The sequence below is a fragment of the Pinus tabuliformis genome, chromosome 1_1 (genome assembly GCF_031772625.1).
Source record: "Pinus tabuliformis cultivar Carrire ecotype Pingquan chromosome 1_1, CPIR1, whole genome shotgun sequence".
NCBI lineage: Eukaryota > Viridiplantae > Streptophyta > Pinopsida > Pinales > Pinaceae > Pinus > Pinus tabuliformis.
In genome coordinates, this window is record NC_142297.1 from 672465356 (window position 1) to 673042071 (window position 576716).

Consider the following 576716-nt stretch of genomic DNA (forward strand, 5'->3'; position numbering starts at 1 on the left):
CATGTAGAGGCAACGCAGCAAAATACCATCAAAGCATAGAGATCTACAATACCATAAACAATGTAGAATCATATGCACATTAACCATACAATTGCATTCACAAGTACAAGATTTACAAGTACACAAGTATATGGAGGAAAACTAAAATAACTTTATTGATAGTAGAAGTAGAAGAGAGGATTACAACCCAGCTATCTGATCCAGCATCATCCTCCCAGCATGAAAGCCCTCTTCACCTCATGAAAAGCAAGATCACCCAACAATACAATGTCTCAAAGAGAAACCAACAGCACTTCCTTACAAATTACAAAATTCCAGCCTTTTGGATCTTTGGGATGAGGGATCCATTTATAGATATTTGCAGAGGGGTGAGTCAGCTTCTGAGTTTTTTATTAGTGTCATTTCACTGGTATTTCTTGGTTCCACTTGGATATTTCATTATCTCTTACTCATCCCTAGGCGAATTCAGAGAGGCAAATGTCATATGAGCAGTTTCTAGAATATTCTATGAGTTTCCACCTAGCAAACTGCCTCTGCCATTTGTCTACTCTCACTCATCGCACCCTACAGAAGGGATTTTTAGTATTCATCGCACCCCCCATGTGTAATAGGTGAGATGCATCGCACCCTCAGCATGGAGCAGTCTGTATGGTCCAGTTTTGACCAGTTCTGAGTAGTTTTTCACGGAGAACTTCTGGGAAATGATGTAATCAGTTCACCTTGATCTTTTAGGGTTTGAAACAAAACTTTTAGGGGTTTAAGAGCCCTTGGTTTATTGACATATGTGATTGGGGTTGCAGTGCCCAAATATGTCTATAACAGCAACATTTCTCACCCAATTCCCAACATCTTTGCTCCACCAAGACAGCGTGCCTTCCTCTACTTTGTCCCTGTTGAACCAAGGTTGTGTAATTACTTGTGGAATATGTCTCTCTCTGTCTCCAAATTAAAAGGAATATCTTCCAAGGGTTGAAATCGACGTCCACTGATGAAAGGGTGAGCTTCACTCCTTAGGAAGCTCTTGTGCTAAGCAACACGTTGTAGGTCAGCTAAACAACCAAAACAACAATGAGTTCTCAAATTATCAAAAGGCCCCAAATGATGCTCCTCTTCTCCTATTTATGCTTTCTTTCCTTGAGTCTCATGTGGGTTCCATCTTTAATTTTGACCCCCACTTAGGAAAATTGAATTTCCTTCCAAGAGGTGTGTATTATTTATGGGTGAGTGGCCCCCACATTACACTAAGATGCACATCGACCCCTTTTTCCTAAGTTTCTTCACCAAAATTTGCATTAAGCCAAATATGAAAAAATGAAAAAATTGTTCCTCTCACCTTAGGAAAAATAAGTATGAAGGGACATTATAGTCTTCCCCTCCCCAATGTTGCTTGTCTGCAAGCAACTGCAAAGTCGGATGCTGCAAAATATGTTCACTCTCCTATGCGGCATCCTCCTCAGGCAAATCCTTCCACTTGACCAAGTGCTCCCTGATCACCATGTTCCTCAACCTCCTCTCTCATGTCTCCAATATGAACTCATGTGTCAAAACCAAGTGCCCCTCATCATCCAAAGGAGGCAACTCAGTTGCTGCAGTAACTTGCTGCCCCAGCACCTTTTTCAGGTGTGAGACGTGGAGTATGTTTTGGATTCGACTCTCTAAAGGTAGCTCAAACTCATAAGCCACCTCTCAAAGCCTCATGACCACCTTATATGACCCATAAAACCAAGGTCAAAGTTTTTTTGCCCCCTTATGCTTAAGTGAAGACTGTTTATATGGCTACAAGCATAGGTAGACCATGTCCCCTACCTCAAACTATCTCTCCACTCTGTGCTTATCAATATACATCTTTTTTTTATTTTGAGCCACCTACAAGTTGTTCTTGAGATCTCAGAGAATCTCATGGCTCTCTTGAACCCAGTCCTTTGACATTGGGGCCCTGCTAGCTCGAAACACCATGTCAAAAAAAGAGAGTGCATCATATCCATAAAGTTCTCGGAAAGGAGACATATCAATTGACATATGATAAGTTGTATTGTAGCAGAACTCTCCCAGATGAAGCCACTTGACCCATTCTCTCTATTGGCCTATCACATAGTTTTGGAGGTACCACTCCAACCACTTGTTCATGACCTCAGTTTGCCCATATGTCTAGGGGTGGTAGCTAGTGCTAGTTGTAAGCTTTGTCCCTGCAAATTGGAACAACTCCTACCTGAAATCCCCCATAAACCTGTTGTCCCTGTCACTAATATTGGTCTTGGGGAGACCATGTAATCGGAAGACCTCCCGAAATAATAACTTGGCCACCTAGAACACTGAGGATTTCAATGAGATGGTGAAGAAATGGGCAAACTTGGTCAACCCGTCGACCACCACATAGATGCAGTCTCGCCCCTGCGTAGCTGGGAGCCCCATGATAAAGTCCATGGACACACTCTCCCACTTACTCTCTGGAATGGGAAGCGGCTACAATAAATCGATGGGATGTAACAACTCCATCTTGTTCCTCTAACAATCTACGCACTCCTGCACGTGCCTCAACACATCTCCCTTGAGCCCTTGCCATGAAAATATCTCTCACAGAACGATATGTCTTGAGGAAGCCAAGGTGTCCTATTAGGGGGGAATCATGAGATGCCTACATAATCCTCTCCTTAAGATGAGATCCTGGCACCAAATATATCATGTATTTATAGTAGATTACATCATCCATCACCCAGAATTTGTCATCCATATGGGTGCCATCCAAAATCTCACAAGCCTGCCTGTATTTGGAGTACTCAACCAAGAGTTGGTCCTTCCAGTAATGCATAAGTTCCATCAAAGATAGTATTGCGGGCCTCCTAGAGAGGGCATCTTTCACCCCATTATGCTTGCCTTTCACATACTTGATCTCAAAATCGTAAGCTTGGAGCTTACTAACCCATTTTTGTTGTCTCTCCTCTAATGGTTATTTCTCCAAGAAAAATCGAAGTCTGTTGTGATCATTCATTACCTTGAACTGGTTTCCCACCAGATACTGCCTAAATTTGGCCAGTGCATGCATCATGACCAACATCTCTTTGTCATACGATGAATACAACCACTCATGGGGTAGTAACTTACTACTCTCGAATGCAATAGGATGGCCTTTCTGTGTCAACACGGCCCCAACTCCCTCACCTGAAGCATCACACTCCAACGCAAAGGACCTCGTGAAGTTCAGTAAAGCCAAGACAAAACAGTTGCTCATAACCCTCTTGGGGCACTCAAAGGCCTCCTCTGCAACCTGTTTCCATTCATAACCTCCCCTTTTTGTCAAATCAGTGAGGGGTGTTGCAAGTTGTGAGAATCATCTCGTGAAACTCCTATAACATGTGTAAATGCCCAAGAACCCCCTCAACTCTGTCACGTTCCTGGGTGTAGGCCAATCATGTATGGCTCTGATCTTCTCTTGGTGTACCTTTACTCAATCCTCCCTAATCACATGCCCAAGGTACAACATCTTTGTTAGCCAAAATTCACATTTGGACATCTTCACATACAACTACTGCTCCTCTAGTATGTGAAGTACTACCTCCAAGTCCTGAAGGTTCTTCTCCCAAGTTTGGCTATAAATGAGTATGTCATCAAAGAAAACAAGGAAAAAACGCCTCAACTTCGCACAAAACACGTGGTTCATGCAAGACTAGAATGTAGTCGGAGCGTTGGTTAGCCCAAATGGCATTACCAAGATCTCGAAATGTCCATAGTGGCAATGGAAGGTAGTCTTTGGGATGTCTTTCTCCCTTACCCGGATCTGATGATATCCTAAGCACAGATAGAGAAGTATTTTTCCCCTCTAAGATCATCCATCAGCTTGTCAATGCGCGAAATGGGATATTTGTTCTTCAATGTTTTTTTGTTGAGGGCCTTGCAATCAATACGCATGTGTAGTGTTTCATCCTTCTTCTTCACCAATACCACGAAAGAAGTGAAGGGACTCGAACTTAGCCTAATGTGACCCAATCTCAGTAGCTCCTAGATGCCCCTCTCTATCGTGTCCTTATAGGCCTTTGGGTGCTTATATGGGGTGGTGATGACTACGTTCAGTCCATCCTCAAACTCAATGGTGTGCTTAAACCCACAATCTAGTGGTCGACCTAGTGGGATCTCCCCAAAAACCCCTTGGTGCCTCTCCAACAAGGTCAATGCATCTGGATGTACAGGCTGTTTCGGAGCCCCTATCTCTGAGATCCTCAACTCAACTACCCACTTTTTGTCTCCATGTCATAGAACTACCTCCATCCGATGAGCTAGAATTGGTTGTGGTGGATAAGAGTGCATTCCTCTCAATAACACCAACTTCCCATCTGGCCCAAAAACACCATCTCTAGTTTCTTCCAATCAGTGGTGACCCTCCCTAGTGATTGCAACCACTGGACACCCAATACCACATTGGTGTCTAGGACATCACCTACAAAAAAGTGATCAAAAGCGAGTAGTTCCCCATCCTCGTCAGCCCGAGAACATACTTCATGCACTACATGGTCCGATCTCCTAGCACCAGCATGGAGAACCCCTCAAATGTCTCTGTTTGGATGCCCCAACGCTCCATCACCTGAGGATCAATAAAGTTATGGGTGGCTCCTATGTCCACTAGGTCTGACATTTGCTGCCCCTATATTGTCCCCCTAATCCTGAGTGTCAATTAATTCGACACTCCACGAAGTCAAGAAAGGACTCCCCCGGATGAGGCAAACGGTCCTCCTCTCAATGATGCTGGTGGTGGTGGCCCTCCTGATGTCTGTCCTTACACCTCTCCCTGCTCAGCTCTCATTTCAGCCTCCTCATCTGGCTCATTGTCTGAGTATACCTCAGTGAAATGGGTCTTGCCCTTGGTGCACTTGTGCCCATGTGCCCAAGGCTCCTGGCATGTGAAGCACAACCTCCTCCTCTTAAGGTCTCTTTGGGTCTCATCATCCCATTGGTCACGTCCTTCATCCCTTTGTGGGGGTCTGGTGTCTTGGTTCCCTTTGGGTGTCGTGGGTCTAGTGGGAACGAAAGGTCGGGTCTTGGGCACTGTGTCAATCATATCCCGAGTCCTAGAGATAGCATCCAGAAGTGATGTGGGTTTGTAAGCCCTCACCTAACCATGCAAAGGGTCACGATGCCCCTCCAAAAATAACACGATTAATCGGGCCTCTGAGATGTTTGTCACCATCATTACCATTCTCTGGAACTCTGTAATGTAATCCTCTACGTTGCCAATCTACCTTAGATGGGCTAACTCCTTGAAATCAACTTCAGGTCTTTCCTCTCAAACCTCTCCAGCAGCCTTCGGGTGAACTCCGTGTAAGTGGTGATATGGATGTGCCTCAATGTGATTAGCCCATGATACCAACACTCCTGGGCATCGCCCTCCAAGTGAAGAGTAGTAAAATGTATAGCATCAGCTTCTCATATGGGGTTTAGGTGGAAATATGTGTTTAGATTTTGGATCCATGCCCTGGTAGAACTCTTTGTCGACCCATCAAAGTTCGAAAGTGTAACCTTCCCTGCTAACTTCTGCACATCCTAATTGGGTGTTCCTCCTTTGTAGTGAGCTCCAACCCCTATAATGCACCTCACCTTGAGGTGAATGTACTCCCCAAAAGACATCAACTACTTAATCTGGGCATCCAACCCCTCATACCCATCAATACCATACGCAATTGAGTGGATCAAATCTACAGCCGAGTTTGGCTCCCTCTCTGGCTCGACCTCCTCCACAAATTGAGGTAAAGTAGAATAGCCAACCTACCCATGCTGGGGAGTATTTGGGAGCTGATAAGCACGGCTTCCCCTCCTACTCTGAAACCCCCATCACCTTGAACCTCTCCCTCTGGCCTTCCACCCATTTGCGGCCTCATCACCTGTTGCGTCATGTCCATCATGAGTTGCCCTTACCTCAACATTTGTTGATTAGTCCTTAGCAGCTCCTCCAAAACTTGGTTCTGACCCATTGGCCTAGGTTGCTCGTTGTCCTCGTGATTATCCATCCCTCCTCTACGGTTCTCCACATCGGTTTCTAAAAATGAGTTCGGGCGTTTGTCTCTACCTCGACCCTTGCCTCTGCCTCTACCACGTCCTCTCTAGAAGACTACCCGGTGGCATCACCTACTCCTGTTCCCCACCCTGGAAAAGAACATGGTTCGATACCACTGTAATATTCCTAATGGAAAAAATTGCAGTGATAACAAAGATATGCAACAATTTCAAAACACAAATTTGCTTAGTAAACACACATATAACAAAAATTACACCTCAAACACCAACTTGCCAATTCTTATTAAGTATAATTGCTGCAGTATCATAGAAGATGGATGAAGTTCATGTAGGCTTGCACAAGGCAAGCTACAAGCCTCAGGTGATCAGTAGAAAAAATCCCAACTATTGTAGAAGTGTTTCTCTCAAAAAAACTGTGTTGGCCCTATGTTTCTACATTGTTGGCTGACTTCAGGCCCCGATTTACCCCCTCAAAACTGCCCAGAAAATTATATAAAATTAGGGGTGTACTCCTTGCCAAAAAACCATAAAAACCAAGAAAGGGTTTTCCCTAGTTTTGACCCTCCAAATTCTACCTCCGACAGCTTGGCCCTCCAAAACTACCAGAAATATGCACTTGTAGCTAAAACTATTGTTTCTTGCTCCCAAAATGCTAGGAAACCCCTCCAAGTAAGCCTCCAATCAAAATCACAGCAACCCAACTCCTCAATCCTCTGGCCAAGGCTCCCTCTTAACAACCCACACCAAAGACTACACAGTCCTTTAGGAGATGATGTAGTCCCTTGAACCCAGAATTCGATCTGAGTGTTAAGCTCCTACTCTTGCTGAATATTCACTCCTCTAGGCTATTAATTGGTCAAGGATTACTCCGGCAACACTTATCGCCCAATTCCCGACACCTCTGCTCCACCAAGATAGTGTGGCTTCCTTTATTGCGTCCCCGTTGAACCAAGGTAATGTAATTCTCTGTGGAATATGTCTCTCTCTATCTCCAAATGAAAAGGAAGACCTTCCTAAGGTGGCACTTGAGGTCCACCGAAGAAAGGGTGAGCTTCACTCCTTGGGAATCTCTTGTGCTAAGCAGCACGTTGTAGCTCAATTGAATAACCAGAGAAACAAAGAGTTCTCAAATTATCAAAAGGCCCCAAATGTTGCTCCTCTTCTCCTATTTATGCTTGCTTGCCTTGAGTATCATGTGGGTCCCATCTTTAATTTCAACCCCCACTTAGGAAAATCGAATTGTCTTCTAAGGGGTGCGTATTATTTGTGGCTGAGTGGCCCCCACATTCCACTAAGATGAACATCGACCCCTTTTTCCTAAGTTTCTTCACAGATTTTCCATTAAGCCAAAAATGACAAAATTGCTAAAATTGTTCCTCTCACCTTAGGAAAAATAATTAGGAAGGGACATTAGAGTTCTTCAATCTTATTGGTTGATTTGGATCCTTCTTCCTTGCTGCCCCTTACACTCTTCCTCAAACACTTGGATGAAAGTCTTCTCCACCAAATCATTGGGATTTCACTATCCTACTATGTCTTGTGCTTAAAAGATGTGTATTCTCCCTTAGCATAACATTATTTTGATAAGTTGATTTATTAACCAAATCCACAACCCTAATCTCAAAATTAATTGATAGTTGAGATTGGATCTCAACATCACTTGAGATCAATGGTCGAGATTCATCTAATTCATTAATGCAAATAGCCTTTCCATTTCATTAGTTTAGATCACTTTATTTTATAAAATTCAATTACTTTAATAATTCAAGTAATTGCTTGGTTAAGGGTCAATTAGGGAACTTCTACATATCTAGACACGCAAACCTCTGCAAAAGTGTAAGTTTCCTAATCCCAACACAAGAACTAGTTCCCAACAATTTTTTTGTACATATAAATATATTGCAGCAACTAATTGATTCTAATTTACAAGCTAACCACTTCTCGGCTCTTCACAAATAAAATGTACAACAGAAAAAATAAGAGCAACAATCATGCAATTGACATAATTTTTACCCTGGAAAATGTTGCAAAATCAGAAACACAGTAAATATTTTCTCGATCTTGGTAATTACTTGTGATGTTTATTATTATTACAATTCTTTATATCTTATTTCTTTAGTTCATCAAGCCATTACCAAAAGCAGCAGTACATAAAACAATGGACACAAGATGTAGGCACATGCCAAGGCAAAACCCCCCTCGAGGGGAAAACCCAGTCAAAGCAATTATTCCTTTCAATAGTATTCTTTGAGACTCTTCACCCTAGACCAAGACCAAACCTTCCCTCCACACTAAGTCAACCTCCAAAAGATTGACCTCTTCCCATCAACTTAGACTATGCAGCAAGTTATAGCACCCACTAGCTTCCAGCAGCAGTCCAACTTGGAAGACTTAATTCTCCTAATCCATAGCACGAAACAGAGTGAGGCCATCACCAAAATTTCAATTTTTCTCTTCTTCTTAGACTCCCCCAAACTCACTTTCACTTCGGCTTCCCAGCAATAGACCTTTCCAGCTATTCACTTCGCACTTCTGCCCAGCAATAGGATATTTGCACTTCTGCCTAGTAGATGAGAAGATGGGAAGTGATGCTCCAAATGTATTCGATATGCTTCCTTTTATAGGCTTCTTGTGGGTTCAAATGAGTCCTTAGGACGACTTGATCTATTCTTAGGCCGACATGGTGTGGAGGTTCCATAATTCATACTTGACTCAATACGAAACCAATTTACATGATTCAAAAGCCCAAGAAGGGTCTCCTTAAATGCACAATAATTCTATAGACTCAGAATAAATCTTAGAAGTCCTCAATGGGTACTTTGACCTAAAACATGGTGACCGAAGCATGAAACCCATGCTTTAATAAGTCACAACAATAATAATAATAAATATTTTCTTTATTCTTTTAACAAGTACATTACATGATGACTCAAGCACATTATTGAAGACCGAACATAATTACTTTTTCCAACAATCCCTCTTAACTAGGGAGGTATTCATTATGTACATATACAATGGAAGATCTCAAACTATATGAACTATGAAGAACTTTAGGCACCCCAATTCCATGGACTAGATTCCTGACCAAGGCAATATATCCAACCAGTCAATCAATTTAGGCATCGAAATGCCATGGGCTAGATTCATAACCAGGGAAATCTATTCAACCAGTCACTCAATAGTTTAGGCAACCTAATGCCATGGACTAGATTCCTAACCAGGGCAACCTATCGAGGTGGGAATAAGATGGACTCGAGATTTTAGCTCCTATAGGTACCATCAGGCTTACTTGCTAACCATCAACCCAAAAATCCAAGTTTGTATCCAAAACAAAGCTCTTTGATCAACACCACCTTTCCAAAATCTAGACATCAACACAATGTGCTAACCATATGTCCTCCAATGTAATGCTTCACTCACAAAGCCTCGACACCCGTTGATCCAACAAATCAAGAATAATGAATCTCGCCTAATCAAACTGATTGGTAACCAGCATGCTATCAAATCCTTCGAGAGATTCACCTATACAAACACAACACGAATCAATAACATACTTTCACATGTACATAATCAAATACAAACCTCTGTGGTCTTCCAGGCAATAGATGTTGCTTCTCAACTTTCCATAGTAGGACTATCAATCGAATCTTTGATAGAAGATTCCTCAATCATATTTCCTACTTTACATGCAGCAATATATCCTCCTAAAAGAATTCTTCAATTGATACCAAGTTATGCCCTCCCTCTCAATTAGGAAGCACTTCTTTATCCGGAATTCGTCTTAATCTTAGGGAGATCTCTTCTATTCATGCTTCCTCGAGGAGATAAATTTCTTCTTTTCAACATCGGAGAATCTTTCATGGCTTCCAACCATTTTATCAGAGTTATCATCATCCCCACCATGCTCATCACATCTTCACCGAGTTGAAGATTGTGTACGTTCACAACTTAAATAGAAAGTACAACCAAATCTATAGAAAGAATGATGTTAGCCATATCAAAATCATGGAAGCATTTCAACTTTATTCATATCAGATACCCAAACTTTTAGACAAGAGACATATACTCTTTAGCATCTTGCTAGGGACTTTGTTATGCACCCTAGACTATAACAAAATTCATTCCATCTAGGGTTTTAATATGTTTTCCAAAGGCATGACATACATTACTACAACATATAGAAAACCCTATAAACCATTCACACAAATATAGATCTTCAAAGTATCTAACAACCTTTCAAAACATATATGTTAGGAATTCATACAAATCCTAGGTTTCATACAAACAAATCCATCAAAGTCAATCACAACTTAACCTAATCAACTTTCACTAGGGTTAGTTCCAAACCCTACCATGACCAACTACCATTAGGGTCAGTTCACAAAGCCTAGATTTCTGAGCAATCATCAAACTTAACGAAAAAAATCCAATTTCAACAATCTCTTCACAAATCTCAAATTATCATATAGTTAACATTCATCGGAGGTTTCTTCTTCAACTAAGGTTTAACTCCAAAAACCTTAGAATTCCACAAACTCAACAATTATTACATACATAGATCTCATATTGCTACATTTCACACTAGACAGTGTCACTACTAGGATCTAACTGCGAAATCCTAGATTTTCCATTTCCCAACAATCATCTAAAATAGATTTCAGATTATTACACATACTAGACAATTTAACATTACTATGGTTTAGCTACAACACCCTATATTTCCAGATACCATCATCCTATAATCTCAGACAAGGACTTCCATAAAATCCTAAAAACGCATGACCATCAATGACTAGGTCAACACACATATCTAGGAATTCATAACCATACATAAGCATATCATATGTCCATAAATACATTTGATCTAGACCAACCTAGGACTTCAACCAAAAGGACATATCTATATATGCCTAGATTTTATCATCATGCAAATATATCATATGTGTTAGTCAAACCCAACTTCACAACAATATCAAATAAGAGTTTAGACACACAATCAATTTGATTACACTAGAGTTTGATCAGATAAATACACACATACCAAAGAAAACATTTCTAAGACAATGTAAGGGTCTTTCTCACACATTCCACCAAACCCCAATTAGCTAGGGTTCCAATGTAGAATCCCACATTCCACCAAACCCTAATGAGTTAAGGTTCCAATGTAGAAACATAGTAAGGCCAACATTACCAAAACTTTAAAGGTTCAGGATTTTAGACCTCATCATTTAACCCTAACAAATTAGGATTTCCAGATCACACCAAAATCCTGAACAAGACATCATCAATAAAACTTCAACTAGCATTTCACAGTATCCCTAAGCAGCTTAGGATTGCAAACATTCACATTAGCATACCCTTCGATTAGGGTTTTCAAGAACCTGCCTAGGGTTCTACATAGTCAATCAAGAATATGAGTGGGATTGGTAGATTTATGAAGAGATGAATCACCCAAACAAGAATCATTAAGGTTCAATATAACTAGTCATAACAAAGTTAGTAATATATCATTAAATGAATAATCCTTTTAATCAATGTATTCAAAGCATACCTTTGTTTCGTGACTAACCTTGTCTTAAGAGATCCTCCTTCTTTCGGATGTTTTCTAGATAAACACAACAAAGGGAGAAAGGTGATTAGTATTTAGTATAATCAAAACTAGATCAGTACATGAACCCGAAACTAAAAATACATGAGATACTTATCTTTGAGAGTTTTTGGGAGCTCCCTCCAAAGCTTGAGGGAAACCCACAAACATAAAGCAATACAAAATGTCTTTTCCAAAGATATGTTAAAAACCTATAAATTCTAAAACATATAAAACAAGTTATGTAAAGCAATGACTTAATAGTGTAAGTCCCAAATGTCATATTCTTCAGCCTTGACTTTCTTTGAGTCTCCTTCTTCATCAAAGTTCGCTTGATCTCTTCCTCTCTTCTTATTCCTTGGATTCTCAGGACATTCACTCTTGCAGTGACCTTTCTTGTGACATTGATAGCACTCTATATTAGACATGTCAACTTTATTCCTTGGTACCTGTGATCTCTTTCCTTTATGATGAGCAACATAAGCATTTTATACTCCTTCGAGATTGGCAACCATTGAGATCTTTAATTCTTCTTGACTACATGTGGTTCATAATTTTTCAAAGGTGGGAGCTACCTTCCAACTGTTAAGACCTGAAGAAAATGCACCCCAAGAGGGTGGAAATCCTAATATAGCAGTGATCACCAATTATTTATCTGTAACAATCTCATCAATGGCCAAGATATCATGCATAAGTCTAGCTATATTCACAAAGAAGGTTCAGCCACAATATCTTGTTTAGTCATCTTTATATTCCTCGGCTCATTCTTCAAACTTTCTACTTAACCAATGTTCTTAATAATGAATAGCTTTGATAAGGCTTCATACATATCCTGAGCATGATCAATGTTAGATATGAATGGGACAAGATTGTATTTTACCCCTTCTACCATTAGAGTCATAGCCACCAATTCTAAATCCCTCAATTTCGCTTTGTCAGCATCACTAGCTTCTTCGGTAGGATTCTTTACATTTCCTTTTACCAAATCTAGCACCTTGTTCTTCTTGAGGATTAGGTCAATCCTCTTCTGCCAGGATCTAAAGTTAGATGCTCCTTCAATATTGTTCTCACCCTTGATAGAGTTAAACATCTTCCTTGAATATAATAGATTCCTTCCTAGAGAGAGTGCTTATGAATGGATCTGCCTTTTTCTTATTTATTCACCAAAGCTCTGATACCATGTTGGAAAATCAGAAAGGCAATAAAGATTTTCTTGACCTCGATAATTACTTGTGATGTTTATTATTATTATGGTTCTTTATATATTCTTTCTTTAGTTCATCAATCAATTACCAAAAGCAGCAATACATAAAACAATGGACAAAAGACGTAGGCACATGCCATGGAAAAACCCCCCTCGAGGTGAAAACCCATTCAAAGTAATTCTTCCTTTCAATAGTATTCTTTGAGACTCTTCACCCTAGACCAAGACCAAATATTCCCTCCACACCAAGTCAGCTTCCAGAAGATTGAGAGAGAGAGAAAAACCCATAAATTTTCTTGCTTATGAGGGTGAGAGGGTTTCCAGATTCATGAATACATCACAAATAACAATAGAAGAATAATACCCACACCAGAAACCAAAATCATGATCAAGCGCCATGTCAAAATCCAACTCCCTAAAATTTCGGCCCTCCCTAGAATTTTGGCCTCCTCCTCAAATTTCGATCATCCCGTAATTTCACTAGATTAGAGATGTGTGTGTACAAATGAGGAGAAATGATCTCCTTTAAATAATCTTCAAGTGGGGTTGAATGGGTGTCTCTTAGGGGCCCAACCGACCTATTAAGTTTTTTTTAAGGCAAGTTTTAAAACTCAATTTTTCATTTCTTTTTCAAGATGAAGATACTAACCATGGCTACCATATTTTGCAACAAAGACTCTGCGCGACTGGTCAACTACTTCTCCAAGGTCTGGATGCTCTCCTTGATGTCCTACCCCTTGGCCTCGGGGTCCCACTCCTCTCCTTACGTAATCCCATCAACACAACATCTTTTTGCAGCAACCACCTGAGACTCTCCACAACCTTATTGTAGGTTTGCCACCAAGACCTACCCTGATACAATGCTTTACGACTAGCATAAAGAGCACCATAACTGAAAAGGGACACAACTCGTATTTTTCACTTTCAAAAAATAATGTCAACCACCCACAAAGTGATACGCCTCTGACACCCAACACTGTATTCCTCAGTGTCTTCCTCATGCACCATTGAGGTACCCTTATGCTGAAATCCCCGAGTCGCAAAGAAGGATTCTGCAAGTTCCCCTGTTGCCAAATAAAGATTGACGATGCCAGAAATTTCCACCACAACCTCTAACCAGTTACCAAAAAATCCACCAAGACTAAAATTAAAAGACACACAAGCATCCTCTCGCCCATAGTGTTGCAGGAGCATAAGCTCTTCATTTTTACTGTGTCATTTGACTTAGAGGGTCAAACCAATTATCAAGGGAGTTAGTTCCATAAGATTGATTTCATTCTTTATTGTAATATTTTATGAGAATTATGTAATAGAGAGGAAATTGTCATGAAATCTTCTCATTAAGAGATATTTCGAAAATAGTGTGAAAATTAGAGAGAATATTGTGTGGTTTGGAAACAACATAGGAAAATTAGATTAGTGATAGATTTAAGGAGCTAAAAATTCGTAAGTTAAAGGGTCTAGGTGAAGTTTTTGTGGATCTAAGAGAGATTCTTCGATCTCAAAACCGAACTGGTTTCAATCGTCCATGTATAAAATTATTTTATATAAATTATGAGATAGAGGAAGGAGTGTGTGTGTAGAGGCAAGAAAGAAGCTTGTAAGAAGCCAAGAACTCGCTTAAGGCCAAAATGGAATTATATTGAAAATCAGACTGATGGGGTCTTTGAAAATCCCTGTAAATACATATTTTGTTGAATCTGACATACTATAAGTTTCATTTGTAGTCTTTTGTCTTGATTGTTGAACTGCATTTTATTTGATAATCTGAGTGAGGGCGTTGTGTGTGTATTAAGCATGGAGAGACAAAATTTAGAGGAAGTTCATTTCCTTCATATTTAGAGGAAATCTGAAGAAGATCGAACATTTCGACAACTTTGAAGGTTAGATTCGCGCAAACACTACACAAAAGGATTAGGCTTAGTCAGGTTTTAATATAAGAACCAACATGATGCAATAGGAATTAGAGGAGTTCAACATCAAAACCACGATTTGGAAAGCGTAAGAGGATCACTGGATCATGCATAGAGAGAGAGAAGACTGGAGGAGGAGAGTTTATGAAGGACTTAGTTGCATTCAGGTTAGGAGAAATCTGTTAGAAGACAAAGACAGAAGGAAGATAGTTGAAGCATTTAGGGATTTCTCCTTATGATTTAGGAATTACGAGAAAGGATTTGGTAGATTCAATCCTGGGAGGAATTTCAGGTTGGATTGAAGGGAGTTATGACATAGAGAAGGGAGCCTAACCCTTAGTCAATTTTTTTTCTAAGGTTACATCAAAAAGTGAGAGAAAATCACTCTTACAAAGCACGAATCTATGAGAGAAAGTGACTCTTACAGGTGATTCGAGGTTGCTTTGTTCATGGACAATTTGAATATTTGAGAAAGGCTAAGAAATATTTGGTCAATTAAACACCAAGTTGCATTAGAATGGTAGTAGAGCGCACCAAAAAAAAAACTTATGCATAGAAGAAGAGAAAAAAAAAAGTTCGTTGAATAATATCCGACCGTGGATGAACTACCATGAGTTGTTTGTGTGAATTGATCGATGAGGATCATTTTTACACAAAAGAATGAGTGGATGTAGTGAGTGAAGAAATCTTGAGGATTGACTATGAAGAAGGAGCAGAGAAGTCGTTTGAACATCAACTGCTGGAAAGACAAAAGAACCAGTTGATTGAAGATCATTGAAAATGTTGAACAACTAGAGGAAACCAGGGAAGTAACTACTATGGAAAAGCTTGAACTAGAGGAGTAGTTGAATTTGTTGGCGGAGCAAGAGTAGATTTAATGATTTTTTGCTTTAAATGATTTTAAGTATAATATTGTTCCTATAAAGAAATTTTGCAAAAGTTTGCAACAGAGTGAACTATTTTTTAAAAATGGATTGCATGTAGAAGCTTAGAAGTTTGTGACAAATTGCAGAAGCTTGTCCAAAGGGGAGTGGACAAAGAAGTTGATTGACAAACGCTATACATACCATAAGCAGAAGAGGAAGCAGCCATCAAAAGGACAACAATTAGAAATTATAATTGCGGGATGAGATAAACACCTACAAGAAGAGGTGTTATTTGTTGAAAAGGATTAGGAAGGCAGTGTGACAGGGACCCAAAAACAGAGTTCTAGTGCTACAAAGGAAAGAAGTGAATGCAGTAAAGGAGAATTGAATAAGGAAATTGCAACAACCTTACAACTTTGAAGCTGAAGAGTAGGTGTACTCAGGGAAAGAAGAAAGAGGAGGACAACGTCCAACATCAACAGTTGGATAGAAGTTGCCAAGAGAGGGGAAGTTCCACAGTGAGTGTGGGGAGAACTGTCGAAAAGAGTTCAAGGAACACCAAAAGGCTAAGCTCAGAGGAAGTTTTGGGAGGTATTGGTAGCATCCATAGACTTGTTATAAGATAGTGAAGAAGCTTAGTTGCAGCTCACAAGTGAATGAGGAAGAGTTCACAGAAAGGTGAAGATGACTACAAACAGTAATGAGATTGATTCAGGAGAAGGTCACAGTCAAAGAGAGAGGAATGCCAAAGTAGTTGGCCTGAACAAGTGGAAGATGAGTCGTGAAGAGATAGAATAGGAAATGGATCAACTGAAAGAGGAACTCAGTAATATAAAGGAGCAATTACAAAGGTAGACAAAGCATCTAAAGGCAGCATGGATGCAAGAATTAAGAAGTGGAGTTTATGTGGGTAAAAAAGTTCAATGGCCACTGAAGAGATTGCATGCAAGAAACCATAAAAGGTGGATGATAGGTGTGATCCATAAATGGTTGAGGATGCTCATAAAGGTTGAGTCTGAGCTAGAGATAGAGACTGAGATGGAGTGCATTTGTGCACCAGAAGAAGGACCCATCCTTGGGGAAGATGGTAGTGATGAAGAGGATGAGGAAAAACAACCATTGAAGATTGTTGTGCAGGTTGAAAAGAGGTCAGAACAACCTAAATATGATGAATGTATTGATGTGGACACCAATAAGAAAATTGAAGAAGTTAAGGAAGAGATAGTGGGACTCTTGACGGGTTGTATGCTACATAAGGAAGGGATGCATGAAGCCACAAGAGAGACTTCAAGGCCTCATGATTTTGAAACTAATACTTGTTTTGTGTTTGTAGGTTGTGGAGAATTGCATGAAACCAAGAATAAGTTGGAAATTAAGGAAGCTCAGTAACCATTGGAAGAACCTATAAAAGTCTACAAAGGCATGGACATGGAGTTTTTTGATGCAAAATGGGAGCTTTTAAATTGGTTGGACAATCCAAAGATTGATTGTGAAGAAAATAAGCGATGGTGGAATGTAGCAATACAACAGAGGATAAGAAATAGTTCCCAATGGAGAAAATGAGGCAAAAAAAAGGCAGCAGTGATGATGCATTCCAATAACAAATGCAGACTAGAAGGGAATCCATTATACATAATTGGCAGCTTAATAATTTAGTGAAGGACAACAACACATTCCAACAAGTAATGAACCATTTTTGGCATCCAGAAGACAAGTTAGATTGAGATATTGAGGAGATTATAAAGTTCACGATGAAAGTGTTTCAGAGAATGCATGTTGAAAGAAGGAAAGAAAATGGTAGAAATTTCTAATGAGGACAAAAGAAGCACACGTTAGCAAGGAGGAGGGAAAGTTGCAGCATAAGGTATGGAAGCCAAGAAGAATGAAGAAGAAGACACTGGACCAGTAGTAGCATGATGAGGAATAAGATCGATTACAAAATAAAATTTGGGACCCAGGCATACTTTCTTCATCAACTCATGGTTAGGAGACCATGAAACCTTTCAACTTGGGGAGTTTGATGCAGGAGCATAAGCTCTTCATTTTTACTATGTCATTTGACCGAGAGGGTCAAACCATTTACCAAGGGAGTTGGTTCCCTAATATTGATTTCATTCTTTATTTTAATGTTTTATGATAATTATGTAATAGAGAGGAAATTGTAATGAAATCTTCTCTTTAAGAGAGATTTCGAAAATAGTGTGTGAATTAAAGAGAATATTATTTGAACTGGAAAGAATAGAGGATAGTTAGATTAGTGATAGATTTGAGGAGCTAAAAAGTCTTAAGTTAGAGGGTCTAGGTGATTTTTTTTAACCTAAGAGAGGTTCTTGGATATGAAACCGATTTGGTTTCAATCCTCCATGTATAATTTTGTTTTATGTAAATTATGAGAGAGAGGAAGGAGCGTGTATGTAGAGGCAAGCTAGAGGCTTGTAAGAATCCAAGAACTGACATAAGGCCAGAATGGACTTGTAATGAAAATCAAACTGATGGATTCTTTGAAAATCCTTGTAAATAAATATTTAGTTGAATCTGACATATTGTAAGTTTCAATTGTAGTCTTTTGTCTCGATTGTTGAAGTGCATTTTATTTGATAAGTTGAGTGAGGGTGTTGTGTGAGTATTAAACATGGAGAAACAACATTTAGAGGAAAATTAGCACCTTTAGATTCAGAGGAAATCTGAATTAGATCATACATTTCAATAACTTTGAAGGTTAGGTGTGTGCAGGCACTGCGCAAAATGATTGGGCTTATTCATGTTTGTATATAGGAACCAACATGAGGCAATAGGAATTAGAGGAGATCAACATCGAAACCATGATTTGGAGAGTGTAAGAGGATCACTGGACCATGCACAGAGAGAGAGAAGAACAAAGGAGGAGAATTTTACAAAGGCCTTAATCACATTCGGGCCAAGAGAACTCCATTAGAAGACAGACACAGAAAGAAGACAATTGAATCATTTTGGGATTTCTAGTTGTGATTTCGGAATTATGAGTAAGGCTCTAGTATATTTGATCTTGGGAGGAATTTAGGTTGGATTGAAGGGAGTGGTGGCATCGAGAAGAGAGATGAGCCCTTTTCCATTTTTTTGTTTCTAAGGTTGCATCAAAAAGTGAGAGAAAATCACTCATACAAAGCACGAATCCGTGAGAGAAAGTCACTCTTGTGGGTGATTCAAGGTTGCTTTTTTCATCAACAGTTTGAAGATTTGAGAAAGGTTAAGCAAGACCTGTTCAATTAAACACTAGGTTGCATCACAGATCCCCAAAGACAGGAGTCCGAAAAATAAAGTCCCCAAAATTTCCAAAGCAGACAAGCAATTGCAATGGTAACCAATTCAAGTTCCCCTATAAAATCCCCCCAAAAACCAGAATAATGGAACAACTAAGCAAAATGACGCAGAGTAAATGTTGCCAATACCTGAGTAAAAAAAGAAAGGTACCCCTCTGTTGCTTTATCAGAGACTTCACTATGATTCAAGCAGTGCCCACACCACAAGCCCAAGGATTCTTCCTTAAGTCAGACCTCTTCCAACGGTCTTGGGTCCCAAACACTAAATCCTCTTTCAAATTTTCTACTTTCACTGGTCCAACTTCTAAATGCTAGATTAAACTCCAATGTCATTGTAGGAGGGAAGCCTGGGCGTAGCTTGCACCAACGACCACCCTGCACTGCAAGAACATAGACTTCCAACCACGATACTCCTCCCATAACCAAAGACCCTCTAGTAACTCCCAATGATGTCCTCCCAAACCAAATTAACGCTAGTCCTTCTAGAGCCTTCACATATAACGAATGCAAGATATCTTCTTTGATACACTTCATGCTCTCGATGTGTGGGGGTATGAATGCCCCTCAGGGCTCGTTTTCTGTTGCGTCCATCTCTTCCCCCATCAAGGATATTTTTATTATTTAATTTGATCTTCTAGAAAAATGGGAATATTTTATTATTGTTTTATCTTAACCACATCAAAAGGTTCGATTACCACTTACATTATCCCATTGTATTGGATATGGCCATGGAATTGTAAATAATGTGTTAGAGGCCTCCTGATCCAGGTGGATATTCGTGGCCACCCATCTATTCCACTTGGACCCCCACCATTGTTTCTTTTCAGTTTCCTTAATTGTAGCGTAACTTACTATTTTTGGCAATTTTTGGGGTCCTAAACTTCTGAAGATGTTTTGAGGAACTAAAAGACGTTTTTAAGGAAAAGTGAGAGACAGGAAAAACCTAAAACATTTCACTAGTTTATTATTGGTGAGATATTCGAAACGAGGTATTATGATAGCCAAACCGAGATCATATGCCATAACCCCCTGGAAGTTGATGTACCAATTTACCCAAGTGGGCCCCACAGTTTTGGCACTTCATCTCCTAGGGTTAGGTTTTTAGACGTTTAGAGTTTTCCATTATTTCTCAATAATAAATAGGCCTTTGAGCCTCATTGTAACACAGTTCAGCGGCATGTATCCACCACATATCTTCTCAGAGATAAGCTATTATCGCCTGAGCTAGTTTATTTCCATTTATGTATGTAAGCATATTTCAGTTCTTTCATATTAATGAAATGAATTTTTATTTTTGTTGCATATTTGTGTTTATGTGTACATCTGTATGTTGTTGCGTTCTTGCATAAGTCTGGATCAGTGGTGTCAGAGTGGTCTGCTCTTTCTCTGTTTTTCTTTGCATGTCCCCAACGAGGTCAGGGTATAAGGGGTTAGGGCTTGATCTAGTTGAACCTTTGCAAGACCAGCCTCACAAACCCCGACGACCTCCCATGGTGAAAGAAAATAAAGACGAGGAGGCCGAAGATCCTTTCAAAATATTGCTCGAGGAAGCCCTAGAACTACAAAGGAACGCGATGATGGATAACTTTGCCCAGATTATTCAGTCGCTACATACAGGCAACACATCTTAATCCACCGGGCACTTTTGGAGGCGCCACTCCTTTTAAGGTACAAGTTAACTTTGACATTCCCATATTTAAAGGAAAGATCGATGCTGACGCCATAGATAGATGGTTAAATATGTTGGAAGGATATTTTTCAGTTCGTGACTTTTCCAAACGAGAAAAAGATTACACTTGCACTCCTCAAAGTCGCCCCACATGTCAAGGATTGGTGGGAAACTTACTGTGAATAAAAGGACAAGAGGGAATCCTCACCGTTTTCAGCCACACCCACTTGGAATTCTTTCTGAGATGCCATCAAGGAACAATATTATCTTGTCGAGAGCTATGCAGATAAATACATAACGTGGACCACATTGCGGCATGGAAGGGACCAAGATGTCTAGGATTACACAAATGTTTTCCAGACCCTTCACACGAAGCTAGGTATTAAGGATTTTGAGCGGCATTTGGTACTCAAGTACCGCGACTGTATACACAAGTACATCCAGGATGAGATAGAGTTGCTAGACATCTTCTCGCTTGGTGCCACCTATCGATACGCTGTCAAGATCAAGCAGAAATTTAAACAGAAGAAGCGATACTTTGGATGTGCAAATCTGAAGCAAGGGAAAGGCACCCCCAAACTGCAGAACAAAGGACAAAGCCAAGGAGGGGAGACCTAGGAGAACCCGCTAAAGCTGCAATCAAACAAAAACAGCACGAAGACAAATAATGACACAGGGAAATGGTGTGAATTCCATAAGAGCCCCACTCACAACACAAGTGAATGTCAAGCCAAGAAGTCACTAATGGCCGAGTTGAAGACTTTCAAATTAGATGCATGTTCCAACTCTAAGTCAGAAACTGACAAGGGGAATGACAAAGGAAGAAAATTATTGATTCGAAGCCTGGTGCCACCGTTGCCACCACCAAGATCTAGAAGGGTGAGCCCAAAGATCCAGATGAGGGGGAGCGTCTCTTCCACTCACAAATGTGGGTGAAAGGTTCTCCACTGCAATTCATTGTTGATAGCGGGAGCCAAAAGAACCTCATTTCAACAGAGGTCATGAAGCGGTTGGGCCTACCAACGACACCACACCCGCATCCGTACACCATCGGGTGGCTCCACCAAGGGCGAGATCTCCGCATCAGCCAACAATGTCACCTTGCCTACAACATCAAGGCTTTCACAGATGAGGTATTGTGTGATGGCGCCCCTCTTGAAGTTTGTGATGTTTTATTAGGCCAACCATACTTGTGAAAGCGACATGCTATATATGAGTCTAAGCCTCACACTATTATTATTAATTTGGGAAATAAGTTGTATAGGATACCTGAGATAGCACCACCTACCACCATTTCTTTGATCACTACGAAGAAATGTAGTAAGGTCATTTCGTAGACCAAGAAATTTGTTTTCCTTATGATTCACCCCCAGGGAAAGAAGAAGATTGTGGCCACGACCTCCAGAGAGGGCTCCTTCGCACGACAGCAAAAAATGGACAAGGTTGTAGAGGAGTACAAGGACATCTTCACCTCACCCACAGGGGTACCTATACACTGTTAGGTCAAGCACTCCATTGATTTGACCCCGGGCACGCCTGTTACAAATCCATTTGGGCACATCAATATCATCATCCAGATCAGTGTTTTATGGCTCATCAAACCCTAATTTCAGTTGCTTCATGCCCTAAACAAGTCGCCCCTTTGAATGCCTCCTTCCTAGACAATTTCATGACTTAAAGACATCCATAAATAGCCTCTATAGGGACCAGCGCAGGTAAGCCCTTGTAAAGGTGCATTGTTGAGAAGTTGAGTCCACTGCCAAGGTGCTCTGTAGAGCACTTAAGCTTCCTTTCACCTGCGTTGGGCAAGAATGAGCAAAATTCACATAGGGTTTGGGGAATATTCTTATCTTTTGGAGTCATCTAGAAGGTTCCCTCACTTATCAACTCCTATGAGTTCGAAAATGTATGAGGAATGAGTTAAGGTGCATCCTATCCTCTCATCCCTTCCTCCATGGAACTAATTCTAGGTATGGAAGGCCATTCAATGCCACCATTATGACAAAACCTCCTTCATCTTCCAATAAATTGACAACTCATCTAAGTGATCAAGGGTTGGATTATATTGAATTGTAAGGAGATAATGTTGCTATGAGATTTGGCTTTGAAGCAAGTATTGTAATGCTACAAGTTTTTCATGCCTTTGATGTGAGGTGGATGGGATCCAAGCTGGAGGAATGGCTTTGAATCAAACACCAATGGTTGTAATTCCTTCTTCTATCTAATAAAGTGTTTGAACCTTTTTCCCATATGTTTGTATTGTTTCATAATGCTTATATGGGTGAATTATATCTGATTCCTTTCACTTATATTCAATAGATCGTGTGCTTTGATCGGTTCTTTGTTTTTTGTTGTGTTTACAAGGTACTTCTCAAGCGTACTAAGTACGGGAAGGAGCAACAGGATCAATACAAGGGAGTCGAGAGGAAAGCGAAACTACAAGTAGGTCTTCTTATCTTCTCATCTTATATATTACTTATAGGAAAAGTCTAAAACACTTTAAATTGTTGTTCTAGATACAACTACTTATCTAGGGAATTAGTATTTATCCGTAGATACCAAATTCTCCAAAACAAATTGGCGACTCCGCTGGGGAAAGATCCTCTTTCCTAGTAGCTTATCCACCTCCTAGGACATCCTTGCAGACCTTATTTGTGTTCATAGATTGTAATTCAACTCTTTACATTGAAAAATTGGTCAAAACTGTGTCAAATTGCCTCTTGAAATGGCTTACTGTCACCAGCATAGGCTTGTGAGGGACACAATGCACTGTAGAGCACCCCTGGCTTAGGGACAGTGCTCTGAAGCACACTGTCTCCCACTCTGGGCTACGCTGATCCTCCTAGGATCAGTTTCCCACCTTTGGAAAGTGTTTTTGCCAACTTTTCTTTGTTTGTTTGTTTGTTGATTGATCAATGAATGTTATGTCTCAGAAAATAAGTTTCTATCTCCTGGTCTAGCCCAACTTTGATTTGATTGATTAATGTTTCTTAATGTTTTCTTTATCATTATCGATCGATAGTCAAAGTTAGAATATAGTTGATTAATCCTGATTCAAAAGAAAGTGTCATAGAGTCTTCTCTTCCTTTGAATTAGAATTGTCGTAAAAGTCTTCGTTCTTATGAAAGATTGATTGATTGTATGTGCATATTTCCTTTTGTTCATATTCACATTAAGGAAATCGAAAAGAAACACATGCATGTTGCATTGAAAAATTTTGTGTGTTCATAGGAATAGTGTAGGGAAGTTGCATTAGATTGTGCTCTTTGATCTTTGATCAAAAGAAATATGATTGCTCTATCCCTAAGTAGTAAGGATTTTCATCGTTAAATTGAATGGAAAGAATGCTTATCATGATAGTTTCATTCCTAGGAATTTCAGAATACGTCACGTGGTGAACTTGAAAGGCAAATTCCTAAGCAAGATCAACTTAAAATTAACATCAATTTACCTAATGGAGCATTATCATTAACGAGAACATTTAGTGGTTCTAGGCTAGAGACGTGTTCCGACGTCATAAAACAAAGTAGTTGTAGCTAACTTGTCTGCAATACATCTAGAGTGTGATACCTCATTCCACGTACGTGAGTATATCATAGCTCGTCCACATACCTTTGGGTATATAGGGCAGTGTTACAGTACGTAAAGTATATGGGAATGCTCTCACTGTGCGGTTTTTCATTAGACAACGCTTATACGGACTTGGCCTCCACGTACCTTCTGGTATATATGGGAGGAAAACTTTAAGTTGCTATCCATCCTTAAGTAACCAAGTCGGTCACCTTGTACACTATGATACACTGAACACAACATTCAGGGAGATTGCCTTCCCGTACTTCTTGGTTCGCCAGGAGGTATTCTACAGTTCACATTTGCTTGGTAAACCTTTTGCCTAGTTTACCCTTTTTTGTTTATTTCTTTTTTGATAATAACATTAATCAACAATCATGGAGGAACATCAACCCTTACCCCGTCGTTTGTGGAGAACATCGAAAAAACCGCCTTTTCCACTCGAAGCTACACCTATTCAGTCAAAGCGGTCTCGCTTAACTGAGTCAAGTACATCAAGAACTCCTAGTTCTTCATATGAATTACCTAAATCATCTATTTCGGTAAGTATTAAGACTCCAGTTACTCCAAACATTTCTAGTACATCCATTTCGGAAGGAGAAGTTTCACAATTACCTTAGGACATTAGCATTGATCTTAGTGAAACAGTAACCGAAGTTTTTCAACAACAAGTTGATCCTCAAATTGAAGTTGCTCAACAAGAAATTACTTCTGAACTTGAATCAGTGCAACCAGAAGTTAATCCAAAACCTATCACAGTTCAAACAAAAGTTACATCTAAACCTGAAGTTGTTCAGGAACCTCTTTCTGAAACTGTTGTTCATTTACCCGAACATCTGGACTTCGAATTTGAACATTCAGAAGTTGTTACTTTACCGGAAGACGATCAACCGGTTACCCCTCAGACATCAGTAACTACTGAAACTTCAACTTTATCAACACCAGAAATCTTTTACAGACCAGACGGTGAAGTTCTTCCACCAGGTTTAATTGCTATAGAGGAAGAATTGGAAGAAGATTCTACACCTGGAACCCCATTCCACTTTGGAGCTGGGCTTTATCTTTACCCTCATACTCCTCATTTTACCGCTCCATTTGATCTTGCTTATTTTCAAGTACTCGTCGATTCTTTAATACAACTTTTGGAGCAGTTAACTATGGTTGAACAACCATCAACATCCCAGACTGTATCATCTGATGCAGTTGCAGCAAAATCTTCTGTTGCAACCTCTTCAATGTTTTCTACCACACCTAAGTCGCACCTATATGGTGAATCGTCTATCCCGGTTGGTTACCAATCTTTATCTGGAACCCACTCAGGGGTTACTTCTACACCATGGTCATCACCCATGTCCTCAACTGGAATTCTACTTGGTTCTTCTCTAATGGGAACTCAACAGTTTGATCCTGCAAATCAGTATCAAGCTGGGAAATCTGGTCAACAAAGACCTATGTATCCATTAAATACTGGATTTCCACCATATGGAGAGCAATATGCTTATTCACCTTATCCTCCCTATTCCGAAGGACCGTCATATGGTAATATCCCGCAGTATTCAGGTCAACCTAGAATTCAAGTTTGTCAATGGAAACCAACAATGTCAATCCAACCAAGGCTTGTGTATCCAACGCAACCAATGCAAACTGTGTCAGCTATTCCTACTACACCTATTGTTAGTATTGTACCACAGTCACAAGTTTAAATTGTTGTATCTCAACTGGTACAAACTGGTCCTTCTACCTCACAACCACAAGTTTCGGGTCAAGAAGTTCAAGTTTCTCAGGTTGTTGTACAACAACCACTTGTTTCCGGGGTTCAACAACAACCTCAGGTTAGTATACCCTTATCTGGACTGACCCAAGCTTACACTAGTATAGTTTATTCACAACCTAGCCAACCTTTCATTGTGGGACAACACCAACCATTAAATCAACAACAGTTGATTCAACAATCGTGGCAGCCTCAATTTCAACAACCTCAATTCCAGCAATTCCAACCCCAATTTGGACTTGCCCAACAGGCTCAACCTGGGTTTGGACAATATCAAGCTTACCAAGGTCCTGGTCAACAAGGCTTTGCAGGTTATGGACAACCACAAATTCAAACTAGTTATCAACAACCACCTTATGTCGGATTTGTTCAACAACAACCCTACCAAGGTTACCAAATGTAGATGCCCTATGTTGGTATGCAAAGACCTATTTCTCAAGCAATTCTATCATATCCTGGGTATGCTCAACCTGACTTTTGACTCGACAGTTTTCATTTGTAGCAACTTTAGAATTACCATATTTAAATCAGCTCACTAATGATCCAATCTTATATGCACCTTGGTGGTCAATAATTCTGCATAATTTACTGTCTGACATTCTAAAATTCAATGGAAATCTCGGAGAAGACCCATCAAATCATGTCATGACCTTTCATTTGTGGTGTTCATCAAACTCGTTAAATGATGATTCGGTTAGACTCTGTCTTTTCCAAAGAACACTTATTGGTCCGGCTACTAAATGGTACATCGAGTTACCAAGAGATTCTTTCAAAACTTTACAACTTTAGCCACTACATTTCTGACCCACTTCCAGTTACCTATCAGATACGAGATTGGAACAGAACTCCTAACCAACTTTAAACAGACTACTGCTACCATATATTAGATCATATTCATGAGTGGCGGCATCGTCATCGAATGGTTAAGACATATGTTCCTGATCAGCTTTTGGCTGAGTGGTTCATAAAATCCTTGTTTCCATCAATCACCGAGGATGTGGAAAAAGGTGGAGTTGTCACAGAAGAGCAAGTAATTGCTCGTGCCCAATACTTGGATTTGATTTACACACAATCTAGCATGCTCTACGATAAAATTCCCAATGCACCCCGACCAGCTTTCACTGTTCCTCCTCCTCCACAATCGAGTAAGGATTCTCATTTCAGTGATGGTGTGATTGGTTCTTTGAGCACGCAAACGGCAGGAAGACCATCTGGTCAAACTCTTGCCATTACCAATCAAACTACCAATGCATCAGAAAACATTCTTGCTTCCAAATTTAATGTCGTGTCATCTAACAAAGGCAAAAATCAAAAGCAACCAGAGGCAAGAAAAAGGGGAAAAGCAAAAAAGAAACAAGATAATTCCCCTCAAGAGAAATCATCTGATTCCTCTACTTCAGCAAGGAAACCTCATTATTTATGTCTAATCTGTAATAACGAGCATTTTACAAGAGATTGTCCACACTGCTCAGAGGTTTATAAACTTTTAAATACTTCAAACACATCTGCAGTGTTGATTGATCCGTTTCACCGGAGACACATTTGGTTGTGAAAGACCATGCTTCCACATCCCAAGTACTCATGTTATACATCAAAAAGCCACAAAACGAAGCTTTGGTGTCAACGAGAAACAAATATTATGGAAATTCATCGTCATCATTGAATAATCAGGCCACTAATCAACTTAATCCTTTGACTTCGACTTCATCTGAAAATATTCCACCTATTGTACCAAAATTCGCAGTAAAACCACCAAAGGGAGTTGTGCATAAATCGACATTTAACCCTCGGTCTCCAACAGCTCAAAACTATAACATAGTGGAAGATCTTACTCAATCACCTTCTACTATGTCGACACTCAAGGTGTTACAAAATTTTTCCTCCCAAAAGCAAGCTTTATTGTCTGCAACAAGCGGAGTAGATCCTACGGATTCTAATCTTGTGGTTTTTAACCATGCGGGATATACACCACAATTACCGGCGCAGTTAGCTTTCTTAATTCAAGTAAAAGCTCTCAATAAGAATGTTCACCGAACTATTACTGATGAGGGGGCATCTACTTGCATTATTTCAATGAGTTGTTGGAAAACACTTGGTTCATCGTCGTTGTCAGGATCACCAACTACGTTAAAATATTTTGACAAAAGAACATGTGCTCCTTGTGGGATTTTAGGTAACCTGCAAATCAAACTAGGGGGAAAAATAGTTACTGTTGAAGTTGATGTAGTTAACGGACCCTTCAATTACAACATTTTACTGGGAAGGCCATGAGTATATGCTATGGTTGTTGTGGTTTCCACAGACTTCCGTACTATTTCATTCCCTCATAAGGGTGGAATCACAGTCATCAATCAGCTAGCCTTCTTTGCCAATAGTTCACAGGCTACGGGAACCATTCTGTTGGTACACAGACCCCCGATGTCACTTCAAAGTGTTGGAGTAGATCTCTTTAAATAGCCTTCCCTAATGGGTACTTTTATGCTACCGTCACCATATGATTTGGCGGAAGTGGCAAGAGTAGAAACTTGCAACATGATTTACTCCACCTCATCTAATTTAAGGAGGATTATCAACAAGTTTGAAGTTGATAGTAATATTGAGGTAATGTCGCTAAGCCCCATTGAACTAGCATATCAATTAATTTTCCGGGCTTGTGCAGAAATCCCAAATCCACATTCACCAATTGCATGGGTAGACCATTCGTTAGAATATGGTACTTCTTCAGATCCTTTCTCTCGTATACATTCTACGGATGAAGGAATCATCCAATCAATGATGATAGGAGAAGAACCTTGGGAAGATTATCATCATCGTTCCCATCTTCCAGATGACATTGAAGATTATTCAAATGAACTAAACCACCCTTCAGTTGTTGATTTCCTTTGAAATTCAGTTTTCATAGACATATTAGAATTTGAGCGAAACCTGTCAAATATTGAAGAAGCAATTTCTATTAATATTTTGACCAAGCCTAATATTGTAGAGAACATTCATGTTGGCAAATCTTGTTCTCCATCAAAACTCGATAGTTACTATACTCTCTTTCGTGAATTTAGAGATATCTTTGCATGGTCTTATGAGGAGATGTCGGGCATTGACTCTAGTATTGTTGAACATGAAATCAAAATGTACCCTGATGTCAAGCCAGTTCAACAGCGGCTTCGACCTGTTCATCCAAAGAAAGCCGCTACAATTAAAGTAGAAGTTGAAAAACTTTTGCAGGTTGGTTTCATTTACCCTGTACCTCTTACTGACTGGGTTTCCAACCTTGTTCCTGTCATGAAGAAACAAGGGACAATTCGAGTGTGCGTCGATTATAGGGATGTAAATCAGGCATGTCCAAAGGACAATTATCCTACTCCTTTTATCAACCAGATTATTGACGAATGTGTTGGATGCGAAATATTCTCATTTATGGATGGTTTTTTCGGCTACAATCAAATCAATATCCGCCCACAGGACCAATCGAAAACAACTTTTATTTGTCCATGGGGCACATTCGCCTATAGGAAACTCCCATTTAGTTTGAAGAATTCAAGGGCCACATTTCAAAGGGAAATGAACTATGCCTTCCATAACATCAAGCACATTGTTCAACCTTACCTTGACGATTTACCTGCTCATTCACGAAAGCAGACTAATCACCCGCAACATTTGAGAGCAATATTATTACGGTGTCGACACTACAAGATATGACTCAATCCGCACAAATGTGTGTTTTGTGTTGGATTTGGTCGATTGCTCGGATTTGTAGTGTCTAGAGAGAGGATTCAACTCGATCCGTTAAAGGTTCAGGTAATTCTGGATTTGACTCCACCTTCAAATCTTTTACAGTTACAGAGACTCAAAGGGAAAGTAAAGTTTCTGAGGAGGTTCATTCCTAATTATGCTGAGATGGCTAAAGGTTTTACACGTATTTTGAAAAGGGATATACCCTTCCATTGGGATCAGGTTGTGCAAGCTTCCTTTGATGCTCTTAAAGATACCTTCATTAGAGCTTCATTAATGTATTCTCCAAATTGCCAAAATGACTATTACATGTATCTCACCGCTGCAGATACAATCATTGGCATGGTTTTAGTCCTGGAAGAAAATGGGATTGAACATCCAATTTATTACTTGAGCCGTAATCTCAACGATACAGAAAGTAAGTACTCTTATGTCAAAAAACTAGCTTTTGCAGCTGTGCAAGTTGTTCAAATATTTCGCCATTACATCCTGCTACAGAAAACAACTGTCATTTCGTATTGCAACCCTATGTCATACATTTTGTCATGTCAATTTCTAGGGGGGAATACTCAAAATGGATATTTATTTTACAGGAATTTGATTTGGAATTCATCAAGTCCAAATCAAAGAAATCTCTAGTTTTCCAGAGTTACTTTGCAACCTTCCCTCGACCTCCATTGATTCAACATTTGAACCATCGATTTTGGATGAGTCTCTGTTTCTAATATCATCATCTGATGTATGGTATGGAGATATATTGATCTATCTCCAAACCCAAACTTTTCGGCCTGATACCTCTCGCTCGCAACAGCGATGTATTCATTACCAAGCCAACGATTATCTGATCATTGGCGACACTCTTTATCGTCGTGGTATCGATACGGTTTTATAAAGGTGCCTCACCCATGAGGAAGCTCAGAAAGCATTGAAAGATTGCCCTTCAGGTGCCTGTGGTGGACACTTATTTGGATATGCAACCGCATAGAGAATTCTCCGTGCTAGTTACTTCTAGCCAACTATATTCAAAGATTGTATTATTGTTGTCAGAAGCTGTCACGCATGCTAGATATATGACCGAAAAACCAGATTACCACCTGCACCATTGCATCTAGTCATTGTTGTTGGCCCATTCGCCAAATGGGGCATTGACTTTATGACATGTAACCCCACCTCGACCAGGGGGCATGGGTATATTATAGTCGTCGTTGACTATTTTACCAAATGGGCCGAGGTGATGCCAACATTGAACAACAGTGGCGAAACGACTGCTCTTTTCTTTTTTAACCATGTGGTTGCCTAGTTTGGTGTACCACAAGCCATAGTTATAGATCATGGGTCGCATTTTTGCAATCACATGATGGCTGAGTTGACTGCTAAGTTAGGATTGTCACATGATAGTTCTACCCCTTATTACCCGCAAGCGAATGGACAAGTTGAGGCCATCAACAAAGTCCTGAAGCGGATGTTGTAGAGAATGATAGGGGTTCATAAGCGAAACTGGCACTTAATCCTGTACTCTACCTTGTGGGCATATCGAACCTTGGTGAGAAATGCAACTGGATTCACACCCTTTCAGTTGGTGTATGGTTTGGAAGCAATCTTACCGATACAATGCGAAATTTCATCGCTCAAACTCACGATTGACCTGTTACCTGACACTTCTGAAGAAGAAGCGTGTTTCTTGGAATTAATCCATCTGGATGAAACCCATCGTGATGCCACATTAGCTAACAAAGTGCATAAGAAACATATTAAGGTGCAATATGATAGAAATGTCAAGCCTCGTATCTTCTCAGAAGGAGACCTGGTCTTGCTTTACGATCAGGAAGCTGATAAACTTGGAGCAGGGAAATTCGAACCAATGTGGATGGGTCCTTATATTGTCAAGCATGTTCTGGCAAAAGGTGCCTACGAGTTAGTAGATTATGATGTCATTCCATTATCGCAACCCCAAAATGGGTTGTACCTCAAACGTTACTATGCTTGATGAAGTGTAGTAAAACTCACTGTATATATGCTTTCATTACATGTGCGTGTGTGTGTGTGTATCCTTTAGAGATTTTTATCTGGTTAGTAATATGCTTTGCATTTGTTGCAGATGTCAGAGTCTTCGAAACCTTTTGCTGGTTACGTCGATGGTGCTAGTCATAGTACGCAAAATTTGTCTTCTAAAACATGGGCTATTTTCACTCCAAGTGGCGAGTTAGTGAGTTTCCAAGGGATTTGTATCGGTCGATCGACAAACAACATCGCTGAGTATAGTGCATTGATTGAACTACTCTCTGATTCCATTTCACTTGGAATTCACCGAATCATGTTTAGGCTAGACTCATGACTCGTTGTACTACAACTAACAAACATTTATACTGTCCGGAATCCAACAATTTTTCGTATGTTCCTTAGAGTTTCTATTTTGGAAAGACATTTTGAACACATTCAATATCAACATATTTCCATAAATCTTAACACATTAACTGATTCTCTAGAAAATTGTGTTAATAAACATTTGTGATACATGCAAAAGTAATATTTTCAATTCACATCATCAATTGAATAGGATTGCATATAACCATAGAAAACACTGAAAGTAAAATAGATAGGTGTTTTAAAAGTTTTTACAAAATTTGTGTCCAAGAAACATTTGGTCATCTGACCCAAAAACTCAAAATGAATGAAAAACATCCTAAGTAGATCTAGTGGTGCTCATGGTAACAGGTCACAGCTTGTGTTATCATGCACAAAAGCCTTGCCCAGTGGCTAGGAACATCAATAGTGTGGCATTGCAGCCTCATAGGTAACTCCTCGATCCGGACATCCGAAATACCAAGTTTTAATCCCTTTATGTGATCCTGCAACTCTGCTAAGGTCTTGGCCAAATCCAAGTCCTGGAGAACTGCTCTCGCGATGTTTCTCCACGTTTGCCGACCTGCAACTTGTTGGTGTCCCACAGGTCGAATAATACCCACATCTGCATGCATAAGAGTAATTTTAGTTCAGTCTTGGAAACATTAAAAACAAAAAAAAAACATGTAGAAACTTGAAAAAGAAAAAAAAACACTTTGGTAAAACAACTTACCCATAGCACCCCATTGTGCTCCAACTAGTAGAATCAAATCTGGATCTCCACGAAAATCCATCCTTGAGTATGGATGCTCCTCAATGACAAGATGTTGTCACTCGAGCCAACTGAAGAATACAGTGGAAAAAATAATTGTTGACTGACCCACATGTTAAGCCATCGATTCAACCCACCTCTGCATACGTGGATCTCTAGCACCAGCTACACCCAGTGATACATGTCGTGGTTGCATCAATGGGACTCTCTCTAAGGTAAAAGCGATTAAGATCGAACCATAGCAGAAATTATTCGTCTTACCACTTTTTAATTAGTCAATTGTTCTTTTAGTGAGGAAAGCACAGCCTCGTACCAGTTGAAAACTTTTGGCTCTAGACACTCTAGTGCATACTGCATATAAGATTTGTTCGCCAGACTTAGTGTCACACTACCAGCCAATTTTGCGATTGTGAAGAGGATCGTTCTCAAAGGCAATCACCTACATCCCTGATGTTTATTTTCCCATCCTTGCTAGGTTTTGTACCTGGATGATAAAACTATCTAATATAATCTCTCACTGATTCACCTCCACGGGAAAATCCAGAAAGTGAGATGGGGGCACCTCGCCTTGATAGTCCGGTAAGAAAGTAAATATCATCAATGGTAATAGGGACCATCTTGTCCCTAATGTGAAAATTTTGATCTGTCGGATCCCATGCACGAACAAGGAACTGCAGTAGTTCTATTTGTTGCCTCATTTTGGACAACTTAAAGTATTTGAGTAACCAGCAGTTTTTGAGGGCCTCAACTATACCCAGATTGTTTAGGAAAACCATGTCTTGTTCTTCATGCTCTCTTTCTTGCCATGTAATCGACATTCTGATTTGATGAAAGCCTGAAACACAATCATAAGCTTAATTAGGATCCTTTCCATGCAAAAAACATGACAAATTTTTGTGCAAACAACTAAATCAAACTTGGGAAACTCACCCAGTGCAACTCATACATAGAGACAGTGCACTGTAGAGCATGCAGCCTTCTATCTGGGTGCTCTTCAACACAGTTTTCGATGTGAAAGTCTGCGCTGATCCTAGGGCAAAAAAATGAAACCCCAGGGGCCCCAAAAAACCCTAAACCTTGCATGAAATGACAAAAGAACGACTTGAAAAGAAAGTAGAGAGGTTTAGCTCCTACCTGGTCCTGATGGCTCGAGAAATGGTCAGCAGGATCTCTAGCAATCAGTTGGTGAAGGTCGAGGAAAAAAACTAACTCAGAGCACAAAATTGAATGGTAAGTTCCAAATGGTAAAATGTCATGGTAAAAACTTGTTTTATGTTTATTTCATGTTCATTAATCAAGTAAACATTAGTATTTACCTATTTTTGCCTATGAAACAGATATTTTTAATCCATTTGATGGTGTTTTGAGCAGGTTTTGCAACTGACTTACAGAATTCAACGTGCTTGATTGTAAATTGTACCTTTGACCACAGAGCACACTTTTATCTCTTTTTCGAGCTCTGTTAAAAATGAAAAAGGAACCCCCTTGGAGTCCTCTTTAAGCTCTTTTTAGACTCTCTAAACATGAAAATATTGTCGAGCACTTGTCCTTTCCAGCTCGTTAACAGATTGGAAACGATATCTCTCTTGTATTATTTTACGCTTTTTCAGGCTTGAGAGATTAATTTATGAAAAAGAACTTGTGGAGTTTTCTTTTTGTACCTTTTCAAACTCTCTAAACATGAAAAGGACCGAGTTATCTTTGTTGTTAAACTCGTTAAAACATCAAATAGCGACAAACTTGTCCATCTAGACAAGACCAAGTTTCACCTTCGCTAGACTCATTAAAACATCAAATAGTGATGGATTCGTCCGAAGGGTGAAATTATACAAAAAGCATATGTTATCCTCCTCAAGCTTGATAAAAATAAAGAGGTAATGGTCAGCAATGACTGGGGAAATGGGAAAAGGGGAAACCACTTTATGGTAGCAGGTTTCTCTTGAATATGACACTTTGACTCCATCACCGTGACTATTTGGGTTGGGTTATTAGCTTGATGGTTATCACACCATTGGTCTATCATACCATCCATCACTTTGTTTTGGGTCAATGCTACCAATTCATTTCAGTGTCACCGACATGTTCAAGAGAAGTCATTTAGTCAAAATTCATTCTTTGTAATACCATAAACCTTCATTTTCATGACCGCCATTCCTAAACCTTGTGTCGTCAGTTAAATTCCATCTCTAAAATCACTACACTTGTTTCGTGTCGTTGATGTGGGATACATCAAGGCCCTCCTATGATGAGTCGCTTCTTGTCGACATCAGCTCATTATCCAAGAAGTTGACTTAGAAACACCTTTCCAGTACCTTGAGGCTTGCATGCATCAATGGCAGGTTTATCACTTCCGGAGATAGGCATACATCAATGGCCTTTGACCAAAATACTTTGTATGGTGTTTGATATCAAATCATCCATTCACACCATGCAGAATGTATTGTAGTACCTTGAGGATCATTATCATTATCGGTGATTTCTCTCGCATCTATTAACAGCTTACATCATTGGCTAGTAATTAGATGGTGTCTTCCCATGTTTGAATTCAGATCACATATTCACATGGTTAGACTCGTACTTGAGCAAACGATTGAACGAGATAGAAGACCCCAGATCTAGTTTCATCCATCCGGGCTGCGATTTTAGGAGTACTAAATCATATGTACAATGGCTTTATATTGATGGTCATTCCAATTATGGGTCTATATCTGTAGACGACTGTTTATGTACATGTAATGAAATTTTATGAGCTGACCATGGGTATGCCTTCCCTAAGAAATTCATGTAAAATCAAATATCATTGTATATGTATCGTAATTGACGCAAGTCACCTTCCACTTTGATACCTCCTCATCACATCGTAAAGCATTTCATTCGACATTGGCATTTTTCTGACTTCATGCTTTAGGGGGCAGTTGTTATAGATCCATTTGGTCACATCAATCCCATCATCCAGGTCAGTGTTTTAGGGCTCATCAAACCCTAATTTCAGTTGCTTCATGCCCTAAACAAGTCACCCCTTTGAATGCCTCCTTCCCAGACATTTTCATGACTTAAAGACATCCTGAAATATCCTCTAGAGGGACCAGCGTAGGTAAGCCCTTGTAAAGGTGCAGTGCAGAGTAGTTGAGTCCATTGCCAAGGTGCTCTGCAGAGAACTTAGGCTTCCTTTCACCTGCGCTAGGCGAGAATGAGCGAAATTCACATAGGGTTTGAGGAATATTCTTATCTTTTGGAGTCATCTAGAAGGTTCCCTCACTTATCAACTCTTATGAACTCGAAAATGGATGAGGAATGAGTTAAGGTGCATCCTATCCTCTCATACCTTCCTCCATGGAACTAATTCTAAGTATGGAAGGCCATTCAATGCCACCATTTATGACAAAACCTCCTTCATCTTCCCATAAATTGACCACTCATCTAAGTGATCAGGGGCTGGATTATATTGAATTGTAAGGAGATAATGCTACTATGAGATTTGGCTTTGAAGCAAGTATTGTAATGCTACAAGTTTGTCGTGATTTTGATGTGATGTGGATGGGATCCAAGCTAGAGGAATGGCTTTGAATCAGACACCAATGGTTGTAATTCCTTCTTCTATCTACTAAAGTGTCTGAACCTTTTTCCCATATGTTTGTATTGTTTCATAATGCTTATATGTGTGAATTGTATCTGATTCCTTTCACTTATATTCAATAGATCGTGTGCTTTGATTGGTTCTTTGTTTTTCGTTGTGTTTACAGGGTACTTCTCAAGTGTATTAAGTACAGGAAGGAGCGACAGGATCGATACAAGGGAGATGATAGGAAAGCAGAACTACAAGTAGGTCTCCTTATCTTCTCATCTTATCTATTGCTTATAGGAAAAGTCTAAAACACTTTAAATTGTTGTTCTAGATACAACTACTTATCTAGGGAATGTGTATTTATCTGTAGATACAAAATTCTCCAAAACAACATCGCTACCTAATGGATCGATCTATCGACGCTCTTTTCTGGAGAATGATGAAATCAAGAGGCGGATTCAGGAGCTGTTGCAGAAAGAGAACATCAAGCCAAGTTCATCATCGATCGTGTTGGCACAGAAGAAGGATGGGACCTGGAGACTCTGTATTGACTATTGGGCATTGAACAAGATCACTGTCTGAAATAGGTATCCAATCCCACGGATTGATGACCTTCTGGACCAGCTCAAGGGGGCAAAATATTTCGGCAAGATTGATTTGAAGTTCGGTTATCAGTAGGTACCAATCGAACCCTTTGATGTGTTGAAGACTTCCTTAAAATCCAAGAAGCGCCTTTTCGAAAGATTGGTCATGCCTTTCGAGTGGATGTGACCCCAAAACCTTAATGAGGTTGATGAACGACATATTACGACCCTTAACCAACTCATTCATGGTAGTGTATTTGGATGAGACTATAATCTTCAACCAAAGTTGGGAAGAACACCTCCACCATATTCGTCAAGTCCTCCAAACCCTGCGGCAACACAAGTTGTGTGCCAATTGGAGAAATGCACTTTTGGTATGACCTAGGTTCAATATTTGGGGTACATCATTGATGAGAGGGGTGTGTATGTGGACCTAGCTAAGTTACAAGTCATTCGGGATTGGCCAACCCCAACCACTCTAACAGAGCTCCGCAGCTTTCTGGGTCTTTCCAACTTCTACTGCAGGTTCGTGTTGGGGTTCTCACATATAAGTTGGCCTTTGAGTCAAGCCACCAAGGGAGGAGAAAAAATAAAGTTATTTTGGTATGAACCCCAATAGAAGGTGTTGTCAATTTGAAGAATCGCCTTTGCTTTGCATTTGTGCTCACATTACCAGACCTGCAACAACCATTTATGATCGAGACATATGCCTTCGACTATATTATTGGTGCAATTCTTACCCACCAAGGGCATCTAGTTGCATATCAGAGTGAGACACTTTCAGACACAGTTCAAAAGTATGCTACCTATGATAAAGAGATGTATTCCATTGTGCAGTTCTGCCAACAATGGAAGCATTACATTCTGGGGAAGGAAACGGTCATCCACACAGACCATCGACCCTTATAGTACATACATACACAAGGGAAGTTGCATAATGATCGCCATAAAAAATTTTCCACATACCTGCAACAGTTCCATTTGAAACTTAAGTACAAGAACGAAAGCACCAACAATGTTGTAGACTACCTCAGTCGACCACCGGTCATGGCGCTGACCATTGTGCTTGACTCTTGTGTGCACGAGACTGCGAGGAAGTAGCATCTTTACAAGAGCCATCCAGAATTCGACAACACATACCAGACACTCCTGGAAGGAAAAGAAGTTCCAAATTTTCACTACAAAATGCATTGTTATGCCACCTGGGACACCTTTGTGTTCCTTCAAGCGGGCGTGTCAAGATGATTTAGGAGGTACATTACAATTGGGTCACTGGACATTTTGGGCTAGAGAAAATAGTGGGAGTGTTGTAGAAGTATTTTTATGTGTCGAACCTTCGACAATATGTCGGGAAGTACATCAGATCCTGCATTGCCTGTGCCATTTCCAAACTGACCATCAAGAAGTGTAGTAGCCCTCGTGAAAATTCCATGTAATAAAATTTAATAAAGGCAAAAATAATAACCACGGTTAATGGGACACTAATTCCAAGCTGAATGTTGGGCACGACATCTTAGGGGATATTTATTTGGTTGTTTATGGCTAAGGAAATTGGCAAAGTGTTGTAGCGGCTACAACCACCCTCCAAATTTTTTCCTTGGCCTGTTTTGGAGCCTCCCTACCAGCCTTACAAAACACTTTGTCTTGCTTCGTCAAGTACTCGCTTCATGTGTTTTCCTCGCACAATGGCAGCCTGTCGATCATAGTTGATCCATTCCCCTCACAGGCTGCTCACCCAGACTAGGTCCAACTGCAGGCTGAGCAACTTCCCCTTGAAAATTGCACATTTCTGGAGGGCTAACAGCCTTCCCTCCAGGAATTGCACAATCCTCTTTGACAACATGTTGGGCTCCATGATTGTACAATCCTGCCAGCCAACCCTCCTAGCAGGATTTGAGTAAATTTTCCCAGCATCAAGTTATTCAGCCCAGGATTTGCGCAAATCTGGGCAGCAGTCAGTTGCTCTGCCCAGAAATTGCGCAAATCTCCTGGGTAGCCATCCCAACTCCTAGCCAGAAATGCGCATTTTCTCCAGCAGTCGAGTAGCCACTTGCATGTGCAGTTGAGTTGACCAGTTCCCTCCAGGACTGAGCAAAACAAACTCGCATGCATGGGTTGCTTCTACCAAAGTAGCATGCAAAGGCATCCCTTGTTTCAAGGATCTATGTTTAGGAGTTGGAGGTTACATGCAAGGAGCAATTCCAAAACTTCCCACCAAGTGTCGCTTCCCCTAGATTCGTGGCATGCACATCACAACCTCGATGTTATCAAAACTCATCAACTGGACACTGCAGAAATCATTCCTCACATCAACCTTGCATCTTTGACATCCCACATCACATCTAGGAGCAGTCTGCACATTCAGCTCAGTTGTTTTGGGGTAAGCCTGATTCCCATGCCTTGTGTTTCAGTTATGTCGCTTTTTGGGTTTTCTCTTGTATGAGTATTGTTTGCTTGATTTCTTTGAAAGCTTGATGTCGTTTACATGTATACTAGCTTGCTCTAGCTCTGTTTCAGTTTTCGTTGCTATCTCACTATTGTCGCATGCATGAAACTGTTTTGCACAAACGTTCACCCAACCGACGAACTGCCTCACCCGCATGCATGTTGATCTGTTTGCCAAATATTTCATTCAACTTTTTCATGCACTGTTAATCACTTCTACTATCACTTGGTGTCGCCATGCATTCATTGACGTACTTGCTTTCAGTTGCCAGTCGGTGAGTCAAGCCAATCTTGGCCCGGTCTCTGCCTTCACCAAGGTTGCATTGCGCAATCTGGGAAAGGAAGGCTCACCTTCCTCTCCAGATTTGCACATTCCTGCCCAACACTGGCCTCCAGGACTATTTTGTGCATTTCTAGAGGACAATGGCTGCTTGGCCCAAGAAATTGCGCAAATCTGTCTCTGGGCCAACAGTCCTTCCCAACTGGAATTGCGCATTGCGCAATCCCAGTGGTCAGCAACCAGAATGGACTGTGCATTACGCAGTTCTAGTAGTAAGTCAGTCTCCCAGTAGCTTGGACTGTGCCTTGTGCGGTCTTGGTTGTCGGTCTCCCGACCTCCCGGCTGAAATTGCGCAACCTTCATGATCATTCACCCAAGTATGTTGCAGGTCAGTTCTCATGTTCATTTTGGTTTTTGACTGACATATTGCTTGCTATGAGTGTTTCCATGTCTCTAGGTATCACAGGTGTTCATCTGCCTCTCAGTAGTACAGGTACAATGGTTTCGAAGAGAGCAGAGACGAAGACACCATTCAGAGCACACTTTGGGATGTAGTTGATCAAGTGTCCATGGGCTTACCTACTCACGAAGACATCAAGTTGTTTGTGGACAAGGACATCAAGCAGCAGCATCATGAACTGTAGCTAAAGGTAGCATACTGAACGTAGTGAACGCAACAAATGCAAGAGGAAGGTTGTTAACAACATAGAGGCGGAGCAAAGTTGTCAAGCAGATCCATTGATAATGAAAGCAACTTTGGAGACTCAAGTTATGAAGTGATGGCGCGACATGAAGATCGCGTGAAGGAATGAAGAAGGAGTTGCATGCGTTGAAGCAGCAACTCATGAAGAACATGAAGCTACACAGACAGTCCAATGAGTTGCAGTAGGAACTGAAACAGTAGTGGGCGCAACATGCACTCACGGCTGAAACTGCGCCAATACGAGTTAAGGACCCATCCCAGCAGCTGACATAGATCAAACATGGTGAGCAATGTTGTTGATCGCATGCAAGGGATCCAATAGCATGCATGTTGTTGAGCGCACACATGCAATCCAACCCATTCAACACATTCACCAAGGCGAAGACAAGAAGCAAGTCCAACTGGGGCTAAACATGTACTTCTGCAAGTTGACGCGCATGACCACCAACACACACTTCAAGATCAACACAGACACTATGCATCAGTATGTTGTCGGTTCAACCATACCCAATAAGACCATGTGCATGTTAGCAGACGAGTTGGATGAAAGGGGCTGAAACAATGCACCGGTTGCAACGGAGGCAAGAGTTCGCTTCAGCAAGATGTCACCATGAGGTGCATGCACACCATCACGGACGACCAAGCTTGGCATCAGCTTACCACCTTCATTATCACAAGCATGTCAAAGAGTTGGTCTCATCATTGCGGACCGAGTGTTAGTGATGTCTTGCAAGGCTCACTCAAGCCATGTTGTCTCACATGAGGACATGCGCGTTGTAATGTCAAGTCATGTTAAGTGTAAGTCAAGTGTCAATGGTTGGATGTAACAGTCATAGAGTAGGTGAAGAGTCATTAGCGTATTTGAACTGTCACAAAGGGGAATGTCAAGGGTCACCCCACCCTTTGCTATAAATAGTCCCTCATAACTCATTGTAAGGGCTTTTGGTCAGCCAAGCTTTTACTAAGACTATCTTGAAGAAGGTTTGGACAATATTGTAACGCACCTTGGTTTCTCCACTGCACGGAGCTAGTACATCTCTTTGGAGGAGCAGGCGGATGTGGCTGTAACGTTCCACTGATGGGGCTAGCAGGTTTACATGGTGTATTGTATGATTGTGACTTACACTTCTTTAATAGTAAGAGCCAACACATTTTCATGCATATGTTGTTAATGTAGTTGGACTATTTTGGTTGCCTTAATGATATATGTTGTTTAACTTACGTACTTGCATATGAACTGATTTGTATGCAATTATATGAATCTTGTTGTTAATGTTTTTCATATGTTGTTAATGTTGTCACTATCCGTGTCAATTTCTCTGTCAGACATCTGACAGACCTTTCTCATGAACCTTGCTATATCAACCATCACACTCGTCTTGGACTGATCCGTGAGTGTTGTTCGTGTTATCTTACCTTGTTGTTGTGATTTCCGCATCCGAGTGGATTGCTCCGCCGGAAGCTGTGCATGTCCTTTGTGTGGTGTGTTCCTAGACGATTTGGGACTAGTCCCTTTCAACCTGGAACTCACCTTCACCTTCCTCTCCCTTCTAAGTGTTGGAACCTCTTGTACACATTCCTTGACTCTCTGTATCAGTCACAACCTTGCTACTAACAGAGTTATCTTACTGGCCTTTGTGCCGCATCGCGGTCAAGGCATTACCTTTGTGCCACATCGTGCTCAAGGCATTACCTTACGACCCACTGCTAGGACTCCTACACCAAACGGTTTCAGTTCTAATTGGGAATTCTTACCGGAGAGATCCCCTTGACATGTTGGAGGGTCCAGCATCGTCAACATTTATGGCGCTAGAAGGAGGGCCTGATGACAAGCAGTGTCCTCTCATCTAGTTTTGAACCTTTGCATATCTTTCATGGAGTTTTGCATTCTCCTTCCCCCAAGGTGTTTTCCGAATCATGAAGATGTCTCCATCTCAAGGAAGCTTTTCAATCTCTTGTCCACTAACACGTATGATGGTGAAGGTGAAGTGTCCTGGCCTGAGCACTTACATAACTTTCTTTCCATGATTTATGAGGAAGATGAGTTGAAAAAGTCAGGTTGTTTCTCACATACACACTTCACGAATCTCCATTTTGTTGGGTGTTAAGCCTACCGGTTGACACTGTGCACTCATGTGAGCACTTATGTGAACTTATTGAAGACACGTTCTATCATTTTGATCCAGACCATCTTGATCGGAAAATGTTACAGAAATGGAGGGCTCCGCATGAATCCATTATTGATTTTTGGCAGCGCTTCCGTGACTTACAATTTCAAGCTCTGAGGAGCCAGATGAAGTTCACTTATCTCTGGGACCGGTTCAAGTACTGCCTTAAGAAATCTACCCATCCCAAGAGGAAGCTTGATGTCAAGCCTCGCTCAACCTTCTTCGTTGATGGAACTACACAATCCCATGTGGGAGTAGGCACTGTCTCAACGGACTATCTGCCTCCCTCTCATTCAACAGTTCCACCATCGCCTAGTGATGCTGAGGATCATGTTCGCACATTTGTTAAACCTTCACACCCTCCCAACATCACTCCACTCAATTTTCATGCAAAGTTGGTTTTGAGTCCTTCGAGTTCCCATATGCATTCTTTTCTTTGACCTTTGTCTTCGCACTCAGGTGTTCCTCTGGATGATGATGTCTTGTGTTCGTTAATTCCGGACTCTTCACTTCTTGTGAACAAGGAACAACCCACTAATAGAGTTGGTGTTTCACAACCAACATGCGTTTTCATTCATGAAGAGTATGAGTGGGAGCTTGAACATCAACACTCGGTGAAGGATGACTCCCTTCCATCCAAGCCCCCTCCATTCTTTCCTAGCTTCTTTGGTGAACCTACCATCCATGATTTTGCATGTGTGTCTTCATCCATGGAGTGTGTCTTCATCCATGGATGCACCCATTGTTGATCACTTGCAAGACTCACCGGATGCTACTACATCATTCGACAATGGAGAGGATAAGTTATTCATTAAAGATCCACTTGACCCTTCATCTGTCTTTTCCGAAAACACATAGGATGAGTTCGTTCATTTTTCATCTACCCCTTTGTTTGATTCATCTGATCATGAGGATGTCGAAGGATTCATTGATTTTTCTGATCGTGGCGGTCGTGATCCATTTGCTTCCAATTTTTATCATGATCACGAATCTATCACAGTTGATCTTTCGAAGCCATTGGTTTATGATGATCTACCTGATGATGAAGTTGAGACACCCAAGACTGTCGAGGCACTTCAGCCCGAGTTGATGGTTATGTCAGGTCCTCGCTCTCTTGGGGTTAGTCTCACTTCCGATCATGAAACTGTTCAATCACCCAAGGCTCCTCATCACTCATCTATATGCATTGAAGATCCATCTCACACACAAATCACACTTCCTCCACTCGAATTGCACGATCCCATTGCTCATGCATTGGAGGAGTCTTACATTGCAAGCACTTGTTCACGACACAAGTTATCTTTGTTTCTTTCGTTTTCTTGCATGTCTCAGTCAAGAGTGTGCTTTTGCTTCAAAGTTGCACATAGTGTCACACAACACCATGATAAGTCCACGAACTGTCTGTCATGCACATGCACTCACTTATGTCCCGTGGGCACTTTGAAACACGAAGTGTGGTTGTCTTCACTATTATATATTTCTTGTATGTTGTTCCGCACGACTGGGTTACTCGCGGACCAAGCCTTCACCCACATGGGTCTACCAATGTGCCGTGGCTACATTAGAAGTATCACTTCACGTGATCAAGCCCATGCACCGTTAGTGTAGGAGTAGCAGTAGTGTTTGCTTTCAGTTGTTTGCTTACATGCTTGTTTGTTTACACGCTTTGTTTGCTTGTTTGTTTACTCACTTTGATTTCATTTTTGCTTTTGCTCTTGCTTTACTTTGTTGATTGTTAGTTCGTTCACTTGTTTCGCTCGTAGGTTAGTTTGCATGAAACCAATGTGTGACTGATGAAACGAGTCGGGTAAAGCGCAAGATGGCTTGTACGACTATCACTACGTGGTTATATGTCATCTTACCTCTGTATGATGAGCTTGTTACTTTTAGTCCATGATACGTCCAAGGAAAATACGTGTTTGGGTTAACCCTTTTCAGCTCAATCAAGTACAGTAAGGTGAGGGGGAAAACCTTAACAAGCACGTCAGAGATACAATAAACTACTTCTCTGTTGGAACAACCTCTTTTGCTCTCAATAAGTTGGGATCCCTCTTCCACCTCTGAAATGAATAAGTGTTATGCACACTTAAAATGAAAATGAAAAAATAAAAAAGTCAAAAAATGAAAAATGAATAAGGTGAAAGAAGAGAAAGGCTTCCTGCACAGGGAGGTGATGCAAGTAACTCCACCAGGGTACTGACCAGGCTCGCTAGTAGTGGAGCCATGCTTGTGTTCCTATGTGACTCCACCGGGGTACTGTCAAGCCCTGCTTGCAGTGGAGCAACACCAGAGACGAAACTAAGACTCTAACAACTATACTGCTTGGACACCTATATACCCCTCAACCCTAATCAAAACAATTGTGTTTCCTTGGCTTGGAATGTGTGTCAATCGACCAAGAGTCTGGCAAATGCTACATCTTACATCAAGCTAGTGTGAAGCCAAGATGAGTTAAGCGTTGAACTATACTTCCATAGGTGTTAGACTTGTTTTTCACGAACAAGGTCTATTCAGAGAGCTGGAGTTCTACTAATGTGTCGCCAAGTGTTATAGCGGCTACAACCACCCTCCAGAATTTTGCCTTAGCCTGTTTTGGAGCCTTCCTACCAACCTTACATAGCACTTTGCTTGCTTCATAAAGTACTCAAGCTTCATGTGTTTTCCTCGCACAAAGGCAGCCAGTCGATCATAGTTGATCCATTCCCCTCACAGGCTGATCACCCAGACTTGGTCCAGCTGCAGGAAGAGCAGCTTACCCTTGAAAATTGCGCATTTCTGGAGGGAAACTAGTCTTCCCTCTGGGAATTGCGCAATGCTCTTTGACAGCGTGCTGGGCTTGGAGGATTGCGCAATCCTGCCAGCCAACCCTCCTAGCAGGATTTGCGCAAATTTTCCCAGTAGCAGGATGTTCAGCCTAGGATTTGCGCAAATTTGGGTAACAGTCAGTTGCTCTGTGCAGAAATTGCGCAAATCTTCTGGGAAGCCAGCCCAGATCCCAACCAGAAATGCGCATTTTCTCTAGCAGTCGAGCAGTCACTTGCATGTGCAGTTGAGTTGACCGGTTCCCTCCGGGACTGAGCAAAAAAGACTCGTGTGCATGGGCTACTTCTCCCAAGGCAGCATGCAAAGGAATCCCTTGTTTTAGGGATCTATGTTTAGCAGTTGGAGGTTACATGCAAGGAGCAATTCTGAAACCTCCCACCAAGTGTCGCTTCCCCTAGATTCATGGCATGCGCGTCACAACCTTGATGTTATCAAAACTCATCAACCGGATGCTACAGAGCTCATTCCTCACATCAATGTTGCATCTCTCACATCCCACGTCACATCAAGGAGCAGTTGGCACATTCAGCTCAACTGTTTTGGGGTAAGCCCGCTTCCCGTGCCTTATGTTGCATTTCTGTCGCTTTTTTGTTTTTCACTTGTATGAGTACTGTTTACTTGATTTATTTGAACACTTGATGTCATTTACATGTATACTAGATTGTTCTAGCTTTGTTTCAGTTTTCATTGCTATCTCACTGTTGTCGCATGCATGAAACTGTTTTTCACGGACGTTCGCCCAACTGGCGAACTGCCTCACCCACATGCATGTTGATCTGTTTGCCGAATATTTCATTAATTTTTTGCATGCACTGTTAATCACTTCTGCTATCACTTAGTGTCACCATGCATTCATTGACTCACTTGCTTTCAGTTTCCCATTGGCGAGTCGGGCTAACCTTGGCCCGGGCTCTGCCTTCACCAAGGCTGCATTTCGCAATATGGGAAAGGAAGGCTTACCTTCCTCTCCAGATTTGCGCATTCCTACCCAACACTGGCCTCCATGATTATTTTGCACATTTCTGGAGGACAGTGGCTGCTTGGCCGAAGAAATTGTGCAAATTTGTCCTTCGGCCAGCAGTCCTTCCCAATTGGAATTCTGCATTGTGCAATCCCAGTAGTCAACAACCAGATTAGACTAAGCATTCCATAGTTCCAGTAGTCAATCAGTCTCCCAGCAGCCCAAACTGTGCCTTGTGTAGTCTTGGTAGTCGGTCTCCCGACCTCCCAGCCGAAATTGCGCAACTATCATGATCATTCACCCAAGTATGTTGCAGGTTAGTACTCATGTTCATTTTGGTTTTCGACTGACATATTGCTTGTTATGAGTGTTTCCATGTCTCCAGGTATCACACGTATTCATCTGCCTCTCAGCAATACAGGTACAATGGTTTCGAAGAGAACAAAGACGAAGACACCGTTCAAAGCACGCTTGGGGATTCAGTCGATCAAGTGTCCATGGGCTTACCTACTCACAAAGACATCAAGTTGTTCATAGACAAGGACATCAAGTAGCAGCATCACAATGAGCAACATCATGAACAACAGTTGAAGGCAGCATACCAAATGCAGCGAAGCAAGAGGAAGGTTGTTGACAACATAGAGGCAGAGCAAAGTTGCAAGAGCAAGTAGATCTAGTGATAATGAAAGCAACTTTGGATATTTAGGCTATGAAGTGACCGCGTGACATGAAGATTGCATGAAGGCAGAAGATGGAACAAAGAAGGAGTTGCATATGCTAAAAAACAACTCAGGAAGAACATGAAGCCGCACCGATAGTCCAATGAGTTTCAACAGGAACAGGAACAACAGTGGGCGCAACATGCACTCGTAGATGAAACTGTGCCAGTACGAGTTAAGGACCCATCCCAACAACTGAAATAGATCAAACATGGTGAGCAATGTTGTTGATCACATGCAAGGGATCCAACAACATGCATGTCATTGAGCACACGCATGCAATCCAACCCATTCAACACACTCACCAAGGCAAAGACAAGAAGCAAGTCCAACTGGGGCTGAACATGTACTTCGGAAAGTTGATGCACATGACCACCAACACACACTTGAAGATCAACACAGACACTATGTATCAATGTGTTTCCGGTTCAACCATACCCAAGAAGACCATGCGCATGTTAGCAGACGAGTTGGATGAAAGGGGCCGAACCAATGCACCGATTGCAACAGAGGCAAGAGTTCGCTTCAACAATATGTCACCATGAGGTGTATGCACACCATCACGAACGACCAAGCTTGGCATCAGCTCACCACCTTCACTATCACAAGCATGTCAAAGAGTTGGTCTCATCATAGTGGACCGAGTGTTACTGATGTCTTGCAAGGCTCACTCAAGCCATGTTGTCTCACATGAGTACATGTGCATTGTAATGTTGAGTCATGTCAAATGCAAGTCAAGTGTCAATGGTTGGATGTAACAGTCATAGAGTAGGTGAAGAGTCATGAGGCTAGTTGAACTGTGACAAAGGGGAATATCAAGAGTCACCCCACCCTTTGCTATAAATAGTCCCTCATAACTCATTGTAAGGGCTTTTGGTCAGCCAAGCTTTTACTAAGACTATCTTGAAGAAGGCTTGGACAATATTGTAACGTGCCTTGGATTCTCCACTGCACGGAGCTAGTACAGCTCTTTGGAGGAGCAGGCGGATGTGGCGGTAACGTTCCACTAATGGGGCTAGCGGGTTTACATGGTGTATTGTATGATTGTGTCTTACACTTCTTTAATAATAAGATCCAACACATTTTCATGAATATGTCGTTATTGTAGTTGGAATGTTCTCGTTGCGTTAATGATGTATGTTTTTTTAACTTATGTACTTGTATATGAACTAATTTGTATGCAATTATATGAATCTTGTTGTTAATGTGTTGCATATGTTGTTAATGTTGTCACCATCCGTGTCGACTGCTCCGCTGACATCAGACAAACCTTTCTCATCAAACTTTCTATATCAATCATCACAGTCATCTCGGACTGATCCATGAGTGTTGTTTGTGTTAACTTACCTTATTGTTGTGACTGCAGAATCCAGTGGACTGCTCCACCGGAAGATATGCATGTCATTTGTTTGGTGTGTTCCTAGCCCAGTTGGGACTGATCCCTTTCAACCTGGAACTTGTTGTAGCATTTTTTGGTTTTGGTTAGATAATATATTTCAAAAAATGTTAAGATATGGACATAACAATAGTGAATGAAATGTTACTAAAAGAAAAATTTTGATGACAAATGTCCATACCAAAGAAAAAGTTAGGTTAGATGCTCTAAAAAATCAAGGCAAGAAGAAAATGTTAGGTTAGAAAGAAAGGAAAACAAATAAATTCTGAAAGTGAGCAAGTCTAAATGCCACTAATCTATTTCTGCAAAATAATGGTTGTGTAAAACTTGTTTTAAATGCCACAACCCATGACAGTCAAATTGTTTAATCTTGACTGCTTCATGCTTTAAATTTGATGTTATAGTTAGAGAATAAAGGATCTGGCCAAACTGTTTAATATTGGCAGATCAGTAGTTAGGTAGAGAATAATAAGGTGCTCATCAGTTTAATCTGAGCCTTTGGAGGTTATAAGGGTAGATTTAGATAGTTTGTTTTTGTTAAATAAAAAGAAAGGATAAGGTTTTGCTAACTTAAATGCACCCATTAAACAAAGAAAAAATGATAGGATAAACAAAGGGTAAGTAGAGAAAGGTTGCAAAAGTTTAATGGTTGATTGGACAAATTGAATATTTATCATGTTTCTATGCTCATGAGGCAATTATACAAGGCAAATGAATGTTCATAAGATTGATTACTTAACTTCCCATTCATCCCCATTTCACCCCTTTACTTTACTAATTTCCTCCTTCCTATCTTCATTCAGTTCATAATCACTCATTTTTTTTTACATAAAAAAACCCATAAAAATATATTTTCCCTAAGTATTGATGCATATATGAAAAGTCAAATGATTCATTAAAAAACATTATACTTAGTCCTTTTTTCCTTTCCACTCATATTCCATATTAACATTAACATAATGTATTAAACCCTTAGAATTCCCCTTTCCCGTATAATATAGCTCCTTTATTATATATCCCGAAAACCCTTAGTTTTGTTTAAAAACTATATATTATACACAAATATTGCATCGGTGGGACCGCGAGCCTTTAAGACATGCATATACCATAGTTTTTGTTTGAAAACTACATATTTAAACATATATCGCATCGACAGGATTGCAAGCCCTTTTAACATGCATACACCCCTCACAGTGCGATATGCGATGAAGGACCCAAACCTGAAACAATATATATAACTTGCAGCTCATGCCACATCGCATCCGCCCCATCGCAGTCGCCCGCTATACCATAACCCTTTGCCCATTGTGATCTTAGATTTCGATGGGAAACGGACCCGACCAAATATATATTCCAGTTTACCACTATGTTGCGTCCGCCCATTATCATATGCCTTCACAATGGACTTACCCCTGCCTAAATTTGATTGCGATATGTGATATTAACCTCGACCCGATATCATTATCCGCCAGTGTTAATAAAATTTCAAGTCCGCCCACATGCGTTTTGTGAAGATTTCTTGTGTTAAATCGTTTTTTCAATTTAAATGCAGAAATGACCCAAAGCCTCCATTTCATCCCTAATCTAGGTTTTAACCATGATTAAGCCATTCCCGCCAGAATTAATCCCTCCATACTCTGTTCACCTTCGCCCGTTTCTTTTCCATTAAAAGCCATTTTGCTCTGTTTGCCCGTTTTATACACTGCAACTTCTATTATACCTTTGTGGCCCTTAAACCATGGTTTCACCCTCCGATATGCCCCAGACTCCTTTCGATAGCCTTTCAAGCTCAGCAAAGCCATTGAAGATCTCCTCTGTCACCTCTGTTTTTCTTAACAAGTTCTGTTTTTTGCTGGGAATAATGTTGTTTCAGGCTTACAAAGAAACAATCCTATATAACAGTTTGAAGACAAAATGAGCGATTTACTATGAAAAACACAGTAAAAACTAGAATGCGCAGTCAAAATCTACTCAGCCAGAGTTACAGAGTTTAAAGAAGTCAAATAAAAAGGTTAAATGAAGCAAACAACCAGCGTAGAGGATACAAATAACAAATCAACTAAAGGGGCAAAATATTAAACAAATGAAGCCAGCACAGCCTAAATAAAAGGGGACAGCAAGAAGCAGTTCAATAGATGCCCCTATCTTCTTGCATGAAGATCTTCTCCTTTCCTAGAATAAATCTTAAACAATTTTAGGATATTTCTTAGTTTTATTATTGTATAAATAACTCTTTTCTAGAGTTGTAAATGGTTCGGAGTTCAAGATTCATAGCTCACTACTTGTAAAGTCTTTGACTATTAATGCTACTTTGAACCTGGAAGCCACCTTTGAAGGAAGCTTTTGCAGACACTTGATGTAATCAGTCTTTATGGAACCTTAATAAAAAGCAGAGGATTCTGAATCTGGTTTTACACTGTTTTGTGTTATCCTGTAAGTTTTTCCAGTTTTCAATCATTGTGTTATTTCTTCATATGCTTATGACTTACAAAGATATCTAGGTAGGGAAAATTAGAGTTTCAATTGATTCCTATAAGCTCTTGAAGTGATCATCTATTAAGAGAATGGATTAATGCAATTGTTTGTGCAGTTAATCCCCTCTAATCAATAAATCATCAACATCTTGTGTAAGCTTAAGTATACTGCCTTGAACCTTTGGAACGTAGTTTAGAAGGTTTTCCAACTTGTGATTGTTCTGTTTTACAGTCTAGAAACTGTGATAATCATATTTTTTGTTGTCTTCTGCTCACCACTATTTTGATCTATGTCACTGTGTAATGCCTTATAGCAGCCCTCTGCTAAAGTATTAATATAACCCAAAGGATTAATTACTTCAAATCCACATCTGTCTTTACTCATTGGTCTTCCAAAAACTAAAACCAAAAACCCCTAAAACAATTATTTTAGATGCTCTGGCATTGGTAGCCTAACCTACTACTATCTCAGAGGTACAACATCAGACTGGCGCCATTGTCGGGGATTCGAATTTCATTTAAGTTTCCCTTGGGACAATGATATTCATTCATTATTTTCCTTTAAAGGTGATTAAAGGATTTAGAAGGTTAAAATCATTCACCTTGGCGACTCCACACTCCCAAGCTGGCACCTTATAAACATACCAAATCTCATTCAGAAGGTGACATAGTTAGTCCTTTGTCAGATCCTGAAAATATTCTGAGAAAAGATAGATCTAAAAGGGGATACCAACCATCTTCTTCTTCCTCTTTAGTCCTATAGTTTGAAGAGTTAGAATCATTTGACCCCTATAATAATATCCCATTTGATCCTGATTACTCCCATTTATCACCTAGGGTTATTGAACTTCTAAATAGAGGAGTTGATTTTAAGTCAGCATACCTTATTCACTCATTAGAATCTCATCCTAGACCCACGCTACCACTAGGATCACCTAAAAATAAATCTGAATTGGGTGTTAATCTACCAGAATATAAACCCATAGATTTCATATCCCCTACCACCTATCATTTCCCTTCCATTTTTGATCAACCTAAAGCTTCTTCTTCTGAACAACCTGAAGAGACCTTTTCTGTATATACCAATCCTCTCTTTGAATCAAAAGAAGGTATTCCTTTACAGGTCCCAAAGCTAGTTCTTAAGACTCCTTTGAAGTTTTTCAGGAGATCTCCTCCTCCTTCACCTCCAACTAGTTCACCAACCCCTAAAGCACCATCTCCTTCCTCTATTTCTTCTTCATCCTCTACATCCACACAAACACCTCATACTCCACCTAGACAACCTCATACACCTCATACACCACCTGCTGTCATGGCTTTCCGACCAATTGTATAGGCTAGATATGCTGCCTTAGTCTTACCTAATAACCTTGATGCATTCCCAGCTGGATATTTAAAATACCTTCCCAAGTACAATGGAGAAACTGGTCCCTCAGCTGAGGACCATCTTCAAGCTTTCCTAGATTTTGCAGACAATATGAATATTGAGCAAGAGAATGTTTATATGAGATTGTTTGTGCAGTCACTTGAGGGAAATGTGAGGATTTGGTTTAGGCAGTTACCAGCAACAAACATTAGAAATTGGGAAGAGCTTACAAACATATTCAAAAATCAATGGGGTGTCAAAAAGGATCCGCTTTACTTCCTCACAGAATTTGAAGAGCTTAAAAGGAACTTTGGTGAACCAGTAGCAGATTTTATCAATAGATTCAACAAACTCTATCACAAAATGCCTGCTGATTGTAAGCCTCTTGTAGCAGCAGCTAAGTCTAGATTTTCCAAAGCGTTCGATGATGACTTTGTTGTTATGCTACGTGAAAGAACTTTAAGAACTATTGAAGATATGCAAACAAATGCTATAGAAGTAGAAGCAAACAAGGCAGCCTCAACTTCTTTGAAACTTAAGGAAGAAAAGGCCCAAAGAAAGCTTAAATCTGTTCAAGAAGCCTCTAGTTCCACAAAGACTAAATCAGAAGACTCAAAAATAGATGAAATAACATCTCTTCTTAGAAACCTATCAAATAGGATTTCGAAGATTGAGACCCAACCTAGGACCATACAACAAACAGTTGTTAGACCCCAAAACCAAAATCAAGGTCAATATAAAAGAAACCAACCACTACAAATTCTTCAGAGACCTACAAATGATCAACAGGTTCCTACTCCTCTATTGATAGATGACCAACAACCTGATGATAATACTATGACAATTACTGAAGATATTAATAATATGAATTCTTCTTCCAATCAAAGAGCCATCATTCCTCTCTCACAACAGAATCAGGTTCAAGAAGATCAGGACGCTACACAGGTACCTAAATATCATGCTTTTTTCTGAATTTTTAATTGCAGAATTAAACAAAAGGTATGATCTTAGGCCTAGGCCTCGTCCTAGGATACCTCCAATTGAAACTCCAATAATTGAACCATGTACCAAAATTGTTGAAGCTCAAACAACTCTTATTCAGCCATTAGATCAGTCAATTGATACTTCCCAAGCTGGTAAAAACATTTTGACTGCATTTAATGCTGAAAAAGAATTAGAGAGGGTTAAGATCCCAATTCCACTGTCAGAACTTTCTCAAAACCCTGGTTACAAAAGCCAAGTGACAAAATGGATTCAAAATACCTTGGTTGATGCAGAAGGTGATGTCATAAGTCTGCAAGATGAAAACCCAACAGTAGTTTTTGGCCCTAGATCAAACATGATAGATGAGATAGTGCCTTCTTTCTATGTAACTCTTAAAACAAATGATTCCATGTTATATAATTGTATGCTTCATTCAAGAGCATCACACAACCTTATGCCAAAATCTATCATGGACCATTTGAAGCTCGACATAACTGGATCGTACCATGACCTGTACACCTTTGATTCGAAAAAGGTGCCCTGTTTGGGATTGATTAAGGATCTAGTGGTTACCCTTGCTCAAATTCCAGTAAAAAGTATAGTACTTGATATTGTTGTCACAGATATCCCTCCCAAGTTTGGAATGCTCCTTTCTAGGTCATGATGTGCCAAACTAGGGGTAACTCTACAGATGGATATGTCATATGCTAGTATTCCTGTTTATGGAGGAGAGCAGTTAAGATTATATAGAGAGGTAATATTTGTACATACTATTTGTAAAACTGACCAGCCAAGGAACCATCCAATTTATGCAATAGATCAAGACTTTGGTTGTTTTCAGCTCACTTCAAGCCAACATAAAACTCAGGTTAAGATTGATGAAGTAGTTGGAAGTCCTGAACCAAACCAAATTGATATTTGGAAACTGTTCTTTGATGGCTCTTGCACAAAATATGGGGCAAGAGCTAGAGTTGTTTTAATTTCGCTTGAAAAAAAAAATATAACACAATCATGTAAATTAGATTTTGAAGTCAATAATAATGTAGCTGAATACGAAGCTTTCCTTTTAGGATTGCAGCTAGCCAAAAGCCTAAAAGTTCAAAACTTAAGTGTTTTTACTGATTCTGAGCTTATTGTTAAGAAAGTAAAGAATGTTTGCCAGGCCAAACACCCAAGACTTCGGTCCTATCGAAATGAGGTATGCGATTCAGTTGAAAACCTATTCGATGCTTTTAATTTGACTCACATTCCCAGATATCAGAACATTCACGCAGATGCCTTAGCTGTCTCTGCTAGCGCTTTTAAAATCCCTGATCATACTGATGTATTATATCAAATACAAGTCAAATACAGGCCATCTATCCCTGATAATATGGAACATTGGCAAATATTTGAAGATGATGAACAATTGAAATCATTTCTGCAGGTAGTAGATGATTTATCATTTCTGCAAATTGAAGATGACAGAACTTAAACAAATGAAAATGCAGAAGGGAATGATACTTCAGATTTAAAAGCCCAGATTACTAATCACGACATTATTCAATTATCAAAAAAAATTATTCCAAAGGGACTCATTCCTTTAGAAAAATTATTTGATCAAAATGATGTTTTCCAAAACCCGCAGTCCATTTCTTCAGAAGATGATGTAGAAGAGATTAACGTTGGAACTGTTGAAGATATTAAAAATATCAAATTATGCGCATCTCTAGACCCAAAAATCAAAGCTCAGTATTTTAAGTTGCTGCAAAATTATAAAGACATTTTTGCCTGGACTTACACTGATTTAAAGACCTATGATACATCGTTAATACAACACAAGATTCCTCTGAAGCGAGAAGCAAAACCATATCAACAGAAACTTAGAAGGATAAATCCAACTCTTCTACCAACTGTAGAAAGAGAGATTAAGAAAATGTTAGATGCCCAAATCATCCTCCCTCTTAGATATTCTAATTGGGTTGCAAATCTGGTTCTTGTTAGAAAGAAAAATGGAGAAATAAGACTCTGCATGGATTTTAGAAATCTGAATAAGGCATCATTAAAAAATAATTATCCTTTGCCAAAAATGGACCAATTATTGCAAATTGTTTTAGGAGAACAAAGACTTTCTATGCTTGATGGCTTTTCAGGCTATAATCAGGTGAATGTTGATACAACAGACAGAGAGAAAACAACTTTTACTACACCCTGGGGTACATTCATGTACGCAAGGATAATGCTAGAGCAACATTTCAAAGAGCTATGGACATCGCTTTTATGGGTCAGGTAAATAAATTTGTGGTTATTTATCTTGATGACATAACTGTTTTTTCTAAATCTGATCAGAAACATTTTAAGCACTTGATGAAGGTTTTTGATAGGTGTAGAAAATTTCGAATATCACTGAACCCAAAGAATTCCTTGTTTGTTGTTAAAAAAGGAAAATTGTTGGGCCATATAATTTCGAAGGAGGGAGTAGTAATTGATCCCAAACGAGTATCTGCCATAGAAACATTGACCTTGCCTAGAAACAGAAAGGAAATTCAAGCTTTTCTGGGCAAGATTAATTTTCTAAGGCGATTCATTCCCAATTATGCAGAAATTATGAAAGATATAACAGACATGCTCCGAAAGGACCATGAATTCAAATGGACTCCTTCTTCTAGGCATGCATTTGAACAAATAAAAAGGGCCATCTCTGAAGCTCCCACCTTAGCCAGCCCTGATTGTACCAAGCCATTTAGTATTTTCTCTTTTGCCTTTGAAACAACCCTTGCCGTTGTTCTTTTACAGAAAAATGAAGATTCCCATGACCAACCCATAGCCTTTTTCAGCAAGGTTATGAGAGATGTTGAGCTGAAGTATGACATCATTGAGAAGCAAGCCTATGCCCTCATTCAAGCCCTGAAATCATTCAGGATGTATGTCTTACACTCACCTATTACTGCTTATGTCCCAAATAGTGCTGTCAAAATTGTCTCAACCCAACTAGACACCAATGGGAAAAGAGGTAGATGGATCACTCAAATTTTGGAGTTTGATCTAAATATCAAGACTACCAAGCAAGTAAAAGGTCAAGGATTAGCTAAGCTTCTAGCTGAATCCAACTGCAAAGTACTTGGAATCAATTCTGTTTTAGAAATACAAGGGAAGAATCCACAAGAACCTTCCTTTCAGTCTCAAGAGAAGAATACACAAGAACCTTCCCTTCATCCTACAGGGGAGAATCCACAAGAACCTCCACCTTCAGAGCAGATCAGTCCTATACACATTGATGAGAAATATTTGTTGTCAAACTGGTATCAAGATATTGTAAATTTCTTGATCCATTTTGAGTGTCCAACATCATTCTCCAAAACCCAGTGTAAAACCCTCAAGTTAAAATCAGTCAAGTACTCTATTATAAATGCAAATTTATACTGGAAAGATCCACTTAACATTTTGTTATTATGTTTAATAGAATCAGAAATTGAAGGAATCATTGTTCAGTTTCATATAGTATTTTGTGGGGGACACTATGCTTGGAGAGCAACAGCATACAAGATTATGAGGGGAGGATTTTATTGGCCCACATTCTTTTTACAAGTAGGGGAAATGATCCGGATTTAAACAGGAACGCAACAAATTACAGAGATAACCATAAACACAGAGATGTAGCGGAAATAATACTTCATTTCATTAATGTAAAATACTGAAATATGCTTACAAACAGAAATGGAAATAAACCAGCTAGGGCAATGGTAGCTTATCTCTGAGAAGAGATGTGGCGGCTACATCCCTCTGACTTGTCTTACAATGAGGCTCGAAGGCCTATTTATTGTTGAGAAATAATGGAAAACCCTAAACATCCAAAAACCTAACCCTAGAAGATGAAATGCCAAACTGTGGGTCCTGTTTGGGTAAATTGGTACATCAACTTCCCGGGGACGTAACTTTGGCATATGATCTTCGTTTGACACGCACAATATCTCATTAGAAAGGTTTATCCGAGAACTACAACTTTAGGAAGAGAAATATTGGTCCAGGACCCAAGTTGCTCCCCATTTTCCCATAAAAAAACGTTGTTTAGGGCCTCAAAACGACTCTGAAAGTTCAGGACCCAAAAAACTGCTAAAAATAGTAAGTTGTGCTACAATTAAGGAAACTAAAAAAAGCTGAGAGAAACAATGGTGGGGGTCCAAGTGGACTTGGAAGGTGGCCACCAATATTCACCTGGATCATTCCTCCCCCCTTAGGAAGCAATGGTCCCCATTGCGTTGAGTTCATCCATGAGATGAGGAAAATTCTTCTGAACTTGGTCCCTGGTGAGCCACTTGCCCTGGTGAAGGAGTTGGCCTGCTTTGACAACTCGATACAGTTGGATATTCTATTGGCGAATGTGCTTGATCTGTGTGTCCATGATTCGATCAGTTGCAGCTTGTTCCATGCAATCTGGATTTAATTCTATGGGTATGAGCTATTCTGCAATGTCGGATGTGTCTAGTAATGGTGGAAAGTATGGCCGAAGGCGGTTCACATTGAACACTGGGTGCAGGCCAAGGAATGGGGGAATGCTAAGCTCAAATGCATTGTCTCCCACAGCCTTAGTAATAATGTAAGGACCATATCGGAGTGGTCTCAGTTTTCGATAGGCTCCGGTAAGGCGTTCCTTTTGCAAATGCAACCAGACTTTGTCGCCCACCTGAAACTTGTCTGGTACTCGATGTTGATCATGTCGCTGCTTGTACATGGCATTTGATTTCTCCATAATTTCATGGACCTGCTGGCAAATATGTTGGATGTGCTCAATGAAGCTGGTTGCCTTATCTGTTTCGAACTGGACATGAGCCAAATCTGTGTGAGTAGCTGCAAATGGCATGGCCACATCAATGGGACATAGTGGCTGGAATCCCAAACCCAACAGAAAAGGGTTGTGGCCAGTCGAGCTATGAAGAGCTCGGTTGTAGCTATGCTAAACATAGGGGAAGCTCTCATCCCATGTGCTTGGATGCTTTGAATTATACATGCGCAGAATGTGTACAATCATCCTGTTGACAACCTCTGTCTGGCCATCAGTTTGAGGATGGAAGGTTGTGGACTTAGTGAGTTTGGTGTCCAGCATCGACCAGAGACTGGACCAAAATGTACAGAGGAATCGACTGTCCTGATCTGAGATGATAGACTGTGGGATCCCAAATTGCACCCACACTCGTTCAAAGAAGAGTTTAACAGTGGCTTCTGTTGTGATATTCTTCTTGCAGGCCGCCATAATGGCCATCTTCGAGAACCTGTTGACGACCACAAAAACACAGTCATTTCCATGCTTAGTGGAAGGAATACCTAACATGTAATCCATGGAAATGGATTCCCAAGGTCGACTAGGAGTAGGCAGCGGGGTATAGAGGCCTTGCTTCTTGATGGTCGGTTTGGCAATGGCGCAGGCAGTACATGATCTAATGTACTTCCTGACATCCTATCGAAGATTCGGCCAATAGAAATACTTTTACAGTACTGCCACCGTTTTCTCGACCCCGAAATGCCCAACAACCTGACTGCAGTGTGCTTGCCAAATCATCTTGGCACGCTCGCTTGAAGGAACACAAAGGTGACCCAGGTGGCATAACAAGGCATCCTGGAGGTGAAAATTTGGAACATGCCGACCCTCCAAGAGTGTTTGGTATGTGTGGCTGAATTCTCGGTCGCTTTTGTAGAGAAGTGGCCAATCATAAGTCTCGTGCCCACAAGAGTTGAGCACAGTGGTTAACGCCATGATTGGTGGTCGACTGAGGAAATCTGCAACATTATTGGTGCTGCCCTTCCTGATATTCAAATGGAACTGTTACAGGTATGTAGACCACTTCTGATGGCGATCATTTTGCAATTTCCCTTGGGTATGTATGAACTGCAGTGGTCGGTGGTCTATGTGGATGACCGTTTCCTTCCCCAAAATGTAATGCTTCCATTGTCGGTAGGCATGCACAGTGGAATACATCTCTTTATCATAAGTGGGATACTTCCGAACTGTGTCTGAAATTGTCTCACTATGATATGCCACTGGATGCCCGTGTGGAGTAAGGACTGCCCCAATAGCATAGTCAGAGGCATCTGTCTCGACCTCAAATGGTTGTTGCAAATCTAGTAACGCAAGCATTGGTGTCGTACAGAGGCGATTTTTCAACTCTTTGAATGCCTTTTGTTGAGATTCAGACCAAAAGAATTTTGTTTTCGCTCCTCCCTTGGTGACTTGACTCAAGGGCCAAGTGATATGAGAAAACCCTAACACGAACCTGCGGTAGAAGTTGGCAAGACCTAGAAAGTTGCGGATTTCTGTCAGAGTGGTTGGAGATGGCCAATCCTGAATGACTTAGATCTTGGTTGGATCCACATGCACCCCCTGTTCATCAATAATGTATCCCAGATACTAAACCTGGGTCATGCCAAAAGTGCTTTTCTCCAAATTGGCACATAGCTTGTGTTGCCGCAATGTTTGGAGAACCTGTCAGATGTGGTGGAGGTGCTCTTCCCAACTCTGGCTGAAGATCAGGATGTCATTCAAGTATACCACTACAAATGAGTTGGTGAATGGTCGCAAGATGTCATCCATTAGCCACATGAAGGTTGCAGGAGCATTCGTCAATCTAAAAGGCATAACCAACCATTCGAAAAGGCCCTCCCTGGCTTTAAAGGAAGTCTTCCACACATCAAAGGGTTCGATTGGTACCTGGTGATATCCTGACTTCAGATCGATCTTGTTGAAATATTTTTCCCCCTTTAGTTGGTCTAGGAGGTCATCAATCCACGGGATCGGGTACCTATTACGGACAGTGATTTTGTTCAGCGCCCGATAGTCAATACAGAGTCTCCAAGTCCCATCCTTCTTCTATACCAACACGATCGAGCTCCCACAGGGCGATGAACTCGGATGGATGTGACCTTTCTGCAGCAGCTCCTGAATCTACCTCTTGATTTCATCATTCTCCAGAATGGAGCGCCAATAGATTGGTCCATTGGGCAGCGGCGCACCTGGGGTTAGATCGATGGAGTGCTTGACCTGACAGTGCAAAGGAACTCCTGCGAGGGAGGTGAAGATGTCCTTGTACTCCTCCACGACCTTGTCCATTTGTAGTTGTCGTGCGGAGGGGCCCTGTCTGGAGGTCGTGGCCACTGTCTTCTTCTTTCCTTGAGGGCGTATCATCAAGAAAACAAATTTCCTGGTTTTGGAAATGAGCTTACTAACCAAAGAGATGGTGGTAGGCGGTGCTACCTCCATATCTTGTACAACTTATTTCCCAATGTAACAATAATAGCACGGGGCCTTGATTCATACACATCATGTCGCTTCCACAAGTATGGTTGTCCTAATAATACATCACAAACTTCAAGGGGAGCAATTTCACACAATACCTCATCCATGAAGGGCTTGATGTTGTATGGAAGGCGACACTACTGGCTCACGCGAAGATCCCGTCCTTGGTGAAGCCACGCGATGGTGTATGGTTGTGGTCAGTAAGCCCAACCGCTTCACGACCCCTGCCGAAATGAGGTTCTTTTGGCTCCTGCTATCGACAATGAACTGTAGCAGGGAGCCCTTTACCCACATTTGGGAGTGGAAGAGACGCTCCTCCTCCTTTGGATCTTCGGGTTCTTCCTTCTGTATCTTCGTGGTGGTCATGGTGGCGTTGGGCTTCGAATCGATAATCTGCTTCCCTTTGTCATTCCCCTTGTCAGTTTCTAACTCAGAGTCAGAACATGCATCTGATTTTGAAACCTTTAGCTCGGCCACCAGTGACTGCTTGGCCAGACACTCACTTGTGTTGTGAGTGGAGCTCTTATGGAACTCACACCACTTTCCTGTGTCCTTTTTCGGCTTCACTGCGCTATTCTTTTCTTGCATCTTTGGCGGGTTGTCTTGGGTCGTCCCGCCTTGGCTTTGTCCTTTGTTCTACGGTTTGGGGACACCTTTCCCTTGCTTCGAATTTGCAGATCCAAAGTCTCGCTTCTTCTGTTTAAACTTTTGCTTGACCTTGACGACATATCGATATGTCGTGCCGAGCGAGGGGATGTTCAGGAATTCTATTTCTTTCTGGATGTACTTGTGTGGGCAGTCGTGGTATTTGAGTACCAAATGCTGCTCTGAATCTTTGATACCCAACTTTGTGCGAAGGGTATGGAAAATATTAGTAAACTTCGACACGTCTTAGTCCCTTCCTTGCCGCAGTGTGGTCCACTTTATGTATTGATCCTCGTAGCTTCCGACAGCGTAGTACTGCTCCTTGATGGCATCCCAGAATGAATCCCAAGCAGGTGCAGTTGAAAATAGTGAGCCTATACTTTCATCCTTCAGATCGCAGTATGTTTCCCACCAGTCGTTGACATGGGGGGTTGCTTTGAGAAGAGCAAAAATAATCTTTTCCCGACTGGAAAAATCATGAACAAAAAAATAACCCTTTAACAGATTTAACCATTTATCTACAACATCTGCATCTATTTTACCCTCAAAGATGGCGATATCCAAATTAACTTGTACCTTAAAGGGCGTGGCGTTTCCAGAGGAGCTGCTGGAAGTCGATGCGTCGCCTCTGGGTAGCTGCTGAAGGATTTGGGCAAAGCTGTCCATCATCACATTCCTTTGTCACTCGAGGGCTTCTTCGAGTAATATTTTGATAGGATATCCTGCCTGATCGTCTTTATTTTCATCCACCATGGGAGGTCGTTGGGATTTGCGAGGCTGGTCTTGCAAAGGTTCGACCAGTTCAAGCCCTAACTCCTTATATCCCAACCTCGTTGGGGACATGCAAAGAAAAACAGAGTAAAAATGCAGACCGCTCTAATACCACTGATCCGGATTTAAACAAGAACACAACAAATTACAAAGATAACCATAAACACATCAATTTAGTGGAAATAATACTTCATTTCATTAATGTAAAATATTGAAATATGCTTACAAACAAAAATGGAAATAAACCAGCTAGGGTGATGGTAGCTTATCTTTGAGAAGAGATGTGGCAGCTACATGCCTATGAACTGTCTTACAATAAGGCTCGAAGGCCTATTTATTGTTTAGAAACAATGGAAAACCCTAAACATCCAAAAACCTAACCCTAGAAGATGAAACGCCAAACTGTGGGCTCTGTTTGGGTAAATTGATACATCAACTTCCCGGGGTCATAACTTTGGCATATGATCTCCGTTTGACGCGCACAATATCTCGTTAGAAAGATGTATTCGAGAACTACAACTTTGGGAAGAGCAACATTAGTCCAACAACACATGTTGCTCACAGTTTTCCCAAAAAACATCGTTTAGGGCCTCAAAACGGCTCCGGAAGTTCAGAACCCGAAAAAAAACTGCTAAAAATAGTAAGTTGTGCTACAATTAAGGAAACTAAAAAAGCTAAGAGAAACAATGGTAGGGGTCCAAGTGGACTTGGCAGGTGGCCACCAATATCCACCTGGATCAGGCAAAGGTAAGAGGTTGTGTTCCTTGCCAAATGTTTGCTGGAAAACAGAAATTAGCAACTCTTCCACTTGTTCCATCAATAGTTTCAACACCTTTTTCTCAATGGGGATTAGATTTTATTGGAGAGATTCACCCCACTTCAAGTAATCAGCATAGATGGATCCTCACTGCAACATATTACTTTACTAAATGGGTGGAAGCAATTCCAGTCAGAAATGCTACTGATGCAGTAGTAATTAAGTTTATTGAGGAGAATATCTTAGCTAGATTTGGTTTCCCAACTCAAATTGTTACTGATAATGCAACATCTTTTTCTAGTGTTAAAATGATTTACTTTTGCCAGAAATGTCAGATTTTGTTACATCATTCAACTCCATATTACCCTCAAGGTAATGGCCTTGTAGAATCATCAAACACGAGTCTGGTAAAGGTAATCAAAAGGATACTAGCTGTTCATAAGAAGAGTTGGGATTCACATTTGATTTATGTAGTATGGGCAAATAAAATTACTCCAAAGAGGTCAACTGGCAAATCTCCATTTCAATTAGTCTATGGGAAAGATGCAATTTTCCCTACCAATTTGGCTTTCCCTGTTTTAAAATTTATGCACGATGCAATAGATGAACCTGATGATTTTTCTAGAAGAATAAATCAGATTATTGAACTTAATGAGAACAGAGATGAAGTTCAATACAAATTGCAGAAATATCAGAATAAGATGAAGGTCTTGTTTGAAAGAAGAGCCAGGGAAAGTGACTTTAAGGAAGGTGATCTAGTTCTTAGATGGGATGCCAAGATAGAAGAGAAAGGAAAGCATGGAAAATTCGACAATCTGTGGTTTGGACCTTTAGCAATTGTTGAAGTAAAAGGTAACAACACTTTTGTACTGCAAAATCTTGAGGGGCTATATTCCACTTATCCTGTAAAAGGAAGGTTTCTCAAACATTACATTCAGTACTAGGAAGTTGAAATAGTTTTCATTGTAAATACTCTGGTTTTCTTTCCCTTTCCAAGATGTCAGTGTGATATTTTTTACAGCAAAGACTCCATAACCCGAGGAGAAGGCACATGGATCTGCAGGTTCTCTGCATTCTACAGGAGAAAACAATCCCCAGATGGAGCCAATGTTGTAGCATTTTTTGGTTTTGATTAGATAAGATATTTCAAAAAATGTTAATTTAAGATATGGACATAACAATAGTGAATAAAATGTTAGTAAAAGAAAAAATTTGATGATAATGTCCATATCAAAGTAAATGTTAGGTTAGATGCTCTAAAAAATCAAGGCAAAAAGAAAATGTTAGGTTAGAAAGAAAGGAAAACAAATAAATTCTGAAAGTGAGCAAGTCTGAATGCCACTACTCTGTTTCTGCAAAATAATGGTTGTGTGCAACTTGTTTTAAATGCCACAACCCATGACAGTCAAATTGTTTAATCTTGACTGCTTCATGCTTTAAATTTGATGTTATAGTTATAGAATAAAGGATTTGGCCAAACTGTTTAATCTTGGCAGATCAGTAGTTAGGTAGAGAATAATAAGGTGCTCATTAGTTTAATATGAGCCCTTGGAGGTTATAAGGGTAGATTTAGATAGTTTGTTTTTGTTAAATAAAAAGAAAGGATAAGGGTTTGCTAGCTTAAATGCACCCATTAAACGAAGAAAAAATGATAGGATAAGCAAAGGGTAAGTAGAGAAAGGTTGCAAAAGTTTAATGGTTGATTGGACAAAATGAATATTTATCATGTTTCTATGCTCATGAGGCAATTATACAAGGCAAATGAATGTTTATAAGATCGATTAATTAACTTCCCATTCATCCCCATTTCACCCCTTTACTTTACTAATTTCCTCCTTCCTACCTTCATTCAGTTCATAATCACTCACTTTTTTTTACATAAAAAAACCCATAAAAATATATTTTCCCTAAGTATTGATGCATATATGGAAAGTCAAATGATTCATTAAAAAACATTATACTTAGTCCTTTTTTCATTTCCGCTCATATTCCATATTAACATTAACATAATGTATTAAACCCTTAGAATTCCCATTTCCCGTATAATATAGCTCCTTTATTATATATTCTAAAAACACTTAGTTTTGTTTAAAAACTATATATTATACACAAATATCGCATCGGCGGGACCGCGGACCTTTAAAACATGCATATACCATAGTTTTTGTTTAAAAACTATATATTTAAACATATATCGCATCAGCGGGATTGCAAGCCCTTTTAACATGCATACACCCCTCGCAGTGTGATATGCGATGAAGGACCCAAACCCGAAACAATATATATAACTTGCAGCTCATGCCACATCGCATCCGCCCTATCACAGCCTCCCGCTATACCATAATCCTTTGACCATTGCGTTGTCCGATTGCGATCGGATATGGACCTGACCAAATATATATTCCAGTTTACCGCTATGTCGCGTCCGCCCATTATCACATGCCTTTGCGATGGACTTACCCCTGCCTAAATCCGATTGTGATATGCGATATTAACTTGGACCCGATATCATTATCCGCTAGTGCTAATAAAATTTCAAGTCCACCCATATGCGTTTTGTGAAGGTTTCCTGTGTTAAATCGTTTTTCGATTTAAACGCAGAAATGACCTAAAGCCTCCATTTCACCCCTAATCTGGGTTTTAACCATGACTAAGCCATTCCCGCTAGAATTAATCCCTCCGTAATTTGTTCACCTTCGCCCATTTTTTTCCATTAAACGCCATTTTGCTCTGCCTGTTTTATACAACGCAGCTTCTATTATACCTTTGTGGCCCTTAAACCATGGTTTCACCCTCCGATATGCCCCGGACTCCTTCCGATAGCCTTTCAAGCTCAGCAGAGCCATTGAAGATCTCCTCTGTCACCTCTGTTTTTCTTAACAAGTTCTGTTTTTTTGTAGGGAAGACTGTTGTTTCAGGCTTACAAAGAAACAAACCTGTATAACAATTTGAAGACAAAATGAGCGATTCATTGTGAAAAACATAGTAAAAACTGGAATGCGCAGTCAAAATCTACTCAGCCAAAGTTACAGAGTTTAAAGAAGTCAAATAAAAAGGTTAAATGAAGCAAACAACCAGCGTAGAGGACACAAACAACAAATCAACTAAAGGGGCAAAATATCAAACAAATGAAGCCAACACAACCTGAATAAAAGGGGATAGCAAGAAGCAGTTCAATAGCTGCCCCAATCTTCTTGCATGAAGACCTTCTCCTTTCCTAGAATAAATCTTAAACAGTTTTAGGATATTTCTTAGTTTTATTATTGTATAAATAACTCTTTTCTAAAGTTGTAAATGGTTCAGAGTTCAAGATTCATAGCTCACTACTTGTAAAGTCTTTGACTATTAATGCTACTTTGAACCTGGAAGCCACCTTTGAAGGAAGCTTTTGCAAACACTTGATGTAATCGATCTTTCTGGACCCTTAATACAAAGCAGAGGATTATGAATCTGGTTTTACACAGTTTTGTGTTATCCTGTAAGTTTTTCCAGTTTTCAATCATTGTGTTATTTCTTCATATGCTTATGACTTACAGAGATATCTAGGTAGGGATAATTAGAGTTTCAATTGATTCCTATAAGCCCCTGAAGTGATCATCTATTAAGAGAATGGATTAGTGCAATTGTTTGTGCAGCTAATCCCCTCTAATCAATAAATCATCAGCATCTTGTGTGAGCTTAAGTATACTGCCTTGAACCTTTGGAACGTAGTTTAAAAGGTTTTTCAACTTGTGATTGTTCCATTTTACATTCTGGAAACTGTGATAACCATATTTTTTGTTGTCTTCTACTCATCACTATTTTGATCTATATCACTGTGTAATTCCTTATAGCTGCCCTCTGCTGAAGTATTAGTATAACCAAAGGATTAATTACTTCAATTCTACATCTGTCTTCACTCATTGGTCTTCCAAAAACTAAAACCAAAAACCCCCAAAACAATTATTTTAGATGCTCTTGCATTGTTAGGCTAACCTACTACTATCTCAAAAGTACAATAGAACTCACCTTCACCTTCTCTCCCTTCGAAGTGTTGGAACCTCTTGTACACATTCCTTGACTCTTTGCATCAGTCACACCTTTGCTACTGACAGAGTTATCTTACTTGCCTCTGTGCGACATCGCGGTCAAGGCATTACCTTACAACTCATTGTTGGGACTCCTACACCAAATGGTCTGAGGTCTAATTGGGACTTCTTACTGGGGATATCCCCTTGAAATGTTGGCGAGCCAGCATCGTCAACACAAAGGTAATGACTAAAGCTTTGGAAAGTCAAAATGACAATTTTGGCACATTTATTTATGAAAATAATGAAAATTAGGAGAAAAAGGAGGTGAAAGGTCACAAGTTGCATGTGAGGAGGAAAAAGAAGGAAAATAATTGAAAATGAAGAAAATAGAAGCCTCATTCATAAAAGGCTTATGAGGATTAGTTGGCAAGCTTTTGCTAACCTTTTGTGAGTTCAGTTTTGGAGCTCTCTCATTATTATCTCTCTCACTCTCACTCTTGGATACTTATAGTTTTCTTGGAGCATTTTGGCGTTGGAGCAAGAAAGGCAAAGAAGGCAAGAGGAAGCAAAGATCAAGCAGGGAAAGGCAGGATCAAGCAACTACAACATGATTCATTGCAGGTATCGAATTGCATGCGTATTTTCCTTGCTAGATTTGGTGTGCATGGTATTGCATGTGGTCCTTTTATTCTTATGGCATGGGTCTTGCCAGGCGTAACAATGTTTTCATCCTAGCCTTTCCATTTATGGATAACCATGGTGTGATGGGGTTCTCATGTCTTAGTTGAGTTGGATTGTCGGATGGATTCGAAGTTGAGTGGGGTGGATCTTCGAATGATAGAGCACATGGTCTAGTGGTCCATGAACCAGAATGTAGATTGCGGTAAAGCCATTTCCCTAGTGACCCCTGAGCCGGACTGTGGGTTGCGGTAAATCCAGGATTGTGTTGCCTTAGTGGGCCTAGGAATCCTTTCCAGTGAATGGAAGGATATACGGTAAATCCAAGAGGTATTTTTCTTTTTGTTTGGCCTAGTGATCTTGGGTTTGGGATATGCGGTAAAGCCTAGAGAGTGTGTCTTGATTTAGGGCCTAGTGATCTGGGTTTGGATTGCGGTAAAGCCTGAGAGACTAGGAGACATGAAAATTCCTCATAGTGTAGGTGGAGAAATTCGATGGCATCCATGCTTGTTTGGTTTAGTGATCAGGTGGAGATCATGGTAAAGTTTGTTATGATGTTTTCATTGTGTTGGCCTAGTGATCCGGGATGAATTATGGTAAAGCCTGGTTTCTCTTGATGAGGGTGAGTTGGTTTAGCCTTGGTATGCGCTGGTTGGTTCTTTTGGTTTGAGTTCCACATTCATGCTTGGAATATAGCACAGGGGTGAATGGTTAGAGAGAGATTTGGCTTGGCCATTTTATGGTCGGGTGGAAGTCGCATCCCAGGTTTGGTTTTTGCATTATTAATGAAAGGTTAATTCTCCTTGTATTTCTATGAGCATTTTGATGGATTATATGTGGTTTAGATGTCTGTACTTTCATGAGTATTTTTGTTGTTATTATGCTGGTTATATGTGTGTTTTATGACAACAACTATTTATGGCTCTCAACATGTTTTTGCTTGTAAATGAATGGATAATGTATTTATGGCCTAATAGATGATAATGCAACAAATGACATGAGGGAACAATGGTTCATAGCGATTCTCAGATAAGTATGATATCCCTACACTTAATTATGTTGTTTACACTTGTAGATTACATGCTTGCAACATATGTGACGAAATGCCTGCTATGGCTAATAGGGGTCTAATTAAGTTATTGTTTAACTTATTGCTTTTACATTATTGTTTCCATGTACTTTTACTGCTCCTAAGTTATCATTCCATTCTGGGCAGGCGACCTGGGCTCTGGGCCTGAAAAGTGGCTCAAATCTCGAGGTCGTTGCATAACACTGGAAAATTGGGTCTTTGGATGTTGACAGGAAAGCCTGTGAGAGCGACTTTGGGTTTTTGGACACTATCATGCCTATAGCATGAGAGTGACTGAGGCTTAAGATTTCCAGAACATCAATGGGACCCAGGGACATGATGTATGAGTGGCTGACATGTCTACTGAGGGTTCTGTTGCTGATGTGGATAGGTTGGTTGATGTGTTCCATTGATTCCACTTCCTTAAGGTCACATAGGAGGTAAAATCTAATCACAGTAGCTTCTTATTGCATGTTTACCCTAGTTGGCTGATTACTTGGGTAGATGTGTGAGGAGGGTGTTACAAAGTGGTATCAAAGCATGGTTACGCTCTCTTTGGGTCTGGTTTTGTTCTTTTTGTGTCATATCTGATACCACAGAGTGGTATTAGAGCATGGTTACGCTCTCTTTGGGTCTGGTTTTGTTCTCTTTGTGCCATATCTGATACCACAGAGTGGTATCAGAGCATGTTTCACCCCTCGAACTGGATGGGCGGTGTGCGTTGGTCATGCATGCATGTCATTTGCATGTGTGTCTCTTACACTTGCATTTCATGTGCTTGTTGCATTTGCTTGATGATTGATTTTGTGGAATGCAACGTCATGAGTATATGACTAGTTGAATATGGTTATACGTCGCTTACATGTTGCTTTTATGTCACCTACTTACATCCTTGTATGCTAGGCTATATTCTTGTAGGTATGATTACATGTATCAATCTTGTAGGTTGATTACAATAATTGATCGCTTATGCTCGACTACATGCGTCTATGCGTATGTGTAGTTGATTTGGCATTTATTATGCATGTGGTAATGTGTACAATGGAGTAATGGTTGTTGTCATGCAATAGGTCATAACATGCATTGTTGATATGGTCTTGCATTGATGACTAGACCTTAGCAAGAATGACGGTTGCATGATCCTATGCTTAGATGTTACATTTATATTCGTTGATTATGATTAGGTTATACATGTATCGTGCTGATTTGATGATCTTGTAGACGAGGTATCCTCCCCAAATTATACTAAGGTACGTTGATTTATTGTGATTTGATTTAGTTGACATATTATGGATTGCAGAAAGAGAGAAAATGGCTAGCAAGGTGGTAGACTACATAGAATCTCCATATGAATCAGATGGGCAGCATGGTGTGGGGCACTCTTCTGATTTGGCAAACACCTTGAGAAGCGCGAAGGAAGAAATAAGGAGTTGCAAGGTAGATAATGACCGGATCATATAGGAACAAGAGAAACAAGCAAAGGTTAATGCTATACTTTTTCATATTTTGTCAGATTTGCAGCGACAAGGGCCACTTCAGATTAGCCATGGACATGAGGATAGAACTAATGGGGCATATGGCAGTAGGTCTCCTGGTAGACACAGGTCAGATAGATTTGATACAGTGAGAGATGGCAGGTTGTTGGACACTCCGGATAGAAGGGGCGATGAGTACAGGTACTATTCTAGTTCTGGTTCTGATAGACATCATTATTGTCATCATTATCATCCTTATAGGAGGAATGATAGGGGATACTTTCCATATGAGTTTAAGAAAGCAAAGCCACCTACTTTTGATGGAGATGTGAAGAAGCCAGAAGATGCAGAGGCTTGGATACTTGGGATGAACAAATTCTTTGAGTTGCATGATTACATAGATAATGTGAAGGCGAGAGTAATGATCTTGAACTTGAAAGGTAAGGCAAACATTTGGTGGGAAGATGTTAAGTGGGTCAGAGACATCAGTACAGATGACTTGAGTTGGCGAGAGTGCAAGAGGCTTTTTAGGAGGAAATACTTGTCAGAGAGGTACTATGATAGTAAGGCCAAAGAATTCTATGAGCTAAAGATGGGATCAATGACAAATGAAGAGTACACGACCAAGTTTCTAGAGCTATTGAGGTATGTACCATATCTTACTGATGAGAAGGCTAAAGTTCAATGATTTTTCATTGGTTTTCCATTAGCATCTAGAGATCGGATTAAGTATGATGAGCCTCAGTCGATTGTGGAAGTCATTGGGAAATTGAAGCATTGCTATGGACAATCAAAGCGTAAGAATGAATCTCAGCAATGATGGAAAGGGAAAGACAAAGGTAAAGGTAAAGGTAAAGGTGAATGGCAACCTAAGAGGACAAGGCCTCAGAATGCAGATGAGAAAGAAAATGTGGCACCACAAAAGAGGTTTAATGCAACTAGACAAGGACATGAGTTGCAACAACAATACATAGGTGTTGGTACTGGTAGGTCGGAGTGTTGAACATGTGGCAAGGAACAACTTAAGAGAGATTGTCCACAAAATCGGGGTGGTAGGCCTCATATATACAGTGCACATGAGGTGCATATTGTTGGGGATGTTGGTCAGAGTATTCCTCGTATCTATGGAGCAGTGGAAAAAAGACAGGCAGAACACCATACATCTATCATTGAGATGGAAGATAATCTTTGTGATTAAGTTATTTCTATTTTGATTGACCCTGGATCTAATTATAGATATGTTAGTCCTGACTTGGTGGATAAGTGTGGTTTGAGTAAGGAATTGCATGTAGAATCTTGGTTAGTGTAGTTGGCTACATGTACCAAGAAGCGAGTTCATCATTGGGTAAGAGCTTGTGCATTTGATTTAAATGGTATGCCTACCACAACACATTTAAATGTATTGTCATTGGGATCATACAATATGTTGTTGGGAATGAAATGGTTGTATCTTCATAGAACCAAGGTAGACTGTTATGACAAAGCCATTGAGTGTGTCGATGACAATGGGGAACCAGGAGTCTTGCAGGGTAAGAATAGATCCACATAAATCAGGGTGGTGACAACTACGCAAGCAAAGCATAGTCGCAAGAAAGGGTGTATGTTATTTGCAATAAACATTTCTAGTGATAAGGGTGTTAGCGCTTGAGATTTCACCTCAGGCTGAGAAAGGTAAACCTCAAGGCAACATCAAACCATTCAGCCTCGTAGCTAGCCCTACGGGGCAGGAGAAGGCTCTCTCCAGTCAATCTCGGTAGATCTTCAATGGGATGAGATGACCAAACAAGGTAACACTGATATTAGGCTAGTAAACTGATTTGAAGGTTGATTTGGGGTTTTTGGTGGTGAATTGAGGAGCTGCAATTTAGGGTGCGGGGATTGGACTCAGTTTCTGCAGGGGGGTCTTTGGGGCGAGGTAGGAACCTGTATTGATGCCTTTAGTTGAAGTGGATGATTAGGAAAGAAAGAGGAGGAGCTAAAGAGAGCAAACAATGACTTTGAATTCTCTTTAGACAGCATAAAACATAGAAATTAAACAAATTTAAAAGCAGAGCATGGCAGGCATGAATTCATACTTTAACACCTCATTTGTTTAATATGCAGAAGTAAAGAAAGGAGATAAAGCACATAAACACACTTACAAGTACATTAAGATACACATCATCAACACATGAGTCCACAAGAATCCCAAAGATGACTGCAAAACCCTGGTCTTCCTTAGCCAAAAATTGCAGAGATACAAGTGAAATAATACAATGATAGCTTCTCCCTCAAGAGTCCAACCATGAAAATGAGCAAGAAAGTACATAATATAGATGATCTAACCTCTTTCCCTGCCTCCATGGGTCGAGCTCACTATCCTAGGAGCTGTTTGAACCACTTCTAAACTAAGCACTACAAAATAGGCAGTCAAAACAACTTGCCTCTATAAACTTGGAAACCAGTTCATACAGTCAATTTTTACCCTTTACATGAAAGAAACTTCTAGAAGAGTTAAACAAGAGTAAAAGTATCCAAAAAGTGTCACAATTACATCCAAGAGGACCACCATCAACCTCAAAAAGTCAAACTGGAGCCAAACTGCGTTTTCTGAGCTGAACTGGTCAAATCTGGCAAAGTTTCCTCAACGGGTCGCGCACATTTCCTCAACGGGTCGTGCACTTTGGAGCTCTGTTTGGAGGCCTTACCGGTGTTAGAATTGGGTACAGGATAGCTCGTTGGAAAGGTATCTGAGTCTACTTTCCAACCCAACTGGAATTTTTGGATTTGGAGGTCATTTTCCCAGTCAAAAGTCAATTCTCCCAAGACTGCTTCTGCAACTCAAAAAAGGGGCAGAAAGTCAAATTTTGCATGTATTTTGACCTTTTGGAGGCCCAAAACCCCATAAAAACTCAAGTCCATCCATAGGCATATGTAAATTTGCATGAAAAATCTATAAATGCTGAGTTTTTGCAAAACGGAGCTACGATGACAAAGGGTCTCACCGAGGGTGAGACCCGTTGAGAAGCCAAAACCTGTAAATTTCCAAAAAATGCCAAAATTACCCAAAATTCTCAAAAAAATTTGGGATTTGAGCTGTGGCTAGGCTATTGAGTGCCATGATCTTTGAGTGAAGCCTCATCCAAGATACGGAGTGGATTGGTCTTCTTCCTCCGCCTAAGAGCCTCGGACAACCTCCTTTGGAACATTTTCATCTTGGCTTTGCATACATGCATCCTCGCCCAATAGTGATTCTTCATGTTTCTTAGCAGCTTTTTCTCTTGGTTGGCCTTAGCCAACAGCCTCTCCAAGTGGGCATTCTCCTGAATGAGCAGTGACTCTCGGTCAGCAGGCCATTGGATCACCGGGTCTTCTACGGTTCAAGACTCGGTCGCTACGAATCCTCCATAGCTCATCAAGTGCCTTCTCCTCCTCTAACTGTGTGTTCTGCTGCTCCAGGTAAGTAATAGTCCATTGGGCACCCTCAAGTCTCCTCTGTAAAACACCATTTTCAGCCCTAAGATGCTGAATGATCTCCTTCGCCTCTTGGCTAGGAGAACTGGCCTCAAGATCAATCACCAGATCCTCATGAACTATGGCCTCTTTGCCTCTCTGCAGTACCTGTGCTGGTGAAGAAAGCGAGGCCCCTTCCACCTGATGTGGAGATAACACTCGCTGAGCTGAAGATGAAGGCGAGACCCCTTCCACCTGCTGTGGAGATAGTACTCGCCTAGCTGCTGCAAATAAGGCCCTTGGGCCTTTCTGATAAGTGACCAAAGGAGTGGAGCTGACATGTCGGGTGACGGGAGCATCAGGCTGCTGAGATGGTCCTCCCTCCTCATGAATGACCTCCTGATGTGGCTGAGGTGGCACTATGAAAAACTCACGGGAGATGAACTCCTCCCATGAGATACCCTGCTGAGTCAACTGATGTGAGACTATGAGCTGAATCAAACCATAATGATAAAGGCTCCTATACTGCTGTGATGGCCACCTTTGCCACCCTTATGTAGCCTCCTCTGTACCTCAATCTCGGAAACTGATGCTTGGTCATCACTCTGCTCATATGTTTCGGTTTCTGACATTGTTTTAAAGAGCTGAGTGGACAAAATGTACTGTTGTTTCTGCCTTTAAATGTTGATTTCTTTGTTGTTTCAAGGGGACAAGGGAACATGAAGGGAATGTTAGGGGAGGGACATTTTTACAAGGAGAATGGGAATACATGTATATAACAGGGAATATAGGGAAAACATTTGCAAAAATTACTGTATATACATTATCAAATTCATGTGTTTACATGGGCATATGGAGAAGTAGGATTAGGGTTTGAGTTTTTAGTGCTTAGGGAGAGGGGTAGGGTTTATATTTATTTTACAATTTAGCAGGGGAAAATGCATGAAAATACAAGGGAAGTGAAAAGGGGAAATAGGGAAACAATTACAAGGGAAAAATATGAAACAACAATAACCCTAGCACATGTTAACAATCAAACATTGCAGCCATATGGAGTCTCTTTTCTTGCACAATTTGATCATCAAAACAAATTCATGATGTCTTATAAACATGACCAGCAACCATTTCCAAGTTGGGAGACCCTACTTCAAGCGATTTGATGATTTGGAGGGTGATTGAGCAAGTTTAAAATTGATTTGCAGGGAGACAGCTCAACGGGTCGCGCACCACTCCCAACGGGTCGCGCCCCTCCCAACGGGTCGCGCACCAGGCTCAACGGGTCGCGTTTTGCAGGAGGAGTTTGGAGGCCTTCCCGGTGTCAGAATTGGGCGCAGGATAGCTCGTTGGAAAGGCCTTTGAGTCTACTTTCCAACCCAACTAGAATTTTCAATTTGGAGTTGATTTGACCTGTCAAAAATCAAATCTCCCAAGACTAGTCAAAAAGTGCCAAATGAGGCTGCCTCAAGGAAGAGTGCTGTTGCAGTCAACTTTTGAATGCCTTCCTCAACCCCAAATTGAGCTCATGATAGCTCATTGGAAATATCTTTGTGTCTAGTTATCATTTTATCCATCAAGAAAGTCATTTGGCCCACCAAGCTAGGAGAAAACTTGATTTTCCCAAGGTCACTTCAGAGGTGTCTTTGATTCTCCTGAGGCAACGATATTCTTGACATTTCTCTCACACCATGACACCTGTGCAAAAAGTGAAGGAGGTTTTTCTTATTTGGCATGTTATGGACAAAAACCTCTCTCAGTTTTCCAAAATTCATCTTTTATTGCTCTGAAACATCATTTGAGTGCAACTTGTCCCGATGTGTGAAACAAGGGATTTTGTCGAAATGGAGCGAAATAAAGGGGATAGGGGGCTTCTAAATTCTTGGGGAAATTTTTGGGAGTGGGGAGGGATGTTAGGAAGCAAGGGAAAGTGGAATCTCAGAGATTGAGTGAGGGGAAGGGGTCGAAAAGGGCAAAACACGGGCCAAACCTAGAAAATTGCCAGGTTGTAGCTAGAAACTAGGGTTTGTGCAAAAATGAGGAATTTGGGGGATCTGAGTGTTGGGAAGTGTTTCATAAGGTACTTTAAGGATAGGGGAAAGTGTATGAACATCAGGAAACAAGTTTTGCCGGTGATTTTACCATCCAAGAGAATTTGCCTTCAAAACCCTAGGAGAGGGAAATGACCTTGCTAGGCACAACTGAAGCATGAATAAGGTGTAAAATGACTCATTCGACACTGACATGATAATGACAACCCTCTGAATGATGATAGACTCAGCTGAGACTCAGCTGAATAGTGACATATACTGACATTTGGGCAAACCCTAGACCTAATGCCTAGTGACCAAATTTTGCTTGAAGACTCGCTGAAATGACAAAATTTGACCTTGACACTCTGAGATCACTTTGTAAGAGCATATTTGATCACTGGAGGAAGGCTGGAAAGACTGACACTAACAAAGGGTAAGGAGGTTGAGGATGCAGATGTGTTAAGCAGGTACCCAATTTTGTAGCAATTTCAAGATGTATTTCTTGAGGACATTATAGAGTTTCCACCTCATAGGAAGGTTGACTTTTCTATTGAGTTAGTGCTAGGGTAAACTCCATTATCAAAAGCACCTTACAGGATGAGCACACATGAGTTAGTTGAGTTAAAGCTACAGTTGAAGGAAATGTTGGACAAGGGATACATTAGGCCAAGTGTATCACCTTGGGGTGCACCGGTATTATTTGTGAGGAAGAAAGATGGAACTATCAGATTATGCATTGACTACAGGCAGTTGAAAAAAGTGACCATCAAGAATAGGTACCCTTTACCGAGGATTGATGACTTGTTCAATCAGCTAAAGGGAGCAACAGTGTTCTCAAAAATCGACTTGAGATCCGGATACCTCAGGTACACATCAAAGAAGAGGACATTTACAAGCTCACGTTCAAGACAAGGTATGGGCATTATGAGTTTGTTGTAGTTCCATTTGGCTTAACTAATGCTACAACTACATTTATGTGCTTGATGAATAATGTGTTGCGTCCATATTTGGATAAGTTTGTTATTGTGTTCATTGATGATATACTGTTATATTCAAAAAATTAGGAAGAACATGCCGAGCATTTAGCAGCAATGTTGAGGTTCTTGATGGAGCACCAATTGTATGCTAAGCTCAACAAGTGTAGTTTCTTTCAGAGTGAGGTAGATTACTGGGGGCATGTGGTGTCCAAGGAGGGCATTGCAGTGGATCCAGAAAATATAAGAGCCATCATGGAGTGGATAGCTCCTAAGAGTGTGGATGAGGTGAGAACTTTCATGGGTCTGGTAGCCTATTATCGGAGGTTCATCAGGAACTTATCGTAGATTGCTTATCCTATTACATCATTGCAGAGGAAATGTAAGAAGTTCGAATGCACAAAGGAGTGTGAGGCTAGTTTTGAGCAACTTAAGTTGTTGTCGAAACATGCACCAATGCTACAAATTGCAGATCTGGACAATATTTTGTAGTATGCACATATGCTTGCAAGAGAGGACTTGGTGGAGTCCATATGCAAGATGGACGGTGGTATGCTATGAGTCTCGGAAACTAAATGAGCACGAGCAGAACTACCTGACACATGATCTTGAGTTAGCAACAATCATACATGCATTGAAGATGTGGAGGCATTATCTTCTTGGTAGGAGGTTTGTACTAATGAGTGATCATATTGGGTTTAGGTATTTGTTTGACGAGTCGAATATGAATGTTAGGCAGGCTAGATGGTTGGCTACTATCAGTGAGTTTGATTTCAAGATCAGGTACATCAAAGGTAAGGAGAACACGAGGGCAAATGCTCTCAGCAGGTGGGTACATATAACTCACTTGGCAACTGTGAGCTCCTATGGGACAGATCTACATGATAGGATCTTACAGGCAGGTCAACAGGATGTCAAGTATATGGAGATTGTGCACATGTTGCAGCAGGGTGTTGGTACAGGTGCATGTACAGGTACAGGTGAAAGTAGAGGTATAGGTACATGTGCCACTACATGTACGTGCACAAGTACGTGTACATGCATAGGTACATGTACAGGTACAGGTGCAGGTGTAGGTGCACAGGGTATGGATTATTGTCTTATAGCGAGTGGATAACAATGAGGTCAAGAAGATGATCTTGAGGGAGTTTCATGCGAAACCTTATTTAGGTCACCCAGGTTATCATAAGACATTGACTGTAGTAAATCAATTTTTATTATTGGCCGAATCTGAAGAGGGATGTAGCAGAGTTTGTGGCTAGGTGTTTTGATTGTAAGCATGTGAAGGCCGAGTGTAAACATCCAGGTGGAGTGCTACATCCAATCACAATTCCAGAGTGGAAATGGGAGGTCATTTCCATGGAATCCATCATAGTTTGCCGAAGATGGTGAGACAACATGATTCCATCATGGTTGTTGTGGACAGGTTGATGAAGGTTGCACACTTCATTCCAGTGAAGTCTACATTCTCAGCTACCGATGTGGCACATATATTCATCAGAGTTGTGGTCAGATTGCATGGTGCAAAGAATATTATGTCAGACAGGGATGCAAAGTTCACTTCCAAGTTTTGGAAAGAGTTATTTGCAGGTTTGGGCACAGAGTTGGCCTTCAACACAACTTATCATCCACAGATAGATGAACATACAAAGAGGGTCAACAAGATATTGGAGGACATGTTGAGGATGTATGTGATGCATCAACAACAAAAGTGGGAAGAGTATCTCCCCTTGGCAGAGTTGGCATACAACAACGGTTATCTAGAGTCACTGAGGATGAGTCCTTTTGAGGCATTATATGGGCGGAGTTGCAACACTCCTATCAGTTGGAGTGATATGGTTAATAGGGTATTGATTGGACCAAACATGTTTGTAGACATGGAATAAGAAATGCAGATGATCAAGAAGAATATAAAGGCAACACAAGATAGGCAAAAGAGCTATGCAAATCAGAACAGGTTGTTCAAGGAGTCCCAAGTTGGGGAACAGGTGTACTTGCGCATTAAACTGAAAAAAGAGCTCCTTGCGGATTTGACCATGTGCCAAGCTGACACCATGGTTTTATGGAACCTTCAATATCATTGAGAGGATTGGACCAGTAGCCTATCGACTTGCATTTCTTCCGACAGTGAAAGTCCATGATGTTTTCCATGTATCATTACTTAAGAAGTGTGTTAAACATGTTGATTATATGATTGACTCGTTTGTATTGCAGGTGGAACTAGATGGAGAATTCCAACCGGAGCCTTAGTGTATATTGCAGAAAAAGGTGCTCATGCTTTGGAACCGAGCAAGTTAAAGTGCAGTGGAAGCACTTTGGGCTCGATGAAGCTCCATGGGAGATGGTGGATCAAATGCGGACTATGTATCCTTCCTTGTTTTTCGGTTGAGTCAAAGTTGTTTTGGCTTGGTGTTTTGGTGTGATTTCGGTATATGCTTTGGTATATGTTTTGATTATTTTGCTATATGTACATATGTATATGGATGTAAATACCGCCATGACCTAAGCTATAAACTCCAATAAGTGGTATGGGTTTCATGTCATTATGATGTCATTTTATTATGTTGGTTTGCTTTTCAGCAGGGTGATCATTGTAAATACTGCATCAAGCTATGTTATAAAGCTCCATGGGCAGTATGTTTGCTTTTTAACAGTTTTGCTAAGGTCTCGGTGTGGTTTAACACTATCGATGGTGTTCCCTAAGGGGGAGGGTTCTATAACAACCCTGGTGAAATTTCCATGTAATAAAAGTTAATGAAGGCAAAAATAAAAGCCATGGTTGATGGGACACTTATTCCAAGCTGAATGTTGGGCAATACATCCTAGGGGGTGTTCATTTGGTTGTTTATGGCTAAGGAAACCAGAAGAGGTAATGACTAAAGCTTTGGAAAGGAAAAATGACATTTTTTGCACATTTATTTACGAAAATAATGGAAATTAGGAGAAAAAGGAGGTGAAAGGTCACATGTTGCATATGAGGAGGAAAATGAGGGAAAATAATGTAAAATGAAGAAAATAGAAGCCTCATTCATAAAAAGGCTTCTGAGGATCAGTTGGAAAGCTTTTGCTAATCTTTTGCCAGTTCAGTTTTGGAGCTCTCCCATTACTCTCTCTCTCTCACTCTTGGATACTTAGAGTTTTCTTGGAGCATTTTGGCATTGTAGCAAGAAAAGCAAAGAAGGCAAGAGGAAGCAAAGATCAAGCAGGGAAATGCAGGATCAAGTAGCTACAACAAGATTCATTGCATATATCGAATTGCATGCGTATTTTCCTTGTTAGATTTGGCATGCATGGTATTGCATGTGGTTCTTTTATTGTTATGGCATGGATTTTTCCAGGTGTAGCAATGTTTTCAGCCTAGCCTTGCCATTTTTGGATAGCCATGGTGTGATGGGGTTCTCATGTCTTGGTTGAGCTAGATTGTCGGATGGATTCAAAGCTGAGTGGGTTGGATCTTCGAATGATAAACCACATGGCCTAGTGGTCCCTAAGCCAGACTATGGATCACGGTAAAGTCACTAGCCTAGTGACCCTTGAGCCAGACTGTGGGTTGCAAACAAGCCAAGATTATGTTTCCTCGGTGGGCTCAAGAATCCTTACCAGTGAATGACAAGATATACGGTAAAGCCAAGAGGTGGTTTTCTCTCCGTTGGGCCTAGTAATCCTGGGTTTGGGATATGCGGTAAAGCCTAGAGAGTGGATCTCGGTTTAGGGCCTAGTGATCTGGGTTTGGATTGTGGTAAAGCCTGAGAGATTAGGAGACATGAAAGTTCCTCACGATGTAGGTGGAGAAATCCGGTGGCATCCATGCTTGTTTTTCCTAGTGATTGGGTGGAAATAATGGTAAAACCTGTTATGATGTGTTCATTATGTTGGCCCAGTGATCTAAGATGGATCACAGAAAAGCCTAGTTTCTCTTAATGAGGGTGAGGTGGTTTAGCCTCAGTATGCCTTGGTTGGTTCTTTTGGTTTGAGTCCCACATTCATGCTTGGAATATGGCATGAGGGTGAATGGCTCAAGAGAGATTTGGCTTAGCCATTCCATGGTCGGGTAGAACGTGGAAGTCCCATCCCGAGTTTGGTTTTTGCATCATTAATGAATGGTTATTTCTCCTTGTATTTCCATGAAAATTTTGAATGAGCATTTTGATGGATTATATGTGGCTTATATGGATGTACTTTCATGAGTATTCCTGTTGTTATTATGCTGATTATATGTGCATTTATGACAACAACTATGTATGGCTCTCAACATGTTTTTGCTTATAAATGTATGGATAATGTATTTATGGCCTAATAGATGACAATGCAATGAATGACACGAGGGAACAATGGTTCATAGCGATTCTTAGATAAGTATGAGATCCCTACACTTAATTATGTTGTTTACCCCTGTAGATTACATGCTTGTGACATGTTTGACGAAATGCTTGTCATGGCTAGTAAGGGTCTGATTAAGGTCTTGTTTAACTTATTGCTTTTACAAGGTCTTGTTTAACTTATTGCTTTTACATCATTGTTTCCCTGTACTTTTATTGCTCCTAAGTTATCATTCCAATTTGGGCAGTGACCTGGGTTCTGGGCCTGAAATCAAATCCCGGGGTCGCTGGCATAACATTGAAAAATTGGGTCTCTGGACGCTGGCACACAAGCCTATGAGAGCGACTTTGGATTTCTGGATGTTGTCATGCCTATAGCATGATAGCAATTGAGGCTTAAGATGTCCAAAACATTAGTGGGGCCCAAGGATAGGATGTCTGAGTGGCTAACATGTCTCTTGAGGGTTCTGTTGCTAATGTGGATAGGTTGGTTGATGTGTTTTGTCGATTCCACTTCCTTAAGGTCACATAAAAGGTCGAATCCAATCATAGTAGCCTCTTGTCACATGTTTACCCCGGTTGGCTGGTTACTTGGGTAGATGTGTGAGGAGGGTGTTACAAGAAGCAAGGCTTATCTACCTCTCTGCCTACTTGTACTCTACCTTGGGAATCCATCTCCATGGATTACATGTTTGGCCTTCCTTCTACTAAGCATGGCCACGACTGAGTTTTCGTGGTTGTCGACAGATTCTCTAAGATGGTCATTCTGAGGGTATGTAAGAAGAGTATCACAACAAAAGCCACTGCTAAGCTCTTCTTTGAACGAGTGTGGGTACAATTTTGGGATCCCACAACCCATTATCTTAGATCGGGACTTTAGGTTCCTGTAGTGGTTCCAGCTAGGGTACTAGTCTAGACTCTATATTTAATATCGACCGAGGTGCGTAAGCTTAGAGGCGTGGTCTAAAATATATAGACATAAAGGATCTCTGGCCAAGTGATTGTGATGTAGGTTACAAGGCTTCTTTACGGAAGGCTGGAATATGTAGCCTATCATTCAAACACTCAGATTACCCTATTGATATACTTGATTACAATGCCTGTCATGAGATACATCTATCAAATTAAACCCTGAACCTAAGTACTGTGTATGACTGTAACAATGATTTTAATCTCCTTACAGAGATATTGCCCAGAAAACCCTTGTTCAATAGACACACAGCATTCAATGATATTTACACTATATCAAACTATATAGAAATCATAAATGAATTATGAAATAGAAACAGAGTTTATGATGGTGTTTCTACAAGCCACACAGGGATCGAATCCCTTACAAGACTCACTTCCAGATCTCAGTGATGACTGTTCAACATAACCATAAACGCAAACCATTCATAAGCGCACACCATATACATGCAATGGAAATCAAAAGCTATGGGAATCGAAAGCTATGTAACTGTTATGCAAACCATATGCTATGGAAATCGAAAGCTATGTAACTGTGACTATTATGTAAACCATACAAAATCTATTGAAATCGAAATCCAATATAAACACTGTGCAAACATATGATAACCGGAACGTAAATGAAATAAATGGACAGAGTACCGATTGAACGCAGGGCCCGTCCGCGTCCTAAGGGTACACTGGCTATAATCGATCAGCTACCAAATCAATGCAAGAGGTATACACGTCGTGACTGTGAATAGGTCTTTGTATTAAACTTAAAACTCTGTTCTGAAAACGATTCAACGATAAAACTATCCAAACATTAACCTGACTGTATTTACATATGCGTATGCACAGCCATGTCATTGCTACAATGAATGTACATTCGGCTGTTGCCGCTTTTATTACATAAGCCTTTTCAAAATGTTTCCATGCTAAGTGTTTTCAAAAAGAACAAAAACTAAAATGAAAATGGAACGAGCTGCTGTTGCTGCTTTTGTCTGTCAGAGTGCCCTGCTTTGACTTGAGTTGACCGCGTACATAGGAGGTTCGATTCGGCTGGGAGATAGGTGTTTGTCCATGCTTGGACATTCTGCTTTTCGCCCATGCCTTTCGTTCTAGCTCATCTGCTGCGCCACATGTCAAACGATAAGCTCATTACAGGATGTGGGTACTTCCTGTAATCATTTCATCAAAAACTTCTAATTCTTCAACATAAAACCCCTAAATCAATTTCTATGCAATTTAATAACTATAAACTTATTAATAATCAATTTTCAAGGATTTTGAGGGATATATGATGAAAATGAATGGATAAATGATATGTTTTTGGGAAGGAAAAAGGGGTCTTGGGATGATACCAACAGTTCCTAAGTACATTTTGGTCAAGTCTTCGGTCGATGTTGGATACCAAGCTCACTAAGTCCACGACTTTCCACCCCCAAATTGATGGCCAAGCAGAGGTCGTCAACATGATGATCGTACACATTCTGCGTATGTACAGTTCAAAGCATCCACACATATGGGATGAAAGCCTCCCTTATGTCCAACACAACTACAACAAAGATCTCCATAGCTCAACTGGCCACAACCCCTTTCAAGTGGGGTTGGGATTCCAACCACTATGTCCCATTGATGTGGCCATACCATTTGCAGCTACTCAGGTAGATTCGACTCATGTCCAGTCCGAAGATGACAGGGCTAACAACTTCATTGAGCGCATTCAACACATCCTCCAGTAGGTCCATGACATATTAGACAAAGCTAATGCTAAATACAAGTAGCGTCATGATCAACATCGGGTGCCACACAAGTTCCAAGTGGGCGACAAAGTTTGGTTACATTTGCAAAAGGAGCGCCTCATTGGGCCCCACCACAAGCTTTGCCCGCTCTGATATGGGCCTTACACCATCACTAAGGCTGTAGGGGACAATGCTTTCGAGCTCAGCATTCCACCATTCCTTGGCCTGCACCCAGTGTTCAATGTGGATCGTCTTCGACCATACTTTCCACCATTACTAGACACATTAGACATTGCAAAACAACTCACACCAACAAAGTTAAACCTAGACTGCATGGAACATGCCACAACTGATTGGATCATGGACACACAGATCAAGAACACTCGCCAACAAAAAATCCATCTGTATCAGATTGTCAAAACTAGCCAACTCCTGCACCAAGGCAAGTGGCTCACCAAGGACCAAGTTCAACAAAAGTTTCCCCATCTCATGGAGGTACTCAACACAATGGGGACCATTGCTTCCTAAGGGGGGAGGACTGATCTAGGTGGATATTGGTGGCCACTCGCCTATTCCACTTGGACCCCCACCATTGTTTATTTTCAGTTTCCTTAATTGTAGCACAACTTAATATTTTTGGTGGTTTTTCGAGTCCTAAACTTTTGGAGCCGTTTTGAGGGACTAAAAGACATTTTTAGGAAAATGGAGAGACCAGAATAGTTACAAAGTTACGACCCCGAAAAGTTGATGTACCAATTTACCCAAACGGGGCCCACAATTTTGGGTGTTCATCTCCTAGGGTTAGGTTTTTGGATGTTTAGGGTTTTCCATTATTTCTCAATAATAAATAGGCCTTTGAGCCTCATTGTAACACAGTTCAAAGGCATGTAGTAGCCACATCTCTTCTCAGAGATAAGCTACCATTGCTGAGCTAATTTATTTCCATTTATGTACATAAGCATATTTAAGTTCTTTGATATTAATGAAATGAAGTTTTATTTCTGTTGCATATCTGTGTTTATGTGTACATTTATATGTTGGCGCGTTCTTGCATAAGGCCGGATCACCTCCTTACTCTATAAAAAGAAGACACTCTATGTCACCTCACAAGAAACCTTTTTATGAAGGAATAATAAAATTTGCCAATATTTCTTCTAACTCTTCCATTTGTTTTTTTTTTTTGTATTTTGATTTTCCTTCCATATTTTCGAGTGGAAGGAATTCATAATATCGTATTTGGAGTGACCGCGAAGAGAGGATTTGTCACTACAATAAATCTTTTGATTCAGGTAATTGATTTTTCTCCCATATTTTAGGTGGAGAAATTCGAGATACTTGTTTGGAACTGAATAATTTTGAAGAGAGAGATTATTAACACAAAAATCGCTTCATTAATTAAGTACACAACAACAAAATTTTTCACATTTCATTCGGTGCAAAATATCTAGATTCTATTTAACTTAGGTTTAAATGTTTTTATATATATAAAATTTTATTTTGAATTTAATATTTACCTTTCCTTTTACTTTAGTATTTTTGAAATTATATTTGTTTTAATTTAAAATTAATTTTGAACTTTAAATTAGGTTTAGATTTGTAGACATCTTTTCATTTAAAGTTAGGTTTTATTTAATTTTTCATTTTAAATTTAGGTTAGTAAATTAAAAAAGAAGAAGAAGAAAAGAGAAAAGTAAAAAGTTAAAGATTAAAATTAGTTTTTTTTTTTAAAGATATATTCATAGCTTTCGTTTTAGTTGAAAATTTTCAGATTTAGGTGTTCTTAAAATTTTCGGTTTTAGATTAGACGGTTAAAACTTGAGGGGTTTTTTTAATATATATATATATATACAAATAAAAATAAGAAAACCAGAAGGGGCATCGTCGTATTCTTTTTCCCGCTCCCGCGGCATCAAGTTCTCGTCCCCGTAGCTCAGCTCCGACAGCCGGCTCCCCTTTGCACTCCGACTGTCCCTCGCGGCCTCTGCACCAACATCCAGGCTCTCCGCCATCCTATTGAGCCACCCTTTCTCCACAATTTCCTTACGGCCGGTGCTGGCTCACATTGTCCCAGCATAAAACCTACCGCATCACGTCGGCTCTTTGCAGTTCAATCCACGACAGCGCCAAAGCCGGCTCCTTTCGTCCCCTCTGTTCGCAGAGATCCCTTGGTCACAAGCATTGGTCGCCCGCGAGCAGCTAGTTTTTCCACAGATTTACCTCGAAAATCAAATTGGCTAACAGTTTTGGTTAATTTCGAAATCTCATTGGTACGCTGACAATTTCATAAATTTTTCAAAAGAAGTTTGAATTTCTGGTGAACTGGCGTTAACCGAAAAGATTGAAAATCGACAGACATTTTTCCTTGCACAATTACTGCGAATCAATTTACTCTAAATGCGATATTGAATTTCCCTGGTTCAATGAACGGCATTTCTGAAATATATTCTTGGTCCTACTTGGTTATATTTTAAAATATCTTAAGCAAGATTGTCTGCAAAATTGACACGCGACCGTTAATTTTATGGTTATACAAAATTTGACTTAAATATGTATTGTAACGTGGTAACCAGTCCTTTGAAACTTGATTAATGCATAAATTAACCCTTGAAGTTACAACTTGGTAAATCTTGGGCAGCATATTCGTTTCGAAATTTTTGAAACATATTTGATGCTCTGGAAACTTTGTTCTTGATTATTCATCATCTTATGATTGCCAATGAACAAAATAAACTTGGGTAATGATGCTCTGGAAACTTTGTTCTTGATTATTCATCATCTTATGATTGCCAATGAACAAAATAAACTTGGGTAATGATTTTTGGTGTGTTGGCATGTTAAACATAAGATTGAAGGATCTCATGGAGCAAATAAATGATATTTAGTTTCTAAATGATATGATTGCTCCTCGGCATAATTGATTTGGTGCATACTTGATTTATGGTACTTTGTGAAATTTGCTCATGGAAGACCTGCTGTGAGATTTGATCATCAGTGAGATTTAATCATTGGTGGTGATTGTTTGAAGTTTGAACATCGGCCATTTTCATTGATAAATTGGTTTTATGCTAATTGCTCACACATTTCGAATGGTCAAAAAATCAGTTGTGTCTTTCATCCATACCAACGATAAATTTAAAATTGGATTTAAATATAGGGAAACCCCCCTTAGGTTAGAAGAGCTAGCCTAGAAGTGAGGGGCGGTTGCCAAAGTGGTGGTGGGCAATTTTTCTTGTTTGTGTCCATAGTTCTTCCTTTTGATAGGTTTACTTTAGTGAGAACTTGTGAGATAACAAGCCTCACTCTTCTCTAAGCCCATCTCTTGCAAGTAGCTATCTATCCTCAAGTATCATGCCCAAGGCACCTACTTGAGCCCATAGAGTGCATTTTTCAACCTGCAAACATGGGAATCCCTCCCATGCACCTCGAACTCCTCAAGCTGCTTGATGTAGACTTCTTCCTCAATGATCCCATTGAGGAAGGCAATCTTGACATTCATTTGTTGCACTCTCCAACCCATCTCTGGTGCTATAGAGATAATAACCCAAATTGAGGTATATTTTCTATAATGGCGAATGTTTCCTCGCAGTCAACCTCCACTCGCTGTGAGAACCCCTTAGCTATGAAGTGCGCCTTGAACTTCTCACTCTCCCATCAATTACGTGCTTAATCTTGTAGATCCATCGTGATCCAACCACCCTCTTGCCCTTTGGCCAAAGCACTACCTCCCACCATGGCATCTTTCCAAACTTGCTGATGAATATCTTCTTGATAACTAGAAGGCTTTGCATCAGTTAGCTCCGTCATGAGTGCCATGTGGCCAGTGTATCTCTGTGGCGGCATGCTCTCCCTAGTAGACCTCCTAGGAGGCCCCACATCCTTGACATCTCTCAGTGTCTATGTGGCCCACCTAGGTTGCCCCCTGCTTGATGTGGAAGGCTTATTTTATGGAATAAGATCTCCCTGCTTCTCCTCATCCTCGTGAATAACCTGTGTACCAATACTTATACTTATGCCTATGCCCTATCCTTGTGGATATGGATCTTGTCTCCTCTCCTCCTTCGTCCTTGTGAGTCTTGACCTCCTACATATGTTGGATTACCATCCCGTGTGCCCTTTGAAAGCCCTCTCTTCTTCGAACCGTACATCCCTGTGCACCATTGCCTTCTTGAGCGTTGATATACACGGTAGCCTTCTGAATTTTCACTGTATCCGACGAAGATCCCCTTCTTTGAAGTCGGTTCCAAATTCGGTCTCTTCTCAAAGAGGTGTGTGACAGTACATTAGACACCCAAATATCTAGAAGTGCCCCACATTCAGTTTCCTGCCTATGTATGCCTCCTCTAGAGTCATCCTCCGCAAGACCTTGGGGGGACTCCTGTTCAGAATGTACACTATGTTATTACAAGCCTTAGCCGAGAAAAAAAAATGGGCAACTCTTGATCTCGCACAACCCCAACTATAACCCTTTTCTTCCTCTTTGCTACTTCGTTCTATTGAGGATTATAAGGAACAATAAGCTCCTTTTTTATCTTCCCACTCGCATAAAGCTCAATGAAGGCATTCAAGGTTTATTCACCCTCATTGTCTGATCACAACACCTGAATCTCTCCCCATCTGATTCTCCACAAGAGCTTTGAACTCTTGGGAAATGTCAAAGACCTTGTCCTTGGTTTTGAGGAAAGAAATCTAGGTCTTTTTGGAGTATGTTGGATGGTGTTGCTATTGATGTCAACCGATGGAGTTGATTGGGTTTGATTTTGACCAAAAACACTAGTCATTGATGTCAAATGAACAATGAACGCTTCTTAGAATTGCATAGATTACATCAAGTTGAAGGCTACACTGTTGGATGGTTGAAAACCCAGGTCTTAGGGTTTGGGTTCCTTGGATTGAGAATGTACCCCGATTTTGTCGAGGGTTTTTGGTAGGTCAAATCATTGAGTTTGAGTTGAGGATCCATGTCATTAGATTCTCCTTGAAAAGATGTTTCTATTGATATGTGGTACGCCCCGAGAGGCCTCCTGGTTTGAGAGATATTCACAATTAAAGTTGGTGACCTCAGTTTCTGGACTAAAACCCCAAGGGGTAGTGATATGACACCTCCTCCTATAATTGCCAATATGTGATGTTATTTATCACCGTAATCTTACCATGCATAAGTTACATAACTTCAAGAAACAAAGACAATAAATCAATCATTGACTTCACACACCCTTCTGTTCCCTACAAAACACACCACATAGATTTAGTGTATGAGTTTCTTAGCATTCAAACAAACTAGCAGATAATAACTACTAATTTAAAATTAATCCTATTAAGAATTAAAGAGTTCCTAAATATCCTAAAAGGCCTACCAAATGAAGCCCCTAATTAGCCTTACTACACTATAAAAAGAGACTCCTCCTAACCTCCAAAACATAACATCTCAACAAATATTTCCATGCCTAAGCTCTGAAATCACTCGACTTTTGTGTGGTAGATCAACAAAGTTCTTTTCTTGAGGTAGTTTGAAGTTCGATCCTCTTTTAGGGTAGCGAAATTGCAGGAAGTAAGTAACATTTTTGTTTTGTCTTGATTGGGTATTGTTTGGCAAGTTCAACCTTGTAGCAACTCTATTAGAGCAAGGCTGCAAGCTTGGGCAAACATTTATTTACTATTCTCAAGCCTTCAGTCCTTCCTTTTTGGCCCTGTGGTTAGGGCATCAAATGCAGGGAATTCTCTTGAAATTGGAGTGCAGGATTAAGTCTTGATTTTCGACCCTCTTTTAGGATTGAATTCAAGTCTCTTTTATGTTGCAATTTTGTTTTTGGTTCTGGATTCGCTTGTGTGTCTTTGTAGGTTTGTTGGGCATCTAGCTTTACAAACTTCTCTATTATCTTTGCACTACAATTACTTCTAAATGAGAAGGTGTGGTGACTTGATCTTACATGTTCAAACTTAACTTGTGCACAATCTTTGATGAAGAACTGTTATAGTAACATACCTTAAGAATTGTTATAGTAATCTACAATAAGTAGCAGAAATTCATGATTTTAACTTGAGATTCCTCAAAGAAAGATAACCTCCTGAAGCAGCTTGCGGCCTAGTTCAAACAACAAATCATTTTCAAGATTGATTGGTCCCTGAAGGCTCAGATCACATGAAGGGAATGTGATTTAATTAATGGCATAACTATGGTTTGACCAAACCTATGAATCACTACTTTGAAGATTGACGACCTAGTCTTATTACTGTTCTATATTTCATAGTCTTGTATAACTTGTAATGTGATAACCATGATTATGTACCATGTGAATGACTCTTGATGTAAATAACTGTATCACACATGGTAGTAACCTTATGAGGGCTATAAATCTGAGTTTGACTTTAACTTAATACATTCACACGATCTTGTATAGTGACTTGAACACAACAACTAGGCAAGTGATGAACTCGACCAATAACATGACACTTAACATCCACTATTATGACAACTGTTTTGATAACCTATTAAGATTTGCATCTAAAGGTACATGTTAACAAATGATGTCATTATGTGTGATAGGGCAGCGAGGGACACAATAAATATTGACCTTGTGTTGACTTGATACCTACATGATATATTGAGCTGATCTTGACTACATGTACTTCACAAGTGTCTTGACTATACTTTTGACAAGCCATCTAATTGGTATGACAATGTTGTAGTCATATTGATGACAATGTTTGAGTTGACACCTATTACTTTGATCAATTGACTTGACTTATGGACTTATGACAATATTGATCTAGGGTTGGTCTTGAAATAAAAACGTAGGGTTTCTCTTGTATGACCTAGGATTTGTGCATAGGTGACATAATTGTAATCTTGCAGGGCAAGAGGTTTTGAAGCCAATATCATCCAGTTGTACAACATATTGAAGAAGAATGGATAACAGGGCTTGACCAATCAAACAATGGTGTTTACTTATATGCTGGTAGCCCTTTGATGACAGAGTTTGAAAGCACTGCTTGCAGGGTATTGGGATGACCTGAGGCACCTTGGTTTGTGCCGTTATTTGATAACAGTACCAGATGGTTGTAGCATCAAGTGCAACCTGATATGATGATGACATTTTTTATGCATTGATGACTATTCATTCCTGAGCAATGATATGTAGTGTGCAGTGGCAATGATGTGCAGTTGAATAATGATAGCTTGATGTGTAGCATTGTGTTGTGATCAATTTGTGGGAACAATGATTAGTGGCTACCAGGATTTGACATTTATTCTACATATTTTTTACAACTATTTTACATTGATTCAAAGTAGAGGGGATCCAGTGTGAAAATTGTGAAATGTGATCTACCAACTCTTTTGGGTGATTGGAGTCACCTTTAGGTTGTGGCCTGAGAACACTTTAGGGTGGCAGGGTGTTGCTAGGGCAAGTTGTAGATTGCGTAGGGCGTTGTGGCATCCATTCAGTTGTGGCTAATAAACTAACAGGGCAATGAAACATCCTCTCCGACAACAGCTAGTAAACAGAGTGTTGAGGCACTCATCAGGTTGTGGCTTGATCTACAGGGCGTTGGGGCATCCTTCTGGTTGCAACGTAATATTAGGGTCTAATAGCGTCCTACAAGTTGTGGCTTGTGAATTAGGGGGTTGACGCCTCCCTCAACTGTTGTTGAAATCTTGATGTAATTAATTTTTCTTTTGAAGAGAGAAGAAGACAATTACTAAGAAGCGTTCGATGGTTTTTGACATGGAGGGATTTTCCACCTAAAAATCTTTGTGTCCACCGTTTTATATTTCTACATTGTTGTATGGTGTTGTCTAATGTGGATTATTGTTTATGATTCTCTGAAGAAGAACAATAATAATAAATGAAGTTTAACTAATGCTCCGAAAAAGATTAAAAAGTGCTAATTGCTAAGAAACATTGATTCACCCCCCTCTTAGTATTTTCACTAGAGTAGTCATTAATAAATGTGACATAGTAATTGCATCCATTGAGGGATACAAAAGACATAGGCTCGCATATGTTTGAATATATAAGATCCAACACGCCCTTGGATCTGTTGTCATCGGGTGGGAAAACTGTCTTGGCATATTTTCTCATAGCACAACCTTCACATGGGTCACGCCTCTCTGTGCTAAACTCTGGTAGCCCTGTCACTGTATGATTGAGCACATTAATCACTCCATGGTGAAGATGCATTATCCTCTTGTGCCATAACTTCCCCAAATCACAACTCGTGCTCACTAATATCTGGATCAAACTGCAACCTGTATAGCTTGCCTTTGCGCACAGCAATCGCCTTTGTGCACTTTCCCTTTGTGCCCTTGTGTCAGATGTAGACTTTCCCTTTGTAGAAGGTCACCACGTCAATGTTTTAAGATTCGGCTGGCTCGGAACCGATTCGGTTGAGTTGGTCCAAGTTAAGGCGTCACCGGGTCGACTTAGCAAGTGAGCCGGTTCCGCTGGCCGGGTTATTACCGAGCCGGCCGAGTTGTCTAACAACTCGGTTGGGTTGGATGACAACGGCTCGTGAACTAAAAAACAACGATTTTTTTAAATTTTTTTGCTTTTGGGGGACTCCAAAATTTTCACTATGATACTTTAATGGTTTTTTTCCTTAAATAAGTTTATCTCGTTTGATCTTGAGAGGTTTGTTTAGGTGGTATCACATATGTAATAGAGATTCCTTAAGGGATAGCTTCATTCTTCTTCAAAACCTTCCAATAGGTTTTTTTCCCATTTCTTAAAGCAAACGTAACTTTGTGGCCCCAACCTTGGCCCTCCAAAGATGAGCATCGAGCCTTGAGTTGATTCCACGTGATGCTGCACCCCTTGATGAGCCTCCAAATGCTAAAGCACTAAACTTAAAAGCTTGGACGTTGGACTATTTGATGACATGCCCAAATGGACTGAAGATGCCCCCTAGCTGGCCTTGACCCTGTTTTGGTGGATGGTGCCTTCTTCCAAAGCATAGATGAGGATGGTTATCATTGAGATGACTTAGGAGGGCTAGCACACACCTCTTTGATGCCAATGCTTACCCTTAGGGGTGTCATGTCACTCACATGCTTGAAAAGGGTGACATAGGGTCTCTCCTAGATGACATCATAGTGGAGGATGCACCTTTTGAAGATGTACACATGCACTTTGGGACTTTCTTGGAGTGAGGAACACTCCTGGACCCTTGTATTAGTTCCTTGATGACTTACAATCTATTTTGGAGGATAACGCCATTTCTAGCCTCCTTGGTTATGTGTTTTTGTTTTGATCTCTACATCATCATCATGGATGTATTGGATAGTGCACAGGGTGCCATTTTGATATAATGGATATATTCATGAGCGTACTTTGATCATATGTTGTCTTCTATCTATATTCTAATGCTGTGTGTTTGGAAACATGAATGAAAATCTTTAAAATTATGGTTTTTTTTTTTTTAAATAAATAAATAAATATTTAATCTATTTTTTACAACGACCGAGTCATTGAAATCGAGCTGACCGAGTCGATATCGAGTCGGAGTCGACCCTCGGCCGAGTCGGAGTTTTAAAACATACCACGTACCCTCTGTCCTCCAAGGTTGATACTAGAAATAGGTTCTTGATTAGTCATGGAACACTGAGCACCTTTGTCACTTTGAGGGGTTTTGAAGGCTCCCTCTGAACATGACAGTACTGCGGCTTGCTGCCTTATACTTAGCATCATTTCCTAGCTCGATGTGGAGATCAATTTCCTCCTCACACAACTTGCCAAAGACCTCACACACCCTTGTCATATGGCACGATGCACCACTATCTATGTCCCACACTATTTTGGTCACTGAGCTTGATAGATATGTAATGAGGCTGAAGTCTACCTCAAAACTACTTAAGAAGTCTTCAATCTTCGTTGAGGCCACCACTTGTGACTTGATCTTCTTCTTCTTGTGACAAGAAATATACTTCACTTTTTTGAAGTCACTTCCTTCTTTCCCTTGGACACCACCCCATTACTGCTGGAGCTCTTTTTCTTGGGCTTCCTCTTGCCTTTTCCTACAAGCACCAAGTTCTCCTCATCCTTATTTTTGGATGCACCACTCTGTTGAGGTCCCACTCTTGTTTGTTCTTGGATGAAGTCATCCCACAACCGCTCCCAGTTAGGGAGATGCTCTCTCGCCATAATCCCCTTGACGAAAACATCCCATTTCTTTGTGAATTTATTTAGTGCTATGCGCACTAGTTTTGGGTCGTGTATGGTCTCCCGCATGGTTGCAAGCTCGTCCCTTATCTGAGTAATGCGAGTGAGGTATGAAGCCACTCGTTCTACCCTGACCGTCTTGGTGCTACTCAATTTCTCTCAAATTACCATCTTTTTGTTCTGGTTGTCGCTTTGATAGAGCTTTATGAGAGGCTCCCACATTTCTCTAGTAGGATTTTTCCCAGAAATATGATGGATTATATGGTTCTTCACCCTATCTAAGGTGATGCGCCTAGCCTTCACATCTTGCTTCTTGTACACAAGTTGTGTTGGATCAACTGGGGGATGTTGTACCTAGTCAATGAGATCCCAGATTTCATTCTCCTCCAACACGAGAGCATTGCGCTCTCTCCAGGTTGTGAAGTTCGATGTACCCTCTAACCTGTCCTTAAAGTGCAACCTTGTGGCCATGCCTGAAAAATCTTTGCTTCACTCAACCTTTGCGCTAACTGTAGATCACTGCTCTGAAAAACCACAAGCTGACCTCTGAATATTGTCAAATTTGTTCCCTGCTCTTCAAAGACGCTCTAATGCCATGTAAGTTTCCTAAGCCCAACACAAGAATTAGTTCCCAACAAAATTTTTATGCTGAGAAATAAATTGCAGTGACCAATTAATTTTGATTTGTAAACTAACCACTATGAGGCTCTTTACAAATAAAATGCACAACAAAAACAATAAGAACAACAATCACACAATTGACACATTTTTACCCTGGAAATCCACTGTTAGATTATGGTAGTAGCGGGGACAATGTTCTAGTCTTTATGATGTCTAAGAGGCTAAGGAACACGAGATCTCCAAAACCCAGAAAAGGTTTTGCGAGAAAAGACTTGTAGATGCCTTAATTAAATTAATTAGCCAATAATTAAAAATTTCCCAAGTCTAACTTAGGAAAATTGGTTAATCAATGTGAATTAATTTAGGAAGTTCGATTTTACTTTAGAGGCTTCTATTGATGAAGTCAAATTGATCTTAGCCATTAGTTGAGATGTAATCATCGCCTTTATAAGAGCAAATCGAAGGGCTTGGAGAGGGCATCAATTGTATTGTGAGTAGTTCGACTACCCAATTGCAGGTATTCAACAAGGGCGCAGTTGAAAGTAGGGAAGCATCAGAGACAGAGGGATCATCAGAGATTTGAGAGTAGGAGTCCGGAGGAATTTTCCTCACTATTTTCTAGTGTTCGAGAGACAGGAAGAGGAGGCCAAATTCGTTTGGAAAGGAAGTTGCTACAACTAGTGCAGGTAGCCAAATTTCCCAGTGCGAGTTGCCAAAGGAGCTACGTTTCAATTGCCAGTTGCCAGATCAATGTCCCGGAGGTAGAGGGAGTTGGTTTCAGAGGTAGAGGGAGGCATGATGACTTGCAAGAAGGTGATTCTGGGGCTGTACGAATTTTCTATGAGTAGCCGTATGCGTTTCTAGCTAGGTAGTGCGAATAGCCTGGAAGCTCAAGTTGTTGGGAGAGAGTGCCAAATCGGTTGCAGAAGGAGACAGGGTGTCTCCAGATTATTTTGCTAGTAGAGATTGCCAGAGCTTTGCTAGTAAGGGAAGCAAATCATTGTACTCTTGAATTGCTAAAGATAATAATGAAACCGTCATCTGTTGCACTAGTTTTCCCTTCGGGGTTTTTCTAGGGCATTTGTCCAAAAACAATGGTGTCATAATTTTATGTGTGCGTGAGTATTTTCTCAGTTCCAATTTTTATATTTCGCATCGTTTTTAATTGTGAAGAATGAAATAGTGATTTAATCATTATTTTTCGAATAATAATTCAAAAGACAAATAATTTGCAGTAGATAGAAGATTAAATTCCAGTTTATTGCATTCGTGGAAATTTCACATGGTATCAGAGCAGAAAAGATTGGTTAAAAGGCTCTAGAAGCGAAGGCAGCGAGGGTTGTGCAGTTAATAGGGAGATCTGAAGCACAAAGAACTAGATCTGCGTAGGCCTAACCAGGCAGTGTTAATTGCTGGGGCAGAAAATTCGATTTCCAGTCCAGTTTAGAGGAAAATTTTGACTTGTCTTAGAGCAATAACATTAGGCAATGAGGGTTGTTGGAAAGGGTTTCCGGTGAGCAAATTAGAGATTCCTAGAGCAGATCTAGCATAGTGATTTTGCAACAATGTAGCAATAGATCAGCGCATGGCAAAGAAGAGAAAAACACACAGAGAGGGAATTCCCAGAAATTCTCAAAGGGTTTCCATATTTCCAGTGTCAGGAAAGGATGCCGTAATTTCCAATAGGAGGCAAAGCGATTTTCCATTGTGAGCTTGCTAGTCCAGCCAGTCGTGCTTTAGGGCTAACAATACGTGTGTCTGTACCGGAATAAGTTCCGGTGGTAGAGCGAGTTGCCTAGAGTAGGAGTAGGAGGCAGTCTGAGTTTCGGGAAGGAGGCCTGGAGGCAAGTGCGAATTACCCAATAGCAAATCTGCGCTTTCCAGAGAGGATTGCGAGCAACAGGGAGAATGCCTAGTTAATTTACCGGAAGGAGAAGGAGATTTTCCAGTTTATTTCTCCAATTTTTGAGTTTCGCAAAGATTGCCGCAATAAGACTTAGAGGTCAAGGCATGTTGGATGAGCATGGTCTGAAGGAGTTTGTGACAACAATTGTAGTTGTACCAACAGATCCTATCTTGTTACATGATTAGAGGAACGACATGGTTAAGGCAAAGAGGTTGATCGGAGTTCAAGATCATATCATCTCGCATAGTATAGAGAAGGGAACTGCAAGAGAGATGTGGGATGCCACAGTCAAACTCTACAAGGATCCTTTCGAGAGTCGGAAGATGATTCTCAAAGAGAAACTGAGAACAATCAAGATGCAGAAGGGCGAGAGCGTTATCTCACCAGGATTCAGTGTGTTTGTGATGAACTTGCAACAGTTGGAGAGAAACTAGTAGAGGGTGAACTAGTGTGTATAGCTCTAAATAGGTTTACCAAGGAGTGGCGAAACTTTGTTCAAGTGATTACTGGACGAGATAAGCTACCATATTTGGAGAGCTTGTGGAGTGACTTCACTCAGGAAGAGCCAAGGCTCAGTCTCGTCGAGGGTACCAGTAGCAACTGCAAGGGACTGAAGGTAAAGAAGGAAGAAGAAAACATCACTTTGCAGAGAAGGGTAAAGCTAAGAAGGGTCCCAGTGAGGGACAAAACTATCTAGTATCAAGGAGAGAAGAAGAAGAAAGACTTGTCGAAGGTCAAGTGCTTCAGATGTGGTGAACTTGGTCACTATGTCAGTCAATGTCCAAAGAGGAAGAAGGACAAGAAGGGGAAGTAGACAACAACTTCGACAAAGATTGATGACTTGTCTACCAGGTTGGAGGATGAGTTTGCTATGTTTGCAGCATTATCCTCAGATGGAGTATGATACTCCAGTATGCTGGAGCGGACAGGATCCAAGGGAGGAGCAACAAGGAGGTCTAGTTCTAGCCATGGAAGGCTTGATCAAAAAATCAGATCCAGTTTTTGTGTGTTCCCAGTTGGATCATTACCTATGCTACGAGATCTCGAGTGGGCCTAATGGTTAAGAGCATGTGTTTCCTCCTAAGAGGTCATAGGTTCAAAACCAGAGGGGGGTAGAGTATGTATGCCTTCATAGACTTAGCAGTGAAATCGTTGCGCGGAGGTGGGTCCCTTGTCCCACAAGCAAGGGGGTCTCATACACCAATTTGGTGTTTGGCTTGGTTGTGACCTTAAAATTGGATAATAATAATAATAAAGTAGCAAGGGGATCAAAGTGTCAGCAAGGCGTAGTCAGATTCTCGAGAGACAGTGCGAAGCCAACTAGGTGTAGTCAGATACTCGAGAGACAAGTGCAGGGCCAGTTGCAGTGATTCAGTTGATCAGGTGAGATTAACACACAAGATTGCAGTGATAGCAACAACGCAGTGGCAAGAAGGAGGCGGTGCGAATTAGCTAGTTGCAGAAAGCAAGGTTCAGTTCCAACCAGAGAGAGACTCCAACATAGAGGCATCAACAGTGTGAGATCAAAGTATGTGTAGTAGCATGGTGGACAGTGACAACCCGTATATTTTCTTCACAATGATTTCCAGTGACAAGAAGTCAAAATTGCTAGAAGATGTGAAGGAGGGAGGTATCACAGATGTTAGACATCAATAGTGTGGTTTAGTTTGGCTACAACGTGTTCCCCAGACCAACATGTGGCTGATATACTCACGAAGGCCTTAGGGAGGGCAAAGTTTGTCTACTTCAAAGATTAGATGGGTATAATGGAGAACACCTTCCTTGCTAAGAGTGAGTCTTAGATTATGGTAGCAACGAATAGGTGTTCTAGTCTCTATGATATTTAAGAGGCTAAGGAACATGAGATCTCCAAAACCCTGCAAAGGTTTCGCGAGAAAAGACTTGGAGACGCCTTAATTAAATTAATTGGCCAATCATTGAAAAGTTCCGACCTAAGTCTAACTTAGAAAATTGGTTAATTAAGGTGAATTAATTAAGGTATTCTGATTTTACTCTAGAGGCTTCTATTGATGAAGTCAAATTGATCTTAGACATCGATTGAGATGTAATTGTGGCCGTTGAGACTCTAGCGAGAGATTATAAGAGCAGGTCGAAGGGCTTGGAGAGGGCATCAATTGTATTGTGAGTCGTTCGACTACCTAGTTGCAGGTATTCAACAAGGGTGTAGTTGAAGCTAGGGAAGCATTAGAAACAAAGGGATCAACAAAGATTTGAGTGCCCCTTTAGGGGGCTCACTATTCATATGGTGAGGAGAGGTGCTCGACCATAAGGTCCGTCAGGGGCTCGACCGTTAAGGACCTTTAGGTGCTCGACCATAAGGTCCGTCAGTGTTTAGGATACAGGAAGAGGAGGCCGAATTCATCTGTAGAGGAAGCCGCTACAACAAGTGCAAGTAGTCAGATTTCCTAGTGTGTTAATTTTAGGTATGTTCTATGCTTAGAGCAATTTAATTCAATTTTTACTGTTAGCTCAATATCTTTTCTAGATTAGCAATCACATCAGCATTAAAGTAAACTGCAGATAGAACATAAACATAAATCGCAGAAGACAAGCCAAGACAAGATGTGGCGCTAGCCAGGGACAAACCCCAATGTGGGGAATCCTTTGATCAATTCTTCTTATATGTTCTTCAATAGTTCAACATAGAGAGACAAAGATAGTACATTTACAACAGAAGTCAACACTTTGACTTATCTAGATAAGAGCATAGATCATCTCTAAGAAGATGATACATGAGCTCAGTTGAAGACAAGCTGCTTCAATTGATTCTCCAAGGTGACTCCTTCACTTATCATCGTGCTGCATCTCGTCATCATGCTGCACCTCACCATGTTGCTCCATCCTGCACCCATCATCACAGTGCTGGACCTAATGACCATGCTGTACACTTCATATTGTTGCACCTGTCACTATGCTGCTCCCAATCACTGAGCTTCTCTCATCACTGATCTGCACCCAATGATGCACTCATCATGCTGCATCCAATATGCTGTAATTATTTACACTCACTAGTCTTAGCTGCTTGCTATGGCTTACAGCCTAGCAGAGCAGCTAGACGCCTCCAAAATGCAATCAATTAATAGTCACAATGTCTGCCTTGATTTGTCTGCAATTGTCCTCTAAGGGAAGGCTGTATCTGCCTTCCACAAGATTGTCCTCATTTTACTATAGCATGTATATATCTGACAAGCCATACATCAAACTGAAGATGTCGTTGTCATGTGTTCACTAGATAACATACAACCTAGAGAGCAGACTTCACTGCTTCTTCTTTATGACAGTGAATTCCCAGTCCTTAACTCATGCCTTGTAACTGTTTTATTTAACATGTTGTCATCCACAAGACTTAGATTTCCATGCTATCACCTACAACACACATAGGCACGTACAACACTTAGATTTCCATGCTGTCACCTACAACATACATAGGGATAGGCCTCTTTGTGCTGTTGATAAGGGCTGCATATTGTAGATAAAACAACAACTAGGTATCCTTGATTAGACTGCGGATTAGGGCCTTTACTTGTTGCTCGTTAGGCCTCCTTAGACTGCAGCTAGGGCACCTTTATTAGACTGCAGATTATCTCCTCCTTAACGCTGCTAGAGCTCTCCTTTGATTGCGGCCAAATCTCTGGTCATAGAGACACTTTAACGCATGGAGAGCACAACAAATATGCTGTCATGACATATGGACATACGCAGCAATGGAGATCTACAACATGGAGACTCTATATGCTGTCATGATATACGCAACAAGAATGCACAGCATGGAGATGCAATACACTGTCATGGAAACACTTGCATATACGCAGCAATGGAGACTCTTTATACGCAGTCGCAGTTATGAAGAAGAACCACTGTCAAGACATGAGGCCACAGTCAATGCATGGAGCCGCTGTAAAGGCATGAAGCCGCAGAGAGCCGCAGTCAAGCAAAGTCACAGTCAAACGGAGTCACAGTCAAGGTCATGGAGCCATAGTGAGTTCAGTTGTCTCCTCGGATGGGTTAAGAAACCATAGAACTAAAGCAGACTTGTCATTGGATAACAGAGAAAGATCTATTCTCTCTCTCTCTATATGTATTACAGTCTTGCTATGACTCGATGATGAGATAAGGATTTAATGAGAAGATCCTTGGCATACGTATTCAGATCTAGCATAAGGCAGTCTCAACATGTTTCGAAGAACAGTGACAAGGATCGTATGATGATGAATGAGATCATGGGCATGGGCAGCATGATGATGAATGAGATCATGGGCATGGACAACATGATGATGAATGAGACCATGGAAGATGTAGCACAGTGGGCATGATAAATAATGAGCAGCATGATGATGAGAGCAGATGAGAGCAGCTCAGTCATCAAGGCTCAACACTGTGATGGTACAACATGATATCACACGGTTATGTGCAGCAAATGGACGAGAGGTAGCACTATGATAGGTGAAGGAGTCACCTTAGAGAATTAGTTGAAGCAATATGTCTTCAACTAATCTCTGTAGATATCAAAAGTCAAAATGTTGACTTCTATTGTAAATGTACTATCTCTCTCACTTTCTCTGCTGAACTTTGAAGAACATAAAAGAAGAATTCATAAAGGGTTTCCTCACATTGTGGGGTTTGTCCTTGGCTAGCGCCACATTATGTGTCCTCTTGTCTTGGCTTGTCTTCTACGATTTATATTTATGTTCTATCTGCACTTTACTTTAATGCTGATGTGATCGCTAATCTGGAAAAGATATTGAGCTAACTTGAAAATTGAAATAAATTGCTCTAGCATAGAACATACCTAAAATTAACAGGCTAAGACTCTCCCTTACCTGTGGCTAAGATAAGGCAAGATCTACCTCCTTTAAGACTGTGTATAGGGCAGCATTAGCCCTTCCTTGACAGCTGATTTGAGCTCCTAGATTTGACTGCGGTTAGGGCAATTCATCTCCATTAAGACAACGTAGAATCCTTCTTGACTGCGTAGAGGTGTCTCCTCCTAGGACTGCGTAGAACCTTCTTTGATTAACTGTGCTAGGGCTTCGTCATTAGGGCAACATTACCCCTTAGGATCTCTTCTCTTGCTAAAACCCAAAGCCAAGTAGAGAGGAAGAGATCCCAAGTGAGTGTGTAGAAATGACTTGAAGGCCACCTCTATTTATACTAAAAGGTTGAACACAAGTGGGGTTTATTTGGTTGCTGGCCGACCTTGACGAATTGTCCCATAACACAAATAAGTTCATATCTCCATGAATACTTATCGAAATTGGATGATCTTTAGATCAATCCTACACCTCTCGATGAGAGGGATCCAAGAAAAATATCAGCTGCCATTAATAAGATGACCCACATGGAGTTTGGCTCTAGTTGCCAATTTTAACATAGTGCGAGTTGCTAGAGGAGCTGCGTTTTAGTTGCCAGTTGCTAGATCAGTGTCCCGAAGGCAGAGCGAGTGGGTTTCAGAGGCAGGGGGAGGTAGGATGACTTGCAGGAAGGTGATTTCAAGGTTGTGCGAATTTTCTATTAGCATTCGTACACATTTCCAACCAGGTAGTGCAAATAGCTTGGAAGTGCAAGTTGCTGGGAGAGAGGGTTCAATCGATTGCAGAAGGAGACAGGGAGTCTCCAGATTATTTTGTCAGTAGATATTGCCAGAGCTTTGCCAGAAAGGAAAGTAGATCGTTGTACTCTTGAATTGCTAAAGATAATAATAAATTATAAAACCCTCATCTACTGCACTGGTTTCCCCTTCGGGATTTCTCTAGGGACATTTGTCCAAAAACAACAACGTTATGATTTCATGTGTGTGTGCATATTTTGTCAATTCCAGTTTTATATTCCTCAACGTTTTAATTGTGAAGAATGCAAGAGTGATTTAATCGTTATTTTCCAAATAATAATTCAGAAGACAAATAATCTGCATTAGATAGAATGGGCATGTGCAACATGATGATGAATGAGATCATGGGCATGGACAACATGATGATGAATGAGACCATGGAAGATGTAGCACAGTGGGCATGATAAATAATGAGCAGCATGATGATGAGAGCAGATGAGAGCAGCTCAGTCATCAAGGCTCAACACTGTGACGGTACAACATGATATCACACGGTTATGTGCAGCAAATGGACGAGAGGCAGCACTATGATAGGTGAAGGAGTCACCTTAGAGAATCAGTTGAAGCAATATGTCTTCAACTGATCTCTGTAGATATCAAAAGTCAAAATGTTGACTTCTATTGTAAATGTACTATCTCTCTCACTTTCTTTACTGAACTTTGAAGAACATAAAAGAAGAATTGATCAAGGGTTTCCCCACATTGTGGGGTTTGTCCTTGGCTAGCACCACATCCTGTGTCCTCTTGTCTTGGCTTGTCTTCTGCAATTTATATTTATGTTATATCTGCAGTTTACTTTAATGCTGATGTGATTGCTAATCTGGAAAAGATATTGAGCTAACTGTGAAAATTGAAATAAATTGCTCTAGCATAGAACATACCTAAAATTAACAGGGTAAGACTCTCCCTTACCTGCGGCTAAGATAAGGCAAGATCTACCTCCTTTTAGGACTGTGTATAGCGCAACATTAGCCCTTCCTTGACAGCTGATTTGAGCTCCTAGATTTGACTGCGGCTAGGGCATCTCATCTCCATTAAGACAATGTAGAACCCTTCTTGACTGCATAGAGGTGTCTCCTCCTAGGATTGTGTAGAGCCTTCTTTGATTAACGATGTTAGGGTAGTGTAGAGCCTTTCTCCATTAGGGCAGCGTTATCCCTTAGGATCTCTCCTTGTACTAAAACCCAAAGACAAGTAGAGAGGAAGAGATCCCAAGTGTGTGTGTAGAAATGACTTGAAGGCCACCTCTATTTATACTATAACGTTGAGCACAAGTGGGGTTTATTTGGTTGTTGGTCGACTTTGACGAATTGTCCCATAACACAAATAAGTTCATATCTCCATGAATACTTATCGGAATCGGATGATCTTTAGATCAATCCTACACTTCTCAATGAGAGGGATCCAAGAAAAATATCAGCTGCCATTAATAAGATGACCCACATGGAGTTTGTCCCTAGTTGCCAATTTCAACACTCCCTCTCAACTAGGGAGAAGTCCATCCGCTGATCCATATGTCTGACTGTACTATCTTTGCCATTAGTGCCTTGCATTGCTCTGCTGAGATCTGCTGAACCATGAAGAAGTAGAATTGGTTGTCAGTTCCATATGAAGAGAGTGTGTCATACCACTCTTACTGACTCGAAGTCAGTTTCATTGATCCTAGATCAATGGAGGTCATCCTAGCATAGGGAGTACAGTAGATACAACGATATGTCCATCGATAATATTACTATGGTCCCTAACCCCATTTCCTTACTCATTGATCAGATGAGAGGTACTTCCCATGAGTCCCAGATTGCATGGGTAGGATGTCTCGACAGGAGAACTAATCATCCTGTCCCTAAGTCGCCTCGGGGTATCACAGGGGAAGGTTGATTCATTCACCCTGTACACAGTGCACCATTAGGGGAGGGTGAGTCGCCCTATGGTCGTGTGTTGCTCCAATAAGTACCCCAAGATCCCCAGAGCTCCCAGAGCTCAATGCATGCAACATGCAGGACCCTTATAGGAAGGTCTCTCAATGACTCCAAGTCATTCAGGAAAGTCACAGATTTGACCTTTCCCCGGGGCTATGACAAAATGTTTGCAACATGTACATCAATTCTAATGCAATGGAGCCTCCTTGCTCATCGACGTGCCATATCCCAGATAAGGTAGTATCCGATGCCTACCTACTAGAGCAATCATCGAATAAGGGATTCCTCAACAATCGAATCCCCCCCCTTTGGTTGTCACAGAGGATCATGGTGGTATTCATCATGTGTACAAACAGCTCAATGAAGAGCTTCCACAACTAGGCAACTTCATACGAGATCATACTCGTAGCTATGTATTCGGTCTTGGCGGTGCTTATAGCAACTGACTTCTGCTTCCTGCTCATCCATGATATCAAAGCAGAACCCAAAGAGAACCAACACTGAGAAGTGCTCTAGTGATCCTCCACATTCCCTGCCCAGTCAATATTCGAATAATCATGCAGTTTCATATTTCTGGCAGTGTATTTCAATCCATGAGAGTACCTCGAAGATATCTTAGAAGATTCTTGGCACCAATCCAGTGAGGCTCAACCAAATATGAGCTCACCATGCTATCTGCAAAACAGATATCTGGATGGAAGTTCACCAAGAACATCAATGCAAATGAGTTTATGAAACTCAGAGGCATTTCCCAAATTTGGTCCGTCATCACTACCATATAACTTCTGAAAGTTAAGATCCTCGAGGTAGTCATTGGCTTGCAGTTTACCATTCCACATCTGGAATCCAACTCCCTCTTACTTCTGCAAGTGAGAGGGTTTGCACCTGTCAGAAATAGGTCGTCCTCAGAAGGTGTCGGTATGAGAGGTCTATCATCCACAACCTTTAAACAATGGTTTGGATAGGCTTCACTCTTAGTGAATTTCAGCTTCATCTGACAGCTATCAATCCTCTCATATCAAACCCGGGATGTTTTGCTTCAAGCCATAGAGCGCTTTCTTCCTCTCGCACACATGAGATTCTTGATCTTGAATTTCAAACCCCTCGGGTTGTTCCAAACCTGTGGACCTGCTACATGAGTGGAATGGCCCCCTTGTAATATTTTCCCTTCAGTACATCTTAGACATGTACCTTCATGCTCCTTTTGAATTCAGGCATTGCTGTCATCATCTGACTCACAGACCTACGGTGCTATGTGTCAACTGACATGGTCCCCAATGGACTTCCTACAACTTGATACAAATTGCCAACACTGAACCCATGAGTAAAAGCATCTTTTGAAAATTCTATTTTCAAACACGTACCTTTCCATTGATGAATGCCACCCTGGAACCTTTGACTTCCATTGCCAAAATGGACACCAGGTTTTTCTTGCGATCAGGTACATAAAAGAGATTCTTGTAAATGAATCGAGTTACCTTCATTCAATTGAGGGGTAACATTCCCTACACTCTTTTCGGAATAGGTGGCATCAGCTCTAAGTATAATCCCACGATTGTTTCCATCTCTACTAAATTCGAGAGAGCACCCTTCTATCTGATGAGGTGCCTTGAAGCACTACAATCAATAAGCTAGATTCCCAATGAATCTGAAGGAGAGGGCCAATACAAGATAACGCTTCTTTATCTTATCATAAACAACATTTGATTCTTCATACCTGGGGTCCATGCTTTCTCTGAAGAGTCGGCCATTTCCTTGATGACCTGTATTACCTGTCATTCCTCTGATAATTGAAGATGTCCTTAGAATGATTGTTATCATCATCAAGTGATGTGTCCTTGCCATTCGGACACTCCTTCGCATAATGGTTGAACAAGTCATCTGCCTTTCTTTCCACCCTTAGATTTGGACTTCCCAATGAAGTGATCTTTAGGTAGACCATCGTAAGCTTTCGTTGCGCCATTTTGATAATGTTCTTTGCTTCAATTTCACCCTTGGTGAATTTGAAGAGGGATGAGGAATCCATTGATCCTTTTGTCTTTTCCCAATTGTCTTTGGTGATTGCTCTTTCACTCTTGCTTGGGTATTGTCTTCACCTCAGCTCCGATACCATGTTAATTTTAGTTATGTTCTAATTCAATTTTCACAGTTAGCTCAATATCTTTTCTAGATTAGCAATCACATTAGCATTAAAGTAAACTGCAGATAGAACATAAAACATAAATTGCAGAAGACAAGCCAAGACAAGAGGACACAAGATGTGGCGCTAGCTAGGGACAAACCCCAATGTGGGGAAACCCTTGATCACTTATATGTTCTTCAATAGTTCAGCAGAGAGAGAGAGAGAGTACATTTACAACAAAAGTCAACACTTTGACTTATCTAGATAAGAGCATAGATCATCTCTAAGAAGATGATACATGAGATCAGTTGAAGACAAGCTGCTTCAACTGATTCTCCAAGGTGACTCCTTCACCTGTCATCGTGCTGCATCTCGTCATCATGCTGCACCTCACTGTGCTGCACCATGCTGCACCCATCATCACAGTGCTGGACCTAATGACCATGCTGTACACTTCATACTGCTGCACCTGTCACTGTGCTGCTCCCAATCACTGAGCTGCTCTCATCACTGATCTGCACCCAATGCTGCACTCATCATGCTGCATCCATCATTGCATCCAATATGCTGCAATCATTTACACTCACCAGTCTTAGCTACTTGCTATGGCTTACAACCTAGCAGAGCAACTAGACTCCTCCAAAGTGCAGTCAACTAACAGTCACAATGTTTGCCTTGATTTGTCTGCAATTATCCTCTAAGGGAAGGCTGTATCTGCCTTCCACAAGACTATCCTCCATTTACTGCAACATGTATATATTTGACATGCCATACATCAGACTGAAGATGTTGTTATGTGTTCACGAGATAACATGCAACCTAGAGAGCAAACTTCACTGTTGCTTCTTTATGACAATGAATTCCCAGTCCTTAACTCATGCCTTGTAACTGTTTATTTTAACATGCTGTCACCTACAACATAGATAGGGATAGGCCTCTTTGTGCTGTTGATAAGGGCTGCGTATTGTAGATAAAACAACAGCTAGGTATCCTTGATTGGACTGTGGATTAGGGCGTTTCCTGCTGCTCATTAGGCCTCCTTAGACTGTGGTTAGGGCACCTTTATTGGATTGCAGATTATCTCCACCTTAACGCTGCTAGAGCTCTCCTTTGACTGCGGCCAAATCTCTCCCTTGCCTGCGGCTAAGACTCTCCCTTACGTGCGGCTAAGATAAGGCAAGATCTACCTCCTTTTAAGATTGTGTATAGGGCAGCATTAGCCCTTCCTTGACAACTGATTTGAGCTCCTAGATTTGACTGCGGCTAGGGCAATTCATCTCCATTAAGACAACATAGAACCCTTCTTGATTGCGTAGAGGTGTCTCCTCCTAGGATTGCGTAGAACCTTCTTTGATTAACTGCACTAGGGTTTCGTCATTAGGGCAACATAGAGCCTTTCTCCATTAGGGCAACATTATCCCTTAGGATCTCTCCTCCTACTAAAACCCAAAGCCAAGTAGAGAGGAAGAGATCCCAAGTGAGTGTGTAGAAATGACTTGAAGGCCACCTCTATTTATACTAAAAGGTTGAGCACAAGTGGGGTTTATTTGGTTGCTGGCCGACCTTGACGAATTGTTCCATAACACAAATAAGTTCATATCTCCATGAATACTTATCGGAATCGGATGATCTTTAGATCAATCCTACACCTTTCGGTGAGAGGGATCCAAGAAAATATCAGCTGCCATTAATAAGATGACCCACATGAAGTTTGGCGCTAGTTGCTAATTTTAACATAGTGCGAGTTGCTAGAGGAGTTGCGTTTTAGTTGCCAGTTGCTAGATCAGTGGCCCGGAGGCATAGCAAGTGGGTTTCAGAGGCAGGGGGAGGTAGGATGACTTGTAGGAAGGTGATTCCAGGGTTGTGCGAATTTTCTATTAGCATTCGTACACATTTCCAACCAGGTAGTGCAAATAGCTTGGAAGTGCAAGTTGCTGGGAGAGAGGGTTCAATCGATTGTAGAAGGAGACAGGGAGTCTCCAGATTATTTTGTCAGTAGATATTGCCAGAGCTTTGCCCGAAAGGCAAGCAGATCGTTGTACTCTTGAATTGCTAAAGATAATAATAAAACCCTCATCTACTGCACTGGTTTCCCCTTTGGGATTTCTCTAGGACATTTGTCCAAAAACAACAATCGTTATAATTTCATGTGTGTGTGCATATTTTCTCAGTTCCAGTTTTATATTCCTCAACGTTTTTAATTGTGAAGAATGCAAGAGTGATTTAATCGTTATTTGCCAAATAATAATTCAGAAGACAAATAATCTGCATTAGATAGAAGATTAAATTCTAGTTTATTGCATTCGTGGAAATTTCACACCCACAAGGTGTTGAAAAATGTAACTAGTGTCTGTCTTCATAATTGTATTTGTCAAAAGAAAGAAAGAAAATTGTTATAAAAGAAATTGACTTATTAAAGCATGGGTTTCATGCTTGGGTCAATGGTTTTTAGGTCAAAACCTCCATTTTAGGCTTCTAGGGTTTATGTTAGGAATCCTAGTCCTTGTCATCATGTAAAAGACCCTTCTTGGGTTCATCTATCAATAAAGAAATTTATTTTTATGTAAAATAGGTCATTTAGGCCTCCTCCACCAAGTTGACCTCAACCTGGACAAGTCGGCCTAATTAGAGAGGCAGAAACCACTATAAAAGGGCAGCAACTTGACTCATTTGGTAGACATCATCAACAAGTTTGATTTGCAGTTGTTGGAGGCAGAAAAGGGTGCGAAATTCAAGGAAGAGGAAGGAAATCCTAGTGAAGGATAAGGGAGTCTTTGTCAAGCATAAGAAGTCGACTTTTCTCTCTCTGTCTCACACATGCGAAGTTGTTGGGTTGCTGGAAGGGCCGAAATTGCATTACTTTAGCTGGGCTGGAATTCTGGAGTAGCTGGGCTGAAATTCTGGATTATTGCTGGGCTGTAGCTGCTACACTAGAAGAGTCTACTGAAGTTTGCTGAATCATATTGGAAGACTGATTTGGTGGAGGAGGAGGTCTTGGTCTATCTCAATTTGATTAGTGGAAGACTTTGACTGGGTTTTCCCCTAGAAAGGGGTTTTAGCCCTCGCTGAGTGCCTACATCTAGTGTTGTTGATCTTCATGTTTTGATTTGATGATTGCTTGATGAAAAGAAGATAAATGAAGAATATAAATAAAATTAATAAGAATACAAGAAGATCACAAGTAATTATCAACATAAGAGAATCTGTCTGCCTTTCTGATTTTCTAACACAAAGGGGAAAACCAACTATGGATTTGTTCTCATTGGCTGAGGAATGTATGGACTTTTCTTACAGGAATTATAATGCTCCAGAGGAAGAAATTCCCACAGCAAATAGCAAGCTGTACGACCTCACCAAACCCAGGGAAAATCTTGTACTACGTAGTGTGTGTGTCACCCTACACATGGCCAGCGTCACCCAACTCACATGCTTGTATCTCTGCTCATGTGGCCCTGCCTCTGTGCTGAATTGTTCGGACTTTTTTCACTTGGCTTGGCTCCTGAGGTTTTTCTCTGCAAATCCCTTCATCTTCCACCAACAAGTTGCACTCTCTCAGCAAATTGAACTGCTCTCTCAAGCCCTTATTGGTTTTCTCTCTCAATGCTGTGCCTTCATCTCGTGTACATCACTTATATCAAACTCCCTAGAGCTCCTAATCCAAACTCTAGCATTCCAAAGGGATGCAGGGCTGAGATCATCCCTCATCTCAACTCTTGAGATCAATGGCTCAGATTAGATCTTGGTCACTTAAATTATTTACCCCCATAACCTTAGACTTTGGCCCAATAAGTCAACAGTTGAATTCAAGTTATAACGCATCAAATGTACTTTTCGTAAGTTAAAACTTAGGAAGGAGTTTAATAATCAGTTACTCCAATTAGGTAAGCATCTATAAGGCTGATTGTTGTTTTCCACAAGCTAAGGCACCAAGCTAGTGTGGAATACCTCCCGAGCTACCATAGATCAACAAGAAGTACCTGCTTGAGCTACTTTTATCAACATGGTTATCTATTTTATTTCTCTGCATAAAAAGTTATTGAATAAGCTTGAGGATCACACACCAGTTTACTTGCACACAACAGTTAAGTCGTCTGATACATATCTACCACTATGTCAGAAAATGTGGTTCTCTCTATTATATAGTTTGCTTGCTTTGATAACACTGGATTTGGAATGTTCTGTGTTGGTTGGGAATAGTTTATTTTTACAGTGTTGCTCATGAGCTTTTTCTTCCTTTTTTTTCAATGACTGTCACTATCAGTGCCACTGTATCAATAAGTTTCATGCATCGCAGTTTCAACCGAATAAAGTAAGTGCTAAATACTTATTCATCTCACTAATATTGAAAATTTGAAATCTTCCCTGTGGCTGGGCCACATTCTATTTGTATCTAGTCAGTCTACTTGTATTTCTAGGCGAACATGTTTTGGTGCTGCTTTGTCACTAAGATGTCCTTTAAGTTTTCCTGGTTTATGTTGTTCTGAGTGAATTTTTTTTTCAGTGCTTCTGTATGTAAGTTTTAAAGCATTAAAATTTCGGTCTAATAAAACAAGTGCTGGATATTTATTTAAGCGACTCAATGATTTGTGCCATCTAATAAAATAGACAGAACTAATAGTTTGAATGATTGTGTTCAATGCTGTGAACGAGTTTAAATCTCTGACCATATTGCCAGCTTTTTATTTTTACTTCTTGATGTGAAACAAACTTTTGTACAATTATTTTTTGTATAATAAAGTCTGAATTCAGAAATAATAAGTAGAATGTCATAACTTCATGTATCAGATTTTCAGACTGGATATCCATTTGAATGCTTCCTCTTCTTTTTATTGTCAGCTGACATAAAATTGATGGTTTCTTCGTTGGTGCTCAGCTCGGTATAATCAAAGACACTACTGGGGGCTGCAAATAACTGTAAGACTTCAAATGGAGCACGTGAAGGTACCTTTTGATAGAATAGCAATTGAAGATGCTGTGACACTTCTCCGACGTAGGCTCTGTGATAACTCTTCACTGCAGCTCCTACTACCTGATGCTGCAGAAAATTACAGGTAATTATGGTATTGACATTTTTAGGCATATGCATTATGCTGTTTCTGTTCTTGTATTATGTTTCCATGTACTATTAGTTTCTTTGAGTGCTTTATGTTATCTGTTGATGTCCCTGTCTTATAACTTTTATTTATCTGTGGGGGCTAATATATTTGCTTGTCCATTTAGTCACAATCATTCTGCCTGTTCCACTGATTATTATTTGTTATCTGTTGGTCTTCCACTCCTATTGACTACTTTTGGTTACCCGTATGCATTAATATATTTTCTTCTTTCCTTAAATAATGGCAATTAGTTTTGTACTTTACATGGGACCAATGTGGCATTTGAATCTCGCTATTTAATTTGCATTTTCCTTGACCTTCAGTAAATTGCAGTATCTGCTGTCAAACACAGTAACCAATACTTGCAATAATTCAGTCTTGCTTCTTGGTCCAAGAGGATGCGGCAAGTCCATGGTAAATGCTGTATATCTTTTAAACTTATAATAAAGTTTGTTATATGTTGTTATATGCAGTAATTAGAAGCTGATTTTTGTTTTCTATGGCTGAAGGTATTGGAGCGTGTTCTGAAAGAATTGCAATGCCAACATCCAGATATGATCTCTGTTGTAAGTGTTGAAAAACTAGGGCTTCCTGCTGCTAACATTCATGTTAAGTGAATTTCTGCAACAGTCTCAGTTGGCTTATCTAAAGCGCTGTCACCGAAATCTGTTTTTTGTAATTATAGTCCCTTCAATTGCAGAACATCGAGTTTGAATAGGTTAAATACAAGGAGGATATCTTTAGTATAGTTGGACCTTTACAGAGGCTGACAAGGATGAATTGATGGCATCTGTGATGCCACTATTGAAAAATCATGGACTTAAAAAGATGTTTACTTTGTGTTGCTGCTAGCTTAGTGTATTTAACCAGGTTGTATTTTGGTGGAGCCAATTCAGGTTAGACTAAATGGCCTACTACATAGTGAAGATCGCTGTGCCCTGAAGGTGAGATCTGAAATTCTTTTAATGACCTAATGTCTGACCTACATTTTGTAGTCCATAAATGCTTTGGTATTATGAGCAAATTGAAGTTGGTTGAGTCAATACCTAGTGACTTGTGAATTGATGCTTATTTGCTTTGTGTTGTTTTGATTGATTTCCTTCAAACAACCTTATGGAGGACTTACTGAAATCGCCAAAATGCATTTGGTCTTCGGTTAATATAAGGACTAACAATTCTTGAGTAAGAATTTACAATCAGACATTTCAGAATGTGGGGTCAGCCAAATTTTAAAGTTAATAAAATGTTTAGTGGAATGGATTTACAGGTAGCTAGATGCAAATGTGATAAACAATAAAAAACAAGATAGGTTAATTTCAATTAGATTTGAAACCAAAAGAAGCTGTTAGTGACTGATGTCGAGCAAGAAGAACTGCAGAGATTTGAAAAAATTGAAACAATAGAAGGGATTGATATGATACTGGGAAACTTAATTCTCTAATGAACGTGCCATTACTGTTTTTCAGTCCATAAAATTTCGAGATTGCTGTTTAGATCAAATAAATAAAAAGACCAACATCGGGATGCCAGACAAGATAAATGAGTTACATTCAGTCTTCAAGTTGAATAATTAGAAAACATGAAACAACTTTTATCATGGAGGTTATTGATCCTTCATTTTCATGTGACATGACAATATATTATTGTATTTTGGAATTGAACAAAATATTTCATTTGTTTTTGGTTTCTTAATAAATATGCGAACTATGTATGCCATAAAATTTCTATGTTTTAGTGAAGTTAAACATGTTTTTCTAACATAAAATAACTACATTTTGAATTGTTGCATCTGTAGTTGTGTCGAAAGGTGCTTTCTATAGCCTAGTATGAGGGAGAAATGTAATTCCTTCTGTGCTCCACATGGAGTTGACACCTGGCATTCAAAAGAAAATTAATAACAAAAGAAATATTTTAGTATCAACCATAAATGAAATATTTCAATGTCCACCTTAACTAAAAGAATATTATATCGACTTTATATATATGTATGTATGTATAAAGTAATTTAAACCAAACAAATTCTTATTCATGGATATGTGCTTTCTACATCCCAGTAAGAGGGAGATGTGTAATTCCTTTCATAGTTAACGCACTGGATTTTATAACAAATACTAAATAATAAGGAATATTTCAATGTCCATTGTAAGTAAAATAATTTTAAATAAACTTAATGTGTGTGTAGGTATAAAGTAATTGAAAGTAAAAAAATGGTAGGTGCTTACTAGATCTCAGTATGAGGGAGATGTGTAGTTTCTTTCATACTTAGCTTGGAGTTGACACATGGCATTAAAAAATAGTAAAAAAATATTTCAATGTGCACCTTAAATAAAATAATTTTAAATCAACTTAATGTGTGTGTTGGATAAGGTAGTCATGGATGTCAATATGGCGACCAACTTTGTTGATGCATGGCCCAATGGATGAAAATCATGTATGAAGCCCTAGCATTTTGATCAAAACCCAGCTGCTTAAAAGAAATCCTAATAACAAACATGGCTACCATTGACAATAGAGACAAGATCTGGATTTCTTTTTTGCACCAACTTGTAGAGAGCTTTAAGCTCCTTCCAACAAGCATTCACTCGCCCTCTAACTCCCTGTCATTGTGGAGATTTTGATTTTTGAAGATAAAATATGCAAATAAAATTGCCTGCTACTCAAGTCGGCTCAACACGTCCCTTCACAACATGACAGAACTACTATGTATTGGCAACTAGATCATCCAATCAATTATCCAACTCGGTTCAGAACATATAGACGAGCAGACCGGGAGCAAAGCAAGTTCACAACTCGTGAACTAAGAGATGCTAGGAAGAACAAGAGTTGAAGAGTTTTTTTTTTGGCATTTTCTGTGATTGGGTTTTAATCTACCTCATTTGTTTTGTGAAGACCTCGGATGCGAATAAAACAAGAGTACTGGACCTGTAAATACCTTGTAGCCTCTGACCTGTGGATAGCAGTAGCCTCGGACCTGTGGACGGCAGTAGCCTCGGATCTGTGGACAATAAAACAAACTTCGGACCTGGGTCAAGTGAAGCTCGATCTGTGGGCAGAATCTCAGAAAGCTCAGACTTGTAGCAAAAATAATCTTCGAACCAGTGGGAGACCAGAGTTTGGACTTGTTGCAAGAAGTTCAGATACTAGTTGAGGGTTGGACCTACCTTGTGGAACATTTATAATTCGGACCTGTGATAATCTTTTGAAGCTTGGACCTACATTTACATATCTGTCCACCGGTATACTCGCACCTGTAGCATTACAAACTTGGATCTGTGGCAAACATTTGAACTTGGGCTTATAGCATTTGATGCAGATTCGTAACAGTTGTTGGAAACCTTAAGAAGCTCGGACTTGTAGCAGATTTCAAATATTTGAACTTCAAACCTGTGACATTAGATGAACAGTTCTTTGCACCTAATTGAGAGCAGCCTATTGGGTTTTGTTTTAAGCAGATTTGAAGTCTGGAAGTCAAGGTTTTTGAAACATCATTTGGAGCAGATTGAAGTCTTGAAGTCTTGAAGTTTTGAGGCATCAATTGAGCAGACTTTTAAGAATTTCTTGGAGAACATTTGAGGAGATTTTGAAGACTGTTTATTGAAGGAAGTCCTGAAACATTTCAAACTAAGTCTTTTGTAAATTTTGTTTGGTAACCAAGTTGGAGCTTGGTGGGATGTTTGTTGACCAAGTTGGAGCTTGAAAGTTGTTGGGAGGATTGGAGTCCTCATTTTGACTTAGTAGGAGCTTGGGTCTATTCAAGGTTGGAGCCCTAAGAATTTAAAATATTGTTGTACAGTTTGGAGCCTGATTTACAAGAGGATTGGAGTCCTCATCATTTTGATTAATAAAATCATTTTTTTTTAATTTCTTATGTTCTGGTTCAATTTGTGATAAAATTTTTAACTGGCAGAAATAACAATTGAAACAAATACAGGTTCACCCCTCTCTCAGTGTTTCCAACAGTGTGTGTATGTAGATATAAAGTAACTAAAAGTAAAAAACGGTAGGTGCTTTCTACATCCTAGCATGAGGGATGTGTAATTCTTTTTGTGTTGAACATGCAGTTGACATGTGGTGCGTGCACAAACAAATTAAGAACTAGCTTAGATCCATGTTAACTCTAGATCTATCACGTGCCGAGAGCAATGTTGCACGAAGTGGGGATGTTTTTTGGAAGCGGGTACGCAGAAGCATCATTTCCCAAAAATATAGGAAACGAAGCATCTAGCATATATATATATATATATATATATTGTTTTGCATTTATATTAAAAAAACATCCCAAATACCAAATTAGCTGTAGAAGACTTAAAAACATGCATATTTTTACATAAATCAAGATAGATATGGCATCCATGATTCCATTATACATCAATGATTAATTATTCGAGCATCAATGTTAATTTTAGGTATGTTCTATGCTTAGAGCAAATTTACTTCAATTTTTCCATTTAGCTCAACATCTATTCGAGATTAGCAATTACATCAGCATCATAGTAAATTGCAGATAGAACATAAACATAAACACAGAAAACAAGCCGAGACAAGAGGATACAAGATGTGGCGCCAACCAGGGATGAACCCCAATGTGGGGAAACCCTTGATCAATTCTTCTTATATGTTCTTCAATAGTTCAGCAGAGAGAGAGGTAGTACAAATACATTAGAAGTCAACATTTTGACTTATCAAAATAAGAGCAGAGATCTTCTCTGAGAAGATGTCACATGAGGTAGCTGATCTGGACTCAGGTGAAGGCATATTGCTTCAATTGATCCTCCAAGGTGACTCCATCACCATGCTACACCTCACTGTGCTGCACCTCATCATCATGTTGCACCCATCACTGTGCTGCACCCATTCACTAAGCTGCTCTTATCACTGAGCTGCACCCAATCATGGCTGCCGCTGTACCCATCACTATGCACGATGCTGCACCACTCATTGTTGTACCCATCACTGTGCACTATGCTGCACCTCTCATTGCTGTACCCATCACTGTGCACTATGCTGCACCTCTCATTGCAGTACCCATCATTGTGCACTATGCTGCACCACTCACTATTGTACCCATACATGCTGTTGTACATACCGCATCCAATATGTTGCAACCATTTACACTCACCAACCTTAGCTGCTTGCAATGGCTTGCAACCTAGCAGAGCAGCTAGGCTATAGTTGCAGATCCCTTCACCAAGAACATCAATGCTAGTATGAGTTTATGGAACTCACAGGAATTTCCCAAATCAGGTCCGACATCACTACCGCATAACTTCTTAAAGTTAGGCTTCATCGAGGTAGTCACGAGCTTGCATTTCACCATTCCAAATCTGGAATCCAACTCCCGCTTACTTTTGCAAATGAGAGGGTATGCAGCTATCAAAAAAAGGTCGTCCTCATAAGGTGCCAGTATGAGAGGTCTATCATCTACAACCTTCAAGCAATGGTTTGGATCGCCTTCACTCCTAGTGAATCTTAGCTTCATCAGACAACTATCAATCCTCTCATATCAAGCCCCGGGAGTTTGCTCCAAAACATAGAGAGCTTTCTTCCACCTGCATACTTGAGATTCCCAATCATGAATCTCAAACCCCTCAGGTTGTTCCATATCTAAGGTCTTGCTACATGAGGGGAATGGTCCCCTTGTAAGTTTTCCTTCAGTACATCTTGGATATGTACCTTCACGCTGTTCTTGAATTCAGGCATCCCTGTCACCATCTGACTCACATCGGGTAAGGTCTTATAATGAAGATGAGCAACCCTCCGGTGCCATGGAAGAGATGTGTCACACAACATGGTCCCCAATGGACTTCCTTTCCATTGATGAATGCCACCTTGAAACCTTTAACTTCCATTGCCGAAATGGACACCAGGTTCTTCTTGAGATTACGTACATAAAGAACTTCTTGTAAATGAATCGTGTTAGCCTCATTCAATTGAGGGGTAACATTGCCTACACCCTTTTCGGGATAGGTGGCATTGACTCCAAGTATAATCCCCACGAATGTTTCCATCTCTTCCAAATTAGAGAGAGCTTCCTTCTATTCGATGAAGTGCTTTGAAGCACTACAATCAATAAGCCAGATTCCCAAAGAGTCTGGAAGAGAAGTAGTGGAGAGGGCCAATATAAGATAATACTTCTTTAAACAACATTTGATTTTTCATACCTGGAGTTCTTTGCTTTCTTGAAGAGTTGACCATTTCCTTGATGACCTGCATTCCTTTTTCCTTTGCCATTGTACCTGTCATTCCTTGAAGATGCCCCTGGAATGATTGTTGTCATCATCAAGTGATGTGTCCCTTCTATTTGGACACTCCTTCGCATAATGGCCAAACTTATTGCAAGCAAGGCATCTGCATTTCCTTCCACCCTTAGATCGAGACTTCCCATTGAAGTGATCTTTAGGTAGGCCATCAGATGCTTCCGCTGCTCAATTCAGATAATATTCTCTGCTTCGACTTCACTCTTGGTGAATTTGAAGAGGGATGAGGAACCCATTGAGCCTTTTATCCTTTCCAACTGTCTTTCACTCGTGCTTGGGCTTTGTCTTCACCTCACCTCTGATAATATGTTAATTTTAAGTATGTTCTATGATTAGAGAAAATTTACTTCAATTTTTCCATTTAGCTCAATATCTATTCCAGATTAGCAATCACATCAGCATCATAGTAAATTGCAGATAGAAAAAAAACATAAACATCAGAAAACAAGCCAAGACAAGAGGACACAAGATGTGGCGCCAGCCAGGGACAAACCCCAATGTGGGGAAACCCTTGATCAATTCTTCTTATATGTTCTTCAATAGTTCAACAGAGAGAGAGATAGTACATATACATCAGAAGTCAACATTTTGACTTATCAAAATAAGAGCAGAGATCTTCTCTAAGAAGATGTCGCATGAGGTAGCTGATTTGGACTCAGGTGAAGGCATACTGCGTCAACTGATCCTCCAAGGTGACTCCATCACCATGATGCACCTCATCATCATGTTGCACTCGTCACTATGCTGCACCCATTCACTAAGCTTCTCTTATCATTGAGCTGCACCCAATCATGGTTGTACCCATCACTGTGCACTATGCTGCACTGTATCCATCACTGTGCACTATGCTGCACCACTCACTGTTGTACCCATCACTGTGCACTATGCTGCACCACTCACTGCTGTACCAATCACTATGCACTATGCTACACCACTCACTGCTGTACCCATACATGCTGCTGTACATATTGCATCCAATATGCTGCAACCATTTACACTCACCAGCCTTAGCTGCTTGCTATGGCTTGCAGCCTAGCAGAGCAGCTAGGCTATAGTTGCAGATCCCTTCAACAGGTCTTCAATGCAGTGATTACATTCACTGTTTATTGCCTTTACCCCTTTCTCCATCCATCTGAATCAAAGTCTGCAACATACAACAATTTGTGCACTTGCATTTATGTCAACACAGCCCTAATCATATGTTGTCCAATCACGCCTTGCTGAACACACATCTTTCAACACTCTACTTCACGTCATATGCTTGAAGCTGGACACTGTCCCTGTCCAAAACAACGGACAGATTAGGCATCATTTGGCTGTGGTATGACTGTGGCTAGGGCATGTTTGAATACACTTCCTTTTGACTACATCTAGAGCTATTGAAGACTTCCTCTTTTTAGCTTATAGGAATCCTCTTCTTGCTGCATATTATATCTCTTTGGTTAGGGATGCATGGAGTCTCTCTTTTGCTACAGGATAAGGTTAGCATTTAAGGTGTATCCAGACCGTCACAAGGGCACACATATAACAACGGCTAGGTCTCCTTTTGAGCATCGTGTAGACCTATCCTTTGCACAGTGGATGGAGGACCCTTTGAACAACATATGGAGAGACATCTCTATGATTGCGGTTAGGGCTCATAAATACCCTCCTTAAACTGCGGCCTAGTTTCTTCAGAGATTGCGGATAGAAGACTGTGTCTAGGGTTAGGGTAGTGGCCAGATAGGCTTCTTTTGGACAACGTTGAATTCACTTTAGCATATAGGCCTCCTTGCTGCATATTCACCTTCTTGACAACGTTATAGGGCATCTCCTTCCATGGTTGTGATATGATCTTCCTTAGGGCAGCATTAGGGCATCATTAGGCCAGCGGTTAGGGCTTCTTCATACCAGCGTTTAGCCTTCTCCATGATAGCGTAGAGCTTTCTCCATAAGGCTTCTTCCATTAGGGCAACATTGTCTCTTAGGATCTCTCCTCCCACCAAAACCCAAAGACAAGTGGAGAGGAAGAGATCACAAGAAGAGTGTGTATCCAAATGACTAGCAAGCCACCTCTTTTTATACTAAAACGTTGAGCACAAGTGGGGGCAATATGGTTGCTGGCCGACCTTGACAAATTGTCCCATAACACAAATAAACTCATATCTCCATGAATACATGTCGGAATCGGGTGATCTTTAGATCAATCCTACACCTCTCGATGAAAGGAATCCAAGAAAAATATCAGTTGCCATAAATAAGAAGACCCACATGGAGTTTGGTCCTAGTTGCCAATTTTAACAATCAACCATCTAGATTCTAGCAATTACAATCATAAATCAAATTTTTAAGCATATCATAAAACATAAAACATTTAGAAGATAAAATCATCAAACATTCAAGTAACTTATCTAGCAAGTGAGCAACTGTCAACATGAGTCATGTCCAAAATTCAAATAATAATGTTTACAAAATAGGCCACTTGGTCACCACCATGACTCAAGTACACATTGAACTAGGTAGAGTAAGACAAAAAAGGTTCAAATTCACAACAAGAGTCTATAAGTCTAATCTATGACAAAGTAGTAAATTGTGAATATATCTACTAATCTCTCCTCCTTCCACCACGAATAAGACGTGAGCCTCCACGTGGTGGTAATGAAGAAGATGGTGGCTCTGGAAGTTGTGGCAGTGCTTGTGGAATTGATGAAGGTGAAGCCCCTGCTGTTGGTGTTGAAGCATGGAACTTGGGAAACAAGGGATTGGATGGGGGTGGCATCTCAACTCGATCATCATCATCCTGGATAAGAGCATCCTCCAATTGCTCTAATCACAACACTCCATCCTCCAAATTGGGATCCTCTGGATTTCTATCCCAAACCTTAAGGTCTTTATTATTCTTTGCATCATCAGAGTAATGGGACAACAATCACAAGTTGTAGTGAACATAAACCAAGCTCTCTGCCCGGTCTAAATTTAACCTATTCCTTTTAACACCGTGGATGAAAGAGTAAGAGCTCCAACACCTCTTTGTAGAAGAAGTTTTTATCACTTGTGATAGCACCTGCAATGCCAAAGTTTGTAGAAGTGGAGTAACACCTCCATGCATGTTCACGACTGAAGAGAAGAAAAATGCTCTCAATCTCTAATTGCATGCATGTTCCCAAATGGACCAGTGCTAAGTGTATAGTTGCTCAAATGTTTCTGTACCATGGCAACCTCCTCCTCATCAGGGACTAATTTATCCAATGCTTTCATATAACCAGATAGAACCTCTGGATCTAGGTGTGGTTTTTTCCTGCTCCTCCCCCAAGTGTTGGTGTTGAAAGCCATGATCGATGATAATCTTTAGGTGTTAGAACATATGCTAAGGCATGCAATGGAACGCTTAGTATATCCCATCATTTTCCACCTCTATACGAATATAATTGTATAAGGTGATATCTCTAGGCTCAACAATGTCTTTAATCTGTCCTAACATGCTATCCATTTGCTCATACACCTCCACAATTATTGGTTGATATGAATCTGCAAACTTGATCATGTAATAAATTGGTTTGGTGAATTGCAAAACATATTTAATCTGTGACCAAAAGTAACTATCAAGAATAGTGTCCTTGGCTACATTAACATCATCTCTATCAGTGTTAAGTTCCTCCCATGATTTAGAGGTCACCATATTAGTTTGTAATGTTCCAAACTTAAATAAACAGCGATATGCAAAGCAAAAATGATTTACAATGCATAAAGTTTAAACAATGAACAAATGCTCATAAAAACTCCAGAAGTAAGATCTAGCTGAGCCATTTTATTAATCAATGGAACAAGTACAATAGTATATAGGAATGAACCTAGGCTTGCCTCAATGTCAAGCGTGACAGAACCCAGGTGATAATACAATGACCTCAAATGCTGGAAATGATTGCATTGCCTAGAAAACTACACTGTTGGTTGGAAGAGGGACTGCAAGAAACTCCACTTCCGATGATTAGAAAATGCTGCAAATTTAACCTCAAGCTTCTTGACCAAAACCCACAAAAACCCAAAAGGGGTTTGGCCTATCTCTGAGCCAAAGTCGAACCCACAAAATGGTGCGAATTCCCCAGCTAACTAACAATTTGCCCTATTATAAGAATTTGGATTTCAGGCCTGAATAACATCCGGAAAATTTTGAAATTTTAACCATGGACTCCTCTCAGAAAACCCAGAAAAACCCACGAAGGAATTTGGCTGGTTTAGACTTCTGAAATTCGACCCCCTTGGAGCCTAGCTTTAGCTGCAACTGCAAAACTCGGCCTGCTGGATTCTGCTTGTTAATCCTCTCGGAAATGGACCCAAAGTGCTGGGTTGACCTTTGTTATCAATCCCCTGACTTCCTGGATGGGCTTCCGGCTTGTAGCACCTACTCCTTAGCTCCATGAAATTGCTGGACTAGCCCTTTGCACTGTCCCCAAGCCCAGTAATTCGAACTGCTGGGATGCTGGCTCAGCTAGCTCCAAAACTCACAAGAAAGGCTGGTCCTTTGCTGCTCTCCCTATCCTCTAACTCTCCTGGCAAATGCTTGATCATTTATAGCTCCAAACTTCCCCTACGTATTCTCTAGCTAGCCAAAAATACGCACTCCTTCTTGTGGCTGAATGGTAGTGCTGTAATAGATTCTCGAAACTCTTGAAATACTTATGGAACTGCCTCTCTAGGGCAGGCATGGATGGTCCCCCGAAGTAGAGGTTGAATATCTTGCTCGAGAGATTCGTGGCTAAACAACCGGTTGACTTAGCTAAACAACAGAGCGAACAATCAAGTAATTTTGATTGCAAGGTGTAAGAATCAATCCAAAATGAGAGCTGCTCCCTCCTTATAACTCCTTGGGCCTCCCTAGCCTCATGTGGGCCCCTCCATCCACCTATTCGACTTTCCCTCCAAGCTATTCGAATGGGCCAATTCGAACTCCCATGTGGGTGGCCCCCACATTTCACTAGCAACCAAATAAAGTTGGATTGCCTCCTAAGTCCCTAAGTCGAAAATGATGTGTTCTCTTCCTTAGCCAAAATTGTGTAGCAATACCCTATTACAAATGTATTTGAGAAGGGACACGACAATCCTCCCCTCCCAAATGTTGCTTGCCCTCAAGCAATCTCAAAGCTAGGTGCTCCAAAATGTGCTCACCCTCCCAGGTGGCATTCTCATCCGAAAAACTCCTCCAATGCACCAAAAATCGCTTGTCCTCATGCAATGCTCGAGCAAGCATCCTCTCTAACTGTTGCTCCCTACTGTCATTACAAAATGTGCCAGGGTCCCAGATGTGCCACTGGATCATGCTTGACCTCTGCATTGTCTTGATATGAAAGAATCCTTCAATACCAGGATCCCAGGCAATCCTGTCCAACATGAAGCTCCCCTCACTCCACTCACTATCCTACCTGGTGAAAGTACCAGAAGTCCCCTGCTCCATCAGTGACTCGCTAAAGCCCAATGGAAGATCTGTATGATCTCCCCCTGCAATAGCCGACGCATCCCTAAAGTTTATTGAGCTGTGAAGAGCTGTGATGCCCCAGTTCCCTACTAGTCCCAGAGTGGTGCCACCATGCTGACGCTCTTCTACTCTGACTAAGTCATACTCCCCATCGTGCGCAATCAGTATCCTCCTCTCCTGGAACTCGATGGTGGAATATTGTAAGAGGTGAGACACATCTTGCCTGGGCATCTCCATGGCACCAAGGCCTACCCATTCAAATCTAACTCCAAACCTATGCAGCAACAGGGAATGTCTGCCTCCCCATATGATGAAACCCTCTCTCAACTCCCATGTGTCATCCCAAGAGCGAACTATATCACTCTTTGCCACGACTCTGCTCATCATGAGTGACCTATTGATCAGCTGAATTCCTGCATCCCATAGCCAGACCTGCTGCAGCATAGCCTTGTCAACCGGTGGAATCCATCTGGCCCTCGTCTCTAGTCCATGCATGTGATCACTATATAGGCTCCATATATCGTGGGCTAATCTGATGCGTGCTAAGCTGCCTTGTGCCTGCCACTGTGTAGTGACAATGATTGCTGGAAGTCACGTGTGCCAAAGAGCTACCCGCTGAATGCAACCAAAAGATGGGTATCCGATACTCGTAATCGACTCAGGGTACGTGGATCCCTCTAGTCCCTGCCAACCATCTCCCCCGGGTCTGCCATCCGTTCGTTCGATAATGTGCCAATATAAGGTCTTGAGCCCGGACACATACTAGGAAGCTACCTCAGTCGTGCCCAGTATCCTCTGCCCATGCATGGTCCCGACATGTCCTGAGAAAAGAGTGACACATGTCTCCCTCGTGACTAGTTCCCTAGACGTAGGCTCAGTGATGAACGATATGCCACCCCTGTAGATGATCACCTCATCCCCCAACCTGTGGTTGTCAACTGACGCACCAACCCAATGCCACTGCTGAAAATTCTCCCCCTAGTGCGCTGAGTGTCACCCAAATATCTCGGGTGAGCTCCTCGTCGTTCGTTTCTCATGCCCAGAGTGCAGAAAGTCGACAACAAAATCGACTGCGCTCGTGAGGGATGTAGAGGAGGGTAAGGCGTGTGAAACTCTTTGGATACCATCGAGTATCACTCATCTGTGTCCCTGTCGATCCTGGGTGAGCTATGCCCGAAGGTATGCCCGGTTTTTCCGTTCAAGGGTCGCCTTGGAGGCAACACTCCAAGACCTTGCTGTGTGACACTATACACACCTGCATACCATCGATCATCCCAGTACTCCTGGACATGCCATTGTACACCGCGGCCTACCTTTGTACATTGCTGGATACCTTCAGCTATGGCTATGCCATCCTGTATTGGCCTGTGTCCTGCCCGTGTCACTGTACCTGTCACTCCCTGCATGTACTCAATGCGATGTGAGGCACTCCCACTCCACAGCGCGTTCCAACACACTACGACACACCATCCTGCATCTCCATGCTTCTGTTCAAGCCCCTGCTCCTCGCTCCATAGTCTTGCACACCACTGGATGCTATGGCCTAACATTGGGTCTGTATGCATCAGATTGCATCCCTCTACATAACACTGGACCCTATGACATAACTTATGTAGTCCTGTGTACCACTGCTCACTGTCATACCATCCTGTAACATACAGTATCCTACATGGGCCAAAATATCCACTTCTCTGCTAGTACACCCTCCTTGATGCGGGCTACATCCCCCCATCTGCTCTGAAAGACCTGAGCAGCCCGACTCCCCACATGCTAACAAAAATGATAGTACTGCGCCTATCCTCAATAACCCTTGCATCCCATATGTTAGTAAGAGTGCACTCTCTCCATACCATGCCCTGTCTGTTAGCCTGCTGATGCCACCTCCTCCTACCAGCTCCTGCCAGAGTAAGCTAGTCACCCTGTGACTCCACCCACCATCAATATGCCAAGACAACTCATGAGATATGTCTGCTCACATGTTAAACCATCTTGTCACTAGTGCTTACTGGGGCTCTGAAAATGTGGGTGCACTCAAGCGTCAAGTCCATCACGTAGCTACTACCATCACCTACCAACTCTATGATGTGATGGAAAATCCCACTTGGATCCCAAAAACAGTCTGGCCCTCAAGCCCCTTTGGTAATCCATGGCCTCTGTTGACATGTGTCCATGGATGTATCCAACCACCTAACCTGCTCCATCGAGTACCAACTCAGTACCTCTCGCCATCCAATTGCAAAGGAGGAGATCGAATGTGTTATCCTCTGTGGAAGGAACAAGCCCTCCAAGCTGATGTGGTATCATGCTTAGCTCAGTCTTGCTAACCTGTCCACCCCCTCGGGTATGTCTAGACAACTCGGCCTCCCTCAATCTAACACATAAGGGTGGGTTGATAACGCTATAGACCCTGCTAGTGGGCCTCTGAAGTGAACTGTGTCGAAAACCCAACACACGACCTTTATGTTGCCCCTCATCCATGGCTAGCCCAAGGGATGGCTGCACATCCTCCTCCATCACGGGCTCGACATGAGCCTTCGACTGCTCCTCCATAGACAACCCAATATGCACGATATGCTCACCAGTCAACTCTAGGCGATTGTCGTCTGGCAACTCCGTCATAGATCTAGAGGCCCCTCTGTCCCTATCGGTTCCTCAACAACAGCGGAGCTGTCTTCTGGCACCTCATCAACTCGTGGTGCATTGTTATCACCTGAGATCTCGGTCTCAACCTCGAATACCTCATCAATGGATGACGCCTCATCAATGGGTGTATGCTCAACTGTCTCCTTGCCAACCATGGCCCCTTCAACTACTCTTTCATCTTTTTCCTTAATACTTCTCATCATCCCTACAAAATCCCACTGAATCTCCATTGGTTTGTGCATACCCCTTAGTTCACAGAATTCCCAAAAAGAGAGGGACGCCTGAATGTCATAACCCAATGATTGGTATGCCCTCTAGTTCTCACCCAATAACTCCACATCAGTTGCAATCATGTCCGGATTCCCAACTGAGGATGAGTCAACTTCTTCCCCACATCAATCATCATTTGTTGTATCCTCACCACCTCATTCCAGGTGACTGCCATGTTGTTTGATTCTAGTCTTTCCCACTAGGCTCTGATACCACTGTAATGTTCCAAACCTAAATAAACAGTGATATGCAAAGCAAAAATGATTTACAACGCATAAAGTTTAAACAATCAGCAAATGCTCATAAAAACTCCAGAAGTAAGATCCAGCTAAGCCATTTTATTAATCAATGGAGCAAGTACAATAGTATGGAGGAATGAACCTAGGCTTGCCTCAATGGCGAGCGTGATAGAACTCGGGTGATAATACAATGATCTTAAATGCTGGAAATGACTGCTCCTTTAATGCCTGCGCTGCCCAGGAAACTACACTGCTGGCTGGATGAGGGATTGCAAGAAACTCTACCTTTGATGCTCAGTAAATGCTGCAAATTTAACCTCAATCTCCTTGACCAAAACCCACAAAAACCCAGAAAGGGTTTGGCCTATCTCCAAACCAAAATCGAACCCACAAAATGGTGCGAATTCCCCAACTAATTAACAATTCGCCCTATTATAAGAATTTAGATTCAGGCCCGAATAACATCCAGAAAATTATGAAATTTTAACCATGGACTCCTCTCAGAAAACTCAGAAAAACCCACGAATAAATTTGGCTGGTTTAGACTTCTGAAATTCGACCCCCTTGGAGCCTAGCTTCAGTTGCAACTGCAAAACTTGGCTTGCTAGAATCTGCTTGTTAATCCTCTCGGAAATGGATCCAAAGTGCTAGGCTGGCATCTGTTATCAATCCCCTGACTTCCCAGATGGGCTTTCGGCCTATGGCACCTACTCCTTAGCTCCACGAAATTGCTGGACTGGCCCTCTGCGCTGTCCCCAAGCCCAGTAATTTGAACTGCTGGGATGCTGGCTCTGCTGGCTCCAAAACTCACAAGAAAGGCTGGCCCTTTGCTGCTCTCCCAATCCTCTAACTCTCCTGGCAAATGCTTGATCACTGATAGCTCCAAACTCCCCCTACGTATTCTCCAGCTAGCAGAAATACGCACTCCCTGTTGTGGCTGAATGGTAGTGCTGTAACACACTCCCGAAACTCCTGAAATACTTATGGAACTGCCTCTCTAGGGCGGGCATGGATGGTCCCCTGAAGTAGAGGTTGAATCTCCCGCTCGAAACAACAGAACGAACAATCAAGAAATTTTGATTGTAAGGTCTCAAAATCAATCCAAAACGAGAGCTGCTCCCTCCTTATAACTCTTTGGGCCTCACTAGCCTCATGTGGGCCCCTCCATCCACCTATTTGACTTTCCATCCAAGCTATTCGAATGTGCCAATTCGAACTCCCATGTGGGTGGCCCCCACATTCCACTAGCAACCAAATAAAGTTGAATTGCCTCCTAAGTCCCTAAGTCGAAAATGATGGGTTCTCTTCCTTAGCCAAAAATGTGCAAAATTGTATAGCAGCACCCTGTTACAAATGTATTTGAGAAGGGACATGACATAGTTAAAGCTTGTCTCACCTTCAGTAGTCGCCCAAAGGTGAGGTAATAACTTGCAAATCTTTTTTGCAAGTTCAAGCAACTGCAACTTGGAGTAAGTGCCATAAAAGTAGTTTACCCTTGTATGCCCTGTGATAAATTTAGTGAGTTGCTTCCCTCTCTTGTAAAACTCATTAATCCAGCCACAATCTTTATGCTTCACAATATCATGCATCAAAACGTTCAATGTGTGCACCAAGCACCCAAACCAAAAGATGTGTGGATGAGTACGCTCAGTAATTTTTCCTGCTGCCTTACAATTTGCTTCATTATCAGTGATCACTTGAACCTCATTATTAGGACCAATACCTTTGATTGATTGCAATAGGAGATCTGTAATGTTTTGGGCAGTTGCACTGACGGAGAAGTCATGAGATGTAATAAATACTGCACCACTAGCAGAAACACCAAGAACATTTATCAAATGTTGGTTTCTAACATTTGTCCACCCATCTGATATAATGGATACCCTGCAATCCACCCACTCATTTGTAAAACGTGTCAAAGCTCTTTGAACCTTTGCTTTTTCTCTTTCTAATAACACCGTTCTAGCTTTCTCATAGTTGGGGCTCTTGTATCCTTTTGGGGCTTCATTGATGGCCTTAACCATATCATGCGAATAGGGAGAGTGAAGCGCATTGAATGGTACACTGCAAGCACAAAGAAACTAGATTATCTTTCCATCCACATCATCCGTCCCAACGACATTCAAGAAATCCCATATTGCTCTTCTACTTCCAGAGGTTGCAAAAATACCATGAGGAGATGAGCTACCAAATCTAGAGGTTGCCCTTGATTCATAATGAGTTTTTTGTTTCTTGTTTTGTTGTTGTGCAATCTCCTCTATTTGGATGTATTTTCTTCTTTGTTCAGCTGAAACTTTTGGGCAAATTGCTATCCCCACGACAACCTTTTTGTCATCACTGTCCAACACCCCACAAAGATGCCTCCTTACATGGGTATATGAACCACTATCTAGTTTTCTTCCATGAAAACCATTAGGGCACAAAAAATTATAGCCTCCACCACCTTTTCCCCCTTCAAGTTTGGTCACGTAATTCTAGAAGGGTGTCAATGTAGCTTACCCCACTAGCATTTCAATGTTTTTTTCATCCTCTTCCTTTTCAAACCCTTCATTGGGTCACTCATATGGGGACCACTATCCTCTTGTTCTTCTTCCCTTCTATTCCTACTCCCCTTGCCATCATGAAAACCAAAAATGGAATGATACATATAAGCCAAAAGAACACCATTTTGGAATATGACTATAGATGGACAACCTGCAATGAAATGAGCAAAAAGAAAGAATGGGAAAGAGTAAGAGAGGGAGGATAAAAATACAAACAATGACAGAAAAATGAGGGAGTTTCGGGTTTGCACTTACCTCTTTAGCTCTTGTAGATGGAAGCCTTTCTTTACTTCTCCAAGCTCCTTCTCCTTCAATGCTCCTAGCTCTTCCTCCTTCACTCCTCCAAGCTCTCCTCAAGCCTCCCTTCTCCTCTCTTCTCCAAGCTCTCCAAGAATACAAGAGTGAGGAACTAAGCTTTATCCTCATCTATCATTTCCCTAACTCAACCTAAACCCACTCCCGACTCAAGTTAAACAAAAAAATAAATAAAAAAATGGGCTTTTTTTTAGGTCAGCCGCGCGGAACCGCTCGTCGGGCATTGGATCCATGGTTCGGAAATTCTGAATCACGGATCAGGTCGACATGGTTTTGAAATTCCAGGAATTGCGATTTTCTGCCCGATCCGTGGTTCTAGATTTCCGAACCGTGGATCCTGGTTTAGATCGGGGAGGGGGGGGCGTTCGTGCAACACTAGTTGGGAGGGATCAAGTCCAAGTCCCTTGAGGTGATTTTTTTTTATATTGAAAAATTTAGAGGAAAATGTTTGGACCTTAAAGGATTTGTTCCCTCTTGACTCATGATAGAGCTAGAGTTAAGATGGATCTTCGATAAAGTGTTTCAATGGTGTGCTTCTTAGTATGAGGGAGATGTGTAATTCCTTCCATGCTGAAAATGGAGTTGACATGTGGCACACCCACACACACCCACACACATATATATAGAGAGAGAGCAAATCCTTTGAGGTAATAAACCATTACTCAAATTTTCCCTATTTAAAAAGAAGTTTTCACCTCGAGGGATTTGAAATCATTAGTCGAGAGTGATCAAGCCCATCAAGGTGAAATCTTTTTTTAAATAGAAAAAATGAGGAAAATGTTTGTACCTCAAAGGATTTGATCCCTCTCGATGCATGATATATTCAGAGTTAAGATGGATCTATGTTGGTTTAATGTCAAACTTGCACCTTTTGACTTAGGTCTAGAGTGCTAAAGTCTAAATATCCCCTAATGTGATGATGTGGGAGGACAGGTTTCCATGAGGTATAATTGGGGAAATATGTCAAAATTGGTTTATAAAATGAGATGAACAAAAACCATGTCTTGGTTTCTCCAAATTCCCAAGGGCATTAGAGGTCTAGCATAGGGCATGATGATGTGGCAAGACCATTCAAGATATGACGATTTCGAGAGATACCCAATTAAGATCCAAGCCAATTTCAGCATATACCTAGGTGCCATATTCTTAGAAAGTTAAGGGCATTGGAGCTTCAACTTCCATGTGGCTAAGTCGAATTACTAAATGGAAAAGTCAACTCAAAAATAATCGTTAGAAGATGAATTTCTCCTCCAAAAGACCAAGTTGAATTCTTCAAGTGTGACCAATTGGAATGTTGAGCTACTATTCTTTACTATATTGACTGTTGACCATCATGGACCATGAGCATAGGGTGTCTTGAGCTAAATTGCGAAAATTTGTCCCAGTTGACCCCCTAGTGGGTGGATGACTTTTTTTTGTAATATTTTATAGAAATTTACTAAGTCTCCAACTTTTAGATGACTAGTAAATTACTATTTTGAGCAGTCAAAACTAGCCATTGCAAATTGTTCTATAAAAGGCTAGCCTCCCCTCATTGTATTGTTGAGATAAGTGCTATCATAATTAAGAGCTCACATTTTGCAAACCCTTGTATAATTTATCTGTAATTTGTGTGGAATGATTATTGTCTTTATTTCTTTTTTTGATATATGTTTTGGAGCTAATTAAATCTAATTTATCTTAATGATAAATGAAATTACTCTAAGACATGATTTTTGCCAGTAAGGGGCTACCTAGTCATGTGGAAAGAATCAATTGGGGCAACCCCATTTGAGCTTTCTTGTTTTTACAGGCGAGTTGATCTATAAGCAATTCAACTATCTTGTCAGGAAGCTTCAATTTTTTTTGGATATTGTATCTTACCGCACACAAAGATCGATGGTTGGAGACGTTACTTCGAGGAGAGTTCACTCCTAAGAGTTTGTAAAAGTCATCAAGAGGATTAAGCAATAATGGGGTGATTTCCATCTTGGACGAAACTCACTCCCTTGACATAAACCAATGGTGTAGACTTAAGGGGATATCAACTTCGCATTCTGGCAAAGCTTTGGCATAAGGGTATTTGCCTTCTGATTTATTGATTTATTTCATTTGCAAGCTTAAACCTTAGGGAATATTGAGTTTATTGATAGGGGGCTTTGCACCTAAATAACAGGGGCTTGGGTCAAGGTGACAGTGGGCCCCTGCCATGTGTGTGCCCATCTAGTAGGTTGCTTAGACCTCAACAACATTGCTGATTGGTTCAGTTGTAGGTCCAAATAACATGATGAAGCATAAGGGTTTGTATTGGCTGCATCTTGACCTCGTTTGGATCAAGTAGGCAAAGGGCCTTTTACCCACCCAAGTGGATAACCCTTAGGGGAAAGTTTTCTCTTGTTTGATCAGCTTGATAGTTAACAGCCCTAGATGATCCATAAATGGCTATGCCTCAGTGGTCTCCATATATGTCTTGTCAATGCTTTCTTCCTCACCCAACATACTTCTTGAAGGAATGTGGGTCATCTATTATAAGGTACGCTAACAATTTTTGTAATCATGTGCTTTCATTTAATATTAAGGGCATTCTAATTTGAATCACATGTTTAGTTGGATGATTAACCGCTCTTGATTGTATCCTTGTGCCCATGCTTCACCTGGGGGTTGTCCCTTTTCCCTTTGCCCCTAGTCCAATATGACCTTCCTCGAGGACTTTCCTTTCCACTGTCCAAGAGGGGCACAAATAGGAGGCACTGATTGTTACAACATGCCCAATGCCAGTGTTGCCCCCCTTAATGTGGACTATCAGACTCAGCCATTCTTAACATCATCGACCTCCAACCTTGGACTTATTCACCTAGTCTTCTACTTCATCGGGGGCCTTTGATCCAATTATATGCATGCCTATGAGGCTATCATATTGTTGTATCCTTCTTTACCTCATTTTATCCTTTTATCCTAGATTTAACTTTGGCATTTTCTAGGAGTTGCGTTTGCACTCCCACATTCTACTTGTATTAGATGTATCCTTTAGTCCCATTGACCTGCTTTTGTGGACATTCATTGGATTTTAATAAAATTAATAAGAAATTTTAATACTTGTGCAATTACCGATTATTATTCACCTATCAAATTTGACTATTTGTCTTCAACAATCTATTTGCGGCAAATATTGAATAAAACACTACTGCAACTTCACAAAAAATAAATAAACCATAAGAATTGAGAAAATATTGCGCACACACAAATAATGAACATCGATATTTTTGGACAAATGTCCTTGGAAAAACCCTAGTGTGGGGAAAACCAGTTATGTAGATGAGTATTTTATTTATTCTTCAACAAAATTTTGTGATTGAAAAAATTACAGCCGTTTGCCATAAATAAGCAAACCTTCGGAAAATTGTTTCTATCACTTCTGCAAGTCAATTTGGCTTCCTGGAGACAACTCGACCCCTCTAATCCAATTCAACCCTCCTCTAGAGCCTCGATCTGGTCCACATGTGCGATCTTGACAACTCGACCGTCAGTGGCAAACTCGCACTAGTTGGAAATAAACTCAACCTCCTCTAGAATTTGACTTTTCCTGGCAAACTTGGCTTCTCCTATGCAAATTGATCACTTTGGCAAATTTCTCCTTGCTCCAACAACTCAGCCTCTTTGAAACAATTCGCACTGTTGGGAAACTCGACCTCTTCTGCAGATAAAATCAACCTCCCTCTAACTCTGAGAAACTGGAAATCGTCGTGAAGAATTTCCTTTGGCAATTTTGTCTTCAATCATTGTTGATCTCAAATTGTTGGTACCCTCATTCTATCATTGCGCCCTTGTTATCACTGCAAATCTATGCCTATGATATGTTCTCCAATTCCCATCGATTTCCTCTTATAATATCTTGTTGATGAATCAACGACCACTATCTAATCTCAATCAATGGCTAAGATCATCTTGACCCTTCTACATGACTTTTCTAGAAGTCACTAGAGGAAAATCGATTTACCTCAATTAATCCCGATTAATTAACCCATTTCCCTAAGTTAGACTTAGGAAAATTAATAAACTGGCTAATCAATTCTAATTATGTTGATTTTCCTAAGAAACTTTTTTCGAGTATTGGAGAAAATTAATCCATAGTGTTCCTTAGTCTTGTAGACACCTTTTGAGACTAGAACACCTATCTAATCTACATAAACTAGCACTCCCTCTTAGCGAGGAAGGTGGTTTGCATAACACCCATCTCGTCTTAGAAGAAGATGAATCTTGCCTTATCTAAGGCCTTCGTTAGTATTATCTGCTACCTACTTATTTGTGGGTATATACTGTAGCTGAACAATCCTGCACTGTGCACAATCCTTGATGAAGTGGTACCTAATGTCTATATGTTTGGACTTATCGTGAAACACCTGATTCTCAGAGAACCCGATGCAACTCTGATTGTCGCAGTGTATCACTATCGTCTCTATCCTCTAACCAAACAAGGGTACTAGCAGCTTCGAAAGCAATATGGCCTCTCATGTAGCCATGCTTGCTACTATGTACTTTGCCTTTGCAGAACTCAATGCCACAGATTTCTGCTTCCGACTGTAGCAAGAAACAACTCTTGATCCCACATTGAGGTAGCACCTTGAAGTGCTTTTCCGATCCACTATATTACCTGCCCAATCTGCATCAGTATAGCCCACCAACTTGATACCATCACCTAGAGTATATACTTTACTTGATCCCATACTCGATTGTACCACAAATATTAAAACACATGCTTTGTCGCTGTCGAATGCATTCTCTTCGGTTTCACCATGAACTAACTGAGAGAGTTTATTGGATAGGATATATCTAGCTCGGTGTTTGACCAAATACATAGAGAGCCTATCAACTACTTGTATAAGGTGGGGTCTACATCCTTCTCCTTAGATGCATCTACCTTCGTCCAATTAGTGATCGTGGGTGTAGACATGGCTCTGCAATCCTCCATCTCGAACCTTCTTAGGATCTCAATGTAGCGCTTCCCTTGTCAAAGGAAAATCTTCCCATCTGTCTACGATACCTCCACGTCTTGAAAGTAGTGCATGAGTCCCAAATCCTTCATCTCAAACTCAGTTGCAAGATCCCTCTTGCACTCCTCTATGAGCCCTAGTGAACTTGTAAGAAACAAGTCGTCCACGTATAAGACAAGAATGAGAACCTCACCCCCAACCACCAAGTAGTAGAGGTTCACGTCTGCCTCACTCTTCATGAAGCCCATTCCTTGCAATTCTCTGTCGACGCGCTCATACCGCACTTTGGGAACCTACTTGAGCTCGTATAAAGCTCTCTTCAACCTGCACATGTTGCTATCTCTGTTATGTTCTACAAAGCTCTCTGGTTGTTCAATATACACTTCCTCCTCCAACTCACCATTGAGGAACGTCGTGTTGACATCCATTTGATGGATCTGGCATACTATTTGTGCTGCTAATGAGATCACGACCCTGATAGAAGTATACCTGGCTAGAGGAGCGAATGTCTCATCGTAGTCTATCCCTTCCTTTTGAGAGAACCCCTTGGCCACGAACCTTACCTTTTATATCTCAATGCTGCCATCTGCACCGTGCTTGATCTTAAAGATCCAACACAGTGTTGCGGGGGAGCGCCCCCCCCCTTCGAACCCGCTCCCGAAGCGCGCTCCGAGCGGGAGCGGCTCGGGAGCGTGCTCCCAAAATCGCTCCGTAAAAAAATTTACGCTCTCTGGTCTGTTAGGGAGCGACTCAGGGAGCGATCGCTCCCGCGCTCCCGGAGCGGTTTTTAATGCCTGGGAGCGATCGCTCCCTGATCGCTCCCGGGCATTAAAAAACGCTCCGGGAGCGAATCGAGCCGGGCCGGGAGCGGTTTAGCGGGAAAAAAATCCGTCGGACCCGAAAAAATTAAAAAATTTAGATTTTTTTTTGTTTTATAAGGCCAATGGGCCAAAAAACATTCATTATAACTTCATTGAGCAAGTTTGGAGCTGGAGCAAGAGCATTGGAGCGAAGAGCAAGTGCTGAGGAGCGAGGAGCAAGCCTGCAGAGGTAAGTAACTTAGTAATCTAGTTAGTTTAGCTGGTTAGGTAGTTAATTTAGTTGATTTAATTTAGTTGTTTGAGTTTAACTGTTTAAAAATCATGTATTTAAATTAAATTAATTAATCCCAATAAATTAAATTAATTTGCAGATTCAAGACTCAAAACTCTACAAACATCAAACACCATGGACCTGGTGATATTTATTGGCATTTTCCTCTTCCTGGTCCCTTTTATGGTTATTATGGTGGTGGAGAGTAGGAAACGGAGGGGGCCCCAAACTGAAGAGGTGGATGAAGAAGCCGGAGAAAGTCAAATGGGTGAAAACCCCAGTGAGGAGGAGGTGGAGGAGGGTGAACATGACCCTCAAAAAACTAAACAAGACCAAACTCCATTGTGGAAATATGTTCACAGGGCTGAAACAGGGAGAGGGGGTGGAACCACTAAATTTCATTGCCCCCATTGCAACATTGATTACACAGGTTCATACACTCGTGCTAGAAGACACCTCTGCGGGAACAGGCCATGGGATGGAGAGAAACAAATAGGAATCAAAACTTGTGCAGCGGTGTCAACAACAGATAGAGCCAAATACATAAAGGAAGAGGAGGACGCCCAATACAGAACAAAAAGATCAAGGGGTTTCTTTGAACCAAGCTCACAATCACAAAGAACTCCTTCAGCATCCTCCCAAGGCAGTGGATATGGACATGGAGGCACAGGGTCATCATCTTTAAGGCGTAGAACCATATCAGATTTCCTTGATGAGGGGTGTAAGAATGATGTGGATTCAAAAGTTTACAGGTTCCTCTATGCATGTGGGATACCATTCAATGTTCTACGCTCACCTTATTGGCACGAAATGGTTTCTGCCATAAATGATGCCCCTAAAGGATACAAGAGCCCTAGGTATGACAAGGCAAGAACTGTTGGCCTTGATCATGAAAAAGCAAAAATATCACATTCTTTGAATAAAATGACAAGTTCTTGGACTGACAATGGGGTGTCCATTGTATCTGATGGATGGATAAATGTAAAAGGCAAGCCGTTGATAAGTGTTCTTGCTGTGTCTGTTAGTGGTCCCATCTTTCTAGCTGCACATGATTACTCAGACAAGTTCAAGACCTCTATCAACATTGCAGAAGCATTACTTGAAACAATTGAGCGTATTGGCCCATACAATGTCATCCAAGTCATCACTGATAATGCTCCTAATTGTAAGGCAGCGGGAGCAATTATTGAGGATAAATACCCGAACATATTTTGGTCTGGATGTTTGGTTCACACATTGAACCTTCTGTTGCATGATATTGTCAAAAACAAAAATGAACAATACCAATGGATTGGTGATTTGTACAAGAAAGGAAAACAAATGATAAAATTTATTACAAATCATAGCAATACCCATGGCCTTTTCCGCAGTCACTCGAGATTGGAGTTGCTGAAGATTGCGAGGACTAGATTGGGTAGCTATTACCTCACCTTCAGGCGCCTTTTGAAGGTAAGAGAGGCATTAGCTAGCATGGTATCAAGTCCACATTGGCAGGTGTTAAAGGAAAGGGCTACAAATGTAGCTGACATGGCCGGTTTTGAAACGGTGGAGGAGGCCGCTCTTGATGGGCAGTTTTGGACAACTGTGAGGCAGGTATTGGATTTCACCAAGCCAATTTATCACATGATTCGGTTTGCAGATACAGACAAACCAGTGATTGGCGAGGTGTATGAGCAAATGGATACCATGTTGAGGGAAATAAAAGACATTGTTCATAATAGAGATCCCAACTTGTACAAACTGATTCATGATTGTGTGTGTGAACGGTGGAATAGGCTTAACCTTCCACTACATTGCTTGGCGTATATCCTTACGCCAAATACTACTCTACATCTTGGTTGGGCCAACCTGCAGCAGGGGGTGGGGTTAGGACCAAACCCCATTTAGATCAAGAGGTAACTAAAGGATATCTGGAAGCATTAGAAAAGTTGGTGCCTGACAGGGAGGAATGTGCAGCTGTGCGCCTTGAAATAGGCAGATACTTCAGTGGCACTGGTTTGTATGGTAACTTCCATGCAATGGACGACAAAGATAAATTTGATTCTCTCACATGGTGGGAAACATATGGCGGCCACGGACTTTTGCCAAAATTGTCAAAAAAAGTTCTTTCACAGGTTGTAAATTCTTCTTCTGCAGAGAGGTGTTGGAGCACCTACAGTTATATACATAATGTGAAAAGAAACAGACTCAACGAAAATCGAGCATAAAGCTTGGTTTATGTGCACTACAACTTGAGGTTGTTGAGTCATTACTGTGATCGGGCTAATGAGGATCCCACATATAAAATTTGGGACAATCACACCCAGAGGACGACAATTTGGAGGATGGCATTGTACATATTGAAGAACTAGAAGAGGAACTTGTAAGGGATGAAAATGAAGCAGCTGCAGCAGCCATGCCACCTCCACCTCCACCATCCAGTAGCAGTGCATGAGGCCCGAGTCTTGTTCCATTGCTGTCGCCACCTCCATCGACACCCTCGCGTGGAGGTTCTAGTTCTGGTCGTCGGTTTGTGCGGGAGACTCCTAGAAGACCACCACGACTTGCTTATACTCCTGGAGACTCTCGTGGCAAGGGCCACATGTAGATTTACAGTTTACTTGTCTTTTTTAGTTTCTATTAGACTTTAGTTTTCATAACTGTTGAGTTTTGAGTCCTTGACTCTTGACTCTTGACTCTTTCATATCATTATGATATTTTTTGTAAACATTATATCACTGTGACAATGAAAATTTGAAGTTTGAAGTTGGGCCTTGGCAATTATAACTCATTGGTAATGATTGTGAATTATGAATATGATGCTTTGTGAAAGACTAAAGTTGTTTCATTTCATCTCATTATTCATGTTTCATTTTATAAATTTTTAACATTTCATATCATGTTAACAGTTAGAAGTTAGGACTTAGAAATATCTTCGATATTACTTCTTGTAATGGTTAAACTTGGCTTACAAGTACAAATTTGGTGATCAATGATGATAAATGTTATTGAATTTTCAATTCTGAAAGCTTGAAGTTGAAACTTTAATATTGAATTTGATGAATCATGATTTATAAGACTCAATATGTTGCAGTTGTAATATGTATTTTACTAACTTGTGGACATGGTTGATGATGATTATAATTTCTAGATGATTGATGTGATATGGTTCAATGATCAATTTATGTTTTTTTTATGTTTTTTATGTCTATTTCATCATTCTACATGTTTTTGTTGACATATATGTATCAAAAATTAAAAAATATAAAAAATATATATATTTTTAAAAAATCGCTCCCGAATTCGCTCCCAAGCCGGGAGCTTCTGAAAATGGTCGCTCCCGCTCCCGTTTTCGCTCCCGCTCCCCGCTCCCGCTCCTGCTCCCAAGTAACATTGATCCAACATGATCCAACCACCGCCTTGTTTGTTGGTCTCAGTGCAACCTCCTACACATCATTTTGCATGATTGAGGCATAATCCTCAACCATCACATCTCGCCACACTTGCTGTTGTGCGACCTCTTGATAGTTGGAAGGCTCGTTATCAACTAATTGACTGACCAATGCCATGTAGCCAGTGTACCTCTCTAATTGTCTTTGTTGCCTATTGTCTGTCCTAGGAGCTCTAACAAACTCCTGAGCATCCCTGAGTGTTTGTTGAACCTCACGATTCCTCCTGCCAACAATAGAAGATGGAATATCCACCTCTATATCCTCTTGATACATCTCCTTGATTTGTTGCATTTGTTGCTTCAGACTCTGCGAAGTCTCAAGAACCCCTGCACTTGAGCCTATGCTCGTACTAGTCACTGTACTTGTGCTCTGCTATCCCCAATCCTGCCGCTCAACTATAGGAGCTTCTGCTGGCTTCTCACTCTGATTATTAGCTGTTGGCAAATCTCTGGACCTCCTGTATGCGTTGTCCTCTACAAACTTGACATCTCTCCTGACAATAATCCTCTCGGACTTTGGAATGAAAATCTGATATGCCTCAGAGGTCTCGCTTTACCCCATGAAGTACCCTTTCTCTGCAATCTGATCTAACTTCAACGTCTGTCTCCTAGAATGTGATAATATGCTAGGCTGGCAAATATTTTGAAATGATTGACATATGGCTTCTTCCACGTGAATGCCTCCTCTAGTGTCATCTTGCCTAATGCCTTATGTGGAATCCTGTTTGCATGTAAATTACTATACTGCATGCCTCTACCCACAAGTAGTGTGGCAAATCTTGGTCACACAACATTGCTCTCACTGCCTTCGATATAGAACGATTCTTCCTCTTAGCAACCCCATTCTACTGCGGGTTGTAACGAACCGTCCACTCTCTCTTCAATCCTGCCTTGATACAAAACCCCTGGAATTCCTTTCCTGTGTACTCACCTCCATTGTCTGACCGAAGAACCTTGATCTTCCTGCTTGTCGCATTCTCCACTAGAGCTTTGAACTTCTGAAAGCGACTGAAGGCCTCATGCTTGTCTTCAGGAAGTATATCTAGGTCTTCCTAGAGAAATCACCGATAAAAGTAGTGAAGTACTCGTATCCCTTGAGAGACTTCGTAGACATTGACCCACATATTTTGAATACACTAAGTCAAGAATAACCACCGATCTTGTTTCACTCGTTAGAAAAGCTACTTTTGCAAACTTGCCTAATACACATCCTCTGCAATGATTGTCATTAACTGTGCTCACCTTTGGAACACTTGCACCATCTCATGAAGCAATCTGAGTGCCCCATGATGTAGATGGCCCATCCTCCTATGGCATAGTTCCCCTTGATCCCTCAGATTGTTGTTGCTAACTAGTGCCTTAGGAGTAGTTCCCCTTGATCCCTCAGATCGCTGTTGCTAACTAGTGCCTTAGGAGTATCCATCTGCAACCTATACACCTGGTTTCTCCTAACTCCAATCGCTATAGGTGATTTCCAATCCTTGTGCCTAATCAACATGTGCGCCCCTCCAAAGAGTACATTGTACTCTTTATCATGAATGATAGATACTGAAATCAAGTTCATGGCCAAGCTTGGCACATGCAACACATCATGAATAGGAATTGGCTTGCCATTCTCCCTTTGAAACAGAACAATCCCTCTTACAACTGGGTTGCACTTGGATTTGTTCCCCATCTGGATCTGAAATTTGATGTCCTCCTCCTTATAATTGGAGAAGTACTCTCTAACTCCTGTCATGTGGAATGGAACCCCACTATCTATATACCAAACACCTTGTGAAGTCGAGCTAGATAGGCAAGCAATAAGTGCGAATTCCTGATCCATCTTGCTGGAGAGCTCATCTGCACTTGCTGAAGCTGCTATTTGCTTCTTGCCCTTCTTCTCAGTCTTCTTTCTGTTGAAAAGTGTAAGTAGGTTTGATTTTTATAATGACTTGTGTAATTGTGATTTTATGTAATTGATGAAATGAAGAAAATAAAATTATTTCTGTAGTACTTGAATCATGGGTTTCTTGATCAAGGAATTTTATTTTAGTGAAGGTTCCCATTATGAACCTTTAGGTTTTGTCATCTAGTCATAAAAGTCAATTTTAGTCAATGTCATGTATGAAGGACCCTTCTTGGGCATGTTACGTTTTTGTATGAGTCATTAAATGTATAAGAAGGCCCTTAAGACCAAGCAAAGACACCTCCTTCAAGTTGGCTTCAAAAGAATAACGAAATCTCTCAAAAGGACATGTCGGTTCACATTCAACTCATGTCAACTTATATACATGGGCAAACAACTATAAATAGGCAGCTCAACCTCATTTCAGAAGGCAGATTTTCGGTGAAGCAATTTGGTCAAGGTCTGAAATAGGAGTGCGAAGTTCACAAGAAGACAACCTACTAACCAACGAGTAAGGGAAGAGGAAGATCGAACTCATTTGGGACTGTTTCTTGGGTAAACACCTTCACATGTGTGGCAAAAACTAGGGTTTCTACAATGGGTACATCTGCTGTAATAACGAACGGAAAAAGGATCTCCAAATCAATCCTATTGCTAGTCGAGTTTGTCTAGAGAAGCCTCCAAATATAGCGAAGGAAGGAAACACCTTTAAGCTTGATCCTACTCACACGTGTGGAATCACAATAGTATGAATTGCAGATCTGTGGAAAAGAGGCGGAAGTTTCAGGGTAGCTGAGAAGTGTAGAAGAAGGAGAAGTTTGACTTGCGTTAACTTGTGCAAGAAAGAGAAGAAGTGAAGAAGGATCTTGGTGTCTTGGTCTTGGAGTGGTGAGTAGGTCAAGGGTCTTGGTTTTGGTATTCGTCAATTGAAGTCTCTATAAGAGGGAGAATTTGTTTGGGTTTTCCTCTCAAGTGGCAGAGGTTTTGGCCCTGGCTGATTGCGTACATCTTGTGTCTCTTGTCTCTTTATGGTTTATGCATTGGGAGCTGTTTGATGAAGAACAACACTATAATAACATAAGTAAAAGATCTTAATTGAAGAAGTAAAAAACATTCACAAGCAGTTATCAATAGAAGAGAAATCACTTAATCTCGATGCCCTATATTTCGCAACACTTCCTTTGTGGACAATTGCTAACATAGTGGCCGAACTCGTGACAACCATTGCACTTGACCTTTGAATGGTCCTTCTTCTCACCTTTTGGGTTCGGTCCCTTGTTGGACCCCTTCTTTGCTTTTCTTTTCCCAACTAGGGCCACGTTCTCCTGCTGCTCCTCACTCTTCCGAGTCCTATTGTTGCTGCCATTGACAAGACTGAGTCTAAACTAGTCCTAGGTGAAATTGCTCCATAATCAATCCCAACCCGATAATGTATATCTTTCGTTGATCACCTGGACGAATACATCCCATTGCTTTGTAAAGCCATTTAGGGATATACACACCATCTTGTCATCATCTGGTTTATCTCCCACTGCAGCTAACTCGTCCTTTACTAATCTAAGTCTGGTGAGGTAGCTTGTAACGTCTTCTCCTTTGTGCATTTTGGTATTCCTTAGCTTTTTTCTAAGAAGTAGCTTCCTATTCGTGGTAGCATTGTGGAATAATTTCAAAATAATGTCCCATTATTTCTTTGTTGTATCTAACTCAACAATATGAAAAACTATATGGTCCTTGACTCTATCAAGGATTATCCTTCGTGTTTTGGCATCTTCCTTCTAGTATGTTGAAAGTTGTGTTGGATTGGTTGGAACGATTATCACACTGGTCGCATAATCCTTAAGACTATTTTCTTCCAACAATAAGGAAATTTTGGCTTTCCAGACACCAAAATTTGAGGCTTCATCCAATCTGTCTTGATCTTTCAATCCTGTTGAGCCATTTTACAAACACTTGAAAATATAACAAAACCCAAATAAACTAAAGAATATGAACTGGGTTTTAAACCCTTAAACTTTTCTTTTCCTATGCTTGCATAGACCCTTGGGGGGATAATATGGGGTACAAAAGGTGGTACCCAAGGGTATAATGTAATAATGGAATGGGCCATAGTAATAAATAAGGTGGTTAACCCGTATCATCTAAGGGACCACAAGTAGTTAGCAATAATGTAATAAGCCCATGGTATTAGATAGATGGTATTGAGGGAACCATGGTAATGACCCATGGTATTGTATGTATGAGACCTATATAGAGGCTAGAGACTCCACATTGAGGGATGTGAAGGAATATTGTATGAACAAGCATATGGCTCGTGGAGTGTTCTCCTTCCTTAAGGAGTGAATATATAGTGTTGCCCTACCTTAAGGGTTTTGATCAATAAAGAAGCATTTCTATCTATTTCTATCTTTTTATTTCTGGGTATATTTGTATTATCATATATTTTTAGATCAGATCTATAACAAGTGGTATCGGAGCTCTTTCTTGGGCAAAGTGGAGAATTTTTTTATTTTTTATTTTTGCAGGAATTTTTTTTGATCGTTTTCTTGAGTTTGCATATTAGATCTGTACGTTTTGGTGCAAAATCTGCAAAATCTAATTGCAGATCTGGATTGTTTGTGAAAAAATACCCGATTTCAAAAAAAAAAAAATCGGCCGAATCAGAGTCTGGATGAGGGAGTTATTACTGATTTAAAAATCAGTTGGGTTGCAGACATTTTTTTTCGAGGCGACGAGTTTGCAGCGCAGATCTGTGTGCAAAATCTGCAGAATCTAATTGCAGATCTGGATTGTTTGTGAAAAAATACCCAAGTTAAAAAAAGATCAGTCGAATCGAGTTCGGATGAGGGAGATATCGCTGATTTAAAATCAGCGATTTTTCAGCAATTTTTTGTGACAGCGGGACAGTTGCAGCACGGATCTGCAATTCCAGTGCCTAGATGGGATTTCTACCACATGAGAAGATGCAGAATGGTTGTTCTATTTCCGAAAACAGGGCATAATAGGGATTCTGAGCAATATTGAAGAATTGTGGCCATTTCAAATTTTCGCTAAGTAAGTGAATTTTTTTCAAAACATTTTTCATGGCGGTTCTTAATTTTACAGGGAAAGATGATAGCCCTACTATTGAAGAATTCATACAGAGACAAAAGTTCATATATGGGACACTTTGGAAGGTTTCAGTGTGGCTTGGTTTCAAAGATGAGGCTGCCAAATGGTGGTTCTCACTTGACAAGAAGCAGTTGACCAAACTTTCAGATGTAGAATTTGAAAGAGTCCTTTTAGACAAATGGTCTCGTGCTAGAAAAAAAGAGAATGAGACACGTAAGGGGTTATTTTCTACTGGTGTCTCCTTATTGCAGGTTCATGGATTGATTCAGAAGGAGAAGATGATTGTGTCTATAAATCCTAGCTACAAGCATAATTTTATCAATGTTAATTTGGCAAAAAAATTGCAAGTTCCAACCAAACGCATTGAAAACACACAGGTTGATGATGAGGATGTTCAAGTTTATAAGGATTTGAAGCTTTCTATGGATAAGTATGTGTTGCATGGTGATTTTTATACTTTAGATATGGATAACATGGATGTTGTTTTGGGATATCCTTGGATGGAATCCGTGGGTATTATCAATATTAATGTGCAGAAGAAATTCCTGAAGCTCTGGTATAAAACGAAGAAAATTACATTGCACGATATTTCCATTAAGCCACAAATAGAGACTAAGGAGGCAGGTAGTACAAAGCTCTAATGAAACTTACACATAAGATGATGAGCCTTTGGTGATCGACAATCAAACACAAACAGAGGCTGAAGCAAAAAATGTTACAGGTGCTGATACATCAAATGAGGGCTCAATGGTTGAAGTAATATTGGAAGATAAGACACCACAATAGGCACCACAACATGCATCAGATAACAATGAGGCTCCAGTAAGGGGCGAATTAAAGAAAAAGACACCGTGGGTTAAAACTTCAACGTACATCACCCACATCACCCCGCAAGAAAACAACCAACAAGATGGCAACCAATTAGCCACAAGGACAACAACCCCCACATAATAGATAGAGAGAAGCGGCGATCCACCTACTACACATCAACACAGAAGAGCCACCAGGGTCAACTTCCATCTCAAGCGAGCGAGGCACCAGCTAGATTGAGAGTTCACCTTTCTCTTGGATGGCTAGATGCACGTGCATGGTACCAGTGGACTACTCTTTGGAGTAGATCTTATTATTTGTGTTCTTCCCATGTTTCAGGGACGAAACATGTTAAGGGGGGTGGAATGTAGTATACCTAGGGGGATAATATGGGGTACAAAGGGAGGTACCCAAGGGAATAATGTAATAATGGAATGGGCCATAGTAATAAATAAGGTGGTTAACCCGTATTATGTAAGGGACCACAAGTAGTTACAATAATGTAATAAGCCCATGGTATTAGATAGATGGTATTGAGGGAACCATGGTAATGACCCATGGTATTGTATGTATGAGGCCTATATAGAGGCTAGAGACTCCACATTGAGGGATGTCAAGGAATATTGTATGAACAGGGATATGGCTTGTGGAGTGTTCTCCTTCCTTAAGGAGTGAATGTATGGTGTTGCCCTACCTTAAGGGTTTGCTCAATAATAAAGTGAATCATTTATATCTATATTCAAATCTTGTTATTCTTGGGTTTATTTCTATTATCATATATTTTTGGATCAGATCTATAACAGTGTCAAGGATTATTGTATGAATAGGCATATGGCTTGTGTAGTGTTCTCCTTCCTTAAGGAGTGAGTGTATGGTGTTGCCCTACCTTAAGGGTTTTGATCAATAAAGTGAAGCATTTATCTATATTCAGATCGTGTTATTTCTGGGGTTTAGTTGCATTGTCTTATATTTTTATATCAGATCTATAACAAGTGGTATCAGAGCTATAACAAGTGGTATCAGAGCTATAACGGTAGCTTGTAATGTCTTCTCATTTGTGCTTTTTGGTATTCCTTAACTTTTTTCTAAGAAGTAGCTTCCTATTCGTGATAGCATCGTGGAATAATTTCAAAATAATGTCCCATATTTTCTTTGTTGTATCTAACTCAACAATATGCAAAAATATGTGGTCCTTGACTCCATCAAGGATTATCCTTCGTGTTTTGGCATCTTCCTTTTGGTATGTTGAAAGTTGTGCTGGATTAGTTGGATCGATTATCACACTGGTCGCATACTCCTTAAGACCATTTTCTTCCAATAATAAGGAAATTTTGGCTTTCCAGATACCAAAATTTGAGGCTTCATCCAATCTGTCTTGATCTTTCAATCCTGTTGAGCCATTTTACAAACTCTCAAAAATATAACAAAACCCAAATAAACTAAAGAATATGGACTGGGTTTTAAACCCTTAACTTTTCTCTTCCTATGCTTGCATAGACAATTCTTTTGCCCTCAAATCAACTCTGATACCATGTGAAATTTTAATACTTTTGCAGTTATTGGTACTTATTTACCTATCAAATTTGATTATTTGTCTTCTGCAATTTTTTGTGGCAAGTATTGAATAAAACACTACTGCAACTTCACAAAAAATAAATAAACTGCAGGAACTGAGAAAATATCGCACACACACACAAATAATGAACGCTAATATTTTTGGACAAATGTCCTTTGAAAAACCCCATTGTGGGGAAAACCAATTCTGCGGATGAGTATTTTATTTATTCTTCAACAAAATTTTGTGACCGAAAAAATTACAAATGTTTGCTGTAAATTAGCAAACCTTCGGAAAATTGTTTTTATCACTTTTGCAAGTCGATTTGGCTTCCTGGAGACAACTTGGCCCTTTTGATCCAATTTGACCCTCCTCTAGAGCCTCGAACTAGTCCACATGTGCGGCCCTGGCAACTCAACCCTCACTGGAAGACTTGCACTGACTGGAAATAAACTTGTCCTCCTCTAGAAATCGACTTTCCTCAGCAAACTCGACTTCTTCTATGCAAATTGATCAATTTGGCACATTTCTTCCTGCTCCGTTTAACTCTACTTCTCTGAAATAATTTGCATTGCTGGGAAAATCGACTTATTTTCCAGATAAAATTGACCTCCCTCTAACTCTGAGAAATTGGAAATTGTTGTGAAGAATCGCCTCCGACAATTTTATCTTCAATCACCGTTGATTTCTGTTTGTTGGTGCCCTCACATTATCATTGCATCCTTTCTATCACTGCAAATATATGTCTCTAATGTGTTCTACGAATGCTTATTGTTTTCATCTTATAATCGCTCGTTGATGATTCAATGACCACAATCAAATCTCAATTGATGGCTTAGATTATCTTGATCCCGTCACATGATTCTTCTAGAAGTCACTAGAGGAAAATCTATTTACCTCAATTAATCTTGATTAATTAAGCCATTTCCCTAAGTTAGACTTAGAAAAATTAATAAACTGACTAATATATTCTAATTAAGGTAATTCTCCTTAGAACTTTTTTTGGGTATTGGAGAAACTTAATCTACGATGTTCCTTAGCCTCTTAGACCCCATATGAGACTATAACACATATCTAAGCTATATAAACTAACATTTAACTTATCTTATCTATTTCTAAGGAATACAACTCTCCTCACTAGCTATCATCGCGACTTTAGTCAAAGGATGGGTCTTGGTCAAGGGGACCTTTCCTATGTTAAATGAAATAAAGGAATAAGGCTTGGAGGTGTTGGAAGGGGAATCCAGTGCTTAATTGTGTGAGCTATGGAGGACATGAATGCAATCTAAGAGGGTGTTCTAAAGTGGATTACGGGATAGCAAACAATCAATTGATTTGCATATACTATAACCCCTAACTTGGTAAAACCAAACACTATAAGATGAGAGGGGAAGGGACTCACTTAGGGGAGTTCCATAACCAAACCAAATATAAGAGTGGGTAAGCTTTACTCACAAAGGATGTTATGGATAAGGCACAAGCTGTTGCCTATTATGGATAAGATTCACACATAAGTACTAACCCACGTTCTATATATGTATTGTTGGCCTCCCTTGTAGAGGAAGGAGAAAGTATTTCACTTGCTCATTGTTCTTATTCATTCTTGCGAAGAGATGCTATAAAGAGGAGAGCTGCCTTCAAATTTTTGTTGATTCAACGACAATTTGAGATTGACACCCATACCCGCTCTATTTCTCATCTATGTCCATTGTCTTATCGCATCCTCATGGTCGCACCATGTGTTGGTTTGTAGGGTTGCAGGCCATTGGCATTTTGATGGATTGACTTCCTACTTTTAGATACTCCATGGATGCACATGGCTAACTCTGACCTACTAGAAAGAAGTTGAGTAGGATCCTCTAGGATGACATATAAAGACAACTTGTGCAGGTCACTTGGACAAACCCATAGGGTAGGTTATGTCCAAAGATGGCTTCCTATGTTGAACATTTCATAGTTGTGAGAGACGAATTCATTATCCAACTCCAATACACATATTACCATTGGGCACACTCTCTTGGTGTCCACTTATGTCAATTCCAAGTGGGCTGACATAGACTTCGAGTTGAGATGGATCACCTAACTGTATAGGAAGAAAGGATTTACCAACTTTTCCATCTTCATGAGGTTGAGACAGAGGAGAATTTCATATTATTTCACCATATTTATTATGATATTCTTGGGAGATTCCCCTATTTATTCAAGGGGATCTAAACCCTATCTTGTTTCTTTCGGTACCTAGATCAGAGATGTTTATCCCTTTACATGCAAGAGGGCCTCAAACTTTGTACCCATATTCTTTAGCCTCCTAGATTGGATCCCACTAATCAAATTACTTCCTTCTTTTTGTTGTTCCCATTAGCTAGGGGCACCAAGAGATAAACTGATAGCAATTTTATCCAACTCTAAATTGGTGTGGACACGAGGGACCATCCCCCTACCTAGGGACCTCAAAGACATTTCTAGGCTAGTTCTTTTACCAGTAGGCAAACAAGATCACCTAGACATCAATGATGAGCTCCTTCTTATAACAACAACTTAGTAGGTGGTCCACGTCCTTTCCTGACTCTTCCTTAGGACACTATTCTATCTTGGGTTTTCTTCATTTGGCCTCAATTGTTAGGATAGATTGATATAGTTGACCATGATCTAGCTCTTTGGATCCCCTTTCTCTATATATCTCCCTTGTTGTGATCTTCTGCAATTGGGGTCAAGGGTTTTCCAAGTTTTAGCATGGATCTCATGCTTCACTTCTTGTTCTTTATATAAAAGACACTTTTGTATGCTGCTTTGTATCGACATCATTATACTCAATAGTCATATTGACATACTTTCGTGGTCATTTGTTGGACATTAATATAATTATCTTATTTTTTCTTATCTATGTCTTGGATATTATGTGCTTCTTCTCTCTCTCTCTCTCTCTTGGAGTCATTAGGGTTTCTTGGGCTAGCTGGAACATCTTGAAGAGTAGGGTTGGGGTTTCATCCTAACTCACAGGGTTTGCCGAACTTGAAACTTTAGGTTTTAAATTCGGTGAACTTGAAAGAATAAGGAATGTTGAAGTTTGGTGAACCTAAAAGACGAACCTAGTTTCAAACCTAATCAAACTTTGATCTTGAAGCGGATTTGAACCTCAAGGCAAATTTAAATGATTTTTTGGAGGTTCAACAATAGGCTTGACTCTTGAATTGGGGTTGACTTTGAACAACAAAGTGTAAAAATCCACGACATTCAAAGATATTCGAGCTTGACCTCTGCCACAAACATTTTTGGCTTTCTCTTATCAGATTTGTGTCTCAAAGCTCCCTTATACACTTGGCTTTGTGTGTGAGAACCCTATGCTGTTCAATGTGGACCTTTTGCTTGGCCCTCGTTGCCTCTGTCTTGAGTTGTGACTGCCTACAAAGTTGTAAAATCTGCCTCCCTCTCCAATACGCCGCTGCGGCCTACCTATAAATGCTGCCTTGGTGCTACCTGTTTGCTCCAAAGTTGGGCCTTGTCACCTCCCTCTTGAGTCACGACTGCCTATAAATGTTGCCTCCCTCTCCAATATGCGGTTGCCTATAAATGCCGCCTACCTCGCCAAGAGACTCACTATTGAGTAGCATGTAAAAGACGTGTTACTATTGTTGTTTAAAGACTTTTTGAGGCTATAGTTTAAAATTTGAATTTCAATAACAACATTGATGATTGGATTTTATAATGATTAAGTTATATATATATATATATATATATTAATCATTAATCCTACTCATGTTTTTATTGATTTTGATTTCTTATTGTTTATGTTGTATTTCATTCTAAATTCAAACCCTAATCAAACTTAATCATTGTTGAAACCAAACTCGAATCTGAACCATGTGACTTTGGTTTCATCCTCTACAGATTTGGGGATAAGGGTTTTGAGATGAAACCATAGGTTTTACTTGTTGAATAGAAGTACAAGAGGAGACATCTTGCCTAGGATGACATGCTAGTGATTCATGCTTCTTGGATCTACTTGGTGTGAGCTAGGGTTTTCTTGGCTTTCTATAGCTTGGGTTTTGGAGAGCTAGAGGATTGTACTAGCATTTTGATAAGGCTATGGTATGTACATGAACTTCATCTTTATACATATTAATGAGGTTTCAGGCTGTTTAGTACTTGTGTAAATTGCAAATTTGATTTTTAGCCATATACGTTCCCCATGATTTGTAATTTCTAGTTGTATATGCCTTGCTGTTTTGACATAAATAAAGGGTGAATATATCAAGTGATTGGACATTATAATTGAAGAATTTAGTGGTGGATTTACCGCTGTTTTACAATTGTCATAAGTGTTACGTTGCAGGAAACTTGCCCCCCACTTGCATATTAGCCATGTTTCTGTATCTATATGCTAAAACATGACTGAAACATGTTTCCCTTTATCTTTCCTTTAAATCCTTTTACTTAAATTTTTAACATTACCATTGATTGGTTCAATATGTTTGAGAGTGGTTCATTCGACATCATATGAAGAAAGTAGAATATCATATCCCATTCAAAATCCAATGGACCTAAGAGTTTTTAGGATTGGTAGGATTGTAGCATTTTCATTAGATTCTATCATGTATGAGGGTATGGAATTGGCAGTTAATCAAGAGCACCAAGCCCTTTATGTACCTCAATGTTCGTGATATTTCTTGTTGGACTTTTCTATTGTGTCCCTATAAAAAATGTACCCTTCACTTGTACCAAAATCATTGATTGGGCATGCTAAGCTTTTCATACCATATTTTAAAACTTCGATTAGGTAGCTTCACAAAAATTGGGTGGTGTTGACTAATGTGCCTAAAGGATTGAGGTAGAGGCCAAAGGTGATACTAATGATGAGTATCCCAATATAAGCAATGGTGGAATGTTGCTTGTCATTTAAATGTTCTTGCTCATTTATTCATAGTGATTTCTTTCCAAGTTTTAGTATAACATGCTATATACTTGTTTCCTCGTATCATGCAACTTAGCATAAGTGATTTTGATATTTTTTATATGCATGATAAGAGGGCCCCAAATGGCTTAAACTTATTCGAACACATGGGTATCTTTTCTCTTGGATTTCCTAGATGATGGGGGTTGTTAAAAGTTGAATTCTACGTTGCAAAATAGTTGGCCCCTTCGCGTATTAGTTGTGTTTCCCAAGGTTAGTTGGGAGCAGGGAGCGACATTTTCAAACGCTCTCGATTTGGGAGCGAATTTTTATATAATATATATTTTTATATATTTTGATGCATATATTTCAACAAAAGCATGTAGAATGATGAATTAGATATAAAAAACATAAAAGCGTGGATTGAACCATATAACATCAATCATCTAGAAGTTATAATCCTCATCGATATGTTGTTTGTAACATACAACATATCGAGTCTCATGATTCATCAATATTAAAGTTTCAAGCTTTCAAAATTCAATATATAACTTTTATCATCATTGATCACTAGAGTTGTACTTTAAACCATTACCATTACCAAGTAACCAAACTATAACACAAAATATCTAACATGAAATGAAATGTTTCAACTTTCACGAAGCATCATATTCATAATTCATTACCACTGAGTTATAATTGCCAACTTCAAACTTAAAGTGTCATATATTGTTTACAAAAAATATCATAATAAATATGAAAGAGTCAATAGGTATGAAAACTACTAGAAACTAGAAAATACAAGTAAATCTATTATCTACTGCTTCCACTTGCCGCCACGAGAAATGTCTAATTTCTGAGAAGGTCGTGGTGGTCTACTACTACTGGGAGTCTCCTCCTGCATAGTTGGACGACTAGAACTAGAAGCCACATGCCTTCCATGTGAGGATGTAGATGGAGGTGGCGACAACAAAGGCAAAGATGTTGGAACTCGAGCACTGCTACTGGATGGTGGGGGTGGCATGACTGGTGTTGCTTCATCATCATGTCTTTGAAGTTCTGTTTGCAATTCTTCTAGATGTAGAGAACTATTGTCCAAATTATCATCCTCTAGGTCGTTGTCCCAAGTTTTATATGATGTATCCTCATGAGCCCGATCACAATAATGACTCAACAACCTCAAGTTGTAGTGCACATAAACCAAGATTTCTGCTCGGTTTTCATTGAGTCTGTTTCTTCTCACATTATGGATGAAGCTATAGGTGCTCCAACACCTCTCTGCAAAAGAAGTATTTACAACCTGTGAGAGCACTTTTTTTGCCAATTTTGGCAAAAGTCCTTGCCCGCCATATGCATCCCACCATGTGATAACATCAAATTTGTCCCTATCTTCCATTGCATGCAAAGAACCAAACACTCCAGTGCTAGTGAAGTATCTGCCTAATTCAAGACGCAGATTAGCACACTCCTCCCTGTCAGGGACCAACTTGTCTAATGCTTTCATATATCCCTGTTGTACCTCTGGATCTGTATGGGGTTTGGCATTAACCCCACCCCTAGGTGCAGGTTTTCCCAACCAAGATGGAGAGTAGTATTTTGGCATAAGGATATATGCCAAGGCATGTAGTGGAACATTAAGTTTATTCCATCGCGCACACACACATTTGTGAATAATATCATGCAAGTTGGGATCTTTTCCCTGAACAATATCTTTTATTTGCCCCAACATGTTATCCATTTGCTCATACACCTCCCCAATCACTGGTGCATTTGTATCTGCAAAACGAATCATGTTATAAATGGGCTTGGTGAATTGCAAAACTTCCCTCACACGTGCCCAAAACAAACCATCAAGAGTAGTGTCCTCCACTTGTTCAAAATCTTGCTTGTCAACTGTGGTTGGAGCCTTGTCCTTTAATACCTGCCATTGTTGACTTGATACCATGCTAGCCAATGACTCTCTTACCTTCAAAAGGCACCCGAAACTGAGGTAATAGCTAGCAAATCTATTCTTCGCAATCTTCAACAGCTCCAAACTTGAATGACTGCGGAAAAGCCCATGGGTATTGCTATGATTTGTAATAAATTTTATCATTTTTTGCCTCTCTTGTACAAATCACCAATCCATTTGTATTGAGGGTTTTTGTTCTTAATAATATCATGCATCAAAAGGTTCATTGTGTGAACCAAACACCTAGACCAAAATATGTTGGGGTATCTATCCTCAATAATTGCTCTCGCTGCCTTACAATTAGAAGCATTATCAGTGATGACTTGGATGACATTGTATGGGCCAATATGTTTAATTGTTTGAAGTAATGGTTCTACAATGTTGATGACGATCTTGAACTTTTCTGAGTAATCATATGTTTAAAGGAAGATTGCACCACCTTTAGACACAACAAGAACACTTATCAATGACTTGCCTTTTACATTTGTCCATCCATTTGATACAATGGATACCCCATGCTCGTTCAAAGAACTTGTTATTTGACCCAAAGCATGTGTTATTTTTGATTTTTCTTGATTAAGTCCCACGGTTCTAGCCCTATCATACCCAGGGCTCTTGTATCCTTTGGGGACATCATTAATGGCATAAACCATTTAATGCCAATAAGGTGAGTGTAGAACATTGAATGGTATTCCACATGCATAGTGAAACCATAATTTTTTTGAATCCACATCATTCCTACACCCTTTGTCAAGGAAATCTGATATGGTTCTACACCTTAAAGGGAGGTTTGTTCCTATGCCTCCATATCCACTGCCACGGGAGGATGTTGTTGGAGTTCTTTGTCTCTGTGATTGTGGGCTATCATGTTCAAAGTCACCCTTTGATCTTTTAGATTTATATTAGGCTTCCTCCTCTTCCCTTATGTATTTGGCTCTTTGTTGTATTGTCACACTTATACAAGTTTTGATTCCTATTTATTTACCTCCATCCCATGACATTGTCTCAGAGGTGCTTTTTGACACGGGTGTATGAACCTATGTAATTTATTTTGCAATGGAGGCATGTAAATTTATTGGTTCTATCCCCTTTCCATGCTTTAGGCCTAGTAACATATTTCCACAATGGGGTTTGGTTTGCTTTCGTTTTTGTGCCCTCATCTCCACTCTCCTCTTCCTCCTCACCAAGGTGCTCCTCCTCTCCAGGGGTTTCCAATCCACTACTACCCACTTCTTCATCTTGATCAACCCTCCTTCTACTCTCCAACACCATAATAACAAAAAAAGGAACCAACACCAAGAGAATGCCAAGCCATATAGCCATGATGTTTGAAGTTTTGATTCTTTGAACTTTGGTGGAGTTATAGTTTATTGCTTGCAATAAAATGGAGGAATGGGAATGGGAAAGAGAGAAGAGAAAATTTTCATTTAACAATGAACATATTAAAACACAAATGCTAGATTAGAGTCAAGATCCTACCGCTTTGACCTTCAATCCCAAGCTCTAATCTCCCTTGCAAGCTCCTCAATCTCCCAAGCTATCCTCTCAATCTTTCTCTCAATTTTTCTCTTCAACTCAAGCTCCGATTACAAAAGCGTTCTCATGCTTTCTCAATGTTCAAATGGTGAATTATGGGAGGGGAAGAGGGCCTTTTATTTCTTTTGGCCCTTCCCCTCCCTCCCTTTCCTGCCGCGCGGCCGCCTAATTCACCCATGGAGAGAGATTTTTTTAAGGCCGGAGCGGTCTAGAGCGGCTGCTCCCCGACTGCTCCCGCCTTAAAAAAATTGCTCTTGGAGCAACCGGGAGCGGTCAAGGATCAACCACTCCCTGATCGCTCCCTTGGTCACTCCCGAAAAACCAGGGAGCGATTTTTCTCCTCGGGAGCATGCTCCCGAAATTCGTTCCCGCGGAGTGCACTTCGGGAGTGGGTTCGAAAAGGGGGCGGGTGCTCCTCCACAACTCTGGTGTTTTCGTATTAAAACTCTGAAACTTGATTGAAACACATTTTGGTTCGTATGAAACACATTGCACAAGTCATAAATGTGTTACATACAAATTGAAATGTGTTTCAAAGTCTGTACATTGCGTTTTTGAATGAAATTTGTTTGATTTTGCCCTGATTTAATTGTTGGACCCACATATTTAGTTTTTTACCTAATTAGAGGTTAATTATGAATTAATGCGACTTCTAGAAACTTCAAAGACTGGGAATTTCTCTTAAGAAAGGGTTTCATTCTTAGTTTGCACCAAAATGTTGTTAATTAATGGTAATGTTAAATTCTTAAAGTAAAAGAAATGGCACTTTTATTTAATTCTTTAACATTACCGTCAATTGTTTCAGGATGTTTGAGTGTTTCCAACCTCATCGGTCTTCATACAAAGAAAGTAGAATTTCGTATCCTAATCAAAATTTAGCAGTCTTAATAGTCTTCAGAATTTCAGGATTATTTTCATTAGATTCTATCATGTATGAAGGTATGGAAGTGGTTGTTATTCAAGAGCACCGAGCCTTTTATGTACCTCGATGTTAGTGATATTGCTTTTTGGACTCTTCTATCATGGCTTTAGCAAAAATGTACCCTTCACTTAGACCAAAATCATTGATCAAGCATGGTAGGCTTTTCGTAACATATTTTAAATAATGGATTAGGCAGTTTCATCAAAATTTTTGGTGTTGACTGATGTCCTTAGAGGATTGAGGTAGAATCAAAGGTGATACTAACGCTTAGGTTCCCAATAGAAGTGATGGTGGAACATTGCTCGTCATTTATTCATAATGATTTCATTCCAAGAGTCTCTCTCTCTCTCTCTCTATATATATATATATATATATATTATGTTTCCCCTTTTCCCTTTTAGAAATGCGTAACCATTTCCCTGTATCATGCAACCTAGGTCAAAATACTATCCACTATCATTATTTTTTTATTTGTATGTCATAATAGCCGTAAGGCTGAAAGTTCTGAGAGTTAAGATCCAGGAAACCTCTAATTAAGAGGTGAAATTTCGGGACTCCAAACTAAGCAAAATTTCGTCACCAAGGAAATTAGATCCAATCACAACTTTAGAATTTGTACATGTAATAGCTAATATATCTCCATGAAACCAAACGAACATGCCATGATTCTAAGTTAGAAAGTAAGTGCAATAGAAGATGGAGTGGAAGCTATGAATGGAGAGGAATGAAGAGAGTACCAATGCTTGGAAGATGATCTAATTCTAACCCTTCTCTAGTCTTCAATCTCACATTAAATAAACCAATCCTCTTACGTGATGTGCCATGCTTGACTTATAGGAAAATCTCTTTTGAAAAAACAGGTGGTCCGATGCATGAGTGAGGTATGAATTAACTAATAGATGTGACATTGTGACCCCAGAGACGGTATGAATTAACTAATAGATGTGGCATTGTGACCCCAGAGACGCTGAAACTGTTGAAGATGTAAGTAGTGCCGGTATTCATATTGTAATTCAAATATTTCATTGATATTTATTATATTCATTATTATATTTTATTTTTAGTCAAAGCATGTTCTTCATGCTCATAGAGTCAAAAAGAGTAAAAAAATAAATTATTTTGAGTCAAAGAAAATGTACTTGAGTCATGTCCCATTTGGACATTTGTAAGAAAAAGAATTTTGAATTTTATATTGAGTCAAAGTCCACCAAAAATTGTCAAGTCGGCCCTCCTTGGGAACAAGTTGGCCTGGGCCTCCAAGAGCCACCTATTCGACCTCCTGGACAGATATATATAGAAGACAGTTCGATTAGTTTAAGGGATACTCACTCATCATCATCATATACATCTTCTGCACTCAATGAAGGAATAATAGACCAAGAAGAGGGAGAGAAAGAGCTTGCACATGTGGAGGAATTTCAGTGAAAGAAGGATGAATTTCAGAGCTAGCTGCAAGGCCGAATTTCAGAGCTAGCTGCAAGGCCGAATTTCAGAGCTTGTTGCAGGCCCAAAATTTCAGGATAGAAATTTCAAGAAAGTGACCAATTTGATCTATGTTGACTTACATTTTGGAGGTGACTTGTAGAGTGTTGGACTTGAAATTTTGGTTGCAGTTCTGGACCTGGTCTTGGTCTTAGATATCTCATTTTGATCTTATTCTACAAGAAAAGGATTGTTGTTGAGTTTTTCCCCCTTGTGGGGTTTTTCCCTGGCTTGGAGCTGAATTTTTGGTTTCTTTTGTCTCTCTGTTTTTCTTGAAAGACTGGACATTTTGTATAATTGCTTGATGAACACTTAAAGAAGTAATAAGAAGATATTAAACATTCACAAGTAATTATCAAGAAAAAAAATCAAACCTAAAGTTGCTGCGCTTGATTTCTCAACAGAAACTTGTGGTGAGAATATCTCTAAGAAAAGCACTGGGTTTGCGATGAACCATGAAGAAAATTGCTTGTAATAATCATAAGTGATTTGCCCTTGTCTTATTTGAATAGGATTGAATTGATGATGAAGCCACAAATTGAGAGCCCTATTTTTTGTTGAATAAAAGTGAACTCCATGTTAATTGGATGAAATAAGATATAATGGAACTGAAACTAAACTCCAAAAACATGAACCATTGGATTGAAAAATATAGTGGAAGGTTTGCCCTTTCTTGCTAATGATAAAGTAAATCATGCATGGATAAGATGAACTAAACTCTCTCCCAAGTGAGGCATTCTTCTTTTGCTCAAAATAAAATGGACAAGGTCTAGAAAAAGAAAATGGATCAGATTAATTTATCTCAATTCTCTCCAAAGTGGAGTACTCTCCTTCATGAGTAGATAAGATTCCTTTTTGTGCCAATGATATCTCCATGATTCTTTCCAAAGTGAAGCACTCAATTGGCATGGAGAATTTTCCTGTTTACACCAAAAATATTTCCAAAATTTCACTTGGAGTGCTCAATTTCCATGGGTAATAAATGAGATAATTTTGAGAAAAAAAATAATGGATAAAATAATAAATAAGATGCTTTATTCTGAAAATATCCCCTAAAGTCGGTTGGCCCACCTGTGCTACTAGGTTAAGGTACCTCGTTCTCACAAGTAAACATAACCCACTCTCTCATTTGATTCATCTCCATGCTTTCCTTCCTAAAATTAGTAAATGGAACTTAAAGCAAATTCACTTCGTGTTCAAAGGAAAGAAATACTTGGAATCTCGAGACCACCAAATATGTGCACAAAAATAGTAGTAGTGAGCAAAAGTCACAAAAATCACATCCAAATGTGAAACAATTTAAACCATAAATTCTGCAGCAGCACCAGATTGTTGTCTTAACATCCTCTTTTTGCGAATTTTCTAATCAAACTAGTATTCTGATCTACAGCCATTAATTAGGTAATACGTTTCAAAGTAAATTTTGTGTCGCTTCCTATCTTTTCATATATGGTTCCAAAAGGAGCTGATGGTAGGACACCTTGGGGTTTTTTACTATTTCATCCTAGGTTTCCACTTTATTCCACGGGGCATTTTGTAGAGGGGTAATTTTGTTTATGTTCCTTCTATTGATCATAGAGTCGTGAAATAATGTAATGTTTCTATCACCCTCTTTGAGCCATCTGATTCTCGATTTTCAATTTTAGAAAATATCTTATTGCTTATGTTTGATTTTATTCGACATTTTGGGATCTTCTCCCTGCTGAACTAAGACCTCATTTCTTCCTTAATGATAGTGTGTTTTACATCCTCCATTTGTTTTTCCAATTCCTTTTGTGCTTGAAAGATGTTCCCAAATACTTAATTGTTCCAAGCCTTGAGTTTGATCTTTAAGTTCTTAAACTATGTTGAAATATGTACATTAGTGTTCCATGTATTGGCTCACTTTTGATCCACCACTATTTAATATTTTCTTTGAAATCGAGGTTATCCAAATAGAAATTCTCAAATTTGAATGGCATGGGTCTAGGAGGGCGCATGCTGTCCCACGTGAGAGAAATTTGCTTGTGGTTCGAGCTCGTGTTAGGTAGAATTTCTGTTGTTAGCACTATGCCCGTGTTTATTAGCAATTTAGCAGCATGCCTCCTCTTTTATCGTTCCATGTTTGGTGGCCGTGTCTATCATTCTCAACCTAGTAATGGTATCTTTGAGTCATATGCAATCTTCTTCCAAGCTCCTTGGACATCTACTTTTCTCCACGAGAGAGGTATTGATGTTAAAATATCCACTTATGATCCATGGGGCTTCTTTTAAATCCAATGCCATATTTGGGAGAAGATCCTAAAATTAAATTTAGTCTTACAAAATGTTAGGCCTGTAAACATTGGTGGTGGTGCCTTCACTTGTTGAACCGATATTCTTAAAGTTGGCTGTAATGGTGCTTCTTACTTCTGTGATGCTATCTAGAGTTTACCTGAGTGGGGTGCTGTAGAATGACTAGGCCCTTTGAGAGGCCTACGACACTTGTAGCTATTGATTCACAACCCTTCCATATATTTGAGGATTCTATCCTTAAGGATCCTTTGCTTAATTTTACTGTTGACCCCTCTAGTGTTCTATGATATGATCGTCATGATTAAACTTTGGGTGGTGTTAGGAGGTTTTTTGTCCCTAAGCGAAACATCTGCCTAGAGTCTAGCATTTGGGTCCCTTCTCCAATCTTTTGCCTTTTGGGTTTCCTTACGAAATCTTCTCCTCTCCTCTTGGCTGCTTGGTGGCTTTCAACAGATTCGTTCAGGTACCTAGACCAGATGCCTAACCTTCACTGTGGAGTGTAGGGCTTACTTTGGCCCTGCCCTTTGTTTGATCCTTTTGTAGGAATTGCAAGTCGTCTTAGAGGATTGGTCAAATGTTGTTCACAATGGCTTTCAACAAAGGTAGGTAGATCCACTTGTTGCATGTTAGTATCTTCTATCTGGTCCATCTCTTCTTCATTTGAAGTTGTAATGGTAGTAGATTGAAAACATGAATTAGTGGAATTAAAATATAAATTTTTTGGAGGGCAGTTTATGCTAAAATGACATGTCAAGTTGTTTATGTGTATATGACTTAGACATCACATGTACAATTTCTGCAGCAAACGATACATTGATGTTTGCAATTTATGGTTGTTGTTGCCTTAATTGAATCCATTTGCAGTAATACTGTTCCTCAATTAATTGGCCAAGGGAGGACAAAATAGCCTATCCAACCCCATAGGCTATAGTCTTGATAAAGGGGGAAAACCCAATTATCCAATGTTTGGGGAAACATTGGGTAAATGCTGGGTCGGCTGGGGCAAAAATGTTGACATTTGGTATCGGAGGACAGGTGGTTCCCTAAGGCTTTGATCTTTGGCCTAAGGAGAAGTGTCCAAAAGAATTTAATTTTTCTCCTAAAGTGACATTATAATTTTTATAAAGTCAAATCTAATTTAAAAGTGACTTTAAGTGATAAAGTTACTAAAGTCTAATTTTAAAGTGACTTTATTAAAGTCAATGAAAAATTAGAAAGGAAAAGTGACTTTGGAAATAAATGACTAAGTGGGTCTTTATTAAAGTGGGGTGAATTAAAAAAGAGAAAGTGAGATTTAAATGAGCATTTAATCTCAGCCCTAGATCTCAATCTATTTCAGCCATTGGATTTAGGGATCACTCAAAAGTCACTTAGGGTTAGATTAAAGGAGGAAAAGGAGGAAAAGGTCATTCAATTCTTTCATGAGAAAATTGAGAGAAGGAGAGCAAGAGAGCAAGGGAGATTTCTGGACAGTGAGGAGAAGGAGTTTCAGCAGGACGGAGTTTTAGCAAGGCTGAGTTTCAGCAAGTTTGTACAACGGAGTTTCAGCAGGGCGGAGTTTCAGCAAGGCAAAGTTTTAGCAAGGTTGAGATAAGTTGTAAAAGTTTGTTTGCTGATTTTTGCTGAATATTTCTCTTACTGTAAAAAGCATTTTCCAGAAATAAAAGAAGCTTTCGAACTGGTTTTCCCCAAGAGTTGTAGGGGGTTTTTCTAGGGTCACCTTGACAAAAAATAACTATGTTTAAATGTGTTGAATGGCTGTTTGTATGTGCTGATATTTATTTATGCATTTTCCAGCATTCTGTAAAATTTCCAGAATTTGTGTTTTCAACAAAATTTATTTTTTCAGTTGTTGAATGTATGGATATGGGAAAGGGCATTTAACTATATGGGAGAAATAAGGTGAAACTGAAAATGGGGTGGGAAATGAGAAATTTTTACATGGTATCGGAGCTTGAGTGCTGAAGTGCAGTTTGGGACAGCAAGGAGGAAAATTACAGCTTGCTGATTTTTCACTTAGAAAATTCCAGCAAACTGATTTTTCACAAACAACAGTTTTATTGTTACTACAGCAGTGCTATTTTTCAGTTTTAGGACAGCAGGATGTCATTGGGATTGAGGGTGGAGGATAGGCTAGATGGGCATACAAATTACAGCGTTTGGAAGGAGAGAATGCAGAGTATCTTTGAGGAGGCAGAAGTCTGGGACACCTTGGTGCATACCACACAGAATCCTGTTGTTGTGCCCATTGATGCTACTTAGTTGGCTGAGTATAATAAAAAGAACAACAAGGGTAAGAGACTGATTCTAGACGGAGTCAAAGACCATTGCATTCCTCATGTGAAAGGAAAGAGAAATGCCCATGAGATGTGGACAACATTGTCCAATCTCTACCAGAGTACCAATGAGAACCGGAAAATGGTCCTGAAGGAGAAGCTGAAGACTATTAAGATGGGTAATGATAGTGTAGCTGGATATCTCACAAAGATTATTAATGTGAGAGATGAGTTGGCAGCAGTTGGAGAGGACATTCCACCCATTAAGTTGGTGCGGATTGCAGTGAATGGCCTCTCCCGTTCATGGATGAACTTTGCTGATGGGGTTTGTGCACGTGAGACCCTTCCCACATGGGAGAGGTTTTGGGATGATTGCATTCAGACAGAGATCAGGAAAGGTCAGCTTGGAGCAGCCAAGCTAGCTGAGCAGGATGAGGATGTAGCAATGGTGGCAGGAGGCAAGAAAGGCAAAGGGAAGAAGCAGGCTTCAACAAGCAATGGTGGGGGCAAGGGCAAAGGTAAAGGTAAACAGGATAACACACAGAAGGACTATTCCAAGGTGAAGTGTTGGAATTGACAAAAGATGGGACACTATGCAGTTGTGTGTCCGGAGAAGAAGAAGAAGGGGAAGAACCAGAGCGTGTCAGCTTCAACAGAGGTTGAGGACTTTGCAGTTCGTTTTGATCGGGAGTTTGGGTTCACTGCGTGTGAGTCCTCTAGTGCAGGATCACCTGTCACACAGATTCAGAGGGAGCATGCGTTTCCCTCGATTAGCGGAGCATCTTCGGGTATCTGGTATGTGGACAGTGGGGCTTCACGTCACATGACAGGAGTCCGTGAGTACTTCTTAGAGCTTTCAGAGAGTTGCACTGATATGGAGGTAGTACTCGGTGACGACAGAGTTGTTAGAGCAGTCGGTGTGGGGACACTGACATTTTGGAGGGAGTCCAAACCTCCCTTGAAGGTGTCAGATGTTCTTTATGTGTCAGGGATGAGGAAGAACCTCATATCCGTCTCAGCTTTGGAGGATAGAGGATATGAGGTACTGTTCAGGGGAGGACAGGTGTTGATGTATCCCAGGGGCACTCCAACTGAGTCAGCTAGAGTGATAGGTGTACGCCATGCAAAGGTGTACAAGTTTGCATTCCAGTCCCTTTGGGCATTGAGCAGTAGTACCGACAGCAGAGCTAGCAGTTCTGAGCTGTGTGAGATTTGGCATCATAGGATGGGGCATATGTATCATGGAGCCTTGAGGACATTGCTGGAGATCACTACAGGTGTGCCAGATTTCAGTACTGATCACTTTGATACTTGCAGAGGATGTGCGATGGGCAAGTTTGCCAAATCCCCTTTTCCCAGCAGTGACAGCAGAGCGACTGGGATACTTGATTTGATTCATTCTGATGTGAGCGGTCGGATGTTTCATGTTTCCTTGAGTGGATATGAGTACTATGTTTTATTAATTGATGATCACTCCAGGAGGACCTGGATTTATTTCTTGAAGACCAAGAGTGAGGTCTTCAAGCGGTTTAAGGAGTTCAGAGCTTTTGTGGAGACACAGACAGGTCGGAAGATCAAGTCCCTGAGGTCGGACAATGGGGGAGAGTACACCCTTGGAGAGTTTGTTGACTATTGTGTGGAGGCAGGCATTAGGAGGGAGTTCACTGTTCCTTACAACCCCCAGTAGAACGGGGTTGCGGAGAGGAAGAACAGGTCCATCATAGGGGCTGCCAAAGCCATGTTACATGATCAGGGGTTGCCATTGTTCTTGTGGGCAGAGGCCTGCAACATAGCTGTTTATTTGCAGAACAGGAGTTTGCATCGTGCCTTGGGGCACATGACTCCGGAGGAGGCTTTTTCTGGGAAGAAGTCTGATATTAGTCATCTTCGTATCCTTGGGTGCATCACATACTCCTACATACCCAAGGAGAAGAGGACCAAACTAGGGCCCACCGTAGAGAAGGGTATTTTTGTGGGCTACAGTGAGACCTCAAAGGCCTTTCGAATTTATATTCTTGCACAGAGAAAAGTTGTTGTCAAGCGAGATGTGAAGTTCGAGGAGGACAGGGCCTTTAGGAGATCACGGGAGTTAGAGTGTCTGGATCAGCCAGACCTTCAGCAGCAGTTGAGTCAGTCGCAGGGATCCAGTGGGCAGGGATCAGGAGGATCCGGAGGTACATCTATGAGGATGTTAGGTCCGTCAGTGAGCAGTCGATCGCCGAGCCAGAGGGGTGGTGCTCCGGGCAGCATGCAGAGCAGTCCACAGAGAAGTTCACTAGGGAGTCCACTGATGGACAGCTCACACGGTACCTCAGCTTCTACAAGTTCAGGCGCAGGCAGGAGGACAACAGACAGACAGTTAGGAGTTCAGGCTCCTGATGATGATGGGGAGGAGGAGTTTCATTCTCCTATGGGAGAAGTGCACTCAAGGAAGAGGAAGCCCAAGTGGCTTCAGGACACCTTGAGAGATGCCACATCTGTTGCTGAGCCTAAGAGGCCGGTCATAGAGAGTAGACCACCTGAGAGGTTTTGTAGCTATATGGCAATGGTTACCAACGTCCTTGACTCTGAGCCTTATAGCTATGAGGAGGCAACTAGCCAGCAGGTTTGGAGAGAGGCCATGCAGGAGGAGTATTCTTCTAACATGAAGAATGATGTTTGGGAGGTGGTGCCGAGGCCTGAGGACAAATCCGTGGTTACTTCCAGATGGCTTTACAAGGTAAAGCATGATGCAGATGGCAGCATTGAGAAATTCAAAGCAAGGTTTGTGGCTAGAGGGTTCTCCCAGGTATAGGGAGTTGATTATGAGGAGACCTTGACTCCCGTGGCTCGATATACTTCGATCCGCTCCATTATATCGATAGCAGCAGAGATGGGTTGGAAGATCCACCAGATGGATGTGAAGACTGCATTTCTCAATGGCTTCATACAGGAGGAGGTGTACATTGAGCAGCCACAGGGCTTTGAGGTGCATGGGAAGGAGCCCCATGTGTGCAGACTGAAGAAGGCCCTTTATGGCCTGAAGCAAGCTCTCAGAGCTTGGTACTCCAGGATAGATACGTACTTGCAGGGGATGGGTTTCACAAAGAGTGAGGCAGATCCGAACCTTTACTTTATTGTGATAGGTGAGGAGCCTCTCATTCTGGTGCTGTATGTGGATGACTTGGTCATTACAGGTGCAGAGAGACTCATAGAGCACTACAAGAGAGATCTTGCGACGGAGTTTGAGATGAAGGACATCGGCTTGATGCATTACTTTTTGGGTTTGGAGGTGTGGCAGGAGGAGGGGCATTTCTTCCTGGGGCAGGGGAAATATATTGTGGACATCCTTGGCAGATTCCACATGGAGGATTGTAGACCCATGTCAACACCGATGATCACCAACTGGAAGAAGCTTCATGCTTCGGATTCCGAGTTGGTGGATCCCACATTGTACAGGCAGCTGATTGGTTCCTTGATGTATTTGGTCAACACTAGACCAGATCAATGTTGCACGAAGCGGGAGCGAAGCGGAAGCGCGAAGCGGAAGCGCGGAGCACGGAAGCGTCATTTTCCAAAAATCTAGGAAGCGAAGCGTCCGCGGAAGCATCTGTTATATATATATATATTTTTATATTTTTTTTGCATTTATACTCAAAACAAACATTCCAAATACCAAATTAATTGTAGAAGACATGAAAACATGCATATTTTTGCATAAATCAAGATAGATATGGCATCCATGATTCCATTGTAGTTACTAGTATGTACAACAATCATCTATATTCTAGCTATTACAAACATACATCAAATTTTTAAGCATATTATAAAACATAAAACATTTAAGCATATTATAAAACATAAAACATAGAGCATATTATGATTTATCTAGCAAGTGAGCAACTGTCAACATTTGTCATGTCCAAAATTCAAATAATAATGTTTACAAAATATGTCACTTGGTCACCGCCAAGCCAAAAAGGTTCAAAATTCAAATTCACAAGTCTACAAGTCTAATGAGTAATCTATGACAAAAAGAAGTAGATTGTGAATATATCTACTAATCTCTCCTCCTTCCACCACGAATAGAACGTGATGGCGGGCCTCCACGTGGTGGCAATGAAGAAGATGGTCCCTGTGTAAGTCGTGGCACTGGAACTGATGAAGAAGAACCCCCTGCCGTTGGTGTTGAACCATGGAACCTAGAAACCAAGGGACCAGATGGGGGTGGGGGTTGTGGCATATCAACACCCGTGTCATCATCCTAGAATCGCTCAAAAAATTCATGCAAAAAAAAAAACACTAGTTAACAAAAAAATTAAAAACATGAATTAGAGAAATGCTTTATAAGGGAAAATTGGAAAATTCATACCACAATGGACATACCTGGATAAGAGAATCCTCTAATTGCTCTAGTCGCAACACTCCATCCTCCAAATTGGGCTCCTCTGGATTCTTGTCCCAAATCAACAAGTCTTTATTAGACTTTGCATCTTCACAGTAATGGGACAACAATCGCAAGTTGTAATGAACATAAACCAAGCTCTCTGCCCGGTCTAAATTCAACCTGTTCCTTTTAACACTGTGGATGAAAGAATAAGAGCTCCAACACCTCTCTGCAGAAGAAGTGTTTACCACCTGTGATAGCACCCGCAATGCCAAACTCTGTAGAAGTGGAGTAGGCCCTCCATGCATGTTCCACCACTCAAGAGCAGAAAAATGCTCTCGATCTTGAATTGCATGCATGCTCCCAAATGGACCAGTGTTGCTCGTATAGTTGCTCACCTGTCTCCGTACCAATGCAGCCTCCTCATTATCAGGGATTAATCTACTCAATGCAGCCATATATTTTTCGTGAACCTCTTTATCTTGGTGTGGTTTTTTCCTGACTCCCCCCCCAGGTGCTGGTTTTGAAAGCCATGATGGATGATAGTATTTAGGTGTCAAAACATATGCTAATGCATGCAATGGAACATTTAGCATATCCCATCGTTTTTCCACCTCTTCACGAATATAATTGTACAAGGTGGTATCTCTAGGCTCAACAATGTCTTTAATCTGCCCCAACATGCTATCCATTTGCTCATACACCTCCCCAATTACTGGTCGATCTGAATCTGCAAACTTGATCATGTAATAAATTGGTTTGGTGAATTGCAAAACATATTTAACCTGTGACCAAAAGTAACTGTCAAGAACAGTGTCCTTGACTTCATTAGCACCATCTGTGTCAGTGTTAATTTCATCCCATGTTTCAGCACACACCAGATTAGTTAAAGCTTGTCTCACCCTCACTAGCCGCCTAAAGGTGAGGTAATAACTAGCAAATCTTGTCTTTGCAATTTTAAGCAATTGCAACTTGGAGTAAGTGCCATAGAAGTAGTTTACCCTTGTATGCCCTGTGATGAATTTAATGAGCTGCTTCCCTTTCCTGTAAACCTCAGCAATCCACCCACAATCTTTGTGTTTCACAATATCATGCATCAAAAGGTTCAATGTGTGAACCAGGCACCCAGACCAAAAGATGTGTGGATGAGTACGCTCAATAATTTTTCCTGCTAACTTACAATTTGCTGCATTATCTGTGATCACTTGAACCACATTATTCGGACCAACATCTTTGATTGATTTCAATAGGAGATCTGCAATGTTTGGTGCAGTTGCACTGATGGAGGAGGAGTCATGAGATGCAATAAATACTGCACCACTAGAAGAAACACCAAGAACATTTATCAAATGTTGGTTTCTAATATTTGTCCACCCATCTGATACAATGGATACCCCAGAATCCACCCACTCATGTGTAAAACGTGTCAAAGCTCTTTGAACCTTAGCTTTTTCTCTTTCTAATAACACTGTTCTAGCTTTCTCATAGTTGGGGGCCTTGTATTCTTTTGGGGCTTCATTGATGGCCTTTACCATTTCATGCCAATAGGGAGAGCGAAGCACATTGAATGGTACACCGCAAGCACAAAGAAAACGGACTATCTTTCCATCCACATCATCCCTCCCAGCAACATTAAGGAAATCCCCTATTGTTTTTCTACCTCCAGAGGTTGCAAAAGTACCATGAGGAGATGGGCAACTACCAAATTTAGAGGTTGCACTTGATTCAGAATGAGTTTTTTGTTTCTTGTTTTTTCGTTGTGCAGCCATCTCTATTTGGATGTATTTTTCTCTTTGTTCACTTGAAATGTTTGGGCAAATGGTTACCCCCACAGAACCCTTTTTTTCATCACTCTCCAGCACCCCACAAAGATGCCTCCTCAGACGGGTATATGAACCCGTATATGGTTTTCCTCCATGACAACCATGAGGGCACAAAAATTTGTAAGATCCACCACCCTTTCCCCCTTCAAGTTTGGTCACATAGTTCCACAAGGGATTTGATGTACCTTTCCCATCTTGTGCTTCAGTGTCCCCTTCAAGTTCATCCCCTTCCTCTTCAAACCCTTCCTCCTCATCATACATTGGGTCACCAAGTTCATCCCCTTCCTCTTCCCCTCTATTCCTCACCCTTGCCATCATTAAAACCAAGAGTGGAATGATACATAGAAGCCAAAAGAACACCATTTTGGAATATGGATATAGGTGGTGGACAACCTGTAAATAAAGGAGCAAGTAGAAACAATGGGAAAGAGTAGGAGAGGGAGGAGAAAAATACAATTTTTTTTTCAAAAAAACAAGGGAGTTTGGGGTTTGAACTTACCTCTTTAGCTCTTGTAGATGAAGTCCTCCAAGCTCTTGCTCCAAGCTCCTCCTCCTTCTCCTAGCTCCTCCTTCTTCACTCCTCCAAGCTCTCCTCTCTTCTCCTCTCTTCTGCTCTCCTTTCCTCTCTTCTCTTCTCCTCTCCTCTCTTCTCTTCTCCTCTCCTCTCTTCTCTTCTCCAACTCTCATAAACTCAAAGTGAGAAAATGAGAAGAGAATGGGGGCTTTATTCTTTTCTAAACTCACCCTAAAGTGACCCTAACCCACCCCTAACCCACCCCCTCATGCTTAGTTAAGTTAGATTTTAAATGAAATTAAAAAAAAAATTTGATATCCGCGGGTTGCGCCCGGGTGGCGTGCGGGTGGCGTGCGCTTCCGGGCAGGTTGCGTGGCGCCACCTCATGCCAGAACCGCATGCCGAAGCGCGATTCCGGGGGGGCCGCAACCTCAATGGCAGGAATTGTTTAAAAAAAAGGGAAGCGCGCAACCTAAATTTCGGAATCGCGATTCCTGTGGAGATTCCGGAACGCTTCCGCACGGGTCGCGGTTCCGGGTTAGGATCCGGGGGGGGGGCGATTCCTGCAACCCTGGACCAGATATTTATTTTGCAGTCAACACGATGAGTCAGTTTATGTGTGAGCCTAGGAAGGTTCACTGGGTGGCTGCAAAACACATTTTGCGGTACTTGCAGGGGACAGTGTATTATGGTCTGGACTACAGGTAGGGGGATGGAGTGAGATTGGCAGGTTATACTGATTCTGATTGGGCAGGTTGTGCTTCTGATAGGAAGAGCACTTCAGGGTGCTGTTTTGGGTTAGGTTCGGCAGTCGTGTCATGGTTCAGCCAGAAGCAGCAGTCAGTAGCATTGAGTTCAGCGGAAGCAGAGTATATGGTAGCCAGTCTAGCTAATTGTGAGGCCATCTGGCTTCGCAAGATGTTGTTTGGCTTATTTGGTCAGCCGTTGAGACCTTCAGTGATTTACTGTGATAATCAGAGTTGCATTAAACTCATGGAGAATTCAGTATTTCATGACAGGTCAAAGCATATCGGGATCAAATATAATTTCATCAGAGACTGTGTTCAGAAGGGCGCTGTGAAGCTTGAGTATATTCCCACTGATGAGCAGGTTGCAGATATTCTTACCAAAGCCTTACCATGGGGCAAGCATGACTACTTCAGAGACAAGATGGGTGTGGTGAGGAACACTTTCCTTGGTAAGAAGGAGTGTTGAAATTTGGTACCGGAGGACAGGTGGTTCCCTACGGTTTTGATCTTTGGCCTAGGGAAAAGTGTCCAAAAGAATTTAATTTTTCTCTTAAAGTGACTTTATAATTTTTATAAAGTCAAATCTAATTTAAAAGTGACTTTAAGTGATAAAGTTACTAAAGTCTAATTTTAAAGTGACTTTATTAAAGTCAATGAAAAATTAGAAAGGAAAAGTGACTTTGGAAATAAATGACTAAGTGGGTCTTTATTAAAGTGGGGTGAATTAAAAAAGAGAAAGTGAGATTTAAATGAGCATTTAATCTCAGCCCTAGATCTCAATCTATTTCAGCCATTGGATTTAGGGATCACCCAAAAGTCGCTTAGGGTTAGATTAAAGGAGGAACATGATGAAAAGGAGGAAAAGGTCATTCAATTCTTTCATGAGCAAATTGAGAGAAGGAGAGCAAGAGAGCAAGGGAGATTTCTGGACAGTGAGGAGAAGGAGTTTCAGCAAGTCTGTATAGCGGAGTTTCAGCAGGGTGGAGTTTTAGCAAGGCTGAGTTTCAGCAAGTCTGTACAACAGAGTTTCAGCAGGGCGGAGTTTCAGCAAGGCTGAGTTTCAGCAAGGTTGAGATAAGTTGTAAAAGTTTGCTTGCTAATTTTTGCTGAATATTTCTCTTACTGTAAAAAGCATTTTGCAGAAATAAAAGAAGCTTTCGAACTGGTTTTCCCCAAGAGTTGTAGGGGGTTTTTCCAGGGTCACCTTGACCAAATATCACTGTGTTTAAATGTGTTGAACGACTGTTTGTATGTTCTGATATTTATTTCTGCATTTTCCAGCATTCTATAAAATTTCTAGAATTTGTGTTTTCAGCAAAATTTATTTTTTCAGTTGTTGAATGTATGGATATGGGAAAGGGCATTTAACTATATGGGAGAAATAAGGTGAAACTGAAAACCAGGGTGGGAAATGAGAAATTTTTACAAAAAAGCCCAAATTGGGGGTTACATTTGCAACCCATCACATTTGAGAAACCTCGTGAGGGAATCTATAAATGGAGGAGAGTTAGAATCATTTTTGGCATGCAACCCTCACATTTGACAAACCCCAGGAGGTAATTTGTAAATAGAGGAGAGTTGGAATCATTTTTGGCATCATCGATTTGGATTAGATATATCTGTTTTCTTGAGCTGTGCCTCTGAGGGTTTTAAGACCCCTTTTCTCTACTAATTTCGGTGGTGAAAGATTCCACCCTAGCTATCAACATTCTTCATTCATCCTCTGTTATCATTTGCTTTGACAAGCCATGGAATTTGGCATTGAATGAATTTGTCTGGTTCAACAAGAAGTCGTTAGCACCTCCAGTCAAGTGTATCACTTGTTGTGGGATGAATTGAGGTATTTTGAGGTATTGGAGTCACAAACTTAGGGTTCACACTGTTGCAAGAGTAGAGGTATGGTAGACGACCTTCCTAGGACTGCGGGTGAGGTATTCTGAGGCAACGAAGTCACAAACTTGGGGTCCACACTATTACAAGAGCAGAAGTCTAGTAGTCAGCCCTCCTAGGGTTGTGGGTCATCACATGAGGACAACCAAGCTCCTGACAGAAGTGGATAAGCCTATTGGGAGCTTTTTAACGATGTGCTGAAGGATTGATACTATACTTCGGGGCTGTGGGTACCTCCAGGAAGTAAGCAAAGCCCCACTACAATTTTCTCTCACAGGTTTGTGGTTAATATAGGGTAGTCCAGGTTATTGTTGTTGATTTCTGGTAGCACCGGAGGTGCTCTAAGCCTCAAATTTTGCAGGGAGGCTTGGCACATGTATTCCAAAGAACCCAAAAAGCATTTTGGGAAATTCCACCCGGAGACAATTTTATTAAAATAATTTATTTTTTTAGTGGGACCCTAAGTCCAAACTTAGGAAATTAAAATAATTAATGGGTATTAACCTAACTGTGGGTGTAAATTCTAGAAGAAGATGAGGATCAAATGATCTTAGCCATTGTTTAACTTCTAATATGGGCCGTTGAATGTCAACAAGGAGATTATTTAAGGAGGCTTGAGGGTCATTTGGAAGACACACAAGAGAGTTGATCAGTTAGATCGAATTGCTAAAGCTAGAGGCAACACAATTATTTGTAATGATCACACAGAGAGGGGCAAAGAGAGTTTTGGTTGGAGTATCTTCTTGGGAGCCAAGAATACTCAGCAGAGAGACACATAGAGGAGGTAGTGCAGAGCCTCCCATGCAGAGGTCCGAAATTTGTTGGAGGGTTTGACGTTCTGAGCCGAGAGGGCTGGAGTCAGCTCTTGAGAGCAAATCGATCCAACAAAGAGGTGACGCAATGCCTTAGAGGCTGTGATGTAGGCCCACGCAGTGACTGCATAGGGGCAGCGCAAAAGTAGCCGGGGACTCGTTGGTTCAACTGCCGGATCAGCCGGGACTTGTAGTGTAGAGTGAGGTAATCTCACTAATTTCTTCTGCAGAGTGATATTCTTTGTACTGGATTGCCAACAAGGCATCCAACGGTTGTATTAAAAAATAACTTTTGCTTAATAATAAAAACCCTCAGATCTGCTGCACCGATTTTCCTGCATTGTGTTTTTTTGGGGACATTTGTCCAAAAATAACCACTGTTGATAATATCGGCGATATATCGGCGATATTCGGAAATATCGCGATATTTTCGGCAAAACGATATATCGCCGAGAAAATATCGCGATATTTTCTGTTTTGAAAATATCGGCAAATATCGGAAAATATCGGCAAAATATCGCGATATTTTGAAAATATCGGCTATATTTAAAAATTTGAAAAAATTATTTTTTATGCTTGCCGATATTTGCCGATATTTTGCCGATATTTTTGCCGATATTGCCGATAAGATATTTTCTGGACCCTCGCCGATATTTTCCCGATACCGATATTATCAACACTGAAAATAACTGTCATTTGTGTTGTATTTTATTTCTTGCTCAGTTTCTTACTTTCACATTATATTTAATTGAGTGAAGGCTGTAGTGTATGTATTTTGATACTTGCCATGGTAAACTGCAAGTAATTTGTTTAAAGGAATTTAACAAATCGGTGAAATGTCATCAGTTGCTACAGTAGGGATTCCGGTTTAGGAATTTTCACAATTGTTGTAGGAGATTAGGGTAAAGTCGCAGGTAAAGAACTCCGCTAAGTTTTGGATTAATATTGGATCTGGTTTATTGAATTATTAGCAATTGCAAACAATACTGTATTGGTGGAATACTGGCTGTGTATATTCCTTGTTTACTTGACAGCCAGTCCTATTTATTGTGGATTTGAGGAAAAATTATATTGCTGTTTAGATTACTCATGCATGTATACTGTTACTGTTGAGTGACTCATATATTACGTGAAGGAATGCCAACTGTTGTCTTCATGCCTGCTGTTGTATGAATGAATTTTGTTATTCTTCTGTTGGAAACCCTAGCCCGAAATAAGAAACCCTAGGGAAAAAGTTACCCTATGACACTACATTTACCTCCATCTCTTCCTTTGCACACAAAACAATAAGACTGTCTAGAACTAATTCTTAGGTAACTTTTTTGATTTGATGATTGCTGTTGCCACTTGCTAGTAGTAAATGCTTTGACTTGGCTTCTATTGTCAAAATTGTGGATGATTGTATGTTATATGTCTGCTGGTAATTAGTATTAATTCACAACCATTGGAAATATTAAATTTATGCGTTTAAGAAATAAAGGCTTTGTTGGAACACATAATCAATTGTTTTGATTCAAATAACATAGTCCTTGGACTACATTGACATTAAAATGGGAGCAAGCCAAATGTTGAACTTAACGAATTATTTGTTCTAACTGGCCAAATATCTAATTGCGTTGTGTGTGGAAGACATGTGTGGTGATTGTGTAGTAGTTACATGGGTTTTGGGAGAAAAAATGCTAAATAAAATCACATGGATGTTGGAATAGATTGTGTATGTTTAACATTGAGAAATGATGAAGCATGTTAAAATAATTTATTTGCATGTGTAGGTGTGGATGGTTGTGTCAACCTAATCAACATTCTATGGATTGATTGATATGTTTTTTTTGCTTATGGCACTTACATCTCCAACTTTATTATTTATATATATAATAAAGTTGGAGATGGAAATGCCATAAGCAAAAACTTAGATTTTAGCTTTATAAATTAGTTTTAGATGGTATTGTGGTTGGTTTATCTGAATGTTTGATTGTTATTTTGCAGGAAATTGCAAAACAGCTATGTTATGAGCATGAATTGACATTCTCTAGAACGGTAAAATACAATTGTTTGCTTTTTAATGGTGTGCAAATTTAGGTAAGTGTGCATATGCACACTGACAGGGTTTGATGGAGAGATTTACTTCTACTTGAAGCGATGTATAATTTTGTGTGTTTAAATTTCAATTGAGGGCTTTAAATGTTGTAGTTATTTTTATAATTTTTTATGGTAGTTTCATTTCAGTATGCTCATTTGAAATCTTATTCTTTTAAGATAAATTCAAACAGGCTTCATTTGATGAGAATTCACAATTTATGGTCGCCATGCTGAGGTAAGGTCACAAGATAATTTTGTTATTTTGGTCATGTAGTTTAATTAAGTCAAAACCTTGAAATTAATAATCACAGAGGCACAGAGGAATTTTTTTAGGGTTATTTTACACCTTACTAATTGGATATAAACTCCTTTTTATAGGGAGTGTGCCTTAGCTCATAAGACTGTAATGTTCATACTTGATGAGTTCGACTTGTTTGCACAGGTATTTATTTCTAGATTGGGGTTGTGTTCTATCTCACTGTTTTCTCCATTGTGTTTTGTATGACTTGGAGCTTTATTCCTTGTATTTTGTCTTTGTATAGGGAAAGCAAAGGTTACTCTACAATCTGCTTGATGCAATGCAATCTGTACTTTCACAAGCTGCAGTTGTTGGTATCAGTTGTCGCCTGGTTGGTATTCTAGACTAGTACTTGGTTTTGTATTCTAATTTCTTTCCTCCATGAGAGAGTTACATTTGAAATTGCTTCCTTTAAACTTTAGAAACATCACAATTGGGTTTGATATGCTAGTAGCCGTAAGTGAATTGTTTTCATGGGTGAGTAAATCTTCGAAGGGTGAACATGTTAGAACACAAGACTTACATGTTTAATAAAGTCACCTTAGTGTCTTAGACTAAAACTTAGGGTTTAAATTATTATTAGTCTGTAGTGTTTTGGACAAATAAGATCTCTCGAACTCTTTATCATAGAGGTGAATCTTATTGTAATAAACACACTAGTCATTCATAATATCAGTGAGTGTTATTATGTAGATCTCTCTCATGTGCTATATGATGTAACCCTATTTAGGGTTGGTAGAATGTGTAACATGGTATTAGAGTGAGGATATTCTCATTTATTGAAAAGTGAAGAAGCCTGTCTAGCAACTAGGTGGGAAGATTGTGAGATAGAGGCAAATCACATTTAAAAGAAGCTGCCATGATCTGTTGAAGTCAAAAGCAGCTGCCATGACAAGAGTCACTAAATTAGTTGAAAGAAATGGCTCGACTTCGTAGTGTCTGCTCATTAGGTTGCCATATGAAATGGAGATTTGGCATATATAACTGCCATATGTTGTGAAGGGAGCCACCATTGATCATATTAAAGGAGGATGAGGGTTAAAAGGTGGGAGGTGTGATAAAAAAGTTAAAAAGTACGTGGAATAAAAGGAATCAAACTAGTGATCAAAATTAATGAAGTTAGTTGGTAAGATGGAGGATCTAAGTTGCACGAAACGCCAAAACATTTCGGAGTTTCCGAAACGGGTACGTTTAGAAACGTCACCTTCCAAAAATGGAAATGTCAACCGAAACGCCGACGTAAACGTCATATATGTATATATATATAAAAAAGCTATAAATAAGTGAATAACACATTATCTTGCAATTAAAAAGGGAATAAGACCCATAGATGACAATTGAGAAGGAAAACCAAGTCTATATTAACTCTCATAGATGATTACATGATGGTAGAGTTTCAGTCAAGTTTCGGCCGAGTTTCAAAGGTACAGGTACGACCCGAAACGCTGGGTTCCTAGAAGTTTCGTGCAACATAGTGGAGGATCAAGCTGTTAATTTTCTTAGGGCAGAATTTTTCTTTGCTTTCATAATTGCATTTACATCCTTATTCATCATTTACATATGCATTCATGTTATTTACATATGCCGCGGATATATAAAGGAACAAAAGAAAGAAAATCATGCACACATAGAGACACAAGGATTGGTCAGAGACCAAGGCAAAACCCCACAAGGCGGAAAACCTGGAATTCAATTCTTCTTCTTCTATTAGATTGTCATCGAAAGTCCAATCAAAGAGGTATAATATACAAATGTCAACAAACTACCCATGGCTATTACTTGTTCACAACTTCGTTTGTGAACAAGTCTTATCACCAGAACTTCCATACAATACTAACATTTGCCAAAATACCTTAACTGCCTCTGGATTGCAGGGATGCCATATGTGAATACTTTAAGAAGAATCTTTTCGGCAGAAACCACACAGAAGAAAATTTTGCCGATGCATTTTGAACTGGCTAGTGTGGTTCATCATCAGGACCAGATGAAGATGCAGATCATGGCACATGCTTAAATAGAGGGCGATATAGAGACCAAAAGATCATATAATGGCTAGTTTATGAAAATTAATATTTTAATAATGATTATTAAGATCAAATAATATTCCTATAACGGCTAGTTTAAGAATAATAATATTATAATTTATAATAATTATTAAGAAAAAAAAATTAATTAAGAAAGATCGAAAAATGTAAACTTTAATTAGAAAAAAACAATCCAAGTCAACCAAATACAGGGAACAAAGTCAATATATATATATATAAAGAGGATCCAAGACCTGATTAATGAGTCAAGATCCTATAAAAAATATTATTAAAGGAGACTAAAATTAAAACAAAGCAATCAAAAGGGAGGGTAAATTTTTTTGATTACTTTGTTTTAATTTTAGTCTCCTTTAATTATTATTTTAATAGGATCTTGACTCATTAATCAGGTATTGACTCATTAGTCAGGTCTTGACTCCTCTTTATATATATATATATATATATATATAACTTTTTTTTTGGACTCTGTTCCTTGTATTTGCTTGACTTGGATTGTTTGTTTCTTATTAAAGTTTACGTTTTTCAATCTTTCTTAATTAATTAATTAATTAATTTTTTATTTTTTATTTTTTTATTTTTTATTTTTTTAATAATTATTATAAATTATAATATTATTATTCTTAAACTAGCCATTATAGGAATATTATTTGATCTTAATAATCATTATTAAAATATTAATTTTCATAAACTAGCTGTAGCCTGTTATATGATCTTTTGGTCTCTACATCGCCCTCTATTTAAGCCTATGCCATGATCTGCATCTTCATCTGGTCCTGATGATGGACCACACTAGCTGGTTTGAAACCCACCGAAATTTTTTTTCCTATGTGATTTCTACTAAAAAGACTCTTCTTAATGTAATATGGATTACAGAAGCCTGAATTCAGAAATTACTACCCTATATGTGAATACTTCTTGTAATGCTGACAGTATATAAGAATACATGATGTTTAGGGCTTCTGTTGGAGATAGGGTCTCTACCTATCACTTGAAGATGACAGGGAAAATGCTACCATATGCAACTGCAGTATCAAGAGCAGTACCAACTATAGTGCCAAACTGTAGATCGAATTGAGATACCCATCATATCTATGATGCCAAGATTAGTATGATGTCATATCGGAACTGCTCGCACACTGTACTTGTATTGTTCGACATACCTACCATTTTACTGATCTGAACTACTAAAATTGTCATATATAAAATAAACTGTAGTAACAATGCTGGACTGAGATGCTATTACTGCTGTAGTGATGCTGTACGTGACCTTGGAGTGAGTCCATATGCTGAACTGTAGAGAAACAATTCATATGCTATATCTGTTGTGCTGGAACCATACAATAGCATACACTTAGGATTGTCTTAACGTGCTGGGACTACTGTACTGCCAACATGAACACTAAGATACAATATGCACAGGATGCCAGAAATGACAATAACTTGGAGATGTCAAAAACGGAGGAATGCCAATACTGTTGAAGTCCCATACATATGTGTTGATAAGTTGGGTGTAGATGGCACCGAGAAATCATAGTAATTGTGGAGATCATAGTAAGTTGTAATGATATTTATTTATTTATTTTCTAGATGACCACGTCTTTAATTCCTTAAAAAAATTAAAACCCTTACTTCGAATGGTCTTGGTTTAATTATTCAATGACCTTGGTTTCATTTTCAAAGGTCACCATGTTTGACCTTGGTTGCTGCTAAAGTTATGTGGTGATTATGCCCAATTTAAATTGAATTTTTACTTCGTATTATTGGTTAATAAGTTATACTACAACGAAGCTTTCACTGCTCAGGTTTATGTGACCTGTTCACACTATTTCATTTAACTAATCGACAAGCAGGAGATGCGTCGTATGATTTTAAAATCCCTTAAAAAAATTAATGTCTGCTGAATACTAGTTAATGAGTCACTGGTAACAAAAATTCAAACAATAGCATGTAGCATAGGCGGAAGCTGACACCAAAAAATAAAAATAAAATAAGGAAATATGAGGAGCAAATTCTTGCAACAAAGTAATACTCAACAAATTCCAGGTCCAATTATTCATACACGGAACAAGTAAGGTGCCCAACCAATGAAGTTGTAGGGAATGGCTGCTAAATACATTGGTTTTTCTGCCTTATTAAAAATATTTAATTATTTTGCTCCCCTCTTTCCAGATGGCATGACAGAATGCAGCTGTACGAATGCCCTTGCAGTGGTTATAAGTCACACTTGTATTGATGCACAATGGCGGCGACAATTTTTTGCAGACGACCATATGAACAAACAACTAAGCTCGTATGGTTGTACATGTTCACGGGTTGTATATAGACTCTGTTTTTTGTTTGGTCTAATAAATATTTTGACATTTTTTTTTAATTTTTAATGTCCAAAGGCTTGATGACAAAATGAAGAATCTCTAAAACTTGTTTGGCTAAACGCCTCAATCGAATGACAACATACTTGACGAAGGGGTGATGGCCAAAGGTCGGATCAGACAGCGCGACTCTGATACCATTGTAATGAACAGCGTTCATATATGCAGTGGAACATTCAGAATATCTGAAGTATTTAAATATCCATTATAGGATAGGTAATCTTTATATATAAGAATGTTGAATGTACAAATGATATGAGATATGATATGATATTGTGGTTATAAACGAGGGCTCACTTATATACCTAGGTAGGTGCCCCTTCATGAACAATCATGTCCTTATAGGCATGCCTCTTTAGTAACTAATTATTAATTAATTAATTATTAGTATGATTATTATTATTATATATTATATTCATAACAAAAAACTTGTTAACTTTTGCAATCACGTCATCCTTACAACCCTAGTTAAGGAATGCTAATATTAATCTATGCCTTGAATGAAGGCGAGAATCTGCTAGCATGGGGGAAATGGGGATGGACCACAACACATTTTTTTCGAATTCTCATGTTCAACCCTTGGTTTTCTGGATTTGTTTTGTGTTGCTTCCTCGTCCTTCTTGTATTTGTTTTTGTCTTTGCTCAACACTTGCTCATAGCTTTTGGGTCCTATAGTCTTACCTTCATCCTATGGCATAATTCCACAAAGATGTTTTTTCACATAGCTATAGGAACCTGTGTAAGTTTTATGGCAGTGGAGGCATATAAATTTTGTGGTTCCTGTTGGAAATACTGAGAGGGAGTGAATCCGTATTTCTTACCAATTAGCACTATATTAATCTTTTCAGAGCATTAGTTAATCTTTAGTCATTATTATTATTGTTCAGTAAGAGTAGTAAATAACAATGCAAAAATAGAGACAGTAGGCACAAGATTTTTAGGTTGAAAACCCCCTTTGGGTCAAAAACCACCGAACGCTTTTCTAATAAGTTATTTAATATTCACCCCCAACTGAAAAAGAAGCTACAACTTCCTAGAACTCTAGAAAAACATTCTTCTCCAGCTCCCACGGGAAGGACGCCCCAACATTCTGGTTTTATCACCAGTCAGCTGAAAGGATGCCCCAACACCCTAGCAAGCCCCAACTTGCCCTAGCACCACCATACCACCTTGAAGTGTTTACATGCCCAACCTGAAGGTGACTTCATTCACCAACCTAGCACCACCCTACCACCCTAAAGACAAAAAATTGAATACAGAAAGTGTGGACTCCCGCCCGTACCAGGGAAAATGATCCATGTTATAATGATATTTCAATGATTTTCTTGACTGACCAATAACACTAGGACCTAAACCCTTGTCCTGACCAAACAAAAACCCTTGTGACTTGTCCCAACTTCAAACCAACGCCCTTTTCCAAGACAAATTTGCCTTCTTCAACTCTAGGCAATGACACAAAATTTTTACAATGTTTGACTTCAATTTACAAAATGACTCTATGGCAATTTTTTTTACAATGCTTACAAGACTTGACAACTACTGTACAAAATGACCCTTGATGCTAATGATGTAACTTGCTATGGCAAATGGTCAGGAATGATAAACTGTTTGCCTATTTGTTCCTGATGTTGCTCTCTTAGTTTCTACAAGTGATAGTGGGCCTTGATACTCTGCTTTCACTGCATTCACTGCTTCTTGTTTTGTCTTCAATGAGTGTTTCACATACTACTTGATGTCACTGCACTGTATGGATCTTGTCTAGCTGTCATTATTCTTCCTTCAAAAGGACACTGCTGTATTTCCAGCACTTCCACCCCCTTTTCCTTCCCCGAATTCATACCACATACTTCCATAAGGGTTTTGAGATCTCTTTGGGATTTTGTGCGTTTGCACCATCACAATCATTTTCATTATCACATCCCCTTCCATTTCTTACTCCTCTTTATAGTATGTGCTGTCTACTTCTATTTCTTTTGCATTATCATTGGTACTTTGACATCCTCCATACACCACCATCATAATAAAAAGAGGAGCGAAAAGGTTATACAACATTGGCATACACAAAGCTTCGTCCACTATCCTGCCTGAGATCCAACTCATTTTCTTCCTCAAATATTCCAAGCTTGCTTGAGAGATAATCTGAATTGCCATGGAGAGGGGGTCAATTCACACTTATATATATCTTTCTTTGGAGGCCGAATGGGTGCCGTTTGAGGCTGGGCCGACTTGACTAGGAGGAGGGCTGACTTGGCTCATTTGGAGCCAAAAATTCACTTCTTTAAAATTCATTTTTTTCTCCTTTTGACAAGGACATGAAGAACATGCCTTAGAATTTTTCTTTTGACAAAATAGCATGAAGAACATGCTTTATAAATTATATGAAGGGGTCAAATAATAATTATGAAGACCGACCATAGTTACGATATTCAACACTCCCTCTTAGCTAGGGAGTTATTCATAATGACTATCTAGATGTTCTCATGTTGACAATTTTCTCTAAGAAAATGTTATAACAAATCCAATTACCATAATCTGTTCAAACATTTTTGACACATGGTAAATCAAAAACATCAACCACTTACCATAATCTGGTCAAACTTCTTTGACACACTGTAAATCAACAACATCAACAAGTTACCATAATTCGGGTTGGTACGTCAGACCTATGGTATATCCTCACCATAATCTTGGTCGGTACATCATACACCTGGTACATCGTTTAACATCAACTAGTCACCATAATTCGGTCAGACCCGACACATGGTATCCATATTAGTATTGGTTCACCATCATTCGGGTCAATATCTTTGACACACGGTGAATCTCCAAAGGCCACTCTCTATCTGAGTAATTTTGGGCCTAATGCTAAACGAACTTGATGCTCCAGGACCATTCTTCCTCATTTGGGTCAACATACTTGTTAATTTTAGGCATGTTCTATGTTGATAGCAAATTTACTTCAATTTTCCATATTAGCTCAATATCAATTTCGGATTAGCAATCACATTTAGCATGATAGTAAAATGCAGATAGAAAATAAACATAAAGCGCAGAAGACAAGCTAAGACAAGAGGACACAAGATGTGGTGCAGCCAGGGACAAACCCCAATGTGGGGAACCCTTGATCAATTCTTCTTATGTTCTTCAATAGTTCAACAGAGAGAGAGAGATAGTACATATACATCAGAAGTCAACACTTTGACTTGTCAAAATAAGAGCAGAGCTCTTCTCTAAGAAGATGTCACATGAGGTAGTTGATCTGAACACAGGTTATTCCATCACCTTGCTGTACCTATCACTGTGCTGCAACATGTTGCACCATCACCATGTCCATCATCACTGTGTTGCACCATGCTGCACCATCACCATGTCCATCATCACTGTTCTGCACCATCACTGAGTTGTACCTCATCATGCTGTACCCAACATGTTGCTCTTCATCATCATGATGTACTATTCATCATGCTGCACTATGCATCATGATGCACTATGCATCACTGTGCTGCACCACTGTCACTATGCACTATGCTGGACCATTCACTGCTATACCCATCATTGTGCACTTCACTGCACCATTATATAATACACACTGCATTGTGACCTCAAGACAACTTTAGTTGCTTACTATGGCTTGCAGCCTAGCAAAGCAACAAGCTGTAACTTGTAAATTCTTTCAACAGGCCTAGATAAATCTTGGAACAAGCTTATTCATTACCTTGGTACAACACTGTCATCTATTGTGAATTTAGAACCCCTTAACAACATCTTGAGGCCTCAGGTCACTTCAACGTTGAAACCTCTTTTACTGTGGCCAAGTGACCTTTCACTTGATGAGGTTAGGTGCTGTTCCTTACAACGGATGGGCCAAATATGACAGTGTTGTAGTCACCTTGTTTGGACTGAGAGTGAGGGCTGTACAATAGCTATGGATCAGGCCTGTGGTTAGTGCAGCAAGGGTTGCGTATCTTCAACTGAGAGTGGACCTCCTTTATTGCGGATAGGGCTAGATGAAAGCCTCTTCAAACCAGAGTATAAATGTCCCTTCTTGCTGTGTGTACTGCAGCTAGGAGACTAGATCCTCCATGACAGTGTTTAGCATAAGGATGGCAACGTATAGTTTAGGCATCCCTTCCATGACAGCGTATAGGATTTAGGCTTCCATAACAACGTATAGGAATTAGGCTTCCATTTCATGACAACATATAGGATTTAGGCTTCCATAACAACATATAGGAATTAGGCTTCCATAATAGCGTATAGGAATTAGGCTTCCATTCCAACATATAGGAATTAGGCTTCCATTCCATGACAGGGTATAGGATTTAGGCTTCCATAACAACGTATAGGAATTAGGCTTCCATTCTATGACATCATATACTCTTAGTGACTTTTCCTTCCACCAAAACCCAAACGAGTGGAGAGGAAAAGATCATTGAGATGAGTGACAATTACAAATGACTTGCAAGCCACCTCCTTTTATAGTAAAACGTTGAGGATAGATGGGGGCAATTTGGTTGTTGGCCGACCTTGACGAATTGTCCCATAACACAAATAAATTCATATCTCCTTGAATACTTATCGGAATTAGATGATCTTTAGATCAATCTTACACTTCCAAGAAAAATATCAGCTACCATGAATAAGAAGACCCACGTGGAGTTTGGCCCTAGTTGCCAATTTTAACACTCCCTCTCAACTAGGGAGAACTTCGTTTGCTAATCCATCTGCCATACTGTACTATCTTGCCATCAGTGCCCTGCATTACTTTGCTGAACTATGAAGAAGAAGTGACTGAGAATGTATCATACCATCCTCTACTGACCCAAAGTCAGTCCCATTTAAAAGAGAGTGTCTCATACCACTCTTACTGGTCCGAAATCAGTCCCAAATAAGGAGTGTATCATACCACTCTTATTGATCGGAAATCAGTTCCAAAAGAGAGTGAATTATATCACTCTTACTGACCCGAAGTCAGTTCCAATTGATCCTAGATCAATATCATCCTAGCATAGAGAGTACGATAGTAACATGATGCGTCCATCGGTACTACTATGGTCCCTATCCTCATTTCCCTACTCATTGGCCAGATGAGAGGTACTTCCCATGAGTCCCAGACTGCATGGGTAGGATGTCTTAGTAGGAGAAGGATGAACCACTCATCCTGCCTACATGTCGCTAGGGGTATCCTAGGGGAAGACTGGACCACTCACCCTGTACACAACAAATCACTAGGGGAAGGCGGAACCACTCACCCTATAGTTGCTCATCGCTCCACGAGGTACCCCCAAGTCCCCCGGAGCTCCCATAGCTCAATGTCCATTTCATATAGGACCCTTAGGAGAGAGTCTCTCCACCACTCCTAGTTGTTCTCGGAAAGTCAAGAATTTGACCTTTCCCAGGGGCTTCAACAAAATCTCGGCGACCTGCACATCAGTCCCAATGTGATGGAGCCTTCTTGCTCCTCGATGTACCATATCCCAAGTAAAGTGGTACCTGATCTCTATATGCTTGGAGCGATCATAGAACACGAGATTCCTTAACAATCGAATCCCCCTCAGGTTGTCACAGAAGATCACGACGTTATCCAACACGTGTCCAAACAGCTCACAGAAGAGCTTCCACAACTAGACAGCTTCACAGGAGGCCATACTCACTGCTATGTATCTGACCTCATCGGTGCTCAAAGCAATCGGCTTTTGCTTCCTACTCATCCAGGGTATCGAAGCAGAACCCAAAGAGAACCAACACCTAGAAGTGCTCTTGTGATCCTCCACACTGCCTGCCCAATCAACATCAGAATAATCATGCAACTTCACATTTCCGACAGTGTATCTCAATCCATGAGAGATTGTGCCCTGAAGATATCTCAAATGATTCTTGGCACCAATCCAGTGAGGCTCAACCATATATGAGCTCAGCATGCTAACTGCAAAACATATATCTAGACGGGAGTTCACCAAGAACATCAATGCTAGTATGAGTTTATGAAACTCAGAGGCATTTCCCAAATTAGGTTCGGCATCACTACCGCATAACTTATTAAAGTTAGGCTTCATCGAGGTAGTCACAGGCTTGCAGTTCATCATTCCAAATCCGGAATCCAACTCCCTCTTACTTTTGCAAATGAGAGGGTCTGCACTTGTCAGAAAGAGGTTGTCCTCATAAGGTGCCAGTATGAGAGGTCTATCATCCACAACCTCAAAGCAAAGGTTTTGATCGGCTTCACCTCTAGTGAATCTCAACTTCATCAGATAGCTATCAATCCTCTCATATCAAGCCTGGGGTGTTAGCTTCAAACCATAGAGGGCTTTCTTCTACCTACATACATGAGATTCCCGATCTTGAATCTCAAACCCCTCAGGTTGTTCCAAATCTGTGGATTTGCTACATGAGGGGAATAGACCCCTTGTAAGTTTTCCTTCGGTACATCTCAGACATGTATCTCCATGCTCTTCTTGAATTCAAGCATCCCTTTCACTATCTGTCTCACATCGGGTAGGGCCCCATAATGTGCAGACCTCCGGTGCGATAGAAGAGATGTGTCAACCGACATGGTCCCTAATGGACTTCCTTCAACTTGATACAAATTGCCAACCCTGAACTCAAAAGCATCTTAAAATTACTTTTTCAAACAAGCACCTTTCCATTGATGAATGCCACCTTGAAACCTTTCTATTGCCAAAATGGACACCAGGTTCTTCTTGAGATCAGGTACATATACCTTGATCCAATTGAAGAGTAACATTCCCTACTCCCTTTACGTGATAGGTGGCATCATGTCCAAGAATAATCTCCAAGTTGTTTCCTTCTCTCTCAGATTAGAGAGAACTTCCCTGTGTCCTGTGAAGTGCCTTGAAGCACGATTATTGATATACCACTTTTCCAAAGTGTCCGAAGGAGAGGTAGTGAAGAGGGCTGAACTCCTCGTACTTATCTGAAACAACATTTGATTCTTCATACCTGGAGATCCTTGCTTTCTTGAAGAGTCGACCATTTCCCAGATGACCTGCATTCCTTTTTCCTTTGTCGTTGTACCTGTCATTCCTTTGATCATTGAAGATGCCCCTGGAATGATTGTTATCATTATCAAGTGATGTGTCCCTTCTAATTAGACACTCCTTCACATAATGGCCAAACTTATTATAAGCAAGGCATCTACCTTTCCTTCCACCCTTAGTGTACTTGTTCTTTGTAGTTGGTGCATTTTTTGAAGGCTTCGGGATTTTACCCTTCACGTAATCCAACACTTCTTGCTCTTCCAATGTCAGATTTAGAGACATCTTCCATCCATGATAGACTTTTCATGGAGCTTGACTTCAACCGGGAAGAGGGATGAGGAACCCATTGAGCCTTTGACCTTGTTCAACTGTCTTCGGTGATTGCTCTTTCACTCTTGCTTGGGCTTTGTCTTCGCCTCAATTTTGATACCATGTTAATTTTAGGTATGTTCTATGCTGATAGCAAATTTACTTCAATTTTCCATATTAGCTCAATATCAATTCCAGATTAGCAATCACATTTAGCATGATAGTAAAATGCAAATAGAACATAAACATAAATTGCAAAAGACAAGCCAAGACAAGAGAACACAAGATGTGGCGCGAACCAAGGACAAACCCCAATGTGGGGAAACCCTTGATCAATTCTTCTTATGTTCTTCAATAGTTCAACAAAGAGAGAGAGATAGTACATATACATCAAAAGTCAACACTTTGACTTGTCAAAATAAGAGCAGAGATCTTCTCTAAGAAGATGTCACATGAGGTAGCTGATCTGAACACAAGTGATTCCATCACCTTGTTGTACCTATCACTGTGTTGCACCATCATACCATGTCCATCATCACTGTGCTGCACCATCACCATGACCATCAACACTGTGCTGCACCATCACCATGTCCATCATCACTGTGCTGCACCATCACTGAGGTGTACCTCATCATGTTGTACCCAACATGCTGCTCTTCATCATCATGATGTACTATTCATCATGTTGCACTATGCATCATGCTGGACTATGCATCACTGTGTTACACCATTGTCACTGTGCACTATGCTGCACCATTCACTGCTGTACCCATTACTGTGCACTAGGCTACACCATTATATAATACACACTGCATTGTGACCTCAGGACATCCTTAGCTGCTTGCAGCCTAGCAAAGCAGCAAGATGTAACTTGTAAATTCTTTCAACATGCCTAGATAAATCTTGGAACAAGCTTATTCATTACCTTGGTACAACGCTATCGTCTATTGTGAATTTAGGACCCCTTAACAGCATCTTGAGGCCTCAGGTCAGTACTGTTGATTTGGGGTAGCATTGGATGTGCTCTAGCCATGAAATTTGGTGGAGAGGTTGGGGCACATGAGATCTCCAATACCTAGAAAGGGTTTGGGCAAATTCTAAACAGATCAGGAGATATTAAAATATATAATATTTTTAATGGAGTCCCTAAGTTTAAACTTATTAATGAGTATTAATATGAATTTGTGTTAGAGTGGTCCAAAAGACATGGATCAAGCCAGATCTAATCTTAGCCGTTGATTAGGGACTTAATCTCGGCTGTTGAATCGTCAGCATGAAAAGTATATGTTAAAATTGGCAACCAGGGCAAAACTTCATGTGGGTCATCTTATTCATGGCTAATAATATTTTTATTAGATTCCTCTCGTCGAGAGGTGTAGGATTGATATAAAGATCATCCAATTCCGATAAGTATTCATGGAGATATGAATTTATTTTGATTATGGAATTATTATCAAGCCGACCTACAACTCATGTAGGCTCAGAAGCCCAACAGTCGCATCTATTCACCCACCAACGTTGTGTATAAATATAAGAGGACTTTTCCTCATTTATCTCATCACATCTCTCTCTCTCTACTGCGCAGATATGAGTCTCTTATCTACTGCGCTGAAATGGATCTCTCTCTCTCACACATGTGAAGCCGGAAGCTGTTGAATTTGAAGCTGCAACTGCAGAAGTAAAGATTGACTTGCGTGGCCTAGAAGATCTCCTCATCTGAACTGCGCTGTAGGTTCATCTGAACCTCCTTTGGAAGCCGCAACTTTTGGTGGTGGAATGAAGTCAATCCGACGAACGGTTTGCAAGATATCGACTGCCCTAGTTTGAAGCCGGAAACTGCTGAAACTGAAGCTGCAACTGCAGAAGTAAAGATTGACTTGCGTGGCCTAGAAGATCTCCTCATCTGAACTGCGCTGTAGGTTCATCTGAACCTCCTCTGGAAGTCGAAACTTTTGGTGGTGGAATGAAGTCAATCCGACTGTCGGTTTGTGAGATATGGTCTGCCCTAGTTTGATAATGAAGCCGCTAATGCTGATGCTACTGATCTAGGGTTTGCTACTGCTGATATGAATCAGATTTATTGTACTATTTCTCTCTGCTGAATTATTGAAGATAAAAGAAGATTTGATCAAATGGTTTCCCCACACATTGTGGGGTTTGTCCCTGGCTAGCCGCCACATCTTGTGTCTCTTTTCTTGGCTTGTTTTCTGTCGATCGTTTAATGTTCTATCTGCACTTTACTTTATGTACATGTGATTGCTAATCGGTGGAATATTATAAGAAAAAGAAGTAAACTGTTATAAGCATAGAACATACCATAACTTAATAGTATAAGAGGAGGCTTGAGGGTCACTTGGAGAGTACACCAGATGATCAATCATTCTATTCTCTAGAGCAGGGTTTGCTAAGAGAGATAGAATCAGTGATCGGGAGAGCAGCTGAGGGGCATTGAGTACAGAGAAACAGAGAAGGCAGAGATTGTGTCGAGAGAGAAGCGTAGCAGCCAAGGAGGCGACACAGAGCCAGCAAGGGCTCACGCAGGGCCACGCAGAGGCAGCCAAGTGCTGTGCAGAGCATCAGAGAGGCCAGCGTGTCTAACGCAGAGGCCCAGGAAGCTAACACTTGGCCTCCTGGGGCTGATGCAGGCCAAGAAAGGCTAACGCAGGGCTAGCGTGAGACAGAGAGAGGGGCTGACGCAGTCCAGATTGGGCAGATGCTGGGGTTGCAGAACAATTTTTGTGCTGAGGAGTTGCAGGAAGGATTTTCCAGGGTTTCAGTCGGGAGATTTCTCTCAAACTGTGAGGTATAGCTGCTAAGGAAATTCTCTATTGGGTAGGCCAGTTTCGGCACCCAGATTGTACTCTGATATTGCTTAATAAGAAAACCCTCAGATAGCTGCATCGGTTTTCCCGCATTGGGTTTTTTCCGGGGACAATCGTCCAAAAAATAATGTTGTCATGTGGTGTGTTTGTTCTTGTTTCGTTTAGTTGTTGATCTGTAATATGTTGATCATGCATTGGTGTTTATTTTCAATATTTACTTTGTAAGTAACTTGTTAAAGAAAAATTAACAAGTAGGTAGGAATAAATCAGAAAAAGTGCATGAAGGGTTTCTAAATTAAGTAAACTTAGAAACTTCAACATCGTATCAGAGCGTGATTGCAGATCACAGGAGGACTAAGAGACATCAGTTGAGCGGAGCAATAACAACAGAAAACAACTGTCTCGAGGTGACAGAAGGTGTTTCTAGCAGCGTAGAAGCCAAGGAAGTGTGACGCAGACTCCAGAGCCAGCCAGAGCCACGCAGAAGAAGCCAGGAACTGCGCAAAGCCTCAGAGAGGCCAGCGTTGCTAACGCAGAGGGCCAGAGGGCTGACGCAAGGCATCCCGGGGCTGACGCAAGGCAACCCGGGGCTGACGCAGACCCATCCAGGGTGATGCAGAGCCAACATGAGGCAGAGAAGGACTGACGCAGTTCACAGAAAGGCAGTTGTTGGGGTCTAGAAGGCTACAGGAATATTGCGGAGTGGAGTTGGTGAGGTACTGTAGTTAGAATAGTACCTGACATAGCAGAGCCAGAGGAGTTGTTATCGAGGGTTTCTAGTCGAGGAACTTGGATCAGCAGTGCAGTTGCACAAGATGATCAAAGTAGGGGGCATCTCGATAAGCGGCAGAAGGATTTCCAAGAGGGAAATCAGGGCTCAGAGGGAGTCCAAAGGAACTTCCAGACAGGAAGTAGAGACTCAGAGGAGTCGAACAGTGAACTTCCAAGAGGGAAGTAGAGGAGCGTCATGGCACTTCACGGGGTAAGAGACCAGGATAGATTGGACGGAGCATCGAACTTCACAGTCTGGAAAGCCAGAATCTTATCAGCGCTTGACAGGAATCGTGTCAAGAACTTCACCTTAAAGGTTATAGCTATCCCAGTCGACCCCAATGATAACGACAAGTACGAGGAGGCGATGGCGAGGGCCAAGTGCATTATCCTTGACGGGGTCAAGGATCATGTGGTACCACATATAGCTGAGAAGGAAACGATAGTTGAGATGTAGGAGGCTCTCAAGAACCTGTACCATCATACTTCTGTGCAAAGAAGAATGCTGCTCGAGAACCAAATGAGGTCGTATCAGATGAAGAAGGGTCAATTGATTGACTCCTTCCTCGAAGGACTGAATGAGATCCGAGATCAGTTGATTGCTATGGGAGCGACACCGGATCAGGAACTTATGTTGAGGACAACGCTGAATGCTGTCTCAGAAGAGTGGGAAGTGTCTGTCCAGAGCATCCTGGGCAGAGGGACTCTCCTACCTTGGGACGAAATGTGGGCAACTCTTCGCCAGGAAGAGATCAGACGGCAGTCAAAGATAGGTAGTAGCAGCAAAGGGTCAAGGTCAAGCAGGAGGAGGAGGATGTGGCCCTAGCATCTGAGGGAAAGCAGGAGAAGCGGGGGAAGAAAGATCTCTCCAAGATCAAGTGCTTCCACTGTGGGGAGATGGGTGATTATGCGACCTAGTGCCCAAGGAAGAAGAGTAAGGGAGAGTCTTCTGAGACTAAGGCAGCGCCAACACAGGCAGAGAAGGAAGTTTTGATAGACGATGATTGTGCCATGAGTGCACATGCACCACTTGAGCGGAAGTGGGGAGACATCGAGCTGTAGTTAGGTGGACTACAGGCGATGAGGGGCAGGATGCTCGAGGTACCCAGCCTCTTGGATTAGACCTTGCTACGGGAGCCCTGACAAGGAGTAGTAGGACTAGCTGAGTAGGTAGAGACGGGTGCGAATGGAGCGACAGAGAGAGCTACAGTGCAGGAGTCCCGAGATAACGTAGAGCTAGCAGGCTGCAACAGTGCGAGAGGCACAAGAGTGTTGCACCAGTGTAGGAAGGCATAGCGAGGTGTGCAACGGTGCGAGATGCAGGGAGTTGTTGCAGCAACACAGAGGTTAGAGAGAGGGAGCACTTGTCAGCGGCAGCGGGAGCTTCAGCATCAATGGGTGTTTCTAGCCCAATAGGGAGGTCAGTTGGGAGATCAGTTACTTCTCAGTAACTGAGTTACAGTGCAGTAGTGGGAAGCACAATGCAGCATGATGAGAGGAGGTGTAGTGCGGATGCAGTGCTGGGAGAAAGGACCAGCAACAACACGGATGCAGAGGAAGCTGTCGTACCGATGTCGCAATGGAAGTGGCAGAACCATGAGCAGCAGTACAGGAGGCAACAATGCAGAGGATGTTGGGCAGGAAGGCTTAGCATCAACACAGGTACTGATGTCGGATGATCAGAGTAATACTCAGTGAGGAGTATTTCTAGAGCACAGTCCTCACTAAGAGGGAGTGTTGATTTGGGGTAGCATCGGATGTGCTCTAGCCACGAAATTTGGTGGAGAGGTTGGGGCACATGAGATCTCCAATACCCATAAAGGGTTTGGGCAAATTCTAAACAGATCAGGAGATATTAAAATAATTATTATTTTTAATGGAGTCCCTAAGTTTAAACTTATTAATGAGTATTAATATGAATCTGTGTTAGAGTGGTCCAAAAGACATGGATAAAACCATATCTAATCTTAGTCGTTGATTAGGGACTTAATCTCGGCTGTTGAATCGTCAACAGGAAAAGTATAAGAGGAGGCTTGAGGGTCACTTGGAGAGTACACCAGATGATCAATGATTCTATGCTCTAGAGCGGGGTTTGCTAAGAGAGATAGAATCAGGAGAGCAGTTGAGGGGCATTGAGTACAGAGAAACAGAGAAGGCAGAGATTGTGTTGGGAGAGCAGCGCACCAGCCAAGGAGAGTGACACAGAGCCAGCAAGGGCTCATGCAGGGCCACGCAGAGGCAGCCAAGTGCTGCGCCGAGCACCAAAGAGGCCAGCGTGTTTGACGTAGAGGTCCAGGAAGCTGACACAGGGTCTCCTGGGGCTGACACAGGCCAAGAAAGGCTGATGCAGGGCCAGCGTGAGACAGAGAGGGGCTGACGCAGTCTAGATTGGGTAGACGCTGGGGTTGTAGAAGAGTTTTTGTGCTGAGGAGTTGCTGGAAGGATTTTCCGGGGTTTCAGCTAGGATATTTCTCTCAAACTGTGAGGTATAGCTGCTAAGGAAATTCTCTATTGGGTAGGCTAGTTTCGACACCCAGATTGTACTATGATATTGCTTAATAAGAGAACCCTCAGATAGTTGCATCGGTTTTCCCGCATTGGGTTTTTTCGGGGACATTGGTCCAAAAAATAATGGTGTCATGTGGTGTGTTTGTTCTTGTTTCTTTTAGTTGCTCATCTGTAATATGTTGAGCATGCACCAGTGTTTATTTTCAGTGTTTACTTTGTAAATAATTTGTTAAAGAAAAATTAACAAGTAGGTAGGAATAAATCAGAAAAAGTGCATGAAGGGTTTCTAAATTAAGTAAACTAAGAAACTTCAACAACTACGTTGAGACCTCTTCTACTGTGGCCAAGTGACCTTTCACTTGATGAGGTTAGGTGTTGTTCCTTATAGCGGATGGGCCAGATATGATAGCGTTGTAGTCACCTTGTTTGGACTGAGAGTGAGGGCTGTACAATAGCTACAGATCATGCTTGTGGTTAGTGCGGCTAGGGCTGCGTATCTTCAGCTGAGAGTGGACCTCCTTTATTGCGGATAGGGCTAGATGAAAGCCTCTTCAAACCAGAGTATAAGTGTCCCTTCTTGCTGTGTGTACCACGGCTAGGAGACTAGATCCTCCATGACAACGTTTAGCATAAGGATGACAACGAATAGTTTAGGCATCCCTTCCATGACAGCGTATAGGATTTAGGCTTCCATAACAACGTATAGGAATTAGGCTTCCATTCCATGACAACGTATAGGATTTAGGCTTCCATAACAGTGTATAGGAATTAGGCTTCCATAACAGCGTATAGTAATTAGGCTTCCATTCTAGCGTATAGGAATTAGACTTCCATTCCATGAGAGGTATAGGATTTAGGCTTCCATAACAGCGTATAGGAATTAGGCTTCCATTCTATGACATCGTATACTCTTAGTGACTTTTCCTTCCACCAAAACCTAAACGAGTGGAGAGGAAAAGATCACATGAGATGAGTGACAATTACAAATGACTTGCAAGGTACCTCCTGTTAGCGCTTGGAATTCACCTAGGCTGAGATAGACAAACTCTCAAGGCTACATCAAACCATTTCACCTCGTAGCTAGCCCTACGAGGTATGAGAAGGCTCTCTCGGGTCAGATTCGGTAGATCTTTCAATATGATAAGTTGACCAATTAGGAATAAAGATTTTAGGCTAGTAAATTGATAAGGGAGGTTGATTTAAAGATTTTTGGGGTTTTTGGTGGCAATTGGAGGGAGTGCAATTCAGGGTGCGGGGATTGGGCTTAGTTTTTGCAGGGGAATCTTTGGGGCAAGGTAGGAGTGAGTGCTGATGCCTTAATCTGAGATGGATGATCAGGAATGATAGAGGAGGAGCTAAAGAGGGCAAACAACAACTTTGAATCCTCTTTAGACAGTGGAAAACATAGATATTGAACAAAATTAAAAGCTGAGCATGGCATGCATGAATTCAAACTTTATCACTTCATCTGTTCAATTAGCAGCAAAGAAAGAGATGGAACACATAAACACACTTACAATAACATGTAGAGAACACACCATCAACACAACAATCCACAAGAATCCACAAGGATGTCTGCAAAACCCTGGCCTTCCTTTTCCTTAAATTGCAGTAATAGATGTACAATATACAATAATGCTTCTCCCACAAGAGTCCAACCATGAAAATGAGCAAGAGAAGGCATAATATAGACCATCTAACTCCTTTCCCCACCTCTAGGGGTCGAGCTCAGCTTCCTAGGAGCAGTTTGAACTGATTTAAAACTAAGCACTAGATAATAGGTAGTCAAACAACTTGCCTCTATTACTTAGCTAACTCATCCATGCATTAATTATTCACTTTTTACATCAAGGAAGCTTCTAGAAGGGTAAAGAGAGATAAAATCTATCAATGTGCCATGAAAATTATACATTTATCCATCATCTACAAGTAAAAATCATCAACCAAGGTGAAAACAGTGTTTTCTGGCCTGAAAAGTCAAAACTGCCAAATTCAGCTCGAGTGGTCGCGCCCCCTGCTCGAGTGGTCGCGCCCCTTTGCAGCAACTTTTGAGTGGGTTCCACTGGTCCAAATCAGGTGCAAGATGGCTCATTGGAAAGCTTGGTCTGTCTACTTTCCATCCCAAGTGGAATTTCTGGATTTGGAGTTGATTTGACCCCTCAAAAGTCAATTCTCCCAAGGTCACTTTCTGCAACTCAAAAAGTGGGCAGAAAGTCATTATTTTGATGTATTTTGAGCTTTTGGAGGCTCAAATCTCAAAATCAGGCTTCTCCCAAGTATAGGTAATTTTAGTCTTTGCATACCCTTTCCAAAAATGTCAACTTTTTGCAATTCCGAGCAATCCTCACGAGTGGTCGCGCGGGGGGTGAGACCACTCCACAGGCAAAACCTGTAAATTTCCAAAAAATTTCCAAAATGCCCCAAAACTCTCAAATTTTTTTGATTTTGCTGCTGGATGAAGGCTAATGAGTACCATGGTGAGTGAGGGATGCCTCAGCCAAGATACGGAGTGGGTTTGTCCTTTTCTTCTTCTTCTGGGCCTCTGACAGCTTCCTTTGGAGAATTTTCATTTTAGCCTTGCAAACATGCAATCTTGCCCAATAGTGTGTTTTCATGTTGCGTAGCAGCTCTTTGTCACGATTTTCCTTCTCCAACAATCTCTCCAACTGTGCATTCACACGGATAAGCATGGACTCCCGGTCAGCAGGCAATGGGTCACCGGGCCTCCTACGGTTCAAAGTTCGATCATTGCGGATCCTCCATAGCTCATCAAGTTCTTTTTCTTCTTCTAATTGTTTGGTGCGCTGTTCTAGATAAGTGATGGTCCATTGAGCCATTTGGAGCTTTTGCTGCAACACGAGGTTCTCCTCCTCTCTCTGCCTGATAATCTCATAAAAATCTGAAGAAGGAGAGCGGGCATCACGACCAATGAAATCATCATGTGTATCACCAGCTCTCTCATCCTCAATCATGGGCTGCTTGCCCTCCCGTACTGCCTCTGCTGATGAAGAATGCGAGGTCCCTTCCACCTGGTGTGGAGATAACACTCGCTGATCTGAAGAAGATGACGAGACCCCTTCCACCTGTTGTGGAGAAAATACTCGTCGAGCTGCTGCAAATAAGGTCCTAGGACCTCTCTGATAGGTGACCCGAGGTGAAGAAGCCACATGTCTCGGAACAATAATCTCGGGCTGGTGTGATGGACCTCCCACCTCATGAATGACCTCTGGCTGTGGCTGTGTGAAGAACTCACGGGAGATAAAATCTGCCCAAGAAATGCCCTGCTGACTCAGCTGATGGGAAACAACCAGCTGGATGAGACCATGATGACACAAGCTCCTGAGCTGGGGACTGCCTCTGAAACATAGAGACCATCCTCTGAATGTCATGAAAGAGATAAGCCGGGATGTTCATCATCCTCACCCTGGTGAAGTGCATCAGCATGCAGATGTGACAAGCAAATACCCGTGAGAATCTCCCCTCGCATGTGAAATAGTGCATGATAAGCCGCATGATAGGAGCATACTCCTCTCGGAGGAATCTGAAAGGAAAGTTCCCTGACAAGTTGTGTATGTATGTTGGCCTGACATATGGCTCAAAGTAAACAAAATCCAGCCACTTGCGCTTTGGCCACACCTCACCCACATTGGGTATCCCGGTAGCCTGTGAGATGGCCTCTGGAGAAAGCACAAAATTCACCCCTGCAAGGGTGACCTGCCCGTCATGAAGGTGTAGGACAAATAGCCGGGCCAACTCTCTATGATGCTGAATCTGTGACAGCCTCTCGCAAAACTGATAGCAAGCCATGTGCTGAAAACAAGCCACTGCCAATGGGCAAGCCTGCAACTCTGCCAATGATGTGGGCTCTTCCCTCTTGTGATGACCACCCTTACCTCCTTTGCGAGGCCTCCGCTGTGTCTCAATCTCAGTGGATGAAGATCGGTCATCACCTTGCTCATTAGTCTCAGTGGTTGACATGGTGTTATTGAGCAAGGTGGAATAAATAAGTCAAGATGACTGCTGCCCCGCCTGCAAAATGCTGTGAAGTATGCTGTTTTCAAGGGGAAAAATCATGAGGGAAATGTTAGGGGAGGGAATTTACATAAGGAAAGGGAAAATATATATATAAACAACAGGGAATTTCGAAGGAAACAATCACACAATGTTAAACATGTCATTCTATCTCTCATCATTTGCAAATTAATACTTTATTAGGGAAAAATTGTATTTTGAGCACCAAGGGAAAGGACAATAAAAATCTCCATCATGGAGGAAATAATGGCATGGGCACAGGGGAATAGGGTGGCATCAATGATGTACAAGTAACAGGCTGCTCCTTTGCTTATTTTGTCTTTTAATGCCTTTCATAAGCATACTCTGTTTTTTCACATGTAAAAATGGCCATTTGATGCTAATGGAAAACAGGGGTTTTGGGTATTTGATTACAAGGGGAAGAGAAGGGTTGTTGTGATTATTTTGCAATGGAAGGGAGAGGGATTGTATCAAGGGAATTAGGGGAATGAGGGAATATAGGGAATTAGGGTTAGGGAGTAATGAAACCTATTAACAAAGTCTGCCAACCAATTTTCACAACAGCAGTCTTTCAATAGTGCTGGCAACTTCATAATTGCATTTGTCATGAGTGAATTAAGGTTTCATTGCATGTTTTGACAATAGGGAAGGAGATTCAATTGCATAGGGAGTTTGAAGAAGGGATAGGCAATTGAATTGGGTTTTTCATGAGGGGAATAGGTAGGAAAACAGAGTCTAGGGAAAGGGAGATGATACCATGTTAATGCACAAACCCTAGCACAGCAAAACTGCTCCTTTTTGATAGCTAGCAGCTGGTACATTTGATAAACTTTGTCACGATTTTCATACAGCTTCTAACCTTTGATATTTACAGCAAGATGACATTTTTCTTTTGTTTTTTATAAGGCTATGCAAGTTATATTTTTTACTCTATTTTTGTGTGATTATAAGCATGCCTTGTCATCATTTTCTTTTCTTTTTACTATATTTGTTTTCATTCTTTTGTTGTGCAATTTACATATATAATTTGCTGTGTGTAATAGTGTAGGGTTTGAGCATGATGCATGGTAGAAAACTAGGGTTTGAAATAGGGTTTAGGAGGGGTTAGGGTTTCATGGAATTTGGGGTAGGGTTTTAGCGCTTCTTTGCAAATGAGATTAATGAAAATGACACTCTAACACATGTGAATTTATAATGGGAAAATAATGGAAGGGAATAAAGGAAAAATTACCTTGAAAAACAAACAATACAACCTAACATAAGCTTGCAAAGACATCAAGTCACTTAACCTATTTTTCATTAATTTCTTGCATGATATTTATGACCATAACCCTCCTTTGGATCCATGACACAATTCAAAACTTGATAAAGGAGGCATACCTTGTAGAATCCACGAGCGAATTTGAGAGAAAATTGAAGTTTGGGTGAGTTTTTGTGAAGGCGGAACGAGTGGTCGCGCCCCTCCTTGGAGTGGTCGCGCACCCTTGGAGTGGTCGCGCGCGACCAAAAATACACTGCGAAAATTGGATGGAGTGGTCACGCACCACCCAGGTGGTCGCGCACCCCTGTGGAGTGGTCGCGCACCCTCCAAAGCCTGGAATTTGCTGGAAATCACCCAAATTCGCCCTCTTTTCCTCTTGCTTGTAATTTTTCACTCTCAAATGCACAATGAAACTTTGCAAGGAGGGAATTTACCTTTATAGGGTCGTTTTTAAAAAAAATTGACTTTAGAAACCCGCTTTATAATGTTTTCATTTTGCATTCTCTTTTAACACTGTTTTGGAGTTCATTTTGTCCTGAAATTAGCTCTTTGAGGCGTTTGACTTCGTTCTTTTTGCAGGTTGACCATCTGATGGGCTGTGGCGAAGGAACCAGGGTTGTTGCCGGCACTTTTGAAAACTTCTGAAAATTTCTTTATTTTTACAAATTTCTCATGGCCTTGAACTTAAAAACAGGGTTTTTAAATCCAAGGCATTAAATGACCTGTAGCTGATGAAAATAACAATGAAACATATGTACATACCTCCTTCTGGCTTGTTGGGCACTCACTGAATTTGAACTCATGACCTGGCAGTGATTTTGACTCAAAACCCTAGACCTAAGACCTGGGACCTCAAGACAAAAATAAAAACAAACATGACTCAATTTCATTGTGGTATGACCTGATCCAGCAAAGCCAAGAAGGGAACAAAGACCAGCGCTCCATTTAGTTTTATGGCATGCCTAGCGGGATGCAAAACTGACACTAATGAGACACCTACCTATGCATATGCAAAGAGCTATTGATCACTGATGGAGGGCTCAAGACCGACACTAACACCTCCTTTTATAGTAAAACGTTGAGGATAGATGGGGGCAATTTGGTTGTTGGCCGACCTTGACGAATTGTCCCATAACACAAATAAATTCATATCTCCATGAATGCTTATCGGAATTAGATGATCTTTAGATCAATCCTACACCTCTCGATGAGGGGAATCCAAGAAACATATCAGCTGCCATGAATAAGAAGACCCACATGGAGTTTGGCCCTAGTTTCCAATTTTAACAATATTAGACCCAAAAAGAATGACTGTCCTCTGCCGGACCGTTCTTCCTAATTCCGGTCAATGTACTTGACATAGGAAGAATGTTTGTCCATGATGCTATCAATACTCTGCACCATTTTCCCTAATTTGGTCATATTTAATTTGACACAGGGAGAATAGTTGTCCTTGATTGTGTAATTTCATCACTCCCTCTTGTTGAGAGAGACATGCTCAATCACTTCAAGCTTGTCCACAAAGTGTACAAACTTCATCTTGGGACAGAGGCCTTGTCAACAATTTGCTTGATTGTAGAAAAATACTGGAGCCATATTGCTTCCTTCTATACCATGTCTCGGTACTGGAGCTTCGACTTGTCATCATTGTCGTCACCTGCACTTCATCAAGATAGTCCTGCAAGTAGCCTCTGAATTGCTTCTCAACTTATTAATCCCGTTGTAATATACATGGCCTTTGCAATACAAAGTGCGACAAATGTGTACTTCCTGCACATCCAAGAAGTCATAACAAAGCCTAAATTGAAGCAATATTCTTATGAACTCTTTTTCTCTTCAACACTCTTTGCCCAATCTGAATTTGCAGCTGTACTTCATTCTTTGAGACATATCTCAAACCATAACTGACTGTGCCATGACCAATTGTACCATGTTGGTACTCCAACTCTTGTTGAGAAACATGCCTTGGCTCAACCATAAACTGATCCGTTGGATCCATAACCACAACCGTTTTCCTGTCATCCTGACTCGGTGCTCCCCCTCACACTAAAACATATCCTGTTGTGATAATCCTGGCTGTTCCCTTAGCTTGATAGACCATCATCTTGAGCTCAGAGGTCAACTCCCTTTGAAGCTAAAGCAAGGCTCTCTGTCACAATTGCTCCCTTTGACACATGAGTCTTTCTGCTTCCATTAGAGACAAATCAACTATGATTAACCAAGCCCAAAGCCTTATTTAATCATGAGACTTCTCATGTACCTCAAAACCCTGTGGTAGCTTTATGTACACTTCTACTTCTTCAATTACTTCTTTGAACGACCTCTGTATCCACCTGGTGCAATCCAAATAATTTTAACAGAATTTCAGCTGACAACTGGAGCAAACGTCTTGTCATGATTCTCTCCCTCTTTCTAGGAGAACCTTCTATTTTCAACTCTTGCTTTGTAATTGTCTATGCTGCACGTTAGATCTTATAGATTCATTTCGAAGTCACCATTGGCTTCTCTTTGACACAAACAAGATATAATTCAAACTTGATGATCTGCTTGCTCCCTTTGAGTTTGGATCCAATCTAGTACAATATCTCTCACACAAATTGTTGGTTATAGAAAAATTCTCTTGTCACACACTTTGCTTTGTTCTTCCACTACTTCCATCTGTTGCCAGAGACTAGGCAACCTTTACTATGTACGTGCAATCCTCATTGGTAGACAATGGAAGAACAATTATAATCAAGGAAAAGATACAAGGGCAAGAGATTAACCATTAAAAAGAACAATAATAGTAATAATCAAGGAAGAGATATATAAATACTTATGTTTTGAAGATTATAGCGAAATGTCAGCTCCTTCTTGATCTTAGCCTTTCTTTTTATTCAACTTGAAAATCAACCTCGACCTCATCATCAATATGATGTGATTCCTTCCTTGCATGTGCTAGGGTTTCTTCTTTTAGCAGAAAGGACCAATACTAGGGTTTTGTTCATAAATCCTAGGGCTTTGTTATCCAAGCCATTTTTGCCTGCTTGGGTTTACAAACCCTAGATATCCAAATATCCAAAACCCTATAATCTTTATGTCCTTTACATGAGATGAAATTAATCAATGATCATAATTGGTTCCACCAAACCAAGTAGCTTGACTTCTTCAAACGTTGTAGTAGCAGCAATAATAGTTTTCATCAAAATAGATCTCAATACCCAAGTAACCATATCAATAGTAAATTCAAGGTTTTAGCACATATTGCATTAATATTTTAGGAGCTTAGACCTTTGCAACAATAGTTTGTTCAAATGCTTCAATCATGTCTTCAATCATTTATGTCCTTGGATTGCCATAGAGTGGTAGGACAATGCTAGATAATGTTGTTTGTATATAAACATTCCAATGCCCCTTTTTAACTTTCTTTGGTTTGGAGAGGATCACTCTAACCATATTTCTGAAACTCTTTCTTACAAGTAATGGCACCAAAGCTCTTACATTTTAAGACAAGAAGTTCTTACTTAGTCATTAGAGATTGCAATTTCATATGTCAAGGAAATATCATGATGTATAGACTTGATAACACCTTCATAAAATTGAGTCATAGAGTCCCACTCTTTATTTCATTTTGACTGGCATATTCGACGCTCAAATACAAGGTTCTCTGAACACATCACAAAATTGTGGAGTGTACGATGTTAAAATTGGCAACTAGGGCCAAATTCCACTTTGGACAATTCATTTGATGGAGATGATGATTGCATTGAATTCCTCTTTTCGAGAGGACCAAAATTAATCTAAAGATCATCTAATTTGGATAAGAAGTGTATTTTTGAATCTATACCCAAACATGTGTAAATTGTTCAGGTCGGCCACATCATCATGTAGGCTCATGAAGCTGAGAGACATGTCACTTCACCCTCAACGACTAGTATAAATACAAGTGACCTCTCACCTCATTTGGCATCATCATCACTCACACATTCTTCTCTCTCCTTCTCTCATTGATTCGTACAACTATTGGGTATTCTCTTTCTCTCATACCTGTGGCAAGGAGGATGAATTTTAGATAGAAATTCAGGGCCAAAATTTTTAGGAGTTGACTGAAGTTTGACCAGTGTTGACTAGGGACTGTTTGACCAAGTTTGACTGTAATTTTGGAGGGTTTGACTTTGTTTGACTAGGCCGCATTGACTGGCACAAAAATCGATATTTTCTGGGCTATTGACCTGCGTTGATCACAGGGTTGACTTTAGGTTGGCCAAGTTTGACTGCAGGTTTTGTGACTGTTTTGGGTTGACTTTGACCACTGTTGGACGCGGAGTTTGATTGCCTTTGACCAAGCTTCAAAGGAGAAGTTTTGTTGCTGTATTGACTGTCTTTGATTTTTTGGTTAGGGCTGAATTTGACTGTAGATTTGACAGGGCTGTTTTGACTTGGATTTGGCAAGTCAATTTTGACTTTTTGTACTCTCTCTCTTTGCTAAACATTTGATATAATAATAAGAAGAATTGATCAAAGGGTTTTCCCCACATTGGGGTTTTTCCCTGGCATCCGCCAAATTTGGTGTCCTCTTGTCTTGGCTTGTCTTCTGCATTTTATTTTATGTTCTATCTATAGTTACTGTCAATGTGATTTATGGTTAATGTGATTGCTATTGGAAAACTAAATTGGAAATTGTCATTGGGTTGCTAAAGGAACATTGAAGTAATTGTGCTAAGCATAGAACATACCATTGTTAACTAAAATTAACATGGTATCAGAGCCCAAGTGAAAACAAAGCCCAAGCAAGAGAGAGAAAAGCAATTACTAAGAGAGATCTATTGGACAAGTATCAATTGCTTCTACATCTTACTTCAAGTTTGAGGATAAGCTCAAGGACAAATCTGACTACCATGCATGGAAGATGCCTTTGGACTTGACTTTGGAAGAGCATGATGCCATGGACTATGTGCAGCGAAGAGTGGTGGAGCCTCCTTCAAATGCATCTACTGATGCATAGGCTAAGTATGAGGTCAAAGCTAAGAGAGTTATCATAGACTCCATTCAAAAGCATTTGGTTGCCTATATTTTTGATTTGGGAACATCTAAGGAGATGTATGATAAGCTGGTTGGCATGTTCAAAGTGAACAATGCAAATCAAATCCTCTTCCTTAAGAACAAGTTGAAGGACATCAAGATGGATAAATGAGAATCTATCCAATCCTGCTTTATGAGAATAACACAAATCAAGAATGGCTTACTATCTATTGGAGAAGTTATTGCTGATAGGGAGCTCACTCTCATTGCACTTGGAGGTCTTTCAAGAGCGTGGGATGTGTTTAACACAACCATTCCCAACAATGATAGGATACCTAGTTTCAATGAATTATTGGCTAGATGCACTCAAGAGGAGACGAGGATGATGGAGAGAGACAATCCTTCAAATGGAAATAAACCTACTGCTTCCTCCACTCATGCTAAAAGGAAAAACAATGCTGGTCCGAGGAGACAGGGTCAGGGATTCAAGAAGGATTTCAAAGAAGGAAGAAAAGGAAGGTTCTACAATTGTAACAGGTTCGACCACTATGCTAGAGAGTATCCTCACAAGAAGAATTCTCCCGGGGATGACGACAACAACAACAACAATTTCAAAGGCAATAACAATCAAAGGACCAATAGGTTCAAAAATAATGGAAGGAGGAATGCTCCCGCTGCTCGATATAGAAATGGTTGACCTCCCAAAAGGACAAGAAATTCCAGGTATGAGGAAAGTAATGTTGTAGAAAAACAAAATGAATTTTATCTTTTTTCCGCTGTATCTACTACCTCTCCTTCGGATACCTTAGATCATTGGTCGATTGATAGTGGAGCCTCAAGTCACTTCACTGAGTACAAGGAGGCCCTCTCAAATTTGGTTGAAAGGAAGACTAATTTGGAGATCATACTTGGAGACAATGGCACCTACCTCGTGAAAGGGATAGGTACTGTCACTTTTCACTTGAATCAAGATCAAAACATTCATCTACAAGAAGTGTTGTATGTGCCCGATTTGAAGAAGAACCTGGTGTCTATTTCTGCGATGGAAGATAAAGGCTTCAAGGTAGCATTCATTGATGGAAAGGTACGTGACTGATGGGAAGTACCTCTCATTTGGCCAATGAGTGGGGAAAAGTGGATAGGGACCTTAGCACTACCGATGGATGCATTGTGTACTGCCGTACTCCCTATGTCTAGGATGCATGGTGTTTAACAACTTGATTTGGGATCAAGTATGATTGAGGTTCTACCTCTGGACTGACTTTTGTCAGTGGAGAGTGGTAAGGTTTTGTGACTCACTCTCGATCGATTCTTCTTCATTATTCATATCAATGTTCAGCAGAGAAGAGTAGAGTAGAGATGAGATACAAAGATGGTTCATGACGACAAGATAGCATGATGATGGATGGATTGGTAGGTGGAATTCTCCCTAGAGTAGGGGAGTGTTAAAAATGGCAACTAGGTCCAAATTCCACTTTGCTCATTTGATGGAGATGATGATTGCATTGAATTTCTCTTTTCGAGAGGACCAAAATTGATCTAAAGATCATGTAATTTGGATAAGCAGAAGTGTGTCTTTGAATTTATGCCCACACGTGTAAATTGTTCAGTTCGTCCACATCATCATGTAGGGTCATGAAGCCTAAGAGACATGTCACTTCACCCTCAACGACTTGTATAAATACAAGTGACCTCACACCACATTTGGCATATCATCACTCACACATTCCTCTCTCTCCTTCTCTCATTGGTTCGTACAACTATTGGGCATTCTCTTTCTCTCACACGTGTGGCAAGGTGGACGAATTTCACACAGAAGTTCAGATCTGAAAATTTCAGGAGTTGACTGAAGTTTGACCAGTGTTGACTAGGGACTGTTTGACCAAGTTTGACTGTGATTTTGGAGGGTTTGACTCTGTTTGACCAGGCCGCATTGACCGGCACAGAAATCGAGATTTTCTGGGCTGTTTGATCTGCATTGACCACAGGGTTGACTCTGGGTGGACAAAGCTTGACCACAGATTTTTTGACTGTTTTGAGCTGACTTTGACTGCCGCTGGAGGCCGAATTTGACTGCCTTTGACTGAACTTCAAAGGAGAAGTTTTGCTGATGCATTGACCATCTTTGACCTTCTGGTTAGGGCTGAATTTGACTGCAGTTGAATGCAAGTTTTGACTTGGATTTGGCAAGTTAATTTGATATTTGTACTCTCTCTCTGCTGAACATTTGATATAGTAATAAGAAGAATTGATCAAAGGGTTTTTCTCTGGCATCCTGCAAATCTGGTGTCCTCGTCTTGGTTTGTCTTTTGCATTTCATTTTATGTTCCATCTACAGTTACTGTCAATGTGATTGCTATTGGAAAACTAAATTGGAGATTGTCATTGGGCTGCTAAAGGAACATTGAAGTAATTGTGTTAAGCATAGAACATACCATTGTTAACTAAAACTAACAAGTTTAGAATTTGCTTACCAATCAGTGATTCTCAATCTGAGATACATACTTCTGTCTTGGGTCATTAGAGGTAATGATGATGTCAAGCTCCAACATCCTAAAGTCATCCTTATCAGTCAACATCTCTTGCCACATTCAGAACATCCTGCAAAACTCTTTTCAACATGACCTGGACATGGAATTTGCATATGTCTTATATCATTGATCCAAGAATATCATTGTCAGGGGAAGGACATCGCCAACCAATAAAGGGTTATCTTTGAGCTGTGAGTATGAGTGTAATTCCAAAACTATCAACCATCTTGACAAAAGTCTACCTTCATCCAAGAGATAGATTAAGAGTGTCATCAGTAAATTCCCTGTTCCTAAGAGAATTCGACAACCCTTCTTATAAGATGTGAGCTTGGAATCAACCACACGTATAGCATCACATCAATGATCAATCATCATATAAGTGATGAGTCTCTCCCGAATCTATTCAATCCATGCTGAAAGCTTGTTCTACTACAGAATTTGAGCAAGATTGTTATTGTTGTAAACTATTGGGTCAAAAATCAACCAACAATGAAGTTCAAACCAGTGAGTTTGTCATGGGTTATTTGATGTTATAGGCATCAAAACTTCAGAGAAAAAACCAAATGTTTTACTTTATCAACGGTCTTGGGTTGCGGATGAATTTAGGTTGATTCACAATTATGTTTGATGTTGCTTGTTTCCTTTAAGACTGATCCTCGGGCAAGACTGATCATTTGCATTAGATTTTACAGTCTTCTTTAGGTCTGAGGCCTTTCGATCTTCAAACCGAGGCATCTCGGTCTATTGAAAAATGCTGAGGTCTTTCTACCGTCAACATATATTGGAGACTTTGATCACAGATGCAAGCATGGATCTTGATCTTTTCTTCCAGTAATTATTGATCTTAAACAAGCTGAATTGACAATGTTGCTTCGTTCACTTTCTGAGGCAATTGGTCCTCTGTAACAGTCTCTTGGACTTTTTTGGCCTTCTGATTTTGGACTGAGGTTTCTTTCTGTAGTTAGATTTGGTCTTTTCAAGGTCTGAGGTGTTCGGCCTACTGAGGTCCTCTTCCTGTACTTAGCACAACGACATACCTTAAACAGAATGGCCCGAACAGACATTTGTTAGAGCATGGATTGAATAGTATTTACTATTTTGATGTCATCTCTTTCTAAACTCGGCCCTTAAGAGTAGTTGACATTTTCATCGTTGACTTGGTGTAGATTTTCTTCAACAAACATGGCAGATCCCGGCCTTCTTTTGGAATGTATTCTTGAACTAGGGCTTCTAGGGCTAGTGACAGAACAAGCCCTAGAGAATGGCTTGAAAACAAAAACAACCTTCTTCTTCAAGACTGCTCTTTCACCATACCTCTGACACCATGTTGATTTTTACAAGTATCCTCCAACTGATTATTACTTATGATTATCTTTAAGTTAAACTTTTCTTGCATTTATTTTTATCATAAATCAATTAGACATAGGAACTCAACAGTAAAACAAAATGGCAGTAGGATCATAAAGAGACAGCCACGCAAGAACACAAATATTTATTTTGGGAAACCCCACATGGGGGAAAAGCCCAACTTTTCCCTTAGTGAAATTGTTCACTTCAACAGGAGACACACCTAGACATCCTAGTCATTTACAAGGTCAAACTGACCAACAGAATAAGCATGGTCAAATTTGGTCCATCAGCCTCCTAGTCATGTCAACTGGATGCCCAATAACTTCAGTCTGCTCTACTCTGCTAGGGCATAATTTCGGCCTCATACGCCTCATACATTGCCCTAGATAGACTCAGTCCTGCTGCCTTTCACAGAGATTTCTTCCTCAGAAATTTGGCCTTTCCACAGAGATTGCTTCCTCAGAAATTCGGTCTTTCCAATGCAGACTACTACCACAGAGATTTGGTCCTTCAACACAAAGATTCGTTCACTATTCTGCCTGAGATTCGACTAGTTTTCTTCCTCAAATAATCCGAATTTGCTTGCTTGAGAGATAATCCAAATTGCCATGGAGAGGGTTTCGAGTCACACTTATATATATCTATTATCTTCTTTTGGAGGTCGAACGGGTGCTGTTTGAGGCTGGGCTGACTTGACTAGGAGGAGGAATGACTTGGCTCATTTGGAGCCAAAAATTCAATTCTTAAAAATTCAAATTTTTCTGCTTTTGGCAAGGACATGAAGAACATGCCTTAGAATTTTTCTTTTGACAAAATAGCACGAGGAACATGCTTTATAAAATACATAAAGGGGTAAATAATAATTATGAAGACCGATCATACTTACAAAATTTAACAATTAGAGGTATGTTGAGTATTATATTCTTGTATTGGGAGGTTCCCCACTCAAAGTGGCGAAGTAATACAATTCTGCGGTGATATATTTCATACCCTGGACATACTTTTTGTGTGGGTATCATTCCACACGTAACAATGCTCTTATTTGTTTCCAAGCTTGCATTAAAACATATCAATAAATTTAGAGTACAATTCATAACAAAAAAGTGAAGACTTACTATGTATACAAATTCTTGGTCATTTAAACTTTAAAATGTAAACTCTTTTAATATGTCTCAAGGGATAGATTGCTATAATCAAAATGGCAATTTACAATTGAGTTATAAGAATTCTGTGGCAGTTCGGAATGGTGTGATGTTAACTGTCCTTGTAATAATTTGGCATTTACAATTGAAGTTGAGATTGTAGCAATTTTTGAATTCCACTGTAGTAATCAAGGTTACTTGGGAGCGGGAAGCGACATTTTCAAAAGCTCCCAGTTTGGGAGCGAATCGGGAGCAAATTTTTATATAATATATATTTTTATATATTTTGATGCATATATGGCAACAAAAGCATGTAGAATGATAAATTAGTTATAAAAAGCATAAAAACATGGATTAAACCATATAACATCAATCATCTAGTACTTACAATTTTCATCAACCACAAGTCCACAAGTTACAAGTTTTGATTTATATAGCATGTAAGGGTGCACATAACCAAAATAGCATAGAGTGCAATCCATCTCTGAGCAGAAAATACATCAACAAACAAGCTCTAGATGGCCTTTGGCATCCAAACAAATCATGCTACAACAAATACCTACATATCATCAAAATCATTGACTATCTTGGGATCTTTGTCATTAATGTCACCCTCTAAGCATTAACATAAGATAGAAAAATGATAGCATGTAAAGTCAAGATTTTGTTTGAGCGATGGGTACATTTTTAGTAGGGTCATGATAGAGGAGTTCGACAACCAATGTCACTAACATCAAGGTACATAGAGGGATTGATGCTCTTGATTAAATGTGAGTTCCATACCCTAGTACATGACAAAATCCAATGGAAACATTGCAATCCCCCCAATCCTGAAATTCTGAAAAAGTGATAAGTCTGCTAGATTTTGAGTGAGATCTAAAATTCTATTTTCTCTATATGAAATCCAATGAGGTCGGAACCACTCTCAAACATCTTGAGTCATTTCACGGTAATGTTAAAAATTTAAGTAAAAGGATGAAAATGAAAGATAAAGGAGAATGTCACTTGTACTTAGAATTAAACATTACCATGAATCACATATCAATACTAGGGCCATAGGCTGCCCCACTCAAAAATTCTTGTTCCTTTGAAACAAATTGCGTTTGGAATGTTTTTGCAAAAAATTGCTAGGGAGCGAAGTTTTTTTTAGGGAGCACACTCTCGAATTCGCTCCCAAGGAGTGTGCTTTGTGAGTGGGTTCGAGGGTGTGGGGGGGGGTGCCATGTTGGTAAGTGGAAATTAATCTTAGTTTTTCTTTTCCTAATTATTTGCACTTGATATCTGTTGAACTTCAGTTTGGCTCTATATATATTTTTAAATATAATATTGTAGTAAGACACAAATTCATGAAAACATGATGAGTATGATCAAAGATGAAGATATTATGTTGCAATGTTATTGACTTTAACAGTTAATTTCATTGTTTTCTATGCATCTTTTCTTGAGAGTCACGCTTTTAATATTTACTAAGTTTAGGTGTTCTAAGAAAATTAAGTTATTTCTTAGACAAAAGATATCAATGGTAGGTTATGTATTTTGAATTAGAAAAACATGAACAAACAAAACTGGTCCAAGAGAGTTTTGAATATGTGTAGGATGCTGACCAACTATTGGAGAAAAGAGTAAGATCGCGCTTTTCGCATCGAAAATTTTTGTTCTCTCCTCCTTCTGTTGAGCATTTGCAGAGGTAAGGATGTTCTGATTGTTGCATATAAGATTTGATTTGTAAGTAGTTTGTGAAACTGAAATGAGTATATTGCATAGGACAATCATTTATTGCTGAATTGGTACTTGCATAGAATGGTAAAAGGGAAAACATTGCAGATTATTGCATGACATAATGATCATATTGAACTACACACAGTAGATTAATCCTCTCTTTGTTACATAGAAGTTTCCTTCATAGCATAATAGGTAGTTGCAGTAATGCTCAATTCTCAAAACCTGCTCCATTTTTCTTACACATTTATAGAATCATCTTGAATTACTCTATGACTTGGTTAGGTATTACAGAAATATATTATTCATCATTATTATGAAGGTAAATGATGCACTTGTTAGTAAAAAAAAGTATGGCTTAGAATTGAAAGCGGTTGTCTTCTTTGTGAAAGATATTTTCGTAAACACCAAACTGTGTATATTAAAATACAGGGTATAGCACAAAAAGATGGGAGTTGAAGTATTTCCCTTGTGATAGTCAGAATTGGTCTTTGTATGTATAACATGAGATTCCAAAATTACAGAATAATAGCATAGACACTGTTACTGTAAAGATCACAAAAACATAGATTATCCTGTATCAGACACGGAGGTTGGCTTTCATAATTTCTGCTTCTTGTAGATGCCTTTCGGTGGCTTCTGTCTGCTCATGTCTTAAGTATGCTACTATTAAAGATTAAAATGACAGCACTTCTGATATCATGACCAAGTATGATGACTTCCTTTTGCGACTATGCATACAAATCAACTACCAAATATAGGCTTATGCACTATAACATATATAGTTGGCTGTGTCCATCAAAAAACAAATCTACGCAAATCAGAGTTTTTCTGTTTGATGGAGCTTTGGATGGCCTAACGGTTATGACTTCACTTAGTCATGTATATTTTGATGATGCTTTGGTTTCCTTGACGATTGCTTTCTCTTCATGCTAGTATGCTTGGTTATGAAACTCCCTTTTTATCATGAGGATAAAGCCATTGTTAATACATGTTGATGCATGAGGAGCACCCTAGCACCTTTACACTATTTTGACATTGTGTTGGCTTCATGATGGTCTAGAGCACTTGGCACTTTTCCCTTTGCTTTCACTTGATTTCACATTCATTTGGAATGATTTAAGATGATCTAGCATGATTGGAGCCTTGGTGTAAGAGTGCCCTAGCTAATGTGGCTTGGTTTATCACTTAACGGATCATGGTCCCATATGGTATGCTTCCCTTTCTTGGCTCATATATGGAGGCATTTTGTAATGTCCTAAATGTTGAGAAATCTAGGGCATAAGAAGTTAAGAGATTTCTCTTACTTGATAATTGCTTGTGATATACTTATACCTCTTAGATTATGATCTTCTCTTTGTTAGATTATTATTGTGTTATTTTCATCAAGACAATTACCAAATGCACAATAGAAGACAAGAGACACAGTATATAGGCTTGTTAGCTAGGGTCAAAACCTCTCACTTCTTGAGAGGAAAACCCGATCAAAATTATTCTTATAGATCTTCAATTGATGAATACCAAGACCATGACAAAGACCCTTGACTCTAGTATCCCCCCAAGAACCTTGTCACTAGCCTTGATGTTCTGCCTCTTCCCTTTCTCGACTTCCTTCTTGATCTTGAACTGCTCTCCTCGGCTTCCTCTAGAGAAACTCGGTCTCCTAGGTTAATCGTAGATCATAAACCCTAGAATATGCTTCTAATTAGTCTCCTTATAGTGTTTCTCCTTGGCTTCCTTCTTGTGAGATCCTATGCCCAAACAAGGTCACTTTAATGCAACAACAAGTTCTACTTCGATCTTCTCTTGATGCCTTCGGTCCTTCTTCTTTCGCACGTGGGAGAGTATATGACCCAAGACAAAAACCTCAGAAGAATCCTTCCTTCGCTATCCTTTGCACTTTTGCTTGTAGTCCTTTTCTTCACACTTCTGCTTGTGTTCTTCACCGAATTGCTTGCCTCTAAGTGAGGCCGAGTGTGGGTATCTATACACACTGCCTCATGTCCTTTAGGCCGACATGATCACAAGGAGGGCTGACATCGTCTACCAGGTTCTTCATTTGTTGTAGGCCGACTTGAAGAGGACAAGTGACAAGGTCTTGGAGGAATACTTTACATAGACAAGTTTGACTCTTTACAATGTGTAACATGACTTCATTACACGACAATGACTCTCTTATTTTATGACTAGATGGCAAATAATTCCTAAAGCTCTCAATGGAGTCTTGACTCAAAAATAAAACTTCTTGCTCATGAAATCCATGATGCAAGCAATACAATAATTTTATTTTTCGTCTTTCCATCTCTTTATATAAAATCATAATTACATGTCATTATGAAGACCGAACCTAGTTACACTTTTCAACACTAAAGAAATTTTGCCCTCGATATTCTATTTCTAGCTAGGGTTTCCAACAAATCAGAGAGAATTATACAACAATGCACATTCATATAACAATGGGATTTCTTCTATGCAATGCACAAATATGAAGATTTTCAATAGCAATATTGTTTTACAACAAAACACCATAAAACACTATTGTTTGCCCAAGGAACATCAATTCATCCAATCAGTAACCCACTAATATAGTACTGATTTGCAAAGTCAACAATTTAATAAGTAAACATTCAAATGTAACTCGTATTAGTCCTATTAATACTATTGTTACTACACTATCAACTCACTATCTTTTGGACTACTATTGCATGGTTTGCCGTACTCGTTGACCTTGCAGGATTTAGACTACCACCAATCAGGGATCCCTTGCCTCAAAATCAGATGTGCTGCTCCAAGAGAGACCGAACTTTCATGCTGCCCAGAAAACCATTGAAAATGTTTGTTGGCTAGAAATTCCAGTGCTGAGGCTGTGGGTGCGGTCCAGGGATCTTAAAACGTTCTTAACTTGCAATTATTACTTCGCTTCTCCATAGACCTTGTATGAATCCTTCAACTGATCAAAGACCACCTTAATTCGCCACATCACAGTCAACAAATTGTCTTAGATGAATGATGACAGATAATGGATGAAGAGAGGTGGCTGACTAGGGTGGAATCTTTCACCATAGGAATCAATAGGAGACTAGCTAAGGTGAGAATTCAATTTGGCCTTCAAAAATCGAAATTCTGCCCTCTAGAACAAAGTCAACGTTGGTCAAAATCACCATGGTCAATGCTCTCCTGTTTCCTTAATTTTCGGCCTCCAAAATAGTCTTGAAATTCTTCCTCCTTTCACACGTGCGAAGTAGAGAAGGCTACCTCCAAGTTGTATGAACCAATCAAGAGAGGAGAGAGAGATGTGTGATGATCAAATGAGGAGAGAGGTTACTTCGTTGAGGATGAGGAGACATATCTATTGGGATTATGAGCCTACATTTGACTGAGGTTGACCTTGACAATTTGTGCATGAGAGAAAATATATTCACAATTTCACTTCTGCTTGTTAAAATGAGATGATCTTTATATCAAAATTGGACCTCTCGAAAAGAGGAATCCAATGCAATAATCATCTCCATCATATGAGCTATCCTAAGGTGGAATTTGGCCCTAGTTGCCAATTTTAATACTCCCTTCCAACTAGGGAGAATTCCACTTGCCAATCCAACTGTCATCATCATGCCATTCTGGCATCCTGTACCATCCTTGTCATCATTGCCCTGCTCTGCTAAACCATGAAGTATAATGAAGAAGAAGTGATCGAGAGTGAGTCAAAAGATCATACCACTCTCCACTGACAAAAGTCAGTTCTTGATCCCAAATCAAGTTGTTGAACACCTTGCATCCTAGTCATAGGGAGTATGACAGTACACGATGCGTCCATCGGTAGTGCTATGGTCCCTAACCATCTTTTCCCAACTCATTGGCCACATGAGAAGTACTTCCGATGAGTCCCAGACTCCATGGGTAGGATGTGTGCTGTGGCGTCGACAGGAGAAGGTGAACCACTCATCCTACTCATATGCCATAGGAGAAGGTGAATCACTCATCCTTTGCATATGTCAATCGTAGGGGAAGGTGAACCACTCACCTTACACACATGTCAACCATCACGGGGTATCACAGGGGAAGGTGAACCACTCACCCTGTATCTAGCGCACCACTAGGGGAAGGTGAACCACTCACCCTATGGTCGCTCATAGCTCCAAGAAGTACCCCAAGCCCCCAAGAGCTCCCAGAGCTCTGTGTCCAACTCATACGAGACCCTCATAGGAGGGTCGTTCCACGACTCCAAGTCTCTCTTGGAAGGTTAAGAATTTGACCTTCCCCAAAGGCTTCATGAGAATGTCTGCAACCTGCTCATCTGTTCTAATGTGTTGGAGCCTTATTGCTCCTCGTTGTACCATATCCCGGATAAAGTGGTACTTGATATCAATGTGCTTGGAGTGGTCGTGGAACACATGATTCTATGATAGACGAATCCCACTCTGGTTGTCACAGAAGATCACGGTGGTATCCAGCACATGCTCAAATAACTCACTGAAGAGCTTCCTCAACCAAATTGCTTCACAACAGGCCATACTCGCAGCAATGTATTCGGCCTCGGCGGTGCTTAGTGCAACCGATTTCTGCTTCCTGCTCATCCAAGATATTGAAGCAGACCCCAAAGAGAAGCAACACCCAGACATGCTCTTACGATCCACCACATTGCCAGTCCAGTCAACATCTGAATATCCATATAGCCTCAAGTTTCCGGTAGTGTATCTCAGTCCATAGTGGATTGTGCCCCGAAGATATCTCAAGAGATTCTTAGCAGCAATCCAGTAAATGTGATGAGGCTCAACCATAAATCGACTCAACGTGTTCACAACGAAGCATATGTTAGGACGAGAGTTGACCAAGAACATTAGGGCCCCCACAAGTTGGCGATACGCGGAAGGGTTCGCTAATTCGGGTTGAGCAACACTTCCACACAGCGTCTTAAAGTCGAGTTCCATCAGAGTAGTCACGGACTTGCAATCCACCATTCCACATCTCTCAAGTAGCTTCACTATGTATTTTCCTTGAGAAAGGAAAATCTCACCTAGCTTTCACTAGACCTCCATCCCTAGGAAGTAATGCATCAGTCTGTCCTTCATCTCGAATTCAGAAGCCAACTCCCTCTTGCATTGATGACTGAGAGGGTCATCAATTGTCAGAAAGAGATCATCCACATAAAGGACTAGAATGAAGGCTTGTCCTTTTCAACCTTGAAGTATAGGTTCGGGTCAGAATCACTCCTTGTAAATCCCAGCTTCATAAGATAGCTATCAATCCTCTCATACCAAGACCTAGGGGCTTGCTTCAGCTCATAGAGGGCTTTCTTCAACCTGCATACATGTGTCTTACGATCTTGAACTTCGAAAACCTCGGGTTGTTCCACATAGACTTCCTCTTTAAGCGAACCATGCAAGAAGAGAGTTTTGACATCCATCTAGTGTAGGCTCCATCCTTGCGAAGTGACAAGGGCTATGATCGAACGGATGGTGGTATATCGGGCAACCGGTGCAAATGTCTCATCATAGTCTACTTCTTCCTTTTGAGAGAAGCCTCGAGCAACAAATCTGGCTTTGAACTTCTCAACACTCTCATCAGCTCCATGTTTGATCTTGTAGAGCCATTTTGAAGTGACCACTGACTTATCCTTGGGTCTAGGAAGCACATCCTAGACATCGTTCTTCATGATTGACTCATACTCCTCGTTCATCGCATCCTTCCAAACTTGGTGTTTCATTTTTTCTTCGAATGTGCAAGGCTCATATTGTACAATGGTACTCATGGTAGCTAAGTACCCTTGGTACCTATTCGGCTTCTTGCTTTCACAAAATGTCCCCCTCAGTGCAATATGTTTCTTTGCATCTTCAAGAGTATCTTTGAGCCACAAAGGTCATTTTTTTGAAGTAGAGGGCTCACTAGGAGGTGGATCAATGGGATCCATCAGACCTTCAACATCAGGAATCGGTTCATCAGACGAAGGTTCATCCTACTTTTTTGCATTAGCATCATCATTATCCTTCTTACGGATATGAAGATATCAAATATTTCTAAGAGTAGAATCTTCATCGAAAGTGACATTGTGACTTAATTCCACCTCCCTTTGACCAGGCACATAGATTCTATATGCCTTCGAAGTTTCACTGTAGCCCACAAACGTTCGTTTCTTCCCAAATGCATCTCGTTTTTTCCTTTTCTCTTTCGTCACATGAAAATATACGACATGACCACAAATTCTAAAATGAGAAACATCAGGTTTCTTACCAATGAAAACTTCTTCAGGTGTCTTGAAGTCTAATGCTTGATGTGGTAATCTATTTTGAACATATACAACGGTGTTGGCAGCTTCTCCCCATAAGAATATCGATAGACCTTGGTCATTAAGCATGGCACGGGTGGCTTCTATGATAGTACGATTCTTCCTTTCAACAACTCCATTTTGCTCAGGAGTGTATGGAACAGTTGTCTCCCTCTTAATGCCAACCTCTCTACAAAAGTCATTGAATTCATTTGATTCATATTCGGTTCTGTTGTTGAGTGTCATGAAGTCCAATGCTTGATGTGGGCATCTATTTTGAACATATACAACTGTGATGGCAACTTCTTCCCATACAAACTTCGGTAGACCTTGGTCATGAAGCATGGCATGGGTGGCTTCTATGATAGTATGATTCTTCCTTTCGGCAACACCATCTTGTTCAGGATTATATGCAGTGGTGGTCTCCCTCTTAATGCTAGCCTCTCTACAATAGTCTTTGAATTCATTTGACTCATATTCGGTCCTCAATATTTTGATCTTCTTCCTTGTTTAATCCTTGACCAAGGCTTTGAAAGAGCATAACCATTTGAATACTTCATCCTTCTTCTTTAAGGAATAGATCCACGTTTTGCAGGAGAAGTCATCCACAAAAATAACATAGTACAAATATCCACCCAAAGATGTCACGGGCAACATATCTGATAGATCAGAATGGACCAATTGAATAATATCGGTGGTTTGAGTTTCACTAGAGGGAATGGTCCCCTTGTATGTTTTCCAGCTTCGCATCCTTGACAGACACCTTCATGATGTAAGTTAAACACCTTCATGATGTAAGTTGAATTCGAGCATACCTGTGACCATCTTCCTTACATCAGGAAAGGCTTTGAAATGAAGGTAAGCAAATCTCCAGTGCCATAATTTGGATTAAAGAGAAGTATGACAAGTCATTGCTCCCGACGGACTTCCTCCAACCCGATAGAGGCCTTCAACCCTGAATCCAAAATTGAATGCATCTCTTGGGTTCCTTTGTCAAACACGAACCTTACCATGAATGAATGACACCTTGAAACCTTTATCTTCCATCACAAAAATAGAGACCAAGTCCTTTTTTAGATCATGTACATATAGTACTTCTTGTAAGTGGAGAGTTTGACCTTGATTTAAGTGAAGAGTAATAGTCCCAATTCCTTTCACGGGATAAGTGGCATTATCCCCAAGTATAATCTCCATATTCGTCTTCTTTTCAATCAAGTTAGAGAGAGCCTCTTTGTACCCAGTGAAGTGCCTTGAGGCACCACTATCAATCAACCAATGATCCAATGTATCTAGAGGAGAGGCAGTGGTGAGGGAAGAAATAAGATAAAATTCTTTTTGCTTTACAACATTAACTTCTTCATACCTAGAGTTTCTCGACTTCTTGGGAGGACGACCATTTCCATTTCGAGTAGCGGGAGCATTCCTCTTTCCTTTGTTGTTGAACCTGTTGTTCCTTTGATTGCCATTGCCCTTGAAGTTGTTGTTATTGTTGTCATCATCTCTCAGAGTATCCTTCTTTTGAAGACACTCTCTAGCGAAGTGGCCAAACCTGTTACAATTGAAGCATCTTCCTTTTCTTCCTTCTTTGAATCCCGGCTTGAACCATTGACCTTGATTTCTTGAACCAACATTGTTCCTCCTCTTAGAATGAGCGGAGAAGGCTGTAGGATTGTTTCCATGTGAGGGCTTGTCTCTTTCCATCATCCTTATTTCTTCTTGAGTGTATCTATCCAATAATTCATCAAATCCTGGAATCCTGTCATTATTGAGGATAGCAGTGTTGAACACATCCCATTCTCTTATAAGGCCTCCAAGTGCGATAAGAGTAAGCTCCCTATCACTAATGAATTCTCCAATAGATAGGAGATCATTCTTGATCTCGGTAATTGTTAGGAGTTTTATTCGTCGTTTTAAAGCTCCTAATATTAAATTATCAACCAGGGATCGTAATCACTGAGTTACACTGCGTATTGGTTCAGATTCAAGATCTAATTACAGAGTAGGTGATTTCCTCTTATAATCAATGTTTAAGTACAGAAACCTATTTACTCAAACTCCTCTATCTACTTAAAGCATTCAACCATGAATCAAGCGTGCTGCTCTAACAAAGCTTCAAAGAAATCGTACTTGTTTTAAAAGACTCAATGCTCAACAAACTCACTAAATATTGAAGAACTCATTCATTAAATCCTATAGAATCCATTCATATTTTAACTCTATTCAGTCACTCGTTTAAACAAGAATATTACAACTAAGACAAGCTTGCTACAAATTACTTCTATAATGCAAAACTCAAATAATTTCATACGCTATTCCTCTTAATAGTAAAATCACTCTATCTTATGAAATGCTAATTACAAAATTCAAATTATGTTTAATGGGAAACACTCATTCGACTGTTCTAATGCTGATCAAGACAAAACATGAATCACTAGATCAAAGAGCATGAAGATTAAATCTAAACTAAGCTAATGAACTCAAAATCTAAATTAAGCTAGTGAATGCGAAATTGAAATTAATCTTCGGAGTTCTCTAATTTAACTCAATCGAGGAAAGACATTCAACATTCAAATGCAAAGACTACCTATCTCAAAGCAACTGAAATGATACTCAAAGCAATCTAGACAAATGACATTTAAGGAAACTGAACCCTACTATTGAGAGATTTATCAAATCGACTACCCTAATCAAACTAGAAGGAAATCTAAGTGACAATTTAAACAAAACAAAACCTCTGTTCCTAATTGAGGCTATAGTTGCACTACTTATTCACAATCGAAATCTAAAGAAGCCTATTCACTGTTCAAAATGGAAATCCAACTACTATCTATGATAACAATTTTAAGAAACCTAACTACGTTTCATGAATGAAACAAAGTCAAAATGATTGCATACACACCAAAGTCAAAGGCTTAAATCGCAGCAAAACTTCTACAAGATCACACAGAATTCATAAGTTAGAGACTACTAGCGAAATTCAAGAAACTAAATTGTTACACAAATCTTATAGATCTAAAACTACTGAACAGAGCTCGAGAAACCAAACCATTCTTCTCACAGAACTCAAAGGAATTTCATAACCTTGTGCACAATTCCAATGTAAACAATCTTGTATTCATTATATGACACAATCGATTGAGAAACATAATGCTGAAGTATCCATGTACACTGTTGAATTCAAAGGGTTGCAGAGTATAAGGTTCGGAATACTATTCAAAATTCTATTAATAATTCAAATCAGAACGATTCACAACACATCTGTATGATGAGGCTCTTCAGAAGAGACAATTAACAATTTAAGTCGTTGCTCAGTGTCTATGGATTAATCAGGAAAGTTTAGTTTGTCAATTTAATCTACAGGATCGAAATAAAAACTTAGGTACAAAATCAATTAAACCATTCGAAACTTAAACAATCACACGATATGCTATGTAAAATTAACAAAGTAAACTAATCCTAGATCTAGACTAACTATAAACTTGGTTCCAGAGGTGGTGGGCCCTTGCCACGCCTGGAGCAAGTTAAATTAACTCAGTAAAACGAAATTCAGAACGCAACCATAATTACTTATAGTAGAACAATGTTGGAACTGAATTAGATCAAAGCTTAAACGTTGACATACATAGTCTGGACTCTCAAAAATAACATAAGTTTTCAAAATCAATGAGTCTGGAACATTACATCACCATCATTACTCGACAGTCCCCCAAATTCAAACTCATCGGGCCTTTAAGAAGACAACCGATGGATACTAGGTTTAACTAACTACCTCTTAACATAGCAAACTGTTGATCGATGACTATCACGGGCTGTATAATATCTCATAAGATCAATCCTGAATCAGCTGCGCATGACTCAATTAGACTTCGGTTGGCTGCGTTTGACTTAAAAAACCACTTTCTATCCTCGGCCACAGGGATATCGTGTATGATATGCTAGAAGATCCCATAAACCGCTTACTATTCCACCAAAAGAAGTTGTTGATCGCTGACTGCCAGCTTAAGTACAAAATTGTAAATGAAGTTTCAAGTGTCCACCTCCTCATGCTTTGACCATATGTTTAGCTTGCCATTCACCTGTCAACAATCTCCATAGCTATGAGTCCAATAAAATGGATAGTTAGAGATGGCCTAATAAGTATGATCCTATAATCTATCCAAACTTAACCAAAAACATTGAAATAATGCTAAGTAGAATGCCTTTACCTCTAGTCATATGATGATGGGGTTTTGGCAGTAAATGGTATAGTATAGAAGGTAAAAGAAGTACAATATAGGTAAAAAGAGTGACAATGTAGGTGAAAAGAATAATGAAATGGGGACAAAAATGGGCTCCAACAGTAAACCTCATGAAGTAGGATTGGATGGATTCTCCTCTATCCATCTTGATGTCTTTCAAATTGCTCTTGAGAAAGACAATTTGATTTGCATTATTTACTTTGAACATCCCAACCAACTTGTCATACATCTTCTTAGATGTTTCCAAACTAGAAATATAGGCAACCAAAGGCTTGTGAATAGAATCAACAATAATTTTCTTAGCTTTAACCTCACCTTTCTTGTACTTGTTTGTGCAACATCGGATGCATTTGAAGGAGGCTCCACTATTCTTCCTTTGACATAGTCCATGGCATCATTTTCTTCCAATCTCAAATCTAGAGTCATCTTCCATGCATGATAGTCGGATTTGTCCTTGGATCTGAAGAAATATGTAGTCATCATTGGGACTAGATCCAAGTCTTTGTCCAACAACTTCCCATAGTGATTGCTTTTCCTCACTCTTGCTTGGGCTTTGTCTTCACCTGCGCTCTGATACCATGTTAATTTTAGATAACAATGGTATGTTCTATGCTTTAGCACAATTTACTTCAATGTTCCTTATCAACCCAATGACAATTTCCAATTATATCTAGTAGCAATCATATTAATTTAACCACATTGACAATAAATGCAGATAGACCATAAAACCCTGTGTAGAAGACAAGCCAAGACAAGAGGACACAAGTTGTGGCGGATGCCAGGGAAAAACCCCAATGTGGGGAACCCTTTGATCTAGTGTTACTTGGGAGCGGGAGCGAAAGCAGGGAGCGGGAGCAAAAACGGGAGCGGGAGTGACATTTTCAAAAGCTCCCGGTTTGGGAGCGGATCCCGGAGCGATTTATATATATATTTTATATTTTGATACATATATGTCAACAAAAACATGTAGAATGATGAATTAGATATAAAAAACATAAAAAAACATAGATTGGTCATTGAACCATATAACATCAATCATCTAGAAGTTATAATCTTCATCAACCACGTCCACAAGTTAGTAACATACATATTACAACATATTGAGTCTCGTGAATCGTGATTAATCAATCTTAAAGTTTCAACTTCAAGCTTTCAAAATTGAAAATTCAATATATAACATTTATCATCATTGATCACCAAAGTTGTACTTGTAAGCTAAGTTTAACCATTACAAGAAATAATATCTAGATTCCAACTGTTAACATGAAATTAAATGTTATAAAATGAATTATGAAATGAAATGAAACAACTTACACGAAGCATCATATTCATAATTCAGAATCATTACCAATGAGTTATAATTTCCAACTTCAAACTTCAAACTTTCCTTGTCACAGTCATATCTTGTTTACAAAAAATATCATTATGATATGAAAGAGTCAAGACTCAACAGTTATGAAAACTAATAGAAACTAGAAAAGACAAGTAAACTGTAAAATCTATTATCTACTACTACATGTGGCCCTTGCCACGAGAAGTGTCGAACGTATGAGCAGGTCCTGGTGGTCTTCTAGGAGTCTCCCGCACAGACCGACGACCAGAACTAGAAGGCACATGGCCTCCACGTGAGGGTGTAGATGGAGGTGGCGACAACAAAGGAACAAGACTCGGAACTCGAGCACCGCTACTGGATGGTGGAGGTGGCATGGTTGTTGCTTCATCTTCCTCTCTTATAAGTTCCTTTTCCAGTTCTTCAAGATGTATAGTGCCATCCTCCAAATTGTCATCCTCTGGGTGGTTGTCCCAAACTTTATATGTTGGATCCTCATAAGCCCGACCACAGTAATGACTCAACAACCTCAAGTTGTAGTGCACATAAACCAAGATTTCTGCCCGGTTTTCATTGAGTTTGTTTCTTTTCACATTATGTATGAAGCTGTAGGTGCTCCAACACCTCTCTGCAGAAGAAGTATTTACAACCTATGAGAGAACTTTTTTTGCCCATTTTGGCAAAATTCCATGGCTGCCATATGATTCCCACCATGTGAGAGCATCAAATCTGTCTCTGTCTTCCATTGCATGAAAGGTACCAAACAAACCAGTGTTACTGAAATATCTGCCTATTTCAAGACACACACTAGCACATTCCTCCCTGTCAGGTATCAACTTTTCTAATGCTTCCAAATATCCTTTAGATACCTCTCCATCTATATGGGGTTTGGTCCTAACCCCACCCCCTGGTGTAGGTTGGCCCAACCAAGATGTAGAGTAGTATTTTGGTATAAGGATATACGCCAAGCAATGTAGTGGAACATTAAGTTTATCCCATCATACACACACGCAATCGTGAATCAATTTGTACAAGTTGGGATCATTGTTATGAACAATATATTTTATTTGCCCCAACATGGTATCCATCTGCTCATACACCTCGCCAGTCACTGGTTTATTTGTATCTGCAGACCGAATCATGTGATAAATGGGCTTGGTGAAATCCAATACTTGCCTCACACGTGCCCAAAACATACCATCAAGAGCGGCCTCCTCCACCAGTTCAAAACCTTGCCTGTCAGTTGCATTTGTAGCCCTTTCCTTTAATACCTGCCAGTGTGGACTTGATACCATGCTAGCCAATGACTCTCTTACCTTCAAAAGGCGCCTGAAGGTGAGGTAATAGCTACCAAATCTAGTCCTCGCAATCTTCAACAACTCCAATCTTGAGTGACTGCGGAAAAGGCCATGGGTATTGCTATGATTTGTAATAAATTTTATCATTTGTTTGCCTTTCTTGTACAAATCACCAATCCATTTGTAATGTTCGTTTTTGTTCTTAACAATATCATGCATCAAAAGGTTCATTGTGTGAACTAAACACCCAGAACAAATATGTTGGGGTATTTATCTTCAATAATTGCTCCCGTTGCCTTACAATTAGGAGCATTATCAGTGATGACTTGGCTGACATTGTATAGCCCAATATGGTCAATTGTTTCAAGTAATGGTTATGCAATGTTGATGGCGGTCTTGAACTTGTCTGAGTAATCATATGCTGAAAGAAAGATGGCACCACTAACAGACACAACAAGAGCACTTATCAATGGCTTGCCTTTTACATTTGTCCATCCATCAGATACAATGGACACCCCATGGTCAGTCCAAGAACTTGTCATTCTATTCAAAGAATGTGATACTTTTGCTTTTTCATGATCAAGTCCAATGGTTCTTGCCTTGTCATACCCAAGGCTCTTGTATCCTTTAGGGGCATCATTTATGGCAGAAACCATTTCGTGCCAATAAGGTGAGCGAAGAACATTGAATGGTATCCCACATGCATAGAGAAACTTGTAAACTTTTGAATCCACATCATTCCTAAACCCCTCATCAGGGAAATCTGATATGGTTCTACGCCTTAAAGATGATGACCATGTGCCTCCATATCCATTGCCTTGGGAGGATGCTGAAGGAGTTCTTTGTGCATGTGATTGTGAGCTTGGTTCAAAGAAACCCTTTGATTTTTTAGATTTATATTGGGCTTCCTCCTCTTACCTTATGTATTTGGCTCTATCTGCTGCTGACACACCTGTACAAGTTTTGATTCCTATTTGTTTATTTCCATCCCATGGCATTTTCCCGCAGAGGTGTTTTCTGGCACGGGTGTATGAACCTGTGTAATTATTGTTGCAATGGGGCAATGAAATTTAGTGGTTCCACCCCCTTTCCTTGCTTCAGGCTTGTTAACATATTTCCACAATGGGGTTTGGTCTTGTTTAGTTTTTTGAGCTGAATCATGTTCACTCTCCTCCAGCTCCTCCTCACCGGGGTTTTCATCAAATCCACTTTGTCCCCCTTCTTCATTTTCAACCCTCCTTTTTCTACTCTCCAACACCATAATAACCAAAAAAGGAACCAAGAAGAAGAAAATGCCAAGAAATATAACCATGATGTTTGAAATTTGAAGTTTTGAATCTGCAAAATTTTAAAAAATGGAATGGGAAGCCGAAATAGAGAAAAATCTATTTATTTATTTAGAAATTATGAATAATTTAATAAACATTAAAAAAAATTGCTAAACATTCTATTCAATATTGTAGAGCGGCGAACCTACCTCAAATGCGTCCAATCTCCCCTTGCTCCTTGCTCTTTCCTCACTCTCTCCTTGCTCCTTGCTCTCTCCTTGGCACCTTGCTCTCTCTCAGTCTCACTCTCTCCTTGCTCCTTAGTCCTCACTCTCACCCTCTCAATCTCCCTCTCTCAATCTCAAATGAGCTCTCATTCTAACTCTCACAATTACAATGAAACCCTCTTACCCTCCCTCCCTCAATTTAACGAAAAAATCGATTTTTTTTACTGGCGGATTTTATTTTATTTTATTTATTTATTTTTTCGCGCAATTCGCTCCCGCCCGTCGTTCCCGTCGCTCTGGGAGCGAATTTTATAACCCGGGAGTGGTCGGGAGCGATAGCTTCCTGATTGCTCCTGGGCTATAAAATTCTCTCCCAGAGCGATGGGAGCAATGCTCCCTCATTCGCTCCCGAAATTGGCAGGGAGAGCACATTTTTTTAATGGGAGAGAGAGAGAGAGAGAGAGAGAGTACAAATACCAAATTAACTTGCCCAAAATAGTCTTGCCAAATCAGAAGTCAACAACAGTCAACTGCAACCCTAACCAGAAAGTCAACGGTGGTCAATGCAGCTCCAAAATGTTCTCCAAGCAGCTCAGTCAACAATAGATAAATTTGGCCTTCCAAGAGGGTCAAAATCCACCCAAAATTAGTTCGGTCAACCTAGTCAATCACTGCTGTAATTTCTGCGGTCAAAGGCTGAGGTCAAGCTGACCTTCAAAAATCGAAATTCTGCCCTCTAGAACAAAGTCAACTCTGGTTAAAATCATCCAAGTCAATGTTGTCCTATTTCCTAAAATTTTCGGCCTCAAAACAACGCTGAAATTCGTCCTCCTTTCACACATGTGAAGTAGAGAAGGCTATCTCCATGCTATACGAATCAATCAAGAGAGGAGAGAGAGAGATGTGTGATGAGATGAGTGATGATCAAATGAGGAAAGATGTCACCCCTATTTATACACTTCATTGAGGGTGAGAAGACCATAGTTTTAAAAACCGCTCAGAAAAACCGGTAACCGGTCAAACCGGCCGGTTAGCTAGCTGGCCGGTCCGAACCGGCCTAAAAACCCGGTCAGACCCTTCATTTGCCCGATTTTTGGCCCTAACCGGTGAAAACCGGCCGATTTAGGACGGAACCGGCCGGTTTTAGGCACAACCACCATAAATTAAAAAAAAACATGTTTTTGATTGTGTTTGAGGGGTTTTGGGGGGGGACTAAGGGTGTTTCAACCCTAACAATGTTGGCAATTAATGGTAATGTTAAATTCTTAAAGTAAAAGTGACATTTCCTTTAATTTTCATTTTCATCCTTTTACTTAAATTTGTAACATTACCATGAAATGACTCAGGATGTTTGAGAGTGGTTTCGACCTCATTGGATTTCATATGGAGAAACTAGAATTTTAGATTTCACTCAAAATTCAGCAGACTTAATGGTTTTCAGGATTTCATGGTTTGGGGGTAAACAATAAATGCAATTAGAGCTCCAAATGATAAGAAAAACTCCTGATCTAGATCCCATTGTGTTGGACGATATTGATCCAACATCAGAATGGGTGGAGGAGACTGAAGAACCTGTGTTTGAGGCTGATTTTGATATCGACATGGCTTTGGCGGGGGATGAAGCAGATTATGTGGTGGCATCAGAACCAGGATCAATAGCGGCATCAAGGAAAGGCAAGGAACCAATGGAAGGCACTAGTCATGCAGGTCGACAAACTCGTGCTTCCATTAGGTCCACTTCTATTGTCATTGGTGGCATTGATACTGAGGTTGCAGATCAGGCAGAGGCATCCTCAAACTCTGAACCAGATGATGTCTATGTAGCTCTTGATGATGATCTTGTGTCTACTACTAGTAGTGGTAATGAACTTGATGATTGATCATGTGTATATTGTAGACTTGTAGTAGGCCAATGGCCTCATAGCTTGCAGCAATGCTTTTGGACTTTATAGGCCATTTAGAGCCTCATTTGTTATGTATTTTGCTATTTTGTTGATGATATGTATTGCACTCGGTGCCATTTTGATGTATTCACCTTTACATGGTATATAAATGAGCAAACTTTGCATATTTTGTCTCTATTGGCTTGGAATCATGGTTTTACATCTTAAAAATAGTTTTGTTTCATTAAAAATTAATTATTTAATGTATTTTTTTAAAACCGGTTCGTTTAGACCAAACCAGTGCCGGTTAGACTGGTTCCGGTCGGTAAACCGGTTCATTAGGTGGACCGGTCCGGTCACCGGTTCCGGTTTTAAAAACATTGAAGACACATCTATTGGGCTTATGAGCCTACATTTAACCGAGGCCGACCTTGACAATTTGTGCATGAGAGAGAATAAACTCAAAATTTCACTTCTACTTGACAGAATGAGATGATTTTTATATCAAAATTGGACCTTTTGAAAAGAGGAATCCATTGCAATAATCATCTCCATCATATGAGCTATCCTAAGGTGGAATTTGGCCCTTGTTGCCAATTTTAACAAGTTTTTACTTCATTCATTAGATCATCAAGCAATTACACAAAGACAATGCACAAAAAAGATGAGGCACAAGAAATTAGGCTCCAAGCCATGGCAAAACCCACGAGGGGAAAACCTGCCAATCCTTTCCTTACGTAGAATTTTTTTGTATGTTATAACACTTCCCAGTTTCATGTGTTTGCATGGGTTTAATGCGACACCCCATCATAACTTTGATCTGATATATATGTTAGCATGCATTTAACTCAAAACATCAAAGACTACACTACTCTTTTGTTTTCATAGATGATACAAGAAATAAACGCAAGCACACACACTAAAAATTTACACAGTTATTTGTTCTATTGACCCGAGAAAAACCAATAAGGGAAAACTAGTGAAAGGGGGATTTATTTGCTTCTTTAGAAATTTATTACAGTCATTAATGCAACCTTATTCTGCTTAGAAACTAGGGCTTACTTAGTAGTATATGCACACATATTTTTACAAGTGTTTCCTCCTTGAAATGTGAGCTGATACACCGTTTGCAACAAGACCAAAAATCTCGTTGACAGTGCACAAGATTCTAGGAATGCATGTGGATAGTCTTGAGGAAAATTTGGGCTACCAGTACGTTGGCTCTGGCAGAGATTCAACTCGACCAGGTTTAGAATATGCCCTCGACCTGTGTGCAAACAGTAACTATGACTGCCTCCTGCAAATTCGAGCTCTCCTATTGACTTGAATTTGACTTCCAAGAGAGATTTGAATCGCTGTAGCTGCTCTCTTGTTGTCTGTCATAGAATTTTCTCACAAAGCTATCTTCCTCCTCTCAAGCTCCTTGCTCTCCTCTCCTCAAATCTCATGAGAATAATGAATGGAGTAACTCTTCCTTTTCCCTTTTCGTCTCCTAAAGTGAGGAGAACCTTAACCCTTGAAATCAAGGGTTGAGATTAAATCTCAGCCCATGAGATTAATTGATGAGATCAAGTCTACCACTTGACCCCCTCCCTCGTGTGGTCCCCCTCAATTAATGAACCTCCTAGTAATTTTTAATGTTTGTTACCAAGTGCACTTTTTCTCTCATAAAGTCACTTTTAAAACTTAAAAGTCACTTTAATATTATAAAGTGTACTTAGTACTTTTCTCATAAAGTGACTTTTATAACACACGTGACTAATAAATTAAAGTACATAGTACATCACCCATAAAAAGTAACTTTGGTCCATGACATTGATAAAACTCATAATGTCACTAAACAAAAGGGTCATTAATGTGTCTTCCTAGGCCAAAAGGATAAATGCATAAGTAAACACCTCCTTGGTACGCTTATTTTCAACACTCCCTCTTACCGAGGAAGGTGTTTCTCACCACTCCCATCTTGTCTTTGAAAATACATGCTTGCCCCTTGGCATTGACTTGGTGAGAATGTCTGCAACCTGTTATTCAATGGATATATACTCAAGCTTCACAACTCCCCTCTAAGCCCAGTATGTGATGAAGTGGTACTTGATCTCAATATGCTTTGAGCGATCATGAAACACTGGATTATCAAAGTGTTTGATACAACTCATATTATGATAGTATATCATAGTTGGTCTCAGCCTCTGACCAAATAACCCATGTAGCATCTTACGAAGCCAAAGTGCCTCACAACCAATTGACTTGCTGCCACATACTCTGCCTCTATGCTGTTCAATGCCACTGACCTTTGTTTCTTGCTCAACCATGACACAACTGCTTAGCCCATCGAGAAACAACATTCAGAAGTACTCTTACTGTCAGTAACACTGCCGACCTAATTTGAGTTCGTGCAACCAATCAATCTAACTCCATCACCCTTGACATAGCCCAGACCATAGTCCACTGTGCCCTGTAGGTACCTCAATACATGTTTCACAACCACCTAGTGCACTCTCCTGGGCTCCATCATACATTGTCTCAATGTGTTGTTTGCGAAACAAATATCCGGTCTAGTGTTGACCAAATACAACAACAAACCAATCAACTAATGATACAAAGTGTGCTCAGCAAATTAAAATCTGAAGCATGCAACTTCTTTTAGTTGGTGATCATAGGAGTAGCCATAGGCTTGCAACCCTCCATACAAAATCTTCTCAAAATATCACCTGCATACCTACCCTGGCGAACGAAGATATGCCCATGCTCCTGCCAAACATCAAACTCCAAAAAGTAATGCATCACTCCCATATCAGTCATGTCAATCTCTGAAGCAAGATCTCTCTTGCAGTGCTGGATGAGTCTATCCTCTCTTGTAATAAACAAATCATCAACATATAGAACCAGAATGAGTGGATTGTCACCAACCATGATAAAGTATAGGTTCGTATTTGCATCACTCTTCTGGAAACCCATCTACTGAAAGTAGGCATCTATCCTCTCGTACCATGCCGTTGGTGCTTGCTTCAGTCCATACCTGATCCAGGTGGATGTTGGTGGCCACCCACCAATCCCACTTGGACCCCCACAATTGTCTCTTTTAGTTTTATAGTTTCCTTAATTGTAGTACAATTTACTATTTTTAGAAGTTTTTTGGGTCCTGAACTTCCAGAGCCGTTTTGAAGCCCTAAATGACGTTTTTGGGAAAACTGGGAGCAACATGGGTCCATGGACCGATGTTGCTCATCCCAAAGTTGTAGTCCTTAGATAGATCTTTCTAACGAGGTATTGTACGCGTCAAACGAAGACCATATGCCAAAGTTACGACCCCGGGAAGTTGATGTACCAATTTACCCAAACGGGGCCCATAGTTTGGCGTTTCATCTCCTAGGGTTAGGTTTTTGGATGTTTAGGGCTTTCCATTGTTTCTCAACGATAAATAGGCCTTCAAGCTTCATTGTAACACGGTTCAGAGGCATGTAGCCGCCACATCTCTCCTTAGAGATAAGCTACCATTGCCCGAGCTAGTTTATTTCCATTTCTGTTTGTAAGCATATTTCAATATTTTACATTAATGAAATGAAGTATTATTTCTGCTACATCTCTGTATTTATGGTTATCTCTGTAATTTGTTGCGTTCTTGTTTAAATCCGGATCAGCAGTATCAGAGCGGTTTGCTCTTTCTCTGTTTTTCTTTGCATGTCCCCAACGAGGTCGGGATATAAGGAGATAGGGCTTGAACTGGTCGAACCTTTGCAAGACCAGCCTCGCAAATTTGGACGTCCTCCCATGGCGGATGAAAAGAAAGATGAGGGGGCAGGAGATCCTATCAAAATCTTGCTCGAAGAGGCCCTCGAGTGACAAAGGGACGCGATGATGGACAACTTTGCCCAAATCCTTCAGCTGCTACCCAGGGGCAACACATCTACTTCTAGCAGCTACTCTCGAAGCACCACACCCTTTAAGGTACAAGTTAACTTTGACATTCCCATATTTGAGGGTCAGATAGTTGCAAACGCTGTAGATGAATGGTTAAATCTGCTAGAAGGGTGTTTTTCTGTTCATGATTTTCCCGGTCGGGAAAAGATTTCTTTTGCTCTTCTCAAAGCTGCCTCACACGTCAAGGACTAGTGGGAAACCTATTGCGAGCAGAAGGATGAAAGTACGGCCTCACTGTTTTCAGCTGCGCCCACTCGGAACCAGAATGCCATCAAGGAGCAGTACTACCCGGTCAGAAGCTATGAGGATAAATATATGAAGTGGACCACGCTGCGGCAGAGAAGGGACCAAGACGTGCTGGAGTTTACCAATATTTTTCATACCCTTCGCACAAAGTTGGGTATCAAGGATTCTGAGCTGCATTTGGTACTCAAATACCGCGACTGCCTACACAAGTACATCCAGGACGAGATGGAGTTCCTGGACATCTCCTCGCTTGGCACGATGTACTGATACGCTGTCAAGATCGAGCAGAAGTTTAAACAGAAGAAGTGAGACTTTGGATCTGCAAATCTGAAGCAAGGGAAAGGCGCCCCCAAATTGCTGAACAAAGGACAAAGCCAAGGCGGGGTGGCCCAGGACAACCCGCCAAAGTCACAAGCAAAGAACAACACTGCGAAGCCGAAGAAGGACATGGGAAAGTGGTGTGAGTTCCATAAGAGCTCCACTCACAACACAAGTGAGTGTCGGGCCAAGTAGTCACTGGTGGCCGAGCTAAAGTCTTCGGAATCAGATGCATGTTCAGACTCTGAGTCAGAACCCGATAAGGGGAATGACAAAGGGAAGCAGATTATCGATGCAGAGCCCAATGCCACTGTTGCCCCTGCAAAGATCCAAGAGGAGGAACCCGAAGATCCAGAGGAGGAGGAGCGCCTCTTCCACTCCCAGATGTGGATAAAGGGCTCCCCGCTACAATTCATTGTCGACAGTAGGAGCCAAAAGAACCTCATTTCGGCAGAGGTCGTGAAGCGGCTGGAACTACCAACCATACCACACCTGCAACCGTACAACATCGGGTGGCTTCACCAAGGACGAGATCTCCGAGTCCGCCAACAATGCTGCCTTCCCTACAACATCAAGCCCTTCACAGATGAGGTATTGTGTGATGTTGCACCGCTTAATGTTTGTGATGTATTATTAGGCCAACCATACTTATGGAGGCGACATGCTGTGTATGAGTCAAGGCCTTGCGCTGTTATTATTTCTGTGTAATACATTATATAGGATACGAGAGGTAGCCCCACCTACCGCCACTTCTTTGATCTCTGCTAAGAAAGGCAATAAGATCATCTACCAGACTAGGAAATTTATTTTGTCTGGTTCGCTCCCAAAGTAAGGGGAAGATCGTCTCCACATCCATGACCCCCGCGAAGGGTTCCTCCACGCAGCAGCAGCAACAGATGGATACAGTCATGAAAGTAGACAGGAACATCTTCTCCTCACCCATAGGGGTACCATTGCACTATCAGGTCAAGCATTCATTCGATCTGACTCCTAGAGCACCTCTACACAACAGGTCTATATATCACCGCTCCATTATGGAAAATGCCAAGTACAAGCAGCGACATGATCAACATCAGGTACCGTACAAGTTTCAAGTGGGCGACAAAGTCTGGTTGAATCTGCAGAAAGAATGCCTTACCAGAGCCCATCGGAAGCTTAGACCACTCCGATATGGTCCTTACACCATTACCAAGGCTGTGGGAAACAATGCTTTGGAGCACAATATTCCCCCATTCCTTTGCTTGCACCGAATGTTCAATGTGGACTGCCCTCAACCATGCTTCCCACCATTATTGGACACATTAGAGGTTGCAGAACAACTCACCAGGGACCAAGTGCAGCAAAAGTTTCCTCATCTCATGGAGGAATTCAACCCATTGAGGACCATTGCTTCCTAAGGGTGGAGGAATGATCCAGGTGGATGTTGGTGGCCACCCACCTATCCCACTTGGACCCCCACAATTGTCTCTTTCTGTTTTTCAGTTTCCTTAATTGTAGCACAATTTACTATTTTTAGCAATTTTTCGAGTCCTGAACTTGTGGAGCCGTTTTGATACCCGTTGTGCGGCCTCGTGTTGAGGAGCCTGCTACTCTACTTGATCAACCTCCTGAGATCTCCTCATGGCCCTCTCCTCAAATCTGACATCCCACCTCAAGACAACTTTTTAAGTGCATGAATGTATATACAATAGGCCCTAGTGGTCTCACAGTAACCCACAAGGATAACCTTCTCTGTAGTGGGTTCTAACTTTGTCCTCTTCTCCTCAGGGATGTGTGAATATATAAGGCACCCAAAGATTCTGATGTGCCCAATCTCAGGCTTCTTCCCAGAAAAAGCCTCCTTGGAAGTCTTACTCCCCAAAACTCTATAGAGGCCCTTGTTCTGCTAATACACTGCAGTTTTACATGCTTCGACCCACAAGAAGAAAGGTGATCTCTGATCATGTTGAAATATGTAACTAGGTTTGGTCTTCATAATGACATATGTTATTATGATTTTATGTATTTAATGATAAAGAAAATAAATTTATTATTGTAAGTCTTGAGGCATGGGTTACATGCTCAAGAGAATCTATTTTATTGGTCAAGCACCCATTGAGTGCTTCTAAGTTTGTTATAAAGTCATGGAGTCATTGTCATGTATGAATGGCCCATTTGGGCATGTTACATATTGTAAAGAAAAAATTATTGAGTCACAGTCAAGTCAAAATACCCTCCAAGACCACGTTAAGTCGACCTAAGGATACTTCTAGTCTGCCTAAAGGAAGCAATTCGACCCTATGTGAAGCCTATATAAAGAAGACCTCGGCCTCATTTGGAAGACACACTCTCACTCACACAAGTTCGATCATAGAGACGAAAATAAGTGCGAAGAAGAGGAGATAAAAGGAAGGAGAAGTCGAAGTTTTGGGTTTTGTTTTGGGTACTTCTCTCCACACATGCGAAAGAATTAGGGACATCTTGTTGTAGTGAAGCCGAGTTACAGAAGTAAAGTTAGGTCACCAAGAAGAGTTATTCTGGAAGCCAAATTCTGTAGGAGAGAGAATCTACCTAAGCGAAGAAGAGAAGTTGCAGTTTCTAGGCAAAATCGAAGTTGCAATTGCAGTTTCTGGTTGCAGTCGAAGTTGTAGTTTCTAGGCAAGTCGAAGGTGCAGTTGCAGGATAGGTCGAAGTTGCTGGAAAGAGGAGCTACTCAAAGTAGGAGCATTGAATTGGTCTTGGAAGGGTTCTTGGTCAAGGGTCTAGGTCTTGGAATTCATCATTTCAAGATTCTATAAGGAGAAGAATTCATTGGGTTTTCCTCTCAAGCTTGGAGAGGTTTTGGCCCTGGCTGATTGCCTACATCTTGTGTCCTTTGTCTCATTGTTCTTTATGGTTTGATAGTTGTTTGATGAAGAAGAACACATAATAATAATCAAGTACAAGAAGAACCTAATTAAGAAAAGTGACAAAGTCCTCACAAACAGTTATCATTATAAGAGAAATCATCTAATTCCTAATGCCCTAGATTTCTCAAGATGGTTTCGAAGCTAAGGTAACAAGTGAAGGAAGGGCAACTTAATAAAGGACACTCAAGGATCGAATTTTGAGAAAAGTATCAAGGACATCAAAGCATAAATCTCCAAGGCATTTCGAGGACAAGGATCACATCATCATCTTGAAGAAAGTCAAAACCCTAGTTCGATGAAAGGAGAATTCTTGGGATCCGCACTTAATCATCACCTTAGAGAAGGAGACCTAAAAGACCCTATCTCCACTCAAGCAAGGAAGGACTTGGATTTGAAGCATCTTGAAGACTACTCATCCAAGGGTAGCTTGATCAAAGGCGTTGTCATCATCAAAGATCTAAAAGCAATCCCCCTCTCTTTGAAGCAAAGGATTTCATCTCGAAAGAAAATCCTTATCCTTGAAGAAGATCATCCAAGAAGCATCAAGACATCATTAAGAAGTCATCAATCATCATCAACAAAGGGATCAAGTTGAAGAGTTCATCTTCACTTGACAAGTAAGTATCTTTATTCCTATAAATTAAATTTAGTAAAATGACTTCATTTTGCAAGGAGATCAACAAGTTGGTTGGGTCATCGAACTTCCTTGCATGGAAAAGGAGGATAGACTTAGTCCTCAAGGAAAATGAAGTTATTGATCTTGTCACTGGCAAAGTCTCCAAACCATCTGAAGGAAAAGCACTATCTAAATATATGAAAAAGGATCTAAGGTCTCAAAGGATCCTTATAGAATCCATCAATGTTAAAATCGGCAACTAGGGCCAAACTCCATGTGGGTCATCTTATTTATGGCAGCAGATATTTTTCTTGGATCCCTCTCATCGAGAGGTGTAGGATTGATCTAAAGATCATCCGATTCCAATAAGTATTCATGGAGTTATGAATTTATTTGCGTTGTAAGACAATTCGTCAAGGTTGGCCAACAACTAAATAAACCCCACATGTGCTCAACGTTTTAGTATAAATAGAGGTGGCCTTCAAGTCATTTCAACACACTTGGGATCTCTTCCTCTCTCTACTTGTCTTTGGGTTTTAGTAGGAGGAGAGATCCTAAGGAATAAAGTTGCCCTGATCCAGAGGGTAGAAAGACGGAACTACCAGAACTGCCATAAAAGCTGGAAATGCTGGAAATGCCAGAAAAGCCGGAATTGCCGGAAAATCTAGAACTGCTAGAAAAGACGGAAAAGCCGAAAAAGCTGTAAATGCCGGAAAAGCCGAAACTGCCGAAAAAGCCAGAAAAGCCGGAAATGCCGGAATTGTTGGAAAAGACGGAACTGCTGGGACTGTTGGGACTGCCAAAACTGCCGGGGACAGCCGGAATTGCCGGAGCATCTGTCTCCAAAGGAGAGCAACATGCAAGGGAAAGCTAACTAACATTGGGACAATTGTATGGTACTTAGCAACAAATACATCAAGCATGCAAGGGACAACTAGCATGCAACAACAAGCATGCTAAGGACAACAAGCATGCTAGGGACAAAAAGCAAGCAAGGGACAACAAGCAAGCAAGGTGCAGCCAACACATAGGTCAGGATGGCAACATGGTGCAGCAATGGCACATAATGCAATACAGTGATGGGTACAGTCATGATTAATGAAGCGTGATGAGATGCAACATAGTGATGATGGGTGCAACATGGTGCAGCACGGTGAGGTGCAACATGATGACTAAGTGCAACACAACGATAGGTGAAGGAGTCACCTTAGAGAATTAGTTGAAGCAGCATGTCTTCAATTGATCTCATGTATCATCTTCTTAAAGATGATCTATGCTCTTATCTAGATAAGTCAAAGTGTTGACTTCTGTTGTAAACATACTATATCTCTCTCTCTCTCTGCCGAACTATTGAAGAACATGTAAGAAGAATTGCTCAAGGGTTTCCCCACATTGGGGTTTGTCCCTGGCTAGGGCCACATCTTATGTCCTCTTGTCTTGGCTTGCCTTCTTCGATTTATGTTTATGTTCTATCTGCAGTTTACTTTAACGCTGACGTGATTGCTAATCTGGAAAATATATGGAGCTAATTATGAAAATTGAAATAAATTGCTCTAAGCATAGAACATACCTAAAATTAACATGGTATCAAAGCTGAGGTGAAGACAATGCCCAAGCAAGAGTGAAAGAGCAATCATCAAAGACAGTTGGGAAAAGACAAAAGGATCAGTGGATTCCTCATCCCTCTTTAAACTCACCAAGGGTGAAGTCGAAGCAGAGAATATTATCAGAATGGCGCAGTGGAATATGGCCTACCTAAAGATCACTTCATTGGAAGACCGTATCTCAGGGTGGAACGAAAGGCAGATAACTAGTTCGACCATTATGCGAAGGAGTGTCCGAATGGCAGGGACACATCACTTGATGATGATAACAATCATTCCAGGGACATATTCAATCATCAAAGGAATGACAAGTAATGCAGGTCATCAAGGAAATGGCCGACTCTTCATAGAAAGCAAGGAACCCTAGGTATGAAGAATCAAATGTTGTTTCTTATAAGATAAAGAAGCGTTATCTTGTATTGGCCCTCTCCTTCAGATTCTTTGGGAATCTGGGTTATAGATTGTAGTGCTTCAAGGCACTTCATCGGATAGATCGGTGCACTCTCTAATTTGGTAGAGATGGAAACAATCGTGGGATTATACTTGGAGTCGATGCCACCTATCCCAGAAAGGGTGTAGGGAATTTTAACTCTCAATTGAATAAGGGTAACTCGATTCATTTACAAAATCTCTTTTATGTAATTGATTGCAAGAAGAACCTGGTGTCCATCTCAAAAATGGAAGTCAAAGGTTTCAGGGTGGCATTCATCGATGGAAAGGTACGTGTTAAAAAATATAATTTTCAAAGATTCTTTTCTCATGGGTTCAGGGTTGGCAATTTGTATCAAGTTGCAGGATGGTCCATTGGGGATCATGTCAATTGACATATCGCATCTATAACACTGGAGGTCTACCTACGGGGCCCTACTTGATGTGAGTCAAATGGTGATAGGGATGTGTGAATTCAAGTAGAGCATGAAGGTACATGTCTGAGATGTACCGAAGGAAAATCTTACAAGGGGACCATTCCCCTCATGCAACAGGTCCACAGGTTTGGAACAACCCGAGGAGTTTGAGATTCATGATCGGGAATCTCATGTATACAGGTGGAAGAAAGCCCTTATGGCTTGAAGCAAAACACCCTGGGTGTAGTATGAGAGGATTGATAGCTATCTGATAAAGCTGAGATTCACTAGGAGTGAAACCGATCCAAACCAGATAAAGCTGAGATTCACTAGGAGTGAAACCGATCCAAACCATTAACCGAAGGTTGTGGATGATAGACCTCTCATATCGGCACTTTATGACGACGACCTATTTCTGACAGGTGCAGACCCTTTCATTTGCAGAAGTAAGAGGGAGTTGGATTCCAGATGTGGAATGATAAACTGCAAGCCTGTGACTACCTCGAGGATCTTAACTTTCAGAAGTTATATGGTAGTGATGTCGGACTAGATTTGGGAAATGCCTCTGAGTTTCATAAACTCATTCGCGTTGATGTTCTTGGTGAACTTCCGTCCGGACATATGTTTTGCAGTTAGCATCGTAAACTCGTATTTGGTTGAGCCTCACTGGATTGGTGCCAAGAATCTTCTGAGATATCTTTGGGGCACAATCTCTCATGGATTGAGATACACTGCCGGAAATATGAAACTGCATGATTATTCGAATGCTGACTGGGCAGGCAGTGTGGAGGATCACTAGAGCACTTCTCAGTGCTGGTTCTCTTTGGATTCTGCTTCGATATCATGGATGAGTAGGAAGCAGAAGTCGGTTGCTATAAGCACTGTCGAGACCGAATACATAGCTACGAGTATGATCTCGTGTGAAGCTGCATGGTTGCAGAAGATCTTAAGTGAGCTGTTTGTACATATGATGAATACCACTGTGATTCTTTGTGACAACCAGAGGGGGGATTCAATGATTGAGGAATCCCGTATTCGATGATTGCTCCAGCAGATAGATATCAGATACTGCCTTATCTGCAATATGGTAAGTCGATGAGCGAGGAGGCTCCATCGCATTGAGACTGATGTACAGGTCGCAGACATTTTGTCAAAGCCCCGGGGAAAGGTCAAATCTGTGACTTTCCTAAACAACTTGGAGTCGTTGAGAGACCTTGTTATAAGGGTCCTGCATGTTGCATGCATTGAGCTCTAGGAGCTCTGGGGGGCTTGGGGTACTTACTGGAGCAACATACGACCATAGGGTGACTCACCCTCCCATGGTGGTGCGCTATGAACAGGATGATTAGTTTTTTTGTGGGCCGGGATGATTAGTTCTCCGTGGCAACTATGGAATAGGATGATTAGTTCTACTGTGGGCCGGGATGATTAGTTCTCCCGTGGCAACTGTGGAATAGGATGATTTGTTCTCCTGTGGGCTAGGATGTTTTGTTCTTCGTGGCGACTATGGAACAAGATGATTAGTCTCCTGTGGGCCAGGATGATTTGTTCTCCGTGGCGACTGTGGAACAGGATGATTAGTTCTCCTGTGGGCCAGGATGATTAGTTCTCCATGGCATCCACTAACAGGATGATTCGTTCTCCTATGGATAGGATGATTAGTTCCACTGTCGAGGCATCCTACCCATGCAGTCTAGGACTCATGGGAAGTACCTCTCATCTGATCAATGAGCAGGGAAATGAGGATAGGGACCATAGTAGTACTATCGATGGACGCATCACTGTATCTACCATACTCCCTATGCTAGGATGACCTCCATTGATCTGGGATCAGTATGAGTGGTTTGAGACACTCTCTTGTGACATTGATCTGGGATCAATGAAATTGATCTGGGATCAGTATGAGTGGTTTGAGACACTCTCTTGTGACATTGATCTGGGATCAATGAAACTGATTTGGGATTAGTATGAGTGGTTTGAGACACTCTCTTGTGATATTGATCTGGGATCAATAAAACTGACTTCGGGTCAGTAAGAGTGATGTGACACACTCTCTTCAGATGAAACTGACTTCGGGTCAGTAGAGAATGGTATGAGACATTCTTGATTAATTCTTCTTCTTCATGGTTCAGCAGAGCATAGCAAAGTAGAGCAGAGCAGAGCTCAGCAGATCAAAGCAGAGCAGAGCAGTGTAGGGCACTGATGGCAGAGATAGTACAGTCGGACATATGGATCAACGGATGGAGTTCTCCCTAGTTGAGAGGGAGCGTTAAAATTGGCAACTAGGGCCAAAATCCATGTGGGTCATCTTATTTATGGCAGCTGATATTTTTCTTAGATCCCTCTCATCGAGAGGTGTAGGATTGATCTAAATATCATCCGATTCCGATAAGTATTCAGGGAGTCATGAATTTATTTGCGTTATAAGGCAATTCATCAGGGTCGACCAACAACCAAATAAACCCCACATTTGCTCAACGTTTTAGTAGAAATAGAGGTGGCCTTCAAGTCATTTCAACACACTTGGGATCTCTTCCTCTCTCTACTTGTCTTTGGGTTTTAGTAGGAGGAGAGATCCTAAGGAATAAAGTTGCCCTGATCCAGAGGGAAAAAAGTCGGAATTGCCGGAACTGCCAGAAAAGGCGAAATTTCCGGAAAAGCCAAAAATGCTGGAAAAGTCGGAATTGCCAGAAAAGCCAGAAAAGCCGGAAAAGCTGGAAATTCCGGAACTGCTGGAAAAGCCGGAATTGCTGGGACCGCTGGGATTGCCGAAATTGTTGGGAACAACCGGAACTGCTGGGAATAGCCGGAACTCCCAGAACTGTCGGGAACTGCCGAAACAACCGGAGCATTTGTCTCTGAAGGAGAACAACATGCAAGGGACAACTAACATACATTGGGACAATTGTATGGTACTTAGCAACAAATACACCAAGCATGCAATGTTATAGCTAGCATGCAAGGGACAACTAGCATGCAACAACAAGCATGCTAAGGACAACAAGCATGCTAGGGACAACAAGCAAGCAAGGGACAACAAGCAAGCAAGGTGCAACCAACACATAGGTCAGGATGGCAACATGGTGCAACAATGGCACATAATGCAGTACAGTGATGGGTACAGTCATGATTAATGAAGCGTGATGAGATGCAACATAGTGATGATGGGTACAACATGGTGTAGTGCGGTGAGGTGTAGCATGATGACGAAATGCAACACAACGATAGGTGAAGGAGTCACCTTGGAGAATTAGTTGAAGCAACATGTCTTCAACTGATCTCATGTATCATCTTCTTAGAGATGATCTATGCTCTTATCTAGATAAGTCAAAGTGTTGACTTCTGTTGTAAACGTACTATCTCTCTCTCTCTCTCTCTCTTTGCTGAACTATTGAAAAACATATAAGAAGAATTGATCAAGGGTTTCCCCACATTGGGGTTTGTCCTTGGCTAGCGCCACATCTTCTGTCCTCTTGTCTTGGCTTGCCTTTTGCGATTTATGTTTATGTTCTATGTGCAGTTTACTTTAATGCTGATGTGATTGCTAATCTGGAAAATATATGGAGCTAACTGTGAAAATTGAAATAAATTGCTCCAAGCATAGAACACACCTAAAATTAACAATCAAGGAATTCCCTCATCCCATATGTGGCATAGTTGGAGACATCAAAAGGGATATATGATAAGATAGCATAATTATTCTCTGAAAGCACGATGAAAAAAATCATATCACTAAGATTTGATCTATGTAAATTGAAAGCATCAAAGGATGAAGGGATATCTACATGTCTCACAAAAGCATCTCTAATAAGGAATCAACTTCAAGATCTGGGAGAGATGATATCCGATAAAGAAATGATTACCATTGTTCTAAATGCTCTAATTGATGAACTAGGAAACATTGTATCAAAGACCTATGAAGAGGAGAAAACTATCCCATTAAATAATTTGTGGTCACTATGCAAGAGTGAAGAAAACAAGTTGAAGGGAAAAAGTGATACAGGCTCAAATGAGTAGGGTCAAACATTTGCTATCATGTCAAGCAAAGGGATATTTTGCAAGTTTGGTCCTCAGAAAAAGGAGAAGATCAATATGTATTCGATCCAATGCTACGGATGTCAAGGATATGGGCACTATAAGAGAGATTGTCCTAAGCTCAAGAAGGACAAAAACAAACGAAGAAGGGAAGAAGCCCATATCACTAAAGAAGAGGAAGAAGTTGAAAAGAAGAAATTCAAGGAGGGGGAAGTAAAAGATCTGTACTATTATTGAGATATGTTTTCCTCACCTAGTTCTTCTCAAGTTTCTGTTTTCCGTTATAGAATATAACTACCATGTTAGGAGTCATTAGAAGCATGAGAGGATGCATCATGTTTGGAGATGGCATCATAAAGCATACAATTGAAAGCAAGAGCTTGTGACATCATCATAAAAGAGCATGGAAGATAGCTGAAATAGAAGTCTATGACAATCACCAATGAAAGGATATAGCACTTAGGAACCTCATGAGAAGCATAAGTGGTACTTATGGAAAAGGAAAAAGTCATCTAGTACAAAGCTCATCATACATAATTAAAAGGAAACATTTTCTGGATCCACTACTGGAATCATCGTTGGAAGATTCACCATTTAAAAGGAAGCAAGGGTTTCATCAAGAATTCCAACTTGTGGGAATTCATGGGATGATGGTATGATGTCAAAAGAATTAAAGAAGATCAAGGAATTTAAAGATCTTTCAACCAACGAAGCTGCTAAAGATAGTCTAAGATGACATAAAAGAAAACGAGGTATGTATGCTTGTATTTGGTAAAATAGAGTCATGTCATATGGTTGCAAGTAACGTAGATAAATGCGTTATCTCGAGAGCATGATCAAAAGAAAGGTTCTCCTCCTTTGAAGAGATGCAGGAAGGCATGGGTTACACATTAAATAGATGAAGTTAACATAATATGTCTTCATATGAAATATGAGGTGGCTGACAATAATTGAAGGAACTCTGATTGAAAGTTCTTGGGAAGAAAAATGTGTGAAGAAAGAAGGGAAGAGATCGTGGAATAGGCAACTATGAAGAAGACAATCAACATCCAAATTCTAAAAGACTTGACTATGAAATCTCCATGAAAGATATGAAGACTCTGATTAAGTCGTGAAAAGAAAGAGACCCTTGACAATATATATCTTTTGGAGATTTGTCAATTGGTATGCAGGATGCTGATGCAAACTAGAAGATGTCATGATGAAAGATCATCACAAAGGTAATTTTGATTTAATGTTCATTTCTTATTTTTGAATAAATTTGGATGGGCTTATGCAACGCTACCAAGTGAAGAGCTATCTTCCACAACTGATGCCCATGTAGTAGGATGAAAGATCCTTAAGGGAACATGGCATGAAGGAAGACCAGATATGGACTAATGGATCACTTTCCAATGAAAGGAATGATGACATGACTGACTCATGGATGAAAGTGACGGATGGTCATTGCCCTATGAAGAAGTCCCAAAAACATGAAGACTCCTGAATAAAGAAAAGAAGTTCATGGCCTCATAAGGAGTTCTTCAAGCAGCTTGTTGTCCTATGATCTTCACCTAAAGAGCTGTTGTAGGTCACTAATTAAGAGGGAGCCTAGAAACAATTTTCTAACTCGGTGGAAACTTGAAAGAAAATTCCTAAGCCAAGAGGGAGCTTAGGTACATTGTTTTTGTAGGAATGAGTACATTCCTCCATTGGAATAGGTATGTCCTCCCTAATTAAGAAATTAAGAGGAAGAGATAAACACATCATTGTTTTCTTCAGTTGGAAGACAAAATGGAGGATTGGGTAAACATCTGGCATCCAATACGCTTTGAGGATGAGTTAGGGCATCTAAGATAAGAGTAGTTGTAGAGGACTGATATTCTTTGAGGACTGGGAATCCAAGATAAGAAAAATCTTGGTGGAACGTACTCTAAGAGAACCTGGGTGGGGTATGTTCCGAGAGAGACAATGATGAAGGTGTTTATAAATCATTGGTCTCGCCAGCATTGTGCTTTGATCTTGTGGAGAGATAGAGTTGTCAGTCAAGGCCTTGTTATATGACAATGCTGTATGATATGATGCTATACAAATAGGTTAGCAATCTTACTCTTCTTATGAGAATTCTTTATTGGGTAAACATCTGGCATCCGATACTCTTTGAGGATGAGTTAGGGCATCCAAGATAAGAGTAGTCGTAGAGGACCGATATTCTTTGAGGACTGGGAATCCAAGATAAGAATAGTCCTAGTGGAACATACTCTAAGAGAACCTGGGTGGGGTATGTTCTGAGAGAGACAATGATGAAGGTGTCTATAAATCATTGGTCTCGCCAGCATTGTGCTTTGATCTTGTGGAGAGATAGAGCTGTTAGTCAAGGCCTTGCTATATGACAATGCTGGATGATATGATGCTATACAAATGGGTTACCAATCTGACTCTTCTTATGAGAATTCTTTAGATTGAGAATGTCCAAGTACCTTCTGTGGATTATGAATACCTCCCTAGTTAAGAGGGAGTGTGGAAATATGTGACTAGGTTCGGTCTTCATAATGATGTGTAATTATGATTTTATGTATTTAATGATAAAAGAAATAAATTTATTATTGTAAGTCTTGAGGCATGGGTTTCATGCTCAAAAGAATTTTTTTTATAGGTCAAGCCCCCATTAAGTGTTTCTAGGTTTGTTATAAAGTCATTGAATCATTGTCATGTATGAATGACCCATTTAGGCATGTTACGTATTGTAAAGAAAAATTTATTGAGTCATAATCAAGTCAAAAGACTGTCCAGGACCTCATCATGGCACAAAGTTCAAGTCGGCTTAAAGGAAGCAATTCGACCCTATGTGAATCTCATATAAAGAAGACCTCAACCTCATTTGTCCTCAATTGGCTCCTCATCTCCCAAGAAAAAGTTCTTCTTGGCATAAGTGCTGCTAGCTTTATCCTCTTTTCTCCATTGTAAACCTAGAGGAAGTGTAGTGATTCTGCTAATGCTTTCAGGGGTAATTGTTACTGACAATCCTCTCACCACAGAAGTGGCACTGACTCTAGCCTGAGGTGTGAGTGACATTGCAAATTCCCGAGCTACATCATCATCATATCCTCTAAGTAGCTTGAAGAATCCCAACCATTGATGCCTTCTAAATATCTCTACCATAGGGGGATGGAGATGTATTCTAGATGTCCCTGTGGGCTCCCTTTTGTTGAAACCTCCTGTCATTTTCTCTCTCTGTCAATTTGACTGTATGTAGTTTGGTGGCTTTAGCTTTAGAGCTTTCCCAGGTGACTGAGGGTTTAGAGTTTAGGAGGGTGATGACTACAATTCTTCCTTTATCCCCACACAATTTCTCCACACAATTCTGTCTATCCCTATGCACACTGTAATTACTAGGAAAAAATGAAAATTTCTTTTCCTTTTCTCTTTTCTAGCTATCAAGTCAAAACACAGAGGATATGGGCCACCTACCTTTCATTGTAATGCCTTGGTTGAGGAGAATTATTGAATAGTTGGGCCCTAGGCACCCCCTCGTAGAGTTTTTGACAATTCCCACTGTTTCCTATAGTTTTTCTGCGTTTCTTGTAGGTGTTCACTGTAGGATGGTCGATACTAGCTTTTCTTCTTCAGTGGCTCCTCTAGGTGGTCCCTGTTCTCTAAATCTCGAAATGAATGATGTATGCATGAAAGTTAGGGATTTTTGCTATTTATGGTCGATTCCTTGGAGCAGTGTGCTGACTGGTAGGGTATATGATTTCTCCTTTTGGACCGTTGGCCCACTATTAGTTATCATGCAGCCCTTTCTCGTAATCATCACCCACTCTTGTACAACTTAACTTGACCACCTTTTTGACTTATTTGCTTTGATGTGACCTTGCCACGTGGCCTGCTGACTAGAACTTCACTTTTTGTTTTCGAGTTAAGGGTGGCCAAGTTAATTGGCCACCTTCAGCTTATAAAACCAACTTTTTCATATTCGTACTTAGGAAAGAGTGTGGATGAGGTGCCATACCTGTGGCTTCCTTTACTCAGTCGATGCATGCTGGAGGGTGGCTCTGTTGCGCTTCTTTTGGTTCAGGTACATATTATCTTTAGCTCTTGTTTTGTTGATTTCACTCGGCTGATATGTTTGTCTTCTTTGTTGTGATGTGTAGGTGCTGGCCTCTTCTGCTACTGCTGAGCTCTGGATAGGTGCCATAGTGCTTACAAGGGTGCTGATACTCTTCCTCTACATGGATGCTGAAGGAGGAGCATGGAGACTGCTGCTGTTATAATATAGGCTGCTATAGGGTTTCCTGTAGTACTACAGGAAACCCTGTAGCTACCTCTTTCTTAATTTTGTTTGTTTGTTTGTTTGTTTTTTCTTGGAGGAGGAATAGGTGTTGAAGTAGGAGCAGAAGGGGTGGCAATGGGGAAGATGGAGTGGTAGGTGAGGTAGGCCACTGATGGTATGGCCCTTGGACTTTTCTTTGTTTTCCTTGTTTTTTTTCCTTCTTTTTTTTGAGTGGATTTCTTGATGGACACAGAGGGTGACATTGACATGAATTGGTGTTGGTTGAGATGTGGTGAGGTCAATGACCTCCTCTTTCAACCCAGAACATGCATGTATCATTATTTCTCAATTGGGATTCCATTCCTATAGATTTTCAAGACATCCTGTAGTACTACAAGAAACTCCTGTAGTAACTACAGGAAATCCTGTAGAAGTTAGAAAATTGCCTGCAAATTGGTTTTTTGATGGTTGGAGATGAGAATGGATGCTAGAGACATGGTGGGCATGGAAGATATGAAATGAATGAAGGAAGAATGGGGTTTTTGCCTTGAAAACCTGCAAAAATCACAAACTTTTATTAGTGAGCAGGTTTCAGGTCCCTCGCATAACATTTTTGTGTGTTTTTGTTGTTGTTGAAAGACTCACAGGTCGCCTCAAAGGAGGTTTTCAACATGTTTGCCTGCCTTAGGCACCTCAAGGGAGGTTTTCACCTAGGGATCTTTTATTTTTCCTTTTTTTCACTCTTGGGCTGCCTCAAGGAGGTTTTCAACCCAAAAGTTGGCCTTAGGTGCCTCATGGAGGTTTTCACCTAGGTCTCTAGTTGTTTTTTCCTTTTTTTTTTCTTTTCATTTTTTCAAAAATAAATTAGTCTTCAAGAATACAATGAGGTGGAAGCCGAGTCACCTCCAATCACCATCACTGCTTTACTGATACTACTGACGAACTCTTCCTTTGACAGAGGTTTTTTGGTGAAGATTCCATCCTATAATCGAATGGGTGGTGGTGTAGTGGGCAACCGATACAAATATCTCATCATAATCTACACCTTCCTTTTGAGAGAAGCCTCGAGCAATGAATCTGGCCTTGAAATTTTCAACACTTCCATCAGCTCCATGCTTGATCTTGAAGAGCCATTTCGAGGTGACAACGGATTTGTCCTTGGGTCTAGGGACCACATCCCAGACATCATTCTTCATAATCGACTCATACTCTTTGTTCATTGCATCCTTCCAAACTTGGTGTTTGGCAGCTTCTTCGAATGTGCAAGGATCAGATTGAACAATGGTGCTCATTGCAGTTAAGTACCCTTGGTAGCTATTCGGTTTCTTTCTTTCACAAAATGTCCCCCTAGGTGCAACATGTCTCTCGGCATCTTTGAGAGTTTCCCTAAGCCATGAGGGTCTCCTTTTCGAGGAGGAGGCTCATGAGGGGGTGGATGAATGGGAACCATTGGAACTTCAACATCGGTCATCTGCTCATCCTGCGGTTCTCCCTGCTTTCTGGAATTTGCTTTCTTGTCCTTCCTTGGAAGAGGAAGATTACTAATCTTCTCAAGGGAAGCATCCTCATCGAAAGTCACATCATGACTTATCTCCACTTCTCTTTGACCAAGCACATAGATTCTATATGCCTTAGAAGTTTCACTGTAGCCCACAAGTGTTCCTTTCTTCCCAGAAGCATCCAATTTGCTTCTCTTTTCTTTCGACACATGAAAATATATGGGGCTACCAAAAATTCTAAAGTGAGAAACATCAGGTTTCTTATCGGTGAAAACTTCTTCGGGAGTTTTGCAGTCCAATTCTTGATGAGGGCATCTATTTTAAACATACACGGTGATGTTTGTAGCTTCAGCTCATAAGAACTTTGAAAGGCTTTGATCATGAAGCATGGCATGAGTGGCTTCTACGATAGAACAATTCTTCCTTTCAGCGACACCATTTTTTCTCAGGAGTATATGCGTTATTAGTCTTTCTTTTAATGCCAGCTTCTCTACAATAATCTTTGAACTCATTTGATTCGTATTCGGTTCGATTAGCGGTCCTCAATATTTTGATCTTCTTCCTGGTTTGATTTTAGACCAAAGCTTTGAAAGAACAAAACCATGAGAATACGACATCCTTGTTCAAGACATATATCCAAGTCTTACGAGAGAAATCATCTATAAAGGTTGCATAATATAAGTATCCTCCCAATGAGTTCATGGAATTTCACCTGATAGATCAAAATGAATCAATTGCAATATGTCATTAGTCTTGCTATCACTTGAGGAGAATGGTACCCTGGTATGCTTTCCTTCGGCACACCCTGGACAAACACCTTCATGTTCTACTTTACATTCGGGTGCACCTGTCACCATCTTTCTTGCATCGGGTAGAGCCTTATAATGTAGATGAGAAAACCTCCGGTGCCATAATTCAGATTGAAGTGATGTGTTGCAAGACATAACTCCCAATGGACTTCCTCCAACTTGATATAGGATATCAACCCTGAGGCCAAGTGTAAATGCGTCTTTGAAATTTTTATTCCAGACATGTACCTTTCCATCGATGAATACCACCTTGAATTCTTTGTCCTCCATCGCCGAGATAGATACCAGGTTCTTCTTTAGATTGGGTACATATAGTACTTCTTGTAGATGAATGGTGTTACCCAGATTCAATTGAAGAGTAACATTCCCAACTTCCTTCACGGGATAGGTTGCATCGTCTCCAAGGATAATTTCTAAATTGGTATCCCGTTCAATTAGATTTGAGAGAGCTTCCTTATCCCTGGTGAAGTGCCTTGTGGTGGCACCACTATCAATCAACCAATTTCCCAAAGTGTCCGGAGGAGATGCAGTAGAAAGGGTAGATATAAGATAGAATTATTTTTGCATGTTATCAACAATATTAGATTCATCATACCTGGTGTTTCTTGATATCTTGGGAGGGCGACCATTTCCTTGATGAGAAGCGAGAGCATTCCTTTTTCCATGGTTGTTGAATCTTCCATTCCTTTGATTGTTGTTGCCCCTGAAATTGTTGTTGTTGTGTTTGCCATCATCATGAGGTGTATCCCTTCTATTAGGACACTCCCTAGCATAGTTACCAAACTTGTTGCAAATGAAGCATCTTCCCTTCCTTCCATTTTTGAAACCCGACCTTCCTTGACATTGCTTCTTTGAACCTGCATTGTTCTTATTTTTAGCATGAGCGAAGAATGCAATAGGATCATTCCTATTTGAAGGCATATCCAGTTCCATCATCCTTGTTTCTTCTTGAGAGCATCTAGTCAACAATTCTTCAAAACTTGGAATTGTGTCGTTGTTAAGCATAGTAGTGTTGAACACTTGCCATTGACGAGGGAGTCTCCAATTGCAATGAGGGTAAGCTCCCTATCAACAATAACTTCTCCAAAAGGAAGAATATCATTTTTGTTTTCAGTAATCCTCATGAAGTAGAATTGAATATCTTCATTTCTTCCTTTCTTTATATCCTTCAGCGTATTCTTGAAGAAAAGAATTTGATATGCATTGCTAGATTTGAACATGCCAACCAACTTGTCATATATCTCCTTTGAGGTGTTCAAATTGGAAATGTAAGAAACTAAATGCTTATGAATAGAATCCCTGATGATCTTCTTGGCTTTGACTTCACCCTTCTTGTACTTGGTCTTAGCAGCAACCGATGTGTTAGAAGGAGGTTCTGAAATCTTTCCTTGCACATAATCCATCACATCTTGCTCTTCTAGTGTCAAATCAAGAGACGTCTTCCATGCATGATAATCAGACTTATCATGAAGCTTATCAACAAACTTGAAGTAGGATGTGGAAGCCATTGAATCTTATCTTTGATCAATGGTTGTTCCTATTGGTGATTGCTCTTCTCACTCTTGCTTGGGCTTTGTCTTCACCTCAACTTCGATACCATGTTAATTTTAAGATAACAATGGTATGTTCTATGCTTAGAGAAATTTTACTTCAATTTCTTTAATAGCCCAATATCAAAATCCAGTTTAGCAATCACGTCAACATGATAGTAAAATGCAGATAGAACATATAAAAAAAGGGAAAGAAAGGAGTAGATAAAAAGTCAAAATAAAAAAAGGGAAAGAAAGGAGTAGATAAAGAGAAGGGAAAAAAATTAATAAAAAAAAATTTAAACAAAAAAAAGGAGAAAGTTAAAAGAAATAATATATATATATATATATATAAGTTTGTAAAAAAAATCAAAATTTAAAAAATTATATAAAAAATAATAAAAATAAAAGGGCAGGTATAAAATATATATATAGAAAAAAAAGGGGAGCAGTTGCAGCGCAGCGTCATTGTCTGCAGTCGCCAGATTGCGGCACCCTTATGCACCGTCGCCGCTCGAATATACTGCAACTTCGCTCACTTGTTATATTATCGTTGCCACCAACACAATCTCAGTGGCTGCCCACAGACTCCAACAATCCACCATGGTCCTCGTCGGAGCCCACCCGCTTGTAAGTTGCCATGCGCTGCTCTCCACTGCTCGCCATCGTTGTATGCCGTCAATCCGCTCGTTCCATCCCACACCTTGTTTAGTACACAGTCACTTATGCACGACACTGCTACTGAGGAAGACAACTGCTTCTTGAAAATAAAAATCGTTGGTTTCCATTCAATTATAACTGCGAAATAAACCTTACAGTCAGTGGCAACTTTACTAGCCATTGTGGGAAGGATAGGTGTAGTTTCAGAAATCGTGACTATTCATAACTACTGTTGACCAAACAAACATTTAAAAAAAATTATGTGAAGAGAAAACCATCGAATTATATAAGATTGATGCATACATTTCTCTTTCGATAAGAACACAATACAAGGAAATTATACTTTGGAAAAATATAATTACAAAGAGGAAAAAAATAGTGAAGTAAAATATCAATATTTAATTATTAAAGTATTATTATTAAAAATATTAGAAGAACGATAAAAAGATATATTTTATAATTTTAAAAGTCATAAATTTGAAAAAAGAAAAACAAAGGAAGAAGGTGAAAATGTACTTAGAGGTTGTTTAAAAGAAAAAGAGGTAATATTATAGAAGAAAAAGGTATTATTATAAGGTTATTAAGGAAAAAGGGGTTACCTTTAACCCTATGTTCATCCTGAAAAAGAAAAAATTTAGACTAGTAATGAAAGATTTCCTAAAACCTTTAGTAAATGTGTTAGTGCACTATTTAAAATCAAAGGATCACTTGCAGGAAGGGATATTATAATCTCTATCGATCCTACTCAAGATAATAATTATGTTAGCACTGAATGTGCTAACCAATTAGTGATTCCTGAATCGAATATAATTGAAACGATGGATTCGACGAGTAACAAACAATATGACATAAGCAATCTACAACTAAGTATTGGAGATTATATTTTTATCTCACAATTCACCATTAAAACCTTATTTTGTGACAATAGTGATATAATTTTGGGTTCACTGTGGATGGAATCACTAGGGTCTTTTATCTTAAATAAGAAAAAAATGTTTTTGACATTTTCCTACAAGAAGAAAAAAGTAAAACTACAAGACATTACATTGAATTTAGATTCAGTAACACCAAAAGACATATAAGATATCTCAAAAGTAATTTTTCAAGAATGTAAAAAAGAAATACAAAATATGCAAAGGGAAGTTGATAAAATCACTGCTGACAAAAATGAAGAAGTTTCTCAGCTTAAAAACCATAGTGAAAATTACTAACACAAATTAAGAAGCTTAAGAAGGACAAGAAGTCATTGGAAAACAAGGTACAACACTTTATTGAGAAGGAAGCGTCGAAATCTTCAAATGTAGAAATTCAAGTTGAAGAGAAATGAATGAACACCGATCCAATGAATATCACAACTCAAGAAGATGATAAGCCAATTGAAGAAAAAACACATTCAGATGTTGCAATTCAAACGATGAAGATCCTAAGTTAAGATTCTGTAGCCAACTCAACAACACTCGAACTTGAAGTAAATCAAAGTATTGCTAGACATATGATAAGGGAAAGACAAACTAAAAGAACTCCTTATCTACATCCGAATCATAAGAACAAATATCTCAGTGAATCTACGAATTTGTATCAGTCATAACATAAAAAACAAATGTATGTTCCAAATAATACTGAAGTTTACACAATCTAGTCGTGTTATAACAGTTCATCACAATTTTCCAGCAATCGCAAGTTTCCACAGAAAATTAATTTAGGATGGTCAGATCCCTTTTCAGTGTGGCAATTTTATTTATCACTCCAAGGATCTTATCATCTTGTATCAACGAAGATGATAGATCAAAGAATTCCCAAAGGTGCAAATAGATTTCAAAGACAAAGAATAGATGATACGTCTTATCAACAATAAGCTTTGAGGACAAAGCTTTTTGAAGAGGAAGGCAATGTTATGAATAAAATATATATAAATAATATAAATATAAATAATAATGATAATTGTAATAATGGTTAATTAATTAGTGATTAGTATAGAAGAGGCATGTCTCTAAGGACATGACCAATCATGAAAGGGTACTTGCCTAGGTATATATTTAGAACCCTCAGTTGTAATCACGTCATCTCTCTTGTATTCAAATATTCTTATATATAATTACTTGTCCTACAATGGATGTCTTTGCCTTTGAAGTATTCTGAAGATTATTGTGAAGTATGGACTTTGTTCGTAACATTGGTATCAGAGCATTCCTCTGAGAGTATGAACTTTGTTTGTTACAAGCAATTGGAGGATGCTCTTACCAAGGACGATGATGATCTTGTTGAGATGCCAACCCCATCTAGTGATATGGTCCCCATGTTCTAGTCTTCGACAACAACAAGGGCTTCATCTTCAGTTCCATGACCATTGTCACTGTCACCATGTGGATGTTCACATAGTGGTTTTGGTGGTGTAAGGAGGAGATATTAGTTGATAGATTCATAGTTCACTACTTTTTTTGCCAAGTCTATAAATGATATATTAGAATCTTAGACTTTAGGGTTGTGAATGTGAACTTTTCAGTCTTCCTAGTTCAGTGACCAGTGGGTGGTGGCTAGGTGACTTATTTTGTAAACATTACAATTTGGCCATGCTCACAGTTAACTTGTTAGATAAGTTATTTGAAGGTTTTATCTTGTAATGGTCTAATTTAGACACTTTCCGCCTACTATCTGTGATATGCTTAAAAAATTGATGTTTGTTTGTAATTGCCAGAGTCTAGATAGTTAATGCTTAAATAATTAATCATTGATGCACTGTGGATGCCATATCTATTTTGATTAATGTACAAATATGCATATTTTCATATCTTCTACAATTAATTTGGTATTTTGGATTTTTTTTGAATATAAATGCAAAATTATATATATATATATATATATATATATATATATATATAGAGAGAGAGAGAGAGAGAGAGAGAGAGAGAGAGAGAGATGCTTTGCTTCTAAAGATATTTGGAAAATCATGCTTTGCTTCCAAAAAATGTCGACGCTTCATGCAACAGAGGCCTTGGCCAAAAATCCTACACGAGACATTAAGAAGAGTAATGGGCCTCGATACCCAAATAGTATTTGAGCATTGTTTGGGACCAACTTAATAATCTCTTTGTTAAGAGAGGCATTTGGGTTACCAGAAGTAAAAGCTTTATTGGGGATGCAATAGAGGTTGTTGGACTATATTTCACAGTGCCCTAAGAAAATCACGTCGCAATTCATCAATACTGGGAGACTCATCATTTTTCATGGAAGAAATGGCTGCAAAAAGTTCCTCATTAATTAAGTACAACATCTAATCAATCTCTATCCACAACACTAGCCTTCCCAAGAATTATTTGGTAACATGCATGCTTACCTTCCGAAATAGAAGAAGAAAGATGATAGGTTGAGAAAATGCACTAAAAATGTGACCCATAAAATTCTATAATCTTGGTGGTGTTGCCCTACAAAGACCCATCCTCTTGAAAAATTCCCTGTATTCTGTCAATAGAGGTTTTCTAGTTCAAATAGCCAAAGTAAAAGTTAGTATACATCCCCTTCATCAATATCTTAGAGACGGGTGCAAATCCTAGCTCCCTTGGTAGTATACTCACCCTCTCATCAAACAACCATCTCCCAGTGTGCTGCTTCTTGAAGCAAGCTGTTGCGTTGATCCTCCGCTAAGAATATATGAACCTCCTCTAACTGCTTTTATGCCTCCTTTACCCCCTCCTCTACTTTTGGAAATGAGTTAACCCTAGACTTGCATAAATTTAATTGTATGACAGAGAATTGTATCCTACCATATCAAGCACACTATTTCCCCTAGTGGTTATGGGGAAGGATTCCAAACTTGGTGAACCAAGGTTTTCTAATTAGGAGATTCTAGGTGTGAAACATTTAGCTTGAAAAGGAAAGGAGATGAATCATTTGGATGCCCAAACGAGATAGTTATTTGAACAGGTAAGCGGTCAAAATTAGTTGTATTAATGAACACATTACCTAGGTACATCTCCCTTGAAAAGACCACCACACCCTAGGGTTCATAAAAATTGTTTTGACTTGACTCTAGTTTGTATTTTCTCCATTGAAAATTACATCATGTGAACCATCCCTCATAATCTAAATTCCGCTTTCCCCAATTAGGGTCAGACACTTATAAAATAGCCTTGCAATGGGACTAGGCCTACTTTTCCAATCTAGAATTAAGGTTTCTATCACTTTGACTTGTGTCCAAACCACTTAGCCATTTTGAAATATCAACGTATAATCTAGTCCATAAGTGCGAGAGGAGCCATCTAGTCCTAGATGTTGCACTTGTCAATATTCATGTTGGATCTTAAATGGAAGAAAATCTCGCGAACTTGTCCTATATCATGATCATAGCCCACACACATTTGTGCGAGGTGTTAAAACCATGTGCAACTACAAAGCTCTTCATGAATGAAGAGAGGGATAGAACCACCCCACGACTTCCTTGGGAGTGCTTTGAAGGGCCCTTCCAATATTAGCTCATTCGACACCACAAATTAAAACCAACATGCTTTAACTTCTTGAATGTAAACTATAGAAGGTTTGGCCTTTTGTAGCATATCTCAAGCATACATCTTTCGACTTGGGATAGTCATCCTTTGGACATTCCATGACACAAGAAAAAGAGAGAGCATCATTCGTGGATTAAACTACTGAAATAGTTATTTGACACAAAATAACGCAATTGAAATGGATGTTGCTCATGTGAGCTAATCGCCATAGCCTTGAAGGATTTCAGATACAACTTTGGCTTCAGATCCCTAAGTCATTGCTTAGTCCAAGATAGAGATTTGGGCCCCTTCCTCTTGCTTGTTTGAAATGTCCAACCTCGTTTAATCTACATATCCCCTCACATGAGAGGATAAGCATTGAACTATTGTCGAAGAATAGGATGAAGGCTTGGAATGGCTATTGATCAGAAGGGTTTTTAAGGAGAGGTTCCTCTTGGCGAGGAGTTGGGTTAAGAACAAATAGTGGGATTGGGTTAGAGGGGTGATCAAGATTTGGCATCAAAGGCTCCTTTGGTTGCTTATTTGAAGATTTGAGTTGGGGGCGATCACATAGGAGACAATCTTGGGTTTGATAGGCAAAGCATATATTGGGGAGATTTTAAGAAATGGGCTTTTTGTTAGCGAATCCCATTAGTCAATCATAAAGGGAGCTTGTGATTCAACTCCACCTCAACATAGATGCTCTGTAATTAAGATTTTACCAAATATGTTGAGAAATCTTGGGGCTACTAGATTTAGTGATTTCTCTTAACTTTGATAACTGCTTGTGATGTATTTTTACTTAACTTGATTAGCTTTTTCTTTCACTTGATTATTATTAGTATTCTCTATCATCAAACAACTACCAAACAATGAAGATGAATGAGACAAGGAGACGCAAGACTGTAGGCTTTCATCCAGGGCCAAAACCTCTCCTTTTGAGAGGAAAACCCACAATAACTCTTCTCTTCTTATAGAACTTCAAATGACGAATTCCAAGACCTAAGACCCTTGTCAAAGACCCCTCCAAGACCTAGTCAAGCCTTCCTTTGATGAGTTTCTCTTTCCATCAATTTCGACCCAACAATTTCTCTAGCAACTGTGACCTCCAACAACTTCTTTTGCAACTTCGACCTCCAACAACTTCTTCTTCAACTTCGATCCCCAACAACTTCTTCTACATAAACCCTAGCTCTTGCACATGTGGAAAAGATGGTGATTTCTCCCTCTTTTCTCCTTCGCTTGAATTGATCTTTTCTTCTTAGAGACTTGGCTTGCAAAGTATGCCAATTGATGCCCTAACTTGACTTCTGCAATTCGGTCTTAGCTGTTGCAATAGGTGCCCTAGTTTTCTTGCACATGTGAAGGATAAAGGCCCAAAAACAATCCAAAACTTCACTTTCCTTTTCTTCTTTTCTTCTTCGCTCATTTTTCTCTTCCTTGATTGAACGTCTTGTGTCGAGTGTGAGTGTCTTTCAAGTGAGGTCGAAGTCTCTAATATATAGGCTTCTCTTCTAGGTTGAATAGTTGCTTGGAGGCCGACTTGTCCTCTCATGAAGGCCGATTTGATCTTTGCTTGTTGACAAGGTCTTGGAGGGTCTTTTGACTTTACATAAATTTTCCTTAGAATATATAACATGCCCAAAAGGGCCTTTCATACTTGACAATGACTCAATTGATTTGTTGACTCAATGACAAGCCCTAGAAGCACTCTATGGGTGCTTGAACTATAAATCAAATAACCTTGAGCATGAAACCCATGCATCAAGAATGACAATAATAAATTTCTTTTCTCTTTAATATCAAATACATAAAATCATGATTACATATGTCATTATGAGGACTGAACGTAGTTACATATTTCAACAAAATCTGTGTGGACATATGCACAAAAGTTTGGAGGTTTTGCTTGGAGTTTGGAATCTAATTGAATCCTGAGAAAATTAAACACAAAAGGAGTGAATTAAAGTTCTTTCCTATTTTCAATTAGATATATGCTATTATTTGCAACTAAATAATAGTCTCTACATTATTTGATATTTTAATTATTGATTTTATATATATAATTGTTTTTTGCACGATTCTCTCTATATATGCATGCATATAAGACTTATATTGTATGATATTAGGATTATATAGTAATAATTTATAGACTATACAGATGTAGCATATATGATATATAAGATGTATTAAGGCAATACATTTTTTAGTAATGATATATAATATTTTACACTATTATTTTATATTGATTTATAAGTTAGTAATTGATATTAGACTTTAGTGGACAATAAAATAAAAAATACGCATGTTTTTTTTTTTCCATAGAATTTTTTTTTTTTTTTCCATTATTGCAATAAAAGGATTACGTTTTGTAAAGTCCAAAGTTTTGGGTGCTCCAAACCCAACAAGCATAAGTCTGGTTACCCCATCATTTAGCATGAAAACTTTATTGAGTTTGAACACCCTGGCCAATCAGGCTGCATTAGAGCATGATGGCGTTGAGTCATACCTTATTACTGATTTCATAGACCTTAGGGGTCATTACCCATTTGTCATTATCTTTGCACATGACAAACAATTGCAGGATTATTTGATGGGTCACTATTTGATATTGGGGATTTAGGTTGTGCACATAGTTTCCTTCATATTTTCCTTGTGATAGTTTATTTGTTGACAACTCAAGTTAGTGCTGAGGAATATTGAGTAGGAATGTTAATTTGCACAATTGTTTGCTTATTATACCTTCCACTTGCCCAAAAGAGCATCTTTCTTTGGAGATTACATGCAACGGTTTATTATTTGTATCCCTTGGTTATATGATGTGGATTATCTACATTAATGTTCTATTCATCGTGCTTCATGGCTATTTTGGTCATGTTCTCTTCATGTACATAGTTTTATGATGATCTAGCCCTCCAAAAGCTTTATTGATGCATTATTCATGACATATTTGCTTGGTAATGGAACACCCTTGACCATATTGATCATATGGCATTAAGGTGGCATTTGGTGATTGGTTTTTTGCTTAATGGAGTATAGTGCTCTCCTTGTCTAGCATCTTCGACATATATTTGGAGACATGGGGACCTTACTGGCACATCTTGCTAGTTTGCTTCACCTTTTGGCCATGGATTAGGGGGGTTGTTTGATGGTATTTTCTCTTAGTTTTAAACAACGGTTTTTATTTGGAGGGTCTTCCATTATTAGCTTCGAGGTCATCCCATTTTTCTTAGAATGCAATACTTATGGCACATTATTTGAGGTTTTCTCTCTCTTGGAGAAAGTCATAATGGCTAGATGGGTTGGCTTTGCACATATTCCCATGTATCTCATTGATAGATGAGTTGGTTTCTTGGAGCGGACGCCCCAACACATTTTATTCTATTTTGTGCATGAGTTGGTTTCATTATGATGTGGACTTCCTAGTTTAGAGGGATATTCTCTTATGTATTGATTATATACACAAGTTTTGAGGCCTTAAGTGGGTGGGTTGCATATTATATTATCATTGCACACATGGTGAGGCAAGGGTGGTTGCATTGATCTATTCCTCTACTATACCCTAGCCATTTTTACTGTGTTTAGCTTGTTTCATCATTGTTCTTGTGTGGTGCTCCCCTTTGTGGAGTATTTTATCATATTTTTTGAGGCTTCTTGGAGGGTGCACTTTTGGATACTAATCTATAAGATCCCATGGATGATTTTACATACTCAAATGCCCAAGATCAAAGAGGGCATTTTACTTGAGAATTGGACAAGTGGCATCCACACTCTTTAGTCGATTTCACTTTTGTATTTTATTGCTTTAGGGTTTTTGACTTGATTAGAAGTTTAGAACTAGCTGGAGGATATTATTGCTTATGCTTCCGTAGGAGAGATCTAGGATCTAAAGCCTTGAGGATTAGCTTAATTGGTCGAGTCCTTGTCGTTAAAGCACCTTTGCTATTAAGAGATCACTAGTTCAATACTCTTGACACTCTTGTGGTTAGGCTCCGTGGTTGAGTTGGCAGAAAGTGATCCCTTCGGCTGGATCTACCTGGTATAATCTCCAGGGAAAGTGAACCTCATAGGAAAAAAGAGATATCTAGGATTTGTCGTGAATATTATTATTTTATTTGAGAAGGGTTTGCGCTCTAAGTCTATATAAGAGGAGACCATCCTATTGTATTGGTTGTTGATGGTTCGAAGAAATGCTTGTTCTCTTGGTTTTGTCTTGTAATGAACGTTTTTTGAATGACAATACGGATTTATGTGTTGGAGATTTTACTTCAAGCTGCTGCAATAAGGGCTTCAAGGTAAGGGGCAGTTTCGTCATTTGAAAAAGTCTTTGGATGAGGTGCATCCTCTTTAAGTCTTTGCTATTTTCGTTAAATGGTTGAAAAATATATTGGAAAAATACCTGAGGGATTTTCAGCCTAAAGTAGGATGACATCTTATTGTTGTTGCAAATTCATATATAGGCACCTTTAGAAGGGCCTCCTTCTATTTTATTTCCAGCCATTTTTCAAGACTGGCACTAGTGATCAGTTTCTTCCCCGCGTCGATTTGTAGAGTTTGAAACCAGACCTAGCGCCGTACGGCGCAAGTGAGCCCTTTATCACTCGCGCCGATCCTCTTTTGGCAAGTTTTTAAAAATGGAGTCGAAGCTTCCAGCTCTAGAAGCTTCGTGGAACAGAAGTCTGGTAAATGGTTGGGCTGGATAGAGTTGAGGAAGTCAGTTTGGGCTCCTTTCCCCTATAAAGATGGAACAAACCAAAGAGATAAGCCCTCTCCCATAATAAGAGGAACCATCTCCCCTCCATCAAAGCTATATAAACTCCTTTTCCAAGCTGAACTAGTCTTTTTTGGAGCTTGAATAACCAACAAGATATCTATAGCTTTTTGCATGGTGCCATTAGTAATTTTGTGCATGTTATAATAGAAATTATTACTCATGCATCATTCATAATCAGCCCTCTTTGTTACATCATTGACCTGCTCTTGGGAGTATTGGGTACTATTTTTGCCCCTTCAACCACTACTAAAACAAACCTAATAAATTTATTAAAAATCTGTTTTAGTAAAGCAAATCTTCGCTTATCCATGCCTTGATTTGCCAAAACTTAAATAATCCTAGCCCTAGGGACACCACCCTTGTACCAGAGGACAGCTGGTCTTAAGTGAGAAGAGGGATTGTTGAGGTGACAGTGAGAACCCTCTTTAGTTACTTTTAGGCTTGCACCTGCCCTTTGGACTTTGGAGCTCAAGTGCAAGATTCGTAAGTAACAGGTCCCTTTACAAGTCTTTGCATAAATAACTGCACTGTCCAGCTGTCCATTGAGAAGTTGAAGTAGGAACAATAAATTCCGTAGACCACACAATGCACATATAACCTGTTATGAATAAAATATAAATATAATAATATTAAGGAATAGTTAATTAAATAGTAATTAGTTAATCAAGAAGAATGTCCTTAAGGACATGACCATTCATGAAAGGGTACCTGACTAGGTATATAAAGCAGACCCTCATTTGTAACTCAATCAGCTCACTTGTATTCAAATATTCTTATATAATATCACTGTTCTATCATGGATGTTTTTATATTTCAGATCTTCTGAAGTAGTTTTCTGCTTATATGAACTTTGTTCGTTCGATAACCCAGAAATTTCTCCGCTAGTGGGAAATTGCCAAAACAATAGGCGGATGATCCTGATGGGGTGGGATTTCTCGACTGCCCCAATCAATATGCTTATGTGCAATGTTGCTGGGTCCTTTGAAATGGCCTCCTTGGATAACCTATCTGCTTCTCTGTTGGAATCCATATACACACCCTCGAAATTTATCACCAAGAAAGATCTCTTTACTTCCTCTGCTACTTGTAGACTTCCATGTAGCCCTTAACCCTTCCCATCCATTCCACTACTAGCTTGGAATCCCATAAATAGTGAATACATTTAAACCATTTTCCCTTCCCAGAGACATCAGAATGGTGGCAGTCCTAATTTCTGCTTTATTATTCATGCCTGGTGGAAATCCACATGTAAAATGAACCATGTGAGTAGGAGAGAGGTGTAGGATTCTTACAATAGGATTTAAGCTTGCTTAAAAAAAAAAGCACATGGCTTTGCTTTGTTAATATCTGGGGGATCTAGCTTTCTCTGTTTTTCTGCCTTTGACTTTTTGCAACTCAAGTAAACTCATCGAAACCTCAGAGAAGTGGCAGGAGGAGTCAACTACTTCTCTTGAAAAAGAGCCCCATTGCTTAATAGCCAGACTTCCCAAATCATAGACAAAGGTAACGAGGTTGATCTTTTACCTTGTCGTATTCTAACCAATTTTCTGATGCATCTGCAAAAGAAATATGCATGATTGTACATGTAATTTACAAATCAATTATAAATATATTCTTTGATAGTATTTTATGTCATATGCTATTAGTATTTAGCATATTCAATAGATTATTTGCCAATATTTTGATAATTGATATAGGGATGCAGTCCATTGAATAAATTAGTCTTTTTACTGCAGGTTCTTGGAACATGCACTTCTTCTTCCAACTGATTCAAGTTTTCCTCATGGTGCCTATGCAGCTAAGTTCAATGCCCGGCTGATGGTATCCTTTTCTATCAATTTCATTAACAATTGGCAAAATGTTTTTTGACGAATGCAGTATGCAATAAATTGTTTTCATTTTTGCGTGCATTAAAGAGACAATTGAAGAACAGATTGTTTCTCTGGTTCTGTGATATGATTTACATTATATCACATCTATGTACTTTTGAAAGTTATGTTTTCAGTAGCTCTTTGAAGATTTAAAGGCTTTAGATAATCATGCTTTAAATTGATATTGTATATATCCAGTTTGTATTACATGGAGTTCAACAGTGAGTCAATATCTTCTTTCCTGTTGCTTTGTTTTCCACACAAGTGTATGTGGGCATGCTAATTTTGCAGTGTGTAGAACCTTGACCAAAGAAAGGACATTACAGAGAACAAGGATTTCAAGGAAATTTTGAACAATGTTGTGAATGTGGATCTTAGTGTAAGACGGATACTGGATTTTATGTAAGGTTTCTTCTGTCTTCTGAATTGTTTCCTTGATGTGGATTTTGGATATTTTGGTATCCGTTAAATATTGGTTTACATCTAAATTTTATTCACAAAATGTTTCATACTTCCAGATTTCGAGCTGTCTGTGATATAAATCAAGAATCTGGATTGCTTTCATTGGGAAATTTCAGGACTGCATTTTCATCAATTCAGCGACAACCTAAAATGGAAACTTTGCGAGGTGAAGAACTCAGGAGTTGCATCTTCAATAGGAACTGCATGTACATTGGCATAGGAATTTTTTTATGGTTATGTATTGCAATTTATTATTTTGAAAACAGATATAACGAGGTCAAGGCTTAATAGGATGTGCAAAGTTTCGTGTCCTAATTTTAACAAGTATTTATGGCAAATGACATTGATCCACTTTACTTTAGTAAACTTCAATACGTTTCAGACAATAGATAGACTGACAGCTTGTTGGAGTTTCCATGCACCCTAGGTCTGGTCTATATGCCCTAGCTAGGAACACATACACATTAGAGTTGCCCAACCAAAAAGAACTTTGCACAGTGGAATATATCAGCAGTGAAATCAATAACAGTACACGATTTATTGGCCCAAATCACAATTCTTATTAGTTCTTCAATAAGAAAACCTTAGGGCTTTTGTATCAGGGATCATGGCCCTTTACAAACCCTGATACAATGCTAATATACAGAGTCTGTCCTTTGACTCAAACTCTAGGGCTGAGGCCTAGTCCATCAGGCTCTCATCTGCCTAAATACAAATCCAATCAGATGTCCTTTTCTTACAAAACACAACCAACAAGATATATACTCACCTGGGCAGATTCCTTTAGCCCACAGACTTCAGTACCTCTTGCTGTAGCCAGTATGAGAGAGTAATCTTCCTGAATGTTGTTTTAGATGCAATATAACAGTCAGGCGGGCGAATGTCTGGCTTCGGGTCCATATTCAGGTGACAAAAGTTTTTTGACAGGTCAAATGTCTGGCCAGTCAGAAGGATGTCGGCTGCGTGTCTCCACAGGGATGTGGCAGTTTGGGCTTGAGGTGTGGGCTCGATGCCCCCCTTACTCGGTTTTTTTTTTAATTGTTTTATTTATTTATTTTTAATTTAGACTAGTGCTCAATCTAAAAATATTTGAAATCGAATATAAAGTATAACATTTTAAATCTAATTTAAATTTAAGTTTTAACCTAACTTTAATTCCTAAAATAAATATATAAAATCTAATTCCTAAAATAAATAAATAAAATCTAATCTAAAACAAAAATAGCTTAAATTAACATTTGATCTAGTTATAAAATTAAAATTAAAATTTGGTCTAGTCTAAAAAATGATTAAATTAAATTCTACTTTACTTTTTTATTTCTATTTTTTATAAAATTAAGTAGTAGGTTTTTCCCAAGGAAAAATAAAAATTTAAATTCCTAACAACTAAGCTAAATCTATATCTATAAAAATGTGATTTGAAAACTTGAAAATGTGATGAAGATCTGTTGCTGCACTGCTGTTCTTGTTCTCTAGGGTGTTGATGCAAAGTATCCCTTCCATGCAATCATATGGAAAGAAAATTTCTGACCTAAAACACTAAAGAAATTTCCTTTCAAGCAGGTTAATTCTAGATTAGTAATTGAATCGGATTATCAAAAAGAGAAAAATGTAAAAAGCATTGCATGAATGAAATATGAATATTGAGAAGAAATGTGAGATATTCTTCTCAAGTGTTCAACAAATTTCTATTAAAACAACACAAATTAACCAAAATATTTTTTGCAGATCACGTCATTTGAAGGAAATATTTTCTCTGCAATGTCTCGAATAAAGAACACTAAGGAAAAAGACAAAAGCCATTTTGAATCTCTGGCAAAATGAAATTTTATTATCTCCCTTGTGAAATGAGGTAGAGTGCCCTCCTTTTATAGAACAAGGAGGCTTCTAACCCATTAATTACAATTAAATGTGCTCTTGAAAACCATGGGAGAATACATGTGATTTATACATGTGATTTCTGGTCAAAAAATAATATTTTACTCCCATTTTAGAGGATCACATGTTGCTCATGGTAAAAAAAAATTAAAATATTCTATCCTTTTATAGAAGATCAATTTAGAAAACAAAGTGGTCAAAGCACTTTCGAAACTTATAGAGTTCTAATAAATGGAGCTAATTGTGTTCATTTGACCAAGTTCATTTTTATATCAATTTTTTCCCCATTTTTTTTATTTGCACTTGGGTGAGTAAAATTTCTCACGTATATGCTGTTTAAGAATGTAACTAGTGTCGGTCTCCATAATTGTACGAGTCATGATGTAATGTATTTAATAAAAGAAAGAAACATAAATTTTATTATTAACGAAATTGACTTATTAAAGCATGGGTTTCATGCTTGGGTCAATTGTAGGTCAAAGCCTCCATTGTAGGCTTCTAGGGTTTATGTCAAGTGTCCTTGTCCATGTCATAATGTAAATAACCCTTGTTGGGATTTATTTGTCAAGAAAGAAATTTATTTTCATGTAAATTAGGTCTTCTAGACCTCCTCCACCAAGTCGGCCTCAAACTGGACAAGTCAGCCTAAACTGAGGGGCAAAGACAACTATATAAAGGCAACAACTCGACCTCATTTGGAGCACTCACTCACCAAGTTCGATATGCAATTGCTAGGGTAGTAAAAATTTCGAAATTCAAGGAAGAAGTTGAAAAGGGCTAGCGAAGGAGAAGGAGGTCTATCTCAAGCATAAGAAGTCGAAATTATCTCTCTCTTCTAGACATGTGAAGCTACTAAATTGTTCGAAGGGTTGAAACTTCTGTTCTGTTGCTGGATCGAAATTCTGCTGCTAGGGGTCGAAGTTCCGAAGCTGGGAAGTTGAATTTTTGGATTGTTTTTGGGTTTAAGGTGCTGGACAAGATGAGACTATTGAAGGTTGCTAAATCATCTTGGAAGGCTGAATTTAGGAGGAAGGTCTTTTGGTTTAGGGTCTTGGTCCATCTCATTTTGAATTACTGAAGGAAGAGTTCTTGACTGGGTTTTCCCCTATATAGGGGTTTTAGCCCTGGCTGAGTGCCTATATCTAGTGTCCTTGATCTTTGTGTTTTGGTTTTGGTAATTGCTTGATGAACTAAGATAAAAGGGAACATAAGAAAGATAATAAGAATTCAAAGATATCACAAGTAATTATCAACATAAGGAAATCTTTATGCTTTTTCGATTTTGTAACATGGTATTAGAGCTAAGGTGGAGAAGGAAGAAAAAGCTAGGTTGAAAGATATATTAAAAGGAGATCAGGAAAAGTTCATTAAAGGGGACCATATAAAGTTTCAAGCCTACTATTTACAAGAGCTATGTCAAACTCAATGAAGGGAGAAAACAGACTAGAACTTTAGGGTTTGGTAAATTAGGCTTATAAGCAAAACCCTTGTGATAGTTGTAGTAAAGATCCTAGGAATAAAACCCTAGGTGTGTGATCCTCTATTTGATTAAAATTTGAAACCCTAGCCTGGTCAAAATTGTTGTATATCTAACTTTAATATATTGATGTTTATGTTTTGAGTTTACCTAGTAGATATTGTTGTATGCTAGTGCACGATTATGAAATCCTAGATACGTATATGTGAGTATGCTAACTTAATTATTGATACTCATGTTTTAGTTTGTAAATTTCTAGGGCCTATAACAAAACCCTAGTAGAAATTGATATTCTGAGACGTGATGATATTATTGATATGTTCTAGTTTTGATGATGAAAATCTAGGGCTTGGAAGAAACCCTAGTAGGCTATGTCATAGAGTATATTATTGAAACCTTAGATGTATAGTAATGTGATTGGATTATTATTTGATTTGCTATCTGAGGCTTTGTGCTTCGAAAAATGGAGTCTAGGGTTTATGACAAACCCTAGTATGTAACCTTTGCTGATTATGAACCTAACTAGGTTTAGGTATTTGATGTCTAAAGTTTGAATGTTTTGATGCTTCCATTGTATTTATATGTTTTTGGTATAGTTAACTTCATGCTTCTATATATATATGTATTTGGTTGTACTTGCTATTAAAATTTTGTAGGTACATAATCTTCAAGATGTTGGAGATATTCGTAATTGAAAAATAATGACGAGCATGATGAAGGAAGCTATAAGGATGATGATGATCAAGATGACCTTGAAGAAGTCGTGAAAGGTTGAAGCTTCTCCGCTGTTATAAAAGAAGAAAATTGTTGATATCCCTAAGTTAAGAGGGAGCATGGTTAGAAGAAAAGAGTACATATGCCCAATTGAGAGGGAGGTCATATTATGATGGTCATGGTGGATACCTTGAAGAAGAAATGAGAGAATGAATGAAAGTACTACAATGTATTGAGGATGTCTTGGTGCTACTGAAGAAATGAAAGAAGAAAAGTTTAACTTGATATAAGTGGCATTAGGATGATTAAGGACCCCAAAGGTTTGTGTTTACTTGTATGTATATTTGAAAGTTTATTGCTGATTGGGGTTTGTGTTTGAATAGGTAAATCTCTCCATAATGAAGGATGACCATTTGGGAAGTATGCTTGGACAAATGGATATACCTAGTTTATTAGGGAGAGATGAAGCATCTAATGGAGGATGCTTGGGAGGACATTTGGCCGACCTATGTGTTGATGTCTAGATGCCGAAGAGGGAGGGTGGTGTTGGTCATGGTGCTCCGACCTTGGATACACACCTAGATCCCTAGGTTGATGGTTAGCAAGTAAGCTTGATGGTACCTAGACTAGCTGAAAGCGTGAGCCCATCTTAGTCCCACCTTGATAGATTACCATGGTCAGGTATCTAGTCACAACATTGAGTGTGCTAGAACTCTTCGTAGTTCATTTTGGAGATCTTCCATGTACCTTTATATAGTTGTAATTATGAATACCTCCTTAGTTAAGAGTGAATGTTGAAGAATGTAACTAGTGTTTGTCTTCATAATTGTATTTGAGTCACGATGTAATGTATTTTTGCAAAGAATAGAAAATAAATTTTATTTTTAAAGAAATTGACTTATTAAAGCACATGTTTCATGCTTGGGTCAATTGTTTTTAGATCAAAGCCTCCATTGTAGGCTTTTAGGGTTTATGTTAAGTGTCGTTGTCCATGTCATAATGTAAAGAACCGTTTTTGGGATTTATTTGTCAAGAAAGAAATTTATTTTCATGTAAATTAGGTATTCTAGGCCTCCTCCACCAAGTCGGCCTAAACTGAGGGGCAAAAACTACTATATAAAGGCAACAACTCGACCTCATTTGGAGCACTCACTCACCAAGTTCAACCTGCAATTACTGGGGTAGTAAAAAGTGCGAAATTCAAGGAAGTAGGTGAAGAGGGCTAACAAAGGAGGAGGTCTATCTCAAGCATAAGAAGTCGAAATTCTCTCTCTCTCTTTCACCCGTGTGAAGCTGCTAAGCTTCTGGAAGTGTCGAAACTTCTGTTATGTTGCTGAATCAAAATTCTGCTACTGGGGGTCAAAGTTCTAAAGCTGGGAAGTCGAATTTTTGGATTGTTGTTGGGTTTAAGCTGCGGGATAAGAAGATATTATTGAAGTTTGCTAAATCATCTTGGAAGGCTGACTTGGTGGAGGAAGGTCTTTTGGTCTAGGGTCTTGGTCCATCTCATTTTGAATTCTTAACTGAATTTTCCCCTATATAGGGATTTTAGCCTTGGCTGAGTGCCTATATCTAGTGTCCTTTATCTTTGTGTTTTGGCTTTGGTAATTGCTTGATGAACTAAGATAAAAAGGACCAAAAAAAAGATAATAAGAATTCCAAGATATCACAAGTAATTATCAACAAAAGAAAATCTTTCTGCCTTTCTGATTTTCTAACATGTGCTAGCAAAACTTTGCACATTAGAAATAATGTTGCAAATAATATTGTTGTAGACCATTTGAAAATGATGGAGCACCATGTAGTTTCTTATGTTGGTTGATAAGATAGACAATGCCTAGTTCCACACCAACAATACGTCTGGCTTCACCTAGTAGCTAGGCATCAACATAGATAAGATAAATTAATGACAAGTAAGTTAGCCAATGTTATCAATTTACTTAAGGAATTAACCAAGAGGATAACCTTACCTTCGTTACATGTCTTTGGACTAAAACACAAAAGTATTTCTTGAGTCCTCTAAGTTAAAGTAGGTGGATGACATTTTTTTTCATGAAGGGGACATGGGGATAACATATGGATTACCTTCCAAAGTCATAGATAGTGTTGATGGTATAATTTTGATCCAACTAGCGGATTGAATTTGGGCTAGGAATCTTCTTTATTTGCAAAGCCTTGTGAGAGGGAGCTTTTACTACTTCAGCCTACACACACTTCCCCCTTTTTTTGGCTTTTTCTAAGTCCTCTTTCTTTGGATAGACATTCTTCTCTTAGGACTTTTGAAAGGCGGGGGGGGGGGGGGGGGCATGATGAAGTAGTTTCTTTTTTTGAGTGTATTTTTCTCTTCAGCTCTTTAACCTTTCATTTGGCTTGACTTGACTTCTTGAGGCTTGTATTTTATTTCTATCTTCCTTGACGATCCTCTTTTGGATGGTCTTTGCCAAGTTTAACATAGGTTGGGAGGATTTTTTTCTCTTATGGATGATGGAAAATGAAAAGTTTTAATGGAAAGTGTTATGTCTGGAAGGGATATCGTCACACTACCCAACCTGATTTTTCAGTAGTACCTAGTGGTTTAGCTTAATGACAGTTATCCTTAAGTAATTATGTCCTAGTTGTTAGGAATAGTAAGATGGTAACATCCTTACTATGTTAAAAGTAATAAAGAATCCATCTAACGCTGACATCCACACAACATGATGAAACCTTAGCATTGTTTTCAAGTGAGGAGTTTAAGCAATGAAACCATACCAACCACTAATCGAAGCAACATGAAATATCATCTAGCACATCTGAGATTAGGGGCACAAAGAAATGATACGCCACTGTGAATGGATGATGAGCACATGAATGTAACTGATGAGTATAATAACAGGTCCAGGCTGATAAGAAAATTTCATCCAAACAATAACAAATCACACCAAGTGTGTCTATATGGGGGTGGACTGAAGGGAAACAAGTCTTACATGGATGAAATATAAATTCTTTTTTGAAGACATGATAGGTCATGATTGGTGGGATGACAAAGGTCCACAATAGGCATTTAATAAGAGAGCTGAGAGTAGAATGTCCCAACTGTTGATTTGGGGTAACATTGGATGTGCTCTAGTCACGAAATTTTGTGGAGAGGTTGGGGCACATGAGATCTCCAATATCTAGAAAGGGTTTGTGCAGATTCTAAACAGATTAGGAGATATTAAAATAATTAATATTTTTAATGGAGTCCCTAAGTCTAAACTTAGGGAAAATAAAATATAATGTGTATTAATATGAATCTGTGTTAGAATGGTCCAAAAGATAGTGATCAAGCCAGATCTAATCATAGTCGTTGATTAGGGACTTAATCTCAAACGTTGAGTTGTCATCAAGAAAAGTATATGAGGAGGCTTGAGGGTCACTTGGAGAATGCACCAGAGTGATCAATCATTTTATTCTCTAGGGTGGGGTTTGCTAAGAGAGATAGAATTAGTAATCAAGAGAGCAGCTGAGGGGCATTGAGTATAGAGAGACAGAGAGGCAAAGATAGTGCCAAGATAGCAGCAGAGCAGCCAGAGAGAGACATAGGAGCAACCAATGCTCACCCAGGGCCACGCAGAGGCAGCTAAGTGCTGCGCAGAGCACCAGAGGGGCCAGCATAGCTGACGTAGAGGCTCGAAGAGCTGACGCAGGGCCTCTTGGGGTTGACGCAAGCCAAGATATGCTAACGTAGTGCCAGTGTTGGGCTAGGAGAGGCTGACGCAGTCCAGATTGGGCAGACACTGGGGTTTCTGGGGAAGATTGGTGCTGAGTAGTTGCCAGAAGGATTATCTGGGGTTTCAGCCAGGCCAGTATCTTTGTCAGAAACCAAGAGGTATTACTGCTATGGAAATTCTCTGTTGCATAGGCCAGTTTCCACACCCAGATTGTACTCTGATATTGCTTAATAAGAAAACCCTCAGATAGTTGCACCGATTTTCCCACATTGGGTTTTTCCAGGGACATTAGTCCAAAAATAATGGTGTCATGTGTTGTGTTTGTTCTTGTTTCTTTTAGTTGCTGATCTGTAATATGTTGAGCATGCACTAGTGTTTATTTTCAGTGTTTACATTGTAAATAACTTGTTAAGGAAAAATAACAAGTAGGTAGGAATAAATCAGATAAAATGCATGGGGGGTTTCTAATTGAGTAAACTTAGAAACTTCAACACCAACCTCCTCGTAGAAAGACAATTGTCAAACCCATTTGTTCTCTTTTTTGACAATTTTTTTTTCAATTCAAAGGTTGTGGGCTGTAGACAGAAATTTGATTGACAACTAGTGGAGGGGGTTTGACATTGATAGGTTGGGAAGGGGTCTATATATACCTAACTAAGATTACAGCTGACATGCAGAGAATTGTTGAAATGTTGAGCCCTGTTACCCCACTTGTTAGCAAGGTTAGATATACTTTTAAGTATAACATTCATCACCATTATAAGCCCAAGGTCACAAGTCAAAAGCTATATAAAACCCATGTGGGGCCCTGTATTAGGCATCTTAGACCTGTGTCTTTGTGTCTGTATTAGTTTTTGGTTCGGACCATGTCCTGTCCCTTGGAGTCCCCCTTAAAGTCCCCTTTGTCCATGGACTCATGGTTTTATCGGAGCCTATATTTGTATTGGTAATCATTGGTGTATGGGCTAGTTTAGCATGTGTCAAGGTGCACCTATGTCATTCCACATGGTTACGGTTTATTGAGTCTGTAGGTGACCTTGGCTTTGGTGCAATATTTTTCATGACAACTCTCAAAGCATGATAGTCTCATTTGACAACATTTTGCATTTCTCGAGGCAATTCATAGTTTCCATTTCAAAGTGGTCTCAATGGTCAAAAAGTCAACTTGGTCTCAGAATGTGCAAGTTGAAGAGAGGAATCCATGCCATGTCGAATTTTTCCAATGAAATATGATAGTGGCTAGTTACAACTTGGTCAAGAGGTGAAAATAAGTTTCTAGATGACATAACATGGGCAACATTAGGTTGTTTGTGACATTGCGTTATGTCAAAAGTGGTTTACTCTTTGAGAGGAACAAAATCCATGTTTCAGATTTTGTAAGTCCTCAAGGGTGTTAGAGACCATCCACTTGGGCGTGATGATGTGGCATGACAAATTTGCGTGAGGCTTAGCATGGGCAAATCTCGACAAAATTTGACATGTAATATGTCAAAACTAGTTTATACGAAGATAGGAACAAAACCCATGTATCTTTTTCTCCAAATTCCTAAGGGCGTTAGAGTTCCATATAGGGGATGATGATGTGGCAACACCTAGTTCAGATCCTAGCTCATTTTAGCATGTCAACATAAGAAAATCTTTTTGCCCTTCTGATACCATGTTAGAAAATCAGAAAGGCAGAAAGATTTTCTTATGTTGACAATTACTTTTTGATATTCTTGTATTCTTATTTTCTTTCTTTATGTTCCTCTTTTATCTTCTTCTCATCAAGCAATCATCAAATAAAAAACATGAAGATCAATGACACCAGATATAGGAACTCAACTAGAGCTAAAACCCCTATAAATGGGAAAACCCAGTCAAACTCTTCCACTAGTAGATTCAAATCAAGTTGAGACAATCCAAGACCTTAGACCAGACCAAAAGTCCTTCCTCACTCCCCCAATTCAGCCTTCCAAAATGATTAACCAAACTTCAGTAGTCTCTTCTAGTCAAACAACTTCAGGCCAACTACAATACAAAATTTCGACCCTCCAGCTTCCAGAATTTGTTGAGAAATGTAGGGGTAGCAAGTGTAGGTGATTTCTCTTTTATGATAATTACTTGTGATGTATTTTTACTTTTCTTACTTAGCTTCTTCATTATTATTGTGGTTTTCTTCATCAAACAGTTACCAAAACATAAAGAACAATGAGACAAAGGACATAAGATATAGGCGATCAGTTAGGGCCTAAACCTCTTCAAATTGAGAGGAAAACCCATGAGAAATCTTCTTCTTATAGAACCTTCAATTGGCGAATTCCAAGACCTAGACCCTTGACAAAGTCTTCTAGTCAAAGACACCTCCAAGACCAAGTCCAATTTCTTCCTTGTAGAAGTTTCTTGCTTGGTGATCTCCCTTCTCTTCATCAATTCGGCCTCCAAATCTGGCTATACCGAGCCCAAACCTTGATTGTGGATTGTGATCTTTCAACAATTGTATGAAGCCCTAATTGCGTCACATGTGTGAAGAGAATAACCTAGAAACAGACTTGAAATGATGCTTCCTTTTATTCGCTTTTGTATTCTCTTTCCTTCTTTGCTTTCTGTGCTCATTGGATAAGTTTTTTATATCTGATTTATGCCTTTGACAAATGAAGCCGAGCTCTCCTTCTATCATCTTGATGTCAAAACCTTTTGAGCCGACTTGTTGCTGTCCTTAGGCCGACATGTAGCTTGCACTTTGACTTGGTCTCGGAGGGTCATTTGACTATATTTGACTCAAATAAAATCTTCTATGTAATATGTAACATGCCCAAGTGGGTCTTACATACTTGACAATGACTCAATTGACTTTATGACAAACCTAAGAGCTCACAATGGGAGCTTGACCTAAAATAAATTTTCTTGAGCATGAAACCCATGCCTCAAGATCATCAATAAATTTATTTTTTCTTATTACATCAAATACATACAATGATGATTACATCTGTCATTATGAAGAGTGAACCTAGTTACATATTTCAACACTCCCTCTTAACTACGGAGGTATTCATAATTCATACAAGGTACTTGGACATTCTCAATCTGAAGAATTCTCATAAGAAGAGTCGGATCGGTAACCCATCTGTATAGCATCATATCATCCAACATTGTCATATGGCAAGGCCTTGACTAACAACTCCATCTCTCCACAAGATCTGAGCACAATGTTGGTGAGACTAATGATCTTTAAACACCTTCATCACCATCTCTCAAGGAACATAATCCACCCGAGTGTTCACAGGGTATGTCCTTCCAGTACTATTCTTATCATGGATTCCCAGTCCTCAAAGAATATCGGTCCTCCATGATTGCTCTTATATTGGATGCCTTACCACATCCTCAAAGAGTATCGGATGCCATATGTTTACCCAATCCTCCATTCTTTCTTCCCAATTGAAGACAAGAATGATTTGTTTATCTCCCCCTCTCAACTATGGAGGATATACCCATTCCAGTGAAGGAATGTACCGATTCCTATAAATGGAATGTACCCAAGCTCCCTCTTAACTAGGGAATTGTCCAAGCTCCCTCTTAGCTTAGGGAATTGCTTCCAAGTTTCTTCTTAATTAGAAACTTGCTTTCAGGCTCCCTCTTAACTAGAGCCCTGTTTTCAGCAACAATTCTTCCTTCATTGGTGGAGATCACAGGACCTTCAGCGTCTTGTATAGCTCCATTCGATGTCATGAATTTCATTCTTAATATTATGGAGCCTTCGTCTTTGGGACTTCTATGTAGGGCATCAACCATCCATCACTTTTCTTCTTGAATCTGTAATGTTCCTTTTTCTGGTGTTCCTTATGACATGGTTAGGATGGACTTTCAGAGTTGGGGGCAGATAGGTCATAAGTGCAGGTTGGTGTCATCAACGGGCCTAGGGGCCTTTGGAGGGGTTTTGAGGAGTTTCGATGAGGTCCGATGGCATTTGCTTGGTATATTGCATCATTCGCACAATTTCCCTTTTGTTCCAATGCATTCCAACAACTTAAAAAAACAGAGTTATCACTGAGTCTAACTCAATTAATTACGGTTAAGGTTGCATTTCAGGAGGAATACTTGAAACAACATCTTAGTGTAATAGCTCGTTGGAACTAGAACGAGAAGATCTACAGGATGGGATGGTTAGATGTGAGTTTTAGTGACCTAAGGAGACATGGTGGCCAATTTACCCTTTTCCTGCATTAAAAAGAATATTTTAATTGAAATAAAAGAGGGAAAAGTGCTCCATGATTAAAATAATAATAAAATAGGAGGTTCTAGAGGGGTCCATTAGATTTATAAAAGAGGAGGAGGAGGCCATTGGTGGACATCTTGGATTTGTGATTTCTTCTTGTGGAGAGGTTTGAGAACTCGATTCTCTACTTCAGGAGTAGCCCTAGGAAGAAAACCCTCGGTTGATTGAGAGAGATTGGGCGAGTACCCATATTCCCTTGGTGATTTCATCTTGAATTCACAGGAGAGCTTAGCAGTGGAATTTTAGTTCAGTTTTGGAGGCTGATGCGGTGTAGCAAGTTATCCTGGAGGCTAGCTTTTCATCTCAACTATTTTCATTATATATGCATGTAACCCCAATTTATCCATTATAATAAAAACTGAGAATTTTCCTGTTCACTGTGTTATTGGATTGTAGTGCTCTATTTGTTTTATTTTACATGGAAATCTCCTGTTAATAGAATGTTGATTTTATGGTGAAATTTTGGGTTGAGTAAATTTTTGCAAATTTAGCAAAATATCCCGTTTGGGACATTACACTGGTATCAGAGCATTGGTCTTGGATCAGCTTGCAGGTTTTTCCAGTTTCCAGCTGCAACCATTATTGCTGGTGGGTTTTTTTCGAAGAAGTCAAAAACTCAATTCTTGCAGCAAAATGAGAATTTGTTAAAAAAGGCGCAACAAAATTTTAGTGAAATTGTCACATGGATATTAACTCGACAAATTCACTATACGACAAATTCATATGATGGCCAAATTAAATTAGCATGGACCAATATTTGTGGGCCATGACAAATTTTATGAGACAAATGTTATACGTACTTTACGATAGCCAAGTGTTTTTGATCTGGGAAAATTGTCCAAGCGAAATAAAAATTATTATTTCCAAGGTCGATTTTTTTTTTTAATATTATTTATCTGAAGCCGTAAATTTTTGCAAGCATAGAAGTGCCGAAATTCACAAATTCTTGGAGTTGGCCGGATTTCAAGAAGGGACAAATTATCAAGTGTCGACTTCAATCACTTCAAAGGGTCGATTGCACTATTTCTCAATTGGGCTGAGATAAATCTCAAAGGTCAATCGATAGGGGGCAAATTCTAAGTGTGGTTGGGTGCAGTAGTTTGCAGAACATGATTGAAGCAAGGGTCAAAGGACATTTTTCTGTGTGTAAACCATGTAAATATCACAAAACAAGAGTTATAGGTATAATCGGTATTCCGCAACTGGTATTCTAAAGTGTTCTCACTTATTGTTGGTGGAAATTTGTTAAAATTGGCAACCAGGGAAAAACTTCATGTGGGTCATCTTATTCATGGCTGATAATATTTTTATTAGATTCCTCTCGTCGAGAGGTGTAGGATTGATATAAAGATCATCCGATTCCGATAAGTATTCATGGAGATATGAATTTATTTTGATTATGGAATTATTATCAAGCCGACCTACAACTCATGTAGGCTCAGAAGCCCAACAGTCGCATCTATTCACCCACCAACGTTGTGTATAAATATAAGAGGACTTTTCCTCATTTGGACTCACTCATCTCATCACATCTCTCTCTCTCTCTCTACTGCGCAGATATGAGTCTCTTCTCTACTGCGCTGAAATGGGTCTCTCTCTCTCACACATGTGAAGCCGGAAACTGCTGAATTTGAAGCTGCAACTGCAGAAGTAAAGATTGACTTGCGTGGCCTAGAAGATCTCCTCTTTGGAACTGCACTGTAGGTTCATCTGAACCTCCTTTGAAAGCCGCAACTTTTGGTGGTGGAATGAAGTCAATCCAACGAACGGTTTGCAAGATATCGACTGCCCTAGTTTGAAGCCGGAAACTGCTGAAACTGAAGCTGCAATTGCAGAAGCAAAGATTGACTTGCGTGGCCTAGAAGATCTCCTCATCTGAACTGCGCTGTAGGTTCATCTGAACCTCCTCTGGAAGCCGAAACTTTTGGTGGTGGAATGAAGTCAATCCGACGAACGGTTTGCAAGATATCGACTGCCCTAGTTTGAAGCCGGAAACTGCTGAAACTGAAGCTGCAATTGCAGAAGCAAAGATAGAATTGCGTGGCCTAGAAGATCTCCTCATCTGAACTGCGCTGTAGGTTCATCTGAACCTCCTCTGGAAGCTGAAACTTTTGGTGGTGGAATGAAGTCAATCCGACTGTCGGTTTGTGAGATATGGTCTGCCCTAGTTTGATAATGAAGCCGCTAATGCTGATGCTAATAATCTATGGTTTGCTACTGTTGATATAAATCAGATTTATTATACTATTTCTCTCTGCTGAATTATTGAAGATAAAAGAAGATTTGATCAAAGGGTTTCCCCACACATTGTGGGGTTTGTCCCTGGCTTGCCGCCACATCTTGTGTTTCTTGTCTTGGCTTGTTTTCTGTCGATCGTTTAATGTTCTATCTGCACTTTACTTTATGTACATGTGATTGCTAATCGGTGGAATATAATAAGAAAAAGAAGTAAACCGTTATAAGCATAGAACATACCATAACTTAACAAAATTTTACTCAATTTCTCGTGTGTCAGATCCCCAACGTAACTATAGCTATCAAAATAGAATAGAAGGGTTTGTGATGCCTGTCCCAAAACATAGTTAATGAAATGAATGAGGAATGCTGCTTGGTTACAAGATATAAATCGGAGATTAGAGTTAAAGAGCTGGAGCGATTTTGGAACGAATCATTGGTGAGATTGCTATTCGGATGAGCTTCGATTTAATTGTCGACAGTCTCTGTGTGCATGTGAAGAATCTGAAGGTCCGCCCCACGTAATGCCAAAGGGTCAACTTGATCTGGCCGTTGAGGATCTAGTCGACGTGAGTCTGATGTGCATTGAGCACAGTTAATGGACAATTGATTGATCGTCATGAGAACCTCTGCATGACACCCTGTAGATGATGCGCACTATTGTGGGTGGTATATAACTGCGTGTAATTGTATATGCCTGTGCATTAACGTAGCAGAGCATGTGTAGGAAACTTTGATGTGAGTGCATGACTAGATGCACTATGCCCCTTAGTCACGTATGGAGTACGTGTCCCAGAAGATAAAAATTGTGATCAGATTTTGAAGGCCCAGGTTGTGCGTTAGTTATACTCTTGTAGGTTAGCCCTAATGATGGACATAATGCGCTCTGTTTAATAGAAGTATCCCTGTAATTTGTAATAGAATCCAAGATCAGTTGCAATACGTAGTGTGAGTCTCTTGTACCCAAACGCATAAGCCAGAGCAATATGTCAGGGGTTGAAGTGCTGAAATGAGTTTTGTGCGTAAAGATTAAAAGATGTGATAGTATTCTGTACTTTCTGGGCGTGTTTTCCCTTAATGTTGGCAGTTCATGTCTCTATTATTCATCAGCACAAGGTGGTGTGGTCTGTAGTGGAAATCAATGTATTGGTGCTGCTAAAAAGGAACGTGATTAAGAGTACAACCAGTTTAATCCTTGAGAAGTTCATCAAAATACTTTGTATAGATTTGAAGTAATAAAAAGACAGCCGAGTACGTAATATGATTGTGGAATGATCTATTGCATGGATAAATCAAATCATGGAGTGCCCAAATTATCATCATGTTGTTGACGTTGGTAGGTCGGCTAACCTTCCAGAAGGATTCACCACGAGTTTCCCTCGCCATTGTGTGTGCATTTTGGGCAAGATTAAACGCTGCTACAATAAGACAATTGTACAATATAGTGCCTCTACTTGAAAACACCTTGCTGAAACTACATATGCACTTGGACACTGTATTGAAAGGTGCCTAACTGATCCTTATTCCAGGTTCCATCATTCTTTTCTGTTCATTGTACCCTTTTATATTTCCCAAGCTGCTTGTGTGATGTAATAACATTGTGGGTCTGATATAAGGTAGCATCAATCTATTTTAAGGATTGTTGGTGCATATTAAATCTTTGAATAAATTATTCTGGGCATCAAGGACTGTGTTTTGAGTCAAGTATTATTTACTTCTGTCAAAAGTCTTGTATAAGTCAACCTCATGTACTGTCCTCATTAAACTAAACCATGGAGAGGCTCACAACACTCATGAATGAATTGAGAAGATTGAACAACACAAAAGTTAACCACCATGTATCATGGGGCCAAAAACCCACACATAACAACAAACCATTCTCAAAAACGGTCCACACCCTTCTCCAACAAGAACCACCAAAAGGTTTACAGAGGGGACAGGGAATAGGACACAAAGTCTTTGCACTTGGGTCAGATTTGAAACACATGAGGGTCACGGTGAAAGCCCTTTTCAAACTAGATGAATTGGATGCACTTTTTTCCAGAGTGAGCCAGTTAGAAGGGAAGAAACTGATTTGGGCTCTAAAACCAGCTATACTTGCTCTCATACAACCCAAGTTCTTGGAGGAACCTTGTGAAGGGGTTACACTTCTAGTTGCATCATGTCTCAATAACATCATGACTGACCACACCTATACCTCCTTTCAATGATGATGTTACGAGGAGAGTTTTCGGATTGATAGTAGAGACTTTCTAGGATTCGGACAACAGTGCAGGCTCTACCTTTGGGAAGAAGCTTGAGATTTTAGAAGTCATGGCCATGGTCAGAACATATGAAGTCATGTTTGATCTTGCATGTGATGATCTTATCCTGTAGATGCTCTAATGCTTCTTCAACATTAGGAAACATCATCCTGCCATAGTCATAACACACATGCAGTCCATCTTGTCATCATGTATGAGAGGTCGTGACGCCGTTTGTTAGGAATTGGAGTCTCAATTGCTATCTGTTTGGAGGAGAGAACAATTGGTCTCACCTGCTACTTATGAACTAGTCGAAAGGCTGGTTGAGCAGAACATTGGGCTATTCAGAAGATAATTGACTAGGGAGGCGCTGCTCAGGTTTGGTGGATCATGCAACAAGAATGAGCTGAGGAAGGAGGGACTTTGCTTCATCTGCAAGGGACCTAACCACTCTTGCTTGAATGACACAGAGGAGATGACAGAGGTAGAGCAGGTGGAGATTCCTTCTGACATTCAGGGTGAAGATTCTTCTTTGGGCGAGTCCATGGGTTCATACGGGGATGCCTCTTAGGAGCATGAGTCATGTAGAGTTGTTGACAATAGGCTAGATTTATATGATGAGCAGTCAGTGGACCCTATGGGAGACATTCAAGATGATGAATCACCAGTGATAATTTGACATGAGCAACATATGGTGGAGGATGAGTCAGCCGAGGAGGATGACGTGCATAGTGTGCATGATGAGCCTTTTGGGGAGAGCCAGTTAGAGGTTCATATTGTGCCTGTGATGGAGGAGGATGAGCAACCACCCTTGGGGTCAGCCATTGATGAGGAGCAGAGGGATGTACAGACAACTGGCAGGGTGGCATTATTTGTAGATAGTTGTTCTCAAGAGGTGTTGGAGGCTGACAGGGTAGTTTGGCGGGAGGCTAGTAGACGACAAGAGCATGGAGTTCCCAATCAGAGGAGGGAGGAGCTGTTGGATATGGTGGTGCATCCATCTTTGGGCTACCCATTGATGCGTTGCAGTGGCAACCGGTAGAGTTGTAGTATTACTGGTAGGGCTGTAGTATTTCCAAGCTGCAAGCCTCTCCAGAAGTACATAGACAGGGCTTGTAGCACATCTTGCCCACTTTTGCTTATTATTTAGAGGGGCAAGTTTCCTTAGACAAATCTGGTTGATTGACCAGATAGAGCATCATCAGTTGAGCAGGGGACCCATATTAGCCTAGTAGACTAGTCCCTTACACATGTGTCCATGCATTGGATTGGCGGGAGATCATGAGTTGGCCTATTGATGGAGTACCATTCTTAGTTCGGGGCACAATATAACACGAGTCCTTAGATGAGAGGTTTATTGCATGTTCCAGTAGGCAGTGAGTTTTGGACTGATAGGTTCATTAGTATTTTAGTAGCACTAGCCCAACATCAGCATAGTAGGGTTGACCTCGACCTATGCCAGAGGTTGGATTGGAGAGAGGTAATGAGTTGGTACATAGTCAATGGGGCAACATTCACAATCAGAGCTATAGCACAACATGAGCCATGGATCCTTGATACTTGTTTTGTCTGGCATTGGGATCTAGGAGGATTTGTTGATGATAGGTTCAGTCAGAGATTGGTCTGGGATTCGGGCTATGTTGTACGAAACTTCTAGGAACTCGACGTTTCGGGACATACCCGTACCGAAAACTCCGAAACTCGGCTAAAACTTGATCGAAACTCGACCATTATGTAATCATCTATGAGAGTTAATATAGACTTGGTTTTCCTTCTAAAATGTCATCTATGGGTCTTATTCCCTTTTTTCTTGCAAGATAATGTGTTATTCACTTATTTATAAGTTTCTTTTTATATATATAAACATATATGGTGTTTCAGACAACGTTTCGGTCGACGTTTTCATTTTTGGGAGGTGACATTTCTAAACGTACCCGTTTTGGAAACTCCGAAACGTTTCGGCGTTTTGTGCAACTAAGGATTCAAGCATTGAGGGGTTTGTTCATGGTGGGTTGACACAGAGGCAGAGCATCACCCAATTGTTCGTATGGGATTTGGGCATTGGGTCTCAGTTGCTTTAGGCCACCAGATTGGTCCACAAGTTTCTATTGCTTGAGGGCAAGCAATCTTGGGGCGGGAGAATTTGTAATGTTCCTTTTTTTGGTGTTCCTTATGACATGGTTAAGATGGACTTTCAGAGTTGGGGGCGGACAGGTCACAGGTGCAGGTTGGTGTCATCAATGGGCCCAGGGGCTTTTGGAGGGGTTTTGAGGAGTTTCTATGAGGTCCGATGGCATTCGCTTGGTATATTCCATCATCCGCACAATTTGCCTTTCATTTTGGTGCATTTTGACAACTTTCAAAAAACATAGTTATTATTGGGCCTAACTCAATTAATTACGCTTAAGGTGGCATTTCAGGAGCAATACTTGACAGTATACCTTTGTGTAATAGATTGCTAGAAGCAAAACGAGAAAATCTACAGAATGGGGTGGTTCGCTGTGAATTTCAGTGACTTGAGGAGACATGGTTGCCAATTTACCCTTTTCCCGCATTAAAAATAATATTTTAATTGAAATAAAAGAAGTGCTCCATGATTAAATTAGTAATAAAATAGGAGGTTCTAGAGGGGTCCATTAGATCTATAAAAGAGGAGGAGGCCATTGGGGGCCATCTTGGATTTGTGATTTCTTTTTGTGGAGAGGTTTGAGAACTAGGTTCTCTACTTCAGCACTAGCCCCAGGACGTAAACCCTTGGGTGATTGAGAGAGATTGGGCGAGTACCCATCTTCCCTTGGTGAATACATCCTAAATTCACATGAGAGCTTAGCAGTGGAATTTTAGTTCTGTTTTGGAGGCCGGTGCAATGTAGCAGGTTATCTTGGAGGCCAACTTTTCATCTCAACTATTTTGGTTGTATATGCATGTAACCCCACTTTATCCATTATAATAAAAGCTGAGAATTTTCATTTTCATTATGTTATTGGATTGCAGTGCTCTATTTGTTTTATTTTACATGGCAATCCACTGTTAATAGAATGTTGATTTTACGGTGAAATTTTCAGTTGAGTAAATTTCTGCAAATTTAGCCAAAATATGCCGTTTGGGACATTACAGAATCAGTGCAGTCATGTCATCCTTCCTTTCCTCTGAGGGTGATCCATTGGACCATATCTGGATTTTTCTCATACAACTACCTTTTTCCCCTCATGTCTCCTTTAGGATCTTTCATCCTTCCACAGGAGTAACAATTGTAGATGACATCCACACTTCTCTTTAGGTAGCCATGTATTAGCCCATCCAGATATTATTCAAAAATTAGAATTGAACATTAAATTAAAGATTACCTTTTGTGATGGCCCTTCATCATGACACATCTCCAAGATATTCATTAGTCAAGGGTCTTCTTGTTGGAATTTCTAAGTTTAACCCGATAGAAATTCTTCCTGTACTATCTGGTTTATTTCTTCCTACTTGTTTAATTACTTAACAAGTTACTTACCTTGTAAATACTGAAAATAAACACAAGTACCGTATCAACATCTACAGATCATCAACTAAAAGAAAACAAGAACACAAGTGACACCATTATTTTTGGGCCAATGTCCTCGGAAAAGCCAAATTCAAGAAAACTGGTGCAACTATTCAGAGGGTTTTATTATTAAGCAGTCTATCTGAGTATAACATGGTGCTGGCTCACCCAACAGAGAAAAATACACTGCAACAATACCTCTATATCTGGAAACAGGTATTCAGAAAACCTGTCCCATGAAACCCTCTCCGGCACAACTGAGCACAGCGCTGGCCCTTCCGGCCTCTGCGTCAGCTTCCTGCTGACCTGCGTCAGCCCCAAGACTCTCTGCATCAGCCTTTTGAGGCACTGCGTAGCCTCTGGGACCCTCTGCTCACTCCCTTTGCCCTCTGCTTAGATGACACAATCTCTCTAGGCTCTGCGTAGCCTAGACTGATTGCTGCTTTGGCTCTCTCCGCTTCTGTGCTGGTCTCCCAGTATTGTCCTTGCCTCTCTGCCTCGTACTCACTGCCCCTCACTATTGATCACTGATTCAACTTTGCTTAGCAACCTCGCTCTAGCAAAATGAATGACTGATCACTATGGTGTGTTCTCCAACTGACCCTCAAGCCTCTTCTTATACTTTTCTCATTGGTCCTCCAACGACCCAGATTAAATCTCTAATCAATGGCTAAGATTAGATTTGGCTTGATCCATGACTTTTGGAACCTTCTAACCCAGTTTTATATTAATACCCATTAATATTTTATTTTTCCTAAGTTTAGACTTAGGAACTCTACTAAAAATATTATTTATTTTAATATCTCCCAGATCGGGTACAATCTGTCCAAACCATTTCTGGGTCTTGGAAATATCTTGTGCCTTAGCATCTCCACCAATTTTCATGGCTAGAGCACATCCGATGCTACCCCAAATCAACACTCCCTCTTAGCGAGGACTGTGCTCTAGTAATACTCCTCACTGAGTATCACCCTGATTATCCAGCACCGGTCCCTGTGCTGATGCTAGGCCTCTCTGCCCAACATCCTCTGCACTGCTGCATCTTGTACTGCTGTCCATGGCCCTGCCACTGCCACTGTTGCATCTGTACGGCAACTTCCTCTGCATTCGCGCTACTTCTGGTCCATACACCCAACACTTTATCTGCACTGCATCCCCTTCTCCTCATGCTGCATCGTGCTACTACATACTGCTACTGCATTGCAACTCAGTTACTAAGAAGTAAGTAACTGATCCACCCAACTCTGACATCCTTGTCAGGCTAGAAACACTCCCGATGCTGAATCTCCCTCTACCGCTAACAAGTGCTCCCTCTACTGACTTCTGCGCTGCTGCAACAACTTCGTGCATCTTGCATCGTTGCACACCTCTTTGTGCCATCCTGCATTGGTGCAACACTCTCGTGCCTCTCGCACTGTTGCAGCCTGCTAGCCTCGCACTTTCCGGGGACTCCTGCACTATAGCACTCTCCGCCGCTTCATCCGCATCTGTCTCTACCTACATCTGCCAATCCTGCTACTTCTCTTCAGGGCTCTCGTAGCAAGGTATAATCCAAGAGGTTGGGTACCTCAAGGATCCTGCCCCTCATCGCCTGTAGTCCTCCTGACTACAGCTCGATGTTTCCCCATCTCTTCTTAAGTGGCACATCTCTTCTTAAGTGGCACATGAGCACTCATGGTATAATCGTCATCCTCCTCGACTTCTTTCTCCGCCCTCGCTGGCGCTGCCTTGGACTCAAAAGCCTCTCCCTTGTTCTTCTTCCTCGGACATTGGTTCGCAAAATGACCTAGTTCTCCACAATGGAAGCACTTGACCTTGTAGAGGTTCTTCTTCTTTCGCTTCTCCTGCTTTCTTGCAGATGCTAGAGCCGCATCCTCTTCTTCCTCCTTCTTGATCCTGATCGCTTTATTGCTACTCCTCGCCTTGGTTAGCCATCTAATCTCTTCTTGTCGAAGAGCCGCCCATAGGTCTTCCCAATCTGGAAGCTTCGTCCTGCCCAGTATGCTCTAGACAAACACTTCCCAATCCTTGGAAACTGTGTTCAGTGCGGTCCTCACCATCAATTCCTCGTCTGACGTGGCTCCTATGGAAGTTAGCTGGTCCCGGATCTCCTTCAATCAACCGAGGAAGACATCTATCTGCTCTCCCTTCTGCATCTGGTATGACCTTAGCTGATTTTCTAGGAGCATTTTCCTTTGCACGGAAGTACGCTGGTATAATGTCTTCAAAGTGTCCCACATCTCCTTTGCCGTTTCCTTCTCGGCAATATGTGTTACCACATGATCCTTGACCCCATCAAGGATGATGCACTTTGCCTTAGCCATTGCCTCCTTGTACTTGTCATTAGACACCGGGTCAACTTGGATAGCCATCATTCTCAAGGCGAAGCCCTTGATGCGATGTCTGCCTAGAATGGACAAGATCCTGGCCTTCCAGAGCACAAAGTTGGACACTCCGTCCAGCATGTCCTGTTCTCTTAGCCCATTCATGGCCATCTCACTGCTCCTTTGTCGACTCCTCCGAGTCTCTCTACTTCCCTCCTAGAAGTCCTCTGTTCGACTCCTGCTGAGTCTCTCTACTTCCCGTCTGGAAGTTCTCCTTTGGACTCCCTCTGAGTCCCAATTTCCCTCCTGGAAATACTTCTGCCAATGTCGAGTTGCCCCACTCCGATCGTCTGTGCAACTGCACCACTGATCCAGATTTCTTGGCTAGAAATTCACCTTGGCAGTAACTCCCTCCTCCTTGGTCTTGCCCTGTTAGGTACTGTTCTGACCACAGTACCCCACCAGCTTCGCTTCGCAAATTACCAACAGCCTCCTATGCCCCAAAAACTGAAGGATTGAGCCACTTGGCTCTACGCAATCTCGACACTGGCAAATCAACTCCCCCAGCCAATTGCGTCAGTCCTCCCGGCCTCTACGTGAGCCTGATTCTGCCTCCCTTAGCCTCTGTGCTACCTCTCTCTAGCCCAGAATGATGACGCAGTCCCTCTGCGTCACGCCTTCCCCTGTTGCCTTCTGCAATGATCAACTCTGTCACTCGGGACAGTTGATTCTGCTGCAAATGCTCTGCTCGGTTGATGCCTTCAATTATCCTGTGATCCACAACCACGCTCTGATACGATGTTGGAATTTCTAAGTTTAACTCGTTAGAAATTCTTCTTATACTATCTGGTTTATTTCTTCCTACTTGTTTAATTACTTAACAAGTTATTTACCATGTAAATACTGAAAATAAACACAAGTACAGTATCAACATCTACAGATCATCAAATGAAAGAAAACAAGCACACAAGTGACACTGTTATTTTTGGACCAATGTCCCCGGAAAAACCCAATTTAGGAAAACCGGTGCAGCGATTCAGAGGGTTTTATTATTAGGCAGTCTATTTGAGTACAACAGGGTGCCTAATCTGGCTCACATGACAGAGAAAAATACACGACAACAATACCTCTATATCTGGAAACAGGTATTCAGAAAACTTGTCCCACGAAACCCTCTTCGACACAATTAAAGCACAATGCTGACCATTCTGGCTTCTGCGTCAGCCTCCTGTTGACCTGCGTTAGCCCCAGGACTCTCTGCGTCAGCCCTTTGAGGCACTGCGCAACCTTTGGGACCCTCTGCGTGACTCCCTCTGCCCTCTGCGTGGATGACGTAGTCTCTCTGGACTCTATGTTGCCTCTGCCGGGCTCTGCATAGCCTAGACTGACTGTTGCTCTGGCTCTCTCCACTTCTGTGCTGGTATCCCAGTATTGTCCCTGCCTCTCTGCCTCGTACTCACTCGCCTTTGCTGTTGATCACTGATTCAACTTTGCTTAGTAACCCCGCTCTAGAAAAATGAATGACTGATCACTCTGGTGTGTTCTCCAACTGACCCTCAAGCCTCTTCTTATACTTTTCTCGTTGGTCCTCCAACGACCGAGATTAAATCTCTAATCAACGATTAAGATTAGATTTGGCTTGATCCATGACTTTTGGACCCTTCTAACCTAGTTTTATATTAATACCCATTAATATTTTATTTTTCCTAAGTTTAGACTTAGGAACTCCATTAAAAATATTAATTATTTTAATATCTCTCAAACCGGGTACAATTTGTTCAAACCATTTATGGGTCTTGGAGATCTCATGTGGCTTATCCTCTCCACCAATTTTCATGGCTAGAGCACATTCCATGCTACCCTAAATCAACACTCTTTTCTTATCATACTTTTCCAAGGTCTTCATATCTTTCCCATGGAGATATCATAGTCAATTCTTCTGGTTATTGGATGTCAATTACCTTCTCCATAGTTGCATCTTTCACGATCTCTTCTTTTGTCTTTATTCACATATTACTTCCTAGGAATTCTCAATCAGTGTTGCTTCAATTTTTGTCAACCACCTCATATGTCATATGAGGACATATTATGTTGATTTCATCTAGTTATTATGTTACCCATGCCTTCATGCATCCTTGTAATGAAAGAGTTCCTTTTTCCTTGATCATGGTAATGAGGTAGAGCATGCATTCTTATTATTTGCAACTATATAATGACATGACTTGACTTATTGAACATATGCATACATACCTCTTTTCTTCTTTGGTCATCTAGACTTCCTTCGACAATTTTCTGTCCTTGATTGAGAGTGCTTCAATCATCTTTGACATGTTGCATTCCCTTATCATCATACCATCATTCTTCCAAATAGTGAATCCCATCCAAGGTGGTATTCTTAGCGAGACACTTGCTTCTTCCAAGAGATGAACCTTCTAATGAAGATTCCTATGAAGGATCTTGAACATCCTTGCCCTACAAATGCTCCTTTCTAATGATGTATGATGAGATCTATACTATATGACTTCCTTCTTCCATAAGTTCTATTTATGCTTCTAATGAGGTTACCAAGGGCTACTTTTTCCTATGATTACTGCTACAAGTATGTAGATTTTTACTTCAGCTATGACATGAGCTCTTGCTTCAATTGTATGCTTACTATGATGCCTTCTTACTAAGATGCATCCTATCATTCTTCAACCATGGCAGAGGTCTTTCATCTTTTATTTTTCCTTGCTATCCATCTACATCATGAATAGAGTCTAAGGGTCCGTATAGTTCCCTTCTTCCATCATGCCTCTCAAAGGATCAACCCATCCATATTTTACTTCTTGTACTTGCAATACTAATTAACAAGTACCCCAAGCAAAATGGGATACCAAAACATGTTGTCAAGTTATCCTTCTAAGGTTTTATGCAACCAAGTGGTCATCCTAGGGTTTCTTGGTTTCAAACTAAATCATATTATGACATACTAGGTTTTCTCTCATGCCGTAGAATCCTAACAAACCCTAGAAGTCAAATCATAGGGAACAAGTACTTTAAGATTCAAGTTTTTAAATACTAAGGTTTCTTATGAGTCATCTATACAAACCCTAGAGTCATAACTTCAACCCTATAACATTTTATGATGGACCCTTAATAATAACAAACATATCATACATACCTTATGGATACCTACCTGTGATGCCATGTTTTCTTCACAAAGGTATCTACGCTGTCCTTTTTGCTATCTTTCAAACTTTCTTTTACTTCTCTCTTGATGTGACCTGCTCCTTCACGAGCTTCTTTAAGACATGAAATGATTGTAGCTCCTTTCTGCTACCTTGATGGCTATAGATCTTTTGTGCAACTGGACTTCATATTAGCGATCCTTTTCGTTGCACTCATGTTTTGCCTATAGATCGATTGATTTCAAATGATTATCATCCCTTTTGAATGACTGATGGTTTTACAAGATTGGTGCCTTTACTTTTTAGTGCCACATGAATACGACTTTTAATGATCTTCTTGAGGAGTTTGTTGATGCCCAAGAAATTGGTTCTGTGGTTGTTGCTTATTGAGGAGATATAAGGAGCTTTTTTCTTCAATGCGCAGAGATTCATTTTTCTTGCCAAAGGACCCAATTTGCTTTTGAATATTTAAGCTATGCCTTCGACTTCTTGAGACAGTGATATAGTGCTCTTCAAAAGTTATTCCTTTATGCATATAGTTGGGAGGTCTACTTTCTTTATGAAGAGTTTATACTGTAGCCCAAAACTTTGCTTGTTCTTGAAGAGTGATCGTGATCCGGATTTAAACAGGAACGCAATAGATTACAGAGATAACCATGAATACAGAGATGCAATAACCATAAACACATAGATGCAGCGGAAATAATGCTTCATTTCATTAATGGAAAATACTGAAATATGCTTACAACCAGAAATGGAAATAAACCAGCTAGGGCGATGGTAGCTTATCTCTGAGAAGAGATGTGCGGCTACATGCCTCTGAACTGTTCCGAACTCTATTACAATGAGGCTCGAAGGCCTATTTATTGTTGAGAAACAATGGAAAACCCTTCACATACCGAAACCTAACCCTAGAAGATGAAACGCCAAATTGTGGGCCCCGTTTGGGTAAATTGGTACATCAATTTCCCGGGGTCGTAACTTTGGCATACGATCTCCGTTTGACGCGTACGATAGTTCATTAGAAAGATCTATCCGAGTACTACCATTTGGGAGGCAACATAGGGCTCGGTCGCCCCAGAATTCCAAAAAAACGTCGTTTAGGGCCTCAAAACGGCTCCGGAAGTTCAGGACCCGAAAAACTGCTAAAAATAGTAAACTATGCTACAATTAAGGAAACTGAAAAGACTGAAAGAGACAGTTGTGAGGGTCCAAATGGGTTGGTGGGTGGCCACCAACATCCACCTGGATCATTCCTCCCCCCTTAGGAAGCAATGGTCCCCATTGCGTTGAGTTCCTCCATCTGTTGAACTTGTCCTGCAATCTCTGATGTGTCTAGTGATGGTGGGAAGCATGGTCGACGATGGTCCACATTGAACATTCGGTGCAAGCGAAGGAATGGAGGAATGTTGTGCTTCAAAGCATTGTTACCCATAGCCTTGGTACTGTTGTGAGGACCATGTCGGAGTGGTCGGAGCTTCTGATGGGCTCTTGTAAGGCGTTCTTTCTGCAGATGCAACCAGACTTTGTTGCCCACCTGAAACTTGTGTGGTACCCATGTGGGTGAGGAGAAGTTGTTCCTGTGTTTTATCATGACCGTATCCCTTTTCTGCTGCTGCTGCGTGGAGGAACCCTTTGCAGGGGTCATGGATGTAGCAACGATCTTCCCCTTACTTTGGGAGTGAACCAGGCAGATGAATTTCCTGGTCTGTGATATGAGCTTGCTGCCTTTTTTGGTAGTGATCAAAGATGTGGCGGTAGGTGGGGCTACCTCCGGTATCCTGTATAATGAATTATTCAAAGAAATAATGACAGCACGAGGCCTTGACTCATACACAGCATGTCGCCTCCACAAGTATGGCTGGCCTAACAATACATCACAAACATCCAGAGGTGTAACATCACACAATACCTCGTCTGTGAAGGGTTTGATGCTGTAGGAAAGGCGGCACTGCTGGCGAACTTTGAGATCTCGTCCTTCATGAAGCCACCCGATACTGTACGGCTGTGGGTGTGGTGTAGTCGGTAGGCCCAACCGCTTCACGACCTCTGCTGAAACGAGGTTCTTTTGGCTGCCACTGTCGACAATGAATTGTAGCGGCGAACCCTTCACCCACATCTGTGAGTGGAAAAGACGCTCCCATTCCTCTGGATTTTCGGGCTCATCTTTCTGGATCTTGGCGGTGGCAACAGTGGCGCTGGGATCCGCATCAATGATCTGCTTCCCTTTGCCAGTCCCCTTGTCGAGTTCTGGCTCAGGGTCGGAACATGCATCTGATTCGGAAGCCTTCAACTCGGCCACCAGCGACTGCTTGGTCCGACACTCGCTTGTGTTATGAGTGGGACTCTTGTGGAACTCACACCACTTTCCTGTGTCCTTCCTCGGCTTCATGGTGTTGTTCTTTTCTTGCGGCTTTGACGGGTTGTCTTGGGTCACCCCGCCTTGGCTTTGTCCTTTGGGCTTCGGATTTGCAGATCCAAAGTCTCGTTTCTTCTGTTTGAACTTTTGCTCGATTTTGACAGCATATCGGTATGCTGTGCCGAGTGAGGAGATGTTCAAGAACACCATCTCTTCCTGGATGTATCTGTGTAGGCAGCCGCGGTATTTGAGTACCAGATGCAGCTCAGAATCTTTGATACCCAACTGTGTGCGAAGGGTATGAAAAATGTTTGTGAACTCCGGCACATCTTGGTCTCGTCCCTGTCGCAGTGTTGTCCATTTGATGTATTTGTCCTCATAGCTTCCGACAGGGTAGTACTGCTCCTTGATGGCGTCCCGGAAGTCATTCCAAGTGGGTGCAGCTGAAAATAGTGAGCCTGTACTTTCATCCTTCTGCTCGCAGTAGGTTTCCCACCAGTCCTTGACGTGGGTGGCTGCTTTGAGAAGAGCGAAAACAATCTTTTCCCGACTTGAAAATTCATGAACAGAAAAATACCCATCTAGCAGATTTAACCATTTATCTACGGCATCTGCGTCTATTTGACCCTCGAAGATGGGGATTTCAAAATTAACTTGTACCTTAAACGGTGTGGCGTTTCCAGAGTCGTTGTTGGAAGTCGATGCGTCGCCTCTGGGTAGCCGCTGAAGGATCTGCGCAAAGCTATCCATCATCGCGTTCCTTTGCCGCTCGAGCGCTTCTTCGAGCAAGATTTTGATAGGATCTCCTGCCCCCTCGTCTTTCTTCTCATCCGCCATGGGAGGCCGTCGGGATTTGCGAGGCTGGTCTTGCAAAGGTTCGACCAGTTCAAGCCCTAACTCCTTATATCCCGACCTCGTTGGGGACATGCAAAGAAAAACAGAGAAAAAGCAGACCGCTCTGATACCACTGATCCGGATTTAAACAGGAACGCAATAGATTACAGAGATAACCATGAATACAGAGATGCAATAACCATAAACACATAGATGCAGCGGAAATAATGCTTCATTTCATTAATGGAAAATACTGAAATATGCTTACAACCAGAAATGGAAATAAACCAGCTAGGGCGATGGTAGCTTATCTCTGAGAAGAGATGTGCGGCTACATGCCTCTGAACTGTTCCGAACTCTATTACAATGAGGCTCGAAGGCCTATTTATTGTTGAGAAACAATGGAAAACCCTTCACATATCGAAACCTAACCCTAGAAGATGAAACGCCAAATTGTGGGCCCCGTTTGGGTAAATTGGTACATCAATTTCCCGGGGTCGTAACTTTGGCATACGATCTCCGTTTGACGCGTACGATAGCTCGTTAGAAAGATCTATCCGAGTACTACCACTTTGGGAGGCAACATACGGCTCAGTCGCCCCAGAATTCCAAAAAAACGTCGTTTAGGGCCTCAAAACGGCTCCGGAAGTTCAGGACCCGAAAAACTGCTAAAAATAGTAAACTGTGCTACAATTAAGGAAACTGAAAAGACTGAAAGAGACAGTTGTGAGGGTCCAAATGGGTTGGTGGGTGGCCACCAACATCCACCTGGATCAGATCGATTCCTTTAAATACTTTGAGAAAGATTCTTATGACATAGTTATAGTTCTCTGTAATTTCTTCATTATTTTGAGGTCATAGCTTGAGAATCCAGAACTTGATCAAACCTTGAAACCTTGATGATGATGGCAATGATTTTCTTGCTTCTCTTTGGACGAGTAGACTTCAAGATACTTCAATTTTGCAGAACTCCTTTCTTAGGGCTGCGCTTCCTTAACTTGTCACCTTAGCTCTGATACCATGTTGAGAAATCTAAGGGCAACAAATGTAGGTGATTTCTCTTTTATGATAACTGCTTGTGATGTATTTTTACTTTTCTTACATAGCTTCTTCTTTCACTTTATTATTATTGTGTTTTTCTTCATCAAACAGTTACCAGAACATAAAGAACAATGAGACAAAGGACACAAGATATAGGCGATCAGCCAGGGCCAAAGCTTCTCCAAACTGGGAGGAAAACCCATGAGAAATCTTCTTCTTATAGAATCTTCAATTGATGAATTCCAAGACCTAGACCCTTTACAAAGTGTTCTAGTCAAAGATACCTCCAAGACCAAGTCTAATTTCTTCCTTGTAGAAGTTTCTCCTCACAATGAGAACCCAAGTCAAGCCTACAATGATGACTGCAACTTCGGCCCTCTAAGTCTGCAATTCTTGACTAGACTGCAACTACTGCAATTCTTGCACGTGTGGATGACTTATGGTTAGAATGATCTCTTATTCCCTTCGCTTGGTGATCTCCCTTCTCTTCATCAATTCGGCCTCCAGATCAGGTTATAATGAGCCCAAACCTTGACTATAGATTGTGATCTTTCTACAATTGTATGAAGCCCTAATTGCCTCGCATGTGTGAAGAGAATAACCTAGAAACAATCTTGAAATGATGCTTCCTTTTATTCGCTTTTGTCTTCTCTTTTCTTCGTTGCTTTTTGTGCTCCTTGGACGAGTTTCTTGTATCTGATTGATGCCTTGACAAATGAGGCCGAGCTCTCCTTTTATAGTCTTCATGTCACTGCCTTTTGAGCCGACTTGTTGTTGTCCTTAGGCTGACTTGTAGCTTGCATTTCAACTTGGTCTTGGAGGGTCATTTGACTCTATTTGACTCAAATAAAATCTTCTATGCAATATGTAACATGCCCAAGTGGGTCTTACATACTTGACAATGACTCAATTGACTTTATGACAAACCTAAGAGCTCACAATGGGAGCTTGAATTAAAATAATTTTTCTTGAGCATGAGGCCCATGCCTCAAGATCATCAATAAATTTATTCTTTTTTATTACATCAAATACATAAAATCATGATTACATTTGTCATTATGAAGACCGAACCTAGTTACATATTTCAACAAAATTTCGGCCCTCAAGCAACAACCCAAAAACTCGCACATGTGGTAGAAAAGAGAGAAATTTGGCTTCTTCTTGCTTGAAAAACGTCTCCTTCACCAGGGTTTTCTCCTCCTTAGGTATTTCACTCTTCTTTTTATTCTCCAATAACTGTAGATTGAACTTGCTTGTCTTATGCTCCAAATGAGGTTGAGTTGCTGCCTATATATAATGGTTTAGGGCTGCCAATTAGGCTGACTTGTCTTCCTTGAGGCTGACTTGGTGGAGGAGGCCTAATTGACTCATTGTACATCAAAATAATTTTCTTTCTTGATAGATAAAGCCCAAGAAGGGTCTATTACATAATGATAAGAACTAGGACTCGTGACATAATCCCTAGAAGCCTACAATAAAGGTTTTGACCTAGAAATAAAATAATAAAGCATGAAGTCCATGCTAATAAGTGATATTTCTTTTACAAATAAATTTCCTGTTTCTTTCTTTTGACAAATATATTACATCATGACTCAAGTACAATTATGAAGACTGACACTAGTTACATTCTTCAACAACTTCTAACCAATCCTCTATTTAGAATGTACACAGTGGTATCAACTCCCTGAACCCAAAATTTCTTGTCCAATTTGAATCATTGAGTATTGTTCTGGCCATCTCTTCCACAGTTCTATTTTTCCTTTCAACAACTCCATTTTATGGTGTTGTCCTAGCTACTGAGAACTGTCTCTTTATTCCATGTTCCTCACAATAATGCTGAAACAATTTGGATGTGAATTCTCCTCTGTTATCCAATCTCAAACATTTGATCTTCAAATTAGTTTAAATTTAACTATTTCGTTGTAGATTTTGAAACATTCAAATGCTTTGGACTTTTTCTTCAAAAAATTGACCGCTATCATCCTGGTATAATCATTAATCATTAACATGAAGTACTGTTCACCATCCAGTCCTTTGGTCTTCATCGGTCCACATAGATCAATGTGTATTAGTTGCAATCGTTTTGATGTGGAATGTTCTTTCGTCTTGAATTCAACCCTTGTCTGTTTTCCATGCCTGTAATGTTTACATGTAGCACTGGTAGGTTTTGAAATCAATGACATTTCTCTTACAACCTCATTTTTACTAATTTTGACAAGGTTGTCAAAGTTTATGTGTCCCATTTGTTTGTGTTAGAGCCAACTTTCGTCTTCTTTTGCCAAGAAACATCCTTTAGCAGTCTCATCCAAAGTATATATGTCGTTTAGAGTCTTAGTTGCAGTAGCCACCAGTTGGTCAATTTTTTCGCTCCTTATTTCACATTTCTTTGAGTCAAAGAGCAACGTGTGTCCCTGATCACATATTTGACTTACACTCAACAAACTATGATTCATATTTCCAATGATAAGCACATCCTTTGCTATAGCATCCTTACTTCCAAGCTTGATTGTCCCTGTTCCTATAACATTTGCAAATCTGTCATTTCCAAAAGACAATGTTCCATCCTTTCCTTCTTTTAGAGATATAAATTTATTCCTGTCTCTGGTCATATGGGTTGAGAAACCACTATCGATATACCACACATTCTTCTTGCTTTGATATTTTAGAGCAAGTGCACATCTTTCAATTTTCTTCCTCCTGACCTGAGTATTTTTATTCTCCTGTGATTCCCTTGGGGGAGTGGTTAACCTGCAATATTTATCCAAATGTCCAAAGTTGTTACATTTATGGTATTCTATTTCATTGCTTAAACAACCAAACGTGTTGTAGTTTTTCTTGTAATCCTTCTGCGAGTTTCTAGGATAATCATTCATGAAAGACCTCCCAAAGTTGCTTTTGTTCTGACCAAGGCTTGACAATTTAGAGCTTTATGTCCAAAGTTTCCACATGAATAACAAATACCAAGAAATATATTTTAGTACCTGAGAGGAGGAGACCTTCTTTGTGATACTGTTATCCATGATCCTTCTTGCTGATCTTGAACCCTCTGTTATGCTGGGAATCCTCTTTCCTTCTTGATAGATCCTCTAGCAATTGCTTCATAAGTTTTCTGTCCATCTCCCTTTTCTGTCATGGAAGAGTTTGAGCTTTTTACAAGCGTTTCCTTGTAGCCCAATCCTGTCTTGTCACTGTGCGGTCTTTGACTGCTCATGAGCTCATCTAATGCTCTAGAACTGTTTAGAAAATTTTGTTGAACATTTCTCCTATTCTGTGCTTCCTTTCGTCGATAGACTATCTTTGCTTCTAAATCTTCCCTTGCCTTGTTGTTTCTTCTAATTGTAATTTAAGGCTAATAATGGCTTCCTTTGATTATTCATTCTCTCATTGAGGCTTTTGGCATGTTCTTTTGCTATCTTCAGTTCGACTTTCAGAGATTTGAGGTTTCCTCTTTCAACCTTGAGATCTTTTACAATTCTGACCATCTTGTTTTGAAATTTGATCTCGTCCATATCTTCTTCTTCTTTTTCTTCTTCAGGTGCTGTTAAATTTGGACAACTAGGTCCAAACTCCATGTTCTGATGCTCAGATTAAGAGGCTAATATTTTTGTTGGATTCCTCTTTCTGAGAGGTGTAAAATCCATATAAAAATAGTCTTAATCCGATGAGCAGAACTTATATTTTGAATTTATTATTCTTAATAAATTATATGTGCAAGGTCAGCCAGTTTTGTAATGTAGGCTCACATGCCCAACAGATGTGTCACACACCCTCATTGATGGATATATATACAGGAAAAGTTGGAGAGAATTTGATCACAACACAACTCACATCTTCCTCTCTCATCCTAAAAAGTACGAGCTACCTGGAGGACGAATTTCAGCCACACGTGGGAAGGATGAAGAGGATTTTTCTGCTGCTAGGGTTTTTGCTGCTAGGGTTTCGCAGAAGTTTGACCAGCGTTGACTTTGGTCAACGCTTGGTCCAAACAAGCTGAAAACTTGTGGGAGGTTCGATTTTTGAAGGCCGTACTACCTGGCACAAAAATCGAGGTCAAAGGGTTGACTGTTTTGCTACTGCGTTGACTTTTAGCTTGCTGCCCCTGCGTTGACTTTTCAGGACAACGTTGACTTTTGTAGAACTGACTTGGGTTGACTCATCTACTGGTTGGAGGGTTGTTGTGACACATGCTGGGCTGGTTGACCAAAGGAGACTTTGCTGGTTGAAGCATCCTGTTGACCGCTGAAACGAACACATACATTTTTCTTGTTTCTGATTTGTCTTCTGTAAGATCTGCTTATATGTTCTATCTGCATTTTGCTTATCTACTTGTATGATTGCTGTGAGAAAAGTGAAATTGCTCTTAGCATAGAACATCTACAAAACTTTACATGGTATCAGAGCTGAGGTGAAGACAAACTCTATCTATAGCAATCATCATCGAAGGAAATGGATTCCTCTAAGCTTGAATTCAGGGAGAATGACAAGCTGACTGGAAGTGATGACTTCCATGCCTGGAAGATGTTATTAGATCTCAAATTAGAAGATCATGATCTCCTAGATCATGTGATAGGGAAGATTCAAGAACCTCCATCAAATGCCTCTGCTGCTGTTAAACACAAGTATAAGAAGGGAGAAATCAGAGCAAAGCTGCTGATCAGGGAATCCATAAATAAGAGTCTGGTTGCCTACATATCTGAACTAGGCACATCCAAGGAGATGTATGACAAACTGATACTTATGTTCCGAGTAAACAATGTGAACCAAGTGCTATTCCTCAAGAACAAGTTGAAGAATATGAAGAAGGGCCGAGACGAGTCTATTCAAACTTTCTTTATGAAGTTGACCGAAACCAGGAACAATCTGCTAGCTATTGGGGAGACAATAGCTGATCGTGAGATGGTTCTCACCGCACTTGGAGGACTTCCATATGAATGGCAAGTATTCACAACTACCATTCTCAACAATAATACCATCCCTAACTTTGATGAGCTTCTGTCTAGATGTATGCAAGAAGAAACAAGGATGAAGGAATTTGATAATGAAAGAAATGCTGCCTATGTTGCTCATTCCCGAAAGAAGAACTCTGGTAGTTCCAAGGACAAAGGAAGGACTAAGACTCAAAAGAAGAAAGGTAAATGTTTCACCTGCCATAGGACTGGACACTATGCTAGAGAATGCCCCTTCCAGAAGAATTCTCCCGATAGTGACGACAACAACAACAACCGAAGGAATGGGAATCGAAGAAATGACAAATCCAAAGGAAAGAGGAAGGCTCACTTTGAAGGAAACAATCCACCTTCTAAAAGGACCAGAAATACCAGGTATGAGGAGTCTAATGTTGTTAATAAAAGAAATGAGTATATTCTAATATCTGCTCTCTCAGCTGCATCTGCGCCCGACACTATGGATGTCTGGCTAATCGATAGTGGTGCCTCAAGACACATCACCGGATTCAAGGAAGCACTTTCTGACATGGTTGAAAGGGATACTAATCTAGAAATTATCCTTGGGGATAATGCCACTTATCCTGTGAAAGGGACCGGGACTGTGACCCTCCACTTGTCTCAAGGACAAGTCCTCCATCTACAAGATGTACTCTATGTACCCAAATTGAAGAAAAACCTTGTGTCTGTATCTGCCATGGAAGACAAAGGTTTCAATGTAACTTTCTCTGATGGAAAGGTACTCATGTGGAAGAAGAGCTTCAAGGAAGCTATCTCAATTGGTTTTAGAGTTGGTACACTCTACCAGGTTGGAGGGAGTTCGTTGGGAGCTATGACTTGTGATACTATCCGTCAAACCGAACTATGGCACCGAAGATTTGGACACCTTCATTACAAGGCTCTTCCCGAAGCAAGGAAGGTGGTGACAGGGATGCCTGATTTTGGAAATAATCATAAAGGTGTATGTAAGGGCTATGCTGAAGGAAAACATACAAGGGGACCTTTCCCCTCAAGTGTCACAAAGACATCTGAGATATTGCAACTGGTCCATTCTGATCTTTCTGGTATGTTGGCTGTAACATCCCTGGGGGGATGTTCTTACTGTATGACATTTACTGATGACTTCTCTCGCAAAACCTGGATATACTTCTTGAAAAAGAAGGATGAGGCTTTCATGTGGTTCCGTACCTTCAAAGCCTTGGTGGAAAATATGACCGGAAAGAAGATCAAGATTTTGAGGACTGACAATGGCACTGAATATGAGTCAAATGAGTTCAAAGACTTTTGCAGAGAAGCTGGCATTAAGAGGGAGACTGCCACTGCATATACTCCTGAGCAGAATGGTGTTGCTGAACGCAAGAATAGGACTATTGTGGAAGCTGTCCGTGCCATGCTATGTGACCAGGGTCTTCCAAAGTTTCTGTGGGGAGAAGCTGCAAATACTGCTGTGTACATTCAAAACCGATGCCCTCATTCCGCTTTGGACTCCAAAACTCCCGAAGAGGTTTTCTCTGGTAAGAAACCTGATGTCTCACATTTTAGAATTTTTGGATGTCCTGTCTATTTTCATGTGCCGAAAGAAAAGAGAAGTAAGCTGGATGCTACTGGGAAGAAAGGAATGTTTGTGGGCTACAGTGAGACTTCTAAGGCATATAGAGTCTATGTACCTGGTGAAAGGGAAGTAGAGATAAGCCATGATGTCACTTTTGACGAAGATGCTTCCCTGAAGAAAGTAGTAGATCTTCCTAGATCTGAAGAAAACCATGAAGAAAGACCTGGAAATCTGGAAGAACCCCAGGATGAGACTATGCCTGATGTTGAAGGGCCAATGGACCCTATTGATCCTTCCCCTTCTCGAGGAAAGAGGCCATCATGGCTCAGGGACACCCTCGAAGATGCTGAGGGTCATGCTGCCCCAAGGGGAACATTCCGAGAAAGCAAGAAGCCGTGTAGATACCAAGGGTATCTAGCTGCCATGAGTACTATTATACAATCTGAACCTGGATCTTTTGAGGAAGCCATCAAGCATCAAGTCTGGAAGGATGCTATGCATGAAGAATATGAGGCTATTATGAAGAATGATGTCTGGGATGTGGTCCTGAGACCGAAGGACAAATCTGTTGTCACCGCTAAATGGCTCTACAAGATTAAACATGGATCTGATGGGAGTGCTGAAAAGTTTAAGGCAAGATTTGTTGCCCGTGGCTTCTCTCAAAAGGAAGGAATTGACTATGACGATATATTTGCACCTGTGGCTCGATATACCACCATCCGATCCATCATAGCCCTTGCTGCTACGCAAGGATGGAGTCTTCATCAAATGGATGTCAAGACTGCTTTTCTGCATGGTGCAATAAAGGAAGAGGTGTATGTAGAACAACCTCTGGGATTTGAAGTTCAAGATCGAGACACTTATGTCTGCAGGTTGAAGAAAGCCCTCTATGGGTTAAAGCAAGCACCCAGAGCTTGGTATGAGAGGATGGATAGTTACTTGATGAAGCTGGGCTTCACTCGAAGCAATGCTGATCCAAACCTTTACTTTAAGGTTGAGGAAGGAAAGCCTCTCATTCTAGTGCTATATGTGGACGACCTCTTCCTGACAGGTGATGACCCTCTCATTCATCAATGTAAGAGGGAGCTTGGTGCTGAGTTCGAGATGAAAGACCTAGGACTGATGCACTATTTCCTAGGCCTGGAGGTCTGGCAGAGACCTGGAGAGATTTTCCTTTCTCAAGGAAAGTACATTGTGAAGCTTCTGGAAAGATTTGGGATGGTGGACTGTAAGTCCGTGTCGACACCAATGGAACTCAACTTTAAGAAGTTGAGTGGCAGCGCTGCAGGGCCTATCTTGGCCAATCCTACTGAGTATTGTCAACTCATAGGAGCTTTGATGTTCTTAGTGAACACCCGTCCGGACATATGTTTTGCAGTGAATACTTTGAGTCAACAGATGGTTGAGCCTCATCATTTTCACTGGGTTGGTGCCAAGAATCTTTTGAGATATCTTCGGGGCACGATAAACCATGGGCTGAGATACACTGCCGGGAGTGTGATACTCCGGGGATATACTGATGCCGATTGGGCTGGCAGTGTGGTGGATCGTAAGAGCACATCTGGATGCTGTTTCAATCTTGGTTCTGCTTCGATCTCATGGATGAGCAGGAAGCAGAAGTCGGTGGCTTTGAGCACCACGGAGGCCGAATACATTGCTGCTAGTATGGCCTGTTGTGAAGCAGTTTGGTTGAGGAAGCTCTTTAGTGAGCTGTTCCAACATGTGCTAGATACCACTGTAATACTCTGTGATAATCAGAGTGGGATTCGTATGACTGAGAATCCTGTGTTCCACGACCGATCCAAGCATATTGATATCAGGTACCACTTTATCCGGGATATGGTACAGCGAGGCGCCGTAAGGCTCGATCATATAGGAACTGATGAGCAGGTCGCGGATATTCTCACTAAGCCCCTGGGGAAGGTCAAGTTCCTAACCTTCCGTGAGAGTCTTGGTGTCGTGGAAAGACCCTATGATGTGGGTCCTGTTGGACGATGAGCTCTGGGAGCTCTAGGGGGCTTTGGGGATAGCTTCTCGGAGCTGTAAGCACTCATAATGCTTCTGCCCCACCCTTGTGATTATTGAGTTGGTTCGCCACTCATTTAATCTGTGCCCCGTATGCATCCTACCCATTGAGTTCAGGGCTCATGGGAAGTACCCCTCTCATTTGGCCAATGAGGTGTGGAAAAGCTAGAGACTATTAGCAAAGACTGATGGACGCATCAAAGATTGCCGTACTCTCTATCTAGGATGGCATGGTCCAACCACTTGATCTGGGATCAAGATTTGTGAGGTCTGGGACCTCTGGACTGATTATGTCAGTCAGGGAATGATGTCTTTGTGACTGACCCACTTCTGTTCTGAAATAAAGAAGCCAGCAAAGCAAGTTTCGGTGGGATGACTCACGATGTTAATTGCACTAATAGATGGAGTTCTCCCTAGTTGAGAGGGAGTGTTAAATTTGGACAACTAGGTCCAAACTCCATGTTCTGATGTTCAGATTAAGAGGCTAATATTTTTGTTGGATTCCTCTTTCTGAGAGGTGTAAAATCCATATAAAAATAGTCTTAATCCGATGAGCAGAACTTATATTTTGAATTTATTATTCTTAATAAATTATATGTGCAAGGTCAGCCAGTTTTGTAATGTAGGCTCACATGCCCAACAGATGTGTCACACACCCTCATTGATGGATATATATACAGGAAAAGTTGGAGAGAATTTGATCACAACACAACTCACATCTTCCTCTCTCATCCTAAAAAGTACGAGCTACCTGGAGGACGAATTTCAGCCACACGTGGGAAGGATGAAGAGGATTTTTCTGCTGCTAGGGTTTCTGCTGCTAGGGTTTCGCAGAAGTTTGACCAGCGTTGACTTTGGTCAACGCTTGGTCCAAACAAGCTGAAAACTTGTGGGAGGTTCGATTTTTGAAGGCCGTACTACCTGGCACAAAAATCGAGGTCAAAGGGTTGACTGTTTTGCTACTGCGTTGACTTTTAGCTTGCTGCCCCTACGTTGACTTTTCAGGACAGCGTTGACTTTTGTAGAACTGACTTGGGTTGACTCATCTACTGGTTGGAGGGTTGTTGTGACACATGCTGGGCTGGCTGACCAAAGGAGACTTTGCTGGTTGAAGCATCCTGTTGACCGCCGAAACGAACACATACATTTTTCTTGTTTCTGATTTGTCTTCTGTAAGATCTGCTTATATGTTCTATCTGCATTTTGCTTATCTACTTGTATGATTGCTGTGAGAAAAGTGAAATTGCTCTTAGCATAGAACATCTACAAAACTTTACAGGTGCTTCCTATTGTGCCTAGCCATGAATAGTACTCTTCCTTTATCGTTTTCGTCATCACTGTCACTTTCTTCTTAAGATGAGGAGTTGTCTTCTTTAGAGAAAAAACTTTTCTTAAAGCCTTTCTTCTAACCTTGCTTGTTGAATCTTCTTTGATCCTTATTCCCTTTTTTGGATGCTTCATCTTCGTTCTTATGAGGACATTTAGTTGCAAAGTGACCAATCTCACCACAATCGAAACATATTAATGGAAGTTTACCTTTGAACTTACCTGTTCCTCTTTTCAACTTTCTCACAGAGTTAATAATTTCATCATCTGAGCATTCTTCTTCTTCGCAACAATTGGAGCTTGGTTTTGATTCTTGTTTGTTTTTCCCGACCTTCTTGGATGCCTTGAATGTTGCTTCTCGGTTAGATGGACCATCTTGTTCTTACCTCATTTCATATACCGTAAGTACTCCATGCAGCTTGTCCATGGTGAGATTTTCCATATCATCTCTTTCTTATAGCATAGAGATTTTAGCATTGAATCTTTTTGGAAGAGATCTTAGAACCTTTCAGACAACTACCTTGCTTTCCATTTGTTGATTTTTAATGTACCTTGGACAAGTGGTTTCCCATGGGTTAGTTTCTACCTAGGGAAAAGTGTCCAAAATAATTCTTTTCCTAAGTGTGGCTTGATAAAGTGAAAGTGACTTTATAAGTGGTAAAGTCAATGTTAAATTATAAAGTGAAAAGTGACTTTTGACATGAAGTACAATGTAGGTACTTTATTTAATAGGCGAGTTAAAAAATAGAAAGTGAGAATTAAATGCACATTTATTTTCATTCCCTGATCTAAATGAATCTGAGCCATTAGATCTTAGGGTTGCCCAAAAGTCATTTAGGGAAACAAAAGGGGGAAAAGAAAAGAGAGACGACATTCATTCTTCATGAGCAGTTTGGAGAAAGAAGGCTGAGAGCTGGAGAAAAGTTCTGAAGGAGAAATTTATTGTAGGTGACAGCAAGTTGAAGGAGTGATTTCTGGGCAAAGCTGGGCATGGAAATCAAGGCATAGAAGACAACAGAAGGTACAATATGAACAACATTTAATGTTATGAGTTGCACGTCGTTCGAGAGAAGTTTTTCAGATTTTTTTTTTGAAACATTCTTATAGTCTATACAGTAACATAGAAATCTGTACAGCTCGTACGAAATCCATACAATACACTCTGTACAATCCATATTCGTATAGTACATATTTTTAGCTTCAAGTGGACATGGAAATCGAGGCAAAGTGGGCACGATTTTCAAGAAGTTTTGGGCTGAAGAGATAAGTTGTATTTTGTTGTTTTGTTTTGCCTGCAAATGTATTTTTCCTGAACTTGAAATATAAATAAATTTGAAGAGCTCTCTAACAGGGTTTCCCCAGAGAAGATTGAAGGGGTTTTGCCTGGGTCTAAGTTGACCAAAAATTTGTTTGTATTTTCATGTGTGTTGCTGGTCTGTTTATTTCCATATTTATTTTCAGCATGTGTTGGCAGTTCCATGAGTTTTAATCTGAAAATTTCATTTCTAGAATTCTATATGTTGAATGTATGTTTATGGGAAAGGGCATTTAACTGAATGGGAGAGATAAGGTGAAATTAAAACCGGGTTGGGATTGCAGGAAACTTTTTAGTTATCAAATTTCAACATGATATTAGAGCTACAAGCTGAAAATTGCAGTTTGAACAACATACAATAGTTTGGGACAACAAACAGTGGTTTGGACAACAAACTGGATTTTTGGACAGCAAACTTGATTTGGACAACAAACTGATATTTTGGGACAGCAACGTGAAATTTTACATAGACTGAATTTTTGGGAAAACAAGGTGCGTTAGAAAGTTCATTTCTCCATTTTCTTGGTTTTGTAAGTTTTGGAAATCAATCATGACCATGTTCTTAAGGATAGAGGACAGATTGGATGGGATATCCAACTATGCCGTTTGTAAGGACAAAATTCAAATAGTGTTTTAGGAGGCAACAATTTAGTATATAGTGTGGCAAGTGGTTATACCTCCTACTGCTACAGATGAACTTGTTGAATTCACAAAAAATAATGCAAAGGCAAAAAGGATTTTGATGGATTGTTTGAAGGATCATGTGGTTCCTCAAGTGAGAGGAAACACATATGCATATCAGATGTGGACAACTTTAACCATTGTCTATTTGAGTACCAATGAGAGCAGGAAGATGGTACTCTGTTAATTTTAGGTATGTTCTATGCCGAGAGCAAATTTACTTCAATTTTCCATATTAGCTCAATATCAATTCCAAAGTACAATCACATTTACATTATAGTAAAATGCAGATAGAACATAAACATAAATCATAGAAAACAAGCCAAGCAAAGAGGACACAAGATGTGGTGCCAGCTAGGGACAAACCCCAATGCAGGGAAACCCTTGATCCAGAGTTGCGGGGGAGCGCTCCCCCCCCTCCAACCTGCTCCCAATCCGCCCTCCGGGCGGGAGCGGCTTGGGAGCGGGTCGGGACCGTGCTCCCGATAAAAAAATTTGCGCTCCCTGCCAAAATTGGGAGCGATATCGCTCATGTCGCTCCTAGAGCGAAAATTACAGCTTGGGAGTGATCACTCCCGAGCATTAAATTTTCACTCCGGGAGTGATTCGAGCGACGCCGGGAGCGTTCCGCGTGGGAAAAAAATCGCGGACGGGAAAAAAATTTAATTTAAAAAAAATTATGTTTTAAAATCACATTGGGGCAAAAAAAATTTCATTATCACTTGAATGAGTTGAGTAGAAGTTGGAGAGCAAGAGCAAAGGAGCGAGGAGCAAGCGCTGAGGAGCAAGGAGCAAGCGCTGAGGAGCAAGGAGCAAGCTTGCAAAGAGGTTAGTAACTTAGTAATTTAGTATTTTAAACCTTAGTTAGGTAGTAATTTAGTTTAGTTTAGTTAGTTTAATTTAGTTTAGTTTAGTTTATTAACTTTGTTTAGTAAAAAAATCATGAATCTAAAATTCTAAATTAAATTAATTAATCTAAATAAATTAAATTAATTTTCATATTCCCATTCCCATTCGCATTCCCATTAACTTTTGCAGATTCAGAAGCCTACAAATATCAAACATTATGGACCTGGCTATATTTCTTGGCATTTTCCTCTTCTTGGTCCCTTTTATGGTTATTTTGGTGCTGGAGAGTAGGAAACAGAGAGGCCAAAATGAAGAGGGGGATGAAGAAGTTGGAGAAAGTGGATTTGATGAAAACCCCAGTGAGGAGGAGCTGGAGGAGGGTGAACATGACTCTCAAAAAACTAAACAAGACCAAACCCCATTGTGGAAATATGTTAATAGGCCTGAAGCAGGGAGAGGGGGTGGAACCACTAAATTTCATTGCCCCCATTGCAACAATAATTATATAGGTTCATACACCCATGCCAAAAAACACCTCTGCGGGAAAAGGCCATGGGATGGAGATAAACAAATAGGAATCAAAACTTGTCTAGCGGTGTCAGCAGCGGATAGAGCCAAATACATAAGGGAAGAGGAGGAAGCCCAATACAAATCTAAAAAATCAAGGGGTTTCTTTGAACCAAGCTCACAATCACAAGCACAAAGAACTCTTTGAGCATCCTCCCAAGGCAATGGATATGGAGGCACATGGTCATCAGCTTTAAGGCATAGAACCATATCAGATTTCCTTGATGAGGGGTGTAGGAATGATGTGGATTCAAAGGTTTACAGGTTTCTCTATGCATGTGGGATACCATTCAATGTTCTTCGCTCACCTTATTGGCACGAAATGGTTTCTGCCATAAATGATGCCCCTAAAGGATACAAGAGCCCTGGGTATGACAAGGCAAGAACCGTTGGACTTGATCATGAAAAAGCAAAAATATCACATTCTTTGAATAGAATGACAAGTTCTTGGACTGACCATGGGGTGTCCATTGCAGTGTTGTTAAAATCGCGATAAAATCGCGATTTTATCGTAAAATCGCGCTTTTTTCATTTAGCCGATTCAAATCGCGATTTTTATGTAAAAAATCGCCACTTTTTTTTATAGCGATTTTTATCGAAAAAATCGCGATTTTTACGAAAAAATCGCGATTTTTATTGAAAAAATCGTGGAGGGCGCAGGCAGCGGGGTTTTATATGGAAAAAACGATTTTTTTTTAATTCATTCAGCAGTCCGCGCGGAGGAGGAGGAGAAGAAGTGAGGGAGAGGGTTGCCGTCGGTTGTGGGAGCGAATCGAAGCGATTTTAGGAGGAATCCAAGCCAAGATCGCCAATTTGTCCATAAACCAGGTATGTAGATTAATTTTTTTTTGTTTTGGTTCTATAAAAACTTTGTTTTTCATTGTTTTTAAAGAATTTTTGGAAATTTTTCATTGATTTGGGATGGGTTATTTGTTATGACTATGAGAACCAATTTTTTATTTTTATTTTCTCATTTTCTTTAAACATTGTTTATTTTTTTTGATTTTTCATTGTTTTTTGGCATTTGGTTGGGTAACTTGGGTTTAGAAATTGGGATTTTGGAAATAATTAGCTTGTAATTTTGCAAATGTTAAATTGTAATTTGTATTTACTATTATCATTTATGTAATCCTAAATTCCTATTTCCTAATCCTTATTTTTCCATAGGTTTGCAAATTCAAAATTCAAAAACAAACATGCCAAGGAAATTGGATCCTTTCTGGGAATATGGTGACCCTAAAACTCCGAATGATAGACAAAACTTGTATTGCAAGTTGTGTGGAAAGGAAATATTCGGGGGGGTGTACAGGTTGAAGTTCCACCTTGCACAAATCCCTGGACGTGATGTGGGGCCCTGTCTAAAGACAAATGCTGAAATTATCCAAAAAGCCATGAGAGCATTGGGAGAATTAGAGCACACTAGAGACGCCAAAGAAGAACTCAAAAGGCAACTAAAAAGGTCAGCTGAAGGAAGTGGGCCAAGTGGCACAGGTTCTACTGCAGCGTCAGTCAATCCGGTAGCTGCATCATCATATTTTGTTCCTCGAACCACACCTGGTTCACAACCAACTATTGGTTCAATGCTAAAAAGAACTGAAAAAGAAAAAGCTAACAAGTTGATGACAAAATTTCTCCTCTGGAGTGATATTCCTTTCAGCATTATAAGGAATAATCCATTTTTCCAACCTACTGTTGATGCTATTGCCAGTGTTGGCCCGGGGTACAAACTCCCTTCTCTTCATGATTTCAGAGGCCGGCTTCTTCAAGATGAAAAGCGTGACTGCACCCAAAGATTGGAGGATTTTAGGGCATCATGGGCACAAACAGGATGCACTGTTATGTCAGATGGTTGGACTGACCAAAAGGGGAGAACCCTTATAAACTTCTTGGTTAGTTGTCCCTTGGGGACTATGTTTATCAAATCTGTTGATGCAACTCATCAAATCAAAGATGCAAAAACTTTATGTGATTTGCTGGATGTGTTTATTTTGGAGGTGGGTGCAGAAAATGTTGTCCAAGTCATAACGGACAATGCTGCAAATTATGTTGCTGCTGGTAGAATGCTTATGGACAGGCATCCTACTTTATTTTGGACACCTTGTGCTGCCCATTGTATTGATTTGATGTTAGAGGACATTGGGAAAATTCCCTTTGTCAAAGAGGTTGTTGACTCATCAAAAAGCATCACAAAATTTATTTACAATCACACATCTGTGCTTAGCTTGATGAGAAAATGCACCAACAACAAAGAGTTGGTGCGCCCCGCCATTACACGGTTTGCGACGAGTTTCTTATCTCTTCAATCCCTCTTGAATTCTATGTGGGATTTGAAGAGAATGTTTCTTTCAGAGGAGTGGCGTGCTTCGTCAATGAGCCGCAAACCAGAAGGAGAGGCCGTCTGCAGACTAGTTTCATACCAGGAAGACTTCTGGGCGGGAGTGCAGGAGGTGTGCGCTGTTACAGAACCTTTGGTAAAGGTTCTTCGGTTGGTTGATGCTGAGAAGCCCGCAATGGGCTATTTGTATGAAGCCATGGATAGGGCCAAAGAAGCCATTCGGTCCTACTATGATGACAAGGGAGATGATGGGTTCCAGAGACAACTCCTTCTATGGAACGTCATTGATGAGCGATGGAACAACACACTCCATCGTCCCATTCATGCTGCTGGCCTTTTCCTGAACCCTGCATTTTCTTATGCATGTGGGTTTAATTTTGATGTTGAGGTCGTGGAAGGATTATTAACCTGTGTCCAGAAGATGGTGAGAACTCCAGAAGAACGTATGGAGGTCTCTAGACAAATTGAGCAATATAAGTTGTCAGCTGGCACATTTGGCTTTGAGATGGCTATCAATGATAGGACGGTTAAAATGCCAGGTATTTTTTAGTTTGTAGTATGTACTTTGTAACTTTGTTTCAAATTTCATTGTTTCTTCAAATTCCATTTTTTTCTTATGTTTATTTAAAATTTTCTTTGTAATTTTGTTGTAGACGCATGGTGGAAGATGTATGGTGGCAGAGTACCCCTTTTGCAAAATCTTGCCGTGCGCATCCTCAGCCAAACATGCAGCTCCTCGGGATGTGAGCGCAATTGGAGTGTATTTGAAAAAATACACAACAAGAAGCGCAATAGGTTAACACTTAAACATTTAAAATATTGCAAATTTCCAAATAAATTTTTGAATTCATTAAAGTTTTAAACAATATTTTTTTTATAATATTAATTATTAATTTATTATTTCATGAACTTTGTACAGGTTGGAGTCCCATAGACTTAATGACATGGTCTATGTCTACTACAATCTTCGATTGTGGGTGAAACAACTAGAGAAGACACCTGATACGGAAGCCATCTCATTGGATGGGATTGACACCACTGCCGAATGGAGGGTTGAGACCGAGAGGCCTCTCATGGATCCCACTGAGGATTGGTTAGTGCAGGATGAGGGGGAGGAGGAGGGGGAGGAGCAGGAGCAGGAGCAGGAGCAGGAGGAGGAGGAGTTGGAGGAGCAGGAGGAGGAGGTGACACCGCCTACCCGGGCTACCCGGGCTACCACTACCACCAGTAGAGGACGTGGTCTCCGTCCACCTCAGCCTCCTGTAGCTGCTACTACTAGTTCTTCAGCTTCTAGAGCACGTCAGACTCCACTGCCATTTCCACCACCACAGGCACCAGCTTCTACATCTAGAGGGAAAGAGAAAGTTGTGCCATTTTCTCGCAAGAGGGGCAGAGGAAATCAATAGGATTAGACTTTCATTTTATTGTATATGACATTATGACATGATGAGATACATTATCATATTTTTTGTTGATATTTTGAGGCTGAGTTGGACTTGGGACTCAGGACTTACTATTCAGGACATGATTCAATGTTATGTGTGATTTTAGCGCTAGAAATGATATTAAACATCTTATATATTAGTTTTTTTATCATATTTATGTGTCAATGTATTTATTTTATGTTGTAGATGGTTTAGATATTAAAAAAATTGAAAAAAATTGAAAAAAATGAATATTTTTGTGCCAAACGATTTTTTCCCGCTTTTTTCCGATTTTTTCCCGATTTTAACGATTTTTTCCGCTTTTTTCCCGGCGCCGATTAAATCCCGATCGCGATGTGTGCAACACTGGTCCATTGTATCTGATGGATGGACAAATGTAAAAGGCAAGCCATTGATATGTGTTCTTGCTGTGTCTATTAGTGGTGCCACTTTCTAACTGCGCATGATTACTAAGACAAGTTCAGGACCGCCATCAACATTGCAGAAGCATTACTTGAAACAATTGACCGTATTGGGCCATACAATGTCATCCAAGTCATCATTGATAATGCTCCTAATTGTAAGGCAGCGGGAACAATTATTGAGGATAAATACCCCAAGATATTTTGGTTTGGATGTTTGGTTCACACATTGAACCTTCTGATGCATGATGTTGTCAAGAACAAAAATGCACAATACAAATGGATTGGTGATTTGTACAAGAAAGACAAACAAATGATAAAATTTATTACAAATCATAGCAATACCCATGGCCTTTTCCGCAGTCACTCGAGATTGGAGTTGTTGAAGATTGCGAAGACCAGATTTGGTAGCTATTACCCCAGCTTCAGGCACCTTTTGAAGGTAAGAGAGTCATTGGCTAGCATGGTATCAAGTCCACATTGGCAGGTATTAAAGGAAAGGGCTACAAATGCAGCTGACAGGCGAGGTTTTGAACTGGTGGAGGAGGCCGCTCTTGATGGTCAGTTTTGGACAAGTGTAAAGCAAGTATTGGATTTCACCACGCCCATTTATCACATGATTCGGTTTGCAGATACAGACAAACCAGTGATTGGCGAGGTGTATGAGCAGATGGATACCATGTTGGGGCAAATAAAAGATATTGTTCATAACAGAGATCCCGACTTGTACAAACTGATTCACGATTGTGTGTGTGTGAACGGTGGAATAGACTTAATCTTCCACTACATTGCTTGGCGTATATCCTTATGCCAAAATACTACTCTACATCTTGGTTGGGCCAACCTGCACCAGGGGGTGGGATTAAGACCAAACGCCATTTAGATGCAGAGGTAACTAGTGGATATTTGCAAGCATTAGAAAAGTTGATACCTGACAGGGAGGAATGTGCAGCTGTGTGCCTTGAAATAGGAAAATACTTCAGTGGCACTGGTTCGTTTGGTAACTTCCATGCAATGGAAGACAGAGATAGATTTGATTCTCTCAGATGGTGGGAAACATATGGCAACTAGGGACTTTTGCCAAAATTGGCAAAAAAAGTTCTATCACAGGTTGTAAATACTTCTTCTACAGAGAGGTGTTGGAGCACCTACAGCTTCATACATAATGTGAAAAGAAACAAAGTCAATGAAAACCGAGAAGAAAGCTTGGTTTATGTGCACTACAACTTGAGGTTGTTGAGTCATTACTGTGATCGGGCTTATGAGGATCCCACATATAAAATTTGGGACAATCACCCAGAGGATGACAATTTGGAGGATGGCACTATACATCTTGAAGAACTGGAAGAGGAACTTATAAGGGATGAAGATGAAGTAGCTGCAGCAGCCATGCCACCTCCACCATCCAGTAGCAGTGCTCGAGTTCCGAGTCTTGTTCCTTTGCTGTCGCCACCTCCATCTACACCCTCACGTGGAGGGCATGTGCCTTCTAGTTCTGGTCGTCGGTCTATGCGGGAGACTCCTAGAACCATCACGACCTACTTATACTCCTGGAGACTCTCGTGGCAAGGGCCACATGTAGTTTTATAGTTTACTTGTCTTTTCTAATTTCTATTAGTTTTCATAACGGTTGAGTCTTGAGTCCTTGACTCTTGACTCTTGACTCTTTCATATCATAATGATATTTTTTGTAAACAATATATGACTGTGACAATGAAAATTTGAAGTTGGCAATTATAACTCATTGGTAATGATTGTGAATTATGAATATGATGCTTCGTGAAAGACTAAAGTTGTTTCATTTCATTTCATTATTCATGTTTCATTTTATAAGATTTCATTTCATGTTAACAGTTAGAAGTTAGGACTTAGAAATATCTAAGATATTATTTCTTGTAATGGTTAAACTTAGCTTACAAGTACAACTTTGGTGATCAATGATGATAAATGTTATATATTGAATTTTCAATTTTGAAAGCTTGAAGTTGAAACTTTAAGATTGAATTTGATGAATCATGATTCACGAGACTCAATATGTTGCAGTTGTAACATGTATTTTACTAACTTGTGGACATGGTTGATGAAGATTATAACTTCTAGACGATTGATGTGATATGGTTCAATGATCAATCTATGTTTTTTTATGTGTTTTATATCTAATTCATCATTCTACATGTTTTTGTTGACATATATGTATCAAAAATTAAAAAAATATATATATATATATATATATATATATATATATATATATCGCTCCAGGATTCTCTCCCAAACCAGGAGCTTCTGAAAATGTCGCTCCCACTCCCCGCTTTCGCTCCCGCTCCCAAGTAACATTGCCTTGATCAATTCTTCTTATATTCTTCAATAATTCAGCAGAGAGAGAGAGTAATACAATTACACAAATCTGTAATTTTATGATAGCAACAACAAAACCCTAACTATCAAAGTAAAAGCTGGTCAAACAGGGTAGAATTGACCTCAAGTCAACCTCAGTCAACTTGGCCTTCAACAGCAAATACATGCAGACCAAAACAGCCCTAAAATGATGGTCAAACAACAGTCAATGAAGGTGCAGGTTTGCGTTTAACCCTTGACAATCAATGCTGGTCAAAGGGTGGTCAAACAGAGGTTAACGTTTGATGTCCAGAACTGCGTCTTGCCTAGGAGAGGCTTCCCACACTAATCCGCAGTCAAATATACCCTAACGCTAGTCAACGTTGCTGAAACAGTCCACGTGCCCCTTGGTCAACCCAAGTCAACGTTGCCAAAACAGATTTGCGTCCTCCTTCTTCCCACGCATGAGAGACTTGTTCCTCCTACACATACCCAATCAGACTAGGAGAGAGAAGAATGAGATGATCGGAATAATGCCACAAAGACTCCTCCTTTTATATGCCACGTTGAGGATAAGCTGGGGGTGTAAAACCAATGTTGCACACATCGCGATCGGGATTTAATCGGCGCCGGGAAAAAATCGGAAAAATCGTTAAAATCGGGAAAAAATCGGGAAAAAATCGGAAAAAATCGTTTGGCACAAAAATATTCATTTTTTTTCATTTTTTTTCAATTTTTTTAATATCTAAACCATCTACAACATAAAATAAATACATTGACACATAAATATGATAAAAAAACTAATATATAAGATGTTCAATATCATTTCTAGCGCTAAAATCACACATAACATTGAATCATGTCCTGAATAGTAAGTCCTGAGTCCCAAGTCCAACTCAGCCTCAAAATATCAACAAAAAATATGATAATGTATCTCATCATGTCATAATGTCATATACAATAAAATGAAAGTCTAATCCTATTGATTTCCTCTGCCCCTCTTGCGAGAATATGGCACAGCTTTCTCTTTCCCTCTAGATGTAGAAGCTGGTGCCTGTGGTGGTGGAAATGGCAGTGGAGTCTGACGTGCTCTAGAAGCTGAAGAACTAGTAGTAGCAGCTACAAGAGGCTGAGGTGGACGGAGACCACGTCCTCTACTGGTGGTAGTGGTAGCCCGGGTAGCCCGGGTAGGCGGTGTCACCTCCTCCTCCTGCTCCTCTTGGCTTGGATTCCTCCTAAAATCGGCTCCCACAAGCGACGGCAACCCTCTCCCTCCCTTCTTCTCCTTCTCCTCCTTCTCCTCCGCGGCGGACTGCTGAATGAATAAACAAAAAATCGATTTTACATATAAAACCCCCGCTGCCCGCGCCTCCCGCGATTTTTTCCTTAAAAATCGCGATTTTTTCGAAAAAATCGCGATTTTTTAAAAAATCGCGATTTTTTCGATAAAAATCGTTAAAAAAAATTTCCGCCGATTTTTTGGATAAAAATCGCGATTTGAATCGGCATTTTGAAAAAATCGCGATTTTCCGATTTTATCGCGATTAAATCGCGATGTGTGCAACACTGTGTAAAACACTGTTTTGCTTGCTGGTTGACCATGACAAATTGTCAAGAATACAAATAAATTCATATCTCCATGAATACATGTCGGAATCAGATGATTGTTACATCAATCCTACACCTCTCGATGAGAGGAATCCAAGAAAAATATCAACTGCCATAAATAAGGTGACCCACATGGAGTTTGGCCCTAGTTGCCAATTTTAACACTTCCTCTCAACTAGGGAGAACTCCATCTATTGATCCATTTGTTTGTCGTTACTATCTTTGTCATCAATGCACTGCTTTGCACTGCTCAGCTTTGCTGAACAATGAAGAAGAAGAAGTGATCGAGAATGTATCATACCATCCTTTACTAACTCGAAGTGAGTCTCAGATAAAAGAGTGTTTAATAGCACTCTTACTGACCCGAAGTCAGTCCCAATGAAGAGTGTGTCATACCACTCTTACTGATCCGAAATTAGTTCCAAATAAGGAGAGTGTCTCATACCACTCTTACTAACCCGAAGTCAATTCCAATTGATCCCAGATCCATGTCATCCTAGCAATGGGAGTATGGTAGATACATGATGCGTCCACCGGTACTACTATGGTCCCTATCCTCATTTCCCTACTCATTGGTCAGATGAGAGATTCTTCCCATGAGTCCCAGACTGTATGGGTAGTGTTGTCGTGCGGATGACACGACAACCCTCAGACCGGGGGCTGTCACTCTGATCCCCGATCCCTCCGTTTAAGCCTGTCTCCCGCGGCTAAGGGGGGTAGTCCCTGTGAGATGATGAGACCAACTGTCGACCAGTTGGTTGGGAGACACGAGACACGATATAAAAAGCACTCAATGGATTTGATTAATTTAGCAGACCAGTGCCTTAAGAGATCGTGGTTAAAATGATTACTTGTTAAATGATAATAAAAATATGGACCATGAACAGCAATCATCAATCATCAGCTAAATCACAATGCTCTTAGAATGACCAAAACGATATCCAGCAACTGAAAGTTTCAAAAAAAGATAAATACTTTAAAACCACCACAAGAATTATTAACCAGATATCGTATTCGTATCTCGACTTGAAAAATTTTAGATCTCAGCATGAAAGATATAACGATTCCCGAAAATGACTGGATCTGACGAAGAGAATTTTCCACAAAAAAAAATTATACTTTTTCAAAAAAAAATTTATACTTTTTCAAAAAAAATTTAAATCTTTTTTCAAATTTTTTATTTTTTATCTTTTATAAAATATTTTTTTTTTTTTTATTTTTCAAAAAATGAAAATAAAAAAAATCTAAAAAATTAAAATTTTAAAATCTAAAATCTAAATCTAAATTTTAAAATTTAAAATCTAAATCTAATTAAAATCTAAAAACTAAATATTAAAATCTAAAAAATAAAATTAACTTAACAAAGCCTAAAATCTGTGAAATTTTTTTATTTTTTATATTTCATTTTTAAAAGCAAAATTCAAAAAAAAGACTAAATTAATATCTAAAATCCTAAACTAAAAGTAAATTAAAATCTAATTAGAATAAAAATCAAAATATAAATCTAACACTGAAATCTAAAGAAAATAAATCAAAATTTTAAAAAAAATCTAAAATCGTAACTATATTAAAACAATTTAGAATCTAATAAATAGAGAAAAAAAAAATCTAGGCTAACTCTACGCATGACCTTTTCTTTTCCTTTTTTATAAAAAAAAATTGAAAAAAATTGAAAATTGAAAATTAAAAATCTAAAAATTATAAAATTTAAAATATAAGTTACAACTATGACAACGTTAAAACTATAGCCAAAGGCAAAATCTAGAATCTAAATCTAAGTCAAAAATAAACAAAAGGCAAAATCGTATTTTTTTTTTAAACAAAACGACATTATATTTGGACCCTAATCCTAAGAAACTTATGCGAATGTGCCTCAAGCCGTAATGTGAACTAAACCTGAGAGTACGACGACAGAGCCAAATCAAGACGCGTCCAAAAATCGCAGAAGGTAACCACGCAAATATCATTCAAAAAAATGCAGTTTGAAACGGTGCCTGCGGCGAAGGGAAATGACTGAGTGTGATAATCCGAATGAAGGAATCGATTTTACCTGGGCAGCTTTGATTTGAGCTTACCTGCAACGATGAATCGGCTTAAAGAACACGTCAGACGAAATACGCTGATATACTGACTCGACAAACGACAGGACCATAACCCGTATTTCATATAAATTGTAACAGTGCATGGATCGATGGCTTACCAGGCGGATCTTTCTGCGGCAATGTTTGGAGCTTACCTGAGACTTCTGGCGCTTGATGCGTTTTCCCCTGCTGCCAGCGGTAAATAGAACGTGAATCAACTTGAAAGAAAAAATCGACCCGAGTATCACGAGAATGAGACCCTATTCAGTCGAATTTCAAATCCCATGCGTAACCCCTTCATGCGTCTCTGCGTAACTGTGGTTTCCAGCAGTTATGTGGTTTACAAAACACGTGAATTTCACTGACGCTACACCTGAGCCAGCAACGGCAAAAGGAAATACTATTCCCTATGTACACCTGACCCTTCAAGACCCCTTATGCGTTTGCAGGTGCGTGGGGCTGAGCAGATTGACGGTGGTCCTGCAACTGCAAAGTGACAAAATCCTATACCTGCACACACAAAAGAAAACAAAAACCCTAATGAAAACTGTATAAGACAAAAATTTGAAACCCTAGATCAGCTAATTTAATGTACAGATTTGGCCCCTTAACAGCCAGATTTTAGCAATAGGCACAGAAATATTTTAAAGAAATAAAGATTCTCAGATTTTCACTGTGAAGAACTTCAGAAAATCTCTCATGCAAATTAAAAAAAAAATAAACCGAATGATAGATCCAGGATCAAATCCAATTGGGCTCAACAAAAAATGCTTGCGGGAGTTGGCTGGTTCAGCCGAGAACTTCCCCGAACGCCCACAAAATTCCTTCAGAAAATGTTTTCTGCACACTTCAAAACAACCGTCAATAAAGAGGGCAAAAATGCTGCTAGATCTCAGGAAGTAATGGAGATACCTTCCATTACTTCAGAAACCCTAACAGCACTCAAACCCTAGCAAGTGGACAAGATACCTGTGCCCACAATACTCTACAAAAAGCTATTATTAATGGCTGAAAAGAAAATATGCAGAAAATTAAACAATCTCACAGCATTTCAAGAGAGTAACACCAGCAAGATATGGACCCCAAAGTCTTCTTTTATTAACCAGGAACAAATTTACAAGAGAGCTTCTTCAGTATCAGACTCACAGATCCCATGAATCGAAAATGACTCCTAGCACCTTATTTAAAGGAAATGATCCAACGGCTAGTTCGATTGATCCATGTAGAAATGATCTCGACCGGTGATGAGGATCAAGACATCTCTTGATCTCATCCGTCGATTTATTCACTTAAATTTTTTATTATTTTATTTTATTTTTAAATTTGTTAAATTTGTTAAATTTTTTATTATTTTTTATTTATTTCATTTTTTAAAATTTTTAAAATCTTTAAATTTTTTTATTATTTTATTTTATTTTTTAAATTTTTAAATTTTTTAAATTTTTTATTTATTTCATTTTTTTTAAATTTTTTTAAATTTTTAAATTTTTTTATTATTTTATTATTTTATTTCATTTTTTAAATGGATCATCGAACTAAACCTTTGGAAACATCACCTAGGACCTAGGACTTAGGACTCACGAGGGGATTTAAAACATTTTTCGACCCTCAAGACACATTACATCATGACTTTTACAACTTACATCTCAAGGGGACAAGCCCGCTTAACACAAACCCTCATCAATCACCCAGTTCTGCGACACAACTATAATCTAGCAGATTAACACACTAGGATTCTCCTAAAGTTCTAATGACAAAATGCATCCTGGCTTTGGGGTCAGGTTTGAAGGAAAACTCTGCCGATCCATGGATCGGTGAGACGAAAAACCTTCCGGGACATAGATTATCATAGAAAGTTAGGTCCACCTAGGCAATTTTACATACATGACTCTGATCTGCTTAGATTATTTACAATTCATACATGCAGACTGGGTTTACAATTGAAATGATCAAGCTGCTGATGACTGTAGGCTGGCACGGACACGTCGTTCAGGTGCTACCCCTTTCTGACAAAGAAAAAGAAGGGGGTGTACTGCATGGGTAGTTGACCAGTAGAGGTCAACATCTGGCTCTACTTGGGGACACGTTGCTGCTTGCAGGAATGTGAGAATCCAGAATCTGCATCCATACAACACAAAAATAAGTAGCGTCCATCCAAAAAAAATCATCATATACGTTAAGCACAATAAAGATAAAAGCTCTTCATTTATTAACTATCTAAAGCAGAAATAAGAATGCTGAAAAAACAAGAAGTAGGGTTAGAAATACGATACAAAGGATGCCCCATGGCATCAGATGTGTTCAATATAGTGCATACTGAGCATTTGCCTGCTTTCAGGCAAATCTGTGGGCTGCTTGTCGGATGTGCCATGTCCAATTTTGCATATGGTAGGACTTTTTCCTATCCGAAAATCAAGCTGCTCGCGGCCGTCTGATGAGTCAAATCTTCTTCTTATTTTCTTTCTCTTGCGCTTTTTCTTTCTGGCTGGTTGAATTACTGATGACCTGGTACTTTCTGTTTCAAAGCTATCAGATGAAGTATGTAAGATATGCGTGCTATGTCTTTCTTCATCTTGCATCTGATCTTTATCATTCTTAAGTCTGTCTGGATCACCCTCAATCAACCATCTTTCAATCGAATCAACAACCTCCCAATAATAAGATGAATCTTGTTGCAGCAAATGAGAAGACTCCTGATCTGTTGATGTTTGCTGGTTTCTCTTATCCTCTGCCAGTTGCTGAAACCTTTGAACTTGTATTTTAATGGCATCCATCTGACTAGAGTGTTCAACCTTTGTAGCACTGATTTGTCTGGCATGGTGTTCTTGCATGTCTTTTATTACTTTAACATTCTTTTCCTTTATGTCCATCAAGCAATGCTGCATAAAATTTATTTCTTCTTTATGATTCGCTTGCATGTCAGCCACTTGATTATTATGATTGAACGTCATGATAGTCATTTCCTCATCCATAGTTAATAACTTGTTTTGCATAGAGTCAATTTCCTTATCATGATCAACTTTCATGGTCACCATATTTTCCTCTAAGACTGACAACCTACTTTGCATGATTCTAATTTCTGTTTCATAATTAGTTTTTATGCCCTCAATTTCTTTAGCATGGTGACTTTGCGTGACCTCAATCTCCCTGTTACGTTTTTCCAGATGGGTGCATAAAGTTTTCACATCATTGACATAATTAGTTTGATTGATTTCCATATTTCTCACCAGCATCATTAGGTCTCGTATAATTTGCTTTTGCTCTTCTTTTTCATTGTCATTTGTCCCTGTTTTTTCACTATCATGAACTTGATCTGCAATATTTTCGGTTGATGACACATCCTGATCTTGAAAACTTTCTTCAACAGCTGGATTTCTTATAAGATTACTTTCTTTCTTTTGCACAATTTTAGAAGTAGAAGGCAAGCTATTTGGACTATCATATCTATCTTTAAAAGCATCAACAATGTCTTGTAAAGAAGTGAAAAAATCATAAGGAAAATTATTAAACCAATTCAAGGCATCACCCTCTAAAGAATGGACAAATAGACGCATCTTGAAATCTTCATGATTATATTGAGGAAATCTACAATATAAGATCATTACACAAGTAAACATGTTTAAATGCTGTCTAACAGTGACCGAATCACCACCCGAGAACTTAAATAATTTAGAAATGGCCTCTTTCGGAAGATCATGGAGATTATCAGTGAAATGACATGGTTTACATGAATAATCCATGATGAACAGTAAGGGATCAAATGGATGATAGAAAGAGATTTCTGCTCAAGAAAATTAAGAGATGAAAGAAGTGGAGACGCCACTTGAACAATGAATCTGATTCTAGGATCCAAAAAGTAACCACAAGCAGATATGAGGAAAGCTTCTTGTCTGGGAAGAATGAGAGAGTGGAGTCGCCACCCAAACAAGAAACAAACCGAAGAGATGCTACTGATATGGCGAAAAATAAGGCAATAAAAGATCCAAATGATAACCCAAAAGGTTGAATTTGCCAGCTCAAAATGAGAGATGAGAAATATGAGAAGATGAATGTCGATGAAATTCCAGGAAGAGAAAAACTCTGTCCCCGGCAACGGCGCCAAAAAATGTTGGCGTTGCCGGCTCAAATGAATGATAGACAGATGAATGATGAATGATGAAAAGATTTTGAAACACCAAGGACAGAAAAACTCTATCCCCGGCAACGACGCCAAAAAATGTTGTCGTGCGGATGACACGACAACCCTCAGACCGGGGGCTGTCACTCTGATCCCCGATCCCTCCGTTTAAGCCTGTCTCCCGCGGCTAAGGGGGGTAGTCCCTGTGAGATGATGAGACCAACTGTCGACCAGTTGGTTGGGAGACACGAGACACGATATAAAAAGCACTCGATGGATTTGATTAATTTAGCAGACCAGTGCCTTAAGAGATTGTGGTTAAAATGATTACTTGTTAAATGATAATAAAAATATGGACCATGAACAACAATCATCAATCATCAGCTAAATCACAATGCTCTTAGAATGACCAAAACGATATCCAGCAACTGAAAGTTTCAAAAAGATAAATACTTTAAAACCACCACAAGAATCATTAACCAGATATCGTATTCGTATCTCGACTTGAAAAATTTTAGATCTCAGCATGAAAGATATAACGATTCCCGAAAACGACTGGATCTGACGAAGAGAATTTTCCACAAAAAAAATTTATACTTTTTCAAAAAAAAATTTAAATCTTTTTTCAATTTTTTATTTTTTATTTTTTATAAAATATTTAAATTTTTTATTTTTTCAAAAAATGAAAATAAAAAAAATCTAAAAAATTAAAATCTAAAATCTAAATCTAAATTTTAAAATTTAAAATCTAAATCTAATTAAAATCTAAAAAATAAAATTAACTTAACAAAGCCTAAAATCTGTGAAATTTTTTTATTTTTTATATTTCATTTTTAAAAGCAAAATTCAAAAAAAAGACTAAATTAATATCTAAAATCCTAAACTAAAAGTAAATTAAAATCTAATTAGAATAAAAATCAAAATATAAATCTAACACTGAAATCTAAAGAAAATAAATCAAAATTTAAAAAAAAATCTAAAATCGTAACTATATTAAAACAATTTAGAATCTAATAAATAGAAAAAAAAAAAATCTACGCTAACTCTACGCATGACCTTTTCTTTTCCTTTTTTATAAAAAAAAAATTGAAAAAAATTGAAAATTAAAAATCTAAAAATTATAAAATTTAAAATATAAGTTACAACTATGACAACGTTAAAACTATAGCCAAAGGCAAAATCTAGAATCTAAATCTAAGTCAAAAATAAACAAAAGGCAAAATCGTATTTTTTTATAAACAAAACGACATTATATTTGGACCCTAATCCTAAGAAACTTATGCGAATGTGCCTCAAGCCGTAATGTGAATTAAACCTGAGAGTACGACGACAGAGCCAAATCAAGATGCGTCCAAAAATCGCAGAAGGTAACCACGCAAATATCATTCAAAAAAATGCAGTTTGAAACGGTGCCTGCGACGAAGGGAAATGACTGAGTGTGATAATCCGAATGAAGGAATCGATTTTACATGTGCAACTTTGATTTGAGCTTACCTGCAACGATGAATCGGCTTAAAGAACACGTCAGACGAAATACGCTGATATACTGACTCGGCAAACGACAAGACCATAACCCGTATTTCATATAAATTGTAACAGTGCATGGATCGATGGCTTACCAGGCGGATCTTTCTGCGGCAATGTTTGAAGCTTACCTGAGACTTCTGGCGCTTGATGCGTTTTCCCCTGCTGCCAGCGGTAAATAGAACGTGAATCAGCTTGAAAGAAAAAATCGACCCGAGTATCACGGGAATGAGACCCTATTCAGTCGAATTTCAAATCCCATGCGTAACCCCTTCAGGCGTCTCTGCGTAACTGTGGTTTCCAGCAGTTATGTGGTTTACAAAACACGTGAATTTCACTGACGCTACACCTGAGCCAGCAACGGCAAAAGGAAATACTATTCCCTATGTACACCTGACCCTTCAAGACCCCTTATGCGTTTGCAGGTTCGTGGGGCTGAGCAGATTGACGGTGGTCCTGCAACTGCAAAGTGACAAAATCCTATACCTGCACACACAAAAGAAAACAAAAACCCTAATGAAAACTGTATAAGACAAAAATTTGAAACCCTAGATCAGCTAATTTAATGTACAGATTTGGCTCCTTAACAGCCAGATTTTAGCAATAGGCACAAAAATATTTTAAAGAAATAAAGATTCTCAGATTTTCACTGTGAAGAACTTCAGAAAATATCTCATGCAAATTAAAAAAAAAATAAACCGAATGATAGATCCAGGATCAAATCCAACTGGGCTCAACAAAAAATGCTTGCGGGAGTTGGCTGGTTCAGCCGAGAACTTCCCCGAACGCCCACAAAATTCCTTCAGAAAATGTTTTCTGCACAACTCAAAACAACCGTCAATAAAGAGGGCAAAAACGCTGCTAGATCTCAGGAAGTAATGGAGATACCTTCCATTACTTCAGAAACCCTAACAGCACTCAAACCCTAGCAAGTGGACAAGATACCTGTGCCCACAATACTCTACAAAACGCTATTATTAATGGCTGAAAAGAAAATATGCAGAAAATTAAACAATCTCACAGCATTTCAAGAGAGTAACACCAACAAGATATGGACCCCAAAGTCTTCTTTTATTAACCAGGAACAGATTTACAAGAGAGCTTCTTCAGTATCAGACTCACAGATCCCATGAATCGAAAATGACTCCTAGCACCCTATTTAAAGGAAATGATCCAACGGCTAGTTCGATTGATCCATGTAGAAATGATCTCGACCGTTGATGAGGATCAAGACATCTCTTGATCTCATCCGTCGATTTATTCACTTAAATTTTTTAATTTTTTATTATTTTATTTTATTTTTAAATTTTTTAAATTTTTAAAATTTTTTATTATTTTTTATTTATTTCATTTTTTAAAATTTTTAAAATCTTTAAAATTTTTTATTATTTTATTTTATTTTTAAAATTTTAAATTTTTTAATATTTTTTATTTATTTCATTTTTTAAATTTTTTTTATTATTTTATTATTTTATTTCATTTTTTAAATGGATCATCGAACTAAACCTTTGGAAACATCACCTAGGACCTAGGACTTAGGACTCACGAGGGGATTTAAAACATTTTTCGACCCTCAAGACACATTACATCATGACTTTTACAACTTACATCTCAAGGGGACAAGCCCGCTTAACACAGACCCTCATCAATCACCCAGTTCTGCGACACAACTATAATCTAGCAGATTAACACACTAGGATTCTCCTAAAGTTCTAATGACAAAATGCATCCCGGCTTTGGGGTCAGGTTTGAAGGAAAACTCTGCCGATCCATGGATCGGTGAGACGAAAAACCTTCCGGGACATAGATTATCATAGAAAGTTAGGTCCACCTAGGCAATTTTACATACATGACTCTGATCTGCTTAGATTATTTACAATTCATACATGCAGACTGGGTTTACAATTGAAATGATCAAGCTGCTGATGACTGTAGGCTGGCACGGACACGTCGTTCAGGTGCTACCCCTTTCTGACAAAGAAAAAGAAGGGGGTGTACTGCATGGGTAGTTGACCAATAGAGGTCAATAGGTAGGATGTCTCAGCAGGAGAAGGATAAACCACTCTTCTTGCCTACATGTCGCCACAGGATATCATAGGGGAAGGTTGAACCACTCACCCTATACACAACAAACCACTATGGGAACGCTGAACCACTCACCCTATGGTTGCTCATTGCTCCAAGAAGTACCCCAAACCGCCTGGAGCTCCTAGAGCTCAATGTATATATCATACAGGACCCTTAGTAGATAGTGTCTCCACGACTCCTAGTCGTTCTCAGAAAGTCAAGAATTTGACCTTTCCTAGGGGCTTCGACAGAATATTGGCGACCTGCACATCAGTCCTAGAGTGATGGAGCCTTCTTGCTCCCTGTTGTACCATATCCCAAATAAAGTGGTATCTGATGTCTATATGCTTGGAGCGATCATAGAACAGGAGATTCCTCAATAATTGAATCCCCCCTGGTTGTCATAGAAGATCACGATGATTTCCAGCATGTGTCCAAACGGCTCGCAAAAGAGCTTCCACAACCAGACAGATTCATAGGGGGCCATACTCACAACTGGTATTTGGTCTCATTGGTGCTCAAAGCAACCGACTTCTGCTTCCTACTCATCCAGGATATTGAAGCAGAACCCAAAGAGAACCAACACCCAAAAGTGCTCTTGCCATCCTCCACACTGCCTGCCTAGTCAACATCAGAATAATCATGCAGCTTCATATTTTGGTAGTGTATCTCAATCCATGAGAGATTGTGCCCCGAAGATATCTCAAAAGATTCTTGGCACCAATCCAGTGAGGCTCAACCATTTATGAGATCAACATGCTAACTGCAAAACATATATCCGGATAGGAGTTCACCAAGAACATCAATGCTAGTATGAGTTTATGCAACTCAGAGGCATTTCCCAAATCAGGTTCGACATCATTATCACATAACTTCTTAAAGTTAGGCTTCATTGAGGTAGTCATGGGCGTGTAGTTCACCATTCCAAGTCCAAAATCCAAGTCCCTCTTACTTTTGCAAATGAGAGGGTCTGCACTTGTTAGAAAGAGGTCATCCTCATAAGGTGCTAGTATGAGAGGTCTATCATCCACAACCTTCAAGCAATGGTTTGGATCGACTTCACTCCTAGTGAATCTTAGCTTCATCAGATAGCTGTTTATCCTTTCATACCAAGCCTGGGGTGCTTGCTTCAAGCCATAGAGGGCTTTCTTCCACCTGCATACATGAGATTCCCGATCATGAATCTCAAACCCCTCGTGTTGTTCGAAATTTATGGACTTGCTACATGAGTGGAATGGTCCCCTTGTATGTTTTCCTTCAGTACATCTCGGACATGTACCTCCATGCTTTTCTTGAATTCAAGCATCCCTTTCACCATTTGACTCACATCGGGTAGGGCCCCATAATGAGCAGCCCTCTAGTACTATAGAAGAGATGTGTCAACTGACATGGTCCCCAATGGACTTCCTGAAACTTGATACAAATTGCCAACCCTAAACTCAAAAGCATCTTTTAAAAATTCCTTATCCACACACGTACTTTTCCATTGATGAATGTCTTCCATTGCCAAAATGGACACCAGGTTCTTCTTGAGATCAAGTACATAAAGAACTTCTTGTAAATGAATCGTGTTACCCTCATTCAATTGAGGGGTAACATTCCATACACCCTTTCCGGGATAGGTGGCATTGTCTTGAAGAATAATCTCCATGATTGTTTCCTTCTCTCTCATATTAGAGAGAGCTTCCTTCTATCCGATGAAGTGCCTTGAAGCACTACTATCAATAAGCCAGATTCCCAAAGAGTCTAGAGGAGAAGTAGTGGAGAGGGCCAATATAAGATAATACTCCTTTAGCTTATCAGAAACAACATTTGATTCTTCATACCTGGAGTTACTTGCTTTCTTTGAAGAGTCGGCCATTTCTTTGATGACTTGCATTCCTCTGATCATTGAAGATGACCTTGGAATGATTGTTATCATCATCAAGTAATGTGTCCCTTCTATTTGGACACTCCCTCGCATAATGGCCAAATTTATTGCAAGAAAGGCATTTGCCTTTCCTTCCATAGATCTAGACTTCCTATTGAAATGACCTTTAGGTAGGCCTCCAGATGCTTCCGCTGCGCCACTCTGATAATCTTCTTTGATTCGACTTCACCCTTGGTGAATTTGAAGTGGGATGAGGAACCCATTGAGTCTTTTGACCTTGTCCAACTGTCTTCGGTGATTGCTCTTTCACTCTTGCTTGGGCTTTGTCTTCACCTTAGCGCTAATACCATGTTAATTTTAGGTAAGTTCTATGCTGAGAGCAAATTTACTTCAATTCTCCATATTAGCTCAATATCAATTCCAGATTAGCAATCACATTTAGCATGATAGTAAAATGCAGATAGACCATAAACATAAATCGTAGAAAAGAAGCAAAGACAAGAGGACACAAGATGTGGCGCTATCCAGGTGGCAGGGACAAACCCCGATGCGGGGAAACCCTTGATCAATTCTTCTTATATTCTTCAATAATTTAGCAGAGAGAGAGAGATAGTACAATTACACAAATCTGTAATTCTATGACAAGAACAACAAAACCCTAACCAACAAAGTCAAAGCTGGTCAAATAGGTCATAATTGACCTCAAGTCAACCTTAGTCAACTCGGCCTGCAACAACAAGTACATGCAGCCCAAAACAGTCTTGAAATGATGGTCAAACAACAGTCAATGAAGTTGTAGTTCTGCGGTCAACCCTTGACAGTGAACGTTGGTCAAAGGGTGGTCAAACAAAGGTCAATGTTTGATGTCCAGAACTGCGTTTTGCCTAGGAGTGGCTCCCCACACTAATTCGTAGTCAAAGATATCGTCACGCTGGTCAACGCTACTGAAACAATCCACCTGCACCTCGGTCAACCCAAGTCAATGCTGCCAAAACAGATCTGTGTCCTCCTTCCCACGTGTGAGATACTTGCTCCTCCTCCGCATATCCAATCAGACTAGGAGAGAGAAGAATGAGATGATGAGATGATGGGAATAATGCCACAAGGTCTCCTCCTTTTATATGCCATGTTGAGGATAAGCTAGGGGTGTAAAACATTGTTTTGCTTGCTCGCTGACGTTGACAAATTGTCAAGAATACAAATAAATTCATATTTCCATGAATTCATATCAGAATTAGATGATCGTTAGATCAATCCTACACCTCTTGATGAGAGGAATCCAAGAAAAATATCAGCGGCCATAAATAAGGTGACCCACATGGAGTTTGGCCCTAGTTGCCAATTTTAACATACTCAAAGAACAATTGAAGAACATCGGGATGACAAAGGCTAAAAGTGTAGTTCATTATCTTGGTAGGGTCAAACAGGTACGTGATGATTTGACTGCTATTGGTGAGGCAGTTGCACCCACAGAGTTAGTCAGGATAGTTGTAGCGGGACTTCCTAAGTCTTGGGAGGTCTTTGGAGATGCTGTTACCTCTAGGGAGAATCTTCCCAATTGGGACAGATTCTGGGATGATTGTGTGTAGCATGAGATACGGAAGACTAGCAGTGGTGGGGTGAAGATAGCAGATGAGGAGGATGTAGCCTTGACAACTAGGGGGAAGAACAAAGGGAAGGCCAAGAAAGGGGCCTCATCAGATGGGGCTAAGGGAAAGGAGAAGAAGAAGAAGAAATATACGGATATGTCCAAAGTCAAATGTTGGGCATGTCAGAAGATGGGACACTATGCTGCTACGTGTCCTGAGAGGAAGAACAAGGGGAAGAAGGGTACTGCAGCTTCAACAGAGGTGGAGCAGTTTGCTTCACAGTTTGACAAAGAATTTTCATTTATTACTTCTACATCTAGTAGGAGTACATCATCCGATGTGTGGTACATAGACAACGGGGCTTCCCGCCATATGACAGGTGCATGGGAGTTCTTTTCAGAGCTTGCAGAGAGGGCACTTGATATTGAGATTGTACTAGGAGATGACCGCACTGTGAGAGCTGTTGGTGTGGGGACTGTGACCTTTGAGAGGGAGTCTTTGCCTCCTTTGAAGGTCATGGATGTTTTGTATGTTCCGGGGATGAAGAAGAACTTGATTTCAGTGTCTGCTATGGAGGAGAAGGGGTTTGACGTCACTTTCTCAGGAGGGCAGGTATTGATGCATCCCAGGGGAGCTTCCATCACTTCGGCCAAAGTGATTGGAGTCTGCTTTGGGAAACTATACATGTTTAGTTTTCAGTTGGCAGGAGCATTGGTGAGTAGCACATCTGGTAGCACTCACACTAGTACCACCAGCAATAGAGACTTGTGCGAGTTATGGCACCAGAGGATGGCACATATGCATCATGGAGCTTTGAGAGTACTGAGGGAGATCACTACTGGAGTTCCTGATTTCAGTGTTGAGCATTATGAGGTCTACAGAGGGTGTGCTTTGAGCAAGTACACCAAGTTACTATTCCCAGCGAGCGACAACATATCTACAGGTATATTAGACTTGATTCATACTGATGTTAGTGGTTTTATGTCTCATGTGTCTTTGGGAGGTTATGAGTATTATGTTATATTCATTGATGACTACTCTAGGAGGATTTGGATATATTTCTTGAAGACCTAGGGTGAGGTCTTCAGTCGCTTTAAAGAGTTCAAAGCTCTTGTGGAAAAGCAGATAAGTAGGAAGATTCAGGTCTTGAGATCAGACAATGTTGGTGATTACACCGATGGTGGGTTTTCTGATTTCTGTGCACATGAGGGCATTAGGAGAGAGTTCACGGTTCCTTACAACCCCCAGCAAAATGGGGTGTCTGAAAGGAAGAACAGAGCTATTGTTGGGGCTGCTAGAGTGATGATTCATGATCAGGGGTTGCCTTTGTTTTTGTGGGCCGAGGCCCGCAAAACTGCAGTTTATCTTCAGAACAGGAGTCCTCACAGAGTATTGGGGAATACGACTCCGAATGAGGCTTTCACTGGAGAGAAGCTTCATGTGGGACATCTTCGTATCTTTGGATGTCTCACATATTCTTATATCCCCAAGGAGCAGAGGACGAAGCTAGAACCCATGGCAGAGAAGGGTATCTTTATGGGTTACAACGAGACTTCGAAGGCCTATCGGATCTTCATTCCTTCTAAACAGAGAGTGGTGATTAGGAGGGATGTGAAGTTCGAGGAGGAGAGGGCCTATCAGAGATCACAAGGGTATGATGAGAGAGAGTCACATACTTCTCCTCAGCAGGGAGGTAAGAAGAAGCCTAGGCCCAAGGGCAAGTCAGTTGTGACTTCCAGGTGGCTCTATAAGATCAAGCATGCTGTAGATGGCAGAATTGAGAAGTTCAAGGCGAGGTTTGTGGCTAGAGGGTTCTCACAGATAGAGGGAGTTGGCTATGATGAGACCTTCGCTCTTGTAGCTCACTAGACTTCTATTCGGTCCCTTATTTCTATTGTTGCAGAAATGGGTTGGCAGATCCATTAGATGGATGTGAAGACTGCATTTCTGAACGAAGTTATAGAGTAGGAGGTGTATGTTGAGCAGCCACAGGGCTTTGAGGTACTTGGGTGGGAGACCCATGTATGCTGGTTGAGGCGAGCACTCTATGGACTTAAGCAAGCTCCGAGAGCTTGGTATTCGAGGATTGATACTTACTTGTAGCAGATGGGTTTCACGAAGAGTGATGCAGATCCGAACCTATACTACATTGTTGTAGGGGATGATCTGCTCATCCTTGTGCTATATGTTGATGACTTGTTCATTACTGGGGCAAAGAGACTAATTAGTGGTTGCAAGGAGGATCTTGCTATGGAGTTCGAGATGAAGGACATTGGGCTGATGCATTACTTTTTGGGGCTTGAGGTGTGGCAGGAGGAGGGGCATATCTTTCTGGGGTAGGGGCAGTATGCTGTGGATGTGTTGAGCAGATTTCACATGGAAGACTGTAGACCCATGTCTACACCTATTGTCACCAACTAGAAGAAGCTTCTTGCTTCAGATTCTAGTTTGGTGGATCCCACATTGTATAGGCAACTTATTGGGTCCTTGATGTATCTGGCCAACACTAGGCCAGATATATTCTTTGCAGTGAACACACTTAGCCAGTTCATGGTTGAGCCCAGGAGGGTGCACTGGGTAGCTGCAAAGCACATTCTTCGCTACATGCAGGGGACTGTTGATTATGGTCTGGACTATAGGCGGGGAAATGGAGTGAGGTTGGCAAGTTACACAGATTCAGATTGGGCAGGGTGTGCTTCTGACAGGAAAAGCACTTCAGGGTGTTGCTTCGGATTGGGTTCGGCAGTTGTGTCGTGGTTCGGTCGAAAGCAAAAGTCAATTGCGTTGAGCTCTTTTGAGGCTGAGTATATGGCTACTATCCAAGCTAGTTGTAAGGCCATTTGGCTTCACAAGTTGTTATATGGCCTATTTGATCAGGAGTTGAGACCGACGATTATTCACTGTGTAATCAGAGTTGCATTAAACTCATGGAGAATCCAGTGTTTCATGACAGGTCAAGAATCAAAACACATTGACATCATATATCATTTCATCAGGGACTATGTTCAGAAGGGGGCAGTGAAGCTGGAGTATATATCAACAGATGAGCAGGTGGCCGATGTTCTCACGAAGTCCTTGCCAAGAGGCAAGCATGTCCATTTCAGAGACAAGATGGCTGTGGTGAGAAACACTTTCCTCGGTAAGAGGGAGTGTTGATTTTTAATGTACCTTGGACAAGTGGTTTCCCGTGGGTTAGTCTCTACCTAGGGAAAAGTGTCCAAAATATTTTTTTTCCTAAATGTGACTTTATAAGTGGTAAAGTCAATGCTAAATTATAAAGTGAAAAGTGACTTTTGACATAAAGTACAATGTGGGTACTTTATTTAATGGGTGAGTTAAAAAATAGAAATTGAGAATTAAATGCACATTTATTCCCATCCCTTGATCTAAATGAATCTGAGCCATTAGATATTAGGGTTGCCCAAAAGTCATTTAGGGAAACAAAAGGGGGAAAAGAAAAGAGAGACTGCATTGTTTCTTCATGAGAAAATTGGAGAAAGGAGGCTGAGAGCTGGAGAAACATTTTAAAGGAGAGATTTGTGGCAACAAACTGAAGGAGTGATCTCTGGGCACAAAAATTAAGGCATAGAAGACCACAAAAGGTACAATACAAATAACATTTAATGGACTGAGTTGCATGCCGTTCAAGAGAAGTTTTTGATTTTTTTTTTTGAAAAATCCATACAGTTTGTACGAAATCAGTACAGTACAGTCCGTATCTGTAGAATACATATTTCCAGCTTCAAGTGGGCATGGTTTTCAAGGAGTTTTGTGCTGAAGAGATAAGTTGTATTTTGTTGTTTTGTTTGTCAGCAAATGTATTTTTCTTGAACTTGAAAGATAAATAAATTTGAAGAGGTCTCTTATAGGTTTTCCCCGAAGAAGATTGAAGGGGTTTTCCCTGGGCCTAAGTTGACCAAAAATCTGTGTGTATTTTCATGTGTTGCTGGTCTGTTTATGTCCATATTTATTTTCAGCATGTGTTGACAGTCCCATGTGTTTTAATTTGAAAATTTCATTTCCAGAATTCTATATGTTGAATTTATGTTTATGGGAAAGAGCATTTAACTGAATGGGAGTGATAAGGTGAAATTAAAACTAGGTTGGGATTGCAGGAAACTTTTTAGTCATCAAATTTCAACACCATTAGCTCTCCCAATGCTTCTATAGCATTCATTATTTCATCAACAGAGAGGAAGTAGGCTCAAATGTTTTCCTCTTCATTCATTCTCAACTGCTCAAATTGTCCTCGGTGGGTCAGGAGCTTGGCCTATTTTACCTTCTTGTCTCCATAGGTATTTTGAAGCTTGTCCCACATTTATTTCGTTGATTTGCAATGCATTATTTTGACATATATAGAATCTGTCACACTAGTCATGAGGACATTCTTAGCTTTACCATGGCTTTCGTAAACCCTTCTGGCGTTTTCATCTGAAGGAGGAGAGTCATAGATTCCTTGAATTTAATCAACACAACATTCCAAACATCAAAACCTTGTGCTAGAAGATATGCCTTCATCTTTCCAGTCTAGATAACATAGTTATTTCCATTGGGTACTGGAATTTTCAGCTTATTCCACTCCATGATCTCCTTCTAGTTGTTAGACTGCTAGTGAAGGAACCTGCTTTGATACCAATTGTTGGAAACACTGAGGTGGGGTGAATCAATATTTCTTAGCAGTTAGTAACTTATTAATCTTTTTTCAGAGCTTCAATTAATCTTTAGCATAAATTCAAAAGCATAAATGAGCAGTAGACAATACACACTAGAAATTTTTGGTGGAAAACACCCTCCGGGACAAAAAACCATCGAACGCTTTTCTAACAATTTAGTGAGTACATAAAAAATGCTTCAGCTCCAATTGAAAAGGAATCTTGAACTCCCTAGTACTCGAAAAAAGCGTTCAATTTTCCAGCTCCAACTGGAAGGGCACTCCTATGCCCTGGTTTTATCAATAGTCAACTGAAAGGATGCTCCAATACCCTAGCAAGCTCCAACTCGCCCTAGAACCACCCTACCACCTTGAGTGTTTTCAGCTAGATCACCGGATTCGCCCTAAAGGCCCCTCGAATCGCGAATCCAGCGAATCCGACACGATTCGGTACGGATTCGTGTCCAATTTTTATGACACGTCGTGTCCTGGCACGTGTCACAATTTGGCTGAGCGTGTCACGATTTTGAAAAACGAGTCCTGTTTCCAGGACTTGCTAAGTGCCCAGCGTGGGTTAAAAGGGCGTGTTTGCTGCTTGATAGTTTCATTTTGCAAGTGATTGGCAAGCGATTGTGCTGTAGCAGCGAGGAGCAGACTCTCAGACTGCTGTTGCATTGTCCACAGTCCACCAGGTAAGTTGGTATTGTTCACTGTTTACCTACGTAACCTACCTATTACGCTACACTGCTACAGCAAGGATCCCCCTTTCTATTACATCTGAAACGGATGCTGTAACTTATGTATCAGTATTATACATGTTGGGAGTTCATAATGTGTGCGGCTGTGCCTATTTTATGTGTTAATAACTTAATAATATATCCGTTTCTCATATATTCTCACCCTAAGTTAGCAATAGCATGTGAATATTATATATGTAGCAGAACAGTGTCATAAAACGGACTGACAGGTAAATCATAAAACGGAGTCATAAAACGGAGTGAGTCACTGACACACATGCTTCATTCTTGTGGTACTGTGTGTAATACATTGAAATAAATACAAGAAGAGACCTACAGCAGTGTGTTTATAAACTGTTTGATGAAATGTGCTACTGTTTGATGAAATGATTATTGACGTGCGTAGTAATACGAGGGGTCCTGAATAATAATGTTTTGCAGTTACATTCATCTATCTTGAAAATATACCCCCTATTCTTTTGAATATTTACATAAACTGATAAACCTCTTTATGTGGCCTTGCTTTTCTCAACTTATTATTCTTCTACCTTGGTCCTTCATTGAACTTCATCTTTGGAATTTCATCTCAAGGAAGAACGTAGTTTATTCAGAGTTTCATAGATGACAGATGTCTATCCAATGTCCATCCTTCCATTGACAAGATTACATGGAGTTGGTTGAACTTCATTAGTTGGACTCTTAGGAGATGGAGATTGCTTGGTTGTTTGATTTAATTTTTAAAGCATAAATTTATGTTTATTGGTACTGGACTTTCAAATTAGTGTTCACTGTTCACTGTTGAAGGTTGGAGAAACCGTGGAACTGGAAGCTATTTCAGTTTCACAATTCACTAGAGGATGACTTAAATGATAAATCTGAAATCCAACCCTCCAGTTGGCAGTGATGTATTCATATTACAACTTACAAGGATACCCACCAATGACCATGGATATCTCTTCTATCAAGGTCATGTTGAAAGTTGGCTTGAAAGTTGAAACTTTAAATGCAACATAGAGGATTTATTAACCCTTCAGTCTTCACTCTTCAGATGAAGATCTATGTTTGAAATCAATAAATTTGTATCATTAATTAAAATTTGTGTAAGAAATATAATAATATCTAATTTTTAATAAATACATATATATATATATATATATATATATATTTTAATAAAATAATATATAACGTGTCTTAACGTGTCCTGTTTTGGGGGGTCATCGTGTCCAAATCCGACACCACGAATCTCGAATCCTACGTGTCCCGAATCCCCGTGTCAGGTGACTTAGGTTTTCAGGCTTCAACCTGAAGGTGACTTAAATCACTTGCCTAGCACCACCCAACCACCTTGAAAATAAATTTCACAAACTATTGTGGGCTCCCATACCAATGACAATGACCCACTTACAATTTCAACACAAACCTTTTTGCTAATGCCCTTCAAATGCCATTACAACAGTGTTATCAAAACTTCAAATGTTGACATGCCTAAGCTGTATAGAGAATGAATGATGCTGAATATTTCTACAGGCTGAATCAGGATTTCTTTTACTTCTGTTTGAAGCAACGATTAGGTCCACAAAACATAATTTGATAATGCTTCAAAATCCTTCCACAGTGATCCATTTCTCACAAATTCAGTTAATACACTATTAAAAAATGATTTAAAACCTGTTCTGAAATGGCACCTATGTACAAACTGTGGCAAGGATGCTTGTTGATCATTCAAAGTTGGGCCAAAATGGTCAAAAGAGATGGGTAGGAGAGACGAGAACCACTTCAGATCATCAAACCTCTGTAGCGTAGTCCTTTAACCTTGGTTGTATCTGAAATCAATAGATTTCGCTGGCTTTCAAACCTATGAAATTGTTGCCCTAATGAGGGCCGAATAGGTGAGTCCAAAGCTTTCAATCTTCAATCTCCAGTAAAGCATACCCAAGCACAATTTTGGGCATAGAGATGTTACCCTTTAGAGGGCCGAATTTTAGAAATAAAACAATGTTTGGAACATTGTACTTATTGTATTTTAAGTGATGCCCTAAAATCTTGCGATCTTCACTTGCAGAAGTCAACACCTTCAGAAATGGTGCCTTAAACCTCTCACGGCCTAGATTACACCTACATTCAAAATAGTGCCAACAAATCCCAAAACTCTCTCTTTAGATCTTATGTTGTCACCTCAGGACTGAGATAGTAAATTCAGATCTAGATTATGTCAAATGATAATCATTAAGCACACAATTTAGGAGGAAGGATTTAGAATATTATACAGATTTTCTTTTTGATAGAAGGGGCTCCAATAAATGATCCGTTGGAGGAATTTAAGGAGCAAGAACACTTTTAGAATTTTGAAATTTAATTAAAGTAAAACCCAAGAATGAGGCCGCTATCCTTTTTGGAGCTTAGGATATAATTTTTGACCTTTTAATAAGGATCAACACTCCTTCAAACCCTTATTATAACTTGACCTTTTGATTTGACCACCTTACTAATATTTGGGGGCTTTTGGTTGAGCCATAAAATTTGGAACTTCAAACCTTTGTCATAATTTGACCATTTGACTTGGTCAACAAAGAGCTGCCACCTTAATAACCTTTGCGGTTTTTTGCCCACACACTGGGGACTTTCAACTTCAAGCGAGGATATTTCATAAACTGTGAAGAACCACGTGGCGTGGCACATTCCACTGGAAATAGCTTGATGAGGAGAATCCATCGAGGATGATCTTGACATGAAAAAGCATGAATTGCCATGTCATATTACTCGACAAAAGGTGGGGCATCTTTGGTGCTGCTTGGGTTGACAACCACATATCAACAGGAACAACCAGGATTATGGCTGTTGCTCCCTTCAACACCTGTCTTGTTACTAGCATTCAACGCATTGTTACCTAGGTTGTTTATAGCTTGGACAATAAGCCATGTCATTTGTTGTTGTCCTTGCATTAACATGTTAGTCATTTGCTGCAATCCCTAGAGTGTTGCATTCAATAGGATACAAGGATCTTGTTCTCCTTTCCCTCTCCTTTCGTCCATCGCTGTACTGTGGGTAATCCTTTTCTTTCTAACTGTAATGTTACTTGTGTTTTCTGGAAGCATACAAGGGTCAACCACTCACACGCTCGCAGGATGCATAGCTCTAATGCCACTGTAGTATCCTAGGGTAATTTTTCGTTCTAAGCGGTGTGGAAAAAGTCTGCAAAAAATCACGATTTAATCCTAAACATGCGATTTTTTAAACTAAACGATTTAATCCCCCGACCTTTTGGCGACTTTTTCAGAAAGGAAAAAATCGCGATTTAATCATTATACTTCCTATTTAATTAAGAGTCGACCCAAAAAGTCGGCTTCCCTCCTAGGCCACGAATAAAGAGGTCGCAAAGGCGAAAATGATATAATTTTCTGCTGTTTAATCTTAAGGCAGAGAGTGGAATCTTTCAAATATAGCCCTAGAAATTTGATGATAACGTTGCGCTATGCAATTTGTTTTGTTGTTGAATCTTAATTTCGAGCATTATAGTTGGTTGGTGTTACTGAGAAAATTAATTGCTTAGTTGCTATGTTCTGTTGAATGTTGAAACATATATGGCTATTATTGGTTTGCTCTCGTTGGATGTTATGTCTGCAAAACAATAGGGATCTATATGAGATGTGCAAAAAAATACAGAGAAGAGACATTAGCCAGAGGCTAAGCTGTCAGAAGGCTGCTATAAGAAACTGAGAAGACTATGAAAAAGAAGTGCGTACCTACCTTGACGAGCATGATTGTGAGACATAAGAGCAAGAGGACAAGGAGTATCCAGACTAGCAAGCAAGGAAGTGTAAATAGCTGAAGAACATTCCCAAGAATCAACATTGCTATGATCATATTTTTTGTGGATAATGTTGAAAAACATTGGTGATAAAATGCACTTAGAATGCAGACTGCAAGAGTGTAACATGCTTTTAGTGATTGAATTCACATGTAAAGAATGACATTGTAGTAAAAAACTGAAAACACCTCTAAACTATGACTTTGACTCTAGATGTTTAAAAAAAAAAATTGAATAATTTTGTGTTTTTTTAATTTTGCCGACATTTTCAAAAAACTCCAGACTCTAATGAGTTTTTCAACTTTTGGACCCTTGCCGAATTAATCCCGACTTCGACTTTTTCCACATTGGTTCTAAGGTTCTTATTTAAGCTAGGGTTTCTCAGTAGAACATTAATTCATTTATTTACACCATGAAAAATATTCTTTCATATAATACATAATCATTTAACAACAATAGTGAAAATACATGAATAATCTAATGACTAATCAACAACAATAAGATATTCCCAGAAAACCAAGACAATGAATGTACGTAGTCAATATTCCACTAGTACGCTGCTGTTGCAAATGTAATTAACCAGATTCCACTATTAACAATCTAGCTGAGTGTTGCTATCATCTATTCTATACTATCCTCCTACATCAAACTTGGTTTGTATATCTAAACTTGCTGGTTTGAGAAGATAGTTACAATAGGTGCATTTGTCCTTAGAAATAATTCACTCTCCAGATGTGTAAGCCACAATAGGGCTGCGTAGAAGGTTATATATCTCCATTGCAAGCTCAACTGTCTTCCTGTGATAGACCGCAACCCTAGGAGTGCTGAATCTCTTGAATAGTGCAAACTCTAATAGCTATCTTAGAGACCACTAGATTTGCCATTGAATTGCCTCAGAAATGCCTGCGAGTTGCCTTAGGATTGCCACCGAATTGCCTCATAAGTGCCACTGATTTGCCTCAGTATTTCTAGTGAATTGTTGTTTGAGAAAACAAATACCAACTCCCACGACTTTCTAGGCAAAGGTAACAAAAGATAAATGGAGAAAGATTACTAACTAGGGTGGAATCTTTCACCATTGAAATTAGTAGAGGAAAAGGGGTCTTAAAACTCTCAGAGCCACAACTCAAGAAACATATATATTTTGATCCAAGTTGGTTCTTATTGTCGCACAAATTTTCTAGACAGCGCGACAACGCTTAGACCAGGGGCTGTCACCCTGATCCCCGATCTCTCCATTTAAGCCGTCTCCCTGAAGCAGGCTAAGGGGGGTAGACCCTATGGGAAAAAGGAAGACCAACTGGGAACCAGTTGGGTTGGGAGACACAACAGGGGGAAACAAGCACTTGATCGATTTTAGAATTTGATTAGATCTTTAAATGCTTAAGACCAGTGCCTTATGGAGTTAATGAAAACCAAGTAATTAATTAGCTGCTGTTGCTTATGAAGTAATTTAATGATTGCTTGAAAATATTTACAAAATATCAAACATGTAACGAGCATTATATAATCCAAGCAATGATTAATTTCACCAGATGCAAAATATTCAATAGATGCGCAATGTTCTAGCAAATAAATTTCAAAAGATCAAATACTTCAAGAAACCACGAAATTTTAAATGCTAACCAGCTCACAAAATGATTCACCACTTTTCAATAGCTAATCTTTAAATAAACATTTAAGCGCATTTAACTATAGAGAAGTGGAACATAGATACCACAAAAGACACCAAAATGAATTTTCAATTTTTAGTTAATCTTTTCAAAAAATTTTAATTTTTATATATTTTTATATTTTTATAAAATTCTAAGTTTAAAATCAAAATAAAACAAAACTAAAAAATTAAAATCTAATCTAAACTAAGACCCAAAAAATAAAAAATAAAAAGGAACCCTTTTTTTTAAACCTTTTATGATTTTTTATTATTTTTATTTTTTTATGAGATTTTTGTAGATTAAATGAAAATCTAAACCCAAAATAAATCAAACTCTAGAATTAACATTTTATGCCTTTTTTTATATATATACTTTTTATTTTTTAAATATAAACTAAATTCTACAATAAAACAAGACTAAATAAAAAACTAAGGAGTAAATCTTTTATGCTTTTGGGATTTTTTTATTTTTTATGATTTTTTATAGTTCTAAATTCAAAATTTAAATAAAACAAAATTGAAAAGAAATAAATCTAATACTAAAACTAAACTTTAACTTTAAAACGAAAATATACACTACCTTAACCTAAAAATGTCTAAACTAAAACCTAACGAAAACTTTTTATGATTTTTTCATTATAAGTTATCCTAACCAATGTTGTGAAAAGCGTGAGCGGGATTAAATCAGCGCGGGGAACGAATCGGAAAAATCGGGAAAAAAACGGAAAAAGCGGGAAAAAATCATTTGGTACAAAAATATTCATTTTTTTTTTATTTTTTTTCAATTTTTTTAATATCTAAACCATCTACAACATAAAATAAATACATTGACACATAAATATGATAGAAAAACTAATATATAAGATGTTTAATATCATTTCTAGCGCTAAAATCACACATAACATTGAATCATGTCCTGAATAGTAAGTCCTGACTCCTGAGTCCCAACTCAGCCTCAAAATATCAACAAAAAATATGATAATGTATCTCATCATGTCATAATGTCATATACAATAAAATGAGGTCTAATCTTATTGATTTCCTTTGCCCCTCTTGCGAGAAAATGCCACAACTTTCCCTTTCCCTCTAGATGTAGATGCTGGTGCCTGTGTTGGTGGAGATGGCAGTGGAGTCTGATGTGCTCTAGAAGCTGAAGAACTAGAAGTAGGAGCTATAGGAGGTAGACCACGTCCTCTACTGGTGGCAGGGGTAGCCCGAGCAGGTGGTGTCACCTGGAAACATTACAATCTCCCAATCCTGAAATCCTGAAAAACTAATAAGTCTGCTGGATTTTAAATGAAATCTAAAATTCTACTTTCTCCATATGAAATCCAATGAGGTTGGAACCACTCTCAAACATCCTGAGTCATTTCATGGTAATGTTAAAAATTTAAGTAAAAGGATGAAAATGAAGATTAAGGAGAATGTCACTTTTACTTTAAGAATTTAACATTACCATGAATAGCATATCCATACTAGGGCCTAGACTTGATCATTAAGCTGCCCCACTCAAAAATTATTTGCTTCTTTAAAAAAAAATTGCATGAAAAAACCCAAATGACCAAATGAAAAACCAATTTTTTTTTTATAAAATCGTGCGGTCCTGGCAACCCCGAGCTTTTTTCGGAAAAAATCGTGCTTTTTTCGAAAAAAGCGGCAAAAAAGCCGATTTTTTCGTGTAAAAAGCGCGATTAAATCGGCGCGGGGAAAAAAGCGCGATTTAATCGCGCTTTTCACAACACTGATCCTAACTTAACAAAATAATATGAAAATCGAAATTAAAATCTTTTATTTGTTTATTTGTTAAAGTCTAAATGCTAAAATCTAATGAAACTAACAAAAAAAATACATATACATCCTTGCTACTTACGCACATATTCATAATGAAGAATGAACTATGCATAGCATAAAATTTCGAATGATTTGTTCATTTGCTATAGGTAGAACTCGACGACAGACAGGGATGGCTCGATGGAATGGAGAAGGGACATAGGGATGATGGAGATCGCTGAGTGGTGTGCAAGTTTGGACAGATGAGGGAATGGCAGTAATTTTGTAGGTTGTGTGGAATGGTGAAGGGGCTGCGTGGGGATAGGAAATTGTGGGTATTTGCAAGTGGAGCCACAATGTGTGGCGCTGGATGGTGAAAGGAAATGAGGCAGCGAGATGGGTAAGGAAGACTGCGGATTTCGAATGGCAGTGGACGCGTGAGGATTCGATGGATGGGGACTGCGTGCCACAATGTGAGGGTTTTAGGAGAGGCGTGGGTAGAGTAGAGGTGATTACACGCAGAGAAGGACGTAATATGGTGAGCAGCGAAGGGTAAAAGAGCAGCGCAGGAAGAACCGAGGGTATGGTGGGGAATGCTGCATATAGAGCAGGTTCCTTTGATTTTTTGCAGGTTGATTGCATGGATGGACTTGACAGAAAGGGGACAACGAGGGTTCTGAGCGGCTATGGACAGCTGCGTTGAAAATAGGTCCAACGGACTTGAAGCTTTGACGTTGGACGTGTGAATGGGCAGATCTGCGAGTAAGAAAGGAAATGCGGATAGTTGCACGCAGATGGCTAGCATAGATACAACAATGGATTAGGAGAGAATGCAAAAGTAAGGGAGAAAATGGGACACAATGGCAGCAAAATAAACACGCAGAGGAGTTGTGGCAGCGTAGGGAGATTGAGAATGAAGTGTGAAATGGATGGAGACTCTGCTGCATGCCCAGGACAACGTACACCCTAAAAAAAATTTGAAATTTTCCTGCAAAAAATGAAATCCTGGGCAACAACAAATAGCCTGAAAAACCCTGAAATTCCTTCAGAAAAAACCTGCAAGAACTGATTCTGAGCCCAAATCTTACCCTGCAGGGCCTAGATCTAGCTTCAAACAAAAATCTCTTCTTTGGATCTGCAACCTGCAATGGAAAAACAGAATACCCAGAAGCAAGAAACAAAGCTAAAAACCCTAAAACCAGCTAAAATAATTACAATATTCACAATTTAAAGGCTCTAAATAGCCAGATTTGTCAGTACGCCATAGAAATATTTTCAGAATTTTAAATTGAATATGAGGTGCTTCAGAAAACCCTTCATGCATTCACAAGAAAAATTTCAAATGATAAGCCCGGGATCAACACTGGCTAGGCCCTTCGGAAAATGCCCTTTTCGGGAGTTGGCTGGTTCAGCTGAGAACTTCCCTAAACGCCCGTTGATATTCGAAATCTAGATTTTCCTGCATAACTTACTTCAACCATTAATGAAGAAGGAGAAAACGATACTAAAATCCAAATGTAATGGAGGTATCTACCATTATATTCAAAAATTTAACTACCATTCAAACCCTAGCGACTAAACGAGATACCTGTGTTTGAAATCACTCTTCATAAAGCTATCATCAATGGCTGAAATTAAAATCATGCACATAAATAAAACATCTTACAACATTTCCAGAAGAGTAACACCAACAAGATTTTAACCCCAAAGTCTTTCTTTATTGCACATGAAAAATGACTACAGGAGTGCTTTTTTGAGCACACGACTCTAAGATCGAATGATCTCAAATGACCCTTGACACCCTATTTAAAGGAAAATTTTCTCAACGACTAGTTCGAGTGATCCATGTCAAAATGATCTCGACCATCGATGAGGATCAAAATCTCTTTTAATCTCATCTGTTGAAATTTTAAATGCATTTTAATATATTAAAAAATTAAAATCTTGCATTTATTTCCTCAAAACTTTGACTTATTATTATTTTATTTTATTTTTCAAATTTTTATTTATTTTTAATTTATTTTTAAATTTTAATTTATTTTTAAATTTTAATTTATTTTATTTTTTATTTTTTAGTTATTTTTTAATTTTATTATTTTTATTGGACCCTCGAACTTAGCCTTTGGAAAAATCACCTAGGACCTAGGACTTATGAGGGGATAAAACATTTTTTAACCCTCAAGACACTTTACATCATGACTTTTACAATTTTACATCTCAAGGGGGAAAACCCATTTGACATAGACCCTCATAGACTACCCAGCCTTGTGACACAAATATAATCTAGCAGATCAAGCAATTTGTAATAACCTAATCAAATAATTATGATTATTTCCAAATTACTTTTACATAGACTCGAAGCACACTAGGATTCCCCTAAGATTCTAATGACGAAATCCATTCCGGCTTTGGGGTTAGGCTAAAGGAAAACTCTGCCGACCATGGGTCGGTGAGACAAAAAACCTTCCGAAATGTAGATCATCATTAGAAGATTAGGTTTACCTAAGCAAATACATACATGACACAGATCTGCTAAGATTATTTACAATTTACACATGCAGACTGGGTTTACAACATAACATGATTGGGCTGATGATGACAGTCGAATGGCACAGACATATCGATCAAGCGCTATCCCTTTTGCGAAAGAGGGGGTGTACTGTTATGTGTAGTTGACACGTAGTGGTCAACATCTGGCTCTACTTGGGGACACGTTGCTGAACTGTAGGAATGTGAGAATCCATAATCTGCATCCCCGCAACACACAACAAAACATAAGTAGCATCCATCCAAAAATCATCATAACATTAAGCACAGGAAAGATAGAAGCTCTTGATTTATTAACTATCTAGTAACATGAAAGTAAACCTAATCCTAAAACATAAATGAAAATGCTGAAAAAACAAGGAGTAGGGTTAGAAATACAGAGGATGCCCCATGGCATCAGATGTGTTTAGTATAGTGTATACTGAGCATTTGCCTTCTTTTAGGCAAATCTGTCGGCTGCTTCCCAGATGTGCCATGTCCAATTCTGCATACGGTAGGACTTTTTCCTATTCGAAAATCAAGCTGCTCACGTTGGTCTGATGCATCAAATCACCTTCTTGTTGTCTTTCTCTTGCACTTTCTCTTCGTGGCAGGCTGTGTCACTGATGATGTGGAACATTTTGCTTCAAAACTCTCATATGAAGTATGTAAGATATGCATGACATGTCTTTCTTCATTCTGCATCTGATTATTAATTTCCCTTTCATCCAGGTCACCTTCAATTAGCCACTTTTCAATGGAACAAAGGACTTCATAATAAGATGGAGCTTGCTGCAGTAGATAAGGAGGCTTGTGATCTATTAACGTTCCCTAGTTTCTTTCATCCTCTGATCGCTGTTGAAATTTTTGAACCTATATTGTAATGGCATCTATCTGGCTAGAGTGTTCAACCTTCATAGTACTGATTTCCCTAGAATGGTCTTCTTCCATGGTTAATAACTTATTCTGAAGACATATCTGATTAGCTTCCATATCTTTTATTACTTTGTCGTCCTTTGCCTTCATGGTCATCAAGCAATGATGTATAGAGCTTATCTTTTTCTTATGATTTGCTTGTAGGGTAGACAACTGATTATTATAATCGAATCTCATGATGGTCATTTCATCATTCATAGTTGACAACTTGTTCTGAATAGCACTTATTTCTTCCTGAAAACTTGCTTCCATGGCAGTCACTTGATTTGAATGATTGAGTTCCATGATCGTCATATTTTCCTCTAAGCCTGATAACTTGCTTTGCATAAAATTAATTTCCTTGTCATGATTAGCTTTCATGGTCTCAATTTCCTTAGCACGCTGACTTTGCATGTTGGTTACGTGATCAGAGTGTTTAATTTTCATGATTTCCATCTCCTTATCACGTTTTTCCAGGTGGGTGCATAAAGTTCTCATATCATTGGTGTAATCAGTTACAATTTTTTCTTGATTGATCTCCATATTTTTTACCAGCCGCATTAGTTCTTCTATAATTTGCTTCTGATTTTCCCTTTCATTGTCGACACTGATTTTACAATTTGTCCCTGCTTTTCCACTATCATGGATTTGATCTGCAACGGTACAGGTGGATGGCACATTCTGATATGAAGAATTGTCTTGAAATCTTTCATCGACAGCTGGACCCTTCATATTTTAATTTCATTTTGTTGCACATTTTTAGGGGCACAAGGCGAGCTATCTTGATAAACATATCTATCTTTAAAAGCATTGAAAATGTCTTGTAAAGAAGTGAAAGAGTCTTAAGGACAATTATTAAACCAATTCAAAGCATCACCCTCTAAAGAAAGGACAAATAGATGCATTTTGACATCTTCATGATCATACTGAGGAGATCTACAATATATGAACGTTATACGATAAAAACTCCATAAATGCCTTCTAACAGCGACTGAATCACCACTCAAGAACAAAGGTAATTTAGAAATGGCCACTTTCAGAATATCATGGAGAAAATCAGTAAAATGACATGGGGTAAACGAATAATCCATGATGAATAATGAGGGACCAAATGGATGATAGAAAGAGATATCTGCTCAAGAAAATCAAGAGATGAAAGAAGTGGAGTCGCCACTTGAACATGAATCTAACTCTAGGATCCAAAAAGCAACAAACAAGCAGATATGAGGGAGGCTTCTTGTCTGGGAAAAATAAATGAAAAGAAATGGAGTCGCCACCCAAACAAGAAACGAACTAAAGAGTAGGTGCTGAAGGTACAATGATATGACGAAAGATAAGGCAATGAAAAGATCAAATGACGCCAAAGAATGTTGGCTGTTTGACAGGCTAATGAATGGTGGAAAAGATGAGATGATGCCAAAAAATGTTGACCTTGCCGGCTCAAATGAGAGATGAGAAAGATGAAAAGATGAATGAGGAAATGTCGATAAAATGTCGCTGAAGCGCCGAGAATTAAATATCCCCAGCAACGGCGCCAAAAAATGTTGTCGCATAGATTGTCTAGGCAGCGCAACAACGCTCAGATCGGGGGCTGTCACCCTGATCCCCAATCTCTCCATTTAGGTCGTCTCCCTGAAGCAGGCTAAGGGGGGTAGACCCTATGGGAAAAAGGAAGACCAACTGGGAACCAGTTGGGTTGGAAGACACAGCAGGGGGAAACAAGTACTTGATCAATTTTAGAATTTGATTAGATCTTTGAATGCTTAAGACCAGTGCCTTATGGAGTTAATGAAAACCAAGTAATTAATTCGCTGCTACTGCTTATGAAGTAACTTAATGATTACTTGAAAATATTTTCAAAATATCAAACATGTAACAAGCATTATATAATCCAAGCAATGATTAATTTCACCAGATGCAAAATATTCAATAGATGCGCAATGTTCTAGCAAATAATTTTCAAAAGATCAAATACTTCAAGAAACCATGAAATTTTAAATGCTAACCAGCTCACAAAATGATTCACCACTTTTCAGTGCTAATCTTTAAATAAACATTTAAGCGCATTTAACCATAGAGATGTGGAACATATATACCACAAAAGACACCAAAATGAAATTTCAATTTTTAGTTAATCTTTTAAATTTTTATATATTTTTATATTTTTATAAAATTCTAAGTTTAAAATCAAAATAAAACAAAACTAAAAAATTAAAATCTAATCTAAACTAAGACCCAAAAAAAATAAAAGATAAAAAGAAACCTTTTTTTTTAAACCTTCTATGGTTTTTTAATATTTAATTTTTTATGAGATTTTTGTAGATTAAATGAAAATCTAAACCCAAAATAAATCAAACTCTAGAATTAACATTTTATGCCTTTTTGTATATATTTTTTATTTTTTATTTTTTAAATATAAACTAAATTCTACAATAAAACAAGACTAAATAAAAAAACTAAGGAGCTTTTGGGATTTTTTTATTTTTTTATAGTTCTAAATTCGAAATCTAAATAAAACAAAACTGAAAAGAAATAAATCCAATACTAAAACTAAACTTTAATTTTAAAACGAAAATATACACTACCTTAACCTAAAAATGTCTAAACTAAAACCTAACTTAAAACTTTTTATGATTTTTTCATTATAAGTTATCCTAACTTAACAAAATAATACGAAAATCGAAATTAAAATCTTTTATTTGTTTATTTGTTAAAGTCTAAATGTTAAAATCTAATGAAACTAACTAAAAAAAATACATATACATCCTTGTTACTTACGCACATATTCATAATGAAGAATGAACTACGCATAGCATAAAATTTCGAATGATTTGTTCATTCGCTGCAGGCAGAACTCGACGGCGGACAGGATGGCTCGATGGAATGGAGAAGGGATGCAGGGATGATGGAGATGGCTGAGTGGTGTGCAGGTTTGGACGGATGAGGGAATTGCAGTAATTTTGCAGGTTGCGTGGAATGGTGAAGGGGCTGCGTAGGGATAGGAAAATGCGGGTATTTGCAGGTGGAGCCGTAGCGTGTGGAGCTGGACGGTGAAAGGAAATGAGGCAGCGAGATGGGTAAGGAAGATTGCGGATTTTGAATGGCAGCAGACGCGCGAGGATTTGGTGGATGGGGACTGCGTGCCACAGTGTGAGGGTTTTAGGAGAGGTGTGGGTAGAGAAGAGGTGATTGCACGCAGAGAAGGACATAATATGGTGAGCAGCGAAGGGTAAAAGAGCAACGTAGGAAGAACCGAGGGTATGGTGGGGAATGCTGCATATAGAGCAGGTTCCTTTGATTTTTTGCAGGTTGATTGCGTGGATGGACTTGACAGAAAGGGGACAACGAGGGTTCTGAGTGGCTATGGACAATTGTGTTGAAAATAGGTCCAACGGACTTGAAGCTTTGACGTTGGACGTGTGAATGGGCAGATCTGCGAGTAAGAAAGGAAATGCGGATAGCTGCACGCAGATGGCCAGCATAGATACAACAATGGATTAGGAGAGAACGCAGAAGTTGTAAAATTTTCTGTTTCCCACCCCGGTTTTCAGTTTCACCTTATTTCTCCCATATAGTTAAATGCCCATTCCCATAGCCATACATTTAACAGACTGAAAAAATAAATATTGCTGAAAACACAAATTCTGGAAATTTTTCAGAGTGCTGGAAATTGCAGAAATAAAAAATCAGCAATTAAAATAGCCATAAAAACACATTTAAACTCAGTGATTTTTGGTCAACTTGACCCTGGAAAAACCCCCTACAACTCTTGGGGAAAACCAGTTTGAGAGCTCTTCTTTATTTCTGGAAAATGCCTTTTACAGAGAAAATATTTCAGCAAAAAATCAGCAAAACAGAAATTTTTCCAGCAAGCAAAACTTATCTGTTTTCAGCCCACACGACAATCTGAAAATTGCTGGAAGAGCTGTACGGACCGTATAGATGTACGGACTGTACGGACGTACGGATGTACGGACCGTACGGACTGTACGGACTGTACGGACGGCCGTACGGACTTGTACGGACAGCCCTCGGGAAAAGTGCAGAAAATTGCCTCCTCGATATTCGTGCTGAAAAATAATTTTTTTCACTGTTTTGCTCACTAAATCTGCCTTTTTCTGCTTGTTCTTTATGCTGTTCAGATTTGCTGAAATGCTGCCTTGGTGTGTGTGCCAAACTGCTGCCTCTTTCTCCTCCTTGTCCAGAAATCTCCCTTGCTCTCTTGCTCTCCTTCTCCCAATCTGCTCATGAAAGAATGAATGATCTTTTCCACCTTTTCCTCCCTTAACCCAACCCTAAATGACTTTTGGGTGATCCCTAAATCCAATGGCTGAAATAGATTTAGATCAATGGCTGAGATTAAATGCTCATTTAAATCTCACTTTCTATTTTTTAATTCACCCCACTTTAATAAAGACCCACTTAGTCATTTATTTCCAAAGTCACTTTTCCTTTCTAATTTTTCATTGACTTTATAAAGTCACTTTAAAATTAGACTTAGTAACTTTATCACTTAAAGTCACTTTCAAATTAGATTTAACTTTATAAAAAATTATAAAGTTACTTTAGGAGAAAAATTAAATTCTTTTGGACACTTTTCCCTAGGCCAAAGATCAAAGCCTTAGGGAACCACCTGTCCTCCGGTACCAAAATTCAACACTCCCTCTTACCGAGGAAGGTGTTCCTCACCACACCCATCTTGTCTCTGAAGTAGACATGCTTGCCCCGTGGTAAGGCTTTGGTAAGAATATCTGCAACCTGCTCATCAGTGGAAATATACTCAAGCTTTACAGCTCCCTTCTGAACATGGTCTCTGATGAAATGATATCTGATCCCGATATGCTTTGACCTGTCATGAAATACTGGATTCTCCGTGAGTTTAATGCAACTCTGATTATCACAGTAAATCACTGAAGGTCTCAACGGCTGACCAAATAAGCCAAACAACATCTTGCGAAGCCAGATGGCCTCACAACTAGCTAGACTGGCTGCCATATACTCTACTTCCGCTGAACTCAGTGCTACTGACTGCTGCTTCCGGCTGAACCATGACACTACTGCTGAACCCAACCCAAAACAACACCCTGAAGTGCTCTTCCTATCAGAAGCACAACCTGCCCAATCAGAATCAGTGTATCCTGCCAATCTCACTCCATCTCCCTGCCTGTAGTCCAGACCATAATCCACTGTCCCCTGCAAGTACCGCAAAATGTGTTTTGCAGCCACCCAGTGAACCTTCCTAGGCTCACACATAAACTGACTCATCGTGTTGACTGCAAAACAGATATCTGGTCTGGTGTTGACCAAATACATCAAGGAACCAATCAGCTGCCTGTACAATGTGGGATCCACCAACTCGGAATCCGAAGCATGAAGCTTCTTCCAGTTGGTGATCATCGGTGTCGACATGGGTCTACAATCCTCCATGTGGAATCTGCTAAGGATGTCCACAATATACTTCCCCTGCCCCAGGAAGAAATGCCCCTCCTCCTGCCACACCTCCAAACCCAAAAAGTAATGCATCAAGCCGATGTCCTTCATCTCAAACTCCGCTGCAAGATCTCTCTTGCAGTGCTCTATGAGTCTCTCTGCACCTGTAATGATCAAGTCATCCACATATAGCACCAGAATGAGAGGCTCCTCACCAATCACAATAAAGTAAAGGTTCGGATCTGCCTCACTCTTTGTGAAACCCATCCCCTGCAAGTATGCATCTATCCTGGAGTGCCAAGCTCTGGGAGCTTGCTTCAGGCCATAAAGGGCCTTCTTCAATCTGCACACATGGGACTCCTTCCCATGCACCTCAAAGCCCTGTGGCTGCTCAATGTACACCTCCTCCTGTATGAAGCCATTGAGAAATGCGGTCTTCACATCCATCTGGTGGATCTTCCAACCCATCTCTGCTGCTATCGATATAATGGAGCGGATCGAAGTATATCGAGCCACGGGAGCGAAGGTCTCCTCATAATCAACTCCCTCTACCTGTGAGAACCCTCTAGCCACAAACCTTGCTTTGAATTTCTCAATGCTGCCATCTGCAGCATGCTTTACCTTGTAAAGCCATCTGGAAGTAACCACGGATTTGCCCTCAGGCCTCGGCACCACCTCCCAAACATCATTCTTCATGATAGAAGAATACTCCTCCTGCATGGCCTCTCTCCAGACCTGCTGGCGAGCTGCCTCCTCATAGCTAGAAGGCTCAGAGTCAAGGATGCTGGTAACCATCGCCATATAGCTACAAAATCTCTCAGGTGGTCTACTCTCTCTGACCGGCCTCTTCGGCTCAGCAACAGATGTGGCATCTCTCAAGGTGTCCTGAAGCCACTTGGGCTTCCTCTTCCCTGAGCATGCTTCTCCCATAGGAGAATGAAACTCCTCCTCCTCATCCCCATCAGTAGCCTGAACTCCTGACTGTCTGTTTGCTGTCCTCCTGCCTGCACCTGAACCTGTAGAAGCTGAGGTACCGTGTGAACTGTCCATCAGTGGACTCCCTAGTGAACTGCTCTGTGAACTGCTCTGTATGCTGCCCGGAGCACCACCCCTCTGGCTCGGCGAGCCACTGCTCACTGATGGACCTGACATCCTCATAGATGTACCTCCGGATCCTCCTGATCCCTGCCCACTGGATCCCTGCGACTGACTCAACTGCTGCTGAGGGTCTGGCTGATCCAGATACTCTAACTCCCGTGACCTCCTAAAGGCCCTGTCCTCCTCGAACTTCACATCCCGTCTGACAACAACTTTCCTCTGTGCAGGAATGTAAATCCGAAAGGCCTTTGAGGTCTCACTGTAGCCCACAAAGATACCCTTCTCTGCGGTGGGCTCTAGTTTGGTCCTCTCCTCCTTGGGTATATAGGAGTATGTAATGCATCCAAGGATATGAAGATGACCAAGATCAGGCTTCTTCCCAAAGAAAGCCTCCTCCGGAGTCATGTGCCCCAAGGCACGATGCAGACTCCTGTTCTGCAAGTAAACAGCTGTGTTGCAGGCCTCTGCCCACAAGAACAATGGCAATCCCTGATCATATAACATGGCTTTGGCAGCCCCTATGATGGATCTGTTCTTCCTCTCCGCAACCCCGTTCTGCTGGGGGTTGTAAGGAACAGTGAACTCCCTCCTAATGCCTGCCTCCGCACAATAGTCAACAAACTCTCCAAGGGTGTACTCTCCTCCATTGTCCGACCTCAGGGACTTGATCTTTCGACCTGTCTGAGTCTCCACAAGAGCTCTGAACTCCTGAAACCGCTTGAAGACCTCACTCTTGGTCTTCAAGAAATAAATCCAGGTCCTCCTGGAGTGATCATCAATGAATAAGACATAGTACTCATATCCACTCAAGGAAACATGAGACATCCGACCGCTCACATCGGAATGAATCAAATCAAGTATCCCCGTCGCTCTGCTGTCACTGCTGGGAAAAGGGGATTTGGCAAACTTGCCCATCGCACAACCTCTGCAAGTATCATGGTGATCAGTACTGAAATCTGGCACACCTGTAGTGATCTCCCGCAATGTCCTCAAGGCTCCATGAGACATGTGCCCCATCCTGCGGTGCCAAATCTCACATAGCTCAGAACTGCTAGCTCTGCTGTCGGTACTACAGCTCAATGCCAAAGGGGGCTGGAATGCAAACTTGTACACCTTTGCATGGCGTACACCTATCACTCTAGCTGAATCAGCTGGAGAGCCCCTGGGATACATCAACACCTGTCCTTCCCTGAACAGTACCTCATATCCTCTGTCCTCCAACGCTGAGACGGATATGAGGTTCTTCCTCATCCCTGGCACATAAAGAACCTCTGACACCTTCAAGGGAGGTTTGGACTCCCTCTGAAATGTCACTGTCCCCACCCCGACTGCTCTAACAACTCTGTCATCACCGAGTACTACCTCAATATCAGTGCCACTCTCTGAAAGCTCTGAGAAGTACTCCCGGACTCCTGTCATGTGACGTGAAGCCCCACTGTCCACATACCAGATACCTGTAGATGCTCCGCTAATCGAGGGAAAAGCATGCTCCCTCTGAACCTGTGTGGCAGGTGATCCTGCACTAGAGGACTCACATGTAGTGAACGCAAACTCCCGGTCAAAACGACCTGCAAAGTCCTCAATCTCAGCTGACGCTGCCACATCCTGGGTCTTCCCCTTCTTCTTCTTCTTCTCCGGACACACAACTGCATAGTGTCCCATCTTCTGACAATTCCAACACTTCACTTTGGAATAGTCCTTTTGTGAGTTACCCTGTTTACCTTTACCTTTGCCTTTGCCTCCACCACCGCTTGTGGAAGCCTGCTTCTTCCCTTTGCCTTTCTTGCCTCCTGCCACCAGTGCTACGTCCTCATCCTGCTCAACTGGCTTGGCTGCCCCAAGCTGTCCTTTCCTGATCTCTGTCTGTATACAATCATCCCAAAACCTCTCCCATGTGGGAAGGGTCTCACGTGCACAAACCCCATCAGCAAAGTTCAACCATGAACGGGGGAGGCCATTCACTGCAATACGCACCAACTCAGTGGATGGAATGGCCTCTCCAATCGCTGCCAACTCATCTCTCACATTGGTAATCTTTGTGAGATATCCAACTGCACTATCATTCCCCATCTTAATGTTCTTCAGCTTCTCCTTCAGGACCATCTTCCGGTTCTCATTGGTACTCTGGTAGAGATTGGACAATGCTGTCCACATCTCATGGGCATTGCTCTTTCCTCTCACATGAGGAATGCAATGGTCTTTGATTCCGTCTAGAATCAGCCTCTTACCCTTGTTGTTCTTTCTATTATAAGCTGCCAACTGAGTAGCATCAGTAGGCACAACAACAGGGTGCTGTGCTGTATGCACCATGATATCCCAGACTTCTGCCTCCTCAAAGATACTCTGCATTCTCTCCTTCCAAACGCTGTAATTTGTATGCCCATCCAACCTATCCTCCACCCTCAATCCCAATGACATCTTGCTGTCCTAAAACTGAAAAATAGCACTGCTGTGGTAAAGATAAAACTGCTGTTTATGAAAAATCAGCTTGCTGGAATTTTCTGAGTGAAAAAATCAGCAGCTGTATTTTTTCTCTTTTGCTGTCCCAAACTGCCCTTCAGCACTCAAGCTCCGATACCATGTAAAATTTTCTGTTTCCCACCCCGGTTTTCAGTTTCACCTTATTTCTCCCATATAGTTAAATGCCCATTCCCATAGCCATACATTTAACAGACTGAAAAAATAAATATTGCTGAAAACACAAATTCTGGAAATTTTTCAGAGTGCTGGAAATTGCAGAAATAAAAAATCAGCAATTAAAACAGCCATAAAAACACATTTAAACTCAGTGATTTTTGGTCAACTTGACCCTGGAAAAACCCCTACAACTCTTGGGGAAAACCAGTTTGAGAGCTCTTCTTTATTTCTGGAAAATGCCTTTTACAGAGAAAATATTTCAGCAAAAAATCAGCAAAACAGAAATTTTTCCAGCAAGCAAAACTTATCTGTTTTCAGCCCACACGACAATCTGAAAACTGCTGGAAGAGCTGTACGGACCGTACGGATGTACGGACTGTACGGACGTACGGACGTACGGACCGTACGGACTGTACGGACTGTACGGACGGCCGTACGGACTTGTACGGACAGCCCTCGGGAAAAGTGCAGAAAATTGCCTCCTCGATATTCGTGCTGAAAAATAATTTTTTTCACTGTTTTGCTCACTAAATCTGCCTTTTTCTGCTTGTTCTTTATGCTGTTCAGATTTGCTGAAATGCTGCCTTGGTGTGTGTGCCAAACTGCTGCCTCTTTCTCCTCCTTGTCCAGAAATCTCCCTTGCTCTCTTGCTCTCCTTCTCCCAATCTGCTCATGAAAGAATGAATGATCTTTTCCACCTTTTCCTCCCTTAACCCAACCCTAAATGACTTTTGGGTGATCCCTAAATCCAATGGCTGAAATAGATTTAGATCAATGGCTGAGATTAAATGCTCATTTAAATCTCACTTTCTATTTTTTAATTCACCCCACTTTAATAAAGACCCACTTAGTCATTTATTTCCAAAGTCACTTTTCCTTTCTAATTTTTCATTGACTTTATAAAGTCACTTTAAAATTAGACTTAGTAACTTTATCACTTAAAGTCACTTTCAAATTAGATTTAACTTTATAAAAAATTATAAAGTTACTTTAGGAGAAAAATTAAATTCTTTTGGACACTTTTCCCTAGGCCAAAGATCAAAGCCTTAGGGAACCACCTGTCCTCCGGTACCAAAATTCAACAGAAGTAAGGGAGAAAATGGGACAGAATGGCAGCAAACTGACCACGCAGAGGAGTTGTGGCAGCGTAGGGAGATTGAGAATGAAGCGTGAAATGGATGGAAAGTCTATTGCATGCCCAGGACAACGTACACCCAATTTTTTTTTGGATTTTTCCCGCAAAAAATGAAATCTTGGGCAACAACAAATAGCCTGAAAAAAACCCTGGAATTATTAGAAAAACCCTGCAAGAACTGATCCTTAGCCCAGATCTTACCCTCCAGGGCCTAGATCTGGCTTCAAACAAAAATCTCCTCTTCAGATCTGCAACCTGCAATGGAAAAATAGAATACCCAGAAGCAAGAAACAAAGCTAAAACCCTAAAACCAGCTAAAATAATTACAATATTCACAATTTAAAGGCTCTAAATAGCCAGATTTGTCAGCATGCCACAGAAATAATTTCAGAATTTTAAATTCAATATGAGGTGCTTCATAAAACCCTTCATGCATTCACAAGAAAAATTTCAAATGATAAGCCCGGGATCAAAACTGGCTGGGCCCTTCAGAAAATGCCCTTTTCGGAAGTTGGCTAGTTCGGCCGAGAACTTCCCCAAACGCCCGTTGATCTTCAAAATGTAGATTTTCTTGCACAACTTACTTCAACCATTAATGAAGAAGGAGAAAACGATACTAAAAGCCAAATGTAATGGAGATACTTGCCATCATATTCAAAAATTTAACTACCATTCAAACCCTAGCGACTAATCAAGATACCTGTGTATGAAATCACTCTTCATAAAGCTATCATCAATGGCTGAAATTAAAATCATGCACAGAAATAAAACATCTTACATTTCCAGAAGAGTAACACCAGCAAGATTTCAACCCCAAAGTCTTTCTTTATTGCACATGAAAAATGACTACAAGAGAGCTTTTTTGAGCACACGACTCTAAGATCGAATGATCTCAAATGACCCTTGACACCTTATTTAAACGAAAATTTCCCTAACGGCTAGGTCGAGTGATCCATGTCAAAATGATCTCGACCGTCGATGAGGATCAAAATCTCTTTTAATTTCATCCGTCGAAATTTTAAATGCATTTTAATATATTAAAAAATTAAAATTTTACATTTATTTCCTCAAAAATTTGACTTATTATTATTTTATTTTATTTTTCAAATTTTTATTTTTTTTTAAATTTTAATTTATTTTATTTTTTAGTTATTTTTTAATTTTTTAATGTTATATTTTTTATTATTTTTATTGGACCCTCGAACTTAGCCTTTGGAAAAATCACCTAGAACCTAGGACTTATGAGGGGATAAAACATTTTCTAACCCTCAAGACACTTTACATCATGACTTATACAATTTTACATCTCAAGGGGGAAAACCACAGGGCTGAATCAGGGAGAGGGGGTGGAACCACTAAATTTCATTGCCCCCATTGCAACACTGATTACACAGGTTCATACACCCGTGCTAGAAGACACCTCTGCGGGAAAAGGCCATGGGATGGAGAGTAACAAATAGGAATCAAAACTTGTACATCGGTGTCAACAACAGATAGAGCCAAATACATAAGGGAAGAGCAGGAAGCTCAATATAGAACAAAAAAATCAAGGGGTTTCTTTGAACCAAGCTCACAATCACAAAGAACTCCTTCAGCATCCTCCCAAGGCAGTGGATATGGACATGGAGGCACAGGGTCATTATCTTTAAGGCGTAGAACCATATCAGATTTCCTTGATGAGGGGTGTAGGAATGATGTGGATTCAAAAGTTTACAGGTTTCTCTATGCATGTGGGATACCATTCAATGTTCTACGCTCACCTTATTGGCACGAAATGGTTTCTGCCATAAATGATGCCCCTAAAGGATACAAGAGCCCTGGGTATGACAAGGCAAGAACCGTTGGCCTTGATCATGAAAAAGCAAAAATATCACATTCTTTGAATAAAATGACAAGTTCTTGGACTGACCATGGGGTGTCCATTGTATCTGATGGATGGACAAATGTAAAAGGCAAGCCATTGATAAGTGTTCTTGCTGTGTCTGTTAGTGGTCCCATCTTTCTAGCTGCACATGATTACTCAGACAAGTTCAAGACCGCCATCAACATTGCAGAAGCATTACTTGAAACAATTGAGCGCATTGGCCCATACAATGTCATCCAAGTCATCACTGATAATGCTCCTAATTGTAAGGCAGCGGGAGCAATTATTGAGGATAAATACCCGAACATATTTTGGTCTGGATGTTTGGTTCACACATTGAACCTTCTGTTGCATGATATTGTCAAAAACAAAAATGAACAATACCAATGGATTGGTAATTTGTACAAGAAAGGCAAACAAATGATAAAATTTATTACAAATCATAGCAATACCCATGGCCTTTTCCGCAGTCATTGCGAGGACTAGATTTGGTAGCTATTACCTCACCTTCAGGCGCCTTTTGAAGGTAAGAGAGGCATTAGCTAGCATGGTATCAAGTCCACATTGGCAGGTGTTAAAGGAAAGGGCTACAAATGTAGCTGACATGGCAGGTTTTGAAATGGTGGAGGAGGCCGCTCTTGATGGGCAGTTTTGAACAAGTGTGAGGCAGGTATTGGATTTCACCAAGCCAATTTATCACATGATTCGGTTTGCAGATACAGACAACCAGTGATTGGCGAGGTGTATGAGCAAATGGATACCATGTTGGGGGAAATAATAGACATTGTTCATAATAGAGATCCCAACTTGTACAAATTGATTCATGATTGTGTGTGTGAACGGTGGAATATGCTTAACCTTCCACTACATTGCTTGGCGTATATCCTTACGCCAAAATACTACTCTACATCTTGGTTGGGCCAACTTGCAGCAGGGGGTGGGGTTAGGACCAAACCCCATTTAGATCAAGAGGTAACTAAAGGATATTTGGAAGCATTAGAAAAGTTGGTACGTGATAGGGAGGAATGTGCAGCTGTGCGCCTTGAAATAGACAGATACTTCAGTGGCACTGGTTTGTATGGTAACTTCCATGCAATGGACGACAAAGATAAATTTGAATCTCTCACATGGTGGGAAACATATGGCGGCCACGGACTTTTGCCAAAATTGGCAAAAAAAGTTCTTTCACAGGTTGTAAATTCTTCTTCTGCAGAGAGGTGTTGGAGCACCTACAGCTATATACATAATGTGAAAAGAAACAGACTCAATGAAAATCGAGCAGAAAGCTTGGTTTATGTGCACTACAACTTGAGGTTGTTGAGTCATTACTGTGATCGGGCTAATGAGGATCCCACATATAAAATTTGGGACAATCACCTAGAGGATGACAATTTGGAGGATGGCATTGTACATATTGAAGAACTAGAAGAGGAACTTGTAAGGGATGAAAATGAAGCAGCAGCCATGCCACCTCCACCTCCACCTCCACCATCCAGTAGTAGTGCTCGAGGTCCGAATCTTGTTCCTTTGCTGTCGCCACCTCCATCTACACCCTCGCGTGGAGGTTCTAGTTCTGGTCGTCGGTCTGTGCGGGAGACTCCTAGAAGACCACCACGACCTGCTTATACTCCTGGAGACTCTCGTGGCAAGGGCCACATGTAGATTTACAGTTTACTTGTCTTTTTTAGTTTCTATTAGACTTTAGTTTTCATAACTGTTGAGTTTTGAGTCCTTGACTCTTGACTCTTGACTCTTTCATATCATAATGATATTTTTTGTAAACATTATATCACTGTGACAATGAAAATTTGAAGTTTGAAGTTGGGCCTTGGCAATTATAACTCATTGGTAATGATTGTGAATTATGAATATGATGCTTTGTGAAAGACTAAAGTTGTTTCATTTCATCTCATTATTCATGTTTCATTTTATGAATTTTTAACATTTCATATCATGTTAACAGTTAGAAGTTAGGACTTAGAAATATCTTCGATATTACTTCTTGTAATGGTTAAACTTAGCTTACAAGTACAACTTTGGTGATCAATGATAATAAATGTTATTGAATTTTCAATTCTGAAAGCTTGAAATTGAAACTTTAATATTGAATTTGATGAATCATGATTTATAAGACTCAATATGTTGCAGTTGTAATATGTATTTTACTAACTTGTGGACATGGTTGATGACGATTATAATTTCTAGATGATTGATGTGATATGGTTCAATGATCAATCTATGTTTTTTATGTCTAATTCATCATTCTACATGTTTTTGTTGACATATATGTATCAAAAATTAAAAAATATAAAAAATATATATATTTTTAAAAAATCGCTCCCTGATTCGCTCCCAAATCGGGAGCTTCTGAAAATGGTTGCTCCCGCTCCCGTTTTCGCTCCCGCTCCCCGCTTCCGCTCCCGCTCCCCGCTTCCGCTCCCGCTCCCCGCTCCCGCTCCCCGCTCCCGCTCCCGCTCCCAAGTAACATGGTGCAGCAGACTAGGTTTACAAGATAACATGATCGGGCTGATGATGACAATCAAATGGCATGGACATATCGATCAAGCGCTATCCCTTTTGCGAAAAAGGGGGTGTACTGCTATGGGTAGTTGACACGTAGTGGTCAACAGTTCCAACTCTCGTTTATTTATAGATTCCCTCAAGGGGTTTCTCAAATGTGAGGGGTCGCAATACAACCCCCATGTTGGGATTTTTTGTCCCAACCAACCTAAAATTCACCCAATGTTGCCCCAAACATTTTGGAAATTGGATTTCCCCCCTTTATGAAGACTATAGCCTATGGGGTTGGATACTCTGTCCTCCCTTGGCCAATTAATTGGGAGAGGACTTACATTTAGGAAATACATACAACATTGGATTTGATCCAACTAATCAAGCCCTCCTTGGTTGATCTAGATCTCATTGCTGCCCCTTTCTTTTAGCCAACACACTCATTGAGATGCCTTGCTCAATCTTGTGCTACTGTATGGTATCTTCTCCTTCTCCCTAGCCTTGCTTTTATAACTTTACATTGGGCTAAATCCCTAACTCTAATCTCCAAAGTGATTGGTGGTTGAGATTAGATCTCAGCTCACTTCAGATTAAGGGTTGAGATTAAAACAAAATTGCTAAAGTAATGTACTTTACTTTTCCTAAGATTACTTTAGCTCAATAAACAAACATAATACTTATGTGCTTTTCCTAAGTCTAACTTAGGCTAAGTTACAAAAACAAATTTCTCACACTAGAGCAAGTGTCTAAGAAGGCTTTGGGCGACTTCTGCATGCCTAGACACTTAGACTTGTGCAAAAGTACTTGCCAGAGCTACAAACATCAACACTCCCTCTTAGTGAGGGAAGACTCCCTCTTAGTGAGGGGGGTACTTCTGCCACTTGGAATTGACTTCAATCCTGGAATTGCATCCATTGCCATGACTACTCCCTCTGAATTGGCAGCCAACATTGTCATCTGGTCTGGAAACATCCTCGAAATCTTGATGTCCTTGGCTTGGTTCCTAGAATATTCATGCTCCTAAACATCCAGTAAGTTCATCTCGTACCAAGAGACCTTCTTGATGGATTTGAAGGAGACTGTCGACTGTACCTCCCCTCTTGAACCTGATGGCTGACTCCCTTTGAGCTGCTCAACTTTCAGAGTTGCTTGGTCCTTGTTCTCTATCACTGCTCTGTTTTGTGCCATTGCTCGAATAGGTGCCCTTTAGCCCATACATGTCGCTTTCTCTAATGCCTGTGACATGTCCCTCATCGGGGCTAGATCTGCTGGGTTTGATTAGTACCTTCCCATTCCGGAAAGCAATAAAGAAACCCTTCTTATCCATCATAGACATTGTTTGGAATAATAAATTGCTTCTTAATATGAGAACACTTTTTTTGGTTATAGTTCTTCTTTTGTGATCCCTGAAATTTTTTGATTCTTGACTGTATGGTTTTAATTTATCAAAATACTTTTATATTTTTCTGTTGTATATGGATCTTGGCTTTTCAAAAATTTTGTGGATTCGTATCTTGGTAACTCAGGAGTCAGTGAACACCACTTATGTGTGCCTCACATGTGTTCTCAGATGGTTACCTCCTTTCAAAATTTTCATTTACTAGTGCTCAACAAATTCATCAAAATGTCATCATTCCTTGTAGCTGTTACGGTTTGCATTGTTTATGGATTTGCTTTTTTCTTATTGTGGTTTTGGGCTATGCAGGCTCAATATATTCCATTTTAACCTCATGCATGACAGTATTTAGGCTGCATGTAATTGAGGTGGACACAAGTGTCCTTTTGCTAGGTTTATCAATCATAAGCAGTATTTGATCTGTTGTTTATCTTTGCCTTGTAAATGATAAATGGCAAAGTTATCATTTGTTTTGAAATATAGAGTATTTCTATAGTCTCTTTCACGTTGCTGTATTGAAGAGAGGTTTGGATACAAGAAACAAATTGCGTATGTTAATATCTTTTAGACGTCAATTAATTATGTCGAGTATATTTAATAAAAAATATGAGGGCATGTATATGGCCTGCTTTTGAAATTTTGATTTGTTGTTGATGATAGTAGCACTTCCCTTTTTCATAACAAGTAGAAATTGGATGATTTTCTTAATATTTAAGTTGTTCAATAGCAGATGCATCAGTTCTAGAGCTTTACCTACTTGTATCAATGAAGAGATTGGAGGGCAAAGAATGCGAATCTTACAATTTTAATGCTGTTATGAAAGGTTTGTTTTTAGTTCTCTACAACCCAGTTGCTTCTTTCAATTAACAAATTGCAGACCTTGCTAGATCTAAACATTCTAATAGCCTTGTGCATTTTGTATTGAAATTTGAAACAGAGTATGAAGACCTTCATGCTGCTCATCCTACTTGCGATCTCTTCTCAAGACAGATTTGTTTGAGAGTGAGTTGAACATATAGAATGTTTTCTTAAGTTTAGGGTTTAAGGCTATGCGAGTTTGTTTCACTTACCATGTAGAAGCAAATTTATTATTCTAAATTTTATGGAATAGAGAAACATGCTTTGCTTACAATATACATGTTTATATGTTCTCTTCCCTCAAATGTGAACTAACAGGGTCTTATGGAAGTGACATGGACATTATAACGATGTTGAAGGGTAATTTTGTTTGGTAGAGTAAAAAATGGGAAATTAACAGTCCTTAATTCCACTCATGGTTGCTTTTGCTATCTTAGATTGTCCATGCAATAGGGATTTGATAGTGTTTTCTATATGACTCTTGCAACAGTTTTAACATTTTCAATTAATGACTATATAATGACACAAAATGACATTATGTACCTTAATGCTTATTTTAAGAAGTCTTATATAGGTTAGTCCAATGACTAAATCCCAATGATTCATGATAAATAGTGCCAAGGAAGAGGTGTGGACATTCATTCACATCTCCTTGATTTAGGAGGTAGTTCATGTACACACCCAAAAAGAAATGCCGCCATATTGAATCAATTGAGGAGCTTGAATGAAAATCCTAGTGCTAAATTTATGTGTTTTAGATTCACTTATGGTAGATGTGAAAATTTCAAGTCTGAAATCCTATTGCAGAAACTGAAATTAATTTTTCTAATTGTTAATTAATTTAACAATTTATTTGCTACGAAAAATATTGAATAAATCACACTGCAACCTTCACAAATAAAACTGCGGAAAATAATGGCACTGGAAACTGAGAGATATTCTAGCACACACACAAAAATTGACACAATTATTTTTGGACAATTTTCCCCTGGAAAAACCCAACTTGGGAACATTGGTGCAACAACTAAGGGTTTTATCCTTTTAAGCAATAGTGAAATTCTGAGTACAATCTATGGATGCCCAACTGGCAATCCAAATAGCAAGAAAATTTGGCCATCCCAAAATTACCTAAGGGAATTTCCCTTTCTCTGATCAAGTCGTTCTACCTGTCGCTGCTAAGGAAAATGATTCTCCGGCCTTTGGGAAGACTTTCTGGGCCTCTGGAAGCTGAATTGATTTTTCCCACAGCTAAATTGAATTGCCCTCTGAAGCTGACTGCATAGTCCTCTATGTTGCCTCACTGGGAATAACTCGGCTTCTTGCTATTGCTTCTCTGGATTTGAAAAACTTCCTCCGGATCACTGTCCCTACCCCTCTCTGTCTCTGCTTCCCATCTGAAGCTCGATCTCTTCTTGTAACTGACCATTGCTGTCTCGAAAATCGAACTCTCTAAGGAAATCGAACTGTGTGTGTATGTTCTCCATCTACCCATCAACTTCTTATAACCTTCTACTGGGACTCAAACAACCATGATTAAAACTTATTCAAGGGCTAAGATCATATCAAAGTCGATCCATGTGAGTTTCTAGATGATTCACATCTTATCTCAATTAATTCTGATTAATTAACCCCTTTTCCTAAGTTTAGATGTAGGAAATATTAAAAAAATGGGCTAATAATCTAATTGAGACACTTTGAGGTGGAATTTCGAGAAATGATTTATAGGTTATGGAGAACTGTTGTGTTTTAGCCTCTCCACAAAGTTTCGAGACTAGAACACCTCCAATGCTACAAAAACTAACATTCCCTCTTAGTGAGGAAGGTGTTCTAGTGCTGCACTGCTGCTAGAACACCCTGTCTCTATATCACCCTCTATCGCGCTGTTGGTGACTGGCCATTGTGACTGACTGCCACTTCCCACCAACTACTTCGCAACTCTGATGCTGCATTTGTGCTGCTATTGACACTGCCATACTGCTGCCAACTCTGCATTTGCACTACAACTACCTCTCATTTGTTGCTACTGCAACTACAACAACTGCAACTGAGAAGCATCCTAAATACTGAATCAACGGTGTCTGCTGCATCTATCTCTTGAGTCCTGACTGCTACTAACCACTTCACTGTCTATTGAAGACTCTGTGCTGCTACTGAATCTGCACTGTGCCACTCTGCACTGATGCAGTAGCTGCACTGTGCTCCTCAGCATCTGACTTGCACTTGTCCGCAACTGTCACTCGAGAATCTGACTGCATCATTGACATTGATCCATCCTACTACTGAATAATGTGGGCTCTCGTAGCAAGGTAATGATCCATGAGGAGGACATCTCAAGGATCCTGCCCATTTCTGCATTTCTCTGGGACTTTAATTCTAGATCGCCCCACCTCTCTCCTGGAGGTATAACTGCAAACATTTGTGATGCTGTTGACACTTCCATGCTACTACCAACTATGCATCTACACTACAATTCACTCTCATTTGTTGCTACTGCAACTGCAACATTTGCAACTGAGAAGCATCCTAAATACTGAATCAACGGTGTCTGCTGCATTATCTCTTGAGTCTTGATTGCTACTAGCCACTTCATTGTCCACTGAAGAATTTGTGTTGCTACTGAATCTGCACTGTGCCACTCTGCACTGCTGCCAACGCTGCATTGCGCTCTTTAGCATCTAACTTCCACTTGTTTGCAACTGTCACTTGAGAATCTGACTGCATCACTGACACTGATCCATCCTGCTACTGAATAATGTGGGCCCCCGTAGCAAGGTAATGATCCATGAGGAGGACACCTCAAGGATCTTGCCCATTTTTGCATTGCTCTGGGTCTATAACTCTAGATCGGCCCACCTCTCTCTTGGAGGTATAACTGCAAACACCGCGAAATATTCCTCCATCCTGAAGGACAACTTATCAATCTCAATGGACGTTGTTGCCTATTCCGGCTCCTCTTGCTTGTCCTTTTTTCTGAGAGGACACTGGGTATTGTAGTGATTGAATTGACCACATTTGAAGCACTGGAACCCTTAGATGCTAGGGCTACATTTTCTTCTTCCATCTAACCCTTCACGCCCTTGTTGTTGCTGCTGATGGTACTCTTTACTGGAGCCCGCCTCTACTCCTCCTGCTGTAGGTCAGCCTACATCTATCCCATATAGGCAATGCATCTCTGCCCAAGCTACTTTGGACAAGCATTTGCCATTCATTTGAGACACCATTTAGTGCCAACCGTACAAGCTATATGGGTTGGGGTGCCTCCCCAACAGTTGCAAGCTGATCTCAGACTTCCTGAATCTTGGTGAGGAAGGCATCTATGCTTCCCCCTTTTGCATCCTTTTGCTCCTTTGCGTCTCCTGGAGAAACATCTTTCACTGGCTTGGAGAGAGCATCTCACATCTCCTTGGTCGTACCTTTGTCTGCCACATGTGAGACTAAATGATCTCGAACTCCATCGAAGATCATTCGCTTCGACTTCACCATTTCCTTCCTGTACTCCTTGAGCTGATCGACATCCTAGGGTACTGCTACCACATTCTCTACATAGGATTTCAGGCCATATTCATCTAGAAGGAACATCCTAGCCTTCCAGATAGTTGAAGGCTCCCTCCAACCAATCCTGATCTCTAAGCCCCGCTGTGACCATCTCTAAATCTGGTTGAAAATCTCCCTCTTTCCTTATGCTTCGCTTCTGAATCTGCTACTTGCACTCCCTTTTGGAGTGAGAAAATCTGCTCACAGCTACTACTAATTTGTAATTGGAAAAATTAGATCTCTAAAACTCGAGATTTCCTTAGAGGATTTTTCCCTTTGTGTGTGCTATTTCTCTTCTACCTGACGTTGATTATGCTACTGCAAGCCGTTGCAAAACCCTTTGCACCCAAAAAAAGCATCTGCTCAGCGAAAATATGAGCTGTTGTTGCTCCCTTTCCGTGTTGGAGTCACTCAACTAGCAAGCCAAATTTTTTTGCTAACCTGCACTGAAAAATCGAACTTCCCCTAGCAATTCGATCTGCTTGGCTCAGGCTTTGCACAAATTCCAGAAAATCGTCTTCCTTCGCCTCTGAGCTTCCCTGCTGATCAATCACGCTTAGATACCATGTGAAAATTCAAGTCTGAAATCCTATTGCAGCAACTGGAATTAATTCTTCTAATTGTAATTTAACAATTTATTTGCTACAACAAATATCAAATAAATCACACTGCAGTCTTCACAAATAAAACTATGTAAAATAATATCAATGGAATGAAAGAAATATTCTGGCACACACACAAAAATTGACACAATTATTTTTGGACATTTGTCCCCTGAAAACCCAACTTGGGAAAACCAGTGCAGCAACTAAGGGTTTTATATTATTAAGCACAGTGAAATTTTGAGTACAATCTATGGATGCCCAACTGGCAATCCAAACAACAAGAAAATTTGGCCAAAATTATCTAATGGAATTTCACTTCCTCCACAAGCAACTCCGACACAACTTTGCTTTAGAAACTCATACTCCTAGACCCCTCACGCTAGCTTCTGCGCAGTCAAGTCATTCTGATCATGTTGTTTTGCCTATCTCTGTTGAGGAGAATGATTCCCCGACCTTCTGGAAGACTTTCTAGGCCTCTAGAAGCTGAATCGATTTTTCCCACAGCTAAATCGAATTGACCTCTGAAGCCGACTGCTCAGTCCTTTGCACTGCCTCACTGGGAATAGCTCAGCCTCTTGCTTCTACCTCTCCAGACGTGGAAAACTTCCTCCGGATCACTGCCCCTACCCCTCTCTGTCTGTGCTTCCCTTCTGTAGCTCAAACTCTTCCTGCAACTAACTGCTGCACTTTGGGAAATCGAACTCTCCAAGGAAATTGAACTCTATGTGTATGTTCTCCATCTACCCATCGACTTCTTCTTATAATCTTCTGTTGTGACTCCAACAAGCAAGATTAACACTTAATCAAGGGCTAAGATCATATCAGAGTCGATCTGTGTGAGTTTCTAGATGATTCACACGTTATCTCAATTAATTAGGATTAATTAACCCCTTTTCCTAAGTTTTAGACTTAGGAAATATTAAAAAAATAGACTAATAATCTAATTGAGACACTTCAAGGTGGAATTTCCAAAAACTATTTTTAGGTTATGGAGAACTCCTGTGTTTTAGCTTCTCCACAAAGTTTCGATACTAGAACATGTCTGATGCTACAAAAACTATTAGTAGAGGGCAATGGTTTTTAGGAAGGCCTTAAGAACTAAATCCCTCAATAGTATTTGTTAGAATTTCTCGAACCCAACACTCGGTACTCGGTTCCCAACAATTAAATATTGAATGAATACATGACTAGATTCCTAACACAAAAAATTAGCGGAAGCAAAAATATTCAATATAAATCACATACACATAAATAGATTTCTGCCTAATCAATAGTTCTTCATTAATAAATTAATCATGAAACTTACTTAGGCTCCCATCTTGGGATAATGGCCCAACTGAGAAAATACAGATTGAAAAACTGATCACCAGCCTCACTGCACTCTCTCGGACCCAGCACACGCTTACTGAGAAGCCTCTCTCAATCTTGTGTCGTTGTTATGTTTTAGCTCTTGAATTTAGGCTCAATTTGTGGTTAGTGCCTACAAGATATTTCATACAAAGAAGTTTGCTTGCACCTTTTTGCTTCCACCTTTAGATTCCAAGCCTCAAAAGTTATTCCTCAACTCCTCTTTTGACCTCAAACCTTTTCATGCTTAAATTATGTTCAAATGAACTTATATGCGCTTTATTTATAATGTTTGTACATTCACTCATGAGGTTGACTTGTAAAACTGGTTGAGTTAGCCTACTTGTCCTTTGGTTGGGTCATCTGGATGAAATCTTTCATACCTCCTCAAATCTATGGAGTTAGAGTGAGTGCCATATACCATTGAAAAGGTCTGATAATAAACTTTCCAACCATATATCCTATGCTCCTATTTGAGTTAATTGAAGTAAAAATGCCGTCAAAGTTAGGGAATCCATATTGGGCATTTAAAGTCCAAAATTAATATTTCCAGCAATCTTCATTTTCCAATCTTTATCTTGGACATAAGTGTTGAAAAGTGTAACTAGGTTCGGTATTCATAGTGATATGTAATTATGATTTTTGTAAATGATGAAAATAATAAAATAAAATTATTTTTGATGCTTGCTTCATGGGTATCATGAGCAAGTGATTTTATTTTTAGATGGCTCCCATTGAGAGCCTTGGGATTGGTCATTCAAAGTCAAAGGGTCTATGTCATGTATGAAGAGCCCTTCTTGGACATGTAACAAATGTATTTGAGTTAATAGAACTGTCTCGTAGCTCTCCAACGACAAGCACTAGCTCTCTTCCTTATGTCGGCTTCGAGGTTAACACAGAATTCATGTTGGTTCACAATTAAAGGTACACACCTGTTCGGATGAACATGTCATCTCATTTATGGAGGACCAACCACTATATATACCAGGGCAAGGAACTTCGCATAACACAATGCAGAATTTGGACAACTCTGATATTTTTGGTGCTAGTTACAGTCAACTAGTTCGGATGATTTCGATGGAGAGTACAATATTTGGATCTCTGTGTTGAGGGATGTTTTCGGGTGTTATATCAAAGCATACAGTTCGAGCAAAAGAAGAGACAACGAAGGTTTGATTAGAATCTTCACAGTGAAGAAGCTAGGATATGTCTCCATGTAATCTCGGATAGTATGAAGTTCAGATGTTGGACAATATGATGTATAGAAGCCATGGTGTATGTAATCTCGGAATAATCTCGGACAGTATGATGTATAGAAGCCATGATGTGAAAGAGCTGCCATTAAGAGAAGTATTACAACGTCTTGCTAAAGCTGTAGTAAGGATAGTTTGGTGACAAAACAATGATATAGTATAATGTCATCTCAAGTGTGTTATGAAAGGAGATGATCTCAGTTTGTAAGAGGAACCGAAAGGAGGAAGGAGAAGACAATCAAGAGAGCTAGTGTCTTGATCTTGGAAGCAACTAATAGGTCAAGGGTCTCGGTCTTGGTATTCGTCAATTGGAATCTCTAGAAGAAGAATTTGCGTGGGTTTTCCTCTCAAAGAGTGAGAGGTTTTGGCCCTGGCTTATAGCCTACATGATGTGTCTCTTGTGTATTTATGTTCATGCATTGGTTACTGTTTGATGAAGAAGAACACTAATAATCTAACATGAAGAAGATCCTAATCTAAGGAGGTAAAAAACATTCACAAGAAGTCACTAATGAAAGAGAAATCAACTAACACTAATGCCCTAGATTTCTCAATTATAAGTAGTGTCCTCCCTAGACATTATAGGAGGCACATGAGCAATGTTTTAAAACTCCGACTCCGACTCCGACACTGACTCGACCGAGGGTCGACTTCGACTCCGACTCCGACTTGGTATCGACTCGGTCGGCTCGATTTTAATGACTCGGTTGTTGTAAACAATACATTAAATATTATTTATTTATTTTTATTATAAAAAAACATAATTTTAAAGATTTTCATTCAAGTTTCCAAACACACAGCATTAGGATATAGATGGAAGACAACATATGATCAAAGTAGGCTCATGAATATATCCATTATATCAAAATGGCACCCAGGTCCCAGTGCACTATCCAATAAATACATGATCAAAACAAAAACACAACCAAGGAGGCTAGAAATGGCCTCTACAAAAAAAGTAAACTGTGACCAGTAGTAAGTACTACTGGCTAGTAGCTATTGCCAGAGGAGCCAAGATCATGTGGATCAATCTTTGGATCATCATCAGAGTCAGATAGGGGGCCCCATGGCTCCTCCTCCTCATCATCTCCAACTGCAATTGTAGAAGTAGTTCCACTAGCAGGTTGTGCAACAGATGCACGCTGAGATAGATGAGATATGCAACTGCACTTCTGTTGTCGCTGAGTAGAGGAAGCGCCTGCAACTAGAGGACTTGCTAGCTGTGAAGCTGAGGCTGGTACAAGTGGATCAGGATCTGCATTCAACTGAACATTATGTTCAACTTCGAGTGATGCTATCATCTGTAATTCAAAATCCATATCCTCATCAGAAGCAAACTCTGTTGGATGACTCTCCACTACCCAATCTGATGTTGGATCAATGTCTTCCAACACAATGGGATCTGAATCAGGTCTTTTGTTCAGCAATTGGTTGTGTCTGAGCTAGAAGTTGTATTGGACATAGACTAGATCATTTAACCTTTTTTTATCCAAACGATTTCTCTTCTTTATGTGAATCCTCTCAAAGACGGACCAATTGCGCTAACACCCAGTAGCACTGCAAGTTTGACTCAAAATACGAATTGCATATTGAAAAATGAAATAAACTCCAATAGATTACAGAAAAACACACATAAAAACCAAATCCAAAATATTGGCGGAAAAAGGCTTCAGCTTCAGGTATTCTCTCTCATTCTCATTCATTCAAATAATTGAATATAGTGTTACAAATAAATAGATGAGAGATAGTGTTCTCAAAATAGTGCGTGCTATCTTAGACACTTTTGGTTGAGATAATTTCTCCTTTGGTTGAGATAATTTCTCACCAGACACACACCAATATAGGAGTTAGCTAAACTAACTCCTATCTTAGAGGAACAACCCAAGAGTTAGGCACAAATTCCTAACTTGGAATATTTAATTAATTTATTTATTTTTGGATTTATTATTGTTTTATGAGAGAGGCTAACATTGCAAGCTTCTGCAATTCAAGACAATGGCTACCAAAAGCCTCCCACCATTGTGCTACAAAAAACATAGGAGTGTAATGAGTTAGCTCAACAAAATTACAAATTACATCCAACTTTCAAATTATAAACGATTTAACAAAAAACTATTAAGAATTTGAGAATTGAAATTTTTGTTTACCTGGCTCATCTGCTTCTCTTGTAATCTTTGCTAGGTTCTTCCTAAAGGTACCCGAGGCATTGGTGAAGGTTGTGACTTGTCGGTGTATCTCCCGCTGATCAGACTCCAATGGGATCATGCGATCAATGCAGTCAATCAGTCCATATCTAACCTCCCCCCTCAAAGCTCTTGTCTCCTTAGCTTTATAATGATACCGTGGGTTCAAAAAATACCCAGCCACATGTATAGGGCGATGGAGTTGATTGTTCCATCTTTCACCAATGATTGCCCAAATGGGCCCATACTTAACCACTTTATCTTTGTATGCCCTCTTTATTTGCTCTTTTGCTTGATCCATAGCCTCATAAATGAAGCCCATAGCCAATCTTTCCCCATCCACCAACCGCAACACCTTAACCAGTGGCTCAACAAGCTTCACAATCTCTGCTACCTTTCTCCAAAATATTTCTTCATTAACTTTCTTTTTCAAATCTTTGCCTTCCAGTTTGTGAGACCACTGGCTTAGATTCCATTCTTCACTGGAAAACATCTTTTGCAAGTTTCTATGTTGTGAAAGCATAGATTGCAATGTCAAAAAATGAGTAGCAAATCTAGTGATGGCAGGCCTAATAATATCCCTGCCTGTGTTTCCTCATGAGGCTCAAAATCCATGAATGATTGTAGATAAATTTTGTTATGCTTTTGGCATGATCTACAGTGTTTTTGACCCAATCTAATTTTCCAATATCCTTAAGCATGAGGTCTATGCAATGTGCAGCACATGGGGTCCAAAAGATGGTCTTGTGTTTTTTCTCTAACAGTTTACCAACAAGAACATAGTTAGAGGCATTATCTGTGATGAATTGAACAACATTAGCCACCCCCACCTCCTCAACAACCTCATCCAATAGCTGAAACAACACTTGCCCATCTTTTACCTTATCAGATGCATCAACTGATTTTAAAAACATGTTTCCCTGTGGGCAGAAGATAAGAAAGTTTATGATGGTATGATTTCTTTGATTAGTCCATCCCTCTGACATGATGGTACATTCTGTTCTTGCCCATGAGTCCTTGAAATCTTTCAAATAGTCATTAATGGATAAAATTTCTTTTTGCAAATGATACCCCCTTAGCTTATGCATAGTAGGGCCTTTGAAGCCTTTTCTAGCAGCATGTATGGCATCAAACATAGGCTCATAATATGGTGAACAGGAAGCATTGAAGGGGATATCAGCATCATACCACCATTTAGCTATGTAATCACAAGCAGTTTCCCTCAATTCTTTCTTCCAATGGTCATCTAAAGTGGGCTGCATTTGATTTCTACTAGCTTGAGGACCATGTGCATCTGATGGAGAGGAGGGAGTGAAATAAATTTTGATATTCATATCACCCTTTTCATTCTACCCTTTCCCTTTTCTTGAATAGACTCAAAAGAGGGAGGAGCATATCGGAAGGGGTTGGATGCATCAGTACAAGGGATAGAGGAAGAACCCTCAAAATCAAAATGGGGGTTGGTAGCCATCAGTTTTTGTATATTCCTTTTCCTCCCAATTTCAGTCTCCAACTCTTTTTGCCTAGCCTTATCTTCTTTAAACTTCTCAAAGCTGGCTAACAATTCTTTCCTAATCTCCCCAATTTCTAGTGAGGTACATGGAGTAATTTGGCCTCTAATCCCCGCCAAGTGTTGTTTCAGCCTATTAATGCCCCCAAGACCTTCCTTAAATTTCCTATGGCAAAATTTGCAATGCATTTGATTTTCAACCATTTCAACATATGCCCAAGTAGCATCTTTCACTCTAGATGCCATTTTTGACTTGGAAATGAAAGCAAACAATCTGAAAAAAGAAAAAAAAAACATTGATTCAATGTTCATTTCTTTCACAAAAAACACTCTTTAGGATTTCTAGATTTGCACATAAAATTTCATAAGTAAAAACAGATTTGTACAAGTGAAAAAAAATACCTCCAGGCACAAACTACCTCCTCAAGCTTGCTCCAAGAAACCAACTCCTCAATGCTGCTCCAAATGGCTGCCCAAGAAGCTCCTCACTCCAGCTACAATGCTTGCCCAAGACTTCTCACTGCTGCTCCAAAAACAAACTCAACAACTCCTCACAAACTCTCACTAAAATTCTCACTCAAATGCATGAGATGGTTGTGAGAGAATGAGAGGGTTGAGTGGGTTAAATAGGGTTTGGGAGAGGGGAATGGACCTCAAAGACCAACAAAACAAAAACTAAATTGCTTTGGAGTCCCCCACACTCAGCGATTAATAATTTTTTTTAAAAAAGTCGCATTTTTTAAGTGATCAGGCTGCTATACGTAACCCGGCCGGGTTGATATGGACTCGGCTGACTCTGTAACAACTGGGCCGGCTCAGTATTAACCCGGCCGGCCGAACCGGTTACTTGGCCGAGTCGCAATTTTCAGGCCTGGCTCGGACCAACTTGGCCGAGTCGGTTCCGAGACGATCGTTTTTTAAAACATTGCACATGAGCAAGTAGCAACATCCAAATCCTCAATGAGGGTGAGTATACCTTCTTGGAGGTATTCTAGGCATATTGCATTGACTTTTTTTGACTTGTAAGCCTACCGGTTGTTTTGAGGAGCTTCGTGTGATGCCTTTGTGGAGAAATGTGATGGATAGGTGATAATGCCTTTTTAGAAGAAGATAGTGATTCTTTTTGTGATTGCAATAGGTTTAGATTTGCATATGCATATGGTAGCTTTGGTTGAGTTCTAAAGGGAGAAGACAGAGAGTGTTAGCTTTCAAGATTACTCCAACAGTGTCTACACTAATGTGTTGGGGTGCTTCATCAAATGTGGGGTGCATGGTGTATGGTTGACCATTGGTGTGATATAGTTGCACATTGGAGGTGGCTTACGCTTGGTTGTTAGAACTTGTATGGATGCTTGCATGACATTTTTCCTTGGAGTGTTGGGGACCTATGGAGCTTGGTGACTTCTTCATGTAGCCAACACATGGAGAAATGTTGCTTTCTTGAAGGATGCCTTATAGAGGAGTGTTGGGCTTTCTAGAGGATGACATTGAGCCTTAGAATATATGAGGTTGCTTGGAGGCTTATACTTGACTTGAGGATGCTTGGGTTGAGCGAGTTGATAGGTATGTGAGGTGGACCAAGATGAGTTAGATGACCGGGGAGATGAATTAGAGCTTCTTGCCTTGGAACCTTGTTTGTTGATCATCGTCACTTTGGATGCTGACATGTGTCAATAGTGTAGAGCACTTCACATGTGCAAATTTACTTGTTTCTTGGGTTGATTGTTCATATGTCTTCTAGCGGGTAATTACTTCTAATGATTTTACGTTAAATCTTATTGTATTCACATTCATCATTAAGCAATTATACAAAAGATCTTCAACAATAGAACAAAATTTACAATAAGATCATAAAGAGAAAACCAAACAAGAAACACAAACTTTTTACCATGGGAAAATCCACATGGGAGAAAACCCAACAACCTTTTTCTTAGAGAAATTATTCAGTTCAACAAGAGATACATCTAATCTTTTTAGTAAAAACCAAGGTCAAATTGACCATAGACAATTTAGGTCTACCCAAAATATATTCGTTCTTGTAATATTTTAGGGTAATTTCTGGCTAGAGATTTTTAAGAAGTATAACAAATTTCTTTATTTCACAAGCTAATCAGTTATTCAACACAAAATATAGCTTCAAATATTTACAGTCCGCAATACAATAATACTATTATACTTCAACCATTCAAAAACGCAACAATGTTCAATTGGTCCAAATTTCACTGTTAAATTAGTTCTAAATACAAACCCCACTATTTTGAATTCCATAGATTCAACAATTACTACACATACACAAACTATAGTACGTCAATTCGATCAACTTCTAATACAGATCCAACTAGACAATTACACAACAGACTCGAACTATGCTATGTAATGTGATCAGTGAGGAACCCTAAATACAATCCCCCCTATTTTGAATTCCACAGATTCAACAATTACTACGCATACCCAAACTATACTACGTCAATTTGATCAAATTCTAATACAAATTCAACTAGAGAATTACACAACCGACTCGAACTATGCTACGTAATGTGATCAGTGAGGAACCCTGTTTATCTTAGAATAAATCTTTGCCTTTTTGTGTGGACATCTAAGTTACAATTAAATTCAGAAGGTAGTTGTGGGCATCTCATTCCTGGTTCCTTTTTGTTGCACCGAATTTGTTAAAGTTCCAAGGAAGCGGAAGTGCCAAATTTTTTCAACAAGATCGGATCATTTGTCAACAGTCTATATGTAATGTAAATGATCCTAGTAAGACCTTGAATATATGTAACAACCTAGGTAAACCTATGATTTTGATGATGAATTTCATCCTAGGAGGTTTTTTAACCTTACTGATTACCTGTGTTTCTAAACACGGCTAATCAGAAGAGTTTTTTCCCTCCAGCTTAAACCCCAAAGCTAGGGTGAAATTTATTGTCGAAATCTTAGGTGAGTCCTAGTGTTTTTAGTCGAGTCTGATGTAAAAGTGATTTGGGAATAATTTAAGCTAGTTGGCTTAATTATTTTATTACAAATCACTTGGTTTACTAGATCATATTGTGTCGCAGATGGGTTATGTGTCTTGAGGGTCTAAGCCAAATGTGTATTCCCCCTTTGAGGGTTGTAAATGTAAAATCTTATGTATTAGAGGGTGGAAAAATAATTAAATCCCCTCATGTGTAAATTAATTAATTTTTCTAGAAAAATAAAATTAAATCCTAAGCTAGAAAATTAATTAATTAGAGTCAAAATTAAATTGTCTTAGAAAAATTAATTCTCCAAGTGGAAAAATTCGTGGGTCTTAAAGGAATCAATTTTTAAAGGTCCTCCACCAAGGAAATATTGTATATTTCAAGAAAATTTGGACCCTTGGACTTTGGTGGTTAAGTCAAAGTCAAATTTTTGAGTGAATTAGTTCAAAATAATCAATTTTGAGCTAATAAAAATGGAATTAAATGATAAATTTGAAAATTTCTCAAAAATAAAAAAATCAAGGGTCAAGATTAAAAGATCTTGAAGTGTTTATCAACGACGAAGATTATTTTGACAAGGATAAAAAAAACTAGCCGTTATTTTTCCAATTGGAGGATATATCTATAAATTAGAGTCATTTGAGTCTTTAGCATCTTGATCTTTGGCAAGAAATTTTTTGTTGAAGCAACTTTGTAACTATTGCCCAACTATGAACTATTTTTTTCGATCATAATAAAGACTTTGGGTGTAGTTCAAGGTGTTCTTGCTCATTGATTTGTGGTATGTGCTGACTACGAGCATCTCTATGTTGTGTTGAATATTGGTAAGATTTGTTTTTTCATTAGATGGAGATAGAACCATACTATTGATAGTTTTGGGCTAATCTTAGGTGGTTTGATTCGCCATGTGATCTAACAAATTATTTTGAGATAAATTCATAGTGCTTGCAGGTACTTCAGGCCTTGACCTCCAAGTTCACAAACTTGGGTAAGAATCACTGTTTCTATGGTGGATTAAATCTTCCCTAAGGCTATTGTATACATTGGGGGTTCTAAAGTATTTTTAGCCATTCTTCAAAGGAAAAACACTCCACTAAAATATTTTTGTCAAAATATATATTTTTTTTAAAACTCTTGTATATTTGTAGATCTTGTGAATAATTTTGTAGATCTAACTTGTAAATTATTTTTTCTAACTTGGGTTTGGGGATTTTTAGTATTTTTGTATATATTTGGGTTTTGGGATTTTGAATTTTTGTACAGTATTTGGGGTTTTGGAGTTTTGAAATTTATTTTTTTTATATTGGTTATATGGGTTTCTATTCTAACTTTGTTTCAGGATTGAGGAAGAAATTAACATTGGAGACCTCAGAAACCCTAATGTCTAAGGTTTTCAGGCTATTTTTGCAGGTTGCTTATTTTCAAATTGGGGAAAGACCCATTTTCTGAAGGCCTTAGCCCTTATTCAACCTAAGAGGTTAGTGCTTTGGATCTATTTTGCAAGCATTAAGAAGGCCATAAGCCCTACATGGGCTAGATCTCATTGCAAACAAGAGTTTCTTCAAAAGATTGCCATTTTATCTCTAACCATTTGTTTTGCGACAATTTTGGTTCAAATCTTGTATTTTTAGGTGCTAAGTACATTGGATAAATTTTGGCGAAATTGGGCAAGTAATCAAGACCTTGGGCCTAGGGTTTGACCTCTAAACCCTAGTTTTATCTCTAATTTAGTACAACAATCAAATCAATAACAATTAAGCCCTAAAATCACATGCTACATGGGCAACATTGTTTTAAAATTCAAAATCTTCATTTTCATAAAATTTGGCCACTTGGGCAGTTCAGATCTATAGCCTAGATCAAATTTTTGTGCTTGCTAGAATTTACTCCATAACTGAAGTTTTTAGATTTGAATTTTTTGAAGCATACACTTAATAAGGGTCTAAAACTTGAAATTTTCAGTTTTTGGTAAATATTTCTATTTATAGGCAATTTGGGCATTGATTGTAACTGCTTTAACTTGTTGATCTGTCAATTATTCACTGTTGTAGTAAATAGATCAAATCTGAAATTTTCTGAATCACACTCTCTAAAAACCAATGTTCCACCAAGACTTTGGGACGGGGAGACGCACAAGGGGGACATGTGGGAGTGCTCTCAAATTTTAGGGAAATTTAGGGGGGGAAGGGGGACATCGGGGTGTATAATTTTTTTTAAGATATATATATATATATATATATATATATATATATATATATTTCAAATTCATATTCAAGAACGAAAGCGTAAATACAATGGTAGACACATAATTGAATTAAGTAATGAAATACATTGATCCATACTCATCATCCTTACTAATAGATGCATGATTCATCCGTAGACCACGAGATTCAATAATGAAATACTTTGATACATATTCATCATTCATTATTCACCATTCTAGAATCTACATTGATTTGAAAATTAAATTCCTCATTTATCATTCTAAATTCTAAATTGATTTAAAATTAAAATTCATCATTCATCATTCGAGAATCTAATTAGTACTAAGAAAAATAGACTATAATAGATACTGAAATCTAAAGACTGGAATAGTAAATTGATATAACTAAACTCAAAAATAGTGGAGTGATGAGTCTAAAAGTCACTCTAAAGTACACAGAGGGCTTGGTGCTCTTGACTAAATACTAATTCCATACCCTTGTACATGACAAAATGCAATGGAAACATTGCAATCCATCGAATCTTGAATTCCTGAAAAGCTCTTAAGTCTACTGGATTTTGAGTGAGATCTAAAATTCTACTTTCTGCATATGAAATCCAATGAGGTCGGAACCACTTTCAAACATCCCGAGTCATTTCATGGTAATGTTAAAAATTTAAGTAAAATGATGAAAATGAAAGATAAAGGAGAACATCACTTTTACTTTAAGAATTTAACATTACCATGAATTGCATAGTATTAGTAGGGCAATATGATCAAATACTAAGTTTCCTCTGTCATAAATCATTGTTTACAAGCAATTTAAGGGGGGACGCATGGCCCATTTTGAGGGGGGAAACGTCCCCCCTTGCGTTTTGCCATGTCTCCCCAAAAGGGGGATGTGGGGAAACGTTTCCCCAGACGTCCCCCCGTCCCGGGTGCGTGGGGTGCGAGGGGTGCGCGCACCCAACCTTGGGGGACACGTCCTTGTGGAACACTGCAAAAAACCCTCAAAATTGATTTTTTTTCAAGTTGGGTGAGTTTTTCTATTTTTGGGTATATTGGGCAGTGTTTTTGACATCTCTAGCTTGCTGATCTGTGGGTCAATTTACTATTGTAATGACTTATTACAGGTCTGAAATATTACTGAATACATCTTCATAAAGTAAGCTAGAACATAAATTTACTTCTGTTGGTCATTGGAAAGTTTTGTACTTCATATGTTGGACAATTTTTATAATTCACGGTGATTTTTCTACTATTGTCATAACATTAATAAGCATTGACATTTTTTGAGGTACTAATGCTGATTTAACTATTGAGATCTCACGCTTGTGTGGCTTACTCTGAGTTTGTAAAATTTCAAGAATTTGACACCCATAACACTCCTACATTTAAGCTCTAGATATGATCTTGGGATAATTGGAATCTAATTGGCATCTTTGTCTTTGGTAATTACTCCAAATCTCGGCATCTAAGTTTTCGCTTGGCTATCTTGAATGGTGATTAGTCTATTTTAAAGTGGTATCAAACATTATTGAAAAAATGACATTTTACATCTTGTGAGAATTTGTTGAAGTTTTGCACTAGTGTCTCTAAAGCAATTTATCTTGTTCAAGATTGTCATCTCATTATTGTTAAGTACTCTCGCTATAAGCTAATTCACACTAATTCACACTAAGTACTTAAGTAACATAAACAATTTTAATTCAAGATAATCTCACTCATAATCTCTTGCATAAGCATCCTTGATCTAGCTTGCATTAAAACTTACTTCCTAGCATAAGCTAGGTTGATAGAAATATAGGGAAACCCTTCTCACCTAACTTAAGGGCTTGGGAACTTTTCGGTGGTTAACATGGTGACCTTGCAGTCATCAGAGCCGCAATTTCTGCAGCGCCGAAAGCATCGGGTGATAGGAGCGCAACAAAAGGTATTGTTAATCATGCCCTAGCCTTCTTCCTGTTGGCCTCCTTCCCAGAACCTACCTTGGAGTCCAACTTCAAAATAGTTAAGGGAAAGCCATACTTAGACTAGGCATATAATTAAAATTAACTAACATCTTTGAATTAGACCTAGATCCTAGGATTTGCATAAGCATATAGGTTAGCTAAACATACAAACAACGATTGTCCATCCGATTACTTGGTTATAATTTATAATAAGCAAGAACTCTTGACTCCATAAAGCATTGGTCTCAAACTCTAAATCTAAGCAAATCATTAATCTTGCTAAATTTTTACGAAGTAGTTAGGCCACTCAACTGTGTCTCCCAGGTAGGTTGGTTCCCAACTTGTTTTCCTTCAACTCATTTCCATAGGGACTACATCCCATAGCCTATTGTTGGGAGACAACTGGAATGGAGAGGTTGGGGATCAGGGTGACAACCCCTGACTTGAGCATTGTCGTGGGGCCTGTACAATCCAGGCGACAACGCGTTCCTCAATTTAGCTTGGAAGAATCTTGGAAGAATCCCACCTCCTAGTTTCAACGGATGATTTCCAAGTATCTTGACCCTATTCCTGTCTTTGATGGAGGCCCCAGGTCTGTTTGAAAGGTTTAGGAACCATAGGAGTGGTCTTCCGCCATAAATTTTTTCCACTGATTTTGGATTTAGGCCCTTCGAATATATTCAGCCTTCCACTTCAGCCATAGAAAAGGTCTTTGTGAAGTATATCAGGATCCCAACTTTGAGATTAAGCATCATTTCTCGCAGGACGCTGGTCTTCCTTTTATACGCCTTTTGGCCATCAACCCTCTACAATTCACATGTCCTCGGTTCTATAATTCAGTTGTTTCCTGAAAAGCCATCTAGTGTGGGGCTGATGCCCGGGTCATAGGATTTAAAGTTCTACCTAGATTCTAGACCAGCGAAGAACTCAACCTGCTTCAAGGTGAATTTTTTGTTGTTGTTGCTCCAGATGAAGAGAAACCTTGTTCAAGAATAAAAAGAAACTCTCACTATCTCTCGAATGATGTTCCTTTGCCAAAACAAGGAGTCAAACCCAACATAATTTTGTGTCCTTTCTAGATAGTATTCCTATGCCAAAACAAAGAGAAAATATGGAATGGTGTCAACTAAGGTGGAATATTACACCACCAAAATTGACAAGAAGGGGTCTTAAAACCCTTGGAGCCTTAGGCTAAAAAAAAGACAGAGACAAATGATCAATCCAATTATATCTCATATGAAATCAACCGTCTTGTATTTATATATTTCCTTGAGGGGATTTTTCTTCTAAGTTGATTGAGTAAAGTTCACACCAAACCCCAACTTTGGGTTTGTTTGCTGAGCTGTCCCAAAAGTTTCCCAAACATGGGGTAGTTTGGGGTTTTAAACCTTTATCAAGGACTATAGCCTATGGGGATTGATAAACTACTTCGTCTCTTGAGCGGTTAATTTATTGGGAACCTTAGTCACCAGATACGCCGAATTTGAAGCATTAAATTCGAAATTCGGCGTTTTTCAAGGGAAAACGAACATATTCGGCTTTTTTCAAGGGAAATTCGGCGTTTTTCAGACCTTGCAAGGGTTGGTCACCAAGTATCAAGCATTAAACATCACTTTTTTGTGGTCAAATCTCCAAATTTTCATTCCCTAGCTCTGCTAGTTATTTCTCTATAAGGCTGATCTGTTATTGGCATGTGTATGTGGGCTAACAAACTGTGGTTGCAGCAGTCATAAAGGTCTGATATTTGGTTTTGAGCTAACAATTGGTGAGTGCAGCTATTGAAAAATTGATCTATTCTGATATAAAATTTGATATTAAGCATTTAATAGTCTGATTATAAGGATAATCATGATAAAATTCACTCCATAGTACATACCATTTCTCATATGCATATGATATATCTATCTTTAATATACATTTTTTTTTTCGAATTTCTATATGTCGCATTTTATGTCGAATTTTATCGATAAAACTTGAGTTGCCGAACTTTATTCGAATTTCATGGTCCTCGAACTTGAACTCGAACTCGACCCTGGTGACTATGTCGGGAACATTACGGTCCCCCCTTCTCGACATTGCTTGTCCTCAAGCAATGACAAGTTCTGTTGCTACCCACTTTGTTCTCCTTCCTTAATATTCAAGGTTAGACTATAGGTAGATATTCAACCTTTTTGATGACATCTTGTAATTCACATTCCTTTGCTAAAAACTTGCAGTTGCCTAGTTTCAGCTGAGAAGACCACAATTTGGCCTCTCGTTGGTGCATTATAATAATATAAATTGCTATAATTTGCGAATGAACAATCAAGGATGGAAACATTTCCAAATATTTTATCATGAAAGAGATGCACAAAATTGTTCGCTCTTTTCCTCTGATCATAAGTATGCTTCTCAGTGAAATCAGTGAATGAGGCTGCTCTTGATAGCAAATGCGATAAACCCTATTTCCTATGATGTACAGTGGAGACATGAAGTCTCTAAATTTTCTTCCTCGACTCAATAACAAGCTTGTCTTCCTTTATAAGCGCAACGATTGGCTTGACAATAGGAGTGGTGAATTCAACAAGAAACGAAGGGATCTTAAGTAGGGATGGCCAAAATGAGTGTATGAAGTTGATCAACAATCCTTTGATGTGGGCACCTTCATGAAATTGACGTACTATAATCATCAGATGGTCATATCTCAGAGATTTGTCACTGTCATATTCCTTAACATGCTGCAGACCAAGGATTTGCTTGATATTTTGAATCCTTGCACTTTTCATGATATTCTTGTGACTAGGTTCCCTTAAATTCAAGAACACATTGTAGTAGTTTGACCAACAACAACTAACCCTGCCATAGCAAGGGCCCTAGTTGAATCTCCCTCTGTTAAAATTAGAGTACATTTCTCAGAATTCCTTCCACTTGCATAATTTGCATCATCATGCTTAGTGACACTAGTCAACCTTTCTCTTTTCGTTCTGTTGCACCCATTTTGTTACAGTTCTAAGGAAGTAGTTGTGCCAATTTTTTCGAAGATCAGGATCATCAGCCAATAGCTTATTATGTCATTGTAAACCCATTCTCCAAATTTGTAATGTAAATGATGCTAGTACGACCACTGGATTATGTAACAACCTAGGTAAGCCTATGATTTTGGCGACGAATTTCATCCTTGGAGGTTTTTCGTCTGATTGATTATTTGTGTTTCTAAACATGGATGATCAACAGAGTTTTCCCCTCCAACCTCAACCCCAAAGCTAAAGTGAAATTTATCGACAAGGTTTACCGACTAGAACCAGTCTAACTGGGACTGGTGTGGTCTAATAAACGAACCAGTTTTAGACAAATACATTAAATAATTAATTTTTAATGAAAAAAACTATTTTTAAGATTTAAAACCATGATTCCAAGCCAATAGAGACAAAATATGCAAAGATTGCTCATTTATATACCATGTAAAGGTGAATATATTAAAATGGCACCGAGTGCAATACATATCATTGACAAAATACATAAGCAATGAGGCTCTAAATGGCCTCTAGAGTGCAAAAACAAAGCCTACAAACTATGTGGCCAGTGGCCTACTACAAGACTCAAGTCTACATATATGATAATACTATAATAGTGATCAACATTATCACTTGAAACTTCTCATGGGTCATCATGATTAAACTCTGTTGGTTGAGTCTCGACTCCCAAACTTTGCAGTCACAAACTTCTCTATTGGTTCAGTGACTTGAGTCTCAAACGTCTGAAGGTATTCTGCCCTAATATGCCCTATTATTTCATTTGGTGCTCCACATGGCTTTACATGGCCTCCGATCCCAGCCAAGTGTTGCTTGAACCTGTTAATACCCCCTCCCTGAATGGATTTTTGGCAATATTTGCAGATCATTTTTCCATCAATCATATCACAATGAGCCCATGCAGTATCTCTGGCTTTTGGAGGCATGATGACTACTACTTAGCTTAAACTCTGCTGTTCCACTACTCCAGCAAAAACTCAACACTCTCCAAGCTCCCAAGCAAACTCACAAACAATCCAAATGAGATGTGTGAAACAAATGAGAGGGAGAGGGGCCTCTTAAAGGCTTGGAGAGGGTGTTTTTGGAGGGAAAGCACCCTTAGTTTCCCTCCAAAACCCCTAAAACACAGTCAAAACGTCGTTTTTTCAGTTGATGGTGGGCGTGCCTTCTAACTGGCCGGTTTAGGACGAAACTGGCCAGTTTGATACAAACCGGTCGGTTTCGTCTTAAACTGGCTGGTTAGGACCAGGTTTTTGCAAAAAAAGGAGAAATGCCCCCCCTGACCGGGTTTTTTGACCGGTATCGACTGGTGGGCATGTTAATTGGCCGGTTAGACCGGTAACCGGTTAGCAAGGCCGGTTTTGAATACTATGGTTATTAGTTGAGTCCTTGTAAAAGTGTTTTCAAAATAAATTAAGCTATTTGGCTAAATTATTTTACTATTAGACTAAGTTACCGGATCCGGCACAGGCAGGTGGAGAATCGTCGGATCCGGATCCGGATACTCCAAAATACGGTGAAAAATACGTATTTTTAAAAACGCGGCTTTTTTGAAACGGCTCGACTTTACCGGATACGGATCCCGCCGGTGGCCGCCGGAAGCGGTGATAGGTGGCCGAAAAGTTAAAAAGCGGATAGTTTTTTAGGTTTTGTGGTCCCGCACGCGGTGTTTTTTAGGTTTATTATAACCCTTCTTTTGTCCGACTCGACTGCCATTCCTGCACAAACTGTTTCGTTCCGACCGCCGGCCCCTCCTGCACAAGAATTTTTGGTTGATTCGTTCCGACTCCGGCCCCACTGCACGCGGTGTTAACACAGTTCTCGGCGCCGGTTCCCCTGCACGCGGTGTTCACTGTTAACACATTCGGGCAGATTGTTCCTGCACGCGGTGTTCACTGTTCAGACAGTTGGGTTTATTGTTACAGGTATTATTCTGCGCCGTGTTTATTGTTACAGTGATTTAATATTTATATTATTTAATATTTATGTTTATTATATATATATGTTATATGTTATATGTTTATTATATATATATATATATGTTATATATGTTATTATATTTACAGTCATATAAACAGTTATGAACTTATATATATATATATGTTATATGTTCGACGTATCAGTATGTTTATTATTTAATATTTATATTATTTAATAATTAATATTTATGTTTATATGTTCCGTATGTTTATTGCTGTTTAAATTTTAATGTTTAATGTTTAATATATTAAATAATTAACGTTTAATAACAGTTATTTGATTTATGTAAATTTATATAATAGTTATTTGATTTATGTTAATTTATTTAATATTTATATTTATATGTTATATTAATATAACATAATAATAACAGTTATATTAAAATTTAATATTTAATATATGTTATTTAAATTTTTTAAATGTATTTAAATTTTAAATTTATTTTTTTTTAATGTATTTACAATTTAATTTTTAATTGTTTATAAATAATATTAATATATTATAATTTGATTTTTAAATGCAGTTGCAAGTAACTCTATACCATTATCATAATGGAACCATCACAAGATTCACAACATGAGCATGGTGAAGGGGAAATCATCAAAACAGATCCAAAATCTCCTCTGTGGCAGTATGTAGAGATTATTGGAAAAAATCCCGGAGGTGGTTCATTTAAATGGAAGTGCAATGAATGCCAAGATATAAAAAATGGCTCATATACTAGAGTGAAGGCCCATCTCACCGGTCAAACTAACACAGGCGTGCAAGTATGCACCGGGCCAAAAGATGCAAATGGCAAACCTGGCCAAGGTTTGAGTCCTGGAAAAATGAAATTCTATGCATCTTTGCAAGAAGCTGCTGATAAGAAACTTGCTAAGGGAAAACACCCTGTGCAAAGTTCTACAACTAGGGCTCCATTGCCATCTAGGCCTGTTGCTACATCTAATAAAAGGGCCACTCTAGGCCCTCTTGAAGCGTGTTTCAATAATCAAGGTAGAGACATCGCTGATGAACATGTAGCTCGTTGCATCTATGCAAATGGGCTATCATTCAATTTGGTGCGTTCCCCTTACTGGCAACAAATGATTAAGGCAGTTAATGAAGCGCCAAAGGGGTACAAAAGCCCTGGATATGAAAAGGTCCGCACTACCTTGTTGGCATCAGAAAGGCAACCCGTGGATAGACAGCTACAGGCAATCCGGGATACATGGGCAGAAACAGGGGTGTCCATCATTTTTGATGGATGGAGAGACCAAAGAAACCGCCCATTAATTAATGTTGTTGCAGTATGCCCCCAAGGGGCAATGTTTTTGAAGGCTGTTGATTGCAGTGGAATAGAGAAAGATGCATCTTTCATATCCACAATTCTTATTGATGCAATAGAAAGTGTGGGGCCACATAATGTTGTCCAAGTCATTACGGACAACGCACGGGTTTGTAAAGCTGCAGGCTTGATTGTGGAGGGTCGATATGACCACATCTTTTGGACTCCATGTGCAGTCCATTCATTGAACCTGATGCTTGCCAAGATTGGTGAGATTGAATGGATTAATGAAATATATGTAGCATCAAAAGAAATCCAAATGTTCATAACAAATCAGTCAATGTCCCAAGCCATTTATCGGGGTTTTGCAAAGTTGGAGCTACTGAAGGTAATTTTTTTAATCAATACTATTTGTATTAGAAATAATGAAATTCTTATTTTTAATTACAAATTTATATATGGTTTCTCATTTGAGATTTGGCCTTTTGAAACTTATAGGTTGCTGAAACTCGTTTTGCCTCCCACACTCTTGTCATAAAGAGACTTGTGGAGGTGAGACAAGCACTACAAGCAATGGTCATTGACCCTCTTTGGGAATCATGGAGGACTTCCACTTCTGATAGAGGGCAAAAAATCAAGTCCATCATTCTTGATGATGCATGGTGGGACAAGGTTCAATATCTTCTACGGTTCACTGAACCAATCTTGACCTTGATCAGGGCATTTGATACAGATACACCTTGCTTGGGGGAAGTTTATGAAAACATTGATAGTATGTTGGAGAGGATAAGGGAAATTATCAGGGCAAGTGAAAATGACCCTCATGAAACATTCTATTTTTTAGTGAAGGACATAGTTACAGAAAGGTGGAACAAAATGACCACGCCATTACACCTTCTAGCATATGCATTGCACCCTAAATACTATCATTCTAAAACTTTGTCTTTACCTGGTAGAGCAGCACCAAACAAAGATTCTGAAGTGGTACAAGGATACAAGACAACCTTGAAGAAAATTTATAGAGATATGGGAGTTGCAATGGAAGTCCGCCAAGAATTTGGAGGGTTTGTACAGTCTACTGGTAGCTTTTCATATCCAGTAGCTATGGATGATCGAGGACATCTTGATCCTATTACTTGGTGGGGCTTCCATGGTGGGGATAGCATTCATCTGTCTACTCTAGCCACTAGGTTGTTATCACAGGTTGCTAGTTCCTCATCAGCAGAGAGGAATTGGAGTACATATGGCTTCATCCATTCAGTGAAGCGAAACAGGTTGGGAGCGGCAAAGGCTGAGGACCTTGTTTATGTTCATTCCAACCTCCGTCTTCTATCACATGTTGAACCAGAGTATAAAAAAGGTCCGAGCAGGATGTGGGATGTGGAGCCTGAGATCTCTGACTTGAACCTGACACTGAATGCCATGACTCACCTCAACCTACTTGAGGATATTGTTCCACCACCAGTCCAGCCTACTGATGCAACTTCCTACATTCCAGGACCCCCATCATCTATTCATGATGTAGAGTTGCAATATGCAGAAGATATAGATCCATTTGAGGATATGTAAATGTATTTACTATTATCATTCATGATATTATGAATCATGATCCTTGGACCTTTTTGTTACTTTGTATGAGGGACGATGCACCATTTCAATGTTTTAACTTTTAATCTTCATATTTATGATTTTATGATTTATCATTCAATGTTCTAAAAATGTTTGATGGTTTCATGGAGTATTTGATTTTTTAGCTTTAAGGTGTTTTTTAAAAGTTTAAATATATATATATATTGATTGTACGTGACGTATCCTTGCCGTATCCGGATCTTAGATTTTCAAAAAACTAGCGGATCCGGATCCGGATCCGTATCCGTATCCGTATCCGTATCCGAATCCTGGTAACTTAGCTATTAGACCACTTGGTTACTAGATCATATTGAATCGCAAAATTGGGTAAAAAATTATGAGGGTCTATAGCGAACGAGTATTCCCCCTTTCAGGGTTGAATTATTGTAATATCTGATGTAAAAATATTTTAGTGCATGCCCCTTCGCAATTAGACACCATGGCTAAAGTATTTTAGGGTGGAAAAATAATTAATCCCCTATAGTGTCAATTAATTAATTTTTCTGGCAAAAATAAAATTAAATCCTAAGCCAGAAAATTAATTAATTTAGTGTCAAAAAATTAAAATTAGAGAAATTAATTTCTCCAAGTGGAAAATGACAAAAAAATTCGCGGGTCATGAAGAAATCAAATTTTGGAGCACCAAGGCAAAAATTGTTTTTTTAAGAAAAATTAGGCCCTTGGACCTTGGTGGTTAAGTCAAAGTCAAATTTTTGAGGAAATTAATCCAAAATATTTATTTTTTGATTAATAAAAAATGGTTTTAATGAGAAATTCGAAAATTCCTCAAAAATAAGTATTTTCGACTGCAGAGATTAAAAGATGATCAAAGATTTATCGATGGTCAAGATTATTTTGACGAAGATCAAGCCAACTAGCCATTATTTTCCACTTGGAGGATTTATCTATAAATTAGAAGCCATTTGCTTCTCAAATCACAATGATAGTGACTCTGGTCTAAATGTAATTTTGTAACGCTGGTGTGAAGCCACTATTCTGCTGGGAACATTTGAAATTCATAATAAAAGACTTTGGGGTTTAGTTCATGGTGTCTTTGTCTCATTGATCTGTGGTACGTGTTGGGTATTTGGTTTCCTATATTGTGCTTCAATATCATATGAATTGTTATTTCGTTTGTAGATGATAGGTACGTTCTATTGCTATGTTTTGGGCTTAATGTTAGTTTTTGTAGCATTGGATGTGTTCTACTCACGAAACTTGGTGGGGGGCTAGAATACATGAGATCTCCATAACCCAGAAATTGTTTCTGTAAATTCCACGTAGAGATGGCTTAATTAGTTATTAACTTGTTTTTTAATGTTTTCTAAGTCTAAACTTTGGAAAAGTAGTTAATTAATCATAATTAATTAAGTCAAGGTGAGAATTCTCTAGAAACTCACACGGATTGATCCAGAAATGATCTGAGCCATTGATTAAGATTTAATCTTGGCCGTTGGAGTCCCAACAGGAAGATATAATAAGGGATCGATGTGGTGATGGAGACACACTTGAGTAGTTTGATTTCCTTGGCAAATCGATTTCCAAAGAGTAGTAGTAGTTTCCGGAGAGCCAGAGATTGAAGCAGAGTCAGTGAGGGGCAGGGACAATGAGGTTGGAGGAAGTTTTCTAGATCCAGTGAATGCATTTGCAGATAGGCCGAAGTTTCTCCAGGAGGTTGCAAAATCCTAGTGCAAAAGTATTAGAACGCAGTTCGATTTGCTAAGAGGGGAAGGCGTCTTCAGTTCCAGAGGTCGAGAAGGAGTCCCAGAGTGTCAGAGAAGAATTTTCCTAGCCAACGACAGGAAGGATGACTTGATTAGTAGATGACTTAGGCAACATTTGTAGCAGGTAGCTTCAGCTTGACGCATGCCCGACGCAGGCCCAGTTGGACAACTTGCTTATTAGTGACAATCGAGAGTCGGAATTGGTCGGAGTAAGGGTAATTTCCCTCTAGTTATTGTTGCCAATATTTTCTCTGCAGGATAGCCAATTTTAGCATCCAGATTATTGTCCTTAGAATTTCTCACTACTCATAATAATAAAACCCTCAGCTGCTGCATCGATTTTCCGAAGTTGGGTTTTTCTTGGGACGTTTATCCAAAAATAATTGTCTCAAATTTTTATGTTTGTGCTAGATATTCTCAGTTTCTAGCGCTATTTCCTTACGCAGTTTTATTTGTGAAAATCACAACGTGAATTATTTGATATTTGCTGTAGCAGAGAACAAATAAATTGTTAAATAAATTAACAATTAGAAAAATAATGTCCAGTTGTTGTGATAGATGGAATTTTCACATGGTATCAGAGTGTAGATGATTAGGTGGGAAGCTCAGAAGTGATAGTTAGAAATTGACTAGATTTAGATGGAGTTTGGAAACACGATTTCAAGATCTGTGCAGAGGCTGGCTTAGCAGTTCGAACTGTTGTGCAGAGGGTTCGATTTTTCCAGTGAAGGTGGCAGGAAAAATTTGTTGTGCTTGGAAGCAGTTCCACTTCCAACATGCAGTAGATAAAGCCAGAAAGTAGTTTCGATGAAGCAAATCAGACTTTCACTGAGCAGATTCCTTGCTTGGATACATAGTGTTTTGCAGCAGTTTGCAGTTGCAGAATCAACGTCGGGTGGAAGAGAAAAGCACACGAGGGAAAATTTCTCTGAGGGGACTTCAAGTTTCAGAAGTTCAACTTTTTTAGTTATAGATTTCCTCACTCCAGAAGGGAGTGCAATTAGCAGGATCAACAACCAAGTAGAGGGAAAGAGGGAGTTTTCATCAGATCAGTGATGGCCACAACAAGGCTTAGAGATCAAGATAGGTTGGAGGGAGCCTCCAACTATGTCATCTGGAAGGCTAGGATGTACTTCCCTCTAGATGAATATGGCCTGAGGCTCTACATAGACAACGTTCTGGCTGTTGCCCACGATGCGGATCAGCTGAAGGAATACATGAAGGAGACAACAAAGGCGAAGCGATTAATCCTGGATGGAGTCCGGGACCATATAGTCTCATATAACTAGCAAGGATACTGGCAAACAAATGTGGGATGCTCTCGCCCAGCAATATGGAGAAAGGAGAGGGCATAGATCCCTTCCTCACCAGAATTCAGGAGGCTCGAGATCAACTTGCAGCTTTTGGGGCAGCAACTCAACCGTCAGAGTTAGTAGGGTTGGCACTAAATAGTGACTCAAAAGATTGCCAAGTTTTTGTCCAAAGCATATTGGGCAGAGATAGGCTACCAGACTGGGACATAATGTGGTCCGACTTGTAGTAGGAGGAGTTGAGGCGAGCTCTGCTAAGGAGCTCCATTAGTGGCAGTAGTAATAGCGCATCAAAAGGTGTGAAGGAGGAGGAGAATGTGGCCCTAGCATCTAAGGGTCCCAGTTAGGGGCAGAAGAAGAAGAAGAAGAAGAAGAAGAAGAAGAAAGACCTGTCAAAGGTCAAGTGCTTTTGGTGTGGCGAGTTTGGCCACGACAATACTCAGTGTCCTCTCAGGAAGAAGGAAAAGCAAGAGTAGGAGCAGTAGGCAATGTCCACAGAAATAGACAAGCTTTCCTCTAGGCTAGAGGAAGAGTTTGCTATGTTCACAGGTATACCTCCAGGAGTGAGGTGGGGTGATTTGGTGTTTTAGCCCCAGAGAGCTATAGATTTGGGCAGGATCCTTGAGGAGTCCACTTCATGGATCATTACTTGGCTACGAGGGCCCACAATATTCAGTAGTAGGATGGATTAGTGTTAGAGACAAAGATGCAATCAAATTCCAGAGTGACAGTTGCATACTAGTACCAGTCAGATGTTGTGGAGCGCAATGCAGTGTTGACAACAGTGAAAAGTGGCACAAAGCAGAGTTAGCAAGAATGCAAATACTTCAGTGGATAGTGCAGTAGCTAGTAGCAGTCAAGGCTCAGGAGATAGATGCATCATACTGAACACAGTTGATTCAGTATTTTGGATGCTTCTCAGTTGCAGTTGTTGCAGTTGCAACAACAACAAATGAGAGGGAGTTGCAGTGCAGATGTAGAGTTGGCAGCAGTATGGCAGTGTCGTTGGCGTGGATTAGTAAGTGTTAGAAAATCAAAAAGGCAGAAATATTTTCTTATGATTCTAATTACTTGTGATATTCTTATAATTTTATTAACTTTTTTGTGTTCTTCTTTTACTATAGTTCATCAAGCAACTGCCAAAACCATAACACGAAGATCTAGGACACCAAATGTAGGGGGATAGCTAAGGAAAAACCCCTATCTAGGGGAAAACACTCTTCCTTCAATAGTTTCATGAGATATTCCAAGACTCTAGACACAAACTTCCTCCAATCACCAAGTCAACCCTTCCCTTCTTCTGTAGATGATAACCTTCTAGCACTTTCTTCGACCTAGAGTAGCAACAACAGTGGCAACAACACTTCTATCTAACTGAGAGTAGAATACAGTCACTGTTTAGTATTTTCATGAGACAACTTTGATACAGAATTTTCAACCAAGCTTGTTCGTTGACAAGGCTATTAAGTGATCATATCCTCTAGTTGAAGTTTATAAAAATGTTACCAAAAATAAAACCTTTGATCCCAAAATGAAATTACTGTAAGTAAATTGGGTAATGATACATACTTTACATTCCAGGCATCAAACATAATTCTTATAGTGTTGCTGGCCCCTTTTATAGATTTGTCTTCCTAGGCCTCATACTTGTCATCCCATCACTTAGACAGAGATAATTTTGAACTTCTTTTGGTTGTTTCCTGAGACTCCTTGGCCTTAGACATAAAGACTTACATCTCCAGTAAACTCGCAATCACATTAGTACATGAAAGGGTATCTTTCATCACAATTTTGTGCTCTTACAATTGATTCTCCTTGTTGATGTTATCAAACAAACAAGGTATGATCCAATTTAGGATTGTAACCTTCCTTCTGAAAACATCATTCAAATCTGTGACTTGAATGTTAAACAAATGGATTACAAACAAAACAAATTTTAGGCTGACCTTTTCATTAGATGTGACATTTCTGAGGCCATGTTTGAGGCTTCTTGGCCTTCTACCATTATTCTCGAGGCATTTCGACCCTCTAGAACAATACTGAGGCATCCTCAACCTTTTACCATTATTCTTGAGGCCTTTTGATCCTTTGCAACAAACTTGAGGTGTCCTTGACCTTTTGAAACTTTGATTGAGGTTTATTCTGGCCTCTGTATCAGGTCCTATGGCTCGGACTGAGGTCTTTCTCAGCCTCCCTCTCTGGTCTTCCTTGGTCAAACTTCAACTTAGTTCAAAATTGCATAATGTTAAGTTATGGTATGTTTTATGCTTATAACAGTTTACTTCTTTTTCTTATTATATTCCACCGATTAGCAATCACATGTACATAAAGTAAAGTGCAGATAGAACATTAAACGATCGACAGAAAACAAGCCAAGACAAGAGACACAAGATGTGGCGGCTAGCCAGGGACAAACCCCATAATGTGTTGGGAAACCCTTTGATCAAATCTTCTTTTATCTTCAATAATTCAGCAGAGAGAAATAGTACAATAAATCTGATTCGTATCAGCATAGCAAACCCTAGATCAGCAGCATCAGCATTAGCGGCTTCATTATCAAACTAGGGCAGGCGATATCTTGCAAACCGTTCGTCGGATTGACTTCATTCCACCACCAAAAGTTGCGGCTTTCAGAGGAGGTTCAGATGAACCTACAATGCAGTTCCAAAGAGGAGATCTTTTAGGCCACGCAAGTCAATCTTTACTTCTGCAGTTGCAGCTTCAGTTTCAGCAGTTTCCGGTTTTAAACTAGGGCAGTCGATATCTTGCAAACCGTTCATCGGATTGACTTCATTCCACCACCAAAAGTTGCGGCTTTCAGAGGAGGTTCAGATGAACCTACAACGCAGTTCCAAAGAGGAGATTTTCTAGGCCACGCAAGTCAATCTTTACTTCTGCAGTTGCAGCTTCCAATTCAACAGCTTCTGGCTTCACATGTGTGAGAGAGAGACCCATTTCAACGCAGTAGAGAAGAGACTCATTTCTGCGTAGTAGAGAGAGAGAGAGATGTGATGAGATGAGTGAGTCCAAATGAGGAAAAGTCCTCTTATATTTATACACAACGTTGGTGGGTGAATAGATGCGACTGTTGGGCTTCTGAGCCTACATGAGTTGTAGGTCGGCTTGATAATAATTCCATAATCAAAATAAATTCATATCTCCATGAATACTTATCGGAATCGGATGATCTTTATATCAATCCTACATCTCTCGACGAGAGGAATCTAATACAAATATTATCAGCCATGAATAAGATGACCCACATGAAGTTTTGCCCTGGTTGCCAATTTTAACACTCCCTCTCAACCATGGAGAACTTCATCTGCAATCTGTCTATCGGTCGTTACTATTCATCCATCAAATGCACTGCCCTGTACAGCCTGACCCTTGCCCTGCTCTGCTCTATTCTGCCTGTTCTGCTTTGTCTTGTTCTGCCCTGCACTGATCTGTATTGTTTTGCTTTGTTTTGCTATGCTCTTGCATTGTTCTGTTCTGCTCTGTTTTTGTCCGAATTATGAAGAAGAAGAAATGATCGAGGATGTATCATACTGACTCAAAGTCAGTCTCAGAGTATGTACCACTAGTCCCAGACCAGTCTCAACCAACCCGAAGTCAGCGTCATAGTGAGTACAACTCCACTGGTCCTAGACCAGTATCATCCTCCACTGACTCAAAGTCAGTCTCAGAGTGCGTACCACTGGTCCTAGACCAGTCTCAGCCGACCCGAAGTCAGCTTCATAGTAAGTACCACTCCTACCACTGGTCCCAGACCAGTATCACAGTCTCAGAGAGTGTACCACTGGTCCCAGACCAGTCTCAACCGACCCGAAGTCAGCGTCATAGTATGTACCACTCTCATTGGTCCCAGACCAGTACTGCACTGACACGAAGTCAGTCTCGAAATATGTACCACTGGTCCCAGACCAGTCTCAACCGACCCGAAGTCAGCGTCATAGTATGGTACAACTCCTACCACTGGTCCCAGACCAGTATCGCAGTCTCAGAGAGTGTACCACTGGTCCCAGACCAGTCTCAACCGAACCGAAGTCAGCGTCATAGTATGTACCACTCTCACTGGTCCCAGACTAGTACTGCACTGACACGAAGTCAGTCTCGGAGTATGTACCACTGGTCCCAGACCAGTCTCAACCGACCCGAAGTCAGCGTCATAGTATGGTACAACTCCTACCACTGGTCCCAGACCAGTATCATTGATCCCATATCAATGGAGGTCATCCTAGCGTAGGGAGTACGGTAGATACAACGATGCGTCCATCGGTACTACTATGGTCCCTAACTTCATTTCCCTGCTCTTTGATCACATGAGAGGTACTTCCCATGAGTCCCAGACTGCATGGGTAGGATGCCTCGACAGGAGAACTAATCAATCCTGTCCTCATAGGAGAACACATCAATTATGCTACAATCGCCCTGGAGAACACATCAATCCAGGCTGCCATGGAGAACACATCAATCCAGGCCTCACAGGAGAACTAATCATCCTGCTACACAGGAGAGCGAATCATCCTGTTCCACAAGAGAGCGAATCATCTTGTTCCAGTGTGCACCACCAGGGGAGGGTGAGTCACCCTGTGGTCATATGTTGCTCCAGTAGGAACCGCAAGCCCTCAGAGCTCCCAGAGCTCAATGTATGCAACATGCAGGACCCTTGTACAAGGGTTTCTTGCCGACTCCAAGTCGTTTGGGAAAATCACAGATTAGATCTTTCCTCGGGGCTTTGACAAGGTGTATCAACCTGTACATCATCTTAATGTGATGGAGCTTCCTTGCTCATCGACTTACCATATCTCAGATGATGTCTATCTGCTGGAGCAATTGACGAATATGGGATTCCTCAATAATCGAATCCCACCTCTGGTTGTTACAGAGAATCACAGTGGTATCCAATGTAAATCCAAACAGCTCACTGAAGAGCTTTCGCAACCAGAATGCCTCGCACGAGGTTATGCTAGCAACAATATATCCTGCTTCGACAGTGCTCAAAACCATCGACTTCTGCTTCCTGCTCATCCAGGATATCGAAGTAGATCCCAAGGTGAAACAGTACCCGGAAGTGCTCTTACGGTCCACCACACTGCCTGCCCAATCAACATCAGTATATCCAAGTAGTCTCACATCTCCGACAGTGTATCCATGAGAGATTGTGTCCTAAAGACATCTCAGAAGATTCCTGGCATCAATCCAGTGAGGCTCAACCAAATATGAGCTCACAATGCTAACTGCAAAACATATGTTCGGACGAAGGTTCACCAAGAACATCAATGCGAATGAGTTTTTGAAACTTAGAGGCATTTCCCAAGTCTGGCCCGACATCACTACCATATAACTTCTAAAAGTTAAGATCCTCGAGGTCGTCACAGGCTTGCAGTCCATCATACCGAATCTTTCCAATATATTTACCACATATTTTCCTTGAGATAGGAAAATTTCCCTTGGCTTCTGCCACACTTCAAGTCCTTGGTCGTTCATTTCAAATTCAGAAGCCATCTCCCTCTTACATTTGTGAATGAGAGGGTTTGCACCTGTTAAAAAGAGGTCATCCACATACAACACCAGTATGAGAGGCTTGTCATCTTCAACCTTAAAGTAAAGGTTAGGATCAGCTTCACTCCTAGTGAATCCTAGCTTCATCAAGTAGCTATCGATCCTCTCATACCATGTTCGGTGTGCTTGCTTCAGCCCATAGAGAGCCTTTTTCAACCTGCATACATGATATTTTCAATCATAAATTTCAAATCCTTCAGATTGCTCCACATAAACCTCTTCTTTGATAGAACCATGCAAGAACGCGGTCTTAACATCCATCTGATGTAGGTTCCATCCTTGTGAAGCCACAAGGGCAATGATCAAGCGGATGGTCGTATATCTGGCAACAGGTGCAAATATCATAGTCTATACCTCCCTTCTGGGATAAACCACGAGCAACAAAATGAACCTTATACTTTTCCATACTTCCATTTGCTTCATGCTTTATCTTGTAAAGCCATTTTGAAGTAACAATTGTCTTGTCCAGGGTCTGGGAACTACTTCCCAGACATCATTCTCCATAATAGACTCATATTCTATGGTCATAGCATCCTTCCATAGTTAATGCTTGATGACATCTGAGAATGATGAAGGTTCATTTTGTATGATCGTGCTCATGATGGTCAGGTATCCCTGATACCTGTTAAGTTTCTTACTTTGATGGAAGGTTTCTCAGGGTGCAGCATGTCCTTCAGCATCATCAAGTATCCCCCTAAGCCATGAAGGCCTCTTCCTAGAAGAGGAAGGCTCATGTGGATGAGGATCAATTGGATCCATGGGTTCTTCTACATTAGGGATTGATTCATCATCCTTTTCTTTCGGTTCCCTGGTGTCGGGTTCTTGAGAGCTACTCAAAGTCAGCAGATTGTCCACCTTGCTAAGAGCCATATCTTTGTCAAAGGTGACATCATGACTAATCACGACTTCCCTTTGACCGATGGTGAACATTTCTTCAGGAGTTTAGGAACCCAATGCTTGATGAGGGCATCGATTTTGTACATATACGGCGGTGATTGTAGTTTCAGCCCATAGAAACTTTGGAAGTCTTTGATCATGTAGCATGGCCCGGACAACTTCCATCATCGTGTGGTTCTTCCTTCCCACCACACCATTCTGCTCAGGAGTATGTGGTGTAGTAGTCTCCCTCTTAATGCCAACCTCAGGTATGCTTGAGTAAACCAATTGTAATATATCGGAGGTCTTGCTTTGGCTTGAGGGGAATGGTCCCCTTTTGAGCTTTCCTTTGGCACATCCCAGACATACACCTTTTTTCTCTACTTGGAATTTGGGCATCCCTGTTACCATCTGTCTTACATCGGGTAGAGCTTTGTAATGAAGGTGGGCAAACCTCCGATGCCAAAGTTCGGACTAAAGAGTTGTGTCAGAAGACATGACACCTAGCGGACTTCCATCGACCTAATATAATGAATCAACACTAAACCCAAGAGTAAAGGCATCTTTAACATTATTTTTCCATATACAGACCTTGCCATTGCTGAAGGTTACCTTGTAGCCTCTGTCTTCCATTTCCAAGATGGACACTAGGTTCCTTTTGAGGTCAGGTGCATTTAATACATCCTAGAATTTCTAGCCTTCTTGAATGCTTGTCCTCTTCCTTGATTCCCAGCTCTCCTCTTACCTTTGCTGTTGAATTTGTCATTCCTTTGATTGCCATCAGAGGGATTTCGAGTTGCACCACTGCATACTGTACCATGCTTCTCTAATCATGATTATCATCATGCTGCCCATGTCCATGATTTTATCCATCATAATGCTGCTCAAACTAGTGTGCATCACTATCATGCTATCCTACATGTCCATGATCTCATGTTTCCCTTTATGTCCATGATCTCATTCATCATGATGCTCATGATCTCATACATAGTGACTTGCTTTATCGCAAATGTAACATTGTCATTTTCTTCTAGCCTTAGGTCCAGCCTTTCCTTTTGATTTAGTCCCGGAATTATTTCTTTTCTTTGCATGAGAAGAAAAGGCAGCAAGAGGACCTTTAGGCATGGGCATTTCTTGCACTTCTTCCCTTGTTTCTTCTTGAATGCATCTAGCCATTAATTCCTCGAAACCAGGAATTACATTATAGTTCAAAAGAGTAGTCCTGAACACATACCATTCAAATGGCAATCCTCCAAGAGTTGTGAGTGCCATTTCTCTGTCAGTAATAGTTTCCCCAATAGGTAGGAGATCGTTCTTGATCTCGGTGATTCTTAAGAAGCATGCTTGCATACTTTCATCTTTACCCTTATTGATTTCTCTCAGCTTATTTCTAAGAAACAAAACTTGATTTGCATCATTAACTTCAAATAAACTCACCAGTCTATCGTAGATTTCCTTGGAGGTGACCAGTTCAGAGATGTAGGCCACCAAGTGCTTGTCGATAGAGTCCCGGATGATCTTCTATTGTTTTGACTTCTCCATTTTTTCATTTGTTCTAGGCAGCAGCGGATGCATTTGATGTAGGCTCAACAATATTGCCTCTCACATGATCCAACACTCCTTGATTCTCAAGGGTTAAATCGATAGACATCTTCCATCTGTGATAGTCAGCTTTCTCACGGAGCTTGTCTTCAGCAGGAAAGAGTGTTGAGGACGCCATAGTTCTTTTAGGATAGCCTTGCCAATATTCTCTTCGATGATTGCTCTTGCTCTTGCTCGGGCTTTGTCTTCACCTCAGCTCTGATACCATGTTAAGTTATGGTATGTTCTATGCTTATAACAGTTTACTTCTTTTTCTTATTATATTCCACCGATTAGCAATCACATGTACATAAAGTAAAGTGCAGATAGAACATTAAACGATCGACAGAAAAAAACCCAAGACGAGAGACACAAGATGTGGCGGCTAGCCAGGGACAAACCCCATAATGTGTGGGGAAACCCTTTGATTAAATTTTCTTTTATCTTCAATAATTCAGCAGAGAGAAATAGTACAATAAATCTGATCCATATCAACTGTAGCAAACCCTAGATTAGCAGCATCAGCATTAGCGACTTCATTATCAAACTAGGGCAGATGATATCTTGCAAACCGTTCGTCGGATTGACTTCATTCCACCACCAAAAGTTGCGGCTTTCAGAGGAGGTTCAGATGAATCTACAGTGCAGTTCCAAAGAGGAGATCTTCTAGGCCATGCAGGTCAATCTTTATTTCTGCAGTCGCAGCTTCAGTTTCAACAGTTTCCGACTTCAAACTAAGGCAGTTGATATCTTGCAAACCGTTCATCGGATTGACTTCATTCCATCACCAAAAGTTGCGGCTTTCAGAGGAGGTTCAGATGAACCTACAACGCAGTTCCAAAGAGGAGATCTTCTAGGCCACGCAAGTCAATCTTTACTTCTGCAGTTGCAGCTTCAAATTCAACAGTTTCCGGCTTCACATGTGTGAGAGAGAGACCCATTTCAGCACAGTAGAGAAGAGACTCATTTCTGCGTAGTAGAGAGAGAGAGATGTGATGAGATGAGTGAGTCCAAATGAGGAAAAGTCCTCTTATATTTATACACAACATTGGTGGGTGAATAGATGCGACTGTTGGGCTTCTGAGCCTACATGAGTTGTAGGTCGGCTTGATAATAATTCCATAATCAAAATAAATTCATATCTCCATGAATACTTATCGGAATCGGATGATCTTTATATCAATCCTACACCTCTCGACGAGAGGAATCTAATAAAAATATTATCAGCCATGAATAAGATGACCCACATGAAATTTTGCCCTGGTTGCCAATTTTAACACATAAACGACTTCAACCCTCACAATTGACCTTGTCCAAGTATCAATGACTTGGATAAGGGCTTCTTCAAGGTTCTCTTCAAACCAACTCTGAAACCATGTTGATTTTTCATAGGTCTTGTAGTTGATAATTACTTCTAATGATTTTACTTTAAATCTTCTTTTATTCACATTCATCATAAGGCAATTATGCAGAAGATCTTCAACAATAGAACAAAAATTGACAATAGGATCATAAAGAGACAACCATACAAGAAAAACAAACATTTTACCCTGGGAAAACCTGTTGAAGAATGTAAGTAGTGTCAGTCTTCTTAATTGTACTTGTCAAAATAAATTTTACTATAAAAGAAAATGACTTATTAAAGCATGGGTTTCATGCTTGGGTCAATGTTTTCTAGGTCAGAGCCTCCATTGGAGGCTTCTAGGCTTTGTCTTGAGTCAATAGAGTGATCGTCATTTTTATTAGACCCTTCTTGGGCTTTTGTATCATGTAAAAATAATTATTTTTGAGTCAAAAAGGTTATTTGTCACCTCCACACCAAGTCAACCCTGTGCCCATGAAGCCAACCTACATTAGGGCAATTTGACCCAACAAAAAGACTATATATAGAGAGGGAGTTTGGCAACACAATTTCTAGATCTGTGCAGAAGTTGGCTTAGTAGTTCGAATTGTTGGGCAGAGGATTCAATTTTTCCAATGAAGGTGGCAGGAAAAATTCGCAGTGCCTGGAAGCAATTCTAACAGGCAGTAGATAAGACAGAGAGTAGTTTCGGTGAAGTAGATCAGAGTTTCACTGAGCAGATTCCTTGCTTGGATGCAGAGTGTTTTGCAGTTGTAGAATCAACGTTGGGTGGAAGAGAAAAGCACACATGAGGGAAAATTTCTCTCAGGGGACTTCAAGTTTCAGAAGTTCAACTTTTTCAGTTGCAGATTTCCTCACTCCAGAAGGGAGTGCTATCAGCAGGATCAACAACCAAGTAGAGCAAAGAAGGGAGTTTTCGTCAGATCAAAGATGGCCACAATAGGGCTTAGAGATCAAGATAGGTTGGAGGGAGCCTCCAACTATGTCATCTGGAAGGCTAGGATGTCCTTCCCTTTAAATGAATATGGCCTGAAGCTCTACATAGACAATGTTGTGGCAGTTCTCCAGGATGTGGATCAGCTGAAGGAATACGGAAAGGAGACAACAAAGGCGAAGCAATTGATCCTAGATGGAGTCCGAGACCATATAGTCTCATATATCTATCGAGGATACTGCCAAACATATGTGGGATACTCTTGCCCAGCGATATCAGGGTACTTCCGAGCAGTGAAAGATGGTCCTGGAAGAGAAGCTGAAATGCATCAGGATGTCAAAAGGAGAGGGCATAGATCCCTTCCTCACTAGAATTCAGGAGGTTCGAGATCAACTTGTAGCTATTGGGGTAGCACCTCAACCTTTAGAGTTAGTACGGTTGGCACTAAATAATGTCTCAAAATATTGCCAAGCTTTTGTCCAAAGCATATTGGGTAAAGATAGGCTACCAGACTGGAACAAAATGTGGTCTGACTTGTAGTAGGAGGAGTTGAGGCGAGCTCTGCTAAAGAGCTCCATTATTGGCAACAATAGTAGCATATTGAAAGTTGTGAAGGAGGAGGAGAATGTGGCCCTAGAATCTAAGTGTCTCAGTTAAGGGTAAGGGGAGCATAAGAAGAAGAAGAAAGCCCTGTCAAAGGTCAAGTGCTTCAGGTGTGGCGAGTTTGGCCACTACACTACTCAGTGTCCTCTCAAGAAGAAGGACAAGCAAGAGAAGTAGGATCAACAGGCAACGTCCGCGAAAATAGACAAGCTTTCCTCTAGGCTAGAGGAAGGATTTGCTATGTTCATAGATATACCTCCAGGAGTGAGGTGGGCTAATTTGGTGTTTTAGCCCCAGAGAGCTACAAATTTGGGCAAGATCGTTGAGGAGTCCACCTCATGGATCATTACTTGGATCAGTGTCAGAGACAGAGATGCAATTAGATTCCAGAGTTACAGTTGCAGACTAGTAGTAGTCGAATGTTGTGGAGCGCAGTGCAGTGTGGACAACAGTGAGAAGTGGCACAAAGCAGAGTGAGCAACAAGGCAAATACTTCAGTGGACAGTGTAGTAGCTAGTAACATTAAGGACTCAGGAGATAGATGCATCATATTGAACACAGTTGATTCAGTATTTTGGATGCTTCTAAGTTGCAGTTGTTGCAATTGCAACAACAACAAATGAGAGGGAGTTGCAGTGTAGATGTAGAGTTGGTAGTAGTATGGCAGTGTTAGTAGCAGCACAGATGCATCATCAAAGTTGTGCTGTGGTTGGTGGGCAATATGGCTAGACATCAACAACGTGATAGAGGGTAGTACGAAGGCATGGTGTGCAACACTAGAACACAATCCTCGCTAAGAGGGAGTATTAGTTTTTCTAGCATCGGATGTGTTCTAGTCACAAAACTTGGTGGAGGGGCTAGAATACATGACATCTCCATAACCCAGAAATCATTTATGGAAATTCCACCTAGAGATGGCTTAATTAGACTAAACCTATTTTTAATGTTTCCTAAGTCTAAACTTAGGAACACTGGTTAATTAATAAGAATTAATTAAGCCAAAGTGAGAATTCTCTAGAAGCTCACATGGATCGATCCAGAAGTGATTTGAGCCATCGATTAAGATTTAATCTTAGCCCATGGAGTCTCAAGGAAGAAGATATAAGAAAGGATCGATGTGGTGATCGAGACACAATTGAGCAGTTCGATTTCCTTGGCAGATCGATTTCTGTTAATTTTAGGTATGTTCTATGCTTAAGAGCAATTTACTTCAATTTTCTTATAAGCCCAATATTAAAATCCAGTTTAGCAATCACATTAGCATGATAGTAAAATGTAGATAGAACATAAACATAAACAGTAGAAGACAAGCCAAGACAATAGGACACAAGATGTGGCATCAACCAGGGACAAACCCCAATGTGTGGAAACCCTTGATCAATTCTTCCTATATTCTTCAATAGTTCAGCAGAGAGAGAGAGATAGAGTACACTAATATAAAGTCAATACTGACTTGCCAAGGATCTTAACCATGAAGAGACTCATTGAAATTGCAATTGTCACCAAGGGCCGAAGTCTGCAATTCTGAATACTTGTCACTGTTGTTCATGGACTGAGCTTTGTTGAGGGTGTTAGTGTCGGTCTTGAAAGCCCTCTATCAGTGATCAAAGCTCTTTGCATTTGCATTAGTAGGTGTCTCATTAGTGTCAAATTTTGCATCCCGTTAGGCATGCCATAACCCTGATGGAGGAGCTGGTCTACTTATACCCCTCTTGGCTTTGTTGAATCAGGTCATATCAGTCATTAAGTTTTTCAAGCTTGTCTTGATTTGTCTTGAGGTCAAAGTCCTAGGTTTAGGGTTTTGGTCATTTATCTCTGCAAGGTCATGTCTTTGGAAGTCCATGAGTACTCAACAGCCAGAGGGAGGATTGTAAACATGTTTCTCCGATATTTTTATCTTGTACAGTGAACTTTCACCTTGGATTTAAAAACTCTGTTTTTAAAGCCAAGGTCATTTTCTCAGTTTTTGTAAATAAGTGATGAAATTTCAAAAGTCTTCAGCGGACAAAATGCAACCCTGGTCCCCTTGCCAAGATCCCTCAGATGATCTACCTGCAAAAAGAATCAAGTCAAAGCACTCAAATAAGTCAAAATCAGGATAAAGGAAAACATTAGAAAGTGGGTTTATGAATGAATTTTTTTCAAATGAAACCTATAAAAGACTAAATTCCCTCCTTTCACTCTCATTGTGCATCCTAATGCTTGCAACAGAGGTTTGAGAGAGCGATTGTGAGAAAGGAGCAACGACAGAGCAATTTCGGGCAGTAGAGAGGTGCACGACCCGTTGAAGGTGGTGCGCGACCTGTTGGGTGTGCGCGACCCGTCAGAGGGTCTCCCACCGTTCAGAAAAACAACGGGCGCAACCCGTCAGAGGGGTGCGACCCGTTGAAGGTGGTGCGCGACCCGTTGAACCGCCTTGCTGCAAACTTCAAACAAATTACCTCAAACTCCTTCCAAGCTATCAATTTGCTCGAGGTAGGTGCTCTAAACATGGATTAATTGCTGGTTATGAATGGTGAATGTCATGAACATGTTCTATGATTAAAATTTTGCAAGTGGAACTCCTTTATATGGCTGCAATGTTAATGAGAAAATTGTGCTAGGGTTTGTGTTGTTTCAAGCTCTTTTTCCCTTTGGTTTGTTTCCCTCCTTTCCCTTTCACTCACACTTATATGTTCATCTCTTTTCCCATATTATTTTGCAAATAAAATGCAATTCTTTCCCCATCCCTAATCACTAAAAATGAAAACCCTACCCCTCTCCCAAAGCATAAAAAAAAAAACAAAATTCAAAACCCTAGTTTCCCCCACCATATGCATGTGTAAATAAAACAAAAAAATGTTGGTAAATATGTCAGCATGTTTTGTGTATGGTTTCCCTATTTCCCCTATTAATACATGTATGCATATTCCCATGTTCACTTTCATACATATTTTTTTCCCATATGCAATGATCTTTGCAAATGATTTCCCAATTATAAATATGTATTCCTGTATGCATAATGATTTGCAACATTTCCCTTAAAAATTCCCTGTTATATTTATATATTCCCATTCCTTGTTAAAGAGTCCCTCCCCTAACATTTCCCTCATGTCTTTTTCCCCTTGAAACAGCATAGATTTCAACACTTTTTGCAGGCAGAGACAGCAGTTCAATTTGTCCACTTTGCTCCTAAACCATGTCAGAAACCGAAACTTATGAGCAAAGTGATGACCATTCATCATCTACAGAGGTTGAGGTACAGAGGAGGCCTCGTAGGGGTGGTAAGGGTGGACATCATAAGCGAGAGGAGCCCACCTCTTTGGCAGAATTACAGGCTTGTCCCATGGCAGTGACTTGTTTTCAGTACATGTCTTGTTATCAGTTTTGTGAGAGGATCTCCCGGATTCAACATCACAGAGAGTTGGCCTGCCTCTTTGTTTTACATTTGCATGATGGACATGTCAATCTAGCAGGGGTTGATTTTACATTGACACCCGAGGTGATCTCACATGCTACAGGGATACCAAATGTTGGTGAGGTGTGGCCTAAGCGCAAGTTGCTAGATATTGTTCACTTTGAGCCTTATGTCCGGGCACCATTCTTGAGACATTTAGCGGGTGTTTTTCCATTCAGATTTCTCCGGAGCGAGTATGCTCCCATCATGCATTATTTTACCTGTGAGGGCAGGTTTTCACAGGTGTACTCATATCACATTCGCCTCTTGATGCACTTCACCCGAGTGAGGATGATGAACATCCCGGTTTTCTTCTTTCAGAACATTCAGAAGATGGTGCCCATGTTGCAGAGGAAGACCCCAGCCCAGCAGTACAGGAGCTTATGTCATTATGGTTTGATTCAGCTCATAGTCTTGCATCAGTTGACACAGCAGGGTATCTCATGGGAGGAGTTTATCTCTCGTGAGTTTTTCACAGTGCCACCTCAGCCACATCATGAGGTCATTCATGAGGAGGGAGGACCATCTCAGCAGCCTGATGCTCCGGTCACCCGACATGTCAGCTCCACACCTCTGGTCACCTATCAGAAAGGCCCAAGGGCCTTATTTGCAGCAGCTAGGCGAGTACTATCTCCACAGCAGGTGGAAGGGGTCTCGCCTTCATCACCAGCTCAGCGAGTGTTATCTCCACATCAGGTGGAAGGGGCCTCGCTCTCTTCATCAGCACAGGCAGCACAGAGGGGCAAAGAGCCCATGATTCATGAGGGTCCATCAGGAGTCCCAGACACCGAGGTCATTGATCTTGAGGCCAGTTCTCCTAGCCGAGAGGCAAAGGAGATCATTCAGCATCTCAGGGCTGAAAATGATGCTTTGCAGAAGAGACTTGAGGGTACCCAATGGACTATCACTTACCTGGAGCAGCGGAACAAACAATTAGAGGAGGAGAAAGCACTTGATGAGTTATGGAGGATTCGTAGTGACCGAGTCTTGAACCGAAGAAGACCCGGTGATCCATTGCCCGTTGACCGAGAGTCAATGCTCATTCAGGTGAATGCATACTTAGAGAGGTTGTTGGCTAAGGCCAACCAAGAGAAAAAGCTGCTGAGGAATATGAAAAATCATTATTGGGCAATGATGCATGTATGCAAAGCCAAAATGAAAGTTTTTCAAAGGAGGTTGACCGAGGCTCAAAAACAGAGAAAGAAGCCAAATCCCCTCCGTATCTTGGCTGAGGCTTCACTCAAAGATCATGGCACTCAATAGCCTAGCCACAACTCAAATCCCAAAAAATTCTGAAAGTTTTGGGTAATTTTGGCAATTTTTGGAAATTTACAGGTTTTGGCTCCTCAACGGGTCTCACCCTCGGTGAGACCCTTTGTCATGGCAGCTCCTTTTTGCAAAAACTCAGCATTTTTAGATTTGTTATGCGAAGTTACATATGCCTATGGATGGACTTGAGTTTTTATGGGGTTTTGGGCCTCCAGAAGGTCAAAATACATGCAAAATTTGACTTTCTGCCCCTTTTTTGAGTTGCAGAAACCAGTCTTGGGAGAATTAAGTTTTGACAGGGCAAATGACCTCCAAATTCAAAAATTCCAGTTGGGTTGGAAAGTAGATTCACAGACCTTTCCAACGAGCTATCCTGCATCCAATTCTGACACCTGCAAGTGCCTCAAACAGAGCTCCCAATGTGCGCGACCCGTTGAGCAGGGGGGCGCAACCCGTTGAGAAAATTTTGCCAGAATTGACTTGTTCAACCCAGAAAACGCAGATTTGACTCTTTTTGACTTTTTGAGGTTAATGATGGTCCTCTTGGATGTAATTGTGACACTTTTTTAGATACTTTTACTCTTGTTTAACACTTCTAGAAGATTTATTCATGTAAAGGGTAAAAATTGAATGTATGAACTGGTTTCCAAGTTTATGGAGGCAAGTTGTTTTGACTGCCTATTTTGTAGTGCTTAGTTTAGAAGTGGTTCAAACAACTCCTAGGATAGTGAGCTCGACCCATGGAGGCAGGGAAAGAGGTTAGATCATCTATATTATGTACTTTCTTGCTCATTTTCATGGTTGGACTCTTGAGGGAGAAGCTATCATTGTATTATTTCACTGTATCTCTGCAATTTTTGGCTAAGGAAGACCAGGGTTTTGCAGTCATCTTTGGGATTCTTGTGGACTCATGTGTTGATGGTGTGTTTCTCCATGTTATTGTAAGCTTTGTTATGTGATTCATTTCCTTTCTATACTTCTGCATATTAAACAAATGAAGTGTTAAAGTATGAATTCATGCTAGCCATGCTCTGCTTTTAAATTTGTTTAATTTCAATGTTTTCTACTGTCTAAAGGGAATTCAAAGTCATTGTTTGCTCTCTTTAGCTCCTCATCTTTCATTCCTGATCATCCACCTCAGTTAAAGGCATCAACGCTGTCTCCTACCTCGCCCCAAGGAACCCCCTGCAGAAACTGTGTCAAATCCCCGCACCCAAAATTGCAATTCCTCAATCTGCCACCAAAAACCCAAAAAAAACCCCAAATCAACCTTTTTTAACCAGTTTACTAGTCTAATATCAGTGTTACCTTGTTGGTCATCTCATCCCATTGAAGATCTGTCGAGATTGACCGGAGAGAGCCTTCTCCTGCCCCGTAGGGCTAGCTACGAGGCTGAATGGTTTGATGTAGCCTTGAGGTTTACCTTCTCAGCCTGAGGTGAAATTTCAAGCGCTAATAGAGGGTTTCAACTGAAACCTACAACAACCCACTACATAACTTGATGCAGATTCCTTCCCTGTGAACTCGTTCTCCTAAACAACTGCTATAAGATTGCAGCAAGTTCACCATAGGTATGACTTCAACCATAACTGTCCCACAAACCTTCTTCCATTTCTGCCTCCCATTTATATGCTCCTATCCTCCACGCTGATTGATCTATCAATTAGAACATTACCAAGGGGCTATCTATAACCACCTTGTCGTTGCCTCCTAGTCATCATAACTGTGCTTATTGCTGTAGCTTCTTATCTCGGGTTAGGGCATCCAAAACCCTTGAAAATCTGCCACAACAGTCCTTCAACCACAGTGTTCCCTATTCATCCTTGGTTGTCCTTCTAGGCCCAATATTGTTGATGTATGTCCCTAAGAAATTACCTCAAGGCACCCTACAGATCTCGGATCTGCTACACCAAGGAGATTGACCTTTTGTTGTCCAATGATAGGCATCCAAATCTGTTGTAGGGTATGGGGCTCCTCCTCCACGTATCCTACAACCAACCTGTACCAAACAATAACATAAAGTAACCCCAAACAATAAGGAAGAACCTCTATGCTATTGCACTTTGTCCTGGGCATATGCGGCCTAGAGAGAGGGCCTCAACTAGCCTTTCGGCCCAAACAAAAGGTCCTCCCACACAGCTATAGCAACAACCCTATTCAACGGCCCTGTGACAGAGATAACCCACACACAATAGCATAGAAACATACTCCAACTTACCTCTGATTTGCTGTGGCCTAATCTGACTAAGAAGACATACCCACACTGCCCATAAATCTGCCCTTAAGCACCTTCCTAGCTGCCTTAGAGCTGCAACCTTCTTCCACAGAGAATCCACACCAAAACATAGAGAAGAATCTTTGTCACAGATCCGCACCTCAAACGTTGTGGCTGAGGCTTGCTCTTTACTACGCGGCTATGGTCTTGCTATGGCTAGGGCATGTCCTCTTCTCTTGACTGTGGCTAGGGCACCTCTTCAACTATGGCTAGATCTCCTTCATGACCGCGGTTAGGGCTTTCTTAGATGACTCTTTCCACTACGTCCTCCTTGAGAGAAGACAAACCCAAACAAGTGGAGAAAGATCATGAGATGATGTGTGCCTCAAATGAATTGAGGTCTCCTCTATTTAAATGCAACATTGAGGTTGATCTAGGGGTAATTTGTTTGCTGGCCGACCTTGACAAATTGTCAATAATACAAATAAATTCATGTCTCCATAAATACATGTCGGAATCAGATGATCTTTAGATCAATCCTACACCTCTCGAAGGGAGGAATCCAAGTAAAATATCAGCTGCCATAAATAAGGTGACCCACATGGAGTTTGGCTCTAGTTGCCATTTTTAACAGTCCTTCTCAACTAGGGAGAACTCCATCTGCTAATCCATCTGTCAGTTGGTACTATCCCTGCCATCAATGCGCTGCTCTACACTGCTCTGCTCTGCTGTACTATGAAGAAGAAGAAGTGATGGAGAATGTATCATACCATTCTCTACTGACCCAAAGTTAGTACCAAACAAAGAGAGTGTCTCGTACCACTCTTACTGATCCGAAGTCAGTCCTAGTTAAAAGAGAGTGTCTCATACCACTCTTACTGAACTGAAGTCAATTCCAATTGATCCTAGATCAATATCGGTCATCCTAGCATAGGGAGTACAGTAGTACACGATGCGTCCATCGGTAGTACTATGGTACTTATCCTCATTTCCCTACTCATTGGCCAGATGAGAGGTACTTCCCATGAGTCCCAAATTGCATGGGTAGGATGTCTCAACAGGAGAAGGATGAACCACTCGTCTTGCCTACATGTCACCATGGGGTATCCTAGGGGAAGGCTGAACCACTCACCCTATACACAACAAATCACTAGGGGAAGGCTTGACCACTCACCCTATGATTGTGTCTTAGCAGGAGAAGGATGAACCACTCATCTTGCCTACATAGAAAACCACTAGGGGAAGGCTGAACCACTCACCCTATGGTTGCTCATCGCTCCAAGAAGTACCCCATGCCCCCCGGAGCTCCCAGAGCTCAATATCCATATCATATAGGACCCTCAGGAGAGGGTCTCTCCACAACTCCTAGTCATTCTCGGAAAGTCAAGAATTTGACCTTTCCTAGGGGCTTCGTCAGAATATCGACGACCTGCTCATCAGTCCCAATGTGATGGAGCCTTATTGCTCCTCGTTGTACCATATCCCGAATAAAGTGGTACCTGATGTCTATGTGCTTGGAGTGATCATGAAATACATGATCATTTGATAATCGGATCCCACCCTATTTGTCGTAGAGGATCACGCTGGTATCCAGCACATGTCCAGACGCTCAACAACTCACTGAAGAGCTTCCTCAACCAGACAGATGCACAGTAGGCCATACTCGCAGCGATGTATTCGGCCTTAGCGGTGCTCAAAGCAATCGACTTCTGCTTCCTGCTCATCTAGGATATCAAAGCAGAACCCAAAGAGAAACAACACCCAGAAGTGCTCTTGCGATCCATCACACTGCCTGCCCAATCAACATCAGAATATCCATGCAGCATCATATCTATAGCAGTGTATCTCAGTCCATGAGTGATTGTGCCCCGAAGATATCTCAGGAGATTCTTGGCACAACACAACAAATCACTAGGGGAAGGCTTGACCACTCACCCTATGATTGTGTCTCAGCAGGAGAAGGATGAACCACTCATCTTGCCTACATAGAAAACCACTAGGGGAAGGCTGAACCACTCACCCTATGGTTGCTCATCGCTCCAAGAAGTACCCCATGCCCCCGGAGTTCCCAGAGCTCAATATCCATAATATATAGGACCCTCAGGAGAGGGTCTCTCCACAACTCCTAGTCGTTCTTGGAAAGTCAAGAATTTGACCTTTCCTAGGGGCTTCGTCAGAATATCGACGACCTGCTCATCAGTCCCAATGTGATGGAGCCTTATTGCTCCTCGTTGTACCATATCCCGAATAAAGTGGTACCTGATGTCTATGTGCTTGGAGTGATCATGAAATACATGATCCTTTGATAATCGGATCCCACCCTATTTGTCGTAGAGGATCATGGTGGTATCCAGCACATGTCCAGACTCTCAACAACTCACTGAAGAGCTTCCTCAACCAGACAGATTCACAGTAGGCCATATTCGCAGCGATGTATTGGGCCTTAGCGGTGCTCAAAGCAATCGACTTCTGCTTCCTGCTCATCTAGGATATCAAAGCAAAACCCAAAGAGAAACAACACTCAGAAGTGCTCTTGCGATCCATCACACTGCCTGCCCAATCAACATCAGAATATCCATGCAGCATCATATCTACAGCAGTGTATCTCAGTCCATGAGTGATTGTGCCCCGAAGATATCTCAGGAGATTCTTGGCACCAATCTAATGTGTGTGATGAAGCTCAACCATATATTGGCTCAACGTGTTAACATCAAAACATATATCCAGACGGGAGTTCACCAAGAACATTAGTGCTCCTATGAGTTGACGATACTCAGAAGCATTTCCCAATTCAGGTCCGGCAACATTACTGCATAACCTTTTAAAGTTAAGCTCCATCGGGGTAGTCAGGGGCTTGCAGTCCATCATCCCAAATCTTTCCAATATCTTCACAGCATATTTTCCCTGAGATAAGGAAATTTCTCTTGGCTTTTGCTAGACCTCCAACCCTAGGAAGTAGTGCATCAGACCTAGGTCCTTCATCTCAAATTCGGAATCCAACTCCCTCTTACGTTTGTGAATGAGAGGGTCTGCACCTGTCAGAAAGAGGTCATCCATATAAAGTACCAGTATGAGAGGCTTATCTTCCACAACCTTAAAGTACAGGTTTGGATTAGCTTCAGTCCTAGTGAATCTCAGCTTCATCAGATAGCTATCAATCCTCTCATACCAAGTCCAGGGTGTTTGCTTCAATCCATAGAGATCTTTTTTCAACCGGCATACATGAGATTCCCGATCATGTACCTCAAACCCTTTGGGTTGTTCCACATATACTTCCTCTTTGATCGAACCATGCAAGAAAGCGGTCTTGACATCCATATGAAGTAGGTTCCATCCTTGCAAGGCAGCAAGGGCTAAGATTGAGCGGATGGTGGTGTATCAGGCAATAGGTGCAAATATCTCATCGTAGTCTACACATTCCTTTTGAGAGAAGTCTCGAGCAACAAAGGGAGCCTTGAACTTCTCTGCACTCTCATCAGCTCCATGCTTGATTTTGAAGAGCCACTTAGAGGTGACAATCGATTTGTCCTTGGGGTCTAGGGAACATCCCAGACATCAGTCTTCATAATAGACTCGTACTCTTTATTCATAGCATCCTTCCATACTTGTTGCTTCGTGGCTTCTTCAAATGATGAAGGTTCATTGTGAATGATAGTGCTCATGATGGTCAAGTATCCCTGATACCTGTTCGGCTTCTTGCTCTCTCGGAAACTCCTCCTCAATGCAATATGTCTCTTGGCATCTTTGAGAGTCTTTCTAAGCCATGAAGGTCTCCTCTTGGAGGAGGAGGGCTCTTTGGGAGGAGGATCAATAGGATCCATCGTTTCATAAACATCCAACATTGTTTCATCTTCTTTTTCACCTAGTTTTCCGGTGTCAGTTGTTATGGATCTAATATGAAAATATAAGAAAATGAAAATAAACCCAAGAAATAAGAAGATAGAAATAGCTAGAAATGCTTCTTTATTGATATCAAAACCCTTAAGGTAGGGCAACACCATACATTCACTTCTTAGGGAAGGAGAACACTCCACAAGCCATATGCCTGTTCATACAATATTCCTTGACATCTCTCAATGGGGAGTCTCTAGCCTCTATATAGGCCTCATACATACAATACCATGGGTCATTACCATGGTTCCCTCAATACCATCTATCTAATACGATAGGCTTATTACATTATTGTTAACTACTTGTGGTCCCTTACATGATATGAGTTAACTACCTTATTTATTACTATGGCCCATTCCATTATTACATTATTCCCTTGGGTACCTCCCTTTGTACCCCATATTATCCCCCCTAGGTATACTACATTCCACCCCCCTTAACATGTTTCGTCCCTGAAACATGGGAAGAACACAAATAATAAGATCTACTCAAAAGAGTAGTCCACTGGTACCATGCACGTGCATCTAGCCATCCAAGAGAAAGGTGAACCATCGATCTAGCTGGTGCCTCGCTCGCTTGAGATGGAAGTTGACCGTCGCGGCTCTTCTGTGTGGATCGTCGCTCCTCTCTATCTGTCATGTCGGGGTTGTTGTCCTTGTGGCTAATTTGTTGCCATCTTGTTGGTTGTTTTCTTGCAGGGTGATGTGGGTGGTGATATGCTGAAGTTTTAACCCACGGTGTCTTTTTCTTTAATTCACCACCTAATGGAGCCTGATTGGTAGCTGGTACATGTTGTGGCGTCTTTTGTTGTTGCTTATCTTCTAATATTACTTCAACCACTGATTCCTCATTTGATGTATCTGTACCTGTAACATTTTCTGCTTCAGCCTCCTTAGACTCTACCTGTACCTGGTTTGATGTTTGTGTTTGGTTGTCGACCATCAAGGGCTCATCATCTGATGTGTCAGTCCCTGGAACATCTTCTGCTTGGGTCTTAATGGAAATATCCTGCAATGTAATTTTCTTCTTTCTATACCAGAGCTTCAAGAATTTCTTCTGTACATTAATATCGACAGTACCCACATATTCCATCCAAGGATATCTTAAAACAACATCCATGTTATCCATATCTGAATTGTAAAAATCACAATGCAACACATACTTATCCATTGAAAGCTTAAAATTTTTATAAACTTGCACATTTTCATCATTAACCTGTGTGTTTTCAATGTGTTTTCTTGGCATTTTTTTGCCAAATTAACATTGATAAAATTATGCTTGCAACTATGATTTATAGACACAACGATCTTTTCCTTCTGAATCAATCCATGAACCTGCAATAAGGAGACACCAGTAGAAAATAACCCCTTACGTGTCTTATTCTCCTTTTTTCTAGCATGAGACTATTTGTCTAAAAGGACTCTTTCAAATTCTACATTTGAATGTTTGGTCAACTGCTTGTTGTCAAGTGAGAACCACCATTTGGTAGCCTCATCTTTGAAACCAAGCCACACTAAATCCTTCCAATCTGTCCCATATGTGAACTTTCTTTGTTTTATGAATTCTTCAATAGTAGGGCCATTATCTTTTCTTGTAAAAAACATCTTGCTAGACGACACGAAAAAAAATCACTTACTTGGTGAAAATTTAGAGTGGCCACAGTTTAGTCAATATTGCTCAGAATCTTTATTATGACCTGTTTTCAGAAATGGAATGATCATTCTGCATCTTCCCATGTGATAGAAATCCCGATCTAGACACTGTAATTTCAGATCCGCGCTGCAATTCTCCCGCCGTCACCAAAAATTCTGAAAAAGGAGCTGATTTTAAATCAGCAATATCTCCCTCATCCAGACTCCGATTTGATTGATTATTTTTTTGAATTTGGGTATTTTTTCACAAATAATCCAGATCTGCAATTAGATTCTGTAGATTTTGCACCAGAACGTACAGATCTGCGCCGCAAACTCGCTGCCCCAAAAAATGTCTGCAACAGCACTGATTTTTAAATCAGCGAGATCTTCTTCATCTAGAGTCCGATTTAGTCGATTTTTTTTTGAACTTGGGTATTTTTTCACAAATAATCCAGATCTGCAATTAGATTTTGCAGATTTTGCCCCAAAGTATATAGATCTGATCTGCAAATTCGCCACCCCAAAAAATGTCTGCAACACCACTGATTTTTAGATCAGCAGTATCTCCTTCATTCGGACTTCGATTTGGCCAATTTTTTTACTTTTTTTACTTGGGTATTTTTTCACAAAGAATCCAAATCTACAATTAGATTTTGCAGATTTTGCCCCAAAACATACAAACTCGCCACCCCAGAAAGTTCCTGCAAAAAGAAAAAAAAATTCTCCACTTTTGCCCAAGAAAGTGCTCTGATATCACTTGTTATAGATCTGATCTAAAAATATATGAAAATGCAAATATTAATGTGCAGAAGGAATTCCTGAAGCTTTGGTATAAGAAATTTACATTGCAAGATATTTCCATTAAGACCCAAGCAAAGACTATGGAGGCAGAAGCACAAAGCTCTAATGACACTTACACATCAGATGATGAGCTTTTGATGATCGACAATCAAACACAAACAGAGGTTGAAGCAGAAAATGTTATAGGTACTGATACATCAGATGAGGACTTAGTGATTGAAGTAATATTGGAAGATAAGAAACAACAACAGGCACCACAACATGTGCTAGATACCATTCAAGCTCCACTGTTGGTTAAAACTTCAGCATATCACCACCCACATCACCCAGCAAGAAAACAACCAACAAGATGGCAATGAATTAGCCACAATGACAACAACGCCCACATGATAGATAGAGAGGAGCGGCGATCCACCTACTACACATCAACATAGAAGAGCCGCCACGGTAAACTTCCATCTCAAGTGAGCGAGGCACCAGCTGGATCAAGGGTTCACCTTTCTCTTGGATGGCTAGATGCACGTGCATGGTACCAGTGGACTACTCTTTTGAGTAGATCTTATTATTTGTGTTCTTCCCATGTTTCGGGGACGAAACGTGTTAAGGGGGGTGGAATGTAGTATACCTAAGGGGGATAATATGGGGTGCAAAAGGAGGTCCCCAAGGGAATAATGTAATAATGGGATGAGCCATAGTAATAAATAAGGTGGTTAACCCGTATCATGTAAGGGACCATAAGTAGTTAGTAATAATGTAATGGGCCCATGGTATTAGATAGATGGTATTGAGGGAACCATGGTATTGATCCATGGTATTGTATGTATGAGGCCTATATAGAGGCTAGAGACTCCCCATTGAGAGATGTCAAGGATTATTGTATGAACAGGCATATGGCTTGTGGAGTGTTCTCCTTCCCTAAGGAGTGAACGTATCGTGTTGCCCTACCTTAAAGGTTTTGATATTAATAAAGAAGCATTTCTATCTATTTATATCTTTTTATTTCTTGGGTTTATTTGCATTTTCACATATTTTCAGATTAGATTTATAACAGTTGCCCTACCTTAAGGGTTTTGATTTTAATAAAGAAGCATTTCTATCTATTTCTATCTTCTTATTTCTTGGGTTTATTTGCATTTTCATATATTTTCATATCAGATCTATAACATCAACTTCTTTGCCCTTCCTTGCGATAGGGAGGTTGTTGATCTTGCTAAGAGCCATTACTTTGTCAAAGGTGACATCATGACTTATCTCAACTTTCCTTTGACTTGCCACTTGAATTCTATAGCACTTATAATTTTCACTGTAGCCCACGAAGATTCCCTTCTTCCTTGGTGCTCGGGAGTCCTGGAATCTAATGCTTGATGAGGGCATCGGTTTTGAACATACACAACGGTGTTGTAGTCTCCCTCTTAATGCCAACATCTCTTAAACATGCTGACCAACCTTTCGTAGATTTCCTTGGAGGTGTTTAGATCGGAGATGTAAGCCACCAAATGCTTGTTAATGGAATGCCTGATAATCTTCTTCGCCTTCTTGTACTTTTTCTTTATAGCAGCCGATACATTTGATGGAGGCTCAGGGATTTTACCCTTCACATAATCCAGCACTTCTTGTTTAATGTCAGATCAAGAGACATCTTCCATCTGTGATAGTCAGACTTTTCACGAAGCTTGTCTTCACCCGGGAAGTGGGATGAGGAACCCATTGAGCCTTTTGTCCTTGTCCAACTGTCTTCAGTGATTGCTGTTTGACTCTTGCTTGAGCTTTGTCTTCATCTCAGCACCGATACCATGTTAATTTTAGGTATGTTCTATGCTTAAGAGCAATTTACTTCAATTTTCTTATAAGCCCAATATTAAAATCCAGTTTAGCAATCACATTAGCATGATTGTAAAATGTAGATAGAGCATAAACATAAACAGTAGAAGACAAGCCAAGACAATAGGACACAAGATGTGGCATCAACCAGGGACAAACCCCAATGTGTGGAAACCCTTGATCAATTCTTCTTATATTTTTCAATAGTTCAGCAGAGAGAGAGAGAGATAGAGTACACTAATATAATGTCAATACTGACTTGCCAAGGATCTTAACCATGAAGAGACTCATTGAAATTGCAATCCTGTCACCAAGGGCTGAAGTCTGCAATTCTGAATACTTGTCACTGTTGTTCATGGACTGAGCTTTGTTGAGGGTTTCAACTGAAAACTACAACAACCCACTACATAACTTGATGTGGCTTCCTTCCCTGTGAACTCGTTCTCCTAAACAACTGCTATAGGACTACAACAAGTTCACCATAGGTATGACTTCAACCATAACTTTCCCAGAAACATTCTTCTATTTCTACCTCCCATTTATAAGCTCCTATCCTCCATGTTGATTGATCTATCAATCAGAACATTACCAATGGGTTATCTATAACCATCTTGCTATTGCCTCCTAGTCATGATAACCGTGCTTATTGCTGTAGCTTCTTATCTCGGGTTAGGGCATCCAAAAACCTCCAAAATCTGCCACAACAGTCCTTCAATCACAGTGTTTCCTAGTCATCCTTAGTTGTCCTTCTAGGCCTAATCTCGCTGATGTATGTCCCTAAGAAATCACCTAAAGGCACCCTACAGATCTGGATGTGCTACAACAAGGAGTTTGATCTTTTGATGTCCAATGATAGGCATCCAAATCTGCTGTAGGGTGTGAGGCTCCTCCTCCATGTTTCCTACAGACAACCTGCACCAACCAACAACATAAAGCAGCTCGAAGCAATAAGGAAGAGCCTTTGTCCTACTGCGCTTTGTCCTGGGCATATGCGACCTAGAGAGAAGGCCTCAACTAGCCTTTCAACCCTCACAAAAGGTCCTACCACACAGCTGTAGCAACAACCCTGTTCAGCGGCCCTATGACAGAGATAACACACACAGAATAGCATAGAAACTGTAGGAATTTGCAGGGTAAGTTCCTCAGAAAGAACACCAAAAGGACACCGCTCACAACCAGATCACAGATCAATACGCCAGTATTTTTGACGTGGTTAAAACCCTCAAAGAGGGAAACAGTCCACGGCCTGTCCCAACGTGGGTACTACAGGCAATTTATTAATCAAAGAATGAAAATTTACATAAGCTTCTCTCATGCACGAATTACCCGAACAATGACCCTCCATGCGCTTTAAATAGAACTCATGGACCAATCGGGTGTCAAGCCACGGATCAAGTGTCGGTAATACCGAGGTGAGAGTGAACCGTCGGATCACTACATATCGTGACCGTCGGATTGTAAGTTACAAAATGTACAACGGTAAAGAAACACACTTTACCTAACTCTATACCTAACTCTAAACTAGACCAAGTTGTACTTAACTATTTCCTATGTGTCGGAATATCCTAACATCCCCCCTTAAGAACAACTTGGGATAGGATTGAAGGATTTACAAATATGACACAATAGGAGAAGGAAGGAGGCACTAGAGCCTATCCCCGCTTAGTGACAACTTCCTGAACTCCAAGCATATATCGAAGTTTAGTGAACTTCGCCTCTGTGAGAGCCTTTGTGAAGATGTTTGCAACCTGATCATCTGTTGAACAATATTGCACTTCAAGAACATGGTCATGAATGAGCTTTCTGATGAAGTGCATGTGTAGTTCAATGTGTTTGCTGCGCTGATGCTGGACTGGATCTTTGCATAGTTGAATGGCACTTTGATTATCACACCAAAGTGTGGTTGGATGCTGCTGCTCAAAGCCAAACTCTGATAGGATCTGACGAAGCCACAAGGCTTCCTTACTAGCTTCCATGGCACCACGATACTCTGCTTCTGCTGACGAAAGAGAAATGGCAGCCTGTTTCTTACAAGCCCATGTAATAGGTCCTGAACCAAGAGTGAAGACATAACTGGCAGTAGACTTCCGATCATCAGGGTCACCAGCCCAATCAGAATCAGTGAAACCAACTAATAGAGGAGCTGCTTTGGCACTGTAATGAATCCCAAACTGTACTGTACCTCGAACATAATGAAGTATTCTTTTGGCTGCTTTCCAATGACTTTCACGGGGGTTTTGCATAAAACGAGCAACAAGGCCAACAGCAAAGGAAAGATCAGGACGAGTATGGGTTAAATACAAGAGTTTTCCTACAAGTTGACGGTATAAGGTAGCATCAACTTCAGGAGAAGTACAAGAGACTGAAAGTTTGACTCCAGACTAAAAGGGAGAAGGGGCTGGCTTACAGTCTTCCATGTGAAAATGACGAAGAATATCACAAGCATACTTGGACTGGGAAAGGGAAATACCCTCCTTGGATTGCAAGACTTGAAGACCGAGAAAATAGTGTAAGTGTCCTAAGTCTGTCATTTCAAATTTCTTTTTAAGGCTGGACTTCACATGGTTTATAAGGTTGGGATCACTACCAGTAAGAATAAGATCATCAACATAAAGAACAAGGATGATAAGAGAGTTGCCCACTTTCTTGGTGTAGACAGTATTGTCAGAATGACACCTAGAAAAGCCATATTCTAAAAGAAAGCTATCCATTTTGGCATACCAAGCTCGAGGAGCTTGCTTGAGACCATAAAGGGATTTCTTAAGTCGACAAACAAGGCTGGAGTCTGTTTGTATGAAGCCAATGGGTTGTTCCATATAGATTTCTTCCTGCAAGTCCCCATGCAAGAAGGCAGATTTAACATCCATCTGATGGACTTCCCATTTTAAAGAGGCAGCAAGGGAAAGAACAAGGCGGATAGAGTTCATTTTGGCAACAGGGGAGAAGGTTTCAGTGTAGTCAATGCCTTCAACCTGTGAAAAACCCTTAGCAACAAGACGAGCTTTATGTTTATCAACTTTCCCATCTGGTCCATACTTGGTTTTGTAAACCCATTTACATCTAACAAGTTTGCGTCCCTTTGGTAGAGGAACAAGATCCCATGTATCATTTGTCAACAATGAATGATATTCTTCATTCATAGCTGCTTCCCAATGTGGATGGCCTGAAGCTTCTGCAAAAGTGTCAGGATCATGATTTACTGGAGCTTGATCCAGTAAAGAAGAGGCTCTTTCAAACTGAGAACGAGTACGTCGCTGATCTGTAGGATCACCGGCAAGATCACCTGCTGCATCTCGAGTAGCACGGACCCATCTTGGAAGTTGAGGATCCTGAGAAGGTGGGGGAGGATTATCATCCTCACTTTCATCATCTGAAGAAGAAATGTTTTCAAAAGTGGAAGAGATAGGAAGAGGTGGCACATCCGCCGGACTAGGCTCGCAGGCCGATTTATTTTCATCAAATTTTACATCTCTTCTAATGATAACATTTTTGGACTTAAATGGAATAAGTCTATAACCTTTTACATCTTCAGAATATCCAACAAAAGTACATTTCTCACTCTTAGGTTCTAAAGCTTTATGCTTTTCATCTGGAATATGGGCCCATGCTTCACTTCCAAAAACACGAAAGTGACTTACATCTGGTTTAATGGAACTCCAAGCTTCTTCTGGAGTGATATTCTTTAGAACCTTAGTAGGAGTGCGATTGATTATATAATTTGCACAATTAATTGCTTCGGCCCAAAAACTAAGACTGAGTCCTTTAGATTGCAGCATACAATTAGCCATTTCCTTTAAGGTGCGATTTTTCCTTTCAGCTACACCATTTTGTTGTGGAGTGTATGGAACAGTATGTTGCATTTGAATTCCATTTTCGGTGCAAAAGTTGATGAATGTGTTTTTAACATTTTCTCCACCATTATCAGTTCTTAGCTTAAGAATTTGATGTCCAGATTGTTTTTCAACAAAGGCTTTGAAGGCCAGAAATGTGTTAAATACTTCGCTCTTGAGTTTTAAGAAGTATACCCAAGTGCGTCTGGAGAAATCATCAATGAAAGTTAAGAAATACTTGCAACCAGAGAATGAAGCAACAGGAAGTGGACCACATAAATCACTGTGCACAAGCTGTTAAGGGGCTGAGGCGTGCCAAGAGGCACGTTTGTCAAAACTGTCCCGATGATGTTTTCCGAGTACACATCCGGAACAAACACCATCTCTGCAAGATACCATAGGAAGACCTGTCACCATATTTTCTTTACATAGATGCTGAAGGGAGCGATAGTTTAAGTGACCAAATCGCTCATGCCAAAGTTTGCTCACTTCATCATTATGAGCAAAAAATACTGATGGAAGATTTGATGACCCAAAGTTGTGAAACTTATACAACCTTGTGGAATCATCAGCAATACCAGTAGCTAGAATCTGTTTAGGATCTCTTAGATCCTTGATTACAACATCATGAGGTGTTGGTAAACATTACAAGCCAGTAACTAGGATCCCAGGGTGGAAATTACAGATTCTATAGAGGTGCGGTGATTCTTCCAACACCCCCCCTCAAATACAACTTGGGGGAATCGAACCTGGGTCCAAGCTCTGATACCATGTAGGAATTTGCAGGGTAAGTTCCTCAGAAAGAACACCAAAAGGACACCGCTCACAACCAGATCACAGATCAATACGACAATATTTTTGACGTGGTTAAAACCCTCAAATAGGGAAACAGTCCACGACCTGTCCCAACGTGGGTACTACAGGCAATTTATTAATCAAAGAATGAAAATTTACATAAGCTTCTCTCATGCACGGATTACCCGAACAATGACCCTCCATGCGCTTTAAATAGAACTCATGGACCAATCGGGTGTCAAGCCACGGATCAAGTGTCGGTAATACCGAGGTGAGAGTGAACCGTCAGATCACTACATATCGTGACCGTCGGATTGTAAGTTACAAAATGTACAACGGTAAAGAAACACACTTTACCTAACTCTATACCTAACTCTAAACTAGACCAAGTTGTACTTAACTATTTCCTATGTGTCGGAATATCCTAACAGAAACATACTCCAACTTACCTCTGATTTGCTGCGGCTTGATCTGATTAAGAAGACATACCCACGCTACCCATAAATCTGCCCTTAAGCACCTTCGTAGCTGCCTTAAAGTTGCAACCTTCTTCCACAGAGAATCCACACCAAAACACAGAGAAGAATCTTTATCATAGATCTGCACTTCAAACACTGTGGCTAGGGCTTGCTCTTTTCTGCAGCTAGGGTCTTGCTGTGGCTAGGGCATGGCCTCTTCTCTTGACTGCGGCTAGGGCACCTCTTCAACTGCGGCTAGATCTCCTTCATGACTGCGACTAGGGCTTTCTTAGATGACTCTTTCCACTACGTTCTCCTTGAGAAAAGAGAAACACAAACAAGTGGAGAGAGATCATGAGATGATATGTGCCTCAAATGACCTGAGCTCTCCTCTATTTAAATGCAATGTTGAGGTTGAGCTGGGGCTAATTTGCTTGCTGGCCGACCTTGACAAATTGTCAATAATACAAATAAATTATATCTCCATAAATACATGTTGGAATCAGATGATAATTAGATCAATCCTACACCTCTCAAAGAGAGGAATCCAAGAGAAATATCAACACCCATAAATAAGTTGACCCACATGGAGTTTGGCCTTAGTTGCCAATTTTAACAATTCCCCGAGAGCAACAGTAGTTGTTGGGGAGCTAGAGATCGAAGCAGAGACAGTGGGGGGCAGGGACAGTGAGGCTGGAGGAAGTTTTCCGGATCCAACAAGTGCATTTGTAGAGAGGCCGAAGTTTCTCCAAGAGGCTGTGCAGTCGTAGCGCAAAAGTGTCAAAAGGTAGTTCTATTTGTTGAGAGGGGTAGAAGTCTTTAGTTCCAGAGGTTGGTAAAGAGTTCGAGAGTGCCGGAGAAGAATTCTCTTAGCCAGAAACAAGCAAGAGGACTTGATTAGCAGACGATTCAGGCAACAAGTGCAGTAGGCATATTCAGGTTGATGCAGGTCCTGCGTAAGCCCAGTTGGACAACTTGCTTATTAGTGACAATTGAGAGTCGGAATTGGCTGGAATGAGGGTAATTTCCCTCTAGTTATTTTTGTGATTATTTTCTCTACAAGATAGCCAGATTTCAACATCTTGATTATTGAATTCAAAATTTCTCACTGTTGCATAATAATAAAACCCTCATCTACTGCATCGGTTTTCCCAAGTCGAGTTTTTCTGGGGACATTTGTCCACAAATAATTGTCTCATTTTTTTTTGTGTGTGCTAGATTTTCTCAGTTTCCAATGCTATTTTCCTCCACAATTTTATTTGTGAAAATCACAGTGTGAATGATTTGATATTTGCTGTAGTAGACAACAGATAAATTGTTAAATAAATTAACAATTAGAAAAATAATTTCCGGTTGGTGTGAGAGATGAAATTTTCACACTTATCTTAGGTGATCCGAATGATTGTATGATCTAACAATCTTCTCTTAAGAAATATATAGAGTTTGCAAGGTCCCTGGCCCTTGGTCTCCAAGTTCACAGACTGTGGGCATAGGCTGACCTTGTTTGGGCTTCAGGAAATTTATGTGGTTTTCTTACTTTGCTAAGGCTGTGGTTAACATCTATCTTTCGAAATATATTAAGCTATTGTCATTATCATAAAAAAAAAAAATTATTCTTCAAAAATATTTCAAGCATTGTATATTTGTATATTTTGTAAAAAAAAAATTCTAACCCTAGTTTTGCAGTTGGGGGTTTGGGATTTTTGATTTTTTGTATATATTGGGGTTTTGGGCGCTTGTGTTTTCATTTGTGTAGGTGATATTCAAGAAAACTTGTTGGGTTAGGGCTAGATCTAGGCCCTTGAGGGTAAGATTTAGTCTATCCAGTGTTACTTGGGAGTGGGAGCGGGAGCGGGGAGCGGGAGCGGAAGCGGGAGCGGGAGCGACCATTTTCAGAAGCTCCCGGTTTGGGAGCGAATCCCGGAGCGATTTTTTAAAAATATATATATTTTTTATATTTTTTAATTTTTGATACATATATGTCAACAAAAACATGTAGAATGATGAAATAGACATAAAAAACATAAAAAAACATAAATTGATCATTGAACCATATCACATCAATCATCTAGAAATTATAATCGTCATCAACCTTAGTAAAATAATAAATTAAAATAACATTCAATTCAATAACATTTATCATCATTGATCACCAAAGTAACAAGTTGTACTTGTAAGCCAAGTTTAACCATTACAAGAAGTAATATCGAAGATATTTCTAAGTCCTAACTTCTAACTGTTAACATGATATGAAATGTTAAAAATTTATAAAATGAAACATGAATAATGAGATGAAATGAAACAACTTTAGTCTTTCACAAAGCATCATATTCATAATTCACAATCATTACCAATGAGTTATAATTGCCAAGGCCCAACTTCAAACTTCAAATTTTCATTGTCACAGTGATATAATGTTTACAAAAAATATCATAATGTCATAATGATATGAAAGAGTCAAGAGTCAAGAGTCAAGGACTCAAAACTCAACACTGAACAGTTATGAAAACTAAAGTGACAAGTCTAATAGAAACTAAAAAAGACAAGTAAACTGTAAATCTACAAGTGGCCCTTGCCACGAGAGTCTCCAGGAGTATAAGTAGGTCTTGGCGGTCTTCTAGGAGTCTCCCGCCCAGACCGACGACCAGAACTAGAGCCTCCACGCGAGGGTGTCGATGGAGGTGGCGACAACAATGGAACAAGACTCGGGCCCCGAGAACTGCTACTGGATGGTGGAGGTGGAGGTGGCATGGCTGCTGCAGCTGCTTCAGCTTCATCTCGTACAAGCTCATCTTCTAGTTCTTCCATATGTACAATGCCATCCTCTAAATTGTCGTCCTCAGGGTGATTGTCCCAAATTTTATATGTGGGATCTTCATTAGCCCGATCACAATAATGGCTCAACAACCTCAAATTGTAGTGCACATAAACCAAGCTTTCTGCTCGGTTTTCGTTGAGCCTGTTTCTTTTCACATTATGTATATAACTGTAGGTGCTCCAACACCTCTCTGCAGAAGAAGAATTTACAACCTGTGCAAGAACTTTCAATGCCAATTTTCGCAAAAGTCCGTCGCCGCCATATGTTTCCCACCATGTGAGAGAATCAAATTTATCTTTGTCGTCCATTGCATGGAAGTTACCATACAAACCACTGCCAGTGAAGTATCTGCCTATTTCAAGGCGCACAGCTGCACATTCCTCCCTGTCAGGCACCAACTTTTCTAATGCATCCAGATATCCTTTAGTTACCTCTCGATCTAAATGGGGTTTGGTCCTAACACCACCCCCTGCTGCAGGTTTGCCCAACCAAGAATCTGAGTAGTATTTTGGCGTAAGGATATACGCCAAGCAATGTAGTGGAAGGTTAAGCTTTTTCCACCATTCACACACACAATCGTGAATCAGATTGTACAAGTCGGGATCTCTGTTATTAACAATGTCTTTTATTTCCCCCAACATGGTATCCATTTGCTCATACACCTCGCCAATCACTGGTTTGTCTGTATCTGCAAACCGAATCATGTTATAAATTGGCTTGGTGAAATCCAATACCTGTCTCACAGCTGTCCAAAACTGCCCATCAAGAGCGGCCTCCTCCACCGTTTCAAAACCTGCAATGTCAGCTACATTTGTAGCCCTTTCCTTTAACACCTGCCAATTTGGACTTGATACCATGCTAGCTAAACCCTCTCTTACCTTCAAAAGGCGCCTGAAGGTGAGGTAATAGCTACCAAATCTAGTCCTCGCAATCTTCAGCAACTCCAATCTCGAGTGACTGCGGAAAAGGCCATGGGTATTGCTATGATTTGTAATAAATTTTATCATTTTTTTTCCTCTCTTGTACAAATCCCCAATCCATTGGTATTGTTCATTTTTGTTTTTGACAATATCATGCAACAGAAGGTTCAATGTGTGAACCAAACATCCAGACCAAAATATGTTCGGGTATCTATCCTCAATAATTGCTCCCGCTGCCTTACAATTAGGAGCATTATCAGTGATGACTTGGATGACATTGTATGGGCCAATACGCTCAATTGTTTCAAGCAATGCTTCTGCAATGTTGATAGCGGTCTTGAACTTGTCTGAGTAATCATGTGCAGCTAGAAAAATGGGACCACTTCGGGACACAGCAAGAACACTTATCAATGGCTTGCCTTTTACATTTGTCCATCCATCAGATACAATGGACACCCCATTGTCAGTCCAAGAACTTGTCATTTTATTCAAAGAATGTGATATTTTTGCTTTTTCATGATCAAGGCCAACTGTTCTTGCCTTGTCATACCCAGGGCTCTTGTATCCTTTAGGGGCATCATTTATGGCAGAAACCATTTCGTGCCAATAAGGTGAGCGTAGAACATTGAATGGTATCCCATTTGCATAGAGGAACCTGTAAATTTTTGAATCCACATCATTCCTACACCCCTCATCAAGGAAATCTGATATGGTTCTACGGCGTAAAGATGATGACCCTGAGCCTCCATGTCCATATCCACTGCCTTGGGAGGATGCTGAAGGAGTTCTTTGTGAGCTTGGTTCAAAGAAACCCCTTGATCTTTTTGCTTTGTATTGGGCGTCCTCCTCTTCCTTTATGTATTTGGCTCTATCAACTGTTGACACCGCGTCGCAAGTTCTGATTCCTGTTTATTTCTCTCCATCCCATGCCCTTTTCCCGCAAAGGTGTCTTCTCAAACGGGTGTATGAGCTTGTGAAATCAGTGTTGCAATGGGGGCAATGAAATTTAGTGGTTCCACCCCCTCTCCCTGTTTCAGGCCTCTGAACATATTTCCACAATGGAGTTTGGTCTTGTTTAGTTTTTTGACCCTCATGTTCACCCTCCACATCCTCCTCACTGGGGTTTTCACCTATTTGACTTCCTCCGGCTTCTTCATCCACCTCTTCAGTGTCAGGCCCCCTCCGTTTCCTACTCTCCACCACCATAATAACCAGAAAGGGGACCAGGAAGAGGAAAATGCCAATAAAAATGCTCAGGTCCATCGTGTTTGATGTTTGTAGGGTTTGAGTCTTGAATCTGCAAATTAATTTAGTTTATTGGGATTAATTCATTTAATTTATTAATTTAATTTAAATTAATGATCTTTAAACTCAAACAGGTAAATGAAACTAACCAAATTAACTACCTAACCAGCTAAACTAACTAAATGATTAAGTTACTTACCTCTGCAAGCTTGCTCCTCGCTCCTTGGCACTTGCTCCTCGCTCCTCAGCTCTGGCTCCTTGCTCCTCAGCTCTTGCTCCTTGCTCCTTTGCTCTCAAACTCAAGCTCAATCTCATTGAAATGATTTTGTTTTGGCCCATTGGGCTTATAAATCCAAAAAAATTAGTTTAATTTTTTGTTTTTTTCGGGTCCGCGGAATTTTTTTCCGCCGAATCGCTCCCGGAAATTTAAAATTCGCTCCCGGAGCGTTTTTTAATGCCCGGGAGCGATCAGGGAGCGGTCGCTCCCCGATCGCTCCCGGGCATTAAAAAGCGCTCCGAGAGCGCGGGAGCGATCGCTCCCTGAAGCGCTCCCTCACAGACCAGGGAGCGCAAATTTTTTTACGGGAGCGCGCTCCCGAAAATCGCTCCCGTCCGGGAGCGATTTGGGGAGCGCGCTCCCGACCCGCTCCCGAGCCGCTCCCGCCCGGAGCGCGCTTCGGGAGCGGGTTCGTAGGGGGGGGGGGCGCTCCCCCGCATCACTGAGTCTATCAAATTTTTTGTAGGGCTAGCATCAATGAATTTTGGGCAAATATTTAAGATCTGAAACAAATCCAAATTTTTGGTGAGGGTTTTGAGACTTTTGAAGCCTCTAGGCCCTGCGTCATCCTTCACCCTAGCCGCAACCATTTTTTGCCTCATAATCCTAGCCGTGGGACCCATAGACCTAGCCATAGGCTTCTAGGGTGTCGACTTGCCCTTCCTTGCATGGCCATGGGCTTTTTGAGGCCTTTAAGACCTAGCGAGTCATTTGGGAGTTCTTGAAACCCCCTCAGCCTCCTCCTTTAGGCTTGCCGTAGGCTTGAGGGCCTCCCTTTAGCCCTCCGCTAGCCCTTTCTTCCCTTGCCGTGGCCTGCAAAGGCCTTCCTCCCTTGCTGTATGTCCTTTTCCCCTCTGTTCGACCCTTCTCTTCTTCCTCCCCTTATCCCTCCTTCCCAAGGTTGCGGGGGAGCGGCTCCCCCCCCTGAACCCGCTCCCTTTGGGAGCGACTTGGGAGCGACCAGGGAGCGTGCTCCCAAAATCGCTCCCGCATGGGAGCGAATTTCGGGAGCGAATCTGGGAGTGAAATTTTCACTCCCTAGCCTTTTTTACAATTTTTTTTGTAGTAACATTCCAAATGCAATTTTTTTCAAAGAAATAAATAATTTTTTAGTGGGCCATCCTACTTATCAATCCTATGTCCCTAGTATTGATACACAATTCATGGTAATGTTAAATTATTAAAGTAAAAGGATATTACCATGAAATGACTCAGGATGTTTGAGAGTGGTTCCGACCTCATTGGATTTCATATGGAGAAAGTAGAATTTTAGATCTCTAGCAAACTTATTGGTTTTTCAAGATTTCAAGATTGGGGGGTTTGCAATGTTTCCATTGGATTTTGTCATGTATTAGGGTATGGAACTCGTATTTAATGAAGAGCATCAATCCCTCTATGTACCTTGATGTAAGTGACATTGGTTGTCGAACTCTTCTATCATGACCCTACTAAAAATGTAACCATCACTCGAACAAAATCTTGCCTTGACATGCTATGTTTTTTCTATCTTATGTTAATGAGGGTGATATTAATGACAAAGATCTTGATTTTCCAACAGGTTTCAAAAATTAGACATTTCTTGCGGCGGCAGAGGCCCAAGCATTAGCAATAGATAATAGATTTACTTGTCTTTTCTAGTTTCTAGTAGTTTTTATAACTGTTGACTCTTTCATGATTATTATGATATTTTTTGTAAACAATATATGACAATTTAAGTTCGAAGTTTGAAGTTGGCAATTATAACTCATTGGTAATGAGTTATGAATATGATGCTTCGTGAAAGTTGAAAGTTGTTTATTTCATTTCATTTCATGTTAGATATTCTTTGTTGTAATGGTTACGCTTAGCTTACAAGTACAACTTTGGTGATCAATGATGATAAGTGTTATATATTGAATTTTGAAAGCTTGAAACTTCAAGATTGATGAATCATGAAACTCAATATGTTGTATGTTACTAACTTGTGGACATGGTTGATGAAGATTATAACTTCTAGATGATTGATGTTATATGGTTCAATCTACGTTTTTATGCTTTTTATATCTAATTCATCATTCTACATGCTTTTCTTGACATATATGCATGAAAATAATATATATATATATATATATATATATATATATATATATATATATATATATTCGCTCCCCGATTCGCTCCCAAACTGGGAGCTTCTGAAAATGTCGCTCCCGGTCTCGCTTCCGCTCCCGCTACTCATTTTCGCTCCCACCCCAAGTAACCTTGCTCCATCCTCTCTTAGCTGCAGCCTCTTTGTGGCTTGCAGCAGGCCTTTATGTCCTTAGAACCTTAGACCGCAGCCCTTTAGGGCCTCTCGGCCCTTCCCTTAACTTAGCGGCAGCCTTTCCAAGGCTTGTCGGGAGGCCTATTTGGCCTCTGGGCCTTAGCCGCAGCTCTAAGAGACTTTCTGCCCCCTCTCTCTAGCCTTTCCCTTGCCCTCATTTGCCTCATTTCATCCCTGTGGTAAGCATTTGATTTCTGGACTGAATATTGGTGTGTTTTGCAGAGGTATTTGGCACAATTTTTGGTGTTTGCAGGTGCTCCACTCATTGGAAAAATTTGGGCAAGGTGGGCAATCTTTTTCTAGGCCTAGGGCTATTGGTTTGCTATCTCTAATCCCTTATTCACCTCACTGTTTACCTACAGCAGTCTCATCTCTTCCTAACAGTGATAACAAACACATCTAAGTGGCATAAAATTGATTTGTAAACTATCTAACACATTAATAAGTCACTTAAGAAAAGTGGGCATTGTTCATTTCGCATAGATCAAGTTGTTTTAATGACTGCCACCTCTGCATAATAAGAAGGCCAATTCATCTAAAGTCTTGTGTTGGAAAAGTTAATTTGGCATTTGGGTTTATTTTACATCTGATTTGTCACTTAAAAGGGCTATAAAATTTAAGTAATCTACTGTTGTCCTATTATTCATTGAATATCAGAAGTGACATAATCGTCTCCTCCTTGTTTGCATTAAGAGGAGGTGATAAGTTTAAGTGTCTCTTGGCATTTGGTTCACTGTTTTCACAAGTAGCTTACTGCTGTCATAACATTCATTTCTTGTTTGGATAGCATTGGAACCTAAGTAACTTAACGCTTCTATGCTTCATGCTCTAATTGCTCATTGTGGAAAGGATTTTCTTATGTTGTTTAATGTGCTATCGTTGTTTAAGCATTGTATAAAACTGTAACGTTCTCTTGTCTTGTGAGTTCCCATAAATTTCAATATGCACATAAGATCACTCTCCAAAGCATTTTGAATCTCAAGTGGTATTTTGTTGAATAGTTTAGGCTACACCAATTGTCATTTTAAGATCTAATTGTGTCTAATCTAATTGGCATTATTCTAATTGTGTATCATTGAGCAATTTGTGATGTTGGCTAATTGGGAATCAACATTTGGAATCTAAAGTTTTAAGTTGAAGATTTGTGGAATAACCAAGAGAGCCTCTAATTGTAAGAGCATTGCTAATCTTATTGAGAAAGAATCTAATAATCATTGTCTAAGTGCTCACAACTCAAAGATTGGTCAATCTAATTGCATATCTCTTGATAATTGTCTTGTTAGCATTGAAGAGACTAATTGTTAAATATTGGTTAAGAACATTTACAATCTTATTGTCTCAGACTCTCATTGTTCTAAGTGGATAAGTGATCTTGCTCCCTTTTGACATTATTTGTTTTATATTGGCAATCTTTCTTTTAGAGCATACACCTTGTGATTATTAAACAAATTGTATCGTGGGCATTTCGATCTTTTGTTGGCACTGTTGAATCTAAGCACTTGTCTTATGGTTGAGATTAGCTTTTCTAAGCATTGTTAAGTATTTGACATCTTAACTTGAAAAGAATCATAACTAAGTACTTAAAGAAACATTTAAGTAATCTCACCTTAAGAATCACTCATTCACCTTGCATTTTATTTTAGGACTAGTCTTGTATCTCAATAACCTACTGTTGAAAAATCTAGGGCAGAGCAATTAGGTGATTTCTCTTCTTATGATAACTGCTTGTGAATGCTTTTTACTTCTTTAGATTATGATCTTCTCTTTACTTAGATTATTATAGTGTTCTTCTTCATCAAACAACTACTAATGCATAAACAATAAAGAGACAAGAGACAAAATGTAGACAATCAGCTAGGGCCAAAACCTCTCCAACTTGAGAAGAAAACCCAAACGAATTCTTCTTCTTATAGAGACTTCAATTGATGAATTCCAAGACCAAGACCTAGACCTAGACCTTGACACAACAACCTCTCCAAGACCAAGTCACAAGACACTTCTTCACTGCTTTTTCTTCTTGCCTAAGTCAACACTTAGTCAAACTACTTTCCTTTCTTTGAATTTCGGCTACCCTTCAGATTTCAGCCTCTAGGATCAGGTCTGCAACTTTTCGGCCTCCTCAGAAACCCTAGATGCAGCATGTGGGAAGTATTACCAACAATTTCATACCCTTGTTCCCTTCGCTTTGGATGGAGACTTCTTCTACTTCAACTCGGCCTGCCTTCTTGACTTGTCCTCTTCCTCAATTTGACCTTCTAATATGATTGTCACAATCTCGACTTTTCCTGCAGTAGATGATACCACTCCTCTTCGCTTGTGTTACAAATATTAGCCCAAAAATAGACCGAAACTAAATTGCCTTCTAGATCTTCCTTCTTTGCTTGGAGAGAGACTCTTCTTATGTGGTTCTCACACTTCTTTCCTTGATCCAGATGCATGACCGAATGCTTTTCTAGTTGAGGCCAAGCTGCCCTATATATAGTAGTCTGTCCATAAAGAATAAGCCGACTTGAACAGGTGCCTAGGCCAACATCCCTTTTCGAGAATCCTCCTTATGCCGACTTGAAGGTGAGTTTGTGACAAGTTCTTGGAGGGTATTTGACATAATCAAAATAACTTTTTACAATGTGTAACATGTCTTCAATACATGAAAATAACTCCCTAGAGTTTATGATTTGATGACCAACCCTAAAGGCTCACAATGGGAGCCTTAACTAAAATAAAATTCCTTGATCATGAAACCCATGAGTCAAGCATTACATATGAAGACCATCCAGATATCATCCCAAAATAAGGAATGAACATTAAATTAAAAAAATTACCTTTGTGATGGTCTTTCGTCATGACATCTTCTAGTTTGCATCAACATTCTGCATACACATTGACACATCTCCAAAAGATATATACTGTCAAGGGTCTCTTTCTTTTTCAGACTTCATTTGAGTCTTCATATCTTTCATGGAGATATCCTATTCAAATCTCTCAGTCCCCGGATGTTGATTGCCTTTTCCATAGTTGCATATTTCATGATCTTTTCTTCTTTCTTCACACATTTCCTATAGGAACTTCTAGTCATAGTTCCTCCAATTTTGTCAACCACCTCATTTCATATGAGGACATATTATGTTGATTTCATCTAGACAATGTGTGACCCATGCCTTCCTTCATCCTTTCAAAGGAGGAGATCGTTTCTTTTGATCACGCTCTCGAGATAGAGCATTTTTGGATTTTGGTGGGTTTTTGTTGAGGAGCCGGGAGTTGAAGTTGCAACATTTTATGAGCACGGGGCCACATCAGGCCGAGTTCTAGTCCCTTTGCTTCTTCAGTAGTGCTGGTGAAGAAGAAGGATGGAACCTTGCGCATGTGCATCGACTATCGGGCGCTCAACAGGAAGACATTGAAGGACCGGTACCCCATACCCTGCATCGATGAGTTGATGGATGAGCTTAGAGGAGCCAAGTACTTCTCTAAGATAGATCTGCGTTCAGGGTACCATCAAATCAGGGTGAGGGATCAGGACATCCCCAAGACAACCTTCCGATGCCATTATGGGCACTTCAAGTTTTTGGTCATGCCCTTTGGTTTGACCAATGCCCCGACCACCTTCCAGTCATGTATGAACCATGTGTTTCGGAGGCAGTTGAGGAGGTTTGTATTGGTGTTTTTTGATGACATACTGATATACAACAAACTTGGGAGGAGCGTCTCCAACACCTAGAGGAGGTGCTGCGTATTTTGGAGAAACAACAATTTTATGCCAAGCTATCCAAGTGTGAGTTTGGCCTAACTGAGATGCTCTACTTGGGGCACATTATTGGCGTAGATGGAGTGAAGGTACATGAGGAGAAAATACAAGCTATTCGAGATTGGCCGGTACCTAGAGATGTGACAGCGCGAGAGGCTTCTTAGGCATCTGCACCTACTACCAGAAGTTTGTCAAGGGGTTTTTGTAGTTAGCAGCTCTCACGAATTTGACTAAGAAAGGGGCTTTCACATGGACAGATGGGGCACAATCAACTTTTGATCGCCTCAAGGAGGTGATGAGCAGTTGTCCAGTGTTGGCACTCCCAGACTTCTCCCAACCCTTCACCGTGGAGTGTGTGCATCAGGAGAGGGAATTGGGGTAGTATTATCTCAGGATGAGCACCCCATTGCTTTTGAGAGCCGGAAGCTCTTACCCCATGAGAGGTCATATTCTATATATGATAGGGAGATGTTGGCCATTGTGCATGCCTTGGCCAAATTTTGGTAGTATTTGGTGGGTAACCGATTCAGAGTGAAGATTGATCACAACAATCATGGGGCAACAAGCCCTCAATGACAGACAACAGAGATGGGTCAGCAAGGTGCAGGACTATGATTTTGACATAGAGTATGTGCGGGGGAAACACAGTGTAGTGGCCAATGCCCTATCCAGGAGACCTGCATGCCTCTCACTCATGAGCATTTGCCATGATTAGAAGGCCCAGTTGCTAGTAGAGTACTCCAAGATTCTAGAGGGGACCCACGCAAATGAGCGCTACCATGTGATGGACGAGGTCATCTACTACAAAGGGCACATATTCCTGGTACCCAACTCGCAGTTGAGGGAGAGAGTGCTCCAGGCAGCACATGACTTGCCATTGTCAGGACATCAGGGGTTCAGAAAAACATACATGGTAGTCAGGGAACGTTTTACATGGAAGGGCCTCAAGGGGGATGTGTTGAGGCACATACAGGAGTGCGAGGCATGCCAGAGGAACAAGGGGGAGCTGATCCACCCTGCCGAGTTATTGCAGCCGCTCCCCATTCCTGAGGGGAAGTGGGAGAGTATCTCCATGGAATTCATCACTGGGCTCCCCACAGTACATGGCAAGGATTGCATCTACGTGGTAGTTTTTCGGTTGACAAAGTACACCCATTTATTCACCATCCCGACCCAGTATTTAGCTTCACAGGTTGTTGAGCTGTTCTTCGGAGAAGTCTTCCAGTTGGATGAGCTTCGCAAGAACATAGTGAGTGATCGGGACAATAGGTTCATGGGAGTATTCTGGCAGGAGCTCTTCAGATTGGTTGGTACTGATCTCACCCCTAGCACAAGCTACCACCCTTAGATAGATGCCCAGACCGAGCGAGTTAATCAATGGCTGGAGGGGTACCTTAAGAACTACGTGACTGGCAACAGAGGGCTTGGATTCGATGGATGCACTTGGGCGAGTATTGCTACAACACCACCCATCACATGTCTATTGGTATGACCCCTTTCCATGCCTTGTATGGTTATGATGCATTGTCTTTTGCTGACATTGTTTTTGGAGACAGCCGGGCCCTAAAGGCCAAAGATTGGATCCTGGAGAGCCAAGACATTCTCAAGGCTCTCAAGGACAACTTAATGGCAACACAAAATCAGCAAAAGATGTACGCTTACAGGCACCAGAGTAAGAGACACTGAGGAGGGGGACTTGGTGTATCTCTGACTACAGCCATGTAAACAGTCCACCTTGAAGAAAAAAGGAGCCGAGAAACTACAACCACGTTTCTATGGGCCGTACAGGGTGGTCAGACGAGCAAGAGAGATGGCCTACAAGCTAGAGCTTCCTCAGGGAAGCAGGATTCACAACATCTTCCATGTCTCATGCCTCAAAAAGGTGTTGGTACGACATGTGACAATTATAGAGTTACCCCTAGTGGACGATGAAGGACATTTGGTTTTGGAACTGGAGGCCATCTTGGAGACTCAGGAGAGGAAGCTGAGGAGCAGGACCATCAGGGAGTTTTTGGTGCGATGGAAGAACTTGCCAGATGAGGATGCCACATGGGAAGGTGAACACATTTTGGAGCATCCAACGCTGAAGTTGCTTGAGGGAAAGCAACATTTAGGAGGGGAGGACTGTCATGTCCCTTCCCAAATATATTTGTAACAGGTTTTGGTCTCCCCACAATTTTGCATAAATTTTGGTGAATGAAGGAACCCATGCATTTTTTACTTAGGGACTTAGGAGAAAAGAGGTTGAATTAGATTGCTAGTGGAAGGTGGGGGCCACCCACGTGGGAAAACGCACTTGGGCAATTCGAATTGCCTTGGAGGGGAATCAAATGGCTTGGGAGAGGGGCCCACATGGGGAAAGGAAGGCTCACGAAGATATAAGGAGGAGGAACTCCCCAACTCAAGGTATCATTTGACCATTGAACTCATTTGTGTTGCTTGAGCTGCTTAGCCGAGTTACCAAGCTGTTTAGCATCGAGTTTTCTAGGCGGGAGACTCAACCTTTCTTCGGGGGACTTCGAGTGCCACCCTAGGAAGGCAATTCGTACTACCTTGGAGGAGAACTGGAGGATTTTTACAGCCACATCACTCAGCCTTCGATTCAACAGTGCGTATTTCTGGGCATGCAGGAGGGGAACACGCAGTAGTGATTTCGGGGTGCTCCCGGGCAGCATTTGCCGGGAAAGTTTGGGAGTTGGAGTTTCATCAGAAGATCAACCCTTGGGGAGAGTTTTGGATTGGGAGATTGCTGCTTTTGGGCAGCTCGACTTACAGTCATTGAGGACTGTGTAGAGGGCCATTCCTGGGCTCATGTGGGAGTTGGGGGAAGGAGCTACAAAGCTGGAGTCAGCTGGGAGAAGAGAGGAAAGCCATAGGGGACAACATCTCAGCATTTGGGGGTGATTTGGAGAGCCTTTTCAGCCATTTCTAGATAGGTCATGATTTGCAGCGTGAGGAGGAGGACGTGGTACTTGGGGGTCGATTTTCAGGGGTCTGAACTAGGCCAAACCCTTTTTGTGTTTTGATGGGTTTTTGTTGAGGAGTCGGGAGCTGAAGTTGCAACATTTTCTGAGCATGAGAAGTGGAGTTTCCAACACATCCTTTCCAACATGCAGTGCAGTTTTCTGGGCAGCGCAGATCATCTTTGGAGCATCAATTGGGTAGAACTAGGGCCATCATTTGCTCTCCTGGGTTTTGTCACGCTTGTGCCTTGAGACAAGCCCAGGTGCACCATTCCATCACTATTGTACTTGCAGTGTTATTATGGGTGTTTACTTATTCTGTCTCATTGCTGGATGTTGGTTTGCTTATTTGCTTTGTGTATCACTGAATCTCCTAGTTAGGAACATTACAATCAACAATTAGGTCAACACATGTATCTAGGATTCCATCATCATTCACAAACATATCATAACATGTGTTAGTCAGATCCAATGACATAAATATCAATATATTAAAGTTAGACATATAACAAACTTGATCAAACTAGGGTTTTGACCGGACAAACTCATATATGCCTAGGATTTCATTCCTAGGACATTATCTAAAATAAGGGACTTGCTTATACACCCTACCAAACCCTAAGGATCTAGGGTTTCAATACATGACACAACAATCCCTAATTTAGTAAAACTTCAAAGGTTTGACATTTTAGTGATCACCATTCAACCCTAACAAGTTAGGGCTTTCATAACCATACCAAAACCCCAAACATGACATCATCAAAGGATCAAACAATTTTCTTTTGACTTCAACAATAACCTTAAGTAGTTTAGGGTTTCACACATAATCATCAACGTACCCTTAAATTAGGGTTTTCACAAATAACCTTTCTAGGGTTCCACCAGAGTAATCAAAGATATGAGGAGGGTAGATTTATCTAATGATGGATCACCCAATCAAGAATCTTTATGATTCAGGAGGGCTAGACACAACAATGTTAGTAATGTAGAATAGATTACCAAAAAGAATAAATATACCTTTATCATGAAGAGAAAAAAACTTATGGTCTAAGGCATACCTTTGTTTCTTAACAAACTTTGTAATCCCAATGCCTTGTCTTGTGAGGCCTTCTTTCATAATCCTTGAGTATTCAGTAAGCCTTTCGTTTTTTTCTTAACAAACCTTGTAATCCCAATGCTTTGCCTTGTGAGGCCTTCTTTCATAATCCTTGAGTATTCAGTAAACCTTTCCTAAACAAGGAAAATATGAATAAAAATGTGATTAGTATTTAATATAAACAAACTTCGATAAGTAAGAGAAACCAAATATAAAAGATAATACAAGGAGTAAGATACTGATCTTTGGAAAGTGGTGGGGGCTCCCTCTTAATCCAAACTTGAGGGATACAACATTAGGGATAGAGTCCCTAACAAGTAGGTCTTTGACTTCGGATCCTTCCATCTTGTTCTTTTTTTGGTGAAACTTCTTCGACAAAGTTTGCTTGATCCCTATTCTTTTATTCACTGGATTCTCCGGACAATCCCTTTTATAGTGACCCATCTTGTGACGACTGTAACATTGACCCTTTGGACTTCTTGAAGGTTTCTTTCTTCTCGTGATGAGCGGAACAGTCATTCGAGATTTTCTCTTCTTCACTCTCCTCGTTGATTACTAAAGATATCTTGACTCCTTGACTCCATGCATTTCATCCACTATTCAGCTCATGGCCAAAATCTTTATTTCTCTAAACTTTGCTGTCTTCTCTTCACTTGATTCATTTGTATACTAGATCCAAAACTTTATTCTTTTTGAGGATTAGATCTATCCTCTTTTTCAAGACCTGTAATTTGATGCTCCTTCTAATTTGTTCTCTCCCCTTACAGAGTTAGACATTGTCCTTGAAGGTAGTAAACTCCTTTCCTTGTAATGTCTCCTTATATGAACCCTTGCTTAACTTCTTGAGATCTTTCAATAGATCTTGAACTTGCATTTTTCTTTCTTCTTCACCTTAGCTCTGATACCATGTTAGAAAATCGAAAAGGCAGAAATATTTTCTTATACTTGATAATTACTTGTGAGATTCTTGTGTTCTTATTAACTTTCTTATGTTCTTCTTTTATCTTAATTCATCAAACAATTACCAAAACAATAGCATGAATATCAAGGACAACAAATATAGGTAGACAACCAGGGCAAAACCCCAATCTTGGAGAAAACCCAGTCAACAATTCTTCCTTCAATAGTTTTCCTGAGATAATCCAAGATTCTTGACATAGACACAAATTTCCTCCACACCAAGTCAGTTCTTTCCTTTTTCAACAGATGATCACTTTCCAGTATTGTGTTCGACCTAGATGCTGCAGTAGCAATAACAACACTTCAATGTAGTAGTATCTTTGACCTAGCAAATTCGATCTTAATTTAACAACTTCGACCTTGAAGCACTTAGCTCTTCAACCTTGAAGCAACACTTCTACCTTGAAGCGATACTTTGACCCTGATGCCATACTTCGACCTTGATGCCGTAACAAAACTTCTTTATGCTGTAATAGAACTTCGACCTTGATGTCGTAACCCATAAAATCACACATTTGAGAGAGAGAGATTACCCAACAATCTTTGATTCTTCAATTCTCCTTCTTCCACAGCTACTTTCCACTTTTTCATGGCTTTTTCTAGGAGATCGAACTTGTGTGTGTGATTCTCCTCCAAATGAATCGAATTGCTTCAATATTTAGGCTTCTGGTGAGGTCAAATTACTTTTCTTGAGGCCGACTTGGTGTGGAGGTGACATAATTCATTTTTGACTCAAAAATAATTCTTTTTACATGATTCAAAAGCCTAAGAAGGGCCTCTTTAAATGTTCAATGACTCTATTGACTTAGAGTAAACCCTAGAATTCCTAATGGGGACTTTGAACTAAAACATGATGACCCAAGCATGAAACCCATGCTTTAAAACGTCATAATAATAATAATAATAATAAAAATATTTTCTTCATTCTTTTGATAAATACATTTCATTGTGACTCAAATACATTTATGAAGACCGATTCTAGTTACATATTTCAACATCATCAACAATGTCCTTCTCAGATTCCGACACAGAAGGACCTTCTAATATGTCCATATCATCATCTTTCTTTGGAGGAGGTGGAGGAAGGTCTCTACATTTCCCAAGGGCAACATCTTCATCGAAGGTCACATTTGTACTAAACTCAATCTTCCTTTGGCCATAAATTTATATTCTAAATGCTTTAGAATTTTCACAATACCCAACAAACGTACCTTTCTTTCCGGTGGCTTCTAGCTTGTTTCTCTTATCCTTCGACACATGAAAGTATATGGGGTAACCAAATATCCTGAGATGACCAATACCGGGCTTCGTACAAGTGAACTTTTCTCCGAGAGTTTTGTTATCTAATGCTTGATGAGGAACCCTGTTTTGAACATAGACCATTGTATTTGTTGCCTCTCCCCAAAGGAACATCGGTAACTTTTGATCATGCAACATAGCTCTAGTGTGAAAATTCCTTAATAGGAACCCCTACTGCAGCAAATTGATGTTACTTCTACTTGTTAATTCATGCAAGTTATTTACTATGCTCTATCGTAAATATCGAAGAAAATACATCTGCAACCTTCACTTAATTAACATATATGCGGAAACAAAATATTGAGCAAGAAAGAAAAATACAACACATAGGACAGTTATTTTCGGACAAAACGTCCCAGGAAATACCCAATGAGGGAAAACTAGTGCAACAACTCTGATGGTTTATCATTATTTAGCAATACTTTTGAATACAAGTCTGGATGCCCTTCCACAATCCAGTTATAGAGAAAAAGACACTGGCAAAAAACTTAGTGAAATTACCTCACTTCACCTAACAAATCCCTTTGATCCGACAACAGAAATGACTATCCCCGGCTACAACTGCACTACCCCTTTGCAGTAAATTGCGTGAGCCTACATGGAGCTCTCTAAGGCTTTGCGTCAGCTCTGCGCTTGGTTTCACTGCCTCCTGGAGCTTTGATGTCAATGTTCCCGACTGATCTGACTGCTCCCTGACAAGTTTCAGATTCCTGCAGGAGGAAAACTCTTTCTCTGTGCTAGCCCTTCTGGCACTGTATCAAGCACTGTGTGGGCCCTCCTGGCCCAGCGCTAGTCCTCCTTGGGTCTGTGCTGTCTCCATTGGTGTATCTCTGCGTCTCTGCCGAGTATTCAAGGTTCCAGAGAAGATCCTCCAACCCAACTATCCCCGCCCCTCTGTTGCAAGAGATCTCCTCAATTGATTTGTCCTCCCAAGAACTTCTCACTTCATAAAATTGATTTCTTGATCTCTCTCGGTGTATCTTCCAAATGACCCTCAAGCCTATTCTTATATCTTTCTGTTGGACAACCAACGACCTAGATTACATCCTAATCAAAGGTTCAGATTGTTTTAGCTTGATCCATGGCTTTTTCTAGAAGGTTCACCTCTGATTAGATTAATACCCATTAATATTTTAATTTTCCTGACTTAGGAACCCATTAAAAATATTAATTATTTTAATAAAATCACCTATGTGTGGAATTTCCCAAAATACTTTCTGGGTTCTTTGGAATAACTGTGCACAAACCTCCCTGCAAAATTTGAGGCTTAGAGCACATCCGATGCTGCCCCAAATCAACACTCCCTCTTAGACAGGAATGTGCTCTAGCAATACACTGCCTCTCTGCATACAGCTATGTCTCTGAAGCATCGTCTCTGAGCTGTTGATGTCTGACTTGCTGTCCACCAACCAATGTGCTGCTACTGCTACTGTATCGCTGCCAACTCTACTTCTGTCAACACTGCATCCATACTACAACCCCCACTGCATCCGTGCCGCTGCTGGTCCTGACACCCAACACTGCATGCATATTACAACCCCCACTGCATCGGTGCTGCTGCTAGTCCTGACACCCAACACTACATCTACACTGCAACTCCCTCTCAAATGTTGCATTTGCTATGCTGCTAGTACTGCCACTTCTAACACTGCAACTTAGTTGTTGAGAGAAGCAACTGAAAACACCCAACTTAGTTCTCTGTGCTAGCCCTTCTGGCACTGTATCAAGCACTGTGTGGGCCCTCCTGGCCCAGCGCCAGTCCTCCCTGGGTCTGCGTTGTCTCCACTGGTGTATCTCTGCCTCTCTGCTGAGTATTCAAGGTTCCAAAGAAGATCCCCCAACCCAACTATCCCCGCCCCTCTGTTGCAATAGATCTCCTCAATTGATTTGTCCTCCCGAGAACTTCTCACTTCAGAAAATCGATTTCTTGATCTCTCTCGGTGTATCTTCCAAATGACCCTCAAGCCTATTCTTATATCTTTCTATTGGACAACCAACGACCTAGATTACATCCTAATCAAAGGTTCAGATTGTTTTAGGCTTTAGCTTGATCCATGGCTTTTTCTAGAAGGTTCACCTCTGATTAGATTAATACCCATTAATATTTTAATTTTCCTAAGTTTAGACTTAGGAACCCATTAAAAATATTAATTATTTTAATAAAATCACCAATGGGTGGAATTTCCCAAAACACTTTCTGGGTTCTTTGGAATAACTGTGCACAAACCTCCCTGCAAAATTTGAGGCTTAGAGCACATCCGATGCTACCCCAAATCAACACTCCCCCTTAGAGAGGAATGTGCTCTAGCAATACACTGCCTCTCTGCATACAGCTATGTCTCTGAAGCATCGTCTCTGAGTTGTTGATGTCTGACTTGCTATCCACCAACCAATGTGCTGCTACTGCTACTGTATCACTGCGAACACTACTTCTGTCAACACTGCATCCATACTACAACCCCCACTGCATCCGTGCTGCTGCTGGTCCTGACACCCAACACAGCATCTACACTACAACTCCCTCTCAAATGTTGCATTTGCTATGCTGCTAGTACTGCCACTTCTAACACTGCATCTGTACTGCAACTTAGTTGCTGAGAGAAGCAACTGAAAACACCCAAAACTAGACAAGTATCCAGTGGATACACCTCAGTGCTGACATCTTGACTGCTGCTAGTCCCATGCTGCCTTTGAAGCCACTGCGTTGTTGAAGCTCTGCACTCGCACTGCTACCTCTCTTCTATGCTTTGCTTAGTCTCTAGCTCTTCTAGCCACTGCATTTTTCGCATCAACACTCCATGGCACCAACTGAAACTCCACCATCCCGCTACTCCTGATCATGGGCTCTCGTAGCAAGGTGACGATCCAAGAGGTGGGCTCCTCAAGGATCCTGCCCATCTACAGTCCTTCTAACTGCAACTCTATATCAACCCACCTCCTTCCTGGAAGTATCTTGATTGTTATGGCGAACTCCTCGTCAATCTTCACAGTTGCAACCTTGAGATCATGCTTCTCATACTTGTCCTTTTTCTTCAAAGAACACTGCGATGCATAGTGGTCCATCTCGCCACACCTGAAGCACTTCACCTTGGAGACATCCTTCTTTTGTCTTTGTTGCCCCTGTTGTCCCTTCGATGCAAGGGCTACATTATCCTCTTCCTCCACTTTGGGCTTCGACCCACTGCTATTGCTACTCCCGTCAAGTTTGACCTTGAGCAGGTCTCTCCTCAACTCTTCTTGTTTCAGAGCTGCCCACATCTCGTCCCAATTTGGCAATGCTGCTCTGCCCAGGATGCTTTGGACAAAGATTTGCCAATCATCTGAGACGGAGTTCAAAGCCAGTCTCACTAACTTCGAGTCCTAAGGTGTATGTCCCGCATCTGACAGCTCATCACGGGTCTCCTTCAGTTTCGTGAGGAATGGATCCACATGTTCTCCCTTCTGCATTTGAGAAAATGTTAGCTTCTGCTCTAAGTACATCTTCCGCTGCTTAGAAGATCCCTTATACAAGGTGGCCAAGGCATCCCATATCTCCTTAGCAATCCCTTTGCTTGCAATGTGGCACACCACATGATCCTTGACTCCATCCAGGATCATTCTCTTCACCTTATCCATCTCAGCTCTGTACTTCTTCATCAGATTTGCATTTGCTGGGACAACTACCACATTATCAGCATACATCTTGAGGGCATGCTCATCTAGAAGGAAAGTCATTCTAGCCTTCTAGATGGCATAGTTGGAAGCCTTGTCCAACCTGTCCTGATCCCTCAAGCCACTAGTTGCCATATCCTCCAAAAATTGTCGAACAACTCCCTCTTTCTCCCTATTGCGTAGCTCCTAGGCTGCCTTACGCACTCCCTGATGGAGCTGGTAAGTTGCTGCTCCTTTGCTGCTCAACAATTGAGAAATGCTGATTTCCTCGGCAAGAAATCATTGAGGAAGTATTCCCTCACTATGCTCTATTGCTTCTTTCTTTTGATGTCTTTTCAGCCCGACAAAGTTGCATACTGGAAATTTTGTGTCCACCAACTTTTCCTCACACTGAGGCTCAACGCTGCTCCCTTTGCCACGGGAAAATTTGAACTGGAAGCTCTTTCTCTCCATCAACACACTTGGAGAGAGACTACCTCGAATTTTCGACTCTCTGGTTAGAACTGCGCAAACCCTATGGGGTTTCGTCTTGCTGCCTCCTGTAACTTTTCAATTTCCCCTTCTGCTCAATGCTAGGGTTTCTGGTTCTGCTCGTCTTGTCTCACCTGCTCTACCTCTGATACCATGTGAAAATTCCTACACCAGAATCCCCACTGTAGCAAACTGATGTTACTTCTCCTACTTGTTAATTCATGCAAGTTATTTACTGTGCTCTACGGTAAATATCGAAGCAAATACATTTGCAACCTTTACTTAATTAACATATATGCGGAAACAAAATGCTGAGCAAGAAAGAAAAATACAACACATAGGACACAGTTATTTTTGGACAAAACGTCCGCGGAAAAAGCCAATGCGGGAAAACCAATGCAGCAGCTCTGAGGGTTTATTATTATTAAGTAGTAGTTCTGAATACAACTCTAGATGCTCTTTTGACAATCCAGTTACAGAGAAAAAGACACTGGAAAAAAGCTTAGTGAGATTACCTCACTTCACCCGACAAATCCCTCTGATTCAGCAACTGAACTGACTATCCCCGGCTACAATTGTGCTGCCCCTTCACAGTAACTGCGTGGGCCCGTGTGGAGCTCTCTGAGGCTCTACATCAGCTCTGCGTTGGGTCTCATTGCCTTCTAGAGCTCTGATGTCAACCTTCCCGATTGATTTGGCAGCTCCCAAACAAGTTTCAGATTTTTGTAGGAGGAAAACTCTTTCTCTGTGCTGACCCTTTTGGCACTGCATCAAGCACAGCGTGGGCCCTCTTGGCCCAGTGTCAGTCCTCCCTGGGTTTGTGTTGCCTCCACTAGTGTATCTTTGCCTCTCTGCTGAGTATTCGGGGTTCTAGAGAAGATCCTCCAACCCAACTATCCTTTCCCCTCTGCTGCAAGAGATCTCCTCAATCGATTTTTCCTCATGAGAACTTCTCACTTTAGAAAATCGATTTCTTGATCTCTCTCAGTGTATCTTCCAAATGACCCTCAAGCCCCTTCTTATATCTTTCTGTTGGACAACCAACGACCTAGGTTACATCTTAATCAAAGGCTCAGATCGTTTTGGCTTGATCCATGGCTTTTTCTTGAAGTTTCACCCCTGATTAGATTAATGCTCATTAATATTTTACTTTTCCTAAGTTTAGACTTAGGAACCCCATTAAAAATATGAATTATTTTAATAAAATCAATTACGCGTGGAATTTCCCAAAACGCTTTCTGAGTTCTTTGGAATACCTGTGCCCAAGCCTCCCTAAAAAATTTGAGGCTTAGAGCACATCTGATGCTACCCCAAATCAACATCTGGTAGCCTCCACAATAGACCTGTTCTTTCTTTCAGCCACTCCATTTTGCTCAGGATTGTAGGGTACAATAGTTTCCTTCTTAATACCTTCCTTCTTGCAAAAGTCAATGAACTCATTTGAAATGTACTCACCACCATTGTCGGACCTGAAGACCTTGATTTTCTTCCTTGTTTGATTCTCTATCAATGCCTTGAAGTCTTTGAACATATCAAAGGCCTCGTCCTTGTGCTTCAAATAGTATATCCATGTCTTCCTGGAGAAGTCATCAATGAATATGATATAATAGAGATGGCCACTAAGAGAATGCACTGGCATAGGTCCACAAAGGTCAAAATGAATGAGTTGAAGAATATCATCCATCTTTTTCCTGCTAGAGGGAAATGGTCCCCTTGTCTTCTTTCCATTGGCACATACCAGACATACTCCATCATGACTCACTTGAACATCAGGCATCCCAGAGACTCGCTTCTTCGACTTCGATAGGGCTTCATAATGTAGATGTGCCAACCTTCGATGCCATAGCTCACTTTGGTGATTGGTGTCATGGACCATTTCGAGTAGAGGTCTCCCATTAACTCTATAGAGCCCTTCAACTCTAGATCCCAATGTGAATGCTTCCCTCATACAGGATTCCCCAGGCTATGTGAGGACTTTAGCTTTTATGAAAGCTACTCTCATCCCTTTGTCTTCCAAGGCATAAATAGATACTAGGTTCTTCTTTGGTTCTGGGACACATACATTACATCTTGAAGAAGAATGGATTCTCCATAATACAAATCAAATTTAATAGAACCAAAACCTTTCACTTGATATATAGAGTTATCCCCAAGAATGATCTTCAAATCTATCTCCCTTTCATCCATATTGGAGATGACTTCCTTGTATCTAGAGAAGTGTCTGGAAGCCCCACTATCTAACAACCAGTTGTCATGCGAATATGGAAGAGCAGAACTAGAAGAAGCGAAAATAGGAATATATTTAGATTGACTAGCAGCTGCATTATTTCATACCTGGAATTTCTTGCTCTCTTTTGAGGACGATAGCTTCCTTCTCGATCATCAGGTGTATCTCTTCTTAATCTATTATCACCGCTTCTTCTATCATCGTTTCTTTTTCTATCATTGTACCTGTTATTGTTGTAGCCTCGAATTGATCTTGGAGCATCTCTCTTTCTCGGGTAGGCTCGGGCATAGTGACCTTCTCTTGGAGTCCTTCGATTCGTGAGAAGACTTTCTTTGATTGGATGGTCTCCCTTTACCTTTCTTTCTCTTATCTCGAGTAACAAATGCGGAGGGCTCTCCTTCTTCACGCTTTTGAATTTTCCCTTTGTCAATCATCCTGATCTCCTCTTGAGTCCACTAACGAACGAGCTCATTAAATGTCGGGAATACATTATTGTTGCTTAGAGTTATAATGAAGGTTTCCTAAACAGGAGGAAGACATCAAAGAGTGACCAATACCAAATCCTTATCAGATACCTGCTCACCTGCAATTTGCAATTGATCCCTTAAATGGGATACCCTCATGATATAGGATTGCACAAATTCTCCCTTGTTCATCTTTATCTCTTTGAGTTGATCCTTCAAAGAGAGGATGTGATTCAAGTTGTTGACCTCATACATCCCGACCAACTTGTCATACATATCCTTAGATTCCTTTAAGTTACCAACATAAACAAGCAAATGATCTTGTAAACCATCAATAATAATCTTCTTAGCTTTGAGATCACCTTTCTTGTACTTGGACTTGATAGCAACAGAAGCATTCACTAGAGGCTCAGGTACCTTTCCTTGTACATATTCCAAAACATCGTTGTCATCCAATATGACTTCCAACCTAATTTTCCAAGTAGCAAAGTTAGATGAATCACCAAGCTTCTCATTATCCTTGAAGTAGGAGGTAGACATCTTGACCAAACCAATTAGGATTTTTCAACTTCTTTCAAGAATGATTGCTCTTGTTTCTTGTCTCCTTGGGCTTGTCTTCACCTTAGCTCTGATACCATGTTAATTTACCACTGTTCTATGTTGTTACAATCACTTTAGCCCAATTCTTATCTTTAATTAGCAATCTTTCAAAACAATTTAATCTTCCAATGATCAATAACAATTGTAGATAGAACAATAAATGCAATGAACAATAAGAGACAAATAAGAGACACTAAGTTGGTCAAAGACCAGGAAAAACCCCACAAAGGGGAAAACCCTTTCAAATTCTTCTTCTTATTAGATTGTCATAAAATGTTCAGCAAAGAGAGAGTACAATATTCCAATTCTTCAATCACAAGACTATCCAACAAAACCAACCAAACAATATCCAAGAGATGAGCCCAACAATAATATTGATCAGAGTCAACGTTCCAAGCCTGTGGTCAAATCTCAAGATCTGCGGTCAACTGTTAACAGAAACCCTAGGTCCAAACCGCACGGAGCTAGAGATCATGTGGTTGGCTGAAATGCTCCAAACGCAGGGAACACCCTGTATGCATGCAGCTACAAACAAAAATTTTCTGTTCCAACACTGCGGCTACAAACCAAAGCTCTAATTCAGACGTGCGAGTTTGGACCCTGCAATTTTGGACCTGTACGAATCAATTTCCGTGGACCAACTTCAGACCTGTGTGAGCCAAACCAAAGAAGAGAGAGAAGAAGAAGATCCTTGATGATGATGTCCAAAAGAGGTTCTCTTGACTTGTATTTATAGCCATCCAAGGGTGTCCAATTTCTCTTTAGGGCCAACCTGTCCTTTTGAGTACATGAGGGTTTTATATTAAAAAAATATTTTTCTTTAGCCAAATTAAATTCTTCCAAGGGCTAGGAGGGGTCTTTCTTGACGAGGAAGGCTGTCCAGAGGAGGGGAATTTGTCCCTGAGCTGCCAAATTAACAGCCATTTAGAGGCTCATTGATTATGTATTTTGTTGCTGATATGTATTCCATTTTGTTCCATTTTGATATATTCACGCTTGCATGGTATATAGACTGAGCAAACTTTGCATATTTTGTTTTTAATGTTTTGCAATCTTGAAAATACCTTTTTTGAATAAAATTTTATTATTTTATGTATTTAAAAAAAAATCAGTTTACTGAATCTGATTCCGGTTCGAAAGTCAGTCTGATAAGTGGCGGGTTTGAAGACCAGTTCTGGTTTTTAATTCTATGGTTCTAATGTGGCATATATATGTATTTTGTTCTGTTAGTTTTTCTTGGGCTATCGTGTATTCAATGTTGATTACTTATCGTGCATTATCTTTGCAGACCCACTGTGATTTGATATAACCTGTTTGTCAATGAGATTCATGACTTTATGATTGTTGTGTTTCTATGTTGATACCTTGTTTACAGGCATTTGAGCATTTGTTAGAGCGGCAACTAATCACTTTCGCAGATACCAGAGGGCAAAACATTGCTATAGGATTTCGTCCTGTGAAGCTACTCATTTCTTCTCATGAACTTCATGATGGGCTGAGAACAAGTCCTGTCTGTCCGGTAAAGATCTATTTTATTGCTAATCTTCTTTAATCGTACAGCAATTTCTTGCCTTTTAGGTGGATGACTCGCTAACCACATTGTTTTTACTTTTATTCAATAGGTTGTCTTGCGTCAATGGTTTGATCATGAAAAATTTAAGTGATATCTCTACTCCCCGACCTATGCAAATGTGAGTACCACTGGTATGAATTAAAGTGAGATGAATTGATATTCTTTATCAACTGGTATGATCTTCTAGCAGTAAATATCTTGAATTTATGTAAACAGGAGTTTTGTTTTACCCATACCAGCAGCTCACCTTTACAGTCACCATGAAGGATAAGGATTGATTACACGCTAAGTGATTTTGATTTAGCACATCAAGTTGATTCTTTGTATCCTTGACACGGGAGACTGCAGCCATAATGTCATCCTGACTTTCAATTAGACGATGCCTATGCATGAGGCATGACACAGTAGTCGTTCGATATAGAAGGCCATTGTCATGCTTCGAAAGGCGAAAATCAGACACAAGTTCAATCTTCCATTTTTAGCTTTCAGGAGTGGATCTGTTCAATTTTGTGAAAGAGTGAAATTCTGATCAAAAGTCCATGTAAAAGAACCTCATTGACAATGTAAAAAGTCTTCCTATTTGGTAAACCATGTGCCTTTTATGCACATGCGATGAGTTTTCTTTTGATCTAAATTCTATTATTGACTTCTTGAAATTCTTCATTCACAACATTTTAGTCTTCAATTTCAAAATATACAACCTGGAAGCATAAAGCACACGAGTAGGAAATAACTAATGCAATTGGACTTGATATTTGACCACCAGATAAATATTTTTGGCATATTTCCCCAAATTTTTCTTTCATGTGCATACCTAGACATTAATGGTTGCGAGATGTATCTGTATGTGCTTAAACAAACAATGTACACGTTGGAATGGTTCTTTTTATTATTTTTTGGATAATCTTTAGTTTTCTTTTGGCATATACTACAAAATATCAAATCACCATCTTGATTTTAGTATTTTTGGAGAATTTAATGCATAAATATAAAGGAGTAAGTGTTTGAAAATCCATTTTTGACAAGATGAGTACTGGGAGCCATCATTTACCATTATTTTTCTATGGCATAAACCAGCTAATGTTGTAAAATTGCAATGCAGAGCCTAAAGTTCATAACAAAAAATGAATCACTTCCATATTCATTCAAGCAAACATGGGATTTATCTATAATTCAACATATAAAACCACAAAACAAGTTCTTTTAGTATTGGGCAATGGTGTAGGAGCCAATCACGAAACTCTTTACAGGTATCAAATAATACTCGGAATTTTTTTCGCTTCTTATGACCATAGACATCAAAATATTGTATGTAAAGGCAAGTTCCATATTACCAAAGTGTGCTCCACAAGGTAGGGTGCATCTTGACTATTCAACTAAAGGTCCAGGATGCTCTGATGCCAGGAGGTATTCCCAATGTTTGTAACCTCTTGTACTCCCCACGAACCCAAAAAATCACACCAACTTAAAATAAGTAGCACATTCAGGGACTTAAAAAACAAAATTTGAAAAAAGGTACGGATGTAGTTCTTTCCCACCTTGTAGTTGAAGAAACACAACAACATACATTTTTTTTGTTCGCATTGAGAAAACACGAGTTTAAAACCACTTATTGTTAAGACTTTCTTAGGGCTATATTGTTTTTGCTTTAGATAATTGCATTTCATTATTTACACATTGAACTCAGCCCATAACATCATAACATTATTTAACAACATATGAAATTATGTAGAAAGAACATCATCATCATCAATGCAATGGAACATAAAGGAACAATAGAAGAAAAACATTCACACATAGAGATACTAGGACTCATCAGAGACTAGCGAAAAACCCACTAATGGGAAAACCCTTTCAAATTCTTCTTATTAGATTGCCATTGAATGATTCAACAAAAGAGAGTACAATGATCCATATCTTCAACCATTATCTTATCTAGCAAAATTAACTAAACAACATCCATGAGATGAACCCAACAATGCTAATAATCAAAACCTTGATTCAAAAGCTTGCAATCAACTGTCACTGTTTGCAGTCAACTGTCGAACTCTGCTGTCAATTGTCGAAACATGTGGTCAATTGTAAATCTCAAACCTTGCAATCTCAGACTTGTACGAACTAATCTCCATGACCTAGCGTCAGACCTATGCGAGCCAAACCCAAAGAGAAAAGAATGATCATGATGATGATATCCAAATGAGTGCCACTTGACTTGTATTTATTGCCATTCATAGGTGTCCAATTTCTCCTTTGGGTCGATTTGTCCTTTGGTGCATATGTGAGATTTTCTTCAAAAATACACTTTCCCTTGTCTAAATTGAGCACTTCAATAGTGAAAATTGGTCCTCTCAAAAAGAGGAATCTAGTCCCATGATTGGAATTTGTCACTAACCTGCCAAAAACTAACACTTATGACCACCAAATTGGAGATGGAAATTTTTATTTACAGTTGTGGGCAACATTTTCGATGTGAGATTGATATTTTGCTATGTGGGTGCAATCTTCTTGCCATGAAAAAAGATTGTACCTGTTAGACACCTAATCCTCTGGGATTGGGCAAAATTATGCAAATATGTAAATAGAAAAACTAGAATATGAAAAGACCCTGGAATGTGAATCCCAAGGGTGACCATTCTGATTGTATATAATGACATTTATCTTAATAGAATGTAGTCATTTGGGAGTTACCATTCTAGCCTGACATGGTATTAGAGCACAGGGCCCAAATTTGACATTCCTCTACCCTTGTAGTGTTGATGAATCTAGAGCAAAGTGGTGTAGTGTGATTCTTCGTTACTTGATAACAATTTGTGGAGTCTTTTTACTTTTCTTGTTAGCATAATCTTCTTCTTCTTCTTATTAATGCATGTATGTGTACTTCACCAAACTACTACCAAAACATAAGAACAAGAGCACAAGCTATTGGCTCTTTGCTAGGGCCAAAACCTCTCTTTTCTTGAGAGGAAAACCCTTTAGTGAATTTCTCTTATTGAAGCTTCCATTGATCAATGCCAAACCCTAGAACCCTGACTTAGAATATCCTCCAAGCACAAGTCAAGTCCTCTCCTCCTTTCTGCACTTTGTTCCTCGGCACATAGGCTTCCTCCTTTCGGCACTTTGTCCCCCAACACTTCGTCCTAGGGTCCTTCCACCTCCTTTCCACCTTCGCTAGAGAGATAGGCTCCTTCACTAGGCTTGGGAGTCCTTGTAGGCTTGATTTCTTACCCAAACAATGATGTGACATGGACTATTCACCAACTGCAGACTTGTCCTCTTCTTTTTCCACACGTGTGATTGTTTCTAGCCCTAGAAACAATCCTCTTCTTCCTCGACCTTATTCCTTCTTCCTTCGTTTGTGAGGGTCTCTTCTTCGCTCTTAGAGGGAGGCCTTGTAGACCTTAATTTCAAACCCAAACAACACAAGAATGTTGATTGCTTGTCCTTGCTGTCATATCCACAGATTTCTCCTTCTTCTCCTTGCACGTGTGACTGTTTCTAGCCCTAGAAACAGTCCCCTACCTTCGTTGTTCTTCCTTCTTACTTCGTTGCTCTTGTAGACCCTTTTTCTTCGGCTTCCTTCGTTCCTCTTCTCCTTCTTTCCTTTGCGGATTTCAGAGCTGAATCAATGCGTTGTATTGGAGTGGACAACCTCTATAAATAGAGGATTGTCCCTCCATTTAGGCCGACTTGAAGAGTGGACTTTGGATGGTTCTTTAGGTGGTGTTGCATGCTTGAAGGAGCTTCTTGATGGTGCCTTATCATAGGAGGAGACTTGACTTTGCTTGGAGGTATTCTTTTGACTTTAATACATATTTATACAAGGTGTAACATGCCCTTAAGGCCTTCAACATTTCCTTTTGACTATTTGACTCACCTATAGCACTTAAACTAGTGTTGGACCTAATTCAATGAGCAAGAAACTCATTGACATATATTATAAAAATAATATTTCTTTTCTTGAATAAGTATAAATATCAAAAGTACATTTATGAAGACCGTACCTAGTTACATTTCCTTCAACACTCCCTCTTAACTAGGGAGGTATTCATACAACATTACAAGGTGGTTGGCTATTATCAATCTTGAAGAATTCACATAAGAGAAACCAGATTTGCAATCCATCTGTTATAGCATCATATTCATCGACATTGTCATAGTGTAAGGCCTTGACTAACAACTCAATCTCTCTATGAGACCATGAGCTACAATGCTAGCGAGACCAATGATTTATAGACACTTTCATCATTGTCTCAAGGTACATACCCACGCGGGTGTTCTTTGAGTATGACCTTCTAGGACTATTCTTATCTTGGGTTCCCAACCCTCAAAGAATATCAGTGCTCTTGCCTACTCTTGCCTTGGATGCCCTACACATCCTCAAAGAGTATCGAATGCTAGATGATTACCTAATCCTCCCATTCTTTCTTCCCAAGTGAAAACAAGAATGATGTGTTTATCTTGTGTCTACATTTCCATTCATGGCCTTAATCTAGACTTACAGCTATTAGTCCTGGTTTAGTGCATGACCCATGAAATGGAAAACACAATTGTCACTCCTTTGTAATCAGGGGTGATCCAAAACTCCCTCTTGATCAGGGACCTGTCAAAGCTCCCTCTTAATTGGGGACTCTTTCCTTCATCAATAAATTCTTCTTCTTGGGTCCTTCAGTTGCTTGATCTCCTTCCTTTCTTGATGTCATGAAGTCTTTGTTCAAACTTCTTCTAAGTAGGGCACCATCCGTCGATCACTTTCCTTCCTGGTTTGTCATGTCAGTGCTTCCTTTGTGGAAAGTGGCTTTCATGTCATATATCAGGTTTTCTTGTCATCTTCGTTGCTCCTTTGTCATCTTATCCATGCTTCAAAATATTCTTCTCATGGATGCTTCGTTGTACTTGCTTGTTTACATGCTTCGACCTAGTTTCTCATGACTTCATCTTGACATTTCTTAAACATTGCTTTTTCCTTTTCTGGATGGCTTATTCATCACGACATCTTTGTAGAGTAGAATTAGTTATCTTCATATTTCATATCTCCAAGGCCTTCATAGGTGTCAAAGGTCCTTTCTTTCTTTGTTAGAGTTGTCCTGCCTTCTTTCAGGAGATATTTTCAAAGCATTTTGTCAGATAATGATTCTCAGTGATCATGGTGTTCTTCACATGCTTGATCTCTTTCTTCATTTGCTTCTTCTCAGATAGATAGGTCAACCATCTAATGCTTCTTGTGAGAGCATTCCTTCATTGCTTGCTTTCTGGGCATGTCAGCATTTCTTCTTGCTGCTTAGGCAACAATCTTATGCTCCTTATGTAAGCATATTCTTTTGTTGACCTTCATTGCAATGTAGTACATGCCTTCGAGCATGTCTATGGTGAAAGAGATTCTTTCATACTCGATCGTGTTATAGAACTATTCCTATGACTCAATAATATACAAATGATAACATGACTAACCATTTGATGTATACATACCTCATCTTGATTCTCTGATCATCTTAGCTCTATTTGGTTGTCCTTGGTGTGGCCCTTCTTGCTTCATCTTAGCTTGCCTACATATCATCATTTTCTTGAATCCCATGAATAGGATTCCCAATTAGACATCTGCTTTTGTCCATGAACCTTCTTTTGAAGATTCCATCATAGGATCTTGAATATCCTTGCCTTGCAAATGTTTCTTTTCTTTTTGATGATAAAGGTATTCTAAGATTCTTAATCATGATCAATTTTTCCTTTCATCGTGGATGAGGTCATATACTAGGTATGCTTCTTCTACATGAATATCTTGAGCTATATCTTCCATGCTCCTATATTCTAGAAGATATTTCTACCCATGCATTTTTGTTCTTATCATAAATGCTACATCTTCATGAGTATCTAGAACTCTATGTACATCATGCTTCTAGATTCTAGAGGATGTTTCTAGCCATGCAATTTTAATCTATTCCTACATGCTCCTATCCTACTCAAAACTTTGAAAGAAGTCTAGAAATAAAGAGTCTGACCTAGTCATAGTACAGTTCCGGAGGATCTTCCTTCTTTTACTTCTTTCCTTCTTCTTTCACCTCTTGAGCTATGTGAGCTTCTTCCCTCTTTCTTTTGTTATTGTTGTCCTTCTTAAGCTTAGGACAATTCCTTTTGTAGTTCCATATTCTTGACATCCAAAACATTGAATTTTGGACATGTCTTTGTTGTTAGTTCTTCATGGACCAAACTTGCCAAATTTACCCTTTCTCTTGGCCATGGTAGCGAATGCTTGCTCCTTTGATCCCACATCTTCCTTTGCCTTGAGTCTGGTTTCCTCTGTCCTGCATAGAGACCACATTTCATTGAGAGTGGTTGCTTCCTTCTTGGCATATATGCTTGATGTGAAGTTTCCCCACTCCTCAGGTAGAGTGTTGAGTACTATAGTAGTCCTCTTTGTCAGACATGACATCCCCAAGATCTTGAAGATGATTTCTCATTTCAAAGATTTTCATGAAGTAGTGAGCTATTCCTTCCTTTGTTATCTTCATCTTGTACAATTGATTCATTAGAGTTATTACTTCTCCGGTTGTAGATATCGAGAATAACTCTACTAGCCTATCATAAATTTCTTTGGATGTCTCAAACATGGAGACATAAGGAATCAGAGAGTCTTTGATTGATTCTGTCAGAATCATTTGAGCTCTTGTCTCATCCTTATTGTACTTGGCTAAGGCTTGAGTTTGTTCCTTGGCAGGGACAGTGATATTCCCTTTGACATGTTCTGGGAGTTCATTCTCCTTGAGAAGTAGATCAGTCCTCTTTTTCCATGCAAGAAAGTTATTGATACCTACCAATTTATTGCTTTCCTTGCAAAAAGACATTGATGTATATTTAGAAGGGGACATGTACTTACATGATAGATTTTGAGATGTAGTGGATTTGCTTCCTCTTTGGAGACTTGAAGGCTTGCCTTCCTTGGATCTTGATGTTCTTCAAGTTGCCTTTTCCAAGTGGACTTGCTTGATGATGAGATTTGCTTGATGACTTGTAGCTTGATGTATGTCTTGCTTCAATCTGCTCTTCTTTGTAGGTGCTTTTATGTAAAGCTCTTCTTCTAGCTTTGTAGACCTCCTTGATGAATGATGGATTGTAGACGCTTCTTGTCCTTGAAGTAATTTAGACTTCTAGGCTTGATGCTTCGACTTTGTAGATGCTTCTCCTTGACGAGTGTTCTTGAGTTGCCCTTTCCTTGATGTGTGACCTTAGCTTTGATACCATGTTGAAGAATCTAGGGCAAAGTGGTGTAGTGTGATTCTTTGTTACTTGATAAAAATTTATGGAGTCTTTTTACATTTATTGTTAGCTTAATCTTCTTATTCTTCTTATTAATGCATGTGTGTGTACTTCATCAAACTGCTACCAAAACATAAGAACAAGAACACAATATATTGGCTCTCTGCTAGGGCCAAAACCTTTGTTCTCTTGAGAGGAAAACCCTTTAGTGAATTTCTCTTATTGAAGTTTCTATTCATCAATGCCAAACCCTAAAACCTTGACTTAGAATATTCTCCAAGCACAAGTCAAGTCCTCTCCTCCTTTCTGCACTTTGTTCCCTGGCACATATGCTTCCTCCTTCTGACACTTTGTCTCCTAACACTTCATCCTAGAGTCCTTCCACCTCCTTTCCACCATCGCTAGAGAGATAGGCTCCTTCACGAGGCTTGGGAGTCCTGTAGGTTTGATTTCTCACCCAAACAATGATGTGACATGGACTGTTCACTAGCTGTAGACTTGTCCTTTTCTTTTTCCACGTGTGACTGTTTCTAGCCCTAGAAACAGTCCTCTTCTTCCTCGGCCTTATTCCTTCTTCCTTCGTTTGTGAGTGTCTCTTCTTTACTCTTAGAGGGAGGCCTTGTAGACCTTAATTTCAAACCCAAACAAAACAAGAATGTTGACTGCTTGTCCCTGCTGTCATATCCACAAATTTCTCTTTCTTCTTCTTGCACGTGTCATTGTTTTTAGCCCTAGAAACAGTGCCCTACCTTCGCTATTCTTCCTTCTTACTTCGTTTCTCTTGGAGACCCTTTTTCTTCAACTTTCTTCGTTCCTCTTCTCCTTCTTTCCTTTTTGGATTTCATAGCCGAATTAATGTGTTGTATTGGAGTGGACAACCTCTATAAATAGAGGACTCTCCCTCCATTTAGGCCGACTTGAAGAGTGGACTTCAGATGGTTCTTTAGGTGGTGTTGCATGCTTGAAAGAGCTTCTGAATGGTGCCTTATCATAGGAGGAGACTTGACTTCGCTGGGAGGTATTCTTTTGACTTTAATACATATTTATACAAGGTGTAACATGCCCTTAAGGGCTTCAACATTTCCTTTTGACTATTTGACTCACCTATAACACTTAAACTGGTGCTGGACCTAATTCAATGAGCAAGAAACTCATTGAAAAATATTATAAAAATAATATTTCTTTTCTTGAATAAGTACAAATATCAAAAGTACATTTATGAAGACCGAACCTAGTTACATTTCCTTTAACATGTAGCTCCTCTGTGGATTCCTTGTCCTTCTTTTCTTCCCAGGAAAAAGGCGTAATTTTATTAATATAGAAAAATAAAATTACATGTTGTACTCACGTGTAACCAAACATCACCAAGTTGATGGCCGATGGTAAGCATGAGCATCAAAAATAAAAACAAACTAATATACAATGGGCGAAAAACTACGTTTTCCTCCCTTTTTTCTTCTCAACCTTGCGCCAACCCCCCTGCGGCTGAGTGGTAGTGACCAGAGCGAGCTGAGACTCATTAGGTCTGAGGATGTCTTTATCTGAGTCTGAATTGTCTGAAGAGTGTATCTGCTTGTACCCGCTTGGTTCCATTGATTCTGACATAACTATTGGTTGTGATTCCATGGGTTCTTGTGCTCCATGGGAATTTGGTGGCTAGTTGTCTTGAGTTTCCCTGGGTACCTGAGTGAACTCTTGTTTTTCTGGTGCTTGTGATGTTTGGTTGTTCCCAGGAAATGGGAGATCCACCTTAGCTTCGTCTTCCTCCATTTCCTGTTGGGATGGAAAGAAGTTCCATCCTTTTGGTTGCTTCCCATTTTTCTTCCTTTTGATGTTGTTTCTTGGGCTTTCGGGCATATATTTTGAATATGCCCTGTTTGTCTGCAGATTCTACATCTGAAAGTTGTGTTTTCATAGTCTATGGTCTGAGTCCAGTTCATCTGCTTGTGGATTAGTTGAATACGGTCAGACAAACCTTTCCTGAGGTCCACATCCACACAAATTCGAGCATATGTGTAGATCCTTTCATCCAACCTTTGGGAATCCATTTTGAGATATTTTCCAACTTTGTTCCCAATACTAGAGAGATTGCGTTCATTCCAGAAATGAAGAAGGAGATTGTGCAGGCGAATCCACACCAGCATTCTGGAGATGACCATGGTGTTTTCATCATGTTGTCGCACAAAATATCTAGGCACCGCGACAACGCTAAGATTGGAGGCTGTCACCCTGATCCCCAAACTCTCTATTTAAGTTGTCTCGCAGGCTAAAGGGGGGTACACCCTATGGAAAAATGAAATGAAGAAGAACTAGTTGGGAATCAACCAGTTCGAGAGACACAACGAGGCAATCAAGTACTTGATTAAGGTTTAGCAAGACTTAAGATTTGATTAGATTTTAAACAATTAATACCAGTACCTTATGGAGTCAACAATTTTGCTAGGGAAATGAAAACCAAGTAATCGATTAGCAACTGCTGCTTAGGTGAATGACTATCTTATATGAAATGAAAATCCTAAAATTTAATGGGAAATGCACGAATCTTGGTTGATTTTAGTTAAATGGCTACTTAGATTGTGAATCCTTCAATCCTTTCTATGTTGAGCCTGGTTTTGTAGTAATTGGCAAAGAGAAGATCAAGAGAAGCACACTAAGGTGTGATTAACGATACCTCTGCTGAACTTCTAACATACCTGGTGCTTCCGGTGCTGCAGAGAGCTGTGGCTCTGACGACTGCAAGGTCACCGTTTTAAGTACTATTAAAACATGTTTTTCAAGAAAAGACGGATGAAGATCTATCTGTCTATCGACCAAGCTTATGCTTGGAAGTAAATTTTATCTATGCAAAGTTAAATTATATGAAAATGCGCTGGAAGATGAGATGAAGATGGGAAAACACTTATGTTGCAAAAGCCCTCAATTACCCCAATGAGATGTTTGCTTTATCAAATTAAGACTTAAAAGATAAACTCTTGAAGATATTACAATTAAAACACCAACATATTTCAAATCCTCTTGATACAATTTAGCTCAAAGAGAACAAAAACTACTTTGCAATTCGATATCAATGTCAACAAATGTTCAAAAGTATGCCTAGCTTAGGAAACAAAGATATGCGATCTATTATAATTCCACAACAAGATTCTTTGACAATCACCTGAAAACATTTGCAAGATGTCTAGCATGCAACGAGCATTAAATAATCCAAGCAATGACTATAGATAGATGCAAGATATTCAATAGATGCACAATGTCTTAGCAATTAAATTTTAGGAGATTCAAATACTTTAAACAACCACGAAATTAAATGCTAACTGATTTAGATCCTAGAATTGAAAGATTTGTGCTTAGTGACCCAAATCTAGGAAAATCTACCACTTTTGTATAGTTCTTTAGATATAAACAAATTTCAAGCTTGCTTAACTATAGAGAAATGAAAGTTAATACCACAAAAATTTTCTGTAGATTTTACCCTTAGCACAAAAGACACCAAGAAGAAATTTTAAAATTGACGAGTTAATTAATCCTTAGGAAAACTTCTCTATGTGCTAAGTTTTATGAAGCAAGACTTAAAGCTGTAAATGATCAATTAAAATTTTCTGAATGTGACCAAAGTAAAACAAATCAAAATGATTTAATAATTTTTTTATGGGCCAGAGGCCAATTTTTATTTATTTTTATTTTTTTTTATCCTTATAGTGTGAAAATTTATTTCGATTTATTTTCTAGCCACTTAAAATAATCTTTTTAGGGTTTTTAGATATTTATGTTTTTAAAGATTTTTTGAATTAAAAAAAATGAAAACAAAGTGAATTCAAACAAAAAAAAGAGAAATCGAAAAACCACAATTTTTTTTTCAAATTTTCAAATTTTGATTTGAAAAGAAACAAAAATTAACTTAAATAAAAAAAAAATCATAAAACAAAATACGCTAACCCTATCTAACCCCACCCACACACAAACAAAAATGAAGAGAAAAGGGAAATCACAATTTTTTTGTTTGTGAGTGCAGGTCGACGGCAGGAAAGGGTTTGTTGGCAATCGCAGACAGAAGAGATGGGGTTGGTAATGGATGAGGGCAGATGGAAAGCGATGAGGAGTGAGCAGGTAATACATTGCAGGTTGGAGCAACGTGTGAAGAAGCAGGCTGACGACGGAGATGAAGAGCAGGACGACGGCAACAAGGAGTGATTTGCAAGTCTACGACAACGGGTTGGAGATCAGGGAACGATGTTGGAGGACAACAACAGAGGGAGATCTGCGGATTTCTGTGGCAGTGTATGGAGAAAAAGCAGGGTTGCGGGTTATGGAGGGCTGCAGACAGAAGGGGAAGAGGACGCCGGAGGAAGGCGCAGGTATGAGGGCAATGTTATCGACGTTGATCTAGAGGAAGGAGTGCTTATAGTAGAGGAAGATACACATGCGTATTTGAGGAATGAATGCAAACAACAGGCAGTGTTTTAAAGAGCAACAAAATGAGCTTGATTAGGGAAGAAATGAGGATCCCAAGCGGCCACAAATAGAAACGTAGGTATAATGGAGCTATGGGGATTGCAGATTTGTAGAAATATGCGGCAAAAACATGGGAGGATCCGCTGAATATTCTTTGCAATAGGGATATGGCATCAAATAGGAGACAAGCTTTCCAAAAAAAATCGAAATTTTCTGCAGCACAAAAGCAGACAACCCTAGGGAACAAATAGGAGAAACTGATAGCCAAAAAACCCAAAAATTTCCAGAAATTTTTGATTAAGACATCGTACTTATGCTCAAGATTTACCAACTACACCCTTTGAAAAATTAGAATTTTTCCAGAGTTAAAATATATATATATATATATATATAAGAAACCCTTGGACTACAAAAAATCCGGATAATCTCCCTGCAAAAATAATTTTGAGGCTAGATCTTACCTTCCAGGGCCTAGATCCGGCTTCAAATCAAACTTCACATTCAGATTTGCGACCTGTACTTGAAAACACAAACATCTAAAACCCGGATATACAAAAATAAATAAAACCCGAGAAACCCAAGTCAGAAAATAAATAAAATTACAGATCTATGCACATGCATAGCAGATCTACCAGATCTGGTGAGTGTGAGTCCAATTCCGCTCCCAGATCTGATAATATAAGGATATTTAAAGCCAGATTTATCAATTTGGCACATAATTTTTTTTGAAAATTTTAATTTAAAGGGAGGTGCTTCGCCCAAAACCCTTCATGCATCACCAGTAAAAATCTTATGATAAACCCATGATCAAATCAGGTTGGGCTCTTTAAAAAATACAAATCGGGAGTTGACTGGTCCAACATAAAATTTCACCAAACGCCCGATGATCTAAGAAATCAAGAATTTCATGCACAACTCATTTAAACCATCAACATAGGGCGAGAAAACGATAATAAAATTTAGATCTAATAGAGATCCCTGCTATTATATTTAAAATTTAAATTACCATTTAAACTCCGTTGATTGAGCAAGATACTTGTGCTCAAATCACTCTTTAGAAATCTATCATCAATGGCTAAAAGGAAATCTATGTATGAAAATGACACATCTTACAACATGTTGTAGATCTAACCCAAAGATATATGATAATATATATAACCCAAGAATAACAAGATAGAAATAGATAGAAATGATTCTTTATTATCAAACCCTCAAGGTAGGGCAACACCATACATTCACTCCTTAAGGAAGGAGAACACTCCACAAGCCATATGCATGTTCATACAATAATACTTCACTATCTCCCAAGTGGAGTCTCTAGCCTCTATATAGGCCTCATACATACAATACCATGGGTCATTACCATGGTTCCCTCATACCATCAACTAATACCATGGGCCCATTACATTATTATTAACTACTTGTGGTCCCTTACATGACATGGGTTAACCACCTTATTTATTATTATGGCCCATCCCATTATTACATTATTACCTTGGGTACCTCATATTATCCCCCCTAGGTATATAACACAACATTTCGACGAAGAATAACGCCAGCAGAAATTAACCCCAAAGTCTTTTTTTATTGCTCATAAAAAAGATTACAAGAGAGTTTTCACTTAGCACATGACTCAAAGATCGAATCATCTCAACTGCCAAATGACCTCCTATTTAAAGATAAATCTTCCAACGGCTAGTTCGAGTGATCTTCATCAATGCAATCTCGACTGTTGATGAGGATCAAAATTTCTTTTAATCTCATACGTCAAAATTTTAAATTATTGAGGAAATTTCGATTTTTCAATTAAATGCATTTTAATTAATTCAAAAATTAAAATTTTGAATTAATTTCCTCAAAATTTTGACTTTGAATTAATCCCAGGGACCAAAGGCTTAAAATTTTGCAAAATAATCAATTTACTTTAGTCCCTGGACCTCTTAAGATTTAAATTTTAAGGACCCACGAATTTTGACTTCGGAAAATTTAAATTTACTTAGGACCTATAATTAATTAAATTTTTGGCTTAGGATTTTAATTAATTTTTTGCTAAAAATTTATTAATTAACCTATGATGGGATAAATTATTTTTCTAACCCTCAAGACACTTTACATCATGATTTTTATATTTTTTACATCTCAAGGGGAAAACCCATTTGCAAAAGACCCTCACAGACAACCTAGTTCTGTGACAAAATATAATCTAGTAGATCAAGCAATTTGTAATAAAATAACTTAACCAAATAGTTAGGATTATTCCCAAATCATTTTTACATAGATTCAATCTAGAACACTAGGACTCACCTAAGATCTCGGTGACAAAATTCATTCCAGCTTTGGGGTAAGGCTAAAGGAAAACTCTGCCAATCATCTGAGAATGGATCGGTGAAAAAAAAACTTCCCGGAATGTAGATCGTCACTAGAAAGTAGGTTTACCTAGGCAATTACATACATGACACAGATTTGTTGAGATTATTTACATCGTATACATGCAAAATGGGTTTACATTATAACATGACAATCAGGCTTATGATGATAGTTGGACGACACAGACACATTGATCAAGCGCTATCCCTTTTGCGAAAAAACGAGGTGTACTGCTATGGGTCAGTGACATGTAGTGGGCAACATCTGGCTTTACTTGGGGACACGTTGCTGCACTATAGGAATGTGAGAATCCAGAATCTGCATCCACGCAACACACAATATAACATAAGTAGCGTCCATTCAAAATCATCATATAACATTAAGCACATGAAAGATATAAGCTCTTCATTTATTAAATATCTAGTAACATGAAAAGTAAATCTAATCCTAAAACATAAATGAAATGTTGAAATGACAAGGTGTAGGGTTAGAAATACAATACAGAGGATGCCCCATGGCATCAGATGTCATCTTTGAAGAATAGCTTGAGCATTTGGCCATTCACAGGTAAGTCAAGTGGTTCGCCATCCAATCTGCTCAAGTGGAATGAATTTGGCCCAACAATGTCTCGGATAATGTATGGTTCCAGCCACAAACTGTCAAATTTCTTATGTTTTCCCTGTTTTTCATTCTTGCAATCCCAAAGGAGTACCATATCTCCAACCTGCAAAGATCTAGATCGAGATGATTTATCAAAGCTTTTCTTAATGCTAGATTGACTTTTACATATATTATCAAAAGCTGTTCTACGAGTTTCATCCAACTCCACAATTTGATCAATTCTATTTTTAACAACATCTTTATTAGTGGAAAAATGTTGAAGGAGTTGATAAGATGGCAATTTCAGGTGCACAGGTAAAGTTACATCCAAGCCATAAACTAATTCAAAGGGACTTTTACCAGTAGCTTTCTTTCTAGTAAAACTATCTGCCCATAAAGCATACTTGATTTTGTTACCCAAAATTGCTTATTATCTCCTACTATCTTTTTGATAATGGTTATGATATTTTTATTACTTGATTCAACAAGCCCATTACCCTGAGGATAGTAATTTTATCATTGAGATAAAACAATGCGATACTTGAAACAAAAAGATGAAAATTCTAAAGAACTAAAAGCCTTGGCATTATAAGTAGTGAGGGACACCAAATTTAGTAATTATATTATTTTCAGTTAAATTCGTAACGACCTTTTCAATGGAATTCTTAGCAGGGATGCCTTCAATCCATTTAGTGAAATAATCGATAGCAGTGAAAATCCATGAGTATCCATTGCTAGAATTTTCATGAAACTTCCTAATGAAGTCTAGACCCCAATGCTAAAAAGGTGTCTCCACAACCACAAGTTGTAAGGGTAGGGTAGCAAGCTTCTGTTTCCCAATGAACAATTGGCAGGCTTGACAACTTCTAACAAACTTATGCACATCAGAAAAAATCGAAGGCCAATAATAACTAGCTCTTAGAATTTTGTGGGCAGTAGTTCTAACAGCATAATGACCACCACAAAACCCCGAATGAAACTGAGAAACTAAATTCTTGGACTCAATTTCGTCAACACACCTAAGTACTATGGCCTTAAGATTTCTCCATCCAAGGCCATCCTTCATGAGACAATACTTAGTGGCTTTTAATCTAAGAGCCCTTCTCTTATGAGCGACTAAATTGTTAGGACATGTAAGATTTAACAAGTAAGAAATAATGTCCTTGTACCATTCATGCTCTCCGAATATTTGCAACTTAGGTGAAGATGAATTGTTAAGACAAATCAAACCAAGAGCTTTTTCATTACCTTCAGTCATCATTTAAGCTAAGCCTTGGCCTTTGACAAACTTGGTGGGTCTAATCTCTAAATCATATTCTTGTATTTTAGTAACCCACCTAGCACGAGTCCCTAAGCAATCAGTTCGAGTTAATATATATTTAACTGCAGAATGTGGGACAAAAGCAATGATTTTGGAATAAGCCACATAAGTCTTGAAATGCTTAAGAGATTTTACTAAGGCAGAGACTCGATTTTCCATGGTATTGTATTTTAATTCAAAATTTTGAAGTGCTCTACTCATGAAAACAATAGGCTGCTCGTGACCATCCTTATTTTTCTGCAATAAGACACCAACAATGGTATCTTTAGAAGCGAAAGATAAAATCATGAAATCCTTAGAATAATTAGGACTAACTAAAACATAGGCTTTTACAATAGCACCTTTGATTTCCTGAAAAGCCTTTTTTCCATCTTCTTTCCAAACAAATTTTACGTCTTTTTTCAGAAGACTTTGAATAGGCTTAGCTACTTCCGTGTAATTTGGAATAAATCTTCCAAGAAATTTTGTTTTTCCAAGAAAAGACTGAAAGGATTTAAGATTTCAGAATCAGTTACTCTTTGCAACATAGTCTCCATGTTTGGCAAAGGGTAATTATCTTTCTTACATGCTAGATTAAGGTTTCGAAAATCGACACAAAGCCTAATAGTACCATTTTTTTTCTGATAATCACCAGGTTGGAACATCATGTTGAATGCCTCGTTTGAGCAATAATTCCTGCTGCAAGCATCTTTGAAAGCGTCTTTTGAACCAAAGGGGCTAACTTAGCATTTATTTGCCTAAGCTTTTTGACGAAAGGGTTTAGCATTTTCATCTTTCAAAGGGATAGTGTGCTCCATGACATCTTTGCTATAACCTTTTAATTCATCATAAGAAAATGCTAAAACATCCCGATATTCACGAAGTAAATTAGTTAACTTTTTTCTTTCTTCAACATTAGTACCCTTGCCAATTTTGATAATCTTTAGATCCCTAAAAGTACCAATTTTTACCTCGATGTATTCGCCTAGATCCATTTTATTTTCCTCTTTCATCTTTGTGGCATCGTGCCGATCAAAGGGATGTTCTAAAGACCACATTCCTAGGAGAAGGATTTATTATATCTTCATGATCATCAGATCCATCCTCCTTTGAATCTATCCAAAAGTTTTCAAACTCATCCAAATCATCAAGAAAACGAATCACTAGTTTCTCATCATCAAAAACTTGCCAATGCTCTGAGTTATCTCGAAAAAAAGGCTTAAATATAACTTCCATTTTTATCTTATCCTAAATAACTACAAAGTAGAAGCAGCTACGACAAGCTCATCCGTCAAACTGAATCCCCCTTGATGCTAAGCATCTTAACTCTTAAAACCTTTGCCAACTCAAGACCCAACAACAAAGCTTCATATTTAGCAACGTTGTTGGTTGCTTCAAATTCCAGCTGATAGGCAAACTTGAAAATATGACCAAGGGGAGATTTTAATACTATTCCTATACCTTTACCATGCCTAGACGATGAACCATCAAAATACATGTACCAAAACTTTATCCTTGAGATCCCTAATCTTTTTATCAACCTTATCATCGGGAAGAACTATGGAATTAGATAAGATAGCATAATTCCCAATGTCAGATTGTTTTTTAATTATCTCATTATGAGGTCTCTTAGGATCTTCAACATGGAATCTTCTCTCAGGCTCTCTATTAAGTCTCACAAAACCATCACCTCTAGGAGAAGGAATCATAGCATATGACCAATTCAATTGAATACTCCCTCCTAGGTCAAAGGTCCATTTTCTAGATAAAATCATACCCCAAGCATTAGGCACATCAACAACAACAATGTCCATAACAATCATAATGTTAGGGTAAATTGATAAATGAACTTGTAAATCCTTGATCAGACCGTGAACTTCAATCTTCTTAGAATTCATGGCACATATATTGTAGTAAGGCCTAGAAACACTTAAATTAAGATGTTCCATGACCCTCTTGGTCATGACACAAGTTGATGCACTAGAATCCAACATGCAATTATTCAATTTATATATATTAACCATCAAAGTAATAAAGAATGGTTGATGATCCTTGTTATCTGAATCTAAACTTTGCAAATATATAGGAGCATCTTTATAATCAACCTCTGGTGCCTTCTGTTGAGAAACATTCACTTGAGGAGCTTCAATAACTTTTAGTAACGTAGTCCTTTGGGAAGGAATCTTTGCAATCTCGGTGATAGGAACCCAAATTTTTGCATTATTAAACCAATTTCGCAAATCGACATCTAATCCAGAGTTTGAAACCAAGTTAAAAATTCGAGGGGGAATTTGAATCCCGCTTTTGATCTTTATCCCTTCTTTGATAGGTTAAACCCTTATCTTTAGCAATTTCCATGATTCGCTGTAGAGAAGGCTTTTCACCATATAATTTAACCATCATATCATCTTCATTCTCAAAATTATTTATACTAAAAGCTGATGTGGGAGGCATAACATCTCGACTGTTTTCTTTAACTTCCATCCAGTCTTTCATAGATAAAGAAACTCTTTACCCACTAGATTTATTTGATTACCTGCCCCAAACATTCCATTATCCAAAATCCTTCTAACTATGGGGCAAATAGCCTCCTCATGAAGAGCATCACAAACCCGACAATAAGGCGGAGCATCATCGACCAAATTAGTATGTTCAAGCGGATTAGGTGGTCTCTGCTCACTAGATTGACCTTTTTTCTGCCAATTATTATTATTATTTCTCGGCTGGAAATTTTGTGTTTGAGCTCTTTCCATTTGGACCAACCTATTTTTCAAAGTAGTTATCTCCTTAGCATGGTTAGAGGTTAATTTTGCTTGGTTAAGCTCCATGCTTTCAATTTTTTGCAGTAATTTCTGAATAAGGTCGTTATCAGATTCTTGAACCTCTTTCCCTTTAGGTTCTTTCAATTTCGTTGAAGCCCTATCAAAATGCTGCCTTATCCTTTTCAAGCTCTACTGCTAAAGCTTGACAATCCCTATAATCTGGAAGTCTAGCATGTCTTAACTCATAAGAGGGCTTAGGGCTAAAGGCATCAATATAAAAGTCTCGAAGAGATTTATCAATAGGTTTGTAATCTTGAGGTAATTCCTTAATAATATCATTGAACCTCTTGTTAAATTCTTTTGCGGTCTCATTTTCTCTCTTTTTAATGATACTGATAGCTTTTACGAGATGCCTCCCTTCTCTCTTATCTCCATACTTTTCCTTGAAGGCATTAACAATCGAGTGCAAAGAATCAAATGAATTATGAGGCTTTTCCGTAAACCAATCTAAAGCATCCCCCTCCAAGGTAAGAACAAAAAAGTCATTTTTACATCTTCATGATTAAAATCAGTAGCCCTTGCATACCTACCCAACCATGAACTAAAAGATTTTAGATGTGAGTTAGCACTAACTGCATTATTGCCCTGAAAGAGAAGCAATTTATCCATCCCATGCTTTGGAATATCATTGGGATAACCTTGAATGTTAGCAAAGTTACAAGGGGCGAATATGTCCATGATGTCGTGCTCAATCGGGTTAGTAAAAAGCAAATGGATATCAGAGAGGGCTTCTTATCTGAGATTAACAAGAAGGATACGAGAAGAGAGTTTGTGTAATCGTACTTTGAGAGCTCTTTTAGGATCAAGAGTAGGATTAGCCAAACTGCTTGGATGTCTTCTAGTATACACTCTTGTAGAAGATAGAGAAAGTGAGTTTCCACCCAGACAAAAAGTCTAACTCGAAATAACCCGAAAGCAAGGAACCAAGGGCAAGGAACTTACCCTGGCAAGAGACTAAAGGATGAGAAGAAAGAAATGAGATGAATGTCGAAGAAACCAAGGACCAAAAAAAATTTATCCCTGGCAGCGGCGCAAAAATATATATAAATAAATAAATAAAAAGAAAAAGTGAATTCAAACAAAAAAAGAAATTGAAAAACCACAAAAAAAATTCGAATTTTTTAATTTTTATTTGAAAAGAAACAAAAGTTAATTTAAAAAAAAAAAATCGAAAACAAAATACGTTAACCCTATCTAACCCCACCCACACACATACAAAAAAAAAGAGAAAAGGGAAATCATGATTTTTTGTTTTTGTGAGTGCAGGTCAACGACAGGAAAGGGTTCGATGACAGCCGCAGATAGAAGAGATGGGGTTCGTAATGGATGAGGGTGGATGGAATGTGATGAGGAGTGAGCAGGTAATACATTGCAGGTTGGAGCAGCGTGTGAAGAAACAGGCCAACGGCTTTGGGGTAAGGTTGAAGGGAAACTCTACTAACCATCTGAGAATGGATCGGTGAGACAAAAGACCTCCTGGAGATCATCACCAGAAAAGTAGGTTTACCTAGGCAATTACATACATGACACAGATCTGCTGAGATTATTTACATCATATACATGCAGAATGGGTTTACATTATAACATGACAATCAGGTTGATGATGATAGATGGACGACATGGACACATCGATCAGGCACTATCCCTTTTTCGAAAAAAGAGGGTGTACTGCTATGGGTCGGTGACACGTAATGGTCAACACATCAAAAGCTAGGAACCATGGGGTGATGAAAAGACCTGTCGATCCCCAAAACTGTGGCCCCTCCTGCAGAATACAGTCTTTGGTAGTAGGAGAAGGGAGTTTTACAATTAAAAAACCCTTTGAGCAAAGATGTATTTCACAGTCGTGGGACCTGTTAGCGCTTGTTTCTCAATGATGTTATAGTTTAATTCCCCATCTCTAATGATCCGGCTGAAAAATGCAATTGGCCTTTCAACACCCTCTCTTTTTTGCATCAAAACTGCTGCTAGTGTATGCTCGGAAGCGAAAGAAAACAATATGAAATCCTGAGTATAATCAGGGTTGATTAAGGTCGGGGCTGAAGACAAGATTACCTTGATTAAGTTTAAGGATTTGACTGCCTCCTTAGTCCATTTGATCTCTCTGTCCTTCCGAAGCATGTTGGTCATTTCTCTTAAGTGCTCTACAAGATTAGGAATGAAGCGACGCAGAAAATTCAATTTACCATTAAAAGATTGTATCTCCTTCTTGTTTCGGGGCTGTTCTAGCTGCTGAATTGCCTCCACTCTTGCGGGATCAATACGTATACCATCTTTGGAAATGATATGTCCCAACAATTTACCTTCACTCATGGCGAAGAGACTCTTTTTTGGATTTAAAGAGATGCCATATTTTCTGCATTTTTGAAAAACTTTCGTCAAATGAAAAAGATGCTCCTCATCGGATTTAGAAAATACCGTTAAGTCATCAAGATAAACAACTAAAAATATGTCCTTTTCATTGGCAAAAGCCATGTCCATAGCTCGCTGAAATGTTGCACCTGCATTCTTTAAACCAAAAGGCATTTTAGCATAATGAAATGTTCCCCAAGGTGTAGTGAAGGCTGTCTTATCACGGTCATCCTCATGGACTAGGATCTGATTGTAGCCGGAGTATCCATCCAACAATGACATCTTGGAGGCACCTACTACTCGCTGCAATATGTGATCCATCTTTGGCAGCGGATAGTTATCTTTGAGAGATACCTTGTTCAAATTTCTAAAATCTATGCATAACCGAATCTCACCGGTTTTCTTCCGTACTGGCACTAGATTAGAAATCCAATCTGAAAAGCGAACGGGAACTATAATTCCGGATTGATAAAGTTTATTTACCTCTTTTTCAATCAAGGGCAGCAACTTGGGATTGATCCTCCGCAACTTCTGCCGAAAAGGTTTCTGATTTTGTTTGATTGGAATAGTGTGTTGGATTATGCTTGTATCATAAGTCTTTAGATCTGAATAATCCCAAGCGAATACATTAGTAAATGATGACAGCAATCTAATTTATTGATTCTTTACCTTGGGTGGCAGGGCCTTCGATAATTTCACCATCTTTGGATGTTCCACTGTCCCAAGGTTGACATCTTCCACACCTTCTTCGGTTGGCATCAAAGTTGGCTTGCGAGCCACATCGTCTTGATCAAAAAGCTCTTCTAAAGGAATCAGTCCCTTTGGAATATGATTGTCTTTCAACTGCAAAACATCCATTTGATTTATTCCTTCAGGCTCCATGTCAATTGAGATTTCTTCAAACTTACCTTCTCCATGCAAGAAGTCTTTGATTTCCTCATCATCCTGAAAGACTTGCCAATTCCTTTGGTTGTCCGGGATTGTGGGGCGGTGTTTTACATAGATTTCAAACTTGTTACTCGAATTCATTGGTATCTTTAAATTGCTTGCTGCCTTAGCCAAAGCATCGGCAACTCCATTTTGTATCCGGGGTATGCATGTTAAAGTATGCTTTGAAAACCGCTTCAAAATATCTAGAACAGCATTGCGATAAGCCCGCATACGAGGATGTTTAGCTTGAAATTCCCCCTTTACTTGTTTGATCACTAACTCGGAGTCGCCATAAATTGCTATCTTCTTTGCTTTTAATTTCCGGAGGATTTTCAAACCAGCTATAAGGGCCTCATATTCGGCTTCATTATTTGAACAATCAAAAGCCAATTTATAAGAGCAAACTTGTACCTTACTTGGAACTTGTTTAGAGACTGAAAATGGGCTGCGGATCCATACGCCAATGCCTGCTCCATCGCTGCCCACTGCCCCGTCGAAATCCATGGTCCAGAGACCATCTTCATCATCATCCAAGGGCTGTACTTGTGATGTTGTTTCAGTCATGACTTGCTGTCCATTTATCTCAGCAATTGACTTTATGACAACAGCCTTTTCTTTGCTTTCCGTTCTCAATACTTCTCTAACATCTTCAGCAATGCCTGGGATATCTTCTATCTGAACTAATTGACTATTTACTTCATTAAAACTATCAGCAAATAAAACATAGGACTCTAGATCTGTCTGTACATAGTTTACAGGATGATTTACCGGTTTTTCCTTGCTTGTAATCATACACTTCATCTTTTGCTCTCGATAGACTTTCCTCATTTGTCCAAACACCGGAATAGTGGCATATGAAAAGTCCAGCTGTAAAGTGCCTTTGAGTTTTGATCCCCATGACCTTGAAAGAAGCATGCCAAACCTTGGCGGAATGTCCGCTACTACCACATCCATCAAGAGATTCTTTGCGGGAATTTGATCCAAGCTAACAACTAAATCTTTAATCAGACCGATGCATCTAACTCGGCTGGAATCAAATGAGTATAGATCATGGTAGTTACGAGTTATATCAAGTCCCAACTTCTCCATTATTGCCTTCGGCATTAAATTGTGTGATGCTCCCGAATCGAACATAGCATTATGAAGCACATAATCATGAATTCTCAAGCTGATATAGAATGGCGGGACATCGCTTTCCGGTGACTCACCATTGAGAGCTGGCCCAAAGATCAATTCCGGCTGATCATCCTCCACATTAACCGCATCTAACATTGGATCAGTATTGAACATCTTAGAAATTTGTGCTCTGTAAGTAGTGTTCTTCATGACTTCAGTAAGTGGAATGGACAATTTCAATTTTGAGACTTCATTCTCAATGCTGAACGCTTGACTTCTTTCACTTTCTTTGGCCGGATTATCTCTTTTTTCTGCTCTATCTTTAGGTACATTTGATGGCTGATCCATCTTGTTTGCTGGAGCTGTTGGGGCTGATGAAGAATCCATGATTTCTTTACCTTTTCTTTGCGGAACAGCAGCACCATTCTTTGCCGCATTTTCTGCCTTCTTTTGAAGTGGATGTATAGGTACTGTTCGGTTTCTCAGCTGTCTCTCTTTGCCTTGTTGAGCTGATAAGGCATGTAGATAACCTCTTTGATATTCCTCAGACTCATCTTGAAGTGCCACATCATTAGATAGAATGTAATGCTCATCTTGAGGTGCATAAGCATTGCTTACCAGCTCGTCTTCTTCTGTGATGTAAGTGGGCATGTCATCGGGAGTGAAAAAATGATTTTCTTCACCGGGACCTTCACCCTCATCTTCAGATTCTTGAGTGACATAGTTTTGCTGAAATGGGGGTTGGATCGGTTGCTGTACTGCCGCCTCTTGTCCTCGTGGTTCCCGCTGTTTTATCCTATATTGGGGCTGTTGTTGTTGACCTCTGAAATTCGGGTTTCGAACTTGTGGTTCCGGTTTGCCAAGACTGAGATTTTGGAGTGCCTTTGACATCTCTTCCATTTTCCGAATAACTTGAGAAGTGGATGCTACCTCCTCTTTGATTGTGACCTTCTTTTCCGCTTTCATTCTTGCCCTTTTGTCATTCAAATTAGCCTCCACACTGACTGCAATTTTCTGCATTTCCTCCAAGGTAGGAGGATCTCGGTCCCGCAGTGAGTAGGCAATCTCCGGATCGAAACCATCCGGGAACTTGAGCAAGGCAGATTTTCGAGATGGCTTAAGATCATCTGGTATAGCATTATACACTGCATTAAATCTTATGATGTAGTCTTGAACAGACTCACCCGGATTTCTCTTAAGGTTGTTATATTCGGCATTGATTTGCAGCGGATCCTTTCTGATTTCCCATCTGTCCAAGAATTGTGTTTGAAGTGCTTCCAAAGAAACAATACTATTTGCTCTCAACCCTCTGAACCATTTCTGGACCTCTCCTCCAAAAGTCTGAACGAACAACCTCATGGTAACATCTTCCTCATCCAATTCATACAGATCAAAAAAGGTAGTCATCCGGTCAACATGCTGCTGAGCTGGGACACTCTGTGGAGTGCCATCAAACATTTGTATCTTGCTCTGGTAGTCAGCTGGCATGTCATGAAGGTTTGCAGGGAGAACAAGGGGAGCAAATCGGGCAACCATGACTCTAGGCGGGGGAGGTGGAGGAGTAGAAGGAGTATGAGGAGGAGGAGGTGGAAGTATAATAACAGGGGTTGTGATAAGGGGAAGGGATGTTGGCGGAGATAAAGGTGATGATGGAGTTTGAGGTGATGATGGAGGTGAACCAACAGGGGTATCGGGAAGTGTAACTATAGGTGAAATAGGTGAAATAGAGATGAAAGGAGGGAAAGAAACTCGATGAGCCGTGAGGGAAGTTTGAAGATTTTCAGCTTGATCAATAGTAGACCCAATATGATCAGATATGTTTTCAATAAAATCAACAAGAGTTGAAGCATGTATACTACTTTGAAGATGCCGCAAAATATAAGATTCAACCACTTTGTTATGCCTTTCGAGGTCAATCACAGCTGCAAAGTCAGGATCAAGAACCAAAGTATCGAGTGCACTTTCAGATTTAGATTTAAACAATGACAATTCAAAATCCTCGTCGAAATCAAGATCTTCAAAATATTTAATTACAGCAGGCGATGAATTAGATCTAACAATCAATTTTGAATCAGAAGCCAGCTTGTAAATACAAATAAATGAGGAAAGGAAAAACCACTCAGCCAAATGGAAACTCTTAGCTTATCATCTGAAGCTTAGAGTCCATAATGATACTGGGATAAAGATGTCACTGAAGCGCTATGTTCACAAATCCCACGGAGATAGACTGAAGCAGCGTTTATCTACTAACGCTGATGTAAAACAAGAGCGTTTTCGAAGGCTTCTGGCGTAACTTCAGGCTCCGTCTAAGACTTATGAAACAACACACTCAATGAGCAAATATTTAGATGTTCTTCCCCAGTATGGTCGCCAATATGTTAGCGCTTGGAATTCACCTAGGCTGAGATAGACAAACTCTCAAGGCTACATCAAACCATTTCACCTCGTAGCTAGCCCTACGAGGTATGAGAAGGCTCTCTCGGGTCAGATTTGATAGATCTTATAATATAATAAGCTGACCAATTAGGATCAAAGATATTAGGCTAGTAAATTGATAAGGGGGGTTGATTTAAAGATTTTTGGGTTTTTGGTGGCAATTGGAGGGAGTGCAATTTAGGGTGCGGGGATGGAGCACAGTTTTTGCAGGGGGTTCTTTGGGGCAAGGTAGGAACTTGTGCTGATGCCTTTGACTTGGATGAGTGATCAGGGAAGAAAGAGAGGAGGTTAAAGAGGGCAAACAAGGACTTTGAATCCTCTTTAAACAGTGGAAAACATATATATTGAACAGAATTAAAAGCTGAGCATGGCATGCATGAATTCAAACTTTATCACTTTATCTTGTTCAATTAGCAGCAAAGAAAGAGAGATGTAACACATAAACAAACTTACAGTAACAATTAGAAGACACACCATCAACACAATGATCCACAAGAATCCACAATGAAGTCTGCAAAACCCTGGCCTTCCTTTCCTTAAATTGCAGAAGTAGATGTACAATACACAATAATGCTTTCTCCCACAAGAGTCCAACCATCAAAATGAGAAAGAGAAGGCATAATATAGAAGGTCAAACCTCTTCCCCCACCTCTAGGGGTCGAGCTCAGCTTCCTAGGAGCTGTTACAACTAATTCTAAATGAATCACTAGATAATAGGCTAGCACAACAACTTGCCTCTAAAAGTTAGGAAGCCTATCCATGCATTAAATATTAACTATTTACATCAAAGAAGCTTCTAGAAGAGTAAAGAAAGATAAAGCCTATCAAAGTACCATGAAAATATTACATTCATCCATCATCTACAAGTAAAAATGGTCAACCATAGTCAAAACAGTGTTTTTTGACCGAAAATGACAAATTCTGGCAATTCTGGAAGTTCTGGTCGCGCCCCTGGAAGTTCTGGTCGCGCCCCTTTACAGCTGTTTTTGAGTGGGTTCCACTGATCCAAATCAGGTGCAAAATGGCTCATTGGAAAGCTTGGCCTGTCTACTTTCCATCCCAAGTGGAATTTCTGAATTTGGTGCTGATTTGACCCCTCAAAAACCATTTATCCCAAGGTCACTTTCTGCAACTCAAAAAGTGGGCAGAAAGTCATTTTTTAGGTGTATTTTGAGCTTTTGGAGGCTCAAAACTCAAAATTAGGCTGCCCCCAAATACTGGTAATTTTTATTTTTGCATGCCCTTTCCAAAAATGCCAAGTTTGCAAAATTCCGAGCAGCCCTTCAAAATGGTCTCACCCGGGGTGAGACCAAACCGTGGGCAAAACCTGTAATTTTACCAAAAATTTGCAAAATGCTCCAAAATTCTCAAAATTTTCAGATTTTGATGCTAGATCAAGGCTGATCAGTACCATGATGAGTGAGGGATGCCTCAGCCAAGATGCAGAGTGGATTTGTCCTTTTCTTCTTCTTCCGGGCCTCTGACAGCTTTCGTTGGAGAATTTTCATTCTTGCTTTGCAAACATGTAATCTTGCCCAGTAGTGTGTCTTCATGTTCCGGAGCAGCTCTTTGTCACGGTTTGCCTTGTCTAACAGTCCCTCCAAGCGCCAATTTGCTCGGATGAGCAATAACTCTCTATCCTTGTGCAGTGGGTCCCCAGGCCTCCTGCGGTTGATGACTCGGTCGAATCGAATCCTCCATAACTCATCCAACTCTTTCTCTGTCTCCAGCTGTTTGGTCCGCTGCTCTAAATAAGTGATAGTCCACTGAGCCATCTCAAGCTTCCGCTGCAACACAAGGTTCTCTTCCTTGAGCTCATAGAAATCTGAAGAGGAAGGAGAATGAGCATCACGACCAGTGAAATCATCATGTGCCTCGCCAACTGCCTCATCCTCAACCATGGGCTGCTTGCCCTCTCGTACTGCCTGTGCCGATGAAGAAAGTGAGGCCCCTTCCACCTGGTGTGGAGATAACACTCGCTGCTCTGATGATGAAGACGAGACCCCTTCCACTGGCTGTAGAGAAAGTACTTGTCGGGCTGCTGCAAATAAGGTCCTGTGACCTCTCTGATATGTGACCCGAGGAGAAGAAGCCATGTGTCTCGGGATGCTGGTCTCGGGCTGATGTGATGGCCCTCCCTCCTCATGAACTGCTTCCGGCCCTGAATGTGGCTGTGTGAAAACATCTCGGGAGATGAAATCCGCCCAAGGGATGCCCTGCTGGCTCAGCTGATGGGAAACTACTAGCTGAATAAGACCATGATGGCATAGGCTCCGGAGCTGCTGTACTGGGGTCTGTCTCCGAAAGGTAGTGGCTATCCTCTGAATGTCGTGAAATAAGTATGCCGAGATGTTCATCATCCTCACTCTGGTGAAGTGCATCATCATGCGGATATGACAAGAAAATACTCGTGAGAATCTCCCCTCGCATGTGAAGTAGTGCATAATGAGTCTCATGGTGTCTATATACTCTGCTCGGAGGAACTTGATAGGAAAGTTCCTTGTCAAGTGATGCACATAGGCAGGCCTAACATATGGCTCATAGTATACCAGGTCCACCCACTTGCGCTTTGGCCATACCTCACCCACATTGGGTATCCCGGTAGCATCTGTGATAGCCTCTGGAGAAAATACAAAATTCACCCCTGCAAGGGTGACCTGCCTGTCATGGAGATGGAGGACAAACAACCGGGCCAAGTCCCTGTGATGCTGGATGTGTGACAGCCTCTCACAAAACTGAAAACAAGCCATATGCTGAAAGCAAGATAGTGCCAACGGGCAAGCCTGCAACTCTGTCAATGATATAGGCTCCTCCCTCTTGTGGTGACCACCCTTGCCTCCCCTACGAGGCCTCTGCTGTGTATGAATCTCAGAAGATGATGATCGGTCATCACCTTGCTCATTAGTCTCAGTGGTTGACATGGTGTTATTGAACAAGGTGGAAAAAACAAGTCAAATTGACCGCTGCCCTGCCTGCAAAATGCTGTGAAGTATGCTGTTTTCAAGGGGAAACATCATGAGGGATATGTTAGGGGAGGGAATTTACATGTAGGAAAGGGAAAAATATATACATAAACAGGGAATTCTGAAGGAAAACATCACATAATGCTAAACATGTCATTCCATCTTTCAACATTTGCAAATTAATACCTTATTTAGGGAAACTGTGATTTTTAATCACCAAGGGAAAGGACAATATAGATTTTCATCATGGAGGAAATGAGGGCATAAGTATAAGGGAATAGGGCAGCATCATTTATAAACCATTAACAGGCTGTTCTCCTTAAATTTTGACTTTGAATGTCTTTTAAGAGCATACTCTGTTTTTTCATAGCTTTTGAAATGGTCATTGATACTAAATGGGAAACAGGATTTTGTTATTTTGATTACAAGGGGAAGAGAAGGGTTTTTATGACAATTTGAAAAGGAAATGGGAAAAGGACTGTATCAAGGGAATTAGGGAGATGGAGGGATATGGGAATTAGGGTTAGGGAGTAGGAACCCATCAACAATGTTGCCAACCATATTTCATAACAGCAGTCCTTTACAATGCTGGCAGCTTTCATACTTTTGTCATATGTGAATTAGGGTCTTCAATTACATATTTTGTCAAAAGGGAAGGGTATCAATTGCATAGGGATTTTAGGGGATTAATGAGCAATTGAATCAAGGTTTTTATGAGGGGAAAGGTAAGGGAAAACATAGTTTAGGGATAGGGAGATAAATACCATGTCACTTTGCAAACCCTAGCACAGCAAAACTGCTCTTTTGATAACTATGCAGCTGTATATTTAATGAATTTTTGTCATGAGCACCATACAGCTACTAATCTTTGACATTTACACAGCAAGATGACACTTTTCTTTATTTTTTTTATAAGGCTATGCAAATGGGATTTTCACTGTTTTTACTTTGCTGTGTATTAACGTATGCAAATTTGCTGTGTAGAGAGGGTAGGGTTTTAATCAAGGAAAGGGTAGGAAAACAGAGTTTGAGGTTAAGAAAATATACCGTGTTTCTTATGCAAACCTTACCACAGCAAAATGTTCATTTTGACAACATGTACAGCTGTATATTGTTAACTTTGTCATGACAGCCACCTAGTTACCTTGCCTCTGAGTCCGATTCACTGCACTAGTATCATTGAAATATCACTGAGTTGAGATTACTGTGGTCATGTGATTTATTAAATTGAGGTCACTGTAATAGCGCTGAACCAAGGTAACACCGAGACTATATTGACATGGTGAAGGTGAAGCTCCAGATTCTCTGATAGCAAAAACTAGAATTGGGATCATGCTGGTGAAAAAATGTTGTTTATAAAGAGGCCGTATGCATGCATAACAGGCTTTGTTGAGAGACGTTTTGGAATCTTTCATAATGATGCCTAATCCATCTGCTGCTGCTTGTGCTAACAAAAATTTCTTATTTCTGATCTCATCCATGTCTATTTTGCAATTATCATTTTGGGAAGATATAGCATAGACAGAACTACTTGATCGCAAAATATTCAAAAGTAGCACTGCAACATCTGAAATTTTTCCATGTCCTCTCATTGCTAGGCCTTTTCCTATCCATGCCACTCCCAAATGAATGATCTCATTTTGTGTTGTCAACTGTGATTTCTGGCAATCAATTCCATTGTGCGTTGGAATGGAAGATGCAAAAGCAGTTGTTAATGGATTTGCTAAACACTGAAGCAGAGATAATGAAGAACTTCCAGAGCTCAGATCCAATCTAACTACTGGTTGTAAAACTAATCCCTTAGACAATATTCTGTTTGCTTGAACAATCTGATCACAAATATAAAGAACACTAACTGTCACGAAGCAGTTAGCCGCACTTATGTTATTTGAAGCAAGTAATGGACCAGGCCCTTGATCCAAAGGAGCTCCCATAGCATCTAGAAGTCGTGGCAAGAATCTTTGAGACACAATAAAACAAGAAGCAAAAGAAGATTTTGCAGTAGCTGATAACAACCTTCCAAGTGCTTGGACTTGAAGCCCCAACTCAGTTTTTGAAGGAATCACCTTTGCACTCACATCATTTTTGACACGCCTAAATATTCCCTCCAACTTCTTATCTTGATAGGATGAAGAACCACCAGAAACAATAATGACATGGCACATCCAACTGGAAACCAATAACATTCTTGGACTTTATCCCCACCATCAGATTTTCTTACAATTGGACTTTCTCTGGTGTCTGTCATGACCTCTTGAAGGGCTGGACAAATCCGGAAACTGATCATATTAATCTGTTGAAACAACAACAACCTTCTTGTGCTGCAAATAACTTTCACTTGTATTGATTTCAGGGCAATCATTTGGATGAGACATTTGTTTAACCTTGGTTATATTTTGACCATGTTTTTCAGGTGTTAATGGGTTTCTATAACTGGATCTGCCCCTGCATTTCCTCTTACGTCCAGAAACAAATTCAAATACACAGATAAACCCATCTGTCCAAAGCTCAGAGCTGGTTACCATATTTCTTATTAAGAGATTCTTTCCCACTGTCTGTAGATGATCTTTTATAGCTCAAATAAGACTGTGCATTCCTTGGATTATCCATGATATACTTTTATGTGATGAAAGACAGTTAAATGTATTCATCCATTCAAAGGCCCGATGAAAGGAATCATAGGTTGCTCCATCTTTAGAAGAAATCAACAAAACTCCTGCGCCATTACCCTTTCTAGAGTATGCTCCATCAAAGTACAACTTCCAGATGGAGTTGTGGATTGCTTCTGCTTTCTGCACAACTTCTTTGGTAATGGTTTTTACAAACCTTGATTCCCTGTATAATGTTCAGCAATATTTCTCTTTTGCTCTTGTCTTGTCTAGGCTATGCATAGTGATATTACTCTGTTTTTTTGTGATATTCATATGCATGCATTTGCCATCATATTCCTGTTTCTTTTCACAATGTTTCTTTTTCATTTTGCTGTGTTTTTTATACATAGATTTGCTGTGTGACAAAGTGTTAGGGTTTGAGTAGGATGCATGGGAGAAATTAGGATTTGAAATAGGGTTTAGGAGGGGTTAGGGTTTTTAGGAAATTGGGATGGGGTCTAGCATTAATTTGCAAATGAGATCAATGAAAATGACACTCTAACACATGTGAATTTATAATGGGAAACTAATGGAAGGGAATAAAGGAAAAATTACCTTGAAAAACAAACAATACAACCTAACATAAGCTTGCAAAGACATCAAGTCACTTAACCTATTTTTCATTAATTTCTTGCATGATAAAATTACCATAACCCTCCTTATTCATCCATGACATGATTATAAACATCATAAGGGAAGCATACCTTGAAGAAATCCGAGCAAATTTGAAAGAAAATTGAAGTTTGGGTGAGTTTTACGGCAGACAGAGTTTTTGGTCGCGAACGCTCTGAGAATGGTCGCACTCCTCCGTTTGGTCGCGCCTGTGTTATTTAACACTGTGCGTTGGCCTCCGTTTGGTCGCGCCCACCCACGTGGTCGCGCACACCTGTGGTTTGGTCGCACACGCTCAGAAAGCCCAGAATTTGCTGCAAATTGCCAATTTGCCTTCTCACCTCTTTCTCTTGTGTTTTCTTGCCTTCAAATGCACAATGAGGGTCTTCAAAGAGGGAATTTACCTTTATATGCTTACATTTGAAAAAATTTAACTCAAAAACCCACTTTATAATGTTTCCACTTGGACATTCTTTTTTAACACTGTTTTGGAGTCATTTTGTCCTGAAATGAGCCTTCTGATGCGTTTGACTCCTTTCTTTTTGCAGGTTGACCGCCTGAGGGACTGTAGTGAAGGAACCAGGGTTATTGCCGGCACTTTTACAAATTTTTGAGAATTTCTTTATTTTTTCAAATTTCCACATGGCCTTGGACTTAAAAACAGGGTTTTTAAACCCAAGGCATAAAATGAGCTATAGCTGAAGAAAATGATAATGAAACTTATGTACAAGACTCCTTCCGGTTTGCTGGGCACCCACTGACCATGACTCATGACCTTGAAATGATTTTGACTCAAAACCCTAGACCTAAGACCATGGGACCTCAAGACAAAAACAAGAACAAGCCTGACTCAATTACATTGTTGTATGACCTGATCCAGCAAAGCCAAGAAGGGAACAAAGACCAGCTCCTCCATTCAGTGTTATGGCATGCCTAGCGGGATGCAAAACTGACACTGATGAGACATCTATAAATGCATATGCAAAGAGTTATTGATCACTGATGGAGGGCTCAAGACCGACACTAACAGGACCAGTTGCTCATAATCCAATGAAAAAGTTCCTCTAGTTTTGGCTAGAAACAGTGAAATCGACAGATAATGGCTTGTGTTTCAAAAGAGGCGCAACTCACATCCGCTTCAGTATCATCTATATTTAGTTTTGGGGTTGAGTTTGTTAGTGTCGGTCTTGAAGCCCTCCATCAGCGATCAAAGCTCTTTGCATTTGCATAGGTAGGTGTCTCATCAGTGTCAAGTTTTGCATCCCGTTAGGCATGCCATAACCCTGATGGAGGAGCTGGTCTATTTATACCCCTCTTGGCTTTGCTGGATCAGGTCATATCAGTCATTAAGCTCTTTCAAGCTTGTCTTGTTTTGTCTTGAGGTCAAAGTCCTAGGTCTAGGGTTTTGGTCATTTATCTCTGCAAGGTCATGTCTCTGAAAGTCCATGAGTGCTCAGCAAGCCAGAGGGAGGAATTGTAAACATGTTTCTTCGATATTTTTATCTTGTACAGTGAATTTTCACCTTGGATTTAAAAACTCTGTTTTTAAAGCCAAGGTCATTTTAAAAAAAAAAATTGTAAAAAGTGATGAAATTTCAAAAGACTGCAACGAACATCATGAAAACCCTGGTCCCCTTGCCGAGATCCCTCAGATGATCTACCTGCAAAAAGAATCAAGAAAAAGCACTAAAAGAGTCAATTTCAGGGAAAAAGGAAGCCAAAAAGTCAGTTTTATAAAGTGTCAAAGATAAACTTTAGAAAGTGGGTTTGAGCATTAAATTTTTTCAAATGGAGTTTATAAAAGTTCAATTTCCCTCCTATTAGTCTCATTGTGCATCCAAAGCATAGTTGAGAGAGAGTGAGGAAACATCAAGAGCATTGGGCGAAAATTGGTCAAGGTTCGAGCTCAAGACAAGCGCGCGACCCGTCAGGCCAGGCGCGCGACCCGTCGTTGCGCGCGACCCGTCAGAGGCCATCCAGCAGTTCAGTTTTTGAACGGGCGCGACCCGTCAAGCGCGTGCGACCCGTTGGGAGGGGCGCGTGACCCGTCAACCTGTTCTCTGCAATGTCCTTTCAAATTTGCTCAATCTTCCTCCAAATCATCGAATTTGTTCAAGGTAGGCTCTCTACACATCATTTTGGTGGTTGGTTATGAATGTAAGCCCTCATGCTTGTGTTTTAACCTCAAATCATGCAAGTGAAAAGACACTATATGGCTGCATTGTTAATGTTTAAATGTGCTAGGGTTTGTGCTGTTTCAAGGTATTTCCCTCGGTAAATTGTTTCCCTCCTTCCCTTTTTACTCATATTTGCATTCATATCTATTTTCCCATACTATTTTATAAATAGAATGCAAACCCTCCCTTCTCCCTAATCACTAAAAAAGCAAACCCTACCCCTCTCCCAAAGCATCAAAAAACTCAAACCCTAATCTTGTTGCACCATATGCATGTGTAAAAACAAGAATTTGTTGGTGAATATGTAAAGAGTTTTGTAAATATGTTTCCCTATATTTCCCTGTTAATGCATGTATTCATATTCCCATATGTTCACTGTTTATACATGTATTCCTATATGCAGTGATTTTGTAAATGATTCCCTATATCCTTGTTATGTACATGTATGCCTGTATATATGCAAATATTTGTTTGCAATGTATTCCCTAAATTCCCTGTTATTCATATATTCCCAATTCCTTGTGCAAGAGGTCCCTCCCCTAACATTTCCCTCATGTCATTGTCCCCTTGAAACAACATAGAGTTCAACACTTTTACAAGCAGAAACAACAGTACATTTTGTCCACTCTGCTCCTCAAACATGTCAGAAACCGAAACATATGAGCAGAGTGATGACCAAGCATCAGTGTCAGAGGTTGAGGTACAGAGGAGGCCACATAGAGGTGGAAAAGGTGGCCATCACAGGAGAGAGGAGCCTACTTCTTTGGCAGCTCTACAAGCTTGTCCTTTGGCAGTTTCTTGCTTTCAGTACATGTCCTGTTATGAGTTTTGTGAGAGGATCTCTCGGATTCAACATCACCGAGAGTTGGCCCGCCTCTTTGTCTTGCACTTGCATGAGGGACATGTTAACCTTGCTGGGGTGGATTTCATTTTGACACCCGAGATCATTGCACAGGCTACAGGGATTCCAAATGTCGGGGAAATTTGGAATAAGCGTAAGGTATTGGATACAATTCACTTTGAGCCTTTTGTCTGGCCACCATTCATGAGACATTTGGTCGGTGTGTTTCCTTTCAGGTTCCTCCGGAGTCAGTATGCCCCCATGTTGAGACTCATTATGCTTTATTTCACTTGTGAGGGCAGATTTTCCCAGGTATGCTCATATCACATTCGCCTCTTGATGCACTTCACTCGAGTGCGGATGATGAACATCCCGGTCTTCTTTTATCAGAACATTGAGAGGATGGTCTCCGTCATGCAGAGGAAGAGCCCGGCCCAGCAGTACAGGAGCCTATGTCATTATGGTTTGATTCAGCTCGTAGTCTTGCATCAGTTGGCTCAGCAGGGTATCTCATGGGAGGAGTTCATTTCCCGTGAGTTTTTCACAGCACCACCCTAACCACATCCTGAGGTCATTCAAGAGGAGGGAGGACCATCTCAGCAGCCTGATATTCCGGTCACTCGACATGTTAGTTCCTCACCTCAGCTCACTTATCAGAGAGGCCAGAGGGCCTTGTTTGCAGCAACTCGGCGAGTACTATCTCCACAGCAGGTGGAAGGGGTCTCGCCTTCATCATCGGCTCAGCGAGTGTTATCTCCACATCAGGTGGAAGGGGCCTCGCTTTCTTCACCAGCACAGGTACCAGAGAGGGGAAAACAACCCATGATTGATGAGGGTCCATCAGGAGTTCCCGATATTGAGTTTGTTGACCTTGAGGCCAGTTCTCCTAGCCAAGAGGCAAAGGAGATCATTCGGAATCTCAGAGCTGAAAATGATGCCTTGCAGAGGAGATTAGAGGGGGCACAATGGACCATCACCTACCTTGAGCAGCGCAACAAACAGTTGGAAGATGAGCAGGCACTTGATGAGTTATGGAGGATTCGTAGTGACCGAGTCTTGAACCGAAGAAGACCCGGTGATCCATTTCCCGCTGACCGAGAGTCCATGCTCATCCAGGAGAATGCACACTTGGAGAGGCTGCTGGCTAAGGCCAACCAAGAGAAGAAATTGCTGAGGAACATGAAGAACCATTACTGGGCAAGAATGCATGTGTGCAAGGCAAAGATGAAAATGTTTCAAAGGCGGTTGACTGAGACACTGAAAAGGAGAAAGAGGCCAAATCCCCTCCGTATCTTGGCTGAGGCTTCCCTCAAGAATCAAGGCACTAAATATCCTAGCCACAACACCAATCCCAAGAAATTTTAAGAATTTTGGGTGAATTTTGGCATTTTTTTGGCAATTTGCAGGTTTTTCCCATTAACGGGTCTCACCCCCCGCGCGACCCTACATCATGGCAACTCCTTTTGGCGAAAACTTAGCATTTCTAGATTTTTCATGCAAAGTTACATATGCTCATGGATGGACTTGAGATTTTGTGCAGTTTTGGTCCCCCAAAAGGTCAAAAAACTACCAAAAAATGACTTTCTGGCCCTTTTTTGAGTTGCAGAAACCAGTCTTGGGAGAATTAAGTTTTGATAGGGCAAATGACCTCCAAATTCAAAAATTCCAGTTGGGTTGGAAAGTAGACTCACAGACCTTTCCAACAAGCCCACTTTTGCTCAATTTGGACACCTGAAAGTGCCTCAAACATCGCTCCAAAGGCGCGCGACCCGTCAGGCAGGGGCGCGCGACCCGTCAGGCAGTTTTTGCCAGATTGCATTGTACAGCCCAGAAAACGCAGTTTTGACCCAGTTTGACTTTTTGGGGTGGAAGATGATTATCTTTGATGTAATTATTGTAACTCTAAGACACTTTTACTCTTGTTTAACACTTCTAGAAGATTCATTCATGTAAAGGGTAAATATTTAATGAATCGATTGGTTTCCTAGCTTATAGAGGAAAGTTGTTTTGACTGCCTAGATTGTAGTGCTTAGTTTAGAAGTGGTTGAAACAACTCCTAGGATAGTGATCTCGACCCATGGAGGCAGGGAAAGAGGTTAGATCATCTATATTATGTACTTTCTTGCACATTTTCATGGTTGGACTCTTGAGGGAGAAGCTATCATTGTATTATTTCACTTGTATCTCTGCAATATTTGGCTAAGGAAGACCAGGGTTTTGCAGTCCTTTTTGGGATTCTTGTGGTTTCATGTATTGATGGAGTGCTTCTTAATGTTCTTGTAAGTGTGTTATGTGATTCATCTCCTTTCTTTCCTTCTGCATATTAAACAAATGAAGTGTTAAAGTAAGAATTCATGCTTGCCATGCTCTGCTTTTAAATTTGTTTAATTTCTATGTTTTCTACTGTTTAAGGAGAATTCAAAGTATTATTTGCCATCCTTAGCTCCTCACCGGTCTTTTCCATCCACTCATCTCAATCAAAGGCATCAATACGGTCTCCTACCTTGCCCCAAAGAACCCCCTACAGAAACTGTGTCAAATCCCCGCACCCAAAATTGCAATTCCTCAATTTGCCACCAAAAACCCAAAAAACCCCAAATCAACCTTTTTAATCAGTTTACTAGCCTAATATCAGTGTTACCTTGTTGGTCATCTCATCCCATTGAATATCTGCCGAGATTGACCGGAGAGAGCCTTCTCCTGCCCCGTAGGGCTAGCTACGAGGCTAAATGGTTTGATGTAGTCTTGAGGTTTACCTTTCTCAGCCTGAGGTGAAATTTCAAGCGCTAACAGAGTTCAAAAGCTTGACTATGTATGGGCTAGAGGTTGAACCTTCCTCTTGTTTTTTTTGTTCTGTCGTTGTTCTTTTCCCCTGCATAATATTTTTAAACAAGGGGCCTCCATTCATTTGGTTCTTATTGTCTTCTGAGTATTTCAATGTATTGCTCCCGGAGCCCTTTCTTGCCATAGAAGGATGTGTGACAATCTTTGCCCCCCAGCAGCGCAAAAAAAATAAAATAAAAATAAAAATAAATAAATAAATAAGTAAATAAAAAACAAAAGTGAATTCAAATAAAAAAAGAGAAATCGAAAAACCACAAAAAAAATTCAAATTTTTTAATTTTGATTTGAAAAGAAACAAAAGTTAATTTAAATAAAAAAAATCATAAAACAAAATACACTAACCCTATCTAACCCTACCCACACATACAAAAATTAAGAGAAAAGGGAAATCGTGATTTTTGTTTTTGTGAGTGCAGGTCAACGACAGGAAAGGGTTTGATGATAGCTGCAGACGGAAGAGATGGGGTTCATAATCAATGAGGGCGGATGGAAAGCGATGAGGAGAGAGTAGGTAATACACTGCAGGTTGGAGCAACGTGTGAAGAAGCAGGCCGACGGATTTGGAGTAAGGCTGAAAGAAAACTTTGTTGACCATCTGAGAATGGATCGGTGAGACAAAAAACCTCCCGAAATGTAGATCATCACTAGAAAAGTAGGTTTACCTAGACAATTACATATATGACACAGATCTGCTGAGATTATTTACATCATATGCATGTAGAATGGGTTTACATTATAACATGACAATCAGGCTAATGATGATAGATGGACAACATGGACACATCGATCAGGCACTATCCCTATGGGTCGGTGACACGTAGTGGTCAACACATCAAACGCTGGGAACCATGGGGTGATGAAAAGACCTGTCGATCTCCATAACCATGGCCCCTCTTGCAGAATACAGTCTCTGGTAGTAGGAGAAGGGGGTTTTACAATAAAAAAACCCTTTGAGCGAAGAAGTATTTCACAGTCGAGGGACTAGTTGCTCAGAATCCAATGAAAAAGTTCCTCTGGTTTTGGCTAGAAACAGTTAAATCGACAGATAATGGCTTGTGTTTCGAAAGAGGCGCAACTCACATCCGCTTCAATATCGTCTATATTTAGTTCTGGGGTTGAGTTCATAAGCTCAAATATGTATGGGCTAGAGGCTGAACCTTCCTCTTGTTTCTTTTGTTTTGTTGCTGTTCTTTTCCCCGGCATAATGTTTTTAGACGAGGGGCCTCCGTTTATTTGGTTCCTATTGTCTTCTGAGTATTTCAATGTATTGCTCTTGGAGCCCTTTCCTGCCATAGAAGGATGTTTCACAGTTCCTGCCATAGAAGGATGTTTGGCAGATAGAGCTTAGTAAAGTAACGGATTTTTGAAGGCTCATGGCCTTCCACAAGAAATACTTGAGGTCTTGCGATTTTTGAAGTCCCTTTGATGTATAAGGAATGACGCTTGCTTGGTGTAATAGAAGCTTGTAGAGGCCCATCAAAGTTGAGTACAATGTTGGACTTGTTGAAATGTACAAGTTTGGTGTAAACATGCTTGTATAGTTCGTAGCAGATCTCTTACTGCAATCACAAAGGAAAGATATTTTCTTTGGAATTACAAGTTTCAGTTTCGACAAGAGCCCATCCAAAATGAATTCGTGAGAGATGTTGAATAATGAAACCCCTCCAAATGTTATAGAGAAAATTGAAGACTAATATTTGGTTATTGTAATATTCATGCACGTTTTTCAGCGTGATATTGTTTACTAGTTTAGATACGATTTTCTTATCTTGTACAAACAAGACTATTATTGCAACATTTTTCGCTTGACTATTGTTGAAGATGTATTCTCTTATCTCCATTGTTGGAGCGTTTCTCACTGGAAAAGAAAACTACCATGAATGGTCCAAAAAAATCAAACACACTCTTATATTCAATGACCTATGGAAAGGTGTCTGTGAAGGAGAAGGTGATAATGCGCCTACCAAGCCCACATCAGATCAAGAGCTCACCATATGGGATAACAAGAATAACAAGACCTATTATATGATTGCAACTTCTGTAAGTGAAGAGGCGAGTTGCCATATTATTCCAATTCTAGGTTGCACGAAACACCAAAACATTTCGGAGTTTCCGAAACGGGTACGCTTAGAAGCATCACCTCCCAAAAATGGAAACGTCAGCTGAAATGTCATCTAAAACGTCATATATATATATATATATATATATATATATATATATATATATATATATATATATATATATATATATATATATATATATAAAGTGAATAACACATTATCTTGCAAGAAAAAAGGGATAAGACCTATAGATGACAATTTAGAAGGAAAAACAAGTCTATATTAACTCTCATAGATGATTACATGATGGTTGAGTTTCGGCCAAGTTTCAGAGTTTCGGGTATGGGTACGGACCAAAATGCCGAGTTCCTAGAAGTTTCGTGCAACATAGTTCCAATTACAAACGCTTATGATACATTAAAGAAGTTGAAAGATTTATTTGAATCACTCAAAACTGGAGGTAGTTCAGTTGATGATCAAGCTCTTCAATCTAGAATTGAAGGATGATGAACCCCTGGCCCTAGTATTAGAAATTAGAGCTATTATGCGTGGTGTAGAAGCTACTAGAATCATAATGGACATCCTTCTCACATCATTTATCAAGGCCCTCTATCCTACATATTCTCACTATCTTGAATCCTTACAAGCTAGTGCCCAACTCAAAGGCATTACTTTTGACACTCATGTGGAGAAATTTGGAAGACTAGAGAAAGATTTTGGGAAGAGGAAGAAAAATTACCAGTCTCCTAAAGAAGTTGTGTGCCCTGCACAAAAAGAGAAGAATCAGACACAAAACGCTTCTAGAGGAAGAGGTGGCAGAAGAGGACGTGAAAGGAAGAATAATAGAGGCAAGTGGCAGATGGGGTAAACATTATCAAAGGGGAAAATTTGATTGTCATTGTATTCACTGCAAAAAAGATGGACATGATGCATCCACATGCAAACTCTCTTGGGAAAGAATCCAACAAGAATGAAAAGAAGAGAAAGGTAAAACACTAGATCTAGGGAAAGGTAAAGCACGTGAATCTGCTCATTATATTGTTGCACATTGCAATATTGGAGTAACTAAAGCTTTCATACTTCATTTTCTTCTTGGAAATATGCATGGCTGCTTGATATAGGTGCAACCTGCCACATGACCTTCCAGAAAGATTTTTTTGAAGACTTCAGTGACAATGTAGATGGAGCAACATGCTTTGCAGATAAGTGAAGGCTCAAGCCATTTGGACTTGGCGCCTCAAATTGCTTGGACTCCTTTCTTGGAAATACTAAGAGGGGGTGAATCAATATTTCTTATCAATTAATATATTTTTAACTTCACAAAGCATTAATTGTTATTAGCATCAAATAATCATAAACATTCATAAACACCATTCAACAACGTAGAACAATAAAGATAGTAGACAAAGATATTTTTAAGTGAAAACCTGTCCGGGACAAAAACCACTGAATGCTTCTAAATAGTTGTCTTTAAAAAGAATTACATCAAGTTTTCAGCCCCAACTTAAGGAGGCTCCAACCCCCTAATTTACAGGCTCTAACCTATAGGACGTTCCTATGCCCTATTTACCCGCTGCAATCGGAAGGATGCCTCAACACCTTAGGTTTCAGGCTCCAACCTATTAGATGCTCCAACACCCTGTTTACCAACTACTAATGGATGGATGCTCCAACGTCCTCTGCAAGCTGCAACCTGCCCTAGCACCACCCTGCCAGTTTGAAGTGTTCTTAGGCTCCAAATTGAAGGATACTCCACTCTCTTGCCTTGCACCACCATGCCACGCTAATCAGTTGACGAACCACATTTGAAAATTTTCACACTGGTTCCATCTGTGTTTGATATCAATACAGTAAAATTATAAACTACAAAACAATCTTTATAAATCAAATCTTCATTTGCTCAATCTATAAACCAAATCAAATTTTATTCATGAGAAAACATTGTAGACTCTAACTTCATCAACTATCCACACACATCCAATGACACTATTTAATGTGCCACTATCAAACCCTAGTAGTAATATGCAACAATCTCAGCATCAAAACCCTGGCTGTCAATACTTTGGTAGTTGAAACCCTAGCTCTTCAACAAATCAACAAGCTTCTTTTTTTGATCAACCACACTCGGTATTGCAACGCCATTGTCTCAATTAGCAAGCACTATCATAGCTATTTCTGCAACCACTGCAAATGCTTCAACTAGGTCCGTCTCTAAGCTCCGATCTTGCTTTTCCTGGTTCTCAATTTGGATCAACAATGCTTTCAAAAGTCACGTTAAACCATATAGTAGACTAATCATTCTACAAATTGAATTAATCTGGCCAAGGAAAGATTGCATAGCTTTCTTGTTGTGAGGTAAGGGTCTTTGAGAAATCTTCTTGATTCTGTCGGGATCAATATGGATTCTAGGTTTTGACACTATAAAACCAAGAAGTTTTCCTTCACTTAATGCAAAAAAGGAATTTTTTGGGTTAAGTGAAATTCCATACCTTTAACAACGTTGGAAGATTTGTTTTAAGTCTCTGAGATGATTACCTCGCTTCTTGGAATATACAGTTATATCATCTAAGTAGATTACTACTGATTTGTTTACTAATCCCTTAAATGCGATGTCCATGGCCCTTTGAAATGTGGCTCCAACGTTGATCAGACCGAAAGTCATCTTTTGATATGCATAAGTACCCCATTTGGTTCTGAATGTGGTCTTTAATTGATCATCGAGATGGACCAAAACTTGGTTGTAGCCTGAGAAACCATCCAAGAAAGACATTAATTCTGACCCTGCAACTGCCTGTAATATTTGCTCCATGGGAGGCAAAGGAAAATTATCCTTTTGGCAGGATTTGTTAATATTTTGAAAGTCAATGAAAATTCTAATGTCTTCATTCTTATTTCTGACGGGAACCATATTGGAAACCCATTTAGAATGTCGAATGAGAAAAATGATTTTGGCTTTCAATAATTTATTGAGCTTAGATTTGATCTGGTTTTCTAGATTAGGATGGATCTTTCTCAGCTTTTGCTAGACAGGGTTTTCATCGTTTATCATTGGGATGGTATGCTGAATGATAGAAGTGTCGTAAGTCTTAAGTTCATCGTAGTTCTAGGCAAAGACACTTTTGTATTGTTTCAAGAGACGAACATACACTAATTTTTCTTCAGGGTTTAGGCCAAGACCTAGGTTGATATTCTGCGGCTTGATATCAATTCCTAGATTTACTAATTCATAGTTCAGAGTTGAACTTTGAAGTTTTGAATTGGTAGATCTTTTGAATCGATCTTTCAAATCATATAGGTCTTCTAATTTGACTACTGATTTTGGCATAGCATTATTAGTGCTATCTTGTTGCAATTGTTTGTCATGTTGGTCCTCATCAATTATCTGATTAGTGTAAGATCCCTTTGATGTGAGGAAGCTTACAATATCAGGATCATCGTTGAAAATTCTCCAATTGGTAATGTTATCAGGAATTGAGGGTCTAAAGATTAATTCGATTGAAAATCTATCAGGGCTATAGTCTTCTGAGGGAATGAGCTTGGAAGCTACGTTTTCCAAGAGGTCGGCACTAGCATTCTGGAGTCTAGGAATTGATGAAATATTGAATGCTATAAAATGTTCAGTCAGATCTTGTACTAAAGATTGGTAATGCTTTAAATGACCTGATAAACAATATATAGTATTCCGTACCTGTTTGATAACAATTTCAGAATCTCTGAAGACTTGTAGATATTTGATGTCTAATCTGATTGCTTTGTATAATCCTTGGACTAAAGCCTCATATTCTATAGTATTATTGGTGCAATCGAACTCGATTCTACAAGTAAGCGTAGTTTTGTTTCCCTCTAGATTGATTAGTACGCATCCTGATCCTGCTCCTTCGTTAGACTTAGAACCGTCAAAGAATAACTTCCAAAATAAAGATTTATTTGCAGGACTATCTATAAAACTAATACATTTAGAACTATCTGTTTGGGAAAAATTTTCTACTTGAGTTAAAACAAAATATTCTAAGTAAGGTGAAGTATGGGCATTAAAATTTCCTAAGAAAGAGTCAATAGAATAGTTGCCAATTATATTGTTGTTGTATGCTACAGGTTCATTCTCTCCTTCCAATTCTGTTACTATGTATTTCTGATGTCTTTCTCGCTCAACCTTTATCTGATTTGGTTTACCATTGTAAGGGAGCCACATATGCGACTAATCAGTTGCAAAGTATCCATGAAGTTTTTCAGACCAATCTTGGCTAAGAATTAATCCATAAAATTCTAGAATATCTGCAACTAAAATGTCGATAACTTGACATACCTTTGGATTAGATGATAGCCTTATGGTAACCTGATTATCACTTCAACTTGCAACCGATCCAGCCGAACTATGTGCACTCCAGATTTCTAAGGTTGAATGTTCAACTTTGCACATATCGATTTAGGTAAGATATTAGATGAAGCTCCAGAATCAACTAAACAATTCTGCAAATTTTTGTTGAAAACTTCATAAGTAAGAAGGAATGGGGGAGTATGAGATCTTGACCTTCCTCCAATTAAAGCGATATCGTTTGGATCAACTTGATTAATCACATTAGTTGGAGGTCTTTCCATCTCATGGGAAGCTTGCGAGATTACAACAGCGGGTAGAGGTGCAACTGGTACTGCTTGTAATTCTTTCAAAAGTATCTTTTGCTGATGTTTTAACTTGCTCAATTCGTAAAAAGTGATGTTAGCCCTAGTCTTCTTCATGTCTTCTATGATATTATACTCCATTTCATCCGAAACAATCAATGTTTTAGATGGAGTTGGTGAATCTGTTTGGACTGGGCTTGTTTGAGTCACTTTGGGTGATGTCTTCTTTGATGCGACTTTATCCTTAGGCATTGAGCTTGCGCTCTTTGGCTTAGGAGTAGGTTGAGGAGGATCGAGTTGATTTCTACTTCTAGTACTAACTGGCAATGCCTCTTGATCCTCTTCATCTGGGAGGATGAAATCCCACATACCTTGTACTTCTACAACTTCTTCTTCATCGGTAGGTTCTTCGGTAGAAATTTCCTCTTCTTCTTCTTCTGATTCAGCATTTGTAATAGCATTGGGAGGCTTTGAATTAGTTGAAGGATTTCTTCTATAAGGCTTGTAATGCTTTTTAGAAGAAGTCTCTGCTACTTGTTTCTTAATGTCAACCATTTCGTTAGACATGGTTTTCAAAACTTTCTACAATCCTTCTGAATCGAATGGGTCTTTCGATTGTTTTTTCTTGGGATCTTCCTTAAAAGTAACCTTCCTAGATTTTCATTCATCAATGGAGTTTTTCTTTTCTAAGGCTTTAATACATTTCTCTACCGCTATTTCTTCCTTCATATTGTCAGCTAAAGTTGATTTGTTAGCCCTATCAACAAAGATTGCTATGTTCGATGGTAAAGCAAAGATGTACCATTCACTTCGCACTTCTTTTCTAGGCTTGGAAGCAGTAGGAATTTTATTCAAAATTTTATTGAAACGTGAATTAAAATCTTTGATAGGTTCTTTTGACTCAACCCTAAGGTTAGACAGGTCATTGATCAGTGTCGCAGTAGACCTGTCATCACCGAACTTAGTCAAGAATTGTTCTTGGAAGATATTCCAACAAGTAATTGATCCAAATGGTAATGAGAAATACCATGATCCGGCTGATCCTTGCAAAGTGTAAGGAAAAATTTGGACGACAACGTCTTCATTAGTAACCCCATTGAGATTTATAGATAACATAAAGTTGTTTATTTGTTCTTCCGCTAGCATGCCTGCTTCAGGATTAAACTTCGGTAGCCATTTTTCAGGATGGGCCAGTATTTAACTTAAGGGCGCAAGCATTAAGACTGCCCTTGGGTTATTCCATGGAGATTGGGCCATTCCTGAACTACTAACAGATGAAAGCGCAGAAGATGATCCCTACGTTTGGGAAGATGAGGATATTACAGTTGCAGATGATTGAGAAGGAGATGTGGAAGTTCCAGTGGACAATAATCTGAAGTGGAGGGGTGGATGGTTGACTTCACGGTGGAGAGGTTGAGATGGATGATGATGATGAAAGAGTCTTGCTATCAGACCCTTTAGGTGATTTCCTTGCTCTCTTCCTTGTAGGTAGAGGTAACTTAGTTGGCTCAATACTAAACTTTTCACTCTTTAATCTGGTGAGAGGGTGAGCAGGGTTATATTGCGAAGTCACACTACCTTGAGATTTTTCAGATCTTTGAGGTGATATAGAAAATCGCTGAAGTTTATGGATCAAAGATTCAACTTCAGGAGGTTCAATAGTAGATTTCTCTGAAATATTCGGGTTTGTGGCAGTGGTTGTTGTTCTTTCGACTTCTGGTTCAAGATTTAAAGATTCTAAATGCGATGTAGAAGTCCGGGGATATGGTGAGGGCGATTTACTCTTAGAATGGTATTTAGATTTAGAGTTACTTGCCATTCATAGTTCGGGGCCCTCCTTCTAGCGCCAAATATGTTGAAGCCCCGAAAATCGGGTCTACAACAAGGGGGATACCCACCCAGTCCGGACCTTGGTTAGCAGCTCCTTTTTCGTTTGGTATAGTGGGTCCGATTGGGGATATGGGACCAGTTTCCCAATATATGTGTGTGTGTGTTGAGAATTGATATTTCCTTTCTAATAATTCCTAAGTAAAATGCTTTTATTCTAAATCTAATCTAGCAACATGCAATTTTATTCTAATAAACAAAAATATCTAATTCTAAAATAACCCGGGATGTAATTTTTGTGTTATGTGATCTAAAATGATTTCAAATAACAATTGGTAATAAAGATCATTCAACTGCTATGAGAAAAGAATTCAATAAAGATAAACCATTTCGTATAAAAAGTTAGACGAAACAATTGTGAAAAACATATCACATAATAAGCTACTCATATATTAAGCATAAATAAATAGCTATCACCCTACAAAAGTGCCAAATGATAACTCAAGCGTTCACACATTCATATATAAATAACTGAACATGAATATCACTTTAACACATAGGCAAAAGTAGTTAAGAGATAAAAGTACCATTTATAACTAGTTCTACTCATGAGCTTCAAGCAATAATGATTTATCTCTTCTTAATCCAGCATCCACTAAGAGTACAAAAGTGCAACATCAGTAGTAGATATTAAACGCAGATATAAATAAATCATGTTCCATTCATTCATCAAAACCTCCTTGGAGGGTGCAAAAGTGCATGTTTTGAGGACAAGTTTTTGACAAATTTCAGGACCCTTCTTTAAATGCATGAGAAGGGTTTAAATACTACTAGCTAAATATAAAAATAATTTATTACAAAAATGTAGGATACAGTCTAAATGACCGTCCTCATTTCAGGCAAAAATAAAGCAAAATAAAACTAAAACTGAATCTAAAACTAAAACTAATAACTAACTATCTATGTATTTGTTCCTTGTAGTTGCAAGCGTTCAGCATTTGATTGAGGAGAGTTGGCTGGCCAACTTCCAATTTTAGCTGTCCTGCGAAAACGGAATCAACAAGTGTTGGCGCCATCTTCTCGGAAGAATTGATGATACATTTGAGAGTCATGCAATGGCTATGTAGTTTTACCAAGTACGCCCAGTAAGAATCCCAATTCAACTTGGTTAACCTGTTGATGGATTATGCCTCTTCATGAGCCTTCTATCTCCAACTTGTCTGTAGATGTTGTACATATCTTCATACCACTTGAGGATATTTCTGATAAATACCACTGGTTTTAGAGTTCAAGTTTTTCTTTTCGCCTTTAGTACTTTTTCCTACAAATTTCCGGGTTTACAGGCGACTGAGTAATTAGAGGCTTTCCATCTCGAGGGGTTTTTCCCAACGATGCGCGCTAATCGCGCATCGGAAACTGCCTCTGTTTCTCGATCTGGGCTTCCCTGGTGTGATTTTTTCCTCTTGCGCACTTTTGTTAGAGGATATAAAGCTTAAATTTTGTGAAAATAACGAATCCATGAGTTCGTAGTTCTGAGCTTTAAATTCTCTATATGTGATATCAACATTATCCAGTACCCATTTGACCATGTCAGTATATGGAAGATTTTTAGGCCTCGTCGCTAACCTGTGCAAGAACGAACATGCTAGTTCTGTAATAGATGCCTCAGAAGACCCATGTGAGCCTACAGTAGCTGTAACTTCCATCATTTTGGGATTTTCTTCCTCGAGTAGACTGTACATGCCTTCCCAAGTAGTAATATTGGCATCTTTTGTTACAGGTGGTGTCTGTGTATAAGGGTGTCATTTCTTTGTCTTCAGAACTCGGAGCTTTACCCTTCTTTCCCATGATATTCTGAACACTGCTATGTATACTTCTCTGCTCTTCGCTCCTACAGTTTACAAATGAGGTGAGAATAATGATAAGAAAAAGGTGACAGGAAAGCTTTAAATGCTGAAAACATATAAAATATATCACCTTACATGAAATGACTCTTCGATCAGATCAAAACCATATTTCATTAATGATTGCCAACTAACTCATTAATTAACCTTAACGCGCATAACTGGGCATCGGTTTCTGGAAAAATATTTTCGAACAGTGAACCCTGTAGATCTGCAATAAGGCAATTTTGTGATTTGCTTCGCAATATCGCAAATTCATTGCGTATGACAATCATCCGTTACTGTGTTTTCTACGAAATGCGATTTGCGAGATGTGTCATCGCATATCGGTGGTTTGAGGCATTTCAGCTTTAAGTGATGTTTGGGGCATGCGATGTGATGAGGGTCTTTTGATACGTGGTTCACATCGCGATTTCGCAACTTAGAATTCCACTTGTAGGAAGGCATCCATTACCTTTTTGCGATGCAACACTCTTTAAGGAGTGATTTTATTCTAACTTATCATAAAACTTGAGTCTTTTAGTTTTTTCGAGGGTATTCTCCTAAGTTCATGATAGTAAGTTTTATTCAAAAAGGAAATACAAGCCCTAATTAAATTTTTAAATTTTTGAATAAGGGTCCCCACTTATTTAGTATTAGTGATAAAACTAAAGAAGAAGGGGGGTTGTTGCTGACCACAACACATACCTAACTGAAGACATTAGATCACCACTAACTATAGAAGACGCTCTTGAATTTAAAGATCAAACAAAAGACGACATCATTAACTCCTACATCAACCAACCACAAGCTAGATCTCATCTAAAATGTCAAATGATCGAAGCAGCATTCGATAATGAAGTAGAAGAAGATCCCCTAAAAGATACTCATGATCAATCAATACCAACCACCTTTGTTTATAACAACAAAACCATAGAAATTGAGCCAAGGAAAACTTTGAACATTAACAAAACCCTGACTGTTGAACAAGAGCAAAAGCTAGTTCAACTCCTGAGAAAATATAAAGAAGCCTTTGCATGGGATTACCCAAAAATGAAAGGAATCGATCCCCATTTGTGTACACACCACATGTATACAGAAAAGGATGCTAGACCCATTCGCCAACCCTAACGGAGATTAAATCCTCATCTTAAGGATATTGTGAAAGCTGAATTGCAAAAACTTTTAGATGTAAACTTTATCTACCCAATATCTAACAGCAAGTGGGTCTCTCCATTAGTAGTGGTGCCGAAAAAGAATGGAAAGTGGCGGATATGTGTTGACTATAGAGAACTAAATAAAGCAACCCAGAAAGACCACTTCCCCCTTCCATTCATTGATTAGGTCTTGGACACTTTAGCAGGAAAGAAATTCTTTTCTTTCCTAGATGGCTTTAGTGGATACAATCAGATCTAGATTGCCCCTGAAGATCAGGATAAAACTACCTTTACCTGCTCTTGGGGAACATTTGCTTACAGGATCTTACCCTTTGGGCTATGCAATGCACCTACCACATTTCAGAGGGTTGTACTCAAATTTTTTTTCAGATTTGATAAATGAAGGGCTCGATGTATATATGGATGACTTCACACCTTATGGGGATGACTTTGAACCAGCATTACAAACATTAGAAAAAGTACTGCAAAGATGCATTGCCACTAGGCTCTGTTTGAGCCATGAAAAGTGTCATATGATGATGACCGAGGGACTCATCTTCGGTCATTATATCTCAACAGCTGGAATACAGGTAGATCCAGCTAAAATTCAGATAATTCTGTTAATACCTACCCCTACCACACAAACAGAGGTACGCAGTTTTTTGGGATTCTCTAGTTATTATAGAAGATTTATAAAGAATTTTTCTCAGATTGTTGCACCTTTATATGCACTAACAGGAAATATTGATTTCATTTGGACAGATAAGTGTGACAGTGCTTTTGAGGATCTAAAAAAGCTTGTATCAACAACCCCAGTGCTAAGGGGCCCAAATTGGGATTTGCCATTCCAGATTTCATCTGATGCTTCAGACACAGCAATTGGAGCAATTCTTGGACAGGAAGAAGATAAAAAGCCATATGCTTAGCAAAAATCTATCTCCTGCTGAATTAAACTATACTGTGACTGAAAAAGAATTTTTAGCTGTAATATATGCTGTAAATAAATTTAGACATTATATAACTGGATATCCTATAGTTTTATATACAAATCACTCTGCCATTAAGTATTTAGCAAATAAACCTGTTACAAATAGAAGAGTGACAAGATGGTTGATTCTCTTGCAGGAATTTGATATCACGATCAAGGATCGACCTGGAAAAGAAAACCCTGTAGCTGATTTTCTCTCACGAATGCCAAAGCCAACAAACGTAGCAGTAGTTGAGGATCAATTTCCTGATGAACATTTATTTGTTGTTACTATCAAAACACCATGGTATGCGGACATTGCAAATTACTTGGCAGTAGGCAAATTACCCAAGCACCTAATGCCTAATTAAAGAAAACAAATAGTGCAGTGCAGTACTCGATTTTCTTGGATTAGGGGCTACTTATTCCATATAGGGGCATATATGCACATCGGAAGATGCGTCCGGGAAGATGAAGTGTTTGACATTCTAAAAGCATGCCACGATGGGCCGTGTGGCAGACATTTTGCAGGCCACAAAACTGGTCACAAAGTCTTACAAATAGTTTATTACAGGCCCACTATCTGTAAAGATGCTAAAAAGTTTGTTCAAGCTTGTGATAGCTGCCAGAGGGTGGGATATCCTGGACAATCTGATGAGATGCCTCTGAACCTGAAATTAGTAATCGAGCCTTTTGAGTAGTGGGCGTTAGATTTTATTGGTCCTATTAACCCATCATCTAATCAAAAAACATACATACTAGTTGCAACAAAGTATGTTACTAAATGGGTTGAAGTAGAGGCGCTGCCAAGAGCTATAGAGGATTCAGTAATACATTTTATTTTCCAATTATTTGTGTGATATGGCCTACCGACAGACATAATTATAGTTAGAGGACCGCAATTCGTAGGTAACAAGATTGCTGCAACATTGAGAAATTACCATATTCTTCACAAAATTACAACTCCATACCACCCACAGGCAAATGGCCAAGTAGAAAGTACTAATAAGGTAATTGAGGCAATACTTACAAAAACAATTGCATCACACGGACGTGACTGCGCTTCAAGATTGCCAGAAGCCTTGTGGGCATACCGCACAACATGGAGAAATACCACGAGATATTCACCATATCAATTAGTATTTGGTAAGGAACCCATCTTCCCAATCAAATTCGAGATTCAAACATTAAGAACAGTGCAGGAGGTGGGTTTGAATTTAAATGAAGCTCAGACCAATAGATTACAACAAATCAATGAATTAGATGAAATCAGGCTCTCAGCTCTTCAACACACTGCATCAATCCAATAGCAGAGAGCGAAATGGCATGATGCCCTTATTAAAAAGAAGATCTTCCACGAAGGAGACTGGGCACTCCTATATGACTCAAGGTTCCAAGATTTCCCCAAAAAACTCCAAACCAGATGGCTAGGACCTTATGAGATACAAAAAGTGCATGATAATGGTACCATTACATTGACAACCATTGATGGATCTGGATATTCTTTCAAAGTGAATGGTCATCGAGTGCAACTATATCACAAACCACTTACTAGGGAGTCCTTTTACCAATAGTTATGGGAAGATTCCACCATGCAAATTCTTGCTGAGGAGGATAACCCATCCTTAGCATCAACTCAATAAACAACTCACTTGTTTTTTTTGTATATAAAATTTTATTTTTAAAATTTGCTTGTATGAACTGTTTTTTGTACAGATTCTAGTGCTGTTCCATTTAAGGAACAATTGTTGTTCCTCTTAAGGAACAACAACCATTCCATTTAAGGAACAATAATTTTCTCTTTATTTAATTTTCCTGTTGTTCCTCTTAAGGAACAACTACTATTCCTCTTAGGGAACAATAGCCGCTCCATTTAAGGAACAACATTTTTTGCGTGTGTTTTCTTTTTGTTGTTCCTCTAAAGGAACAACTGTTGTTCCTATTAAGGAACACCTGTTGTTCCTATTAAGGAACAATGGTGTTTAAATTTTTTCTGTTCCTCTTAAGGAACAACAGTCGTTCCATTTAAGGAACAACAGCCGTTCCATTTAAGGAACAGTAGTTTTGCATGTGTTTTCTTTTTGTTGTTCCTCTAAAGGAAAAATAGCCGTTCCATTTAAGGAACAACAGTGTTGCATGTTTGTATTTTTGTTGTTCCTCTTAAGGAACAACTACTGTCCCTCTTAAGGAACAACAACCGTTCCATTTAAGGAACAACAGTTCCGCGTGTGGTCTATTTTTGTTGTTCCATTTAAGGAACAACTGTTGTTCCTCTTAAGGAACAACAACCATTCCATTTAAGGAACAACAGTCTCACGCGATCAGCTTTTGTTGTTCCATTTAAGGAACAACTATTATTCCTCTTAAGGAACAACAACTGTTCCATTTAAGGAACAACAGTTTTGCATTTTTGTATGTTGTTGTTCCTTTTAAGGAACAACTGTTGTTCCTCTTAAGGAACAATAGCCGGTCCATTTAAGGAATAATAATCATGTTTACATTTTTTTGTGTTGTTCCCTTTAAAAGGAACAACAACCGTTCCATCTAAGGAACAACAGTTTGGTATGCGTGTGCTTTACGTTGTTCCATTTAAGGAACAATTGTTGTTCCTCCTAAGGAACAGTTGTCGTTCCTTCTAAGGAACAACAGTTTTGTCATTTTTTTGCTTGTTGTTGTTCCTTCTAAGGAACAACAGTTTCGCTTCGGTTTGTTTTTATGTTGTTCTGCCGAAGGATCAACACTTTCACTTGCATCTATTTTACTTGTTGTTCCTCTTAAGGAACAGCTGATGTTCCTCTTAAGGAACAACTGTTGTTCCTCTTAAGGAACAACAGTTTTGTGTGCAATTTTTTTTATCTTTCTGCCATTCCTCTTAAGGAACAACAATTTTGCGTGCAGTTGTATTTTTGTTGTTCCTCTTAAGGAACAACAATTGTTCCATTTAAGGAACAACACCTTTTTTTGAGTGCATTTTTTGTTGTTCCTCCTAAAGAACATCTCTTTTTGAGAAATTTTTTGTGAATATTGTTTCACTCTTCATGATCCTTTGAAAGCAAGAATAAAAATATATGCAAAGATACAAAATTAGAGGCTACTGGAATAAGCAAATCAAAGAAAAGTTATCATCTTTAATGAGATTGCTTTGTATTGATTAGAAAAAGGGAAGGGCACAACTATCTATATTACTTTGCTGTCCTTATCTTCACTAGAACTCAAATTGATTGATTACTTATATCATGCTGGTTCTTCCCTAATTCTCATAATTCTCTTTGATTATTATCATTAAATAAGAATAAGGGCATATTTTCTTCTATTGATATGTTCAGACTTCTTCCACCATCCCTACTCTTAAGGAGTGTTGATCCATCCTCTAATATAAATAGGAAGTTCTATATAAAATAAAAGAAAAAAGAAGGAAAGAAAAAATATATATATGTTTCCTAACAATTCTATGATTTGTCAGATGGAGGATAGGGGGTCTCATCATGAGCCAACCTACCATGATCATAATGAAGCAGTGAAGTGGCATTCCCACTATGGCCACCACACCAGGGATATGATCCATCAGAAAAATAAAAGTCCTTGGAACAGTAGATCTCATCACGAGCCAGCTTGTCCACCTTTCACTCCTTCCTAATAAACGACATTGTGATCCATTTGGTTACCAATCCAGCACAATGGCCTCCATTCTGACATCACAAGGCACTTTCCTAGGCATACATAAAGGACTATGGTTCTAAAGGGTGAAAAAGCAACTTTGTCAAGGTTATAAACACCCGTGGGCAATAGAGCTCTGCTGATGGTATTGGATTTATATTTTTCAACATCAATAGTAATTATAAACCCTTTTCTTATTTATTTATCTTTATTTCAAAAGAGATTATGTTCCCAATGCTTTTGAACCTTTTATGCATGAAATATCGTTTAAAACATCAATCATAATGGTTTAAGTGGAATAATGACTTCATAGCATATTACCTACGTTAGCTGTCCTTTTTCCTTTTTTGCATCACTCTATAGCATCTCCATATCTATTCATAATTTCCATTCTATGCATTGATTTCAGCAACTCGATATTTTTGTGATCTTGTCATAAATATGTACACCTTGCCATTTTTACCATGGTACGATTGCCATCAGTACGTCGTTCCTCCATTTAACCAGTCGAAGGCGTCCTATCATTTTTCACGGGGGTGCTTGTGACTTCCAAAGCAGTTTTTCATACATGTCAGTCTTTTATTTGGTTGTACTAGGCTACATGATATCCCATAATAGCAAGTTTTAATGGTATCTATGTTAAAAGAAGGTATTATCCAATATTCACAGTTTATTGTTCCATTGTTGGCTCTGTGTATTGCTGTGTAAAGCTAACAGTGTGCAGAATTCAGAAAAAATGGGAGGACAATCAGTGAGCCACAGACACAAGCTTTTTCCGAGGCTACTCGAGAAATTCTAGTACAAGCTGGATGGGTCGCATATTTTACACGACTGCAGCAACCTAATGAAACTGTGGCTATTGAATTTTTACAGAATTTGCAGGATGATCATTCTATAATAAGAGGAAGATGAATGAGAATAACAAATGCAGTAATAGCTGAGGTATCTAGATTACCTGCAGTCAGACCCATATGGACACATAAAAAATTGAGGCTTCAAGACACCATGGCCGCCTTTCGGGACGAGGGACAGAACCTGATTGTCAAAGGTAAAAGAGTCCAACCTTCATCTCTGGGAGAACCATGGACAGAATTGGCTAGAGTAGTTCAGAGCTACATTACATGCAACGAAAGAAAGGATGTGGTAAGACCACGCCACCTTAAATTACTAGCAGTTTTAAAACAGAAATGTTCTATAAAATTGCCTGCATATTTGAATTTTTTGTTTCATGACGCTACTCAAAGCATAAAGAAATCCCAACATATAGATACGGTTGTAAGTCCTCATTGTCTAATTTGGTTAATAGTAAGCTACAATCTTTTCTAGCAACAAACCAGTTGGGAAGAATTAGTTTTTCTATGGACAAGGGGTTAGCCTTACTTGCCCCAAAAAGAAAAAGGACCACCAGCACAGCAAACAAACCACAAAAACGTAGACACTCTTCCAGATTGAGAACAAGCATGGGAACAGCTGAAAACCTCCAGGGTAGCAACAACCAACCCTTAGAATTATCTAGCCCTAAAAATGAGCAACCCTTACAATTGAAAGGAAGAGACAACCAAGAATTAGAACTTGAGGAGGAAACAGAGCATACTAGTGAAGAAGAGAGGGATGAAGCAGAAATTCCCCTAACTCACAGCACAAGTCCACCAGAAGACCCATTATATGAGGTGGAATTGGCCTAGATTTTGGCCAATATGAGTGAATATATTTAGCCCGAAAGTCTGCTCAACCTCAATGTTGAAGCATCACAATCAGAAGAAAACTCTGCCCATAATAGGAGTATATTAGAAGAAATAGTTAGTGAAGTAGAAACAGGGGCAGAAACCACCTAGGAAAAGGCAGACCAAACTAGGGTTACCCCTCTATAAGAACCTAGTTAGGTCGTTGTAAACATAGAAGATGTGGGCCAAACATAGGAAATGAAAACTAGTCAGGGCAAAGACACAACCCTTGGAGAACAAAATTCAACTGAGCAACCGAGCTCAGTAAGAGCAGAAACGGTTAGTGAAATAGTTGTTCCTCCTAGGAAGAAGAAAAGAGAAATTAAGAGGTTGCAAAAGGAACAACAAAAGTTGCAGAATTTAGTGAAAAGACTTAGACAAAACATAAGAACATTAAAAAGGGGAAAAAGTGCAAGTAGAACCCCGAAAATGGTGAATGCAGCCATTCAAACTGAATTCTATGATACAAGGGCTACAGAGACTCAAACCGAGCCCATATTCATTCAAAATGATAAGGAACAGCATGAAACCATTACAGAAGCAGTTGCCCAAACAAAGAATTCACATTTTTGTAATGTAGATGTTCAAACAGAGGCAATACCCTCCAACAGTGAGGACACCCAGATAGATATCCAAGCCAAAGATGTTTTGATTGGCAGCGATCCTGGTATAACAAATCTTCAAGAGAAGTTGGCACAGGCTCAGCTGACCATAGAAAAGCTTGAGGAAGACATTGTTCCCCAACAAAGGTACCAGGAATTATAGAAACAATTGAGGGATATAAACACATCGGAAAGTGAAGCCTTCGATAAATATTGGAGGGCAGAAGAAAGAACTGAAAGGATAAAGAGTAGATTGGAAACAATCATGTGTTAGATGGATACTCTTTGTTCCCTTTACACAGAGGTTTTAGCATGAAGGTCCCCTGCCAAGAACTATGCTTTATTTTTTTTAGAGAGGTATTTACAGTTAAAAATTAAGGCTGTTAGGGCAGGGAAACCCATAGAATTAAAAACTGTTGAGGCTTTTATAAACTGTTGTAAACACCATGGAGTAAAATTTCAATGATTACTCTGTGAGTTTTATTTACATAATTTTATATTGGAAGAAGAAATGGACAACAATCCCAACCCTTTTGTGGGTGATGTACAGTTTCAAGCATTCATTTCATTTGTTGTTAACCAGTTGAAGTGGTTCAAAGCGCATAATACTTTCCATAGGTAAGAAAATGGGCTGGACCTTTGGGTCAGGGGTGAACTGAAAAACCCATTACAACTTCTAACCAAACATAAGAGTCTAATACAAAAGGAAGGAGTAATCTAGACCTTGGGACCCATCCAGAAAGGAATTGTCTAGCAAGGGGTAGAGTATTTTCTCTCTATCAAAGACAATTCCTTGGCAGCAGCTAAATTCAGATGGAAAACTTCCAATTGTAATGTACAGGACAAAGAACCATTTAACTATAAAAACTTTAAATTAGCTACAGATCGCTTGGTTACTTATAGCAACCTCATCTTGAGGGAAGGGCCATATTGGCTAGGCTGTTGATTTCGTAGTCCTATTGTCTGGTATCCTATAGAAGATTATAAAGCTATATATGAATTACCTGAAGGACATACATGACACATTTTTGAAACTTTAGCCAAGAATCATGGGTTCAGACCACTTCATGACAATCCGTCTCTAGCCTATTCTTTGACTGCTTTGCACACAAACTACATGGTTTTCATGAGGGCATGAAAAAGGGTAAGAAGGGGAGTGTGTTGAGTCATGGAAATTGTATGCATATATTATTTTTTTTATTATCCTTTTCCTTAGTTATATCCCTCCTACACCCTAAAGTGTTAATATATCAAGGGATTATGGTAAAAATAAGGAAATTATCTATCGTCATGATTTAGCTAACTATCATCACTCTTCATGCAGGAAAATGACAAAATGGAACAACTGTTGTTCCCTAGCCAGGAAACAGTGTACAAGCAACAAGCCAAGGATGGAGCGCACAGTTATGGATTAGAACAAAGAAGATCAAAACATCAGCGCAAAAGACAAAGAGCTAACTGAAGATGGAAGATTGAGCGGATCTCTCAGGATCTCTTGATCCTGAGGGATCACTATTACTATTTTATCCGCTGTTACTATTTTATCTGCCTGGCCATTATAAAAGGGGCAGCGATTGTAAAGAACAGGGGGAGATTATTCAGAAATTACTTTTGTATTTTTACTTTGATCATCGATTCTCGTTATTGAAACAGAGTACGAACTGGCTGTAACCATTTTGCATATGATTAATATATAATACATTTGTTGTTCCTTCTTTCATATTGAAGTAAGCTGGCGGTGTTCACTAGCGGCTAAGGGCCCAACCCTAGTGGATTCACTTACCGTTCTTGTATCATTCCTTTACGATTTCTGCCGTGTGATGGTTTGGTTTTATTTCTATCTATTGTAGTCACATCGCTTTACTGTTTCGTATTTCCAGACTTGATGAATTGCTTTGTTTTATATGATGTAATTAAATTATGTTGTTGTTCATTTCCCTCATAACAAGATCACTGCTTTCTGCAAGTATATTGTTGTGCTATTCATTTTAATTATAGAGCTTCACTGTTCATTTCAGTAACTTAGCTTTGTTGTTCATTGCAGTTACATAAGTTTTGTTGTTCATTTCTATTATATAACGTTGCTGCTCATTTACTGTCTACAATCATTTAGTTTTGCCTTTTAGTATTCTTACAATTAGCATAATTATCTCATTTCCATCAGTTGCAGTAGCATTATTGATTTAGTTCATTGCCATTTCCAATTGGTTATTTAGTGTGTTGTGTGTGAGATCAACAATTGTAAAGACCATTGGCTACTGTTGTCAAAGCTCTCAGATTGAGGATCTTATTTATGCTTGATTTAGTTTACATCAGTTAAACAAGGAATGAGTTATTGCTACTGTATCCTTGACTGATAATTGTTGTTACTTTGTCGAATAAATGATTTAGTTTCAGAGCATTGAGTTTCTTTTAATTGCAAGTGAGTTTTATTTAAAGCATCCATTTACTCTTGTATTTGAAAGCACTGTACTACATTTTAGAAACATTACTCTTGAGTAAATAGCCGCCACACACTGTGTACACTCTTGAAATAGAAAATCTTGCCCAAATTGATAACTAATGTGAAGATAATTAGGAGTTAAAAAGACACCTTTTATACCTCAACACATAGTTGGTCAAGTTAGCCTTAGTCAGTTAAACGTCAGACTCCATCACCCGGTGGTTGAGGCACCTGGTTTGTTGTGTTCTTGGAACCTCACAAGGAGGATGCCATCTCCATTGGAGCCAATGTTAACATCCTATATTATAGGTATCATAATCATTTCTGTCTTACTATTAATTTGAAGTCAATTTGTAAATAACAATTTTGGTTTCATGAGTGTTAAGTCAAAAGGGTCTGTTGCTAAACTCCAAAGTGTACTGCCATCATGGAAGAGTTTAAAGGTCATGTCATGGAAGATATGGTCATTATGAGTTAGTTATAATAATGTTGTGTTAGTTATAAGAGTCAGTTTTGAGAGTTAGTTATGATCAGTTGTGTCATGTCATGGTCATCATTGCAAAGCTATCCCTTACTCATATCTCACATCAACGAGTGGGCCATCATGATTTTAAAGAAGGATTTAGTGTCATGAGGAGTTTAAATATTCTTGTGGCTCCTCATTTCCCTCATTCGCAATTCATCTTGGCTTTGGAGCGGTTTTGGAGGTCGAAGAAGAACATTGTAGGGTTGGAAACAAGAGTTGTTGTGAAAACCATAGATTTGTTGCAAAAGTTGGAATATGTTGGGAAACTGAGAAACCCACTACACATCTCAAGAAATCATCAAGTAAGTGGAAATTTGTGCCTTGAAATCTACATATCTTTATTTGGAACTTCATTTGAGTATCACTAATCAACCACTTGTTTGGTTGTCTCTCTCAAAGAACCCTAGTCATAGGTGTTATGAAAATTGTTGTGAATCTAATAACAAAGGGTGATAGTGTATTGGAGGCTTTCTTTCAGTTTTGGGGCTATTTCATACATTCATAAGCTTCATAGGGATATTCCAAGGTGACCCATCAGTTTCATTTTGTTAGAGATAGGTTGCAAGTATACAGAACTTGGAATATTCCACAAGTTGTTGCAAAACTGTCAGAAGCATTAAAGTTTGATTAAAAATAAAAATTTTGGCATTATTTTTGTGTGTGGGAACTTAAAATAGGTTTAGAAGGGTGGAAACATAACCAATCATCCATTTTTTATCAACCAAAGTTCAAGCATGTTATTAAAGCCATGCAAAGACAACTCACAGCGAAAGTGCGATGTGCAAACGTATTTTCACCATATCTCTTAAACCATGTATCCATTTTCCATGAAATTTTATAGTAGATGAATAGGGGTGAGATGAATGAGTCCACTTAATTTCATGTCAAAATTATTTATTGTTTTCAAGAAATGAGGCACCATCATCTACAACCATTTTTGGATTTTCTCGAGATCCGCGAGTCGAATTTGGCTCAAATTTGTTGTTTCTTTCAAAAAATCAACGCAATCGGGATTAGCGTCACGTTTTTGCTACAAGGGAGGTGTTTCATTTCCGGACACTCATCTTTTTGACCAAGTTACCTAAGTCAAAACATTATGTAACTTTTAAATAATGAATCCATACAGGTGGGGAGAATTTTAATAAGAAAGGAATAACCTATTTATAGATTTTATTTAACCCAATATTTCAGACTTCCAAGTGAGTCCATCCTCACTGGAAACGCCAATATTTTAAGAGGAGGTTAATGATGTATCATAGAGTGAATCTTATATATATATATATATATATATATATATATATATATATATATATATAGTTTATGGAAATGATCAATATGAAGTGATTTAGTTGGCGAGAGTTATTTGACATTTTGGGTAGAATTATATTTTATTTACTTGTTCATTAATTTATTAATTTAAAGTGGCTTAGATCATTAGTTGATTTAATAAAAGATGGAGATTCCATTATTCGATATGTTTTATTTGGATTTATTATTTCTGTCCATTGTGATGAATTGATTTTAATATGAAATTGGGGTTTGATTAGTCATTAGTGTTGTTATGAAATATAACTTTTTATTAATGTTTCATTTTTTTATTTGTCCTATTTAATTTATTGATTCTTAATTACAATCTTTTAATTTAATTTTAATGGATTTCTTATGAGGCTATATAATTTTAATTATTAATATCTAAATAGTATGTAAATTTTTAAGCTTCATTATTTTGAATTGTTTTTAGAGGTATTATGTTTATTTATATTGTTATTATTATTATTATTATCAGTTATTATAGAATTAAATGAATTACCCTTAAGGATTGTCTCTATAAATTTGGATTAAAACTTTTAATATAATTTTATTTTATTTTTTATTGAGTGTAAATGCATTAAAATTGGAGATTAATTTATTGGGACTAAATAAGTTATGAAACCTAAATTAATTCTAAAGGAACTAAATATTAGGAGTTAATTATTGGTTTTTTATGATTTTGATCTGGATTTAAATAGGAACACAACAAATTACAGATATAACCATACATACAGAGATGTAGTAGAAATAATACTTCATTCTATTACTGTAAAACACTGAAATATGCTTACAAACAGAAATTGAAATAAACTAGCTAGGGCGATGGTAGCTTATCTCTGAAAAGAGATGTGGTGGTTACATGCCTCTAAATTGTCCTACAAGGAGGCTTGAAGGCCTATTTATTTTTGAGAAACAATATAAAACTCTAAATATCCAAAAACCTAACCCTAGGAGATGAAGCGCCAAACTATGGGCCCCATTTTGGATAAATTGGTACATCAACTTCCTGGGGTTGTAACTTTGGCATATGATCTCCGTTTGATGCGCACAATACCTCATTAGAAAGATATATATGAGGACTACAACTTTGGGAAGAGAAACATTGGTCCATGGACCCATTTTGCTCCCAGGATTCCCAAAAAACGTTGTTTAGGGCCTCAAAACGACTTTGGAAGTTCAGGACCTGAAAAACTGCTAAAAATAGTAAACTATGCTACAATGAAGGAAACTGAAAAATTGAAGAAACAATGGTGTCGGTCCAAGTGGAATTGGTGGGTGGCCACCAATATCCACCATTCCTCCCCCCTTAGGAAGAAATGGTCCCCATTGCGTCAAGTTCCTCCATGAGATGAGGAAACTTCTGATAAACTTGGTCCCTGGTGAGCCACTTGCCCTGGTGAAGGAGTTGGCTTGCTTTGACAACTCGATACAGTTGGATCTTCTGCTGACGAGTGTGCTTGATCTGTGTGTCTATGATCCAATCAGTTGCAGCTTGTTCCATGCAATCTGGATTTAACTTTGTGGGTGTGAGTTGTTCTGCAATGTTAGATGTGTCTAGTAATGGTGGAAAGTATGGTCAAAGGCAGTATACATTGAACAATGGGTGTAGGCAAAGGAATGGGGGAATGCTGAGCTCAAAGCATTGTCTCCCACAGCCTTGGCTATGGTGTAAGGACCATATCGAAGTGGTCTTAGTTTCTGATAGGCGCCGGTAAGGCGTTACTTTTGCAAATGCAACCAGACTTTGTCGCCCACTTGAAACTTGTGTGGCACCCGATGTTGATCATGTCGTTTCTTGTACTTGGCATTTGATTTCTCCAGAATGTCCTGACGATGAACCACACTCATTGGTTTGAAACACGTTGACAAATGTATTATCATGTGATTTACATAAAACACTTTTTCTCATAAACTTGATATGGATCACAAAAGCATCAATTCAACAATGTCATGGACCTGTTGGTGAATATGTTGGATGTGCTCAATGAAGCTATTTTCCTTATATATTTCGGACTGGAAATGAGCCAAATCTACCTGAGTAGCTACAAATGGCATGGCCACATCAATGGGACATAGTTGCTGGAATCCCAAGCCCACCTGAAAAGGGTTGTGGCCAGTCGAGCTGTGGAGATCCTAGTTATAGATGTGCTGAACATAAGGGAGGCTCCCATCCCATGTGCGTGGATGCTTTGAGTTGTACATGCACAAAATGTGTATGATCATCCTGTTGACAACCTCTATCTGGCCATCAGTTTGGGGATGGAAGGTTGTGGACTTAATGAGTTTGGTGTCCAGCATTGACCAGAGACTAGACCAAAATGTATTGAGGAACCTATTGTCCTGATCTGAGATGATAGACTCGGGGATCCCAAAGTGTACCCACATTCGTTCAAAGAAGAGTTTAGTAGTGGCTTTTGCTGTGATATTCTTCTTGTAGGCTTCCATGATGGCCATCTTCGAGAACTTGTTGACGACCACAAAAAACACAGTTGTTTCCATGCTTAGTAGAAGGAAGGTTCGACATGTAATCCATGGATATGGATTCCCAAGGTAAACTAGGGGTAGGCAACGTGGTATAGAGGCCTCGCTTCTTGATGGTCAGTTTGGCAATGGCATAGGCAGTGCATGATTTGATGTACTTCCCGACATCCTGTTGAAGATTCGGCCAATAGAAATACTTCTGCAGCACTATCATTGTTTTCTCGACCCCGAAATGCCTAGCAGCGACACTGTAGTGTGCTTCCTAAATCAACTTGGCACACTCACTTGAAGGAACACAAAGGTGACCCAGGTGGCATAACAGGGCATCCTGGAGGTGAAAATCTGGAACATGCTGACCCTCCAAGAGTGTTTGGTATGTGTGGCCGAATTTTGGTTCACTTTTGTAGAGAAGTGGCCAATCAGAAGTCACGTGCCCACAAGAGTTGAGCATGGTGGTTAACGCCATGATTGGTGGTCGACTGAGGCAATTTGCAACATTATTGGTGATGCCCTTCTTATACATGATATTCAAATGGAACTGTTGTAGATATGTGGACCACTTTTGATGGCGATCATTCTGCAATTTCCCTTGGGTCTGTATAAACTATAGGGGCTGGTAGTCTGTGTGGATGACTGTTTCCTTCGCCAAAATGTAATGCTTCCATTGTCAGTAGGCCTGCACAATGGAATACATCTCTTTGTCATAAGTGGGATACTTCTGGATTTTGTTTGAAAGTGTCTCACTGTGATATGCCACTGTATGCCCGTGTTGAGTAAGGACTACCCGAATAGCATAGTCAGAGGCATCTATCTCAACCTAAAATGGTTGTTGCAAGTCTAGTAATGCGAGCATTGGTGCCGAGAAGAGGCAATGTTTCAACTCTGTGAATGCCTTCTTTTAAGATTCAGACCAAAATAATTTTTCTTTTGCTCCTCCCTTGGTGACTTGACTCAAGGGCCAAGTGATATGAGAAAATCCCAACACGAACCTATGGTAGAAGTTGGAAAGACCCAAAAAGCTACGGAGTTCTGTTAGAGTGGTTGGAGATGGTCAATCTCGAATGACTTGGATCTTGGCTGGATCCACATGCACTCCCCATTCATTAATAATGTAGCCTAGATACTGAACCCTGTCATGCCAAAAGTGCATTTCTCCAAATTGGCACATAACTTGTGTTGCCGCAGTGTTTGGAGAACCTGTCAGATGTGGTGGAGGTGCTCTCCCCAACTCTAGCTGAAGATCAGGATGTCATCCAAGTATACCACTACAAATGAGTTGGTGAATGGCCACAAGATGTCACCATTAGCCTCATGAAGGTTGCAGGAGCATTCGTCAACCCGAAAGGCATAACCAACCATTCAAAAAGGCCCTCCTTGGCTTTGAAGGCATTCTTCAACACGTCAGAGCTTTTGATTGGTACCTGGTGATATCCCGACTTCAAATCGATCTTGCTGAAATATTTCCCCCCTTTAGTTGGTACAGGAGATCATCAATCCATGGGATCGGGTACTTATTACAGACATTGATCTTGTTCAGCGCCCGATAGTCAATACAGAGTCTCCAAGTCCCATCCTTCTTCTGTACCAACACGATCAGGCTCCCACGGGGCGATGAACTCAGACGGATGTGACCTTTCTGCAGCAGCTCCTGAATCCGCCTCTTGATTTCATCATTCTCTAGAATGGAGCGCTGATAGATTGGTCCATTAGGTAGCGGCACACCTGGGGTCAGATTGATGGAGTGCTTGACCTGACAGTGTAGAGGAACCCCTGCGGGGGAGGTGAAGATGTCCTCGTACTCCTCCATGACCTTGTCCATCTATAGTTTTTGTGCGGAGGGGCCCTGTCTGGAAGTCGTGGCCATCGTCTTCTTCTTTCCTTGAGGGCATATCATCAGGAAAACAAATTTCCTAGTTTTGGAAATGAGATTACTACATTGTTTTGTAGTAACCAAAGAGATGGCGATATGCAGTGCTACCTCTAGTATCTTGTACAACTTATTTCCCAAAGTAATAATAACAGCACGAGGCCTTGATTCATACACAACATGTTGCTTCCACAAGTATGGTTGGCCTAATAATACATCACAAACATCAAGGGGAGCAACGTCACATAATACCTCATCCGTGAAGGGCTTGATGTTGTATGGAAGGTGACACTGTTGGCTCACGTGAATATCCCGTCCTTGGTGAAGCCACCCGATGGTGTATGATTGTGGATGTGTTGTGGTCGATAAGCCCAGCCGCTTCACAACCTCTACCGAAATAAGGTTATTTTGGCTCCTGCTGTTGGTAATGAACTATAGCGGGGAGCCCTTTACCAACATCTGGGAGTGGTAGAGGCACTCCTCCTATGGATCTTCAGGTTCCTCCTTCTGGATCTTTGTGGTGGCAACAGTGGCATTGGGCTTCGCATTGATAATATGCTTCCCTTTGTCATTACCCTTGTCGGGTTCTGACTCAAAGTCAGAACATTCATCTGATTCTGAAACCTTTAGCTCGGCCACCAGTGACTGCTTGGCCTGACACTCACTTGTGTTGTGATTGGAGCTCTTATGGAACTCACACCACTTTCCCGTGTCCTTTTTCAGCTTCGCAGTGTTATTCTTTGCTTGTAGCTTTGGCGAGTTGTCTTGGGCTGCCCCGCCTTGGCTTTGTCCTTTGTTCTATGGTTTGGGGACACTTTTCCCTTGATTTGGGTTCGCAGATCCAAAGTCTCACTTCTTCTATTTAGACTTTTGCTCGATCCTGATGGCATATCGGTATGTCATGCCAAGTGAGGAGATGTTCAAGAATTCTATTTCATCTTGGATGTACCTGTGCAGGCAGCTGTGATATTTGAGTACCAAATGCTACTATGAATCCTTGATACCCAGCTTTGTGTGAAGGGTATGGAAAATATGGGTAAACTCCGGCACGTCTTGGTCCCTTCCCTGCTGTAGCATGGTCCACTTTATGTATTGATCCGAATAGCTTCTGATAGGGTAGTACTTCTTTTTTATGGCAGCTCAAAATGAATTCCAAGTGGGTGCGGCTGAAAACAGTGAGGCTGTACTTTCATCCTTCTGCTCATAGTAGGTTTCCCACCAGTCCTTGACATGGGGGGCGACTTTGAGAAGAGCGAAAGTAATCTTTTCCCAGCTGGAAAAATCATGAACAGAAAAATACCCTTCTAGTAGATTTAACCATTTATCTATGGCGTCTGCATCTATTTGACCCTCAAATATGGGAATGTCAAAGTTAACTTGTACCTTAAAGGGTGTGGCATTTCTAGAGTAGCTGCTGGAAGTAGATGTGTCGCCCCTGGGTAGCCACTGAAGGATTTTGACAAAGTTTTCCATCACTGTGTTCTTTTGTCACTCGAGGGCCTCTTCGAGCAAGATTTTGATAGGATCTCCTACCCCCTCATATTTCTTTTCATCCACTATGGGAGGTCGTAGAGATTTGTGAGGCTGGTCTTGCAAAGGTTCGACCAGTTCAAGCCCTAACTCCTTATGGACCGTCCTCAATGGGGACATGCAAAGAAAGACAAAGAAAGAGCAGACCGCTTTGATACCACTGATCCGGATTTAAACAGGAACACAAAAAATTACAGATATAACCATACATACAGAGATGCAACAAAAATAATACTTCATTCTATTACTGTAAAATACTGAAATATGCTTACAAACAGAAATGGAAATAAACTGGCTAGGGAAATGGTAGCTTATCTCTGAGAAGAGATGTGGCAGCTACATGCCTCTAAACTATCTTACAATGATGCTTGAAGGCATATTTATTGTTGAGAAACAATGGAAAACCCTAAACATCTAAAAACCTAACCCTAGGAGATGAAGCGCCAAACTATGGGCCTCATTTTGGGCAAATTGGTACATCAACTTCCTGAGGTCATAACTTTGGCATATGATCTCCATTTGACGCACACAATACCTTGTTAGAAAGATCTATCTAAGGACTACAACTTTGGGGAGAGCATCATGTGGCCATGGATCATGTTGCTTTCATTTTACCCAAAAAAACATCGTTTAGGGCCTTAAAATGGCTCCGGAAGTTCAGGACCCGAAAAACTGCTAAAAATAGTAAATTGTGCTACAATTAAGGAAACTAAAAAACTGAAAGAAACAATGGTGTGGGTCCAAGTGGAATTGGTGGGTGGCCACCAATATCCACCTGGATCAGATTTCTAGTAATGGTTTCCAAGTATTGCTTAGTTTTTATACATCGTCCTGATTCAAGTTGTTTTTCTTTTTTCTATTTCAATAGCTTCTTTGTTTTTTCTTTTAAGATAATGGTCTTCTTTTTTAATTAGCTTGGATTATTCCATGCAAATGTAGTGTGAGGAAGAGTGAACATGTTCTGCTAAGGCATATTTTGAGGTCCTTTCTTTTTGTAAGTCAGTGGTGTGCTCTTTGATTATAATGTTAAAAGATATTCTTGTTTCACCTATATATTATTTCCCGCATGAACAAGGTATAGTATAAATGCCTTTTTGATGGTTAGGGTTTATTGCGTCTTTAACAGAGTCAAATAATTGTCTGATGGTGTTAGGGGGAGTGAAAGCTACATTAATATTATGTTTATTAATAGTTTTTGTAATTTTGTCAGTGGTGCCTTTTATATAAGGAAGGGAGAGTTTAGGAGTGATTGAAGATTTTTTTCTTTATCTTTGTTGTTATTGTTATTCTTGCTTAGGGATTGGTGAATGACTTTACTAATGGTGTTCTTATTGTAACCATTTTGTTTAAATACTTTTTGAAGATGGTTAATTTCAAAATTTAGATGGCCCGAGTCAGATATTCTTGCAACCCTAGTGGTTAAGGATGTTATGATTCCAATTCTTTTGTTTAGGGTAATGATGGGAATTAGTGTGCAAATATCTCTCAGCATGAATTTTCTTTCTAAAAATTTGGAAACCAAATTTTCCTTCTTTTTTAGTTAGAAGGATATCCAGAAAGGGAAGTTGATTGTCCGTTTCGATTTCGATAGTGAATTTTATATGATTAGAGAGATTATTTATGTGATTGAGGAATTGGTCTTGTTTTTCCTACACATAACAATGTAAACTTTGAAACGGGAACTATAAACTCAAAACGGGAACTCTGGCCCAAAAACCCCAAAAAAACCACAAAAACAGTGCTCAAAACAAAAAGTGTGTATACTGGAACGATGTTTTTTTTTTTAGGTGTCAATTTTGCGGTTGTTTTAAAAATGGCAGTGACTACGAAATTTTCCTGCAAAATATAGCATCAGAACGAAAGTGTTGATACCGGAATAATGATTTTTTTTTTTAGGGTCAATTTTCATACTTTTTAAACAATGCTAATAAAACCAATTTTTTATGTCTCAAACAAAGTTAAATTTTAAGGAAAAACACATTAATGTTTCTAGTAGAATATCACTTTTCTTTCCGGCAGGGCAGGCCCCCCCCACCCGGGCTGCCCCCTCCACCCCCCGGCCCCCCACCTGGGCCGCCCCGCCCAACCCCCCTACCCCTCCCCATCCCCGGCACCCCCCCCGCCCGGGCCGCCCCACCTCCGTCCCCCTCCCCCTCCCTCCCTCTCCCGGCCACCCCCGCCCGGGTCGCCCCCTCCCCCTCCCCCTCCCTCCCCCGGCCGCCCCCCCACCGCCCAGGCCGCCCCACCCCCTCCCCCTCACTCCCCCACCCGGGCCGCCCCCTCCCCACCCCCGGCCCCCCCCGCCCGGGCCGCCCCCTCCCCACCTCCGGCCCCCCCCGCCCGGGCCGCCCCACCCTCCTCCCCCTCCCCCTTCCTCCCCCGCCAGGCCACCCCCGCCCGGGCCGCCCCCTACCCCCCCCGGCCCCCCCCCCCCCCGCCCGGGCCGCCCCACCCACCTCCCCCTCCCCCTCCCCCTCCCCCTCCCTCCCCCGCCCGGCCACCCCCGCTCGGGCCGCCCCCGCTCGGGCCGCCCCCTCCCCCCCCCCACCCGCCCCCCCGGCCCCCCCCCCCCCCCGGGCTGCCCCACCCCCCTACCCCGCCCGGCCACCCCCGCCCGGGCCGCCCCACACCCCTACCCCGCCTGGCCACCCCCGCCCGGGCCGCCCCACCCCCCCCCACGCCCGGGCCGCCCCGCCCCTCCCCCTCCAGCGCCCCCTCGCTAGCCCCGCTTCCCACCCCGCCCACCCCTCCCCCTCCCCCGCCCCCTCCCCAGCCCCGCCGCCCACCCCGCCCGCCCCCTCCGCCCTTACAGGTACACCCCCGGGCCGCCCTGCCCCGCCCGAGGGGCGGAGCGTCGATTCCCGGTCCGCCCCTCGCGCCGGGTGGGGCGGCCCGGGGGTGGCACTACGCGTGGCGCCGCCGCGTAGCACCACCCCCGGGCCGCCCCGCCCCGCCCGAGGGGCGGAGCGTCGATTCCCGGTCTGCCCCTCGCGCCGGGTGGGGCGGCCCGGGGGTGGCACTATGCGTGGCGCCGCCGCGTAGCACCACCCTGAGCGGGGCGAACCCGGAGGTGGCGCTGCGCGGCGCGCCGCCTGCGCAGCGCCACCTCTGGGCCGCCCCGCCCCGCCCGAGGGGAATCGGTGCTCCGCCCCTCGGGCGGGGCGGCGCGGCCCGGGGGCGCCCGTGCCGCCTGCGCAGCGCCACCGCCGCGCCGCCCCGCCCCGCCCGAGGGGCGGAGCGTTGATTCCCGGAATCGACGCTCCGCCCCTCAGGCGGGGCGGGGCGGCCCGGGGGTGGCGCTGTGCGGGCGCCGCCTGCGCAGCGCCACCGCCGGGCTGCCCCGCCCCACCCGAGGGGCAGAGCATTGATTCCCGGAATCGACGCTCCGCCCCTCGGGCGGGGCGGGGCAGCCCGGGGGTGGCTCTGTGCGGGCCGCACAGCCGCCTGCGCAGCGCCACCGCGGGCCGCCCCGCCCCGCCCGAGGGGCGGAGCGTTGATTCCCGGAATCGACGCTCTGCCCCTCGGGCGGGGCGGGGCGGCCCGGGGGTGGCGCTGCGCGGCGCGCCGCCTGAGCAGCGCCACCCCCGGGTGGCCCCGCCCCATCCGAGGGGTAGAGCGTCGATTCCCGGAATCGACGCTCCGCCCCTCGGGCGGGCCGGGGCGACCCAGCGGTGGCGCTGCGTCGGCGCCGCCTCCGCAGCGCCACCGCCGGGCCGCCCCGCCCCACCCGAGGGGCGGAGCGTTGATTCCCGGAATCGACGCTCCGCCCCTCGGGCGGGGCGGGGCGGCCCGGGGATGGCGCTGCACGGCGCGCCGCCTGCGCAGTGCCACCCCCGGGCCCCCCCGCCCTGCCCGAGGGGCGGAGCGTTGATTCCCAGAATCGACGCTCCGCCCCTCGGGTGGGGCGGGGCGGCCCGGAGGTTGCGCTGCCCGGTGCGCCGACTGCGCAGCGCCACCCCCGGGCGCCCCGCCCCGCCCGAGGGGCGGAGCGTTGATTCCCGGAATCGACGCTCCGCCCCTCGGGCGGGGCGGGGCAGCCCGAGGGTGGCGCTGTGCGGGCCGCACAGCCGCCTGCGCAGCGCCACCGCCGGGCCGCCCTGCCCCGCCCGAGGGGCGGAGCGTTGATTCCCGGAATCGACGCTCTGCCCCTCGGGCGGGGCGGGGCGGCCTGGGGGTGGCGCTGCGCGGCGGGCCGCCTGAGCAGCGCCACCTCCGGGCGGCCCCTCGGGCGGGGCGGTGCGGCCCGGGGGTGGCCCTATGCGGGCGGAGGGGGCGGGCGGGGTGGGCGGCGGGGCTGGGGAGGGGGGTGGGGCGGCCCGGACGGGGGAGGGAGGGGGAGGGGGGTGGGGCGGCCCGAGCGTGGGGGGGGGGGCAGGGGAGGGGGCGGCGTGGGCGGTGGTGGCCGCGCAGGGGAGGGAGGGGGAGGGGGAGGGGGGTGGGGCGGCTCGGGCGGGGGGGGTTGGGGGGTAGGGGGCGGCTCGGGCGGGGGGGGGTGGGGGGGTAGGGGGCGGCCCGGGCGGGGGTGGCTGGGCGAGGGAGGGAGCGGGAGGGGGAGGAGGGTGGGGCGGCCCGGGCGGGGGGGGGGTGGCGGGGGTGGGGAGGGGGCGGCCCGGGTGGGGGGGGCCGGCCAGGGGAGGGAGGGGGAGGGGGACGGGGCGGCCCGGGCGGGGGTGGCTGGGCGGGGGAGGGAGGGGGAGGGGGAGGGGGGTGGGGCAGCCCGTCGGGCGGGGCGGGGGCAGCCCGAGGGTGGCGCTGTGTGGGCTGCACAGCCACCTGCGCAGCGCCACCCCCGGGCCGCCCCGCCCCGCCCGAGGGGCGGAGCGTCGATTCCGGGAATCAACGCTCCGCCCCTCGGGCGGGGCAAGGCAGCCCGGGGGCGCGCCGCGCAGTGGCACCCCCGGGCTGCCCCGCCCTGTCCGAGGGGCAGAGCGTCGATTCCCGGAATCGACGCTCCACTCCTCGGGCGGGGCGGGGCGCCCCGGGGGTGGCGCTACGCAGGCGCCGCCGCCGCAGCGCCACCGCCGGGCCGCCCCGCCCCGCCCGAGGGGCGGAGAGTTGATTCCCGGAATCGACGCTCCACCCCTCGGGCGGGGCGGGGCGGCTCGGCGGTAGCGCTGCGTGGCTCGCCGCCTGCGCAGCACCACCCCCGGGCTGCCTTGCCCCGCCCGAGGGGCGGAGTGTTGATTTCCGGAATCGACGCTCCGCCCCTCGGGCGGGGCGGGGCGGCCCGGGGGTGGCGCTGCGCAGTGCGCCGACCGCGCAGTGGCACCCCCGGGTCGCCCCGCCCCGCCCGAGGGGCGGAGCGTTGATTCCTGGAATTGACCCTCCGCCCCTCGGGTGGGGCGGGGCAGCCCGGGGATGGCGCTGTGCGGGCCGCACAACCGCCTGCGCAGCGCCACCGCCGGGCCGCCCCGCCCCGCCCGAGGGGCGGGGCGACCCAGGGGTGGCGCTGTGCGGGCGCTGCCTCCGCAGCGCCACCGCCGGGCCGCCCCGCCCCGCCCGAGGGGCGGAGCGTTGATTCCCAGAATCGACGCTCCACCCCTCCGGCGGGGCGCGGCGGCCCGGGGGTGGCGCTGCGCGGCGCGCCGTCTGCGCAGCGCCACCCCCGGGCTGCCCCGCCCCGCCCGAGGGGCGGGTCGCCCCGTGGGTGGCGCTGTGCGGGCGCCGCCTGCGCAGCGCCACCACTGGGCTGCCCCGCCCCGCCCGAGGGGCAGAGCGTTGATTCCCGGAATCGACGCTCCGCCCCTCGGGCGGGGCGGCCCGGGGGTGGCGCTGCGCGGCGCGCTGCCTGCGCAGCGCCACCCCCGGGCCACCTCGCTCCGCCCCTCGCGCCTGCGCAGCGCCACCCCCGGGCCGCCTCGCCCCGCCAAAGGGGTGGAGCGTTGATTCCCGGAAACAACGCTCCGCCCCTCGGGCGGGGCGGGGCGGCCCTGTGCGGGTGGAGGGGGCGAGCGAGGTGGGCGACGGGGCTGGGGAGGGGGCGGGGGAGGGGGAGGGGTGGGCGGGGTGGGTAGCAGGGCCGGGGAGGGGGAGGGGGGTGGGGCGGCCCGGGCGGGGGGGGGGGGCGGGTGGGCGGAGGAGGGTGCGGCCTGGGCGGTGGTGGCCGGGCGGGGGAGGGAGGGGGAGGGGGAGGGGGGTGGGGCAGGGGGCGGCCCGGGCGGGGGTGGCCGGGCGGGGGAGGGAGGGGGAGGGGGAGGAGGGTGGGGCGGCCCGGGCGCGGGGTGGGGGGGGGGCCCGAAGGTGGGGAGGGGGCGGCCCGGGCGGGAGAGGGAGTGGGAGGGGGTGGGGCAGCCCGGGTGGGGGGGGGGGGCCGGCCGAGGGAGGGAGGGGGAGGGGGAGGGCGCGGCCCCGGCGGGGGTGGCCGGGCGGGGGAGGGAGGGTGTCACGCCCCCAATCTTTTTTTTTTCTAATTGGGCGGAGCGCGGCACCACCGAACGCCCAATCTTACCGACCGCACGTTTATGGACTACGCCTCAATCACAAAACACTTAACTTATTTCACCAAGTGTCTTAATCTTTTGTTAACATTAATGAACACTTCATCAATACATATAACCGACAGTAAACTTATGTCAATAACTGAAACAATAATAAACACACTGAGATATTGTGGGAGGGGCAACTCCCAAAGAGTTCGCCCAACCCATTTTTATTATAACAACATACAACAGATTTTTCAACAGTGCGCCGGACTGAAGTCTCGGCCGCACACCAACTGATATACAAATCGGGTGTCGATTAAACCATGACCACCCTCAACCAAGAATACAACTCGGGGAACCGCCCTTTACAACAGCGCTCTGTACCGCGGCCGAGTTGGCTCACCCGAGTCCCAACTCGCCGACCGGCTGTGCGCACTACCAATTGTCTAGCCGGGCTCGACTGCCCTCAAAACTGTGCATGAGTGTTGTAGCGGAGTTAGCTCGCCCGAGCTCTCACTCCCTACTCGGCCTGCGCACCCGATGTGCCAACCATAAACCAGTTCACTGCACCCAGATTCTGCCCCACTGTTCTACCTCTGTTCGAACTGCCTTAACCGCGGCCTGCGTCCTTACTGTGTCACCGTGTGGCGTTACCCAAGTAACTCGAACTGCGCCCAGATTGGCACTGTTCCGTTCACCCTGCAACCTGATAGACTTCGCACTACAAGAGAGTGCGCATTTCCTCTTCTATCTTGTGCGTATAGAGAGAACGCTCCAAGACTTGCTTGATGATTTGCTTGAATGAGCTCGCCTTCTTTTATAGTCGCCCAGCTTGTCATCTAGGGGCTTCTATACTTAGGCCGACGCCCTTACTTTATGCACACGAAACCCCGAATTCTTCTTTATGGGCAGGTCGGCCCTTGCTTTAAGGCAAGGGCGACCTCGCCCTTATAAACTTCGGTCCTTCGTCTTTCTTAAATTATGAGCTCGCGCATATGCTGTGTTCGCCTCCCGTCGCACTGCCCATCGCGCTCGCCCCTTGTTGTTCTATGTTACCGTGCCTTGCTGTCGTCGCCCGGAGATGCGCTCGCCCGTCGCCCTTCGTTTGTCCACAACCGCACGTCTTGTCTGTCGTGTCGTCGTGCCTTGCCGTCTCTGCCCGGAAGTGCGCCCGCCCTGTCGCCCTTCGTGCGTTCACGGCTGCACGCCCAGTCCTGCCCTGCGCCCATGTTCTGCAGCTCGTGTCCATGCCGCCCGGGTATGGTTCGCGCTTGGGTCGCCCGCCCATTTGGTGCGGGTCGCCTTCGGGTCGACCTGCCGGTTCGTCGAACCTTCGTTGTATCCTTCGTCCAGCTGGTCGGGCAGCCTTACCCGCGTGTGCTTCGTCCATGGTTCCTCCACCCGTGGCTCCTCTGCCCACTTGATAACCGCTCGCCCGATCTGCCTTTGTGTCGTGCACGGGTCGTGCGCCCGGGCGCCCGCCCGTCGTGCGCAGCCGTCCGCCCGTCGTTTGCCCGGGTCACCCGCCCGTTCACAACATCCTTGTGTCTGTCCGCCCGATGGGTGGGCGCGCCTTCGCCCAGCTCGCCGACTGACTTCGCTGTCCCACCCGACCGCCGTGTCTGTCTGCCCGGTGGGTGGGCGCGCCTTCGCCCAGCTCGCCGCCCAGCTCGTCGTTCCACCCAACCGCCGTGTGTGTCTGCCCGGTGGGTGGGCGCGCCTTCGCCCAGCTCGCCGTTCCGCCCAACCGCCGTGTATGTCTGCCCGGTGGGTGGGCGCGCCTTCGCCCAGCTCGTTGCCCAGCTCGCCGTTCCACCCAACCGTCGTCTAGTTTACCCGCCCGCCGGGTCGCCGTGCACGGCTTGCCCGCCCGGCTCGCCCGTGGGTCAAGTCATCTTCGTGCCGAATCGTCGTGCGCGCCCTGCCCGACTCGCCAGGGCATCACACTCTCCTCCACCCGAAGACGTTGTCGACCCGACAACTCATCAACCACCGCCAAGGCTGATTTCTACTATGGTGTAGGCTCCCTCATACAAGGTGACCATCAACCTGCATAGAGTCTGCCTCCACCAAGTCTGCTTCATAACCAAGTATCCATCTCACGGTCTCATGCCCAGATCTATGGGAACCCCCATTTCCTGCTGCACGTCCTCATACCTGCTCAATCTCCAAGTGAGGGCTCATTGCCTTGAACAGCCAACAATGAGCCCACCTCCTTTTTCCTTCTAAGAAGATGTGTGGGGAGAGCTTGAGGGCTCTCCTTGGCTAATCAATTCGATCCATCTGTCAGGATCTTCGACTTCCATTCTCTGTAGGTATGCCTCCCGGTCTTCCCTCTGGTTACTCGGCCTCACATACAGCTCCTCATCATCATCCTCGTCTTCCACTATCTCTAGCCTTCTCGATAGATCCGAGATACTATCCGAAAGTGTGCGGATGATTACTGTTTGTTCTTCAAATTTTGCTTCCAACGTGGTCAACCTCTTGTCCACTTTTGTTTTGTCCTCCATTTGCATGCCTCCCAACTTACGATCAGTCTTGTTTACCCCAATGGTTGGAACACCAATGGGAACATCCTCCCTTCCATCGTAAATGAAGAGCTTTCTCAAATGGGGCACAACCATGGCCTCAAATTGTTTCATAAATTCCATCCCCAATACTGCTTCATAGTCATCGATCCTCACTATGGTGAAGTCTACCTTCCCGGTCCATTCACCAAGCGTGGCATCCACCTTTTCGGCCGTACCAAGGATTGCTGTCGGGGGAGAGTTTACTGTCTTCATTTGTGCCTTTGTAGGTACAAACTTCAGTCCAAGTCTCCTTGCAGTGTCTTCGCTCATGAAATTGTGTGAAGCCCCACTATCAACCATAGTGAGAACATCGGCTCCACCTATCTTCATCTGGACATATTCCAACCTATTCCTTTCTGGATCTCTTCTAGAAGCCACTTCCGTGGTAGCAGCTGCCCCAAGGATTTGCATCATTCCTACGGAAGCATGATCATCCTCCTCAACAGGTTGAGCAACCGCAGCTATCTTCGGTTTAGATGGGCAATTCTTTACCGTGTGTGGCCCTTCACATAGCCAACACTTCAAGGGCTTCTTGAACTTTGCGCCATCTTCTAGCTTCGGAGACTCTTCTTTCTTTTTCTCCTTTGGTTTTTCAAACTTCTTTTTCTCATTAGAAGTTTCATCAAAATGGTCCACCAGCTTGTCAACTGCAGCAAAGGCTTCTTCAAGTGTTCTGATCTTCTGTCTCTTTACTTCGTTGCGGGCCCAAGGCTTCAACCCAATAATAAAGTTAAACACCTTGTCCTTCTCTGCCATATCGGGAAGTTCTAGAGCCGCACTTGAGAACTCTCGCTGATACGCCTGCAAGCTTCCGGTTTGTTTGATAAACTTGATTTTTGTCCTTGCTTCCCAAGTTTCATCTTGCGGACTGAAGTGGGTCTGCAAGGCTTTCTTCATATCGCACCAAGAAGTGATCTCTTCAGCATTGCCATTGATGATTTGATCCACCCTCCTACGCCACCACATTTTGGCATCGTTTGTTAGAAACTGAGCGGCCACCTTGACTTGGGTCTCACCATCGGGTAGACTCAACCGTTCTAGGTACTGCTCCATGTCCCACAAAAAGTTACCGAGTGTCTTCGCACTCCTTGTACCGTCATAGGATTCCGGCTCCTTGACCTTTACATGAGGTACTCCTCCACCTGAGTTGTACTTCATGGCTCTCTTCAATATTGTAATTTCATCATTAGCCTGCTCAAGACTCTTACATACCTTGTCAAGAGCTCCTTTCAAGTTAGTGATTTCTGCGAGACCCTGGTCTCTTGATTCTTCAACTTCTTTGACTCTTCCTTCCAACTGGGTACACATGAATTCCGTGAACTCATACTGCCTCTTGAGTTCTTCATGTTGTGTACGAAGTTCCACCAATTCCTCCCTGAGTTTCAGGATAGCTTCTCGCTCTTTAACAAGCGAGCTCACATCTTGACTCCAGGCAGACTCCAATGTTTCCATTCTTTCGAATACTTTATCCATGAACTCGTGATGAGGATCCTTCGCAGGTTCCCTCATTGTGTGACTGGACCCGGCTTGAGAATCGGCAGCCATCTTCTTTCGTGCTCTTGTCCCCACCATTCACTGCTTCCCCGAGTCACCTGTATGCAGATTCACCTTCAATTTTTAACCGAGACAACCTTGTCAAGTTTAAAAATATTTTGACACCAGCTCGCTGACCGAGCTCTGATACCACCTGTCACGCCCCCAATCTTTTTTTTTCTAATTGCGCGGAGCGCGGCACCACCGAACGCCCAATCTTACCGACCGCACGTTTATGGACTATGCCTCAATCACAAAACACTTAACTTATTTCACCAAGTGTCTTAATCTTTTGTTAACATTAATAAACACTTCATCAATACATATAACCGGCAGTAAACTTATGTCAATAACTGAAACAATAATAAACACACCGAGATATTGTGGGAGGGGCAACTCCCAAAGAGTTCGCCCAACCGATTTTTATTATAACAACATACAACAGATTTTTCAACAGTGCGCCGGACTGAAGTCTCGGCCACACACCAAATGATATACAAATCGGGCGTCGGCTAAACCACGACCGCCCTCAACCAATAATACAACTCGGGCAACCGCCCTTTATAACAGCGCCGTGTACCGCGGCCGAGTCGCCTCACCCGAGTCCCAACTCGCCGACCGGTTGTGCGCACTACCAATTGTAGAACCGGGCTCGACCGCCCTCAAAACTGTGCACGAGTGCTGTAGCGGAGTTAGCTCGCCCGAGCTCGCACTCCCTACTCGGCCTGCGCACCCAATGTGCCAACCATAAACCAGTTCGCTGCAACCGGATTCCGCCCCACTGTTCTACCTCTGTTCGAACTGCCTTTACCGCGGCCTGCGTCCTCACTGTATTATTGTGTGGCATTACCCAAGTAACTCGACCTGCGCCCAGATTGACGCTGTTCCGTTCACCCTGCAACCCGATAGATTTCGCACTACAAGAGAGTGCGCATTTCCTCTTCTATCTTGTGCGTATGGAGAGAACGCTCCAAGACTTGCTTCATGCTTGTTCAAATGAGATCGCCTTCTTTTATAGTCGCCCAGCTTGTATCTAGGGGCTTCTATACTTAGGCCGACCTCCTTACTTTATGCACATGAAACCCCAAATTCTACTTTATGGGCAGGTCGGCCCTTGCTTTAAGGCAAGGGCGACCTCGCCTTTATAAACTTCGGTCCATCGTCTTTCTTAAATTATGAGCTCGCGCATGCTGTGTTCGTCTCCCGTCGCACTGTCCATGCGCTCGCCCCTTGTTGTTCTATTTTATCGTGCCTTGCTGTAGTCGCCCGGAGATGCGCTCACCGTCGCCCTTCGTTTGTCCACACCCGCACGTCTTGACTGTCGTGTCGTCGTGCCTTGCCGTCTCTACCCGGAAGTGCGCCCACCCTGTCGCCCTTCGTGCGTTCACGGCTGCACGCCCAGTCCTACCCTGCGCCCATGTTCCACTTCTGCCTCCATCTGTAGCTCGTGTCCATGCTGCCCGGGTATGGTTCGCCCTTGGGTCGCCTGCCCGTTTGGTGCGGGTCGCCTTCGGGTCGACCTGCCAGTTCGTCGAACCTTCGTTGTATCCTTCGTTCAGCTGGTCGGGCAGCCTTACCCGCGTGTGCCTCGTCCATGGTTCCTCCGCCCGTGGCTCCTCTGCCCACTTGATAACCGCTCGCCCGATCTGCCTTTGTGTCGTGCACGGGTCGTGCGCCCGGGCGTCCGCCCGTCGTGCGCAGCCGTCCACCCGTCGTTTGCCCGGGTCACCCGCCCGTTCACAACATCCTTGTGTTTTTCCGCCTGATGGGTGGGGCGCCTTCGCCCAGCTCACCGACCGACTTCGCTGTCCCACCCGACCGCCGTGTCCGTCTGTCCGGTGGGTGGGCGCGCCTTCGCCCAGCTCGCCGTTCCATCCAACTGCCGTGTGTGTCTGCCCGGTGGGTGGGCGCGCCTTCGCCCAGCTCGCCGCCCAGCTCGCCGTTCCACCCAACCGTCGTGTATGTTTGCTCGGAGGGTGGGCGCACCTTCGCCCAACTCGCCGTCCGGCTCGCCGTTCCACCCAACCGTCATCCAGTTTACCCGCCCGCCGGGTCGCCGTGCACGGCTCGCCCGTGGGTCAAGTCATCTTCATGCCGACTCGTCGTGCGTGCCCTGCCCGACTCGCCAGGGCGTCACAGAGGGGGAGGGGGAGGGGGAGGGGGTGGGGCGGCCCGGGCGGGGGGGGGGGTGGGGTGCCGGGGAGGGGGAGGGGTAGGGGGGTTGGGCGGGGCGGCTCGGGCGGTGGGCCGGGGGGTGGAGGGGGCGGCCCGGGTTGGGGGGGGGGGCTGCCCGGCTGGGGGAGGGAGGGGGAGGGAGGTGGGGCGGCCCGGGCGGGGGTGGCCGGGTGGTGTGGCTCAGGTACGTTTTGCCACTTGGAATTGAATTTCAATATGTTCTTTTTTTTAATTAATATGTCATTGTACTAATTTACTTCATTATTTTTTTGTGCTTGATAATTAGGTACAACACTAGCATGCTGCCTTCAAAAAGGAAGAAATTGCATTGCAATTGAGAAAGATCCATTACAATGCAATTTCATTCAGCAAAGAATTAATGCTCTTCAATTTCTTCCAGATGCAATGCAAGAAATTGGGTTGAAGAAAGGGGACTTTAGTGAATCACGCGTGGCAAAAAAGGCAAAGGAACCCCAACCACCATTACATGGAATGTATGGAAAGACATATATTGGGGGATTTGCAGACATGAAAGACCCATTAGAAGAGGAAAATGAGCAAAATGAAACAAAAAATATTGTGGCAGAGGACAATTATGAAACTCTAGAGGACGAAGAGTTTGGATTACGTGACATTCTTGATTAAATTTAAGTTATGCTTGTAACTCAAGCTTTGCAATTTTTGACTTTGACATTTTATGAGAAGAATAAACACTCAATTAGGGTTGTTATACGTTCAATATTGGTAATATGTGATTTTTGCATTGATTTTTAAGTTAATCATTATTTAAAAAAAAAAAAAGTAGTTATTATTATCTTTTTGACATGAAATTCATAAAAAAACTATTATTTGACCATTTTTAGTTAATATTTTTGTATAAAAATTGTGATTTTGACATGTTAATTCTAGCAAAAAATTATCAAAACGTTTAGTTTTTTTGTTATATTTATGTTAAAAATGGTTATTTTTTATGTCCATTGTTAAAAAATGTTGTTTTTTAGAAACAATTATTTCATGTGGATTGAAAAATTAATTAAGGATGTCTAAATATGTAGATTATCTAAAATTCAAACTATCGGCTTTCTAATTTAAAAACACAAAACAATAAAAACCCCACTAAAAAAAAAAATTAAGATAGAGAACAAGAAAATATGAATACAATGACGACTTCAAAAACTATCAAATTTAGAAAATAATTTTTTACATTTCACACACTAGAAAATTTAAAGTCAAAAAATAGGTCTTTTAAAAAAAGGGTGTGATGCAGAATACTCACTTTTTAAAATCAGGATGAAAATCACTACCATTCTAAAACTTAATGCACATGAAAAAAATTAAAGTTCCAAAAACCATGTTCTTAAAAAAACATGTGTATTCTGCATCAACACTTTTGAAAATCGGGTCATTTTTTTGCCACCTCTACAAAACGGGTAACCGTATCAGTTCCCGTTTCAAAGTTTACATTGTTACATGATTCCATTTCGCGAATATGTCATCTACAAACCTTTTCCATTCTTCATGGGTGTAGGGAAATGAATTGAGGGATTTCTGTTCAAAGTGTTCCATATAGATGTTTTCAATTATGGGGGATAGAGGAGAGCCTATAGCTACTCCATGGGTTTATTCATATATTTTTCCTTTAAAGCAAAAATATGAGGATTTTAAGAAAATCTTCATAAGGCCCACAATTTCTTTATCAGTGATTTCACCCATGATATTAATAGCTTCATCAATAGGAATCATGGTGTAAACTAATACAATATCAAAACCTATCATGAGGTCTTCATCTTTCATTTATAGGTTTTTAATCCATTGAACAAAGGAAGGGGAATCTTTAATGTAAGAGGAAGTGTTTCCAGACAAGTGTCTAAGTTTTTTGGCAACATATTTTGTAAGAAGATAGGTAGTGGAACCTATGGTGTTTACTATAGGTCTAAGGGGGATGTTAGGTTTATGAACCTCAAGAGCACCATAAATTCTTGGCATGATTGAACTATTAGGGGTGATTTTCTTTTTAGTAATGTCATCAAGAGATGATTCTTTGATTCTCTTGATTACTTCACGGAGAATTTTATCACTAGGGTCTTTATTAATAATTTTATAACAACCACTTTCATTTAGTTGTTCTTCCATTTTATTGTCATAACCAACCATATTCATGATTACTATTGCATTTCCCTTATCAACTCTCAAGATGACTATGGTTTTTTTCTTCTGGGGTTGTTTAAAGCTCTTTTTTCTTCTTTGATTATGTTTGAGGATGGGGGTTAGAATTTTTGAGAATTTTAGCAATGTCTTGTCTAATTTCTTCACTTTTAACTATATCCAGGTCTTTAATAACTACTTAAATATTGCTAATGACCTCTTCGACAGGGATTTGATCAAGAGTTATGACAAAGTTTAAACCTTTTTTTTTTCAGAATGGCCTCAGTTGCATGGTCTAATTGGATGTTTTCTAAGTTAATGACCTATGCATTTTGTGAATTAGAATAATCATGATGGGTGGGATTGGTTGCCCAGTCCAATTGGATGCTCACTGAGTTAATGACCTACGCATTCTTTGAAATCAAATTTTGAAAACAAGTGGGATTTATGTGCCGGGAACTAGTTCCTGAATCACGATTCTGCGAATTTATGGAGAAAGGAAATTGAGGTGCGATATTCGAAGCTGTAACCCCAGCGTTGTGAGGAATGGCGCTATCGTTGAGAGAGCTAGGCAATGCATTGTTGGTGACTGAGAAGTTATTAGAAGAATGCGTACAGGAAGGGATGTTGGTAGTCATCCTAGTGCTGTGAGGAATGGCGCTCATCGTATTGCAGAGAGAGTTCGGTAATGCGTTTTTGGTGACCGAGAAACTGTTAGCGGAATGCGTATAGGAGAATGCACATTGGCTAGTAATTAATTGATCAGAGTAGGGCTGAGGGTTCACCACCTATAGGGGGATGGATTTCTGTGTAAAAATAATCATATTATCAAATGAAGCATTGTGGTGGTCCAGGAGAGCTGTATTGAGGGGAGTGGTATCAAGAGAACAAATTATTATCACATTGTTGAGAGGAAGGGAGATGGGTGAAGTGAAATTGGTGCCAGGGAGCTAGGTATTGTTAGTGCACTGTGTCCTGGAAGACACATAGTTGAGACAAGAGCTACTATACCCTCAACCAGAATCTCCAGCAGAATTTAGGTGCCTATTATCATTGGAGGTTATAACTTCTTTTTCAGAATTGGGAGATAGAGAGTCGTGCAGTCAGTGAATTAAATTATTAATATTTTTTAATTTCTTATTACTGTATTTTTCCAACCATTTTTCATATTTTATGAAGGTGAGAGCTGTTGAGAATGCAACAAGATGATGGAGCTTAGTGGAAAGGAGTCGCCTTCACTAAGTGGGCCCGCAGGCAAATTATGGCGCAAAGTCTATTTTTAGACATATGGATCATGTCTATGAGCTGCAGAATGTTGTTTATGGATGATTGATCATGTTGGGAAAAAATAGATGGACTTCTATTTTCTGGTTCACAGCAGGAGTGATCAAAGTCTATTTTTAGACGCCAGGCTAAAAATAGAAAAGTCTAATATTATTGTCTCATAATAATATTTGGACTATAAACTTTATCTTATCCTCTTGGAGCACTTCAGTTTGAGCTACAGATGTGGCACATGCAGCTGTCAGAAGGAAATACGCTTTCTTTGTGGGTTAGTTGAGTTGTTGCATGCAGGACTTCAGTTAGAACTCAAACAGTTGAGTTTGGTGGAGTTGATTGTGGAGTTGATGGAGTTGTGTTCAATTTGACTTGGTTAAACTAGTTGTAATTAGTCTAACTGCAAATAGACTAATGATGAGTTATTAAACTAATTATTAACTCATAAAGCAACTAAAGAATACATCAGTTAACTCAGTTGCATGTCAGTGCATGTACAGTTCAACAGGGACAAGTGTTAGAGGTTGAGATTGCTATCAGTTGTGACTATAGTTGTGCATGAGGATTTGCACAAGCAATGTATTGAGTATGCCAATGAGTATTTCATTGATATGCCCAGTAGAATAGCCTGTGCTCACATGATTTCCAGTGTGAGTGATTCTCAACAGGTTTATGCAATAGAGGCAGGCAAAGCAGTGGAGAAGATTTGAACCTATGACTTGTTCAAGTCTGAGCTGGTTTGTGTGTAACAGGTGGAGATAGTGCTGGATACTTGAGAGGAGTATTGTACTATGTAATGTTACATGTTATCAATCATATATATATATATATATATATATAGATATATATATATATATATATATAGTGTGGATTTTTCAGCTGTAAGCTTCTCCGGGTTACATACTGTGTTAATGTGTGCATGTTATTGATGTTTCATTGTTTTGATGCTGCTAAATTGTTGATCAACGTAGAGGAGCTTATGTATTGTGCATGTATTCCACAATAGTGCATGATCGGGATAATCTCTGTTGAATATGTGTTTATTATTCAAAATTTCTACATGGTATCAGAGCTGTTGATCATCAGATCTACTATTCAGGAAGTGTTTACATCTTATTTCTTTAGGCAGAGTTTGTAATTGGGCTAGCTAGCCTCTGGATTCATCCTTCCTTTGGAAGGTGAGATATCCAGTGAATGCCCATACAGTCAATCTCTGTACAAGAAATACTTTTTTCTCACAAATCTTAGATCCGAGGCGGTTGAGTTTGGATCTGGTGGAATTCGAATTTGCAGCAATGTTTTCTTGGTGTCAACGTTGCAATGTATTTCAACGGATTGCGATTGGAGTATGCTCTTGAGGGAAACTCAAACTATATTGCATGGAAGGACAGGATGGAGGCATTATTGGATGATAACGGGCTGAAGGAGTTCATAGAGGCAGATGTCCCAAAGCCTACTGATGTTACTCAAGCTGATGCTTGGAAAAAGAAGACAACAAAGTGTCAAAGGATTCTGTTAGAGGGCTTGAAGGATCACATTGTGTCCAGCCTGCATGGAAAGGCTTCTCCATACTTTATGTGGAAAGCGTTAACAGATCTATTCCAAAGCAAGAGCGATCAGAGGAAGCTGGCACTCAAAGATAAACTCAGAAACATCAAATGCGAGAAGGGTGACACTATGCCCAAGTATCTCACGAAGTTCACTCAGTGTTGAGATGAGCTGGGAAGTGTGGGGGTTACTGTTGATGATGAGGACTTGGTGAGCTTGGCTCTCCTTGGTATTCTGAAGAGTTGGAATTCCTATCAGGACTCTATCAATGGTCGGGAGAAATTTCCAGGATGGGAGAGACTATGGTCAGATCTTGTGCAGGAGCAGATCAGGCGAAGTACTAGGGACGGATCTTCATCAAAGGGAACTGATGAAGAAAATTGTACTTTGGCTGCCAAAGCAAAGAAGGGGAAGAGCAAGAAAGCTTCTCAGTCTGGTGCGAAAGGCAAGAAGCGGGACATGTCCAAGGTGAAGTGTTTCACTGTCACCAGCACGAACACTATGCCACTAATTGTCTGTAGAAGAAGAAGAACAAGCAAGCTGTTGGATCTGCAGTAGGAGAGGCTCTAGCCTCACAGCTTGAGCTTGATTCTTCATTGATCGCATGCTTGGTTTCAAGTGTGATGGGATCGGTGTGGTTCTTGGAAAGTGGTGTGTCTTTTCAATGACATGAGATCGAGATTTGTTTTATAATATGGAGGACACAGATCTTGGAGTGCACATCGAGATGGGCAATGATGGTAGATACAGTGTGACCGGTATCGGTACCATTTCCTTTGGGAGGGAGTCTAGTAAACCCTTCGTATTGAAGGAAGTGATGCATGTTCCAGGATTGAAGAAGAATATTATCTATGTGGCGATGTTAGAAGACAAGGGATATGATGTTGTTTTCAGCAAGGGAAAGGCTTTCCTGCGCAGCAAGTCAACTGGAGAAACCTGGAAGATAGGGGTTCGAGTGAGGAACCTTTATCGGTTGCATGTAGATGGATGCACAACAATGGCATGCAAGGCAGAAGGATTGGTGAGTAGGGATGATGGCGAGTTGTGGCACAGGAGATTGGGTCACCTTCACCATGGAGCCTTGAAGATACTGCAGCAAATCACTACAGGGATTCCTAACGGCACTCTTGCGCAGTCAGATCAGTGCAAGGGGTGTACTTTGGGAAAGTTTGTGAAAGCCACCTTTCACGAGAAGGACAGTCGCACCACGATGATCCTTGAGAGAATTCACACAAACGTGTGTGGACCTTTCTCAGTAGCTTCGAAAAAAAACACAGGTATTATGTGATTTTTGTTGATGATTTCTCTCGTAAGTGTTGGATCTTCTTCATGCAGAAGAAGAGCGATACATATTCAAAGTTCTGTGAATTCAAAGCACTGGTTGAGAAGGAGTCAGGGAAGAAGTTGAAGGCTCTTAGGAGCGATAATGGTGGTGAATACATCTCCGACGAGTTCAAGGATTTCTGCAAGGTAGAAGGGATTCGAAGAGAGCTCATAGCTCCCCATAACCCATAGCAGAACAGGGTTGTTGAGCAGAAGAACAGAACGATCGTGGGTGCTGCACGGGCGATGTTGCATGATCAGGGCCTACCCCTTCACTTATGGGCGGAAGCATGCAATACAACAGTTTATGTGCAGAACTGGTGTCCTCACAGGATACTTGGCATGAGTACACCCGAGGAGGCTTATTCTGGTAAGAAGCCTGATCTTTCTCATTTAAGGATTTTTGGTGCTAATGTTTACATGCATGTGACGAAGGATGCCAGGAAGAAGTTGGAGCGGACCGCAGAGGTTGGGATATTTGTGGGGTACACTGATACGCCCCACAACTATCGTGTGTATTTGCCAGACAGTGGTAAGACTGTTGTGCGACGGGATATAAAATTTTAGCAGGAGAAAGCCATGAAGTGTTCGCTTGAGAGGGAGCTACACTTGCATGCAGATGAGGAGCCATTAGTTCCTAAGGATGAGCTTCAGGACGTGGATCAGCCGTAGGACGAGGTTCATGGAGTGGAAGAGACCACTCATGCAGCACCAACCATCAGGGGGCGAAAGCGCTTGACAGAAGCTGAGCGACTGGCTCAAGATGCAGAGAAAGTTGTAGGACCACCTACAGCCCAACGTAGGCAGAGATAGTCACCTGTCGGTACACTGGATACATGGCTCTTATGAGCAAATGTGTTGTGACTGAGCCATCCTCTTTCGAGGAAGCTGTGGAGGATCCCGCATGGGTAGATGCCATGGTGGAAGAGTATGATTCGATTGTCAGAAACAATGCATGGGAGATTGTTCCTAGACCGGAAGGGAAATCCGTGGTAGGTTCGAGATGGATCTACAAAGTTAAGTAGGCAACTGATGGGAGTGTGGAGAAGTACAAGGCAAGATTTGTTGCCCGAGGCTTTTCACAGATAGAGGGGATCGACTATGAGGAGACCTTTGCACCTGTCGCAAGGTATTCTTCCATATGGACAATTCTTGCTCTCTCAGTGCAGATGGGATGGCACATTCATCAAATGGATGTGAAGATTGTGTTCCTCAATGGATTCATTGAGGAGGAGGTGTACATTGAGCAGCCCGAAGGTTTTGAGATCTTCAGCAGTGAGTCGCATGTGTGCAGGCTCAAGAGAGCGTTGTATGGGTTGAAACAAGCACCACGTGCTTGGTACACACGGATACACAGCTATTTCATCGGACTTGGATTCTCCAAGAGTGAGGCGGATCCTAACCTATACCAGATTGTGGTGGAGGGTAAGTTGCTTATCATTGTACTTTATGTAGATGATTTGATTCTAACGGGTGATGAGCTGTTGATACTTTCATGCAAGGATGATCTTGCTAAGGAGTTTGAAATGAAGGACATGGGCCTCCTTCATTATTTCCTGGGATTGGAAATTTGGCAGCATAGTGGTGGACTATTTTTTTCTTAGGGTAAGTATGCTTGGGAGATACTGGAGAAGTTCAACATGCAAGGTTGCAAGCCTGTTGATACTCCTCTTCTTGGAGGTTGGAGGAAGGAGGATGCCACTTTGGCAGAAGAAGTGGATGCCACTATTTATCGATAGTTGGTGGGGTTGCTTATGTATCTGGTCAATACACGACCCGATATATGCTATGCTGTTAACCAGCTTTCACAAGCTATGGTTAAGCCAACCAAGCTCTTCTGGAAGGTGAGTAAGCATGTATTGCTTTATTTGAGAGGCACATCAGGATATGGATTGTGGTACAGACAAGAGGATGAGGTGAAGCTATGTGGCTTCACGGATGCAAATTGGGCAGGGAGCCCAACGGATAGAAAGAGCACATCAGGAGGAGTCTTCAATATCGGGTCGACAACATTTTCTTGGTACAACAGGAAGCCGAGATCCGTGGCACTCAGTTCAACAGAGGCCGAGTATATGGCAGCAAGTCTGGCTGCATGCGAGGCTATGTGGATGAGGAAGATTCTGGTCAGTTTGTTCGGTTCTCACTTGGAGCCTACTGTGATTTACTGTGATAACCAGAGTTGCATTAAACTCTCAACTAATCTTGTATTTCATGATAGATCTAAGCATATTGACATTAGGTACCATCATATCAGAGATTGTGTGCAGCGGAGAATCATGTTACTTTCATACATTCCAACGGAGGATCAGGATGCTGATATCTTAACAAAGGCGCTCACTAGGAGAAAATTCGAATACCACCGAGGCAGGATAGGGGTTGCTGATAATCCATATCTTGTTGAGAGGGAGTGTTGAGAATGCAACAAGATGATGGAGCTTAGTGGAAAGGAGTCGCCTTCACTAAGTGGGCCCGTAGACAAATTATGGCGCAAAGTCTATTTTTAGACTATGTCTATTTTTAGACATATGGATCATGTCTATGAGTTGCAGAATGTTGTTTATGGATGATTTTTCATGTTGGGAAAAAATATATGGACTTCTATTTTCTGGTTCACAGCAGGAGTGATCAAAGTCTATTTTTAGACGCCAGGCTAAAAATAGAAAAGTCTAATATTATTGTCTCATAATAATATTTGGACTATAAACTTTATCTTATCCTCTTGGAGCACTTTAGTTTGAGCTACAGATGTGGCACATGCAGCTGTCAGAAGGAAATACACTTTCTTTGTGGGTCAGTTGAGTTGTTGCATGCAGGACTTTAGGTAGAACTGAAGCAGTTGAGTTTGGTGGAGTTGATTGTGGAGTTGATGGAGTTGTGTTCAGTTTGACTTGGTTAAACTAGTTGTAATTAGTCTAACTGCAAATATATTGATGATGAGTTGTTAAAATAATTATTAACTCATAAAGCAACTAAAGAATATATCAGTTAACTCAGTTGCATGTCAGTGCATGTACAGTTCAACAGGGACAGGTGTTAGAGGTTGAGATTGCTATCAGTTGTGACTATAGTTGTGCATGAGGATTTGCACAAGCAATGTATTGAGTATGCCAATGAGTATTGCATTGATATGCCCAGTAGAATAGCTTGTGCTCACGTGATTTCCAGTGTGAGTGATTCTCAACAGGTTTATGCAATAGAGGCAGGCAAAGCAGTGGAGAAGATTTGAACCTGTGACTTGTTCAGGTCTGAGCTGGTTTGTGTGTAACAGGTGGAGATAGTGCTGGATACTTGAGAGGAGTATTGTACTATGTAATGTTACATGTTCTCAATCATTAATATACAGATAGTGTGGGGTTTTCACCTGTAAGCTTTCCCCGGGTTACATACTGTGTTAATGTGTGCATGCTATTGATGTTTCATTGTTTTGATGTTGCGAAATTGTTCATCAACGTAGAGGAGCTTATGTATTGTGCATGTATTCCGCAATAGTGCATGATCGGGATAATCTCTGTTGAATATGTGTTTATTATTCAAAATTTCTACAAGAGCATCAAGAGATTGCCATATATCATGCCTGAGGGATGAGGATAGATACAGATGAGTGAAAAAAAGTTTTTTAGAAGTTTTAATTAATTTAGATCTAACCCATTTGATTTAATTCTTGATTAGAGTTTCGCTTAGTTTTTTGAAAATAGATAAATTTCTGCCATGGCGTAGAATATGTTTACATGTAGTGAATTTTGGAGTGAGAATATTATCTCTACAATTTTTAAGAAAAATCATATTGGATATAAATATAGCTCTAGATAATCTTAATTTCTCAAATTCAGATGTGTTTTCCATCATGTCCCTTCCATGGTAGGACTTGATATTTTTAAATAATGAATGCATACACGTGGGGAGAACTTTAATAAGAGAGGAATAACCTATTTATAGAGTTTATTTAACCCAACGTTTCAGAATTCCAAGTGAGTCCATCCTTATGGGATATGCCAATTGTTTAAGAGGAGATTAATGATGTATCATAGAGCTAATTTTATGTATATATATAATTTATGGAAAGGATCAATATGAAATGATTTAGTCGGCCCAGGTTATTTGACATTTTGGGTAGAAATATATTTTATTTAATTGTTTATTAATTTATTAATTGAAAGTGGTTTAGATCATTAGTTGATTTAATAAAAGATGGAGATTCCATTATTAGAGATGTTTCATTTGGATTTATTATTTCTATCCAATGTGATGAATTGATTTTAATATGAAATTAGTGTTTGATTAGTTATTAGGGTTGTTATGAAATATGAATTTTTATTTATGTTTTATTTTTTATTGCTCTTATTTAATTTATTGATTCTTAATATCAATCTTTTAATTTAATTTTAATGGATTTCTTATGAGGCTATATAATTTTAATTATTAATATCTAAATAGTATGTAAACTTTTAAGCTTCATTATTTCCTTATTCCTCGCTCGACGCGTGTTTTTCTATGACAGTCATGTTGACCCCCTGTTTAGCGCCCGTTTGGCAATAAAATTTGTGTTGATCTTATAGATTGGAAAAAAAACTTAGGGTTTCTTTGTCAAACTCCAATGTGCCTGAGCTGCCGAGGTCTTGTCTTGTCCTGTATGATTGGCTTTACTGATGTTTTGACTGATTACCTGATTTCATTAGCAAATTCTTGTCTTTTTGAGCTTTCAAGTGTTTGAGTGAAATTTGATTGATTTTAGTGTTTATAGGTCATTTGATTGTCACTTGCCACTTGTAAGTATGACTGAGTTTGTGGTTTGCTGATTGTTTAGGTCAGATTGTCTAGTAAAATCATTCAAAATGTTGGTTTTCATTAGTTTCAGTTTGTCTTTTGCAAATTTTCTTTTCAATTGTATTAGATCATCTTGCATTTGAAATTCATATTTGTTTTTCATCAAGCATAGATTACATTGCTTGGTTTACAAATTGAAAATAGTGTGTTTGTTTATCTATTCAAAAGAGAAAGTGAAAGGCTTTTTCATTGAGTGCTTTTGGATTTGATTTGGGTTTGCTTTGATTGGTGCACCGTTTGCATTAGGAGAATTTCAAATAAAAAATCTCATCTTTTTCTTTAGTTGAATATTAATTTCATTGGGGCATTTGAAATCAAAGAGAACATCATCTAGCTAAAGTGCATCTTAGTAAAGTAAAAATCATTTTTTCTTTCAACAGATTGCATGTTAGATAGTGAAAGTGAAGTTTAGTTTGCTTTTGCATATTGCATTTGGAATAGACAAGTTAGTGGAGGCATATTGTTTGATGCATTCTCTTGTTTGTTGCATTGATTGATTAACTTTCTTCCCTTGCTAGTATAGCGTTCATCCAAGTGAAAATTTTCCTTTTCTCATATAGTTGCATTTTACGATTTAGGTGACATTGTTTGAGCCTAAAATTGAAACATAATTCAAGAACAACATTAGAAATTTACTGAATTAACCTAAGGAGCATTTGGAACTTAACGCAAAAATTTAGAGGTTTGGGCTAGAGACATGTACCGACATCTATAAACCTAGAAACTGTCGTTAACTTCCTGCATTGTATCCCGGGGATGAAATCCTGTTCCAGTACAGAAGTATATCAGAGGTTATCCAGTACTCTTGGGTATATCGGAGGCACTCTAGTATGGCAAGTATATGGGAACTCTCTCATCGAACGATTATGCATTAGAAAATGATAACATGGACTTGTGCTCGTTGTACTGTCGCGTATATATTGGGAGACCCCACTAGGTTTCTATCCTTTAGACATAGGAAACTAAGTAAGCCGCCTTGTAGACATTATACACTAAACGCAACATTCAGGGAGATCAACCATTGTACGTTAAGTCCTTGGTTTCGTCTAAGGTGTATATAGTGGTTCACAGATACTTGGTAAACCCTCTTGCCTAGTAAACCCTTTTTGATTTATTTCTTGTTTTTAAGTTCTAAAATTTAATTTCCCACAATAACATGACTTTCCTATGCAATTATCCTTGGCCTCACAATGCCTGATTAATAGCAAATTTTAATTGTAGGCTCAAATCCACCACCCCTTGTTGTCTTTGAGAGAAAGTCATCATGGCTGAACCACTGGGTTCAACTTATATATCCCCTTCATCATCTAACACTGAAGGGTCATCACAAGGAGTCCATCCTGAGATTTCATAGTCACTTGAAGATCGAGGTCTTGAACTTGGAATTATCCTAAGTATTCAAACCCCTGCATCTCGTCCTCCACCTTGAGACTCATCATCTTAGGAATATGACCTAGAAATACCGGAGAGTCCGTAGAGGTTTTTATTATCCCCTTTAAATCTGCTTTTTGAACCATTGGTCATATCTCCTCAATGACCGTATTGTCCATCCGATAATCCTAGTGTTCCTTTGGAGCTTTCTCCATAATCATCCTGGATCCCCCTTGCCAACTGTTTCCATCCATGGCATCGGAAGGTGAGTTTCCAACCTCTCCTTGAGGTCCTCCTCTAGAATTCTCAGCGACTCACAATCCTGGTGTTAGTGATGATTCTGAATATAAATTTCCACATGAAGTCTTTCCATATGTGGGAAGTGTGCCACCTCCACCATCGCCTGAAATCAGTGAACCTTTGTTTCCACCTAGTTATACCTCTTTGGCTCAATTGGTTCAATTACTCCTAGTGCGTCTTCACTTTATCACATTCATATTTGGTCGTCACGCACCATGCCTACTTCTGGTTCATTTGTTTCAAGTGTGGCCTCTCAAATTCCTATACCGACTACCGTTTCTTCAATTCTTGTACAACCAACAACTATAGTTTGGAAATTTCATGTCCCTATAGGCTCCTCAGGTCCTCCATTAAGTGGACAATATGTACCACCACCTAGCCCATCGCATGGTGGGAAAAAACCACCTCCTCCATATGTACCTCCTGTTTCGGGTGGAACTTATGTGAATGGATCTCAAACTCACACTACTGGAGTTAGTCAAAATGTTGGTAGTGTACATTGTCCTAGTGGATCATATATTCCATCTGGATCAGGACAAATCCCATATCAATAAGCTCTTTCGACCTAGATACCCTATTAGTAACCATACCCTTTGTATGGCTCACAATAGTGTCAAAATCCACCCTTTACTCAATAGGTAGGGCCCCAAATGCAGCCTGGTTCAAATCTTTCATTTTGGAAATCTGGTCAATTTAAAATTGGAACCTATCAGTACCAACCTGGAACTCAGCAAATTCCATAAGTAACTTTGCAACAATAGCAACCTTATGTACAAAAAATACCTTATGTGTAATAATGTCTTTATCAACAATCGTTGTAGTAGTAAGGAAAACTCTTGCAGCAGCAAAACCAACCCTTGTATCAACAAGGCCAACCCTTACAACAACAAGGTCAATCCCTGCAGTAGTAGGGTCACCAATATTACCACCAGGTTCAACAACTACAACAAAAACCTTCTACTCCATACTCTTTGCAAGATGTGTATCCACCTTATGGTTCTCAACGACCCATGATGGGTCAGTATCAACCTTACCTTGGTCAAAACCCACCTTTGTGTGGGAAAATCCACCTTTGTATGGTCAAAATACCTCTCAGTGGGGGCAAATTGAAGCTCCTTATGGTCAAAATCTTCACTTTGGGGGTAGAACCCATACCAGCAAGGTTGGAATCCACAAGTTGGGCCTTATCGAAGGCCTTCCATGCCTTTAAATCCACAATTTCCATTTCTAGCAATGTTGGAGCTACTGGATGTGTCAAGGCTCACAAATGATCCAATACTCCATTCACTGTATTGGTCTCCCGTTCCTACTAAGATTCCTGGCGATTGTCCGAAATTCAAAGGAAAATATAGAGAATACCCCTAGGACCACATTATGTCTTACCATTTATGGTGTTCATCGAATTCTTGGGTTGAGGACTCCGTTCGTCTACGTATTTTCCAGTGAACCTTGACGGGTGCTTCCATGAAATGGTACATTGAGTTACCTCGGGGTGCCTATCAAGACTTTAACTCTTTAGCAATGACCTTCCTTACTCACTTCCAGCTACTAGTTTGATATGACATTGCTACCCATATTCTCTTTGAAACAAAATACTACTACCCACATATTTGATCATATTCGTGAATGGAGATGTTGACGTCATCTTATCAAGTTTGATATACCTGATGAGTGTTAACTAAATGGTTTACCAAATCATTCTTTAATAATATTTCCAAGGATATAGCTATGGGTGGTTATGTGACCGAAGATCAAGCCATTGCCCGTGCCCAATATTTAGATTTGGTATATTCCCAATCTAGCACGTTATATGATCTCTTTCCTGATGCTCTGAGACCATCTACGGATCCAACATATTCTAAACCTCCAAAAGTACCACCTGTCGATGGTATTATTGGGTCAGTGACTCAAACTTCTAGCAAAGCTTCTTCGAAACAAAAATTTGTTTCAACTACTACATCCAATCCTCCTTCGAATCCCTCTCCAAATATTGGTAAAACCTCTGAGGTTAATGTCATTTAGTCTATTGCAACAGACAAATCCTCAAAAGGTAAAATGAAGGGTAAAGGAAAAGCCAAATATGATATCCAAAAACAGGATCGTATGAAATCGTCTGCTAATGATGCATCTAAACGTAAGCCCAAATATCCTTGCCTCATTTGTAAGGAAGATCACTATGCCAAGGATTGTCCCCATCGTATTGAATTTAGTTGCTTGTTAAAAGGCACTCAAGGGACATTGACCATACTAAAAGAACCTTTTCCATCACATCAAACCCAATTGGTAGAACAACCACAATCTTCTACATCTTTGTGTTCTCATGTTTATATGAGTGGAATGGTACCTATTTCTGTTGCCATTCGGTGAAAAGACTATCTGACTCCTCCCAAATAGGTTTTGGAGAAAGAAGTTACAGATACACCTTCCACTTTTACTCCACCCAGTTATGGTCCTCTTCATATTGAGAGACCTAGTAATGATTATGTTATCTAACCACCTCTATTAGCGTGAACTGCATAGTATTACAACATTTTTGAAGATTTAGCTCAAGCGCCTTCAACGATGTCTACCTTGGAAGTTCTCCAAAGTTGTCCATCGTAGCAGAAAGCATTACTATCCTCTATAGGAGGAATTGACCCTATTGATTCGAGTCTTATTACATTTGACATGGAAAATCATGTTCCACATCTTCCAAATCAAATTTCCTTTTTAATCCAATTCATTATAAAAGGGAAGAAGATTCACCAGACTGTGGTTGATGAGGGTCCTTCCACCTGCATCATGTCTATCTAATTCTGGAAATCTATTGGCTCTACATTTCTCAACTAGTCTCCTAACACCTTAGAAGCCTTTGATGGAAGAGGATCGTGTCCTTACAGTATTCTCATGAACTTGCCCATAACATTGGAAGGAAAAACCGTTAGCTCAGAAGTGGAAGTCGTTGATGCCAATTTTAATTATAACCTTCTATTTGGTTGAAGTTAGACTCATTCTATGTTTTGCGTGGTTTCTTCTTTGTTCTATGTGCTCCATTTTCCTCATGAAGGGAAAATAATCGTCTTTGATCAATTAGCCTTTTTCTCTTCTGGCTCTTTGAATGGAAATGTGCCATATGTGGGAAATACTAACATCCCTTATGAGAGTTTTGGGGTGGGTCTTTTTAAAGACTCTACTCTTATGGGAAATTTTTCCCTCCCACCTCCAAATGTCGCTTCCCTCAACATGATCTCCACTTTGCATGATCCTTGGATCGTTCCTCATCCCAATCAAGTTGATTATTTTGGCGATGCCATGCTACTCAGCCCAGCAGAACAAGCTTATCAAGCTGTTGTTTTGGCTTCAACTGTCCCTTTTGAAAGTCATTCTACTCTTCGTATCCATCTAGAAGTGTATTCAAAATCCCCTTGGCTTGGTTCTTGGGATTCTTTGGATCCCTTGAACGAGACATTTCCCACTGACAAAAGCATCACCAAGGTTATCTCTCTTGAAGAAACTCCCGGAATGATGCTCATCATTGTTCCTCATTTCTCACAAGTCTTGGAGAGATTCTATTGTGTTTAGATACCTTTGTTTCCCACACACTAACCCATTTGATTCAAACGCCTATTCTGGTACATGAAGTTTTGTCTGAGGGAAACATAAGGAACATTACTGTTATCTTGCCCATTGACATTTCAGTCCACCCTGAGATTTTCAAGATCTTTCAACTAGGGGCATATTTTTCTCGCAGTGAGCTTAATATGTTATTTCCCTCTTTTATGAGACTTTTTCACTGAGTTTTTTCTGTTCACCCATTATCGTGATGAGACATTCATCCTATGACTCACAACCCTCACTCGCTCGGGGGGCATGGGGGCATTGTCATTTATGTATGTCATTCTACTATTTGGCTTAGTTAATGCTTACATGTCATGCCAATGGTGAAACTCTATTTTTACTCTCTATTGATCAATTATCCAAGTCCGCAAATGGGCTCCATCTGGAAAAAAAATAAAAAAATAAAAATAAAAATAAAAATAAAAAATGTGATTTTCCATGTAAATAGTTTTATAAATTAGTGTGTTTTCATTAGTGTGAAGTGTGGCTTTGGTGTGTTATTTTTCTTCGGCAAACATTTCCCTCTATTTACCTCGTGCTCTACTTGGTTTGCAGATGTCATCCAACCATTACGCTAGTTTTTCTAATGGTGCTTGTCATAGTACACGTAATCTATCTTCCGCTATGTGGGAAATCTATGACCATAATGGTGATTTAGTGAGTTTACAAGGTATATGTTTAGGTTGTATGGCTAATAAAATTTCTGAATATAATGCGGTTATCGAACTTTTGTCAAAATCTATCTCTCTTGGAATTAGAGAGTTAATCGTAAAACTTGATTCACAACTTATTGTACTACAAATTAATGGATAATATTCAGTTAGAAACCCTCAAATTTCGAGAATGTACTTGCGAGTTCGTCTCTTGGAACGATACTTTGATTTCATTACTTATCATCACATTCCAAGATGCATGAACACATTAATAGATGCATTGGCTAACTATGTGTTATATAGACATTTGTGAAACTTGTAAATCATAAAGCATCACATAATAGACATGGTAAACAAAGAAACAGACACACACACACACACACACACACACACACACACACACATATATATATATATATATATATATATATATAGAGAGAGAGAGAGAGAGAGAGAGAGTGTGTGTGTTAGCAAAAACGTTTTCTACATCAAAATGACAAAATCTGTGTTCTAAGACACATGGATATATAAGCCTACATCAGTGTAGAAAGTAAACTAGATTTGACTATTTGCCCACATGGTGCTCATGATAGCACGAAATAGTCCTAATGACTCAGCCCAATAGCCAATGCAGTCTGGCAGACCTACAGTGTGCCTTTGGTACCACAATGGCACCTCATCTGTCAAGGCGTACTCTGGAATGCCCCTAGTTAAAGCTTCTAGGTTACGCTCTACCTCGACGATAGGATCTGCTCCCTCCTCATAAGGAGCCTCCTCAATCTGACATGCCACTCGCCTGTCTATTGGAGAAACTGCTGGAGGTCTCTCTAGTCCCACATCTTCAAATCATCATAAGTTAAATCTCGGTACAAATACAAAAAAAATAAAAACTTCAAAAAACTTCAAAAATAGTTTTTACCTAAATCGGTCCACTATGCTCCCAGTGGAAGTGGAAGATCTAGATATCCTAGGAAATTTGTGCCTACATATGCCCAATCGTCAACCATGATTAGCTGTTGATGCAGCCATCCAAAAAATGTTGGAGGAAATGAAATTTGGTTGCCGTCTCCATGATGAGGCATCAACTCACCCCATCTGAGTAATCGTGGATCTCTAGACGTTGGTGCATCCACTTCTAACCATTGATAATGAAACAATGGCACATGTTCCAAGAAGAACGTCACAAAAATGGATCTGAAACCAAGTTGTTTCAGACTCCATGACTTGCCCTTGGTAAGCTAGCGCTTAATGCAAACCCTCACTCCAATTAAAAACTGTGGGATTCAGACACTCGATTGTGTATTGGAAATATGATTTGTTGCCTCATTAAACACTTGAGCCCTATTTATTTGGGCCATATTATGCAGGATTGTTCATAATGTGAGATTTGTGATGGTCTTTATATCGATATTCCCACATTGAGTCTTTTTGGTCCCTGGACAATGCCTTGCAATCAACATATCCATTCTTTCTCCTCCACTACACGAACCTGACAACTGAACCCGTTGTTGTTTTCTAGACAAATTGGTAATGAAATAAGTGTAGGCAACATCTATTTCAAGTTCTTGATCCCCGATCACAAATAGTTGGTGATCCACATCCCACCAACTGATCAAATGTTGTAATAACTTAGGCTGGGATCTAATCCTAGGAATCCTGAAGAATTTGAGTAACCCACATGCCCGTAGGGCATCAACACAATATTGCTCCAGAGCAGCTTCATGGTCTTCAACTTCATGTCCTATTTCTTTCCATTCAACCACCATTTTGGACTAACTATCATGTGGAAAATCAATAAAACAACATTTCATGAGCTTCCATGGATACAAAATCCAAGAAAAACCATTTAACATCGAGGATTTCATGAAAAAAATCTACCTCAACGCCAGTGCGACTGTGTGTGAATTTTCTCGTGTTGCTAGTGAGAGGGCCTAATTGACCTAGGGTGAGCAGATCGAGTCCGATGGGTAAAACCTGCGCTGGTCACCCTCGACATAAAATTTTTGCAGCTCCTCCTTACAGCCTAACCTATGGATGAAATTAGTACCAAAATCAATGGAAGGGACATATCTCTTATCTGCAAACAAGCGGCTCGAAAAATGGTGTCCAGGATCGATCATACTCTTTGATTAAAAATCAAGGTAAATTGTGGTAAAATTCTCTCAGAATTGAAAATTGGTAAAATGTTAAAAATGACTTACTTTTTTCCCTATTTATAAGTTTTAAATAAATTTTTTACCAACTAAGGCATATTTCACTCATATTTTTTAATATTTTTCCTCGAAATCAGTACTTTGTGTTTCCTTATGTAGCAATAGGTCATATATTCTTGGTTACAGTGATTTATTTTGACTGATTCAACGAGTTTTATTTATCACTTTTTCATACTCATAAAAAATAAACGAAAAAATGACCCCCTGGAGTCATCTTTAAGCTCTTTTCTGACTCTCAAAAAATGAAAATACTGTTGAGTAATTGTTGTTTTGAACTTGTTAAAGTAAATTAAATGACATCTACTTAGTATAAGTTTAACCCTTTTTCGGACTGAGATAGACTATTATACGAAAAAGGAATACCTTAGTCAAACATGGCTAAGAGGTTCTCTTGGATATTGTTTTCTACCTTTTTGGATTCAAGGGATGGTTTACGAAAAGGGATCTTTGGAGTTTTCTTTTTTGCTTCTTTGTCAAACTCTCTAAACATGAAAAAGATGTCGAGTTTCACCTCCGTTGGACTCGTAAAACATAAACAATATAGGACTTGTCACCATGACGAGACTGAGTTTCTCCTTCCTAGGACTCATAAAACTTACTAGGATGGATTCATCTAAAGGATGAACTTATATGGCAAGCATATGCTATCCCCTTCAATCTTGCGATAAAAAATATATGGGGTACTCGCCAAAAATGGTGGGGGAAAAGTGAAAGCGATCATCTCTTGTATTCTGTAAAGGCAGCATGTTTCTCTTGAACATGACACTCATATGTTGCTTGTGTCAGGTTTGGGACATCCTCACTTAGTCACTTGCCTTCCTGGGTTTGGGAAATCCATTTTGCCTCTCATTTGATTATACCATTTTTTCATCATGACCTCTAATCCTATTTTGAGTCAAATTCTGTCAAACTCTGGAGTCATGTCACCGATGTGTTCAAGAGATGTCCTATTTATAGTTCTTTACCACTTATACATTGTCTGACTTTCTGCCACAGTCCTGGATCACACTTATCTACTCTACTACATCCTTTTCTTTCATTTCAATGATGTGGTATTTATTTTGGCCCTCCTTCGATGGATCACTTCCTTTCGACTTCATCACATCATCTGGGAAGATGATCTGATAACTCCCTTCCAGTACCTTAGAGCTTACATGCCTCAATGGAAATTTCTTTGCATTTGACGATAGGTTTACATCATTGACCTTCGATCGGATGACTATATGGTTGTTTGACTTCAAATTCATTATTCACATTCGTGGATTGTGCTGATTGTACCTTGAGAGACATTGTCATTATTGGTGGTTTCTCTTGTTCTTGTTAATGGTTTACATCATTGATCGATAATCAGGTGGATTTCTATCATGTTTGACTTGGACACATCTATTCACATGTTAGAATTTTTACATTGATCGGGTCGAGATGGAGCACAAGGCCTTGGATTTTTCCTGATAAAATCTAGGTTGTGTGGAGTTATGAGTTATTCATGATTTTACACATGTTTCCTTTGGATGAATGGTTGCAACCATAGCGTGGGTTCATATTCATGATCTTTTCTATTTGGATGGCTGCGACCATACCATGGATCCATACACATGATCCGTTCTATTCGGATTGTTGTGTCCATACCATAGATTCATGTATTATTAGATACCTATTCATGTATCATTAGGCATGATCATCAGAGATGTCATATATGTATATCTATATGCTTGATTTACAGGTCTCTTGGCGGTGTTGTTCTAATCCTTGCACTGACTTGTAAAGCATCTCAACCATCACTTCATGTTCTACCTTTACTCTTTAGGGGGCATCTATTACACAATATTTTGTCACACTTTCTATTCACTTCCGGCTCCATATCCCAAAGTTCCAAAACATTGACAACTGTGCAGGATATCCATCATGATATACAACCCAAAACCTCCCAGAAGAATCAAAGGAAAAAATCCTTGAATCCATTCTTAAGAAGGTTAACTAAAAACCTAATTTTTGGGCCAACATGTTTTACTACACTGCCTGCCCATGAGGATGGAAGTTTTCACTGTTTTACCCTAGTGCTGCCAGCACGGTATTTGATATAAAAACCCATGATGAACCTCTTTTGGTAGGTTTTCCCAAACTGGAGGAGAAGCTTCATGCGCTAGAACCTTTGAGAGCAACGAGTTGGATATTGGTTGTTGTTGATATGGTCGAGCTCTACCATTTTGACCTATTTATCTTATCATGATGTGGACCTTCCTCCCTCTTTTGTGGATCCATAACTCCATATCCCTTCTTATAAATTCACTCCCTTCCATCCCCAAATGGTTGGTCATTGATTGTTGCATCCCTATGATGAGATTATGCTTACATGCTACCCATTCTAGCTTGGAGAAGGAGTGTTTGAAGAGTATTTGCTTGGACTTGGACATCCACCAAAAGGAGGTCTCCAACATCAAGGCGTAGGTTGTATGCTTCCCTTTTTAGCTTATTAATATATACATTTGATGTTCACTTTTCCATAATTGTGTAAATGCTTATGCTTTTAGATTAATACTCCTTGATCTATTAAGTAGTTCATGTTTGATGTATGCTATATATAATATTGCGTTTTTCATAGCTCTTTGATCTTCCTTGTAGGTACTCGGATATGAAGAACAAGTAAGGAGTGAGGCTTGGAGTGAAAGAATCAAATTCATCTCCAAAAGGATTAAGAGATTAGCTTCAAAACGAGGTAGGCCGCTCTCTCTCTCTCTGCATTTGTTAAACATAAAATAGGAAAGTGTATGTTAGTTTGTTTAGTTTGTTTCTAGACCCACTCATTGGGCTAGAGGGATCATCTATGTCCGCAAAGGGGATTTACCTTCACAACAAGTCCACACTGGATGAACTCTGTTATCAAACTTTTGTGCGAATTGTCTTTATGGTATCTTTTATGTTGTTTATTGTTTGATTATTGCACACATTCTTTTATGTACTCTTTTTATGCAGTTTTGAAAACATCAATCGAAAAAAAGATTTGGCTCATGCTAGTATCAAAGCATACCAGATCAAGATGGCAACATGAAAGTATGAAGTTCACTTACCTCAACTGGAAAGAGGGAGATGTAAGATCATGGATGGACACAATACTACTTGAAGTTTGGAAAAAAAGCTTGTGTTCAAAATAACATATGAAAGATATATGGCAATACCCTTTAGTAAAAGGTTGAAGAGTTCTATCATTGTACCAACAGTTGATTGGGTTCAATCCAAGGACACATTAATTGAGTTAACAATACTGATGTTGACAAATATACTACTGATGGTTGGGAAATGGTATGATTTCTTGGAAGAACATGAAGCATAATTTTGTTGCATTACAAAGGAAGAAGATGTGAAGGCTTGTACAATCAATTGTGAAGCAATTCGGATATGTAATATGTTCAAAATGACACGTTGGATTCAATTAATCAATGCTACATGAGGATTTTTGAAGAACCAGAAAGGTTGAAGCACTTTATGATTCAAAAATATGCTACAAATAGGAGTTGAGAAGCTACAATATATCTTCACAGAAGAATATGTAGCTGATATAAGGTAAGTATGAGTACTTCCAACACAATTTTAGACTTGTAGATATCTCCTCCCTGGTTGATAGGAGGTGAGGATCTCCTCCTTAGTTGAGAGGAAGTGAGGATGGAAATTGTGTTCTCCATGTGTCAAGTGTTATGGAAAGAACTAACAGTCGTAATCCTAGTGCAGGAAAACTGGTAAGGACAATGGTGGATTGGATAAGCATTAAGGATGTGCATTCTTATGTCATGTATTATAGTTGACTAGGATTAAAATCCTAAGTTGGATACATGGACTTATTAAATAATGGTCCAGAGGATGTACTTTTCCTTGGATTAGGAAATGGTCCTGTGAGGTCATATCTTGGGAACACCCAGGTGGGGTATGTGCCTTGAGAGGTAGCGGTGTCCAAATTCATGCCTCCCAACATTGTGCTATGATCTAGTAGAGAGATAGAGCATACTTGTCAAGGTCATAGTATTTTGACAATATTGGTTATGATGATGTTATCATCGTTGATGTTTATCAATTTAGAGCCTTTCTTATATGAATATTTCAACTCGAGAATATCATGTTGAGTGATTATGATTACCTTCCTATTTAAGAGGGAGTGTTGAAATTGTAACTAGTGTTAGTCTTCATAATGTAATATAATTTATATATTTATCATATTAACTATAATTATTATTTTATTTTGGTCAAAGTGTGCTCTTCATGCTCAATGAGTCAAAAATATATTATGAAATTGTACTTGATTCATGTCCCATTTAGACATTTGAAAGAAAAGAAATTTGAATTTTTGTTTGAGTCAAAAGTCCGCCGAATAAGCAAGTCGGCCCAAATCCTCCAAGAGCCACCTATTCGACCCTCCTAGACAACTATATCACACAAACAAATTTGACTCATTTGAGACATTATCCAATAACACAAAAAAAATTACATATGAACCATACAAAGGAGAACAAATATCATAAGTAAAGGAGAGAGAAATTATTTTGTTGATCGAAATTTTTGATGTGGAAAAAATTCTCTACAGGCCAAATTTTCTATTGCAAGCCTAGAATTTCAAGGGGGCCAAAATTTTATTGATATTTGGGGTAACATTGGGATAAATTTCCCCAAGAGAAATTCAATTACCCCAAAATAATCCCAACTACCCCAAGGAGAAACCATCTTTCCCCAAAGAGAATTTAAATTGGTTAAAGGAAATTTATTATTTGGCCCTCCTCTCATTATTATTTGATGTGATAAATTTGGGCAAGCAATCATCAAGTCATGTGATAAATATGTTTAAATATTATTAAGTGTAAATTGGAAGGGTTTTCTTCAATTAGACTTTACTAAATAAAGGGTTTCATGGGCACAAAAGAGACCCCTATTGAGAAATCAAGGGCATCTAGATTAGGGTGATTTCTCTTTATTTTAATAATTGCTTGTGATGTTCTTTAGTTCAACTTGTGGTATTTATAATTAGTTTCTTCTTATTTTGATTATTATAATGTTCTTATCATCAAAAAACTACCAAACTATGAATATCAATAACACAAATGGACATAGGATATAAGCTGCTAGCTAGGGTCAAAACCTCTTCTAGAGAGGAAGACCCACAAGAATTCTTCTCTTCTTATAGAATATTCAAATGAAAAATTTCAAGACCTTTAGAACCAAGACAAATACCATTCCAAGACCAAGTCATCCTTCTTTTATATGAGCTTATATTTAACAAAGTCAACCCAAGTAAAATTGATTCAAAACTACCACAACTTCACTCTTAATCACAAGTTCAGACCTGCAAATTCTTGATTGCAGATTTGGGCCTTAATGTGAAATCATAATTCACATGAGTGGGTGAAATGTATGAAATAAGTCTGCCTCTTCCTTCATTTAAAGAACTTCTTATTCCTTTGTAACTCAACTTCCAAACTTGATATTTTTGAACCCAAACTTCAACCTTTTATGATGACTACAATTTAGATCTTGTTGTAACAAAATTATGCTCTAGTTCCTAGTTCTTCTCTTGTTCTTCGCTCCTTTTCTTACTTTTCTGCTTGAGATCAAACATTTTTTGATAATTCTTTTCAAATGAGGCTAACTGGTTCTTATATATAGGCTTTTAAGGAGGTTGAATTACCCTTCATGAGATCGACTTGTTCTCTTGCAGACCAACTTGGTCTTGGAGGTACTTTTGACACAATTTTGACTTAAATAAATTCTTTTGACTTGTTACAAGATGCCCAATGGGTTTTATTACATATGACAATGACTCTTTTTACTTCTTAACTCTATTACAAACCCTAGAAGCAGACAATGGGTGTTTAACCTAAAAATAAATTGACTTGAGCATGAAACCCATGCTATTAAAATAACAATAATAATTTTCTTTTCTCTTTACATCAAATAATAAAATCAATAGTACATAGAATATTATGAAGACCGAACCTAGTTACATATTTCAACACTCCTTCTTAACTAGGGAGGTATTAATAATACATAGATGTTACATGGAAATTTTCATACTGAAGAATTATCATAATAAGAGTCATATTGGTAAGCCATCTTATTAGTTCTCTATTCATCTTATATCAGTGAATATCATCATATTAATCAACATTGTCGTATAACGAGCCTTTGAATAAAAAATCTATCTCTCCACTAGATTATAGAACAATGATGAGGAGAAAAATTATTTATAAACACCTTCATATTTATCTCTAAAGGAAAATACCCCATTTGGATGATCACAAGGTACGTCCTTTTAGGACCAGTTCTGCCTTGGATTTACACATCCTCAAGGAATTTCCTCTTTGACTGCTCTTGCCTATTGGATGCCCTACCTCATCCTCAAAGAGTATCGGTATTGGTATAATATTCTTACCCAATCCTCCATTTTTTCTTCATAATGTGAAGACAAGAATGATGTGTATATCTCTCCCTCTCAATGTTGAGAAATCTAGGGCAGATATATTAGATGATTTCTATTATAATGATAACTACTTATGAGCACTTTTTACTTTTCTTAATTAGGTTATTCTTGTACTTGATTATTATTATTTGTTCTTCTTCATCAAACAACTACCAAACCATAAAGAAAAATGATGTAAAGGACACAAGATGTAGGTGATCAAACAGGGCCAAAACCTCTCCAACTTTATAGGAAAACCAAAATGAATTCTTCTTCTTATAGAAACTTCAATTAATGAATAAAAATACTAGTACCCTTGACCTATTAACTTCTCTAAGACCAATTCACAAGGCTTCTTTGTTTTTTTTCTCCTTCCATGAGTCAATGATGGTTAAACTACTTGTGTCTTCCTCCTTCTCAGCTATCCTTCAGATTTCGGCTTCTTGGATCAGACTTGCAATCTTCAGCCTCTTCTAGTATCCTAGTTGTCATACGTGTGATGGATGTTGACCAATGCTTTGTTAGAAAAATATTGAGAGGGGGGTGAATCAGTATTTTAAACTACTTCAACTTTTCTTTTCTTATTCAGATTTATGTATGCAATTGTTATGAAGTAAACCTGCATATGTACACGATTGTGATGAAGAAAAATAACATATATCTAGTTCACTAACTATTTAATTTAATTCATCATCTGTTTATCTTGAACCAATATATCATAACTTCAATAAATATTATTTAAACAATAATCATGTGCAGTAAGAATAGAATAATTTATAACACACAAGCAACACATGAACACCATGATTTTTAGCAGGAAACCCAATGTGGGAAAAACCACTGTCGTTGTCATCTCTATCTTATTCTTTTATTATAAAGATAAATTTATTATAATACTTGTACTAGCACAAACTCATACCATTATGCAGGCACCCACTTACAGAAGGCTACAACCTTGTCCCATTTTCTAGCTTTACTAGAAGGGAGCTACAACCCCCTTATCCTCTGTTCTTTGTGGATCACTTTTCAAAATATTTCAAACTGGATCCATTCCAAATATTAGACAACAATACTGAAACCAACACTTGTATCAAATCATTGAACCAACTTAATCACCAAATCATTGAATAAACCAAATATTGAATCTCAAACAACCAAAGCAACTAGATCATTTCAATTCACTGTATACTCTTCATCAGAATGTCAAACCACCTACTGTTCATCACAAAAACTAGATCCTGTCACTGCAAACCCTAGTCAACCTTATGTCAGAATATATATGTTATTATTATGAGACATACTTGCGTATATACATGCTTTATCTTTAGATAACCCATGTACAGATCTCAAAACACTGAACCCTGAAACTGAATCACTGCAGTATTGAAATCAATCACTGAAACACATACTGACCTTGTCACAGATCTCTGAGCCAAATACATATCATCTCATAGAAACATCATTACAATTAAACATTTCATAACATAATCAATTCAACCTCAATTAACACTATCAAACACAAATCATCATGGAAAACTTCATCGACAGACAACAACAAACACAACAACAATGATCAGACAACATATACAACAAAGAAACTAGCACATGTACATATAAATTATAATACACTTCCGCGTATGTACGTACATTTCAAGAATCATACTCGTGCACAAATCTGTCCATACTACATAATCGATACGTGACTATGCATAAGCCGATCCGCGTATGTACACAAATTTTCTGAAGAAAAACCTTGTATAGATCTATAGCTATTAAATAATACCTTCTTTGCGCAATGAATCATCAATCAAACCCAAATCTCGACACACACTGGAAAAGATACACATCATAACATCATCATCACAAATATATCAACCCATAAGCAGATTATTCCATGTGTAGTCATTTCAGATCTATAATATCTGATCCATCTTCACACTTTCGAGTGCACACTTATTTCAGATTAAGAAATTCATCAATAAACCAAATCATGCACACTTAACACTTTTATCTCCATCTCCTTATATAGCTTAGGCCTTAGCCAATACCTTGGGCCAATTCTATAGTTATGATGATGGTATTCTTTGACGAGATCAAATATTCATTGTCACGCTCATTACTATGGGCCAATACCATGGTTAAGAACCTTGGTATTAAGAATACTATGGTGTGGAAACTGTATGCAAATTTGCTTTGCCATACTTGCGTATATACACGGATTTGCTTCATAGAACCTGTGTATAATTATTCAAACTTTATCTTTATCATTCCTCTATCTCTAAACTGATCTTCAATCTGTACTAGCCTGAATACTGGTCATGCTACCATCATGTTAACATATTTATTAAGTAGTTTTCCATCAAGGACAACACATTTGTCATAATGCAAAAAATATCCCCCTTCGTACTTGATGGCAATCACTTTGGTGTTTGGTCACCATCACCTATAGATATATGTAAACACATTTGTAGATACAACACGTTTCTCTCTCATGTCACCAAGCATTCTTCAAACACCAAGCTTCTCTCCCCCTTTGACATCAAGGGAAAAGGGCTGAATAATGTTGAATGAAGGCATGTCTCCCTTTGCTGACATCAATGTTGTAGAGTTGATCTGCAGAGAATGAACTCTGAATACTAACAAGGCTCCCCCTGAGCACATGCTAAAAAAGAAGTACATGACTCTATGACTCAACCATACATGACCTTTCCTATCACCAATTACTCATGTTACATTGATTACCCAACACAGTGGGGTTACATATGTGTCTCAACATTACATCACATGCCCAAAATGATGGGATTACATGATTTGATCATAATAGTCCATACATGCATGAATTTTACAATGATTTATAACATAGGTCTTTACATGACCTTTACATCAAGAGACGGATATGAAATTTATAACCAAAACAAAAGACCTTAATAAGACCCTAATAGTCATTAGAAACTATTATACACCATATAAGATTTGCACCGTAAGCATTAAGTTTGAAAACAAACACTTTAGCAACATATGTGCCTTTAGCAGCATCATGTATGACATATACCTATCCAGAATGCTAAAGAAATCATAATTCCAACAATGCACTATTAGAAGCATGTCTCCCCCTGAACTTCTAAGTAGCACCAATCAATATCAGGACCAGAATGCCAAATAATAACTGTCTGAAACATATTATATCATTTCCCTGAGTCTATCCCCCTGTTTATTCAACATAGAGAAACATACACGAATGCCTAGATCAGAACTCACGTAGATACATGACTTTCCTTCATAATATCCACATACAAAAAGAAAAATGTTGAATTTTTTTCATAACCGCAACTCCCCTTGAGCTTGTACTATTTGTGCATGTTCACTGTTACTACATCAAATGTACTATCAATAATATAAGAAACATGAATATCAAAACACCCATGGGAGACATCATCAAAACAACATATGTATTTCTCCCCTGAATATGAAAGATCTGTCAAAATAATTAATGAAGTGATGAAGCAGAGACCACTCCTAGTTTTTGTCTAAGATATTCAAAGGAATCATGTGGAAGAGGCTTTGTAAATATGTCTGCAACTTGTTCCTTTGAGGGAACATACTCCAGTTTGATCTTTTGTTCATGTACCTGTTCTCTCATAAAGTGATATTTGATTGGAACATACTTGGTTTTTGAGAGCATGACAAGCTTTTTAGAAATACCGATGGCACTAGTATTATCACACAAAATAGGTATAGGTTGAGGCAAGTGATTTGAATATGTTTTAATGTTCGCATCATCCATAGAAGTTGAGTATAGAAAGATGCAACACCAACATATTTCACTTCAATAGTAGATAAAGAAATGGAGCTTTGTTTTTTGCTGAACCATGATACCAAGCGGGGTCCCAAATAGAATGCTCCTCCACTAGTACTTTTCTGATCATCAACATTACCTGCCCAATTTGCATTTGTGTAAGCATGAAGAGAAAAATATGCATGTTTGGGATACCATAGACCATAATCTTGAGTGCCTTGTAGGTACTTGAATATTCTCTTGACTACATGGAGATGAGTTTCTTTAGGATTTTCTTGAAACCATCCAACAATCCCAACTGCATGCACTATGTCTGGTCTTGTGCCTATAAGGTAGAGAAATCTCCTGATCATAGATTTGTATTCTGGTTGATTTACTAAGGGAGAATCATCATGTGAACTGAGGTTACAACCTGTTACCATTGGTGTGCATACAGGTTTGCAGTATTCCATTCCATACTTCTTTAAAATCTGCTTGAGGTACTTAGTTTGTGAGAGAAAGATACCATTCTTTGCTTGCTGAAATTGAAGACCAAGAAAGTATGTTAGTTCACCAAGTAATGACATTTCAAATTCTTGCTGCATGACTGAGGCAAAACTTTGACTCATAGAATATTCATTGCTTCCAAATATGATATCATCTACGTAAACAACAACTATTAAAAGTTTACCATCATCCATATTTATATATAGATTTCTATCTATAGATCCCTTAGTGAAACCTTGTTGTTGAAGATACTTGTCAAGGTAATAATACCATGCATGAGGAGCTTGTTTTAGCCCATATAATGCCTTCTTGAGTTTTCAAACAAGGTTTTTATCATTTCCTAGAATGAACCCTTCAGGTTGTTCAATATAAACTTCTTCTAGATCCCCATTCAGAAATGTATATTTAACATCCATTTGATATACTTTAAAGTTATGAAAGATTGAAAATGCAAGGAACATTCTTATGGCTTCAAGTCTGGCTATAGGTGCAAATGTTTCTTCAAAGTCTATCCCTTCTTGTTGTGCATAGCCTTTGCATACAAGTATTGCTTTGTTTCTAATTACCTCTCCATTTTCATTTAGTTTGTTTTTGAATACCCATTTTGTCCCAATAACATTTTTATCATGAGTTCTTGGTACTAATTCCCATGTATGGTTCTTTTCTATTTGGTCAATTTCTTCATCCATAGCCTTAACCCAACATTCATCTTTGCTAGATTGATTTGAATTTTTTTATTCTATTGTGGATAATAAAGCTAGATAACTATAAGTTCCAACAAGATTTCTTCTAGTTTGTACTCCAACTTCCTTATCACCTAGAATTTGAGATTCTGGTTTTTTTTATAAACATACCTTGATGGAGTCTTATATGAAGCTTATGTACTGTAAATCCCTTATTTTCATGCGTCATTGATTCCTTCTCCAACATTCTTTTGTCTTGTTGTATGAGTATCTTTTTCATCTACTGGTGCTTGTTTTTTGGTACCTGTGGATGCTTCATCAATCACAACATCAATGCATTCAACAATATTTTGAAGTATTTTATTGTAGCATTTATATCCATTTCTTCTAGAGGAGAATATAAGGAGAATTCCTTCATTATCTATAGCTTCAAACTTTCTATATTTATCATCATTATTCTTTATGTAACATTTTATTCCAAAGACTCTAAAATGATTGACAGTTGGAGGTTTACTAAACCATAGTTCATGAGAAGTTTTGTCACTGTTTACCCAAATATGAGCTTTGTTGAGGATATTTACTAATGTATCTGTTACTTTCCCCCAGAAGGTATGAGGTGTTATAGACTCATCAAGCATGGAACATGCCATTTTTTGGATTGTTCTATTCATTCTTTCTACCACTCTGTTGTATTGAGGAGTTTTAGCTATAGAAAACTACCTTTTGATGCCATGTTGTCCACAAAAGTCGAAAAACTCATCTGATATAAATTATCCTCCTCTATCAGATCTAAGACATTTTATTTTCAAATCTAACTCATTCTCTACTAGAGCTTTGAATATTTTAAATTTATCAAATGCTTTATCTTTATGTTTTAATAAGTCGTTCCAACACATGTGAACAAAATCATCAATGAATAATATGAAGTATTGTTCCCCCGAGGAGATTTCTTTCTCATAGGACCACAAAAATAAGTATGAATAAGCTCAAGTGTCTTATTTGAAGTACATTCTTTTGCATTAAGTTGCACCTTGGTTTGCTTACCGAATTGAGATGATTTCCATATGGTACTTTCTAGTAGAGAGATGTTAGGAAAGTTGTGAACTTATCCCATTTTGTTTGACTTCTGTATTTGACTGAAGCTTAGGTGTCTCAATATTCTGTTCCAGAGCCATATTTCTTATGATTTTCTCAAGTAACAATTTTCTAAATCACCTTCCAAGACATAGACATTACCTAGAGTTCGTGTTCCCTTTATTATGATTTTACCTGTATCGATATTTCGTACCACAAAATTCTTTGATCTGAAAACCACCTCTTGCCCTTGATCACATATCTGACTAAAACTCAATAAGTTATGTTTTAATCCATCAACAAACAAATCATTTCCATCTTTAACCTCTTCTTTCAACAAAATAGTTCCTTTTCCTTTGACAACACCAAGTGAATTATTTCCAAATGTTACATCATTTTCTTTCTTTATTTCATTAAAGGACATGAACTTTTCTTTATCACCTGTCATGTGTTTTGAACATGCATTGTTAATGTACCATATATTTTATTTATCTCCTGCATATAAAGCTAAACCAAAATTCTTAGATTCTATGTTTTTTTTTTCCATACCTTAGATGTTGTTGCTTTTTGTTCATTCTGAAGAGTAGATCATATTTTGCTTATGAATTTAGCTTATCTATGCCCAAAATTATTGCAAAAGGAACATTCAGATTCATCTTGAAGAGGTGAGAAGGTATTGTAAGAGTATTTCTTTAACCCAATCTCATTCCTTTTTTTTCTTGCTTCTCTAGTCATGATAGTTTTATAAGCAACACACTAAACAATCTTTTGACCAAAATTATGACAAGTGAAACATTGACCATTAAAGTAAAAGTTCCTCAGAGTGTGGTACCTTATTGTTTATATTTCCCTTTGATTGTGATAAGATTGATTCACCTGAGAAACATTTGATCCCTTACTCCTTTGCTGAGTTGTGGAATTTTGTTGATTGCTTCCTTTTACTGCATTGAGATAGCTTATTGTACCTGTTTCAGAAGATTTTATAGTCTTTGATGATTCTCCATTGTATTTGAGACCTATATTATAAGAGGAGAGCATTTTACTTTGATGATTTATTCTAAGGTCTTAGATCCTTTAGCAAATCTAAGGTTTATATTTTTTTCTTTTTCAAGTTCCTTCCTTAGACTTACAACTTCTAGTTCTAACTTTTCATTATGTCTCTCCTTTTCTAGGATTTGTTTCTTCAAAGCATCTTTTGCTAATTTAGCTTCTTCTAAATGAATTTTAAGTTGAGTTATTTATTCTATGAGATTATCCTTTTCTTATAGGGAATCCATAAAAACATCATTAGTTTCATCAATACATTTATCTTCAAATTCCATAAGTAGTTGATATTCTTTATCAGACTCACCTTCTTCTCCATTTGAAAGACCATCACTATCTTCGTGTGTGTAGAAGATTCTCTTGTTTTTGAACCTTCTTCTAACCTTCATTTTTGTAGCATCCTTTCCTTTCTCATGGTTTTCTTTATAAGGGAATTTAGCAACATAATGACCAACTCTTCCACAAGCAAAACATTTGAAAGGAAGCTTACCTCTAAATCTTCCAGTACCTACTTGGAATTTCTTTACGAAATTTTCATCTTCTTCATCTGATACATAAGCTAATTCCTTGAGCTCCTCCTTTTCCTTTCCTTTAGAATTAGATTTGAATGCAACTTCCTTGATATCTGAGGTACCTCCTTTTCTCATTTCATAGGTTGTTAAAATCCCATGAATTTTTTCAATAGTAAGATTCCTCATATCTTGCATTTCTTCAATGGAAGAGACTTTCGAATTGAATTTTGGGGTTAGAGATCTTAAGATTTTCTCAACCAGTGATGATTCTTTTATTTCATCACCAAGATTTCTTATAGAGTTCACGATCTCATCTATCCTAAGAAAGAAACTTGCAATACTTTCATCATTATTAATTTTGATAGTTTCATATTGAATTCTAAGAGTTTGAAGTTTGGAACTTTTTATGTTTGTGTCACATTCACAAATTTGGATGATCTTGTACCATATAGCCTTTGCAGTATTCAACTACATGACTTTGACAAATTCTAGTTATGCCAAGCTTCCTAGTAGAGCATTGACAACCTTTGCATTGGTCTCATATTTTTTATTTTTTGCTTCATCTACGGGAATAGAGGATGGATATTGATAGCCTCCTTCAACGATTCCCCAAATATATGCTCCAAGTTACTGTAGGTAAGCTCTTGTTCTGACTTTATAGAAAACTAGATTTGATCCATTGAACAATGGTGGCCTTATAGATCCCGATCCTTCTTGGTTGATAATCTTGATGAATATCCCTTCAAGCAATCAAGCTTCTTTTGAAGGACCTTCTCTGGTTCCAATTGCTAGAAAAATACTAAGAGGGGGAGTGAATAAGTATTTTAAATTACTTTAACTTTTCTTTTCTTATTCAAATATTTGTATGCAACTTGTTAGTGTTTGTCCATCCTGCCAGTCATCAATGATCAAATATTCTCTTACAAGGTTAGTGTTAGGGTCTCAAGTCAAATTTTATCATTTCATTAGGTTTTCAAAATAAAAATTTGGTCGCTGGCTAGTGTGTCTAGGTCTCTTACTGCTCCTTTCAAAATTTTCATGTTCTGGTCATTTCCCTCACTTAGTTGGATGTACCATCACTAAAAGTTCATCATCATCATCTTAGTCATATCATTATGGTCCTCATTCAACTCAGTGTCACCATTAGGTCATTAGGGTCAAAGTCATCAAAATATGACATTTCATTCATAAATTCGGCAAATGAAGGAGTAGTAATAGGTAATTTTCTCAAAACTCTTTTTGTTTCAAATTTTAAGTTATTTCAAATATGATGTAATAAGTTATAATGTTCCAAAGCTGCATTGAATATGCCAAAGCTACATAGTTTTCAAAGCAAAAGTGAAAAACATATGGTGGTCCACCCTACTACTATGAAGAAATTGACTTCCACAAGCTATAAAAGACCATCACAATTAATTTATCTCACTAATTTCATTAGCAAAGAGCTCTCACTCACCAAAAAGCACTCCCACAACGTTTCCACGGCCAAAGGATACTTCAAAAGGTGATTTCAAGCATCCATGTTGTGCTTTCGAGCAACAATGTCGTGTTTTCACTCCAACAGCCATAAAACATGTTTTAATGGGTTCTCAAGGGAAATTTAAGTCTTCATTAGCATCCCACAATTAATTTAAGGTCCCTTGATATCTCCATCAACTTTATTTCCTTGTTTGTATGGTGCATAGCCTCCAGTTATCCCCACGCTGTGTTTTTGGCAGTTTTCCTAGCTGGAACTGTGTAAAAATTGCCTAGAGTAAATCCTACTCCTTTTTCATACCTTTCCACTTACCAAAGTTCCCTAACACCCTTACCTACTTCCATAAATTTTCCCACCCTCATTTCCCTTCCCTAAACCCTTCATCATATCCCCTCACTCACTTCCCCTGTTTTTCCCACTAGGTTTTTCTCTTGCACACTATCAACATGGAGAAAGAAAAGAAATCTTATAATAAGGGAGGTCAAACATCAAGGTATCAACCACTCAACACCCATGATTTGATGTCCTCCTCACTGTCCAAGCAATGCTTTCAGAATGTATGGTGTTTATGGTTCTGTGAGCAAGTTCAACAAGTCAAGTATCATGCCAAGTTGACTAGCTTGTTTGCCACTAATCTTAGGAGGTCACTGTTGTAGGGGTTAGCTTCACAACTTCAACTGAAGCCATATAATTAGCCACAGGGATACCAAGTCTTGGGGGAAAATGGTTTAAGAGCCTGGAATAGGATGTGAAAAACTACAAACCCATCATCAAAGGTCACTACAAGCACAACATTAAGAAGGTTTTTCCTTTTGGACAACTCCTTGAGAAGTTTGCTCCATTGATGAGGATCATTATGAAGTATTTTAGATGTGAGGGAATATTTTCAAGATTGTACAAGTATCATGTCAGATTTCTCATGCATTTCATAGGGGTAAAACCACTTAACCTGCCCTACTACCTCTACAAAAGCTTGGCTAAAATGGCAGAGAAGGTGAAACATAGACAAAGTGATCATTAAACCAACCTTTTTCACCATGCCCTCATCAAAATAATTTTCTTGCATCAGCTTTCACAAAATAACATCACTTGGGAGACATTCATTCAGTCAAATGTTTTTTTTGTCTTTTGTTAGTCAATCTACAAGCCAAAGTACACCATCAGCACCATCCAAGCATATAGAAATTGACTCATCTAGCAGAATTTCAGTCAAGAGGACACCTAGGCTTGAGGTGACTCAAACATATTAGAGAGGAAGGAGGTTTGTGTTTTCTCTAAACATTGCGGAAGGGACCAAGCCTACATCAACAGAACAGGGATCACCATACAACATGAGGCACCTTTGCAAGATGAGGAGCCATTCCATATTGACATTGATATAGTAGATTTGAAGGTTAGTGAAGATCATATGATAGTAGAGTGGGTCATCATGGAGAAATATGACAATATCAAAGATCTTAAGGACATCTTGTCTATGGCCAATTCAATGATTTCATTCCTAGAGTAGGAGAAAAAGAAATTGAAGGTAAATCAACTATTCTTGGATAAGCATAAGGTTGATGTTAGCAAAGAAGATGTAAAGGTAAAAGAAGTATTTGACATAGATGTTTCAGATGAGCATCAAGAGCAGGTGACAAGGAATAGGCTATGTACTAGAGGACTCAAAAGGGAACTTCAGTAACAAAGAGAACAATCTCCACCAAAAGAGAAAATGTCTTTAGTTGACTTAATTGCAGCAGAAATCAATGAAAATATGGAATTTTGGCTTGGGAAAGCGTCTTAAGAGGGCCAACAGAGACAAAAAATTGCAAAGGCACATGGATACTCATTACTATACAAGGAATCAAGTTTCCAAAGTCAAGATCAAGCAATGGAAGGAAAAACTCAACAAAACCCTAATCATGCAAAAATAGAAGGATAAGTTGGATTTTCTTGCTGATGATTCCCTCATAGAATAGCATAGCATTTCGAGTCTTCATGGAGAGCCTTTGGACCAATTTTGAATGAATTTTTGGAAATTTTGGTTTTTGTGAATTTTTGGAAATTTTTGAAACAGTCACTAGGTCAAAAACGCAGTGTGCCCCATGTTGCGATTTTGATGGGGAGTTCCAAATGACATTTGATTTGCATATTTGGATTCCTTATCACTTTTACATCACTTCTAGCCCTTGGGAGAAAATGTTCAACAGGTTTTGATAGGTTGAAAAGGCCAAAAACTACTAAAAATCACCTCTCTACCCTCTTTTTGAAGAGCTTGCTGCACTTTTGGAGTACCTCTGGGAGGAGGAAATTTTTGAGAGCTAGGAGCAACACTTTTCAGTTCTTGAAGATTATATTATGTATCAGAAATCTAGAACTATCTCCAGCACTTTTCAGATCAGTATTTGGACCTTGGGAAGGCCTCCAAAAAATCAATTCTACCATTTTTGTTGCGCTTTCACCTGGCATGCTGCGTTTTTGCCCCAAACTACTATTTCTCAATTTTGTCAGCTAGATTCGAGTTTTTATGATGTAATTACTTGTATTTTATGTAATTATAATGTAATGAAAGGTAAGGAATCTTGTTAGGTTGTTTTCATGTAAATTTTGGCCTCATTTATGAGGGAAGTTCAGTCAAAGTTTAAATGGAGGATTTATTTTAAGCTCCCTAGATATTAGCGTTTTTTTGAACACCTCATCTAATCAATTCCTAAACTGAATGACTCGAACCTAAGAGAGGGGAAAATGGTTTTGTTCTATATGTATCTAGTTTTCAATCATAGAATAGGTTGGACATCAGTGAGTTGAACTCTTGGAGCTTGTACTTCATCACTTTTGCAGAAATTCAAAGGACAGTTGCAGCTATTCTTCAAGAATTATTGTGTTGTAAGTTTGTGATAATGTTTTCTCTCTGTTATAGCTTTATATGAATGATAAATCCATCTTCTTTCCATGCGTATTCTTGTCAGTGATTTTCCTAAGAGGTCTTAAACATAATTCTTAATTTTAAGCTCTGTTTTGTTAATAACTTCATGTTTATGTCACTTGTCTTCTAATAATTGAATTCATGCTTTCCATGCTCATTTTTATCTCTTCTTTTCCACCCTACACTACATCGACAAAACCCCAAAGTATCACAAAATCATACCTACCCTACTCCTTTATATCTCTTGCAGCTAAAACCTTTGATCCCTTGACCTAGTTCCTCGATTTTCACTCCTGATCCAACAAAAACCTAAAATATTCAAAACCATAGAGCTGAAACTATCTATTATTGGGCATGGAATTCCCCCCTAGCATGTTTTGGGGCTCAAACCCCAAGTTTTGAGTACTATTGTTGTAAATACTCTGCGAATTGTGAGCGCGGAGCACAAATTGTATGTTAGAGTTATAGGGTTGTCCACCCTAAGTTTTGAATGTAGCGTTGGCCTACCCATGGTCCGCGGACCATGGGATTGTATAAATAGAGCAAGACTCTAAGTTGTGAAGTAGCGAAGGAATGGAGTCTAGAAGATAGCAAGCATAGAGAGAAAGTCTAAGTTTTTTGGGTCGTAGTAGCAGGAAGAGGCTTTGCAGCTGAGTGCGCAGAGGCATAGTAGAGTCTACAGCTGAGTGCGCTGACCCCTACAGCTGAGTGCGTAGGGTAGAGTCGGGTCTGTTACCAGGAAAATAGATAATAAAGAGAAGTTTGATTCCAAATCTTGTGTATCTGTTTTGAGTTATTATATGGTTGATATCTTTTGCAATTATATTGTTTTATGTATCGCGCACACTTGTATGAATGATGAACACTATTAAGTATAACTAAACACATACATATAAGCTAAGTGATCAACTAATATTGGTAATAATGTGGATCAAGCCCCGAGTAGGGCTGCACGAAGGCAGCATCATAGGCTGTGTGGTACTGATAGGTGCATGTAGTGATGTATGCACAGAGTCAAACCGCAAACCACCAAAAATCCTCAAACATCCCTAGGGTGCAGAAACCTGGTTCTAGCACCCTCCCATACTACTTCGGGTGAGACATCAGTCCACACTCCACGGACTATTTCCGAAAGGGCTAGTAGTACTGGAATTTGTTTGGCTAAATCATCTCTGAACCTGGGTTAGGCCCCTACAAGCCAACAAATGGTTCCGTTGTCGGGACCGGGATCTGCATAAGGGATTTTTGATGTCGTGTCACTGGAACCCAACAAAGAAAGAAATTGAAGGGTGGTTGGACAAGAAGATTCATGAGTTCGTGGCACAAGAAAACATGAATCAGTGAGTATCTAAGGAATAGTGGCTGGAATGCTACTTATATACAGAAGTCCACGAAATTTTCTTTGCATATTTTCCTTCTGAGCTGTATGAGTGGATCGCGAAGCTAGAAGATAGTCAGGGAAGGTGCAGGCTTAATAAACCAATTGTGTGGACTTCGAAATTAGTGCACAGATTAGAAGCATCAGAAGATAAGATCGTGTGGGCTGTAGATCATTGGCTCAATTGAATTATAGGAGGATTTATCACTGAGTTCGCGATAGATACAACTGTTAGCTACAGTGAGGCAGAATGACGCTTCCTCAAAGGACCGCGAGGTAAGTATATTAAGACGTTGAATACTTGGATTAAGATTCTATTGTGTGAAAAGCAGGTTATGCGAATAAATTAATTTTTGGGACTACGTGAAGCGGGAAGATCTATAAAAACGAAAGTGGTGAAGAGTTAGAATCTAGTCCCTTAATTTCACCCTCGTTGGAAAGTGAGGAAGAGCTCGCGAAGGTTTTTCTGAGAAGCGTAGTCAGTCTGATAAGGCAACGAATTCCATGCTTACCACCCCCACCTACACCACCACCCATCTCACCATCTTCGCCTCCATCTCCACCCACCCCACCTCTGCCACCACCACAGTTCAGTATGGCGAATGCGATCAAAATACCAGTATTCAGAGGAGTAGGGAACGGAGATCTAGACCAATTCTGGTTGATGGTAAGAGAAGTATGGGAAGCATAAGGAGTCATGGATGACAATATAAAAAATTCTACGTTGGTAAGTGCATTGTGGGATTGTACATTAAAATGGTACATTAAGCATTCTTATGACCATCCAAACGCAGGAATTGCAGAAATTCAGGCTGCACTGAACAGGGAATTTAGCAGGCCAAAGTTGGAGACACAATCAATTATCGGGTTTAAGGAGATCGCGATGCTCTCGGGTGAGACCCCCTAGGATTTGGACTAGAGACTGAAGAGTATGATTCGCGAAGCCAACATGACTTTAATGGATGGACAACATCACACATGGTTTGTAGCGTCATTAACACTGCATTTAAGGACGATGCTATCACAACAAAAGCTTTCCACCCAGGCTGAAGCTTGGAGATGGCAATGAGATTGCATGAGACCCCTATACAAGATCCTGGTCTGGGAGTCCAAAAAATCCATGCACAACTGCAAAATCTATGTCTGGAAATGTAAAGTTTGAAATAGGATAGGACACCTTGACTAGAGGTGCACGAGGAGGTATGGTGTATAAAATGCAAAGGCTAGGGGCATGACAAGGACCACTGTCCAGTATTCATGAAGTACTTGGGGGGAGGAAGGCCGATGTCGTTAAGACCTGAGGCACAAGAAGGACCAAGCATGCCGCCTACATTATGGTGCGTGATTTGCTAGATAGGAGGAAAACACACTACGAATAATTTTCATCTATTGCAGGAGTATACACAGACGTCCCAACAATTGTTTTGTAATTTCTGTAGGTCGGTTGGCCATGATTAACGCGCCTACAGAAGCTACGAACTAATGATGGATCAGACTCTTGCCTACAGGGTACAGATCGAAATGTGAGCCCTCGACCCAAATACAGGAATGGCGCGCGCTGGATTTCAGGGGCGCGGACGAGGTCGAGGTGGAATGGGACCAGGAAGGGGTCGCGGACAACTAATTTTCTACAATTGTGCATGGCTGGGACACTATGCCTGCGATTGTACGAATCCGACAAGAAAATCATGTTTGTACTATACTCAGTTTGATCATTAGGTAGAAGACTGCCCTACCTTGATAGCGAGGTTGCGCGAAAAAGGAGTACTCCAGCCTCCCCTGACTCAAAATTTGCAAATGATGAGGTCTGAGTCACGTGAAGAAGACTGGAATGTAAACATAGTGCTCAGAAGAGGTATCACCACTAGAGATAATAAAGGTAAGAAACTAGAAGAGAGTGCTTGGGTTCGCAAGGCTCCTACAAAGGAACCTGAATTTGATTTGGAGCACGTGAAGGAGACATTCATGGAAGCTAAGAAGAGCTTCATGGAGGCCTCCACTTCAGGTAGTAAAGATCAACTAGAACCAGGGATGGATCCTTCAATGCTCACTACATTTCTGGAGACATGCATGAAAGTGCTGCATGATAGCAAGGTAGTAAAAGGACTACAGGAACTTATCACTAGGTGCGCGAGGTCAGGAGAACAGTGTGTGGTTCGAAAACTTGGAAAGCATGCATTGCGCATAGGAAGGGAAATGAGGTTGACTGCACAAATCGGTGAGCATGAAATGAATCAGGTAATCCTAGATCTCAGATTGGACGTGAATGTACTGCCAAAGCAAACATGGGAACGCATGGGTAGACCCACACTACAATGGTCTCCTATTCAATTGCGAATGGCGAACCAGCAGAAGATCCTCCCCATGGGGAGATTGCAAGGGGCAACGGTGGATATTGAAGGTGTGAGCGCGTTGAAATTTTTTGAAGTGATAGAGATTGTTGACGACAGAAATCCCTATCTCGTGCTATTGGGCATAGACTGGGCCACTGATATGAACGGAGTCATGAATCTGAAGAAGCGAAAAATGATCTTGGATAAAAAGTCACTACGCGTAGTAGTACCACTAGATCTAGCCAAAGGAGTGCGATACACTGAACCGATGCATGAAAATGATAGTGATGACAATCTCAATTGCATTTACAAGATAACCGTGTGAGAACAGGATTGGGTGAACCCAATTGCAGATGGTAGGATTTCGTGGGAGCGCGAAAGCTCCTGCACTTTGGATTCAAATGAAGAAATAGAGTGATGGTAGAATCGGTTGCACGAAGTAACAACGCTTAATTGCAACATGATGATAAGATCACTACGCTGCGTAACCATGGAGATAAGGGATCTACCTAGGTATGATGGGTTGACAGTAGTGGATGACTTTACGAACAAATTTGAGAGTGAAGTACCAGAACAATAACGTTTTGACGATCTGAAATGGGCACTGCGCACTACACCCTCCAGATGGTGAGGTACGCGTCAAAGAAATATTCGTGGATGTAGACGAATGATGCGCCTACAATTGGGGAAACCACAGTTACGGCTAGTAGATAAGTATAACGGATGGGATTATCCACGTACACACCTCACAAAATGGACCAAGGTCTACAGGGAAGAGCCACAGCCTGAATGGGTACATGTGTTCTGTTAGCACCTAAATCTGCCTTAGGCTGAAGGAAGGCAAAATTTAGGGTAACCACAAACCACGCTCAGTCTGGTAGCTAGCCCTACCAGAACAGGAGAGGGTTCTCTCCGAGTCACGCTCAGCGAATAAGTAAACGGAATGGTCTGAGATGACTAACAGTGAATTATTGATCTTAGGCTAGTAAGCAAATATGGATACAAGAAGCAATTTTTTATGAATGACTAAGTTTCTGGGATGGTATGGGACCAATGGACAACAATGAGCAGATAATTTAATACAAAGGCATGGATTACTTTGTGAGACAAGACAGGCAGAAAGTCTAGCAATTTAGTTTGAAATAACGCGGAATGGAGGAATTGCTTAGGAGGGTGAAAATGGCATAAGTACATGAATCCTTTTCAACAGAAGAAGAACACTGAAAATGAAATTTTCCCACAGGCAAAGAAATAAAAATGAATTCTACCTTATCTAACTTAGAAAATTTCACTGGAAATGAATATGAAATGAACTGTGAAACATTACGAAATGCATATGAAACATAAGAGACACATTTTCTACACTCACAACCACATGAATCTCATGAAACAGAGCCGCTGCCTTTCATTAATCCTCTGTCAAAATATACAATGAAGAACTGAGTTTCTCTCCCACAGTCTCCCAGAAATTACAAGGAAACCAACCCTTTGCAAATGGTTTTCATACAATAAATAGACTATGCCATGAGGAAATAGAACGACCAAGATTTGGGGAGTTTTTCGAATCATTACAAAGTGGAAATGGAAAGCCAACCATTAGTTACAGGTGCAGCGTTACAAAAATGACAAATGGCTTGGGTGATTGCTCGCCTTCCTTTTCCACTTGGATAGGAGCCAACCTTTAGTGGAAATACTTTAAATTTTGCCTTAGATGTCGAAAAAAGTGTATTGTAGATGAGCGGGCCCACTTGGAGAAAGTCGCGAATCGAAATGTCGCGAAACATGCGTGATTTTTGCCTTTTTCTCTATATGCGCCGCGCCACTTTTGAGGCAATTTTGAGGTACCTACAGGAGTAAAAATTGTGCCCAAGTGTGCTTGTTGGAAAGCTTGGCCGGTCTACTTTCCAACCCAAGTGGAATTTCTGAATTTGGTGCTCATTTTCCCCTCCAAAACTTCATTCTCCCAAGACTGCTTCCTGTGTGTCAAAATAGGGGCAAAGAGGTCATTTTTTGAGTGTTTTTGACCTCCTGGAGACTCAAATCATGCCCAAATTTATTTTCCAAGCACTAGTAGTCGTTATTTTGCATGCTGAATCCAAAAATGCAAACCATACGTGATTTGGATCTCTCAATCCTAAGCGGGGAGAAAAAACCTGTGTTGTGACCAAAAATTTGCCATGTGACCAAAATTGCCCCAAATTTCTTGAAATTGGGCTGGAGCTTCCTTATCAAGTTTTATGCTGGGCCAAAGAGGCTTCAGCCAATATCTAAAGTCGATCGAGCTCCATTTTCCTCTTTTTCTTCTTGATTGCCTTCCTCAATTTCGCCTTCAAATTCCTGATTCGGGCCTTGCATACTTTGTTTCGCGCCATGTAGTGGAAAGCCATGTGTCTCAGCAGTGCATGGTCCTTGTCGGCCTTGTCCAACAGCCTCTCCAAGTTCATGTTAACTCTCTCGAGGTTGGCCTCCCGATCCTCATTAATCTCTTGCTCCAATGACGTGAGCTCAACTCTTCTCCTTTGTGCAGCTTGGCGATGCTCACGAATGTTTTGTAGCTCCATGATCGCTTGCTGATCCTCAAGCTGTTTGTTCCTCTACTCCAGATATTTCATGTTCCACTTAGCCCTATCCAAGTCAAGGGATAAGGCTTCGATCTCTGATTGCTGCTCCTGGATGATCTCTTTGAGTTGTGCACTTGTTGGTTCTGTATCTGTATCATCATGATGAAGGAGAATGAATTCTGTCTCTCGTTCACCCGATGGCTCACCTGAAGGCCCCTCATCATGTGTTAGCTCCTTACCTCTGTCTTGTACATGTAGTGTTGATGTCGGAAGCGAGGCCCCTTCCACCCCGTGTGGAGATAACACTCGCTTTGCTGCTGTAAACAAATGTCTAGCACCCGTCTGATATGTGATGAAAACCGACACACTAGCAGTCTCATGGCGCTCATACCGACGAGAAGGTTCAACCTCATGCTTAACCTCTGATAATACCTATGAAGTGTTGAAGAGGTCACGGGAGATGAAATCATCCCAAGTAATGCCCTGCAATCCCAGCTGATGAACCACCAAAATCTTAATAAGAGAAAAGTGATAAACACTGTTAAGTTGCTGCTAAGGGGTCTTGTGCTGCATGAAGGTGTTCATCCTCTCTATGTTCCTGCAAATGAAAAATGGGATGTTCATCATCCGTACCCTCGTAAAGTGCATGAGCAACCTGATGTGATAGGCATATAGACGAGAGAACCTCCCCTCACAGCTGAAGTACTTCATGATCAACTTCATGAGTCGAGCATATTCATCTTTCAAATATCTAAATGGAAAGACTCTTGTGAGCTGCCTCAAGAAAATGGCCTTAATGTAAGGCTCATAATGCTGCCGATCAACTTTCTGTTTCTTGTGCCATGGTTCTCCAACATTCGGTATACCGGTTGCTAATGAGAAAGTTTCGGGTGTCAGTGTGAAGGTGACCCCGGCCAAGATAGAGTGATCTCCATGTAGGTGAAGCACAAAAAGGCGGGCCAACTCATGATGAACTCGAACATTAGCCACTCTTTGACAAAATTCAAAACATGATAGATGCTGGAAGCATGACATGGCAAGAGGGCAGGCCTGCAATTCAATGAGGGTGGTTGGCTCATCCCTAACATGTTTTCCACTCTTGTGATGTCTCCTAGGAGCCTGTTCTTTTGAGGATGAATCACTTTGTGTCTCCATCTCATACTATGATGAATGCTCAGATGCCATGACTGTTGTGTGTACTGTACTTGGGTTTCCCTTTGATGATGGTGTGAAACTAGGTGTTGTTGTGATATCTGCCACCAAGGGGAACAATGAAAAAAGGGAGTATTAGGAGGGGAATAATATGATGGGAATAGGGGTTATGGGGAGAAGTTTTGTTTAGGGATATGTAGGGGGGTTTGGGGATTTGATAAGGTAGGGTTTTGGGGTTTTAATAAGGTAGGGTTTTGGGGTGTTATGTTGACAAATAAGAGGAGGGGATAGGGAATGGAGTTTGGTAATATTTTAGGGTAGGGGTAATAGGGAAAAATGAGATAGGGGGGAAGGGAAAAATGGAGAGGAGGGAAAAGATGAGAGGTGAAAGAGGAGCCTTGGCATCAACACCACAATTTTGCAACCCTAGCAACAATGGCTTTGGTGTTTTCTAGTGGTTGGTTTTATGAATTTTAGTTGCCACTATAACTAGCCATGAACCACCATAACCTTCACAAAAATACATGAACCATCTAGATTTAGAGCCTACCTATCGATTTGAGGGGTTTCAAAGGAAATTTGAGGCAATTTGGCATGCTTTCAGGCCTTTGTGGGTGTGCGTCGCGCAACAAACCTAGTGCGTCGCGCCCTTGTAAACTTTGCACTGTGGGGTGGCTTTGTGTGTGCCGCGCACCTCTGTGTGTGCGCCGCGCTCCTGAAAACGACTCCAACTCCCTCCAAACGCGTGCTTTGCACTCTCAAACTCTTTGCTTTGTTTCTCAATAACCTTGATTTGCACAATGACCTTGTTTCCTTGTGGAAATTCTTATATAAAGACTTTGAAGTCATGGGTTAAATTTTTGCTTCTTCAAAAACCCACTTTGCTAATGTTTCCTTTTGACACTTTTCACTGACTTAAAGCAACACTGAATTTCTCTCCTCCTTTTGAATTTTTAGCTAGAATGATGAAATTTTCGACACTTTTTGCAGGGGTTGCATGACAAGGCATTTGGCCACGGAAACCATGACTGCATCTGAAGAAATAAATTGGCGACTTTTTGAAAATTTTATCACAAATGACACACTGTTTGACTTTTTCTTCAAAACAGAGTTTTGAAGAACAGTCGAAATTTTCCCACATGACAATGAAACTATCTGAATCATAACTTTGTAAGGGCCCCACTCTAGCCTGCATGGCTTTATTGAACATGGTTGAAGACCAAATTGATTAATCCCTAGACCTAATTATCGAAAATGACTTTTGTCCATTAAAGGACCAGACCTTGACTGTCATGGACTTTAGTGATCATTGACAAAAGACCTAAGCCAGCAGGAGCTAGACATGAGGGGAAATGACTAGCATGACCTTTTCCGTCAGATTATGGCATGCTCCTAGTGGAATGTAGTTGGGTGAATGGAGCGGGACTCCTAAAAATAAAATGCATAAAGAGTTTTGATCTTTGATGGAGGACTGACCAAACCGACTCTAACATTGGCTCCAATGGGGGATGGTAGCTCCTTGGAGGTGCCAAGAACAGCAGATCTCTGGAAGAGCTAGACAGTGCCTTCATCCATTGGGCTATTGAAATGACTTGAAGACTAACTTGACAAACTCAAACCAAACTGAAATAAAAATGGTATTTACAATGATAGTGGAAGCAGCATTAATAACTCAGAAATGGTACCACTTGAGCAGTCGACCATTGATCGGCCCTCCTGGACAATCTTCCCCGTTCATTTCCTTCAGAAGAAAGGCATTCTGACCCTAATATGCTGCAATCTTGAAAGGACCTTTCCAAAGATTCTCGAACTTACCGTGCTTACCTTTTTCCTCATTCCTTGCATCCCACTTCAGCACCACATCATCCAACTAAAATTTATCCACCTTTGCTTTTTTGTCATAAATTTTCTTGATCTTCTTCTGCAATTTGGATGTGTTCTTGAAAACTTCTTCTCTGATCTGCCGCAAGTGGACCATTTGATTCAACCTTCTCTGCATGGGATCTTCTTCACTACTGGCCTCCTGAAGAAGTTTGACTACCAGGGCAGCGAGAGAGGTAGGAAATACTGTATCAACTCCATAAACAAGCTCAAACGGTGACGTACCTATGGCTTTCTTCTGGCTGAACCGATCTGCCCAAAGTGCATTAACCAACCTCTTATGCCAACTCTTCTTATTTATTTCCAGCAGCTTCTTGATGATGTTGACCAATGATTTGTTCGAATACTCCGCCAATCCATTTCCTTGCGGATGATAGGCAGTTGAGTGACCCAAAATGATGTGATATTTATGACAAAACTCTACCATCATTTTTGATTTGAAAGCTGTTGCGTTATCAGTGATTAACTTATTCGAGCAACCAAAGCGAGACAAGATGTTATTTTCAAGGAATGAAATGATTACCACATCAGTAGCTTGTCTGGTGGGGATTTCCCCGATCCATTTCGTGAAATAATCTGTCGCTGTGAGGATCCATCTATGCTGACCAGAAGAAGCGGGATGAATTTCACCAATGAAATCCAATCCCCATTGATGGAAAGGAGCACTCACCTCAATAGTCTTAAGTCGCAAAGGCTGTAACTTCTGCTTACCTTTAAAAATATGACACTTATGATAGCGCTTGACCATCTTATATACATCAGCGAACAATGTTGGCCAATAGTACCCTGCTCTCAGAATTTTATTTGCTGTTGACTTCCAAAAAAGGTGACCCCCATAGTCTCCTTGGTGGCAGTCCTCCATGACCTTATTTGCTTCTTCTTCCACCAAACAATTCAAAAGAACGCCACCGGGATCTTTCCAATAAAGTGCAGAGTTAAAAATGCAAAACTAGGCAGCTTTCAACTTGAGTGTTCTCGCTTTATTTCTAGTCATGCTGGGCGGTGGTGAAAAATTTTTAAGCACATATATGATATCTGAATACCACGGAGAGAGAGTAAACATTTCAAATACCTGAATTGATGATGCTTGCTCATTCTCATTGGACATAGCAGTGATCAGATTTATGTCCAAGGCGTGAAAGTTTGATTCGGCCATTAACTTTGCAAGGCTACATCATTCGGCCATTTGATTCCACATCATATTCCAGCAAGGCTACAATCCATTTGCCTCGTCTCCCTTCTGGATGAGTCTGCACTAAAATATCTTTGACAGCAGCGTTAGGAACATAGGCCAAAATATGAGAATGCATAATATATACCCGGAAATCTTTCAATGCCTTCACAAGTGCAAGGGCTTGCTTCTCAATGATGTTGTATTTTAAGGCTGCATCTCTTATAGCTCTGCTGAAGAATGCAATGGGTCTTTCATGATCATCTCTTTTCTGCAATAACACAGCTGCCATAGTGTGCTCCGAAGCAAATGAAAACAATATGAAATCCTGAGTGTAGTCCAGGCTGACTAGAACGGGAGCTGAAGAAAGAGCCAATTTGACTAAATTGAAAGATTTTACAGCCTCCTCCGTCCACTTCACTTGGTTGTCCTTCTTAAGCATGTTTGTCATCTCTCTTAGGTGCTCAACAAGATTAGGTACAAAGTGGCATAGAAAATTCATTTTACCATTGAAAGATTGTATCTCTTTCTTATTCTGGGGTAGATCGATTTGCTAAATTGCTTGCACACGTGCTGGGTCAATACGAATTCCATCTTTTGAGATAATGTGCCCAAGTATCTTGCCTTCCTCCATGGCGAGCAAGCTCTTTTTCGGATTCAGCGACAAGCCATATTTTTTGCACTTTTGAAAGACAGTTTTTAGATGGTACATGTGCTCTTCATCAGATTTGGAAAACACCGTCAAATCATCTAGGTACACAACCAAAAAGACATCCTTCTCATTTGCAAAAGCCAAGTCCATTGCACGCTGAAATGTGGCACCCACATTCTTTAAACCGAAAGGCATTTTAGCGTAATGAAAGGTTCCCCATGGAGTGGTGAACGTTGTCTTGTCTCGGTCATCTTCATGGACAGAAACTTGGTTATATCCGGAATAACCATCAAGTAGTGACATACGAGATGCTCCCACTACTCGCTGAAGTATATGGTCCATTTTGGGCAGTGGATAATTATCTTTCAATGAAACTTTATTGAGATTTCTAAAATCAATGCATAAGCGAATCTCACCTGTCTTCTTTCGTATGGGCACCAAATTAGAGATCCAATCTGAAAATCTGATGGGAACAATGATCCCTGATTTGTACAACATGTTTATGATTCTCCTTTTCAATAGATGGCATCAACTTTGGATTTAGCCTTCTCAACTTCTGTCTGAATGGTTTTTGATTGGGTTTGATGGGTATAGTGTGCTGAATTATATTGGTATCATATGTCTTTAAGTCAGAATATTCCCAAGAAAACACATCTGCAAATGAAGACAACAAACTGATATATTTGTCCTTGATCTTTGGTGGCAATGCTTTAGACAGTTTTACCAATTTAGGATTAGCAGCTATTTCGACATTGACCTCTTCCACACCCTTCTGTGTTGGCTGCAATGTTGTTTTGCGGGCTACATCATCTTGATCGAAGAGTTCTTATATTGATCTGCAACACGTCCATTTGATTGATCTGCACATCATTAGTACCATTACCTTTACCATTGTCATTTTCTACGTCAATTGAGGTTTCTTTGAACTTACCTTTGTTTTGCAGAAAATCATCAATCTCCTCATCATCTTGGAAAACTTGCCAATATCTCTGATTGTCTGGGACAGTCAGATGATGCTTGACATGGATTTCGAATTTATTACTAGAGTTCATTGGGATCTTCAAACTACTTGCTGCCTTAGCAAGAGAATCAGCAATACTATTTTGTATACGAGGCACACATGTCAAGGTGTATTCTGAAAACAATTTTAGGATGTCTAGGATTGCATTACATTAAGCCCGCATCCGAGGATGCTTTGCCTAATATTTGCCTCTGACCTGCTTAATCGCCAATTTGGAGTCGCCATATACTGAAATCCTCTTAGCATTCAGCTTTCTTAGAAAATTTAGGCCAACAATCAGAGCTTCATACTCAGCTTCATTGTTTGAACAATCAAATGCCAACTTGTAAGAGCATACCCGCACGTTACTAGGAACTTTGTTCGGGGCGGAGAAAGGACTGCATACCCAAATTCCAATTCCAGCGCCATCATTTCCCACTGCTCCATCGAAATCCATGGTCCACAAACCTTCTTCCTCCTCTTGCAAGTGTTGAAAATCTGTTTGTTGTGCTTGGTCTGCTTGTTGTCCATTACTTTCAGCTGATCGCTCAACGGTGCTCTGCTGTTCTTGTCCTTCTTTCTTTAAAACTCCTCTGAAATTTTCTGTTATTTCCGGAATATCATCTGCTTCTACTAACTGACTATCGATATCATTGAAACTATCAGAATACAAAACAAAAGACTCTAAATCTGTATGTACATAATTAATCGGATGATTTATTGGTTTCTCCTTGCTTGTGATCATGTATTTCATTTTTTTTTTCCCGATACAATTTCCTCATTTTTCCAAACACCGGAATCGTTGCATAGGAGAAATCTAGTTGTAGTGTCCCTTTCAATTTCGCTACCCAAGACCTGGAAAGAAGCATGCCAAACCTGGGAGGAATATCTGCTACAACAACATCCATCAAAACATTCTTCATTGGGAGCTGATCCAGACTCACAACCAAGTCTTTGATGAGTCCTATACATCTTACTCTGCTGGAATCAAACGAATAGAGATCATGGTATTGCCGGGTGATGTCCAGACCAAGCTTATCCATGATAGCCTTGGGCATGAGATTGTGAGAAGCTCCGGAACCAAACATGGCATTATGTAACACAAAATCATGCAACCTTAAACTAATATAAAAGGGTGGCACATCACTATCAGGAGACTCACCATTCCATGCTGGCCCAAAAATCATTTCAGGTTGATCGTCTTCGACACTCACCATGTCAGACATTGGGTCCAAATTCAACATTTTCGATACTTTCCCTCTATAACTTCTGTTCCTCATTATTTCAGTCAAGGGGATGGATACCTTTAATTTAGAAATCTCATTCTCTAAATTAAAACTGGGAATCTTTTCTACCTCTTTGACTGGGATTTCTTTCTTCTCCTTTTCTTTCGATGCAACTTGCTGATGTGATTGTTCTGCTGATGGTGATTCGCTAATCTTCGGACCAACCGCCTCCTTTCCTTTCCTTTGTGTAACTGATGAATCATTCTTTGATGCCTCAACATCCTTCCTTTTCTGAATTGGTTTGACCGGCACATCTCTGTTTCTAAGTGAATATCGCTGCTACTTGGCGGACAGAGCATTCATATAGCCTCTTTGATACTCATCTGATTCTTCCTCCAAGACAATGTCATTTGCTAGAATGAAATCTACATCTTTGTGTACAACCGAACTTTCTGCATACTCCTCATCCTCAGTGAGATAAATAGGAAAATCATGAGGAGTAAAGAGGTGGTTCTCTTCACCTATTATATTCCCGTCTTCATCTGACTCTGTTCCATGCACAAAATTTTGCTGCAAAGGTGTCTGTACTGGCTGTTGTGCTATCTGCTCTTGGGCTCACTAATCTCTCTGTCTTATTCTGTATTGTGGCTGTTGCTGACCACGAAAGTTAGGATTTCTAACTTGTGGCTTCGGTTCATCAAGTTTCACCCTTTCAAGCATCTGCTCTACCTTCTTGAGTAATTGATCCATCGAGGAAGACTCTTCCTTGACTGTGACCTTCTTTTTTGCTTTCACTCTAGCTCTTTTGGACAACAGATTTGCTTCAACGATGACCGCGATTTTCTGCGTGTCTTCCATTGTAGCCGGCTCTCTCTCTCTTAATTTCTAAGCCATGTCAGCATCAAAACCATCTGGGAACTTCACCATGTCTAGTCCCACAGGTGGCCTTAGATGATCTGGAATTTTGTTATAAACTGAATTGAATCTAACACAATAGTCTTGGACCGACTCACCAGCGTTTCGTTTGATTTGCTCATATTCAGCCAGAATTTGAAGAGGATTCTTTTTCACTTCCCATCGGTTTAAAAATTGTCTTTATAGGTCAGCCAAGGTAGCGATACGTGCTGCTGGCAAACCTCTGAACCATTTCCTCACTTCACCTGCAAATGTCTATACAAAGAGTCTCATTGCCACATTCTCCGCATCGATCTCATGAAGTTCATAGAAATATGCCATTCTGTCTACATGTTGTTGAGCAGTAATGCTGTTAGGAGTTCCATCAAAAAATGGGATTTTTCTTTGATAATCTGCGGGCATATCATCTAGAACTTGAGGCAGAACCAGGGGTGCAAAACGGGCAGCCATCACTCTTGGTGGATTTGGCCTTGGAGGTGTTGGAGGAGTGTGCACAGTTTGTAAGGGGCTAGCAATTGGAGTTTGAAGCTGAGCTATAATGTAATTATCAATTAACTGGTTAGCCCTTTCCGTCTCCAAGTCTACAAGAAATTATGGATTGGGGACAGTATAGTCAACAACCCTTTCGGATTTGGTCTCGAACAATGATATTTCAAACCGTTCATCAAACTCAAGCTCTTCAAGATACTCAAAAATGTCAGGACATGAATGGGATTTGAACACGGGAGTTCTAGTGCTCTCTTGACGAAGGAGTCTTGGAATCAAGTTGGCGTTTTCGTAAATATGAGGAGGATCTGGATCTCGATTGGCTCTAGTATATCGTCTCAAAGCCAGCGTGCTATTTTCGAAAAAAATCCGAAGGACATGAACAACTTACTCATCCTATCAAATCCTAAACTTATCATCCGGAAGCTTAGATTTTTCAGGAATTAAGGGGATTAATTTCATCCCCAGCATAGTCGCCACTATGTTAGCACCTAAATCTGCCTTAGGCTGAAGGAAGGTAAAATTCAGGGTAACCACAAACCACGCTCAGTCTGGTAGCTTGCCCTACCAGAATAGGAGAGAGCTCTCTCCGAGTCACGCTCAGCGAATAAGTAAACGGAATGGTCTGAGATGACTAACAGTGAAATATTGATCTTAGGCTAGTAAGTAAATATGGATACAAGAAGCAATTTTTATGAATGACTGAGTTTCTGGGATGGTATGGGACCAACGGACAACAATGAGAAGAGAATTTAATACAAAGGCACAGATTACTACGTGAGGCAAGACAGGCAGAAAGTATAGCAATTTAGTTTGAAATAACGTGGAATGGAGGAATTGCTTAGGAGGGTGAAAAGGGCATAAGTACATGAATCCTTTTCAACAGAAGAACACTGAACATGAAATTTTCCCACAGGCAGAGCAATAAAAATGAATTCTACCTTATCTAACTTAGAAAATTTCACTGGAAATGAATATGAAATGAACTGTGAAACATTACGAAATGCATATGAAACATAAGAGACACATTTGCTACACTCACACCCACATGAATCTCATGAAACAGAGCCGCTACCTTTCATTAATCCTCTATCAAAATATACAATGAAGAACTGAGTTTCTCTCCCACAGTCTCCCAGAAATTACAAGCCAACCAACCCTTTGAAAATGGTTTTCATACAATAAATAGACTGTTCCATGAGGAAATAGAACAACCAAGAGTTGGGGAGTTTTTCGAATCATTACAAAGTGGAAATGGAAAGCCAACCATTAGTTACAGGTGCAACGTTACAAAAATGAAAAATGGCTTGGGTGACTACTCGCCTTCCTTTGCCACTTGGATAGGAGCCAACCTTTAGTGGAAATACTTTAAATTTTGCCTTAGCTATCGAAAAATGTGTAGTGTAGATGAGCAGGCCCACTTGGAGAAAGTCGTGAATCGAAATGTCGCGAAACAGGCGCGATTTTGGCCTTTTTCTCTATATGCGTCGTGCCACTTTGGAGGCAATTTTGAGGTACCTGCAGGAGTACAAATTGTGCCCAAGTGTGCTTGTTGGAAAGCCTGGCCTGTCTACTTTCCAACCCAAGTGGAATTTCTAAATTTGGTGCTCATTTTCCCCTCCAGAACTTCATTCTCCCAAGACTGCTTCCTGTGTGTCAAAATAGGCACAGAGAGGTCATTTTTTGAGTGTTTTTGACCTCTTGGAGACTCAAATCATGCCCAAATTTCTTGTCCAAGCACTAGTAGTCGTTATTTTGCATGCTGAATCCAAAAATGCAAACCATTTGTGATTTGGAGCTCCCAATCCTAAGCGTCGCGCCAGTGGCGCGGTGCATAGGGAGAAAAAACCTGTGTTGTGACCAAAAATTTGCCATGTGACCAAAATTGCCCCAAATTTCTTGAAATTTGGGCTGGAGCTTCCTTACCAAGTTTTTTGCTGGGCAAAAGAGGCTTCGGCCAATATCTAAAGTCGATCGAGCTCCCTTTGCCTCTTTTGCTTCTTGATTGCCTTCCTCAATTTCGCCTTCAAATTCCTGATTCGAGCCTTGCATACTTTGTTTCGCGCCATGTAGTGGAAAGCCATGTGTCTCAGCAGTGCATGGTCCTTGTCAGCCTTGTCTAGCAGCCTCACTAAGTGCATGTTAACTCTCTCAAGGTTGGCCTCCCGATCCTCATTAATCTCTTGCTCCAATGACGTGAGCTCAACTCTTCTCCTTTGTGCAGCTTGGTGATGCTCACGAATGTTTTGTAGCTCCATGATCGCTTGCTGATCCTCAAGCTATTTGTTCCTCTGCTCTAGATATTTCATGTTCCACTTAGCCCTCTCCAA

The 576716-nt window shown here is 40.2% G+C and overlaps 1 protein-coding gene across 3 annotated transcripts; it reads left to right on the top strand.

The window, feature by feature from the left end:
• Positions 1-85339: 85339 nt before the first annotated feature.
• LOC149215203 (origin of replication complex subunit 4-like) lies at positions 85340-443310 on the top strand. 3 transcript variants are annotated; one of them, XM_089392543.1, is made up of 18 exons: positions 85340-85578; positions 110502-110716; positions 111085-111175; positions 111271-111327; positions 111658-111705; positions 172806-172856; positions 173090-173133; positions 173277-173340; positions 173441-173527; positions 207931-208022; positions 258777-258861; positions 259228-259313; positions 259430-259539; positions 356619-356711; positions 356826-356890; positions 442697-442840; positions 442944-443012; positions 443111-443310. In XM_089392543.1, exons 2-17 carry the CDS (start codon positions 110592-110594, stop codon positions 442983-442985), a joined length of 1284 nt encoding a protein of 427 aa, XP_089248669.1. In that variant the 5' UTR covers positions 85340-85578; positions 110502-110591; the 3' UTR covers positions 442986-443012; positions 443111-443310. The 3 variants fall into 3 exon arrangements, with proteins under 3 accessions (XP_089248669.1, XP_089248668.1, XP_089248670.1); XM_089392542.1 differs by having other exon boundaries at positions 110539-110716; XM_089392544.1 differs by having other exon boundaries at positions 110539-110716; positions 443134-443310.
• The last annotated feature ends 133406 nt before the right edge of the window (positions 443311-576716 follow it).

Excerpts from the sequence above, each read along its gene's own strand:
- LOC149215203 (XM_089392543.1), top strand. The coding sequence starts at position 110,592 with ATGGAGCACGTGAAGGTACCTTTTGATAGAATAGCAATTGAAGATGCT. Across the intron at positions 111,328-111,657 it reads ATCCAGATATGATCTCTGTT|GTTAGACTAAATGGCCTACT; the intron begins GTAAGTGTTGAA and ends GAGCCAATTCAG. Across the intron at positions 173,134-173,276 it reads TTTATGGTCGCCATGCTGAG|GGAGTGTGCCTTAGCTCATA; the intron begins GTAAGGTCACAA and ends TCCTTTTTATAG.